This window comes from Chironomus tepperi, unplaced genomic scaffold (assembly GCF_022539635.2).
Source record: "Chironomus tepperi strain 1889 unplaced genomic scaffold, CSIRO-AGI_Ctep_v1 contig_67, whole genome shotgun sequence".
NCBI classification, from domain to species: domain Eukaryota; kingdom Metazoa; phylum Arthropoda; class Insecta; order Diptera; family Chironomidae; genus Chironomus; species Chironomus tepperi.
Window position 1 is genome coordinate 1288805 of NW_027226189.1, and position 492830 is coordinate 1781634.

The following is a 492830-nucleotide window of genomic DNA, read 5'->3' on the forward strand; positions in this document are numbered from 1 at the left end:
ACAAATTATCAAAAACACCCAGACGTTAAAATCCCCTATTACCCCTTTACTAAATCCTCAATAAATCAGTCAAAATAATCATCAACAAAAAATGTACAACTGTCATTTTTAAAATGCTTAATTTAACGGAAAATGTTCAGCGAGGCACAAATTAAATCAAATCCAAAAATTAAAGTAAATAGCAACTCGACTGGTTCATTTGATTTGACAAAACATTTAATTGTTTGATTTTTAACACATTTTTGTTTATCTTCAGCCACATAACAAATGAGCAGTTCCAGTTAAACAAGAAATTAATGCAAACAAGCACCATGAATGCTGAAAAAATGTCAAATTGTAATGAGTGTTGCTTTATTTTCGTGTTATTTTTTTCTCTCGAATTAAGTACACAATTTCAGTGCCGATTTTATCAACATTAAGCTGGTTTGAACCTTTTTTTTATATATTCATTATTCAACAGAGAATAAAGAGTCGACTGGTAAACGGAGATTATGTTTGCGACCTTTTTTACCGTTTTGCGTGATTTTCTGAATCTTTTTTTTATGATGAAAGGGTGCAACTTGTCCTTGTTATTGTAGTTGAAATGGATGAATATTGTGATTCTGGGTTATTTTTTGGGTGATAGTTGGTGATGTTTTGGATGTTTATTTGGCTGTATTACATCAGAAATGAATGTCTTGAAGGCATTTGTCAACAAATTGCGTGTCAAGATGGAATATTGTCAAGTTATGGTTCAGTCATAGTCTGAGGAAGTGACTTTAAGGATTGTATTGACTTGGTTGAAAATTGAAGTCAATTTTGGGCTATGGCAGTACTATATTGAGCTCAAAATGATGTAAATTGAGTCTGGGCTCTTAAAAACTGCTCTTGGAAGCTTACAGCATCTAATACCCTAACAGACAATGAACATACATATCGAAATGAGCGTGCTAATGAGGATACTTAATCAATATAATTGAACAAGCTCCTTGTTTGTTCAGGATACACTAGAAATAGTCATAACTGCCTCCTTAAGTGAGGCTTTATCCCAATTTAGTCCTAAAACAACTTAAACTCTCCATTTTAAACAAGATATTTTGACTAGAAACTCAAAACAATTTTACAAGTCATCAAATTAAAAAATATAATTGTTCACCAAGAAGCATATAATGAGATTATACCAACAGAGATTCTCACTAAAAGCCATGAAAACCATGACTAATTTATACTTCAAAACACAAAAATGGACATCCATTGTTCATAATTTAAACATTTCTATCTTCTATTCAGCCCTAGTGTGTGATGAATTTACTAATAAAATGCTTCCTTGTCACCTCATGACCCAAAAATTAAACTACCTTCCCTGCCAATCCTGTTATATTTCACGTTAATAGTGGAATGAATTGAAAGGATGAAAAAAAAAATCATTTTCATTGTAAAAATTAAATTAATTTTAAATTCAATAGTCAGGATAGATGAAATTGGGAAGGGGGAAGCTGAAAAAAGGTTATGTTGATGTCGAATAAAAAAAGATGTTGGGTAAAGGATTAAAAAATTTATTGTTCGTGACAGTAACAGCAACACAGTAAAGTGTGGAATGGAATTGGAATGATAAACAGGTAAAGACCAGATTTACACACAGCATAAATTTTCATCGCATTGAAATAACAAACAAAATAATTGAATAATATTGAAAATCGTTTGAAAAAAACTGCCATAAAGGATCCTTAAATCCTCTTTAAGGGGATTTTGTACTGTAGAATAAAATAAATTTCTCAGTTCCAACAGTGCCGTAAATCGCAATATTTTGACACCATGGAGACAAAAAAAAATAGAAATTCAATTGTGCATGGACACACAGGATTTCTTTTATGCTCAATATACACACCTCAAGGGATGTAATTTTTTTTAGCTGTTGTGTCACCTTTCATTCTTGGACCTTTTTTTAGCCTTAAAAAACACATTTTTTTTTATTTCTTTCATTCTCACTTATTGCTGTGAATGTCACACAAAAAAAATCTCTTTTTTTGTTGCTTCAGGCAACAACTTTTTTACATTCTTTTCTAATATTTTTTTCAGCAAAAAGCAGCAGTACGTTCACATTGTATTTCTTCATTCTTTTCAATTTTACAGGCCTTTCAGCATTTTTTTATTTTTTGGCGATTTGAGGCATAGAATATTTTTTAGAAATATGGCATCGTCAAATGTAATTATGGGGAGTTTTATTTTTACTTTTTTTATATTTTATTCTTTCATGAGTCTATTATGCTGTCTATTGTATCAAAATACAACATAAATTGTGTGCTTAGATCAAGCTAAAATTATTAGAAGTTTGTTGGGTATTGAGTTGTGAGGTGATTAGGCGTATTTTAGCCGTAGATTTTGAAATTAATTTGACTTTTCTTTGTAGGGTATAGACAGTAATTTTAAGATTTCAGAGTGCACTAAAGTAAACTAGAGTAATCCAAAGAATTCACCCTAGTTATCCTGAATAGCAGATTCACCCTAAATTTATCCTGAATAGCAGCGTGATTACTCGATTTAAATCAAATTCAAATCCAAATTTAATATCACTGATCTAATCTAATTTGGCTTGCTTGATTCGACTTCAATATATCTCGTGTACACTCCAATACACCTTTAGACCTACAGTTTTTAGTAAGATCCAATCAATTACATTCTGTATACATTGCAAGGATCCGAGAACGTCATAAAACCTGATTTACCTGATTATAGTCCTAGTTACAACTCGCTTGAGTTAGATTCCAACTTAAAATTCAACCAGTTAATAGTATGAGTCTTCTAAAAATATAAAATAAATATGTTAGTCAAGTGTAGCTACAAAATTATAAGTTAGTCTAATACAAATTGAGCAAAATCCAATATATTTAGTTTCTATAGATTAATTTAATGTCTATCCACTTTAACTTTCAAACACGATGCAGTTTTCTTTAGAAATTATAATTTTATAGATCTGCATGAATTATAAGCCTAATCTTAGCTGACTTAGTGGCTGATATAATTTGATTTCCTACTTTTTGTATTAAGAGAATGTCATCATTTGACTAAAAAACTGAACATACTCCAAATTATAAATTAAGACTTTAAAAAATCAAGTACAAGGGCCGTATTGACTAGATCTCAAAAATGACCTTAGAAACCTTCAGAAACATCGCATTGTAGCTTTTTTTTATTAGAATTTATTACTAGTTTCAATATTAGCAATTGTGGTCCCAAATAATCATTTAGTACTAGACATATCTCTAAAATCTCTACTAACTTAATAGAACAATTGAACAAGTAACAAACTGAAGCTTAATACCCCTCAAATTCCATCACATCTTCAATATTATTGCTAACTAAGTTTGAACAAAAAAGGTATTGAATTTCTTTCAAATATTTTTTTATATCCAACAAAATAAAAGTGAAAGAACAAAAAAAATAAATTCTCAAATTAAACAATTTTTTTATGATTTCTGAATGAAAAAAAGAAAAGAAAAGAAAATTTGCTTTTGTTCGCGCAAATTCTTAAAAAAAACTTTGTCTTCATCCAAAAAAGAACGAAAACTTTTTGCCGTCGCGCTATTAAGAAGTAAATTGAGTTTCCAGGTGACAAAGCCAATTGAGGCATGATTTGAATTTTGAAGTTGAAATTTTGTTATCGGTGCCAAAATCACCATCAACTCACGTATATCTCATCATGATGATGTGTGCTTACATATTAACATAAACAAAAGAGAGTAGACAAATAGTTGAAGAAATTAATGATTTTTATCACTTCTAGCCAGACACGTTGTTGATTTTTATAACAAATTTTTCTTGTGTATGCTCAATTTTTTGTTCCTCTTTTTTTCATATTTTATTATTTCGTTTTCAGTTAAAATAAATATTTACGTATCCAGCTATATTTGAACTACACTTCGCACTATGTATATGAAATAATGTTGATCATGATGAATTTTGATGATTTTTTTACTCCATCATCATTGTAAGCATATAGGGGCTGTACACTTTTGATGTATATAGGAAATAGGGAGTAGGATATCAAATCAAATGAGAAATAATGTTCAGCTATGAACAAAATCATTTAAAAATGACTAAAAATTGATCAAAAGGTGATCGATAAGCTTTGCATCCTTGAAAAGGATCATCAGAAAAGTAATAAAGCATTTTAAACTGATTAAAAGTATAAAAGATTGCATCATCAGCTAATAAGCCATAGTTTCTTCAAGACTTCAGCTAACTAACTGTCTAAGACCTCTAAACATGGAATTATCTGTCCCCAATGCTTTCTGGATGAAAAGAGATCTCGAGGTAGACCTAAGAGCTCTAAGGATTACTGTGTATACAACGATGCAATAGTGCTGGGAATTAGAAACTGACAGAAGTTATCTAAAGTCAGATCCAGCTTTTGACGAGCTCAAAATGCGGCAATGGGCCCTTGTGCGCCTTTGTCAAGTAAGTAAGTAAGTATTGCGGAATTTTGCGCTTATTTTGATAGAATTTCGAGCCTGTTGCTATAAGGGAACCTGAAGCAAGAAGTCTGGATGCATGATTAAGGCTCTGATAATTGTAGTTGACCCAAGCAGGGAATGAGCTTTCTCTCAAGAGCATCATAAGCTGAGAATAGCACTCACTAACATCCTAATCTAGTATATTCAATATGAGCAAGTTCTCGAGAGACTGCTCTTCAACTGTTACCATGAGATCCTTTGCCATTACAGAAAATCTACATCCTAATCAAAAATAAACCAAATCAAATCCTATGGACATCAATTATGAACAACCTCTCACCTAGTATGTTGTTTCTTCACTATCGAGATGTGTGTATATTTATTTTTTTATGGAGCCCCCATTGGAACATGACTTCGATATTTTTTTCTTTTCTTTACATGCTCTGAAATTATGTTAAACAAAAAAAAAGATTTTTTATTTTGAAGATTGAGTAAAAGTAGTGAAGTCGAACTGTCTAAAAGTTTGCCTATAAATCAATCTGTATTGATCTTCTTATTTCTTTTGAAATTTCATATTTTTTACAGTTTATTTTAATTTAAATATTTTTTCTATCTGGATGGTTAAAAATTTTTGATTGAATTGCTTAGTTGTAAGGTTTTCAAAATTGGCAATATAACGTGAATTGCTCAATTGTTATGCATAAGATAACAAAAGTATAACAATTTTTTATTAGTAAATAAAAACAATTTTGATGCATGTGATTAAATCATGATTTTTGGCAGGTCAAAGAGTTAAATGTTATAAAATTTCAGTAGAAATCAACCAGCTTGTCAACAAGTGTGCATGTAAATTCTGTTTTTGAAAAATATTGTCAACTGATTTCACAATTTTTTTAATAAAATCATCAGATGCTGTTATTTTTGAGATCAAAAAAACTGATAAGCTACTTAAGATTAGCGATATGCTTTTGAGTCGTGTATATACATGATTTGATATAGTTATGATTTTTGAGGATTTGTTTAAATCTGACTCGAAAGGCACATGGCGTATGAATGGCTGACAAAAATCCCCAATTCATAAAATATATATTTTTAAATTAGCATTGACCTTAACTACTGCCTGGAAAGTACATGGCATAATAATGTTCAAAAATCCCATCCAGGCTAAATTGACTTTGGAACCAGGAAGTCTGGAAGTCAGCTTGAGACTCGTTTTAAGCCATATTCTAAAATTAGCATCTGATCGTAGCAATGAGATCGTCCAGAAGGCACATGACACAGGAATAAATGAACATCTGTCTCCAAGCTGACGTCAAAATCATCGTTTTTTTTATTCCATTTTTATTTGATGAATTCTGGAGTCAGAAAGTTAGTTTTAATTTTAATTTGCCAGATATGGGAATATAGCTGAAAATGGGCTCAAGATGACTTCCTGACGCAGAGTTTCATCAAATATGTACTGAGAACAAAGTCAAATTAGTCTGGATGGGAATTTTGAATATTATTACACCATATGTCTAGTGCGTGAAGTCATATAAAGCTAAGGTCAGCTGATGACTTTGAGTGAAAGATTCGGGGATTTCTGTCATAATTTGCATTATCATCCTAAAGGACATAATATAAATATTATAGCAATTAAAATTGAGTAAAGCACTAAGCTTTTTAATCAATGATCATGAGAAGTTTTCATGATCAGGAATTTCTACAAAAATGAAACAGAGCATTTATTGTTGATGGAAAATTTTCAAGAATTTTTAGGGTTTGCCAAAATAAGCATTATGATGCGTATCTAGAACAATAGAAACTGTAGGCCTGCTCATCTAGGCGAACCCTAAGAATTTCTTTTGATCATAACAATGATGATTGTTATAATAGTTATAACTAGCTGTATATATGAGCTATACCCGACCTAGCATAACAATTTCTCTCTATGTGTTAAATCAGCGAAAATTGAGTGCTCTACAGATATGATTAATTAAGTGTAAATATGCTCACAGACACAAGCCTAAATCAAATCATTGTCTCCTTGAGAATACAAGCTGAGTTAGATTTTAGTGAAAATGTCAAAAAAATATAAGATTAATGAAATTTAAATTAATTTATGGCATTTGATTCAATTTATTTTAATATCTTAATAGTCCGATAACATCACATAAATAGCGGCATGGATTTGAAATTATTGTAATCAACTCAATCATATATGCTCTCTGATTAATAATATTGAGCATCTAACATTGTAACAAAGTGATAACAAACGAATATTTAAGGGAATTCAAGCCAATAAAAAGCGTGTCAAAATTGGAGCGCATAGCTCATTTTATAAAATTTATTTGTCGCAGAAGCATCTTTAAAGCAAGTCGAGCAGAATGAAAGTTCCAAAAATTGTCGGAAATTTTATTTCAAATGGAAATTTTAAAGTTGTAAATCATCCTGGAAAGTAAGTGAAAATTGATCTGTTGGCAATTTTACACAAATTTGCATTTTATATTCAATTATTGAGTGATTTAACGATTTTTAAATTCCGGGCATTTCAATATTTTTAATCAGTTACGTTAGTTTTTTTTCTGAATAATTTTTAAAGTGCTTATGTGAAAAACTAAACTAGTGAACCTACCTAAAACTAGTGAATTTAGTGAATCTTATAAAAATGGCAAGAACAGCGAAAAATCACCAAAAAAATATTAAATTAGTATTTTTTAATAAGTTTCTCTTATTTTTGAATCTAATAGAATTTCACCATATGCCGTAAAACCTAAAGAACCACGTAAAGCTCCTATTTGTGCGATGTGTCGTAACCATGGCTTAAAAGAATTTACGAAAAATCATAAATCGTGTCCTAATAATGATCCAGAACACTTCAAAACCTGCAAGCAATGCAGATTAACTAACGAGAGACGAATCTCAATTTCAAGAGAAATTAAGATATTGAGGCATGAAGCTGCAATGAGAAATAAAGGGATTCAACTTGAAGCTTTATCATCAGGTGGACAAAGACGTCAACAAATGTGCCGAAAATGTCGATTCCACGATTTAATTAATCCTATGAGGGAGCACAAGAAAAAATGTCCTTATCAGACGTGCACTTGCGAGAAATGCAGAAAAGTTAAAAGTCGCTGTTCAGCATTCAATGATGAAGCTAAGGTAACCCGTAAATTACTTCAAACTCCTCCAGATCAATCGAAAAATTCGGTTAAGGACGGTCCAGTTGCTTCTGAATCAAAAACAGTTTCTATGAATAATCAGCCTGATTTTGAACAATTCTACCAAGTTAATAATGTTCCACTAAATAACCAAAGCTATTCTTTAACCAAAAATGCCCAACTTCCAAAATTCAATATGAATTTTCGCCCTAATGGTCAGGTTTCTGTACAATCGAGTCTATATGATGGTCTAAATTTCGTAGTAGAAAGTAACAATTCACCTGATTTGATAGAATCTCTTAAGAGTCTCAAAACACCACAATTTGAAGAAAAACTTGATTTTGACGACGAATCTAATCTTTATTCTTCAATTTTAGAGCCTCTAAAACCGATTTCAGATGATTCTTTCTATGCCAATCCTCAAAATCATTACAAAACTTATGCCGATCTAAATAAAACCCAATATGACATCGAAATCAAATCATCTCTTCTAAAATTTACAGATGATTATATGGATATAGTTGAATTGGATTATTCGAATGAGTCCAACAGCTTTTTACAACCAAATCAGATAGACGAATGCAATTTTATATCAGATTCCGAATTTGACTTTAATCAACTGATGCATAGACAATATTAGGCCCTGACTAGAACCTGCTCAAATAAAAGATTAAGGATGCAAATAATGTTCACGTTTTGTATACGATCGGCGACATGGCATGGCACCTACTTGGCGAAAACAATAAAATTTGCCACTTGGTTCTAATTTTTGTGCAGTCTAGTTGTCAATTTAGTAACATTCCTACTCTTTCCTTTCTATGCTTAATTACATATACTCTTTAAAAAATGTTCAAATTTAATAAGTTCCTCAATATTAGGCTATAAACAATTAGTACATAAAAAGTTCTATTTAAAGCAATCGATTGCAATATAAGTTCGGGTTGAGTACGGGTTAACCAAAATTATATATTTTTAATTCAAAACTAACTGTAAATTATTATTTTTTTGTAATTTCCATAATCAATAAAGTTATTTTTTTCTAATTTTCATAATCAATAAAATGTAAAACAAAAGATCTTTCTGAATCAGCAATATTATCTTAATTCTTTTAATTCCAGAACTTAATTGTCAGAAAATGCATGTCGCCTACGTCACGCCATGGATACTAGTTTCCGACTGATTCAACTGATTTTGTTCATTTTAAATTCAAAATGTTAGTTCAAAATGTGACTAATTCGTGTCCCTTTTTGAACAAAGCATAGAAAACTTGTCAAAAATCTCCAAAATCGAACTAAAAAACTAATTTAGACAGCAACAACTCACGATAAGAACAACTATAAATTTGTTAGTAACTATATTTGACAATATCTGTCAGAAAATATTTTAATTTGCAAATATGTGTCGATTTCCTGATTGATTTCTTCAATTGCCAACTATACGGGCGCCAAATAGGTCATTCTTTGGGTCATAAAAATGATGTTTGACGACTACAAATTGTTACTAGTTTATTTTTTGTCTAAAAATTTTCTAAAATAAATCAATCAGTAAATGGCAACAAAACGCAATAATATTGTTCAAAAAAAAATATTTTCATCATTTATTTGATTTTTGAGCATGATGTCGCGTCTTAATTCATTTGCAAGCGTCACTAAGTCATAAAATGTATTTTTCAAAAATATTTTCATTTATTTTGGTTTCATAGCTGATTAAAGAACTAGAAGGTTGATAAAAATTAGTCATCAACAAGTGCTGCCGTCATAAAACCTTCACTTAAGTACATCAAAAGTCTAATACAAAGTTGAAGAGGAACAAACTTTTTTTAAACGCAATCAATTCATAAATCGGCCAATCAAAACGTATTTCATGTGAGAGAATGTCTCTCTGGCAGGATTTATAAATCAAAAAGTTAAAAATATGTATAAAATCAACTCATAATTTAGCATTGTTCTTATTAGCTTTTCGACAGCCGAGAAAAAATCACTTCAAATTGTATTAATTCTTAAATTTTTCAAATTAAGTCAAATTTGAGTTAGATTCGTGAGATAAAGATGAAGTAAGTGTAAAATAAGTCTGAAATTTGTGATTAAATTAAGTCAATTCAAAACCAAATTGACCAATTATTAATTGTAAATATTGCAATATAAATTAGAGCTCAAAATCGACTCAGGATTTTGTATGAAAAAGTTAACTTGAGTAGACCTGACTCCATACAAAATTCAAGTAAACTTCGAGCTTAAATATAGCTTAAATTATAATAATTCAATATTATATTGTAAATCATCAACTCTAACATGCAAAGAGACTTATTTTAGGTACCTTAGTGGTTCTATACCATTAAAGCATACTCTTTGCAGGTTAGGGCTAGTAACACAGATATATCCACAACTTATTTTAAACACATTTTTAAAATTGGTCTGAAATATGTAAAATAAGAATATTTCAATTTTAAATTTGAACAAAGTTTTCCATCATCATTTTTTTTAAAACTAAAGTGCAAATAGTGTGAAAATTAGTGAATTTGTGTGTAAATTGATATTGCTGGACATTCGACGCTTAATTAAACTATTTCAACATCTTCTCTAGTTTCTAGTTGCTTTTTAAATTAGAAATCTATAATTTCATCAATTTTGACTAATATAAAATTTGATTTATCAAGATTCATGCTCAAAACTGATAAGACTTCCTTAATTTTCCATAAAATGTATTATTTCAAAAGAACCTTAAAATTCTAATGTGTAAGTGACAAAGTTGTCCATATTTCATCAGAAATGGTGAATATAAGAGTCTTCAAAAACATCCAGTAAAGCCTACAAATCAAATTCAATCAACGAATCTCAATTTATTAAATAATCATGTCTTTATTTTACAGTTCACTAAATACTCAAGACAAAATCATGGAAGAACGTAAGAAGCCAACATGCAGCATGTGTCGTAATCATAAATTGATGATACCTTCTGCAGGACATAAGAATGAGTGCATTTTTGACAATCCTGAACATATAATGACATGTAATAAATGTAAATTGACCCACGATAGAAGAGCTTCATGGGCGAAAAAAATTGACAAGCGTAGAAAAATCCATAAAATATTGAAAATTTCAGCAGATCCACTTCCAGGTAGAATACGAAGACAACAATTATGCAGTAAGTGTTTGAGTCATGGAATCAAAGCTGTCAATAAAAACCACAAGAGATTGTGTCAATTCAGGCAGTGTAAATGCGAAAAATGTAAGGAAGTTGTTTATTGCTGTAAAGCATTTAATAAGGAAGCGGGGGAAATGCGTCAAAGTATGCAAAATAGCAAAATTGATGAATCATCAGCTATAGTTATGCCAATTTATGAGGAAATAAATGACGATAAATTTTACATAAAGTCAGAACCTGATCCGGTGACTCAAATTTATTTGGACTTGATGTCATCCGTTGAGCCAAATTATCCAACATCCACTGACTATCCTCTTCCCAAAATTGAACCCAATTATGATTTAATTCCAAAAATTGAAGCAAATTGTAATATAATTCCCAAAAGGGAGAACAATTGCGACATAAATATGGAAGATTTTTTCGACGATATTATGGACTTAATCGACACTAATCAAGTTCAAGTGACTTATGAGAACATTTATAATCAAGATCAAGGCCAGTTATTTGAAATGAACGCATCTCATTATACTACATTGAAAACTTTAAGTGATCAAAGCATGGAAAGTACAATTGGAATGAATTTTGTCAGAGATGTCGAGAAAAATCTTGATGACTTTTTGTACTACGACTTTTTTGGTGCTCATAAGTAAAGGTGGAAGGTAGCAAGTTAATGGACTATAGGGCTATATATGGACTGTATGGCTATAGACTAAATGGCTATGGACTGTATGGTTATGGACTAAAATGTAGTAAGGATTAATTTCATCTTTCAATTAGCACCAAAAAGGCTTTACTAAGTACTTATAATATTTATCGATTACATTATGAATTTATAGTTTATTTCGTTAGAATTATATTAATTTTATATGGGAAAATAAATGCGCTTTAATTAGTTATATCAATCATAATATTTGTATATATTCTAGGATTAGAATTCAAATTATTTTTAAAATTAATAAATCTTAAGTTTTAAGGAACACTGAATCAAATCTCGAGTTCTTATTTTAATCATCTTTCACAATATCATTTAAATATGAAAGGAGATCTAATGTCTACATTGAAATATACGAGCAAATTCCTGGATTAATAAATGAATCTTAATTGACATTCTTGGTCTGAATTCGAATTTTGTGTCAATCACACTCTTAGATCTTTGCGATACCCAATTCACAAAACATACAAAAGACAACAATTTGCCAAGCTTAAAATTTGATCAAATTTTTAAATTTTCTACATCTCCGGAAGACACACGGTGTGGAGATGCCCAAAAATCCAAACCGAGAACATTGTGACTCTAGTCTCACACCACATTTGATGAAATCTAACCTAAGGTCAGATTCAAGTCGATCTGGATCTGGATTTTCAACCATTCCTACGTCGTGTGCTTTCTAGAAACGTGTATATGCTGTGAACAGCAATTTACAAATTACTCGACCCTCTAATGACCTTAATACGCACGAAAATCATATTTTTCCGAGGAAATGAAACACTTATTTTGAACTGATAAAAATGTATTAGTCAGAAGTCAATAAATCAAGAACGATTGACAAAGTCATGTATAATTTTGATAATCAGAATTCTTTTTTATTTTTAGCAATCCACAGAATCTCAATAAAACATGAGTCATCGATTGTTCTTACTCCAACTCAACTCCAATTGCAAAAACACATCAACGTGCCTGTAAAAACAATCAAACAAGACGAACAGAAAAAAAAACATATTCTGTCGATCACATCATGACTTTGTATAAACAGCAAGAAAAACAATCAAAACGAACTCACATTCTTGTGCACACACCAAAAAAAATGTGAAAATATTTGAAAGAAATTTTAATTCTTTACAACGAGCGCGGATGATGACGCTGATGCTGATCGTGATGTAACATTCAGTTTTTTTGGAAGTCAATAGAGAAAAGAGAAGAGATGAAAAAAGAAAACAAAGCAAAGGAAAGACTCATAAAGTCAATTTGAAACACATCGTTAACAATTTAAGATAATAATATTTCTTCATGCCTGGTTAAACAAACATCATAATTTCTCGAGTGTTTTTTCAATAAATTTTCAAATACACTTCTTGACGAATGGATTGACGACGAGGTTCTTTGGGATTGTACGATGATGATATCCGTCTTATTATAGGAAGATGTGATCGTTTTTATTGAGTTTAGTAGCAATTTTGGGATTATTTTGATCACTTATAATTTAAACCTAAGATGGGATATATGTGACTCCCAGGGATAGCAATCCAAGCTCTGTCAACCTCGATCGTGAGCAATCGATCTACTATCAGTGACTGTCGGATTGTAGGACACTGGATCATATTGCTACTTAAGCTATGCTACCCAAAATCACCATTTTAAAGGACAGAATGAATATTCTCGACGCTTTGAAGGTTCCTCAAGTTCAGGGTGATTGGCGACCCAAATGAAGAACCTAGTCATACCAAATTTAACGATTTGAATATCTAAACCAATTCCAAGCTAACCCTTAAGCACTAACATCTCAATTACACCACAAAAACAAAGACCTTCACCTCCTTCAATCACAAAACGTCATTCACAAACAACCCCCTCACTCACGGTAATGAGAATCGAGTAAGGGCGATGAAATCCATATACCCGTGTAGATTCACAATATGAAATTAAAAAACACAGACGATTTGAAATTGAAGAGCATAAAAATGCGGAATGAGAGACGATGAAAAAGAAAAAAAGAATCTTCAGCCGATCAAGTTGAACGTAAACATTCATTTTGATTGAATTTGCATCTTTGAGGATGGAAAGAGAAGCGACAGAGAAAAAAAAAAATTCTTTGCTATGGAAACGAATTTTGAATTCTTTTTTTATTGTTCATGTTCAATTTATGCAAGTGGATGAGAGAAGTGGCAGGCACAAGTTTGAAATGAGGAAGAAGAAGCGAATTTGGAATTAAGGAAGATCTCAGCATTGAGTAAGCTAGGGTAAAATGTGTTATTATGGCATTTGAGTAGACAATAGTGCCCAAATGCAATATTGGGTAGATAAATCAGCTAGTTGTCAACTATGTACACGTTTTGTGAGTCGCAGGCCACATTGGTCATCTTGCCTAGCTCTGAATTTGATCAACTGACCCCAATTTACTCTTCAGGTCTCTTTGATCGATTGAAAATTTGATAAATTTTCCTTCTTTTTGGATGCAATCGCTTTAGTTTTTGATTACGATGGATGATGTAGTACAAAGCACCTCTTTGGTATCGTACATCCTTAGGTAACTTCCTTCTCTTGTATGTCACGTGATAAGGCTTATACTTTAAACTTCGTACATTATAGCCCGCTTTTAACTTTTTTAGATGCCTATGGACTAAGATTTCAACAATAATAACTACAGTGGATAGTGCATACCCAATCACAAAGATACCAAACACCTGAATCAAGTCCTTTAACTCAAGATAGAATGCCTTATTGAAGTTTGATGGCTTACTAACTACATCTTGGTATTCGTAAACCTTCCAAATTTGAGGCAAGCCAGCCTCAAAGCACAAATCCATCATATGCTGAAGCATTTGCAGGAATGGGTTTGAGTAACTTGCTTCAAGTCTTGTAAAGGTCGAAAATAGCCTTTTAGGTAAGAAATAATAATAATCCAATAGCATAAATCCATCTAACATCTTGTTCCTGATATAATATTCAGCAATATTACATTTTAGGACGACAACAAACTGTTGCTCTAATATTCGTTGTGAGAGGGAGTCAGTAGCATTAAGGCTCCTAATGAATATCCGATGAGCATAAGATTTGTGATTTTCAATGCTGTTAAAGTAAAAAGCAAACTTTTGGTCAATTATAATCTTATATTTTGATGCCAAAATTTCTTCAAATGTCTCAAATTTGTCATGGTACATTGGCTGAATCATGAAGGAAGTAATGACACCTTCATATGCATTCTTCAGCACGAATATAGTCGCAATAATCAGCTGTAGCTTAATTATTAACACTAAACGATTTTTGCGGCTAAACTCAATATTCTGACCAACAAACATCACAAACATGCCATAAGCAAGGCGCCATGGGGAATCAACAGCACCATGACCGCGAAACATCCACCAAACAACAGCAGAAGCAATTATACTAAGCAGCATGAATAACCAAGTCAAAGGATCAAAAGGCTCAATAAAAATTAACTTAAATATTGAGTACTTTGGTGGCAATGGAACTAAGACACAGTAGCTGTTCTCTTCATAGGTCAAGAGCTTTGGCTCACGACTTATAAACTCTAATGCTGAATTTAAAGTCAGGTCCATTTTTCGATTTATCCACATCTGGTCCATGGTTAAATAATTATCAAGGTATGTAATATTGAAGCTACAATTTCGAGACTGATTAACAGCTTTTAGGAAGTGCAGCATGGGAGTTGACACCTCACCATTGAGAGCTTTAACACGAGGTGGTTGATAGTAAATCACAACATTTAACTTATGTCCTTTTAGGTCCTTAAACTTATCAGGAAATATTTCTGATGAGCTTGTATCATTTATGCCAATTCTAACTTTCGGACGAATGGACAAAAATATTTCAGAACGGATATTTCCAGTATCAGTTTTATGGATGACAGCAACATTTAAATAACCCAAAACCTTAAAAAATGCTAAAATTGTTAAACGCTGTCTTAGATCCATTGTAGCTGGAACGATGCAAATAAATTTAGCCATATGATGCCAAGTTAATCCTTCATGCTAGGTTGTGATTAATTTTTGAATTAATTTCTGGAATTTTAAGATTTTTTAATGAAAGAGATCAAAGTCGAGCTAGAAGTTGACTTGGATTTTGTATGGAAAATTTAAATCGACTTGACTCCATACAAAATTAGAGCCGACTTCAAGCCCTGGAAAAGCTGAAAAAACTATTTTCTCACCACGTCAGCTCGATCAAACTCTATAATAACGACGACTGCTGCTCTTAGACTTTTCTCTAATGCTGGCTCTTTAAAATCCGTTATTACAGCTACACTGACATTACTTAGGCATTTAACCAAGTCATTGACAATCGATGTTTCACTTGTGTTGCCCAAATTGCCAATTAACACATCCTGAGTGTCAAAACTAGATCCTATGATGTCTTTTGTGATGTTACAAATGAAGTTGGATAGATTGTTTGTTGTGGATTGATTATGGATTAGAATACCAAGAACTATATTCAATGAAAAGCTTTCCAAAATCAATCTTAATAGCTTCATAACTTCTAAAATATTAATTCTGCAAAATAAAACGCAAATTATCGAATAACGAACGTTTTGATTTGCCTTAAAACGTTTCTATGGATTCAATCTGTATTAAGGATCAAAGTCATTGGTGACAATCAAACCACAACTAATAATTCTGTGAATTATGGAATGAATTTTTGATAAACAATGCTTTCTAACTTTATTTTCATATAATTTCGATCAAAATTGGCCCTTGAATTCCCTTAGATGGCACCAGAATCTAGCAAATGGACGATGTTTAGATGCAATATTGATGTCTAACTTGGTAATCGAAATACAATTAGTATGAGCTTATATACCTTGCAATTAGCATCGATCCCACACATTCCAGTCCCATACAGCACAGCCCAGTTCCACAAAGCACAGCAAATTCCCACACAGTACAGTCCAGCCATCCCAAAATGTCCCCAATCTAACAACACTCTACGAACATGCCTGACTAAAGAAAAGTTAAAAAAAGCTGATTGAAAATTCAATTTCTTCCGCAAATATTATTTGCTATCTGAAGAGGATATAGAGGAGAATAACTGAGATTGAAAAAAAAATTGTAATCAGTTTCCATTTTGCGAAAGAATTTGATTACTTTTTAAGCTTCAAAATTGTCGCACATAAAGCACCTTGTCGATATGGAGTCTGCGACATATGAGCATAATGTTGTGAACACATACAATTATAATCCGAATTGGGAATTGAGGAGAGGAAAAAAGCGAGGACAAGGGATGATGAGAAATGTGGAAAAATTTGAAAAAATTGAAAAGAATTCAAAAAAATTCAAAAAAAATTCAAAAAAATTGTATAAAAAAGTTCAAAAAAATTCAAAAAATCCAAAAAGTTAAAAATTCAAAAAAGCCGTTAAAAATTTTAAAAACGTTTCCAACCCCAGCCTCAAACATTGGAGCATACAGGATATGTGAAATGCTAAAATTCAAAACTAAACATACAAGCAGGAACGTTATACATTTATGTATATAGAACTTGACGTGAGTGTCACTTTATATTTACGCCTGTAGACAGAGACTTCATACACAAAAAAATACATTTCATTCACATGCAAATTAGTCTCATACAGCCGGAGAAATGTTATTAAACAAGCACAAAATTTAAATCTCAAGCCTTGATTAAGTTGTTTCATTTAAATATAATTCAAGGAGAACCTTTTTACCTTCCTTCCCTCCGTTCACCTTCCTGACTGCCTACAATTCTTTTTACACTTGTATTCCACATATATTATGACGAAAAGTCGACGAGAAATGTGGAAATAAAATGATAGAGTCGAACAGAACACGCAAAAATGTGTAAATGCTAATTAAAAATATTTTTCATTCTGTGTTATTTTATTTTTATTATTATTGCGACGAAAAAGAAACTGTGCGGAGTTAATAACTTAATTGTATGAATAATTTCTAATAAATCGTCTGCACTGGAAGTGAGTCGTGAAGAAAGTTTTATGGTAGCTGTTTTTTATGGCGTGAATGAGTGGATGTAAAGTCATATTGGCGTGTAATGACTTTAGTAAGGTTTTGTACAACCTCCATAGCTGACAATGAGCATACTCGCCTAATTGAGCGTCCTCATGAGTATACTCAATCAATAAAATTGAGCATGCTCAAATTTGTGAGCCTTAAGTTTCTCAATGTCTCTATTTTGACCATTACTGGAGATCGAGACTTGATCAAGTGCCAGAAAATTCAGGAAAATGTTGATTCTGTCTCATATGTAAGACTTCTCGATTTTTCGAATTCAAGACAGGACACGCATAATTCTGGGACTTTTGTTTGAACTCAGTCCCGTCCCAAGAACATTTATTCGTGCCATGAAACAGAATTACCACAGCTGACACAAGTTCCCAGTTCAGCAAAGCAGTTTATAACTTTTCTAATCTTATTTCCCAGAATTGATGCTCTCAACCTTCCTTAAACTTCATTAGATTCATTTTTCAAGAAGAAAGCAGTTGCAGAACTCGTCGACCCTGTCTAGACTCATCATTTACACCCAAAAGTCAACCCAACATGCCAACCAATTCCACTCATCTCATTCACAACCTCAATGACATTTTCATACTTGTCTCAATTATTTTAAAGCAGCATTAGGGTCACAGAACATGGAGGCAATTTACAATAGCCACGGAAATTTTTAGTTTCCTCTTTACATGTAATATTAGCGACGACTAATAAGCATGTTTATGAAAACCTCTTTCTGATTTTAACGCAAAAAATTGAAACAAACATAGGAAAACGAGTAACGGAAAAGTCAATTATTATTATGACTTAATGCTTAAAAGTTCAATTTTTTTTTTGTTAATTTTCTCGATGTTGATTGAGTTTGAAAATAAATCTCAAGCGATTAATATGTGCCACAAATTACTCGGAAAAGAGAATTTTTATTACAAGTCCATAAAATTATTTAATTTACGAGCATAACCAGAACACATTAAGCACTTTAGTTTTTCAGTAATTGTGCAATCATTTGCTTCCCATGACGCGTATTGAGCACAATCACAATTTGGTCGAGAGATGAAATGGATGGAAAAAATGTATTAAAAAAAATCAACATAATTCGATAATTGCTCACTCGAGACCAAATGTTATAACATTTTGATTCTGTTCTTTTCTTTTCATCTTTGCTGTGGAGTTTGCACTCCATCTATGTTACTCATTCAGATGTCAAATCAAATTTCTTCTTTTTAAGAATGGAATGAACATGAAGAGGAAGGAAGAATTTTGTATGGAATTTAAAGGCATGGGAGTTAGAAGCGCATGTTGATGTTCCTTTGAAATCCAAGCCAGGTGTGGTTCTTGGGATCAAAGGTTGCAGGATTTGGAGAATTCGGACTCCAAAGTCCAAAACAGCGACTCTTTTTGAGTTCTGACTCCAAAGGAGACCCCTCCAATTCAGAATCCTGCAACTCTGCTTGGAACTGACCGAAATTTGTACAAATTTTAGCCTTAGACCTAAAGAGCACAAGTCGGTTTAATCGACCCTGGCATGGGTCCCTAGTATGTTGCCAGCGGAGCTCGAAGTCGACTCGGATTTTGTATCGAAAAGTTGACTTAAGTCGACTCGACTTGCTTACTTCCTTACTTCACTGATCGTACAGATCAGTTGTGATCCATGACCTCCCATAATTGGCAAGCGGTAGCCAGCGATAGAGCCAGCTTCAGGAACCGACTGAGGGAGGCCATGGATCACACTTGATCTGTACGGCCAGCGAAGTAAGTAAGTAAGTAAGACCTCCCATAGGAGTCGCCTGAAGCTGGCTCTATCTCTGGCTTCCGAGTTGACTCGACTCCATGCAAAATTCAAGTCGACTTCGAGCTTTAATTGCCGGATATAAACCGAATCTGAAGTTAAACCAGAGACACGCTGGGCTGGAGTTGGATATTTGATAGAAGAACAAAATGCCACCAAAACCCAACTCACACTATCCTTAAGAACATGCTAACAAATCGAACATTTTCATGAAATTAAACACTTGAAATAGATGATGGAATGAACGACTAAAGAAGAAGAAAAATATTCAATTATTGCTTCATCATTCTCTCTCTTTTAAGTATCAGAAACAGAACGAAAAAGAAACATTTTTTGTTATTTATTCTCCATTCTATTCTTGAATTTAGAAGAATTTTTATATCTCGTTGAGATGAATAAATAGAATGAATCAATTTTTTGACGTCTCTGAGTGCTCCTCTGTTGGTAATCGCTCATTGAATTATTATTGTATTTTCATATGTATCCACATCGAAATTTTTTTCTATCTTGACGTCTCTCTTTATCTACTCGATTATTTAGATGAATTATAGATAAAATGTTCTTGGGGATGAGAATTAATTATCATCTCATGTTGAACTTTTAGTTCTCTGGCTGTTCTGAATCTGATAGAATATACAGATATGTCGATACAATTGAAGAATCATTTTCTGTTGGAAATAGCGCCATGCAGTAATTTCATGGCTGGTTAGTTAGAGCTTTGTATACAGGAACATCACGTCTTCATAATGTGCTTGAAATTTTTGTACATTCGTCTGTGCTGTACTGTGTTTATTTTGTATTGAATGAAATGACTTTTTAAGGTAAATATACAAAAATTTTAGAGCGAAAGTTTGGAAGTTGAAGTGATGTGGATGTAGAGATGAATGACGCATTTATGGGGATCAGGTCTAATAAGGGCACGTTAGGAAATTGAGTAACTCCAAAAATAGCATGTCTTAAACCCTCATTCCCCTTTTTAATCCTTTCTAACAAGATAATGAATCAAAATTTGGAATTTGTAACAGAATGTATACCCATACTACCCTGACAGGGGTATCCTCTCCCCTGACTCGGTTAGTAATAATTCGGAGCAAATTTCTTTAGATTTTCAAGCTTCAAGAGCCATCAAAATGAATTGATATCGTCAGAAAATGAGTTGTGTATGTATTGAGTATACTAAATTATACTCGAATAGTTGTCAGATTTTAACCGAATCCAGCACTAGGCTGGTATGACTCAGGCTTGATGTCGGATCACCTGGATTACGAGACTCTGGCTTGATGTCAGATCACCTGGATTACGTGACTCTGGCTTGGTATCGTGGAACCAGAATGACGTGACTCTGACTTGATGTCGAGACACCAAGCTAGCGTGACTCTGGCTTAGTGTCGGATTTGATTTGAATCCGGCTTAAATCCAGCACCATACCAGAGTCACGCTGACCAAGGATCGTATTTTTGATCGATCACCCAACTTTTGCTACCCAGGTACACTTTGAATCCATAGCATTGTCCAAAAATTAACTTATATCACCTGCAATTCTTCCAAATTAACTTAAACAAACTTATCACAATAAGACTATTGTCAATAATTTCTACATAACTAAACAATATCTTTTCCTTGCAAATTCATTCATAATCTCCCATCGACATCCTTCACTCATTTCCTATCTCAACACAAAAAGTAATAATAATCTTCAGACTCAACAAAACAATTGTCAAAATAAAAAGCAAGCATTTAAAGATAAAAATCAGACAAATGGATAAACCACGCACGATTTAAGTGTCCCATAGAAGCATCACAAGAAATGAGTCTAAAGAAGAATGAAAGGAACATGTTTATATGCTAAGTCTTCCTTTTCTCTCTTTCTCACAAAAATCTTTACTTTTTGTCACATTCCAGCTGATTATTATCTTTCTGCATCCTTAAATCTCTTCCATTCTGTTGGATTCTTCTTCTTTTTTTTCAATTCGTTTAGTTATTTTATTTATTTGTCGAAGACGTGCTGAGAGAGTTAGGTAACAGAAAAGTAAAAATCATTTTTCAGGCTGTGTTAACGAAGCAACAACAGCAAAAAAAGATACAGTCACTGTGTGTGGCATGTCATGTTTGCATTAGAAGTTAACAATAATTTTCTGGATGTTTAAAGACTTCTCTTTTGTGTATCAGAATCGTATTTTGTAAACAAAAAAAATCAAGCATGTAATGAATAAATGCTGACGAATTTCTATCTTTCAATAAGGAATTTGGAGATGAAGAAGTAAAGTTTTGCTGACAATTTTTTTTTTATTGTTCCTCTTGAAGATTGTTGAATCAATTTTTTTTGATACCGGTGAAGGTAGGAGCATTAATGAAGATATTTTTAGAAATCATTCTGTCCCATTGAGAGGTTTTGAAGGAGGAAATTTTGAGTTAAATATTAAAAATTATGCGACAACAGGTTTCTTTTTTGGAAATTGGGTAAGTGGTGTAAAGTGTTTTTGAATGACATTGTCTTTAGTGTCTCTATCCGGGATGATGATTGCTCAATATTTTGATGCTTGAGTAATTTCAAATGATGAGCTTTTGATTCTCAAGCAGCGGATGTATGAGGTATGTGGGTCTGTATATTGGGGAATGGGAAAGCCGAAGTCCGACTCTGAAGCTGATCAAAAGTCAAGTGGATACTTTCTCATGGTATTCCCTGATATCTATAAGTCAACCGATGGTGACCGGGCTATGTGCTGTCATAGCTACGTTAGAGTCTATCCAAAACACCTATCGTCTGAAGAGTGGCAGCTCTACTATTGGGTTAGAGATCCATTTCAAAGAATGCAACTTAAAGTTAACAGAATATGAACCGATTGAGTCATTCTTGAAGCAAGTTCAAATGGCATCAATCGATCAATTGATCAAAAATCCAAGCTCAGGTCAGTGTGACTCTGACTTGGTGCCAGACTTAAAGCAAAATCGGACAACATGCCAGTGTCACGCAAGACTGGATTTAAACCGAGTTTGGAACCAAACTAGAGTCCAACCATTATTTTAGCCGAATCCAGAGCCACGAAGGCCTGATGTCGGATTTCGGCAAGATTTTGGATCGATTGACCGACTTATCCTATCCATGAATTTTATTTTAGTTCCATATCAATTCAAAATTGACATTGATCCATACCTAAACCTAATTTTAGCAAAGAATTTGCAATTGATTCACAAAGAATAAAGAAACAATCAGCTCAAAAACTCAAAATCAAATCAAAAGTCTTCCAAGGAAATATCAAAATTCAATATAAATGCGCTTAAAAGCTCCATTTACAAAAAAAGAAATTCTTTTGATAAAATTTCCATCTGCTCGAAATTTTTCACAATTCTTTTTCTTATTTTCCAACAAAAGCACACTCTAAACTTTATCCTTGCGAGCGAGAGCGTGCAGAAACATAATTTGATTTTGCTCCATTAAGGATTTCTTCATCTTTTTCCTTTTTCTGTTCACTCAAGTCCCTGACAGAGCGTACCATATTTGATTTTGCAATATTCCATCGTCGTGCTTTCTTTCTTTTTGTTGTTTGCAATTCGATTTGGCACATTCAAGTCATGAAAATGAAAAGAGTATGGCTGGAAAGGAAGCTGAAGACAGAAAATGTTTGAATGGAAGCAATCAGGAATAACTCAATTTCCGATTGTTCCGATCAATTGTTGGCTTTTTCGGTGACATTAGAAGCCTACAGTTGAAGCCTATACAAATATAATCATATTGGCTTGCCGTTCATGCCTTTCTCAGCCATCTCAATTTCTTTACTATTTTTTGTTATTATTGTATATGTCGAATTAATAAAGTTTAGACTCGTGAAATGTCGTCGAAATGAACAATGGAAATAAAATTGCTTTCATCATCTTATTCTTTATGCTGCCTTTTCAGTTTTTTTGCGGAAATAAAATCGAATTACTTTCATAAAATTTAATAATCAATGAAAAATTTTTTGCTTATATTCAATTTTTGTTTTGTAAAATTTAATTTGTTCTGTGTATGGGATTTATTGAGCGATTTATGAACGCAATCTGATTAGTTGACATGGAAAATATAAAAAAATATCTATAAAATAAATGTTATTGTTTGAAATTTAATTTTCTTTTTGAGTGAAATGGTACAATTTTGATGGGGTTGTCAATTTAGAGTAGATTTTAAGCTTCCTGAATTGGAAAAATATATATAGTCGTGTGTAGAGTATCCGATAATTCGGGATAGAATGATATAGACTCATATTTGATACACAAATAAGCTTTTAAGGCACCAATGTATTGACCATCAAGGCTGGATTTCATCGAATCCGGCTCCAAGTAAAGTATGCCTTTCAGGTAAGCCGATAGGATGATCAAAACCAATCGGTTCAAGTCAAATATGCAATTTCAGCTACATGGCAGTCACTATGAATCGTAGGGCATTCCTAAAGCAATTGAACAGGCTGTTGTTCTTAGCTAGATTCCAAATATTAGAGTCTTTAAATCATCCAAACAGCAGAAACTGCCTTGACTCCAGTATGTTTCAGATTTCAAACCAAGTCAGAGTCACACTGAATTGTGGATCGACTTGTGCTATTCTAGTCAACTTCATGCCACTTTATCCTTACTATTCCTCTAAAATGATATTCATCACAAGCAGCAATCCCCTAATAAACTATTCAAAATTCAAAATATCTCAATTATCAACCAAACTCATAAAATCCAAAACCCATCCAAACCATAACAAACGATTAAATCCCCAACAAACAAGATGAATTTAGCCAATTTTCAATAATGTGACCGCAAAACTTTCAAGCTCCAATTCCATTTTGATGATCTCTGATTTTATCTGACCGTAAATTTATAATAGGCATAAAAATGACACCCACATTCTCATCATTCACAAATTTCCTTTGAATGGAACTTCCTTTGTGCTTATCAAAATAAACATGAATTCATTTTCGGATCTAATAAAAGTCATCAGCTTTCTAATTCTCAGCCCATAAATGGCAGAATCATTGCCAATGTCATAAATTTAACGCCATTAACTAAACATTTTTGCATTAAAATTATTATTTTATTCTCTTCCTTTCTTCAGCTATAAATCATATTGATAATGTTATTTTTATATATTTTTATTACAATACTCATAATAGTGAGTAGATAATAATATGGAAAAAATTTTATTTTTATTAATTTCGTATTCAACATCATTATAATATTAGTCATAAACATTGTTGTGACTCTATTCTTCTTCTTCTATGAGCCATGAGCCGCATAAATTCTATTCTAAATATGAGCAGCATAAATTTCCTCTTGGACATTTTCCAATATCGTTTCTTTTATGGCATAGAGACACAGCAATGTATATTTTATTGTGATTAGGGTATTCAGAAAGGGTTTTTTTTGTGTTGAGATTCTTTAATTTTGATGATCAGGATTGAAAAGGATAGAGAAGGTGTAGATGCTCAGATGTTGTTTTTAATGTGAATAGAGAATTTGTAACAAAATAAAGCTATGGCATATGATTTACAGCCTTCCCGGAAAGGACATGGCATAAAAATAGACGAAAATTCAGCTCCAGGCCGGATTTACAATGATATTGTTCAAATTTGGCCTTGAACAAGAATCACGCTAGCCTGGAGATTGATAATCGACCATTTCTACGACGAGTATCTTTGAACCTTCCTGTAATCATGTTTCTAAGTATATGGAGCTATGGTTGAAGCAAATAGCTTTCAATTAGACTCTGTTGCTTACTTTGTCTACTTGTATGTACAAATTTTTGGTTCGTCAATTGAGCTGGCATTAGTTCATCGCTATTCGATGCAAATTAGCTTTTGAACGTTCATCTTCTTCGGAATTACACTGCCTCTAGTAGCTCAACAAGAAAAATTGGCGTACAGGATCAAATGCTATAATATTATTCGAATATAAATTATTTTAGAGCTTTTTGAAATCTAGTGACTTATTCCTATTTGAAGCTGTTCTACCTAGATTCGTAATCCTTGACGTGTTCATATGACTTCAAATTCTAAAACAAAAGCATCAATACCAAAGCTCAAATGCAAGTCGACTTTGAGCTCTGATTAGTAATTTATAATTTACACTGCATTACATCACTTATGTTCAGACAAGCTGCTACTGCCAACAAGCTACCTAAATGCTATTCCCTGTCAAAACTTCACCTTCCAACCCATATTTACTCAGTCCATAAACTCAACATCTTAATACACTCACTCAAATCCACAAAACCCCAATAAAATCCAGAAACACGAAAAACACGAAAATCACATTCCATTTAGAACCCCCAATAATAATGGATGCCTAGCAATACAGCACAGACAATGCGTTTTTATTTTCCTACTCGTCACACACAACGTCTACATATAAACATTATGAGCATTATCATGCAACAATAAAAATAAATTCCACTTCATATTATAACATTGTATTTAACTTGCATGATATCTTACAGACTAATATTTTAATACAATTGCCAATGGTTTATGAAAAATGCATAAGGTAGGGAGGAGGGTGATAAGTTCCAGCCATTTTAATGTCGCGGCATACACGTTTTTACATGGAATTTTATTTTTGCACTATGCGGTATGCATTAATGGCAATTTTATTTAAATTTTCATTTAACCTGTAACCTTTTTTGCTCATTTTTTTCCATTTCTAATTCATTCAATTTATCATAATCTTGCCTACCATTAACTCAATAATGTGCTGAGTGTGGGAACAAAAATAACTTTTAGGTATTTTATTTTAGTTTGTGTAAATTAACTAATTATTTTTTTACTGTATTCACTATTTACATTGTCAATTCACACCTGATTAGATGGTGATTAAATGTTTCAAATGGAATGAAATGTAAACAGCAATTATTCAATTTATTGTCGTGCCATTGTGGCTGATGTTTGTCAAATGTTTTAGATAATTTTTTTAACGTAAATTGAATGTAAATAGGATGAAGTTGGCTTGGATGACAATCGATTGTAATGGTATTGAATTTGTCGGTTGGGTGGGCTGGGGAGGATGTGGGTTGATTGGATTTGATGGGCTTGTGTTTTTGCTAGGCTGAGTTTTAGCATGATTTTGTGAAGGTTTATTCTATTTTGGGCTCTAAATATACAAATTCAAGTCATTTTGACTTTCAATTCCCAGAAAATCATCGCCATCCTTAAACCAAAACTGCAAAATCCAAAGGAATAAAAACCGGACTGGAACTAACAATAAACCAGCAATAGAACCAGCTTCAAACGCCAACTGAGGGAGGTCATGCATAATACTTGATAAATACGGCTAGCGAAACAAAAAAACATTTATGACTTCGTGACTCAGGCACTATTTGGCAGTCGTATGGAAGCCACACGAAGCAATTAAGGAGCCTTATTCAGCTATGTCATTCAAGAGTCATTTGAGAGTCACGTTGGCTTAAGATCGCATATTTTGTTGTTTCTACGGCATGTGCCTTCGTGGTTTGAATATGAATGTATTATTTAGAGGTTAGGCCTTCTCTGGTCAAGTGACTAGGTTCCTAGATTGACCAGAAATTACTGAAACCTAATTGTGGCACATATACAAATTATGGCTAAGTCCATTGTGCTCCCCAAATTCGACTTCATCCCTGCTTAGCAACTTATAACAATAATAAGGATTCGCACTAAATTAACAACTTCATAATGAATAAATAATTCAGCTACACCTCCAACAATTATTGTGTATTTCTATAACTCACCCCTCAACCTGCCCAACCACAAAATTCCCAAACTCCACAAATAAATGCGTCAACAAAGCGACCACCGTTTTTTCAACTTTATACGACTTCCTGGCTACCGTATAATGAAATGAAAATACAGTCAACGTTGTTATGTTTGCGCTATCAATTTCATTTTTTACTTCTATTGTATTTACACATCAAATGACGCGTAACAAGTTTTGAAACTTCCATTCAAATTAAAATGATGCTTTTTTTTGTGTGCCTGAAACGTGAGATGAGATTTGAAGAAATAACTGAATTTTGTATTCAAGGAAGCCAATCATGAAGACCTAGATGTTATTTTTATTTAAATTTTTTTTTATACACCAAAAACATATTTATTTTTTTGAAAAGAAAGCAAAGAAATTGTGAAATGAGGATATAAGAGACTCCAATGAACATTTCTGTGTAATCGAAAAGTTTTTAATTTAATAGAAAAAATTTTTTGAATTTGAATAAAAAAAATTAAACTTTATGAATGAAAATTGACGAATAAATAAATTACTGTGGATGCTTTTAAATAATGTTGAATGGCTTTTTATTGATGGAAGTTAAAAATTAAAGAATTTTTATTTTTGTTCAGGAGTGGCTTTTCATAGAGGATGAAAGAAATAATTGCGTTTAATTAGCCATGCAAATATTGAAGTGTTTTTTCATTCAGTTAATTTCATTTAATGGTTTTCAATTCAATTTTTATTATTACTATGGATGAAAAGAGCTCCCAAACAGCTTAAATAGCCATTACTTTTACATTACATCGATGAATTTAAAGCAGAGCTAAAGTTAGGGGTTGATTGAGTGCTCAATATTACCTAAAAGACTTTGACTGAGTCTAGTCGGTCATTTAAGCAAAGACTAGGAGCTTTGAATGACTCGCTGCAGTCAATCTCAATTTTTGTCATCGAAATGGACATTAAGACAGTTGTGATTGTGTAATAAAGGAGCCTATTTGACAATTTGACGGTACACAATCAAAAAATCCAATTTTAGGATTTAAAACCAAATGCTGCCTGATTTTGAATCTAAAAATATTCTAAAATTCAAATTTAAGCAATGAAACTGTTTAAAGGTCTGGAAACTTTAATAAAACCAACAGATCCTATCAGATTCAATCCATTACATAGGGTGACCATCGGGACATTTCTAAGTTTGACACTATTGGAGTTCTTTTAAATTTTTTTGAGTCTTATATTCAAAAAACAAGTTAAATTAAGTTAGAAACTTGCAAAAAAGTGCATAAAATAATTGAGGCTTCGTCTGGACACAGCAGCGAGTCAGAAAATTACAGCAGCGTCCCGGCAAAAGTACAGCAGATGGCCGCCCAACCATTATTCCACCAAACAACCTCCCTTAATTTTCCATTACTACCAAAACAATGAACTGCTAATTTTACAGCAAACTCTACCATAAATTACTAAATAACCCATAATTTCCTAGCCAATTTCCACAACGCATACAAAAATTTGCACAGTCTTTAATTACCTCAACCTCCTCCGCCAATAATTTCTTAACCAAACATGCTCTTTTCAGCATTTTAAACCAATTTCCTGCTGACATTTTTTGACAAGAAAACAGAGAGAGACATGCAAAAAAAAGAAGCTAAAATTAAATGACATTCATCGCTACACAGACATTAAATAAAAAGCTTTCGTGACATGCTATTTTAATATCTATGACAAAAGTTGAAAGATAGGAAATTATACATCATTAAAATATTCTGAATGGTGGGCAGTGAATGGAAAAAATATGACTTTTTATGAGGCTGTAGTTTTGCTGGGTTTGGAAACATTTTTTTTAGTCATTTTTATAAGTTTATGAGAACTTTTATGTTGGAATATTTTTGTTGGCTGAAGTGTATGAAGTACTAAAATTTAGATTTTATTTACTTTTGAAGAGGAAATCAAGGAAAAGTTTGAGAATTTTTGAAAAAGTTTATCATTTACTTTAATTGAAATTTATTTATTGAAAGGTATGTGAGTACCAGGGTGAGGATGCATAAATTTTGTGGAGAGTTTGCTCTTAAAATTTGTTAAAATATTAAGCTTTTGAAGAATTGGGTGACTATAAACTAGTGGTGATTTGCCATAGGGCAACAACTGCTATAAACAATCCTAAAATAAATCGGAAGGCACGCTAGGGGCGTAGTCAGAAGGTCGGGAGGTTTGTAGGCATCCTAAGCATTTAGGGAAGGACCCCTTTTCCCCTCTCAGCAATCAATTCAGACCCACTTCTTGCTGAATACGCCCTTGAGGTGTTTGCAGTAGAAATTGACGAAAATCCGACCTTAGATAGACTTGTTCAGATCTGAGACCCGACCATCGACCATTCTGATACCGTGTACCACCCAAGCTAGTTACCCCCTGCATTCCCCCATGTAACAAATTCTCAAAAGTAATTTAAGTAGAGAAAATCTAATTTAATTTTTGAATGAAGAATTATTATGAAAAATTGCACATAAAAATTAGATTCTATAAACTTTTTTCAATACATAGCAATTTTTCACAGATTTATTGCATCATAAAACATTCATAACATTCAGCATAAAAATTTTTTTATGGAGAGTAATTTGCAAATGATTTTTATTGAGTAATGTAAGCTTTTCATGGGAATTTTTTTTTTATTATTGATATACTCGATGGGACATACATCGATGGATATGATTTTGCTTTATTGATAATAAATCATGTTTGTTGCTTAGTAATCGGACAGATTCGATATAAATTGACCAGTAAAGTTGAAAATGTATGAAATTGTAGGAACTACATAAAAAATAGTTGCACATGAGGGAAATTTTGTGTATTTTGTGATGATTTAAGGACGAATAGTCGAAGTTAGGTTATATAAAGTATGGACATCTCAAGATTATAGCAATATTTACTAGTTCCTCCAAGTCCTACCCAATAAAATCCATAAAATTCTAATTATTCCTTACTTCTAGTTCATCAATATTAATCATCATAAATTCCAACTTCCTCACATTTTCATCCAATAAAACTTTCTCCACAACTCAATCAAATACCCATTTTATTGACATAAAATAAAGTTTTTCCTATCTCAATCCCAAAATCACCTTACAGATAAGCTCGCATGACCCCATAAAAAAGTATTTATTATTCATTTTTCTGTGACAGAATATTAATTAACCTTTTTAATTTACCGAATATATAATTTTACTAATTGAAAAATTCCAAAAAGGCTAATTATTCCTTCACATTACGTTGATTTGCATGTGAGATTCAGGGATTCAAAAAAGCTCCTATAATTTGATATAATGAAACATTTTGAGGGTGACTATCAATATCGTGTAGTTAGGGACTATATCATGAACGTGAACATTCTTTTTATATCTGTTGGTTTGGTTGGGAGTTTGGAGGAATTAGCTAATTGAATTTATATTATTTGACCATTTGTAGGTTTAGTAAGGTTGCTTCGTGTCTATTTTTTAACAAAAAACCTCATAAAACCCGTAATGTCTAGCTCTAAAGACGACTGACTTGGCATGAGCGAGACTAGTCATGACTCTTTCTTGATTCCTGGTTCTGTTTAAATCCGAGAATATGTCAGAGTTACACCACCCTAGAGCCGAATTTCAGATCGATTAACTGATTTAAGCTACTCAAGACCCTTAATGTCCCAAAAATCTACATTTTACAACCCAAAATCTAAACAAATGGACATCCAACTACTAAAAATCCATTAAAATCATCATCCACGAATCAATAAGAACTCTAAGTAGCAATTTACTTCGCAAAAATATTGAATATTAATGGGTCACAGGAATTGTTTCCGTTCGAAAACACATTTACATATCAATATCACGATTTATATTTGATTACCGTCAATTATATGTTGCTGCCTATGTAATTTTACAAAAATTATTTTCCTTTACTTTTCCGAGAAACTCAACCTGTCAAGTGGACATTAATTTGTGGTTTTCAGATTGATAGTTTATTCAAAATTAATGAATTTAGCTTCCGCATGCCTTCCATAAAAAGTCACAAAAAAATCACAATCCCTGACTAAAAGCTTCATATGTAGTCACAGACGACATTAAATTTTCAAAGAAAAACTTTATTTTAATGGAAGGGATTCATCATATTCCTAATATCTCTGCATTCATTCCGACAGCAAAAAGAGCTTTTTATTTCTCACATAAAAAATTATGAAAGGAACCTTCTGTTGATACACAAACAGCTTAAGCTAATAAGTCGTTCTTTCTGTTTTTTTCATATGGAAATGACTTAATCTGTATGTTAAAATAGTTCATTTATTTAATGATGATGTTTATTTTATTCATATTCTAATTAAGGGGCTCCCCATCACATCAGCAATCATCATAATAACTAACACTTCATATTTGCCCAGCTGTAATATTTCTGAGTGTGTTTATGCTGATGCCTATTTTTATCAGACTCTTATTTTTTTACTCAAGTGCCTTTTAGGAACGGCATGGGAAATTCTTTTTCTTTGTTCTCGATTTTGGGTCTGTTTTTTTGTTTTATTAATTTTTCATGTCTATGTTGGATGTTCTGGAAATATTTCTGTTAATTTTTATTATTGACACATCATTTAGACTAGAGTTTTTATTTCTATTGTGCTGTACACTTGATTATGGCATTTTGAAATTTATGAAGATGAAAAGTAGCTCGTCAGATTTCTAAAAATATCCGCACATGCAATAGAGTTAAAAATAAATGGTCAATAGGATGCAAAATTGATTGTTTGACAAATGTTTAAGTGCTGTCTACTACTTAAGTTAGTTGTGGATGACATAGAAGAGCTTGTCTCGCTTAAAACAAAAGACTGGTTCTTAACGTAGATTTTTGAGGGTCCCAATGTTAAAGCAGTGACGGGCAACATTTTTCTTGTCAAGGCACATTTTGGAAGACTTTTTAACCGCGGCTCACAGGCTGCACATTACTGTGTTAAATGATATGTCAAATTCGAGCACCAATTTCCAATCAAGGCCCAGATCCGGTCTGTTTTTTCTACGAGAATATTTTCGCATGGAAGTGTGCTGCAGACAGAAAGAGTTTAAGCATCTAATCCTGGTTCTTGCAAAAATTTTTCTAAAACAGAAATGTTCAAAAAGTTAGCACATCTGCTTTTAAGCATTGCGAAAGGTTAAGTGCATACTATTTACTTAATACTCAGAAGTCAAATGGTTCGTTTGCATTTTTAACCTGTAGCATCCACTTAGCCAAAGAGACAATATAAAAGAACAAGAATTTTGGTGACATAAGTCAGTAATCAATTAATTCTAATCGTTTAAAGACATGCTTTAAAATATAAAGTAGACAATTTATCAAAGCATTTCCATCAAATGGATTCAAAAGTATTCCTAATTGTAAGCAAGTTCTAAATGTGACTTAACAGTCTTAAAAAGGATCAATTCCAGAATTTCATCATTAACAATTCCATTTTCCTCCCTCACAGCTCTCAATCCTCTTCCTATCCACAGTCTCATCCGAGATTCCCGACAAATCCCTAAAATGCTCAGACTTCAAGCCAAATGTATGTGGACCAAATGCAAAATGCTATGAACGTGATCACAACCGGACTGTAGAAGTATTTGGAGGTGCTTATTGCAAATGTGATAATGAGTTTTACGGCAAGCCACCAAATTGTCGAAGAACTTGTGAAAATGAATGCAAAGCAGATGAATATTGTGATTCTAATGAGAAAATGTGCAAGAAAGGATGTCGATCACATGATCAATGCAAGAGAAATGAAATTTGTGCATTTGACAATCAATGTAAAGTTTACTGCCGTTCCAATATAGACTGTGAAACTGATGAGATTTGTGACAGTGATCTCCAAAAGTGCCTTAAAATCTGTGAATGTAGTTCATGTGGAAAGAATTCAGTTTGTGAAGCTGCTGATCACACAAAGTTCTGTTCATGTGCAAGTGGATATTACCCGAAAGGCAGCAAAGGATGCAGAAGAAGGAAGATTGTTGGATTAACAGCAGATGATGAGCTAGATTGCAGTAAATATTGTGGAACAAACAGTTTGTGTACAGCAAAGGGAGGCAGCATTAAGTGCTATTGTCCAGCACATATGAATGGAAATCCATTTAAAACTTGTATGACGTACTTACCTCCTCCACAGTTTATTGTTAAGCCAAATCAGGATGAATTTGTGTTGTCGCTGGCAAGTGTAGTTGGTCCGCGGAAATGAATGTTATCTTGAGTCTATGTGCTGCTCGGAATAGTCACTAGGTTTAAAATAAATAAAAGTGAAAAATTAACTGCCTTAAAAAATTGATTTTAATTATTTTCAAAGCTTACTTTGATCACAATTTCAATTTTTCTTAAAACTTTCAATTTTCCTCAAAATTTGAAAATTTAAAAATTCCAAAAATGTTGAAATATTTCCACATCTTTTATTAAATAACCCACATTGGAAATTAAATTGAACAATTCAATTGAAAAAATTCTATCAACTGTATTTTCCACACAATAATGTCACATACCATAAAAATGAGCTCATTATTAAGCGCTCATTTAATTAGTTTATTAAAATTCAATTTTAAATCCTCAGGCATGCAAAAATGCGGAAAAATTGGCAAAAAGAGCTATCAGCTTCCAAATGAGAAGCTGATTATTATTAATTGGAAAATTAATGATGAAAAAAACAGCGAAATTTTCATAATCGAAAATCAATTTTAATTTGTTGGAATTAATTTTGTGTTTTATGGATTAAAAGAATTTTAAGGGTTTGAAAATTTGGAAACAATGTTAAGTTTGATATTGGAAAAATTAATTAAACAAATTAAAACCTTTTGAAAATTCAAATTTTAAGAAGTTCACAAATTCATATCTTTAAAAATTTGGAAAATAAAAATTTAAAATTTCAAGAAATTTGAAGATTTTAAATTTTAAGAAATTGAAAATTTGAAATCTAAAGAAATTGAAAATTTTAAGAAATTTGAAATTTAAAGAACTTGAAAATTTAAAATTTTGAGAAATTGAACATTTAAAATTTTAAGAGATTTAAAGATTTGAATTTTTAAAAAATTGAAAATTTGATTGTTTGAGAATTTGAAATTTTGAAAATGTAAAAAATTTGAAATTTTGAGAAATTGAACATTTAAAATTATTTTACATTTAAAAATTTTAAATTTAAAGACATTGAAATTTTAAAACTTTTAAAAATTTTTAAAATGTAAATAAAATTTAAAAATTAAAAAATTGCCTAATAAATTAAAATTAAATTGCATTTATTAGTTTAATTTACCACAAGGTGAATTTTCTCCAAAAATAGACATCAATTTAACCTCAATTTATCAACCAAATAATTCCGTTTTAATGATGTCAAGCATTTCTCTCCCACAAAGCAGCCAATTAATCGACAAACAAAAAGGCACACAAAAATGTTGACAAAACAATTAATTAATATTGTTTCCATATCTACTCATTTATCTAAGCGATATTCCTCAACAATCATTCAACTAAACCTCAAATATTTATTTAACTCATTTTTTGTTCCTTGTTTGTTATTTTTGGCACAAAGCATGAACAGCAACGCAGCATTTTTCGTTCTTCTTCTTTATACTCTTAAATTTTTGGTAAATTTAAATTTCACGTTAATTAACAAGGCGTGTACATTCAAGATTCAGCTTCAAGTACTGCAAAAAAATAAATAATATCCAAAAAAAATTGGTACTCGTGCTGTGAGAAGTCAGACGAGACTTCATCATCAATCTTCAGGTGCACGCCTTCAGTATAACTGTACATACAACTTTGTATGTGCTGAAAATATTTCCTATTAATTAATTTTAATTTTTTTTTATGTCAATTGACTTGAGGCACTTCTTTTAATTTTTTAAAGTCGGCGAGATTCGTTATTGATAAGTTTGATTGGAAGGCTAATGAAGAGTTCTGTACTGTAAATATTACGACTTGGCGTGAAGCTGATGGAGATTTGGTGTTTAATTATTCAATGTCACAGTGCTGTGATTTTGAAAAGCAAATTGTAAGTCAAATTGCTGCTCAACAAGATATTTCCTAACATTTGTTTTCAGTTCTATTTAACACTACGTTCTAAAAAGACTAAAGATGATGACTCATACAGCAAGTTGCTGTTTCGTACAACAATTGATGTCTGTAAAGTGATAAAAGGTGCAATGAGCAACTTTATTGTTAAGATTATTATGGACAGCATTCGACAAAGTACAAATTTTGCATTGGGATGTCCTTTTAAGAAGGTAAGGATGTGGCATGAATATGGCATGGTGGGTAATTGTCCCAAAATCTGGCTCCTGTCTGCCATGACTCTGGTATGGTGCTGTATTACAACCGAATACTGTACCCTGTTAGAGTCACGCCTACCTAGGGATCTTGACTCAGACACTCAGAAGTATATCCAAAGGGGATTTAGAGTCGAAACCCTCAACCCTTTTTGGACAAATTCAGATTAGTGTCTGAGCCTTAATAACTCTTAATTTTTAGGATACATACAACATTGTCAATTTTAAAGCAAATTTAGGGATGATTCCTCCAATGTTTCAAAATGAGTATGGATTGATGATTATTGGAAAATTGATGGTGAAAGTTGCAGGAAGCAAACCAATTGGACATGGTTTAACCTTGAACATTTATTTTAGCCAAATATGAACCAAATATCGTTAATATTATTACTATATTCATCCTGAGTGGACAGGTTTTTGTTTGACTGGTTGTATGTCTAGTTCTAAAGACAACTTACATTGTCTTGATGGGATTTATCAAACTAGAAATCCAACCAGTCAAAATCAACTGTCTAAATGGGTATATTCTATTATCCAAGCAGGTCTTATTGGTGTATATAACATATATTGTGGATTTAGGGTTCTATTTTGATTACTATGAATGTTTAAGTAGTCAGTTGGATGGAATATAATAACTAAATGAGATTGAGACGTCAAAATGGCAGATTTTGACATTATGAAATCCTGAAAGGTTCAAATAAATAAATTAACTTTTTATACGGTGAATCACTAGTTATTTTCTGTAATTCGTTAATAAATCTGCAATCCTGCTGACAATTACAGGTATTTTCTGTTCCTTTGAAGACTTTGGAGCTTTATGAAATTTAGAAGTATCTACATGCGGATCTAAAACTCAGAAAATGCGGAGCTGTTTTGTGCGAAATTTTAACTAATTTGCTTTTTACATAAGAACCAGGTGTGAAGTTAGTGTAGAATGCCACCTAAATGTGCCAATCAAACTTTCAAAACCAGTCTTGGGCACCTACTTCTCTTAGGGAGATTGTGTCCTCCAATGGTCCTTCCAATGGCTATACCCCTGAATACATCCTTATTGAGTCCCAAACACTATCAAAATACCAAAATATTTTAATAATCCTTTGTTTTAATATTAAAAATGACTCAATAAAGTTGCAAATTTCCTGTATAAATGCCAAAACACAATCACTCTACCCACACTAATCTTTATTCAAAGACTACAATCACTACTCTTTTTAAATAAAATATTTATAAACAATCATAATTTTCTGAATTATCCACAAAATAACAATAACATTTTATATCCAATTCAACACTCTTTTCAATGCCTTTTTTTTTGTTGGCAAAAAAAAAAAGAATAAGTTTAATGAACTTTTATGTAGTTATCATTTTATATTCTGTTGAAAAATTAAATGCACTTGCTAAACTTGTTGTGTTTTGGACAATAAAATGAGTTTTTAATGTTTTTTGTATTCAAAACTAACATAGAATCCAATTTTCATGCACATAAAGTCTAACAATATACAGTCGGAGTAGAAAATTTTCACTTTTCTGGTTGTTTTATTGCCTTTTGTTGGAGTTTGTCTTTGAATTTTTGAGGATTTTGATGTTGATTGATACTTTTTATACGCTTTTATTTAGGTTGCTCTGTTTAAGACTTTCAAATTTTCAAGTACCTACTTCGACCACTTCTACTTAACTTCAAAGGCTGAAATTTGGCATAGTGGTGTATTATAGGCTAATATAGAACACATTAATAAGATTTTTGAAAAAAATTAAATTTTGCTAAAGTTAGGGCCAAAAAACTAGTTTTTTAAGGCCAAAATCTACGATTTCTTGATATATTTCTACTTTCATGGAAGCTGGAGAGCTGAAATTTGGCATGAAAGTATATCTTAGATTACTCTGTATTATAGTAAAAAGAACTTTGCAAAATTTTAAAATTTCGTAGTAGTTAGAGCCAAAAAACTAGTTTTTTTACTCAAAATTAAAGGAATTTTCGACATATTGACCACATTTATTATCCGATTGATCTGAAATTTCAACTAAATCTTTCATTAATCATTCTTAATAAAAAACCAAAAAGAAATTTGGGAAAAAAATGAAAGTTGACGATTTTATAATAACAAACCCTAGTTTTTGGCCTGTTTTAAATTATAAATTTATCTTCATGGAACACAAAATCGAAATTTTTTAAAATTTTTGTAATTTGTTCCATTTAGGACCAATTTCATTTCGAATTAAAATTTAAATTGACATTTAAAAGCGATTTTTAGTCTTCAGTATTAACAATTCGGATACTAACAATTTTTGATAGAGAAAACTAAAAAGTAAAAAATAAAAATATATAAAAAAAAGTTTTTTAAAGATACGCTTTTATTTAGGTGCAATGAAAAGTAGAAAATAATATTTAGATTCCAGTCTCAAATTAAAAAGAGACAAATTTTTAAAATTCGACAAAGAAAATTATGATAAAAGCGTGGGCTTTGATAATGACTTTTGTAGATTCGCCCACGCTTTTATCATAATTTTCTTTGTCGAATTTTAAAAATTTGTCTCTTTTTAATTTGAGACTGGAATCTAAATATTATTTTCTACTTTTCATTGCACCTAAATAAAAGCGTATCTTTAAAAAACTTTTTTTATATATTTTTTTATACGCTTTTATTTAGGTTGCTCTGTTTAAGACTTTCAAATTTTCAAGTACCTACTTCGACCACTTCTACTTAACTTCAAAGGCTGAAATTTGGCATAGTGGTGTATTATAGGCTAATATAGAACACATTTAAAAGATTTTTGAAAAAAATTTAAATTTTGCTCTAGTTAGGGCCAAAAAACTAGTTTTTTAAGGCCAAAATCTACGATTTCTTGATATATTTCTGCTTTCATTAAAGCTTGAGAGCTGAAATTTGGCATGAAAGTATATCATAGATTACTCTGTACTAATGTAACAGAAATTTTGCAAAATTTTAAAATTTCGTAGTAGTTAGGGCCCAAAAACTTGTTTTTTTACTGAAAATTATAGGATTTTTCGACATATTAACTACATTTCTTATCCGATTGATCTGAAATTTTAACGAAATCTTTCATTAGGCATTCTTGATAAAAATCAAAAAGAGTTTTGCGAAAAAATTGAAAGTTGACGATTTTATAATAACAAACCCTAGTTTTTGGCCTGTTTTAAAGTATAAATTTATCTTCATGGAACATAAAATCGAAATTTTTTAAAAAATTTCTACTCAGTTCTATTTAGGATCAATTTCATTTCAAATTAAAATTAAAATTGTCATTTAAAAGCGATTTTTAGTCTTCAGTATTAATAATTCGGATACTAACAATTTTTGATAAAGAAAACTAAAAAGTAAAAAATAAAAATATGTAAAAAAAAGTTTTTTAAAGATACGCTTTTATTTAGGTGCAATGAAAAGTAGAAAATAATATTTAGATTCCAGTCTCAGATTTAAAAGAGACAAATTTTTAAAATTTGACAAAGAAAATTATAATAAAAGCGTGGGCAAATCTACAGAAGCCATTATCAAAGCCCACGCTTTTATTATAATTTTCTTTGTCAAATTTTAAAAATTTGTCTCTTTTAAATCTGAGACTGGAATCTAAATATTATTTTCTACTTTTCATTGCACCTAAATAAAAGCGTATCTTTAAAAAACTTTTTTACATATTTTTATTTGATGATTCTTTTGGGATGTGTGACTAGACTGAAGTTTAGGTATGTGCTTGTTCTGGTTAAGTGGAATTTGAAGCTGTTTAAGGAGAATTCCATCAAAATAAATTACTATCTAGTGCTAGAGTTCCTCCTAATTGCAAAAATAACCACAAAATCCACAAACAAATCAATTTAAAACTCCAAAGATCAACTTTCAATCACCTCCAACTTCAAAAAGTCAAACTATGTCACCATTCATCACTGCAAATTGAATTTTCATCGTAACTCTTTATTTAATTTAGTCATTCCAACGTCGCACTAGCAAAAAAACACAAAAAAATTCAAAATAATTGAAATTTAAATTTTTTCTCCTTGTTTTCATTCCATCATAACTTTATTCTGAGAACTTCGTTGATGATTCAAAAGTTTTGTGTATATTTTTACATATTTTAGTAGCGTCTTTGTTTCCAAGAATATTCTAAACTGTCGAATCAAATGAGAGCTTTGAAGCAGACGAATTTTAATTAAAAGAAACGTAGAGTTTTTTGTTGAAGAAGAATGAAGTTTGTTGGAGATGGAGACGAATAGTTATTAATTAAATTATTTTTCAAATGAGGGATCATTTAAAGAGTATGTGACGCTTTGGAGATGGGGTGAGGGTCTGAGGATCTGAGGGAAAAGGCGAGTTTTCCAGTTTTTAGGGATTCAGCCAAAAATTGCAGAGTAGTCAGGGTTTTTGGGAAAATCCTAGCAAAATGAAGAATTTTGAAGAGACAGGGATTGATCCACAAACTCACCTGGGGGAGGATTGATCCATAATCTTGCCCAGAGGCGAAACTTGATCCACAAACCCGCCCAGGGGCGAAGCTTGATCCACAAACCCGCCCTGGGGCAAAGCTTGATCCACAAACCCGCCCTGGGAGATGGGTTGATACAGAAACCAGCCCTGCATAGAGAGTTGATCCGTAAATCCACCCTGGGGTCGGTGTTTGATCCACAAGCTCGCCCTGGGGAAAGCATTGATCCAATAATCCACCCTTTTCTTGAATATGCCTGATTGGGAGTCTGAAATGATACTTCAGTGTTACGTAATTTCCAAACGTTCCCTGACTTGATTTATATAATTTTTGTCTGGAATCAGTCAGGCGAATTTATTGTTGATCAATGAGCAAGGACAAAGGACTTTATATTGAAGTGTAATGAAGCAATCAAAGGTTGAGGGTAGAGTCATGAGAAAAAATTGATTTGAGTGATCCTAACTCTTCCTCCAACCTTTGAATTGCTTGCTTAAAACTTATAAATTAAGATTACACAACATTGAACATCAAAATGATAGAATAATTCCCACATGACAATCATTTCCTCACAGCCTTCCATCTTGTCCTCTTAACATCAAAATAATTAATAATCAATACACAAAATCATGTCATTCTTTGCTCCAAATTTCCAGATGCCAAACATCAGATAAGCAAAAAAACTGTTCAAGCATTGAAACACAAAACACATCGGATGTGACATAGATTCATGCTAATTTTAATTCCCTGATTGAATTTTATGTGACACTAATTTAATATCCAAACCTGTCACATTGTGAATTTCTAAACTTATAAGTTGTCAATCTCATCAAAAAAAAGTATTTTTATAGAAATTAGCAGCTAAAGGCATGCATAGTCATGAACTAATTTTGACTATGTCAATTAAAAATATATTCAAATGAACTCGTCTCGATCATATCTCGTTCTGGAATATACAAAAAAATATGAAAAAAAAATTGCCTTTTAATATTCACATTTTTCATATTATGATCTTAATGCGAAGATAAATGCTCATTCATTATGGATATCCAAATGTTTTCCAGCCAAACAAGAAAAGAATTATGGAAATAACAAATTTTCAAATCAATTTCTAATTATTCTAATATGATTTTATTGTATTGTTTTTAATGCTTTCCAGCTGCTCTTTATGAGTGTATAAATTGTGATCGCAATTATTCATTTGTTTTCAGTTTGAGTTTATTGCACTACGTAGGAACAATGAGCTGCTATTTCACATTTATTTTCCTCTTCATTCTTTATTATGTCAAAGTTACAGTATGGGATTCGATTAAAAAAATAAATATTTCTGGGGATGGAAACTATTGTGGATTATAGAGTTTTCGTCCAATAAACCAACAAGCATGACTTCCTAGCTAATTGCTGAAAGAGAGCTACAGTTAAGAGATACTATTGAGTTTTGCATAGTTGTATGCCCCTCGGAATCTTAGTGAAGGTTGATTCCATGTTAATTTGCAAATTAGCATGCATCTCTGGATATTAACTAAGGTTTGTTCCATATTATGCAAAGTGGCATGCCCCATGGGATATTAACTAAGGTTGGTTCCATATTAAAATATATTAGTGGAAGTTACAAGCTGAATTTCAACTTTTTTGATTAGGAATTGTCTACATAGTAATCAAACCCTGTGACTAACATAAATTTAACGCAGTAGCATGCCCCTCGGAACCCTAAGTAAGGTTAGTTCCATATTTAAGCAAGTTAAATGAACTTACAAGCTGAAATTTAGCTAATTTGGTAAAGAACCTCAAGCATTAAATTTAAAATAAATTAGTTGATAGTTGTAGGCCCCTCGGGAAACAAAAGGGCATTTATGTCGTTTAATCAGGCACATCATGATTATGACTTTCCTTATTCATTCACGATGACGTCAATACAACGTCAAATGACCGTCATATCCCGTCAAATCATCATGACATCACCTAGTCGCTTAGGTTTTAGCACAGGAAGCATGTTGACAAACCAAAACTCCTTACTTGGTCCCAGTGTTCCAAAAAGCAATCTATCCACAAAGTTCCCATCCCCAGTAATTTTGCATAAGCACAATAAATTTATTCAATAGCAAACACTCCATGCAGCACAATGATCGGGTATTTGCATTCAAAAACATTGTTTTCATTGGCATTTTTCCAGCTCGAAATACTTGTAATAGATAGGTTTGATTGGCACGCTAATTCCGATTATTGTTCAATGAATATAACAACTTGGCGAAATGCGGATGGAACCTCACTTATAAATTGTAGATTTGAACAGTTTATAGACTTTGAGAAGGAAATGGTAAGTCATGATTTTAATGAGTGAGAAGCGAAAAGAAGTTCAAAAGATCAAAATGCAATTTATAATTTTCACTTCATTTCGTTTTTTTATAATTTTTCATTCAGTTCTTCATTACATTGAGGTCTCAAAAGAGCAAAACTGATGATGAGTATAGCAATTTAATTTTCAAATCAACGATTGATGTCTGTAGAGTATCAAAAGGTGTTGTTGCTAACTTTCTTGTGAAAGTTGTACTGGAAACGATTAAGGATCATGCAAATTTTACTGTTTTGTGCCCTTTTAAGAAGTTAAGTATTATTGGTATTGAAGGTTAAGCTGTAAAGAGACAGACGGATTGACGGACAGACGTACGAATAGACAGCCACAATGGGGTATGAACGTAGAGACGGACAGCCGCAAAGACGAACAGCTGTAAAGACGCATGGACTTAAAGACGGACAGCCGAAAAAACGCATGGACTTAGAGATGGTCAGCATTAACGATGCATAGACTTAGAGATAGACAGCCTTAAAGACGCATAGACGAAGACATGGACAGCCACAATTGGGCATTGACGCATAAAGGGACAGCCGTATTGGCGCATGAACTTAGGTGCGGACAGCCGAACAAACGCATGGACTTAGAGACGGACAGTCGTAAAGATGCATGGACATAAAGACGGACAGCCACAAAGGCGCATGTCAATAGAGACGCATGACTTTAAAGATGGACAGCCGTAAAAACGCATGGACTTAGAGATTCTCAGTCGTAAAGACGCATAGATGTATAGACGGACAGTCGTAAATGCGCATGGATTTAGAGACGCTCAGCCGTCAAGATGCATGGACGAAAAGACAAACTGACTAAAAGACTAACTTTTGCTTCTGCAGACCTATATGATAATTTAATTTAATCAATTCTTATCATTTTAGGATGTTTATGTGTTAAGAGACTTCAATCCAACCGGCGATTTCGTTCCCACACCATTCCGACAGTTTAAATTGGCCGTGATGGCAAAGCTGATGGTAAAAGTAAAATCTCAAAAATCATTTGTACATGCCTATACGCTGAACACTTATGTCCATTTCGAGTAAATATTTTATTTTGCTAAATTGCTGACATTTCAATGCCACTTCATCAATTATTCTCAATCGCGTCATATTGACTCACCACTTGAAACTTAATGAACCAGAAAAAAATTTTTCTTCATGCCTATTTAAAATTAATTGAGGAGAGAATTTTTGACCGTCGACAGCGTTCAATGTCTGTATTGTGTGTGAATAATAACATAAAATGAAATGAATTTGCTACAACACGTGCTTTTACACAGTCCTGTACATGAAAGTCACTGAATGCATAAAATGCTACACAATGTAGTTCATGCTGTATGAATATGCATTCTTTTATAAAAGCAAATATTGAATAAGAGAAACAGAAACAGAGAGAAATGGTACATAATAAAATCATTTTATATCAATTTGTTCAATAAACTGACTACACAATTCGAATGTATTGGCACTTTATAACTTCATTTCTTGTGAAATAAATAAAAATATTTAATATGATTTTTTTTACATTCAAGCTGTTCAGTGATCAGTGAAATATGTTTTTTGATGATGCAGGGTGTGTGCGTGAAGGTTTTTTGAGACACAATGAAAGAATTTTAATAAAAGAGCTCAAAAATTCAATTTTAACGACTTTTTGAAATTTGAATAAAAGATGCAAACATTTGTAGGATTTTCAGAAAAGATGCGAAAGAAATTGTAGGGTTTTCAGTTGATTGTAAATGAAAATTGGCAGAAAAAGTGAATTTAATCAATTTAATTAATAAATCAGGTATTTTAGGAATCAAGCAAGCCATAACAATACTTAATCAAGTCTAATAGAGTCCAGCAATACAGAAAACAACAGAACTGACAGAGAATTTATCTAAAATGTAAGCATCGACTTAAATTAATCGATCCTAGTGACAACTAACATATTTCATCTAACAACAGCCATTGTAAGGAACTCAACAACAGAAATACAATCATGTCCTTAAAGGTAAACATCATATCATTCACAAAATAATCAGACTCTTCCAAGAAAATCAAAACAATAGATTCTAAACAATGTCATAACATCCAAACTCATCTCAATCACTAAAAATAACTTCTGAAGCCCCCCAGATCCATGTTTTATTTTCATATCGTAAAATTTTATACCAAAAATGATCTCAAATTTCAAGAAAAAATAATAAATACAAAAATTTTTGTGATGGCATCAAATGCCATTTATTAATCCGAAGGTGTCCAAAGAATTATAACCATTTATTTATCACACAGTATTATGTGACATTTTTGTGACTATCAACCCAAAAATCAGACATTAATTTTCGTCATGTTTCTATCTCTGGTTCGTAAAGCAATGGAGAACAAAAAGACTGAGGCCCTTCAAACCGTAACAACCACAAGATGAAAAAATTGTCATCTTCTTCAATTTATGTCTTGCCTCAATTTCATTTTTTTTGAGGCTGTAGAAAAAAAAAGTTTATGTTATCAAAAATGAAATGAGAGAAGAGAAGCCTTGATGTAATTTTAAACTGTCGCTTTTATAACTATTTCTCCCTTCTAGAGGACATTAGAATCTTTTTCTATATCTTTCAATCAAATTAAAGTTTTTTTGGGATGCTTGAGAATTCAGAGTTGGTGATTTGTGGATTGTAATTAGCTTTAACTCATTTGGCAACTGTATATTGTGGACTTTATGATAGTTATAGATGCAAGGATATCTAGAATACCAAAAATGGAAAGAATCAGTCACCAGGTCGACATCAGGTCAGTGTTAATCCATGTTTCTCATTGAATTGGCATCAAAATCGACAAACGTTGTCCCTAAGCCTGCATTTTATGTCAATTTTTCATACCTAGCATCATCCAGATATCTCAAGGATCAAGTGGTATCCGCAACTAGTGATAGTTCCATCCATTTGGACCTCAACTAACCCCGAAAGAGATAAAAATTATCAGAAGCCGTCATACGTTACAAGAGGTCATCATATACCCACAAGAGTTGTCATTTGTCTACCCAAAGAAGGCATTTATCATCAGGTATTGGAATCAGGCCTTAAATAGTGTAAACTATCCCCAAAACTCTTGACAAGATCTAGTACAACATGTTTACTAGTTGCAACAGTTTACTCCAAGAACAAGTAGGCATAGCTGAACTTCAATAATAGTAGAACCCAAAATTCAGTGAATCGACAGTCCCTCAATCCCATCTCTGTCAGAGACCTCAGTCCAATCATGGTTACAACTATTTATCATGATAACAATCTCTCTTGACTTTTCAAATTTCCTTTACCTAGCAATCAAAAAAAAATCTTCAAGAACAAGTTTTGTGTTTAAATACAGAAAATAAAATCTTTTTTTTCATCTCTTTCCTTTCTTTCTTCTTCTTCTTCATTCTCGTCATTTCATTTTCGTTCTTATTGCTTATAACAAGGGCTTATCAAATCATCGTGATCACCAAGAGACACTTATAATAATTTCCACTTCTGATTATCGCCCATCATATGATTGTGAGTTTCTTATTTAATGAGTCCTCTATAATATAAAAGCAGATGGTGTTTGTTTGGACATGTCATGGTTGTCGACTGTCAATTTTGATTGCTTTAAAATTGGTAATTTTTGTTGAATTTTTTTCTCTTGATTACTGCCAAATTGAAGGAACAGAAAATCAATAATCGCGGTTAAATGATTTCTGTTTTCGTATGAAATTTGGGTATGTTTTTGCGGTGAATTTTAGAACTGTGATGATGTTGTGTTGGCACTTTGGGTGTTTTGTGATATTTTGGTGTTACTTCATATTAAGGGATCTAGTGTTTATACACATCCAATCCAGGAATTTATCGGTCTTCCTAGTAATCTCTTGTAGTCTATAAAAACTGCTACATACTTACTTACTTCGCTGGCCGGAAAGATCAAGTGTGATCTGTGGCCTCCCTCAGTCAGCGCCTGAAGCAGACCCTATCGCTGGCTACCGCTTCCCAATTACCAATTCCAAGTGTGAAACTCCCAGTTCGGTATTCCTTTCTTTGGGTTTTGTTGCTTTGGTATAAAGATGGCGGCTTGCTAGGCCAACGCACTCTGTAATAACCAGAGCCCCGTTCGTCTCCGCTCCACTATACGCACGCCAAAAACTTGAGCAGACATTCTTTCATTACTGTTAGCTACTGCACCAAGTAGCTTTTGGAGCTCCTAAGCTCCGCTCCACTTTTTGTCTTGGATTAGTGACTCCAGACTAACGTTACACTGAACAGGTGCTAGATTCGGATTCAATTCGGAATCATCCCAGAGTGTCGTGTCTGAACATCATGTCTAGTGACGGATTTTGGATCGATTAACTGAATTCTGCTATTCGATTTAACTATAGAGTTATAAATGTAGAGAATGTAAAGACCTTAAACAGCTTATAACATGGAAGAATAACATATTAGCCCATATATCCATGAATCAATGACTTCTACAATCTTATCTATTCATTTTTGAGTTTTAGTCATGGAAAAATGCGCTTCACATGCACTCATCCAGTAAATTCAAAAATCCAACCTACCTAAACTTATCTTTTTATAAATTCATAACAATAAACAAATAAATAAGCACCGAAAATAAGAGAGAAAAACATACAAAATATTAAATTCATTGTGCTTCATGTCAAAACATTTTGAAACGATAATTATTTCTCTCTTTCTTCTCGTTCCTACCTTTCCAATCTTTTTATACTTTATATATTTTCTGTGTGCTGTTCGACATTGTGTCTTGCTATTCTTGATCCCTAAGAAAATTGCTTGACGGTGCTCAAAATAAATACAGAATCTTGAACAAATGACGTGAATTCTCGGTTACTTCTTCTTCCCTTATTTCTTCTTGATTTAGAAAGGTCGATTGTGAATTGAAAAAAAAAATTAATTTTATGTATTCTTCTCTCACTCACTCAATAAGGAACAAAAGACCACACGTTATTAATTTTTTTTTCTGCATCGTCATCATCCGCGCGCATTCACAAGGAGATGAAATGCCTGTCGATCTTATAATAACTTATAACAAGAAAATTATAGTGTGTGGATGAAAATTGAGAAGAAGAAGGTCTATCCATATTAAATTCTTATTCTGCTCTTTTTTTGAGTAAATAACAGAATCGTAAACATCGAGTTTTAATTTCATTAAAGAAACAGTTCTTTTTGGGAAGGAGTTGCCTTAGCTGTCGCTACGTTTTATTGACAATGACTCGATAAAATGTGAATTTACTGCTATGAAGTTTTTCGTGTTCTTGAATTTACATTTTTATTGGTTTATTGCTATAGGGGCTATAGGATGGATTAAAAGTTTTTAAATTAAGGATTTCTTCCAAATTAGAGGACAAAGCAAACTTGTTTAGGTATTGTTGTAAATTATGATTTTATGGGTCTAGTTGATCAGTCATAAATTAATCCAATTAATGTCTAGAATGGATATTAGTTTTGTGACTTGTTAGTTTTTTATGATTTTACACGTTTTGTAGCTATATTGTTCTTATTCTGACTTGAAATTGAGCTCCTATGTTACCTTATTTGCCATACTAGAATAGAACATTTCGGTTATTTGATCCAAAATCCATCCAGACTAAGACCGGCGTGACTCTTACTTGATGCTCTGTTACCTAATTTGCCATATCCGCAGCTAATTAATTCAAAATCTGGACCCAGACCGACGAGGCTCTTACTTGTTTTGACTAGATTCGGTTCAGACACTTTGCCACAGTCAAGTCACTTAGATTCACTTTAAATCCGAAACCATGTCAGAGTCAAGCTAAGTTGATTAGGGATTCGGTCTAAATCAGACATTACGGCCGAGTCAAGATTTGCTGATGCTAGATACGGTTTAAATCAGACACTATGGCAGAGTCAAGTCGGCCTGATGCAAGATTCGATTTATATCTCCACGTTAGAGTCAACCCAGGCTGATGCCAGATTTCGGATCAATTTACCAACTTGTGCTGTTCGAGATTGTGATCCAAGACTTCCATTACATGTTTCCTAAAACTGACTCAATTGCTTTCTACCCAATACAATTCAGTCATTAAACCAATTTCCTATGTAATTCAAACTAAATTAGATCTACCTTCACAAAAGTACCCAAATAAATAACTTAAATTTCCACTTTTAGACACTCCAAAACATAAAGCCTTTTAATGGCAATAAAATTGTTAACAAAATTGACCTTAAGAATATGAAAATCATTATAAAAATTAGATTACTATTAAATCCATTTGTTACTCAGTTAAACAAATCCCGGTTTTAAATTGAATTATGTTTATCGCACCTTTTTTGTGTACCTAAACATTACTTCCTTCATGCTTGTTATTTTCGTGTCTGTTTAAGGTACCCAGAAAAGGAAAGAAAAAATTATTCGAGCAGAAAATTTCCTACTTTTGTACGTCTTTGAAGCCACTTAAGTGAATTGAATAAGGATCTAAGACATAAGCTATCATAAGCTTCCAGAAAATATCTTTTTTAACGATGAGAAAGACACAGAAATGAAAATGAATCTTGAAAATGTAAAACACCTCCATTAACCTCTTAAAAAAGATCATCATAAAAAGCGATTTTCAAACATTTTTTCATCTTCTGCTGCTGCTTCACATCTTCAATGAGATTGGCAATTTACATTTCATGAAATGCTCCCATCTCTCAAGCTTCATGCTTCTCGTGATGATGTCTATAAGTGTTGGGGAGCAGAAGTATGAACCTTTAAACATAAAAATAAATTGAAAGAGACAACAATTCTTTTTATTTTATGCAGAGCTACAGCATGTCTATATTTTTGTATAGATACTTACCTACCTCCTTCAGACATTATGTGGATATATATTCAGAAAAGAAAACTTTTATTAGCTGCATTAGTAGCTGGATTTTTTGGGTAGTTAGTGGGAATTGAAGGTGATCAGTTTGAAATTTTGGGTGATGTTGGGGATATTTAGGGATAGGAGACAATGGGAGACATCTAATGATGCTTTGGAGCAGCAGTGGGCAACCTGTGTACCGGCGCACACTATTCACCGTGTTCTGTATATGATTAGGGTCGAGGATTGCCACCAAGGTGTGTCTTATGGTTCTTTAGTATGAAATATTCATGAATTTGCTCATTCTTGACATGTCAGGCCTAGCTTAAAGTCACAGAAGGAAGAATCTTGACATGCTAAGCCTAGCTTTAAGTCAGAGAAGAAAGAAACAGCAATTTACATTCCACAAACGTCATTTGAATAAGATTCAAGATTCAATTCGAACTCCTCAGGCTATTATCCAGCACATTGTCACCCAAACCCCACTTCTTCCTCAACAATCCCCAATCCATATCCCATTTTCATCCCCAAAAATGCGTTCCATTTACCTAAACAAACAACATCAACTAACCCACGCAACTCACTTCCTTCCTTCAAAATATTCACAAAAAAAAGGGTCCTCGACAACATACTTTTTCTTATTTCCATGTCAAACTGAGTGTTGGCACTGACTTTATATTAAAATATTCTTTATTTCCTCTCTCACACTCAACTTCCCATCACCACTGATGTATATTTTCGACATATAAAAAAATCATTTTGTGGTGATGAGAAAAGTTTTGCGTTTCTGCTGGTGCTTTTTTTTATACTTTTTTTTTTGTTCTGCTCGTCTTCAAAAACACTCTCATCGAGATGTCGTTCATAAACCAATATTATCATCATTCCCACTGACTACAAGTACCATAAAAATTATGAGAAATTTTATTATGGCAATTTCCATTTCTATTATTATTTATCCAACACCAGCTCAGTTCTATTTCTTATTTCTTATTTTGTTGCCTCATCTTTTTCCATACTACGCTTTGCTCGCACTTACTTGTATTATCTGATTTGCAAAATAAGCTGTTGAAGGCATAAAGAAGAAGTAGATTGAGGATAAGAAAATAACAACATTGATAGAGTTGGTGACTCTTGTGGATTGTTTGGATTTTGTGATGATGGTTGTTAAGCAATTGAGATTGAAATGAGAAAAAATGGTTGGAAGGAAGTGAGGGAAACATCCAGAAAGTGGAAATATGAGTAAATTCAAGTTGAAATGTGAGAAAATTTTAGTAAATCTAAGAAAAAATCGAGCAAATCTGAACAAATTTGGGTCAAATTAAGTAATCTTAAATATATTTGAATAAATTTTAGTCAATTTGAGCAAAACTGAGCGATTTAAAATAAAATCGATCGAATTTGAGCATCAAATCAGCAAATATGGGTTATTTAATGCAGTTTGAGCAATTTGAACTCATTTTGAGCGATTTTGGGTAAAACTGAGAAAGTTTGAGCAATTCTTAGGAAAAACTGAGCAAATATGAGCAATTTCGAGTCAATTTGAGCAAAACTTAACAATTCGAACTGAAATTGAGCAAATTTTAGCACAAACTGAGCTAATTTAATCATTTATGAGCAATTCTGAGCAAATCTGAGCAAGACTAAGCAACAATAAGTGAATTTGAACAATTTAAAACAAAACTGAGCAATTTGAATTTAGATTGAGCAACAATAAGCTTGCATTTGAGCATTTTTAATCACAATTGAGCATTTTCAATCACAATTGAGCAATTCATAGTAATTATCACCAACATCAAGCATAAATATTCGCACAAAGAATACAATGAAACTTGACAACTCACTGTCACACCTCCAAGACCTCTTTCTCACCTCCAACTCTGCAAAAAAATCTCCACATAAATATATGCGTATGCGAGATGAAAATAAAAAAGTAAAATCATCATAAATACAACTCGAGGTGATGATAATACTTGACTCTGTGTATCATACCTATTGCTGTATATAGCACCTTATTAAGAAAAACAGTATTCAAGTTGTTGGAAGCGAGCAAGCGAGGAGAAAAAAAAAATAATAATAATGAGATGCCACTTTGCAGTCGTGTAAATGTAGGTTTTGTCTTTTATGGCATATACTTTTCTGACGATGTTTGGACTTTCTCGCTTGTTTTGGTTGCTTGATAAATTACAATAATTGAAATTATGCGAACTACCGCAGTAATAGGAAGCCATCCATCCATTCTGCTCGTAGCTGTAGATTAAAAAAAAATTGTAAATTAATGTCATTATACACAGAAATGGAAATGAATCATCATGTTGAAGGCTTTTTTTCTCTATGCTCTTGTTTTCAGGTTGTATATTTATGCTGTCAGTGTTTTATGGAATAATCATAAATGGGAGGTTGATTATTTTTGCAGAGATTGTGATTTACTTTATTATTTGATGTGATATTAGGATTGGGTTAGGTAAGGTTCAATATCTTTGATGAATTGCCATGTTTTATGGATTGATGTCAATATTTGAGCAACTGTTTGACATTATGGAATAGTTTCTGTCATCTTCGGTAATTTTTGAACAGTTTTGGCCATTTTCGAACAATTTCAATCAATTTAGAGCAGTTTCTGCCATTTTATTACAGTTTCTGGCATTTTAGAACAGTTTCTGGCATTTTCGAATAGTTTAAGCCACTTTATAACAGTTTGAACTATTTCCAATAAGCTTTTCTAGAATATAGATCAGAATTTGTCATCTCCATCCAGTTTAATCCAAAATTAACCAACCCTGGATAAGAATTTCCTCCAAGAATAACAAGGCAATCGTTAATCGTCGTCATCGTCAACCGCGATGCAGGAAGACGACGAAAAAAAATCCAATAATTGACTCTCGTGAATGGTAAATTAAATTTTAATGGAACTTTTCTTCCTACCAACTTTTTTTTGTTTCCATTAACAATGAATTCATGATTCCCTAGCACACCTGTGCATATTCCCCAATCACTCTGTGAATATTTTTCATTTTTTGCCGTTCTTTTTCCATCGACAAAAAATAAAATAATATAAGAATCATGATTCTTAACCTAAACAGCAAGAAGAATAAGAAAAAAATTCGACACACTCAATTACTGTCGCGTAACAACAACAACATCGACAAGGTATTAGCTACCGTATATGAGCGACTTAATATCCGTTTAAAATTCAATTTATTCAAATCCAATTAAGAAGAGCAAAAGAGGAATGAAAGGAATGGGAAGAAAAATGAGCGAGCAAAATACTCAACCTGAAGAATGACATGGCACAAAAAAGCAGCATAGGCAGGAAAGTGGAAATAAAATCACCTGCGTAATTTATGTTGTATGCTAGCATAAAATTTGTTTATATAAAACCTATTCCATCAAAGGAGTGAGTGTACATAAAGTAAATTGAATGCGGCATTTGCAATGTAATAAGGCTTTTTTCTCTCTCACTCACTCACTCACTCTATGTATAGCATACATCCAATTTCAATTATTTTCCCAGGCATTTAATACTTGAACTGATGCCTGTTGTTTATAACTGACGTATTTTAAGGAGCATTGAATAAGGATATAATTGGTTTGAGTATTTGCATGAATATTTAGATGTCTGGCTGACTCAGATGGGGGGTTGATGGAAATTCAAGGGAATAATGGAGATTTACATGGAAATATAAAGGTTTAATGAGTAAAATTGATCAAAATTGAAGCAAAGTTGATCAAAATTGAAGCAAATTTGGTCAAAATTGAAGCAAAGTTGATCAAAATTGAAGCAAAATTGATCAAAATTGAAGCAAATCTGTTCAAAATTGAAGCAAAGTTAATCAAAATTGAAGCTAATTGATGAAAATTGTAGCAAATCTGTTCAAAATTGAAGCAAAACTTTGCAATTTTAATCAAAATTCAGCAATTTTGATCAAATCTGAACCAAACTAAACAACGCTTTAACAATTCACCTGAATCCAATGCAACATTCAACTAAAATGAACATATCAAGTAACCGAATCGCAAGCACGTGCACCAAAATCCCAAAAACTCATCTCCTAAATCCAACACAAAACATTTCCCACACTGTGTCTCCGTAACTTGTTTTTCGTCATCAACTCCGCTGTAAATATTAACAAAAAATTCCTCTAATTCTTCATTTCAACCACAAATACCGTGCCTGGGAAAAATTAAATGTTTTATCTTTAGATACCCATAACAACGACGAATGATGATTTAAGCCTTTAATTCCAGCAGTATAAAAAAATATATGTTTAATTTAAGAGCAAACAGAATCCATTTGGCAAGAATGAAATGAAAACATGAGAAAAGCCTCCCCGACACCGTAAGGCTTGAGGAATTGCGGAATATGAAACAAGATTACGAACATCTTTGAGGAACAAAAATGCTTTTTTGTTGTTGCTTCCGTTATTGTTTGTACAGCACATACATCCTCGTATGTTAAGTATTTATTGTTGAATAAAATGAAAATTTTTGCTTAATCCCCACGACATTAATTTTCATTCACCAAACTTAATTCCATGCAACATCTTTTTCCATCTCATTTCATACAATATGGAACCGCACTCATGTCGTTTCCTTTTTAACCCTCCCAGGCGATAGAAAATATATTTTTTCGAAACAAGCATAAATGCTTAATTCATTAACATACGAAACGATTTGTATTAATTAAAATGAAGCTTTCAGCATGAAAATCCTTAACAAAAATATACATTGGATATACGTTCTGATACAAAACCGCAAGGCATGAAACGTCTTGAGATTCTTATCAGTTTTATGCAAAATTTAACCTGATTTTTTTCAGGGGTCTCCTTTTTGTGCCATTATTCTCTTGATTTTAATTCAGTTCCTATTCTCATTGTGAAATCTCTCGAAACACTTTTAATTGCCAAAAGTTTTGTCTTTTATTTTTGGTACTAGATGGAGTGGCTCGTTAAGGGAGTGATGGGGAATGATTTGAGTTTTGACTTCTTATGCCCTGTAGTTTAAGGATGCTGAGGAGAGTCCCCCGAGCTGCTCAAATGAGTAAGACTCTGCCACGGAATCTAATGCTGCGTTGTAGCTCTTTTGTTAACACCAAATGGACGTCAACTTAGTGTAGCATCTTCAGTTGTGTCACTCGGGTATGCGATGCTTATCAATGAACAATAATCCATCAAACCAGAGCTGTATCATTTTGTTGACAGTGAGGCATTTTGTATTGATAATTGGCAAAGGACATCCAGTGAAAACACCAGTTTTAGATGCCTAATGAGAAACGTCATGGATCACAGATTACCTGTGCGGCCAGCTTAGTAAGACAGTAAGTTTTATAACTTTGTTGATGACCCAAGGCACTAACACGCTAGAGCAAAGCAATTGCAAGTTACTACATTCAATTTCATACTCCATATCGTGACCTAACTGCATCATTACCTAAGTAAATCCAAAAATGGTAAATTTTAAAGTCCAATCTCTAGCTTCGTCACTCTTTTCTGCCTTAATCTTCAACTTTTAGACACAAAGACGACATTTTCTCACGTAAAATCCTTTAATTTATTCCAAAACTTATTCTTATCAGCCTAGACCTCCATAAAAACTCAACAAACAGCTCCCAAAAATTATCTAATCTCTGAATTTCTACAGCTTCATTTTAAGAAATTTATACAAAAATAAAATATACATCTTTAGGACATTTTTAGATTTATCTTAACAAGATTCTCTCCCAAAAAAAAATAATTTAAATAATTTTTCTACCTCTTTCTATTCTCTATCTGTTCGTCAATGCATCGACACAGGTAGAACTCTTGCTTTGCTTCCCTGCTGATACAACTGGACATAGATATCGAAAATAATAGAATGTGGTTGACTAATTTAAATTTTTTTTCTGTGTGAGTTGTGTGCTTAGGATTTTTGTGAGTAGTTTGTGGAGTTGTGGATGTGCTTGGCAGTTTGTCTAGATGATTTGGGTATGGATAGGTCAGATGTAGAGTTAGGGAAGAACCCGTCTGTGTGCTGGGACTTTTGTGAGTGGTTTGTGGAGTTGTAGGTGTGCTTAGCACTTTATACAGCTGGTTTGGGTAAGGAAAGGTCAGATATGGAGGTAGGAAAGAGCTCAAAGGGGTTTGTAGCCTTATTTTGAATTGAAATTTGACAATACTGAGTTTATGTTCTTCCAAAAAATTGAAAATGCCTGAAAAAAATTGGTTCTTCCTCCTCCCTTGACAGATTGAACCCCCTGCATCCAAAATTAACCCAGATTCCAATTGATTCTAATTTAATCAACACGACACATATTGTCATTAAATCATAAAATTCCCAATTCGCTCATACAAATTCTATTACCCACATTTGCCATTTCACGCTATTAAGAATCCCTGTGAAAGCATCAAAATTAATTCAGCATAAAAGCAAGATTACAAGGAGTTTCATAGCCTCTACTTGACACCATAAAATGCGCCATAATTGCCCATTAACATTAACGATAACCTTTCCCTACCAATCATCTCATTGTCTCTATCTATGTTGCTTTTTATTCATTCCAATGTTCCTTTTGGGGATTTTAATACTCAAGAATAATTGATGAGACCGAGAAGATTTCATAAGAATTTCTCTTTTTCTGATCAGTTCGATGAAATCTCAAAAATTTTCATCTTGTCTATTAAACTTTAACTTTAATTTAATTCTTTTTCGAGACTGAAGGCAAACAAGACTTGGTTCTGATGATTCAATTATATTGAAATAAGAATTATTTTTTTTGTTTACCTTCAACAATAGTAACGAAAAGAACTAAATTTTTTAACCAGCAGTTTTCTTTTTTTTTGCAAACAAAAGAAGCTCTGCATTTAACATTTTAAAATTACATGCAAAAATGTAGAGTTGGTAACTTCGTGATTGTATCGAGTCGTGCACTTGGAGTTGCATGATTATGATGGAGTGATGATTCGGTATTTAATTAGCTTTTGCCATTTATGGGGAATTTTTAGAAAATAGCATAAGATGGCATATTTTTTTTCATAATCATGGGGGGTCGTTCACTTATTATGTAACCTTGTAAGCTTCTTTGTATAGTTTAGGCTTGAATTTAGGAGTTTGTAGCGCTACTATATTTAACCTACCTCGACATAGCTTCGGTCACTAACGATGTTCTTGGAGAAAACAGGATGAATCACAGGAAGATGAAACACTTGACATTTGGTCAGCCAGCTAGTCAGATCGACAGCCTCCCACAACTCATCACGTATTACGTAATGCTTGCTATTATTTAAATTATTGTTAAGTTGATGTCATTTAAAGCAATTGGCTGCTTCTGTGAAGTAATTGGCAAGGTGCTCGACTCAAATTTGGTGGAGCAGCTCGAAATCAGTCGGTTCGAATCCTATCATTCTCTCAAATTAGTGATTCTATCAGAAGTTAAGATACCTCGACTAGATCAAGACAAAATTGAAGATAAAATCGAGGCAACGTTGGATTAAAGAATGGGTCCATGACGGGAAGTGCAGAACAAAAAACCCAGACCTACAGAAAACATGTATTCTCTTACTCCATATGAACCAGCAAACTCCACTCTTTTCCTAAAATTCCAGCAAAACGTCACAAAAGACAACTCTCGTTAACATCCGCAAAATCCACTCCAGACTAACGCATCCTTACCTTTCCTATATACTTATCTATCTCCCACACATCCTATAAGTACCCACCTCTGGCAAGAAAAGAAAAATCACGGAAAAGGAATATCTTCCTTGAATCATTTTTCAAACAGCCAACGATGGCACTTGAATTTTTTTTTTGAGGAAAATGCTGCCGTAGTAAAGGCATACAAAAGCTGTCGAGTATATCTGTAACAATGCATAAAAACGGCAGAGTAAAAAAAAGAGAGTAAAGCATAAAAGTAAATGACGATAATGATAATCACGCTGTAAAGGAACAAACAAAAGTGAAAAAATAAGAGTCGAGAGCAGCAACAGAAATGAAAGAGTTCGCCTTACTTAAACAGAGCATGTCTTTCGTGCATCGCAATGATGCAGCTGAATGTTTGTGTCGTGTCGTGACTGCAACAGAAAAAAATATACTGAATATTCTTCTTCTCATATTTAATTCCTTTATTCTTCTTTCGTTATGTATATTTCGGGGTAACCGTTTGGTACAATATGCTACTCCAAAACCGACATGAATAATGCCATAACGACAGTCTGAATTACCAACCAAGATGAGAAAGATACAGCAACATTATTTTGCCATAAGAGAAAAAAATGAGATGTCTCGTTTGTTGCCAATAGTATCCGCCGTCTTGATGGTGCATTATTGGTGGGAAGATGGTGTCGTGGGAGCTTCTTTCTCGGATGTGGATTTTGAGGATTGAATCAAAAAAATTTCAGTTCTTTTTTTTTGTTGCATAAATTGAAAAAAGATGATTTTTTTTCTTCATGTGCAGCGAAGTTTAAATCAGTGCAGTTACAAGCACATGACGATGTTGTTGACGATGATGATTTCTTGTAGGAAAGCCATTAAAAAATATCATCATATGCATAAGGAAATCTTGACTATAAGGGAAAATATCTCATGATACAAATAGAATGTGCAGTGAACTGAGAAGGCACATGTAGCATGTTGAAGATGCACACATATTGCGACCATCGAGCCATAAGTCAAATATGGATAGCACATTGAATATGAGGAGGAAGCAAAAAAAAAAAGATGAAATGAAATATTTCTTGCAAGAATGTTGAGATATGTTTATGGATGATATGGAGAGTAATGTGGATATAATTATTTTGGAATGATGGGGTTTTGGGTCTGTTCTGACTCATCTGCCATGACTAAGACTCTACAAATAAGGTAAGATACCTAGAACCAGGGGTGCATTCAAGAAGGTGTCTTTGGGGTCAACTAGCTGCTGTCTAGAGCATGAATTGTGTATGGACTAAAGCTAGAAGCCGATGTGACTTAAATCGACTTTTCCATACAAAATCCAAATCGACATCGAGCTCTAGTACGGTCTAATGAAGCCCTATTTAAACTACTTAAACAATTTTCTATGTCTACACTCTTAGAAATAATTCTAAAATTTTAGTTTTAGAATAAATTTTTTTTTAGTTTAAAAATTTAATTTTTAATTTTAATACTTAATTTTAAAATATTAAAACTTAATTTTTGATTATAAAATTTTAATTTTTAAAATCTAAAACCCGAATTTTAAAATTCTAAAACTAATATTTTAGAAAACAATTTCTCATAAAACTTCACAAGCGCGTGCAGAAATCACTTGATGAAGTATGTGCCAACTTTGTATGAAAAATTTAAAAAAAGTTGATTTAAAATTACCAACTTATGAAGCATGTTTCCCCTTCTTTACTCACTTGTGTGAGCTATTAGTCATAACAAATGCCTACTTTGAATTTTTTCTGCTCCTTATTACAGGAAATAAAAATCAAAAATCTAAAATTTAATTTTTAATTCTACAATTTAGTTTTTAACATAGCACCTAAAACTTTATTTTAGATTTTAATACTAAAATTTTAGAATTTTAAAATTTTAATTTTTAATTTTAAAACTTTAATTTTAGTTTTTGTATGGAAAATTTTTAATATTAAAATTTTAAAATTAAAAATTTAAGTTTTTAAATTTTAAAATTTTAGTTTTAAAATCTAAAATTTAGTTTTAGGTGCTATGTTAAAAACTAAATTTTAGATTTTTTCATACAAATCTAAAATTAAATTTTAAAATTTTTCTAAGAGTGTAGGCAGATCTTGCAACAGCTACACACTACAGTATCTGCATTTAGATTATATTAGGCAATTAGCCAGTTCATCAGAATATTAAGCTCCACTACTCCCCATTCCCAAAAATTCCACCATAAATACCAATCTAAATTCCACATTCCCAACCGCCATTCTCAACCACAACCACCTTCTAGTAAAGATCATGAAGGCAACAACAAAAAAATAACCAAATGGAAATGATGACGACTTTTTTTCCTTAACTTTTTTTTTCACAATGTTCATAAAAGACGATTGCAAGTCTTTACAAGAATGGAAATTTTTTCTCAAATTGTTCAATGCTTCAACAGAATAAGTTTCTATCTCGCTCCATCTTTCTCTCCTGTACTCTCGTTGTATATTTTTTCAATCATCATTCTGGTATTATTTGCAATTGAAACGAGACATGAAAAATAATTTTTTTTTCCCTCCTTATTCTTATTATAGCCGGGAATTGATAAAGGTATGATGGGAAGAATGTTGTTATGGACACGGTTTGGATGGTGATTATGAGGTAGATTGGGGAGTTGCTGTGGATGCTGCATTGATGACTGTTCTAGAGCAGGAATGAGAAACTTGGGTTTTAAATCTCGTCCGAAACCGGACACAGCGATTCATGACACTTCCAGACGTTTCTAACGACAAACTAATGTGCCGCGACTCACAGATTGTCCACCGCTATTCTAGAGATTGCGTGGCTAATTAAGGACACCAAAAATGCGCCTTAAACACCCCGAAACCTTCAAAAATTCCTCACTTAATTTTAACTTCTTGAATAAATCATGCTTTGATTGCATATTGGCGAAGAAGAATGAGGAGAATGAAAAGAAATCATCAGTTGCAAATGAAGAAGCAACAAGCTGCAAACGAGCGATGCGATGAATGTACGTATGCTTCTTATAGTCGTAAAAAAATATTGTAAGAAGAATAAAATCATTTTTTTTTTATTTTTATTTGTTTTTGCTGCTCATGCTCTTGCTGTATTGCCCTTTTTTTCGTTCTTCGCTTTAAACGAGACATACAAAATTGATTTTGATGAATCTGTAAAAAATTGGCTGCTGCCAGCAATGATCGTTCTGTAAAATGGTAATTTTCTTGAATATAGCGACGCATTTTTTTACTTTAACATAATATAATGTCCATCATTTTCTTTTGCGTATATTCAAATCAGTCAACATTAATGCAAAAAAATGTCTTTTGACCATTGTATTTAAATAATATTCTGTTTCTCATTTTCATGTTCCTCCTTGCCTCTGGCTGGGGATAAAAGATTTCATCATTTCGCATTAATTTATAAGAAAAAAAAATTTCCATATCTCGGTTGTGATGGAATGACAAAAAAAAGTCATTCATTCCCTTTTTTTTTTTGATAAAACATTCCAAATGAAGAAACGGAGGAGGAAATGGAGATGAAGGAATGACAAAAAAGGCTTTATTGAGTTAGGGTGTCCAACAGAGAGACGATTTGCTCGATGAATTTTTTAGAATGTTTCAGTTCTTTTTTGAGGGGGAGTTGGATATCCTTTTGAGAAATTTTTTATGTATGGTAATTTGGAGTAAATTATGAGAAAATTTTTGTGATTGTAAGGAATGTTAAAAAGGGGAGATTTTATTTGAACTACGAGCTAGGCTTGATATGATCCTACATTATCCATGACAATTTTCATATTAAAGTGTACCGATTCTGCTTCTTTCGAATTAGAAGCTTAATTTCTGAGTTCAAATCTCAAATGCTTAAAAAATTATTGAGTTTTGAAGAAACTACAATTTTCTTTTTTAATTTTTTTAAAAATTTAGTTTAAAATTCATTGAACTAGTAATGCGATTGTATTCCCGAGATGACAATTTTACATAATGTCCAATCATTAACTAGACCTAGGATCGACTAATACAATTTTCTTCGAAACATTGCATACTTTTTTACTTACTTCGCTGGCCGTTCAGATCAACTGTGATCCATGGCCTCCCTCAGATGTCGCCTATAACTGGTTCTATCGCCGGCTTCCGCTTGCCTATTGCCAATACCTACTTTTTGAAACATTGCATAGCATTTGTCATTAATCGACAAGCCAAAACCTAGAGTTAGGTCTACTTATTAATTAGAAATTATGTCCAGTTGTCTACTCGGGGTACATGCTCATGAATTTATTATAACAAAGAATGCAATTTGGGAACTAATTGTATTATAATTATTCACTTCTTACTTGTTTTGTGAAGGAACACTAGGGCATATCGCAGGTTCTGTCTTTAGATAACGTCTGTCAGTTTCTGATTCCCAGCATTTATATTATAATTGGATTTAAGCATATATGAAAGTATATTAACATAAGCTAAATTGCCAATTAAATAATTTTTCAATCAAAATCATGAGTTCGAACCTCAATTTTGAAAATTACAAAAATAATTATGGGTTATTTAGTCATAGAGTTTAAAAGCAATTTTTTGTTCTTTTTTTTGAAAATTTTGAAAGAAAATCACAAACTAGATCCTCGTCCAACCTTCTCCATAGTCATTATCCACTCGAACTTTAAACCCCCATAAAATATAAAAATTCCACAGCATCTCCATCTAAATTAAAAAGGTGATGACGAATGAAATCACGAAAAAAAAGGCCAATGAGCATTTTCTTTTTCTCATTTTCCATTCCATCCTAATTAGTGTAGCTGTAATGAACACAGAAGCGTAAGAATGAATACAGAACCAAATTCAAATTCAAATTAATTAAAATGAAGTGAAGGCATGAAAAAAAATCTCTCTTATTTTTCATCCTCTTTACTTTCTTGTTTCAAGTTTATTGCAATAAATGGGGAATGAGTTAAGAAAAAGGAATGACAAAACGATAATAAGTCACAGCTACATAATTAAAAAGTTTTGCATGGTGAAGAGAATGAGATGAATTTTGCAGTTAACAAGAAAATATCGCGCGAATTTGTGGAAGAGGCAAAATGAGAAAAAAACGATGAAAAAAAAAATACTGAAATGAATTTTATAAGTAAGTGTGAAGATAAAATGGGAAATGTGACGTAGAAAGCAATTCAGAAGTTGTGGAACTTAAGTTTGAAGAGCTTTTGTGGATGGTAGACGCATCTAAGTCGCTCAAATGAAGCTCAGCAGTATTTTATGCTGAGGTTCGAGTCTCAAAAATGGATCAATTCAGATTGAAGCTTTGGATCTGATTTGGAGTTCAAATCCTTAAAAATCAGCAACTTATGGGTTTAAATTCTGAATGAGTCTGAATTGAATGTTGACCAAGAATCTGTTGGGCAGATATTTGGTAATCCAACGCATTCTGGAAGTCCTACATATCCAGGAAATCCATAATATTTCTAGACTGACCAAAGGTTTTGAAGGATAGAGTAGCCAAAAGCCCAAGAATCATCTCAGCAAAGAAAGTACGATATATACACCGTCTATACCCAAATAAGTCTGATAATCAACCAAAAAATTGATCATACCTTATCCATACCAAACAATCCAACTCAATCCATCATCACAACCATCCCAGCCACCCAAAACACACCAATTCCAATCTCCAGTAGCCAATTATACATCTCACTTTCCTTCAAATAATCCACTATAAAAACAGAGTAAAGAAAGAAAAAAATATCATAAAGCAATATAGTTACGCGAGGAAAAGAATGCGAAAGAGTCATCGAGTAAAAATGAGAACGACATAAAATCGTGACTTTGACTCTTCTCCGGAGTTTGTTTGGATGTTAAAAGTCAACTAAATTAAAGAGGATGAGTAAGAGTGAATAAGAGGCATGTCTGCTAAGCTCTTTTGGGATCATGAGTAGTTATTTGACTAGAGATGGGAACCTACTGTAGCTGTAGAAAGTTTGTGGGAATTATTGGAAAGTTTGATGAGTTTTTTAATGAAATTATTGTTAGACTGGCTGGAATGTCTGAGCTAGAATCATTTTTATGACTATATAAAGCCATAGCATAGCAACTACTCAAAAATCATGAAGCATCTTGAACAATTAATTCAGAAAAAACACAATAATTACTGCAAAATTCCATAAAAATTCATTCCCACAGCACTTAAAGTTTCCAACTCATAACTATCGTACTCTTCCTTATTTTCCAATTATATCATGTCTCAGTAAGCACCCAACAACTCGTTACGAGGAAAGAGATGCTCTAAGAGGCTCTACAAGATGCTAATCTTCGTACGTTTATACTTAATCGCTCCTTAAACTCTTCAACAGCAACTTGTGGATGTTGAAAAAAAGGGAAAAACAGTCTACATTAAAGTATATCCAATTTGAGTGCATATTTAATATTTTTTAACCTACTTATCATAATTTACATAAAAGTTTTAATTTATTTTTAAAGTTTTCTGATGAAAAATCGAGAAAAACTAATTTAAATCTAATTAAAAACATTCTAAGGCACTTGAGGAATCATTCAGTTGTAAAACATTTTACCCTCATTAAAATAATCTCATTCTACTCGCGTCTGAGTCTTAAAACAAAGTCAATTCTCCCTCACCTTCCAATTAAAAACATAATCATCGTCTTATATTCATTTCCGCTATTTCATTATGATGGAGATAAAGTGCATTAATATCTCGTTAACATAACACTGTCATACATATATAACCGCATACTATTTTCTTGTTGTGTGTTCATGATACATGCACATAAGCCACACATATGTTAATTGATAAATTGAGATAATGACTCATGACTGAAACAGTTGTAATCATTCAAACTTAATTTATGAAAAAAAATAAAGAGATGGAAAATTATGAAATAAAATAAAATGAATTGTTTTGTAAATGATCAGAGGTTCCTGTGAGTTGCTGTTGAGATTTTAGGGATTATAAGTGTGGATGTCAGTTGAATTTCTTGACTTGAATGTTTCAGTTGTGAATAATTTGGTCAATTGCCAACAACTTTGAGGAGATTGCTAAAATTCTTGTGTTGCTTACTCAGTTTGATCAGGTTGTTGCTCAGTTTCCTCAAATTTTTGGCCAGTTTGTTCGGTTTACTTTTCATTTTGAATTAATCGATTCCTAAAGTTGCTCAGTTTGCTCAATTTGTAGTCCATTTTGCGAAATTTCCAGAAGCTTTAATTATATTTGAAAAAATTGCTCAGTTTGCTCAAATTTTTGTGTATTTTGCTCAATTTCCTAACTGTTTTGCTCACTTTTTTCAAACAAGTTGCTCACTTTGCTCAATCAAACAAGTTACTCACTTTGCTTATAAAGTTTCCCAATTTCCTTTTCATAAATTGAGAAATGTTGGTATAGTTGCTCACTTTGCTCAAACAAGTTGCTCACTTTGCTTATAAAGTTGCTCAATTTTTTCTTCATAAATTGAGTAGATGTTCATATAGTTGCTCAGTTTGTTAAAATTGTTACTCTAATTTCTCGAAAAATTGCTCAATTTCCCTAATCATGTTGCTCAGTATTGCGGTCCACAGCTGCGCTAGAGTGAATCGCAGCTTATCAATGTTTAACAAGTACGGGTACGCCAGTCCACTGCACTTAATATTCCAAAGATAATCCTCTTCAAAAATCACATCCAAACCCCTAATCCCTAAAGATATGTTGCAAGACAACACAACATATGATTTCTATTATTAGCAATCAAGTTTCTCGTTATTTATTTTATTAACGTGACGTGTAATTGCATCTGATGTTGACACTCATGGCGATGATAATTTCTCGCTGCTTGTAGCTTGACATTCAACATGAATTATGAACTTTTATGTGAAGAAAAAAAATATTATTTTTTTTCCTTATATTTTTACATTGCAAATCGTATTGCATCCAATAATAATCATTTATATTAAAGTGTGTGTCTCGTTTTCAAGAAAATTTATTATTAAGAATGGCAGCATGTAAATGAAATGAACGAGAGAAATAAGAAATGAAGTTAAGACACAAGCGACATGAGAGACACTTAATATTAAAATCAAATAATCGCGAGTATGTGAGATGTTAAATTGTATTATAAAGTGTTGCAGCCGTGTCTGGTGCTGTCATATTTTTTTAAAATAATAGACGTGCTTGCATATCCATATGATAAATTAAGGAAATGGATCTACGACATTCATGTGTCAGAGTTATTACTTATTTCAATTTTTTTTTAGCTGTAAAGTTTGTGTCTGAGATTGTGCAGAATGAGTTGACTTTTATAGGCATTCACAAAGTTTTGCATAGTTAGAAATTCTAAAGCTATTAGTAATCCAGCAGCATTATTTAAGTGTCACTAGGGGTTTCAATCCCGGGATCCCGCATCCCGGGATCCCGGGATCCCGGACGTTTTTTCGGTCCCGAAATCCCGGGATTGAGAAGCTTCAATCCCGGGATTACGGGATTGAGAATTCATTTGATGTTGATACAAAAACTTCAAGTTTAAAGTCTAAAATTTTAAAAAAATTAAGAACCACACGTTTGAAAATCATGTGTAATAATATAATAAGGTAATTTCATCCACAATTTTTGAAGTTAAAGTTAAAAATGAGGCTTTACAGTATCAAATAAAAAAAATTGATTGAAACTTTTTTAAAAAATTCATATTAAATTTTTAATGTTTTGAAAGGCCAGAAATTAAATTTATTTGTTTGTAATTTCTTAAAATTCTGTTAAGGCGTACCAAAGATCTCAAAAATTTAGGCAAATTCTGTGTTAATTATGCTTTCTTGATATCGGGATTTCCCGGGGAATCCCGAAAAATCCCGAGATCCCGAAATTTCTATTCCCGATCCCAAAAATCTATCGAAATTGGGATTTTGAGAAAGCATGATATTGACATCTTGATTTCAGCTTTGAAATCACAAATCTTGGCAATTTTTGGTCATTAATTTGTTTTGTTAACTATTTAGAACACATTTTTGTGTACTGGAAATGATTTTTTCAACCTCAAAATTTCTAATAAAACTATTAGTGTTACATTTGCACTTGAATTCGACTAAATACTTGATATTTTTTTCATCATCCAATCCCGGGATTAATCCCGGGATCCCGGGATTGAGATTTCAAATCCCGTAATCCCGGGATTGAGATTTTGTCCCGGGATTAAAACCCCTAAGTGTCACACAGAAAAAATTCCAAACATACCCGAAGGAAAAAGCATAAAATAAATTAAAATTGAAAAGGCAGCAGCATGACCATAGCAAAAAAATAAATTAATTTCAGTCATCTATCAATGGTGACTGATTTACTTGCCTTTATTTTTTTCTTTTTTATCCACATTCTCGCCTCATGTCTTTACTTTCGATTCATTTAATAGCATTTTAGTGAGCAATCTACATATTTTCACATCTCTAATATAATACATCCATGCAATATGGTTTTTGTGCCATATTGTGTGTACATACATCTACTTACTATCGTACTTATATGGCCATAGGCAATCTTATGGCAAGCCTCATAAATTTTGCTTAAGCGCTTACATTATTATAGCACCATAAAATTGCGAACGATAGAGGCCAAAATTAAATTAAAATTCATTGCGTCTTGTGAATTGAATCTCCTCATATTAATGCATACATGTCAGTGTTGTTTATTTTGGGTGAAATGGATATTTTGGGCTGTTTTGAGTTTTACTCTCAGAGGGATTCGGTGAAGGATGTGTGAAAATTAAAGACACTAGCAGAATCACTGACTTACTTCCTTTCTTCGCTGGTAAGAAATGTTACAGATGAATCTATCGCTGATTTCAGTCTGCTAATTACTAATATCAAGTGCAATACTGTCTCTATCGTCAGCTTCTTTCATGAATTCTGTCGCGAGAAGCAAAATTAAGAATTTTTATGAGGGATCTTTTGGCCTTCAACTTCCCCTCTAGCCGGCATATCCCCCTATTTCGAGTACTGATTCTAAGTAGAACACCATGGCATATTTCATTTCTTGCCAACAAAATTGACCAAATTCAGTCGTTATTGTGTTGAACAAAGATCATACTCTAAACAAGAGCCTCTAACTTAATAAGAACATATTAATAAATCTGATCAGATAAACCAGATAGACCAGGATATCGACTAATATATCTTGTATATGTCATACGATTATTATGTTTAGATGGCAATCTATAACTAAGAACAATAATGCCATTTTTATAATATAATTGATGATCAAGTTACTAAAACGTATGGTTTTCAATCCTTTGCTTTAGTTCCCGATCGACACAAGAGAAGATGGCTCCGTCTGGGAGATTTGAAGGCTCCGATAAAACCCTTTTACTAATACCACACAAAAGCCGTTTCAATGTGGCGCAAAGTGCTTTAACGAAGCCTTTAAATTTCCGTTATAGAGCTTTCCTCTTTGGATATTGCTTCCATTTGTTGGCTAAAGTGCTATAGCAGAGCTTTAAAAGCTCCTTGTCCCAGCCTTCTTAATTTGTGTCACTCGGACTATCCTCATATTCTCGTTATCAAAATCTCAGACCTAAACAAATCTTTCATACTAAGTAAATAACCCCCCATTCAGATTTAAGAACGATTGATCAAACTAGACTTCTTAATCCATGCTTAGTCAAGCATTACCGCACATATATTCATAAACTCATTCAACTTCATCTTAAAGCTGCATATTGAATTGCAGATGAAGCTGATAAACAGAATCAAGACCTCGAAAAGTCATTTAAAATGTCTCAAGCTCAGATAATAAATACTTTATCTTGACTAGTCGTGCCTTTCCCTAAGTGAAGCGAGAAAAAATATTTCCATATATAATTTCACGTTTTGAATCAGATTAACAACACTGTTGCACACATATTTATTCCTTATAGCTCATAACTTAAACTATATTATTTCTCATCATAGTCAATGCTAATGCTATTTACACGAAAATTAAACAATAGCTCATACATATGTGCATGTGCATGCAGTTTCTAATAAATTAAATTTAATTCAGCGATTAACATGGCAAGCTACAACAACAACAACAAAATAGAGTTTTAGTGTGATGGAGATAATTGACATAAAACTTGCAAATTTCTCATGTGCATGATTTATTGTACTTTTTCTCACTCATGCTGTATGTATGTATGCTGTGAGATGAGCGAGAAAACATGATTTTAAATTACTTTATGCAAAATTGAATTGGCATCATATGGTTAATATCACATGACAATTGACAAGGGATGTAGTCAATAATAATTAATGAAACCCAAAATTGCAAATTGAGTGATGGATTGATATTAATTAAAATTTAATGAAGAATATTTGCTTGCCAATTGAATAAGATGCAGAATCTCCATCCCTTGTCAGTCATTGAATTACTATATCAATGTAAAGTAGATCGAATGCCTTAAATGTATGACTTGAAGTAGCGCATTTTTAATAGTTGCATTGCGTGTTTATGGTAAATGCTGGATGCTGATAACTAGCCATAATTGATGGAATTTATAGTTTGACAACATAATGATTAAGTTAATTGGGTCGAATTGTAAGCGTCAAGTGGAAATGTAATTGCATTGTTGCATTCATGTCATTGGATATGTGAGTGTTAATTAATGGTTAATTTAATTTGCGTATGCGAATCAGAGAAAGCTTTGATTTTTTTGAAATTAATTTTTAAGTGAAATTTAGATTAAATTTAAGTTGTTGTCTGGTTTTGTGCCTTGTATGTGATTTTCTTAGTGATTTTGTGAATATGTGAAGCTTCAAATGTGTCCTTAATATGCAAAGAATAGTTCAGTGCTGGAAATTCAAGAAAATATCAATCTCAGATCTTGATTCATCTTGTTTATTGTGAATTAAGCAGGGGTTGAAGTCGACTTGATCGATAAAAAATAACGGTCAAAATTTGAAAAAAAATTTACTGAAAAATTTATCGATCAAAAAATTCACGAATTTATTGATCGACCAAAAATTTACTGAGAAATTTTCGACTGTGTGAATATGAAATTGAGAATTTTACAAGGCTTCAACTTATTATGAGTACTTTTTTGTCTTTAACAGAATGAATTAATTAAATACAGCCCGAAAAAATCCAGAAATATTACGGAATTGCTAAATTTCCGTACAAAATCAATTATTTTTCAATTAAGTCGTCTATTTTTTAATTAATTATGCTTCCTTATGCTGTTTAATTTCACCTCTTATCATTACTTACAGTGAAAATTCTCAAAATTAACAAATGTTCCTTTTTTCCTTAAAATTCGAACGAAAAACCTCGTATTTTGCTTGTTATTCACTATTGTTCCAATTATCCATGCTCCAGAAAGATTGCAAAGTCTTCATTTGTATCCAAATCGACTAAATTTATTTACTTAATAATTTTCTCACAAAAAAATGTAAACAAAGATTTTTTTTGAAAAAAATCGGTAAAAAATAAATTTTTCGATAAAAAAAAATATTTCGATAAATTTGTCGACAAATTTTAACGATAAAATTTTTATCGACTTTTGATCAACAAATTTTTCATTGAAATATTTTTAATCGATCAAGAAATTTATCGAAAAAATATGATCAACTTCAATCCCTGGAATTAAGTTGAGTATGTTAAATTGGCTGATTCTTGGATCTTTGACTTGATTTGGATGAATCAAATGTTAAGTTCAACCAGCTACATCCGTTGTCTGGAGTTACAAACCATTGAAAGTTGAGGTAAGTCATTCGATTTTTCTTTAATTAGAAGAATCCAGGAATATCCTAAATATTACAATGCAAGGCTCCATTTGGTGATAGTTTGGAAAATACTGCTTTAATCCTGATTCCTGAAAAAGCTTCTCGTCTTATCTCCTGCACCAGACAGTATAATTCTCACTTTTAATTCCTCACAATCTCAAGCATTCACTCTTTATTTGAATTAATCCACCATTTAAGCTAACGACCATTATTGCCACCCAAAAACACAAAAAACGCCAAAAGACATCTCAAACATTATAATAAGAATTTATGGACTTTGAAAAGGATATCAAGGATGGATAGCAACAAAAGAAGTGCAAAAACTAAACTATTAAAACAAGCAAAACCCATTACTACTTAGCATGTTAAGTAGTAAATTAACTTTAAAGTAATTTTTTATGTGCAAATCAGCCATAAATAACGTCTAAAACGACTTGAAGCAATCTCTTTCGAGTTAAGACTTCACAGTATGTCTTAGTTTTTTGCTCAATCAACGTGATTTATTGTGCATATTTGTTTAGTGCAAAATAGTCGCCCGTAAGGCATAAAGTCAGAATAAAAAGTGCAACAAAAAATTTTCATGCAGCACAGATTCATTTGCTAAAAATATATTTATTCATAGCCTATCAATGTACATTTATCACCAATTCATTATATTCTGGTGTGGTTACATTGGCAACTATTATGAGGAATTTTACGTTATGATCATTACCATGACGATAGAGTACATAAGACTCTGAAACTGCATTAGGCATAACATAAATCAAACAAAAAAAAAATAAATTTTTGCAGCCAATGTAATTTGGGCCATCAGTGATTTTAATTCCTGCACCATTCCCTGCATCATGAACTAACGAAGTGGCATAACTACAGTTGTTATATTAAATGACGATAATCACGCAATATGAAAGTAGCTGAGAGCATTATGATGTGGAAGAAGAAGGCAGACAAGTAAGTAAAAATATACAGCATCTTTCTTTTGTCTCAGGCTCTCTTGTGTTCCTTGTTTTTTTTTTTTTGCGACATCGTGCAATCTGACAAAAATGAATTCTTGCTGTTGTTGTAAGGGATTAGTGAGGAGTTGGCTGTGATTTGCGGAATTGGATGATGATGAGTCATGTTGGGGATTTAATGGGAATTAAGTTGGAGATACTAGGCAGATGATGTGATGGATTGAGGAATTTTAGGTTGGTTAGCGTTTGTGTCTGCGATCAAAGACCAGTCACATTACCTATCTGGAATACCCTACATTATCTTACCTTAGGGCTCACTAGAATGTCTCATCAATCCGAATTCGGGTATTCAAGGATTCTCCACCTATATTTTCCTAATTGTCATAAGTTGCTCTGCCTCCTCAAATCCTTAATATCCTAGGAGTGGGGCAGATGCAAGGGCATCTCAAATACGTTAAAAACCTGCCTCCAAGTGTGAAAGAGAAGTCGGATCTGAAGTATATTAGGCATAGTTATCGATCTTATGATTAGTACTTAGCTGTTAAGTCACTACCCTACTCCAGGCACAGTACATAATAGCTTTACATACTTAAATTCGTATATTAGATGCTTTCTTACTTACTTCGATGACCGTAAAGATCAATTGTTACCATGAGCTCCCTAAAATGGTGCATAAAGCTGGTTCTATTGACTTCCGTCTGGAAATTACCAACACCAAGTGCAATACTGTCTCTATCGACAGCTTCCTTCCAAGAGTTCTTTGGTCTTCCACAAGCAATTTTTTAAAATTCACCAACCAATACAACAGTCTCCAAACCCAAAATTCAAGCAATCTTCACAAAAATCATCATTACCTCATCTGCACAATGTAGAGCGTCGTGACTGCATCGAATAAAATGTGTCATTTAATTTTAAATTTTCCTTTTTCTTTTTTGTTTTGTTTGAACAGTAACGACGAACATGAAAATATATATAAAAATTATTTTATAACGGAGGCATATTGCATGATGCATCATCACGAATCCTATCAGAGAATAAGACTGGCTGTAGTTGTGTTCTCTAGCACTTAAGAGACTTACTTATAACTTATAATTCAGAGATTATGGAAAGACATTCTTCCATTTAATGCAAATCTATTGTTTTCTTATGAATGTCTACAGCAACCCTGAGGTTTAATTTAGCAGCAAGCTAGAAAACATGTTAAAAATTGAAGAATAGCATTGAAATGTGTGTGGGATGAGGAACAGGCAGAAAAAACATAACAAAAATTAAATTTTACAATTTCTTGTTAGTCACTTCCTTCTTAATTGAGTTTGTTGTTGGAAGAATTAATGATGGCAGACGAGCGTAGAGTGAAAGAAACATAAAACTTTTCTCAAAAAAATTCTTGCTTTTTGTTTTTCTTCCTGCCAGGTCTTACGATAATTTTCCATTAGTGCCTCCATCGCGCATATATATTCATACGTACAGATAATAGGAAACGAAAGAATTTGCAAAATAGAATTGAGTATGATGTTACGCATTTGTCAGGGGATGGAAATATGAGGAGGTTTTGGTCCTTAATCCTTGAGTTCTGTCTAGTTTTTGTATCAGATCCTCAATTTCGATTGCAGGTCCTGAATTCTACTGATTTTTGACTTAGACTAGTTAGTTCTTTTAATTTTCGTCTCAGACTCTTGAATTCCCTCAATTTTAAGCACATACACTAAGAGTGTGAGTGACATGCAGTCATTCACTGTCAAATTCTCTTAGTTCTAGTCTCCGACTTGTCTCAGGTAGTCAAAATTGTAACAATTTCTGTATCATATCCCTAAAATATCACAAAATTTATTCCTAGCCTCTAAAAATTCTAATTTTTGGTCCTAAACCTTCCAATTTATTCATTTTCAGTCACAAACCCTCAAATTCGGTCAATTTCAGTCCACGACCCTCAATTTCAGTCCACGACCCTCAATTTCAGTCCACGACCCTCAATTTCAGTTCACGACCCTCAATTTTAGTCCACGACCCTCAATTTCAGTCCACGACCCTCAATTTCAGTCCACGACCCTCAATTTCAGTCCACGACCCTAAATTTCAGTCCACGACCCTCAATTTCCATCGATTTTGCTCTCAAAATTCCAATTTCCGACCTTAAACATTCAAATTCTATAAGCTCTTGATTCTTGTCAACTGTAAAGCACTTAAGAACCACCAAGTACTCCCTCCTTGACCATCTATCCTATGTGATTTTCGCATCAACATAAACACAATGATGCGATGCGAAAAGACAACAAAAATGAGGAAAAGGCAAAGCATCAAAAAAAAGATGGAAAAATATTTTTGGAAGCAGTTTAAACAATTTTTTTCCTATGTAAACATCAACGGCAAGTAAATTTATGTTGACATAATTTCAGTCATTCCTTCTTTATCTTCCTCAATTTTTGCTTTTCTTAATGCTACTGCTTTTTGCTGCCTGTTTTGTCACATTAATGTACATGAGTGTACCAGAAAAAAAGTATAAATTTTTTGGCGCGGGAAGTTGTTTGGTTAACGAGGAAGGAGAAGGAGATGGAGGAAGAAAGACAACAAAATGATGAGTTTTATCTCTTATTAAAATTCCATAAATGTCTTGAATGACGTGAATACTTTCTGTTTAAAATTTCTCGAACATGTACAACTAGGAACAACTTCTCGTTAAGAATGAAACATCTTGTTCCTTACTATGTAAAATGTTGAGACATAATCCAGTAGAATTAACCCTGACTTGTTCACCTTTTAGAATGTTCTGGAATTTGTGGTCAAGATATGCGGAAAATATGTAAATAACACGTTCTACAGTAATGTATGAATCACAATGTGATGTGATGTGATTCATTCTTATCATATTATGTATATGTTCATGTTGGATGTGCTGGTTTAAGAAATAAAAGAGTTTTATGATATGTGATCGGTCATGGGAATTGTCCTTTCATTATTAATGTCATTTATCATTTTTATTGTATATTATACAGGTGTTGAGAATAGGACTTGAGGATGATAAATTTGTGTGGATGTGAAAGGAGATTTTTCAAGGGCATGTAAAGGAATTGGATGATGTCTTGGGGATATGATTGTTATTTTATTGGAGGTTGTGTGGAAATGATTGAAAATGATAAGATTCTGGGCTGATTCTTATTCATATTCAAGGTTTTAAGGTTCCGAGCAGCATATTGTGCTTGCTGGGGTACCGGATCGTCGCTGTAATGAGCTATAAGAGTGGAAATCGCCTTGACGGAGAATCTGAACTCAATTTTACGTCAAAAAATGCAATTTGCCGCATTGTGCCACTCGGAATTGTAAGTTCAGACAATTGTCTTCATCACATCTCAAGCACATCATGTTAGAAGCACAGAATGGCATTTTAGCCAAATTTCTGAGCCTTGGCATCACAATACCATGATTTTGGACCTTTATAATATTCCTAGCAGCTCCTAGTTCCATTTTTTCCACCATCACATCTCCATTCATCCAGAATTATTTTAATGAAAAAACCAAACAAACAAAGCAGCAGGATGAACGCAACAATAATGAAGCAAACTATAAATATGTACATAGCACAAAACGTTTTATAAACTCTGCCTTCCGTCTTTATTTCAAAATGATGTATTGTTTCATGCTGAAAATTCCTGTACGGAGTTCATGAAAATGTAAACTTTTCTTTCAAAAAAAAGATACAGAATAACTTCCCAACACCATTTTTGAAACAGGAAACTTTTTTTCATTCTTTCTTTATTGTTCGTGCTTCTCATCATCATCCATACTGCCTTATTGTTGAAAAGTAAAACAGTTTGCCCACATATATATATACAGAAGTGTTTCCTCTCGTTTTTTCATATTTTGTTCTTGCTTTTTGTATTATTCTCTACATCATCATCATCTTTATCCTTAGCCTTAACTTATTCGCTTCACTTGCGATTTCTAAAGTGGAACTGAATGTAATGCTGGATATAAAGTGAGATATTCATGGCTAAAAGTTAGTTTTGAGATGGGAACTTTTTTTGGGGGAATTTGAAGTAGCTAGTGATGGTAGTTTTGGGTGTCGTCAACTTACTTACTTACTTACATGTTCTTATGTGGAGCTTAGGTTACAACAGAAGGCTTTCCATCTGACTCTGTTGCTGGCTTTATCACTTATTTTGTACAAATTCTCTGTCCGCACGTTAAGCTGACATTCTTTCATTACTTTTCTACCACAAGTAGCTTTTAGAGCTCCTGGTCGCCTTTTCCCTTGTGGGTTCTCTATATATAAAGTTATATATAAAGCTATAAAGTTCTCTAAGTAGCTCATGTCAGAGTCACGTCAACTTGACCATGGATTTTGGATTAATTACCCGACTTATGCTATTCAGATTCAATTGTAGACTCAATAATTCAAATCAGGAAGACTAAACATCAATGAGACTCGAACCCAGAACCTTCAAATCGATGACAAAAGTCCAAATCCCACAACACCACACCAAACCCTAATAAAGCTACTCCAACATCATCAACGAATAATCCCTTAATTAAACTGATACACCTCACCGCATTTCCTATAATCCACAACAATCCTCCTCAAAAAAAAGGTTTCCACATCTAGCAAGCAATAACAGAGCAAGAAAAAAAAGTTTAGTAACACATAAAAAATATTTCTATAAAGTAGAATCATTTAAAGCAAATGAAGAAGTAGTGAAATGGTATGAAGAAGTAGAAGAAGCAGCAAAAAAGTTTTATCAGAAGAGAATTTTTTGCGATATAGATATTGAGAAAGTTTTCATTGTTGTCGTTGTATTTAGGATGAAAAAAAAATCTTTATCTAGGTTCTGAATTTCCTGTATTTAAGAGTGAATAACAAAACGAAGAAAATCTTTTTTTGAGAATTTTAAAATTGTGAAAATTGAGGCTGGTGGCGGTAGTTTGAAGGTGTGACTGAGTTGTGAAGGTCAAGCAGTGAAGAGATGAGAGGGTATGATGAGGTATTGGAATGGACAATTGTAGATCAAACTGACAAGCTGAGTGTCTAGTCAGATTCAATCCTGATTCCGAGTATCTGATGAGTTAATATGGAACGGTTAGCTTTATAGTAATTAGACGGGCTTGGTGGAAAGCCAGATATGATTTAGAACAGACAAAACAACGCTGAATCCTTATTTTGGTGACATATGGCTCCATATCCAGGGATAAATTCCCAGTTCTTCCTTTAGCTAATCAGAGCAGCATGCTGTTTGGATATATTGATGACTAGACTTTAGAATACCCTCTGACGTCTACATGATGCCAGATTTTGGACTGTTCTCTTCGGTAGTAAATGATATTTGTCGGATAATCCCCTAAAATAAGCTTAATTTCGAAGACATAAATGCGCTCTAATCCACCAAACTCAAAAATACCCTCCAAAATTCAAAACTCTTCTGCTCACCAAAAATGTGCTTCATCCTATCTTTCAAATTAAGTCAGGGATTCTTTTTGCTCATCTCCGCCCACTCATTTCAATTCTCTATCGTAGATATTTTAAAGTATAAAATAGGATGTAGCAACATAAGACGAAGACGATGAAGGCAAAAAATATTTCCTATCCTTAATATTATTCACATGAAAGCTTAGCATGAAATCTAAAATGAAATTTTTGAGGCGATAATCCTCTGAGCCTTTGGATTCTTGATAAGGATACTGTAACTTTATGTAAAGTTTATTAACTTTTCTTTTATTTTTCAACTTCCATTCTACTCCATTTACTGCAAAGCTTTCATCTTTTATTGTTATTTTTGATATTCAATTCAGTTCCTCCTAACTTTTATGCCGTTAATAATCATTGATTTCTAATACCTACTGCATTATATTCCTATGTTTTATGGCTTTAAATGGATGAAGAAAAAAAAATATTTTAATTAAATGACCGTGCGTGCTCGGGTTCGATGAGATGATGATTGAATCCTTACCTTTTTCTATCGCAATACTCCGTTTTAATGTCTACAGCACGTTTTTCTAGCTCGCTTAAAAAGAGCAGATATATAAAAATAGAATAGGAAAGAGGAAAAATTAATAAAGTAAAGAGTGCTGATGCTAGAGGTGGATACTGGATACTTTTGATGCATGCTGTGCCTGCTGATTACTTTTTTACGGGTTGACAGTTTAGGACAGGGGTGTAGATAGGGTAATTAGCCTTTAGGGTGGACTTAAGGTCAGATGGGCTTGCAATTAAGTTACAAATTATCAAACAGACATGGATACATTGACTAACAATCAGATGGTAGCACAAACGAGCTTACAATTAGAAGGATGGACAAATCAAGCACATGAATTAACCTGAACTCAAAATCTGATGTCACGGTGTCTTTAGGACAACTTTGCATTTTACGACAATGTCTCGATGACCTAGCAAACAAGATATGCTGTATGAGAAGAGAAGCTACACTGTTAATGTCAATGATCCAGTCAAAGCATGTCCAACTACGTCACTGATCTGGATGAATGCAGTGAAATTTAATATTGAAGCTTTAACATTCTCACAGGAACAAAGTTTCACATTATTAAGGATAATATACCTTTTTAAATAGGAACTTATGCTACCATATTTCCATATCCTTAATCCCCATAATTATACTATTATACAAGACCATTATGATATTAAAAAACATAACCAGCATCACATAGAGTCTCCACATCTAGATATTATATTTAAAAATACAGACCAAATAACACATTCGCGAGAAAGAGAGTGAGGTAGACATTATATGCAAATACCCCACAGGTTTTTCAAATGAAGCAAAAAGAAATCCGGGCGAGCAGTTTGATAGAAGCAAACAAGACGAGAATTGAATATCATCCAATTATCAACTTTTTTTTTCTGTTCTGTTTGTATTGGAGATTTTTTTTTTTCAATTACTCTTTCCTCATCCATCCATCTCTTGTTGAGTTCTTTTCCTTTTCCCGCAGTTCGAGAATTAAACGAGCGCTGAAACGATGATTGGGAAAACAAACAATAATTATGAATAATTATCTTGGTTGCATCCTGCAGCAAAACCTGCGCTATTTTTTCTTCTTCTTTTTCTTTTTGCGTTCTTGAGCAATTTTTAGTTATAATTTTATATAGTGGAGGATATTAAGGTTGACTTGTTAATTGGTTGAGTATTGAACGCATTTCTTGTGTTTTGGAAGATCAGTTAACGAATTTTTGGATTTTGAAATCAAAATGGAAGATTTTTTTTCAACTTCGAAAAGTTTTTTGTGAATTTCTCGACAGCAATAGAAGGAATTAGGCATGTTATTGAATATTCTTGAAGAAAAAAGTGGCAAAATACAGATAAAAGCATTTTGAAGGTCAAAAATAGTTCATGCCTCAAATAAATCAATAAATAAGAAAATTCAAAATGGCGACCTCTCACCTCAAAAAGTTTCTATCAAATTATTCGCAATTAACCATCAAATTTCTCTCAAAACTTCATAAATCACCTCAAAAAAGATGGCAAACGTTTATTAACCTAAACAGCATGCACAAAATACCCAGCGCTAACAAATTTGGTTATACAAACAAGACAATCTGAACGCCCAATCACTTCATGTACTTCCATAAATTGCAACTTAAAAAGAAAAAAAAAACGAAATCATCATCATGCTGGTTGCAGAGCCTCGTAAAGATCGTAATCACGGGTTTTCGACATATTTTGTTTTGTTTCGCATGTTTAAGACGTGATTCTTTCAACTTGCAAACGAGATATTTCCACCAGATCGATGTCTTGATTTATTGCAATGCAAATTATGCCATAATTAAATGCTATCTCGGCAAATTGCCCTTTTTTTTAGGTTCCGTTGTCTGTTTCGTTTTTTTTTTTTGCATAATTGATATATTCATATACATAAATATTAAAATCAATGGAGCCAAAATTTCACCATGGCAATAAACATATTTTATGCCTCTCATCCTCATTATTAAGTAATTTCGGAAAATTAAATGCGATTTTTTTTTTTTTTGCTTTGTGTATGCTGTATATGTTGGATATAAATATTAAGCTCTTTTTTTTCTTTCTCCCCCCTTTCTCCGCATAAGCACATCAAACAGCCAACAAAAGAAAGCAGTAGGAGCAATAATAGATGAATCGATGGACTGCAGCAATAAATATATACATTCAGGCAAAAGGCAATGAATTTTGATGGCTCATTTTTGTGCTGCAATTTCATTATGCGTCGTCGTATTTCTCTTCTGTGTGTCTATTCTATTGTTAAATTTATTTCAATGTAAAATATAAAAAATAAAAAAAAAAAGATTGTGAAGTTTATAAAGCATAAATTTAAATGGTGCAAAATAATGAGTTCGGAATGGTTGAATGGTCTTTATGGGCGGATTATTAAAATAATCAACAAATATAAAATGTGAAAAAGAGAAGGAGATGTAGTTGTGGAGGAGCAAATTCATTATATGTGATTGTTGGAGTTTGGGAGGCATCCATTCAGAATAAATATAGTAAATTGAGAGAACATTTTGGAGACCCAAAAGTTTGAGAGATGAAAGTAGTTGATTGTTGATTTGTGATGGCGCATTTTGTTTTGGGTGAGACTGGTGCCAAGTGGAGATTTTCTGGAAGAGATTTGAGAGCTGATTAAGATGGTGTTGTTGGAGATGTTGTTAAAGACTTCTTGTATATTTGTAGCTTATTTTGAGTATAATATCTACAGAAATGATAATTTAACTTCAATTCATCAATTAAGGCCTCTCATTGACAATTCAACTCACTTTATTCAAAGTCGACTCGGAATTTGTTGGACAAAATTGACTCAAATTGAGTTGACGTTATACAAAATTCGGTTTGAATTCAGCTCAACTTAGCTCAGATTTCTTGAATCCAGAACGCTTTTTATTTGGTTTCAGGGGATTATTAAGAAACAGACAAACATTGCTTTAGCAAAGCTCACCCGAGTAGACAAAAATACGTTAGAACTAGTCATCGAACTTGCCATCAACTGCTTATAATGTATTTTTATCCACTCGTGTCAATTTCAATTAAAATTTTTTATGTATCAACTCGATTTCATGCAAAATTCAATTCAGTTTTGGAATTTGATTTTAAGACAGTTGATTTTTGCTAAATTTGATCTGAATAAACGAGTTGAAGAGCAGAAGAAACAGCTCTGTGACTCGGTGTATTATGATAATATAGGTTCAATTCCTTGTAACGGCTTAGCTTTGAATCCATCATATTAAAATCAATAGGAAACTTAGTCAATTAGTTAAGAGGTGCGTTAATGATAATTTTGTACCAAAAATCATGCTTCTTGTCTGTAATTTGGTAACATTGATGATATTATAAACGAAAACAATCAGCATAGCACTCACCTGAAGTACATACAGCTTACAAAAGTCTGTAAACATAACAAATTTTAAAGACAAATAAACAAACTTTTTCATTTAATTTTCATCAAAAATAACTCTGCAACCGCAGCTCTTCTTCCAATCTCTACTCGAGTAGCTCTTTTAGCAAATTAAATTCATCAGCCAGACAACCATAAACCTCACCGAAAAAAACAGCAATTCCACAATTATAAGCTGAAATCTTGCTCGTAAATTAAATAACAACTTCATAAAAATTTAATGGTTTTTTTTTTTCAAATTATTGATTTTATTTTCTTCATCATTTTAGGCTTATATTTTAATGACACTTTTTCTCATTCTCATTCTTCCTCATCATCATCATCATAATCATCATAAGTATAACTATAGATAGAAAACTACATAAATGTTATAACAAAACACATTCACGCTACTTTCAATTTATTACTTCCCAAAAAAATTATTATTTTATTTTTTTTTATTATTAATGTCAAGGGATGGAAACTTTTTTAAAAATTTTACCAAAAAAAAGTCATTGAAATTAGGCTTGTTAAGTAGGAATTTACAATTTTTTATATAATTTAATTATTTTTATATTTTGACAAATTTAATTTTCAACTTTTTTTTGCAGTAATTTTAAAAAAGTTTCCATCCCTTGGCCTATTTTTTCTCATTTAAAATATAACATTTAATATCACAGAAATGGAAATAAAATAGTTTTACTCGTTTACAGAACTAATTTAAACTCATTTTACTTCGCGCCAAAAATTAAAAATTAGGGATTTTTGTTAAATATATTCAATATATATATACTTTATATGCCTAGTTATTCATTAAAGAATCAATTGCCAATTTACTTCGTAGAAACCTTATTTTCTCAATTTTTATTCTTTACTCTTTGATTTATGTGCTCGCAAACCGAGTCGATAAATTTGGCAGTTAGTCAGTTCAAAAATAAAACAAAAAAATTATAATAATATTCAGCATAACTACTGAATGACGATGTGCTGCTTAATTTCATACATATCGTGTAAGTTGGTTATAAAAATCTTGTAGACAGAATTGTAATTGTTGGAACGTTGGACGTTCGAGAATGGAAACTGCCCAGCAATAAGCCATAATTGTGAATCTGTGAATGGAAAGGAAATACGAGAAAAAATGTTAAAAATTCTGCTGCTTTATGTTGAATTATGTTCAGTAATACTTACAGTTCATCAGGGCAATTGAGTGGTTGGGCTAATCGATATCCATCACGTAAATAATTTTCCATCTCAAAGGCATCAATCTATAGCCAAAAAAATAAAAGGTATGAAATTTAATATCGTAAAGTGCTGTAAATTCAAGCTGCTTGTTACTTACATCAATGTACGGTTGCTTTGCAAGTGTACACAATTCCCAGATGAGAACACCAAATGCCCAGGCATCAGATGCTTCACTAAATTGCTTCTTACTTAATGCCTCAAGTGATAGCCACTTAATGGGTCGATTCTCGCGATCACCAAGACAATGATAATCTTGTGGGAAGAGATCACGTGACAATGAATTGTCTGTCAATTTAACTGATAAATCATCATCAATAACACAATTTCTAGTTGCTATGTCCTTATGAAGGACACCATGTGCATGTAGATGACATATTGCTGATGCTAATTGTGATGACATTTTTACAATTTGAATTGTTGTTAAAGTTCTGGCAATTGGCTCTTGTAAGAATATTTTCAAATTTTTTGTATTATTATCGGCAGCATAAAGTAGAAATGGTGCTGTATGATCCTCAATCGATACACCAAAAACGGATAAAATTCCAACATGACAAGCACCATAAAGATTCATTCCTTCCTGCAACAACAGCGATACCTGCATTTGACTGGCTTGCTGTCCAACTGTTTTAACCATAACGTCCTGAGTCTCATTGTATGTACCACGATAAACACGTCCGAATGTTCCTTCCTGCAATAAGCTTGACAATCGTACGCGACAACGTTGTACGGTTATTTCCGATATGCGACGATGTAACTCTTCCGGCTCAGAGCATTTACTTCGTGGTAATGTGGCATTTGTTGGACATATTGATGGTGCTAGAGATGATGAATGTGTTTGTAAACGTTGAAAGCTTGATGTTCTAACCGGTTGTGATAGATGAGGTTTACGTTTTGCTGGACCACGTGCACAGTAGGCAATTGAAATGAAAACGGCAACCACAATCATTGCAAGAATTCCACCCACAATGAATGTTATGATAGCATTCGGTCTCTTAGGTATTGTTGTAAATAATGTCGTACTATCTGTACTGTCCTCAGTGACTTCACTCTGTAGGCAGATTTTCTTTCTCGTAAATACCAATTCCGTGACATTATTTGTCTCTCGATTGAGTGTCACCTCAATGGATATCGTTATATCAACTTCAGATGACCTTACGCCTGAACATTTCATATCGAGTGCAAATGTCTCTATTTCCTGAGGCATCTCACCAATACGACTGATATTGATTGAGGGTCGTGGCAATACAATTGGATCTGACGTTGCTATATTTATTCGATATGGTAACGGTTTACCCGCCAGACTTTGCCATGTAAATGAAATATCTTTGATATTTGCTGCAACCGGCACCGTGAATTGCAATGCATACTTATTGATTAAGCCTTCACGAACGTAATACAGTTCTGCTGACAATCCTATTATTCAAGAAGAGACAGAAAAAAAAGAAAGAAATAAATGAAATAGTCATAAATTTTTATGATCATTTGAGCATATGCAACTATGCAAACTCAATGTATGCATACAGATGATAAATATTCCTTGATTGCACAGAGAGCAGCAAGCATAAAACGACTAATCTATCCGACAACCGGGGGTTGAGACAAAGAAATAGAAAGAAATTTCGTTATCTACCGACGATGTCGTTAGTTCAGCGCTTTATTTTATTATGTACATGTGAAGAATAAGAGCAAATGTTGGATGTACTTTTTTTGGATCAGGATGGGACACTTGGATGGTTTTTTAGGTTGTGGGGAGGTTAAGTTAGGTTTAGGAGCTAGTTTTATGGTACCAACAGCCAAATTGAGTTCAAAAAGGCTTGTTTAAAGACCAAAAAGTCCTTGCCTGCTCCAAAATTGAGATTTGAACCTACAACCTTGAACATTATGGACCAAGAACTCAATTGAACATGGATCATGATTGAAGACAAGCAATTCCAATTCCATAACTCGCAATAAAGCTTCCTAAACTCCAAAGCGTCTAATCATTCCCATTGTACGTTCTTTATCACATCAATCAGTCTACATACTGCATTAAACTAAACACAATCAACCCGTCTCTCTACCGTTCGCCACGTTCATAGAACCCGCGACAAATGCATAAAGAAACTGTCTTTTTTTTGTATTCCTACACATTCACATTACATGCTTCCATTCAGAACATTTTTATTTATTTTTTTTTGTCAGCGATTCCTCTATTTGTGTATATGTATTTTATGAGAATAATAAAAACATTAAGTTTTATGGTGCGAAGGAATTATTTATATTAAATCGTTTGATGTCAGCCGTCTGCAATAGAAACAAGAGCTGTCTCTTTATTTTTCGTCTTTTTTTTGTTCTAATAATTTTTATATTTTTTTTCTGTTTTAAACCCCCACAATACATCAACAATGTACTTTAATGTTGAAGAATGAGAAATGATAGGAACAAGAAATAAGAAAAATGAGTATAAAAAAATATTATATTTCAATTGTGGGATTTTTCATGTTGATGCGAAATACGACAAATTTTAGTATTATAAGTATAGTAGGATTAAGATTTGAAAAGCTTCCCTTGTTATGGTGTTATGGCATGAAATGAATGAATTTCTTTTGTCCACAAAGAGATTGAATAAAATATCCTCGTAATGATGATGGTAAACAAAAAAATAAGAATAAAGAAGTGAGAATGAGAATGGAATGGCAGCAGAGCAATCGATATGAGGATGATAAGGATGGATTGTGAGGTTATGGGGGTCTAGTTGGGTTATTTTTGTAGATTATTTGAGATGATTTCTGGTTTATTAAGTAGTTAGGACTTGGTTTTGTATACTTTAATAAGTTAAAGTGCCTAAAATTTACAATTTTTCGTTTTAACTGTCAAAAAACATTCAAATTTTAAACATAGCTACCAAAAAGATTTAAAAATCAAATTTAACGGTCAAAAAATATTTGAATTTTACATACAAATCTCAAAACCTGAATCAAACGGTCAAAAATTTGATTTCAATGGTCTAAAATTCAAATTTTCAATTTTAACTGTCAAAATTGATTTAAACTCAAAAATTAACGGTCAAATCTTCAACAACTCAATAAAGCTTCTCCTAACTTGAACTTTTGAGGTCACATCAACCCACTTCTTAAACATCAAAAATAAAATTTCCGCACTAAATCCATGCCTTAATCCTCTATTATTCCAACAAATCCAGCTCAATTTGACACCCCTAGATATGTCTACATCTTGCGATAAAATTCAATTTACTATCTTTGCGCAAAAAAAGAAGGAAGAAGCAGCACAAGAAAATTCTTAAAGAATACTCGATGATAAACTTTTTCAATTTTATCAAAAAAAGTATAAAAGAGAATAAAAAAGGCAGGAGAGGAAATACTTGCACCATAATGCTTGCTCACGGAAGCATAAAAAAGGAATAAATTTTAAGCATCGTAATGTTTTATAATTTTTCATATACCAAATGCCGTAATTGAATTGGAAATATTTCTTATACTTATATGCTATAATATTATATAAAGCATAAACATAAACATAAGCGGGGAAAAAAAATTCTTTTCCAGATAAAGATAAATGAGGATGAAAAAACTTTTCATTTTCCTTGCTACGTTCTTTACATTTTACTGTCTTAGTACGGGTATGCATGCGCAGCTAAAGTTATGGAAGCGTTAAATTTGCAACTTTTTTTTGCGCTTTTTTTTTTGCTGTTCCTCGCTGTTCTGAAGATGTATTCTTATTTGTGTGAAGATGAATTCCACATGAATTCCTATGAATACCTCTCATCATTTTTCTTCATGACATATTCGGATGAAATTGGAGCGAGGCCGTTTGGTGAATTTTGTCAGAATTAAATTGTGCATTTTCAAGCCATTTTTCAGTGTTGTTAGCAACCTGAGTGATGCGACACACTAGTGTCACTTTAATGTCAGTTTAGTGTAACACCAGTGTCTCTTTAGTGTAATACTAGAATCACTTTAGTGTCAAACTAGTGTTGCTCTAGTGTCACTTTAGTGTCGCACCAGTGTCGTTCTAGTGTCACACTGGTGTGAGATTGGTATTAACGTTGATGTTTTAAAAGAAATATCCTCCAAATTTCTAGTTCCTTATATCAAGTTTGTATCCCTCCAATCTTTAATTGAAACCCTCCATTGAGCTGTTATGCTGAATAATATTCAATAAATTCGCTCATGTCGGGGAAATGATTTTTTTATTAAAGCGGAAATTTGTTTGAACTTGAAAATATTTTTATTGAACTGATTTTATTGCTGGCCTTTAACATTATTTTATGTAGCTTATTTATATCAACAGTCAATTTTAATGTTGGGACAAATTTCCCTCAATTTAAATATTTTATTTCAATGCATTTCTATTTATACCTAAAACATTTAATTCAATAGAAAAAAGTCTTGAATGAAAAGGTTAAATTCTACCTAAAATTGCCTAAAAATATTTTAATAAATTATGCATTGATATTATTGAAATTAGAATGGGAAGGTTCACCTTCCGAGAATTTTTGGTCGACAGCTTGATTGATTTGTATCTTATTTATTTGTTATTTATAAATTCTGACACGGATATTCAACAAAGTTGCATAAATTTAAATTTTTAATGTTAAGCAGTGCTTAATTGAGTAAAGAATATGCACGTCAGGTACCCAAAATCATTAGCAAAAGTACAATGTTGTGGTGATGCTTCCGAGAAGTTTAATTTGGTATGAAAATTGTATTTTAGGTTAGAATGTTTAACTAAGTTGTGGGCAATTGATCAACGCCTTGTTTGTAAGCCTCTACTAAAGCCAAAAACGGCATACTGTTGAAGGATGATACCTAGTACCACCTGGAAGTTGGATAAAATTGAAAAATATGCTATAATTGCTCAAAAACCACTCAAACTCTCTCCCAACAATTTAAATTCTTCTTCAAATTGCGCATTTAAGACAATTTTATAGATGCACCCCAATTTCACCCCAAATAAAAATTTAAACAATCCCAAAAACAATTCAGTCCATTAAAAACATAAACACAAATTTTCAAAAGCAATAAAAAATTCACAATTTTCCCCCCAAAATTCATCAAAGGGACCCCTCAAAAGATATGTTTTTGTAGAATTTCTCATTTTATATGCACGAGCAAAAAAAGCAAAGACATTATATTAATCAATCCAACTCCCTTTATGTGCATTACCGACACTCATAATTTCTAACTTTTTATGATTCTTTTGACAATTGCGGTGATATTTTACATGACTTTATTGCAATAAATTTCTCTCTTTTTTCTGCACTCGTAATATTTTGTTCGTGGGTTTCAGCCCGAGCAGCACATATTGAGAAGGTGACGTAAAGGAGTTTTAAAGGCAAAAAACTAGAGCATTTTTCATTTGGTGGCAATTGAATGAAGAGGAACCTGCCAGGTAAGGGGTATGCTCTTGAGAGCTAATGCACTAGATGAGCATGCTCTTGATCGTTCATCCCAGCTTACTCTGCTCCTGATAGCACGCTCTATGCCTGCTTGGGTTAGCGCACTCTTTTAAAACACCATGACGGACCCTTCTTCATTTGTGTGACTCGGGCTTGTATGTGAAGGGCTGACTATTCATTCTTATAATAATAATCTGATTCATAATACACGCGATACTCATTCCTTACGGATGATATAATTCTTTAAAGAAATATGAATATTTTTTTATTACCCAAAAAAAAATTTTTTTTTTATTTCTTGTGGCTTTCTCATGTTTCAAGGAAGAATTAAATACAAGAAACTATATTGTCACGTTGATTCTCATATATGCGTTATCGCGCAAAGACAATCTGTTGCTCTTTTTACAATCTCTCATTCTCATGTTTCTCTCCACTCCTTTATTTCTTATTTCATTATTTTTTATATTTTATTTTTGTAGTTTTTTTTTTGCTGTCATGTCGAGTCGAGGGACTTTTTGTCTCTTTCTTATTCTTCCCAAAAAAACAGACTCCCGTAGCGCACCGAAAATGAATTTCAACAGAACCCAGAAAAAAAAACATTGTTGCCTGTTGCACAAATACATATAGTCAATAAAAGATCGTTTACTTCGTGGAATGAAGCTATACTTTTGGTATTGTCAGACTGTCACTTTCATTTGGTGGGTTTTACATGTTTCTGAGAATCTCAACTGCCACCTACCGGTTTTGTTTTGAGGACAATTATTGTACCTTTGTACAGGAAGACATTTGCGGGTGGATTCCCCTTGGTGATGAGCATACATGGGGGTTAGAGATTTTGACAGATAAAGATGTCACAAAGGTGCTTTGTTGGACGGATTAGTCTGATTTAATCTGGCAGAATTTTAAAATTGTCTAGACGAAGTTTTTTTTGACAAATCTTGTTAAGAAGAATTGATTGCTTTATCAAGCTGGTTATATTTGGGTCTATTTTTGTATTGGATGTGATTCTTTTTGGAGATTATGATGTCTTGATGGAGATTTGATGGCAAAGGAAAGGCTTTGTGTCACAGTTTGAACTATATTAGCTGATAAGGTATATAAAACAGTTTCTGGGAGCTTCTAACTCAATTAGTCATGTCATAAGCTACGGACAACTCACAAAGAGATGTTTTATTGACTATACTAAGCCTTAAAGGAATTAAAATGGTTAAACTGACAAAAGGTTTGTATGATATCAACTTAGGAACAAGTTCAAGTGTTAATCTAGCCTGAAGCTATCACTAAGTCAACTTCAAGCCAGTAATTGCTATTTATCCAAAGCTAACAACCCCAGAAACAATACCAAGAACAATCTAAAGCCTCACAAAGTTCAAAAAACCTCAAAAAGTCACAAATTAAGCTCCAAAAACTCATCATCTAATAAGATTATTTCATAAAAATCTCATTAATGTTAAGCAGCCTAGTTACAAGAACCCCATATAATCTAAAAATTAAGAAAAATCATCCAGTCATTCCCATAGTAACCCGTCGTCAAAATCTCATGACAACTCCCCAAATAAATCCTCTAAAAAGAATTCATCCTTCAACAAAGAGTGACTTTCTGTCACTCGGGATGTAAAAAAAAAAGTAATGCTGTATGTCTCCACCACTCCTCGTGACGTCTACATATTGTGTCTTACGGCATCAAGACAGTACAACTGTATTTATGCGATATTAAGTACTTCTTAACTTGTCGTGTTCTTTAGTACCTTACTGTTCTCAATATATATATTTTTATTGTTGTTGCTGTATGAAAAGCCATAAAACATTTCTTTTCCCCAAACACTCATGCAACAACACGATGAAATAATATTTTTTTTTTGGCGAGGAATAAGAATGAAATGTACGGAGTGAGAGATAAGAATTCCCCCGAGGCTGGTTGAAATGATTTTCTTTTCTTTCTGTTACATACGTATGAAGGAATGAGAAAGAAGAATAAAAAATCTGTTTCAATTTCTGGTTTTTACAGTACTTCCTTCCTTCCTTTCTTTCATTTCATATCCTCGGCTGGATGTTTTTTAATTAATTGCAAATGACTTAAGTAATATTTAAAGGAACGCGAGAAAAGATTATAAAATCCATAAGTATAATAACACCTTAAAGAGCTTAACACACAGCAGTGAAAGAGCAATACCGTAATCATGAATCGCTACCTGAATTTTTTTCTTCTCTTTATACTTTTTTTTTTTTGTTTAAACTGCGACTGCTGTTGGAGCAAATTAATCTCATACTTTATGAGATTTTTGGCGCGTTTGAAGGCAGCTTTATTTAACTTATATTATTATTATTTTCTCTTATAACGAGCTATAAATGCAAACAAGATATGGAAAGAAGAAAAGAAAAAGTAGTGATAAAGTTTGATGCTAGAATGAGATTTTCTAGTTATTTGATGATGTGATTATTTGAGGGTATTGAGCGCTGTTTTTGAGTCTAGGAGGGATTTTGGAAGTGGATGTGGAAGATTGTGAGGTATTTTTGAGGTTAAAGGTTGATGGATGATACCTAGTTACACCTGGAAGTTGGGAATTGCAATTTTTGACAGAAATTGGCAAGATTTTGAATGTTTTAGCAATTACAAGACTTAAGTATGAATATTAAGTTTATTTTGAGTAATTCTATAACTGGATTAACAATTATGAACATGTCTACTCAATAATAGCACCTCCTATAGATGCCTGAAGCTATTTACAACTAGTTTGAGCAAATTAGTGTATTTTCACACTTAATAAGTGGACATTTGTCATACATTGACTATATTATCAATAAAACTCATTATTCAATCAATGTAAACTCTAAATAGTCAACCTTGATCACTAATAAGTCAACCAACTCATCAACTACCTCAATCATCCCATCAACCAGCCATCCAACATTCCAAAAACTCACTCAACAGCAAAATTTCATCTGAATTTCCATTTATAGCATCTAGTTTACATCTAGCCATAGTCAAACTGAATACCAATCCACATTCTCTTCGATAGACTAACTGCATTGAAAAATGAGTTTTTTTCCTTTATCTTATTTCTTTAACGATGTACGTCTTTCTGTTACTCATTCGTAATTCTTCTTTTATTCCTTTAAGACAAAAATCGTGTTGGACCAACACTTGCGTGCCAAGATAAACAGGTCTTTTTAAGAATAAAACGACGACGACGACGACGAGAAGAGAAAACTGGGAATTGGAATTGTTGGATTGAAAAAAGGAGAGAAAAAGAAAGAATCGACGCATCTCTCGGGGAAGACATAGTCGTGGTGTACAGTCTTAGTCCATAAACCAGTTCTCTTCTCTCCTTTTCTTTCTTCTACACATTCTTTTTTTGGTTCTTTTTTTTTTGTTTTGAAATTGCTTCATTTTTATTGCTTTCATATGCTTTAAACAAGAACGGTTTTTTAGAAAAAATAAAAGAGTCGAGAGACTAACAAGGCATGAGATGTGATGGAGAATATATGTATAAAATAATAATAATAAAAATCAGAACGAGACTTTGATTTATAAATAGTTAAATGAGGAATATAAATTTTAAAGGGGCAAAAAAAAAAATTGGTATTTTGACATAGACGAGCTCGTTTGGAAATGACTAAAGAATGGGTCGAGAGGTTAACTTTTTTGTAAATTGTTCCAACAGTTCATTGAACAGTTGAAGTGGATTGGAATGGAATAGGCGGTAAATTTGTTGACTTTTTGATGAGTTTTGAGTGCTGATTTTTAGAATTTTTGTTGTTTTTTGTTGGTTTTTTGAATTCTTTTTTTAAATTTTAAGTTTTTTTAAATTTTTCAATATTTATTAAATTTTTTAATTTTTATTAAATTTTAAAATTCTTTTAAATTTTCAAAATTTTTTTAAAGTTTTCAATACTTTTTTAAATTTTTAATATTTTTTAAATTTTTTGATATTTTTTTTTAATATTTCTTAAATATTATTCAAATTTTTATTTTTTTTAAATTTTGTAGTATTTATTAAATTTTCTAAAATTGTTAATATTTTCAATAATTTTAAAAAAAAACTTTAATTATAAAAAATTTAAAATTTAAAAAAAAAGTTTAAAACTCAACCTAAAATGTAAAATTAAACAATATTGGCACTTATCACCTTAAAAATCCAATAACAATTCACTTAAAATCACATAAAAAATTCACAACATTCCCCATCCATCACCAAAAAAAATATAAAAAACAACCTCAAATCACCTTTTTTTTTCTAATTTAAAAGCATTACTGCTTTTATGGTTTATTATGCTTATTATTATCAATACATGAAAATAGTAAAATTTACAAAAGTATATAAGTTCATTTTATAAGAAGCAATAGAAATAGAAATTCTGAAATATATCTTAATTTTCGACGATAATATTTTTAACGACTTTAAATTATTTGAAAATTTAACGGAAAAAATAAATTTGAAATTTTTTGCTCAGTTTTGGCAGTTATATGCTCAGTTTCAAAAATTTGAATTTAGTATTTTTTTTACGTATATCTTTTGAAGAAAAAATAATTGTAAATATTAAAATTCCTGAGGAAAAGAAGGATTAAAATGGACTTTGAGAAATGTAAAACGTTACTAGCAGTTTACCCTACAAATCAGCGCATTCATCGTCATCAATTTGGTATTCATTATCATCACAGGAAAAATTTTCATCAAATTTACATCTAATTGCTTTTTTATCATCAAAACTTAATTGATAATATTCGTTGTTGTAGGTTTGTGTCGCTGATACGGTACAATTGAAGTCTCTGAGCTTATTTATCCAATTGAGTTTACATAAGTAATCTCCCTGATTTTGACACTTATCACCTTAAAAGTCCAATAACAATTCATGTTTAAAATCACTTTGACTCTGTATCTAAAAAAATTCACAACATTCCCCATCCATCGGGAATCAGCTGATCGTGTGTAAATTTCTTTGCCTTAAAAAAGAATGATTCAAAAATATAATTATTTGCTCTGCGAAACAACCTCAAATCACCTCATTTCCTCAAACAAATCAAGAATTTTAAGTGAGAAATTTTCAAGCTTAAAAATTTTTGTCATATTTCCACATCCCATTTCATTGTGTACAAACTGAAAATATTAACATTTCTCAAATCACTGTTAGACTGTGTAAATATTTATCACAAAGAATTCTTTAGCGTGCGAAAAAGAAACGACATTGATGGAAATAAAACGTAAACTGTGTAAATATTTATCACAAAGAATTCTTTAGCGTGCGAAAAAGAAACGACATTGATGGAAATAAAACGTAAACAAAAAAATTTGAAGAAATTTTCATCAAATTAAAAGATTTTTTTGAGTTTGACATGAGTTTTTATTGTCTTCATTAGAGTTGATGAATAATTGATGGACGACAGTGATGGGTGATGTTAATCGTGGTAGATTTAGAGAGATTATTGTGGGGGATTTGTGATTTAAATTGTAGGATTATAAATTAAATGGAAAGAATTTAGAAAGATTGAGAATTTTACAAAATTTAAAAATTGTTTTAATTTAAAAATTAAATTTTCAAATTTTTTTCTAATTTTCTAAATAAAAAATTTAAATTTTTAAAAATTTTAAATTGAATTTCAAAATTTGAAAATATTTTCAAAAATCAACCAATTAAATTTTCATCCGAAAATCATAAATCACATAAAAATTTTAACAATCATCACAAAAAATTCAATAAAATGTCAATTAAATTGGCAAACTTAAAGGAATAATTTTATAGCTTTTGTTTATTAAGCCACAAAATTGCTCATAAATTCCCATGATTTATTTGTTGTTTACTTAATAAAAACTTTATTCAATTTAATTTGGTCATTTTTTTGCTCTTATCAATTTATTCGTATTTTTACAACTCTTTTATATTTCCGCTCGTCTCGCGACTTTTTTGATAATTTTTATTTTTTATTTTCCGTTTATTAATTTAATTAATGTTTTTAATCACTGTTAAAAATTACGCATAAGGAACATTCATCATTTTTTGACGTTGCTCGAAGTATTTTTAAATCTTTTAATGATGATGAATTTATGATGTTTTTGGGTATTTTTTTGGAAATATTGAAAAGTTTAAAATTGATGTTTTAATTCTTGGAAATTGAATTTATTTTTGAATTTATGTTTTGAAGAGTTTTTTTTGACTTTTTTAATGTTATGAAATTTGAAGCAATTTTTTAAATGATTTGAATTTGTTTGGCAATTTTCAATAATTTCTCTTATTTTTTTAAATGTTTTGATCAAACTAGATTCTTGACAATATGAATTTTAACGACTGTATTCTCAAACTTCATCAAAAATCACTTAAAAATCCATAAAAATTCATATTAAAATTTGAAAAAATTCACAAATTTCAATTCACAAAATCTCACAAATTCACATCCAGAACCCCCAAAAAGTCATCAACAATTCACAAAAGATTATCGATTTCCATCCAATACCACGCAAGAAGGAATTCCGACCTATGATAATACACATAAATTTTCCATGTCTCACACAAAATCTTAACCTTTTTTTTCTTCATTTCCGCACACAAAAAATGTCCAAAAAGACACTAAAATTTTGCTCCAAAAAAAATATCAAATTCATGTCCATTGCGACACGCACACATCAATTTGTGCTAATTTGTTTCCTCAATCCATAATTCCTCAACTCAACTCAATCTCATTAAATATTAATCAAAGTAATTTTTTCTCCTCAAACACACAACAAAATCTCAAATATTGAGGCATTAGAAGTTTGCTTAATGAGCAAGCAATTCAACAACATGTCATAAAAGCAGTTATCGATCGTAAGTTATAATCGAGTTTTGTGGACTGTTTACTATTGGATATAAACATAAAGAAATGCTTTATTTTTCATATGAAATATATGAAATTGAAATAAATATTTTATGATCCTATGTACATACATAGCATCGATAACGACTTATTTAGTGCATTTGGAGTGGATTTATAGGAATTGACTGTTTATTTACAACAACAAAAAACTCGTTTGCTCATAATCTGATATATATATTTTGTCAAATTATCAAGCTGCAATCGGCCTCAAGGAATGTTCGATATCATATATCATTACACACACTTACCTAGTAATCTCATAGTTTCGTGCTCGTTAAGGTATAAATTGAATGATCCATAAGCGGTTGATAAGAGTAAAAATAATCCACATAGTTGCAGTAAATTCCTCATTTTGTACATTTTTTTTTTTGATTTTCTAATTTATTTTTTAGATTTTAAATAATTTAATTCAATTAATTTTCACACTTAATGAAGAAAATTTTAATTCTGTGTATTTAGTTACGCTAGTTGCTTATCATAATGCTTATTTATAATTTTTTTGCTAGAAAATTTTCTATTTTATTTCACTTCTTTCATCACTTCACTCTCATTGAGTTCTTTTCAAATATTTTCACATTTAGTTCACTTATATCCACATATATATAGTCCTCGTATATCCAAAATGATGATTTGATGAAGATGTCATTAAAAATTATTTATTTCAATTTTTTTAGATTCTTTTGAAATTATAAAAAAATTTATTTCATTTATTTCTGTCGAGACGAAAACTTTTTCACGTCTTAACTGTACGAGTTCACTCAAACGACTGAGAAATTATTATTTTGAGAACCGGCAAAACATGTGAATTGTCGGTGAGAGAAGGAAAATGTTTTTTTAATTTTTTGAGAGTGAGATAAAAGTTTGAAAACCTTAAAAGTTGTAAGGTTCTCAATTTCTCTCAATTTTGAGACAATCCCAATGTCGGATTTCCATACACATACGCACATGCAAGTCTTAATCTTCAAAAGCAGGCTCAACACAATTTATCTCTGACAGTTTCTTGGTAATGTCAATCATCATCGGTCTGACAGATTTTTTCCATTTCCTTCAAGCCATTCCATAAATTACTCAAGAAACATATGGTCACACACTTTACCAGAGACGATGTCCAGTACAAAATATTTTGTCAGATATTTTTATGTTGTTTGCATAAGAAAAATGAAAATAAATTTTATGCAGGATGGCATGTAGTCGGCTCTTTTTTTTTCATTTCTTCTTATTTCAATTCTAGTCCTTATCCATAACTTTTTTTGTGTTGTGTTGTAAGGCAATTTGGGTAAAGTGGTGGAGACAGTTGTGTCCATTTTTTTGGAGTGAAATTTGACCGTTTGCCAATTTTTTTTTGCATGTGTTTTGGTATATGCTGTGTAATTTAAATTTAAATCTTGAATGCTGTTGTGTAACAAGTTATGGGCATCTATTTTTGAATCTTCAACTCATCCTTAATTTGGGTAGTTAAAGCACTTATTAAGAGAATTAAGGCATTCATTTTCTCTGATAAAATTTGAAAATTGCTTATTAAAGACTAGTGTTGGTGCTAGTAAGGAAAATGGTGCTGGTTATAAGCCCAAATAGCAAAAATCAGTTAATCATTCCAAAATCAGAACCAAGTTCGACGTGACTACGACTTGATACCGGATTCGGTTTAAATCAGGCACCATATCTTAGCCACATCGGCATGAAGCAGTATTTTCGATCAATTAAGCGACTTGTGCTATTCAGAAAAATCAAATGAGTGACTCGATGCGTCTGATTTCATTTTTTAACGATAGAATGAGCCAAAATGCAGCTGATTCAATGCCGTCAAGGAATTGGTACTGGAAACTGTCAAGTCAGCAATCTAAAGAACGTGGAATCGGGTTGAATCTTAATTTTTCTGTTAGTCCAGAAGTTATGTTGAGAATTCCAATGCGTTTTCCACCAAAAAGTACGGAGTCCCTAAAGTTCTAAAATAATACAGCATAAAAACGTAAAACTCAATTTTTCTAATCCTTAAATTTCAAATTGTGCCTCAAAAATCATCATCCAATCATCATCAATTTCATTTCCAATTCTCCTTTTTGAGCCTTACATTCATTTCCTTGTTTTTTACATTGTTAAACATGCAATATTTGCTGATGAAATGTGTGCATGATAACATGACATAAAGATCTCTTTAAATAAGAGAAAAAATGATAAAAGGAACACTTTTCGTTTCTATGGGCTGGCATTCGAGATGGAATATTTTGTATATAAATGGATATACATCGAGTATGAAGGATGATGACAACAATTGAATGAATATGAAAAAAAAAACTGAAGGAATTTCGGAATTGGAAGAAGAAAATCTGCTTTTTATTTGTTCCTTATTGTGTGAATCTTCAGGCGAGTTCGCAGTCATGGCACTGCCATTAGACATCAAATGGAACGGAAAATATTGCTGATTCGTGCAAATTTTTCTCTGGAATTTCACTTTTGTAGGACGATGAGTGTTAATCGATTTCCTGATGCTTTCGTGTTAATGATGATTTTTTGCCAGCCTACAAACATGAAAACTTCCACTTGAATTGAAGATTTAATTAATGTTAATCTAGAGATTCAATCTAAGGTCAATTTTTTCAAGCATTTTTTCGTAATTTGGGGGATTTTCGAGGGTTTTTTGGTGAGAATTTTGTGTTGAGGGATTTGATTTAATTAAATATGATTTGATTATATGAGGTTGTGCTTGATGTGTCTATTGATTATCATTATTTATAGGAACTAGGTCAATTAAGTTAGTTTTAAACAAGATTTAGTATAGACTACGTTAATTCAAGTTTAAGGAGGATTTGTCTGAAATGGACAAATATTGCAGGGTTTGCAGCCATAGATGAACTATAAGGTGCAGCTAAAAACTGCATGCTTGTACATTTAGAATGCAGGAAATGCAAGCATGCCGAAATGCAGTTCTTGACCGAACTCTAAGTTTAATGCTTTTAATTTGATTTTAAGGAGTTTCATAAGAGTTTGATTATTACCAAACCATAGCTTGATCAAGTCCTTATCATTATCTCTTAGATCCAACACCAAATCAGACAATTAGCCTCTAAAATTTCAATTTACACTAATTGCTATAAGCAAGCTGTACGCAAATTTAGCTCAAAACAATTTTTTATCATTCATCAACGTCCTTAATTGCAAACATTAAAGACTAATTTATAAATTTGTCATTCATGTCACATTTAAATAAATTTTGCCGAAAAAAATCTGCCCATAATGCCTCCCCAATGACACTAATGATGGACACTTAACAAGGACTATACTTAAATCAATTTCAAACTTTGCCTAACTATCCAAAACGATAATGATATCAACATATAATTAAGTTGCGTACATTAGCAGATTAAATTGAAGTCAAAAATGACCTGCTTTATTGCGTCACGAATGTCTTTTGAATAATATTTCATAACGACACATGTGAGCCAATGGGAATTTCTGTTTTATGAGTTTTACAACTCGAATGATAATGATAAGAAATTGAGCATGAAAAAATGTGAACATATTTCCATGATGATTCTCTAGATGATTTATAAATCGATAACTTTATACTTTTTTTGGGAGATATTCAAACAATTTTTTTTGTTTCCCACACACAGCCAGGCAGCTTGAAATAATTCATTTGAATTTTGGAATTGGAGTTCATGAGGGCATGCATCATTAGTCATTTGCGATAACACGATTAAGATATGCTTTGGCATACAAATTACATTTCCTTTTACCTAAATTGACTGAAAATTGGGCTTTTTGGACGAACATATTAATTTATTTAATGGCATTTTAATTTAAATTTTGGTCTTTTTTTTTTGTTGACTGAATAACAAAAGAATAATTTTTTTTGTGTCTTCTCTGAGACGGCACCAATTAACCTCCACATTTTTTATTCAAATTGATCGGATTGTTCGGGGATTGTTTAATAATGATGTTCAGTGTATTTGTAGAAAAGGATGGATGGTAGGGAGTAGGGGCATAGATCCTCTGTCTTTATGCAACTTATGGGAACATATCACTATGCTGGAACCCTTGTTCATATAATTAATACTGATTTTTGTCGTTGTTATAAGAATTCATTATTCTAGTGTCACAGCATAGTCACTAGGTCACCGTGTTGATAGCAAAACGTAAAAAAATGACGTAAAGATGGTGATACAACACCTCGATTTAAAATCAGATTTGTTGAAGCGTGTCGCGTAAATAATGCATTTATCACAATATTCTTGTATGACAAGGTATCTTCCCAGAAGGCAAACGACGTTGAAATCCGTATTTCATCGAATGCGACCTCATACCAGAATCACGTCGAATCCGAATTCATACCAGATTCACATCAACCGATCTTTCGAATTCTACGCCATGTGTCTTGCGGGATCTTGTAAAACAGGAATTATTGAAGATCTGGACAGTAATTTGGTATCGATGTGACTATAAAGGCCCTAAAACCTCTTAATTTTGACTTTCTCAAGTCATTTTGGTTATTTGAGATAGGTCAGTTTACCGACGAACTCAAAACGCTACTAAAATGTGCTCTATAGAGCTGCCTCATGACATTTCTTACTCTTTTCTGACTACCAATGAGTAGTATTGAATCGGAAGCTAGACGATCCTCAATGAAAGAGCAGAAATCACAAAATATCCCATTAGTGTGTCTATTACATCATACACAAATGTCCCTCACTATTTTAAAAATTATTTTTATAATAATTTATGAGAATTAATAATTTGCAATTATTTAAATCCATTTTTTTTCTTATTCATTCATTGTCCATGTATGTCTTTTTGTTGTCTACTGTCTTGTTGAAGAGAGAAAAAAAAGCAACTGACAAAGACTCCCACTTATCATGAGTCGCTTGATTTATGTCTTTTCTTTTTTGCCCTTTTTTGTATCAAAAAGACATATTTTTTCTCCCATGAATGTTAAAACGTCCAAAAACTACTGTTGAAAGGGGTTCTTGTCATGCATTGTGTCCCTTTTTGAGATTCGTTATCGATGATATGCAAAACATACTAATAAATAAATTTAAGTTTCTTAGAAATTTTTTTTGAAGAAATGCGACACTTAATGAACCATAAAAGTCTAAATTTAATTTTTTTCACTTCTTCCTCGACTGCCAAACTTCCATTCAGATAATTTAATGTAATAAACTCCACCCCGTTTGCTACTTTCTGTTATTGACTTTTCAATGAAGCACAACATGAATGTTTTATGTTTTTCACATATTTTATTTTATTGCACATTCAAGTCCCTCCAGTCATATCCAAAAAATGCGTCAATGGAAATTAATTTTGAGAAAAGAAATGAAATTTTTACCCGCAGGATATTTTTATTCGGGTTTCTTTCAATTTTTTAAAAGCGTAAATCCCTTGAGGAAGGGTAAGAACACTCATCCTTAATGGCATTCTAAACAAGAGACATGCTGCACTGTGCAATGCATCATTAACTTTTCGCACACTTATGCAATAATTTCTAACTTCAAAATTCTTCCTTTTTTTCTCATTTCCAGTCGCATCTAAACATTATTACGGCATAGCATCTAAATTCATTCATTCATGCCTGATGATAGGATAGAGGGGTGCTGTTGCTGTTGCTGATGCAAAATGTATTTTTAAATACCTCTCGTATTATTGACTCTCCGTTCTCCTTCCAATGCAATGCTCACGGTCTCGTTATTTATTTATGGATTTTAATGCATAATTTATGACATTTCATTTCATCTTTTATTCCAATTTTTATGCCTTTTTTTGTTGTTGCTGACTGTTCTGCATTTTTGCAGAGAGAAATTTTATTTTGGATTGCGGGAAAATTACTTATTTTTTTTATAGTCGTGTGAAAAATTATGAGAAAAAATTAATATTTTTATGGATATTTAGGGATTTACTGGCATGCTGCATTTTGTCACTTGGTGTTTGTTTTTTGGTATGCAAACAGAAGTGAGTAAAAAATGAATTTAATGACTTGGGCGTTGTGATTTGCTGATGTAGATATGTGAATTAAGGCATAAAATGAGCGTGGATTGATGTTATTTTGACAGTAATTGGTTGAGTGTGATTGAGTCATATGTAAGGATTCAATATAGATATTCATACTGCTGGCTATAGGCAAAGCCTTAAGTCTAGAACTAGATAATCATATTTACCAGCTCATTTCACATTTTCCAGCCAAACCTTCTTAATGACTTCATTATAAATTCTCAAAATTCACCAACAAACCTCTTGAATAAGGAACATGTCAATCAGTACACTGCAAATGTCATCACATGTTACATACCTGCAATTATAAAGAAACAAAAAAAGAGATAATTAAAATTTAATTTACTGTAAAGAAACTTGTCATCATCACATACACGAGACACCAGAACGAAAATAGAACGAAATAATTAAAAATATTAAATTCTTGAGAAACAGCATAAACAGAGCTGTAAAGGAAGAGATGGAAAGCAGCAAGTGCCATAAATCATCGCGAGTTTTATGATATTCAATAAAATAATCATGGACAATAAAAATTAATTTAAGCATTGAGTTTATTTAGCCATTCTGTGCTGTCAGTTATCTCATGGGGAATAGCTTCATTTCTGGAAGTGCTGGCTTGTTCACGCTGATCACAATAGTTCCACCCTATTTATGGTGAAATACAATTTGTTGGTCATCAAACATATTTTAATCATTTTTATTCAAGTTGCTCATTATGTCTCCCGCAGTTTTCAATTTTTATATCCACTATTTTGTTTAAAGTCTTTTGTTTTATTGCCCATACACAAAAAATGATTAGAATCATAATTTATATTGATTTATTGGTGCCATTTTGTTTCACAAACAGCTCTTTAAGTGTTCTGTGCACCAAGCAGTGAATTTTATATTTTTACACGTATGTTTTTGGGTCTAGTATGGGAAGATTGTATTCTTAGAATGACTGGTTGTCTGTCAGACTTGATATTTTAGTTAAGCAGTTGCTTAGTAGTTCTCGAAGCAACAAAGCTTGAGATTTTGAGAATATTTTGCTTATAAACTTGAAAGTTTTCAACAAAATCAATCTAAGCACCTAAAATTGGGATTTTGCAGCAATCTTGAGGACTTAGACCAATACAATCAATCCATCTAGTCAATTCCATCAATAAATACTCACGACCCCCCTAAACCACGACTCACAAAATTCTTCAAACTCACAAAAATCAAGCAGAGCTCACAACATTCAAATTGATTAGCCAACAATTCAGTTCAATAAATTTTGATCAGCACATAAATTTCAATTGAGAACAAAATGCGCTATGACTGCCCATTGCGAACACCTCTGCATTGTTTTAAACATATTGAAATTTATTTCCCGAGATCGTCTCACATGAGAAACTTTTTTTTATTTTTTCACCGCGTTATGCCTGCTAAGTAACTGCGTTTATTGTGCTTAGTTAATGCGGGTTCCGTGAGTCTTGTATGAATACATTCACATAGAGTCGATAATAAATTCGGTCTTGTATATGAATTAAGTAAGCAACTAACAATGAGACAAAACGGATAAATTGGATAGTCATTAATCAAATGCTTCTTTATTACTCGCTTCTCTTTGAATACGCAACAACGAGGCAAGTTGTGTCTTTTCTTTTCAGCACCGACAAATTTTTTCAGTTTTGTGTATCTCTTGTTCATCTTTCTAATCTCAAAAATGGCACATCGTTAGTCACAATAAATGAAAAAATTTGTAATTTTGTTAGTTAAAACTTGCCAAAAAAGAAATTTGTTGTTTTGTATGACGCGATACTTAATCCCCGTTATGTTGATGCTAAATTAGCTTCGTAAAGGAACCAAGTAATATTAAGATAGGGATTACATAAATGCTTGATGCTGTTAATCGATAAATACAGCAATATTGTCAAGTTTTTGATTGAATTCGTGCCGTGCTAGCGGCAAAATCGATAGAAGAAGTCAATAAATATCCATGTGGATCTATTCAAATTAATTATTTCCATTTCTTTGTCGCTTCTCGTCACCCACGCAATTCTCTGCTGTATCTAGTCAGTCTTTTATCTCTCACAACAATTTATGATTTTTAAAATGTTTTGTTTGACTTTTTTTTTGAATGAAGCAAGTGTAAAGAGGAATTGAATGAGTTAGAAATGGAAGTAAAAGAGAATGAGACAGAAGAATTTAAGATAAGGTCAATGGTCCAATTGTGAGAATCACATCAGTTATCGAATAAAATTCTCATAAAATTAATCATTTACAGTCCCTTTTTAAGATACAGCTTGAATAAGTTGCGTGTGATAATTGAGAATATTTTTGTTGTTTGGATCACAGATGGACGAGACATTTTGGGAAGGTATGGGAAGTAATCGAGTAATTTGGGTTGATTGCGCATCGGTAAAAATCCATTAAATTCATAAAAACTGAAAAATATTCAAGCAAGCCTTAAAGTGTGTAACTTGTACACAAATCCAGCTACTAACCAGACAAACTGCCATACATACCAACCACAATCACCTCCATAACCTATCATAACGAAAATATTTTGAGAGAACAAGAAGATTCGACATTAAAAAGGGTTATCAATGAACATACCCAAATCAGTAAGGAAGAACAATTTTATGTTGAAGTGATTTATGCTTTTAGACACATCAGAATAACAACAACAGCACTGCTATAGACACAAAAAAATATTATCAGTATGTTTTGTGTGAAATGAGAAAGTGAAAGATGAACTTGACATGTTGAGGTTGCTGCTTATGATAACGCAACGCATGAAACAATTTATTATGAATGAATCGAAGAGGATATCCAATATATTTTAATATGACAGGCTCGCATGTGTGTGAGCGGTTAAGTGATACTCAACATTATTGACTTTTTCTCTCCATTCAATACCTAAATGATCTTTAACAATTGCAAAAAGTCTCTCTTTTATTATTATTCAATAAATAATCAATAAATTTACTACTTTATGTCTCGAACAAGTCAAATAAAAGTTGCAATTGAATGTGTCAATTAAATTACTCAATAAACTGTCAGGTTTATAGGCAGCTAAAAATGTCATTAAAAGCAACTTAAACATCTTGTTTAATTGAATTGTTGTGAGTAATTTAAATTACTGTAAATGTTACTTTGCTGGTTGCTGATGATTATTGTGGATTGAGTGTTGGATATGTGATGAAATGAAATGATGTGCTGACGTGTAAATTGTTATGCGATTTAAATGAGTTGCGATTAATTTGTTACTTTTTTTAAGGAGATGATACCGAGCAGCACAGCATGTTTGCGAGGACATAGCTAAGTTGCCAAATAAATGGTAAGCTTCGAAGTTTATTTCACGAGCTGATTTCGATTCAGTTTTACGGCGACCTGAAGACTCTCGGACATCACACCGTTTTGGCGAGGTCGCCGCTTCGTCATCAAATTAAGGTAAGCTACTGACTGGCTGTTTTTGACCAATTTTTACGGTGATTCGTTTTTCTTGGAGAGAGGCTGTTGATAGAGACAGTGAAGTGTTCGGTATGGGTATTTGGCAAAGGGCAACCATCGATAAAGTCAGTTTTAGACGTCAATTGAGATTGACCATGGATCATACATGATCTGTACGACCAACAAAGCATTTTACCTTGTTAACGACGAAAAGTGCAATTTGTAGCGTTGTGCTACTCGGGTATATTGCCAGTAATAATGAAAATGCCTAGAAAATTGCATGCATACCTAAATATAGACCTCATACCTAACTATCATCATCACACCTGAACAAAACCACAAAAGACCCATGAAAGAATCCATTCATAATGATTAATTTTATCACCTCAATATCCCAAAAATGAAACCATTCAAATTTACATACCGATCAAACTCAATTAAGGCACTCAAACAAAGCAAGACAAACTTAACAATGGAAAGCATTAAACCAGAATTGAAGGAAGCAGTAAAGTAGAAACAATTATAAGGAAAATTATAATTGAATTTCTGTCAAAAGCAAACGTCCTTATCTTTAAGTATACAGCTTGTTTGTGCAAGGAATTAAGGTCTGCTTTTAATTTTTCCTCTCCTTAACAAAAAAACTTTTTTTTTTCTTCCACTTCCATTTAAGTAAAAAAGTTTTACGTCTTGTAAATCTATTTATATTATTTCTATCGACTATGCTTTTTCTCTCCATTCTCAAGTTATTTTGATAGTTTTGCTGAATATTTCCATTAAGACATCATAATAATTCAACATAAACTTCTTACTATACCCTATAGTTTTCTATAAAACAATTGAGAGCTTAATGGGAAAAAGGAAAGTTAATTAAATTGAAGTCATAAGTTTTAATTAATTCTTCATTGAAAAAGCTTTTTCAGTGAAAAATTTATTCAGCGACAAGAACTTCTTGTTCCTTTATTCTTTGGCTTTTGATGCTTTTTGAGCAATTTTGAAGGGAATTATGTGGTGATTTTGGGGAAATTTATGGGTTTTTAAAGATTTTCCTGAGTTTTCATAGAGTTATGGCTGCAATTTGGGATAATTTTGGTTATTGCTGTACCATACCCAACTCCAGACACATTAAATCCTTAATTTCGTCTATTTTCATCATTCACACACGTTATCCCAAACTATAAGTCATAATTTGACCCACATTACCCCCACTCCCTAAAAATCATCCCCAAAACTATTCCAGACGATGTGAAAATATTCCCACAGCACAAACACGTCCCTAATACCATTTCATACTTGTTGTTCCGACTCTCAATATAATTTTCCTATTAAAACTTTTATTTCTGAAGAGAATATTAATGAACTTCTATACTCTATGAATTATCGCATTTATGAAGTTCTCCTTTCAAGTCCTTTTTTCATCTTCCTCGTATTTAGCATAACTTTTCATCATCAATGACCAGTAATTTTTACAAAAAATTACAAAAGTACTCGTTCTTATCGAGTTACTTCAGCTCATTTTTGTCCCAGCGATCAGTAATTGATTTTTAAGTCAGTTCCTTGTCTATAAAACAAGATCCAGTAGGATCCATATAACTCCCAGACTCACAAAAACAAGATCCAGTAGGATCCAGGTCACTTCCAGATCCATAAAACAACATCCAGTAGGATCCAGGTCACTTCCAGACCAACAAAACAAGATCCAGTAGGATCCAGGTCACTTCCAGATCCGAAAAACAAGATCCAGTTAATTCTAAGTCACCATACTTGGAATTTAAGAATTTCATCATTTAACGGATTTTCATAATTTAAACTACATAACGGTCAAAAAAAATTCAAACATTGTTCAGCAAACACTGATAAAACATCGAAAAACATTGAAGAACACTGTAAAACAATGAAAAAACGTGTTGTTGTTTTTGTTGTTGTTGTATATGAAAATGAAAATCTGTTAATTATACTATTTATGCGTTGATTTGAAACTTTTAAATGCCCGAGGCGCCAATAACTTTATGGAACTGATCTTTTAAAACCATTCCGAGCTCTCTACGATGTCTAGTTTTCGAGATCTCGCGTTCCAGCCGACCGACCGACCGACCGACCGACCGACCGACCGACCGAACAAAGTGTCTTATTAAGCTACCTTTTTGAAATAAATTTCAAAAATGCGCTAAAAAAATTTAGAGACGAAGTTGATGTTTTTAAGAAAGTTAAATGCATGCATTCAGCATAAGTAAAATTGAGATCAAATTGTCGACATAATTTTTAAGACTTTATGTAGAATAAAGAAAAAGAGAAATGCGAGCGAGAAGCTTTGGAAGTTTTACTACGAAAAGACTATTTATGGACATTTTGTTAGTCGTGAAGTTGGATGGCAATTGGGGAATTTGGATGGTTAGGATGGGAATCTGATTTGATTGGGAACTTAGTGGATGATATTTGAAAAATTATTGAATTTGAATTTTTAACTGATTTTTTTAAATTTGAATTTTTAACGATTTTGAAAAATTTGAATTTCTAACGACCTTGAAAAATTTGAATTTTTAACAAATTTTAAAAAATTGAATTTCAATGGATTTCTACAATTACTATTTTCAACATATCTAATTTTAGAATTTGAATTTTGCCAATTTTATTAAAATTTGAATTTTTGATCGATTTTTAAATTTTTAACGTATTTTTTAAATTCAAAACTTCAACGTACTTTTAAAATTCAAATTTTGCAACCCAAATTAGCTCCTAAATTACAAAATCATACCAATCTCAATCCACAATCCACCTCAATCTCCACATCTAGTCCACATCAACTAAGAAATAAAGAAAATCATCATGAGCAAGTAAATGCCATAAATAGTGAATGAAATCAACGCACAAAACTAAGTGGAATTACTCTTGTCTGTCGACATTATTGTTGATTACGAAATTGTGATTGATTGATATCTTGAAATAGAATGCACGAGTCTTGAACATGTCTTAAATTGTTGATGGATTACTCGTCGTACCAAAACACACTCAAAATATCCACAAAAAAAATAGAATAAATAAATTGAAATTTAACGTTAAAGATGGAAATAAGAATTATGTGAACAAATAAGGCTAATGATGGTAATTTACTTAATTATGGTGAGATAAGATTTTACTTATTCTTGAATGAATTCAGATAGAATTATTTACTTTTAGATATGCTGAATGCTTACAACAAGATAGTCGACTCTCTTATCTAAATCGATATTTGATTTATGCTTCCAGTTCACTAGTAAAGGAATCTATTCATCCATAAATGTGTACATATACCAATTTACGAAAATGAAAAATAAATTAATGGATAGAAAATACATGAAAATTTTGTGGTGAGAAGCACTTAACGTTAAATGTTTGCAGCACCAGTATCCTGTCACCTCTAATGAAACGACACGCCACCGCACTAAATGTTGCTGGTAATATCACTAAAAGCTTTTTTTTTTGCTGCTCACTTCACTATCTTACCAATATATATCATTTTTCATCATCACAAAGCTTGTGTGTTGTGCTCTATACTCTCAAAAATATTTATATATACATAAATAAATTCTTTTTTTCACGCACTGAGTGACACATTTTAATCATGAAAAACCATTCTTAATTTTTGCTATAGTGAATGTCAAGGTGTGGGATGCTTCATGACTTCCTTCAGAAGTTATCGTGGCTTGGTGAACATCCGTTCATTGAATTATCATACTTGCTTCATGTAAGTGATCTAAGCATTTATGGAAGCAAACTGTTGATAGGGACAGTATTAGGAGCGTAGCCATAAATTCTTTGAGGAGCTGCTCCACCATCCGCCACTTTGTATGTATGAAACCTAAAAGTTTAGTCGGGTTTTTGGATTTTATTCTCGAAAAATCAAGGCAAATTTAAAATTATTGTCCTAAAAAGGTCTAAACACTTGAATATGATCTTGGGATGATTTCTTAGACAATTCAGGATATCTTACCATACCCGGGTTAGCCTACCTTACACAAGTTAGCTTACCTTACCCAAGTTAGCCTTCCTAACCCAAGTTAACCTACCTTACCCAAGTTAGCCTACCTTACCCAAGTTAGCCTACCTTAACCAAGTTAGCCTACTTCACCAGGGATTTCCTAATTTACTGGAATAGGAAGAACTAACCTAGGATGTTTCACCTATCCCTGTTCAACCTCTATTCAACCCCTAGTTTACTCTTTGAATCTTAACTACTTTAGGTTACCCAACCTATATTCTAGGGTATCCCTAGGCCTTAGGCAGGAGTTGAGTAGGTAGTTTACCTGAAGACAGTCCTAAAGTAGGGTATCGCGAGTAGATTAAAAAGAGAAATTAGGAAGAAAGTGTTAGGAAGTGGCATGTAACTCTAGAAGCCTTGTACTAGGATTCTTATGACTTGATGTTCTCGAAAGAATCGAACTTCTGTCGTTTACCTTGAAAACCCATCTTACCAGTCCCTAAATCACTACTGCTTTTCAATTACATCCAATGATACCAATAAAAATTCATTATACATAAAAGCAATCTACTCAAAATAATTTTTTAAAAACTTCCAAATCTAATTTATCTCCTATTCATCCTAAATCATCTTAGATCATCCCCAAAAAAATTAAAAAAAAACTTTTCTTTCTTAAAGAATTAAATAAAATTTTTCCTCAAAATTTCCACCCCCAGTACAAATTTATAGATATTTTACCGCACTACATTTACTTGTGAATATACATGAATGAAATATCTACAGCAGAGATCCACTCACTGTATATATATATAATATGAAATCTGCTTAATGGAAACACATCTCAACACAATATTGAAAGGGAATCGATGTGGAAATTTGATACAATTTAACATCACAATGGAATGTCATTCGGTTTTTGAAATGGAAATCCATTAAAAAGGAAGAATTTAATTAAAATCAATTATACTGAAAACTTTTTGATAAAATACGCATAAATTAGGAAGACAGACGAATATGAGAGAGAAAATTATGTACAGCCAGAGACAGCGATGAATGAAAAATTTATTGTAAAAAAATATTCTCGACTTTTTTTGAGGAAAGGGAATTGAAAAGGATGAAAATCCAGAGAGGGTTTAATTAAAATTTGGAAAGAGAAGAAAATGGAAATTTGGTGATGAAGGATGGAGACGATAAAGGCGCATTTCTGGGATTAGAATTGAAAGAGGTCTTTGTAGTACTTCAAACTCATCCCGGGCTTGTTCCGGGAGTTGGAGATTGGTTGTACAGGTCTTGACAAATGGCAGAGGTTCGAATCCTTGCCACGAGATTTATTCTAGCTTTAATAAGATGCAAATGAGTTGCCACAACCTATAAGATGCATCATACTTACAGCAGACATGCAAACAGACAATCAAATAGACCGATGGTGGGTCACCTGTATGCCTTAACACACTTATAGGTCGTCAGAAGCTCATTATGTCCTTTGTGATTTCGATCGAAGATTATAATAGAATAAAAGCTTGTCTATCACTTAAATGGACCAAAAATAGACCGAATGACCTAAATCTAGACATGAAATTGACAGACAACTAGACATTCAACCACTACCAACCCCACCGCATCCAAAAATCCACAAAATAAAGTTTTTAAAATGAGAAAAAAATCGACATCAAGGATAGAGAGTGAGAGACGACAAACCCATCATAATTGTATTTTGTGGTGGAAGCGCTTTTAGCAAAAGCCAATTTATAAATTTAAATGCTAATTTAGCGATAGAAGGAACTTGATTGAAGTTCGGAAATTCAATTTTCAACTTCCTTTTTTGTTGAAGTTGTTGATTGAAATTTATCGCTGAAAAATTTTTTTTTTCGACATATTGTCAATTTAATGGATGTACACCCACATGAGACGATAAGGCAATATCTATCAATCTATCCTATTTATTTAAAAATAATTTTCTGTATTGTATTCAAATTTTATGTACGTTATTGATTAAAGATAGATACAATATTTTTTTCTTTCGGTGTGTCTGTGTCGTCTTTCTGTTCCTATAACAAGATTAATATGATTTTTATTCTACTTCCTTGTTATACAACACACAAAACTGACATGACAACGCATCTTATTTCCTCATCCATTATTTGAATGATGATTTTTTTCTTAACTATAGAAAAAGGTGAGAGATGTGCAAGGTAAGGCTGCTGATGGTGATGATAAGGCAGATAGTGTGATGGATACGCGGTAATACACTACTAACTTGATCTAGCGTTTGGGGAATTGGGGAAGCCAAAGTCTGATCTCCAAACCCAGCTTATGTTGTACAAACGAAGCAACAAAATTCAAACAGGACTCTATTAACAACAACGAACCAACGCAAATGACAATAAGGTCAATGACTAGGACAAAAAAACACAAGTCTGCTACACCACCCTTGTTTATGATCCACTAGGGAAGACCAAACATGTGCAAGGGAAGCTCCAAAAGCTACATAACGCAAAACAGTGATGAAAGAATGTCAGCTCAATGTGTGGACAGAGAATTTGTAGAAACTAAGTGACAGAGCCATCAACAGAGTCAGATGAAATGCATTTTGTTGTAACCTAAGTTCCATTAAGGAGCATGGTTATAGTAATTAAGTTATCAAGCATTACACACGCCTTTTTACTCATCCTGGATCTTTGCTAAGCGTGTAAAACTGAGCAGTATTTAATTAACATTTTAATCAGTTCCACACCCTAGGACTAAACTTATCAAACTCAAAAATAGTTAAAATTTGATCTGACAATCTCCTCTCTTAGTTCTCATCACTTCTCTTTCCAAAAGCCACCTCAAAAATTCCAAATTAAAAACATTTTTCACACCAAGTAATTTTCCCTTTCATGAGAAATAAATAAAAAAAAATCAAAATTCCAAAACCTTCCCACATCATCATCATCATCATTCATTTATTTATTCACGGCAAGAGAGAAAAAGTGAAAATTTTTGTGTGAATGTCTTTGAGTCTAGGATGTTAAAAAATATGAAAAGGAAGAGAAAAATTTCGCATGAAACTCACACAAAAAAAGAATCCTTCCGACAGCGTAAACGATAAGGAAAAATGTATAGCAGGAGCTTTTTTTGTGGCAATCTACTTTGCAATTCGGATGAATTATGATTGAAAATATGTAGATTCATAGAAATTATGAGGAACGAAATCAATCATTCAATCTACAATAAGCACATGTCAGGCATATTACAGTATTCTATGCTGTGCTGTAGAAATAAAGTCTTTCCTTACGGTGAACGTCGTAATAAAATTTGTCATCTCGTCATTGATGTAAATTTTTCTTGCCGTTTTTTTTTTGTTCTACTTTTTTTGCGATGCTTGATAATTTTGTCACCGGAATAAATCATCAGTCTTCTTTATTTATTTTTTGCAGCCTACTTCTTTTCCCCCTTGGTGATAAAATAAGAAGAGAAGCAAACATTTTGTCAATGCGTCATTGAATATGTTGAAGGATAAATAGATAATTAATTTTAATGATATTTTGCTTATTAATCTTTTGGATGACGTGCATTTAAAGAGATATTGGAATTGTAACTGAGCTGGTAATGTGGTTTGGAAGCTGGCTGTGATGCACATCTACATATGCGGAAGGCTAACAGTTTAGAAATGGGCGAAGATTTGACCCCAAGCAATCTTGACTCTAGTTCCAAGCTCGATTAAAATCGAGTTGGCTTAATGGTGCGATTCGAACCCGGGAGTTCAAATTCAACGACAGGTTTCGTAACTAGAACCTTGTCAACTGAACTATCAGAGCACTTTAACTTCATAGACATAAGTCACATTACTTTACTTCAGGTTGCGGACAACTCAGATGAGAAAGTCTTTCATTTTTGTCACTTTCTTGTCACTTTTGCCGCATTTTTCTCAATTTTTTCTCAGCATTGTCACTCGTCAACAAAGTTGTCCGCCGTCTCCCGCTTTACTTCTTTCGCTGGACCCACAGATCAATTGCAATCCAAAGCCTCACTTACATCACTTAATTGATATTCCAAATGCAAAAGCCATAACATCCTTTCTCTAAAAAAAGATCCTTTCAACCTTCAACAAAAACTCGCTCATTCAAAATAAAAAGTTGCTTACAAAATTTCCTCCTTTTTTTCTAAATCGTTGCTTAGACGACAACAATGAAAGCAGACAGGAAATTAAATTATTTCTGCCATTTTCGCTTTAAATGTCTCTCTATTGCTTTCACTCGCGCGCTGAATGTGCGACTCTTCTTCATTCATGTTATTTATTCCATCCATTTGCATAGTGAACCCGCAAAAATCAATATTTAACAGAGCAAAGCAATTTGATGACATTCATAAATTTCTTAAAGGCTTCGAACGAGCAGCACACAAAAAAAAATCACATAAATTTAAGTTGGTTCCCAAAAGAGAGCAAAAAATTTCATTAAACCAAAAAAAAAAAAGAATAAATAAATAAATGTGATGCACTAAATCATTCAAAATAGAGTGAGAGAATGAAGGAAACGGTATAAAGCATAAAGGCAATGTGAATATGTGTGGAATAAGAAGATGTACAGGCTTTAAATATTCTGTCTCGCTCGTTCATCTCGTAAATATGTCGTTATTTTTGCAACAATAAATTTTAAAGTTCAAAAAAAAAAATGTTGATGCTTAGCAATTTATTTCGACATTATATGTGTGTAGTCTCACATATGTGAAGTTACGAGGAAATCGCTAAAAAAAATTATTGGATGCATTTTTGTTCAGTAATTTATGATCCATTAAATTAACATGCACGGTTGTAGACTGAACGAGCAAAAAGAAAAACAAACATAAAATAATTTCATATACTTATTTGGGTCTTGTTGTTGATGATGATGATGATGCAAGATGAATTTAATTTACTACGCAAATAAAAAGGATGAAAATTTTCTTGATACTGACAGCCACGAAACAATAAAGGCACACAAGAAAAAAAGATGATGACTCCATGTCTTGCCAAAATTATTATTTACAATTGTTTGGTAAATATAATGGGTAATAAGTCGAGAATGAGGCTCTTCTTATTTGCTCTGGAGCTTAATATTGAGATTAATGAGTATTGATATGTGATTTTGTCTTGGGATAGTCTTGGATGTGCTATATGGAATCAACTCAAACACCATAAATTGGTTCATTGACCAAAAATCCTGATTCAGTGTCCATAGCAGGCTCATGTGACTCTGGTTTGATGCCAGATTTAGGATTCAGTTTAAATCCAGTACTAGACAAGTGTCATGCCGGACTGGTGCCCTAATTTGAGACCATTTATTCAAAAAGTGCTCAATGTGCCTTTATAGGACCTGTTCTTTAAAGCAACTTTACTGAACGACATAATACTGATGCAACATGGCGTAGGACGGTAATGAAGGAATGCCAGTTGGATGTCAAAACTTAGAATTTGTACAAGCTTTGTGATACAGCCAGCAACAGAGTCAGATGGAAGGCCTTTTGTAGCAACCTAGGCTCCAAGTTGGAGCATGGTTCCAGTAAGTAAGTAAATACTACTGACGCCAGAAGCTAGCCAAGTAAGTGAAGTTAGTGGCGATTTTTGATATGGAACGTATTAGATTTTGGCATGCAGGAACGGCATAACTTAGGCATTTTCTCATCTTAATGACATTTTCCTTTGAAAATATCAATTGTCCTCAATTGGTCAACTCATTTCCGAAAGGTGAGAGGACTAAACCGTCAATGACTTTAAACCACAGCCTACTTAATACAATTCCTCATCAGAAATTAAATATCAATCCAATAACCTCTTACAAATGCGCTTTAAATCCCCTCCAACCTCACATCAACATCATTTCCAATTTTTATTCTCATTTCTTTTAATATCGCCCCAAAAGGATTTCATTGAAATGCAACAGAGAACAACAAAAAAAAAGTTTATAATTAGTCTGAATAAGAAACAGAAAAAGAACTCAAATCAATAATCAAACACTCGTATAGCCCGAAGATAAAGCAAATTTTACATTTATTATTTCATGCTTATACCCATAATTACTTACTAGGCTGATATTTCCATCGATAATTTGCCAAAAACAATGAAACAATGAACTGGAATTGAGAAATCTGAGTTATATTAAAATGGAAAAATAATAAACTTCCCGAAATATATCAAATATGCTTGGGCATGTAAAGAATGGTTATGAAAGAATTGATGATGATGATTAATATTATGATGTGCTGATGTTCCCGAAAAATAAGATTTTTATTATTGAAAATTCATATTGATAAGGAAGATTTTGTCAGATTTATCTGGGAAAATGAGATTGTTACTGCCGTTTTGGAGATGGTTAAGACGTCAGGGTGGTCCTGTCAATGTATCAAGTCAGAATTGGTTTGGATGGGATTCGTACTGACTGTCTGGTACAGATGAATAGGCTCATAAATGAGATAGGTACTGACTAGATTACCAATCTAGAAATCTGACCCAAAACTCCAATCTTCTTGCAATTCAGACTAATTATCCAATCCTTACTCACTCTATTCCTCTAAATTCGGATACCCCACCATTAAATTCTGACAAATTCATCTCAACAGTAAGGAAATCGTTGCAATGCGAAGAATGCTGGAAGGTCTCATTTTTCCGTACATTCAAAACAAAAAAATGAAGAAGAATTTGCAGCAGAAAGGAATGAGAGGAACAATTTGCCGCGAGAAAAAAAAAATATTCATTTCTGGGTGTTCCTCTTAGTGCTCTAACAGTGAAAGAACAATGAATGTAAATTGATCTTGTTAACGTTATTAATGAAAACATTTTTTTTTTTGTATATTTCATCATCATCGCTCGTGGTGGCATTAAAATTTATAATACACACACAAAAAGGGAAGGTGGAAGGTGGAGCAAACTGTTGTCAGCAAAACGCCAAAAAATAATGAACCGGAAATTTACTTTGTGTCGCTTTTTTTTTACTCTCTGTCTTCATGCTTGACATGAAGCATTTTAATTTCACGATTAATTATATTTCACAGTGAAAAAACTTAATTAAAATTAAATTGACAGCAATTCCTTTTGTTTATGTGAATATATATACAAATATTTTCATATACACAACTTTACGGTTTCGTAAGCAAAAAAATGAGTTAATGGGATGGGTTAAATGGACTGTGAAACGCATTTGTTATTGTGGTGATTTGTGGATCAATTTAAAAATTACTTTGTAACGGTTTCTTTGAGTTTGAAATTTTGCGTTCAAAATTTTCTCCACTTCGAAAAGTTTTTTGGAATTTAAATGCTTTAAAGCCATCAAATTGCATAAAATACTTAACAGTTTAGCTGTAAAAATGTGGCAAGAATTTGATAAATTCATCTTCATTCCATCCAGAAGCATAAATTCCACAAATTTCATACAAAACCAAACCGACCACGTGTCAAATATTTTTCATAAAATATTCAGCTACTGTGTCTCTATGCGATGTTTAATATGATTAATTTTATAATTTTTTTGCAACTCTTTCGCTTTCTTTCGACTCGTCTAAGTCAATAGACGTTCATTACCGAAGAGAAAATAGAGAAAAAAAAGTATTTTTGTAAATGGCGCTTTGTTGAATATTAAAAAGTTTATGATTTCTTATGCTAAACGTAAACATTAAAGTATTTTCAAGACAGACGTGAAGAAAAAAGAAAAAGTCGGAATGAGGAAATTAATTTTGAATTAAATTATTGCCAACAACTGCCTTACTCTTACTCTATTCATTCTAAGATCTTTTGTTGTTTATAATTTGATTAAGTATTAAATAATATTATTTTTGTTTCGGAAAAAATGAAGAAAAACACAAAATAAATTTTCAGAGTACGGTAAGAAGAAAAGAAAAAGTTTTGTAAACTGTGAAACTATATATCGCGTACTATCATCAGTCTTATTAACATTCATCATACATAAATAGTTAACTTTGTGCGTGGATAGTAAATGTTACATTTTTTACAAACAGAAATGCCTAAGTAGATAAAAATGTCTTGTTGATGAGTGAGAATTATGAACTTCTGGGTGGATATAGGAAGTTACTTTTCGGATACTTAGTATAATCAAGCGGATATTGATTTGAACTAGCTGCAAATGAATTGAAGTGTCAAAATAGAATAGAATTAAGAGTATCAAGTCATTTATAGACGAGTTTGCTAATGTAGGAGTAACCGTAGTCTTTGTTAAGTAATTGAGCGGTTAGATGACTGACAAAGGTGATTTTGACAAAGAACCAAGGTTCAATTCCTACCAGAAGACTCATCTCTAAACATTCTCAAGAGTACTAAAGGTATGACTAAAATTCACAAAAGACTTACTTGACATCTAAACTCTATCAAGCAAAGAGCATGCTCTCAAGAGCTGAGTAAGCTAAATGTTGGCTCACTAGCATGTCAATCTAGTAAATTTGAAGTGAGCAAGCTCTTGATAGCATGGAATTCGCCTATTAGAGATACTAATTTGTTGGATCATCAACAGAATTCAATAAGAAATAAATGCATCAACATTATGGCTCTCTACACCAGAATAACAAGCTGATCAGTTAAGTAGAGTGATCAGCAACTCAATAACTAGAAATATTAGACAAACCTTCATCTAGGAACTCCTACAAAGCTTCCTACTTCATCCAATACCAACTAAAGACACCAATTAACACAAATACTTCATTTCTTCATCCACCGCATGGAAGTCATCAACAAAAGAAGGAAAGGAATGTTGAGAAACAAACATATGGTTACCAATAATGCGCGCCGTCTTTGGTAAAAAAAAAGAAGTCTAATTAATTATGTCAAACATATACACAAAAAGTCCCCTCCCAAATTATTTTATGATGGCATTTAATAATTAAACAAACAAACGTTAACTTTTTGAATGGATATAATAGGACGGAGAAATATGAGGCGAATAAGTGAAATCGAGATATGTTTAAATAAATAATTTTTTAGTTCTTTTGCCGTTTTGTTTGCTGCTACCAGCTCGTATAAATTAATTAAACTTAAAAAACATAAAATCTATCTCATTTATAAACGTAAGTTAAATAAATGTAGATGGTGTCGTGCTATAAATAGAGATAAATAATTTGTCGTCTGAGGGTTTTTTTTTTTTCATCTACTTCTGTTGGCGGCACAATTGATCAAATAGTGGAGTGTCATAAATGGTGTTAATAATCGCGGCATATCTCTCGGCTTGACTTTAATTTCATTTCTTTTCTTTCTTCTTTTTTGTTGACATGCGGGGGTGAAGCTAAATATATTTTAAATTGTTTATACGCGACAATATGCTTACTGCTGTATAATTATAATTTTTTATTATTACTGCATTTTAGTGGGAATGATGTGCGGTGTTATCTTCATTTTATCCATCTGGTTTGCTTAATTGTAATGACTTTTATTTTGCTGTTAATTGTGAAATGCATTTGGATTGTGACCTAAATTGCTTGGGCTGTACGTACGTTACGGTAAATGTATGCTTTGTATGCTGGTCCTTTGGGAGTTAAGTGTCCTTCAAGCTATTTTATGTTGGATATTCAGGGATTTTAGTGACGACTAGCCTTATTTATGTCAGTTATTCTTTAGATTAACACGATTTTTGGTATGAACGGGAAGATTTTGAGGAAAATGTTATGAGAAGGTCAGTAGAATCCATAGAGTCAGGGACCGGATTCTAGGCCATTATTACGAGGCTAGCGTGTCATAGGCTACCTAGAAACCGGCAGTTTGAACAAAAATATTGATTACAGATTGTTAAAAACGACTGGTCGGATGATAGGAATCGAACCCACAATTAATAACCGAATTTCCTTAATTTCTAATTTACTTCTTTAATTTTTAATCGTCCACAGCTGCATTTAAGCTACAATAATCGTCTTCTTATTGTTTGGATATTGAACGCCATGGTCAAGCTGTAACACAACAGACGCAAGCATCAATTGACCCTTTACTTCTATCCCAACTTAATCATCCAGAAAAAAATGCTCTCAATTCCAACCGAAACCCACCTCAAAACATTCCCTAACTTATTCCTATAGTTGATGTATCTCCAACAATAAATGACATCCGCTACGTTCACTATTCTCTAGTTCCAATTAATTAAATTGAATGGAATTGCATAATGAGAAAGGCGTGAATTCCTAAATTGTTCTTGATTATTACAATATTATTTTTTTCTCCTTATTTGAAAAGGTGTGTCGGTGTTGAGTCGCAGACATGTCTAAGTATTTCCAATTACTGTATAGTACAGCAAAAAATGAAAAATTAAATCCAATTATCATGGAAAAACTTTCCTTTCAATTTTTGTGTGTAGAAAGAAATTAATTACAGAAACTTGAAATGCACTTAACATGCTCCCTTCAAATATTTTTTGCTTGTTGCCACATCTCCCAACTCAAACATCCGAAATTGAAATTTTTTAAGGTACAAAGGATGAAGAAAAAAATCCATCAAAAACACTTGAGTTTATTTTTCCGAATTCAATTTTCTCCAAATTTTTGCTACATTTATGAAGGGAGCAACTTTTTTTTCTATTTTCTATGTTTAACAACATCAAAGTGAATTTTCTGTGACTTTGATGCCATGCACAAAAAAAATTTTGTTTCCTTCCAATTTCGTACATAACAAAATTTTTTAAATGGACATCAATTGAAGTTAGGAGATTTGCTGGAGATGGGTACTTGGGGGTATTATGAGATGAATTTTGGGGCATATTTTCCTTGTATCTTAATTAGTGGCATGGCTGAACAGATCAATTGTGATTCATAGCCTCACTAAAAGGTACTGTCTTGAGTAACACTAATGTAACTAAATGAAACCGACTTCCATGTAAAAGCTCAATTGTGATCCATGGCAACACTAAAAATGTGCTGTCCCCAGCGACGCAAATTAAGAAGGCTTAACAACACTAAATGGAACCCGCCAACACGTGGATGTCCTATGGCAGCCATTTGTAAGTCTCATGGAGGCAGCTTTCATTTGGTATTAATAAAGGAGCTTTACCTTATCCTTCAGAGCTCTGTTCATTTGTGTCACTCGGGTATATTGATTACTTTAGCTTGGTTTCCCTTCATTGAAGCCCTTTCTTGGCTGACTATACTTTGTTGATGGAAATAGACCACATGGGTCACTAAAGAGTTATCATAGAAGGCTGTTATTGATGTATACCGTATTGCTCTTCATATTGATAATTGGACAGCAATGGAGCCATCTTCAAGCGTCATCTGATTGAAGCCATGACACACAATTGATCCGTATACCCTGCAATGTCAATAAGCATCACAAATACCAAATCAATCCCACTTGACCCCACATCACGCAACCATCCACTTCACAAAAAAGTCAAAAAATCAAAGTATCCATCACTAGAATTTCATCAAAGTGCTTTTATGACACAAAGTCAGATTTTTTTTTATTCCGAAACTACGTCGAGACTCAAAAGAGAGAAAAAATAAATAAATAGAAACATTTGTGGATGACATGCACTTTGAAATGTCATTTTTGCTGTTTATAATAAAATAACATAGCTTCGTTTAGTCTACAAATAAGCATAAACAAGATATACTTTTTTGAGTGTTGAATTTCCTAATTTTTTTTCTAGACAAATTTTTCTCATTTTTAGACAACAAAAAATGTACACAGCATAGAATGTTCCTTATAATGAGTGATAATTTCTTTAAAAAAAGAAGGCACATAAAAAAAAATTAAGCAGATGTATTTCTCATGTCACACAAAGATATGTGAGAAATTTCTTAATTAGTTCAAAGTTCAAAGACAATATATTTTATCATATCCAACAGAAATAAGTAAGAAAGTTATTGTGGCAAGCACATGTGTTTAATAGGAAGATATCTCCTGCATTGCATTATGAGTGGAAAGGTGAATGGATGTGATAATGACTTAGTTTTGTGGATTCATACCTTTTTGTGTTTATTCTAACCTATACGGTTGGGGTATGACTTGTATATCCTGAATTTTGTGGCTAATTAACCCACATATGGTGGAATATTTAAATGAAATTTACATTCAGGAAATGGTTTGTTTGACAAAACTGTTCCTTAGACATTTGGTTTGTTGAGGATGTAAAAAAAATTAATTTATTCAAAAATGTCTTCAGCATATGATTTCGAATTTGTTTTTCAACATAAGGATTTGAACCTTTAGCCATTCCATATTACAATCTGTCATAATTGACTGGTTTTGAGCCAATTTTGAAGAATTTAGCTTAAAAAGCAATATAAACTCTTATGATTGAATCTAGCCTAAGAGCACTTTCGAGGAACCTCTTGTTGGCATTGGCAAGTGTCAGTAGAAGCCAGCGATCGAGTCAGCTTCAGGCTAAATCTATGCCCTAACAGACAATGATCGTGATCACTGGTTTGTGATTGCAATCACATTACAATCATAAAGTGTATTTTCATGATCACAGCTTGTGATCGCATTCATTATCGTATCTGATCGTGATCGATCTGAAAAAATTTCATCATCACCGTATCATAATCACTGAACATAGTCACTGAGCGTAATCAGATGTCATCTGAGTACGATCACTCCAAAAATATCTGAGCATGTTCACTGATCGCGATCAATGAGCGCAATCAGATGTGACCTTATCATAATCACTACTGAAAATTTTCAGTTTCAAATTATCATAATCACTGATTGTAATCAATGAGCGTGATATTTGATCATGTTCACTGATTGTAATTAGTGAGCGTAATCAGAGCATAATCACTTCCAAAACTTTTCGAAATTTTTCAAAGTCATATGACCATGTTCACTGATTGTAATCAATGAACATAATCAAATGTGTTCTGAGCATGATCACTTCAATCAGGGGGAAGATTACTTGGCGTGAAACGTATACCAGACTATCGCCATTTCAAATATTGACCGTTATTATTTGAATGAAAAAACGGGGCTAAAAACTATGTTTTTAAAAAATAAATTACCGTTGAAATTTTTTAAAATCGAAAAATACGTTACAAACAAAAAATCAATATTTATTCAAATTCTAATGTATGTAACTGTATGCTTTCAAATGAGCAATGATATTAATGATCATTTGAGTCTTAATTTCATGAGTAGAATTGATAATTTTTAAAAAATAGTTTTCGTTGTTTGCATTCATATCAACGGTAAAATATTTTTTGAATTTTCGCATACAATTTCGAATCCTTCGAAACCAATGTCGAATCCTTTCGAAATGAAATGGCGCTAGTCTGACGTATACGATGATTTTAATTCGTGTAAGTGACTTTGACCTTACTGGATCTTGAATTTAGTTCGTGGAAGTGACTTTGATCTTACTAAATCTTGGTTTTAGTTCGTGGAAGTGACTTTGACCTTACTGGATCTTGGTATTTGATCGTAAAAGCTACTTAGATTTTACTGGATCTTGGTTTTAGTTCGTGGAAGTAATTTTGACCTTACTGGATCTTGTTAATTAATCGTTAAAGTGATTCTGACCTTACAGGATCTTGATTTTAGTTCGTGGAAATGGCTTTGATCTTACTGGATCTGGAGTTTTGTTTATAGAAATGACTTTGACGTGACTGGATCTTGTTTTAAGTTCTTTTAAGTGACTAAAAAAAAGATCCAGACAGTACAAGATCCAATAAGGTCAAAGTCACTTCCACGAACTAAAATCTAGATCCAGTAAGGTAAAAGTTACTTTCTCAATCAAATAACATGATCCAGTAAGGTCATGCAAGATCCAGAAAGACATTAAAGCAAGATCAAGACTCTGTTAGGATAAAAACCTTCAAAAAGTGATTTTTCGCCTTAATTTTTAAAAGTTAAATTGAAAACCTTATAAAATGTAAGGTTTTGAATAATTTTTTCTCAAATTATAATGAAAAACTCGGGAAAATTTAATTTTCATCTTCAATTTTTGTTTATCAGATTGAATAATGATTTATAACGAATCACCAATTTTAATTTGTAAGCATATGTATGCACATTCATATGCGCATATTGGTAGAACACTATTTTTTTTCATAATCACATGATTATGTTCACTGATCATGATCAGTGAGTACAAAAAGTAAAAAAGTTAATTAAGTTAACTATTAAAACCCGAATGGTATCCGAAGTGAATTATTACTTCTTGAATTTGCATCATCAAAAAATATAATAATTTAAATATGTCTTTTGCCATATTTTTATTATTATATATTTACAGATGGTGGCTTTGAGATCTCGAAAGTTAAGCAACGCAGCAATAAGATGGGTGACCGAAAAAAAAATTCTAAGTTTAAAATTTTCAGAAAAAAAAATTAACAATTTCTACTAACACACATACAAAAAAATACTTAAAAAAATTCAACTAACACCAAAAAAAAATTGGATTTTTTTGTTTTTTCATGATCACTAACCCAAAGTGATCATGATCACTGATCACGCTCAGTGATTGCAATCACTGACCATGTTCATGATTGCGTCTGATTACGATCAGTGACCACAAAAGTGAAAAAAGCCTTACTTTAGCTTAATAGATACCATTTGTCTCGACATTGTGAATGTCCATTAAATTTTTTGTATTATGTATTCTGACCCAAAAAAAATTATGTTTTGTTTTCATACTGTGATTTTGAGGAATTTGTTGCTTGTGAGTTCCTTCACGTGTGTTTGTGTAACTTATTTTTGGGGTCCCTTTTTGTGCTGAATTTTTTGCAAAATTGGGCTTGTTGCAGTTTGTCTTGAAATTCGATTTTGAGTTTTGAATTATTTGTGATTTATTGAAATTTGAAAACTTTAAATTCTTAGATTAAAAAATTTGAGGTTTTTAAAATTATTCAAAATTTGAATTTATAGGATCCGTTAAAATTTGAAATTTCAAATTCTTTCAAAATTGAATTTTTAAAATCTGTTAAAATTTAAATTTTCAAAAATTTGTTAACAATTTCATAATTTAACAGTCTTAAGAATGTGACTTCAATTCGGTTTCAGTAAAAATTTGAATATTAAAAATCCGTTAAAGTTTGAATTTCGAAAATTTTTGAAAAATTCAATAGAAATTTCAATCTGAAAACATCAAGTCATTAACCAACAGAATCTCAAACTCATCCAAAATGCTGCACAAAATCCTCATCCCATAAAACATTTTCTACCTGACCCAATTTTGTACTTAAAAATTCTAAACAGTCGTGGACACTAAGAAATCCTCAATATGTCATTGAGGCAGGTAAGCGAAAATTATTTTTAAAACAAGACAAAGAATAAGAAGGAAAAGGAAAAGAATGAACTAACATAAAAAAAGATTCAATGACATTGATTTATGATTCGTTCTGGAACATCTTTTGAATCCTTAAATATCAACAACAATTCTCTTTAATATGCTCAAGCATAAATATTATGGCCTTAAGAAATAAAAAGCCAAAAAAAGGATCAATTGTTTGTTTTTTCTGTTGGTTATAAAACGATTTAGGAAGGATCTGCATTCAAAGAATTAAGAAACAGCAAGAAGAAGCAAGATGAGTTTATTAAAAACTTAAATTACTTTATTTCCAACTTATTTTTCACACAGCAGCTAACTGACTGACTTTACTTCTCCTTGATTGAATGTCTTTTACTTCTCTTTAAGTCCTTGAAGCTTCCTTCCTGATTGGAAACGTACGAGTACGAGAAAAAGTTTTCTTATTGAGTAAACAATGCCTGGGTTGAATGGGTCGCTCGTTAGTCGAATTTTGTTGGGTGCTACGAATGATAATGCGAATTTCATTAGGAAGAAGTTAAACAAAAAGTTTTAAAATTTCCTTTTTACTTCTTCTTCCTTTCCTCAGTTTGGCATTGTTTCCAAAAACAAGAGATATTGAGAGATTCTAAATATTATTTTGGTTTCTATCCTCATCTTGACACATGACATAATCGGATGTATCTGTGTGTATTGGCTTGGGAATATTAATTTATTTGGGGATTTGGATGTTCGTAAATGACGTCCAATATGAAGTTTGAGTTTTGGAACTTCATACTGATTCTAGTTTATTGTACAGTTCTTTTTACATACAGTTCCTCTAACTTAGTCTTGTACACTTGTTTAACATGTGTTCTGACCTCCAGGATACACTAATCATTTACGGACAGCATTCACTGATAACACCAAATTCTCAAAACTCTTATCAGCATAAGTCCAACTGCATATTATCAGATATTGCATTCACAAAATGCCTGTAGATTTACGACAGAACATAACCAGATAAACAACATAAATAACAGAGAAAATCCAGTTCCAATAAGTGTTAAGGAAACCGTCAAGGCACAAAAATTCTTCCATTCGAATGTCTCGCAAAAACATAAATGCTTAAAGAGATAACGAGACTCATATTACAGCTAACGATAACGCAATATTTCATGAATATTTAATTAACTTGTTGTGTCTTTCTCTTCACTACCACAACATACATACGGAAAGCTGAAAATGGCATAAACTGGATCCAGTTAAGGCAAGTCAGAGAGAGAGAAAAAAAAATTATTTGTGGCTTTCTGGTGTCTCATGTTTCCGTCATAAAATTTAATTACAATTAACTCACCTCGCAATCTCATGGTTTTATATTAATTTAGACGCTACGAGCTACGAGTAGCTTACTGTGTCGAGACAGCGGATAAATATAATCCATATATGAGCAAAAAATGGTAAAAAAAATAAACCATAAGTGTCGTGTTTGGCTGTTGGGTCTTTTTTATGAGATTGGAAAGTAATGGTGTGCTGGATGGTGAATATGCGTAATTTGGTGATGTCTTTAAAGTTTTATGAGATAATTTTTGTGCGAAATTGTTGGATTTTATTACTTAATTTACATACTACAGAGTTTGTAGCAATTTACTAGCTCATTTCTTCAGGACTTGCTCATTATGTTTTAAACATCTGTGGTAAAACACATTTTTGCAAGATTCATGATTCAAATTTTTGAAAACTGTTAAATTTTGAATTTATTTAAATTGATCAAATTTGAATTTTTGGAAACCGTTAAGAATTGGATTTTCTAAAACGGTTCAAATTTTATTTTTTACCAATCAACAAATTTTGAATTTTCAAAAAACGTCAAAATTAGAATTTTGAGAAATTGTCAAAATTAAAATTTCAGAAACCGTTAAATTTCTATAAACCAAATTTTCAATTCAATTCAGCAACAAATTCCTTGTACAATAAAAGACAATTCATTAATTTCCAACACGAAATTGACAAGCCATTAGACAATGTCATGCTTCATTTTACAGTCAATTCCAAGTAATTTCGCACGCGCACATTCGTATATTATTTTTTAATTTCAATTCCACTTCAGGCAAATATCTATTCATTCAAAAATTAAATACCTATCAAGTTGCCTGCCTTCAAAAATTGAGACATTTTCGAACGTCTTATCAAGCAATTTCATAATCAATGAATCATTAAATAGATAAAATTTCACCAAGCTACGATCATCATTTGTTTTTTGATTGATTGAATTTTCAATTCATTTACCACATCATTCTTCTGTAATTTAGCGCACTCATAAAATTCATGTGCGACTTATAAAGATATAAGAAGTTATAGCATGTGGAAATGTTGTCAAGTCGGTGGAAAAAAATGAGAAAATTCTCATTTCTCCATTCAAAACCTTACAACTTTATACTGTTCTGGCACTCTCTCAGAACATTCTGATGTGTGCTGCAAGACCATAAATTTAAGTACCGCTCATTTTTTAAAAGAACAAAAAATCACAGCACTTAATAATCTCATGAAATTTATTTGGTTCATAAAAATTAATTATTTAATCCAAAAATGTGTTTTGCGGCTTAATAGATATGTCCCTACACTCATGTCATTTATAATGCTTTTAATTTATTTCTAGTCATACACATCTAGATGTGCTACAAGACCCCCAGATTCAATTTATGATGTGGAATATGTGATATGCAAATGTGAAAATGTGATAATTGAGTACACAAATCCATTAATTATTTTCATGTCGTAATTTTGCCATAAGTGGATCATCTGCATTGTGTATGAAAATTTTCCGACTGAAGAATGAGGCTTGTGCATGAATACTAACGAGGTATAAGGTTTTACAGCGAAAATTGGCATCAAATCAAGATTCAAAATTGATTTTTATTATATTAATATTCATTAGAGCTGCTCAAATTTTAGCAAGCCTTTTTGCCGCCTACTTGATGATGCTTTTCTGTTAGATCAATCAGTCTGGAGACTGATAAGCCATTAAATAATTTTAATTGCAAATATGTGTACTGATGGTGATTAAGATTGTGATGTCTTTTTGGTGTTTATGATCGATTTTTAATTGCAGAAATTATTTTTAATGCTTTAAATGTGCTTAGTGACTCATGCGGCATCTTGTGAATTATTATCTGCGGAAATGCTTGGAATTTTGGCTTGATTTTGCTATTTTTTAATTAGATTTATTGATTTTTTGTCAGTTTTGCGCAATGTTGTTAATGTTTGCTCATTTTTTGCTAAGTTTGTTCAAATTTGCTCAGTTTTTGATTGAATTTGTTAAATTTTGCTCAGTTTTTGGTCCATTTAGCTCAGTTTAAGTTCAATTTTGCTCAGTTTTGCTCACTTTCCTCGATTTTATTGAGTTTTGCTCAAGTTTTGTTCAGTTTAGCACAGTTTATGTTCAAATTTTCTCAATTTATGCTTAATGTGCCCAGATTTTGACCTTGTCTTTTAAATTTCGTTCCTTTCCGTTCAATCTGACTAATTTTTTGTAATAAATCTCATGACACAAGCCGTCGTCAAATGAAATTACTCTAAAACATGTGGCATGACGGAAATTTGTCTCAATTTTTCCTTCCTAAAAATTTTCAGTAAATTTCCAAAATCCAATCATCCCTTCCGCTCAATAACTTAAGCTCCCTCAACTCTCACAGTAACATGACTATTGAATATTTAATTTTATAATGAATTGTTTTCAATAAGATAGAAGAATTCATGTTCCTGTCACATGATAATCCTTCCACATGATGAATTGTATATTGAGTCTTAGTGAGTGTCCTTGTGTGAATTTAAACATTTGGAATGCTTTAAAATGCTGTAATGCTATTTAAGAATATCTTCAACTACCCTCAATAGGATGATGATGTTGATAATGATGGCACGAGTAATGGATGTATCTTTGGATTTTCTTGCATTAACATAGATATTTTTATATTTTTTCAATTGCATAGATTTACTCAAGGACTCTCATGTCTGTTCCATATTTTTATTTATTTATTTATTTTTGAAAAATGAATTTATTTTTAACATTTTCTCGAATGTATATTTACCGGAACGAAATAGTATTTGTAAAGGAGTGTTTACTTCCTTATCGCTTATTTTTGCTTTCCCTTTTTCCAATTCCAATTTCAATTCCTCAAATATTATTTTTTTAAGATAATATTTCTTCAATTCCATACACACTTTTTCGTAATCTCAACGCAAACATATAATCGAACGAAAATGATGTGTGAAGTGTCTTAGGGATTGGAACTGAAAGACGCATTTATTTGGTATTTAGCTATTGGGTCAATGTGTGATAAATTTTTGAATGTTTATTTAGGACTAAACTAGTCAAAACACGTGCTTTTTTTAAACGTGCTGTGCAAAGATCTAATTTTGGAACAAATATATGAGTTAATTGTAGTAATTTAAGAAGGAATTAGTCTTGCATTGATATTTATTAATGCAATCAATATGGTCTGTAGGCTCTAAAATAGAATAGTGAACATTCCTAACCATTAAAATGTTAGTTTCAATCAAATTTCAGCCAAATGGCAAATTTGTTCGTTTTCGTTATAAATAGACTGTGTCTCAAGTGTCCTAGCGTCTATAACTAGGTATCTGGTCTTAGACAGTCATCTAGAGTCAGATTGGTCTAGGTTCTAACAATCTATGCTAACTAAACAGACATTAGCTTTCAATCCTTTCTCACCAGCGACACAGTAATTTCAAGAATTCAAGCACAAATCGGTTGATAGATCAAAAATCCGATCCGAAGCTGACTTGACTCTAACTTGACTCTGACTAGCATCATGTCGCCTAGATCCCGAATTTCGTATCGATTATTCCGACATCTGCTATTCGGGTGAATTTAAGATTGTCTATAACTCCGCAAACATCAGCCAACCAGCATATCAATAAAAGGATTCCAAGAAATATTGTAGATAAGATTCTAAAAGTCTATCCATCGTTGACCTCTGTCAAAGTGAAATTATTGACACATTTTTCCTATCCTAATCAGCTACCCCAAAATAAAATAAAAATTTCACTTCCTCAATATCTGTATTTTATGTAGTGCGAAGAACAAAATTTATATTTACAAAAATAAAATAAAAATATATGAAAAAAGTCAGACAAAAGCCAAGGGCTTATAACAACATGGAAAAAGGGAGACATATGTTTTTTATCACATGAAAAATGTCCAGAAAAAGATTTTTAAGGAATCGTATGTGACCGAATGTTTTGTTGTATTTGCATAAGAAATATCAAAAAATTTTATGCATGAAAAGGATATTAAGGGATAGGGAAACAGTCGGTTCTGTTTCTTTAATTCCTTTTTTTCTGGATATATATGATTTTTACATTGTTAAACATGCAATATTTGCTGATGAAATGTGTGCATGATAACATGACATAAAGATCTCTTTAAATAAGAGAAAAAATGATAAAAGGAACACTTTTCGTTTCTATGGGCTGGCATTCGAGATGGAATATTTTGTATATAAATGGATATACATCGAGTATGAAGGATGATGACAACAATTGAATGAATATGAAAAAAACTGAAGGAATTTCTGAATTGGAAGAAGAAAATCTGCTTTTTTCTTTATTGTGTGAATCTTCAGGCGAGTTCGCAGTCATGGCACTGCCATTAGACATCAAATGGAACGGAAAATATTGCTGATTCGTGCAAATTTTTCTCTGGAATTTCACTTTTGTAGGACGATGAGTGTTAATCGATTTCCTGATGCTTTCGTGTTAATGATGATTTTTTGCCAGCCTACAAACATGAAAACTTCCACTTGAATTGAAGATTTAATTAATGTTAATCTAGAGATTCAATCTAAGGTCAATTTTTTCAAGCATTTCTGGTAATTTGGGGGATTTTGCTTGATTTGTCTATTGATTATCATTAGTTCTAGAAACTAGGGGGTATAATGGTTGTTTTAAGCCAGTATTAGTTTAGTGGCTTGTCTAAGACTCTGCTAAAGCTCTTTTATCGACATCAATTGGCAGTCCTCTCCATGTGACATCCAAATGACTAATTCGTGTCGCTCGGGAAGGTCAATTTGTTTTAGCATTTCTCAGACTCTCTAGACTCAAAATCGTGATACTTTTTTTAATCATTTACGGAAAATTTGTTAATTATTTTAATTATTGTTATCTAAATCTTAACGAAATAAACATTAATTTTTCATGAAACATCCAATTTTTTTTGTACAAAACTGTAGATATCCAAAATGTCCATCATTCATAGTTCAACTCTTCAATTAAACAGTTCAAAATATGACTTTGATGCTAAAGTTCTTCATAGTTTTGCTGTTTTGTGCTGTAATTATTAATAGGAATTTGTGCGAACTTAGTTTGGACATTGATGAAGATTCTTCCATTACTTATGCTATTAAAAACATCATCGATGTGTTTCTTGTCAATCATAACATGTCATTTCATGTATATTATCAGCATTCTTCGAATGCATTACATATACTGGACAGTTTTCTAGCTCAGAATGATATTAAGTTCAGCTTTTATTTGTCTCGCCTTAAAATCAATCGAAATACAACATATTGGCTGACCAATTCAGTGCTTATATTTGTCAACTCTATTGAAGAATACTCTGGACTCACAAAAATCTTTAAGATTAAAGATCTTAGAGATTATGCATTGAAATTCTTTGTTGTGATTTTTGATTTAGAACCAAAAGACTTATTAACATTTGAAATTTTAGGACGTTTCAGGGAACTGGTAATTTATTCTGAAAATATTATTCATTATACATACTTCATTCTGATTCAATCTGATGAAATCCAATTGGTGACTTTTGAATGGTATAGTCATTACCGTTGCAGCTCTATTCAGATTTCAATCCTTAATATGTTTAACAGGAAGGCAATGACATGGATAGATGAATTAAAAAACTATGATAAATTTATGGATTATCATGGATGTGATTTGGTTCTTATGTTGCCGTTCCATGATTTTCACGACTTATTTAGTATGTCTGACTATGACATTTTTCAGAGTAGCATTGAGAATCAGGAGCCTAAAGAACTTGTGGTTCCATTTAAAATTGCATCAAAAATATTAAACTTTAATGATGTATACCAAATGGCATTTTCGAATCGAAATGGTGACTTATTGACTTCTAATGTTCGTGATTTAAAACTATACAGCACCAATAAGACAGTGTTGTACGCCAGAACACCTAGCATCATTTTCTCTGTTAGAAGTATTTATGACCTACCGGTTTATTATGGAAGGACCAATTCCTTTGCGGAATTTAAATTATCTATAATTTCAACGCCTGGACAATTATATTCATCGGATGAGAAATTGATGCTTCCATTTGACTATAACACAAGAATTCTCATTTTGATCACATTTTTATCCACATTTGTTACAATATTCTTAATAAATCACAGGTCAAACAAACTGAAAGACTTTATCTACGGCAAAAAAGTCAGAATTACAATTTGGAACATATTTGGATTAATTTTTGGAAGTAGACTAACTCGATTGCCTCACAAAAACCTCTCACGATTCATTTTGTTACTTTTTATTTCGTTATGCTTGATTTTTCAAGTCTGCTTCCAAAGCAAGTTGTTTCAGTTCATGTCAAGTGAACCTCGACATCCATCACCAAAAACCTATCAAGACTTGATTGAGATGAACTATTCAATATATTCATTCCGATTGAATTGGTTTTATGAAGAAATAATTTACAATGGAAGGTAAGTTTTAAGTCATTTTGCATATCCAGTTGTTAATCATGTATCTTATTAAGGTTTAACAGAAAATTAATCGATGAAGACACATTCGCAACAACATTTTTAACACAATCACAAAATGCATCAGCTAAAATTGCCTTAATTGGTCCAGAACTTTATTTTGAAGATTTAAAGAAATATGCAACTGAAGACCTGAAATGGATTAAAATTAATGCGGCATTTAGGGATAATATGGTAATTGCATTCCGTAACAATCCATTCTATCTTCCCATGATGAGAAAAATTATCAACAGATTAATTGATACAGGAATAATGAGGAAAGTCAGACCCGACTCTTTTCACTATTATCAAATTAAACCAAAAGTTGATTATCAGCAACCGAAAGTAATGTCAATGACTGACCTTAAATTAGGATTCTTAATTTGGATTGGATGTTGTGTTGCTTCATTTCTTGGATATATAATGGAACTGATGCATTTTCTGTACAAAATTATTGAGAAAATGATGTTTCCGAATGAAAAACCTACTTCGAATGCTGGAACTAGATATTGTGCTGAAGCAGATAGACACGAAATTGTGGATGAAAATATCCAAGTGGAAGTTACAGATTCAGACCAAACACAGGAAATAGAAGAAGAAGAAGCAAATCAAATTCCAATGAAGACTAACCTCGACCTGATCACAAATCAGCTTGAAGATCTTGACATGATTAAAAATGGATTAGAAGCTTCTGACATAGAAACAAATCAAATCAACAATGTGAACCTTGAAGTTTTCGCAGAAGTACACAAAAATTATGGAATTGATGAATCATTTGAAGCTTTGCCTGAATACAATGAAAATCGACCGGTAAGTGCACAGTCAGAAATGACATCTATAACTTTAGCTCCTATAACAACATCGAATGAAGCTGAAATAGACGATCAGTTAAAGATATTGAGTGTTTCAAGCATACAAGAGCTTGTTGAGGACAATATTGATGAAGATTCACTGCAGACTAATGTGTTCTCGTACGACATTTCGATGAATAGTGATTACTAGTTATCAATAGCTCATGCTGACCGTTCAGCACAGTTTTAACAGTAGCGCTGCTAAGCTCGAACAGAATATATTGAAATCTTGCGACTACGGCGTCGAGACAGCAATTTTCTTAGAACAAAGTGGCAGCCACAAATAATCTTACTAAGGACACGGCCATCTCATCATTTTTGAACAATATTTCGGTATCTATACACGACTAGCATGAAACCACAATTAAAAATGACATTTTGAAGGACATTTTCTTATTGTTCATTAGTTAAGGTTATCATCAATCAGAAGAAAACATAAAAAACACTGAAATTGAAGTGAAAATTAGAGCAGTAATAAAATATTCATGAATGACAGTATCCAAGTAAGTCTTAAGGACATGAAACTTTCACTCATATTCAGCTAGACTTTGAAAGTGTAAGCATGAATTTGAAGCTAAGAATTTTTGTGATTTTTGCTTTAACTGGCAAGTCAAACAGTCATTTGATTCAAAATAAAGGTTTTACTGGCATTTCTCAAGTTCTTCGAGACATTGTGGATGTGTTCTTCATCAAGGAAAAGATAAAGTTCAATGTTTATGGAGACTTTTCTAATTCTACGTCAGAAATTTTGAATAATTTTAATTCCGATATTAGCCATAAATTAATAAGTTATGAATTGTTCAAGCTAAGTTGGGTCAATGCTTTCAGAACTTATTTGGATAAATCGGCATTCATGTTCTTTGACTCACTTAAATCATTTTATGATATGTCTGGAAATACAGACTTCGATCGTCATCAAAACGATGCAATTAAGTACATGATAATTATTCCTGGTCTGAAAATGTCTGTATTGAGATCATCATTAATAATAAAGAAGAACATGGTACTGAATATATTCTCAAAATCGGTCCTCGCACTATGGGGCAAAACGAAAAAAAAAGGGACATTCACTTTGTTTTTTGGACTTTTTTGAATTACACCTAGTGGGTATTATTTTCTTGTAGTAGATATAGCATTAGACTTGCATGCCAACTTTCAGGTCATTTGGTGCTGTTTGGTCGATTCTGGAGCTGTTTAAAGTTGAAAAGTAGTTAAAAAACAGATTTTTTCACATCCTGTTTGACTCGGGAAATTCCATATTTAATTAAAAGATATTGAAAAACGGTTTTGTTCCTAATTGTACTATATAAGAGCTTTAATTTCAACTTTGGAAAGTTTATATATACTGGGTTTTAAGGGCTTTAGAAAATGTATTCTTCAGGCGACCGGAACTAACATTTTTAGGTCGATTTCCCCCATACGGAGCTATACTAGCTTAAAGTACTTACTTTCTAGTTTTCAAAACCGTTAAAACCTTTACAATAAGTACTGGGGAGCAAAAGTTATTGCATTTTAAGTTTTGGACGAAATTTTTTCTCAAAACTAATATTTCTGAGATAAATTTAGAAAATATCAGTTGAACATAGTTTTTTTATGTTTTTGTATCCATTTAACCATTTAAGAACGATTAGTGAAAAAATTTTTACAAAAAGTTCAAAATTCACCGAGATAGAGGTACATATGCTATTTGACGACTTGACTTTTTCTCATCACTCAAACTGCTATAACTTTTACATGACTAAATATTTTTCAGTTCTGTTTCTTGTTTAGTATAGCTTGTTATAATACCTTTCCAACAATTATAATACTTAATAGTGGAAGTAGTCTTGGTCGTGAAAACGGACCCTGTTTGTGACTGACCCTTTACAAAGAAATTTTTAAAAAAGTCATTTCTAAAACTACCACTTAGAAAATAAATAATACAATGTTTTTGTGTTTTTTATGTCAAAATATGATAATTCTAAATCTCAAAACACAAAAAATCTCATTTTGTAAACTTTTGACAGCTTTAGGGGCCTTCATAGGTAATACTCAGGTAGTCTCTCAATTCTCAGATATGAAACATTTTTATTGACTTTTTTTGATTGATATTGAATATTTACACTTATTTTGTGCAAAATATATCAATTTTAAAAAATTTGGGTCGAAAAAAAGTGATTTTTGACTATTTTGTTAAAAACAGGCTTGGGTAGGCCACATTTAAGGCACTCCAGTAGCTGCTATGATTAAGTTCTATACATGTATTATACATATTTATTAAGGTATTAGTAGTATCTAGTAATAACAGAAAACAGAATGCAAAAATATTGGTTCTTAAAAAAGTTATAATCATTTGAGTGGCTAAAAAAGTGTCGAGGAGGGCAACCAGCATATGCAAAAACACAAAAATTCAAAAATTTAATAAAATTCTTGAAGTTTTTTGAATAAAAACTATTTTTATGTCGTAATAATTCAAATTATTGCGTTTTTTGTCAAAATAAATGTAAAATTTGGAATTTTTGTGTATTTGCCTATGCTGGTTGCTCTCATGGACACTTTTTTTGCCACTCAAATGATTATAACTTTTTTTAGAACCAATATTTTTGCATTCTGTTTTCTGTTATTACTAGATACTACTAATACCTTAATAAATATGTATAATACATGTATAGAACTTAATCAAAGTGGCTACTGGAGTGCTTTATATGTGGCCTACCCAAGCCTGTTTTTTACAAAATAGTCAATAATCACTTTTTTTCGACCCAAATTTTTTAAAATTGATATATTTTGCACAAAATAAGTGTAAATATTCAATATCAATCAAAAAAATCAATAAAAATGTTTCATATCTGAGAATTGAGAGCTACCTGAGTATTACCTATGAAGGCCCCTAAAGCTGTCAAAAGTTTACAAAATGAGATTTTTTGTGTTTTGAGATTTAGAATATCATATTTTGACATTCATTGTATTATTTATTTTCTAAGTGGTAGTTTTAGAAATGACTTTTTTAAAAATTTCTTTGTAAAGGGTCAGTCACAAACAGGGTCCGTTTTCACGACCAAGACTACTTCCAACTATTAAGTATTATATATTGTTGGAAAGGTATTATAACAAGCTATACTAAACAAGAAACAGAACTGAAAAATATTTAGTCATGTAAAAGTTATAGCAGTTTGAGTGATGAGAAAAAGGGTCAAGTCGTCAAATAGCATATGTACCTCTATCTTGGTGAATTTTGAACTTTTTGTAAAAATTTTTTCACTAATCGTTCTTAAATGGTTAAATGGATACAAAAACATAAAAAAACTATGTTCAACTGATATTTTCATTTATCTCAGAAATATTAGTTTTGAGAAAAAATTCGTCCAAAACTTAAAATGCAATAACTTTTGCTCCCCAGTACTTATTGTAAAGGTTTTAACGGTTTTGAAAACTAGAAAGTAAGTACTTTAAGCTAGTATAGCTCCGTATGGAAATCGACCTAAAAATGTTAGTTCCGGTCGCCTGAAGCTTTTTTTCCTGGTATTTTCATACATTTTCTAAAGCCCTGACTAAAACCCAGTATATATAAACTTTCCAAAGTATGAAATTAAAGCTCTTATATAGTACAATTAGGAACCGAAAACCGTTTTTCAATATCTTTTAATTAAATATGGAATTTCCCGAGTCAAACAGGATGTGAAAAAATCTGTTTTTTAACTACTTTTCAACTTTAAACAGCTCCAGAATCGACCAAACAGCACCAAATGACCTGAAAGTTGGCATGCAAGTCTAATGCTATATCTACTACAAGAAAATAATACCCACTAGGTGTAATTCAAAAAAGTCCAAAAAACAAAGTGAATGTCCCTTTTTTTTTCATTTTGCCCCATAGTGCCTCGTTTACTCTTACTTTGTGATTATGGAACCAAAAGTAATTACATTAGTGTCGGTGGAATGGTTTACACCTAAAAAGTGCAACACACCGCAGATCAAAATACTCAACACATTCAGCAGAAAGGCATTAAGATGGAAATCTAAATTGAAAAATCATGAAAAGTTTTTGAACTTCCATGGATGTGACTTATCGCTTATGTTGCGTGCTAGAGAAAACACATTTAGTTATGGAATTAATGAACTATATATGATTCTTTTTCAATTTGCATCTAGAAAGTACAACTATTACCCACGTCTCCCTGAGAAGCTTGCTGTGTCCGACGACTATGATGTTCTGAATGACCAGACCAAAAATGTTGTTTTTGAGGTTATAAATGTCAACCTTTTTGAATATTCTATTCGAACATCAAATGCATTTATGGAAATAAGATACTCAATTCTTATTACACCTACTGACCTCTACACGCCATTCGAAAAGCTTCTACTTCCATTTGACTTTTGGACCTGGATTTTGATTTTTGGTATTTTCATAACAACGTTAGTGACCATTACGATCATTAATTTCATGCCCGAGAAAATTAAAGATATAATTTATGGCACAAAGGTCAGAACTCCAGTTTGGAATGTTGTTGGCCTAATCTTTGGTATTGGACAAACTCGACTACCTGACAAAAGCTTTGCTCGTTTCATTTTACTGCTTTTCATCTGGTTCTGCTTGATTTTTCAGACTTGTTTCCAAAGTAAGCTGTTTGAATTCATGACAAGTAATCCAAGAAGAGCACCTTTAAGTACTATTGAGGACTTGATTGACCAAGAATATACAATATACTGCATAGGGGTGCATGAGATCATCTTTAGTGGAATATACACAAAGGGGTAATGTTACTTGATATTCGACGACTTTTTAATATTTCAATACGTTTTTACAGGCTTAAAATCCAACAAATAGATAGTAAGGCATTTATTTGCGCATACACTACACAGTCACAAAATGCCTCAGCCAAAATTGCTTTATTCATTGATGAAAAAACTCAGAACATACTTAATAAAATCCATGGAAATAATTTTGGCTGGAATCAAATAGATTACAAGTATTCAACTAATCAGTTCATTGCATTTCGTGAACATGCATTTTACTTTCGAATGCTAAAGAAGACAATTGACAGCCTAATTGACACCGGCGAAATGCAGCACCTACTTGATAGAGTTTATCCAAAGTTAGATGGGACTAGCTATTCTTATAATGGACCAAAAGTGTTGGATGTATCTGATCTATTGTTCGGTTTCTTTATTTGGATTGGATGTTGCTTTGTTTCCTTGTTTGGATTTATCATGGAGCGATTATGTAAGATGGATAAGAGTGTACAGTATGTAGAATATCTAGAAGAAAGACCAATATCAAATGCAGGAACTAGATATCAAAGCGGACAACAGCATTCAGAGGAAAATGATCAAGATCAGATAGAGGAAGTGGAACAAAGTGAAACTGAAAGAATTGAGGAAATTGATCAACATCCAGCAGATGAAAACTGTAAAATTGATGAAAATAGTCAATCAGAGAACATTAGTCAAACTGAAGATATGGAAGTTCATGCAGAAGTTCACCATGAAGAAGAAATGGAAGCGTCCCTTCTGTTTTTTGAAGCTATAATTGACAGTGATGAACGTCGATAAAGTTCAAGTCACGCAATTGATAAACCAGAAGCAATATCGACATTGATTTCTTAAAGGAAGCCTCAAAATACCAAGAAACTATCGAAATAGACATTGATAAAAATTAATGTATATTTTCATAAACAATTTGTGAGAACCCTAACAACTTTATGCTGCATTTTCTTTATTATTCTTATGATGAAGTGATAAGATATATTGACAGAGTCAAAATATGAACATATTTTAATGTTGATTTTTCATTTGTACATACTGATGAATTCTGAATGGATATTGACGTTATTTATGAATATTATTATTGTTGATTTTGTATCATATTTTGCTGGTGGTTTGAATTGCAGAGTTGGAAATTTGTGAAATGTTCTGTTCTGCTCTCTGAAACTCTTGGTGGCTGAATTATAGGCTTTATACAAAGGGATAAAACTGAACATCTTTACTAAAGGTTCTGTGTTGCAGTAAAATGGAACTCGATATTCAAACGAATGAATTCATTAAGCTTGGTTTTGTGCACTTTGTGTTTCCTCAGTTCTTGTATATCCCAAGGAACTACTGAGGCTAATTCTCATAAAATCTCAACTTTACACACACTAATGTCCTTGCTTTTACTTGATAGAGCAAGCTTCAGATGCCAACTAAGAAAGACCGAGGATCACAGTTGATATGTACGAGAAACGAAGTTAGTAATTAAGTAAGACAAGGAAATTGCTATCTGAGGTCTTGTCATTGCACATTAGTAAGTCGCACAGCATTGTTTGACTCGCACTGACCTAAAGTTTACTACAATATAGCAAACTACATCATATGACTCAATTCAATTTTCACAACCCTGGATAGAACCCACAGCAATTTCATCACTTTCCCTATCTATCTCCTCCTCTTTCTTTCTTCTGATAATTTCTGTTTGATTTGTGATGACACTGACTCTATAAAAAATATATATATTCAAAATTAAATATTCTCTACTTGTATATATCGTTCTGTCCAAAAAGATAATAAAAAGAATTCCAGAGGGTAAAGTAATGAAATGAAAATTGAAGGAGGGATGCACAATCATCAACAAACGATGACATAATTAAGATACAATTCGAGATAAATTTTCAACCTCACTCGAACCAAAATTCTAATAAAACTAAAATCCAATTTGAATCAAAAATGAGAAATTTTTGTTGCTTTTGTTGTCGAGGGGAACGACTATACCAAAAAAGTACACACTGAATAGATGAATGTGACAAATCTATGAAAATAAATTTTATGACTTTATTATTTTTGTGAGTTGAATCCTCAATAATTGCATTAAGAGACACTTGGAAAATGTTTCCATTTTTTTTTTCGTTCCTTCCTCAATCGGCAATTGCTTTATGCTGAGCGATAACTATTGTATTATTAAATCGAATTTTACACGCATTATTTCATGAACAATTGATGCTGTATCGTTGAATTAATTTCTTCGAGTGGTACTTATGGCATATCTGCACTATACACACATATATACACAGTAGTACCGCGGTATCCATACAAATACCGCAAAATACCGCTAAATACCGCCAAATACCGCGGTATTCCATATAAATATATAAAAATTATGTGACTCAAAAACTCAAATAGAAAATTGTGAAAATAGTGAAAATTCAATTTTCAATCCCGAAAAAATCTAATTTCACTTTAGTATTCTCAATCCCTTAAGAATAGAAGCAAAAATCTGACCCTCGCAATTATATGTTTAACTAACAAGCATGTCTGATGATGTTAACAGCAGATGTCTCTTGTTTTATTGTGGAGATAATAATGAATAAGAATAGTTTAAAAATTTGCAATAAATAAGGCATTGATGAAGCGCATTTACAATACTAACAATTGATATTTATGAGGTTTCTTTTGGGGGAGGGAACTCTTTGGCATATGGAATAATTTTTTTAAGTTTAAATTGATTTGTTATGAATACTTATTGTTAAGTTGAATGAAAAACTTCATGCTGTGCCTCCTGCAACTGTTAAATTATAGTTTGTGGATGGAACACGTGGAATAATGCAATTTATGGTGTTTGTATTGATGATTTGAAGCGGTAGCTGTAGCCGGAAGAAGAAACAGCTTCAGGCGATTTCTAAAGGAAGTTGTAAACCATAATTCAATCTATAACACCAATGAAAGTAAAATCAGATTGAACGATAAAAATAGTTGAGAATTTAAGGAGATTAACTTTGAGGAAATCTAAATTGAATTGTTAAAGACACTTTCAGATGTAGTCAGAGTTGACAGGCCTCTGTTTGAAGGTAGCCGGCTTCCAGAGATCGCTCGACCTACAAGAAGCTACTGCAAACTCTGAGTGCAGTAATTCTCAGACTATTCTCCGTTTATGATCGTCAGAAACTTCACTGCTCGATAAATAAGGCGTGTTAACACCTGGAAGTTCAAGCATTACGCTGGTCTTGTGAGTTTGTCATGTACTGGTCGACTTATCTATCCGAAGAAACCCACTTAGTGACTTTTTATAAGGTATTTGTCACTAGATTACTATAATTTCATGTTGTATAACTCTAACAAGCTAAAGAAAGCTTCCAAACCACCATGTATAATCCATCCCAGCCTAGCAATATGCTAACTCAACATATCCTATCCAATATTCTCACAGAAACCCCTATCGTCACAAAAAAAAGCAATCATTTTGTCATACAAGGAAACTTTATTATTTCAACTTTTTTTTCCCAATGAATTTTTATTAGAGATTCTTATCAAGCAAGCAACAAAAATAACAATGTTGGCAAGAATTTTTATTAGCTGAAAAATCCCCAAGTATCACATTGTGAACATGACTCAATGTTAACGATGAATGGGTGGAAAAGAAGAAGGAAAAAGTTTCAAGATTAATATTTGCATGATTTTTCAAAGGAAGAAGGCACTTGCTCATGAAATGTAATTTCCGCACAATTTATTTCACTTTAGAATGCTAAAGATGAGGCAAAATATTTTCTTTCCGTTCTTCTTTGTTTCTTTGAGGAAAGAATTACTGCGAAAAAAAAAAAATTGGAAGGGAAAAAACGTCGTTTTTTTGCAGCAACAGCAACACTTGTTTGCTTTTCTTCTCAAAATTTTTCTTTTTTTTTTGCTTATGATATGACTGAGAAGTATTTCCGTTTGACTGTTGGAATCAGAGATGTATTCAGGGATTGAAGGTTTGGGAAAAGGCTTAGATTCACTGATGGATAGAGGAACAAAGGGATCGAGGTAGGAGAACCCGATACAGAGAGGTACGTAAGGTTAGTAAGACAAGATGACAGAAGGACAGAATGACTGAAAGACAGAAGAACAGAAACAGAAGGACAGTGAAGGACTGAAGGACATAAGGACACATGAATAGATGTTCAGCAGGGCTTAAGATCAGAAAGACAGAAGAATAGAAAATAAGACAGAAAAAAAGAGAAGTCTAGGACAAAAATGATCAAAAAATCCAAAAATCAATACAATCCCGTCTAAAAAATCCCTAAATCCACCTCTGGATCCTCAAAAAACTCAATATTGGAACTAAAAATAGGGAGAAAGTAATTTGTTTCTGAAAATTTCCGTCTTATTTCACGGTTAAATAGGCAATTGTCTAATGATGATGACGAAAATGAAACTTCTCTGATGACTTTATTGTAACAAATATATTCAGCTATACCATGCAGCATGACGAAGATGAAAGGATGTTATTTATGCACCCTTTTCGTCAAATGAGGTGTTGAAATGTTCTTTTTTAGCCCCGAGTCACAATTCTAACCCAATTTTTTTCCATCTTCACTTCTGATTTTAATTTTCTTTTTAAATTTGTCGCATTTTTATGCCTGATAGTGTTCCTACATATAAATTCTGTCGTTGATTCTATCTTTCCTGCCTCCTTCGAAGCAACAGAATTTAGAACATCAGGAAAAAGGGAAAGAAAATTGATTTAAATTTCTTCGACTCTTGTCAAGCATTTCTCTTCAATTCCTATGCCTTTCAGGAACGCAAAAAAAAGACAGAAAGCGAACGAGGAGTGAAAAAATTAAGCAAATAAAAAAAAATGATTTACAGAACATTGCGTTTCCTTTTTAAACAAATTTTCGTCTTCGCTTCTTTTTGAATTATCAAGTTTTATTGCTTTTCTCATTTCCGCTATGCAGCCGTAAGTGCTAAAATTGAAGAAACTGAAAGATATGATGGCAATTCAATGAAAATGAAAAATTTAATTACGATTTTTTATCATTTTTTACTTGATTATGTGATGTAGTTGCAGGGCTGAAGATGATGTATGATTTTTGAGGTACCAATCAGCCTGGGGATGAAGGGAGATATTGGTTTATATTGAGAAATTGATTCATAATTCTTATTCGAAATTGCATTGATTTTGCATCAAAATATCACAAAATTCCCTTAATTTTAGATCCCCACGCATGCTGTTAACCCCGACACACGTCAAGCTCTTGTTATTTCTGCAGTAACTCCTACTGTTTCTCAATTCTAACACCCCGATTCCATTCATTTATCCCTGCATTCAATATTAATTAAAATATCCAAATCAAATTTCATTTCCCTCTTATCCAATTTCCACCAAACCCTGCACGTGAAGTGCCTGACTCATTAATGACAAATGACTTTCATTAACACGAAATAAATAAAAAAATCTTCAATAAAAAATCTCCAGAATGATAAAAATCGCATCATCATCATCATCTTAATGTCACTTAGCTTCCTTTCTATTGTCATTCATTCCTCAATCTCAGCTCTTCTCACACTTTTATCTATTTAATGAAAAGTAATATCAGACAAATATTAGAATAAGAAGTAAACAGGCAAGTGAAGTGTAACTGAAAGAATAATTATGGAATAAGGGAATGGAAGCAGAAAATATCGATTAATGAAAGTAAACAAATTGTAAAGTGGATTTTTGTGCTTCTTCAAATAATAATGTTGTCTTGTTCAGAACCCATCATGAAACAATTTTCATACGAGTAAATACAGCAACAACTGTACTGAGTGATAAAAATCCTTCTCTGCATTTGACTCGTAAATTTCATTCTCAAGAGATCCATTAAAGGCCTATTCATTGTTCCATTACGTCATTCAATTTTTTGGCACCCTCAATATTGTGTAATTTGCTAACAATTCACCCTCTCGTCATCAATGGAACAGTTTTGTTAGAAATGGAATGTCCTTTAAGCTGGGAATGTAGTTAGCATGAATTTTTGTGGATGAATGCAAATTATGTCCAGGTTATATTGAGATTCTCATCTAATTTTTGCTAATTTACTCTGTTTTGGACTTTATATCAGTTCTAGAATCTGGAAATCATTTAAACTGGAGGAATTTAGGAACAGAGCCCATCAAAGCACTTGAAACAGCTACTTGTGTCTTCGTTTCCACCAAAGAGTGTCAGTTGAAGTCAAATTTTGATATAATTTTGATACTCAATCAACAATTCAGCCAAATAATGTCTCTAGCATCGATTTAAATCTATGCGCCTCATCCCCTTCATACCCAACAACTATCCCAACTTATAGTCCTCAAATTGACACCCATCAGCTTCCCTTTGTGTCCTGATAACAATTTTCTATCTCACTTACACAATTCTTTTTCAAGAATATAATTTTTGAATAATTTTTTTGAATACATCCAGAAGAAAAAACACATTACAGCACACAAAACTGAATGAATGAACATTAAATGAATATTTTTACGTGCGACAAGTAGGCATAATGAGATGGAAGGTAAGGAACGTAATTTAAATTTTTATTCTGTGTTAACTTCACTTCATTGTTCAATGAACCCCAATTGTAATAAATTATGCGTATATAGAATTTAATTAAAGCTGTAATTTAGATGTGTTTTTATGATTTTCATCTCTTACTTCCTCTCGTTGACGTAATTTTGTGCCTGAACAAAGAAGAAAATTTGAATATTGTGTCGACTTTCATGTTGTGAGCACCGAAAAGGATTTTAATTCCTTCATTTCTAATAACGAGAAGTAGTTTAGTGTTCAACTACTTTTAAAGTTCTTAACTGACTTGCATGCCTGCTGACTTTTCTCCCCTTTTACATCAATTCGTCCCCTTGACTAAAAATTTAAATTCACATTCATAAATTTCTTCCATTTGACATTCGTTACTCACCAAAGAAAATTAAATTTTCCTATAAATTCCACAGAGGATTTTATTGCAGTATAAAAAATTTAGTTAACAGCATCTATTGTCATTTCTGTATCGGATATAAAGCAATAAAATAGTTTTCCCTTTTGAATTATTTTTTATTTTTATTTGTTGTAAGGATGGCACTTCCTTTGTTAGATACAGGATGATTTGAATAAAGAAAATATCCACTAATATATATGAAAAAGCAGCGAATAATTAACATGAGAGGAATCTCTTTGTGATTGTCAAAGTGTAGCGAAATGTATGCCTTAATTAGCGATTCAACATCAAATTACTTTACTTACACAAGTTTTGTGCTCAGTGCACTTCTATAGGCTTTATGTAGTTATGAATAGCTCGTTGTGTTTAAGCATTCGATGTCTGTGATGGGAAGCTTTGGTATGATAACCATGAGATCATGTTGGAGTGGTTTACAGGCATAATCACATGTATGTCATTATCAAAATGGAAATGGAACTCATAATGCACCTAAGTAGCATTTTCAGACTCTTTGAAGCTAGTAAAGAGTTTCTCTGCCTTAAAAAATCAAATCACACAAAAATTCTCATCTCTATAGCTCATAACAATCCACAAACGCAACTCAAAGCGCAAAATATGATAAAAAGATACATTTCATTTCATCAACAAACAAAAAAATCATCATCCAAAAGTATACAGCATGGCAAAAATGTCATAACACTTCATAAATCATACGAATTCATGTACATATGCAATGCATAACAAAAGGATTCACATTTCAAACGTTTCCTTTAATCTTTTATGATCACAAGATCTGACTTCAATTAACTTTTTATCCTCCATCCACTCGATGATGCTGTTTGCCTTGACATTTTTTTAAGTTTCCATTCCACTTTGTTGCAATTAAACTCATTGAAATAATGCTACTTCTTTTTGTGGATGAAATAGAAAGCGAGACGAAGATGTGGAAATAAAAAAAGTCACAGTCACAAAAGGAATAGAGGAATTATTTCATTTGACAGGATATGCCGTAAGCATTTTCTTCATCATTCATAATTTTTTTGTGTGTCAAGGAAAAGAATTTTTATTTATTTGACGGGAAGAAGTTGAACTTAGGGGATTGGTGATGTAGAACGGAATTTAGTCACTTGCAAGTTTCTTGGATATTAAGAACAGGTTGAGTGAAATGAATAACTTGAGTATATTCTTATTTATTAAGCAAATTCCTTAGAGACTCAATCCGTCCATTTGCATAGAAATTGAACTTTCAGATACATAGAGGAATTAGTTCTTTTTTCATCAGAAGCTCTATCAATCTAAATTCTAGATACCAAATCTGCCTTAAAGTCATTGTTTTTAAAGACGTTATGCTTCTCTTTATCTTTAAGCTTCCGAACGGCACAATACTGCAACTTGACTGCAACCTGGAGTTTTCCCTGTTAAAGCTGATCAAAATCAGTCGTTATGTCATCAAGGCAACTCTTAGTCTTTCCGTTAATACAGTTACGTGCCTGAGTTAAACAAATTGCGATTAGTCGACCTTATGTCTAGAAATAAGCTTGACATTTGTGGAACTTTATCTTTTAGTCGATTAGTAGATCCTATGTCGAGTAATATGGTTGACATTATATGGCAAGTTCCACAAATGTCAAGCTTATTACTCGACAGAAGATCGACTAATCGCACCCTGTTCCTCTTGAGGTAGCGGTGCCCTAGCAAACATGCTGTGCTGTTCGGTGTCATCACTCATTTCCTCATCCTTTTTTTCTTCTTCTCAAACTTATAGTTCACTCAATCTATTCATATCTTCTGTTTTGTTTATAGAAAGATATCATATCTTTTGTGAATGTCTCATTCCTCATCTTGTGCATATTGTTTTTGTCATATTATTATTATGTGTTGCTATTATTGTGATATCATAAAAAAAAAGGAAGGAAGAAAATTTTCTGATGGATTTCTTTACTAAATCATAATAAAAATATTTTTCTTATATCCTCAAAGAATTGAACGTGAATTGGGTCATGCGGATGGAGTTGATGAAAATTGAATTATTTGAGTGAATTAATGCGCATAATTTGGATATCATCACAGGCAGTTAAAATGAGCTCTTAATTCTCATGTGGAGCATAAAAATTTGTCTCAATTCTGAATATTCATAATTCATTTATTACTTTACAGCCACAGTAAATTCTTAAACCCTGTGGTCATATAAAAAATGTGAACATTAAAAAATGCGAGAACTAAAAATTTCGATGATTTCACTTCCATTTTTTTGTGTTAAAATAACATTTTAAAAAGTTTATGAAGTAGAATGAAAATGTTTTATATCCTCGAATCTATGAGCAATCACCCCGCAAATTGTCGATAAAGTTTCTTTTTTACAATTTTGATGAGTGATATTTCTCTGTCGTTTCTTCGATCCAGCTGGATATAGTAAAGAATGATTGTCTCTCGTTTTTGTAGCACATTTTCTTAGAGGGTCGAGTCAATAATGTCTGCGTTTTGTCCAGTTGGCTGTCGACTAGCCAAGCCACTGTTTGAGGATGTTGTATGTTAGCAAGGATGCTAATGTGGTGTCTTAAGGACGTTATAGTTGTAAGAAAGTCTTCTATCTGGTATCAAATCAAATCAAATCAAAACATATCTGGATGGGTCAAAAATTAGACATCAAGTTGGATGTCGAACGATTAACTGCAGTTAAATGCTTCTGCGGAGTCATCGGTAAGGTACTTGGCTTAAATATGTTGTGGTAATTCAAGAGTGGTCGGTTCAAATCCTTTAACGTCCAAATAAGTACTTTTATAGACGTTTAGATACTTCAACTGCTCAATATACAAGATCAAGATAAAATTGGAAGTGTCCCAAATAGCACAAATCGGTTAATGTATTAAACAACTGGCTCCTGCATAGCGTGACTCAGACTTAATGCCGGATTTGGTTTACATTAGGTTATATCCGGCACTATTCCAGAATCTCGTCTACTTGGTGTTCCATGCCAAGTCAAGCCAACTTGGTACGCCATACCAGAGTCACACAACTGGTACCATGGTACCGGATTTTGAATCAATTTTCCGACTTGTGCTATTCAGGTATAGACAAAGTCAGACAACTGTGATAAATGTCATTAAATGCGTCCCAAAACATCTCACTCACCAACTTCATTACCAAATTAATTTTAGAACATTTTTTTTCTGTTCTCTTCCTCACTGTCGACAGCCATAAATCTTTCACCATCAAACTGCAAACAATTTGCTTGGGACTGAATTTAATTTTCGTTGTCAGTTCGTGTAATCGTTTATTGCTCCGTAGTTAAATTTATGATTCTTTGACACATTTATGACTCTGTTCAACAGCAAGAACATTTTTTTTGTGCTTTAATAAAGAAATTCCATTTTGTGTAGTTTTATAAGAAAAAATTAATGTAGTGGGACTTAAATTGGAATTAAGTCGAGAAAGACATAGAAGAGTTTTAATGGGTTTTTAAGTTTCTTTTTTTCGCAGACTTGCTGGCGAGTTGGAAGTGCATTTTGGGTTGATGGCATAATTTTTGACTGTTTAGGTTGTAGATTCTGTCATTCATGGACTCTTCAGAGTCTTGGATCTGGCTCTTCCTCAATATTTTAACAATTTTCCGATAAATTCATGGATGTTGACCTACAAATTGCGCTCAATCCATTCCAAACGACTAATTCCATCCTAAACTTTATAACATCTACGAGTTCTGTACTTCATCCGACACCAAAAATCATAAATCATAAAATTTCTCCATCCTATCCACATTTTCATGTGAAAATTGTCGGACGTTATGAAGAACATTCGAACAAATTTATACTTTCTCTTGGGGAAGCTTAAAGAATGATTTAAGTAAGTGAGAACTCAATTAATTAAATCCAAAGAAGATATTTTAATTAAAACTTAATGAAATGTTTACCTAAGTACTACGAAGAAGCACATCCAAGTCTTCTTTTTCATATCACATCGTCAATCTTTCATTTCGTCCCCACTGTTTATACTCATCTTGAAAGACATTTTCTTGTGCAGACACACTGGACAAACATAAAGTTTCAATCCATCTTATGCAGTGCAAATATTTTGACTTTATCGGACGGAACAAACGCTTCTTTTTTTCGGAAAAATGCCAATAAATCATTTCCAAAATAAACACATCGCACTTACTGTTTGGCATCATCATCATTGGAGTCGTTATTTCGATTATACATATGGTGCTCCCATGCAATATATGCTCATATAAATTCGTTGTGTATATAAAATTTGATTTATTTTCATCTGATCTATCCGCATTGTGCTCCTCACATGTTAAGTTTAGTTTTCCATTTCAATGGAAAATTGAAAAATGATTTATTGCGGAAGCGTACTCAAGAAGGTGATAAAGGAAGCAACAAGCTATGCTTTATGATTATGAGAACACCTTGGCAATCAAAACGATTATTGTTAAAATTTCTTGTAGCTCTTGAAAGGTACAAAGAGGAATTGAGTGGATATTGGACCTGAATATTGAGTTGGGATGGCATAATGCGTAGTTTTTGAATTAGTCATTGCTGAGGGATCTAATTTTAGAGATATAAGAAGGAAATGCTGCAAAGGTGACCATTTTGGTCTACCTCAGTAGCTCCGAATATCAATTTAATGTGCTGTCATTTCATTGCTTTTTTTAAATTCCACAACTCACAGCTATAAACTTTTATTCATCCATCAAGCCCATGACTCTATCAACACGTGATGTTGAGCAATTTAAAAGGATATCCACCAAGCAAAATCTAAAATTTTCTGCTTAATCATCAAATGTCGTTACCATAACAAAAAAATGTATTCAAAAGGATATTATACGATGTTAAAATATCAGCACAACATTGTATGGCATTAAGTAATGGTGTCCCTTTTGTCACCTGCATGACATTACAGAATGTATGTTCAAAAGAAGCATTATATACTTGTGTGTAGAAAAATGTTCAGACTCGACACATAAATCGATCGATAATCAAACTGAATGGTTTGAAAGTAAAACCGCAGAGAAAGAATGAAATAAAAAGTGAACTCGATGTCAATGGCAACGCCAAAGCCACAAAAATGCAGAAAAGAGAATAAAGCCTGGAATAAAAGTATAAAATCCTCTTGCAATATATTACTGAAATTGATATTTGTTGGTGTTAAACATGATTTTAATGTGTCGGACATAAATTTGTGAAAAAGTTTTATTTAATGTTTGAAGACATAATCCATGTTAAGCACATCAATGCAATACGTGTGGATTATTTTCTAATTAAAATTGTATAAATAAATCTATTGAATTTCAAATCATTTTGATTTTTTTTTGTTTATTTCACAGTTATTAAAAATTTAAATTATAATTATCTACAAATACATTCAAACGGATGTTAATTATATTATTTGAATCATGTTGCGGACAATTTTTGCTTTAAATCTAATGTTTTTTTATCGAATGTTACGTGACTAAAAATATGAATTTTCTTCGTATAACAAATAATTAGGTACTTTGTAAGAACTAAATTGAAGACTATGAATTTTTGCAGATATTTGTAAATAACAATAACAATAATCAGGAAAATATAGGTGAAAAACCTAAGTTCAAATCCTTAAAACTGAAAATGTTCAAAACATTTCTATTGAAATTACTTCAAATCATTTGAATCGAGAATAATTATTTTTTTTGACAACTTTCAATGTCAATCTTCAACTTCCCCGCAACACGATTTTGAGCAAAAAATTTTATTTTATATTTATTAATAGATTTAATAAATTTTTCAATGAAAAGAATTGTCAATAACATTGGTCTTTGGCAGTGGTTTACTTTAAGTATATTGCCACTATATTCGTGATGCAAATCATTTTGTATTTTACCTGAATGTGATAATTGTTGAACCAATTCTCTTTTCACTAATCACATGAGCAACTGCTCTTTCAGCTTCTTGTGGATTATAAACTTGATCGACGACAGTATTTAATACTTCATCGTTGATATAGTTGGCGAGAATGTCTAAATAATTATGGCATAAATGTGGTTCATCTGCCCAGTTCGGCTCGACTCCAAAAACTTTCGATCCCATCCTCTTTAATGTTACATAAATCTGTATATAATGAAAATGTATCCATAAAATTTTATGTACTGTACTATCTCTGCATTTTTTTCCATACCTTAAACATCATTCTCATAAAAATTCCATACTCATCCGAGGGCATGATGCTTTCAACTGCATGAACTATCGTACCGTGTGGCGTTAAAAATCTTTCTATAAATTTTGTGCTATAATTTAAACGTGTTGTTATGAATACAACATCATATTTGTCCTGTCGGGATAGAAGCTCATTCATAAAAGTCGATTGTTCGATGCTCTTCTCGTAAAAATTTGTCTCAAAGCTATCATTTGAAAATGTAATAATCTCGTCAGCTCCTGTGTATTGAATGAGTCGTAATGAAAATAAAATTTTATTGAGTAATTCATAATTTATGTCAATTCATTGGATATCAATACGGGTAAATTAGACTTTATTGGTGGAATATTGGAAAATTTATCTCTGAGGTTATTCAGAATAAAGGAAATAATGCAAATTTGCTCTTGAATCACTGGTGATATAAGTGTGCAATTTGCTTATATTGAATACACATTCTGATGAAGTAAATTGGTCTTTAGTGATTAATTCACATTTGTTGGCAGATATAATCATTATTATTAGAGTTTTTGCCAAATAAATTGAAAATTAATAATTACTGTAATGTCAATGGATACTTTACAGTGAAAAAATGTGAGTTCGAATCTCAAAAATTCAAAAGATATATATAGTAAATAAAGGCTTTAACTGTTTGAATTTTTTTTTTTTGAATGATTTTGATTCATGTGCATAGTAAATTGAAAAATACTACAAAAAAGTGCGCTGTCAAGAAAACGAATAATATTTTTGCAATAGGAAGTCACCTCTTTCCGCTGTTAATTGATAGACATGTGTGAATAAGTGTGAAAATGAATAAAGCTTTTTTGGATATTGCAACAAACTAGAAAACTACACAAACACTTACCTAACGCATTTACAACAGGTGCTGATCGTTGATGGCAAGTAACGACTACATGGCCACCCCATTTCTTAATTAATTGTGTTAATATACATCCAACAGCACTACATCCATCTTGAATGAGAACCCTTTTGCCAATTGATGAATTTTCTGATATTTTTGCCTTCTTAAGTGCTATTAGTGCCATACATCCATCATAAGGAAGTGATGCTGCTCCTTCAAATCCAATTAGTACAGGTTTTCTACCAATTCGTGACTCATGTGCAACTACTAATTGTGAGGCAAGACCGGTTTCATAAAAGTTTGATGCTAACCACACTTCATCTCCTATTTCTAATCCACTCTTTGAATCCTTTCCGACATTCTCAACAACACCTGAACATGATCGTCCTACAACTAATGGCATTTCTGGATGACCAGCATTATAGCCTTGAATGATTCTTCTCAATATTTTTCCATATCCATGGGAAATTTCTACATCTAATCGGGTTATTGCAGCTGCCCTTACTCTGACTAAAATATCTGAACTAGATTTAAGATGAGGCAAATTTGTTTTACATAATGTGACATTCTGAAAATGAAGGGAAACTCATTAAAAATTCTGTCATAAAATCTTCTTAATGGAATTTCTTACATCAGAGCCATAATATGATACGCAAGCCACAGACTTCATTATTGGATTTGCTATTGTTTTTCTTGCAAGCCATACTCCGAACATGCAGCCAAACATACAGCCAGTACCCAATCCGACAAGAACAAAGTATGTGTTGTTTCGAGCAACTATAAAATGTGAAAGTATTATTGATTGTTAATAAATTGAAGATTATAATGTGTAAAGTAGTGCAGTGGTTTCTAATTAATAACTGGATTTACTAGAGCATTTAATTTTGCATGCTCATTGATATGATGTAAAATATTGAAAAGCAATTAAAACGAGATTTTGTCAAATTTAAATTTAAGTTTTAGAAATTCGCATAGACTATCTGATTAAGTAAAGGATTTTAGTCAGAACTATCATAAGTTCGAATCTTATGTGATTCTCATAATCATTAAATCAGAATTGTTTACTGAAAATTTTTTTTTAATGCTTGATGCTAGATTCAATTATAGCTTTCTAGTTCATTGATTAAAGAAATTTGAATATTTCCATTAGAAATCCTGCACACTCTAGTCGAAAAATATGTAACCGGCTTTCATACTTTCATCTCTGAATATAATTTGTAGCTGTTCTACAACTGCATTCGGTGTACTAATTGATTCTCGTAGTCGTTTTAATATTTCTAACACTGTCCTCCAAACATTTTCGGCTTGTCCTTTGATTTCGTTTAGTGCTGGATCATGAATTACCTAAAATTTAGAGGAGATGTGGATTAATAAAATGTGATGTAAGTTTCAATTCTGGATGTTGTTGGATATTTTAGAAACTAGCCACTGGATCTTAGTTGATAAATCTATTTTGAATGAATTTGAGCTTCAGAGCTGTTATTATAGATCCAGCATCCTCTCAAACATCCAGTAGACTTCAAATCACTTACCCTCATTGCCATTTCCCTCGCATCATCAGAAGCCTGTCGAAAGACTCTTGCAGACGTCTCGTGTGCCATATTTAAGCGTACCTTTTAACGATTTTTTGTTTGTATTAAATCTCAATGTAAGTTCGAGATCAAATCATTGGCAATGACATTTATTTTTTTTAGCAATGATTCAGTATTACTTAATGGGGTTACAAACACTGCTTTCTTTACTGATTTTTGAATTATACCTGTGTGTCAACAAAAAGTTCTCTAAAGTTATCCATATAAACCGTAATTTGATTAACTAAACTTGGAATATTATTGAAAATATTAAAATAACAAATAATTTTTTTTACATAAAAGTTTTATCACAGACAAAAACACTATTTATTTAGGTTTTATACTCAAAACTCTTTGTCAATCAATGTATCAGTAATGTTTAGATGATTAATCATTACTTTTCGGCTTGATAATGTCACAAAATCGCGTAAAACTCAGCTTTCTTCGATTTTATTACATAAAAACGAAAAACACTTACACCAAGTTTCGAATAATTACAATCAACGTAAACTTTGTGAATTCGCTTTTCGCATGTAAACAAAGCGGAGCAGGTAGAAAGACTTAATTATTTTATTTTAAACTTTTTCATGTTTTGGTGTATTTATGTTGATAACGGATTTTAAAATTCAAATCTTTCAAAAATTCAAATTGACAGTTAAAATAACGGTCATTCACATGTGCGAGACAATTTCCACATGGCGAAAATCACGTTCGCTTTAAACTCAGCTCATATGATTAATATCAGTAACTCACAATCAAACTTGCGCCTATTTCATGTCTGTAAATAAACAGCTGATTGAGTCGCAGGGTAAGACAGTGTAGATATTTTTTATGAACAACAAATATAAATTTTATTCGTTTATAAATTTACTAAATTGCAAAAATTGTAAATGAACATTTTCGTATTATGATATTTGGCAATAATGTAATGGATGATAATTGACATATCAAGATTTTCGTTAATGATGGGACGCAAAAGAAATAATTTATAAAGGATTAATACAAATGAAATAACAAAAAACAAGGAAGTAAATTTAATTTGAATCACAGCTCATCACGACGAAATATTATTTTTGCTAAAACTTCCCGACACTCGAACTTGTCGCTTTCGTCTTTTTAATCGTTCGCATTTACTGCATTGCGTTATGAAGCATTTCTCATGATAACATGACCCACAAGCAATGCATCGCTTAATTTTATTCATCCACGGAAATATGACGTCTCGTTTATTCGGACAAAGTTCACAGATGAATCCTCTTGCTGTACAGAGCTAAAAATAGTTTTTGAGTAAATAAAAATAAATTAATGAATGGGAATTGTTGTTTGTTTACTGTTTACTATTGAATGTACATTATAAATTTGTAGTCTTATCGTATTTTGTGTGCATTGCTATATTTGTGACAGGAAATTGATAACTCGAATCGACTAATTGGAATTTAACGGATTTGTCAAGTTCAAGTTTTTGGCCTCATTTCTTTGCATCATAATCTTTTGAATTGGAAATGACCGTTAAATGTTTGCATCTTCTTTTCAAACTGAAGATCGCATCTCTTTTAAAATTAATTTCGCATCATTAATTTAAATTACCTTTATTTTTTGCTTCATTCTTAAAATTTAAATTGAAAATGACCGTTAAAATGTTTACATCAACTTTTAGAATTGAAAATGACTTCATAGAATTATTCATTCTCAAAAATACTCATGAAATAGCAATTCAAGCCACAAAATGCGATAATAATCATTATATAATGACATTCCACAATTATATGCTCACACATGATTCACTTACCTCACATTTGTTTTTAATAATATGATCTTCACACTGCTTGATTATATCTTGAATAGAATTACAGAATGCTGAATTTTTAACATTCATAAAGTCAACCATACTCCATATATCAACATCATCTATCCAATAATCAGGCACGGATGCAATTAATTCCTTCTCCCTTTCAGTAAATCGACACTCTTTAATGAAATCTGAGACATATTTAAGCTGCAATCGTGCTTCTCTGGCTGCTGTCAATTGCTTGACTTTCTGATATAATTTTGGATTTAGATCACTAACATGAAATAATGGCAAATTCCAAATTTGATCAAGCCATTTATACGCAAAATTACTGACTGGAAATAGTGTGAAATCCCATTTATCTAATACTCTTGCTGGTATGACTGAAACTTGCATTTTATGGCATGACGTGCAAAAATACTTTCCAATATAATCACAATAACGTAATTTATGGATGTAAGCTGGAGCAATTTTGATTCCACAACCAGCACATCTATTTCCTTGTTGCATCATGCATCGTTTTCTGTCTGGCGGTGGATGGACGGTGAAAATGATTTGTTGACGTGGCGGTGCCCAATAAGATGATCCACGAATCGTATTAAATGTGAAGCATTCATCAGGATTAATTGGAAAGCTGTCAGGCAATGGCAGTAATTGTTGTGGTGCTTGAGATTCATTGACAAGCCATGAGAAACTTTTAACATTCGGCAATTTACAATTTTTAAATTTGGACATGAGTGACAATGCGATACTTTCAGCACAATGGGATTCTAAGGACGATGTCCATTCCATTTGTGGAATATTTTCACTAATATCATCAGAACTTGACGATGATTTCCGAATTTCAACTTGAGGTTCCTCAGATGACACACTGGATTCGGTATCATCCTCAACAGAGCCAATAATGAATTTCTTAGTCTGAATTTTAGGCGGTGGCTGTAGATTTTTCTGTGAGTTATTGTACGATAAGCTCTGCTTAATTCGACAATCTTTTGGAATTTTGTATTTTTCATCAAACATTTTATTCCACTTGATTTGCTCACATGCCGAAATTATTGCCTCGGAATAGTAAAAATGTAAATTTTCACGTTCCAATTCAACCTTTTGCCTCGAGCTGTTGATCGTGTGAATTAATTGCAGCAAATTTTGTCGACTTGATTTGCGTTTCTTGGTTCCATCTTTGCTAGTTTGTAGTAAATTTGGTGCAGCAATTGTCGATTTTGATCGAATCTTTTCACCTGACACGACATTTTCAGTCAGGAACAGTTCCGATGGACTCGTACTGCATGATGCCTCCAATAAATCTGGACTATGGATCTTAGATGCAATTAATGGCGATTCAAAGAAACTAAAAAATGATCGTTTTGGTGTCAATGACGTTTTAGACGAGGAATTGCTTGATGCAGGGCTTATCAATTGATTACTCGACCTCGAATTCGATGTGTATCGATAATCGGTATGAATTTTAATGTCATCAACTTTTACAAGGTGAATAGGCACGATTGATGGTTTAGAATTAATTAAATTATTCATTGATGAAGACGCTGTATCTCGATATTCGAAAAAAGGCACTTGATCTGTTGCTTCCGTTGCAACATCATTCTTAAATGATACTTTCTTATTAAATCTAGTATTCTTATTAACATTAATCGTTTTTGATCGTGGTCGATTGCTGCAATTTTCATGACTTAAATTCGGTAAACTCTTACAGCGTCGAAGATTTGAAACTTTCACTTTTTCGACATTATGGCTGTAACAATCAAACGTCCTTGAATTCTTTTTTAAGTGCGATAAAATTGATTTCCGTGGTATTTGTTGTGGTGTTGGTATGAATGGCTGAGATATGCTTCGTCTATGACCTGGTTTATTTTTCTCATATAATGTTTTGTCTACTTTTGATAAGTGACTCAGCTGATTTGATTCTAGAGCTAGAATGCAAAGCATCAGCGCATTCTGATAAGCCTCAGACCGAATAAACGCAGATGACTCATAGCAATTTTTTATATGTTCTGTGTCTGATAAGATGAATGAAAGGAAATTGGATAATTTTCCTTTGTGGATGTTCTCTAAAAGCCATTTATTGAAGTGTAGACGTTGTTCGTCCACAGATTTTTGATTGAGGAAGTCCAGAATGCCAAAAACTCGTCGAATATTCGGTTGCCCCTAAAAATAAGCAATTTTACGCATTATTAATACATTCATAAATATTGATAAGGAGGGAATTCTCTGTTTTTGTCTGTTATTGACGTTGCTTTCATTCACACAATAACAAACAATAATAATGCGCATAAAAATGTTCACTGGATGTTATCTGATGTAATGTAAATACATTCTTAACTCACATTTTTATCGAGAATTTTTAAGTTACTATAGAAGATTCTTTTAATTATATCTGCGAGGTGTGTCGTGACTTCATCCTTTTTACTTAGAAATTCTTCCACATAATAAATTAAATCTTTTAACAAATTCCTGTTTAAATTTTCATTATCAAACAATGTCTTATCATTTTCCACGACTTTGTCTTTGTTTTCCATCGCTTTAAGCTACTCTCTGTGATACTCATTGATCTATAATAAAAATATTTGTAATTTTCTTTCACTATTTCTGCAGCACAAATAGCTTTGTGTGAATTCATGCAAAATGGTAGGGAAATACTCACCGAATATACACTAAGACGCTTTCAATAGCCTTTGATGTTTCAATTTGTTTTAAATATTTCTTATAAACCGGTTAATTATGGCAAATTTAGTAAATAAATGAAACTTTAAGAAACTTGCTTTCAAAATGTAAACAAAAATTTAACGAACTTTTGAAATTTAAATTCTCTTTTGACATCATTTTTTCAAGGAATATTACACATTTTCGCATCTTTTCAAACTAAATCAATTTAGACAACATCTTGAAGTCATCAATCCTTTAAATCCAACAAGTTATTGACAAAATGACTGCTCAATCGTCTTAAAACTATTTGAAACCAGCTAAAATGCATTAAAAAGTTGGTAATTTTTCATCGTTTTCACATCTCAGTTGACTTTGGATCAGACAGATGCAAAAATATAGGAATTCACCCTAAAAAAATATAAAAAAAACTTCAAAAGAAGTGAATTTTTGTAAAAGTTAAAAAAATTAAATAAATCAATAAATACGAGTGTAAAAAATATTGTAACCGTTTAAAACAATCATTTGTAAGTGAATTAAACTATAGAATATGGATTTAAATGCATTACTGTGTAAAATAAGTGATTTGGGCGTTAAAGTGTAAAAGTTCATAGTGACTCATAGCAATTAATCAATTTAATTCATGTTTTAAAAACTTTTAAAGTGAAATTCAAGGGCAATATTGTGGCTTAAGAAGTTCTTATTACAAAATAGCGCAATAAAAATTAATTAAGTTATTCAGTGAGTCGTAAAGAAAATTGAATTATAGATTTTCTTATCAGCAAAAAGTTCCACGACAATATTGAGCGTATAAATAATAAGGAATGCATAATTCATAGCGGTTCAATAACTGAAAAACGGGAGGGAAACGTATAATGTCAATTAATCATCTTTTATTGACGGTGACAGGCATTTCTACTATGATAATAATTTGTGATTCATATGTGCATATACGCTTAATACTCGTAATGTATATGCCGTGTGCATATCCTCTGTCCTTTACGTTTATAATAAATTCCCATTAGCGCAGACAGTAATTAGAAATTAGAGGCTCGTTGGCTTGTGTTTAGCCTTGCAAATTGGACGTACAGGAAATAAAAAACCTTAAATAGGTGAAAAATGTCTTCGGAAGTGGCTACAAAATTAATAGCTGAATTTTTTTCTCTTCTTTTTATGCCTCTCGTGTGTCTCTTTAAAAAATTTGTGCTGTTAGCGCATTGGAGAAATTTTATTTTATTTTTCTGTGGCTTGATTGACTACAATCGAAAAAAAATTGAATTTTTACGTAATATTGTTATTTCTTTGTAGCATTTTATGTTCCATAAATATCCAATCCAATCGAACTCATCATATTTATGCATGAGATTATACTAAGTATATTTACGGCTTGAAATTTACAAAAGAAAAGAGAAACTTATAAAATAATTATTGGAATTTATTTTCTGTTTTGCGAATCTATTTTTAACAAGAAAAATAAAATTATGTATTTTCAATGACTTCCAAACGCAGTAGCAAAAGGAAATAAAGCTATAATGAGAGTACAGAAGCCATGACTTAAGAATGATAACTTATAATTGAGACGCATTTTTCCTGTCGGTTGAACTGTGAGATTGCAAATGAAAGTGAAAGTTTGAACTGGAAGTAGAGCTTGATGTGACAATTTGAGGGTGTTTTGTGAATATTTGATGAGTGACATGCTTTCGTTGATTTCCTTAAAATAATGAGTGATTTTGAAAGAATTGACGGTTTTGCAGAATTTGAATATTTAACGATATTGTAAAATTTAAATATTTAACGGTTTTGTAAGATTTGAATTTTTTTACGATTTTGTAGAGTTAGAATAAATGATGATTTTGGAGAGTTTAAACTTTTAACAGCTTTTTAGATCTAACGAACTTCCCAGACATCATTAATAATTCAATTTGACACAAAAAAGCAAATGCCAATCCCAAACGAACCTTTATTTAATAAACATAAATAAACAATTTATTACCTGATTTTATCGGTATTTAAAACTCCCAAAAGTGAATGTTCGAACTCTTATCAAGCCAGTCAAAAAGTGCATAAAAAATTTGAAAGTCATTCAGCATTTCCTCACACAGAGCACCCCAAGAATTCCAAGTATGATAATAAGTTATACAACAAAAATACGTATTTGATAAGATAATGACTAAGTGTCACTTCCAAACCATCCTGTAAATCACAAGATACATACGTAATACATTACCGACCGTAGTCTATCGTCAAAATGAATAAATAATCATAGAGTCTAATGGAAAATTTGCTTCTTTTAGAAAACCTCAAGCCAGCTGTCAGACAATGGAGAATATTTGTTGCCTTCGTTCATATATTCACTGTTGTCTGGCTAACGATATGAATGAAAAAAAGAAATAAAAATAATTTTTTTTCCAACTGATTCTTTTAATAAACATAACTTTAATGTTTACATTCAAGTAGCTTAAAAGCTATTTTACGCACACGAGATTTCGATATATTTTCATCCATCATTAAATTTCAAACATTATTGAATGAGGAAGGCATGAAATACTGACTAGAAATACTGCAAGGTCAATTTATCAATTCTTTTTTGGAATTTCATGAAATCTGTAATTTTCTAAACCATATATTAAGCTATTACCAAATGTCGATGACTCATACTGTGCAGACAAGTCAAGTAATTGCGCCATAACCCCACAAAAAAAGCAGATTGTTAATTAGTTTTTTTTTCCCTTCACTTGACTTTCATTATAACTTCCAGTGAGAAAAAAGTATAAATAAACTTTCATTGCCTATAATTCTTGTGTTGATAACAATCAGCACGTTGCCAATGGATAAAAATTACTCTAATGAAAAGAAGTTGTAAGGTATGGTGAACAGCCACAACAACAAAAAAATGGGGTAGAAAGAGAAATGAAATAGAAACAATGAGCCACATAGTAATGACAACACGCTATGTGTTCTTAACATAGATACGTTTGCATATGTACATATATCGCATTGCCGACTAACATTCTTTTTTTATGCAATTAAATTTGCTGAGAGTTTACCGCTATATGACTTTTATGACAAACAATAAGAAAAATGTCTGAAATGAGTGTTTGGGGTGTGGATTGATAAAGAGATTTACTGGTATGGAAAGCATATGGAGAAAGGCTTTTTAATTAGAGACTGCATTTGCAGTCGTGTTGCTCTTGTTAGGATGTCATGTGAATTTTATGAATATTATTCTACTGAATCATTGCTGTAGACAGTATGTAGTTGGAATTTGGATGCTTTGGAGTTGTAGATGGGTAAATTAAAGATTTTTGGATAATAAACATGTGTTCCTGCACAAAGCGAAGTGCTAAAGGCACTGCAATCCTGATCAGTGATAGAATCTCCCCCAACATAGTTAAAACCTTACTAGAACTCATATTGTGTGTGCTTTTATGTTATTTATGAGTCAATCGAGTAAACGCGTGGAGATTGTGTCTATATTAGTCATCAACAAAGATTTACTGATGCTCTGAACAGACGAGTATAGACAATATAAATTTAGAATTAATGAAATCATTGATAAGGAAAAATGGGATCGATTTAGAGTTTTGTGAATGATTTCGGTATTGATTTGGGGTTCAACGACGTGTCCTTAATATTAATCTGGAAATAAACTGGAATTTTGTGTGGAATTGTAGATTCTAGATGCTTTAGAGCTCGAAGAATGACAATGTGTAGCTTTAAGCTCTTCAAAGTGATTTTGTTCCTGATCAACTCTTCATAATTTACCGGAATTGATCGCTTATTGACCACAACCTCATCAACAGTCAATTAAACACATCCACCCAAACCGCATCTACCTAAAGCTACTCAAATCTATAGAAAATCAGCTAACAGCCATCGTTAAGACATAATACAGCATTACTATAATAGTACATAGGTTTCCACACAATATAATCATACGGTCAATTTGATTCTATTCATAATCAACCCTGAAAGTCTCTTGCAACAAGCAAGCAAAAGAAGAAAAAGACCAAACAAAAGTGCATTCAATTTACATATCAGCACGGACGGAACACAACAACAAAAATCCAGTCTATTAAGCCGAGATAAAATATATAAATGTAAATACAACAAAATGAGGTTTCACCGGTTCTTTTTTTCTCAATTCTGTGCGTTTTAAACCGTGTCGATTGGAATTCTAGCATTCCTAATTTCCATATTGAAAGCATCTTCTTCACCATACTTAAAGATCAAATAAAAGTGAATTTCAATATTTTAAAGTAAATCCGCTTCCTCAACGATGAGATTATGACTTGCTAAGAACAAAAGACTGTAAACCGTCATTATAATAATCCATTTTCATGTCCATGTCTTTCATCATACACCTAAACAAGTTCATAAGCCAAAGAATCATCCATTCCGGTGTAAAAAAAAAGAGATATTAACATAGTAACAATTAACACAAAAGCGAAAATCTTTTTCACACCGAGTATTAGTCACAATAGAATTTCCATAACGAACGGCGTTTGCTGGATTTTGTGAATAGAAGTCTCATGATTCCATTGTATTATATACTGCTAAAAAAAATAAGAAGAAAGCTGATGATTAAACATCTGACATCTGACGTTGGCAATGAAAAAATAAAAACTTTATAATAAAATTATGAATCTGGGGCATTTCCTCTAGGTTGTGTGTCTATATGCGGTGGGAAATATGTAGATTGTAGAGTTATGAGTGATTCTGATGTGATTGTGGCATAAACGCTGTTTTTTGGATTCTAACCTCAAAATTTTAGGAGTTTTGAGGTTATGTTGCTAAAATCAGTTAGTTGTAGGTTTGTTCCTTGTTGATTTGCTTGCTTTTGGTTTCTCAAACAATTTATCTTATGTCTTTTTGGGTATAACTGAAAGTTTGAGGTTATGTCACTCGAAGTAAGCTAATTTGGAGCTTTTTCTATCAGATCATTCAGAGATTGAACTGCAATTTGAGGTTATGTCACTAGTTATGCGATAATTTCAAAGAAAGCCGCAATTCACTCCATTGTGCAACAAATTTCAAAGTTATGCAAGATTTTTAAGGTTATTAAAAAATGTTAAATGGCTGTTAAAACTCTAAACTTGTAAATCGATCAATAAATGCATGATTTGACATGGTATGAACAATAATACATAAATAATATGCTTACAAATCACAAATCTCATTTCCTTGAGGGCTTCACCTATTAATAAATTTCAACAAATATAAGTTGCTAACAAGTTTATGGCTAAGTATGAGTAAAATTATCTTTAGCACATGCCAAAAATAAAAAGTCATGCGTATACACTTGAAAATGTATTTTATCATTGATCAAGAAAGGAAATATTAGTTCATTTAGTTCTCATCATTCATGAGACAATTTGACACTCTTTATCATGTGCTATGCAGCGTTCTTTGATGAACCTTTAATTAAATTTGAGTGTATTAATTAAATTACTTGGTATGATTCACGATAAATTGTGAAATGTATGCTTTAGCTACACAAACAGTCTGTTTCATGAGAAAGATAAGCATTAATGAATTGAATGTATCTATCGACGACTAATTACAATGCGTTAATTAATTAATGATGAAGTAGTTGTGGGGGAATGCTTTGTTGATGATGTCTATTCAGTACTGACTTCTTTAGCATTCAAAAATTCTACAAAAATCGTTAAAAATTTAAATTCTACAAAACCGCTAAAATTCAATCTCTTCAAAAACCGTTAAACATTCAAATTCTCAAACCCGTTCGGAAAACCGATAAAAATTTCAAATTCTACAAAACCGTTATAAATTTAAATCTTACAAAACCGTTAATAACTAAATTTTTATCAACCTAATTAGTTGCTATTGTACGTCATTCATGAACAATACTCTTATTTTCTCGTCTCAATTTCACTTCATTTCATTTTCATTTCTTCTTTATTAAGTACACATAGAGAAATATTTAAATATATTCCATTGTGTATGGATGTAAATGGCAAGCGGAGAAATGAAACAAAAAAAAAAATTAAAAATAATGTGATGCATTTGGATATTTTTAGCATTGTGACATTAATTAAATAAATGATGATTTAATTTACTTCTAGGTGTCGACCATTTATTTACAACTGACAAACTAGTTTAGTAGTGCAACAATGTCTAAGAAGCCAAGCACGGGTCCCATATCGCTTCATAAAGTGATTATGGTCGGATCGGGAGGTGTCGGTAAAAGTGCTGTAAGAAGAATGCAACAATTTTTTTGTGTCTAGTTGATTTAATTCATTTGTGTTGTATGTTTGCTTTGCAGCTCACGCTCCAGTTTATGTATGATGAGTTTGTGGAAGATTACGAGCCGACTAAAGCTGACAGTTATCGAAAGAAAGTAAGCTTGCGTGTTATTTACTTTTATTTTTAATTTATAGCTAATCTTCGTATCTACTTCAAGGTGGTACTAGATGGAGAAGAAGTACAAATAGATATTCTCGATACAGCGGGACAAGAAGACTATGCTGCCATTCGTGACAATTATTTTCGAAGTGGTGAAGGATTTCTTTGTGTATTTTCTATTACAGACGATGAAAGCTTCCAAGCTACTCAGGAATTTCGGTAAGTGCTTATATTATGTCTATGAACATGTTAATTTAATATTGATTTCTTAATGGAAATAGAGCCTTTTTGGCTGTTTATAAATTTAGTCTCGAATTTCTCGTGTCTAAGTGCATTTATGCTGAATAAATGTTTTGCGAAATTAGATTTGTTAGACTTCCGTAAACTACTCAAATGTAGAGCATTTCTAATGTCCAAATGTTTTGCGAAATGCTTATGGTATGGTTTGAGTGATAATAAATTACTTCCCGGGTTTGTAATAATAATGAAAGTGAAATTTTGAAGAAATGCTAAAATTCGTTAAAAATTCAAATTCTACAAAATTGCTAAAAATTCAAATTCTACAAAACCGTTAAAATTATTAATATTTCAAAGTGCTCAAAATCGACAATTTTTCTTTAAAATATTTTCAAATAACACATTTCAATACCAAACCAGACTATAAAAATCCATATTGATCTTCCCTCACTCAGAAGCTTTCTTGTTCAAATGACTTTTGCCAATAAAAAAAGCTATAAAGAAGAAATGCTAATGTAGCTCACACACGGATACCTCAATTCCGCAGGCACATAATTCTAATAAACAATTTTTTTCATTTTCAAACTTTTCTTACAGAGAACAAATTTTGCGTGTGAAAAATGACGAGAACATCCCATTTCTATTAGTGGGCAACAAATGCGATTTGAATGACAAAAGAAAGGTTCCATTGTCTGAATGTCAAGCAAGAGCACAACAATGGGGCGGTGTTCCATATGTAGAAACGTCCGCAAAAACTCGCGAGAATGTTGATAAGGTTTGTACATCCATAACGTGATTACTATTTGCTTGATTAATATTAATTTTTAACATTTTTTTATGATTTTTTAAGGTGTTTTTCGATTTAATGCGTGAAATTCGTTCAAGGAAAACAGAAGACTCAACAAAAGCGAGCGGTCGTGCAAAAGATAAATCAAAGCGAAGGAAGCTCAAATGTACATTACTATAGAGCACATTTAGCAATAATAGAATTGCTATAAATGCCATTTAAAAAAGAGGAAATGATATTTGTGTGTCTCTATACAGTCTTTAACTAATAATATTAAATGAAAAGTGAACCGTTTCTCCTCCTTTTGTAAATGAATTACATTTACATCATTCTTAACAAAAAAAAAAAAAAACAAACATAAAGTTATGGAAATAAGAAATGCCTCAATCATGATGGTTCAAATATTATTTATGGCACGACTAGCAATTTTTCGTCATGAAAAATAATAATAATAAAAAGAAAAGAAAACAAAAAAATCAACAAGTATGTAGAAGCTTATTTATCTTTAATTGAGATAGTGAGAGGATTTTTACATAATCATTTCGTATGGTCTGTGAATTATATTAATCATATGTTAATCTTCATATATATGTGAAATTCTATAACGTTCATTCGGCATTTTAATAAAGTAGATCACAATTGGAAGCTATTCATAAAAAAAGAGATTCATGAAATTTAAGCAATAATTTTAATTTGCCATAAAATTAATTTGGAACAATCGGAGCTTCTCTTAAACTATGCAGATAGTATAGACATGTTATATATCGTTGGAATTTCCAAAATTCTATCTATTGATTACTTTGAACCGGTTCAATCGGTTTAAACGGTCAAAAACCGGTTCAAAGTTGTAAAACTAAGAACTTTAATAACTTTTTCAAAACTTAATGAAAGGCTTTGCTTTTGAGTTCGTTTTTAGCCTTTAAAAATGCTCACAACTTGTAGGAGCTAGATTTTTGATTTTCGACTTGTGACGTTATTTATGAACCCTTAAATGTTGTAAATTTGACAGCTAATAACTCATGAGCCGTAAGTAATACAGTATTGTTGCATATCTTAAAAATTGCGAATGATACTACTTTTATGATATGAAGACATATTTAGGGTATATTTGGAAGTTTTGTCACAAATTGAATACATGTGATTTATAAGCACTCATAAGTTAACAAATTGAAAAATGACCGAAGACCAAGTTTTTCTAAATTTTCTTTCTTTTAACATAGAAAGCATTGAAATTGCTTTAAACTGATGTATCAAATGATTGGGGTCCATCCATCAATGATGTCAAAAAATAGTTTTTTTTACATTTTTTGCTCAATTTTTTGAAAGTTTTCAAAAATCCAAAAGCAGATTCATAATCAGTATTTAAAAACCTATCCAACTATGTATCATATGCCATAATTCTTGCTTTTGAAATGGTTAAATATTAAAAAATATTTATTCGAAATTTTTTACAACAACAACAATGAAATCGGTTCAAAAAGTTTTTTTGTGAAAATATTCATTTTAAGTCCTTTGAAATATAGCAAATGATACATCGTTGGATAGGTTTTTAAACACTAAGTATGAATCTGCTCTTAGATTTTTAAAAAATTTCAAAAAATTGAGCAAAAAATGTTAAAAACAATTTTTTGACATCATTGATGGATGGACCCCAATCATTTGATACATCAGTTTAAAGCAATTTCAATGCTTTCTATGTTAAAAGAAAGAAAATTTAGAAAAAACTTGGTTTTCGGTCATTTTTCAATAAAAGTGTTAACTTATGAGTGCTTATAAATGATGTATTCAATTTGTGACAAAACTTCCAAATATACCCTAAATATGGCATATCATAAAAGTGTATCAAAATGCAATTTTTTAAGATATGACATGTATTACTTACGGCTCATGAGTTATTAGCTGTCAAATTTACAACATTTAAGGGTTCATAAATAACGTCACAAGTCGAAAATCAAAAATCTAGCTCCTACAAGTTGTGAGCATTTTTAAAGGCTACAAAACGAACTCAAAAGCAAAGCCTTTCATTAAGTTTTGAAAAAGTTATTAAAGTTCTTAGTTTTACAACTTTGAACCGGTTTTTGAACCGTTTAAACTGATTGAACCGGTTCAAAGTAGCATCAATAGATAGAATTTTGGATGTCAATTCCAACGATATATAACATGTCTATACTATCTGTTATAGTTTAAGAGTTATAACATCATTAAGTTGATAATGCAATTGCGACATTTTGCCCGAGAATCAAACAATTTTAATTTGCCATAAAATTAATTTGGAACAATCGGAGCTTCTTATGCTTAGCCATTAAACATTCAAATTTGCTGACGATGGTTATGGACAATTGAAAAAATAACGACTAAAATTTATTTAAAAATGACACTTGGAAAATAACGATCAAAAAATATTTAAAATTAACGACTAAAAAATATTTGAAAATTTAACGGATTTCAAAAATAACGGCCAAAATTGTATGAAACATCAAAAGCGAATGACTCTTAAGATTTATGGAAATTAGGCATGTGTGTCTGACATTATTCTTTGAAATATGCCCGAGTTAATTGCTTACATTCAATCTGAGTATATCAGATGATTATCCCAAAGTTCAAGCAATTAAACTGGGTTATGGACAATTAACCCGAATGACAGTTGGAAGAATAATTGTCGATGATAATTTGAGCTTGAAACCAAAGTTGCCAGCTTTTAAAATTCTAGATCCATTGAAGACATAACATAATTAATTTCCTCACAGACCACAACCAACTTGTAAATTTTTATTTAATTTTAAAAAATATCTGTATTTGTAATATTAGTTAGATATGATTTTCATCTTATTAAATTGCAAGTAAAATTTATGTTATCACATTTACAAAAAGATTTATCAAAAAAATGATACTCGTTTCAGTGGATAAGAAAGGAAAATTCCCAATGAGGGATAGGGGTTGAGACTTTTGTTTTGGGAGCATTTTTATTAAAATTTATGACTTTTGGCTTCAATAAGGCATCAAAAATCGTGTGATTCGTTGAACAAATTGTGGCTAGGTACATTGCATTGATATGTCTCCTGTGAGATCTAATCCCAAGTCGGCAGTTTGAGAAATTTGTCGAGTTAATGACTAGAACTGCTAATGACATTGTTTGACCCCGTAGGTTTAGTTATTAACGAGGCATTATGCAAATTTTTCCACTCGAGGATTATACCTATTAAATATTAAAATGTCGATCCAACCTAACATTTCACAAATTTTAGTCAGTCCATCTGCAACATTCTGTTTGAAATTCTTCTAGATTATAAATCAATCACTGCCATTTCCAAATATTTAAAAATTTATTTTAGATCTGATTTCTATGATCGATTATTTTGCAAATATTTTGATTGAATTCCATCCAACTTTCTCACATTGTTACTAGAAATTGTAAACAAAAATTTGAATTATTTCATTTGCAAAATGACCTATGGTGTCAATTAGTGCCTTTGGGGATATAATGCTTTTAGGGAGTGATTACGGATCAAATTCCGTAATAAATGAATGGTTCCTTAAAAGGGATTGACACTGAAATTATGTTAAGGCAAAGATCGAAGCCAAAATGAAATTGCCACAGCTCGTTAAGAACCGATTGAAATTTGTATGAAATGTTATACTTCACAAGAGCCAGCAGAAAAAAAATTCATCCAAATTTAAATTGATTTTGAGTTAATTCGGAACGAACTCAAGACCATTTCGACTTCTGTAGCTAGGATCAGTATATGCTTACTCTTGGTAATTCCCAAAAATTCCAAATTTCAATAAATTTGCTCCCAAGGAAAGAGTCCAGATAAAATATCTTTTGTTGCTAATCAAAATTCCACAATCAAGAAAAGTCGCAATTGCAAATGAACCTCAAAAAATGATAATTTAATGATAAGAAATAAACATTCATACAAAAAATAATAAAACAAAACAATTGTAAATTACAAAAAGTAAATATTTAGACATCATGAGAAGAAAACCACAGAAAATTTTTGCTAAGTGAAGCTTTTGCTTCCGATTTTTATTCAAAGGAAATCTTTCAACATTTAAATAAGAATCCATAAATCAAACTACTTAACAATCTTTGCTATTTTTTCATTATAAACACATCTACAGCTTATGCTTAAACAAGCTTCAGTTCATATAGCTATTCATATATCCAACAGAACAATGAAGGAAGATGAAAAATTTATTTTCAATCTCCAAATTTTTTTAATAAAAAAAACCTTTGTGTATTTAAAAAGTAATATTTTATGTATGTGTATTTTTAATTTTACTATAAAAAATCATTTTAATTAAGTTAATCAACATTTTTTGTAAGTAAATGGACAAAAGATAAAAATGGAATTAATTAGATGTATCAAATAATTTATCGGAAATTCGAAAAAGAAAATTATGTTAAAAAATTCACGAGAAAAATTTTGTTGCAGTGTAAAACACAAAAAAATTCGTAAAAATCTTAAAAATTCATTGGTTAAAATCCTTTTTGGACGAAAATAAAGAAAAATTCAGTTAAGAAGTATCATAATCTAACCTTTGTTGTGTACTTAATTAATTTGATTCTAGGAATCGTTATTAGTGGGTAGAGCAACAGTTGCCGAGTGGATAGAGCAACAGTTGCGTAGTGGCTAGAGCAACAGTTGCGTTGTGGCTAGAACAACAGTTGCGTAGTGGCTTGAGCAACAGTGGCGTAGTGGCTAGAGCAACAGTTGCGTAATAAATAGAGCGTCAGCCAACCGATCCTAAATACCCAAAAAATCTAGTCGGATTCGAGTTTTTTTTCGCCGTTGCTAGTCACACCAACTAGGTTTGTATTTTTGCGACACAGAAGGTGCAACTGCTGCTTGAACTCCTAGTTTTGAAAGAATGTCAGCTCAACGTGCGGACAGAGAATTTGTACAAACTAGGTGACAGAGCCAGCAACAGAAGTCAAATGGAAAGCCTTCTGTTATAACCTAAGCTCCACATAGAAACATGGTTGCAGTAAATAAGTAAGTAACCTTCCTAGTTGCTCAACAAAAGCAGTTTAAACAACCACTCTTATAACTCCATGACCTCTCCTTTCCTTGATCCCAAATTTATCTTCTTTTCATCCATCCGCACATTTCCACAGATAAATGTTTTTAAAACAATTTTTATGGATCTCAGTTGTCACTTATGGGAATATTTATGACGTGCAAAGTTCTTTCTGTTTTCGGCACTCCATGCCAATTCCTATAAGTATGTGTGACTCGATTTTGAACAGCTGAAGCCAAAAAGTATTTGATGTTTATGAATTTGTAAGTTCCATGAGAAGAGAAAATTCGGTCGTTAAGTTTTTCATTAAGGAAATTGGCATGGACATTAAGATGATTTTGCCAAGAGGCTATAAAGTGCAGGATATGTATCCCGAAAAACGAATCATAAATATTTTCAACTGGATATGAAAACCATCTGTGCATAGCAACCAAACATGATATCATCAGCATCTCATTTTTCACAGACATGATGCCGATAGCTGTAATTCAACATCAACAACAACTGTAAATCCATTTAAACAAGAGAATCAACTATTTCCATGAGAGATCTCCGAGTAGAATAAGATATTTTGTGAAATATTATAGCTTCCAAAACACCTGATTAAATATAGAGCACAGGATGTTTTTCTCATCAAATTAATAAATTTGACACTATTTCAGTCATTTTGATAAGCTTTAAGTAGTAAGACACATCGAAATGAAATTTGTAGCTTGTTTTATTCTTCTGCTGTTCTTCAGCTATGGTGAATCTGGAAAATATTTTATACAGCCAAAAACATTTAACCTCAAAAATGAATACAGACGATTTTTGGTAAGTTCTGCCTACTAAACTAATCTCTTGCAGTTCGAATCTAGTTATTTCCTTAAATTGGCACTCAAAATTCAACATTTAGATTCTAAAACTGATTCCTTTGATGTTTACAGGAAGAATATGAAGATTTCAAGAAGAATGAACCAAACTTTGCCAAGAACTACAATAATGAAACCTTCCTAAAGCAAAGAGCTGTTCAATTTGAAAGAATTTTGACTCAAATTAAGGCACACAATGAGAATTATAAGCTTGGTTTAGTCGATTACTCAAGAAAGCCCATGCAATATAGCGATTGGAGTCCTGAACTTAAGCAAAAACGTTTATGCGGTGCAAGAATGCGTCCTAAACCAAGAGCACTGTCAAATGCACAGCTTTTAAGGATTATTAAAGGATGGCCAAAGCTTCCAAACAATACTCAAGTTAATAATTGTCAATTTCCAAATCCTGTTAGAGGTAGGAATTCAATAAATGGATTTAAATGCCAGATTATTAATAATATGTCATTGCTTACTAGATCAACAAACTTGTGGATGTTGTTGGGCTTTTTCAACAATATCTGTTATTGAGAGCATATTAATGACAAAGAAAAACATCAAAACAGAACTGTCTGTACAACAACTGGTCGATTGTGATGATGCCGATGAAGGGTAGGTTTACTTATTATTCTTTTTACGTCCTTAATATTACCTTTAATTTAATTTACAGCTGTGACGGTGGATGGCCAAGTAAGTCAATTAATTCCCTTCCTAAACCTTTATCATTCATATCCTAAATTTTAAATTCAGCAACATCCTTCCGATACATGCAAGTCAACGGATTAACGTCAGGACAGCAATACGCATACAAAAACATGCAGCAACAGGCATGCAGAAAAGCAGGTCACAGAAATGTCTTGCCACCTCAATTCATTGTAAAGCAAATTGAAGTCGAGTTTAAGGGAGATGAAGAGTCTTTGAGAAAATTGTTGTATAGGGTAAAATAAAACTTTGTGGCTGCAAAGCTATTTAATTGAGCATATACAATTTTAGACTAAATCACCTGTCGTAATTGCCGCTCATGCTAATGAAGCATTTATGAGTGTCTATACTGGAAGATATAAGAATGAAACATGTCCCAAAAATGATCCCAATCATGCAATGGTAATGTGTGGATTTGGAAGTGATAAGTTTGGTGACTACTGGCTTATTAGGTATGAGTTATCTAGTTCCATTTCGACAAATTTCATAATTTTTGGACATATTTCACAGAAATTCATGGAGTGCAAACTGGGGAGAAAATGTGAGTTAATCCATGCATCTGATCACGTACAGCAATTCTTAATTTTCCATACTTCCAGGGTTTCATAAAAATGGCAGCTAACAACACCTGTGGAGTAGCAAGTTTCGCTATGTATCCCGTCATCGTTGGTGTACGTGAACTAGATCCATTTTTGGGTGAAATCTATGAAAAGCAATTTAGAGACGATGATCGACGTTATAGAGATTAATAAGACTCATGAATGACAGTGTATTTGATGTTAATTCTCGTTGAAGATTTTTAATAAAGTTTTTAAATAAAATCAACTCTGTTTTCAAATCAAAAATTAACGATCAAAATTATTTTAAATATTTCGTCAAAAAGTTTGTTTGTACTAAAATACTTTACTAATCTTTAGTACAGTTTGTATTGTCTCAGATCCAAAACAAATAAATTGAAAAATTATTTTTATCACTTTTCACTAGTTTTGAGTGCTTGAAAACAGTTCCAGATAGATCATGGACAACAAAAATATAGATCAGAAGCCAACAAACTTCGGGATTAATCGTCCGAAAGAAACAATACAGAAAAACACTTTATCAGAGTTTTTACCACAACTGGAAAATTATCAGCCGACTATTCCTGATGCTGTGACTTGTTATTACATGAATGGGTCTGGTTTGAATAGCAGCGATCCACGAATGTAAGTTATTTCATCATTATGTACAACTAATACGATCCAGAAGATTCTCTGGAGATCCAGCGAATATTTTCAAAGATCCAGTAATATTAATTCCTCATTTCTATTTACAGTGTCAGATTGATCTCAATTGCTGCTCAAAAATTCATCTCTGATGTGGCAAATGATGCACTGCAATATTGTAAGACAAAGAGTTCAGCTGCTCCAGCAACAAATAAGAATCAAAAGGATAAGGATGGAAAAGTCATTAAAGATAAGAAATATGTCCTGACTGTTGACGATTTGGCACCTGCGCTCAATGAAAATTATGGCATTAAAGTAACACAAATGAAATATCTCACATAAATGTATCAATAAAGATTTAATTAATTTTATCAATGTATAACGGTTCTTATTTATTTGAATTTGTTGCTTACAGTCAAGTTTTGGGTGACTAAAGCGCATTAGATTCGTCAATGAAAACGAAATTAACGGTTATTGTAAAATTCAAACTTAAAACCATCTAAATTCTGATGTAAATTTCAAAACATTACAAATGACAAATTGTTGATGGTCAGTTAGACAAATTTGAGATTAGCACATTATATTTAAAATTTGTGCTAAATATTCCCGCCAAAATACCAATACATCCATACAGTTTACACGCAATTTCCAACAACAAAATTCGTTTATTGTTAAAGAGTAACCGCATTTACTCTCGAAATTAATTAACTAAAACTCAGTAATCTCATCTGTTTTGTGTATTAAAATAACAATTAACCATGGCCGGAAGGAACTACGCTGAAGATATCGGTAAGAATCTACTAAAATTCACTTAATTGTGCAATAAATAACAAACAAAAAAATTTACAGAAACAATCAAGAATTTCCTTATGGAATTTTGCACAACGGACGATGATGGAACTAAGATTTTCAAGTATGCCGCTCAATTGACCAGATTAGCTCACAGAGAGCAAGTAAATATTACGATAGATTTAGACGATTTGGCTGATTATAATGAGCCATTGGCACAAGCTATTCAACAAAATACTCGCCGTTATGCTAGTTTCTTTGCAAATGTAATCCAGGACCTGCTACCAAACTACAAAGAACGCGATGTTGTTGCCAAAGATTCTTTAGATGTTTACATTGAACATCGTTTATTGATGGAAGCTCGTAATAGAAATCCAATGGAGAATAAAGATCCACGCAATGCATTTCCACCAGAATTAATGCGACGATTTGAAGTCTCATTTAAGGCATCAAATAATGACAAAGCTTTGTCTGTTCGTGAGATTAAAGCTGAACATATTGGAAAATTGATGACGGTTCGTGGTATTGTTACCAGATGCACAGAGGTTAAGCCAATGATGGTTGTTGCTACTTATACATGCGATCGTTGTGGTGCTGAAACTTATCAGCCAGTCAATTCTTTAGCCTTTTTGCCAGCAAATGAATGTCCATCTGATGATTGTCGTATTAATAAAGCTGGTGGACGACTGTATTTGCAAACAAGAGGAAGTAAATTCGTCAAATTTCAAGAGATTAAGATTCAGGAACATGTAAGTAACCCGAAACTATTTGAAAATTAACGGAAAATATTAATTAACATACAATCTTATTTACCTTCCAATAACAGAGCGATCAAGTTCCAGTCGGTCACATTCCAAGAACATTAACAATCTATTGTCGCGGCGAACAAACTCGTCAAACACAGCCTGGTGATCATGTCTTAATTACTGGTGTTTTCTTGCCAAAACAGCGTCAAGGATTCCAACATATGCAAGGTGGATTATTGAATGAAACCTTTATGGAAGCTCATAGAATCGCATCATTGAATAAATCTGACGAAAGTGAATCAATGTCGAATGATTTGACACCAGAACAAATAGAAGAGCTTTCAAAAGGAGACTTTTATACCAGAATGGCTGCAAGTTTGGCACCAGAAATTTATGGACATCTTGATGTTAAAAAAGCTCTTTTATTACTTCTCATTGGCGGTGTTGACAAGAGTCCAGAAGGCATGAAAATTCGTGGAAGTATCAATATCTGCTTGATGGGAGATCCTGGTGTTGCCAAATCTCAATTACTCGGCTATATTAGTCGTCTTGCAACCCGTTCACAATATACAACAGGACGAGGATCTAGCGGTGTTGGTTTAACTGCTGCTGTCATGAAAGATCCACATACTGGTGAAATGACATTAGAAGGTGGCGCTTTAGTTCTAGCTGATCAAGGTGTTTGCTGTATTGACGAATTTGATAAAATGGCAGAAACAGACAGAACAGCAATTCATGAAGTTATGGAACAGCAAACAATTTCAATTGCTAAAGCTGGAATTATGACAACATTAAATGCACGAGTGTCAATCTTAGCTGCTGCAAATCCTGCTTTTGGACGTTACAACATCAAACGTACAATTGAACAAAATATTCAACTTCCAGCAGCACTTTTGTCACGTTTTGATTTATTGTGGCTCATTCAGGATCGTCCAGATCGTGAGAATGATTTACGACTTGCTAATCACATCACATTCGTTCATACACACGGTAAACAGCCACCATCAAATGTTGAGGCACTAGACATGGGACTTGTTCGTCGTTATATTGGATTATGCAAGCGAAAAAATCCAACAATTCCAGCTGATTTGACTGAATACATTGTTAATGCTTATGTTGAACTCAGACGTGATGCTAGAAATAATCGAGACATGACATTTACATCCGCTCGTAATTTGCTTGGAATTTTGCGTTTATCAACAGCTTTGGCTCGTTTACGTCTTGCAAACAATGTTGAAAAGAGTGACGTCGCAGAAGCTCTCAGATTATTGGAAATGTCAAAGGATTCATTGAATCAAACACAGGAACAACGCTCAAATAATGTCCACAATACATCCGATCGCATCTTCTCAATCATTCGTGAATTAGCTGGAAGTATGAAGACTGTTAAAATTTCTGATGTTATGGATCGTTGTACAACAAAAGGATATAAGCCAGATCAAGTTGATATTTGCATTGAAGAATATGAGGAACTCAATGTCTGGCAAGTCAATCAGACACGCACCAAAATTACATTTATTTAAGTTTATTTCTTTGTGTTTTTAAATTCATTAATTTCTTCATTTTTATGTTTCATTTGTTCATTCTTATAATTTATGTAAGTTTCAATAGTTTAAAATTTTTGATAATTAATAAAAAGACCAGTTTTCAAGTACTATTAACAGCAATAATGTCACAGACTGTTAAATTTTAAATTTGACTGATCAGAACGCCTCAAATGTTTTTAAGACAAAAACATTTGAAAGGTTTTAAAGGAAGAAGATTGACGAATCACAAAATAACATTTTCTAAGCTACTTACTTATTTTAAATCTCATTCTGAGTCAGTTTCCTCGTCTGCATCGTATCCTTTATCATCAATTTCTGTCAGTTCTGAAAATGGCTTAAAGTCTTCATCCTCAGAACTTGTGATGCAATTAAAAATCCTTAAGAATTTCTTAAATTTATTTTTCTTCTTTTTGAACTTTTTTGTTGATAAATTTTTGTCACATGCTTTAATCCTTTCGATCTCAATTTTTATCCAAATCCCACAATTGTCAGAAATATAAATATCATCACCCTCTTCATAATTCACAAATGCTGGTTCTTTAAATCGATGAAATAAATATTCTTGGACACAAACATCTTCAGCAAGTTTAATGATGACAGCACCTTCGAGCAAGCGAAAATTAGAAGGAAATTCACCAAACATGACATTATCGGATTTTTGAATGTTGATGATGTCATCGAGAGTTGGCATTTTTAAAAGAATTTTTTAGTCGTCAAATTTATTAAAATTAGTTTGTGATTTTTTTGTTTTTGAATATTCGTGATTGCTGTGATTTCCATTGCAATTTTCTTTTATTTTCAATTTTATTAAGAAAATCAGCATTGCGCACTATCAATCGAAAAATGACGTCATAGAGAAATGACTCGATAGCGCATTATCACCAAGTAATAATATTCCTATGCGCGTTATCATGACAGAATTATTTTATGCTACGTATTATAAAAGTAATAAAACATATGGAAGCGCATTATCAAAGAATTAAAATGAAAATATTAAACAAATAGTGCGCATTATCAAAGCAAGTATAATTTTATGTCTAGATAAGTGAATAATATTTCAAACAGTCAACAGATTTCAAAGAAAATAGCAAAATTTCAGACATGTTTTTACACTGCGCGTTATCATGACGAAAATGCCAATGACGCGTATTATCATGATAATTTTAATTGAACCATTTTTGCTTGTAATTGATGCACAGTGTACCAGACTTATAATGATAGAAATTACTATAACTTTAACTGAACCAATCAATAATCCATCAACTAATCAATACATACTATAGCAAACAAATCAAAATTAAAAGGCCCCAAATCAACAGCTGTTATAAAAACAAAAAATAAAAATAAATCAGTAAAATAAAAGAAAACTAGCACATGATCCATAAAAACGTATTCTCAAAAGCTATGCAACATGCTTACATATCCACAATAAATGCCCATGCACTGTGTTTTGTTTACACATTATCCCAAAGTCATTACAAAAAGAGCAGTTAAGCACACGCACATCGTCGCTGACTGTCTACAAATTTTTTTGTATATTTATTTTTTTATTTATTTGTCAGGAAAGGAAGAGAAATAAAAAAATTAATGCTAGTCTAAGCTATGCTACTATGCTACACAAGACAAAATATTTCACTAATACAATTACGCAACCGTGCATACCAGCCCGAGCATTAGAATTGAATCAAATTGAGAAAGATGTGAAAAGAAAGAAATTCTTTAATCATCATACAGGTAGACATGAGGTACTTGAGCATAGAGAGTAAAAGAAATGAAAAAAAAAACCGGATTGACTGCTTTTTTTTCTTAAGATTTCTTAAGAGAGAATAAGAGCGACTGTCGATCAACACATCCATGGATTTCTCTCTTTAGTCCACAGCAACCACAATCGACAATGCTTTTGACTTTAACAGGCTCATGTGCAATGAGATAATTTAAGAAGGTGTTGAATGAAATTTCTTATGAGAATAATGAGAAATTGTGAGAGGAACCATTAAGGCACAACCGTGTTGAAGATCTTTTAATTCTGTTTTTTTAACATCAGTTTAAAACCGTTCGCGAGTTTGTTTAGATCACAACGTAAAATAAGTGAAAAAGAGATTAAAAGACTTCTTTTTTTCGCGACGTTGCAAATTACATAAAATTATTGAATTAAATATTAATTTATTGGATATACTTTGTGAAATTAAAAACTAGGAATTCAATTATAAATTTTAAAAAATCGTGCAAAATTGAAAGAAAATAAATAAAAATAAAGAAAAAAAGAATTAATCTCATCCATAAAATAAAAAATTGTGAGAGAGGAGATTCAAGTGTATTTGTGAAGGAATGAAGTATAAAAAATAATATAAAAAAATATTTCCTAGTCAAAGTGAAAAAGAATTTGAAATAAAAATAAAATAAAATATTAAAAAAAGGTTTGTTTGAATGAAAAATTTCATAGAAAAAATGGAAATTATGATGTGATGTGAAATTGCTTAATGCGTGGAATTTAGTCTCGTGAGATGCAGCATAACAATTTTTATGATTTGGAGTAATATGAAATGTGAAAATTTGATAAATCTTTTTTGGATGGAGTTAAGTCTTATTAATGACAAGAAATATATGAAAAAAATTGATTTTATTGGGAAACATTTTGCGTCTATTGTTTGGTGTCTAGGTAGTCAGTCGGGAAATAAAGGATATTTTTTTCGATTTTGATGCAGTCAGGTTGTGAATTTTGTGTTTAAGTTGGAGAGATCAATGAAAAGAAATTTAATTCAAAAACAAAATTAAGATTTTCGAGAATTTTTCAAAATTGATCCTTAAAAATCAAAAAAACAGAGATCGAAGTAATCTTGGATTTTGTAAAGATTTTGATTGAAAAATTCGATTCAAGTCGATTTGACTTCTTTCTTAAAATTCGAGTCGACTTTAAACTCTGATTAAAGTGAGCTCAAATTTAATATTTAGTGACTTAATAATCTTCAATATTAGACTGGATTCAGAATTTTAAAGTTCAATTTACCTAAAGAAATCAAAAAATCAATAAAAATTCCATTAAAACTTCAACAATTTCTGAAATTAAATCAAATGTTAATTTAAAAGTTCAATTTTAATGTTCAATTTTCAAAGCCGGGTTGAGCAAAAATTTAAAAAAATCTACAAGCATTCAAAACCAAAATTCAAAGCACCAAAAAAATAATATTTTATTGTCAACCATGCCGTCAAGAATTAGCAATTAAAATTATAAGCAGAAAATTGATAGTTGTGTCTAGTTCAGTGGTAATCAACCTTTTATTTACCCGGGCACACTTTAATGGTTTGCCTTGTTTGAAACCGCACACAGCATACTGTTCATAAAATTTCTAAAAAAATTTAGTGTGCCACAGCACACAAGTTGTCCACCACTGCAATAGATTGATAGAAAAAAAATCGCGAATGACTCATCAAAAAAGAATTTTTATGAGATTTATGGAATTTGATAAATTCACTGTCAGAAAATCAATAAATGATGGACATCATGAGAGATTAATCATGTGAGGTTTAAACAAAAATAATAAGAGAAATTTTCAACAATTTTTGTGTTTTGGAATTTTATCTATTTTTGGGATTTCAAAATGATTTGTCAGAAAAATAAATTGAAAACTTTCTAAAATTTGATTTTAATTTTAGAATTAAATTGGTTAAATTCGATTTAAAGATTGAATTGATTTTTCTATACAAAATTAAAGTTGAATTTAAATTTTGAAAAGTTATTTTAAAATTTTTGATGGAATTTAAATTAAGTTGAATTTTTGTCAAATTCGAATTATAATTTTTAGTTCAATTTGGTGAAGCATTTAAGTCTTTTGATTGTATTAGGCTATCTATCACTTAGTAATGGGTTCGATTCCCAACAAATTTCATTGCATAAAAATTATCGCATTCCATTGACTCTCGAAAATTAGTTTTTTTTAAATGCATAATTAATAAATCTGATAAATTTTAATCATTAATTAATGCGATTTTTTTAAAATTTGGAATCTTTTTTTTTGTGAACTTTTCTAAATTCTTAGTAGATTACTTCTTTACCTACCCGATCTGAATTTGATCGTTTTCGTCAATCTTTCCTTGCATTTGAAATTTTTGCAACTCTTTAAGTGATGAATCTATACTTGATCTATACCAATAATTGAAGTTACTATTAGATTATTAGATTATAGTTAATATTACTTACTTACTTCGCTGGCCGTACAGATCAAATGTGATCCATGGCCTCTGTCAGTCGGTTCCTGAAACTGGCTCTATCGCTGGCTACCGCTTGCCAATTACCAATTCCAAGTGTCACACTATCTCTATCGACAGCTTCCTTCCATGAGTTCTTTGGCCTAATAGTTACTCCTAAATTTGACAAAATTCCTGAATAACCTTACAAAATTCAAATCAATTTCTGATTCTCGATATTTCTTAAATCTTAATTAAATAATTCAACATTGAGGTTAAATCGGCTGAATTCTTAACTTAACTAAATTAGTTCAATGCTGATGCTATAATGCTCAAGGGATCGATATTGAGTCATCATGAGATTGTCATGTTGATGAGAATATGTCCTCGACATCCTGATAATTGCATCAAATATTGTGACAGAGCTAAAATCCAAAACTTTCTAGATTTTCAAAAAATTCTGCAAAAACTGATTCTTAAATTTCTAAAAATCCGTGATATTCAAAAATCATGTGATATTAATTTTGGCGACACACTAGGAGAGAAATTTTAATGACTTTTGTGTAGAATCTATAGTGAAAGAAATATGATATGCTGAAAAACATTCTTTTTTTGTCTATTTTGTGGTATGCTACGGCCTCATTTTCTCATCATTTTATGACTATGATGTTCTCTGTTTTGCTTTAAATTAAACAGCGATTTGACAAATTTTTGCTCGTGTGTGCTTGGTTCTAGATCGAGACGCAGCATTTATCTACTGCCATAAAAAAATCCTCTCTTTTTTGGTCATCAAACGACTTCTTTTAATTAAAACAGAATGAATAAATATTGCAAGGCATTTCACATAAAAATCCTTTTTTTTTTTCATAATTAACTGCCAGTGAGGGAATTCTCTCTCTTTTTTGGCAATGCTGGATATAATGACATTCAAGGCTGGATACATCATTATTAAAGAGAAACAAAGTGGACTTTTTTTAACGTCATTAAGTGAACAGTTTGATTTGAAGTTCTTGGATGATTCGAGAATATTTTTGATAATTTATTCATTATTGAATTTTGTGTGAAAAAAGACATTGGATGAACTAGTCATCCTTAATATATAAAGAAGTGTGTTTAATTCAACACGTTGACTCATGAATAAGCTTGTTGGTATAATTTAGTGAGCTCAGATCTTGACTTTTGTCTGATATCCCAAAATGCATGTTTAAACAATATTAAAATCCGGTAATAGACCGATGCGACTCTGACTTGGTGTCGGATTCTGTTAAAGTCTTGAGGTCGAATTTTTGATTGATTAACCGATTTGTTCTATCCGGGATTGTGAATTCATTTGTCTGAAATCTAGTTAGACTGATTAAAATAGTCTTTAATGTCCAATAGAGATTGCTAAAAGTTAAAACTATATTCAATGAGTTACTAAATCATCTGGATAATTAATTGATAATTTTGCTAAATTTTTACAGAAGTATCTATTAATGGGGTAATGATAAATGAGCATTTAGCCTAAATTTACAAAGGAATGGGCTAAAATCTCATTTAAGAAATTTTAATCTCAACTTTAATCTAATTTTGAAAATCGTTCAAACTTAAAAGCATTCACAGTCAACAAAATTAAGGATATGAAAAATTTTGTTTCCAAATTTGATTTTTGCCGTCGTTCTTAAATGTTCCTTCTTTCGTATAACGCATCTTGTCATTTTTGTTTGTCATAATATGAATCAGTTAAAAAAGTCCGTCATGTAGAAGACTGAATCTAAAATTTTAAGAGAATCAGCATTTAACCAGTGGAAATGCTTCTAACGAGAGTGTCTGTGCAAACCCGCTTCATGTACTTAGACACTAAATCATCTAAAAGCAAGGAGTCACGATTCTTTAGAATAGGTCCGAGTGCATTCCAAATTCTGATCATCAATCAATCCTAATTAGCTGCCATTAATAAATGTATCCGTAACGAAGACTTAATACTGTTCATATTTGTAGCTCAGGATACACAGCACATCTTCAAACACTCAATTTTTAATTCCCATCCTCAATGCTTCACAAAATGACTTAATCACACTTTATTGCAAATTTCAAAGTCAAAACATTCTTCTCAATCTTGTTACTTTCTTAATCCAACACGAGTGAAAACATTCCACAGTCCATAAAAAAATGTTCATTCAATAAAAAAAAAATATTTTAGAACTTCCAACCTAAAAATAAAAATTTTCATTCACCATTCAAGCCATTAAATTTCATTCCTGATGCGAAAATAAAACACAATGAATTTCCTAATTCCATAAATTTGCAAGCCTCTAAAAAAAAGTAATTTTTTTTGGTTGTTTTGTGCAAATTTCAATTTTGCTTTCCTACGTCCAGGCAAGGAGAGTAAAAAAAAAGAACCAGTGGACGGAAAGGAGGTAGAAAAAATCAAATTAAAGTAAAAGAACTTTACGAACGCCACCATAAATTCGTGATAATTCTTAAATGTCATTTTAACAAGAGGAACAATGCAAGAAAAAAAAACAGCAGCCATAAAAATTGTTGCGTTGACTTTACAACTCTGTTTCTTCCTTCTATATATCCCTCTACTGCCTCTCTTATACACTCTTATACGTTTAGCAGACAACAGGCTGAAATAATGTCATTAATTACCAAACTTTTTATGTATACATAAAAGCACATTATAATACATTTTTTTATATTGCAATGGATGGAATACATAATGATAAACAGTAGGCTGCAAAAATTAACGCTTAACATTCCGACGCTCATTAAATACATGAAAATCAGTCGCGGAAAAAAATGGTTCTTCGATGAATCCCCTTGAAGCTCAAAGAGTTTGCTGAAGAACTGGGAATAAATGAGTTGAATTTAATGTCTGAATGAGGTGGATAGAGTGCATGTTTATTGATATTTTGATTATTATTGAGTCTTCCTTCTAAAAACGATATTTTAAAAATTCAAAAAAATTTAACGGTTTTTCAAAATTCAAATTTTTCTTTGCTTCCACTTCGAAAAGTTTTTTGCCAAATTTTACTACTAAATAAGTCATTTCCTACTGCCTAAAGCTATAATTATGCACAAAAAGATGGCAAGAGCACACCGTGCAAATCTTAAGCCTCAAAACCTTGAAAAACCCATTAAAACGATCAATTTTATCTCAAAATTCAACGAGCAATCCTAGTCAGTCATTCAAAATGCACTCAACGCCACCTCCGCACCTTAAGAATTCGCTAAAAAACGTGACAATTATCATTTTCAATTTTGTTATGGAATTTAATGTTTTTGGCCTTTATTGTTATTGAATAGAAGGAATAAAAAAATGTATTTATATACGTACATGACCGTCGTTGTCGATTACTATAAGTTTTCAACCATCCTGCTGTCTTACACATAATATTCTCTTATTTTTTTCGCTTTAAAAGACAAGCGATGTTTACAAATGTGTATATACATAGAGATATATAAAGGCAAACATTGGCAATTCTTGTCTCTTCTACATGAGCGAATTGGAGCTCTACTCGGGAAAGCAGCAGAAGGAAAGAATGTGCATTAAAAATATATATCGTCGATAAGAGTGGAAAAATGAGTTGATGAGTCAGTTTTGGAGGGTGATTTCGGCGCATTTTCGATTTTAAAGTAAAAAATTTAACGGTTTTTTGAAAATTTGAATATTTTTCTTCCACTTCGATTTTTGTTTTTGAAATTTCTCGATAAATAAGCTTAATTAAATCATTAAATCTATTGTAAAACATAGAAAAAAGTGGCAAGCATCGATTGCAAAACATTGCAAAACCAAAAAGTGCCGTAAATACCACAAAAATTCAATAAAATGATTCAATTCAACAAATCCAATGCTTACTTCATTCAATAAAAATTGCGAGTTTTTTTCGTTTCTTTATCACTCATTGAAGTCTTTTGTTTTCATTTTATTTCTCCCGCACATAGTTAATACTTTCTTCATCTTATTCCGTTCGCGTACTTAACATTGGGTAACAATAATGCACATTTCTACATATAATTCGTGTCATATAAGTATAAAAAGGAATTTTTTTATTGTCGTCTCGAATGTCTCAAGTGCAAAAAAATATTAAATGAAAGGAAGTGTCGGGTCGATATATTAGGTAAAAAAAATTGGATATAAAATTGGAAACCTGAAATCAATTCGTAAGCTGTCTTGACCATAAGACTAGTTTTCTTTAATAATTGATATAATCACATTTCTAGTTTTACGTATGTGAGTAAAATATCTTAAAAATTGCACAATTGTGATTGAATTTAACAATTTTATGGACTGAAAAAGAAAGGAAATTTTTTTATTCCTTATAATGTGATAAATTTTTATTTATATCTTGTAATGCCGGTGCAATTTTTACACAATAGTCAATTCCATGAGTTGAATTGGGAGTTGGATTAATGAAAGGAACATTTTTATGACCATTGTGGATGTTTTGTCAGACTTTTGAGGGTCTTTTGGAAGGGAATTGTTTGAAAGTGATGTTGAATGTTGTGGAATTAAGGAATTTGGAACTAAATTGCAGTCTAGTGTGCGTTTTTGGATGAATTTTGGATATTTGAATATTTGGTCCAAATAGCACCAGATTATTGTAGATAGATCAAATAGATCAAAAATCAGACTTGATACTGAATTCGATTTAAATTCGGCACCATGCCAGAAAGTCACATTGAAGCCAGATTTAACATCGAAACATTGACATGTGCTATTCCGGTGGATTTATAGTGAGTCATGCATGTGATTTGAGACTCTCAAGTGTAAAGCAGTGTCCAAACCTTTGTCGTTCTTCTCAAAGCTTTTAAGACTCCGTCATATGGCTCCTAAATAGAGGCGCCTTCCATTTGGTGCTAATAAATGAGCTTTGACGAATACTTTAAGACTACATGGTTTAGCCTTCTTCATTTGTGTCGCTCGGGTAAACATCATGCACCTCTCCATCAACAGCACATGACAGATGATTAAGTTGAAGAATTTCCTCTATCATGAGAACCTTATTACAATTTTATGAATATAGTATAAAAATAACCATAAGAATTTATTGTACTTACTTTTATTTAATCTAAGAAGGAAACCTTGTTACCATTAATTAAAATCACCTGTTCTGAATTGGTGCCGTTGTAAAATTCATGAATTTTATGATCAGTTACTTAAGTAGTGACTAGATACGCTGCATATCCATAAAAATTCCAAGAAATTCTTTAATCAACTCTCACAAAAAAAAGATTCTAAAATCCAAAAGAATTCCGATGAAAAATGAAAGTCGCCAATTTTCCTCGATTCTTTCAAACTTTTGCTTCACTTTAATACCAAAAATTGAGATCTTTTATCTCAAAACAAAAATATAAAATAAGTAAATAAAAATGTGAAAAAAAAATTAAAAAGCGAAAAGGAAAAACTTTTGAAGTTGAAGAAGAAAAGAATGAATGCACCGAGAGAGATAAGACAAGACATAAGTACGTATATACATAAGCAAGTTCAAGGAAAGGTTAAAGAATTGTTCACCGAATTAAAAAAAATAAACGCACACAAAAAATAAGAGTGGAAAATGCGAGGAAAAAATGAAAAAAAAAAAGTACAAAAATTAATTTTTCTGCTTATCTCGCATTTCACGTTGGACTTTTTGCCTTAAATTTTTTTTTAAGTGTGTGTCTCCCTCAAAAAATATATAAAAAAAGAGCGTGAAAAATTTGCTCCATGCCTTCACTGTCAATTGCATTTCGCGACAACACAGAAATATTTCCAATAATCAACACCATATTTATCGCCTCTGGTAAATGAGCAAGTATGAAATTATAGCAAGTGTTGGTTGTCTAGGAGCAGTTAAAGTTTGTTTTATGATTAAATTGATTTTTAAGTTTTGATGAATTTTGAAGTTGATATTTCAACGGTTTTTTGGGTTTTGAATTTTTGACGAGAATTTTTTCTCACCTCGAAAAGTTTTTTGAAGATTAAATTGACTTAATTGAAGTAAATAAGACTTTTATTATTGAATCTTGCTCAAAAAAGTGGCAAGCATCCATTGCACATGCTTTTGCTCCTTCAAGTTTGGCTGATCTTGAAAAATTGCAACATAACCTCATATTCATACATTTTTTCATCGAATATTAATACAAAACAGCTTCTTAATCTTCAAAATAATGAAAACTCGACAAAAAAATCAATTTAACATGATTCCATCTCATTTCCACTTCCTTAAACCCGCTAAAATATTCAGCAACATAAAAAAATCTCTTCGTCCACTTAATTAAAACTGAAGGTAACACACACAATTATTGAGTACACCTATAAATGGGTGAAATTGACAGCAAAAGGGCATAACTATGCAAAAGAGCATTTTTATTTTCATTCAACGATGTAAGAAAGCCTTGAGATTGCACGACGTAACATGATCATTGTAAAAATTGTGAAATAAATTAAGTCGCTGATCGCCAAAATTCTTGATTGAGTCTCGACAAACGCAAACCTTTGAGAATCTAAAATATCTCATTATTATTATTCTTATTTGAATTAGCAATTTTACAGTTAGTGGTTACAAAAAAATAAAAAATCAGCAAGAACACGACAGCGAATCATAATGTGAGCAGTAAACATATTTTTTTTCTTCCCTTTCTACCTCATTTCTTAAGGCGTTTAGCATCTTAAATGAGTAAATAAGTATGCTTGTGTCATAAAAATTTAATTTAACCTCTCACATTAAGCATTAAATGATCTTCACATTGCTTTTTATTACCGGCTTATGATGCTGTGCTTGTTCTATGTTTGTTAAAAAAAAAGTAAGAAACATTGTATAGTATTTGAGGAAACTATTGAGGAGATGAATGAATGATGAATGGGTTGGGATGATGATTATGGTGATGCATTTTATAGGTTAGGTTAAATTTGGTATTAAATAAAGTGGATTTTGAGGCTTAGTTGCAGAATATCATGCTTAATAATGAATATAATTGTAAATTTTGCTAATGTTAGCAGTCGGTACCAAGTTCATGTCATCTTGTAAGATGGACAACATGTGTTGAAAATGACTTTATAAGGAATTATTAGATTTTTTTGTGTGACTTTTGTATAGACATGTCAAGATGTAGTTGGAATAGTTTGATGGATCGTGTAATCTTGCTGATTATTTGCTATTTTGGATCCTAATTTGGAATCTAATGGCATTTTGTCACTTAGGCAGCTACAATTAGAGCAGTTGTGGGCAATCTGTGTGCTGTGGCATTCTAGTGTGCCTCCAAAAATGCCATGGATCATATTTTCGTGTGTAGTTTTGGTAGAAGCTTAATACCAAGGTGTGCAGTGCAGAAAAAAGGTTGTCCACCACTGATTTAGATGGAAGTTGAGAAAATTGGTTCCTAATTCTTCAAGAGGAGCTCTTTAATGGTATTCAGGTTAATATAGTGACTATGTCACTCTATAGTTCAGTATTGTGCAGCCGAAATTTTATGGAAAGGCGATGAACTGCATGCTGTGTGTGATTTCAATCATGACTGTCCAAAGAAGTGTGCCTCAGCACGCAGTTTGGTCAACACTGCTAAATATTGCTGAATATTTCCACAATCCCACAGCCATTATTCATGAAATTTTCGAAATTTAATACATCATTAAACTTAATCATGAGACCTTCCATAGATTCTTAGATAACTTCCATCTCATTGCAAAATCCGAAAATTTTTATTAAGGTCTTAAACTGAAATTTCTAAGTCCTATTGTATGCTATCGATTTACACGAAATATTTCCTAATAATACATGCCTAACATATCACTATTATTAGACCCATACACACGAAAAATACCTCCAAACCCATACGAGTCTAAATTTACAAATAAATTGTAGTTCAATAAACAATTAAATTAAAAAAAGAATTCTACACAATGAAGAATGAAAATGAAAAAGAAAACGAGTTAAAAAATTTAATATTGCTCAACATATCGTTCCATTACCCGATATTGTTTTCCTTATTTTTCATCTCCCTTTCTGTTGCTTTCATAAAAAATAAAAAAAAATTTTACACATTATTTTCGGGCTTATTCAATGTGCCTGCACTCCTATAATATTTTAGTCGTGGCTCTAAAACCTCTACAGTAAGCTGTGTATATACATACAAACATACATAATCGTACTAAAAATGCTGAAATCATCACATGGTTTTCATGCTCTTTTATTTAAACAGTACGCGAGCAGCACCAGAGAGAGGAGAAATAAAATAAAAAAAAAATATTTCGTAATGTAGTGTTGTTGAATTTGTTTTTAATTGGCAATTAAATATTAAATATATATTTATTTTAACACTTAACACTTATTCGGCGTTTTAATGCATTTATTAGATTGCTTGTTCTCCATTTTTTGCTGCTGCTGTTGTTGCTCTCTATGCTGTTTACAAATTTTATAAATAAACGCTCTTAAGTGCTTGCTACTGTCTGTTATTATTAGTTTATTTTTTGTCTTGTTTTGTCTTGTCCAGGCTTGTACAAACTGTTGGGTGGGACACATTTCAAATCTAATGCTGTACTACTTGATCTAATGGTCTTAATCCTTCATGTTTGTTGGAGTTAAGTGTTGGCAACAGATGTGAAATGGTAGAAAAATTGAAATCATATCTAGTAAATGCTGAAATGACAATGCTATGGGATAATGTATGAGTTTATTATTGCAGTTCCGTATATCCATAGGATAATGATTGTGACTAATGTTATAGTTCCGTATTTTCATAGGATAATGTTTATTAATATTGTTTTGTATTTCTTGCTTATTATTACTATTGATGCGGATTATCTGTAGGAGCTGTAGTTACAGTTTTAGGGCTTATAAATCAAGTCTTGGAATAAGTTCTACCTTATTATGGAATTTTGTATGTTAGCATTACTTAAATGAACTTCATAAGGGATATGTGAGTGATATAGGGGCGTCCTTAGGTACTTAATTGATTTAATGGACAAGCAGATCAATTGAGATTCATGACCTCCCTTAGATCGCAAACTAAGCTGGTTCTGTCACCGTTTCCAATGCTTAATATGAAGGTTCAGCTTATTAAATTAAGGAAACCAATAAACAGTGACCTTACGTCACCTCCTTTTGGATAATTAGACAAAAAATAAGGAGATTTATGGCAGAGTGTCACTTGGATAGGTCAAACGAACCGTTGCTCACTATATACTGCAACTAGCCATGACAAAAAACCATAAATCTCAAAAAAATTCAATTTTTCATATTTTTTCCTACGAATTCCCTCAAATCTAGTAAAATACACGACTTAATGCACATACCATAAGTCATATCTCAGTAAACATCAGTTCACATTAAGTCCAACCATTCATCTAAGATCCAAATAACAAAACCTCTCACACCGTTCCAAGTTCAAACATCCCTGACATAATTCAACTCAAACAAATCTGTATAACATCGAAACGCTTATTGAATAAGATGAAATCATTAAAAGTGATTTTCTTTTAATTACATGAACATATTCACACTTGATTTAATCTCTACATCTGTGCAGTCGGGAAAGGGGTTAAAGATTTTTATATACTTTATTCTGTTTGTATTCAGAGAATAAAATGAAACTTGTTTGTAATAAAAAATTAAACTAGTAATAAAGGTCGAGAGTCTCTCGTTTATGGTCGCACTTGTGAGGCGAAATGATCGAGATTTAATTTCTTAAGATAGAGGCTCAGAGACATAGAGATATATTGTATGAGAGGATATAACTAATGGGATGCTTTGACTATGTGATGATCTTGGGATTTATGGGATGAATTTATTGTCTTGAGAGACTAGGTGATGACACTTTTGAGGTGGATTGGATGATGAAGATTTTGAGGTTGGAATTTTTTGAGATTTTGAGGTTGGAATTTTTTTAAATTTGAGGTTAGGATTTTTGAATAATTTGAGGTTAGAAATATTTGCAATTCGAGGTTACATTGGCCTAATATTTCTGATACTTAAGTTAGAGATTTCACATTTTGGGGTTAGATTTAGGACAATTTGAGGTAACATTTAGCAAATTTTGAGGTTATGTTGAGATTAAAATTGCAAGATTTACGTTCATGACTTGAAAATTGAAGACTAGAACTTTCAAAATGTCTATACAATTGAATATTTCAATTTCTGGATAAAAATATGCAAATCTGCCCACATTTTGAGGTTAGAAGTCTTATAAATCAATTAAAATATTCTCAACTATCAAAATCATCAAATTAAATCATTTACTAAGCTCTAACAATTCTCGACAGCTTCTAATTCCACTCATATCTCGAGAATCCACAGTCAAATAACTTCATTCCAACTCTCAGCTCTCGAAAAAGCATTTCATGCGGGTTACAACAAAAAAAAAAAGCCTCATTTCATACACAAAACCTCAATTTTTCAAATTAATTACATTCCCAATCAACTTCAATCTTTCTCCTCATGGCACAAAACTTTAATTCACACTCTGTAGAAGAATTCAAATGAATGTGGAATTGGATACGACTTTTAGATTCACAGAAAAAGATTAACTATATGCTGTTTTGCTAGCCAAAAGGCAAATGTACAATAGGCACATATATATGATATATCAAATTATGTAGAAACAAATATTTTGCTTATTTCTGCATAGAATAAAGTCCATGAATATTCGCAACACGTACAATTTAATCTACAAAAAAAATTTTTCTTTTTGTTTCAAAAAAAAAAAAAACTGAAAATTTATTTATATATTTTTTTCAAAATTTAATACTGCTGCTGCTGCCGTCGTTGCTGGCAATTGTGTATACCAAAAAGTCAAAAGATCATCTTTGTTCAATAAGAAACTAAAGGAAAGAATTGAATATAGAAATTCCACCGCCTTTTTCTCACCAATTACACAATTTTTTTACCTCTTTTTTTTGTGCTTATTCTCCCTTTCACCTTTTATTGCGCACATTTATCAAATTAGAGATTGTCGAGGATCTGTCTGACTGTCCTGAATTACGCATTTTTCTTGGAAATTTTAATTGTGTTGTGAGATTTAGATTGGAATGAAGTTGGAGGGTAATGAGGAAGGATTTATTGAAATTGTCTAGAAATTAAATTGGAAGCTGAATAGGTAGGGATTAAGTTTATAGTCCTGGGTTGTAAATATGCGTAAGAATAAGATATCAACTTGCATTGGCCAATAAAGTGACGAATAGCTCATTAGAGTCTGTTTAGACAACAAAGTATTCATTTATAAATTGTTGGTTTTGTTCAGGAATCGTTAAGGCTCAATATAAGTCAATCCTGAGATTCAGTACATTTTAATCCTTGGATTGATAATCCTTGTAAGGACAATCGAGATTTCTTAACCATTGGGTGGCTAAGGAGTCATTTGAAGATCACAAATAATTAGGAATATTGAGTCTCATGCGATCAAAATGTCATCTTCTTGATTGACGCAACATGACCGTTAAGGTATCGCTGCTCAGCCATGTTGTCTACCAAATGTCAAAAAATCTCCTGACGGCTATTGTCAACCTATATTTCGTAATGTTTTCATTTATTATTCTCCATAAAGTCCATTAAAACGACAACTTTGCTAGATATCTAGCAATAAAATTGCGTCTATAGTAAGGTTTGCCGAAGCATGCCTCTCGGGCTAAATGTCGTATGGATCATATTAGAGCCTTAAGGAATATTAGAAGATCTTAGGGATCGTAAAAAATAACAGTAAACTATATAATTGCTCAATACTACGCGTTCTATAAAAAATGAATGAAGTAAACTTGAAAATTGTGCTCAATCTACTGCTAGACATTATAGTTTCATCAACACATATGAATTATTAAGGATTTGAATGAAAATGGTCTCTTCAGTTAGAATGACACAATCTGCTAGGAACTCGAATTCGATCCGAATTTTACATTGTGTTGAGTTGAGTTGACTTTTCTTTACAAAATTAGAGTCGAGATGGACTTAAGTCAGCTCGACTCTATACCTTAACTCGAAGTCAACTCGAATCTTGTATGGAAATATTGATTTAGATCGACTTAATTTCATATAAAAACGAGTCGACTTCGAGTTCTGCTCTATACAAAACCGAATTACTAATCGATCAAAAATCAGACCCCAAGTCGGCGTGACTCTGATTCGGTGGCAGATTCCGGCACACTCCAAGAGTCACCAAGAGCTGGTGATGAGATTTGGATCGATTTACCAACTTGTGCTTCATATTGTGAAAATAAATATTAAATTCGAGTTCTGAACATAAGTCATCAATTTAGAAATATGACAAGAATACTCAAATAAATTCAGAACACAAAACCAAAAAGTATCCATCCCTTGCATCTCCAGAGCCAGATGAAAGTAATTAAAACACACATAATGACTTCTCCATCCATTTCGCAGTTCATTATAACAGTCATCAAAGTGCAATATTCATGACTTTTCCGCTACTATCTGATGCAGAGTTAATGAATCAAAATCCCCATAAAAATCATCCAAAAAAGCCGAACTCTCGTCTTTAAAAACATTAAATCAAAAAAAGTTATCATAAATCGACATTTCACATCACCTCCATAATTTCATTAATTAATTAATATTTCATCCATCCCACAAAAAACGCGCTAAATTTTTATTTTTTTTTCTTCTCTTTTTTATGCTTCCAGATTTATCGCAACATTGTATATTATATATAGTCCGTTCTGTTCATCGGTACACTTTCGCGAACTTAAAAAAAAAATTAAACATTTGTAGCTTGATGTTCTTTTAATACTTTATATATATTTCGGGTAAATGCGGTGCAAAAAAAAAAATAAGTATAACTTCTGAACAGAGCACACATATAACGTAATTCGATCAAGATCTTGAAGACAAGCTACACTTTTCGAAGGACACGAAGAAACATTATTAAATTAAATAAACGTTAAATACAGTGAGTGTGTATATACATATATATATGTACCTATATTGTTGTGGAGTGAAGATAAAGGAATAAAAATAATAAGAACCAAAACGGAATCTTCATGTTTCCTTGCTCGTGTAATTGGACTGTGTGGAATAACATTATGATATGAGAAATATTATTAGACATAAAAAGTATAATTTGAATAAAAATATGAATTTTAATAGTGGAATGTTATGACGAAAAAATATTTAACGCGATTTTCGAGGAACTAGAGACTTTTTGGAAGTGAATAATATTTGTGAATTGAATAAGCGCGTTTTTCGGACGTTAACAATTGGGTGTTATTAAAGTGATCTAAGCAGAAGGAAAGTGAAAACTAATCAAGGAACTGAAAACTGAATATTATAAAGAAAAAGTTCAAAATTGCGCAAAATAAGCGCGTTTAACACAGAAAAAAATTCAAAATTTAAAGATTTGTGAAGCAAAAGTGAACAAATTTGTGAAAAATAAAGCAATTTTATACAAATAACCTAAAGAATTAAAGAAAATAGCGCATTTTTCGAGGCCATAAAAAGTGAATAAAGCGCATTTTCTAAAAAAAATTCAAAAATTTTAAAAGAAAAGTGAGGTTATTAGCAAAAAATTGAGAGAATCTTTCAAAAATTCGTCAAGTTTAAAGTAAAAAGTAAGAAAACCTTGCAAAACTTAGCGCGTTTGAAGTGAAAAACTAAGCGAATCTTGGAAAACTTAGTGATTTAATACTGGAAAGTAAGAAAATCGTACAAAATTTAGTGCAAGACTTAATACGATTAAAGTGCAAAATAAAGAGAATCTTACCAAACTTGGACATTTATATTAAAAATTCAAGAATATTTGAACGCGTTTAAAGTGAAAAATTGAAAGAATCTTAGTAAAATTGGACATTTTATTGAAAAATCAGGAATCTAAAACAAGAATTGAAAGTTCGCTGTAAAAAAGTAAGAAACTCTACCAACACTTAACGCGTTTGATAACTCAAAAAACATACTCAAAGCACTCGTGTGACTCATTCAAATTCTACACAATAATAATAAAAATTCCGCATTAATAACCATAAAAGAATTTCAGTGAACACAAGAACTCACTCAAAATTAAAAGAGAGTCCAAAAGGAAGTGCGCTATTAAGATAGACAAGAATTTTTTTGTGTATGATAAAGTCAAAAAGGAACCACAAAAAAAAATAGCAAGTGTAACGAAGGCACAGCCAAAAATTCTCGTCTTATCAGTAAATTGAACAAAAGAAAAAAGTGAAGGAAGCAAGAAAATTTATTCTTTTGGCTGGAAATAAAAATTGTGTGTGCACTTAAATACATATTTTTTAAGTGCAAGTTCGAAAAAAAAGCAGCAAGAGAATAAAAATATGTTTGACTAGCCTCCAGCGACGAGACTTTTTTTTTTCATGAGATTCTCTGCATTTCATGCATAAATTTTTAGTGTCGAATATTCTTTAACAAAAAAAAATAATATTTAAAGTGCTACAGCAAGCAAGGTAGGCAAAAATAAAAAAAGAGAGAGAGAGAAAGAGAGAGTACGCGAAGATAAAGAAGAAGAAGGAAATTCCATTCGAATCATATTTATTTTACTTTTGGGCCCAGGCTTGAAAAGCCATCATCATTCAAACAATTTTTGCTCGCTTTGCAACTTGTTTTTCATCTTTTATATCAACATTTTTTTACCTCTTTCGTTTCGCTCTCTTCTTCGTCCAGCTCACCGTTTTTTTTTATATTTTTGCGCGCCGCACATCCATACACACAGGCCATACTCACACAGAACTCATTCTAACAAAAAGAGATTTCTTCTGCCTGTTTTGTTTTGAAGCAACACCAACAAGAGCCCAAAAACAGAATCTTGAGTGTGCGTACATACAACCTGACCAAAATCAATGATTGTATTTGTGTGAATATCTTAGAGACTTTTGCCACATATAAAAAAAAAACGACAGCAAGAAAGAAAAGAAATTCTTCTGGTAAAAGAATCTTCAGCTACAGTCACATACACGACGTAAAATAATAATAAAAAAAAAAATTCCAGTTTTTCTTTCACGAAACTAAGGAACAACAAAAAAAGAGCACCTCAAGTCTCACTGTATGTGTGTTGACTATTTATGATATTTATTTAATATAATATTTATGATTTCTTGTTTGATTTGAATCACACACACACACGCACACACACCTGAGATAGAGAGGAACTGATCATAAGTAGGAACTTAAGGATCATCACTGAATTCTTTAAAGGACATTGTCAATCATTAAATTGCAAATTATGTATAAATTGCATAATAAACGTTTCAAGTAAAGAAGACACAGCAACAAACAACAAACAAAAATGACGTGCATTAAAAAGTAAATGCGACGAGTTAAGCGAGAGGCCCCCATAAGCAATATCATAATTAATTTGTAAAGTTTTAAGGAACGAATTTTTTTTTAAAACACAAAAAAAAACTTCAAAAAATATTTTTTAAGGATGAAATTAAGGAAATTATTTTTACTGCTGCTCATAGCAAGCATGAGCTTACTAGTAACTGGTAATTCGGGACCGGGTCCTGGTATATTTCCACGTAGGCGATCATCAAATGAAAGTGTTATGCAATCGAGAGCTGTTGACACGCGCATTCAATTTGAGATACTTGAGGGCGAGCCACGTGGAACGGTTGTTGGATATATACCAATTACAAAACCTGGATTTACATATAGATTTAATGAGCCATCGAGAGAATTCTCACTTGATTCAGTGACGGGAGAGATCAAGACTAATATAGTTTTAGATCGTGAGGTTGTACAGAATGATCGTTATGATTTAGTCATTCTAGCGGTCAATAGTACACAACCTACATTCCCAATTGAAGTGAGAATCATTGTACAGGACATCAATGACAATGCACCAGAATTTCCAGAACCAAGCATTGCCGTATCACTGTCAGAGAGTTCCGCATCCGGTACACGACTTTTACTTGATGCTGCAACAGATCGAGATAGTGGTACAAATAAAGTAACAGATGATTATCGCATTGTCGATGGCAATCATGATGACAAATTTCGATTGGCTGTCACGACAAATCCCAGTGGTGATGTATCGTATTTACATTTGGAGACGACTGGGAAGTTGGATCGCGAGACACGTGGATTTTATGTTTTAAATATATCAGCACGTGATGGAGGCAGTCCACCAAAAAATGGATATCTTCAAGTTAATGTCACGATACTCGACGTTAATGATAATGTAAGTAGGAAATTTCCATTTATTTCATATTTTTTCAGTCTGATTTGCAATGAAATTACATGAAAGGGATTTACTGACCGTAACCCTTTGCACTTTAGCTTTTGATGTTTACCCTTTGATATTTTTTTATTCTGTATTGCGCTCACTTGCCCTTGGATTTCACATTGTTGCTGCCTCATATTTTTCTGATTATTAGGCTTGTAGATTTGTGGTATGAAATTATTCCATAGGCGGCTATGGAAAGAATTGTGTCAGAAATTTTTTAATCAAAGTTGGCTTTTTCTTTTGAATTTCACTCCGAGTGGCAAGTCTGGGTAACTTTAAGCATCAAAATATCCAAAAATAAAAATTTCTAACCTCAAAATTTCTCAATTTTCTTCCTTAACAGCCACCAATCTTCGACCACAGCGACTACATCGTCTCACTAAATGAAAGCGTCCTTCCCGGCACACCAGTCCTCCAAGTCATGGCATCAGACAATGATTTAGGTGACAATGCCAAAATAACTTACTACTTATCAGACACAGAGGCGCAATTCACAATTGACCCGGAGACAGGTGTCATTACAACAACACAAATCCTCTCATGTCCACAACAAAATTGTCCAATTTTTACAAAACTTGGCGGCAGTTGTCCAAAATCTTGCGTCTTTACAGTGTTTGCACGCGATCATGGCTCACCACGTCAAGATGGTCGCACGTATGTTACAGTGAATTTAGTTGATACAAATGATCATGCACCACAAATTAGATTTCAATATTTTCCACCAACGGCAAGTTATGCGACAGTTGATGAGAATGCTGTAAATGGATCTGTTGTGGCTGCTGTATCTGTTGAAGATATGGATGAGGGATTAAATGGTGAGACAAGCTTAAAAATTATCACCGGTAATGAACTCAGTCATTTTCGATTAGACAAGACGCCAAGCTTTGATATTGTACGTGTAAATGGCATTTTGGATCGTGAAGAAATTAGTAAATATAATTTAACGGTTGTGGCAACTGATAAAGGTACACCGGCGCGCACAGCAACCGCATATTTAATTATTCATGTTAACGATGTCAATGACCATGAACCTGTTTTTGAAAAATCAGAATATTCGGCCATATTGAGTGAATTGGCACCGCCTGGTACATTTGTTGCAAGCATAACAGCATCTGATGAAGATACAGGTGTTAATGCACAAATCTACTATGATTTTGTATCAGGTAATAATAGACAATGGTTTGCAATTGACTCAATAAGTGGTTTAATAACAACAAAGGCACCGCTTGATCGTGAAGTTCAAGGAACAATTGAATTGAGTATATCGGCACGAGATGGTGGACCGAATCCAAAATGGGCATATACACAGTTAAAGGTCACAATATTGGATGAGAATGATGAAAAGCCACAATTTTCACAGCCACATATTAACATTAGTTTGAGCGAGAATACACAACCGCATACAGTTGTAGCAATGTTAACAGCATCTGATCATGATCAAGGAACTAACGGTAGTGTCTCATATGTCTTACATCCGAGTGTTGAACAAAATTATCCCAATATGTTTGCACTAGACTCACTAACAGGCCAATTAACAATACGTAACAAATTAGATCGTGAAACCATAACAGAGTATGAGATACAAGTAATTGCAAAAGATCAAGGAATTCCACAGCAATCATCAACCGCAACCGTATTCTTGAAAGTTGAAGATATCAATGATAATTCGCCGGAATTCTATCCAAAGCGTTACTTTGTTGTTCTATCGGACGATACAGCCATTGGTACGTCAATATTAAAAGTTCAAGCAACAGATCGAGATGATGGTGACAATGCCTTAATATCATATAAATTAGAAAGTGGCGGTGATGGTCTCTTTATTGTTGATAATTGGACAGGCATGATAAGTTTAAGGTCAAGTTTAAGATCATCACAAAAATCAATATTTAAATTAATCATATCCGCAAAAGATCGTGGTGATCGTCGGACAGAAAAAGATGCAATTGTTGAGATCGTGAGAGAATCAAAATTAGAGGAATTAGAATTTGATACACCTGGTAATTATGAATTTCAAATTTATGAAGATTTTGGACATGAAAATCCAAAAATTGGACGTGCAGTTGGTAAAACAAAAATATCATCGACATCAGCACTTATTGCTCCGGTTGAATACGCAATTGTTTATGGTGATCCGAATGAGAATTTTGTTATTGATGAGCAAACAGGTGTCATTTCAACAGCTAAAGCAATCGATCGTGAAGAGTCAATGATGTATTCATTGACAATTGTCGGATATGGGAAAACAAGATCGGGTCTTGGATATGGCAAGACAATGGTAAATATTTTAATATTAGACTTGAATGACAATGCGCCGATATTTACACGTGATAAGGATGAGATTCATATACCGGAGAATGCAGCTGTTGGACAAGAGATATTTTTGGCAAGAGCCCGTGACAAGGATTATGGAGTTAATGCTCGAGTCACTTACAGCCTCACATACAATCCACATGAACAATTTAGAATCTCAGAAGCAACTGGTGTACTTTACATTAATCGTCCAATTCGTGTCGAACCAGGCACAGTTATGCATCTTGAAATTACAGCCATTGATGGCGGCGAACCAAGATTATCATCCAAAAATGTTGTGACAATAACAATTGAAGACGTAAATGACCACACATGTGTCTTTGACCACACATCATATGAAACATCTTTATTGGAATCGACACCCGTAAATTCACGATTTTTTGCCCTTTCCGCATCAGATGCTGACCTCGGTGCAAATGGACGAATCTCATATAAAATTATTGAAGGAAATTTGGAGAATAAATTTGGTATCTTTCCCGACGGATATCTTTTCGTCAAAAGTAATCTCGACCGTGAAGATCGCGATTATTATTCACTGACGATAAGCTGCAATGATGGTGGTGATCCACCACGTAGTACGGAAGTACCAGTCGTAATTCATGTAATTGATGAAAATGATAATGCACCACAATTTACCAACAGTTCATTTACATTCAATATAGCTGAAAATGAGCCCATTGATTCATTTGTTGGTAAATTGACAGCAACAGATCGTGACATTGGACGAAATGCTGAACTTATATTTATGTTATCGAATGTTGAAAATGATTTCTCAGTTGATCCACGTAATGGCTTTATAAAGACGATGAGAAAATTTGATCGTGAAGCACTCGTACAATCGACGGGACAGAATTTCATTTCACTTGAGGCAACTGTCACAGATAATGGTGCTGTAAGATTGAAAGATAAGGTTAAAGTAAAAATTTTTATAAATGATATAAATGATCACGCACCGCAATTTTTACGATCACCATATAAAGTTCAGGTATCAGAAGGCTCATCAATTGGATCGCAACTTATTCGTGTCTATACGTTTGATGCTGATGAAGGTCTTAACGGTGATGTCTTTTATTATATATCAGATGGTAATGATGGTGGTAAATTTTCAATTGACGAATCAACCGGTCAAGTAACACTTGTTAAGTCGCTTGATAGAGAAACGACATCATCTTATAAGCTGACAGTTATTGCACATGATGCTGCTGTTGTTGGTCGTTTAAGTTCATCAACAACAATATCAATTGAGGTACTTGATGAAAATGATTGTAGTCCGGAATTTGTACAAACGGATACGAGTATATCTGTCATTGAGACAACAACAATTGGAACGGAATTAATAAGATTTCGTGCAACTGATAATGATTTGGGTATTAATAGTCAGTTGACATATTCAATTGCCGCAGGAAATCGACGTGACACATTTCACATTGATCCCGTCACTGGATCACTTTATTTACACAAATTATTGGACTATGAAGATACACAAACATATTCATTAAATATTACAGCATCAGACGGTGGCAATCCAAGGTTATCGACAACAATAATATTTACAGTAACAACAATTGACTTTAATGACAATGCACCAAGCTTTCCTAACACAGCAATTGTGAGGCAAATTCGTGAAGGAATTCCAATAAATACACCGATTATTATGATCACGGCCGAAGATCCTGATAATGGATTAAATGGTAAAGTAACATACTCAATACAAAGTCAAGAGCCATCATTTGGTCAAGGACATTTTAGAATTAATGCAACATCGGGTGTCATTTATACACAACGTCAAATTGATCGTGAATCAATTGATACATTCCGTTTAATTGTTGTGGCAACGGATCAAGCATTGATACCATCACAACGTTTGTCAGCTGAAAAATTAGTGACAGTTATCGTTGAGGATATAAATGATTGTGAGCCAATTTTTGTGTCAATGAATGCGGCCGTATTGCCATTAAGAGATATACGCGTTGAACCGGGTCATGATGGCTTACCGATAATGAATGTTTTCGCGCGCGATGCCGACTCGAGTTCAAATGGTCTTGTAACATATGAAATGGTTAGTGGTAATACAGACTTATTTAAGTTACATCGTAGTACAGGTACAATATCGTTAAGAAAGACAATACATAATCCCGAAGCGCGTTATCAGTTGGCGGTGAAAGCAACTGATGAAGCTGTACAAAGTGAACGTAAATCAAGTGATGCATATATTACGATAATAACAAGCAGTTCCGCAAATGGCGGTCCAATGTTTCAACAAAAAGAATTAACTGGCACAGTTTTTGAAAATGAACCGGCCGGAACGAGTATATTGACAGTGTCAGCTCATTTGCCGACCGCTTCCGGCAATGAAATTGAATATTATGTGACAAATGTAACCGGCAATGGTAAACAAGTTGATCGTCTTTTTGACATCGACACAAAATTGGGAATTTTATCTACAGCCGTTGAATTGGATCGCGAGAATGGTGTCGAAATATATGAAATTGAAGTTTATGCCATTGCCATTGGCGGTGCACCGAGAACGTCAAATACAAAGGTGAGTTGCAACTTTTATTATTTTATTGCTTTTTTATTTATATCCAATTCTCATCAGAAATTGAAAAGAAATCCTTCTTTTTATTATTTTTAATTATTCGCTTCAATGCTTCACAATACAAAGTGCGTGATTATGCAAACCTTTGTACCTTCTTCTTTATATTATACTTACAACATTGTCGTCATCAAGTACATCTGTAGATATTTGACTCGACAGAAGCTTTCTTTACGGAACTAATTGAAGAAAAATAGAATTTTTTTTATGCATTTATGTTGTGTCATTCATGTTTGCCTGCATGAATGGAAAGGAGACATGAGGGATGGGCTATTGAAGCCATTTGTGGAATAAATTTAATTTTATAGTCTTTTGTCTAGTTTTATAGCCGTTTGATGCAGCTCGGTGGATATTTTTTATAGTGTGAGATTTTTATGGGAATATTTAGAAAGTTATTAAGGTTTTGTGGATGTTATCGGGGTCTATGCATCCATTAGGATGTGGACTCAAATCAAATATCAAGGATAACAACTGCATGTCGTTCCAAAATTGTTCATTCAGTTCAAACATTCCTCCACAAACCAACATCAGACTCTCATTTAAGCACTGAGAATATATTTGGGAAGTCCTCACAAATTTCAATTAAAATTCTTTAAGAAAGGCCGTCGACGACGAGAGAAATATGTTAAAAGGAGAAAATAATTTTCATTACTTTACATATGTAATAACAGTTAATTTACTTTCAAATTTTTGCACATTCCTCAAAATTTGCATTCCATGGAGACGGTTTTAAAATGATTTTTATGGGTTTTTTAAGGGCTCAACTGGCAATTTTTGAAATGTTGTTTGAATGGTTGGAAAAGGATTGAGAAATTATGTTTAGTTGTGGCAATTATTTGGTAATGTTTGGTTTGTAGTGGAAGCTGCTTAATTGCTATTCTCATTTGGATCTTCTATTGGCATAATGAGATACTTTCAGGTCTATTCTAGCAATATTCCATTCGAATGGTAATCTTTTAGTACTAGTTCTGATTGTTCGGGCTTTAATTCTAGCTTCTGACTCGTTCTCCAATATCAAGTTGTCTAGAGCTGCTAGGATCTCCTCTTTCCGTCTCAAAAAGTGATGTCTAAACTGTATGGCGCCATAATATTTTGGAAATGTCGGTTTTGATTGTAGATTATCACCAAGGTGTCCGTGGAACAAAAAGTTTGGACACTTCTGCTCATGAAGCAAACTTCTTGTATTCTAAGGCTAATTATGCAATCAGAGATTCATTTACAATTTCAATATTTCAAAGATATGTACATCTAATAACAGCAAGCCACCTAGATATAAATTCATCCCTTAATACCTCCCGTAGGTCGACTATTAGCTGACCATAGATCTCGTTATAAAGATGATGTCAAATTGTCCACTCGGAATCTAGCACAGTCAAATTGTCAATTTACTATATACTTCCTTTGATTCCTTGATGTTTCCTTTATTCAAGACATTCTTAAATTTGAATGAAATATTAAGAACACAGCTTAATCACATCCTAAAACATACATATATCTTAAAAGAACTCAGTAAGAACAAATCCATTAAAGAAAAGTAAAGTATTGCATGCAACCATCCCAACCCTGCGGAGAGACTCTTTATATTATTTTATAATCCAAAACCTCCAAATTCATGATATGCTCAATAAATTTCGTTTAAAAGAATTGAAATATATATGTATATAAAAAAATATCAAAATAAGATATGTACGAACTTAATTAAAAGTATCTTAGCATCGACTGTCATCAATTTTTCATCGTTTTTTTTTTTCGTTTTTAAATCCCCATTAAAAATCACCTAAGAAACAAAAAAAAAAGTATTTATGGACATATAAAATTGTAATGTTAATTGAATAATTCTGTTTCTTGTTGAAATGATCCACAAAATTGTGTGTGTGTCTTATATAAAGGCATTTCAATCTTACTCTCGATTTTTTTTATTATTTGGTTCCTTCTCGTGATGCCAAACAAAATGTGAAAATGTGCCGTTTAAGACGCGCGATTTTCTTACCGTGTGTAATTCCTCAATTAGGTTCTTATTGTTCGGATGTCTCACTTACTCTCTGCTCTCTTTCTTTTATTTACCTTTTTATTTGTGGGTAACGAAAAAACAGAACGGGGCCCTTTTTGGTATGTTACTGCTATTATTGCCTGTCGACATGAAGCGAGACCTTTCATTTTGGTTAAATTTCTCATTTTATTATCTATTTTATCATGCAATATGTCAATTAATTCATCTTACCCAGTTAAACTAAATCAGCTTTACGGCAATACATTGCATATGTGAGGGGCTGTTTAATGCATTTGCAGCGAGATCAGACAGTAGTACATGAAATGAAGAGAACGAAAAAGAATTTTTTTTCTTTGCCTTTCTTTCTTTTTTTGATTTTTGTGCCTTAAATTAAAATTACAATTTGATGATCTCGCCACAATGTTGGAAATGCATTAAATGAGAAATTAAAAGCTTTATTTCCACAGGGAATTGACAAATGCAATTTTTAATGCATTACTCATTTTATTTTATTTCTCCTTGCTTCTTATTTGCCTTCTTCTGTTGAAGGATATGAGAAGTTAGTAGAAAATAAAACAACAATTTATAATCGCATGACTATGAATTTTCCAATCATTTCATGGTATTCAAATTACATATTGAGATGTTCATGTGAAAAGGGTATACGTGGATGATTGTCGATTGGGATAGATGTTGTCGGTATGGCATTTTGTTGCTGCTTTGGAATTGAGTGCTTTTGTGTGGTTGAATGGTTTAGAAGACTGAAGAGATGATTAAGTTATCTTTATAAGATAGAACTTACATGAATTTGGGAGGAACTGAGCTAACTTGGCAAACAACTGAACCAATTTTACAGAGACTTTAACTAACTTTTTTGAGAATTTAAGAGAATTTGCAGAGAACTGAACTAATTTCGCAGAGAATTGAACCAATTTTACATAGAACTTAACCAATTTTAGAGAGAACTGAATCAATTTTATACAGAACTGAACAAATTTTACAGAGAACTAGACCAATTTGCCGTAAATAGAACTTTGTCATCAATTCATTTTAAAATTGTACTAAACTGAATTTAAAGAAGACATACCTGACTTTACAGAGAATTGAACAGATTTTACAGAGGACTAAACCAACTTTTCAGAGATTTCTATCCAATTTGCAGAGAACTTTATGAATTTTCCAAACAAAAATTGAACCAAATTGACAGAGAACTTAAAAAGTTATAATGAACTAAGATGATTTTTTTACAAAGAATTCAACCCAATTTACAAAGAACTGAACCGAATTAGCAAATAAATGAACCGAATTAGCCAAGAACTGGACCAGCTTTCCAGAGAATCCAACTTAGTTTAGAGAACACTGACCAACATCTTAAAGATAAATGAATCAAATTTAAATAAATTTTCAAATCTCATTTACAAAGCAATTTGCATCTCAATTAATGCCATGACTATAGACACCTCTAAAAACAAACATCAATGCATGCATAATTTTCCCGCTCATAAAAATAAAAAAAAAGTAATTGAACACCCCATCCACATAGTTTATCAATATTTTCAAAAAAATAAATAATCATAAGCATAAGCACAAGCGCGCAAGCAAGCAAGCAACAAAAAAAAATCTTATTAAGAGCGCCTCAAACATGTGTTCCATACTCTGTAAGTTGACTCTCGCTACATGTGAGTTGAAGAGAATAAGAATGCAAAATAAGGATAAGGAAAATTAATATTTCAATAATATTTATATGAGCCATCAAACTTCATATGATTTATATTCTCAATTCACCAAGAGATTGTTGCTTTATACTTAACTTCTTGCCATGGCTTTCTCAGACGATATTTTTTTTTATAGTTTTTTATTTCTTTCTTGCTCATTTATTCTGTCAAAGTTGTATTTACTCCTTAAAGTCTTTCTCTCAGTATGCCTCATCGTTTCCATTTCTTACTGTTTGTTATTCACGTCTTTACAATTTTTATATACTCTCCATACTTTGAGGCTCAAACTCATGATGTTCTTTACGATATAAAACCTGCGAGTTTTTGAGTATTGAAAATGTAGGGAAATAAATTTTTTTTTTTCATGTGATTTTATATCAGCAATTGTGAATGTTATGATGAGTTAAAAGAAGAATTTCATACATGAATATAAGAGCCTGGGCAGAGTGGGATGAAGAAATTTCTTATTTTATTTATTTTTTCTGCATCATAATTTTTTGTTGTTGTTGTTGCTGTTGATCTCTTTCATGATGGTCTATAATTGAAATCTCTTTTCATTGAATATGCTCTGGATGATGATTATTGTTATTATTATTGTGGTGTTTCTAAAGCAATTACTGGATAAATTTATATTCTCATGAGTGACTGTTTGGATGGGATGAGTTGTGTTGTGTTGTGAGGTGTTCTTGAGTGTCTAGTTGTGAGAGATGTGTGCTTTGTACCAAATATGGTTTGGCTGGGAATAGTCATGAGTTGCTAATATGAAGTGATTTGAGTGAGGATACCTTAGGGTTAATAGCAGAGCTCGAAGTCGACTCGGAATTTGTATGGAAAAGCCGACTTGAGTCGACTCGACTCCATCAAAAATTCTAGTCGACTTCGAGTTCTGGTTAATAGGTCTGAGTAGGAATATTCTTAAACTACATGACATTCAAGGGGATATTCTTTGTGTTCTTCATATTTAGCATTCTAGGTTAATCCTAGGACATAATCTTAGGAATATCTCTATTCGGAATATATAGGCTATTATATACAGAAACCGAGTCTACTCTAAGTTTTAGTTCTAAGGACAACAACTCTGTCTTGATCTAAGACCATCCTTGGAACTAGATATGCATTAATAAAACTAGACATTAGCCGTCTTTAGTATCACACATGCTAGTGACCCAACCTATTGTCCTTAGAATTAAACATACGACTAGCTGCCTTAGACATACAACTAGTTTAGCTTAGCTTAGCCATACTAGTGATGCAATTCATCGTCCTTAGAACTGAACAAGCCACTAACCAAAAACCAACGTATCTACTTAGATAATCCAGTAAATTACAGCAATTGTCATAATTGTCCAATTCACTCAACCAGGAAGTATGAAAATAACACTCAATATAACACAATTTACTAGTCCATCAACTCCTCATCCTCAATATCAAATCTCCAATTATCAAAATAAGCAACAAACTTCAAAATTCCTTCCTTATTATCTTTTAACAACAAAAAAAAAGTTCAAGCTCATTTTTATGATAAACAGAAGAGGGATTATCGTGTATAGATGTGCTATATAACCATTACAATGTGATGTGTAGTTTTTTTTTAGAAATAAACAGCAGTCATTTAAGATTTAAATAGTTTTTAAAAAGCCTTCATGCCTACATACATGAATTCCATTTCACTATTAATACCTTTTATAACCTATTACGATAATGGATGTTATAGACAATGCTTTTAAATATATAGTGCATAAAAGAAAATACCCTTTCATTTTTTTTATTTCGACGTAGTCGTCCGTTTTGTTGTTGTTGTTGTTGCTGCATGGGAACTTTATCAGCAGAGAAAACATTTTCTCGTGTGCAAAACACAAGCATCATACAAGACTTTTATTAAGGTAAAAATTTAAAATATAAGAGGAGATGTGTAAGAATTATTGGAGATTGAGAAGGATTAGGCGCAGTTTGTTGGGTAGAGGAATGTCAGTTTTGGCGGGAAAATTCAACATGTGCTTTAGGAACTTTGATTTGTCCTAACTATTAATATTGGTGACATTGTCTTTAGTAAAGTCATGTTATTCGTTAAATCTGGAATGGTTCGTCTAAAACTGCAAGTCTGCAGTCTTGGACGAACTATAAAGTATACGCAAAAACAGCAGTGCTGCGCATCTAAAACGTAGAAAAGACAGGTTAGCTGTTCTTGGCCAAATCCTATAAATAAGCCATGAACTAGGGCAAATTCTACCAATATCCATTATAACCAAGATTCTAGGTTAGAATCCTAACCTCAAAACACCTCAAGCATCCAATACCAACTTCATTTACCCCCAATCATCCCACCCATCCAGTCAAACCATACCCAATAACCCATTCATCTTCCAAAATCACACTTAAAGAGAAAGAAAAGCAAAAAAAAAGTTTATAAGAACGATGTTAAGGGGGAAGAAAGGAAGGCAAAAGAAGAAGATGACTTTACTCTCCGCTGAACATTTTTTGATATCAACAGAGCAGAGCCTCTTCTGAAAGGTAACTAATGCGCTTTTAGTGTATTCAAAGTCAAAAAGATATGATGAAGATACGAGGAGAGTAAAAAAAAATAAGAATGAGAAGAACTAAAGCATGGTGAAAAAACGCAAATCTTTTAGGCATTATTAAAGCGATTACGGTTTCTTCTGTCTTCTCGTTCCTTCATTTCTCTTCTCTGTGCTTTTTTTCTGTTGTTGTTGTTGTTGTATTCCTTTTGCTGTGTTTTTTAAAAACTAAAAAAAGTATAAGAAAATTTTTTGACAGTGGCGTAATTAGATAACTAACAATAAAGACAATTAAAGAATATTATTAACTGCTGTTTATGGTGTGCAGGCTTTTGGGGTGTTTGGTGCAGTTTGTCCTGGATTGTGTGGGGATAGGAATGTAATAGATTGATGGATATGCAATGATGTCTTAGTTTTCAATTATTTTTTGCTATGCAGCTTAAATTCGCATAAATCCTGCAGAATCATCAGAAATTTAAATCTTACAAAACCGTTAAAATTTTGAATTTTAAAAAGTCGTTAAGCATTTGAATCTTACAAAACTGTTAAAATTTTGAAACATGATAAATTGTTGAAAATTTCGAATTTTACAAAACCGTTACAATTTTAAGTCTTACAAAGTCGTTGAATATTTAAATTTTACAAAACCGTTAAATATTTGAATCTTACAAAACCGTTAAAAAATTGAATTCTACAATCTCGTTGATAACATGCTGCACAAAATCAACCTCAAGGATACTTCACATGCCATCAAACTGATAGTCTATCAACAACTTTAAGTCATCAATTTAAAAGTAAATTTTTAAAATATATTCCTGATTCATCTCGATATTCAATAAGTAGAACTAACTTGCTCTATATATAGAATTCCATATTTTTCTTCATTTTAATGTCGCTTGATGAGAATGCCTCATATCATCTGATAGATATATATTAACCCATATGACTAACATCATTAATAAGCTTGTATTCTAAAATAATAATGGCATAAAAAAGACATCTAATTAAATGAAAATATCAAGAAATCGAGTCAGAATATGACAGATGAAATACATTAGGCCACCATAGATAAAATATCGTGAATTTTTACTTTAACAGGGCAGCCAGCAACAACACAAAAAAATTGTCTCATTTGATGATAATTCGAGAAACACAAACTGAACAAAAATATGCCTCCACTAATTGATTGTCTTAATGAGTCGCATATCAACAAACCTTTTTTTTGTACTTCTTTTTCTTTCTCTCTTTTCCTATAAACGGCAAAACCATCAATGCATTCCAAACATCTCGTTTTAAAAACTTCAGAAAATGAAATGAAAAACTAGTAACTTTAACATGAATGAGATAAGAGTATTATGATTTTAGCGCATTTAAGGAAATTTTTTTTGCCTTTTTGTAGATTGATGTCAGATTGTGATTCATTTTTTTAACTTCTTTTCTTTTTCTTTGAGGAATTTCTGTTTTACGTGATGCAGCTTGTGTTCATTTACTTATTTATCAATTACTGAGACTTTTTCTAAATGAAATGTAATGATTATTATTAGGCTGATTGTTGATTTAGTTAGTTTCTCTTTTTTTGAATATTTGTGGCAAATTTAAATGTTTGAATCTGTTTGAATTTGAATGTAAGTCAAAAATTAGTTAAAAGTCTATTATTGTCTAAAATTGATTGAAACTCTAATAACGACACTCTTTACTCGATCAGCGACTAAGCGGCAGTATACTAAAAAACAAGTGACTAACACGTGACAGATACGTGACAGCCACGTAGCAGCTACGTGGCGTCCACTTGGTTCTAAGTATGCTACATGACAAGTACTTGACATTCTCTTGGTTTTAAGTATGCTATGTGACAGTTACGTGGCATTCACTTGGTTCTAAGTATGCTACGTGACAGCTACGTTGCTTTCACTTGCTTCTAAGTATGCTACGTGACAGTTACGTGTCATTTACTTGGTCCTAAGTATGCTACGTGACAGATACGTGTCATTTAATTAGTTCTTAGGATTCTACGTGACAGCAACGTGATAGCTACGTAGCACTCACTTGATTCTAAGTATGTCGCCTCTTAGTCATCGTTGTAGCATTACTACAACCTGCGCCGATCGGGCTAGTAATACTTAATCCACTTTAATCCCAAAAACAACATCAATCACAACCTCACCTTACGTAATTCAGTTTCATTCCATCAACTTTTCTTCCTCAAAAAATAAAAAGAAATTTTATGACGAATGTAAGAGCATACAAGAGAAACCATAGGGATCCGGCGCAAAGAGCAAGAAGTATCACTGTATAATTAATATAAAATGTAAAAGTAATAATTAAAATCAAAAACGAACTGATTGATACTATAATTTTCCATTCACGCCCACACAATAGTCTCAACATCAATCTTGATTCTTATCTCAGTTTATAGCCTTTAACATACAGAGAAATAACAAGCTGACAAAGTGACATACATAACGCACCGTTTGTTGAGAAAATATACGCTTAAAAAAAATCTTTTTTTTTTTCTCTCGTCATTGTCTTGTCGTCTCATACGCCTTTTTTACGATGTTGATGGTGCAAAAATAACATAGAATAATAAAATTTATGCAATAACTTGTACCACAAGTTTTCGCTTTTAAAACTTTGTCTTTTTTTCTGTTTTGCTGGTTATTTTTGAAGTGCATTGGCTAGAGGACAGAATTGATTATTGAGAGCATCTTTTTTTTTGGATGTATGGAAGTGATAAATTTAGGAATTTTTAGAAGGAAAAGAGGAAAAAGGGATCGATGATGTTGAGGTATTGGTTGTGGTCTGGATGGTTTTTTGTGTGGAATTTGAGTTTTGAGGTTATGGTTGATGCTCTAGATTGGATATTGAGTGGGTTTTGTGATCTATATTGTCTGAGAATTTTGGAGATTGTTGCTGCAATCTAAAACTTTCAAATAATCACTGAATTTGGAGTTTTGAGGCTTAGTTTGAAGATAAAATAGTATATTGGCACATCCTTACTATGAAATAGGACTCTATATCAATATATTAAGGAACAAGCACCTAGAATCTAGCATAAGTCACTTTAATTACTTCGCTGAACTTACAAATCAATTGTAATCCATGAATTTCCTTAGATTGAACGTGAAACTGGTTATATAACTGTCCATAGCTTGCCAATAACCAATATTAAGTGCAATACTGTCGCCTAAACCTAATCTGCTAGGTTCTACACAATCCAAGTCATTATTATGATTCAAAACGCCTCAAATCTAAAGTAAAACCTCAAAATAGCTACTATGATAGGTTAAACACATGTATAATCAGTCCTTGATGAGCCAGGCTACCATTAGTCGAGCTTAAGTCCCAGAACCCATACTGATTCCATAAACATTCCAACATCCAATGACATCTCAATCTCAAATATTGAAACCCAACTCCAATTCCCATAAAATAAGCTTTCCAGCCTCTCCCACAAAAAAAGAATTCACATTCTACTCTACACGAGCGCCTAACAAGCACATCCTAATAAGCAACATCAATTCATGCGCAATTTTTATTCATCTTATTTCTCTATTTTGGCACAAAGCTATTCGAATTAAATAAAAAGAAGAGAAATATTTCATATTAATTAAAAATAAAAAAATTAATTTGAAATTATTTGTGCGATATGATGAAAAATTACAAGCAATATCGATTGCCTGTAAAGCAATAGAGTCTAAATAGAGTCTCTTCTATTTTGTTTTAGAAAATTGACCAATAAATATCATCATAATGATACTTTTTTTATTCACCATCCAAATTGTAGAATTTCCTTTTAATTCTCATTTCTGTGCTGAATGTCTTGTGTTTAAGTATCTTAAATGGCTATGAAGATTTTTTCTTCTTTTTTGATATATTATGAATATATTCGTGCATGAAAAGAGAATTGAAAAAAATATCGAGTATTGTAATAAAATTCTTTCATTAAAGAACGCGGCAGAAATAGCAAAAGTGTAGAAAATGGATGTAATTAATTTAAGTCACTTTATAACAAGCGATTAGCGTTTATAATATTGTTATTTAATTAGTTATTGTTGAAATTTTTAAACAATTGATATTATATTTCATGGTCTTAATCGTTTTGGATGATCAGGGGTGTGGGTTTTGGGGGGATACTGTGGCTGATCATGCTTATTGTAGCTCTATCAACTAGTCAAATCTGCATTGCATACTCAAAACGACAAATTGATCTCCAATTAGTTCCAATTTTCCACATAATTCCATAAAATACCAGAAATTACATCAAGTTATGCTAAAAAGTCGCAATCCTCACCATGTACCGCATATTAAGTCACCACATACTAGTTTAGATTCCATACCTAACCAGCTACGTTCCAACACGCAGCAAAACATTCAAATATTCCAAATACTCACCCATACCCAGCATATCATACCTTAGTGCTCGCACATACCTCATTGCTAACAAGCGTTGATTAAAATCAACAATTAAGTTAAAAATTATGACAAAAAATTTTCTGTTGCATAAATTCATCGTCGTTAGCTTGCACTGGCATTTCCGCAAGCCTCATAATCATCATCATTCTCCGTATGTGCGCACATAATCATGCGGGGAAAAATTCATTCAAAGAAATGTTATTGCTAAACCAAAATAAGTTATTTTTATCTCTGACTGTACGTGACTGCCTTTTTTCAGCGCTAAGCACAAAACCTCAAAAAACAGTTGCTGCCGTATTTTGCGAGATGATTTTTAGATAACAAATGGAATTAATTCCATCGGAAACTTATTTATTATTCATTTCCAATTGGTTCCTTTTCAATATTAATCATCTGAAAAAAATAAATAAAAATTGAGTTTTTTTGGGCTCTCTCATTTGTCACAAAATCGAAGCACTCAAATTGACGAAATCTTAATCTCCTTTCGTCTTTTTTTTCAATACTTTATTCTTTGAGTAGCGTGGTGATGGGATGAGGATTGAAGTCGGTTTGTATTGAGCGCATTTTAAAAAATCTTGAAGGAAATTTAACGATTTTTCAAATTTCAAAAAAATTTCTCCACTTCGAAAAGTTTTTCTTGAAAAATTCCATCTAAATTGCATTATTTTAGCAATAATTTGGTATTTCTGAATGTAAAAAAGTGGCAAGCGTCTATTGACAGTAGAAATGTTCAATATTAAAACATAAAAGCTTTAAAAATTCATCAAAAACTACTTAAAATCAACAAAAAATTCCAATATTCCAAAACATTGCTCATTTGCTTACAAAACACAACCGATTATTGGACAAAAAGCCAATTTATCAAGCCCATACCACACAAAATCCTCCGAACAGCACACAAAAAAAAAGAGCGAATAAATATTCTTCATGAAAGAAAATTTCCATCATGCGATTAATGCAGTCTCGTTTATTAATGTTTGATTGCATTTTAAATTAATATAAGAGATAATTAAAAATCACGTTTTTTGCCATTCTTAAAGCCACAAAAACAAAAAAAAATATAACTTTATCATGAGTCCCACTAATTTATTGTGCATTATTTTGAAGTATGGCTGTTCTACTATCGCCAATATGTCGTCGTGATCATTTATTTTCCAGCATTTAAAAGGAGATTTTTTAGAAAGCAACGATTTTTTTGACATGAAGCTTCTTTATCGCTTGGTATTTCGTGAATTATTATCCAGAGTAGGGGATTTGTGTGGAATTAAAGGAATTTTTTTGGATATTGATTCTAAAGTTCATTACTAAGTGCTTTCAATTATCTATGTAAAATCCAGTCCATTGACATCCAACACTGCTTAATCCACCCCGTGCATGACTCACCACATCCACTCACAAAACTTCGCTTAAAGCAGAAGATTAACAAAAAGCAACAGCAACAGCCACAAGATTTCACTTGTTTCATTAGTAAACTCCAACCAAACATAATTCAGATTCATGTCGCTTAGAAATTTTCATTTTTTTTTTATCAAAACTCAACAGAAAAATTAATTATGCTCCACAAAAAAAACGAGACTTCTTCTTGACTCGTTCCTTCTTATTTTTTCAAAAAAATAATATAAGTAAAGAGTAAAAAATAAATTTGATATGTACAAAAGAAAACAGAACGTTAACCAAAAAGGTAGGGAATAAAAAAAAAAGATAGAGGGAACACAAAACTGAGCATTCCATGAAGTGAAGTGCACATAACAAACGACATTAAGAGGAACATGGAATGTATTTTTCGCTACCCGTTTTATTCTCACTGTTTCATAGGATGGATGGAACAAGTAATAAAATCATTCGTGTGTTAATTTAATTTATTGGGGACGCTCGGTGGTGTGACATGTGCAGTGGGAAAATTGAGGGCAGTTGAGAGGGTCAAGTGGTGGTTTTAAGGATGAGTAGAATCAATATCTAGCAGTCTATCGAGTTAGACTTTCTTACTTACTCTGCTGACCGTACAGATCAATTGTGATCCATACCTCCTTCAGATGACGTCTAAAGCTGGCTCTATCGCTGACTTCCGTCTGCCAATTACCAATACCAAGTGTAATACTATCTCTATCGACAGTTCTTGAGAGTTTGCTCACTTTAAGTATACTAGATGAGCTTCTTCTTGAGTGTTCGTCTCAGCTGACTCTGTTCTCGAGAACACGCTCGTTCCTGCTAGAGAATGTGCTATTAAGGGATGGCAGAAGTCGAAATAGACTTTAATTTTGTATGGAAAAGTCAGCTCAAGTCGACTCGACTCCATACAAAATTTGAGTAGACTTCAAGCTCTAAGGGATGTAATCAGATAAATTCCAACTCAACTACAGCAGATCAACCTAAAATCCCACTTAAATATCCATTAAAAATTACAAAATTCACCCTCATAACCAACTTAACATCCATTAATACAAGAGACTTCAATTAATTCACATCCATAATTAATGCACATAATACTGCCACACATACCTGCATATATCCACAACAATCAAGCTTCATTATTACCCGATTTAATGCAATGTCATTTAATTTTCTATGCCGCTAAATCGAATTAACAATTTAACTGCTAAAAGCTTAAATTTTCTATTTTTTTTTTTATAAGTTTTTATTTCATCGAAAATAAATTAAATTCATTCACATTAATTAACAAAAAAAAAAGTAAGTTTGAAATGGATCATTTTGATTCAATTCAAATTAAAAAGTCTCATTTTTTTCATCAAACTCGAGTATATAAAAAAAAAGTTACAAATTAAAGAATTCAACATGGATTCTCATTGTACAATAATTAATTCTCTCTTCTCCATATTTCAATTTTAAGCATATTTTCTCACGTGACAAGTGATTGTGATGTTCTCAGATTGTCTGATTAATTTATGCTGTCTACTTTGATGTCATAATTTTTTGGTGGGATGATGGAAGATGGAGAGGATGAATTTGAGTTTTGGTGTGTGGTGGGGTAGCCTGAATAGCACTTGTCGGTTAATCGATCAATAATCCGATGCCAGGCCGGAATGACTGTGACTTGGTGTCACTTACGGTTTAGAAACTAGAGTCACGCTGGCCTGTTGCTGGATTTTGAGCTCGATTAATTATTTACGGTTGTTAAGGGAGTATCTAAGAATTTGAGTGATACAACATTCACATAAAGGTCATAGGTTCGAATTCTAGGAGGATAGATTGTCAGAAACTAGAGTAACGCTGACCTGGTGTTAGATTTTGGATCGATTCACTGATTAGTGATATTTGGGTAGTATTTACCGATTTTCGTGATGCAACATTGAGGTTGATATTGACATTGATGCAACATTGACATAAGGGTCGTAGGTTCAAATCCTGGAAAGATAGATTGTCAGTTCCTGGGTTCATATGACCTAGAAATTTGGCTCAATGACTAGCTTGTCATCAACTAAGTCATATTAAGATTGTAGACCGGGATGCATTCTAAGTGTGCTGCAGTCTGATGATCCTTCTTATATTGATCTATTAAGAGCTACTGACTGCAAAATTAAGCAGTTTTTTGACTAAATTCCAGTAGATTTCTCTTGAATTTTGAAGTCTTTAGGATTCTAAATTAAGGATTTGAACTCACAACTAAGCTTGCCCGTACAAACCCAACACCTAAGCCCCTATCAAATGCGCCATAGCACATCACACCCTACCCAAAGATCTCCTCATTCTTTCTTCCATTTGAACTTCCACAAAAAAATAAAAAAATTTCTTCTCTCTCAATCTTAAACATTTTTTTTCTTTCTTTTTCCTTCCCTCATTTCATATTGTTTTAGTTCGCAAGGCATTCTTCTTTTTTAAATAGCATAACATTCGATCATTTTAGACTTTAGTTCTCTGTTTTTGGCATTTTTATGATTTATGTGAAGACTGGCGAAAATAAAAAAAAAAAATATAAAGAGCAGAAGATAAGAATATCAAAAGTGATATGAGAAATAGGATGGCAAGGAACCGAAGAAATGGAATTTTAAAAATCATGCTCGACAAATGTCGTTGTTGCTCATTGTCAGCTCTCAATCATTTTTTTTTTTTCATTTTCATTTCTCGTTAATTAATTCCGATGAAACATTAAAGTATGAAGCAGCCAAAAAAAAAAAAACAGACATAAGTATATCTCTCGCGACTTGAGAAAAATATTTTTTAATTTTTTTTTTATATTCTTATTCTGGTGACTTCTCATTATGTTGCATGTGTGTGTTTGTGGCTGTGTTTTATGTGATTTTTAATTTAATTCTTGTTAAGGATGATGAGATGGACTTTAGGTGGAATTTTGAGTTGTGTGTCTTTTTGTGATGCTTTATATGATGCTGGGATGTAATGAGAATGGAACTGATTACAAAGGGAATTTTGAAGAGATTCTTGGGATGTACTGCAATTTTGATGTGATTTAATAAGATAGTAAATGTCAAGGGGTAAATGACATCAATTGCTCATAGCTAAGATGTCGGTCTTAAGTCTTTAGTCACCCTATTTGAAACCAGGAACATTTAGTGGACTTTGGATTCAATTTTCTTAGTTTTAACCAAGTTTTAGTCATCAAATGGCATCAAACTTGATTTAGAGTCATTTATTCATCATTTGTCATATTTGTTGAGTTTAAGCTGTAGGAAGACACAATAATCAGTCAATATTAACCCTTAAATCACAGACAAGCCCCTATCTCAACAATCTAACCTCAAAATTCCACAAAAACCTTCTCAAAATTCTCAAAAAAATCAATTCTAGTCGCATAAATAATTTAATTCGAATTTCATAATTTTTTTCGTCTCTCTCCGACATTCCTTTTCATGTCTACTTCTCTTCTCATTCTCCTTCATGTTCCACTGTTCCACTCTTCTTTTTCTCTAATCTCATTTTGTCATTAATCTATTAATTTGAGTATAATTGTTATCAATTTATCAAAAAATTAATGTTTAATTTAGATACAACGATTCGATTTTTTTTTATATATTCTCTACTATAATCACCTTCAAATCAGTGGAATTAGTGTGAGAAAGAAAATGAGCAGAGAATCGATAATTTTCAGTGACAAAATTCAAATGAGCCTGTCATGATGTACAGATGAGAAATATTTCTTATGTAAATTGAATTGTGGAAGATGAAAACAAAACATACAAATAGTTTATCGTCGATTAGAGTGATGACTGTGTTGTTTTTTTGGTTCGGGAATATGCTAGAGAAATGCTGTTTGGTTAATGGCAAAGGGTGTAACATACTTTAAATCATTTGATATCCGCATTTGTTTTAAAATTCTGAAAAATTGTCTAAAATTCGTTAATTGCTCAGATATTCAAAAATAGCTGGATTATTCATAGTTGCTACATTTTCTAGACTTGCAATCAAGTCTAACTCTAAGGACACACACATAGTCTTTAGAATCTGTCAATCCATGAGCTCAGCAAGGTTCTAATTGAGTTCTGAAGTGCTTAAAGTCCAACGCAAGTTAGCAACAATAAGTTAGAACTTGACAAGAACTGGATCGCTAAATTGTTGCCAATTGAACATTTTAGCTGCTTTGTAATGCCTTCTAGTCCTAAGCTAGAATCATAGTAAAACCATATCTTCAACTCCACATCCAAAATTTTATTAGTCATCCCACATGTATTTCAGAAAGTTTTCCAGAAACTATTTTATAGTACAAGAGAATTTCATTGTATTCTATGTAACAATTCATAGCTATAAGAATGAATATAGTTTAAAGAATAGTTTTTTTGAAGTTTTTGAGATATAAAGAGATAAAATATTATAGCGGTTCTTTTCGGGAGAAATAACTTCAAGTCATCTCCAATAAATGTAAATTTGATGTTAAATTATTGATAAGCCAATATAGTCCAATTGTGAATATTGAGTATGAAATGAACTGTTTATGATTGTTTGATGTTGAGAATGATTTAGTTTTGATTCTTATTCTTTGGGAATTGCTGTGTGGTGATTCACATATGGGCCTACAAGCTAAAATAAGAAGTTGAGCTATTTACGTCCTTATTCCATCTAGTACATGCTGTAATAAATGATGATACTCTAAAATACAATAATCAACTTAATTATTGGGATTCAGCATACTCTGGAATGTCCAAATGCAAATCCAAATGCACTGCGATTCCAGTTATCAACAGTTTCTCACAAATGAGTGTCTGATCCTTGAATACCACAAAAAATCAGACAGTTGACATTCAATCAAGCCTAACCTCTTCTAAAATCCAATTTAAATGCATAACAATGACAAATTTAAGTCAAAAAGCTAAAAATGCTCGAAAATCTTATCATCTAAATCTAAAGTAAACAACTCCAAAGAATTAGCATCTAATTAATTAAGTCTAGACGAGAGCAATTCTGTTAACCCAAACTTGATGCATCAGCAATGCAGACAACACTCTTATCTCAATTTTTCCCATGCAAAATCCTCAAAAAATACTCATCAACCTCCACATACTCGACATAATATCCAAAACCGCCTTAAAGCTTCCAATTGTTTGTCCGCTAAGCGACAAAAATCAAATTCGACCCAAATTTGCCTATCAAATCTCAATAACAATCCTCAACTTATGTTACGAAAAGTCACAAAAAGAAGCTGAGAAATAAAAAAGTCAGTCTCAACGAGAGACGGAAAGAAAATCAATTAAAGATTATTAATTCTAATCCACCTACCTAAAAAAATTAAAAAAAATTTCATTTAGTGTCGATGATGATGATAATGAAGGCGATTGTGTGAACGCACACAATTAAAGCTACTGGAATTTAGTTTCTTGCCAATTGTCTCATTCCACTTTTCTTACGTAGTCGAGTGTTCTGTATATTTAACAAAAATAAAAAAATAAAATATATGTATAGAAGAGAAGGAAACAAGCTACACATGTGCATCGTGTACAAACGTGTATGCTTGATGTTGGTACCTTCTTAGTTTTCTTTTAAAAATATATATATATATTTATTATAATAAAATCAAGCGTTTAATATTTTTTAATATTAATTATTGGAGAAAAGTTCAATCGACGAGAAAGAGAGAGGAAGAAGGACTGGCGAAAAATAAGAACAGAAATTGTGAATATATAATTTTATTCTCGTGTACTTTTTTTTTTATGATGTAGCCAATGCGTGACTTAAATACATTTTTGATTTATTAATTCTTAATTAAATTTAAGGCATATTTGGTCTTTTAAAAGAAATATTTTATTCGAGATCACGAAATGCCTACCAATAGAGAATAACGGTAAATTGGAATTTGAATTTATTTATCTCTTTAAGTGCGGGTTTTAGGATGGATTCTTAAGTGATGTTTGGATGATTCTTTGGGGTTAGACTGGTAGAATGGGTCATCTTGAATATGACTAGATTAAGGAGCAACTGGAGATCACTAGTAAAATTAGAATATTCATCTTTAATAGAGGAAATTTAGGTTAATATGAAGAACTAATCAGAGAACTAGAGTTTAGAACACTTATACTGCATAGTCATAAAACTGGCAGCATTAACAGAGCTAGTAAAATTAAAGCTACTACGTTAATGGACAATAAACAAGAATGCTTCTTGGTTTGCCGTTCAAATCAATTGTGATTCATGGTCTTCATTCCTTATTTACTTCTTTAATGCTTTTAGTCTGATTCTATTCCTAGCTCCGTATTCTGGTTTATTGAAATTATCCATTTTAACTTTGATATCATCTTTAACTGGCTCTATCACTCTCTTGAGCTTAGAACTCTAAGTCGACTTGAATTTTATATGGAGTCGAGTCGACTTTATCATACAAAATCCGATTCTGGTGAACTATGCCTTATAAAATCTTACTCTGGTTAACTTTGCCAAGCAAAATCCGACTAGAAAATCACAATTTCAAGAGAATTTAGTTTAAATCCTTTAGTTTAAAATTGTAGAAGCTGAAGTATCGGATTTAAAATTAATTTGAAGATTTCAATTACAATTGGATCTAGAATACATCCATGAAGAGGACTTTCCCGATCGGCACAAATTGAAAGAGAAGGACTTTGGAATTTGGTTGTTTGGCTTTAAGTATATCTCTAGCAGAGCATGAGACAATGAGAATACTCACCTAAATAAACGCATCCTAGTCTGTTCAGGCATCTCAGCATAATCTCCCAAATAATAACTTTCTCCAAACCCATCTAAAACTTCTAAAATTGCCACAAGCCAGAAAGCAACTTTCAACTTCAAACAATTCCCCTAAATCCTCAAAAGCCACCAAATCCCAATTAACCAAAATTATAAAAAGTCCCAAACAAATGCTCAACTCACGCTAAATCAGCATTATAGTGTCATCACATCGACTCTCACAACAAGAAGAAATTAGCACAAAATTTATTAACAACCAATTCTCTCGCAAATCAATTGCATAATTAACAAGCACTTTAAGCTCTCACAAAAGAAGAAAGAAGTCTTTGCCAGTAGCGATTAGTCTAAATCCCCCCATCATTAATTTCCATCGGTATATGAAAAAGTATAAAAAAATCTCATCGATTAATGTCTAATTTAAAAGACATACTGCCATAAATGAAGGCCATCTTTAAAGCCATTCTTTGCATTTTGACTTCTTATTAAGTGCTTTCCTGGAACTCTTTCATTAACGAAAATGGGCACATAAATGAAGAAGACATAAAAAAAAATAAGAAAGAAATTGTGTACAAGAAGCGCGTTCAAGGAGAGATGGAGAAATTCTTTGATATATTTAATTGCATAACTGGCGAAAAATATAAAAAAAAAATGAAGAATCAAGCGATGCCATTTTGAAAAAATATAAATACGTTCCTTCGTGTTTATGAATTGAAAATTTATTTGAATCTTATTTTCATCTCTGTTAATCCTATCCTCGTGTATTCACACCAAAAGTATAATAATAATATTCTTTGTCATAAACATCTGTATTTTATTTTTGGCTGATGCTCAATTGTAATTAGATTCCTCTCCCTTGAACAATAGTGTGAACAGGTTTTTCCAGGTCCTCTTATTTTTTACTCATTTCTTCTCATGTTGTTTATGTACGAAACTGAACAGCAATTAATGAAAAATTTTTAATTGAAATCATTTAAAATGACGACAAATGACAGTTCAAATGATCATATATGCCTTTGAGTTTCGAGTCTCGTGGAATTTTAATATCTAGTCACAAATTATATACCGAAAAGAACATGAAAGGCTTGGTCTGAAGTTGTTGCATTTTTGATGATGATTGGGTTGACATTTTGACCAATTCAATTTGGATTGCAATTTGTAAGTTGAGTTGACTTATTCAGCTAAGCTGAATTGACTTATTTAACTGAGCTGAATACACTTATTCAGCTGTGTTGAACTGTTTTAATCATCTGAGTTATAATATTCATTTCAACTGAACTGTCTTATTCAGCTCAGCTGAACTATCTTATTCAGCTGAGCTGAACTGTCTTTATCAGCTGAGCTGAACTGTCTTACTCAGCTGAGCTGAACTGTCTTACTCAGCTGAGCTGAACTGTCTTACTCAGCTGAGCTGAACTGTCTTATTCAGCTGAGCTGAACTGCCTTACTCAGCTGAGCTGAACTGCCTTACTCAGCTGAGCTGAACTGTCTTACTCTTCTGAGCTGAACTGTCTTACTCAGCTGAGCTGAACTGCCTTACTCAGCTGAGTTGAACTGTCTTATTCAGCTGAGCTGAGCTGTCTTAATCAGCTGAGCTGAACTGTCTCAGATTAGCGAGCTAAACCTTAGCATTTTGAGTGTAATTACAGCAAAATCCCAATCCAGACCTTAACTCTAAATGCGCAATAAATCTAGTCAAATCACAACCAAAATCCCATCACCATACTTCCAAAATTAGAAAGAAACTGCGCCTTTAAAGCTCATAAACCATCACTTTCCCATTCTTCATTCTTTATCTATTCTCTTGATGTCCGCAATATGCTGATAGTGATGTAAAAGGTATAGCTCGGAAAAAAAGATGATTTTTTTTCTACAGCCACAACAGAGCAATTTTTGTGTTTTCTTCCTCCTATAATCTACATATCTCTCGCTCTCTGTTTTTACTCTGCTTTTTTCGTGAATAGAAATAAGAATTTTATGCAAATGAAAAACTATTTCTTAAAAGACATTTATACGTTTCTTCATAAAATATAAATTATTTTATTGCTTTTTATTTTATTTTATTTTTTTTTTAAGAGAGAAGACATACATGAAGAAAACGGAATGAAGAAGAAAATTGTGTGTTGTATGAATATATTCGTGTCAATTTAGCTATTCTCTGGTTATTGAACTTGACGATTTTAAAAAGCTTTAAAATATGTTAATGCCGGCACTTGTATATTATAAGTATATGTTGTTGTTGTTTTTTTTTGCCTATCTGATCTTTGAAGTTTATTTAACATTTTTCTTACTCACTCCCCAAAAAATACCAAAAAATTTTATGGAAGTTAAAAAAAAAATAATCAAATGATTTTACAATGCTTTAAAGGTTCTCAAGCAGCAATTTTAATTGTTATTGTTTTATTTCACTTCTTATAATATGGCTCGACGTAGGAATTATTTTTCTGAAAGAATTTCTTAAATAAATTTCACTCAGCTACCCATATTTCTTTCTGTCTTGGGATGGCTACTTGGTGGACTTTGTGGTATTTTTTGGACAAAGCTAATTTATAGAGTCAAGTAAACTAAGTTGACACTTCAAATGAGTTCAAACTAGAGTTAGTCCAGAATTGTAGGCTTGCAGACAAAATCTCAGACCTGCAGTCATATAGAAACTATAAGATAAAGACCAAAATGTCAGGGCTGTCCATCTAAAATCCAGGAAATGCCTCACTAAGCCGTAACTTAGTTCACATTAGGTTTTTGCGGCTTGAACAGTGAAAAAGCTCCTGGAATCTAATTTGAAGCTACTTGGGAATCGAACTTAAGATCGTTAGGTGTAGGTAGCCATCTCACTATCTATTACACTATTCCTGCTATTCCAGTACTTATGAATTAATGGCTATTTTAGCTATTTGAACATCTGTCTTAGTTTAGAATTAAATTCGAAATCTATTTGAGTTCAATATGAAATTGGTTCAAGTTTAGTCTAATTTATCCAAAATTACTCATCTTTAAGCTATTATGTTGACATTATACTCAAGACAGTCCAAAAATTATGACTAAAAACTAGAAATTTGACATAAAATATACTCAATAATCAAGCTATTCCAACCATTTTCCCACCAACTACCAACAATCCCATGATCAACCACAATATTCCCATCCCTTTCCCAACATCATCTTCTTTCCCAAACAACCATTGTAAAATATATTAAAACATTAATATTCATATACATCGTCATTTAATTTCTCAAACGTGCTAAAAATCGCATATATAATGTTATCGTTAAGTCCACAAAGATTCTTATACATTGTATCTTATACAACTGCAATCTCAGTCAAGCCTTTCCCAAAAAAGCGATATTTGAGATATTCTATAAATTTTAATCATATTCAGTGATGCTTTTATGAATTTTTGATGGAATTGAGTGAATAAATTTGACATAAAATTGATTAACTTTGATGGATGGATGGGAATGATGATGTAATGGGAGATGATGGGGTTTTAAGGTTGGATGCTGGGGGTTAGGGGTGTACCCAGGGAGGTTTGGGGTTAAAATCCACTATTTAAAGGTTGAACTCTTATGATCATCTTTATTTAGCTTCTATAAGACTCTAATCCATCAAACCATTCCCAAGATTCTTAGAAACTTCCCATTACTCATCAATATATCCCATCACACAGCCTACAGCCCATCATAGACATATAAAAAATCTCATTAATTATTTTTAGGTTAATTTAAACATAAAAAAGTGTGATTAAATCCAAATGAGATATCAAGTGTGCAAAACATCTTATTTCATTGCTTAATATCCAGTCAGTCATTGATGATCACATAACATGACACCTCTTGTAATGGGGAGTCAGCTAAGGTTATTGTCAATAATATTATTGATTGGATATTAAAGACATTATAAGATTGATTGCTTCTTGTGTTTCGTTTTATAGGTTTTGAACTCAAGTTCATGTTTATAGGAAGTCTGAGATTACTAATTTGCAATTTGATTGGATATTAAGTGTCGGTAATCATTGTGATTTGATCAGGAAATGGAGAATTTGGTGTCCAAAATTGTCACTCACACTGCAGCATTTGAAATCACAAAATGACATCCCGTACCCAAAAAATATGCATCTCTATAAAAATGACATAAAAACTCACATCTTTGACGCATTTTATGACAATTTTTTTGTTGTCATGTTTCCCTCCCGTCTTTTAATACCACGATTAAATATAAGGCATTCATCATACGCCATTATTGGAAAAAAAAGTCTCTTTATTTTTTGGTACCCCCGAAAAAAACAGCAGAGATGAGAAGTGTATGTATATTAAATTTGAGCTTATTGGATAAAGTGCAATAAACAACCGAGAAACTGAGAATTTATAAGGCAACTCCTCTTTTTCTTTTTCGTGTGTTGCATGCTACTTATAAATACTCATTTAACATATGCATGGCATTATTCAATTTACATTTTGAGAACCGCAATTTCCGTTATCAGATCTTTTATTAACTTAAGTAATTTTTTTTTCTTGTATTTTTTTGTTTTTTGATTCGTTCATAATTTTTTTTTTATTCGGTTCAAGTCAATTTTGTTGCTGCGTTCCAACAAATGGAGAAGTTTGTGCACTGCAATGAGGAAAATAAAAAAATAATAATGATGCAGGCACTGATGTATATCGACCAATCTTTACATTCTATTCTCTTTTGCCTCTAATTTTAGATTATATATATACACATATACAGATACTTTATGACATGTTTTGAGAATATTTTAATTTCCATATATTTTATTGCTATATGAGATTATTTAAATGGATCGTAGTCACGGTAAAATCGAATTATAGTCACCTCGAAATGTATTATGTGATATCTCTGGCAATAATAATGACAATAGATCACTTTGTGGGGATTGGGATGGATACTTGGAGGGATTATACTGGGAATTGAGAAGTTTTGAGAATTATTGAATTAAATTGAGCAATTTTCTAGAATTCTAAGCATTTTTGAGTAAAAGTTGCTCAGTTTTGAGCAATTTTATAGAAAAATTTAGCAATTTTCAGCAACTGTTTAATAAAAACTGAGCAGTTTTGACCATAATTGAAATTTTATTTAAAAATTGAGCAATTTTGAGAGAAAATAAGCAATTTTGAACAAAACTGAGCAATTTTGAATTAAACTGAATAATTTTGAGCAACTGTTCTAGAATAAATGAGCAACTCTGAGTAGAACTAAGCAAAATTGAACAATTTGGAACAAAGCTGAACTAATTCTGAGTAACTTCCAACAAACTAAGCAATTTTGATCAAAACTGAGCAAATTTTCTTATTTCTTTGGCAAAAATGAGCAATTCTAACCAAAAACCCATTAAAATCATAACTAAGCATGTTCTATCCCTTGCCATCGTCTACTATTCCTTCTAACATATCCGTCACTGTCGATATTTTCAAGCCATTACATGCAATTTTATTCTAACCATTGTTGTAATGTTTTGCAGCAAAATTTCTATTATTACGCCTACATACAATCTTAAAATAATCTATGTAAATATTTTGCTTTGTAACCGTATGATTTAAAATGGGTCTTTTTGGGAGTGAAATACGACACGAAAGCAGCTTTCAATAGCTTTTGCTTCTTGTAATGTCATTGAAAAGACATTTAGACAATGTTCAATGGAATCACATGGAACTGGAAACGAGAACATTCAATCAATTTAAAATAGTTTTTTATGGCACACACAAAATTAAGCTTAAAATTTTTCAGCACTAGAAATGAGAGGAAACAAAAAAACAAAAAGCTGACAGATTTATTACGTACATTCTCCTAAACTACCAGGATTTATGGCACATATTCAAAATTCAGAGATTAAATTTTATATAGAATTTGTAAACTTGCTTGCAAACTATCAATTTCCATATCTGTTAGTTCTGTGTTTTAGCGTAGATTTTTGAGAAATAAATTTGTGATTTTAGACAGTTTGGATGGTTTGAAAAATGATTTGTTTGTATTGGAATTATATTAGCATTTTAAGCTGGATTTTTGTCGACAATCTTTGTCTAATGGATATTGCTTTATGCTTGCCACTTTTTTGAGCATTTTTAATGCTTTCTAAAGCTTTTGTTTGTTGAAAAATCGAGAGAAATTCACAAAATACTTTTCGAGGTGGAGAAAAATAATTTAAATTTTAAAAAGTCGTTAAATATTTTAAAATCTCAATTATCTCTAATAATCTTCAGAGCCAATAGAATGCACCTAAACCATAAATATCCAGTGATCACTCAACTCATTCTGTGCTTCCTTCACGCACCATTAGAAGAAACTTGATACTTAAATGTCAGTAATAGCTTTAAAAAGAGAGTCATATTTACGCGCTTTAGATATGGACGAAGTAAAGTCAATAAATTATCGATTTCTTTCCTTCTTCCATAAAACTTCTCATCTCATCATAGAGTCAGAGAAGAGAATAGTTTTTATGAGAAAAGATTTTTTTTTAGAAAATTAATACAAGAAATCAATAAAAATATCTCATTTTATATACATTTTTTGAGTAATACCCCACCCACGTTGATGCTTGTTTCTACATCATCTACTATTCCCATTGTTTTGCTTCTCATTTTTAACATAATATGCAACTATATATGAATATGTATGTTTATGCAATAATCATGTGACTATGTCGAAAGTTAAGTCGTAATAAAAATGAAGTAAGTGAGCTAAAAGGTCAAATTTGTGAATGTAGAAGATGAAGCACAGATTTTGTGCTAAATTGTGTTAATTATTATTCTAGTCATCCGATACTTTCCTTATTCAGAGATTTAAAGATAACAATAATTTTTGCAAAAAAAGTTCACGGTCAACAGCTCTGTCAATACTTCACACTTCTCAAGTTGAGGTTTCAATTTTTCTTATTCTCTTTGTGAAAAACTCAAATTAAAGTTTCGAGCAGACAAAATTGACATCTGAAACATAAATCAACATAAAACAAAAGCATAGCTTGGCTAAAAATTATGATAAAATTACAATTAATTGCACTTGTCTGTATATGTTGAGGTTGAATGAAAAAAAATGTGATAAGATGATGAAAGCTGCAAGGACAGAGTGGAAATATTCGAGAAAACTACAATGTGAGGAGATAATTTAATGATCGAACCTTATTTTTTAACGAATAATTACGTGTTTTCAATGTTTTTGCGCTGGGTTTTCAATAATATGATGATCTCTATTGATAGGCAGGCTTGAATGACAGAAATTGATAGTTTTTCGATATTCCATTGATTTATTTCACTTGTTAATTGGTTATTGATCACTTATGAACCGGCTTTAAGTTAATTAAAGGAATTTTTAATGTTAAATCAGCAATAAATCTAAAATTTTGCAAGAATGATGTTCCAAATTGTACTAAAGGGTGTAAAACTATGTTTATTTACACAACACAAATCAATAGTTGCAAACCCTTAGAAAAATTCAAATTCCTAAAGTCAGTTAAGTCAACAATTGTACATTTCACAATAAATCTTCCAATCAATGCGTTCGAATCATACAATATTGCAACCTTACCATTCAATAATAGCATATTTTCTCAAGGAAATTCACTGAGAAGAGCTGAATAGAAGAAGGGAAAGAAATTAGTTACGTTAACAATAGTTTTCGTCTTTTGAATAAAGTAGAATTTTATATGTACATGTCTAGTACATAAAAAAAAATTAACATAGAATGAAGGAGACATAAAATATTATGATATAATAAGATTCTTTTTGCTACAAATTTTCTAACGGGAAGAAAAATGCAGCACAGTCAAAAGGGAGAGAAGAAACCAAGAAAATGCATTGGCTGTCAATTGTTATTTCATGAATATAATTTTAATGCACGAATGCATTATTAAGCAAAAAAAAACATGTTATTTCCTACAATAGTAAAGCATTTAAGATTAAGACGAGCATAAAAATGTCAATTATAAAAATTTACGATGATTCTTATTATAGAAATGCTTATTTACTTAATTTTTATGCTTCCACCATTTAATGAATGCGTTTTTGAGTAATGAGGAATTGGTAGTGGTCAGTATGGAGACGCCTTGGGTATGGACTAACTAGATCAATCCTAATTATGCATGGAATAACATAATAATGAGGAAATGATAAAATTTCATAAAATCTGGACAATCTGCTCCAAATTCAAGCACTTCCAAGTCAAATCCAGCAAACTAGATACCAAACTAATTTTTTATGAAGTAAAAGAATTCTGTGCCTTTCGTCTCATTTTCCCATTTCACATGAATTAGTATAGAGAAATCATTAGTTCTGTACTTTTATGGCCATTCATTCCCAGCCTCAAATATATTAATGTTAATGAGAATTTAAATCCTAGAGCATAAGAATCATTATTGGATATATATTTTTTTTGTGTTTGTGCCTTGAATCATAAAATACATCATGCATTATATTATCTAATGGCAATATGCTGCTCAAGTGAACGACTTCACGTTTGACACATGCTTGCATTTTAATTTCTCTCATGACAAATCAACAAAAAAAACAGGTTTTTCATGCTCGTTTATGAATAAATCTGCATTGGCGACTGAACATTATGTCAAAAAAAAAAACATAAGAAAAATTCCACCATCAGCATTTGTCCAAAAAGAACAGAACTTCTTGATTTGTCTTCTTCTTATCATCACTGTTATGCATTAACAGGTTGAAGGAAACAAAAAAAGATTTTTTTTTGTCGACTGTTTCTTTTGTTAAACAGATATGTTCATGATTTGTCATTCTGAGTGACTTTTTGATGGAGTCATGTAAGTTGATTAATTGGGTCATGTTAAATTCAAGAATTGAGAGATTTTTTGACCGTCCTTTGTGGTTATTTTGATGAGGTTTTATGCAATTTTGTTGAATATTTTGATGGCTTTTTGAGGTTATTGATGAATTGTTGTTCTTTTGTAAGATTTCTTGTGATTTTGTTGCTCAAAAATTGTTGCCCAAAAATGAGTTGCTCAAAAAATTGAATTTAACAAAACCGTTGAATTTTTAAATTTTACAAAACCGTTAAAATTTCAAATTTTACAAAATCATCCAAATGCCTAATTCTACAATTTTGTTCAAATTCTACAAAACCGTTAAACCTTTGAATCCTTCAATTTTGTTAAATTTTCAAATTTTACAAAACCGTTAAACTTCTAAATCCTGTAAATTCATTGAATTTCGAGTTATTTGCAATTAGTTTGAATTCTTAAAAGCAATAATACATTGTAACATTAGAAAATCTACATAGAATGAACAAGGAAGCCACCCAGAATTCTAGATAACTTATTTCCTACAAGATAGAACATTAAACTAAACGACAAGCATCTTTAAGTCTCATTACAACTCTTAACATGTTAGCAATTCATGGCTAGTAAAATTATAAATAATTTTGATCATTTCATAACTTTCTTATCGCAAAACAAGGAAACACAAAGTCGAAACAATAAAAAAAAAACTAAAGTATATTTCCTTTTAAAACATTTGCATTTTATTGCCAAACGATACATTATAATAAAAATAAAAATTGAAATTGTTTATTTGTTCATGTTTAATAATTTTTATTTCATTTTTTTTTCGTCTTTCTAGTTTTTATTTTTGTTTAAGGCATTTTGAGCATGTTCAGTTTTTTAGTGTTGCTACTGCATATTCAGCAGCAATAAATGTACATTGAGTATAGTCAAATCGATAGTAAATGAATTGCTTTTGTATACTTGTCTAATTTTTAATATCTGCCTTAAGTGCCATTAAGGAAATTTTTTTTGTGTTGTTTCGTTCTTACATATATGTGAACAATAATAATACAAAATTATTCACGATTTTCAAATATCGTTCAATAAAAATTATTATTATAAGTTGAAATCGATAATCAAACAGCAGCAGTTGTAAGCAAAACGCTCGATCGTTAAATATTTAATGCACAATTTCATTTTGTTTTCGTCTGTAAATGCATTTAAATGACTTATATAGAAGTCGACGTCTTATAGGAAACCATATATCTATTTCTATTTTCGGTGTGAATTGCTTGTATAATGGAAGATGCAAAAAATATAAAGCTTAATTCTACTAATTGAATGAAATTTCAGTCATTAGTTATGGGAATTATTTCGTAGTGTATTTTTATGGATTAATATTTTACATTTTTTTATTTCTTCATTCAAGTTGATTTTGACATGCCAGATGTCGCGAATTTAAATGTCTGTAAAATGTTCATGAATCTGGACCCTGCTGCTTATAGACAAATCACTGTTGTGTAATTTGACTTTTAAGCTTTTATTTCTCTCTTTCTTTTTTGTGCTGTAAATGTACTTATACAGTGTTTTTTGGATGTCAATGCTTTAAATCTACAGATTTGCTTTTGCTCCGTTCTAGGAAATGAGAATAGAATTCCTGTGTTTACTGAAATGTTGCTAATTAAGAGTAATTAATGTCAGAAATCTCGATGTGAGGCTATTTATCGACTTGCTCCGGGTAGAGGAAGAAAATTCAGTCAAAATATTAGCTATTAGCTGCTTAGATTCTTAGAATTATGATTCCAAACATTTGAGGTGGGAGGTCCGTGAGAAAATGAAATTTTAATCCATAGTCAATGATTTGAATGTTGAATTTTCAATCATATTCCAGCAGAATAAATTATAACTAAGCACTTAATCAATAACAACTGACAAAATATTGCAAATGCTATCATAAATTCACGACACTAACCTCATGACAACTTCATTATTTGTCAAACTTTCACAAGCCATTAGAAGTATAAAAAAAAAATATTGAATCAGAAAGGTCGGCACTACTTTGACACGATTAATACAATAAATTTATCTCATTTTACCATAAAGTTAAGGGCGTCGTGACCTAATCGTTTAAAATTACTTCAAAACAATTCATAACACGCCGCACGATCAAAAAATTCCGTCCCCTTGAATTAAAAATTCCTTTTCTATTACCCGAAACTCATGATTATATGATCTCGTGGCAAACTTTTTTGCCGATCGAACAAATTAATCACATTTTGAGTTAGCAGCAGAAGAAGTAAATAAATAAAAATATTATTTTGCGATTGTCAACAGTTGTGAGGGAAAAAGTGAGAATGGAAAATGAAAATAAAAACAAAACTTTCACTGTCTCAATCAATAAAGTCTATATCTAGATGTGGATTATTATTACTATTTTTTTTGCACAAAAAAATGAGCATAACTGATTATTATGTTACAATAGAAGCTGAGAAGGAAGCTTGTGAAGTAAACTACAAGTATGTGGGTTGACTGCGCATTTTTGTAAGTCATTGAGACTCAAAATCTTCCAACTTTCTACAGTCAGACAGACAGATGGTCTTCTGTAACTTTATGCTGCATATAAAGCTGCTCTGAAAAGCGATTGAACAGAAATTGACAATCTCAAGTCGATTTTCTCTTCAATTTTGCAGCTCTATGTGAGGGAATGGCATTCAAATATTCAAATGAATAACAAAATGTCATAAATCATACAGAAATAATTTTTTTGACGGGGCAAGTAAATGGAATTGCTTTTTTTTTCATATCTTATTTCTTCCAATTTAAAAAAAAAATTGTAGAAAGATTGACTTAATTTTCAATTTATTTTTGCCAAGTTTCAATCTCCTCGTGTGTGTGATTTGATTCTCACATTTGGAATGAAATCAAGTAAGAAAAATGTGCATGGGCGAGCGAAACACAATTGAACTCGAAAATGTCTCAAATGGTTGAATTATAAGCAAAAATAAAAATACTTACTGCAAAATGCGAAATGCAATAAAAAATAATATGTGCAAGTTGACAATTCATTTAAGATTAGACTGGTGATTGATGGTTGGGGCGCAGATGGTCTGGAATTTTTTGAAATAAATTAAGATTTTGTGTTGAGATTTGAGTTAGGAGTGACTGGAATATAGCAGCAAACATGTAAATCCATCAAAATATTTCAACGGTTTTTTGAAAATTCAAATTTTCCACTTTAAATTTTTCATCATATTTAGTTTTAATTTTCAAATAATTCAAAAATTAAGCATTAATTTGCAGTTATCTAACTGAAATATGACATAAAAAGATGGCAAAGATCAATCAAATCACTTTTAAGCCATGAAATTCGTTTCATAACTTTGCAATTTTAAGTCTATAATTTTTTCATCAAATCCACAGCCATTTATCCAAACTGAATACCTCCTTTTAACACCAATCTCACATAATTCAGCTACAAAATTTAACAGCTATTGTTAGCAACACAATCGTAAAGTAATAATCCTCTGCAAGCTACTGAATATGAATCATTACTTCATACCATACAATTATTTTGAAACGTATGAAATTTCCATACAGTTGTTTGATATATCTCAACAAGTCCTTAGATAACGCTCACATTATTCTATATTAAGAAAGTTTTCTTTATGTGTTATATAAAGCCTTCACACTAAAAGCCACATAAATCTCATAAAAAAACAAACATTTGTTTCTCGATTGACGTCAAAAATGAAATGTTGGCGAAAGAGAAAATTTTCATGTCAGTTTGAGCCAGAGGAGAAAAAAAGTCAGCAACGAGAGACAAAGAGGAAAACAATATTTTTTCAAATGCTAATTGGCCTTTAATTCAGCATAGAAAACACACAATTTGCTATTTTCCAAGCACAACACAAAAAATAAAAGCAATATTTAATTTATTTTGCACGAAAAACTAATAGACATGCAAGAAGAAGAAGAAGACTTTAGCGGAGATGGATATGTGCATGATTTGTTGGACATTTGGCGAGGGAAGTGATTATTGAGGCGCATTTTTATGTCAGAGACTGTGAAAGTAGATATTGATGGATTGTTGGTTTGAGTAATAGAGTTGATGGGAAATGGATAGTCAAGGTGTTAGATCGGAATTGAAGCTTGATTTTGTCAAGATCTCTGAATCTTGGGTTCGAATCCTATTAATTTTAGGACAATTCTATTCACTTCTTTGCCCTAATTTAACTATTCTTGCTTATTTCGCTGCTTGTACAGATCAATTGCGATCCATGACCTTCTTAGACATCTCCTAAAGCTGGCTCTATCACTGGCTTCCGTGTGTCAATTATCAATGCAATGCTGTCTCTAGCAAGAGCTTCCATGAGTTCTTGTGGTTCCAATTTGTCTATATTAGCCTTAAATCCATAAAATTCAAAATCCCATGCCCTAAAATCCAACAAAAATCCAACAAAAACACAATCCAACCAAGATCTAATCAAACCCAGCAAAATCTCAAATCACAGAAGTTAATTCCATCCCACAAAAATATGTTAGCTTCAGACAAAAAGTCATAAAAGCCATTACTGCAATGGCAACAAAAAATCTATTAAAATAACACTTTAATGTACGAATTGCGTTTATATGAAAATGTTTTTATAGTCATGTATTCAAAGGTGTTGCTTTAACCATTCAACAAGCTTGCTTTTAAAGAGTCGAAAATAGGTTTTTAATGGTTCTGACTGGTTACGCAATTCCTAATGGCTCGAAAGTTTGCCACTTTAAAATAATATGCAAGATTGTTTAATTTATTCGCCAATAAAAATTTTTAATTAAAGCTTTTTTTTGCCTTTTGTGAACTAATTCATATATAAAAAGTGACTGAATTACCGGATCTGCTTTGAATACATGTTGCAAGTGATTTTTTTTTTTTAGAAAGTTTAACAATTTTATGTCAATTTTTTTGGTGCTCTTTTTTTATTTGGACGTTGTAACAATTGAATCGCGAGGAAAGCTTAATGGCAAACAAAAGATTTATATGTTTAGAAATCAATAGGAAATTAGTTTCAAATGGGAAGCGAATATCAATAGATTTTGATGTTTTTGCAGCTGCAGTGGAAATTGGCGCAAAGCGAGAAAAAGAAAGAATTGCCAGAGTGCTAAGCATAGCCATAAAGCGCATATATTTGTTATAAATTTTTCAACGGTTTTTTAAAATTCAAAATATTTTTCTCCACCTCGAAAAGTTTTTTGCAATTTTATCTCATTTAACTCAGCTATCAATTGGATATTAATGCTGATTCATCTTCTAAAAAATGGCAAAAGTCTATTGCATAAACATCAAAGTCGTCAAAATGTCTAATTTACCATATATGCAGCATACAATTTTCTTCCAAACAAAGCAAACAAAAAAATCTCATTTGTTTGGTAAAATATTGCACATTAAATTATTGAGGTTGACTTTTAAATGCAGACACAAAACACAAAAAACTAGCAAATGAAGTCATTGCACATTTTCAACTAGCTTTTTTTGTCTCTTTTGATGATTTGTTTCATCTCTTTGTTTATCATTTCAATACATACCTTTAAAGATTTACGTCTCCTTTCCAATTTGATTTAGTTACATACAAGAATTTTCAATGAGTAATTAAAAAAAAGGCAAAAGAAATGCCACAATGAGCTCGTGTAACATTTTTCTGTGCATTCATATGAGCAACAAAATGTTGTTAGGAAAAAAAGCGTATTGAAAGTAAAAGTGACAGCATAAAAAGGTAATGATTTTCTAGCGCTCTAAAACAATCAGCTCCGAATGTTATTGCTTAGAAGGAGAAAAGTAATTAAGACTTATGTAATGGAATGGGATCAGGAATGAATGTGTTGAAAGTTGAATTGATTTCTATTTCATGAATTGCATTGGGAATTGTGAGGTTAGGGTTGAAAATTAAAGATTTTATAAGGTGCTGTGAGGTTTGAATGCATTTGTTAGGCTCTTGCCACTTTTTTGATACAGAATCTATCAAAAATCTCATAGTTTACAAAGATCTAAGCTTCAAAATTGTCAAAAAACTTTTCGAGATGAGAAAATTTCGTCCATTTTCTTTTTCACCTCAATCAATACCAAGCCACAGTCAAACCAATGCAGACTGCTCTGATTCAAAACTACACTACAGACTGTTATCTAATCTCATCAACAACCATCTCAACGATTTATTCACCCGAAAACAAAAAAATAGCTACCAACCTAACTACCTTCATTTCCTTCATGAATCATGACAAATATGTACATTAAGTAAAGGAGAAAAGAATGCAGCAACTCATGATTGCATCACGTAATGCGCTTAGCTTATTAAACTACAGCAAATGCACATTATTATTCACCGTTTGGGTGCCGCGCAACATCTCTCAGAATATTCATGGCACTAATTAAATTAGATTGTCGCCAATTAAGAGCGAATGCGCCTCTGTCACATAATTGCATTATTGCATTATAGTCAAATAGCTGTTAAACTCTGTTTCGCTTACAAATAGACAAAAAACATGTAATTCACATTAAAGTTTTACTTGAAAAAATTTTCATATTAATTAGAAATGTTGTTAATCAAAAAAAGACAAAAAAGGGACTATTTTTTTTCATAGAATAAAGCACAACAGACTAGTCGATCACGAAGTTGAAACATTTTTTTTTGTCTCAGCTGAAATTCTTTTCCATAATTACCACCACATCGCTTTACAAAACAAAAAAATTGTCTTCGACTTTATATGCAGCATGAACTAAAAGAGGAGAAATAAATAAAAAATTAAATGTGATTTAGTAATATACGCCTGCCATGTCGCGTTTAATGAGTCTGCATGGACTTCATGGGTAGCTTATGCTAAACAACACAAAAAAAAAGAACCGATCATTTTCTCATATGAGCTTGCATCCGTATGCTCTGTTAATTGTAATGAATTTAAATCGATATCTTTTGTGGTGGATATTATTAAAATTAAAATAATTTGTAGTACTTTACGGGATTTATGGATGAATTAATGGTAGTTATATGTCACATATTGTTGGATTATACGTGAGAAAATGGAATAATCGTGGTTTATAAATCAAAGCTTTAGTTTCTTAAGGTTTAAGTTCAATTAACTTTTTATAACGGAAATTTTGAATTTGAAAATTTCGCATCAATTGATGCAAAGTCTGTTAGTTTGTTTTGGTGATTTCAAATTAAATTTTGCATTTTAAATTAATTAATTAGTGTGATTTAAGTGTTTAAAATCAATTTTAAGTTTTCTAATCCATCGACTAGTCAGTAATCAATGACAAACCATAGAAAGTTAATGAGTTAAAGCTCAAAAAATATACATTTCTTCGAAAATTGATTTCGTCAAGAAGAAGTTAATTATAGCGACAAAAAAGCCACACCAGAAGTAAGAATAATCAATTTTAAAATCATTTAAGTCAAACATCTTGACAAATTCATCTGAACAAACATTCATTTGACAATTTATTCACCAATCCCAAATAGATTTAAAGATTCTACCCGAAAACCCATCATATAAAATTATCCACAATTAATTATCATACCTTAAAGCTCACCACGATAGTTTTCTCAAAATGGTATCGACATCCGATTTCTTCTCCCCTCAAGAAAGCTAGTATTAATGTATCTACTTTAGCTCGCTTACAATTCTGACTAACAATTTACATTATATATCCCGTATATAGAATGAATAGGCAATAACATTTATATCTACCCAAAAGCTTCAATTTCTACGCATATTAATTTAATGCATGGCTATAAATTTTCATTATTGAATCAATATTTTATGCGAATTGTACTCGCCATTGAATTGTTGCTGGAGATGATATTTCTTATTTCTATGAAAAATAAGATCTAGATGCACATATTGTGCATGAGATTGTGTTGGCTTAATGGTAAGATGTGGACAGCTTTCATGAGGATTATTAAATTCTTTAAAGATCAACACAGATTTATCAATTTTCTGCACAATAATACATACTAATGAAGCACATTCCAACAATGTCTTCAAAACCTCCCTCGTTAGAAAGTCCACAATGTCATAAATAACCACCCAAATCATCTTGTCAAAATATTATCTCATTTTTAATTTGAAAGAATTTTAATTATATTGTCAATTGTAACTACGCCCGAGCCCATGAGAGTAAAAATGAAAACAAAGTTTTTTTTTTGTATTCAGCCATGAACTCTAACCGCAAATTGTAATTGCTTTCATAAAATACCAGCGTAAGTAACACAAGCATAAAAATGACCTCAAAGTCAAGTCGCATTCTGTATCATAAGTGCTGCAATGGTAGAAAAAGAGTTGGAAGTTGAAGATGAGATGAGGTTTGTGGATGGATTGAGGCGCTTTAAAGGGTTTGGGAGAGAAAAAGTGAGGTTATGGTGGATATTTGAGATTCTGGATTGATATTTAATGACTTTAAAGCATTAAATCATGAAATTTCCAGATTTTTAAGCTTCTAACCTATAAAACTAGCTTTATCGACTAAGCTACTTACTATTAGTATCCTAACCTCAATATAGCACCAACCATACCAACTCATTGTCTCGTTATCTGATCATTGACGTAAGGAATTAACAATTAGCAGCCTCAGGCTACCTTACTCAACCAAAAAACAAGTTTAAAACAGAATCTAAGGCGTTAAGCCTTTCTGGCGCCAAATTTCCTTATCTAATTAAAGAAACATGTTCAATAGCTACCAATCATCTCAATCCTACAAGTCAAAATCACATCTGTTTCACAATTAATCGAAGCGAAAAAGGCTCACATTTATGAGAAGTTATTACCAACATTAAATTTATTTTTCTTTCTTTTTTTCGTCTTGTTCTGTTGCACATATTGAGATATTGATTGTAGAGAGACTGCACCCGAAACCTGCTGCTACGTACCTACACACATCCATATGAGAGAGAGAAGGGTATTCAATATTAATCACAGCAGTTCAAATCGCAGTCATATGAATCTCTCATTCTGATGTCATAATAATAAAAAATAAGAGTTTCAATTACGGCATATAACATATAATAAGCACGATGGAATTTGTCGTTCAATTTCTGTATCTGTTAAATTAAATTGAATATATCAAAACCATAAAGGTATTTAAGCATACCTGATTGGCTTAACTTTGTTATTTATACTGTTGTTCCTTTCCTTCTTGTTGCTGTTGCTGCTGCTGCTTCTCACCATAGATATATATATATTTAATTTTTATACTTAAACATTAGTGTCACACCACACCTTAAAATATATTATATTGTATCTTTACTAAATGGACCGCAAAAGAGAGATATAATAATGACAAAATAGAGAGAATTGTCAAAAATAAAAAGTCGAGGGAGACACGACAAATTTCTTATATTTAGAACTGATCACTGCTGTCATGCCGAAAAAACTTGTGCAATATTTCATCTCTAAACGATATAATTTTGACCATGAGTGAAAATCGCTATTTGGTGTGGCTCAGAGTTATTAATTGAATATGAAAATGACATTTTCTGGGTCTGCATTAAGCTCAAAATAATTGAGAATGGAAGCAAGAATCAATAAATGCTTTTGTCGTGATTTGTTTACATTGTTTTTTTTAAGGTTGGCAAGTTCTTTGATGGTCGGATAAGAATGTAAAGGAATGGGAATTGAGTAATTAAAGGGGCTTTTCATGCTATTGGCAAAAAGTACACCTGATTCTATTATTCGTGTTATAATTTTATTGGGTATTGGCATTGTTGGATGTAGAGTTTGTTGGATTAATGGCCTCAATTGCTGATAATTGGGGTCATGTGGAAAGGTTCTTGGTCTTATAAGGAAGTTTGAGAATTAGTCCTTATAGACAATGAGCAGATGGTATCGTGATGACGTGCTTACGATGGTAAACAACTGAGGATAGGCATATACATTAGCTATCATAGATTTAGCACCTAGTTTGTGGCAAATGAAGCTCTCATGGCTAAAACCTTCACTTGTACTAACGTTCTATAGGTAAAAGCAACTATAGCCCTTGTAGGATTCGAACCCACGCCCTCTCGATTCCATGCCAATTGCTCTTACCAACTGAGCTACCGTGGGTTGTAAACCAGCTTAGCACAATGCACACTTAAACTATCTTCTCTATATAATCCTCATTAGCAGTATAGTGCATTAAGGTATAATATAGTCGAGGATATAATACAGCACAATCGATAGAAATTGATAACATACAATTTGTAAAATAGCTTTCGATTTACAAGTTTGGATGAGCTTAACTCCAAAACTAATGATAGATTTAAATGAACAACCATTTGTTGAATACTAAATACACAATATCATGATATTAGATATTATGTTAAGTAAGACTATAGTAGGCAAGTAAGATCCATGCAACTATGTCTAAAATCATCTCTTGCTACCCACAGACATCGACAATGATAATAAAAGCTTAATCCATAAATAATTGAACTTTCGCATTCGAATTAGTCTCATGCGCGCATTTGGATATACCATCTGTGTATTCAGCTATAAACCCACAATCTCCACAGAAAAACAATTATTAATTTGATTACAAAATAATCAATTTCACAAGTAGCTGAAAATCCAAGATGATGAATAATATCAATTGTAAGAGGCACAAAACAAAACAAACAAGCATTCAATACATCCTTTCCTATAGCATTAGCAAATAAAACCTTTCAAAATAAATTTCAATATTCATACAACATCGTATTTGCTGCTTTTTGTTGCAATAGCAAAGCCACAACACGATGCCATTAAACTCTCATTTTGTACAATTTTAAATACCTCGAATCTTGATGGTTTTGTTTTGATGAAACTGCTGCATATCTCTTAATTGATTACTTTTTCATCTCACTTTTCTCTCTTTTTTTTTGTATCAATTAATTGAATATACGAATTAAACATTAAGCTGTTTAAATCTCATTCATTGAGTACAGAAAAGACTGTTGTTGACGTTAAAAAATGCAGAATTTACACTTTCACTTTTTATTCACTCTCCTGAATTCAGTCGATTTGAATTGATTCGAGGCTTGTTAATAAATCTCAATTAGATTTTTTTGTTGTTGTAAGAAAAGTTTATGTGGGAATTTAAATTAAAAATGTGCATTTAAATTGAAATGTCTGTCATTAAACTAATGTTTAAGATGAAAAATTTGTTTGGATGGAAAATTAACTAGCTTGGGAAATTTATGCTGTTTCTGAAATTGGAATTGCTAATAGATTTGTGGTCATACTATGGGCATTTAGGAATTAATGGATAGACTAAGTAGCTTGTTTGAATAAATTTCAAATGAAATTGTTTGAATTTGTTTGAAAAGAGTTTATAAATAAGAATTCAAATATTTTTTGACCGTTTAAGTCAAATTGAAAAATTTGAATATTTTTTGACAGTTGAAAATTTGAATTTATATTGATAATTAAAAATTTGAAAATATTTTGACCATTAAATTTCAAATAATCTTAACAGTTGATTCTGTCACACCACTAATGACTCAATCAATCCAAATTAGCTACAACAACATCCCAGCACTTAACCTAACCTCCAATCTCCTCAAAATCCCATTATAACCCTCATTACACCACTCACCGAACATACCAATCAATAACATTCCCCGACATTATCACATAATCTTCAACACAACTCAAAAATACCAGATTGAAATAAATCTTCAGCAATAAAACGGAGTAAAAAAAAAGAGAATATGCAGACATAAATTTCCGATATGTGAAGAACTTCTGCAATTATTCAATTATTGTAATTTCTTTTCTCGGCAAATAATTATTATAATAAAATAATATAATTTAATTTGTTTTATTTCTTCTCTTTCTCTCGCTGGCTGTGTTAACGAAGGCATGCTGCAATAGTTCTTTTAACTTATATCCTCTCTCGTTCTTCTTCGTCTCTTCTTTTACATATCATCTTATTTATGCGTAAAGAATTTGTTCTAGAGTTGGTGATCTTGAGTTATTGTGAAGCGAATTGGAGCGAATTGAGAGTAATTATTGGGAAGATTGAGAGAATTTTGAAACAAATTGAGAGAATTCCGAGACTAATTGAGAGAATTTTAAGGCAAATTGAGAGAATTTTGAGACAAATTGAGAGAATTTTGAAGCAAATTGAGAGAATTTTGAGGCAAATTGAGAGAATTTTGAGGCAAATTGAGAGAATTTTGAAGCAAATTGAGAGAATTTTGAGACAAATTGAGAGAATTTTGAGGCAAATTGAGAGAATTTTGAAGTAAATTGTGAGAAGCATCCCAAACCCCATCTCCAACCCTGTCCTAAAGATGCTTTTGCATGTTTTCTGACTCAAAGGAACTCAATTATTGTTCAACTTAATACACTTCACTCAAAATAAAAGCAAAGTTCTTCTTCTGAAAATATTTTCATAAATTTTTTAACTTTTTTATACTTTTTTCGGCCCAATATCCCATCAATAAGTCGAAAAAAAAGGTTTTGTTAAGTTTCAATGTAAAAAAGATCACTTAATTGTTGATAATTTTTATGAAACACGACTTATAAATTATGTACAATTATTTCAATTCTTAAAGTAACTGAAAAACAGTCCGGTTTTGTATTAACTCACCGGCGGGCTTCAAATACTAAAAGAGAGATTATCTCTTTTTAAAATATAAATATTTTTTGCATATTCCTTACATTAAATAATCAGGAACAAAAACATTTCTTTTCAAAATGGATGTTGAAAATTGCATAATTATAGAAAATTATTTAAAATTTTTTCCTTTATATCAGCATTTATTGTCTAAAATGAACATGGAAGTCAATTGGCTGCTGGTGTTGTAAATTCCTTATTGCCATGCATTATCCTAAAATATATACAGTCAGACATTTGTGAGAAAAAAGTTTTTTGTTACTAATGCCTTCGGTATGTTCAATAGAAATCTAAATCTCACCCAAAAATGGGTGACAAACTTCCATTTTCGTTCCACAATGTTGTGCAAGAGTCACAAAATCCCAATTGTATTGACCACAGCACAACATAATGTATGCATCTATAACTGCTATGTTGTCAAGTTTTCTAGCATATGAACAGAAAAACGTGCAACACACAAGATGCCTTTTTTTTGTTGTTGCTCACGTTCTGCCTCATTTTCTCGACTCCATGTGCATATTTACACACGAAAAGGTTAATGAAGAAAAGTATTTCAAAAATGACAAATAGCAAAAATATGTTTTCAGCATCTGGGGATGGTCGTAAGTGATGTCAAGTCGAGAATTTGATTTTTAGGCTCTCATGCCACTTGATGGAGTGTGTCGCGTTACTATAGAGCATTGTTGTGTGTCGTGGCACACTTGTGTCGCTGTCAAGTTGACGTCTTGACTCCCCCGACCCACTCAACATCACTTACGAACCACCCCCAGTCGAATATTTTCATCCATTAAAATAATCTCGCATCCTGCTGAATAAATTGCATAAATAAATAAATAAATGTGCGTACAATATACATAATAGTACTTTTTTGTGCTGTGTCCATATCGTAATTCTTGTAATGTATGTATAAAAAAAATTTATAAATCCTACAATTGATATAATTATTCTGCAGACATTGTTTAATTAAAATACATTATTCACTGTCTCAGCAGTTTTGTAAATAAGTCGAGAAATGAAAATTTCTTTTTTTTTTATATTTTTATATTCCTTTACTTTGCATGTGATCGCCAATAATTTATTACTCATATGGAATAGGCATGAAGGAATGAGAGATATAAATTATAGTAACATTCTTTAGTGAAAGTGACCAATTTCCGCATAAATATGTGTGTACAAATTGAAACATGATCGAACTTAAAGTATGTGTGGATGATGCTGGATGGATAATGAGTGAAATTGTTGGAATTATAGGTGTTGAGATTTATGATTTGTGAATTATTTTATTGGATCTTAAGCTTTGGTCAATTTTGGTTCAACTTTGCTCAGTTTTGCTTCAACTTTGCTCAGTTTTACTTCAAATTTGTTCAGTTTAGCTTCAAATTTGCTCACTTTTGCTTCAACTTTGCTCAGTTTTGCTTCAATTTTGCTCAGTTTAGCTTCAACTTTGGTCAAATTTGCTCAGTTTAACTTCAACTTTGCTCAGTTTTACTTCAAGTTTCCCTAATTTTGCTTCAATTTTGCTCAGTTTAGCTTCAATTTTGAACAGTTTTGCTTCAATTTGAATTCAAATTTGCTCAGTTTTGCCTCATTTTTGCTGAATTTTGTTACAATCTTCTTCAACATTCCTTACATCAGCTTCAATTCATCTCAATTGCCTCAATATTCCTTAAATTATTGTTAAATTGGTCCCTCAGTTTCAAATTTCAATAAAAAAATTCATCCATAAAACCATCTCAAAAAACGTAAGAATTCCTTTTATGACTCATTAACTTTATGCTGTCCAAAAAAAAATATATCCATGAAATTAAAAAAAGGCACTTAATATGCCATGAAAGATTCCCGTTGTCTCAACTTAAATTAACTTAAAAGACATAAACTTTTCATTTCACTTGCAAAACGACATCACAAATACACAAATTATTCAACCTTAAATTCGCAATCAGTCAAGCTTATACCTCAAAAAAATAAAATACATAAAATGAAGAAACATAAAAAATGATTCAACTTGTTGTCTTAAGCATGCGATATCATAAACATAAAAAGAAGTAAAAATTGTCTAATAAAAGAATTTTAATGAGAGCAATTTTTTCCGAGAATTTAAATACAAAAAAAATGCGTAAATTTCGTCTATCATAACAACACTTAGCAAATAGTTAGAGTTAGAGCATATAAATATGCTTATTTTCCTTACTTCTCTCATTCTCCACGTTATTTTAAAGTGTAATAAATAACTCAATGAAAAAAATAAATTTAAATTATAATAAATGACTCAATTTAATTTTCAACCAAATATTCAACACTGCATTTACTATAATAAAAAGTAAAGACATAGATAGAGGTTGAAAAATGTTAGCTAGAGAGAGAAAAAAGTTATCAGATATAAAATCTCAAAAATGTGTTTCATGCTCAGGTTTGGCTCACAATCAATTTAGATTTTTATCTCATTCATCGCTCCTAGTTTTCTTCTTCTTTTTTTTTTATTTCCAACTCATTCGCTCACCTTTTTTTAGCGTAGAATTTGATGTGGAATGAGGGAACGCACTGTTGTCATCGAACGTTTAACTTGTGGTTTGGTCTGTCATATAAAGTAATTAAGTTGTTAAGAATAAGTATAAGGGTGAGTCATGGGTACTTAGAGAGTTTTAAAATGGAAATTTAGAAGTCTAGTTTGAGTTGCTTTGGATAATTTTGAGTTTTTCTTGAAGAGTTTTACATCACTTTGTCTGAATTTGGTCAATTTTGCATCTTAATGATCAGTTTTCCATTTTATGCTTAAATTTACATCATTTGACTCAGTTTTTGCTTCTTTCTTGCATAGTTTTGCTCAGTTTTGAATTTTTTCTTGTAAATTTGCTTTAATTTGCTCAATTCAGGATCTTTTCAATTTACTTTGCATCTAATAGCTCAGTACTTACAACTTTTGCTCAGTATTTGCATCTTTACACTCAATCTTGAGTGATTTTATATTTATTTATATAATTTTGCATCTTTACACAAAAATTTGCATCAGTTTGCTCAATTTTGAAAGCTTTGTAACAAATTTCACTTCCGTTTGTCAAATATTGTTCAATCTTGCATCTATTTGCTCATTTTTACATCATTTAAGAATCTTTTTATTTAATTTTTCAATCTTATTTATAAATTTTGCTTCATTTGCTCAATTTTGCATCTTCTTGAATATTATTGCTTCCATTTGCTCAGTTTTGCATCATTTAATTCAATTTCTGCATCCATCTACTTAATTTAAGATTTATTTGTCCAATTTACCATTTTATTGCCCATTTTCTGCCTCATTCAATTCAAAATTGCTTTCTAACCTCAACTTCCTTCCAACTTTCCCCCGAAAAAATGCGTCCAAATTCACTCAAATCAACATAAAAACTTCCCAAACTCATTAAAATAGAAGACATCCACACGCTTAGACAAACGAAAGGCTAGGAAAAAAAATGGATCATTAAACATAAAGCTAATGAGATTCAAACATTTCAGTTAATAAAATTAAAGCAATTGTTTTTGTTGACTACTTTGCATACACACAAATTTAACTGTAGCTGTATGTTTGCATAGAATAATTTCAAACCCCAAAAAAAAGAGAACAGTCTCTAATTAATTAACATATTATTGCCATTTTTTATGTCCAATGGCATATCTCAAGCGGTGTCTTCGCACAAAAAGTTCTTTCATTTCATTTGCTTACGTAGATTCACAAAAATTTGAAGTCTTTTTTTGAGGAGAAAATATTAGAATCACTCGCCGCAGGTGACTTCCCAGAGTTGACGCTCTAAATGGTGTTGTTAAATTAAGATAAAATATTTTTAATTTGAATAATAAGAGGGAATTTGGTTGGTGTTGGAATGCAGTGGATGGAGGTTGAGGCGCATTTTTTGGAAGGCTTGATTAGGTTGTCCTGAACAGCATGCCGTGCTTACTAGGGCACCGAATTAACAGGAAGACGCAAAAATGCTCTAATGCTGCGTGACGTAGAGCTCGAAGTTGACTCAAATTTTGTATGAAGTCGAGTCGACTTGAGTCAACTTTTTCATACAAAATCAAACTGTATTGTGTCGCTCGGGATTTAAGCACTGAGCTTCAAGTTCTTAAGAATGACTCTAGCAGTAGTGGACATCCTGTGTGTCGTAGAGCTCTAGTGTATGCAATAAACCGTATCATATGTCCATCAAAGCTATCTACCAAGGTGTTCCGTGAAAAATGAGAGGTTACCCATCACTATTCTCATATTTCCCGTAAGATACCCTCCAAGTTCCCCCAAAACAGACTTCAAATTCCAATTCCCAAAGGAAGTCATCCAGTCAAACCAAAAACACCACAATCCACCTCCAAAATCCAGCAAATCATCATCGAAATATATTCAAATTTTATTTTATGCAAAGTCAAGCACTTCTACACTTCTAGATTGAAGGTTTCATTCCTCCCGAAAAATAAAGATCATTTCCATTTTGTAAAACAAGCGTCAATATTTGCATAAATTTTGCTCCATAAGTAAAAATGATGCAAATTTTATTGCATTTTGAAATCTTGTTCCTTCATATACATTTTGTTGTTGTTGTTGCAAGCTTCTAACAATAGCGCTCGTACAAAACAAAACAAAAAAAAAAGAGTAAGAATGTTGTGTATGAGAATCACAGCACACACAACTGAAGATGAAGAACAAAAATTTCTCTTTCAGAACAGCATGATATAACTGGTTCTATTAAAGAAGATCGAAAAAGGAGGAAAAAAAACTAATAAAAACGGTTTGCTTAACACTTTCAAATCTTCTTTTTTTCGTCATATTCGTTTCTGTTTTTTTTTATTATTGGCCACTCAACTTTATTATTAAAAGAAAAGAAATTCATTGTCAATATAATTAAAGAGTTTTTTTTGGGTGCTATACGGTGTTAGTGAATCTAACTGACGATGAGCCTGTTATGCATATTATTTAAGTCCAAATAAGATAAGATTTTAGCAGCTTTTCGGATATTTTTTATCAGAATGTCAATCAACTCTTTTTGTTCTTAAACATTCTTGACATTTTCTTTACACTGCTTTTGACTGTGAAATTTCCATAATGAGAATTACGATTATTTCCAAATATGTCGTGATTTTAGATTAGATTTGAAGGGAATTGATGTAAAAATTAGAAGATTTACAAATTAATGGATGGGATGTTGATGTTGTAAAGGCATGTTGATGATGTTACATAGGGTACCATGATACACATGATGATGTGCTAAAAGAGTTTTTTTAGATTGTTTAGAGCAATTTGGAGGATTTTTGAAGTTCATGACTGTGTGCACTTGCTGTTGACTAACTTAAGATACAAACTTTGAGAAGCTCAAGTAATTGAGCAAAAAACATAGCGAAGCAAGTAATTGAGATTAAAACTCATCTTAAACTAGTCTTTAAGGTTGGAGCTTGAGGAGGTCCAGTAGAAAACTCATATATCGAATAACACTGATTTTTAGTATTGTACTGGTTGCAAGACTCAATTTTGAATCGGAGCTATTCTTAATATGTTAAGCGCTGCTTGAATTATTATCACAGCTTACAATATTTCGTATAGTAATTGATACAAAGTACCTTTTCTTGGAATTGAACTAACATCATTCCAGTTGAGATATTTCTGTTCATGTTAAGCAATTACTTTACAATACAGAGGCCTTACTCTAGCTATGACAGATTCACTTACTGATGTCTCATTCGCCTCATATATTCTATTGACAAAGACTTCAGGATCATATATAAGCGTTCTGTTAACAATTTAAATCTAAGACTTATCAACTAAGTAAATCAAAATTTGTGACTTCATGTTCTCTTAAATGATTGTCCATTAGACTTTATTTCTGGAATTTGTCTCTAACCTTTTTACACTAGCTATTACTGACTAGCGATTGCCAAGTACAAAATTGTCTTTCTCCTTGGGTTTGCAACAATTTTCAATTTCTGCATATTTAGAAATGTAGCCAAAAAGTTCCAAAAATCCACAAAACACCATCTGCACCTCCTCATCCTCATCATCAACTTAACATCTTTATATGACACAACTCCAATAACCCCAAATCTTATTACTCAATCATCCTCTAAACAAATACACAAAATTTAATTCCCATTTCATTAGCAGACGAAACAACAAGTTTCGATTTCACAGTTTAGACATCTTTTTTCTGTAGAAAAAAATAAGTTTTAAATCCAATTTTATGAATGTTATAAAAAGAGTCTCGAAAACACAAAAAAAGAAGATCATTCAATTGAAAAATTGGTGAGAATGTAGGCGGTTGAAGGACATAAAGATTCTGACCATAAAAATAATATTTTTTTTTTAATCCCTCCAATATAAGAAGTATTCTTTTTAACGTGCTAATGCTAATTTAATGGCATCAAAAAATTATACAGAAAATCTTTAAGATTTTTTGCATTGATTTGAGGGATTTTGAGTGTCAATCGAGTGTGATGAGTGAAGAGCTTCTTTTGTGGTGTGAAAAGGAAGCTGGGAAAGGAAGTTTGAGATTAATTTTTTTGATCGTTATTTTAATTAGGTTTTGATTTTGTGTTTCTTGACATTTTTGGGGATCATTGATGATTGTTGAAGTTTTGATGAAATTATTGTTGGAATTTTGGATTATAGTCAACAGACGATAGACAGAAGACACTAAAGTTTGCTATAAAGCTACAGGTTAATGCATTTAAAACTGCAGCAGACCTGCAGTTTATGACCGAACTCAACCCACTGTCATATTCAGGTGAAGGAGGGGAAAGCGGGTTGACGGTTTCGTCGCTGACTCTACCAAGCAAATGAGCCTAGTGCCGTGCATAAGAAACATTTGAAGACGAGGATCCAGAGTTGTCAGGACTCTAAAGTGGAGTCGTCTTTTTGGACTTTAGGATTTCGAGAATTTTGGAATATTTTTCTAATTCTGGCTGGATCTTCGAAATCTTCTATCAGTTCAGGATATCATGGACTCAATCCTTTTCTACGATTCCTATTTGGGAGTTTTTCAATCTAGTATCCAGCATTCAGTCTCCAATCATCCAAATATTGCACATTAGCGTATAATCACTCAATCAAAATGAATTGATATCCTAGAAAATCATTGATTCTTCAAATCATTTAATAGACCCTAATAGGCAGCGAACATGCTCTCGAGAGCTTGCTCATCTTAAGTATACTACCTTACTATGTTCTTTAGAGCTTGCTCTTTGCCAACTCTTTGCATATCAGGGGAAATTCATCTAATCTAGTCTAAATATCCACTAAAAATAACACTAGTCACAAGTCGATACAAACCTGACAATTAGACACAAGTCAAAAATTCCAATCCCATTTCATCCCGACCAAGAAGTCAGCAACAACAACACCAACAAAATACATAAAAATTCTCAAATTTCGCAATCTCTTTGATCCGATCAGCACAAAAAAAAAATAAACTTTGATTTTTTATTTTGCAAATCGACAACATGTATATTTGGTTACACTCCAAAAAGGTCCCATGTGTGTGTATGAGTTAGTGAAAAGAGATTCTTATTTTTATGACTATTTCACACTAATGACATCGACATAAATTGTCTGGAAACCGGATTATCATTGGAAGCTACTCATATCGCAAGAAAAATTTTTATCATTGAAACTTTAAAGTAAAGTAAAGAGTTAAAAAAAATATTCAGAAAGGTGTGCCATAAACATAAACAACATAATAACTTAATAAAATAAAAGAGATTCTCAACTTGCTATTGTGAATCCAATGGCAATGAAATATTCTTGGGATTACCGAACATTTTTTGGTTTAAAAAGTGATTATTTTTTTTTTTTTCAAAAATAAGTGCTAAATTTCGATTTTTATTTGGCAAGGAGATTAAGATTTATAGCATGTGCTTAACGTCTTATTGTCTATAACTTAGATGCTCTTTGAGGTTGGAATTTTTTTATGTTTTTTTTTTGAGGATGAATTGAATGAAATTGAAAGTTCAAGAAACTACTTAAGGAATTTTATGTGAATTTGGCATTGAAAAATAGTTTTTATTTGGGGTGGGATTAATGAGAGTTTTTTAGCACTTTCGATGGATGGCTCAAGATGTTTTTGATGGATATTATGGATAAGGTTTGATGTAATCTGATTTAAGGTTATTCATGAGCATTTGTCATGACTTAATTGCATTATTTGCTTGATTTTGAGTATATAGAGCTGAATTAGAGCAAATTGAGCTGAATTGGAGCAAGTTGAACTGAATTTTAACAAACTGAGCTGAATTAAAGCGAATTGAACTGAATTAAAGCGAATTGAACTGAATTAAAACAAATTGACTTCAATTCAGTTCAATTTGTTTTAATTCAGCTCAATTTGCTCCAATTCAGCCCAATTTAATTATCCTAGTCTTGATCCTTTCCTTACATCCTCTCAAATTCAATGCCTAAAACATTGAACAGCAAAAGCTGTCAACCATCAACCTAATCTACTCCACTATCTACACACCATTTCTAAGAATTAATTTGCTAAAAAGATATTGTTTTGTTATTCAAATGAGTTCCTCATTAATTAAGACTCTATTTTTTTCGTCTTCTTATCTAAAATGGCTGTGAATATTTCATAAATTATTTTTTTTGTTCATCAACAATGCAGCGCTAATAATTTTTTTTATCATCACAATTAAAAAATAATGATGTTGGGCTATTGACATGATAAGTTGCTACTTATATTCTCTAATGAGTTTTAATTAAGTTAATTTACATTTTTTGTTTTGTTTGATGTAAATTGAAGTATTTGAGAGTATTATGATATGGATAAGATATGAAGGCTTTTTGGACTGCTAATTGAAGACTGTTAGATATTTTTGACTGTAAATTGCAAAATTTGTGAGGAATTTAAAGGGGTAGATAAGGTTTTGAGATGGTTGACTGACTAGATGTTAACTAAAGTGTAAAATAATTAAGTTATTAGCCGTTTGGCAGTTTAGTTTGCTTAAATTCAGCTCATTTTGCTCATTTTCAGCTCAACTTGCTTCTATTTTGCTTAATTTGCTCTAATTCAGCTCAATCTGATCCAACAGAACTCATTTTGCTTCAATTCTGTTCAATTTACTTCAAATCAGCTCATTTCGCTCCTATTCAACTCAACTATTCAGCTCAATTTGCTCAAAATGCTCCCTAAACACTCAACTTATCCAAAAATCTCAACCATTTATGAACTGAATACCTCGACATAAATTATAACTCCATCTAATTTTCTATTTACGATCAATTTCTCCCCGAATAATGGATTAATCACATACATATGAAAATAATAATAGACAATAGCTTCTTATTGATATTTAATTAATTTAAGCTCTACTCAATTTCTAATTGATTTGATCTCAAAAAAATCACAATTTTTTTCATCTTCTCCATTTCCACCTGCTTCACATTCTTTGTCTTTCCAATTGTTTATCAATCGCCATAAAGAAATGCAGGAAATTGAGATGAAGAGAGGAAGTGATAGAATTTATTTGTCACGGTCAATCTTGTTAGGCAGGTTGATTGCGATTGTGAACAAAACAAAATATAGGACACATCTATTGTGTATAAATGAATTGAAAAGAAGGCCAACAATGAAAATTGAAAGTTTGACAATTGAGGCTTAATGACTTGAATTGATAAAGGCAATCTTTTTTTGAAGTTCATGCATTTATCTTCGAATTTCACCTTTTTAAGATGGAATTTTGTGGTGTTTAGCACCTAATGAAATGGAGGTGACCTTAAAAATTATCTGTGGTCAGTTGGAGTTGAGTTATTTTGGATTGTGATGAAGGTTTGGATGAGTTGATTGATTTGGATTGATAATTTGGGGTGAATCTCCTCAAGTTAATCAAAATCTTATCAATTTTGATAAAATTTGCTCAATTTTGATTTAATATCTTCAAATTGTTTAGAACCTACTAAATTTGGATAGATTCTGTTCATTTCAGAAAGAATCAAACTAATTCCGATAGAATTGGCTCAATTCTAACTAAATCTAAACAATTTTGACAAAATATACTCAATTTGACTAGAATCTACTTAACTTGAACACAAATTTGCTCAATTTTGTCAAAATCTCGTCAATTAGGATAGAATCAACTTAGAATTGCATGGAATTGTTTCAAATTGAAGAGAATCTGATCAAATTTGTCAAAATTTTACTTAAATTAAACAGATTTTGCTCAATTACAATAAAATTAACTCAATTTGTACATTATTTGTTCAATACAGATAGAATCTACTCAATTCTGATAGAATCTGTTCAATTCTGATAGAATTCACCCAACTTAGATAGAATCTACTCATTTCCAATAGAATCTGCCTAAACCAAATCCGAATAAACTAATCTTAAGCCCAACAAGTTCACATACTAATCCCAATAGCATTCCTTTTGAACAATTAAAAGCACCGTAATCCACCAAGAGTTCATCATCCAACATTCAAAGACCACTCGACTCATTTTGTGCATTGAAAAATTGCCAAAAAAAAAGATTTCATTTGTTACCATTATAATCATGAATTCAAACTATTTTGTAGATTGAAGTTCATCCACGAATTTCTTAACAACAGCCAAATATCTTTCATCTTTACAATTCCATTCATTTTGACTTTCTTTATATGAATAAAATATCCATTCTTCTAAATGGCATGAGTACGGTTAAATTGAATCTATTGTTGCGTCCGAAGAAATGCCCTAGCGGCTGTGAAAGTCAGTCTCAATGTCTTTTTTGCATGCCTTTCTTTTGTCTCCTTAATTATGATTCAGAAATATGCTTTCTTACTCATATGATGGCAAGTGAGGAACTTTAACGAGATGAGATGTGAAGAGGAATTGAGCAGGGTTAAGCAATTATGAATTTTTTGAGGGAACTAAGTTGATGAATTTTGAAACTTGAATTTAAATTCTTTCAAATTTGATTTTCACAATTTCAATTTAAATTCTTTCAAATTTGAATTTTCAAAGTTTTAATTTAAATTCTTTTAAGTTTGAATTTTCAAAATTTCAATTCCAATTCTTTTAAATTTAAATTTTCAAAATTTCAATTTAAATTTTTTTTAAATTTAATTTTTTGAAATTTTGATTTAAATTCTTTTCAATTTGAATTTTCAAAGTTTCAATTTAAATTTCAAATTTGAATTTTCACAATTTCAATTTAAATTTTTTAAGTTTGAATTTTCAAAATTTTAATTAAAATTTTTAAAATTTGAGCTTTCAAAATTTTAATTTGAATTCTTTCAAATTTGAATTTTCAAAGTTTCAATTTTAATTCTTTTAAATTTGAATTTAAATTCTTTCAAATTTTAATTTTCAAAATTTCAATTTAAATTCTTTCAAATTTGAATTTTCAAGATTTTAATTTGAATTCTTTTGAATTTAAATTTTTAAAATTTCAATTTAAATTTGAATTCAACTTTTTTAAAATTTCAATTTTAATTTGAATTCAAATTCTTTAAAGTTTTGAATTTTTGAATTTCAATTTCAATTTTAATTCATTTAAATAAGATTTTAGTTGCCCATCCCATCTCCATCACCATCAATATTGAATAGCCGAAGTCTCTGTCGAGTGATTGTGACTAACCTGCGCTATAAGTTTATCAATTTCTTTTGTGGCTTTTCATTCTTTCCCGAAATAAAAATAAAAAAAAAAATTTAAATAAATATTTCTCTCTTTTTATTCTGTTTTGTGGCTGGTTGTGCTTTTCATTTTGGAAGAGGAAAAAAAAGCAGACTTTTTATTTACTGTGAATGCAAAAATATAAATGTCAAGAGCAATAAAAATACAATTTCATAGCACTTAAATATGCTAATTCTTCTCTTCTTGTCACGCAGCCTTAAATTCTTTTGAAATTCAAATTCTTTGAAGTTATTCTGATGGGAATCTTGTTATTTTATATATCTTTTTTGGATTTTTTATTATTTGGTTAGTTCACAGTGCTATTTTAACATTTTATATACTTTAATTATGGCTGGAATCTAATTCAATTATTTTATTTTCGGGGCTTTATTCAATTACCTGAGTAATTACGATTTCAGTAATTTCATTAAGTTTATTATATCAAATAAAATTCGGTATTAAAATATATATTTTAAGAGTCAAGTCCAGGAATGGTGTGAAAATACTCGACTTTTATGTTGCTTTAAAGTATTTTATTTTAAGGTTTAAACCAGCTTGAAATTCTTGTTGCAGAATTTTTTTGAAAGTGACAGAAAAATTGTCGATTTTAATAAAATTTTACTTTTAACGGCTTAGTAAAATTTGAATTTTTGAAAGGTTTTAGAGAATTTAGATTTTTCAACTGTTTTGTAGAATTTGAATTTTTATAGCAATTTTGTAGAATTTGAATTTTTCAATTGCTTTGTAGAAACTTTTCAACTGTTTTGTAGAAATTGAATTTTTCAACCGTTCTGTAGATTTTGAAATTTTTAAACGGTTTTGTAGAATTTGAACTTTTTAACGGTTTTGTAAAATTTGAATTTCTTTAATATGAATCCAAAATTTCTAAATTTTGAATTTTTCAACTGATTTGTAGAATTTGAACTTTTTGACAATTTTGTAAAATTTGAATTTTTTAAAATTACAAACTTTAAAAAGATCAAAAAGAGAACCTCTTTGCACACCCCAACCGCAAGCCATCAATTCAAAATCATCTCCACATCCTGACTCTTCTTAAAAGTGTCTTCATATGCATTTTTATCACTCTTTCCTTCAACTTCATTCATTCTTCTTCATACCCACAAAAACACATAAGAAATTGGTTGAATTAATTAACTTTTAAAAAGAAGCAACCAAAAGACACAAGCAATCAAACATATTCAACGAAAGAAGAGTTTGATATCTGCATATGATTTTTCGCTTTCTTTTCGCTTCTTCTCAGTTCCTTTGCTCTTGTGATTATGATGAGCAAAAACCTGTTGAGAAATAAAAATTTATATGAAATTTTTGGTGACCAAAAAGTTGGAACTGGAAGGCGAGACGATAAAAAAGAATGAATCTATTACATCATGGATGACACAGTAGGCTGATTAATTTAGTGGGAATGTAATTGCAGTGCCATTAAGTTCTCAACAAACTAAATTTATTTTGAGTTGAAAATTGGCAAATGTTTTAAAGATTCTAGGAACTAATTTGAATATGATGTTATTAAGCAATCTTTTTGTTATGTCATTTGCTGTTTTTGGAAGTATTCCAAGACTAATTTTGGTGATTAATTGACTATAAGAAGAATTAAATCGTGTTGAAACAGGAATTGAATATGAATTTATTTAGGATAATTTGAATTGATTCAGCGCTTTATTTAGGTAAAGTTAGCGCTTTAATAAGTTCAACTCAGTGCTTTATTTAGCACATTTGACTCAATCCAGCTTGATTCAGCGCTTCATTTAGTATGATTTATTGCTTTATTTAACTCAATCTATCGCTTATTCAGCCAAATTCAGCGCTTCATTCAACTCAATTCAGTGCTTTCATTAGTTCAATTCAGCACTGAATTGTGCATTTTTAGTGCTTCATTTAGTTTGACTCGCCCATTCAATAAGTCAGTTCAGTGCATAATTTAGCAAATGTGATTCAAATCGGCGCTTTAATTAAGCATTCTTTCATTATTTAATGTTTTATTCAGTTTAATTCAGCAATTCTACCGCTCAATTAAACGATCTATTCAGCTCAATTCCGCGCTTTATTCAATCTAACTCAACGCTTTGTTTGAGCCAGTTCAGCGCTATATTCAGCTCAATCCAACACTGTATTCAATCTAACTCGGCGCTTTGTTTGATCCAATTCAGCGCTTCATTTAGTTTAATTCAAAGCTTTACACTAAGAGATTAAACTCATCATTTTCACAGCTTTCTATAGTTATGCTCTCCCTAAACGTGAAAACCGCGCTCAACAAGAAGGACCTTCTTTTATTATTAAAGCGACTAACAAGCGCGAGGTAAAAATGAAAGAACAATATTGCACATTCAACCATTTATACAATTTATTTTATATATATATATATATATTTTTTTTTTGAATTTCATAAACCTGTTCTACAACAATTGTCGTGATCATGATTCAGTTATGCCCACTGAAATTATTTTTTTCTCTCTTTTTCCTTTCCTCATCTCGTTTTATTTTGGTCTTCTTGTGTTTATTGTCAAATGTATAAAAAATTATTTAATTAATTGTAATTTTAGATTTTTTAAGGTTATGTTTTACGTAATGTCGAGTGCTTGTGGCTTGTTTGTGACACTTTATAGTTTCTAAAATTGTGGAATTGGTGTTGATTTCATTAAAATATTGAAAATTCCGAGAATTTTTTGTTTGAGGAAAAATTTTTAGAAATTCCAAGAAAAAATGTATAAAATTTCAAAATTAAGCAACGTGTTGCACATTTGTTTTTAATGTCCAAAAATGCAAAAATGCCATTTCGCACTTTAAAGTGAAATCTCAACATGTATATGTGAGAAATATTGTTATTTAACTTTATCTTAGACTTTAATATCTTCATTCAAATTTATATCTGCATTTGATCCTATCAAATTTCATGTGTCTTGCAGTGTTTTTGCTCCTCGTTTCGTCTCATTTTTATTTTTATTGTCAATTTAATGAAATTGTTTTTTATTTTTTTTTATTTTTGCTCTTTATATTGTCCAGAAATTATTTTCATACATTTTTATTGTTCAAAGTTGTTCTCGTTCCTTTTTGATTCCCAATTTCTGTCTCTTTGGACAATAATTTAAGGTAAATGGTCTTGTTTCGCATACAATGTAGCTTGTAGCGTTATTTGCGTTGACCCTTGTGGGAAGTTACTCAGATTTTATCAAAATTTGTTGAAATAATTTTGAGTTTTTAACGGTTTTTTAGGTTTTGAATTTTAACAGATTTGTAAAACTTGAAATCTTACAATTTTGTAGAGTTCGAATTTCCAGTTTTGTAAAATTTGAATTTTGTAGAATTTTAATTTCAACGGTTTTGTAAAACTTGAATTTAGCGGTTTTGTAGAATTTGAATTTTAACGGTTTTTATAAAATTTAAATTTTATTAGTTTTCTTCACATTTCAATAAATTTAATGCAAATTCAAACAATTTAACTCCGAATCCACAAAATATTCCCAAAAATGACTCAAAGCTCCAACAAATTATCCCCAAAAGATTTATTTCTTTAATACCTTTCACGATCATTTTAATAGCTTGAAAAATTCCCAATCAAAATCGAAGCTCATTGACTATTTCTCATCTCAATCAACATTTTTTCGTCGTTTCTATGACAAGAAATCCTCAAATAAATTGTCATATAAATATTAGCATTGACACCTTTGAGACTTTTTCTTAAAATCTACCTAAAATCTTGCATAATAAAGTATGGACATAAAATTTAATGGCAATATTTATTCAAATTTGTTCCCGCTCCTTATGAGAATATTTTTTTCTCTTTATTTCAACCAGATTTGAATGAATTATTGGACATAATATAAAAATTTACTCGTGACTTTTTGTCAATTTTTTCGAGCTTTGCTTTCTTCTGCCGCTAGTTAATGCAAATATTTGGAGTGAGTGATTGGAATGTTTAGGGAAAAGAATGTATAATTTTACAAAAATCGTTGAAATTCAAAATTCACAAAAATATTGGAAAATTTAAAATTTACAAAACTGTTAAAATTCAAATCTTACAAAACTGTTAAAAAAATTCAAATTCTACAAAGCCGTTAAAAATTCAAAATTTACAAAACCGTTAATTTTTTTTAGAATTTTGAAAATCTTTCCAAATCTTAATTCTTAATATCCATCCAAGTGAGCCACCCAAAGAACATCCAGAACTATTTTACCATCCTTTAAAAGTCATCTTAATGTCACTCGCAATTCACATCAAGAAGACATCAGAAAAATGTTATAAAAATTGTTAAACATACGGACATTTGAAGTGTTGGAGCACGATTTACACGATAATGAATGACGAGGTGTCTACGACAATACAATTTCCAAGGAATAAATGTCAGTCTCGCAATTAAAAAAATGAAGAAGCTTTGCCTAATCTCTTTTTTTGGTTGTTTTTGGAACTACAAAGCAGTGAATTATAACACTATAAAGAATTTCATGTGCGGTAGAACATTAAGCTATGATTTTATAATTAATTCACATTGGGTCTCCCCTCATAGCTATCACTCAATTGTGAAAGCAGCTTAAAGATCTGTTTTGAGCATAATTGAATTTAAAAAACCTTAAATGTCGTGGAAAAATGTTAGAAAAAGGTTGGAATTAACTAAGTGTGATGTGATTCTGTCTGTTTTGATAAACTAAATACTTGGAATACAATAACTTTATATTTTTTTGGACATAATTAGCGTTTATAATTTGTTCGTACTTTTATGAACCATTTCTTCAGTGACTCTATTAAAATATATATAGACATGTTACTAATTTATCTAGCAAGAAACAATTTGTTAAAATAACAAGAAAATGACCGAGAGATTCATTTATGATGTTTGTTGAGGAATAGAATAAATTGACATGAATAGCTGTAAATGGCTTTTTGAGAATTTTTCTTGTCATAAATCTTTAAACATTTTTGAATGATTTAATTTTATTTTCTCAAGAAATATTTCATTATTTGGAGTTGGAAGGAATGGGAACAATTAAAAGAAGCAATTTAGTTTGATTTTTACAGCTCTTAAAAATCAAATTTTTAACGGTCATCTGAAATTTGAATTTTTAACGGTCTTTTTAAATTTGAATATTTAACGATCATCAAAAATTTGAATTTTTAACTGTCCTTTAACATTTGAATTCTCAACTGCTATCTAAAATTTGTAATGATGCGATCAAAATTCAAATTTTATATGACCGTTAAAAATACAAATTTTAAATTGCCGTTAAAAATTTGAATTTCAAAAGTCCGTTAAATTTAATTTCTTAATTAATGACGCCTTCCAATCTCCAGAGAAAGTCAATTCCTCAACCATATTCCTTATAAAATCTTGCAAGCATCACCTCAGTCCCTCACACTTCCTGACCAAATGTCAAAACGAACTTAAACTTGACACTTCTGCTGATGTTTCTATTACATGACTTAAACTTCCGAGACTGAAATTTTTTCGAAAGTGAATGGATTGTGAGGTGTTAAACATGCAGACAGGTCATAAGGTCGTGTATAATATGCTTCATGCTACCTATTTGTTTGGAGAAAATAGTGAAAATTTTCGAGTTTGAAGAAATTTGCAAGTTTGAATAGTGAAATGAAACATGAAACATGCTATTTGCTAAATTGACGTGAGGTGATGAAAGAGTTTTGCTGTTTTTGGAGTGTGGGATGGCTTCGAGGCTTGATATTTAATTGAATTTTATTTTTCTTTTGTTTGATTGATTTTAATGAGAATAATTGAGGAAGAAGTTTTGGGGAAATTTTAACGGTTTTTTAAAGTTTGAAAATTGAATGCAAATTTAACGAGGTTTTGAGGTTCAAATTCAAATTTAACGAACTTTTTATTTTCAAATTCAATTTTAACGAATTTTTCCAATTCAAATTCAAACTTAACGAACTTTTTCTGATTCAAATTCAAACTTAACGAACTTTTTCTAATTCAAATTCAAATTTAACGAACTTTTCAAATTCAAATTCAAATTTAACGATGTTTTAAGTCAAAGAAAATGCAAAAAAGCTTTAAAATCATGAATTTTGAATAAATTTCATTCCCACAAAAGAGAAATAGCAAAAATTATTCAGATGACTTTTGTCCGATGACCATTGTATTTCCCCATTCAAGCCATCATTTTGCCTTTGTTCTTAGAATCTTTACATAATCAGCAATACACCGAGAATTTGATTGGCACAAATGTCTATAAATAAACAAAAAATAAGATTCATACCATCCATGCGATAATCTACACGATGATCTTCCACATAATAATATTCAATTCTCAAACAAAAAATATATATATATATATATATAAATATATAAATGTGTATAGAAAAAGAAACACTTTTTTTCTAAAAATTTGTTAACGGTATTTCTGGCATAGTACATCCACAAAAAGCGAGAGAAGAGAAGAAAAGTCTTTTTTTCATGTTGCTGGCTGTAGAAACAGCATTTAAAGAAGTGCTTGAGATGAACTCAATTTTCATTCTCGTCGCTGTGTTGTTTTGGTTATTTTTATAATATTTAAATAGAAATAGCTCAATATAATGTTAAGTAACGTAATAATATGAATATTAATTAGTCAGTTAAAGACATTATTGGCATTATAATTGCATTTTTATGGAAAATTTTAAAATTAATCAAAAATTTCGTAACTGAAATTGATTTTTATTTTAGAAAATTTAATAAAGCTACAATGGAATTGAATGGAACATGGTGTGGCATACTTTGAGGTTATGTAATTATTTTGAGGTTAGATTAATTGAATCGGAGTCATTGTGTTCCTAAATAATTATTATAATGCAGCTGGTTGTTGGGGATTGTTGAAATTACTATGTGGGATTTTGTGGGTTATCTTTGGATTTAAATTCAAATTTGTCATTTTAAGAAAGTTTTGAAATTCAATTTTTAACGAACTTTTGAGATTTGAATTTTTAACGAGCTTTTGAGATTCAAATTTTTAACGAATATTTGAGATTCTAATTTGTAACGAACTTTTGAGATTCGAATTTTTAACGAAAATTCGAGACTCAAATTTGTAATAAATATTTGAGATTTGAATCCATAACGAACATTTAATATTCAAATTTCTTAACGAATATTTAAAATTCAAATTTGTAACGGATATTTGAGATTAAAATTTTTAACGAACTTTTAAAATTCAAACATTTTAACGATCTTTTGAATTTTAAAAATTTTAACGAACTTTTAGAATTCAAGTTTTTGACAAACTTTTTAAGCTTTGAATCTAAAATTCACAAAGCCTCCTTCAATTCTCTCACCTACAGCAATTTATATCCCATAACAAAATGACATAATTAAGATAATTTTAAACGGCTAATTAGTCACTTGATAATGATAAAAATAAAAAATTCCAACACAATAAACTCAATTAAACCCTAAAAATTCTTCCGGGATGTAAACTCAATGTTTTTATTCCATTGTTTATCCATTTCTCTCACTCCTTATAATTCCAGAACCCAAGAAATTCAATGGACTCTTTCATAAATATTCACCCGAAATTATTTGAATGCTCAGTTCTTATTTTTTTTGACAAAAAGAAATATTTATCTGGTTTAATATCCCGCTGGTTTCTTCTTTCTCATCTTCTACACTTCCCTCATGTCTTCTTCTTGATTCTTTTGGATTTATTTTTGTAACATGAACTTTAATGCATCTATTGAGTCCATTGAGGGATTCTAAAGGGTCATGCATCAAAACTGGATTTCTTAATGACCAAATTAGACTTCCATTCATTCACATCCCAAAAGAAATTCCCACAAAACACTCGTAAACACATATAAATTCACAGAAGAGCACATGCGAAACATAACAAGACTTACAGCAACAAGCAACAACAACAACAGTAAGTTATGTGCTAAAACTAGGACATTTGCAAAGAAATTCAATTCCAGATTCAACAGTCGTAAAGTAAATGAAAACCTTTTCACACTTGAAAATTGTTTTGAATTCACCGCTCAACACGGTGAACAATAAAAATGCAATACATGCAAGCATTGACTCTTTACAAGCAACATGTTTTGTGTGCTTTTTTTTCTTCTCTTGCTTGCGTTTTGCTTTGGTGTCTGGGGATGGGAATTTATGTGGAATTTTTGATAGACTTTGAAGATTCATACTTGATTTCAAAAATTCGAAATTATGTCTTCTCAGAAATTCGAAATTATGTCATCTCAGAAATTCGAAATTAGATCATCTCAGTAATTCGAAATTAGATTCTCTCAGAAATCTGAAATTTAATCATCTTAGAAATTTGAAATTATGTTCGTTCAGAAATTCGAAATCACATCCCCTCAGAAATTCGAAATTACATCCTCTCAGAAATTCGAAATTACGTCATCTCAGAAATCATCTCTCAGACATCATCTGAGAGTTACGAAATTGCATCCTCTTAGATATTCAAAATTCCTTCCTTTCAGAAATTCGAAATTCCTCTTCGAAAAATTCAAAAAAAAGCCATTTCAGAAATTCGAAATTTCATCCCCTCAGAAATTCAAAATTACATCCTCTCGGAAATTCGGAAATTTGGAAAATTAAAAGATGTCCATTCCTTGCATTTATGTATATGTCTGTATTTATTCATGAAAATTTTTACAACTTTAATGCTTTGCAAAGATGAATTTCTTCTTTAAAGTTCATGGTTGAATTAATTAAAAGAATTCCGTTTTGTGAAATTTTCACTTCTTCTTGCCTTGTCCATTATTGACTGTTTATTATATTTGGAAGTCTCAGTCTTGTTAATAATATATTAATAATCGAGTAATTAAAAGTTAAAAGGTGTTGTAATTTCCTCACATCACATTCCTACATTCCGTCATTTTCATTTAAATCAATCCGGCATCAGGACATTATTAAAGATGAAAATTTTAATTTATTTATTGTTCAATGAAGCACAATGAGACAGTCATCGACATTTGATGAAGAGATTGAAAAGGAAAGATGAAGAACAAAAAGACCAGAGCTGAACAGAACGAAGAATAAACAAAGTTTCTTGCTTAATTGTTGACATGTGTTAATATTATACAATTTGTTATTCACAATGTGCATTCATGATATTCAAATTTTTGGCATTAATATTTTTCATTCATTTATTAGCTGAATTTTATGAGGTCTGATTGTGATGTATGAGCTTTGGGGTTTTTGTCTTAATTTATTGTCGATGTTCATTAGTTGAATGGATTTGAATTTTTTGTCCAATCATTATTTGAAATTCAATTACAAAACCGTTTAAATTCAAATACTACAAAACTGTTGAAATTCAAATTTTACGAAGGCGTTAAAAATCAATTTCTAATTTTACAAAACCGTTCAAATTTAACAAAACCTTTAGAATTTAAATTTTAAAAAATCGTTAGAAGATTCAAATTTTGCAAAGCCGTTAAATTTCAAATTCTACAAAACCGGTTAAATTCGAATTTTACAAAACCATTTAAATTCTACAAAACCATTTAAGTTCTACAAAACCATTCAAATTCCACAAAACCGTTGAAGTTCAAATTTTACAAAACCGTTAAAATTAAAATCAGAACTAAAATTCTACAAATCAGTTAAAATTCAAATCCTACAAAATTGTTAAAAAATTCAAATCTTACAAAATCGTTAAAATTGAAAATGCGCTCAATACCCAAAACCTGCTGTGGTCCATCAACCTTTCCCAACAAACTTAAAGGATATTTCAAGACAATTGATTAATATTGATATAATCGGACATTCAAACTTGTTTACATTAATAAGAATAAGGTATGCGCGACAGATTTCATGCAGGCACTTTGTCATACGATACCGAATAAAGACACAAAATCAACATCCACAAAAAAATAATAAATGCAACAATGACACTTGTCGAAAAATTCATTTCATTTAGATGTCATGTGCCTGTTTTTGGGCTTTGATCTTCATCACTTTTATTTGAATGAAATGAAAATCGTGCCTTACAAGTAGAGATTTCTGCCATGTCAGCAAATTCCATCCTAATAGTATTTTATTATTGCATGTCAGGCTCATGTCTATAGGCAACATATTGACTTATACTTTCATACTCATTTATAGAGGCTTTAAATGCTCTCCACAAAAAAAAAACCATATGAAATGAACCTCAATAAAAATGTCATGAAACTCATCAAGATGCTGTGTGTATCATACATGCTGCATTTTTCTATCTCTTCAAGATAGTTCAATTCTTGTTCTTATAATTTCTAGATTGCTTCAAGCTAAAAATGCTAATAGGTTTTGGAAAATAGCAAGAGATGCATGTCGTAGTTGAGGAGCTCTGACGTCGATTTAAATTCGGCCCTTAAGCTATTATCATTGAATAATCTTTAATCCATTGCAGATATTTTCGCATCGCATATTGAGTTTAAGTTTATAAATTATAGATGCATAAAAGAAGAAAAATTATGAGACTTTGATCTTTTTCTATATGCTAATAAATTATAATTATGTTCTTCTGTGTCATGCGAGGAATTTGTGTTCTGCTAGAATAGGGAGTGGAATTTGCATGGATTCTATAAATTGCTGGGGTTTCGTGAGGAATTTTTGAGATCTTTTTAGATAATTTTAGATAATATTTTAATAGATTTTTGAGTTTTTAAGCTAGTTTACTCAGAAATTGATCTAAAATTGATCATCTCGGCAATCAAATTTTCTCATCCCGAAACCTAAAATTGGTCATCTCGGTAAACGCATTTTGTCATCTCAGAAAACTGAAATTGATTGAATTTTGCCACCTCAGAAACTATAGTTGATCGAATTTGATCATTTCTGAAACTAAAATTGATCATCTCGGTATTCAAAATTTGTCTTCTCAGAAATTAAAATTGACCAACTCGGTATTCAAGTTTTGTCGTCTCAGAATCTGAAGTAGCTCATCTCAGTACTCAAATTGAGTCATACCATTAGATAATATTGACTATCTCGGCATTCAAACTATGTCATCATAGAAACTATATTTAGTCATCTCGGTAAAAACATTTTGTCATCTCAGAAAACTGAAATTGGTCATTTCGGCATTTGAATTTTGTCATCTTAGAAACTAAAATTGATCTTCCCGGTATTAAAATTTAGTTATCTCAGAAATTACAATCCATCATCTCGGTATTTAAGTTAAGTCATCTCAGATACTAAAATTCTAAAATTGATCATCTCGACATTCAATTTATGTCTCCTCAGAAGCTTAAACTGATCGAATTCGGTCTCCTCAGAAACTAAAAATTGGTCATCTTAGCATTCAAATTGTGTCTCCTCAGAAGCTGAAACATGAACACATATAAGTTTCCCTTCAGAAGCCAAAACACAACCTCTATCACAGTACTCACACACAAAATCTCTCAACATAACCAGACAGAAGTTATGTCAACATAAAGCCTTCAATATCAACATCCAAGAATCTCATGCGTATGGCAAAGAAATATATGCACTAACTCCGTGCGTCTACAAATTATTTTCATTTTATACACAAATTTCAATATATGCACGTTATATTGTTCGATATTATTCAATTTTTCTACAAAGGAATTGACTGCTGATCTGTGTACAATAAATGTACTTTTAAGCATTTAAGAATATTGAGATTGCTACTATTTGATATGAAAAAAAAAAAATGTAAATCCTTGAGAACAGACTTACTCTTTTATCTATAAGCACTTTTATTCTTATACTTTGTTGTACATTAACATGTCACACACTGACTTTGACTATGTAAATTCTTTTTTTATGTCTATTGATTTGCTGTTTTGCACATGTATTGCATTTTTATGTGATCTGGATATAATGTACATTTATACCGCCATTTACAACAATGCCAAAGTGATCGTTGGATTTGGATAAAAGAAAATGAGAATCAGTTCTTATGCATTGGACAATACATAGTCAGAATAAATAATAAACCACATGGATTCACATAATTATCGTCTCATATATAAATATATTCTTATTCTGCATAAAGAGACTCCATTCATTGTGTATTTGGCAGGATTATTTAGTACGACTCGTACGCCTTGCATGTTCTAACAACTAAGTAAGAAATATTGCTTGTCTTGTAGGTGGATCCTTTCATTTAAAAAAATGACATTTATTATTATTATTTTTTCCCCTTAAGGCCAATTCCTACCTTGGTGCATTGTCACGTGATTTCTCTGTAAGAAATTGTTTGTCGAGAGGTGGAAACTTTTGGATTTGCTACTGTCTTTTGTGGATAATGTGAATTATTTTACAGTTGACATGCCTGCTTGAGGGTTAATTTATGGAGTGGATGAACATTGAACCCACGTTATGTTAATGAATCGTTGCTGGATTAACTTAGAGTGAGAAATGTCTTTTAACGGTTTTGTAGAATTTGAATTGAAATATTTTTGAAGAGCCTGAATTGTATCGGTCTTGTAGAATTTGAATTGTAACGGTTTTGTAGAGTTTGAATTAAATCGGTCTTGTAGAATTTAAATTGTATCGGTTTTGTAGAATTTGAATTGCAACGGTTCTGTAGAGTTTAAAGTGCAACAATTTTGTGAAATTTGAATTTCAACTGTTTTTTATTGCATCAATAACTGCTCAAACCTCAAAGAATCAAACTCATATCCCCCAAAAATACCACACAAGTATCCATCTCTCGAATAATTCCGATTAACAAAAATATTGTTCAGCCTTCAATGAATGTTGACAATTAGCCGAATTGATTTTTTTTTTTTGTATTTTAACTCTCTTCTTTTTATCCCTTTTTCGTATCCCCCCGTCTTAGCGGAGCCACTTTGTTAGTGATTTTTATTTTTCATAATAATAATTTTTTTAACGCATATGAGAAGAACAAAAATTGCATAATCAAAACAAATAAATTTAAGGCTTTCTTTTACATATATCCATAAAAAAGAGATTTTTTACTGTAAAAAAATTTGAATGCGGCCCTTATTCGCTATAACAGACAATAAGCGAAAAAATATATATATTAAAATACAAAATAAAACTGGAATCAAGTGAGAGAGAAACCGATAAAAATTGTGAAATGCCAAAATATTGTTTAAATTGGTTATTACAAATTGCAGGGAATATTTCATGTCAAAATAACGTTTTATACATTCAGACTAATACAGTATAAAATATTTTATGACTTATGAGGTGTATTGCTGTTTATTTTTTTGGGGGAACAAGATGAATAGATGCATTAGGCTGATAATTATGACGCATTTTAAAAAGAAAAATATAACGGCTTTTTGGGATTTAAATTCCGGGGCAAGCAACAAAGTTTCTCCACTTCAAAAAGTATTTTGCAATTTTCTCTTTATTTAATCTATTTTAACATCTGAAATGTGTCCAAAAGCCTTCACTGAAATGGCAAAAGTCAGTCACAATCAACATAAACATTCCATATTGTCTACATTTTGATCAATCACTGAAAAAATATTTCACTAACCCAGCCTGTCAAAATATTCAATTTTTATCTCATTTCTAAAGCTCAAAAATTAATCGCAAACTAATGATTGAAAGGCATAAAAAATTTAAAATGAGCCATTCCAAATATATTTCATTTTATGATCGATTTAAAAGCTTCGCACCCTTTCGAATATGCTTAACAATTTCAACAATAACAGATGAAAAAAATATAAATATTAATAAACCTTATTTCAAGTCGTTAAATGCTTCAATATCTACACGATACGAGCTCATTTCCCACAATCAACATTGCTAAAGGAAATAAGAAACTTGGAGCAATTTAATTCGATTCTGTTATTTCCAAAATATATAAAAAATTTACTTGAGTGAATTGAAAGTTTTTCATTCTTTAACGAGTTTGAAGCAATAAGCAGAAATGCAATTCGCTTAAAGATTTAAAGTTTGTCGTCATTTAATTGTGCAACAAAGCGTAATTTATTATCTGCTGATATGAATGCGATTTTAAGAAAATTTATTGCAAAGTCCATCTCATTTCAGCCTTACAATTTTTATATTTTAAGCGAGAGAGTTGAAAGGAAAAGAAATTAAGTCGATCGGAGGTTGAATTTATCGAAAATGTTAATGAAGAGATCGTTTATGCAACAAAATATTCTAGATTGTAATTTTAGACTAGTGTTGGGTATTCAATGGAGATCAATCGGCAGTTTTGTAGCTTGACTTGTGAAATTCGAGAGAAATTTGAATGATTTGACAAAATTATATGAATTTTACCGGATATTTAGCATTTAAATTTGATTTGATGCAATTTAATCCAAAGTCAATGATGACTCCTCACTTCGAAAAGTTTTTCTTGATTATTTCATAAACTAACGAATAATTATTCGCAAATCAAATTAAATATTGTACAAAAATGTGGCAAGAGTGGATAGCAATTGACTCTTGAACATTTAAAGCCTTTAAAGGAAGATAAATTTGAAGATTTTAAGTTGAAAAAACCACGTGGTTTTTGAATTTTTTTTAATATTCTGAAAAAAAGGGGAAAAATCTTATATTTTTCGATATAAATTGACAAACATCGTCAAATTCAATTAAAATAAATCATAAAATGCAGCAAAGCCTTTCAAATCCGTCTCCAATCGGTCAAGAGCTCAACCTTCAACATTCCACAATTCCGACATCTGAACTTCACAACTTCACTCTTAATCCCTGACTTAAAAGATTATTCTCTACATTTTTATATATTTTTTTCACTAACTCGAACATTGTGGTCGATCGACAGTACATAAAAATTGCGTTTGAACTATGCAAAACAAGTATAACCACTTAAGTTGATCGATGGAGCTTTTGTGACGTTGATTTATTTTTTTTTTCTTCTCTTCTCTCAGTCGATATATTTTTTTTATTAATGCAAAATAAAGAAGTTTATAGACTGTTTATTTACTTACTTATTTATTGATATGCTGCTGTATTATTGAACATTATTAAATATATGAAAATTTATTTCGAGAGATGCTTAATGAAATTGTCTGTGGACTTTATTATTGGATGGTAGATAACTTTATCAATGCTTGGTGATTATTTAGCTGACAAGAGTTATGTAAAAGAGTTGGGAAAACAATAAGTCTGTGGATATGTGGAATGTATTTGTCGATCGGCTCATAATGAAATGCTGCATTGTTGACGTCATGTTGCCATGTTTCTACCATGTTGCCATGTTGCTGTCATGTTGTCGTCATGTTGCCAAATTGTCGATATGTTGTCATTTTGTCGTTATGTTGCATTGTTGCCGTCATGTTGCCATGTTGATGTAATGTTGTCATGTTGCTGTCATGTTGCCATGTTGCTGTCATTTTGCTATGTTGTCGTAATATTGCAGTCATGTTGCCATGTTGGTGTCACGTTGCCATATCGTCATGTTTCTATGTAGCCATGTTGCCATGTTGTCGTCATGTTGCATTGTTGTCGTCATGTTGCCATGTAGCCATGTTGTCGTCATGTTGCTCCTCATGGCGACAAAGTGACAATAAAGATGTGTTTTTTTTGAATACATAGACAATCTTTGGACGCAGTGCATCCAAAAAAGCATCAAGTTTGCCTCCCTGATCATTCATTCAGCTTCTAACTTCTTATTTTCATCAAATTAACATTGTGCATTATGAATTTTTCATGATCCAACCTATAATTTGCATAATTTTGCTATCAAAACTTGACTCCCTTAAAAAATCAGTTAAAAAAAGCCTTTTCAAGTCAAACAATTTTTTGTGATGAATCTTTACAAGTTAATTGTCTTTAATTTGTTGTATTTTCTCGTCGACTCAACGTTGTGTTTTGAGAAACGCAATAAACTCAACAAAAAAGGTAAAACCTTTCAAGCCATCAGCTTCTTTAGTATTTAAATTTCTGAAAAAGAAACGCAAATTTTCATCTCGATCATCATGCAGTCCAAAAAATACAGAATAAGAGAAGAAAATTAAATAAGAAACATCACTAAAAAAAATTGATCCATAGCCGATAAGTTAATGATTTGAAGCGGTGCAGCTTATATTTGAAACAAAAGCATCAAAAAAAGAGCACAAAAATTTTGTAGCAAAAATGAAAAACCTTTTTGAGGAGCCTTAAGCTATGAACGATGTAAGAGAAATGAGAGAATTCTGTTTATAATTTTCTTCATCTTCACGTTTATTAAAAAAAACGAATATGTGTATACGCTCTAAGCAACTTCATAAAAATGCCTTCTTTATTCTTCTTTTACAAAATAATTGTTCCCTTCCAATATTTCAATCTGATGAATTCAAATGAATCGTTTCCCCCCATCTCTCTCTCACTCACTCGTTTCCCCCCTGAAAACTTTCCATGCAAATAAGAATGATCGCAAAGTCACTATAGAATTTAGGGTATATGCAAAAATATATATAACATAAAAACAACACAATAAATTACAAGACGAGAAAAACCACACCAGAAATATGCGACATTACAAAATAACAAATTGAATGCTCCACAAATACATATCTTCTTTTGCCGCATTTGCAATAAAACAACAGTGGTAAAAAGGAATAAAAATAAAGAAGACTAAAAAGATTGACAAGTTTGAAAGTCGTGGGTGGTGGGTGGATAAAGCGCATTTTTAAGGAAGTACGCCTAGTATAATATCAACACAGACAACAATGTTGCAAGTTTTCCAGTGAAAATTCAAAATTCAAAGTGATAATCCGTTAAAAATTCAAATTTTTGTTCCGGAAAAATCTTTACTTCGAAAAGTTTTTCTCAAAATTTTCACATTTAGTAAAATGTTAAGATAAATGTTTTTATGCCATTTTGTAGAAAAAAGTGGCAAGGATTAATCACTAAAAGATTTTAAAACAATATCTTCTTAATTTTCGAAATAATCAGCTAAAACTTTAACCTCAAAAATCACGTGGTTTTCAATTTTTCACAAAATATCATAAGACAGTCAGTCACAAACTGCTCACTCAATCCCATTTACAACAATTTCAAGCTTACCCCGAAAAAAATTGTCCAAAGACATAAAAGACATAAGAAAATCAAATGCATTCAGCGAGTCTTCCTTTATGTATGAACTTATGTCACCGTATGTCGCGATAAGAATCTTCATACTCACCTCAATCAAATAATGAGTGCATGCATACAAAAATTGTCATCATAACTTACAATACTGTTCTTCAACCAAACAAATTCTCGAAAAAAACAACCAAACGGCAATGGGCACGGTGCACGTATCCATCATGCAAGTCAGGCAAAAGAAGATGGTAAGAAGAATATATAAAAAAGTGCTGTTATGTCGAGGAGAGAAAAAAGAGAGATCTTCATATGATGGCATCAAAATAACATTATATCCGTTCCACGAAATATTTTTATATATATACATATATGCATATACACAAAAATATGTATCGGAGATTTGTGGTTTGCACCGAACGCATAAATTAAAAGTAAGCACTAACAGAACAAAAAAAAAGATATGTGAATCGTTCAGAGCATGTGGTTGTCTCTCGTTTTGGACAGAATCATTTACGATTTCATTTCTGTGTTATTTTTATTTACTTTTTTGTTTCTGGGTAGAATTTGATCTTTGGAATGATAGATAGGCATTAATAGATCAAATTTCATGATATATGAGAGCTTTATTGAGCGATGTTTACATTAAGATAGGCTTAAAATGCAGTTATGATTGTAAATTTGGTTATCTACTATCTAGTGGTGTCGTTTATGTCATTATGGCGATCATGTGTCGTAATTACATTTTCACACAGATTAAATAAGGTTGGAATTCCATTTGGTGTGATGATTTGTGAGGTTGGATGGGAATTTTGGGATTGGAGATGGGTATAAAGGCTTAAAAATGCATTTTGGATGTTTAAGTTTGGGTTATTAGCTTCTAGGATTGAGTAGATTAGAGTATATTGTCAGGTAGTTCTGTTTAGAGCTTTAAGATCGGAGCACTTATAGATCAGGCATCCAACTAGCTTAATCAAGATGAATTTCCGATTTTCGCATCAGAAATCGATACTTTTATGTCTAAAAAGTCAAATTTGAGGCAACAATCCCAAAATTCTATCAATCTACCCAACAGCAACTGATTAACATTCCAAATCATCAACAATTCCTCCCAAAAACCCAAAATTCAGCCAACAACCTCAACAGCCGTCCATATTCACACAACGTCATAAACGAACATGAATCGCATCTCATTTAAAGCTCATTCGCTTCCTACAAATGACAACAAGGCGCATTACTTTGTACACATCCACTAAAAATGACTAACAATCATCCACGAACCTTAATCCCCAACTCATTTTTCCTTCATGGCATTAATTATCAACATTTCGGAAATTATCAAAAAAAAGAGTATATCCAAAAATAAATGAACAGAATGATGAATTTTCGCATGCTGTATGAAATGAATTGCACATTAAATCATAAATAAGTGAAATGAAGAAGAGAAAAAAAAATCTCTCACTGAATATTGTGTGCATTAGCCGGAGCAACGGGGCCCATTGTGTGTGCCTTCGTTTAATTCCATTCAGAATTAAATGGAATATTTATACTTGATGTGTTGTTCATTTGTTCATGAGAATTGATAAGCATCAAAAAAAAAATTGTTCCTGTACGAATTAAAAGCATGCTAACCGTGAAAATTCATTTTTCATGTCCTCCTGCACGCCTCGTAACTGATATTTCGGATGATTTTTTTGCGTCATAAATGCTTTTCTTGCTGTATGATTAATATCTCAGATTTTACACTCTTGACACACACCGAAAAAAGTAAAAAAATAAAGAGTATTCTGCCTTAATGGTAACTGGCTTGAGAACGAGATGCGAAAAATTGGAGTTGAAGATTCGGACTTTTGGGTGGAATTAAGGTTGAAGCGCATTGTTGGATGAAAATGCATTTAACGGACTTTTTTTGAATTTTAACGAAACTTAACGAATGTTTTTTGAATTTTAACGAAATTTAACTGAAGTTTTTTGAATTTTATGAGCTTATTTGAATTTTAACGACTTTTTTGCTTCAAACTTAACGAAACTTAACGAAACTTTCAAATTTTAACGTATTTTGCTACTTTATGAAATCTGGTAACTTTGTAATCATTTCTCAAGACTTCCTACTGCATCCAGCCACTCAATGCCTCCAATCTGTCCATCCAATGCTTATCCATCCATAAATTCAGCTCAAAAAAATTCTTTCCATGCAATTTGCGGTACAAAAATCTTTTCTTTTCTTTGACTTCACAACATACGTAATAAATTGCACCAAGAGCTCACACAAAGTAAAGTGATAAGAATCCATTAAAATATTTGCTCACAGCAGAATAAAACAAGACATAGCAGTAAAGTGTTAAATATACACAAAAATCAGCAAATGACAAATGTATTTCATTAGTCAAATGGTCAAAAGTTCTTCTTAAAGTTGGCCATAAAGGGAATCATTTTTTTGTGAAATTTTATGGATGTTGCAGGAAATGTTGTTAATTTTTCTTGATATTGTGTGAGATTGGAGGTCAGCAGAGAATGTTGCTTGATTTGATCCCCAAAATAAGCCATTCTAACCTCAATTTTCATCCAGAAACAGCTTAACTCATTACAATCTTGTAACCATCAATCTTACCTTCTTAAAGTTTCATTCCTTTAAGATAAATCCACAATATCAAGCCCTGAAATGACAGCAGGTTAAAAAGGATTCATTAGCACAATCTTCGGCTTCTTTTTTACACACTTAATGCTCTTGAGAAATTTTGGTTCTTTTTTTTCTTCAAATATTTTAAATGAAAAATGACTTTTTTCCTTCATCAATATACGTCCACATACTCATGGTGGTAGTTGAGGTCAATCCAAAAAATAAATTTTTAACAAGATTGAAGATGATTTTTTATGCCTTTTGATCATCCACGGATGTTTAAATGTTCTCCGAAAAAAATAAGATGAAGAAATTTATGAACAGTTAGATTTGACACCTTTGATCTCTTACAATTGAAAGCATTATGGGATGATATAACTGAGCATCAAATAAGGCCTTGTTGATTGAGCATCAACAAAAAATAATAATAATAATTTTTATGGACAATTATGTGATGAGATTTTTGAGTTTTGATTATGTAGTGATTTATTGAAAATGCTGTGATGCTGTAAATTGATTTCTTTGAGTTTTTTGGTACTTGGATGTGTCAAATTGGGTTTTAAGAGTTGTGCTCACGATTGTAGATCAAGAATTCGCAAAAAGTTTGATGATTTAGGACAGCATTAAAGAGATATTAGTGTCTGAAAATGCGATATGGGAAGTCCATGAGAAAATATATTGGCTAATCCAAAGTCAATCATGTGAAAACTTTTTCTTATATTTTTGGCTATTTTGCAAGCTTTTTATGGTTTTGGTTCCTAAATTCATGCTTGCTCTCACTTTTTCTACAAATCTCTACAATAATTTGTCAATGTAGACCTTCAACCAATGAAATAATCAACCTCAAAAATGCGAGATGGTAAAATTCACCCAAAAAAAGAAATAATCCAATATAAATCATGCATATCCACAAAACAAAGCAAAACATTAAACAATTTTACGGCATTATCTCATATTCATGCTTAATTTCATGTCGTGACGCTCATAAAATGTGACAATTACAATAAATAAAAATCCACACAGTTCAATGGTCCAAGCAGTAAATCATTCATATTCATAATTTCCAAAGAAATACTTTTAACGTGTGCGGTTTTCCAAATCTTTTACAACAGCAAAACTATATTAAATCTAAGGCAATAGTGCCTTTGTGGAAATTCAAACAATAAAGTCAATCGCCCATCTCGATTCTTTTCACATTTCTATCTTTGTAATAAGTTAAAGTTTCTTGTCATTTCTCTATTATCCACCTAATATTAAATGTATGAAGGAGAGATGTATATAGAAATAGATGCAGAGATGTAGTGTGGGTGAGACATGAGCCAGGGGGAGGGTCATGAGCCTCATACCTACTTCGTCGGTCGTTGGATCAGCTGTAATCCATGGATTCTCTCAGTTGGTGTCTAAAACTGGCTCTATAGCTGGCTAACCTTCGTCAATTATGCACAGAATCTCTTTAAACTCATAGACACACTTCTAACTACATCTCTGAACAAATGAGTAATGAATAGCCATAGAGCTATTGCGTAGTTCATCTCAAAAAGTGTAAGTAACGGAATTTCATCTTCTTTTTCTTCCAAAAAATATCTTTACAGCTCAATTAATGTTTCAAAAAATGAATTTCTTTAATCTTGTTTTCTCATTTTCGCTCTTCAAAATCACTGGTATTTAAGGTTCAACACATAGACAGTACACAATAATAATTGAGATTCTTGGCCTTTTATTTTTAGAAACAAATTGTTTGTTTAAAGAGCGGCATAAAGTCAATATGTGTCATCACAAATCAGATTATTCATAATTCTGTAGATTATACCTGAAAAACAGTCTTAAATATCCTACTGTCATTAATATTTATTCTTTTTTACGCTCGGTTCATTCCTTTTCCTTCTATATCGAATAAGGAATTACAACACAAGTGAGAATATAGCCTTAATTATAGACATTTTAAAATTATTAATGAACTGAACACCTTCAAAACTGATCATTAAACAATCAAAACTAATTTCTTATACAATCGATAAGTTCTTTGGAAGAATGGAATGGAAATTGTGAATTGCGAAAAGAGTAAGCGAGTTGGATAAACAATTTATAACAATTTTGTTATCTGTGCCTTCTTTTTATGTTCCTTTAGCTTTTTTTCTTGAGATAATATTATACAATAATAATTATTAAAACTGCCGCAAAGAGATGGGGAATAAAAATGCTTATGATGTCGTGGAGTTAGCGGGATAAGACTGGATGATGTGGTTTTGGGTAGCTCATTGACTGTGTTGAAGAAGAAGTTGGATTATTCGAGTATTTAGTATGAGTTTATTTATAAAAGTTATTGTGAATGATTCTTGCCACTTTTTTCTACAAATTAAGCTACTTAGCAATGCATAAATGCAGCTAGATTTAGTAAAATTGCAAAAATACTTTTCGAGGTGGAGAAAATTTCACCATTTTGATTTTTGAATTTCAAAAAACCGTTAAATTTTTCGATTTTGAATTTTGAATTCTTAGACTTTTTCATCAAAGATTTAAGCATTTAGTAGAGTCTAGTAACAAAAATAAGCCAACATAACCTCAAGAAATACAGAAATCAATCTTTAACTACTCAAACCAAACGAAAATTCCAAAAAAATCGCCACTTACATCATCACTTTAACTCATACTTAAAGGAAACAAAAGCAAGAGTCAATCAGAATGTTATTGGCGCTTGGTCGAGCACCACAAATAAATTATATAAATATATCACAAGAGAGGAGAAGAAAATAAACTCCTGGCAAACAGCTATGGATGTATGGAAGTGACCAAACATGAAAAATGTTCATTTTCGATACACTAAAGCTTGCAAAAAAATTAAAAGTTGGAAGGAATAAAAAGAAAAATTAAAAAGAGTCATAATTCAGTTTATTTTTGCTACTGGCAATATTTGAAACACATTAAACAAAATAAAGAGAACGATAAAGAAGCACACAATTTTTGTGTATAGTTGTTGCTCAATTTTTTTTTATTTTTTGGGTACCTCCATCTCAGGGATGGGTTAAAAACACCTCGAATGAATTGCGAATGTTTTTTATCAATGCATCACAATCTCCTTACCATACCTTTGCTGCTGTTGCTGCAATGTTTTTCAAATAATATTGTGTATAAAAAAGGAGAAAGAAAACCTTGAGAGTGGCATTATGATCGTGAAAGAAAAGAGAGTACAAAAAGTATATATTTTATGGGAGTTTTCATGACTTTCAAATGAATTCATAAATTAATCAAAAAAATGTTATTTTGAAGGAAAATTTAAAAGATTTTTTTGTTGGTCGAATAATTGATCGATATCGGATCGATTAAGTTGATGTAATTTATTTGGCTATTTGGATGGTATTGCTTCATTTTTTGGGTGATTTTTGTGAATTTATTTGAGGTTATTTAGATGAATTTTAGGTTAATGCATGATTGTCCGAACCTGGGATCAGCTTTTTGATAAACTTATTTATTTGATTGCTTGCTATTCCTTGCTTACCTACTTATTTTCCTGCAAATCTCGATGTCGACTCAGATTTGGCATGGAAACCTCGACTAAAGTTAACTCGACTTCTTATAAAATTCGAGCTTGAAGTCAAGCTCTGCTCTTCTGTTTTGAATGTGGATGGCATTTGAAACTGCAACATTGTCTAGCTTTACTACTTTAGTATACTAAATATCATCACGAACAGGGCAGCATAGTTGCTAGGATATCACGTATCACGTGACAATGTAAGTGGAATACGGTAAAGGAACATGATATCGAAGAGAATACCCTTGTAATCCGCTCAAACATGCTAAGAATACCCGAGTCAAAATACTTGAGTCTGTCTGTGGGTCACTTGAACATCTGAGCTCTCATATTAAGGAGTATAGCAAGGTTAAAGCAGCAAAAAAATTAAGTTTATTGACAGAAAATTGATTTGAAGGGTTTATTAAGTGCAAATCTAAATGAAATGAAGAATTTGCTTTAATACAAGCTATAACTTATAAACCGGTACATAAATTGCATTATCAACATCACGCACTACACTTATGTGAAGCTTAATCATAAACAAATCCCAAAAAAAACCATAATATGGAACAAAACTTACAAAATAACTAACAAATTCCCTTTCTATTCTTATAATTCCAGGTCAAAGTAACAGTTCTAGATAAAAATGACGAACGTCCAGTATTCCGTGACTTACCACCAAGCTACATGGTGTCGGAAGATCTCGGTAATGGTCAAACAATTGCAACAATCAAAGCAATTGATCCCGATACAATTGGAAAACTCGAATACTCATTAATATCAGGTGATGATGGAAAATTTACACTGGATAAGAGTCAAGGAACATTAAAGCTACGCGATACATTAGATCGCGAAACAAAAGACTTGTATAAACTTCTTATTCGTGTAACGGATGGTGTGCAATATACAGAAACCACAATTTCTATACAGGTAAGATACTTGACTTTACAATAGCTGAAAATTAAGAAGAAGAAGAAGACTAAAAAGAACTCTGGCAACAATTGAACCCGAGAAATTGTTGAAAGGCAATGCAAAAAAAAAATATTAGAAATGATAAATTATTAAAAATTACTTCAAGAGATGTTTTGTGTTCACATTTTTATACAATCCACGATTATACAAAAAAAAAATATGAAACGTGAAATCTGATAAAGAGATGAACTCGACTACAAACTGTAGAATGTTGGAAATTTGATATTTTTTGCTTCTTCTTGATGCTGTTGCTGCTTTTTTTTCAAAAAAAAAACTTTACAGTGATGAATTTGAACATATTTATCTGTGCTACTACAAAATTATATATTTTGTTGTTGCTTGCTTGCTTGCTGTTGTTAGCTTGTGTTGTTACTGATGCAACTGAGAGGAATTTTAATGCGGTGTTTGACAGCAGCAGTGAATTTTCTTTTTACATGCATAAAAAAGTTCTTTTTTTGTTAAGCAATTTTTTTGTGGCAAGAAGTCGTAATGTTGGGGTCATTAGGTGTCCTTGACGATGTGTTTTGGATTATTTATACAATGTTGCATATGCACAGTCAAAATATAGAATTTTTCTTGACATGCTGACATTAATTGTTAGGTAAGCTTGCAAAATAGCGGAGTTGCACCTTTACTTTCAATCAATCATCAAGAATCATGTCTGGAAGGGTTGATAAGCACCTGCAAAAATTTATTAAAAATTAGTAATGCTTCCTAGAATGTGCAAGATGTCTGGATTATGGATAATGGCTGATAGAAGTGTCTGGATTCATTAAAAATTGTAGTAAAGTCAATATTCACAGGATATCTCAATGATAAGTCTGGAGTGAGCACACAGCTTGTCCAAAACTTCTCTGCATAATGATTGAGAGATCAATCTCTAATGGGAATCGAACCCAAGAACTCACAAAAGAGTGATGCAGATATCCAGTCTGTTGTCTAACCACTCGGCCACAGAGGCCTTACTTATGCACTGACAGATTCTTCTATTTATGACTCCATACCCCTGATTCCAATCTACATAGGAACCACACTTCCGGACATCAAAAAGCTCGAAGTCGCCGAGTCAACATTAATCTCTGCAAATACCGACTGCTTCTGAATAATCCAACAATTCTCACCAAACCCTAGCACATTAATTCCATCAAACCTCTTCAAAATGCATTCCCATTGACTCTTCTCCATTCACAATTACACCAATTTGCACAAAGCATCAGATAACGTCAACATTTATTGACAGCACTTTCTTCTTCACTCCAAACCATCCTCACCTTTTACAGCACAAACAAAACTCTGTTTGCATAAAAAGTTTCCCATGACCAGCAGATGAAGGCAGAAATAAATTCACATTTGCCAATCTTTCAAAACTATGTCATTGATGCTTCAAAGCCACAATAAAGAAGAATATAAAAAAAAATCAATTGAAAAAAAATCCATACTTGCAACATTTTACATTCTATAGTCATCCAGCATAACAAATAACAGTCTTAGAACAAAAAATAAAGTATATTTCATGCTCACATTCAAGACGAATAATAATAAGCAACATGAAAGTGCCCAAATGGAATGAAATGATTAGAAGACATTTGTTTGCGTTTTGCTATATTGATCGCCCTATATAAGTAACTGTAACTAGATAGAGAGAATGACTTTCTATAAGGTAATGATTTTTTTCACAAAAAATAAAGAGCAGCGAAAGATCCAAAAGCAGAGTAAGCATTTATAGGAGAATGAATTGATGAAGGGAATGGGAGAAGTAGGGAAAGGTTGGGAAGTAAGTGAATTTGGATAGACAGCGCATTTTTGAGGCAAGATTCCTCATGTGCCAGGTGGCCGAGAGGAACTGCAATTAGTCTGCCTTATGTCTAGTTATAAATTTGACATTTTATGGCAAATTCTAGAAATGTCAAGCTTCATCGGGTGGCTGAACTTGTTTCAATCAGGGTTGATTGAGAGGGTTCCTTCGGGATTTGGCGACAAAAAGACTCCATTTGTAGTCAAAATAGAGCCATCTGGAACTCAGAGCTAACATGGAACTCTGTATGGACTCTATATGGCTGATTTATCTGTTTTGTGCCACCTCCATACTCGAAATTGACGACCAAGAATCAATTCTGACTCAAAAAATCGGGAATACTTCGAATGTTCCCAGAACATCTCAATCTGAACCTCTAAAGTCATGAAATCACCAAGTTCAAAGATCCAGAACTCATTAGGAATCGAACTCACGATTTTCAATCAAAATTCTTCAAAAATCCACAGCATCCAATCCTCCACAACCACCCAAAATGCCACAAATCTCCTCAACACTCATCCCAACAATCCCAGCAACACTAGCCATGTCAGTAAAAAAAGAAAGAAATTGTAGTCAATCTATTTCTCCTTCTTATTATTTTAATGGCAATAACAACAACAAAAACAACATCATCATCAATAGCCAATATTAGATTTTTATTCATTAGATTGGTAATGATGGGAAATACAATAATATTTGGTCAAGCATGAAAAACAAAAAAAAAAGTATGAAGTTTACCAATTTTGGCACAAGACTTTGGTGATCATTTAGAAATGATTATTATGGTATGAACTCTCATTATTCAATTGTGACTTTGATGGAATCAAAAATAAAACTAACATGGAAATGGAGAAATCATAGCTGAATTGGATTTTGGATTTGGAATTGGATGTGATTTGAGTGATTTATGGAGTTGAATGGATTATTGGATGAGACTGTTGTTAGTGATTTGGACTATGAACTGCTTTGAATTGGGATTTTATTGGTTTGGGACAGTGATGGGGAATCTTTTGCTTTTTATGGCACTCCTTGGTGGTAAGGCTTGTTCAAAACCTCACAGGACATATGAATCATGTAATGTGGTGGTGTTGTGGCTCACAGGTTGTCAATTACAGCTTCAGAATCTTAGTATAGGGCATTTAAGATGTGTTTTAGAAGAATTAAGAGAATTTGCCGATTTGGTCAGGAACTGATACTTATAGAATAGCTTTATTGAGACTTTATGATTCATAGTTGGTCAATAGGAACTAATCATCAGCCGATATTTGTTTTGGAATCTATTTTGAGTTTCTAGATCAATGTTTAAGGACAGAGATCCAGTAAAACTTCAATATTCATCAATTTGGAGTCATAATCCATTCAAACTGTAGATTTCTGTTGATCTGAGCCTTTTCTCATGTCCTGGACTTATATGCTGTGATTAGAATCTGCAAATGCTCCAGAAATCATAAATCCAGCAATTTATAACCAAATATTAGCCCAATCCACACTTAAACCTTCTCAAAAAGCATTTTTCGTACCCAAAATCCACAAATTACCTCATTACTTCCTCAATATCTTCTTATTCACCTGGTAATATTCATCCAAGCTTAATTTTATTTGCACGTTAAATGCAATTTTAACCGCAACATATACACAACACCCATCCCATAAGATATTCATTGATAATTTCCGAAAATTTGGCAAGCATTAATAAAATTATCATTTAATGCTAATCGCTGAGGACGGAACTATAAGCACAATTATATAGATTCATGATGTTCTTAAGCACCAACGTATATAATTGAATTAAATTGATTCCTCATTCAACTTCTAGTGTTTAGTTTATTATTTGTCGGCAAAATACCGTCCATTAAATTCGATCGAAACCACCTCTTTGTTTTTATTTCTCTCGTGTGTATCTTGTTGCTGATTTTATATTTTATATTTTTTTTTTTCTTGTGCTCTAACTTAAGCCATGGAAGATAAAAACATGTAAAAAGAATTTTCAACATGCTGTGCACCTGTTATACACTAAATAAACTGTATGGATGAAGAAAAGAACTTAATGTTGGCTGCTACTGATCAATTTTCTATCTAAAAAAACGCATCATTGTACCACAATGTGCTAAACTGTAAACACTGAGTTAGTTTGGTTGATTTTTATATTGTATCATATGATATAGCTGGGAATTTAGATGCAGGATGGACTAGTTTTGTCATTATGTGCTGTATGTTGTTTAGTTCTTAGTAGGTCGGGTCAAATAGGAGTTTTTAGTGACTGGATGTTTGTACGAGCTACAAAACAGAAGCATTTTAGATATTGTAATGAATTTAAGTTAGCAATTCCTTCTGTGAGTAATATTGACCATTTTGTCATCCAGTTCCTTCTTATTACTGACTTGGATCATGTCATATAACTGCTACATTGCTGTTAAGTCAACAATTGCTGAAATATGGATTTGTTATGATTTTACAAGTTTAATCCCCCTTAAAAATATTCAAATTTTTAAAAACCGTTAAAAATTTGAATTCTAAACAACCGTTACATTGATTTTTGGCAAAATCGTCCATTTCAGCTCTAAAATTGTCAAATTTCACTCCCAACGTTCTCAGTTCCTCTCATATTTCCCTAAAATATTGACTTCCTAACTTGCTTCCATCTAATTCCTCAAAATAATTCTTTCTCTTAATCTTATTTCAACCAAAATAAAAGAAAAGAATATTTGAAGATTTTTTAAGAAGATCCATCAGAGTAACAAGAGCAACAGCATAATAATAAAGAAGAAATTAAGAATGAGAAAATACAAGAAGAAAAAAAAAATGTTGCACGTTGCCAAATGAGTTGAGTATTTTTAAGCATAGCATTTAATTGAATAACAAAGTGCTATGGCTTTTGTTGAGATGATGAGCTGAATAAGAGAGTGAGAGAGGAAGAGAAAGAAGGAAGAGAAAGAAATTGAAAAGTGCTAGTAATAAACCTAATTATCAGGTTGAAAGGTGTAGCTTTTAAAAAGCCATAAAAATTTAATTGCTAAAACGAATTTCTCGTATTTCATTGTGCATTTAATTCAGTTTGAATTGAGAATTTATTTCGGGAGTAAATTAAGGAGCAGTTGTTAGATTTAACTAGCATAAATTGAATTGTATTGTTTCTATTGGATTTCATCTGATGTCAATTAGTTCCGGGTTAGAATTGTTATGCAATCAATGTTTTGGAATTGATGATGAATAATGAGGTCTTGTTGAGTTTTAATTGAATTTTATTGAGCTAAGAGAAAGTAACTAAATCAATAGATGCAGCTTGCAAAATGTATTCACTTTAAAATTTCAAATTTTAACGGTTTTCAAAAATTTAAAATTTAAAGATTTCAAAAATGAAAATTGAATCGGTTTTCAAAATTCAAATTTTGGCGATTTTGAAAAATCCAAATTTTAAAGGTTTTCAAAAATTCAAATTGAACCGGTTTCAAAAATTCAAATTGAACTGGTTTTCAAAGATTCAAATTTTAACGGTTTTCCGAAATTCAAATTGAACCGGTTCTTAAAATTCAAAATTCAACGATTTTCAAAAATTCAAATTGATTATCAAGCAACCATCATGCACCAATACTCTCCCCATTAATGCATCCCATCTACAGCACATCATATTATTATGTAAATTTTACACCCATTGATCCATATCATCTTTAACCTTGAAATGATTTGCAATTCAATTAAAGCAACAAACCATTATGATGCACACATTAAATTTCACAGAATGTAAAATAACTGATTATTGTCAAATCAAATTGATGTCACACAATCGCTCGATCTTGATTTGTGTGAACAGATTCCTTCTTTTATATCATTCTTTCTTCGTCACACAAGAATACATCTCTCGCGCCATGAATTGCGGATTAAACAATCAATTTACATGTGTTTTCGTTTGTCATATTCCTCTTGTTTTTTTTTTATTCCTTTTCTTTGAACTGTGCTTGTGTACACAAGCCACAAAATAACATTCATTTGATGTCATTTATTTTCAATCGTACATTTTACATTCTTTTCTTCATTTTTTTGTGCTCTTTCTTTCTTTCTTTCTTTCATACTTTCTCTCTTACGTTCTGTTCTCAGTCATTTCTCTCTCACTCTTCACTCGGTCGTTCGCTCACTTTAAGATTGACTTGAAAATGCTAAAGAGGGGTTCTAGGGGTGGACATCTACTTGGGAAATGTTTGTTTTGTGGGAAAATATTTGTTGATTTAAAATAGTTGGAACTTGAGAATAGTTTGAGAAATTGAGAGAATTTTGAAGCAAATTGGGAGAATTTTGGGGCAAATTGAGAGAATTTTGAAGCAAATTGAGAGAATTTTGAGGCAAATTGAGAGAATTTTGAGACAAATTGAGAGAATTTTGAGACAAATTGAGAGAATTTTGAGGCAAATTGAGAGAATTTTGAAGCAAATTGAGAGAACTTTGAATTAAATTGAGAGAACTTTGAATTAAATTGAGAGAATTTTGACACAAATTGAGAGAATTTTGATGCAAATTGAGAGAATTTTGAAGCAAATTGAGAGAATTTTGAGACAAATTGAGAGAATTTTGAAGCAAATTGAGAGAATTTTGAGACAAATTGAGAGAATTTTGAAGCAAATTGAGAGAATTTTGAGACAAATTGAGAGAAATTTGATGCAAATTGAGAGAATTTTGAGACAAATTTGAAATTCAGAGAATTTTGAAGATTTTCAAATTTTCCCATCAAGTTCCCAGCTCAAAACCAAATCTGATCAAAGTCAAATGACTAAAGGTGAAAAAAGAAATAAAAAAAAATTATACAAATAATATAAACAGCATTCAAAGTCAAAGTGAATAAAAAAAAAAGTAGAAGGAGCAAGAAGAAGAGTCAAAAAAGATATATAGATATAGAAGGTAAAGTCATAAAAAATGATGGAGTGGATTTAGTTTTTAGAGTGGCATATAAAATGAGATTTAATTTAAAGATAAGAGGTTTCTACGAATTAAATGGGTGGACAAGCCACTGTATGAAACTACTATGAACGAGTAATGAATCCATGACCCGAAGAAACGGAATTAGAATTTGTACTATTGATACTAATTTTGATAGATTCAGAATAATAAGAACAGCCAAAAAATCACTAATACCTTGCCATTTTTCTTTATTAAATTATCAGACTTTCCACATCCTACGAATGAGTTTCTTTGTTATTTTGTAAATTGAAAAGAAACTTCAAGCTGTGCTGATGAATGATCATTCTGACAAACTAGATTAATATTCTAGGATGATGAATTTGTTGCATGTATAAGCATATTTGCTTATTCTTACTCTAGCATTTCTTATAATTCTTGATGTGTATAGTGGTACGGATTTAATAATGATATATACAAATCTGCCAGGATGGAGGCAGTTGAGGTTATTTTTAGAATTTTATTTTGGATGCTTATGCTCAACTACTGTGGATTATTTTGCAGTATGTTCAAGGTTTAATGGGAATTTTTGAGTTTAGTTTGTGTTTATAGGCTTTAAAGTTGCTGATTTAGGGATTGTGTATTTAGAATTAGCTAGAAGGGGGAAGTAGCTGTATTCTGACTGTATCAGTCTTACCAAACATTGACTGGGATTTGATTGAATTCAAAATTACGTCTTAAAGACCGAATTGATCTCGAAATACCGAAATACTGATGTGAATAGGATCTGAACCTTGTATCTTGCATTAATATTGAATGATCAAGGCATGATGCGAACCCTTGCAGCCCTTATCATATGCTTTAATGATTCAATAGTTGCAATCTTAGGCAAACTATAAGATAAAGTCGAAAACTGCAGGTCTGCGCATCTAAAACGCAGGAAATTCAGGCCTACGGCTCATTTATCGATCCCTGCTTCTCATTACTGCAAATAAGCCAGTCTCAATCATAACAACATCCCAAAAAAGAATGACCACAAACGTCCATACCTTGACCATTAGTATTTCAGGAACTCAGCAATAATCAACGTTTTTGTTCCACCTTTTCAATCAATTTAATACTTATTTCCTAAAGATCGTCTTCATGCACAACAAAAAATGCACATACAATGTATCGTAATTACACATAAATTGTACTTCGATTATACCTTTTTTTCGTCTCGGAAAATTCTTCATTCTCGGCCACAACAACAACAATTTTGGTTCGAAACGCACACAAAAAAATTGGAGTTGATTCAACCTTTATGCTTGAATTTGTAAACTCATGAATTTATTCTAATCCATTTTGAGATATTTTTTTACAAATCATGGCTCAATCTCATTATCATAATTCATCGATTAGAGTAAAAAAAGTATTTAATTGCTTTAACAGAGTCGATTTTATGCTTCATGTTTTTTTGGGAAAATGAGAGGAATTTCTTATGTTGGATGGGATTTGATGAGGTGGAATAATGGAGATACTTTGTGATTTGAATCGTAGAATGCATTTGAGTTCAATTTCGATCATAGAAGGCTATTTTAGATTGAACTGTTCATATTATTGCATTTTTCAACTTAATTTCTCTGACTTTTCGTGTTTCTAGCTTCAAAAAGTCACAAATCCAGCATTGCAGAGTCATCAACTTCTTCTAACTCAATCAACAAACCCAAAAATCCCAAATAATTACTAATCTCCTTCAATTTCTCATTCCAGGTCACCGACAGCAACGACAATCCACCAGTATTCTCCGAGCAAGCCTACTCCTTCGACATACCAGAAAATGCACCACGCGGCTACCAAGTTGGACTCATTTCCGCAACAGACGCAGATTTGGGTGCCAATTCAATGCTCACGTACACTGTCATTTCTGATTGGGCGAATGATGTATTCACATTAAATCCACAAACTGGCGTCTTTACACTGACAGCACGTTTAGATTATGAAGAGGTATGTATATGGAAATAAAACTTTTTTTTGAAGCGTAAATCATGTCTCCTTTTGTTCGAAATCAGAAGAGAAAAATTTGAGGAAAGGCAAGAAGAAGAAATAAGAATTTAAATGCCGACAATCATGCTTCAATCAAACTTTTTTTTCAGTGTTAGACAGAAGCAGCCTTAGTTCTAATAATAATTCCTTTAAAATTTTTGTTTTCCTCTTACTTTTTGGATTATGTTTCGATGTGAAACTCTCATTTTTTTTATATATTATTTATTTCCATTTCTAAAAAGAGATTAATCAAAGATTAGTAAACGATTGAGGAGATTTTTAATTTTTTAGCGTAGTTGTAGATGGTATTGGGATGTACTGAGTGTAATTTTGACTGGGTGTCTATCAAATATAGTCAAATGGCCAAAAATGCGACTTTACGAAGACTTGACTTTGGTCTGAGTTCGGATTTCAACAAATTTGGCTTGAGACCAAAGTCAAGCTTGCTTGGAGTTGTGTTTTCAGCCATTATGACATTGTGTTCCTTCCTAAAATCTCAGGATATAGGGATGATCATTAAAATTCATAAAACATGAATTTACCTCAATTTCAAGTCTTAAAAAATCATGAATTCTGTCCCAATAAAATTTCAAACTTACACCTTAAACAAGCAGCCATGAACCACTTAAATCAATGACATTTTAGAATCATTTTCATTCTTACCTGACCAACATATCAATCAAAGCAATCCCCAAATGCGTCACAAAATCTAACCTATTCCTCTTCACTTCCCAACCATTTATATATATTTATATTCCATTCTTACAAAAAAGGCAATCGAAGCAAAACTCACAGAGGGCAAGAATGAGAGATGAAAACGTAACAAAACAAAACTAGAAACAGAGATGAAAAAGAATGTTTATTTGATAGACAGTTTAATAATTTTTCACGAATAATTTTTTTTTGATATGCTTCAAAAAGATGTAAAAAAAAGGTTCTCTTGCCTTCTTTTCTGCTTGTCTTCAAAAATTTCAATTTTTTCGATAAAAATCTAGCTTCGATATACATTTCTATGATTTCTGTCTCTAAATTGTTCTGATTAATTGCGTGGATCGCATCGTAACGTAAATATCACATTACAACTTCATCTCAAAAATTTTCTTGAGAATTAATATTTTTATGACCAGATATAAGATAGACAATGGATTATACCTGAGTGGGTGGTTAAGGCGTCTTTCGACTGTTAAAAATTGATTGGATTTTTATGGCATGAAAATTTAACGACTTTTTAGAATTCAAATGAAAGTTCAAGATCACAAATCACGTGGTCATCACTTCGAAAAGTAATTTTGTAATAATTTTGATGGCAAAGCTAGTTCCTGTTCAATTCAAGTTGTAATCTACTTAAAAAGATGGCAAAGATCGAATAAAAAAAGTCAAGAAAATTTAACGGCTATTAAAAATTCAAATGAAAATTAAAAATGATAAACCACGTGGTCATCACTTCGAAAAGTAATTTTGAGATAAAATCGTCACCAGAGCTAGTTCCTCCTCAAACTATGTTGTAATCCACAGAAAAAGATGGCAAAAATCGAACAAAATATCACAATGAAGTAATACTTGTACTATAAAAGCTAAAACCAGTCAAAATGAGCTCATAATGATGCACTCAAAAAAAAGTATATCCTTAAGAAAACAAAAAATAATAAAAGAAGAAGTACCTTAAAAAGAGACTTGAAACTGTTAACGACTCTCCAGATTTAATATTATTGCTGCTTCTTATAAAATGATATTAAAAAAAGAGTATATACAACAAGAAAATTCATATCTTCAGGGTTATAATAATTAAATATTAATGAATTGAATGAGAAACACATTCAGTTTATTTTAATGCAGTATGTATAATTGGGTAGAATATTTTGGCGATGATAATCTGTCAATTAATTCAATGCAATTTAATAACTATATTAACTAACTCTTTTTTTTAAACTTAAAAATGTCTCTTTCTCATTTAATTTAATTACAGGTGCAACATTATATATTAGTGGTACAGGCACAAGATAACGGACATCCAAGTCTATCGAGTACATTGACAGTGTACTGTAATGTGATCGATTTGAATGATAATGCGCCCGTCTTTGATCCGATGAGTTATTCAAATGAAATTTATGAGAATGTTCCAGTCGGTACGGAAGTTATCACGGTTAGCGCTACTGATATTGACTCAGGTATGTTTGCATTCTTTTTTTTTATTTTTATTCATATATATTCTTATACTTCAATTATTGAGTTTGGTTTTATGGATTCAGGGTATGGAAATGTTGAGAATTGCAGTTGATTATCTGTTCTCTGTTTTGGTTCTTTTTGGGGTTTAATTCTATAAGAAAGTTGGTTTAGTTCTATGCAGACTGGGTTGAGTTCTCTGCAAATTGGTTTGAGTTCTCTGTAAATTGGGTTGAAGTCTCTGCAAGTGGATGCTGCAATCTCTGCAGAGATGAGTTCTCTGGTTCTCTGTAATTGGGTTGGATTATTTCTCTGCAAACTGGGTTGAGTTCTCTGCAAACTGGGTTGAGTTCTCTGCAAATTGGGTTGAGTTCTCTGCAAACTTGGTTTAGTTCTCTGCAGACTGAGTTGAGTTTTCTGCAAATAAGGTTGAGTTCTCTGCAAATGGGGTTGAGTTCTCTGCAAGTTGGGTTGGGTTTTCTGTAAATTGGGTTGAATTATCGGCAAATTTTTTTAGATTCTATTATGAACTTTCTTTAATAAGGTTGAGTTCTCTGTAACAAGGTTGAGTTCTCTGCAACAGAACAAATACAAAATTGAAGTCCATGTTTCCACAACCTGATATGATCACTTAATTTTCACATTTCGAAATAAAAGAAAAACGCAAATTAATGATAGTAGATATATCAATGTCGATTTAAAGCGCGAGTTTATCGCTATAATGACCGCTGCTTTTTAAGTCCACCATCCCAATGTAAATGTAAAGATACAAACTTGTTGATTACTCTCTCTTTTCATTTTTTTTTATCTCAGTTTTTTTTTTGCATTCCACAACACTACAATTCATTTATTAAATATCCATTTGGCATCATATTATTATTTTAACGTCTATTGTCTCGTCATCATCATCTTCTTCTTCTTATTGTTTTTTTTTTTTTTTTTTTATTTTTATTCCTTCTTCATCATCCTCAATGTACATGAATTTTATGAGTACAACAATTACAATAATAATCAATTTATGAATATATATATAAAAAAATATATATACGTGAATATGCGCGAAGAAATGAATGATTATTGTGTGATGCAAGATGATATTGTTGGAAATAAGAATGTCGATGATTGTGGTAGTGCATCAATCAAACTGAGAGAGAGTCGAGGAATTGTATGAAGGGAAAAAATTAATTTTTTTTCAATTTATTAAAATGAGCAATTTCTTATCAGACTATTTAGATGACTGGATCTGTTGATCTATTGACCTTAAAATTCTATAATTTTCATGGGAGTTTGTGGTCAGGTATGAGTCTGGTATGAGCTAAAATTGAGAATTAGCTTGATCTATATCTGGATTGTGTTATTTGAGGTTGATTCCCATGAATATAAAATCAATTAATAGACCAGTTGTGGTAAGCCTAGACTAAAACTGTACACGATATACGGTTCACAACAGCACACAAGTTGCCCACCTCTGTACTAGACCATTAGGCAACCTTGGTGACAAACCTCGACCGAATCGGCACTCAGTAGATAGTTCATGACATTACTGCACCATACAGGCTTCCAACAACTGACCTTAACAAGTGTCGTCGAAACTATGTGCCGCGACACACTAGTGTGCACCCAAAATGACATGATTCGTATGCCGTGTGCAGTTTCAGTCGTGACTTACTATCGAGGTGTGCTATGACTGAAAAAAGGTTGTACAGCCCTGCTCTAAGCATCCAACCACTCGGGTTAAATAGTTCTAAAATTCAAATATTCTCCGTTTGTACATTTGAACCTTCCAACTCCATTTCCCACAAGAGCACGTCAAAGATTTTATTCGCTACTTATCTGACACATCTAATATGTTTGAAACATTTAAATACAAGTCGAGTATATGTATAAAGGTTAATAATTTTGCTTTTTTGTTTCCCCTCTTAGTGAATAGAACAATCTTTTGCTTGATTTTTGCTGCAGTCATATAATATCTCATCTGATATTCTTCCATTCTATCGCCATCATGACTGTTTTTTTATTCTCAACTCAATAAACTGTTGTTTTTTTTTGAAATATTGACTCTAATTACTTGAAATTATTCCTCAACCATTTATTCCTATCGTATGGGACGTGATAGATTCTCTAAACTGTCTCTTCCACTCGCATATTATATCTAAAGTGAGAAGAAAATTTTCTCTATAAAGTTGACTATTGTGTGTATTAATGTATGAGATATAGTCACAATAAAAAAATAAGAAGCAAAGTGTCCGAGAGACGTTTCCATATTTCAACTTTACTATGTGCAATTTTGTTGCAAAATGGCTTGATATACTCAATGGCATAGGATGAACTGATTAGCTGTTGGATGTCTGTTATGGTGTTCATTAGATGTTGAGCATGTAAACGCATTAACTGAGAGTTGATTTCCCTGTTTTTATGAGAATTTATTAGATTTGATGTTTGAGATTCGAACTCATAACTACAATGTTGCAAGTATGGAGCTTAGTTCCTGCAACTATCCCTTGACATGATCTCTGGCAAGCCTCATATCTAACCTACAAGAACCTCATCAAATGCGCCTATATCTACCTCTATGATTCAATATTTTTTTGTAGCTGCCTAAAGTGTCAGTAAATGGCATCATTTACCACAACAAATTCCTATCGCTATGATGGCAAATATTGCTGCAATCTATCTCTTCTTTATAAAAAAAAGTTCTTTTTTTTTTCATTTTTCACCTCTTCCTTTTGTGATATCCACAATTGCGATGAGACGACGACTATATGTAGGAATGAAAATGATGATGATGATGACGAACGCTGGTGTGAATTGAAAAAGTCCATTAGGAGTTGATTGAGTAAATAATTGTTGGACATTAAAGGGATATTTGACTTGTCTATTTCATTTGAGTTTGTAATATATTTTCGTGTTGTCGTCGTCGTCGCTGTTTGTTGAGTAATTCTTTGTAATCAGATTTCATTTCTCGTTGGTTGAATGAAGGAGAAACGTGTGACATGAAGATGTGGATGTGATCAACAGGTGATCGATGGAAATGGTTTAAAATTGTTTTGTTTTGTAAGGAAATTACTGTTAGGTAGGAGTTAAGTGATGTATGGGATGTGTTTGATTGATAATTTATGGATTGAGGGATTGGAATTTTATTGAGTCGTGTAAGGAAGTGTTGGATGTGGATTGATTTTTTGGACATGAGTGATACAATGTTGTTGACAGGGTGTTGAAGGAGTTGTCGGAATGATATCGCGTTGACGGCTACATTTAAATGCTGATTTCGGTTCATTTGTGCATTTTAATCAATTTTGGACAGTCAGTTCTAAGATAGCAAGTCATACATACTTATGTCAGTTGTTTACGGGAATAGCATAGCTCCAGAAGCATCTACTCTACAATCACTTAAGATACCCTCCCCAGAACCTCAAAATGCAAGAAAACAACCACAGAACTACCCATCCATTCTGCATTCTCATTATTTCGTCTCATTCCAATCACCTTAATCATCCATAATGTTCTCCATCCAAATAATCCAATATCCAAACATTCCAAACCTCCAAAATCGCTCACCTCAACAACAGCTGTTCGACACAGTCGATTTTTATTCCTTAAAAAATAAGAACTTTACATTCCATCGCATATCACAATAATTTGATCATACTGAATAATTTTGTGTTCTCTTCTCTCTTCCTTTATTTTTTTGATGAATTTGAATACAATTGACATTATACAACAAGAATATTGGTTGTACTAGTCAAGGTGCCTTCCAATAATAATGTACTTCTTATTTGTTATGCAAATCATGGTCCCATATATATATATACACAGTGCTCTAGGAAATATTCTATACTCATGTGAAGTTTGTGTGTCGAGAGAGCTACGATGATGTTGACTATGGCGCATAAATATCATCAAAACCATCCCGAAACACCTCAATCTGAACTCAATAGACACTTCATAAATTTCCAATACCCTCATTTTTATCCGGTTGAACAACAGGCATAAAAGAAGCTGCTTTATAATAAATAATAAAAAAAAAGTCCGAAAGAACTTCTCATTTGCCTATAAATATATGTGTTAGTTCCATCCATTCATTCAAACACTTTGAGATAGGCTCATGCAGATATTTTGTAGCTACGGCTTTTTTTTTAGCAATATCTTTAGAATCCCATTAACCTCATTCAGTCTGTCTATTTGATTATTCAAAATTCTCAATTTTTATCTCAGCCGGAAAGCTGCGCTATTCTTATTTTATTCTGCAATAGCTTCTTACTTTGTTTTTATTATTTTTTCGTCTTTTCGCAGCTTGTTCTCTCATGTCTTTTTGATTTTGCATTCCACTTCTTTTTATTTCTCTTACTTTCATGGCTATGCTGTAGTTGTGTATATCATGCATATAAAAAAAAGAAGGTGATAAAAAGAAATGAAAACGAAGGAACAAAAAAAAAATGCGAAAATGATGGCAAGCACATACAGGAAAATAAGAAGAAGAATATTACGAATGCGAAAATAGAAAAATGAGTAGGGAAAATGTGGAATGGTAGTTAAAGGCGCATTAGTGATTTAATGTGTAGATTTGAGATGTTTTGAGGATATTTAGGGATATATACTTACTTATGTCCTGGAACCATGCTCCGACTTGGAGCCTAGATTGCTACAAAAGGCCTTCCATCTGACTCTATTGCTGGCCGAATCACAAAGCTTGTACAAATTCTCAGTTTTGACATCTAACTGGCATTCCTTCATTACCGTCCTACGCTATCTTTAGGGATATCTAGTGCATTTTAATGAGTCTAGTTGAAGTGGCTCAGTGGCGGAATGGTTTAGTACTTCGGTACTTAATTTTTGCCAAATTAATTCCAACCATGCGATCAAGAGTTCGAGACTCGGCATGAGAAGTTTCTTACTTGTTCTTTTTCGAATCATTTGAAGTGAGAACGCAGGTTTCAGACTTCATTTGTAGGTTTCAGACAGTACTGTAATCAAAAGAGTGGTTCTAGTTCCAATAAAATGACCTTTTCAAACCTGGTTTTGGTTCCAATTGTACTAGTTTGTCAAATCAATCCAAAATTTTGCATGTTAATTGTGTCATGATTTTAAATCAAACTCTCTTGACAAAGCCTACGTCTAACCCTAACTCGAGCCAGCAATTCTGCATCCGAGCCACGGTTCAATGCTGACTAATTTCATAACATGTTCTTACATCCACAAAATTACCCAAATATGCAAAATTTCAACGATTAGGCACAAATTCTCAATCATTCTTCATAGACAATGAGTATAGTCACATTACTGAGCCTGCTAATGAGCATCCGCATTCAATGTAATTGAAATTGCTCAATTTTGAGAGTGTATTCCTTGTCTGCTCGACCATGTCACTCAAGTTCCCGCTATATCATTGACAATCTGCTCCAATCATTCCCTCTTATCCATTCAAATCATCGCTAAAAATATTAATATCATTACAGCATTCATACCACACTTTATTATGTCTTTCTCATCTTTTTATTCCTATATAATATAATATATATTTTTTGTGGAGTCTTTATAATAAGATATACACACACATCCATACATAGAATCTGACCCGAAAAGCGACCTAAAATTGCTATTTATGGAAGAACTTTTTTTTTGTTATGGTTTTGATGATTCTCTTGATGTATTGTACTTATGTATGCATGTATATACATGCGGGTATTCACCAAAAAAATATGAATAATTGTGCTTTATAGAAATCTCATATTCACAATAAATTTTCACTTTATAAGAATCGCTCGTTTTTGTACTTGTTAATGATTAATCGCTAGAAACATTTCACACTAAATTTCAGACGTTCATGCCTCATGAAGGGCTTAATGATTGAATAATGAGATTCATTGTTATTATTTTCATTTAGAATTTTATTTCTAAATGTTGTGAAATTTCTTACAAGTTTAACTAATTTTTTGCTCAATTTAATTTGCTTTTGTGTAAAAAATCAGCGTTGAATTGTTTTAATGGAATTGCTTACACGAGCGGTTAGATGCTTGATGTTTTGATGCAATGAGAATAGCTGATTTTGTGTTTTGATCTGGTAAATTAGAGTGAAAAATGTGTGTCAGTCGTGGTTGGAGTTGAAATTGCTTTTTTGATTTTGATGGGAATTTTTTTCGTAAGGTTTTGATGAGATTGGCTGGATTTTGAGGCTGTTAAATGTCATTTGTCATGCGATTCTTTTGGAATCAGGTTGGATTGACTTTGATCTATCAGTTAGAATTGGTAAAGTGTCGTAAGCATTGCTAGAATTCTTGTCATATTGACAACACTCTATGAAGTAGATTGAGAGAATTGTCTCTAATGGGAATCGAACCCACGCCTTAGTGACTATCTGTTATGTTCTCTAACCATTCGGCCATTGCTGCTGCATTCTCGTATTGGCAGATACAGCCTAATATAGTTCAATATACCAAACTTCTCTTCATGTAGTTAAAGATTCTGACATCTAGGATTGATTATTAAGTTCCTAAGATCAATTTTGAGCTTATCCACTAGTTCCTACAAGCTACAACTCCCAAATCATAACAACCAAGTCGTCAGCATAGCTATCATCCTCCCTAAGCCTATTCATTGATTAAATCTATCAACTACAATCTCTTACTCATCCATACCGTCAATTCTTACGTCATCCATCCACCAATACCATCAAATTCCCATTTTTACCTAATTTGTCATGCAAAAAAAAATTATTAATTTGCGGTATATCTTATGTTAATAAATATTTCATTCATTCTTTAATATTCTACTCTTTTTTTTTTCTTTTCAGGCGACAACGGTCGAATTGAATACAGCATAACCTCAGGCGATGATGATGATTTTGAAATCGTCTCAAATGGAACCATTTATACTAAACGTCTGTTAGATCGTGAGACAAAAAGTACATATAACTTGATTGTTACAGCACGAGATTGTGCTAAGGATGTTGACAAACGACTTTCATCGACTGTACAGGTAAGAAATTGAGTGGATAGAATTCTATATAATAAAGATTCAAGACAATAGAAAGTTTTGTTGTTCAAGCATTCAATTCTCATTTCATAGCGTCATCGTACGTTCAATATTATAATTTTTTTTGTAGATTCTATTTTTTGTTAAAGCAATTAGAACTTTGTGATGAAGAACATCGAGAGTTTCAAAATCTAACACTTCTTCTCGTCTCCTTTTTTGGAGTCTATGAAGTATTTCATGGAAATAATTCAAATTGTGCTTTAAAATAGAGATGGGAAATATGAAGAAGAAACATGAAAAGAATCATAAACAAATATTTGTTCAATAAACACTAACGAACGTGAATTCCATGATTGCTGTTAAATATTTTGTTGTTTTTTCATCCAATGTGGATTTTTTCTTTAGAGATTTGTTTATTGTGAATTGTTCTTCATGTTATGTCTTTTTGGGGGAATGAAGAGATTGGGAATGGTTGATGACTATTTTGTCTAGTAGGAGGTGTCAGTTTGGTGTGTGTAGCCTTTTGGACCGGAAATTTAGGGAGATTCTAACATAATCGAGGATTTTTAACTAGCTAGACTAAATTGAGTGTGTCTACTAGAGTCATCTATTGGTCATCTCTAGTTGTCATACATCATGATGCATCAACCAACCTAGAGGACCATTTATGACTTCTCAATTCCAATTAAAGACCTAACCTCTGGATAGCACAAGTCTGTCGAATCAAAAATTGAACCTCAAGCCAGTATGACTCTGACTTGATAACGAATCGATTCCAGAGTCATGCCAGATTGATATCGGATTGTGGATCGATTAAACGACGTATGTTATTCGCGATTCTACCTTTCATTGTGTTCACCCTTAGATACAAGCTAGATTAGACTGATTTTTATCTGACCAGTTTTATTTCTAGTTCTAATAACGATTATGGTCGTCAAGGTGTGATTCTTCATACAACTGGTCAAATAAGAACCTGTCTAATTAGGCTTGTAGCTCCAGTTGAATATTTCGTAAAGCTAAGTCAGAGATAGAGCTAGATTAAGCATACTGTCCACTCCGAAAGAGTTTAAAAAGCTAGATTAACGAGAGGAACTTCAAAAACCTAACATAATCCCTCTTCTTCCCATAAATAAAGATGAACAATTCGAATAAAATTATGTTAAATTGTATCATAAAAATCTCAACTCATACTCACATCCACAACATTCTAAACTTGCTTCAATTCTTCATATCCACAAATTAGTTTATGATTCTTCTCATCCACAACATCACTTAACTCTTCTTACACGTACGTGCGAATAAATATCATAAGAAGAAGCACAACAAAATTCCCTCACTTGATTGTTATGAATAAATTAGAAAAAGAACATAGTTCAGTAATTCAAAAAAGGAACTAGTTAGTTTCTTATTCATTACATGTCAAAAAAAATGAACGTAAAAACAATAAAGTCCCGACACTTTCCGACTAAATTGAACAGCAAAAGGGTTGTGCATTAATATTTCAATTTGCCATAATGTCGGTAAATAGATTGACATAAACTTGGCTCATTTTGCTGTTGTTTTTTTCGCTCATGTCTTGCATTACCCTTAAAGCTGTACATTTATTTAGATTTTGAAATATTTCAACAGCACATAAATTATAAAAAAAAGACAATCAATGCAGCAGAGCTGATTTTTTTTCCTATTTATTGTCAATTCTTCTCCACCTTATTCTCATTCAATTTTTATCAAGATAAATTTTTTTTTGTTTCGCGGCTGCTGCAAATTTTTTTTCTTTTAATAAACCAAACATTTGTTCAAATTAGCAGCTTTCAAATGTCGTTTATGAGTGCTGTTACATGAAATGAGTAATTTTTATATTAAAGTTAGGTATTTAATTGAGGAATGAGGTGATTGTTGTCTAGTTTAGTAAAATATCTTGTAGACTGGCTGAAGTATGAAGTATTCCGAGCTGCAAGTCTCATTTATTGCTGTCAGACAGCTTAGGTCTGGCACGCTTAGGGCGTTGAACGTTCACTGTTGTCCTATACAGCGATAAGAGCTGTGTAATAAGCACTGGATAGAGAAAGGGGAGGTTTAAGTGTGCTTTATGTCTCTCCACCTAACAACCCCTGGTAGCTCAGTGTTAGGGGGAGGCGACCGTAAATCGTAATACGTGGGTTCGAGTCTCACTCCGTCCTCTTGTTGACTTTGGTTCGAGTCTCATTCGGACTTTTGTTGACGTGAGTTCGAGTCTCACTCGGGCTATCTTGTTTGGAATCGTACTTCATTGTTCTGTAGAACCATAGAAGTACTCATGGTATCCTAGAACCTTAGAAGTACTAAGGTTCTGAACTCTAATCACGGGGTACTGCTCCACGCACTTCTGAGCATTGCCGATGCTCCCCATATCTATATTATGCTACTCGGGATAACGAAATGAGTTTTGAACATGAAACAATAAATTAATTTTAGACACAAAACATCCATTATAGCACTCAACACCCCAAACTAATTGAAAACATAATCAATTTCCTTTTCCAGGTCACAATAATTCTAAAAGATGTAAACGACGTCAAGCCAATATTTATAACACCAAACGAGACAAGTGTTAGCGAAAATATACCAATTAATACTGTCATGATGGCAATCAAAGCAATTGATCGAGATGAAGGCCGTAATGGTTATGTCGAGTACATGCTTGAAACAAATTCTTCGTCTATGCCATTCACGCTTGGCTCCGTTGACGGTTTACTGCGGGTTTCTGGTCGTCTTGATCGCGAAACAAAGGCTAATTATGAATTGACTGTAACCGCTAGAGATCGCGGTGAGCCACCACAAAAATCACAAACTAAAATTCTTGTGAGAATACTCGATGAGAATGATAATAGGTAAGGCCGAGGCATTGTTGCTTTATTTATAACTGGGTCACACGGTTTGTGTTGATGAATTTTTCATTTTTATTTATTTTTTATTTTTTTTATAGTCCCGTATTTGATCCGAAACATTATAGTGCATCTATAGCTGAAAATGCAAGCATTGGTGCAAGTGTGTTGCAGGTGAGACTCTTTAACTCGACATTTTCACACATTTCAGAATTCATTAATAAATTTTCTATGATTTTTCAATCTAGGTCTCAGCAACAGACATCGACGAGGGAGCAAATGGACGTGTTCGGTTCTCAATCGCGAGTGGTGACGATAATCGTGACTTTAGTATCAGTGAAGATACCGGTGTTGTACGCGTTGCTAAAAATTTAAATTATGAACGGAAATCGCGTTACGTATTGACAGTTCGTGCGGAAGATTGTGCAAGTGATGTCGGTAGTGGCGAAACGCGTTTTGATACAGCTGAATTGATAATAACAATCACTGATATAAATGACTGTTCACCAACATTCTTGGATTCACCGTACTTGGCATATGTGATGGAAAATGTTATACCAAATGGCGGTTATGTGATTACAGTTAAAGCTTATGATGCTGATACGCCACCATTTAATAATCAAGTAAGATATTTCCTTAAAGAAGGCGATGCTGATCTTTTTAGAATTAATGCGTCGACTGGTGAAATATCATTACTACGAGCATTGGATCGGGAACAGCAAGCTGAATATACATTGACTCTTGTTGCAATGGATACGGGTGAGTAGCGTTTATAATCCTATTATTTTCCTATAACATTGAGATCTCTCTGAGGGTAAATATATTGATATTTCGCATATAAAAAATAAAAAAATTAATCTTAACATGTCACGATACCCATCGTGCTGCATCTCTCTGTGCTGTTTTTCCTGTGTGTGTTTTGGTTCTCTCGCAAAAGAGTGGGATGAGATAACAACATATCAGATTTTATTTTTTGTTGCCAGCAAAGTTAAAAGCGTGAAATTTTCATCTTGCCTTTTTGTACCTTCTCCAAATAAGCCATGGCGTTCATAAATATTTATTTTGTACTTATCGATTGAACAATCGTATTAATTGAATTTGTCCTACATTGTATTGTGCGCGAGAAAAAATGGATTTTAATATTAATCATACGGAGGGAATATATATTGCCGCTCTCTTGCTGGCACAACACAAAACGTGATGCTGAATTTTTTAAAGAAAAAAAAATCTTGTTAGGAATTTGATAAGGATTATGGGGAATAAAGAGAGATGTTTTCTTTTTTTGTGGGGCAATTTTAAGCAGTTGGACGATAAATTAAAAGTTTGGTTAGAACGTGAATGGGATTAGATGTGCTGGAGGCTATTTTTGGACTGTTGATGAAGTTTGGAGTAGCATGTAGCTGTAAATGTAGTTGGAATTGAAGAGTAGATGCTTATTTATTGATGATGTTGATTGAGAGGACATTCTGGATCATCAGAACATTATGTGGTCAACTAATGCAATGGATCAGCTGGAAAGTCAAGGATTCTGTTTGAATGGGAATCGACCTAACTAACTCTCATTGAATTATGATCTGTGGAACTGATTTCATTCCATTTCAAGCCATTTTAGCCTCATAATTGCCTTGCAGAATGCAAACTTAAGCACATTGCTTACTTACTGAATCTGATCCAATGTGGAGCCTATTGCAAAGCCATTTTAGAATAGAATGCAAACTTTCAATTGCTTACTTACTGGAATCATTCAAAAACTGCAACAGAATGTTTTCCATCTGACTCTTTTGCTGGTTTTATCAAATTTTGTACAAATTATCTATTTTGCATCTAATTGACATGCTCTTAGAACCAAACTTAAGCTATTTGACAATAAATTCAAGATCAAGTCAAGATTAAGCTGCTGATCAAGCAGCCGTACTTCCAACTCTGCCATCTAATCCTCTAAAACATGCGCTTCGATAATCCAACACACAAAAAAAGAAAACATTCATAGAACATTTCAGTCCAAAATTAAATTCAAAGGCGATGAAAATGGCAATAGAGAAAACCACAAAATACGCTATTTTTGGTTCTTTTTCGTATGCCAAACCTTCCAAACCTGTCTAACAAATGAAAAAAAAAAAATTAAAATAAAATGCGCATATTTTTCACTTCATACATGAAAGTTCAACGCTAAGAATAAAAGAAAAAAGAGTCTAAATTTGAATATAAAGAGTATAAAAGAAGCAGACACAAAAAAATAAAATAGCAGCTAAGCACCAAAGAGATGAGACAAATATCACGCACATAAAGAAGTGCCTATGAAAGCATAGAAAACAGAAAAAAATTATTTGCATTTAAAATGAGGATAGGAACGAATTCTCGAAAAGCGATTTGTCGAAAAGCATTTTAATCACATTTTTGCATTGTAATACAAAGTAGAAAATATGTATCGCACATTAATTCTGTGTTGTTGATTATTCGTTATTTAACAAGATGTATTGTAATGAAGTTCTTCATTATACTCTTGAGAATCTTCCATTTTACTGAGTCATCGTCATGGCTTGTGTTGAATAATATTGAAGGCAAATTGAAGGTTGATGGGGGAATTGGAGGTTGAATATTGTTGACAGAGATTTATTCTTGTGGATTTGTTGAATTTCATTCATATAGAGCAGGATTTTTGAGATTTTTCGATGATTCTAAGCTTAATTCTTCATATTTAGTTCAAATTCCAACTGCAACTGATCATTTACACTTGATTTTACTTAAAAACACTTGAAACTAGCTCAAAACATCAATATAAGCTGCTTAACAAATGGCTTAACACTATTTCAACATTTTCACCTCTATATTCACCACTTTATCATCCATTTGGCGCCAATAACAATCCAGCAAATCCCACATAATCCTCCGCCACTTCTATTAATCCTCGAAATGACCTAAGTCATTGAATCAATAAAATAATTTACATAATAAAAAATTATAAGAAGATTTTGCAATAATTTTCAACTTTATTATTCTTATAAGAGGGTAAATTTATCTCGCCTACTCGCTCATTTAAGTCTATTGAATACGTAAATAGCTAAAAAATAGACTCACAATAGTTTTACGAAATAATCTAGAATTAAGTCATTTTATTACTCATAATTATAGTGTATTTAGATAAATGGGAAGGCATTTAAAGACGATACCAATGCAGATGTATAAGCAGAGTTACAAGTAAAATTTGAAAAATGCCTGATCAATTGGAAATTCACTGAATAAATAAATAATCTTCAATTTGTGAGCATCGAGTGAATGCAATGTTTGTGGATTGTTGTGTGTGCTGGATTTGGTGGGAAAGGTGGTGTGGTTTTGAGGCTGTTTGTCTTGCTGGTTAGGTTATACTTTCAGAAAATGGTGAAATTTTGAATTTTGAATTAAGAATATTATCATGAAAAATTGAATTTTCTTATAGAAATAGGCAAAAGTTAGGAGAATTTCATGGAATTTGATACTCTGAACTTTGTTTTAGTCCTAAATTCACAAGCTGCACACTTAAAATGTGTACAATCTCTTTTAAATCAAGTAAATACCCAGAATCCTAATCCAAACCAACCAAAGTCATCAAATCAATGTTGAATCAATGCGCATCTTCACCCAATCCCATTCCACCATCAATTCCATTACTTACTTCCATTTACCTTCTATCTCAATCGCTTCTCTTCGAGACTTGTGCAACAATAATTTATCGATAATTTAATTGCTTTAGACAGCAAAAACAAATAGCTAAACATTTATGAAAGAGATGTAATATTGAAAAAAAAGGGAAGGCAAAAAGATAGAGGAATTTAACATATACAAATTACATACCACATATATACACAAATAAAAATGAATGAGGTATATTTACTTCTTTGTTCTATCAGGAGGGGAATATTATTATTAATATATGGTAATGTTTGTTTTATAATTTCAAATTAATCAATAAAAGTTGAAAATTTTCATAAATCACACTGAGTTAAATGGCATGAAATAATTGTCGTGGTCGGTAAAGTTGAAACTTTTTGAAATTGTGTCATGGAATTTATTGCTGGACAAATGAAATTATATTTTATTATAGACGAAAAAGTCATTTTTTATAAAGTTTAATTTCCAAGAAAACTTGAAGTTTATTGAATAGTTGGGTACGAAATCCCAAAAGGCATTGACTTTTGGAATTGAATATCAATCATTTGGGTAATACTTTATTGAAAATAGTAATGAATTGATGAATTATGTAACATTGCAATTTATGTTCTGGAAAATGTCAAATGCAGACAAGATTTATAATTGTAAGTTCTACTTCGAACATTCCTGGATTCGGGTTCAAGTCCCAATATATGATTTCAATATTTTCTATAATTATTTCGATATTTTTTTACTTTTTTTCAACTCTGCCTTCACAAAAACCAATAAATCCACAATTATAAATCTGAAAGTTACCTCCACAAAACCTGTACCGCGATTCCTTATCAGCTAGCCATTTAAAAGTAGATAAACCGTCCATTAGTCACATTCACTTTGCATCCATAAAACCTGCCCTCATTGCAAAACTTCTAATTCCACGTCAGATAGAAAGTAACAATAACAATTAATAAAAGTCACACATCCAGCAAAACAGCGGCTGCAGATATTTTAATTCCAACAACATAATCTGTAACTGCAATTGCAGTTCCAACTCATATCGCAGTATGAGATTTTTTTATTCTCTCTCATCTGTATGACTATACATTGCTCATAAATGTGCATACCATAAGCCACCGACCACATTGATTGAAATGGAAGTGCATAATTAATTTAAGTCTATGTACCTGCGAGCATTCATTCATTAAAAGACGCGAAAGGAGAATGAAAATCGATAAAAATCATTTTTATATACAGCATAAATTCACAGACTATAATATCTTAACTTGATGAATATTTTTCATATTTTTTTTTTATCTCATTCGCTTTCCTATTTTAACTAAAGCATAATTAATTAAATTGTGGAAACGGCAAAGTATGTTGTGTCCAAGTTTGGAATTCCATTCCGGAGCCTGTTTTTCCCGTTTATGTCCGACAGTTGATAAAATGTGAACAATTAAAATTTTCACACCCAATTGCAGTTGTAAAGGCAACAAAAAAAAAATAATACATAACGTAAGCAGGCACAATTCTGAATTGCCAATTGCGCTATAATCAGTCAAAGGAATTGTTACATTTACAATGTTGTTTACCATTTTTTTTTATGTGAAGCTATTCTAAGAATGAGGTGTGATGTTTTTTTGGCTGTATGGAATCTAGGACGGTGAGCTGCTTGGGTGGCTAATTGATGTTGAGTGAGGAGGAAGCAGCTGAGCTTGAAATCAGGGTGATCAAGTTGACTTGACTTGACTTTAAAGGTGATTGACTTCAAGCTGGACTTCTGAGCTGGGAGTTAATTGACTTCTGAGCTAACTTATTGAGGTTAGTTGAAGAAGATTGAATCCAACTGGAACTGACCTTGACTTGTTGAGTTAGTAAATGGATAGTTTATGAAATCAACTTGCATATCAACTTGCATAGTAAACTTGACTGTTTTTATGAAATTATATCCTTATCTCCTCACATGCTTGTCTGTTCCATTCCATTCTTGACTATTACTTCCACTCAGTGTCCACAGTGTCCATCCCTTGACAATTGATCATAATTACCTCCCAATTCAATAACCCAAAAATGCGCTTTTGACACAATTTCATCAACCAAAAAAAAAAAACCTTACATCCATATTTGTATCATACTCAATATTGGCGGTGTTTCATAGCAAAAAGGCACTTAAGAAATTGTGCAATTTTTATTTTAACCGGTAATTTTCATTTCATTCAATCATTTGCACTTGTAAACTGACGGTAAATTAAATTAATTCCATTTTTAACACTCCATCACATAAATTTTTTTGCTCTTTGTGTGTTTTATAAATAATTAATTTATTTTCTTTCATTAAGTGCGTAAGGATAACGACAGAAGCAGGTTGTTGGACATGTCATTGAGATAATGGGGATGGGGGATGCGATAGATTAATTACAAGTAGTGGACATTCTAGTAATTAATTTAAGCCTCTTTAAGGCAACAAGATTAACGAAGTGATTTAAAAAGAACAGAACAGGAAATCCAAAGACATCTTGAAGTGTCACTCAAAACATGAAAAGTTGAATTGACTTGATGCCTGGCAGAGAAGAAATTCTCGCGAAATATTTTCTAAAATATGTTGTAGCCGTGATTAACACACCCAAGTCAGAGGTATTTTTATCATAATTTACGGTTGGAATTCTTGGGCTGTAAGAGAATTTTCATAGTTTACCATCAGTGGTGGGCAATTTGTGTGTTGCGGCACAATAGTTTGTTGCCAATATTGTTTGCAAAAGCCATGAGCTGTGTGCTGTTGTACGGTTTTGGTCGAGGTTTATCGAAGAAAATGGTTCATGTGTCATGAAGACGGTTTTTGTCCCAATGGAAGCTTTTGCTGTCCTCAACTCTGTCTAATAAACATCCCAGAGTATATCAATGCAACGTACCTAGCCACAATTAGTGCAACAAATCACAGAAACTTAGTTTTAGTGGCTAGAACAGCTAAGGAGCATCCGAATTCAACCAGATTTCTTGGGATTGAATCGACCTCCTTAAAGACGACTTCCCGACTTTCTAACCATTCAGATCACTGCTGCCGTTTGGTTGCTTTGAAGCGCACAATTAAGAAGTACCGCAAAAAGTAAAAGGTTGCCCATCACTGCTTCACATGCTTTTCAAATTCCGCCGTACACAAGAAACTTTATTTTTTCTTAAAATATGTGAAAAAAAAAATTACAGCCACAATATCAACAAGAACATCCTTGGAGCTTTTGAATAATAATAATAATTTCAAAATTAAATTTATTATTCTTCTACGCTGTTTCAATTCATTCTCTATTTATACAACTATATGTAGACAGTGTTCATAGCATACCCTTTACAATTGCTTAATAGCATGTGAGAATTGTACAATAGTAAAAAAAAAAATAACTTTTCAGTCAGTTTAATCTACCTACGCATTAAATTGATGTTTGATTATTTATGTTTTTTCTCTTTCATTCTCTCCATCCTTTGTTGCTTATTTTTATTTAACATCTATATAGATTTTTATATTATTTTTATTAAAATCTTGTAATCTGCGATTGCAATGTCGACGTCGCCTTTAAGTTGCATGCAAAATGACATACGTTTTTTCGCCACATTTATGATGCAACTTAATGGATTGGTGTACATACAACACTAGTTTAGTCCAGTGAATTTTCATTTTTTTCTTTAATGCGCTTTAGAATGATAAATATTTATTTAAATTCAGGAGAGCTATTTTTGATGAAGAAATTGCGTTTATCAGTTGTGCAGTTTGAAAGTTGTTAAGACATGTCGATTTAGTAATCGTTTTTTCGTTGCAATATGCTGTCGTTGTTTATGGCGGAAAAATATGTTAATCAGATTAGGCTTATCGCTTAAAGCGATCTAGTTGTTTCATAAATCAAGAAATCTGTAGATTAAATGTAATATTTTAGTTAACTCACCTTAGTTTGTTGCGATATTTATGGGAATTTCTGCTTTGGGTGCTTCTACTTGAGCTTGTCTTGCTAATCTGGGTTAATAAACGTTCTTATGACTTCTAAATGTCAATAATTGAATTAAATTTACTAATTTAAATTGAGAAAAATGTGTTTTTTGTGTAAACAATGAAAAGTCATCGCGTCAATTGATGCGAAAGAATTGCTTCAAATATTCAAATTAAAAATGTCCGTTACATCACTTTCATACTAATAAATTGCATTTTTATACACTCAGCTGTCCCATAAACCAAAGAAGTAACTTTAATGGATAAACACTCACGATTTGCATCTAAAAATGCGCTCACTTGAATGTATCTTGTCTTTTAAAAGCTTTTAAAAAATGAAGTTTCTCTCTTTATCATCCTATGACATGAAAATAAACTTAAGCCATGTGGACAGTTTAAGTCATTAGCATTATCCGTAAGCAGAAATTTTACTTTAGTGCGAGCGAGACACGACGATGCAAAAATATTTTCCTATAATTTATTAATTTGCTGTTAATTAATGGTGATACTAATGGACATGGCACTTTATTCGCAATTTACTTTTACACTCTTGCAATTTTTAGATTCATTTCATGTCGCCTTTTTTTGTTGTTGTTCTCACTGTTCAAGCATTTGTAAATAATTTTGCTCACTAATTAAGCTTAAAAGTTGGAAGGTAAATAAAAAAAAAATATCACACGGTATATGTGCATAGAAAGAGCTCATGATCTGCCTCCTTTTGGACTGTTGCTTTTGTAAGATTCCCTCGGGATATAATACACCTCATTCGATATCTACGGATATATACATATAGAAGATGATAAATATGAGAGCAATATATTTTTACCTCCTCAATGCGCTCTTCTCCTTTACTTATTCACATATTTTTTCTTTTATTCACAAATGTGCCAAAGCCCCCCAATATACAAGTGAAAATTAAATAGCAATCAAAGGCCATTTCTTGTAATGCAGTTGGCATAATTGCCATTACGCTCTCTTTTTATGCCATTTTTATGTTTTATTGTAGATTTGTAAGCTGACTGCCTTTTACAACAACAAGCGACAATGATGAAATGAGAGTGGAAATTGTATTGAAGTTTGGGAATTTTGAGGTTAAAGCGCAAATTTGCTTAAATGTCAAAAATTATGAATTTTGGGAGATTTAACGTATTTATTTGATTTGAATTTTGTGATTTGCATCTTTTGAAGCGAAAGTTTTTCACGTGTTTTGAAGGAAATTGCAATTTTAATTGAATTTAAAGGAATTAGAAGCTATAAGTGCCAAAAAGCTATAAATCTAGACAGCTACTACATCCAGTCAATAACCCAAAGTGACAAAATAGCCACAATCACTCTTAAAATCTCCATTAACTCAGTTTGTAATATTTTTCTGCAATATTTTAATGCTTAATGTAATAATGGCATTCTAGGGAGATTTATTAAATAACCCTCCATAAATTTCAATGCAAAAATGCACTTTTTTTACTTACTTCTCTCATTCAGAAACAAATATATATCATTTCATTTCATTTGTGAATACTTCTTTTTTTAACTTGCCTCAATTAGCTGCTGCCATTATTAATTTATATGGATTTTTAAATAGATATTCCACATACATATGGCGGGGATTAAAGGAAATTATTAGCAATTTACTGAGATCTACTAAATGATCTGCCATTTTTATTCAATTCCTTTTATAATTTATTATTAAATAAAGTATAAGATTTGTAGGGTAATTGGTGTAATAATAATTTAAATTTTTTGGATTATATTGAATATTTAAAGTTAGAAACTGTTTGTTATTTTAATTGAGATTAGTATGTGACTAGACATTTGCGCTGTTAATCCTATAAATACTAGATTTCCATTATTGACAGCTTTATTTTTAAAAGTACACATATTATTGTCCATGTAAATTAGAAAACATTGAGTGTAAAGTATGAATAATGGCACATGGAATGACACTGTAAATATTGGACTTGGATAAATGCATAAATTAGTACTAAATGTGATTTTCTTTAAATATGAGTTTTTAATTGCTAGGTATTGTAAATTTTTGCATAAATTAATGTAAAACATACACAACATGCAGCCTAAAGGGGTTTGAATGGCATCGATTGACGGTAGTCAGCCATCATATCCACATCAAAATGTTGTGAAATTCAGTTCAATCCTAACTCATCAAAAATCCATTTCAACGTCCATAAAAAAGCATGTTTACTTACATTTACCTCATAATTTCCGACCATAAACATGATCAAGCTCTTTTGTTGCCAATTAAATGAAACCACCAAAAAAAACTTAAATTAACACCTTTTGAGAGTCTTAAAAAATAATTTTGAACAAACTTGACACAAAAGGTTCGTGAAAAAAGTCGAGTAAAACGTGAGCTTTCACAAGTCAAGTGTTTATATCTACACATAACTCAACGGGTGAGTGAGCTTAATGCCTTCATTGACACATCAAGGACTTACTCACAGTTGTATAAATAAATCAATAAATTCTTTTTTTTTTGCCGCGCTTCCGAATGGGAATTTAATACGTTTTTTGAAAGTTGAGATGGAAGTAAAAATTGGTAGCAAAATGATTGAGGTTAAGTGAGGTTTGGATTTACCCTTTTTGGATGGATTATTGATTGCAATTGTTAAAACTATATGCTGCATTTTAAAGACGTAAAATTGAAGTCATTATTCATTTTTTTGAATGCTACTACTTGATGCTCTACAATTTCATAACCTTAAAAAGTCCATTAAATAATTTTTCAAAACAACGCTTTATTCCTTTGTAACTTCTTCAACTTAATTTTCACATAAACCTTCCCCGAGGATTTTTCAATCCTACTCACAATATCCAACCACTTCATTCTTCATCATCATTGCTGATATAAAGTTTCAAAAAATAATATTTTTTTTTTATTATTTTTTTCCACATCAGCAGCATTTTCGCTTTAACCATCGTCGTCGTCGTCGACGTTGTCCTGTTCACCAGTAGCCCCTTAAGGTAATCAGCATTTAACTGACATAGGTGAAGCGCAAAAACAAGGAAAAAAGAATTTACTGAGATCGATGGAGCGAGATATTATTGATTTTCGCTTCACTTGAAAATTTTCATGACTTCTTATTGTTAAAAAAATTTATTAAATTTCATTCTTGTGCTGCCTGTCGCTTTCATTGTGTATTGCATTCGGCAATAATTTAATAATAACATTAATTGACAAAAATTGGCATTAAAGATTGCTGAAGTTATCACGATGAAATACCATTGATAAAATTATTATTTCTTTTCCTTTTTATTTTTGTTCCTTTTTTTTACTGATGGCTGATCTACCCAAACTAACTATTAGAGGTGCTTTACACATGCTCCGCCTGTTTTTGCTCTCAGATAAATTCTTTTCTTTATTTTTATTATATTTTTTTTCCCTTACATTTCATTCTGTTGTTTGCAAATACACTTTGCATGCAAAACACATCATAATGATTTCAGTAAAACGCAATGTGGAAATGAGTGCTACATGCTTTCGGGGCACATGCATTGTTTTCTCATCTCATACGATACACATATGTGTATAATATCTTTTGTGCACATATAAGTTACCTTATGGCTATTTATGGACATTGAGTATTAAGGTTCATAGGATGATCGTACATATGTAAAAAGAAAAGAAAATATAGTAATTGATGGACGCATATTCTCACACGCACAGGCACGGTATCAACTCGTTAACACAATTAATAGATCCTCTATCATCCGCAATTGACTTCATTCTCTTCTAGCATATAATCCAATCCAAGTTAGTTTGTGTAATTTCTTTTTTAGTTTTATTAATGTACTGCCTTTTTCCTTCTACACTGCCCCGTGACGCGACTCTAAATGGACATTCAATTCAATTGACTTTCGCAACGAAAAAAATATAAAATATAATAAAGCGACATGCGAGAGACGATAAGAAAGCAAAATGTATAGTGAGGGCACAATCTGTACAATCCCTGCAATCATAAGCCATTTTGAGATTTTTAGCTTAAGGTAATGAGTAAATGATCAAGACATGCTCTTCAAGTAACCACAAAGTCGGAATCTAAAATTATTGTCTTAAGTCTTACTCGCTCTCCTGTTTTTTTTTATGTAGCAATTTTTTCCGATAGGAAATGATAATTGAGATGGCAATTTGGGTGACTGGATGGCTGTAAATGAAGTAATCTTAGTTGTAAGACAATTGCTTTGTGGATAATGAGTGATTATTGCATGCAGCAACCTTGTTTGATTGTCTAAACTTGCAAAATTAATTCATTATGCTGAATAATAAGCGATTGGAGAAGTTAGCTTCAATATTACTTACTTTAGAATAACTTAGCAGCAATTACTGTAAGAATAAGCTATAGAAGTGGCTAATAATTAAATTAAAGTACAAGAATGTCTAATAATTAAGTTAAAGTACAAATAACTTGATGTTTTCATGTTGAATTTCAATTTGTACTGAAAATATGTCAACAAATGACAAGGGCTTGCAACTATGAATAACTTTTAGAAAGATTCAAATATATTTTGACCGTTAACATGTAAATGTTGTATAAAAATGTTAAATTACTCAAATTTTCTGCTTTTTTAAATGATTTACTGCTCAGTTCATCGACATTCAATCAAAAAACTTGTTATTTTACAAGCAAATGCGCCACATAAGTCCCAATAAGTCATAAATTCATCAATAAATATTTTTTTGCCTTCCTTTCGATAGATATATATCAATATTATCACCATCCACATCATCATCATCTTCATCATCATCATCCGTGTGTATATTATAATTTGGCATTTCTACCTACTTGCTTTTGCCATATATTACATATTTTTTTCGGGCTTCTTACATTGTGATAGCATTAAACTTGTACATATACATGTTCTCATTATTATTTTATGTATGTAGGGGCATTAAAACCCATAAAAAAAATACTAATAACAATGGGTATGGTAAAAGAAAATTACATGCACGAAAGAATCTCATCATTGTCTAAAGTAGCCAATCAGCGAAGTTTGTCATGTCTATCATATTATATGTGGATAATGTTGAGGGTTGGCTTCTCAATTGCACAACCATATGATAAGAAAGTACAGCAAAAAAAAAGAGTAAATAAGAAGAAAAAATTTGCGGCTGCATAAGCGCATAATTAAAATTAAAAGAAAAAAAAATGTGTATGATGGATGGCAATTATTGTATACTGGATAAGATAGAGAAAGAAGAGAGAATGAAATACTTTTTTTTTGTATCATGTTGGTTAATAATACACACATTCTTCTTGCCCTTTTTTCCAGAGATTGCATTCAATAATAATTTTTTTGGTTTAAAGGAATGAAAAATTATAAAAATTCAAAATGGCTGTCTCACGCACTCACAATCAGTGAGAAATACAAACGATATTATTCACATTATGAGTTTGAAAAAATATTTTTTGATGATGGATGTGATTATAAAAATTCATTGGATCCATTTCATTGTTGCTGCTGTGTGATTTGATTGGAGAGGGACGATTTAATCGAATAAGCATGAACACTTGGGGGCTGAATTGATGGAAAAATTTGTGTTTTTTTTTGAAGATTTCTGGAATTTTTGGAATTTTTTTTTTGTGAAAGTTGCCGATGGGGGTAGATTGTCATGTTAATTTCTGAGAAAATTGTTGAAGATGGCTTTTGATGCTTGTGGCTATATACTGAGATTGATATCGAATCATACTTTGTATGAAAAAGATGACCATGAGCTTTTGTTTAACTGTTGGAAGCTTCAATTGAACCAAAATGATCTTCAAAATCAGAAGAGAACTAGGATATCAAGTAGGTTGTTTAGTTGTCCTAATAGTCAATGAGTATACTCAGCTAAACTGTCGTTGTCATGAGTTATACTGAATCAATTTTATTGAGCATGTTCAATGTTGTGTCATACTCATGAAAGTGCTACTGCCTATACTATATCGCACCCTAGTCTACATACTAGTCTATATACTAGCCATACCTCAGCTAGTAGAACTAGCTACGATTGTCAACTGTTTCTGTTTCTTATCATGAATTGTCAAGTTTTCGATTAAACAAACCAGGGATGTGGAGGTGAATATTGAATGAAAGAATCTCATAAATTGCAAAAGTTTAGGGGAATTTAGGGATTATTTTTTAAATCCTAGCAAATTTAAGAATTTTCATCAAAAAGGAAGTGGTGGATGTTGATCTCCAATCACTCTTCAATTGAATACGCCTCTGATACAAACGATTGAATAACCGTTCGGGATTCATCCTTACTAACTTCATTGGTATTACAGAAGAATTGCGATTCATGACCTTCCTTGGATAGCGCCTGAAGCTAGCTCTCTTTGACTTAAGTATAATCTTCAATAAAGCAGAGAAAAAGGCCTTAAGACAGTATACTCTGTATAGTGAAAACCCTTCATACTCAAGCCATGTACACCAAATAGCCTTGCAATGTCATAACAGCCCCACATCAAATCGGACATAAATGATTTTCATCAAAACCATTCCAATATTTCTTTCATAAAAAAAAATATAAAAATCGAGAACAAAAATAAAAATCAATTGACGCATTTTTGAGATTCCAATTTCGACAATTTTGTATCACAAAGGCGACATTTATGCATTTTTGTGTTTCTGTTGCTGATATAAAACACAAACAAGCATATTTTTGGCTGTTTTGCGAGAATGAACGAGGAATAAAAACAGAAAAAATTTACAGCAAAGCATAAATTTTGCTTTGAAAACCGCTTTCAAATATTTTTCTGTGCCTTCTTTTTTACATCCTTCGTTCTTAAAGGCTCTGCTGCCTGACTGCCTGCTTCTTTCTTTTATTTTTTTGTTGAATGAATACTCACCAAATATGTAAATTGACCCAGACTCTCTTAATATTGTCACACACAGGAGAAATCAATTTATGTGGCGCGCAGACATTAAATGCTTTTGGATTGGAACTTTCTTTCGCAATGAGGAACGTCCAAATTTGTATATTATTGTAAAGCTTTTGTTATGTCTTTTATGCTCGCACATATGTGATATGTGATATCAATTTTGCCATTGAAATCTACTACTCATCCTCAGAGTTATTCACATTAATGTTTTGTTGGATGGCAGGGAAGAGAGAAAAAAATATTGGAAATATTGTCTCTGCTGTTATTCTTTTGTCGAGGAAGGTGCAAGTTTGAAAGGCACTATTAGTTGGGGTATAGAGCGCATTTGATTCTGAATTGTGTTCTATATTGTGGGTTTCGATGTAGTTAATGGCAAATATGCTGTTGGACAAATATGCTGCTTTTAAATGAGCAGTTGGGGCTCAGAAGCTTGTAAGGATGCATTTTAAAGCAATTGACATGAATCCTTGCCAGTCTTGCTCTTTCTTTGATCTCACAAATGCAGAGAATTCAATTTAGAATTGATCAGTTCTTGCTGATCCGCAATTAATCATTAGATTGTCATTAGACCTTACATACACTTCCTTATCATCTCTTAAACTCATTATAATACTTCATATAAACAACCACAACCCCCCCAAACCGAATACAACCAATCCACCCCATCCCAAAAACCCAAAAAACAATTCCAGAACACACAAAAAACATCGACCAAGAATCAGAAAAAAAGTGTATCAGCCGCTGCATGATTTTTTTTTTATATTGCAATTTTTATATCGACAAAAAATGTGAAACACAGAAAAATCGTGATCTTTATTTTTTGAAAGAATTTTTCCTCTCATTTTCAATTTTTTTTGTGTGCTTCTTTTGCTCTCTTCTCCTTCATCGGCGATGTCATTATGTTACTCAATCGATTGTGTATACTGTTTTGTTGCCGTATTTTTTTAGCGTTTGTTTTTTGAGGTTTGAGCTGGTTTTGGATGGTGTTTTGGGTGATTGGTGTCGATAGTTGGGACTGGATGTTGGGGTTTGGGGATTTTGAGGTTAGGAATTGGATGGAAAATTGTAGAATTAGGTTTGAAGATCCACAAAATCCTCAAGAATCAGAAAACAGCGCCACATCCATCAATCTCCCCGAATAGAACCAATCAAACTTTCCTTTCTTCTCCTCGATTAAATGGGTACCGTGCCCTTTTATTATTTTCGGTTTCATTTAGTCAACAAAAATTTTTATTTGCTTGTTCAATATTCTGTATGCCTTCTTATTATTATTTCCCTTCAACAAAACGAAATTGAAAGAAACAGCGAAAAAATAAAATAAATTTAATTGAATGAAAATTGCGAGAGCATTCAGAATCTGATGGCAATGTGAAATATGGGAATTATGTAATTCAAGGTATATATTCACAATACATAAAAATGTCAACTCGATTTTATATAAACATTTTATTCTCTCTTTCTGTCTCTCCTGTTTTTTTACCACAACTCGGCAGACAATCGTCGGAAGTAAATGTTGGGTGAGATCGTCATCATTGTCATTGAACAATTGTCCCCATGGACAACAACAATAAGTGACAATCTGACTTTAAAAATCTGATTTGTCCATAAGACAGCATAGCACTTTTGATTGTTTATACATGAGGTGGTAACTTTTTGTGATGAATTGGATTGATGAGCTTGAGTGTTAATGTTGTTTGGTGATGAATGGTGCTGTCATAAATGGATTGAATGTTTTGAGATTCTGTTGACTTTTTGTATGAAGAGATAGTGAACTTCTGGAGACTTCTTATACCTAAAGAGATTAAGTGCTGGAAATTAGAGCAATTGTCAAGCTTAGATATAGTTTCAGGGGCATAGACAGAATTTAAGGGAGAGTTTTAAGGGTACGAATCATTCCTTTTTAGTTTGATTGTGGATTAGGGCTTTTAGAGGGCTGCCTCGAGCATATTCAATATTTTGCTGAGAATATGGACTTAAAGCAATGATTTTGTGGCTCTTGGCAGATATTTCGGTTGATTGGGAAAGCCGAAGTCGGACTTGTATATACTTTTTCGTCTTTAGAGCTTTGTGGTAGGACATGAATCCTTAAAATCCTATTTAAAGCACATTGTCTGTAGAATAGCAGTCCCACAGTCAGTGGAGGGATAATAAGGCCTTGGGCTTGGTTCTTAGTTAGTTAAAGCACTTTAGTAGGGTCAATCACCTATCAAGGACTAAAAGCTCTAGTAACACTGTCTTTAGAACACAAATAAGCTAGTTTTTGAAAGAGAAATCTTAAAATTCCTGTTAAATCTTAGCTACATTGATCCAAAAGTCGAATACGTCTCAAATTAAGCTCCAAAATCAAATCAAAATCCAAAATTAAAATCAAAATGGAAGTCAAAATTCCCGAATTCCTACCCTAAAAAACATCAATTTACACTCCAAAGTATCCATCTCTAGACATCACATATCTCTCTTCCACAACATGCTACTACCACTGACTGCCGACACACAAAAAAAAGAGCATGAAAACTAGATTTTTTTTTTATTATTTATTCTTTTATACCTGTAAGTTGCACTATACCAATATTGCAATGAATAATTATTCAATCTTTACGTGTAGAACATTTGTAATATAAGATATAAATGAAAAAAAAAAAGTATAAAAGATGCAGAAAGGAAGGTAGAGGAGGAAAAAAAAAACATAACAATCAGAATTCTTACAAGACATGAAATCATACAACAAGCGAAAAACTTCATTCCTACATGACTCTCTCTTTCTCTCTGTGATTCTTTTTTTTTTCGTAGAGTTTTTTTCAATAATAAAATTATTTATGTTAGCTGCTTTCAACGATGTGGCAAAGAAAAGCTGATGAATTTAAGTGCTAATGAAATATTATTCTGGTATTTATTTCATCATTATGCTTACAGAATTTGTTTTGTTCTTGGCTCGTAAATTTTGATACAAAAAAACAATGAAAAGAACCGACTTGCATCCTAATTAATAGTGAATAGGGAAAGGGGGTGGTACTAGACATGCTGTATGAGTCATAAAAAGTTTGTAATTTAAGTGCAATAAATGATGTTTAGGTGGAGAGATTCATGTGATTCTAGGGGGGATTATTAATAATTCTTGGGTGGGCATGTGACATTTGAACTGTGGTATTGAGGATTTTGGATATGGAAATGATATGTGTTCCTCATTGACTTCAGGATTATGGGTCATTAGCTGCTTTGTAAAGCCAGAAATTGCTTTTTAAGACATTTAGGGACATTTATATTACTATTTGTGTAATAAGCTGCATATAGCTGTGATTACAGGCATGTAATGTATGAACAATTAGTATGGATACATTCCATGCTGCACGCATCGACAAATTCCATTATTTTACTATCAAATGAGTTAAAAACAGACATCAGGGCTGGTTGAATTGTCTTTTTAGCATTATACCTTTAAGATAACGATGTATCGTAGCCTTAATGACTATATTGTGTACTTGGGTATCAGGAGCTTCTAGGAGTGTCCTGGTGAATCTCTTTGCCAGCATCAATACTAAGAATGTCTTAAAAATACCGAAAATATATTAGAATAATTGTGTAGACTTTCTAGTACTGCTGGATTGGGATTCCTACATTGAGCAGTCCACGGCGTATCATTGGGAGTGCAGTAGTAAGGGGGATACAGAAAATGTATAGTTTATGTATGACAAATTGCCATCTATTCAAACAACCCCCAATAGCTCATTGATATGAGCATGCGAATGGAAACTCATGGATGAGGGTTCGAGTCCCATTCAGAATCCGTTATTCGTGAATTATACTGTTACATCATACTTATAAGTAGACTTCTATTAGATCAACAACCACCTTAACCGCATACTTAACCTACAATTCTAAATAGAACCACTCCAGTTACATTGTAATCACCAACTGCAGTCTCAAGTTCTACCACAAAACATTCTTTAATAACACCTTACAAAAATCTCAACTCTATTGTTAAAAATTTTCTACTTTTAACTCCCATTACAAACTCCTCGTTAAGAATTCCTTCAAAACATTCCGTTGTAAGTGTCAATAGCAATAATAAAACATCATTAAATATTCTATGGGACTAAGAGAGTATCGCAGAACGAATTGGTGCTTTTGTGTAAATATGAATGAAAATGCTTTATTACAACATTGTTGCTGAAAGGCAAGAAAAAAAAAATCGTACCTAAGTAAGGAGGAACAGAGAAATAAAAATATGCAAGAGCATTTTTATGCACTTCAAAATCATCTTTATTCTTTACCTTTGTCGAGTCGAATGTCTTTACCTCCGCTGTCCATTCGGAATATATCCATAAATTCCTTATTCGCTTAAATTATGTACTCTGTTGTCGTTCATCTTTCGGATAGGAAAAAATTGTGTATTATACTTACTTATGAGATGGGGGATATTTACGTATTTTGCAAAAATACTAGATAATAATAAGAATAAGTTCAGAACCTTAATAAAGCATTAAAAGTCTCTTTCGTTGTTTGTCCACGGTTTTCTGGGATGAAAATTGAACACAAAAAAGAATAAATGTCTATTTTTTAGATTTATAGACTCTTATAAGACACTCGATCGACTATTCATACCTTTTGTGTGACATTGGCACTTTTCATGCCGCACATACAAATGTACGCAAACTTGCCCATAATGAAGATGACAGTAAATAGTGGAAATGCATGTAAAAAAAAATTATTCTTTAATTTCTCCTCCTCCTTTTTCTTATCTTTTTTCAATTCCTTACCTTCGGATATTTCTGATCAATGAAATACCTTTTGACTTGAATTTTGAGGTTATGTTGGATCAGTTTGGGTTGGTATGGATGATGAGCTTTTGCATGATTGCCAATTTGCTACAATTTTCTACAAAATTGTAGACATTTTTAAAATTTTCTCTCATTTTTCAAATAATTTTTGACCGTTAAACTTTCAAATTATTTTTGACCGTTAAATATTCAAATAATTTTTGACCGTTATATTTTTGAAAGCTTTTTTCATTAAATCAGCTTGGAATTGAAGAAAATCATCTTAAATCAACCTAAATGCGCTTCCAACCAACATCACTTCCACAAAATCTCATCAACATTTTCACATTCCCTCTTCTTACCACACCATTTTGTCGCATAATCTCACTAAAAAGAGCAAAGAACTGGCTATTAGCGGTACGATTCATTATGTAATTTTTCAATTGATATAACAAGTTTTTCACAGAATGAAAACAATCTACAACCGATCAATGTGAATGCCTTTTGAAAGGCAATTAAAAAAAGAGAAAATTTTAGAATTATTTAAAAAAAAAATCGTTTACAACTGTTTATGTAAATATTTTAATCTACTCTATTAGGTTTGTTTAGTGTAATAAGAATGTATGAGAATCTCATGACTGTTATGCATAGAGGGAATAGTAATTAAATTCCACAGCTTTTTAAGGAAATTATAATATTGAGAGTACGGTGACAGTTTTTAATTGAAGTTAAGATTTAGAGGTATGCAAAAAAGGGGGACAGTAGGTAAATTGATGCTCTAGATAATGTGGGAAATTTATGAGGGAAGATTTGATGTTGAGATTGCTGTCGGTAAGAGGAAATGGAGTTGTAAAATGAAAGTTTGGAATCGTTTAGTTGATTTAAAGCTTATGCAGATGTAGAATTTGGATTTATGGCTTTGTTTTGATTGGAAATTACAATTCTATGAATTAGACCAAGTGCTACTTGAATGACAAAGCTACTTGGATGCTTTGATAAGGATTGTCGACTTCCAGGTGAAACAGGGTCTATTCGGATACTTTAGCTCAATTTTCTAGCTGTTCGTATGACTTGTTGTATACTGCTCGCATGGCAAACTTACTTAGATGCTCTAATTCGATTGGTCGACTTCCAGGTGGCACTGGGTCTATCTGGTTTACTTTAGCTTATTTTTCTTGATGGTCTTGGATTCATGGCATGCTTAAATGACACATGAACTAAGATATCTACTGGCTATGACTTGCACAGTTGCCAATTCCTGTAACTTATTAAAATTCCTGAATTTTAGCACTAAAAATGCTCAAAAACTCTACAAAACATCCACAATAAAGCTCTAAGTGCAACACAAAGAGCAGTCCACAACCCCAATAGACCTCACAAAATGTCAACTTACAAAAACTCTTTATTCCTCTTAATCTCGTTAGTAAAAATCAATATGCGACACTATTAAAAATTGTGTCCATACCTCTTACTCAAAATCAAGTTCATTATTCTGCTATTATTTATATACCCCATTAAAGCACTTACCTTGAAAAACTGAATTCATAGAACTTTCATCATTGAAAACTGATCAATATTTATCTGCTTCATACTTTAAGCCGTCTTTATGAGGAACGCACAATGAAATGGATGAGGTAGAGAGTAGTAAGTGGAAGGTACTACTGGGGATATTTTTAATAGAGCATAATATTTTTTTTTACAAGAAATCTTCAGTCAATTGAAGGCTCTTTTTTTTAAATTCAATGCACAGTTGCAGCAACAGCAGCAATAATGGAAGAAGGAGAAAAATCAAAAAGCAAACTTATCACAATCAATGGCAGATCATGGTGTGCAATCCCATTATTGTATTGTTTAAGCTTCATTTGTTTGTCTAAAAAGCAAGCAAGCAAGGCAGGCAGGCAGTGGAGAGAAAGAAAAAAAAAATATAAAATTCTTTTACAGTTCAGGAATTCAAGCAACGATTCTCTTCAGATTGCGATTTTTCATATTATTGTTACGCTCCATTCGTTAAAAATTATTGCTGCTGAGATTTTATTTCATATTTTTTTTTTCCTACTTCTTCTTCTTCCTTCTCTTACTTTTCTCCCTGAAACATTCACACAAAATGTGTAAAATTGGCACTGGCGGTCGATTTATATATGCTTACACATATTCACATTTACGGTGACTTTCCTCAACCATCTCATTGCATTGAAAATCTCTTTTTTTCTAGGAATTCCTTAATAGTCCAGCAGTTTACTTCTTCTACTGTATCGTGTGTGTGTATCGTAGATGTGAAATTCAATTCTTATACTGTTTTTTTTCCATTCTACTTAATATTATTATTATTATAATAAAGTATAAAATTTACAACAATATTTCATATGTGCCTCATATGAATGCAATATATTAGGATGGAATTTATGTCTTGGCATTGTTGAAAAAGATTTCATGTGAAAAAGAGAATTATGAAAAATTTCCATCAGGAATTTGTCAATAAGGAAGTGAAATTTGAATTGTGAATATTTTTTCTCTCTTTTTCCATGAAATCATGCTGGGTTGTAGAGGGAAAGGAAGGGAGTCGTGGAATATTGGAGCAAAGCACAAGGAATTGATGAATGGGATGTTGATTCTGATTCAAGTTTGTAGATTATTATGCTGAATATTAATCATATCATGGATGTACTTGAGGATGTACTTAGCAGATTTTAAGAAGTAAAGCAATATCCTTAGTAACTGACTTGTTTTGTGGGTCTTAAATCGATTTCTGGGAAATATGCGCCTGAATAGCACAAGTCGGCTAATCTATCCAACATCCGGCACCAGGTCGATGTGACTCTGGTATGTGACTCTTAATCTGGTACTAAGTCAGAGTCACACCGGCATGGGACTATATTTTGGATCGATTAACCGATTTATGCTCTTAGGGATGGCGAGCTAGACTCGAACTGAGTGGCAGATTCTATGAAATTCAACCTCAGCCCAAACTCACTTTGGCACAGTAATCTACCAAGCTTCCAATAAAAGCTAGATAACGTAATAGTCCAAAATTATAACAGTGCGAATTCGATTCCTGTTCTTTATATCAAACACACGGAACTAAACTATCTCTAGTCAGTCTTATAACCTTCTTGTTCATAACCAAGTTGCCCCTATGACCCTAAGACACTTTAACTCTCAGAATGTATATTACAAGCTCAAAGATCTCTCCATACAGTTCCTCAATTTCAAACCATTATCTTAAATTGTCTGCTCTAAAACATTTTTAAGTGCATAGTAAATCTAGCTTAGAAAATTGCACTTGCATAAGAACAAACAAGCATATTAAGCTTGAATATGCCTTACTCTTACTTCTTATTCCATAGAATATGATCTAAGACACTAAGTAATTCTAAGTAAATATTGTAAAAAACATCCAGTTACAAAATATAATGAATTACATCCCATTCACGACAATTCCTCTCCAACAAAGAAAAAACTCATTAAATGCATAAAAAATAACTTTAATTACCCATCCATTCCGAAAAAATATCTAATATTAATTACACTCCAACCAACACAATAAAAGCAGAATTTTTGCCTGAACTTCTGAAATCATGATTCTCATTTTATAAATAAAAAAAAAATAAAATGTAAAGTTAATGAAATTGGCCTTTAACTTCCATACTGCATATACTTGTTATCTCACAACATAGACTTGTACTTACCTTCTTGACTCTTCATTATATTTGCTCTTACAACAATATTATTATTATTATTAATGAACGAAAAATACAACAAAATTTTGTAGACTTGCTTTCGATGTGGTGCAAGTTGCTTTAATTAAGATTAATGAGATGTAGCAATGAGTTGCAGATTTTTTTTTTGCTTCATTCCGTTTGCGCAAAACTTTGAGGAAGAAATTTTTATTTGATTACTGAAAAACTTTATTCAACATGCTGGATACATATTTCTGTTATTCTAACAATAAATATAATATTTATAGTAATAATAATGTGAATATAGGTTTCATAACAGTATGACTCCGGAAGGCAACTGCATAACAACATATGAACAACTTCTAACATTGATAATTATTTATATGCTGTTGTTGTTTGAGATTTCGATGCAAATCGAGCTTTTTTGATTTGAGTGTTTTGGTTTTGATCTGTTTTGGGATTTTTGAGGTAGGATGTTGGGTAATGTTGGTCATTTTGGGATGTTCAGTTAGAAATGTCGAAGATATGCTTCTGTGGATTGATAATGCAACAGAACAAAGCATCGTGTTCACTAGGGAACCTCTACGTCGTCGTATTAATGACAATACACGAAGCTGTCTTGACGACAATATGACAGCTGATTTATACTCGTTTTTAAAGTGGAAATTCCGATAAGCTGCAATTTGCTACTCAGGAAAAGCTTATGAAAAGTGGGATTTAGGACTGAAATCATCCAAAAAGCTCAAATTTAGGTGTGTTTAAGGTTGAAACTCTAGTTAATATGCTAAGTTCTTCTTAACACCTTATAATCCCCTATAACTCCCCCAATTCCGACAAGTTCACTTCAAATTCTCAAGCTTAATCTCATTCCTCCCAAAAAATGCGTACCAGCTACTGCATCCCAAATAAAAAAAAACTAGAGCCACACTCTACTCACTTTATTATAAATCAGTTTTACATTATACATGTTTCCAGCATAATATACATTTTTCGTACATTTCACGTGATAAGATTGATTTAACATTTTTCTTTCCTTTTTGTTCTGTTTTTTTTTTGTTCCTTTCTCTTCATTCTCTGTTGTTTATAGCCTGCGACGCTTTTTTATGCAGCCTGCCCTTGAAAAATACATCAAGAGTTAAGAAAACATATAAAAAAGTATAAAAATCGTGACGTATTGACGTCACGAGATTTCCCTAAAGGCTTTTTGAGCTACAGAGATATAAAAATGAATAAGAAGGATTTTTTTTTTGTGTTTTCGCTAAAAGAAAACAGTAAAAATGTAGAATGAGAGATAGTTAAAGATGCTTGGGCATAATAAAAAATATATTTTTTACTGCAATTTTCTCGTTCAAATCAACATAAAAAATAATTTTTTGAGATTAAAATTGAATTGGAATTAATATTTTTTTTCTATTAGGAAATTTTTCTAACTAATAATTTATGTCTTGTAATTTTCAATAAACTTTAAGTATCGGGAGGCATGAACTGATCTCATAAAATCAGTAGAAGATTTAATGAAATAAACCCGAGCAAAGAGATTGTTTTGAGATTTTAGACATTTGATAGAAAAATAGTTTTTGAGGTTAGATTTCAATTATTGCTTATAACTCAGAAAGTAATTAATCAGTTCCAAATCTTTTCCATCATACTCTTGCCACTTTTATCTTCAAAATTTATCAAAAATATTTCAAATTTATTGCTTAATATCGATAAAAAGTGAGAAAAACTTTTCGAGGTGGACAAAAAAAATTCAAATTTCAAAAAACCGTTAACTTCTTCAATGAATATTGTCGCTCGGGTTATACGCAACACACAGCAATGCTACACGAAATCAAATAAAATGCCTCACTGCGAATCGTGATATGGCTTTATTGCCGTTTTTTTTTTGTTTTATTTGCCCCATTGATATTTAAAACAATTAGTCAAATCGATGGAAAAAAAAAGAAAGAAAAACTGCATGGGAAAGAGATTCTCTGCTCTCACATGAGTGTACACAAAAGTAAATATGAAATATAAAGAAAAAAAAAATATGAATTTATTGACAATCAGTAAAACTAAAAATGAAATCAAAATGTCATTAAGGGTCAAGCAAATGTAAGAAAAACTTTGGCTTAAGTAAAGAAGAGGAAAAAAAAAAGATTAAAGCATGCGGCATATAATAAACTGGCAATAAATAATACAAAACAACTGTATGGAAAATATAAGAAGAGAATTTTTGCAATGAGATAAAGTGAGGGAGATGAAAATACCAAAAGGTACAGAAGTAATATTGAAGGTTGTAGAAAAAAAAAAGTTTTTTTTTTTCAATTGTTAGCAGCAATAACGAAAAATAAATAAATTTATTAGATAGATTTATTTTTTGAACTTGCTTTACTGCTTATTTCTCTCTTATTTTTTTACCTTCTCTCGTTATGCCCGATCAAATTTTTGAGATAAGCATTAAAATGTGCTTTTTTTGTTTATTCATTTTTCCAAACGATACATAAAAAATTATTATAGTTAATTTCTTTATAGTCACTAAATCGATAGGCTATGATCAAGGAAATAAGAAAGTATAAATTGTGGATAGAAATTAAGTACATCGATGAAGAAAAAAATTAGTAGTGAAATTGAATCGTGGATAATAATTTCGGATTGAGCGCATTTTTTGCCTCGAGATTAGTTGGAATTGGTTTGATGTGGATCATTTGTTTGATATATTGCAGTACTTTTGGAATTTTATTGAAGAAAGTTTGATTAAAAATGAAATAACGGCTTTTGAGTATTCAAATTTTTGTTTACAATTTAATCGAAATCTTGAAATTAAAAATCACAATTTTCATGATTTTAAGACTGTTTACATAAACAAAGAGTATAATACCTGCTTTGCTCACTTAAAATTAAGATTTCTGTCAACTTTGAAGAAGATTCGTCCATTAATTTAGCCAAATTTTGATTGTAATCTTTTGATATGGAAGATGTAAACAAAAATATCCAAATTTTTACATTTCTGACCCAAATTCCATGCAAATTTCTCCCAAAAACACAGTCAGACATCCAAGCAACTTAATCCCAAACATTAAAAATCAATTTTTATCTCCACAAAGTGCACAATTTACAAAAGAAATTTAACAAAGAATCATTTTTCCATCTGTTGAAGCGTAAAATAATAAACTTTTGCTGATATAGGTTAGAATGTAAATAATAATAACAATAATATTCCTACTTATAAAATATATATTATTGCAGCACAAAAAAAAGAGTACTTTTTGCGGTCCAACTGTTTTTCTCAATTTACACTGAAGTTTATTTAGATTGCCAGCAGGAAATTTCTTTGAAAGATTTTCTGCAGCTACTGATATACATAAATAAAAAAAATTCTGTGCTGCATGTAAAATGAAATATGTTTATATGCAACATTCACTTGAATATTATAGTTATCAATAAATTATCGTGGATACTTCACAATTACCAAGCTGATCAGAGATATTGGATTTACTTGGAAACCCTTAGCCTGTGTAGCTAGTCACATTTATTCACACCTGTCGAGGCTGTAAATCATTATGTTGATGTTTTATTTGAAGATTGTTTGAAAAAGAGAAGATTTGGGTCTGCGGAATTAGATTATTGAATGTTGGAAGTGATATACAGCTTAGTGATGCTTGACAAGATCAGTTTTGTTCACAATTCTCAAAAAATTCATTTAAAAATTCTGAAAATTCATTTAAACAATCCCGAACAGCATAAGTCGAGTCGTATCGATCCTTAATCCGGCACCAGGTCGACATGACTCTTGCATGTAACCGAATTTAAACCAAATCTTTAGTAAATACGAATCCAGCACCAAATCAACATCATGCCAATCTGAAGCCGGCTTTTTGATCGATTTACTGATTTGCACTGCTCGGAAACCTTCAAATCCAATAATCAATTCGTCATGAATCCCAGACAAATGTCGTTCACACCAGTTCAAACAAATTTATTTAATAATTTTCAAGAATTTTAAAATGACCCGAGACAAATTCATTTGCACTTTTAAATGTTAAATTTGCATCTATAAAACTCATTGTTTGTGACTTAAAAAAGGCTTACTAATGTTTTGCAATCTGTGACGGAAAAGAATGGCGATGAAAAATGTACTTACTTCAATTGAAACTTTAAATGACTTTTGTTAATCATAAGATACAGCTATGGGGTCGATCACACTTGATGTCTTGAATTTTAAGCATTGTGGCAGGTTTGATTCCTTGCAAATAAAAGGCTACTGAAGACCAATTGGTTAATTGATCCAAAATCCTGCATCATGTCGGTATGGCTCTCGTCATGGCGTCGAATTTAAACCAAATCCGGTTTCAAGGCACAAATCCAACTTTTATGACAGTCGTCACTTAAGTACGATCACCAGAGATCGAATTCAATGGAAATAATTTTATTGTATTCATCGAACCTATTTTCATACCTCCTCTTTTGCATATAAATACTGAAATCAATGCGTCTCGCATGCATTTTGTTCATTTGTGGATATTCACAGTTGTAAACCGTATTTTATCACATGAAATAATTTGATATTTTCAAGTATATTTTTTTTACTGTTCCAACCATCCACGGATTCAAATTCCTGTTTATCATATGATGCATACATGTCACTTGTCACATATGAAACTGTAATGATTATAATCAATTAACTAATGAAGCTTGGTTGATTGGACATAATAATCTATTAAAAGCATAATTATGTTGGTTATTATGAGTGCTGTTGGTGACAGAAAGTTGAAAATCGATGAGAATAGAGATTGAACATTGAGATAACGGAGATGTGGATACATTGTAGGGAATGACTCGAGATTCAAGTCAAAGTTAGAGACATTAAGCAGTAAATTGTTAAAAATGTAAAAAAATCAGAAAATATTGCTTTATACAAGTTGTTGAAACTACCATAAATTAGGATTCGAACCTTGACTGTTAGTCACATTAGGCAATTACTGATCCTCAAAGGCTACTGACACATTTTCACAATTTAATCAAACATCCCAAACTGTCTAATTTAAAGAATTTTCATATTCAATCCAAGAATGCGCTCCAGCACCAACAAAGCATCAACAGCCTCACTCAATCTCCTTCTCTATTTAGAATTCTTTCATAAAAGAGAAGTGCTTTCACACAAATCAACTCAACAGTGAAGAAGAGGAGGTAAAAAAAGCCTTTAATATTGTCACATCATCAATTCATTGCAATTTACGGCTCCTTTCGATTTCTATTCAATTGAATGTGGCAACAACAACAAAAAACGAGGCAGGAAAAGAAGAAACACAAAGAGACAATTATGGATTTAAAGTTCTCAACTCCCGTTACATCCTGGCTAGTGTAGTAGCATTTGATACTCAATGAAAATTTGTGTTATGTTTTTATGCAAGCATATTTTATGGTTGCTTTATGCTGGTTGAGAGAATCTTATAGTCATTGTTAGTGCCAATTTTGACTCACATTCCACAAAATAGAATAGATTTTTAATTTCTTAGCTTAAAAAATTTACGTCTTAACTCTCAAATAACCATTTTTATATGCGATCATTAAGACGATAGTTAGGCACAATTATGAGTTGGATATAAAAGCAAAAAAAGATTTAACAGCATAATAAGAACTTCTTAAACCTAATTGAAATTAAATATTAAGAATTCTGATTGCTTATTATTATCGTTAAAGAGTTAGGATAGAAGATGAAGTCTACATAAATACATAAAAGTAGATTCATATAATAGTAACAATTGACAGAAAGTCTTACTACTCTCTAGCCATTTTTATTTCTCTTTTTGATGTTGGAACTTTAAAGAGATATTAATAATGGTAGAAAAAAAAGAGAAATAGCAGTAAAGAAATGACCAATTAAGGCAATCGCATTCAATTATTGTTTTACAAACTATTTAGATGTCGAAATGAAGGAAATAAGTATGAAGTAGAAGCGAGCGAGTTGGGGAAGCTTTAGGACAAGTAGGCAAAGCGCAATTGTCATGCTTTTCAGGTCTATAAAGTAGTTTTTGTCGAAATTTTCCAAAATGTGCTTTTGTTTACAAATTTTCCCGCCAAAAGTTTCAAAGCCTTCTGCGATCAAATGTCAAACTCTTATGCAAAGTGCTAAGAGCATCCAAACATACAATACAGAAATCCGGTTCAAAGAGCCAAAGCAAAGCAGCACAAAGAGAGATGTAGCTTTATTTTTGTGATGTAACATCATCTTAAATTGTCAGATAGAAATATAATAATATTTTAAGTTTGAAAATAAGGAGAGAAATTGAATGCTACAAGTTGGAAATATTATTATTATGCCTACATAATTCTCATTCAAATACTAATGATTCTCATAATTTTTTATTTTCTATAGGTTCACCACCTCTAACAGGCACCGGCACCGTACGAGTCATTGTACAAGACATGAATGACCATAGTCCAGAATTTGAACGACAATCATATCGTGCAACGGTATCGGAGAATTTACCAGCTGGTACAAAAGTATTGAGTCCAATTGCACGTGACAAAGATGCTGCACTCAATTCAAAGATTCGTTTTAGTCTCTTGGGTGATAAAATGGAACGTTTTCATATCGATCAGGATAGTGGTGAAATAACAACGGCTGTTGTATTAGATCGTGAAGATACAGCAACATATCATTTTACTCTTATGGCACAAGACTCATCAGCAACAGAACCACGTGCTACAGCTGTTAACTTCACAATAAATGTTGCTGACGTGAATGACAATACGCCATCATTTGAACAATCATCATTCACTGTCAACATACCTGATCGGATAAAAGCAGGACAGTTCGTATTCGGCGCCAAAGCCATTGATCTCGATGATGGCATTAACAGTAAAATCATTTATTCTATAAGTGGCAAAGATGCGAATCGATTTAATATTAATCCCAATACTGGTGTCATAAAGGCAGCTGAGGAATTGTCATTGAGTGGACAGGGCAATGATAGAATCTTCAATGTTGTCATTCATGCATCTGATAATGGACATGAACCAAAGTCAACAAAATGTGAGTTAACAATTGACTTGAGAGCAGCACACTTGTTTCCAATCTTTTCATATTCCGAGACACAATTTATGTTGTCTGAGGATGTTCCAGAAGGTAAAATTGTGACAAAGATTGAGGCGACATCGCCAAAGAAGGGACCGTCTGGTGTCATTAAGTATTCCATTGCTGGCGGAAATATTAGAAATGCATTGAAAATTGATCAGTCAAGTGGCGAAGTAACAATTGGTACGGGACGTTTAGACTACGAGACATCACAGCAATATGAAATATGGATTGAAGCTGCCGATTCCGATAAGCCAAGTCTGAGGAGTGTCATGAAACTAACAATTAATGTAACGGATGCAAATGACAATGGACCAATTATGGAAAAGATGATTTACTATGCTGAAGTTATGGAAGAAGAACCACCACCGCAAATGGTTGCTCGTGTACATGCAACGGATGCCGATAGTGATGAAAATGGACAAGTCTCGTATCGTCTTGTCAATGATTTTGAAAGTGCATTTGAGATTGATTCCGATACCGGTGAAATATTCACAAACATGCGATTGGATCGTGAAGATATTCCAAGTTATGAACTAACTGTTGAAGCCGTTGATCAAGGAATGCCACAAATGACTGGAAGCGCTACAGTAATCATTACAGTACTTGATAAGAACGATAATCCACCACGATTCACACGATTGTTTAGCGTAAACGTAACAGAAAATGCAGAAATTGGTGTTTTTGTAATTAAAGTAACTTCATCTGATTTAGATATCAATGAGAATGCAAATGCAACATATAATTTTACAGAAAATCCGGGCAATAAATTTGCAATTGATCCAATTAGTGGCAATGTAACAGTTGCTGGGCGTTTAGATCGTGAACAACAAGATGAATATCTGTTGAAAGTTGTGGCAGTCGATGGAGCGTGGAGGCAAGAAACGCCATTAACAATAACCATACAAGATGTTAATGATAATGCACCAGAATTTGAACACAGCTATTATAGTTTTAATTTACCAGAGCTACAGAAGAATATTGCCTTTGTTGGACAAGTCATTGCGACAGATCGTGATAAGCAAGGACCAAATTCAGTTATTTCATATTCATTACAACAACCAAGTGACTTATTTACCATTGATCCAGCAACCGGTGAGATATTCAGCAAGAGAACAATTCATTATAAGCATTCACAAATGGAATCATCACCTGAGAACATGTACGTTTTGACAGTATTGGCAACTGACAATGGTAAACCCCCAATGTATTCAGAATGTCTCGTCAATATCAACATTGTTGATGCGAACAATAATGCACCAAAATTTGAGAAACGCGATTACCTCTCACCCGTTCCTGAAGACGCAAAAGAAGGTCAACGTGTATTGCAAGTCATTGCAAAAGACACATTGGACTTTGGTATTAATGCTGAAATTGAATATATCATAACAGGAGGAAATGGAAGTAATCATTTTGTCATCAATAAGAATGATGGATGGATAAGTGTCAACAAGCAAATTAATGTCGGTCCTGGTGTTGTCTTTCAACTATCTATTCGTGCTGTTGATCGAGGTGTGCCACCACAATATGATGATGTTACAGTAACAATTATTGTTGCTGGTGAGAATCGATTCTCACCCGTTTTTACAGCATTAAGTTATCAAGTCATTGTACCTGAAAATGAACCAATTGGATCAACAATTTTAGTTGTATCAGCAACAGATAATGATGATGGTCCAAATGGTATGGTCAGATATTCAATCTCAGGTGGAAATGAACGTAAAGAATTTTCTGTTGATTCATTAACGGGAACTGTCACAATTTTACAGCCACTTGATTATGACACGATACAAGAATATCATTTGAACATCACAGCCGAAGATCTTGGATTTAAAGCACGAAATGCAGTTGCGATGTTAAGGGTGACATTAACAGATATCAATGATCAAAAACCGGAATTTAATCAAACGGAATATCATGCATACTTACCCGAAAATTTACCAGCAAAAAGTTATGTCTACAAGGCACATGCAGTCGATAAAGATTCAGCGAAAAATGCGATTATTCAGTACACAATAACGGGCGGTTCTGGTCGTGATTATTTCTATATTGACTCTCATAACGGAACCATCTATTCAAAAGTCACATTTGATTATGAGGAACAGAATTTCTATCAAATTATTGTTACTGCATCCAATCCCGATTCACCAATGTTCAGCACATCGAAAATATCAATACACATAACTGGAGTCAATGAATTCTATCCACGATTTGTTCAGCCTGTATTCCACTTTGATGTGTCGGAATCAGCTGAAGTTGGAACAAGTATTGGTTCCATTCATGCAACTGACAAAGATTCTGGTGATGATGGAAAGGTTTACTATTTACTTGTTGGATCTAGCAATGATAAAGGATTTAGTATTAATGCTGAATCTGGCGTCATGTTTGTCTCGAGACTTTTGGACCGTGAAACACAATCTCGTGTTGTTCTTACTGTTATGGCTAAGAATTTCGGTGGAATTCGTGGAAACGACACAGATGAAGCTCAAGTCATCATCACAATTCAGGATGGCAATGATCCACCAGAATTTGATTACAGTCAATATGAAGCAACAGTCTCTGAAGGTGCAGCAATTGGAACTAAAGTTATATCTGTAAAAGCATCTGACAAGGACGTCCGTCCACAAAATAATCAATTCGGATACTCAATCATTGGTGGAAACATCGATCAAGCATTTAAGGTTGATCCACAAAGTGGACAAATTGAGACATCAAGGAAATTAGATCGTGAGAAGACTCCAACATACTCACTGACAATCGGTGCTATTGATACTGGAATTCCACCACAAACTGGAACAACAACAGTCAAAATACAGCTATTGGATGTCAATGACAATGGACCAACATTCGAAGAAAATAATCTAATTGGATATGTGTCTGAGAATGAACCAGCAGGTGCTAGTATCATGACATTGTCAGCAACAGATCCTGACTTGCCACCAAATGGAGCTCCATTCACTTACTATCTTATTGGTGGAAAGCACAAAGCTTTAGTCAGCATTGAAAAACATTCTGGATTGATGAAGACAACAAGATCAATTGACAGAGAAGTAACACCACAGTTGGAAGTAGTTATTGAAGTTGAGGACAATGGAAAGCCTAAAATGAGATCACATCATAAAATCTTGATTAATGTTTTGGATCAAAATGACAGTCCATCATTGCCACGTGTTGCTCATGCCTTAGTCTACACATTCAATGACAAGATTCCAATGGGTAAAATTGCTGATGTCCATCCAAATGATCCTGACTCGTCTGGTGACTATAAATGTAAAATCATCAATGTATCAAAGAGTTCAGTAGTGCTGACCATTCCTGAAGCTTGTAATCTACACACAACAACGACAACAAAGGCACAAGGATATTCATTGTCAGTGTCTGGAAATGATGGAAAACATCCGGATGTTATGTCAACAATTACTGTTGAGTTCCTGAACTTTGATAATAATACAGTCGCTAATTCCATTACAATTCGTGTCGACAACATGACAGCCGCAAATTTCTTAGCAAATTACTACAGAAGCTTCCAAGATGTTCTAAAATCAGCAATGGACAATGGTGATGAAATTTCACTGTACAGCATTCGTGAAATTCGTAATGGTGTTGAAATCACCGTCGCTGCTAAATTCCTATCAGGTTATAGATCATCTGGTTACATAACCGAAAGAGTACAGAAGAAACGTGAAGCACTTGTGCAATTGATTCAAAATAGAAATCTTATTATGCCATATACGCCATGTAATTCAAATACTTGTGATAATGGAGGCATTTGTTCCGAGAAGATAAGCGTTAGTGACGAAACGAGAATCATTGATAGTCAAAACTTAATATTCACAACACCATTGGTATCACATGATTTTAACTGTAAATGTGCTGATGGCTATACAGGAAATACATGCGAAAAGAGACAAGATCCATGCGCACCAAATCCATGTCAAGCTGGCGGACAATGTAGACGACATGGATATGACTTCCAATGTACATGCCCACCGAATCGAGAAGGAAAATTATGTCAATTAGAACGTGGCGATGCCTGCTCAAGTAATCCATGCAAGAATGGCGGTTCATGTCGAGAGAGTCCTGACGGTTCATCGTTCTTCTGCTTATGTCGTCCAGGTTATCGTGGAAATCAATGTGAAACAATTGCCGATTCATGTAGGCCGAATCCATGCTTACATGGTGGCTTATGCGTGAGTCTTAAACCCGGATATAAGTAAGTAGACGATAAATTTTTCATGCTAAAAAAATAATGTCAAAATTTTTACTTACTTTATTGCAGATGTTCATGTACAGATGGACGCTATGGACGTCATTGTGAACGTGCAACTTATGGATTCCAAGAGCTATCATTTATGCAATTCCCATCACTTGATGCAGCTACAAATGATATTTCAATTGTCTTTGCCACAACCAAACCTGATGTGCTCTTAATTTATAATTATGGCGAGCAAAGTGGCGGTCGATCAGATTTTGTTGCAATGGAAGTCGTTGATGGCAAAGCAATATTTTCCTTTGGCGGTGCACGAACGGCAATAACATCAATTGTTGTTGGCGGTGAATCATTATCGAATGGAAGATGGCATAAAGTAACAGCCACGCGAAATGGTCGCGTTATGTCGTTAAGTGTATCAAAATGCACTGATAACGGTGATGTCTGTGAGGAATGTCGTCCTGGCGATGCTTCGTGTTATTCCGATGAAGTCGGTCCTACTGGGTAAGTCTTATTTTGGAACTCTTTTTTGATGCACATAAATTTTAATGGAACGAAATTTTTCTCATGTTAATTAAAATCAAGCAAGAAATACGTATGAAATGATCAATTCGTTTCTTACATTGGGTCCATTATTTTCGCCTTTTATTCATACACGACTTCAAATGCAACAATGTTGCGTATGCAAAAAAGGTCTCTCATTTCACGTTAGTGAAAAGAATGTAAAAGAATTGAAAAATTTTCTTTTAACTCCTTGCCAAATATTTCCATTCGATTGAAAATGAGTTATAAATTTATTGATGCGACTTCATTTATGTACATCGGCACACAAAGATTTCTCTCCTTTTTTTTCATTGACTATCCATTTTATGGTGAACGAAATTGCTAGAAATGGAAATGCTGCGGATCGTTTTGTATGCAATAAATTTATTCGCATTTTTTTGAGAATTTTTGCATGAAAAATCGTATTTATTGTATGTTAGGATATTAGAAGCTACTGTATTCATGTCTTGCCACTTTTTTCTTTCAATATCTGTCAATTCCTTGTCAAAATTCCATCTAGTAAGCGTTTAAAAGCTGAAAAACTTTTCGAAGTGGAGCGACCACGTGTTTTCAAAATATTTGAAATTTAAATTGTCGTTAAATTTTTCAAAGAATCATCCTTCATAATGACAGGAAATGCGCCACAAAGGACCGATCTTTGTGCCCATATGACTCATTCTCCATGGCATCAAAAAAACGAAACAGTAAAAAATAAAAAAGAGAGAGAGAAGAAAAAAGAGTTTTTAATGAAGAAAAAATTTATTGATTTTGCATGTTAATTTTTGGTGCATGCAATCCAAATGTTGATTCTTCGTATCCAATTTCTTGCCCCGAACGAAGATTTTTTTTAAAAAAAAAGAACTTCTTTTCTTCTTTTCGGTTTGTGATACATGCAAGGAGCAAGTTGATGTAAAATATCGCAATGTTGTCCAATTAAAAAATATTTCGCGTAATTTTTAATCGCTAATGCACTCAATGAATGCATTATCAGTCACTCACGGTACAAGTTGTAAAATCACCACGCAATGTGACATAAAAATATATCATATATATAAATTTCATTCGCATTATGCCCTTTTTCTGATATATACAAATAAAGGAGTTTATAAATAATATCAAAACCCCATTAAATGAAATTGACAGTTTTTACATTGAAATTGCTCTGAATATAATCGCACATATATATATTATTAATACATTGTTGTGCATGTATGGATAGTGGATATTATTGTGTATATTTCTTTGTAATTCCTCATTGACATGAAAGTATATCTTATGGTTATTAAAGTCGATTCTTTTTTTTTTTTTGCAACTTTATAATAACTCTCCATGCAGTTTGAGAATACTTGATTGATTTATTTGCAAAATGGTCATTTAAATGCGTGTTTCCTGGATTATCTTGACTTGTGTACTTTGTGGAATGTTTCGGTAAATTCCACTTGCTTGATTGAGTTTCAATGTAGTGAATTTAACACTGACTTTGTTGATTTATCGTTATCTATAGCTGGATAAATTATAGTTCTCATGAATTGCATTTGGTTTAGTCAAATTTGCTCTAGAACTTCAATTTTTCAATCTAAATCAACGGTTGTCATCCAAATTGTGAGGTTATGTTCTTAAATTTTGAGGTTAGATTCCATATTTTGAGGTTAGAATGCTACATTTTGAGGTTAAGAGCTAACTTATTGAGGTTAGATTCCGAATTTTAAGGTTAGCTTCCAAATAGAAGATAGAAGAACAAGGTTAGAACTTATTGAAGGTTAAACTAAACTTTGAGGTTAGATTAGAATTTGAGGTTAGAATCCTAATTTGAGGTTAAAATCCTTTTGAGGTTAAGACCTAAACTATTTGAGTAAGTTTCCGTATTTTAAGGTTAACTTCCAAATGAAGAGATTAAGAACTAAACTATTGAAGTTTAAACCCTAAATTTTGAGGTTAAGTTTAAAAAATGAGGTTAATCTTCCAAATATTAAGATTAAGTCCTGCAAGTTTCAAATCTTATGAATAACAACCGAACATCTGACACGAGTTCCAGAAGATTTCCAAACAAAATTCCATAATCCCTTTTAATGACTTCACTACATCGAAACAAAATTCATTCATACAATCAAATACTTTTCAATTTAAATTCTCCCTTCCGTGATAAAAATAATCAGAAATTACCGAATAATAAAATATTAATCATTATAAAATAGAAGCAATATAAGGCATGAATAAAATGAAAACGAAGAAGGTTGAAAAACGAGAGAAAGAAACAACAATAATTTTCATATACAATTTAGTGCCAGTAAATAATCCAAGCAATTCGAATAAGTTCACAAATTTATACTGTTTTTTTTTTTATTTGTTTCATACAGTCAGTTCCAAAGGTAGGAATATATCCGAAAACTTTTATCATCATAAGTATGTTCGTGCAATGTTGCAATAATTGGTGATTTTTTATTAAACTTTAAATGTAATGCATAAGAAAACGCATATCCATATGAGTAAGTTGAGGCTGTTGAGTTGTGGGTGGAACTAGAGTGCATTTTGATGTAGATGTGTCCTAGGTTTGTAATGCTACTGATTTGGCATGAATCTTGTAGATTTTTGATTATTCTATTCACGTGCTGCACAAGAATCTATTTAGTAGACATTCGGAAGTAACATGGAGTTTGAAATCTTTATGGGCTCTGTAAGGACACCATATGAACTCCGGTAATTATTCTAAGTTGTTCGAGTTATATACACTATTCTATCAATGCTAGAACAAAGTCTTAGTAGCCGAGTAATTAGGCAAAAGATTGACAACCTATAAAGCTCTCCTACTGTGGACGGTTGTTCAATTCCTATCATTAAGTAAAGCTCTAAATGATAAAAGAATTCGGTTCTATATTTGGGATTCTTAGCTTGTAATTCAGAAAAGTGGAATAGCTGACTAATCTAAGAGACCGTAGTACTCAAGTAACTTACTTCTTACTTTCTTAGCTGGGGTGCACGAGGGTCCATTGCCGCGCGTATGGAATATCTGAAGACAGCTCTATCCTTCGAAACCTTCTGCCAGTTCGGGCCAGGACTCAAGTCAGAGCATGCTTCATTTCACTACACTTTACGAGCTAAGTGCTGGTCATACTGCAATCAATGCTATCCTTTGAATACCTTAGTCTGATTGAACAAGCTTAGTCTGTATTAGGATTAGTCAGTGGCAAGTTCATGTCCTTTTGATGTCTAGATCTAACATACTTTTATTCAATCGGGTAGGAATCTCTTCATAGAGTCAATCTATCAAGGATCCTCTCAATCCACACAACAACACAACAGCCTAGCTAATACTATCTCTGACTCAGTCTCTCAATCCTCCAACAATCCACACAATAAATTCCAAGATTCAATAACACTGAATCATCACATCTCAAATTAACCGACAGTCTGTCAAACGAATATTCTTAAGCTCATAAGCCTCATTCATTGCCTTTTTTTCTCCATGTGAGCACTAAGAAAATGAATAAAGATTTATTCAAAACAATAATTTTCTGCTGATTAATTCGAAAACAAACTGCAGCGATTGAGAGAGTGCGTAAGAGAGAATGAAGATAGAATGGGGGAAATGGGTAAGAAATCAAAGGGAAGGCAAGGCATACGAAAATAAAGAAATGAAATTTTTTTTGGTAAGAAGGAGAATATGTGAGTTGATGATGAGAAATATTTAATAGGACCTCAATTTGTATCTCTTCTCTTTTTTTTCGGGTTTCTTTCTGTTCTCATCGCTTCATCATAACGAAAAAAAAAAAAGTCTGTGGATGGAAAGAAGAAGAAAAAAATACTTTTTTTATGGACCGGGCGATGATTTTGTATTAATCCGAAATTGATGCCACGAGGCAATGCTGAAATTGAAAAACAAATACCTTTTTATTATCATGCACATTGCTTCGTTTATTCAACCTTTTATAGCTTGAATCGATTTCGTTCCATTGCATAAATTTTACAATCCATATTCGGGGGTCGTTCATGAATGACGTCTTGCTAAAAATCAGTACTTTTAAAGATAATTCCCTACTGATTCTCAAGTGTTGAGTATTTTGTTGCCTGGCTTACAGCAACGTACCCTAAACACATGACGTCACTGATGGACGACCCCACCAAAAGAAATAAAAAAGTTTTGTATCTAAATTAAGATTTTTTCCTTCTTTTTTCTCTCATTTCTCCATTTTTAGGACATTAAACTTTAACAAGCATCCACTGCTTATCGGTGGTTTATTATCTGCTGATCCCGTCTTGGAACGTCCCGGTCAAGTACATTCCGATGATTTAATCGGGTGTGTACACAGCGTATCGATCAATGGCAGAGCATTAAATCTCAGTAATCCATTAAAAGCAGCTGGCATTTCATCAACATGTAATCGCAATAATAATGGCGGTCCATGCTCACAAGGACATCCAGACGATCCAGCTTTATCATTATGTGGCTCATTCGATGGCTGTTTGGATAGATGGCATACGGCAATGTGTAAATGCGGCGGTGATTTATTATCACCTGACTGTTACACCTCAATCGATCCTATATCGCTTGTTGACGGTGGATTTATTGAATATGAAATATCTGAAAAGCACAAACGTATGCAATTATTGGAGAATATTTATAGCGGTGCATCACTATGGAACATTGACTTGGGACGTCAAAAGAGATTTTCAATTAAGACTGACAATATTTCAAGTTTGGCACAAGTTGATGATCCACCTAAATCAATGAGCGTAAAATTCCGTACTGTCAAGTCTGATGGTCTTTTGATTTATGCCGCAACAAATAAACATTACACCTCCATTGAATTAAAGGATGGAAAGTTGTTATATATCAGCAAGCAAAACACTCAAGTTAATATGACATCACCAAAGAGTGAATATCTGGCTGATGGAAAATGGCACAATTTGACACTATTTTCACATAATCGTATAGTCCAAGTAATCATTGATGGTAGACTTTATGGCGATGAGTTAGACTCAAGTGGTGTTCATGATTTCCTCGATCCATACTTGACTGTATTGTCTGTTGGCGGTGTTAGACGTGAACTATTTCCACAAGATGCAACACCACCGGCATTTGAAGGATGTATTGCCAATTTTACAATAAATAATGAAATTCAACCATTCAATGGAAGTGGAAGTATCTACAAGCAAGTTCTACAACGTGGAAAAGTCTTCCTTGGTTGCCATCCATTGACCGGTTTAGCAAGTGGTCAAGTCACCGATCCATTATCAATAGGAATTACCTTAGTCATTGTCTTCTTTGTCATTCTTCTTGTGGCAATTCTCGCATCGTTCATTGTATTTCGAATCAGAAAGCAACAAAAAGAGAAACATGATGCCGGTGCCTTGAATAGTAAACAACAAAATGGAACATCAACCTTATTAGGCGGTAGTGGTTTGGTATCTGGTAGCGGTAGTTTGGACATGTCTCGAGTTGGATTACATGTCGGTGACTTATCAGGAGTCGGATTTCATTCAGATTCATCACATCATGGTACACATCATTTAGTTGCTGCTGAATTAATCTCCAAAAAGTATAAGGAACGTGAAATTAATTCATCGGAACCACAAAGACCACAGCGACCAGATATAATTGAACGTGAAGTTGTCAGTAAAAGTCCACCGCCATTACGTGAACTTCCAAGTCAATCACATCATCCACATGATCATTTAGCTAATATTGATCAAGGATCAGAATTTCCAGAACATTATGATTTAGAAAATGCCAGTTCCATTGCACCATCAGACATTGATATTGTATATCATTATAAAGGCTACAGAGAGGCTAGTGGCGTACGACATCAAAAATATAAAGCTGCACCCACCTCATATACACATCATAAGCATCAACCATCAGCAGCACAACAACAACATCGACATTCACCGCATCATGGTGGACCTTATGCACCAAGAGTCCTACCACAAACTAGTCAACCACCATCGGCGACGCCTCCCCGTCCACATCAAAGCACACCATTAGCAAGACTTTCACCAAGCTCCGAAATGAGTTCACAACATCCAAGGATACTTACGCTGCATGATATCTCAGGGAAGCCACTACAAAGTGCACTTTTAGCAACAACATCATCATCCGGCGGTGTCGGAAAGGATGTATTACATAGCAATAGTGAAAGAAGTCTCAATAGTCCAGTCATGTCACAATTGAGCGGTCAAAGTTCCAGTGCAAGTCGTAAAACACCCAATGTACCACCAAAGACACCAAATGTTGTATCCTCAAATGTCCCAATGGGTCTTACAGCTGAAGAGATTGAAAGACTTAATTCACGTCCACGAACGTCATCACTTGTGTCAACACTTGATGCTGTATCAAGTAGTAGTGAAGCTCCACGTGTTCCTGGACAACATCTTAATCATTTACATCATTCACCAGTCGTAGATAACCATAGTTCCACATCATCAGACGAGAGTGGAAATGATAGCTTTACATGCTCAGAAATTGAGTATGATAATAACAGCATTAATGGTGATATTCGTCCAAAACGTGACGATGAGAGGAACGGAAATGAAAGTGGTAATGCAAGTACATCCAGTAAGCCACACATTCCACCGCCATCATATGATGGATTTGATTCGTCCTTTCGTGGCTCACTCAGTACATTGGTAGCATCAGATGATGACATATCGACACATATGGGTGGAATCTATAGACAGCCAAATGGAGCATCACCGTCAGCAACAACATTAGGATGGGATTATTTACTCAATTGGGGACCAAATTTTGAGAGTCTTATGGGTGTTTTTAAAGATATTGCGGAACTGCCTGATACAGTTAATGTTAATGGCGGACGTACGATTCCCGGCTCATTAAGAATCCCAACAAGTGTACAAAATCCATCAGAAGAATACGTTTGATAGGAGATTATCAATTTATGCCTCACTAGATTAATGAAAATGAAAATTTAGGTTTTTTTTATGTAAAAAGACAAGCTTTTTAGTTGAACTTAATGGAAACTTAATGCTTCCTATAGATACTTTTTTTGTAAATAGAATTCCAATTTAAGAATTATTTGAAGAAATGAAAATGCAAAGACTTTAATGAAATGTGCAAATATGCAAACTTATGCTACCTATATTAGGTATTATAGACTTAGAAATCCCACGAAACTTGCCATAGTATCAATTATGGATTAATTTTTTGAATTTTTTTTAGCATTTAGTTTATTTTTGTAAATTTTAATTTAATTGAAGAATCTTGAGGGACAATCAGCATGCTTACAAAGTGTTGGAATGGCTCTTAAGCTTAGTATGCAGCTATAGTAATTTATATGCAGATCCAGAGCATTCTATTAGTAATTTTTGTAAGGATGTTGATTGTTTTTTGAGGTTATGATGCATTTGACTGAATTTGAGATGTTTTGTGATAGGGTGTGGCTGGTATTGATCTGTTATTGAGATTTGAAGAATACTTAGGACTGTAAATCATGAAAAATTTAAACAAAACTCATAGAAATTCTAATTTTGGATCAAAATCAACCATACCTTACAACTTAACCTCCAAATTCACAATTAATAATAGTAGGGTAATCCAAAATGGGTAGAAATTGATCATTGTAACTACTTATAGGCCTCAAATAAACATCCAGTTACAATGATCATAGCTAGAGTTTGAAATAGACTTGAATTTTATATGAAGTCATGAAGACTTTCTCATACAAAAGTCGAGTCTGCTTCAAACTCTGATAAAAATCCATTAAGGATGATAATAAATGACAATTTAAAATTCTCTGCTATGACAATGAACAAAAAAGAGACTTATTCTTAATTTTAATATAGAACATTTTCTAATTTTATTACTGCATGAGAACCTAAAAGAACTTGTAACTTGAGAAAAAGCTGTAAAAATTGTTGTAAATAAAAGACAAAAAATTTTCAAAGAAAATAACTTTATTGGATTTAATTAAATTCATGAAAATAACTTCCTTAATTTGGACTCAATTTTCTGCCAATTTTGACTATCACAATTGAACTTCCTTCCAGCTCACATTGATTTCAGGGACAAAATGATATCGGAAAAGCACTCCGGTGCCTTCTCATTCAACAGCTGTGGATCATTCTCACATTTCTTGACTAAGTCTTTCCAAAATGACTCGGACATTTCATCAGCAATTGTCACTTCCTCGATTTTGCTTCTCCTTCTGAATCTTATAAGTGCACTTAACTTTGTTACAATTATCGGTGCTAATGCTAGGATTATTGTGAACAGAAGTATTTCCCAAACCATCAAAAACTGTCTGTAGAAGGATGCGTCGAGTTTTGTTGCTGTTTGCTGACAATTGACTGACTTTTTTGAGGATTTGTAGAAAATATAAAATTCAATTAAATTGATTACTGCGATGTGCAATTTTTCAATGCATTTTCAATTTTATGCCACACGCTGTGCAAAATTTTCCACATTTTTCCTAAAAATCCTCAACGGTCAAAATAATTTCAAATGATAATTCATTGTAAGAAATTCAAATCTTACAAAACCGTTAATCAAAATCTCAACAATTTTGTAGAATTTCAATGTTTTCAGTTGAATCAAAACAATGTCTAGAATCATAAAGTCTACATTGAATTTAAAGCAATTTATGCTTAGACAGGAAGTTCTGAAGCTGTATAAGGACATCTACAGAACAATCAACAACATCCCAGATGAATCAAGTCGAAAGGAAATGAAGAAATGGCTTAGTGATGATTTTAGAAAGAATAAAGACCTAAAAGAAGAAATTGAAATAAAGATGAGCATCCAAATTGGAGTAAGAAGCTTAAAGGAACTACAAAACTCACTTGAATTAAGTGGTAATATTAAAAATAACAACAAAAAACTTTAGTTTTATTTATCCTAAAAAGTCCTACAAAAATGTCGTCCAAATTATCTTAATTATAGCTAATAATAAAGTGAATGTACCAATTAAGTTGATAGATACAGATAAGATCTCTTTCCTTGACTTACTAACATATTTTGATGGCAAATTTGTGATAATTGTATTGACTAGAAACTGTCCATCAAGTCCATAACAAGGAATAACGTTGACAATCGCTAATCCAGATGAAAAGACTATTAAATATTTCAGCATTAAGGATATAGCATCAGCAAAACTCGGTTGAAAGACTTTCGTCTTAGGCACAAAATTTGAAATGTCAACGTAATTAAGAATATCCAGTGGATGTCCATAATATACAAAATCTTTGGTTCGATTCCTTCTCTTTATGTGAATAATCGTTGTTGTATTTGGTAGCAGTGGCTTAACACAGGATACATGATCCGGACAAGCTTTTTTGTGACAATAATGCTTTGCGTGCTCAATTGTGTTCCTTATATTCAGGCATACATATTGTGGTAATCGTTCTTCGTCAAAATTCTCAAAACAATTTAGTGCTGGATTAGATCCACAGCATGTGATTGTGCCATCCTTTAAATGCTCAACTTCATGGACTGATTCTTCATTTTCATGCACAAAATTCTCGTCTACACAATATGCTGGATGATGATAAAGTGCTTCAGTTAGACAGTCAATCCATTCATCCTCATTCGAGACATTACAGTCATTGATCTTAAAAACGGAATCGCCTACATAGAGGCCATTTTCTCCTAGAACTGGTGCGTTATGATTGATTTTCTTAATAAATACTGCTTCTTTTGAGTTATATAGTGGAGTCAATATGATTGGAAGCAGTAATAAGAGGATGTAGCACCATCCCGCCAATATCAAGTTATTCCATATACCAGCTGAGAAGATCTTTAGCTTCTTCCATACTTTAGCTGCTTGTAGATACTCTGTGTCAATTTGTGTGTAGGCAATAGGCAGGATGAACATTAAATGCATACCAAACCCAGAAACTGGAATTTCCTCAACTACTGCTGCTATTCCGTGACCTGTAAATGGTTAATTTAATTAATTTTCCAGATATGACCGTTAATTTTTGGATTTAAATTTTTTAACGAATCAAATCAAGTCTTAACGAAAGAAATTCAAAAATTCAAAATACGTTAAATGTTAAATCATTACCTGCTTCATGTACAAAGGAGCAGATTAACAGAGCTAGTATGTAGTATCCTATCTGATTAAGAGGCAAATTAACTCCAGGTAAAAGGATTTCTAAATGCGCTACTTCTTCTTCTTTAGGTTTGCCTGTATGTTCAGTTAAATTCGTAGTTTCAGAAGATCCAGTACACAATGAAAATATCATAAAGAATAAAGCGACAGGAAACATTATCATCGTGACATAGAATCCAATCTTAAAGGAATGTTTATAAAATCCAGGAAGCTTTGAGCTGTGCCTATTAACAATTCTGTTAAATTTGTCTGTGTGAAACTGGATCCGGAAAAATTTCACTGTAATTCCTGTAGATTTTAAGCAGTCTAGATAGGGCAACATCATGCAACTTTTGAAGAAATAATCGATAAACATGACGATTCCGTAGATTATACAAATTAATATCAAAGTTGTTGTGTCCATTTTTATGAAATGTTTAATATATTATTTTCAAAATGTGCGTTCCTTAATTCTATTTATTTGAAGTAGTTTATAGTAGTAGAATCACCAGTCAGATATAAATTTAATTAAACTACATTGAAGATGTATTGATAAATCTGAAAACACCCAAAAACTTTTGTGATTAGCTTGTTTTTAATAAGTAGCTTTGTTTTGATCCTTTTTTGTCTGACTGTCCGAATTTTGAATTCAAATTTTACAAAAACCGTTAAATTTTAGAATTCTAATGGTTATAATTAAAACATAAATTAACTTTTTGTAAATTTTATAAAGTTTTTAGTAAGTAATGCGCTTATGTCTATCAATTCTGTAAGGCACATTCAATCATGTTTGTTTATAACAAGTCGAGATGACAAAAGCCGGCTTTTTGAATTTAAAAAATACGTTAATTTATTTTTCTTTCTTAACATTCTTCTTTGCCTGCTTTTCTTCCTTCTTCGTCTCAGTCTTTACTTCTTTTGGACCCTTTTTGAACAATTTGAGAAGCACAAAAATCACAATCAATGCAGCAGCTGAATAGAATACAATTGGATATTCATTCAATGCTAGTTCCTTGATATTCGGCAAAGTCTTCAATTTGCTAACAATTCCGTCAATCAAGTTATCAAATTCACTAGCTGGAACTTTGACCTTTTCGGCACCAACACTCTTGAACCATGAAGAAGCAAATCCAACAAAACTTTCAATGTCGTACTTTTTGAGATTATAGCGATAGAACTTGCCTTGACGGATCAAAATGAATACAGGAGATGTTTCGACTCTAAATCTCTTAGCTGTTAAAATTCCTTTTGTTACTCGATTGACTCTAGCTACATTCATACGAATTTTAAGTTTTGCAGCTACAGTTTCCCATTGAGCTTGTAAACGTTGACAGTCGATGCATGAATTGTCATAGAATTGGACGAACCAGTCACCAGTTGTTGATCCAGTGGATGCTTGTGTTAAATGTTCGAAATTTGTATCATCCAGTTCCTTAACAATTGGATCTCGATGTTCACTGAAGAAATTGAAGATATCATCTGCAGTATCTGGATCATTTTCATCGTAGATCAATGGAACTCCTTGTCTTAAGAAAACTAAGGCTGGTTCTTTCTTAATTGGATTATACAGTCTTACAAGTTGTGAATTTTCTACTTTCAGGATCTTGGCTTCATTAAATGTATTTTCAAACTCTTCCTTTAATGCCACAACACTCTGTTCATATTTGCAGTCCTGTCCACAATTTTTCTTTGCTGTAATTAAATTATTTTAGTAAATAACAAATTGCTACGTGGGAAGATTAACACTTACCGAATAGAATCAATATATATTTATGTTCTCGGATATTATCCAACAATGTATCATCACTGACTGTATTTAATGCCGCAGAATTGATGCATGATATGGAAATAATGAGTATAAGTAACTTAAAAATCATTTTATCACAAATAGTCACAAATAAGTATCAACAGGTTGTTAAATGAAGCAAAACTTGGTGACTGAATGTTTCATCGAAAATCCGTCCGACTTGATCGAAAAATTATTTTTATAGCTGTATATGTAAAGTACCCCCACATGTCAATATATCTGTGTATATGTCGCATACACATAATTATTACCTGAAGATGAGCCTGTTTAACTCAACAATCTGAAATACAAGTAAGTAAACTTCATAAGTCGTGAAGCTTTATAAAATACAGAACTATGACTTATCGTAATATAAAACTCAATATATTGAAATTGTTTTTATTCCTTTTTTCATTATTTTGTGAGATGATACAGTGAAAGCTTAATCTAAATTGATAGAAATTGTGTCGTCTACCATCTTTTGCCTCCGCCTCCGCCACCTCCTCCTGTAATTCAGAACAAAGAGTTAATAAATGAATAATAGCTTTTCAATAAAGGTTCAACTTACTTCCTCCAAAGCCACCACCACCTCCTCGTCCACCAAATCCTCCACCGCCTCCTCGTCCACCAAATCCACCACCACCTCGTCCTCTACCACCTCCAAAACCTCCACGATCACCTGAAATGATAGTAAAATACAGCATAAGTATATCATTAATACATCTTGAATAATAGTTGAGCTTACCACCGCCTCGACCTCCTCGTCCTCTGAAACCTCCACGATCACCACCACCTCCGCCAGCACCCTTATCTCCCTTCTTTTTCTTTCCAATTCCTTTTGGTTTTGGTGGTTGAGGTAAAAATCTGTTTAATGGAAGTAACTTCGCTGGATCAATGAAAAGCTTTTGTTTTGGTACAAAGCTTGATGCTCTCATGTTTTCGCCTAGCTTTACTGATACTGAATATTCTCTTAATGTTCCGAAAATCTCGTCAATCTTTCCTATTTGTGACTTATTCTCGAGAAATATTGGTGCATTAAAATATGGAACATCATCGATTTCTGCTTTCAGCACTAGATCGTCCTGACATGTGTAATCAAAATATCCTGGAAATTACAAATAGTAAGTTAGTTGAATGCAATGAAAGATTAACGGTTTTGTAGGATTTGAAAAAATATCGGTTTTGTAAAATTCAAATGCAGGATTTGTTGTTGCAGAGTTGTTTTCATGAATTTTTTGTAAATTAAAATAGAGGTTTTTTTAACTTACCGAATGGAATTACTCTTGCTGGAGGTCCCTGATCGAATTTTCCCCCTCTTCCGCCGCCGCCACCTCCTTTAATTAAGAAAATAAATGGTTAATAACATATTATTTTTGAAAATTTTAAAATTGAATTCTGCTTCAACTTACTTCCTCCACCAAATCCTCCACGGCCACCGCCGCCTCCTCTACCTCCTAGAACAAGCATGAAACATACATAAGTAACTTAATTTAATAAAAATTCATAATAATTTTCAACAAACCAAACTTTCCACCGCCGCCACCTTAAAATAAGAAAATAAAGGATTAATTCACTGTGTTTTGATAAGATTCGATGCTCATTCTTACCTCTACCGCCTCCTCGTCCGCCAAAACCCATTTTCAGCTAGTGTTTGTTAATAAAATTAATTATTTTAAGTCAAAATGATTTTTTGTTTATCAATTTTTGTTGAACTTATTCTCACATGTTTTTCAGTCCGATCTGCGGGAAAAATTTGAATATTTTTAGAACGTTAGACTTTTTGATCTTGTACTAAAATTTAAATCGGGGTTGGACAAAACATTTCTAATTGGAAGTAAGCTTTGCATTTTCATATATGCAAAATTATCAAAACAAATGGCATTTTTAAACATTATTGCTAGTTAATTAGGAATATAAGTACATATATCTTCATTATTTCATAGAAACAAGCGTAAAAATTGAATTTATGACGAATTACTAAGAATAAAAGAAGAAACAGTAATTGCCAGTAATTTGTGGCGAGGACCAACAACAAAATTTGTTTTTAGCACAGAAAAAAGAAGAAAAAAATCTCTAAAATTAAATTTAATGAAAACACAGTAAATATGAGTTATTAAGGTATTAAAACAGATAAAGTATTAATTATAGGCTCTAATAAAGGCAGCAACAATGGTTGAGAAAGAGAAAAGCGACGAAATTAAGGCGGAAGATGATGGAAATGAAGAGGTAAAATAATTGATTTAAATCGAATGAAAAATTTGTTAAAACGGAAATTTTTCACAGGAAAATTGCACAAAAGCGGCATATCCAACAGTTTTCACGAAAACCGTAACACTCCCGATGCTCTTAAAGTCTGGAATTTTGTCACCGGGAAAATCCACAATGTCTATTGAGTATATGGTAATATATGAAAACAAACAAATGCTAAAAATCCGCTTTAATTAACTTTTTGCAATATTTACAGGGTCAAAAGTTTATTGGGGATCTCATGGAAGATGGAAAAATCAAATCACAAGAAACAGAAACGGTATTTTGCTCGCCAAGTGCTTGGGCTATAAATTGTAAAAAGATTATTAATCCTGACAAGAAGTCAGGATGCGGATGGGCCTCAGTAAAGTACAAGGGAAAGAAGCTTGACATTTATAAAGCTATGTATCATAAAAAGTGCCAACAACAAAAGGATCAACAAGAAAATCCTAGCGAAGGTAAGCTTAGCTGGATCTAACTCAAATATACACTGGATCTAATTTTAATTAACTTTTTAGATGAAGAAAAGGAAGAGAAAGAAGTGATAACGAAACCAGTAGAGCTACCAATACCACCGAATAAGAATTTGATGCAACACGGTACAATATGTAATCGTTCAATATTACAGGATGTAAATACATTGGTGGAGGCTGTGCCATTTACCAATATTGGAAGGATTCAACCATTTCATGTAAACATCAGATCGTCAGTGATTCTATTAATTGATTTTCATTGCCATTTAACGACAAACGAAGTTTGTGGATATTTAGGTGGAACGTGGGATTTTAATACTCACAATTTGACCGTTACACATGCATTCCCATTTCTTAATTCGCGATTTGACCGAGAAAAGTCATCTGAATGTGAATATGAGATACAAAAGTCGATGCTTGACAAGAATATTCAGTTAGTCGGTTGGTATCATACACATCCACGATTTGCAGCACAGCCAACAATGCGAGATTGTGACAAACAGCTAGATTATCAGATAAAATTAAGAGGAACATCCGATTCAAATTATACACCTTGTGTTGGCTTCATATTCTCATCTTACCACGACGAAGATGTTGAGAATGAGACAAAAATTATGCCATTTTGGGTTTTACCACCGCCAGAAAATAGACCACACGAATTGGGACGTCCTTTAATGGTGAATTATAACACACAGAATGACGAAACATTGCCGGACGAAATTAAGGAACAAATGAGGACTTGTGTTGACTATTACAAGCAGTTTCAATATGAAATCATTGATTTTGTCGAAATTAAGTTAAAAGACGATCGAATGGTGCTGGAAAAGATGAAAAATTCATTATTTATGAAATTTCCTCTGGAGGATCAAACAACTGGCGAATTATGGAACTGGATTCTTGATTTACTTGGGCTGGAACTAGAAAATCCAGTGATCATTCCGAGAAAGATTCTCGAACGTAAAAAGCAACAGGAAGAGGAGGAAAGGACACGTGAAGAAGCAGCTATAAAGGAACGAGAACGAATCCAGAAGGAAATTGAAATGGAAAAGAAATTGAAGGAAGAACGAGAACAAGAAGCTGCAAAACAAGCTCTAAACGCAATTTCCTCACTACAGCATCAATTAAGTCAACCTTCTGGATTAAACATGACACCATCACCTATATCCTCATCTCCAATGCCACAAACAAATGTAAAGCCTAGTTCAACATCCACAAATGCATCATCCTCGCCTCGGGACAGTCCAGCAACAATACCATCATCAGCAACAAGTCCTGCAAAGTTTGAAATACCTGTACGTGCAAGTCCATCGCCTGCAAAATCTGATACATCGTCAGTACGAGCACGAAATTCACCCGCTCCGAATTCATCAAAGTTACCCGAACGGCCATCAAGAAATAGCTCTGCTGTGAGTTCCGGAAGTTCAAAATATGATCTCGGTTATACGAATAATTTAAGTGATCTCTATGCTGCAACACTGTCATCATTTGCAAAAAGTTTACCTGGTCTATTGCCGTCTGATTATACAGCATTGCTACAAAATGCAAAACTGCCAATGTCTGATTTTGGAATGTCAGCTTTAGGTTCGTTGCAGGCATCAGCTGCAGCATTGTCAGGAGGTGGAAATTATTCGCAAACAATGTCAGGTATGAAGCTTAATTTGACCGTTATTTCATAAAATTTAAATTGAGCCGGTTCAAATGTTTAAATTTCAAAATACCGTTAAATTCTAAAATTGTAATTATTTTACAGGTTCAAGTGGAAAGAAAAGTTCAACGCACACATCAGCACAACAATCTTCAGCATCATCACCATACTCATCAAATAATAAAAACAATACATCTTCATCAAATACAGGAAATTCATCAAGTCTAAATTCAAAGAATTCAAATTCTTGGCTCTCACAGATTCCAAACATGAAAGAATTTATGAATCAGCTTGAAAAAGGCGACTTGAGTGTACTCATGCAATCTCCATACAACATTCCAACATGTAAGCCATCATCAAAAAGTAAGACATCAACATCAACGTCTGGACAATCGAGGATGGATTACAGTAATCAAGAAATGAATCGAGAGTCGAATAATCCACCAGCAGGAAATACAACAACAGGTGCAGGTAAAAGAAAAGGACGTCCACCGAATGCACCATCTGCAGCAGCATATGAATATGATATGTACTCAAAATCTGATGTTGGAAAGATTTCAGACTTGATGAAATCACCAGAATATACACAAATGTTAATGAATCAAGCGAATGCATTTAGAAGTTTGGGATCGGAAATAACAGTAACGAGAAAGCCGTCAACAAGCTCAACGACAAGTTCATCATCATCAGCAAGTGGAAGTAAAAAATCATCGTCAACGAATCAACCTCATTCAGCGTCAAATTCAGCAGCTGCAAATGCTGCAAACTCAGCATCACTCTTAAATCGTTTACCTATTATGGATCTCAATTATTTGGCAGAAATCTCAAAATCAATTCCTGAATTAAATGCATTGCTTAATTCAAATAAGCCAGAAGACATAAATGCACTATTACAGATGCAAATGATGGCTAAAAATATGGATTATGCGACAGCATTCTTTGGTGGATCTGGCGGAGGTGCAAGTCCAAATAGTAGCAAAGGAAATTCATCAAGTGCTGCAGCACAAACGAAAGCAATGCAAGACTTTGCAGCCAGTTCTCAAATGCTGTCACAATACATGTCAGGAGCATCAAATTTGAATCTTTTTAATCCTATGTATGGCGCTATGTCTGGTGGAACAATGACATCACTCGAAAAATCAGCAAAGGAAATGAATAATTCGAATAATAATTCAAGGAAGCGCGATAATCGATCAAATTCAAGTTCATCGGCCAGTAGTCGAGCACAACCGAATATACATGCAGCACCAAATGCTGCTGATATGCTGAACAGTCTGTTTGCAAGTGCCACAAAAGGTGGATCCGGAAATTTAATTCCTCCTGATTTAAGCTCGTATTTTGCATCATCTGGAATTAATTTACCGGCAACAACACAAGCATCAGCATCATCATCAAAAGGAAATAACAATAACAATGGAAACTCATTAAGCACATCAGGTGGTGGAATAATTCATGGAGCTATGGATTATTCATCACTATTTTCGCACATGACACCAACAAAATTACAAGAAATGACATCACTTTTTTCACAATCAAAATATCCTGGAATACCAGATCCGTTAGCTAAAAGTACCTTGGCAGCAAATAATGCATACTTATCACCATCACTTATGAAGCTTCAACAAGAAGCACTCAATACACAACTCATGAAACCGCCAAAATCCTCATCGAGTTCATCTTCAAGTAAAATTGAAACGCCGCCATTGCCATCGCCAAATTTATCCGAGAAACGATCAACACCGACAAAATCGTTACGTGATAGTCCGGCGGCAATTCCGAAATATAATTTTAGTGCAGCTGATTTAGCAATATCAAGTCATGCTGAAAATGTACGAAAATCAACACCGACACCGCCAGTTGATTTGGCATCATCAAAAGATCGTAGTGTTCCGCCTAAAAAGAGAATGGAATTTTCGTCAATTGCCGAACTTGTTGCACCGTCACCAACAAAACGACAAAAATTTTCGGAAGATGAAGAAGAACCGGCTATATTAGACTTATCCAAGAATTAATGAACTTGTAAACGATATTTGAAGATATAAATTAGATGATGGGGTCTGAATTTTGGGTGATTTGAATGCGATACATAGACATTTGGCGTTAAGGGTTGATTGATTGAACTACTGGATTTCTGGCTGAATTTTAGTCGCTGATTTTGGCGAATTTTTGTCGAATTTCGAAGAATTCCAGCTCAATTTTGACTAAATTTTGTTCAATTTTCTTCAAATCCTCACCAAAATTCGGCAAGAAATTGGCCAAAAATCCAGCAGAATTCCCATGGACAGCAACTCCTTTAGTAGTCAACGACTTTTGTTCCCTAAAAATCCACATCACATATTTTCGAATTGTTATTTCAAAATTAATCATTAGATTATACTGTACATCCTACATGGGATGTGTAGATCAGTATGTAGAGCTAAGGATATGAACTTTTATCTAATAAAACGTAGTGGAACTGTAAATTTAATAAAAAGTAAAGTATACGGCGAATAACAAAGCATTTAAATGGCCCTAATTGACATTCAGACCTCAAAGATTGGATATTGACTGTCATATAAGTATTCAGGAGGGTATGGGAAGGGATAAAGGATGTCTTTAGTCTGAGCAGGTTGCTTTGACTGAAATGTCTGTCCTTAAATCATGAAAATCAGGTTTTGATTCATAAATGCATCTCTTGTGGATACTTATAGACAGTACATCCAACTATGATATTCCAATAATATCTATCTCTCTTTCTCATTAACGTAGATCAATAAGAATTGACTCACACACACATTATATATAAATACATAAATATAGTTGAAAAAAAAAAGCATAAAAAACTTAACAAGATGCAGCTTACTTAGCTATAAATATTGACTATCAGTTTTACATACTCAGAATTTATTTTTTATTTTTTAAGAGATGAACAAATGAGAAATTTAGACTTTAATTAACATTTTTTTTTTCAACATATTTTAATTAATTAAAACTGACAAGATGCATTTTTTGTTCTAATTTATTTAATTACATGAGAAATTTAAGAAAGTATGATATTTCGACAAATTTAACATTCTTGCTCTATACATGTTGTATGTATACATAAATTATAGTATTTTAGAAATATTTTCAAGATTTTATCATTTTAATTCAGAAGATAAAAAGAGAAAAAGTTTTTATTTAATAGACTTTTGTGACTATGACCTTAATAGTATTTTGAAAATCATTTTTTTTTCTGTATAATTGATGGAAATTTTATGAAATAAAAATTTAAGGAATTAAATCATAAATTAACTTGTTTTTGAAATTTGCAGATTTGATTAAATTATTTTGAAAAAATTACGGTCGAAAAATATTTGAAAAATAACGGTTTGAAAAAATTCAAATGAACCGGTTAAACAATAACCGATTGAAAAATAACGACCAAAAATTATTTGAAATTCCAAAATTAGCCGCTATTTTTCAAATAATTTTCTGCCGTTGTTTTTCAAATATTTTTTGACGGTTATTTTTCTAAATATTCTTTAGCTATATTTTTTCAAAAAGTTTTAAGCCACAATGTACTATATCAACACATTCTAATCATCATTAAGAGGACAAAGCAAGAAAGTAGTATGACAAACATCAAACCAATGAACTTATTGAACCCAAATTAATTTCCAATACTTATCTAATTGTCATGAAGACGTTCATTACCGATTCGACTTATCTTTATTATCTTATTAAATGAAAGACAATCAAATACATTCAAATGACATACAAAGCATATCAATGTGAAGTAGACTATGAGAAATCGATTTATTACTTTCCATGAAATACAATTTGATGAAAAAAAAAAGCTTAATTAAGTTTTTGGACATTTAAATTGATGATGTTTGATGAAGTGCTTGCTTACATGTTCTTCAATTCTTCGGTCACTGGATTATCGCACATAATTAAATCGGGATTTTCCTCCTCGAACTTTGTCATGCTGTGAGATCGTTCCTCGTCCTTCCATTCTCCAAATTTAGTGTTATAGCCGTATTCATCGATAATTGGCTTTGGTTCGTTCTGGAATTGGATAGAATTTGTTAGTTTGAATTTAAAAAAAGGCCGTTAATTTTCGAATTTCTAAAATTCATTTAATTTGAATTCAGAAAGTCCGTTAAATTTTGAATCAAAATAGACCAGTTTGAATTTCAAAAAAAGCTTTTATTTAAATCTCAAAAAGCCGTTAAAACATTGAGAAATTTCAATGAAGTTTTCACTACAAAAATTAACATTTTAACTCACAGAATAATCAGCAGCTGCAAACTTAGCAAACATATTGCGATAAACTTTCTTTTCTTGATCACGATAAGCCTTCAACTTCTGCTTACAGATCGTAATTTGATTCAGTGCTGCTTTATTTTCAGGTTCAATTTCTTGAGCCTTTTCAAAATCACCAAGTGCTTTTTCGACTTCACCAAGAGCCAAACTAGCCTGTCCACGACGGAAGTAAGCTTTGACATTTTTGGGATCCTTTGAAAGAACTTCATCACATGCATGTCTAACTTCATCTTGATCATTAAGTTTTTGTTGACATAAGGCTTTATTTAAGTAAACGGAAATGTGGAGATTTTTGGCTTCTCCGTCGACTGCACAGTCTGTGGGAATTCATAAGAATTAATAAATTGTTATCATATTGTCAAACCATGAATCGACTTACCGCAATTAGATAAGAATGTAATGCATTTCTCATAGAATTTCAGTGCCATTTTAAATTTATCTTGCTTAAAATAGTTGGTGCCTTTTTCCTTAAACATTTTAGCTTGTTTAAGACTCTCTTCAGCATCAAGCTTCCAGCTTTCAATCTCCTTTTCAAATTCATTAAGCGTAACTAAATACTCAACAGTGGAATTCGGTGGAATTTGGAACTGTTCATTTCCTTCAGCACCAAAAGCATATCTTGGTTGAATAACAAGACGAGCTGTTTCTCCTTGACTCATTTTCTCCAATCCACATTCAATACCTGATACAATGTTGTATTCCTCACCCTCACCAATATTAAATTCAACATCCCGGTCATCAAAAACTCGCCCTTCGAATGTTCCAGTAATGTGACATTTTACATTTGCACCATCATTTGGTGTCTTCTTCTTGTCACTTTTTGTTACTATATACTTCTCGACTCCACCATCGCCATTCTTCGAGACATCCTGACCTTTCCAACCTAGTAATTCAAGCTCAAATTTGAGTGTTGATTCTGGTGGAATATTTGGTGGAGATCCCATTTTTCCATAGGCATAGTCTGGTGCACAAGTGAGAACACATTTCTCGCCTTTTTTCATAGATGCTACACCTATATCCCATGATTTAATAACTTGACCTTTTCCAAGTTGGAATTCGAATGGTTCGCCACGATCTACGCTACTATCAAACTTAGTTCCATCTAATAATGTTCCTGTGTAATGGCAAATGACCGTACATCCGTCGCCGGGAGTTTCTGACCCTTCACCTTCCTGAATAAATTAAATAAACATTTTTTGGGTGAGAAAAAAAGTTGAAATTTTGTTTTATTTTAAAAAATTGCTTACTTTGAGGATTTCCTTTAATACTCCACCGTCATTTGATAGATCAATCTGTTCTGGCATCTTTCTATGTTACTTATCTTACGAATGCTGTGTAAAATTTGAGAAAATTAAATTTATTTAATATTTCGGTAGTTGCTGAATATTCTAGAATGCTCAGTTTGCCGATAAAATTTGCTCAAAAATATCAACGGTTTCTTGGATTTTAAATTGAGCAACAATGAGGGGAAATTTTTTAAAATGCGGGAAAGTTTCAAATTTTGAGAATTCGTTTATGAAGTATTGATGATATTCTGCATTTATAATGAATTTTATAGTATAAACAGCATGCTAGATCCTTGATATTATTAAATTACTTCTTAATCTTGGAGGAATACTTCGAATAATTCAGAAATGTTCAAAATAAACAAATCAAGAAGAAAGCATGCCAATAAATCCTAATCCAAGCACATGTTACATCCATAAACACTCTCTTAACAAATCACGTGTAGTAACAACCAAAATAGCCATGCGTCGTGAGTATCCAGATGCAAGCATTATCTCACAAAAAGTTGTACAAACCAATGAAGGTTCAGAAATAGTTTAATATTCCCATAAATCACTTTCACTGCACAACTTAGCATGAACAAAAGCATGACACGAAACAGTTGTACGTCCTTGCAAGGAATTCGATCGCTTGCATTTGCTATGAGACATTAGATTTGTTTGTTAATTAATTAAATTGTTGATAATGAATTTATTTTTGGGTAATTGCTTTCAAACTTGGTTCCGATAGAATTTCTAATAATAATCTGGGCGAACTGTTTGTCCTTGTAAACTACTTACTGGACGTAAACACGCAAACTTATCCTGACTGCTCCTGAAAATACTAATTTATGGATAATTGATCACAGTTCCAATGCCATTTATTTTATTACGGGATATAGGAATGAATACGATATAAAATAGTCCTAAAATAAGTAGTTGTCGTGCCATTAAATTAAGGAAGTAGTTTGAAGATTTTGGCAATAAAACCAGTCGATGAATTGACTATAAACATCAATTTCAAGGTTATATTTTCTGTTGTACACGAAAGTGTTGAGTTTGCATAAAAAGCGGTCGTTAGGATAGGAAGGATGAGAGGTAACGTTGGATATGGTTTGGATGGATCCTGAAGGATTCAGCCTGAAATCAATAATCCTCATATATCTCGATAAATGACTGTCATTTCCAGATCCAGCAGATTCTAGAAGATCCAGACAATTCATTAAATACAAACAAATCCGATTCAAAAACCAGCCAATCCCGTAGCTGTTACAACAACTTAATTGACTCATGACATGAAACTTCACTATGCATTCCCAGAATAAAAACATTTCCGAATTTCTCATGAACTAACCTAATTTCCATTTCTCAGATTTTTTTGTGCTTGCCATTTCGTAAAAAAAGTCTAGACATCCATTTTAATGAGCAGAATACCATCAACTCATGATGATTTTTCATCCACAGATGTAGTATATAGGATATAATCATTGTTTACTTTAGATTGCTTGTTTGTAAATTTACATTCCGACAATGAATGTGCTTCAAAAGCCTGAAATACGATTTCAAATTAGTTCATAATTAAACATTCCATTTCCATTAGTATCAATTTGCTTTATGGCTATGAATTTATGATTGAAAATATCAATAATAAGATCTGGAATATTTTGATGGTTTGCAAAATAATAAAAAAATCTGGGAAAATTTGCATAAAAATAGCAAATCGATGGCCAAAAATAACAATAAAATTACGAAAATAAAATCATTAAGGGGACTATTCAGCAATGATGTCCAAATAAATTATGACAGTTCCTGAACCAATAACCATCATTATAAACCTCAAAATCACACGCAACTTCCCATAACCTCAAAAACTTCTCCATCACTAGTAATCAACCCCACCTGCCATCATCGTCTGTACATTAAAATTTAACTTGCATTCAATCATGCATGCACTTTCAGTTACATAATGTTCCCATGTACACAAGTCTGTATACTGTATACTGTATATACATTCCTGTTAATGAAAATGGCTTGAAAAGAAAAAAGACTAAAGCTTTCCATCTCGAAACACGAAATGTGCACACACAAAAAAAAGGAGTAGTATATAGCCTCAATCGCTGGCATTAAATCGCCATTGAAAAATTTGCAAGAAAGCAGGAACTGTGCTATGTGTAGATTTTTTTTTTTGTTGTATATAAAACACTTCAGTGTGTATTTAAAAGGTTTTGGTTCTGGATGAGAATATGGATTGAGAACGTTGTTGTGCTGGTTTGGTAAAAGTTGATTAATGGATTAGAGTTGGTAAAAGACGAGTTTTGTAGCTTACCAATTAATTTTCCGCAGGTGGTCCTTCCGCAATTTGCTATTTTGAGCTGGCGGCATCTTCTACAGGTAATTTTACATGCATGCCAAGTCTGGATGAAGGAATGAAGCGAAGTTGATGATCCCGAGCGACACATGGATCTTTTAAGCTAAAGATCCAGAAGTATGGCAAAAATGCTAAAGAGCCGACTCTGCTACACGAAGCTTAATTAAGATTTCGCTTTTAATCAAATCTTTAATTGTGTCCCTTGAGAATTCGTATTTTAATGCAAAACAGTCCAGAAAACAGTAGAATCAAGACAGGAATGATATTAATTTTGTAATTCAATAAAGTCATAAAATTCAAAGATATTAGACTTAAGTTTGCATTTTTTTATCAAATAACAGGCTCATCATCCTTATCATAGAGTTTTTAGTTCAATTCAGACTCAAAACAACAAATTTTCAACCTCGAAAATCTAAGAAAGCATTGAAATTTTTCATTGTTTTCAAATGATTCAGAAATTAAATTTGCAAATATTTTTTCAAAAATCATCTCAAAAATCTCAAAAACAGCCATAAAATCCTCAAGAGTCGTCAAAATCAACATGATAAGAACGATTAGAAGCAGAGAACATCGCGGTAAGTTGATCGAGATGCACTAGATTTTATATTTCACTATTGAGAGAAAAAACCATATAAATATTTATATATACCTAAAGCATAAAATAAGAGGAATTTTGAGTATTTTGTGAAGATATATACACGTTTAGAGTACATAATTTAACGATAGCTCATGCCTCTAGGAAGAAAATACGATAAAAAAAATAATATATATATAGGAGAAAATGCACAAAAATATATAAATGCATAATCGAGAATTTATTTTTCCCACAAAAATTTATATACGGAAGAATTTTGAGAGTCTCATGCGACTGTATTTGTGCTTTTTCACCCTCTCGTGTTACGGAAAAGCTGCTTTTATTCTTCGGGAGAGTGAAGCACGCTTTTCCATTTTCACATTTTCAGTCTGATTTTGTTTCTCATCGAATGATGTTGTATTTTATTACTCCGTGTTATTGTTGAATCAAAAATATATAAATAAATAAATTATATAAAGCAATTTTAATATAAAAAAAGTTGAAAAAAGTTATTTTTTTAATTTAATTTTCAATTTTAAAAGTGAAAAATAAAATTTTTGTTTAGTGCAAAAAAACTTTTTTTTTTCTTCCTTTTTGGGCTAAAATTGAAAAGTTTTTTTTATCAACGATTTTCCTTCCTTTTTTTTGTTGTTGTGTCGTTGTGAGGGGGTAAAGTAGGAAGAAAAAGGAATTTGGAGCAGGATTATAGTTTTTTTTGACACGAAACTATACACACAAAAAAATAAATAAATCTTTGTACCTTTCGCATGAAATAAATAAAAAAAATATATTGAAAAAAATGTGAAAAAATTTTGATGTTGGAATATAAAAAAAAGTGAAAATTCTTTGTTAGTCAATCTATATCTAATGCATACAGCACAAATATATTAGTGAAATAATAATAATAAATAGAAAAAGATTTTTTTTCATATAAGGAACAATAATAATTATAAAATTAATAAGTATGATGTACAATCGTGTTATAATTGAGAAATATTTAATTGAACTGTTTGATGTGCATTTTATAAAGTATCTTATCTACTATCCACGATAATTTTACTACCTTTTTTAACATTTCGGTTACGTTTTAAATGATCTATAATAACTTTAAAATAAATCATACAAAAATGTTGAATTTTACATACTTACAAGATATTAATGTTGATAATGGTGATGATTTTGCCACATTAAATCCACAAAATATGTTGCAAGATACATCTGTCAGTGAGGATTTTAATCTTGATTATCCGTATTCAATGACGAGTAATAATTCGTCTTTTGATTTTGATCGGGTGAGTTTATTTGTGACTTTTCCATTTTCACATGAATTTTAATTTTTTAAAAATGTCCACTATTGTGTTAGGCATAGCAATTCGTTGCTGTAACTTCATTCAACTTCGTTTGTTTGACTCGACGCCGTATAAAATTTGAGTCAACTTCGAGCTCTGATAATTAAGAATTATTTTTTTTTCTTCAAAAATTTTAATATTTAACATTTTTAATTGAATTTCACGTTAAAAATTTAATTTTATATAAAAATTTTTATATAGGTTTTAGAATTTTAATTACAAATTTTTTTAGAATTTTAACTAGAAACCTTAAAAATTTAAATTTAATCAATTTAAGAATTTTAATTTAAAAATTTTCAGAATTTTAAATTGAAATTCTAAAATTAAGTTTTTAAGATTTGAAAATTTGAAAATTTTAATTTTTAAATTTGACAATTTTAACTTTTTTGAATTATAATTTTAAATATCAAATTTAATTTTTTTTTTGAAATTTCATTTAAAGTTTTTAAAAATTTGAGAATTTAATTTAAATATTTTAAAATTTTTGAATTTTATTTAACACTTTTTGAGCTGAAAAACTCAGCTTTTGTTTTATTTTATTCCTTGAATTTTTTAAAATCTAATTAAAATTGAAAAATTTAATTTTGTTGGATTCATTAAATTAAATTGTAATTAAACTTAATTCTCAAAATTCCATTAATTTGATAAAAATATCTGCAAAAAAGTTATAAAACATTTTGTTCTGAATTTTCACAAATTTTAAAATTACAAAAATCCTTTCCAAGCGTGAAAGTGGTATTTAATATTGTACCTTTTTACTGGAATTTTAAGCGGATATGAGCTAACACTCAACACAATCACATACTTGAAAATTAATGCTGGAATGATTTTCTACATTTTCCTAGAAAAATATGAGAATTATAAAATCAAAACAGAACTAGCAATTTCCATTTCAAACTTTTGTTTAAATAAAGTTCAAGTTCAACAGCGAAAGTTGAGTTATCGTCGATGCATATTCTAAAGAACTTTTCATAAAGGAAAATAATATGTACTATCCATTTATATATTAAATTTTTTTTGTTGTCTATGTATGTTCTAAAAGTATTCCATTGATGGACTACCGCAACTCGCGAAAGTTTCTCAGTTTTTCACCATGATTTTATTGTTTAAACAAATATCTTAATTTTAGTTAAAATATTTGAAATGTGAAGTTTGGTTGAAATTTACTCAATTCCTTATAAAATTCAAGTTAACTTTGAGTTCTGCTGTTTTCAAATTGAATATTCAGGATATTAAAGATTATCTAAGTCAATCTTGTGTTTCAATTAGCAATTCATAAATATTCACAATCAATATTGAATGATTCCTTATAAATCAAAGAGATTCCATCAAAAATTTTATCCAAAAACATCAAAGAATCAAATTGCAGCTAAATTACTGCCCCAAAAATACATTTCATTTATCATTAATGCTCTGATTTCTAATTTTAACTTTCTTTTGATTCCGCAATCTTAAAAGACGTCAATCAATCATGAAACCGTTTAATTACTTCATCATAAGGCTACATTTGGATCCTAAAATCACAGAACTTATTCATTTTCTCGAAATCGAAATTGATTTCCTGCTGAGATATTCTATAAATATCCAAAAGTATTTCGTATTTATCAATTGGAAGGTAATTAGATATCCGGGTCCGGAATATTAAATCTCGTAAAGGAATCAGCAGGTTTCCGATCTTATAATTCAGAGTTGGGCACCTTTGATTTTCACGGCACATTTGGGAATGAAGACTTGACCGAAACCGCAAACAGCAAAAGATTCATGGCAATGTCCAAAATTCTTGGCGGAACACAGGTTGTCCATCACTGCTTTAATTCTTAACTTCTACGACATTAAAATTCTATTTGAATTTCCTTTGTTCTCCCAAAAAATATTTCATGTCATAATCATGAATCAATGAATGAATGAAAAGAAATATTTATGAGTTCTTCAAACTTGTACTTGCTATTGCTCCCCATCCCATTAATAGGATTTGTTCTCGATAAATGAAGAGACAAAATTTAAATTGAGAAGTTTTTTCAAACAAATTTCAATAAATTCTTTTTTTGTGTGTACGAAAGAAATAAATTAATGTATAAGAGATCACGTTCTAGATTATGGAATCAGTCGTGAGGATATAGAAGCAATTTTGGATAAAAGCAAAATATTGGAAAGCTTTCAATTAAAGACACAGATTTGTTTATGAAAAAGTTTGTTGGAAACTTTTTTTGATAATTTTTGAGACTTCATTACATTAAATTTTAGTCAGCATATGTTGAGTAAATACTCAATTGTCTAGGAAAGTTTGGAAGGATTTTGTTGAATTAATTTGAATTTTAACAGGTTTCATTATAGGAATAAATGGAAATTGCATAATGCTGAATGTAGCTTTTTAGATCTAATCTCAGGTCACTCCCTCTAATCTTACCTCTAAGTCATCCCTTCTCCATCTACATATCAGGTCAACCTCTCTAACTCATCTCAGGTTCTACCCCACTCTTTCTCAGATCGCTCCCTCTAACCCCATCTCAGGTCACCCCATGTAGCCCCATCTCATGTAACACCCTCTAATCCTATCTTAGAGCACCCTTCCCCCGCTCTTCCTTTAAGTCAGTGGTTTGCATCCTTTGTTGTGTCACAGCATACCTCAGACAAAGAAGTCAATGCCACGCAGCACACTTGAGAGATTCTTTGAGTTACTACAGTGTGTCGTGGCACACAGGTTGCCCACCTCTGCTCTTAGCATTACGTTATTTCCAAACATTCCCAATTGAAAATTGATTGAAAAAAATTGAAGATTTCTTCATAATTTTTAAAAATTTCACTTTCAAACCACTTGAAAATAATAAGTTTAATGAAGCACAACTTTTCCTGCCTAACCAGATCAAGAACTCTTAATAATCTCAATTCAAACTTTTTATTTCTTTTCAGATTCCAGACGACTCACTAATACCAAATGAGAATTATAACGATAGCATTGCATACCTTCAACTAATGCGACATTCATCGACAATATCAATCATATACTGTATAGCCTATACACTTGTGTTTAGCGTTGGACTTATTGGTAATCTGTTTGTCATCTCTGTGGTGTTTCGTGTACCGCGCATGAGAACAGTAACAAATTTATTCATCGCCAATTTGGCATTTGCTGATGTACTCGTGATCATATTTTGTGTGCCTGCTACATTAATGAGCAACTTGTTTGTGCGTAAGTATTAAAATTAGTGCTATACATATAGCTTAGGGGCTCTCATTTTTATGGGGTGATTTTTTTTTTTGTTAGTTTATGATACATAAAATGCTCATCGGAAGGAAAGAAGAATGAATTTCTCTCTCTCTCATTTTTTTATTGACAAGACGTGATGGGAATTTAGTCATATTCCGGGGCAAGAAAAAATTACAAAGAGAACATAGATAGTTGTGAAACATTTGCAACTATATTAAATTATTTATGAGGAAATTCCACTCGACAAACTCAAAGATGTCAGGGTAGGGGCAGTCATATAGACTGAAGGAGCTAATACTTAGAGATAGTGGATCTAATTGTTAAGTAGTAGGTGATTTGGATCTTAGTTTCAAATATGACTCTTAGAACTAGATATTGACTCAGTATTTGGTCGATTTCGAGTTCTGGCTAGCCTTGAATTTAGAACTCTGAATGGTACTAGCGATCACGTGGTCAATTCAAGAACTCATATGAAGACACGGTTGAATGAGATGATAATGCACTTGGCATCGGTGAATGGCAAGCGGTCGTGAGCAATAGAGCAAGCTTCAATCACAAACTGAATGAGGCAATGGGTCACTGATCTGTGTGGCTATCGAAGTAAGTAAGTGAGAATCCCACTACTTACTTTGCTGGCTGTACAGATCAATTGTGATCTATGGCATCCTTCAGATGTCGCCTGAAACTGATCCCATTGCTGGCTACCGCTTGCCAATTTCCAATACCAAATGCAATACTGTCTTTATCAATTGCTTCTTTCCATGAGCAATTTCCATTTTGGCCGTAAACCCATAAATTGCCATCAAATCCACATCATTAGGCTTCATTGTATATTATGCCATACAAAAACAGAACTCAAAGTTTCCATACCTTGCAAATGACAGAAAAAATTCCATCCACAACTTTTTCTCAACTATTAAATTATATTTACGGCAAGTCCATTACGAATGAAAAATAAATTTTTCATGAATTTTCAGCTTCCTCCCTCCATTCCATCAACAAACTAGCAACTCAATTCTCGTTGACATACACAAGCTGTGTGAAAAATTTGCATCGAATTAAATAATAAATTTCAATAGCAATAATTTTCCTATTGGACTTTAAGTAATTGATGTATGTATTTGTTCACATAAAATTAATTATGATTTGTGTGTATGATGGCTGCTGTTGCTGGAGGGTAAAATATATAATCATTTTTCGTTGAACTATATGAATGTTTTTTTTTTGGGAATATGCAGCATGCTAAAAAATATCAAGCGTATCGAGAGGAATAAAAAATGGCATATAAAATGAAAAAAATATTTATTGATTCCTCAACTTTGCTTTAATGCCTGTCCTGTGACATTCACGATATTTTTTCTCTCTGTGCTGTTCCTGAAAGTCCCGATTTTTTTCGTAGAATAATGCCAGTATAATGTATTCGTGGGATTTGAGTATAGACGAGGATGCGTGGATTGTGGAAACAAAGCGTTTTTGAAATGTGGAGTTATTCTGGATGTTATGGACAAGGGTGGGGAACTGATCAATTCAGGAATTATCTTCTTCTTTTGCTGGCTGTATAGAGCAGCTGTTATCCATGGTTTCTCTCAGTTGGGGTATATAACTGGCTCTATTGCTGGCTGCTCTTTTCAAATAGCCAATACCAAGTGCTACAATGTCTCTGGCAAATCGAATGAACAAGAAAACTTTAGAAGTAGTCATCTACTGGACATTACCTCGCCATCAACTAGTTATAATGTCCATTCAGGCAAGTTTTGATCATTTTAATCAGTTCCACATCATTGATTATAAATGCTGAAAGTTCACAAGTTCAATCTACATTGTAAACATCTGGCATATCCGAAGTAATTATGTCCCTAGCAATAGACCTCAAGCAAACTCAATATCAACCTTTCCATCACAATTCTTTAAAAATTTCAATACAATTCCAATTAAAAATTAATTATTCCACATTCAACAGCTAATTATCCACCTACACATCGAATCGCTATCCTAACAATACGCATCCTAATGCTACATGGAAATACTCATAGAATAAAAAATATATATCCATAAATCATGCGAGACTCTCCAAAAATATATTCCCAAACAAATAGCAATGAAAATTAAATCACAATAAACATTGATGATCGTAAAGCTTCCTCCATCTATGCTCTAACAACGAAGCTTCCAAGCTCGTATTTTGTACGATGCATACTTAATGATGAAAAGAAAAATCTCCGCCGCACGTTTCAATGTGAACGATGCAATTAAGAACGCTCTTTACGTTGTACCATTCGTATTACGAAGCTATGAGCAAGGCATTTTATTAAATTTAATAAGGATCAATTTTTTAAAATAAAAATAAGAGACGTGCAGGGTTGTTGACTTAGAGATTATAGGTGTTTTGGGGGGATTTTTAGGAAAAAGTTGCGTCGACTTCGAGTTCTGCATTGTTAAATTTAGCTGTAATAAGAATTTTAAATACCTGAAAGGCACGAGGCGATGGTGCCTTAACTTGCTTGCCAGATCTCACCTGCTTCTTAACTAGAAAGCATACGAGGTACAAATGACCGAGAATCCTGACTTAGGCTAACTTAAATCTGGCATGAGGTAGAATTCCATTGAATCTGGACTCTGGCATGTACCATGCAAGCATATAACAGGATTTTCGACCATTTCTACAATCAGTCTCTTCCAGTTCAGCTATTTTCCGTATGCATCAACTCTGAAAATGCCTGCACTGAAATCATATTTTATATTTTCTATTATGTTATGAAATAATCGAGGAATTTACTGATAGGATAACAATAATGAGATTATAGTCTATTATAATTATACTTAGAATGAAATCATATCATATGTTGGCTATTATTTTCTATTTTATTTAAGTTTTATGCTGAAAATGGATTCAATTTATCTTTTAAATATTTTCAAAAGTTGACAATGGCAACTTCTTTGATTTTTGAATGTTAAAAAGGGTCAGACACTTGAAAAAAATCTATTTTTTGATCTTGCTAAGCTTGGATTTCAATGGACAATCAAATGTTTCTAAGAAATTTCCTTAATCGTTTCGAATTCCATCTTCAGAGGCCTGTCATTTATTATGTAGCTCTACGGGAAGGAAGGGATCGACTTATCGCGCTAGGTAACACGTGAACGACCCTTATCGACTTTATGTAATTGTCATGAACTTGCCATAAATTTATAATTGATTGAATTTAGCTCCAATTCAGCTCCACCATTAAAATAATCCTCACAATTCCTCCACCACAGTTTAAAGTCCCGGATGTAGATTGACACATTGTGCATTGATCAAATAAAGTCGTAACTTACAACTGCTTCTGTTCTCCAGTACAATACAATATACGAAAAATGGCAATTTAATGTCTTTATCATGTGCATATGTATGCATATATATATAAACTGGTATTAAGTAAGTGGAACAGATTTTACTCACTCAATCACAAAACTAATCAATAAAAAAAGGATTTTTCGACAGCTGGCTCTCTGCTCGACAGAAACACAAAAAAATAAACTTTATTGAATCTGTATCCGCTTTGAAACAAAACGAGCTTTTAAGTTTGGGCGAAAATTTTGTTTGAAATTTTCATGAAAGCTGATCGGGGCAATTTTTGTCAAAAGTACAATTGGAGGATGGGAAATGGTTAGGCTCACAACCATCCAATTTGGATATTTGTTAAAATTGCTTTTTTTTTCTATAAAGTCCTGAGGGACTGTTTAATGGTTGTGTAACTTGAAAAATCTACCTTTTGACAACTTCATTCGTACCTTTGTACAGAGTTGGCAATCGGGTTTCTGGGCATATTTTGCCTTCTACGACTAGTCAGTCGCCGTTGATTGCCGATGGTAGTTGATGTAAGGTGAGTTTTTATTGATTGCCGTCAGCTAATTCCCAAATCTGCCTTCGTAATAAAATTTCCAGGGAAAATATTGTCTGAGGCGTAACAATCCAATCCCCATCCCTCTCCTTAAGTGCGTTACATTACATAATAAGTGAACGACACCTGAAACAAATGTTTCCATTTCAATAAAATTACCCATCGTCAGGATACAATTTTAGGATGTGTATGAAATTGAAACGCAATTCAGCATAGCCAATAAGTCGAAGTAAAATGCTCGAAAAACGATTTTTGATATTGAAAAATTGAAGTTTCGTTGACATGAGCGACGTAAAGTTTACAATGGCAGACATGAGAAATTTATATGAATGTCTGTATCTGCGTAGCTTCAAAATATAGCTTTGAGTCGCTCTTACTTACTTCGCTGGCCATACATATCAATTGTGATCCATGGTCCCCCTCAGATGGCGTCTAAAGCTGGTTCTATCGCTTGCCAATTTCTAATATCAAGAGCAATAATGTCTCTATCGACAGCTACCTTCCACTAGTTTCTTGTTCATCCATGAGTCGCTTGATTAGTAAAATAATTAAAGGCATCAAAATCATGACAAAAGTGCCAATGCTTACTTCCAAAATTTCAATTAAAATCAATTCCCAGAAACTTAAACAAAAAAAGACTCAAAATCATCCAATTTTTAAATCCCAAAGTCTCTTATGTATCATCATTACATCATGATTCCAACTGCCGTACATACAGCACAATTGTAAAAAAAACCGTTGATTGTGCATCAACAAAAGACAATATCCCAAACGACACAATAGATGATGCTAGTTGGCTAGTTGGCATCATCAGTTCAACAGAAATTCAATGCTGTTTATTTTGAGAAGTAAAATGTCCCAATGGGTTTTAGGAACAGCAAAACTGAATGTTATAATAAAATGTATAACATTGTCATTTATATTCTATGGTACACTTCCGCATGAACCTTTTGAACATGTCCTGATTGTTAATGTCTTGATAATTTGATACATTTGAAAAATTGTTACATTCAATAATGTATATCTACTGATATATGAGACAAATGACTTCCATTTTTGGTCCCTAAAAAAATCAACTTTTACTATTTTTCATCCCTAACTTTTGTTGTTGTTGCTGTGCTTTTGAAGTGTCACTCCATGTCTCAGTTTGAAGCCTTTTGTTTACATTCCCTACGATAAATATGTGTACAAATACTTTCCTAAAAATTGTTTATTTTTCCCGCAGACTTGAACGTTTTGATTGCCAAAGTTTCATTTTTCTCTACTTCCTTTTTTTGTGTTTGTTTGTTTTGTATCCAATTGAATGCTCCTTAGGGAATAAAGTTGCTTTTAAATCTGTTGTTGATGATATTTATAGGCACTATGTCTGATGTTTGAGGATAATAGGCAATTTGGCAGCATTTTATAGCTGTATTTCATCATTAAGCTTGTTCTAAGTTATAGGTCTGCAAACATAAATGGCAGATCTGTAGACTTGGACGAACTGTAAGGTACAGCCTAAAATAGCAAATCTGAGCGTCTAAAATGCAGGCCTGCGGATCTTAACCGAACAATACTTCATCACCAAATCAAAAAATTCATCCAAATGTATCCAAAAATGCGTCAGTCACCAACAGAAATCCATCCTACTTCCATATCTAGACTCTTCTGCTTTTGATTCTGTTTTCATTGTAACTGCTTGAATTTCCCAAGATGAAAAAAAGGACTGAGGATTGGTCAAATACCGAGAAAAAATAGTCGTAATATAAATTGTGATTGCGGTGAAGGCAAAGCACACACAGAAGAAATCACAGTGTAATTCTTTCACAACATTTGACTTGATGCCTCGGAATTCTTCTTCTTACTATTTCATCTTTTTCCTCTTTCGCATCGCTTGAGGCAATAAAAACTGGTAATTTAATATCGTAATTTGTCATTTGAATTAAATGAAACTAGAACATACGCAAGTTTTTCTTTATTATTTGTTGCTGTCTGTCTTTTGTATTAAATGACATAACCCTGTGGTATGAGAGAATTTGATCATAAATCTTGTTGGATCTTAAAATTCTGTCTGAATTAGACTAGAAATTTTCTTATTAGGCTGAGTATAATGTAAAGATTGGGAAGAATAAAGCACATGATTTTCTTTGAATTGGATGTTAAAGCGTCGATTTATTTAAAATTGAATTTAAAGCAACGACTTATCTAAATTTGAACTTAAAGCACAGTCTTTACTTGAATTTTAAAGTAACGATTTATTTTGACTCAAACTTAAAGTGTTGACTTGATTATCATGTTTGACCTTAAATCAGCGACTTACCTTATCTTAAAGCAACGACTTTTTGTGTAAATTTAACTCTCAATGCAGAATTCATTTCATGAATCAAAGTTAAAGCGAGACTTAACTTGACATTGAAAAGCAGAGACAAAAATTTCCATCAAATAAGAAACAAGCTTCATTAAAATAACTTGATGATAATGCAAACACATGTGACAAATCTAGAAAATCAATTTGGAAAATGTTCATCTCATACAAATGTGTAAAGATGAGAGTCAAAACATTCAGAAAATTTTCGCATTTTGCAAAATGCCAAATGAGTAGTTTTTCACACAATTTTTCTCATTCTTTGCCTATCTATTGGCTTGGAAAATTGAAAAAAGAAAAAAATGAGATAGGAGATAACAATTTTCTCTAAATTGATTAAGAGCGACAGATGCACTTGTAATCGATTGACATTCAATTTGATTTAGTCATTTTCATCACCTGCCATTTGCCAGGAAATTAATTTTCAAACTACATTAAAAGCAATTTTTTATTTCGATTTTTCATGCAGTTCCTCATTTAAGTTGTGAGAGTTTCTTCTTTATAAGTTCCAGAAACAAATTTCCGAGGAGCTTTTTGAGATTTTTTTAATCAAATGACAACAACGAGCAATTTAGAATTGATTTTTTATAGCTTTTGTAGTCTCATATCAAACGAACTTTAGATAAATTAATAAAGTCGGAGAAATGAACGAAAAAAAGATAATCTCAACTATCTTAATGCTTTTTGTCTTTGACTTCATAAAAAAATATCGACTCGATTGTGCCATTGAAATTTTTTTCTGTTCTGTATTAAAGCAGACAGACTGACTGGCCCGCCACCTGAAATTTATACTTTAACTTTGATTTATTTAAATTGATATTGGAAACTAACGGGAATGCATTGAAGAGATTGGAGTAGTAAAAAACTCTTTATGGCTGCTGGGGTCAATCACAGATGATGTTTATGGAATTAATGAGATTATTTGACTTTGATCTCGGTTTTAGATAGTTGTATTAATGGATATGATCTGCTAATTTCTAAGATAAAGCTTTATTGCTTTTTTCTGGCAATTATGTACAAGTTTTTAGATGTTTTTTGGATTGTTTCTTAAGATCCACAAGATTTATGTCAATTTTAACAAGATCTGACTACTTTTTACTTGATTTGATCTCTGAAACATTCATTTTCCACACCTAACATCATCCAGTCAATCCGAAAAGCATAAATTGATTAATCGATCGAACCGAATTCGGCACCAAGTCAGAGTCATGCACTATTGAGAACGAATTTTGGATCGATTTACCGATGTGTGCTTTTCGGGCAGCTTTGTTATAGGTTACTATTAATAGAAACTCACTAATTGATTATGGTTTGACCAAAAAACGCAGATCTGGATTTCCTGCGTTTTAGATACGCAGATATAGTTCATCCCAGACTGCAGATCTGCAATTTTTGCTTGCTGGCCTGAAGTTTTGAACGAACCCTACTATTGATGAATTCAAATGAAGATTCAGATTCAATAACACATCCTGATCGCTCAATGTCATTATTGATCCATGGACTGTTTTAGATGTTCCCTAAAGCTGGCTGTATATCTAGCTACCACATGCCACTTATCAATATCCAGTGTACTTTAGCCTCCCAAATCCTAGTGACAATACATAACATTAAAACTAGCTTTTACGGTCCATATCTTGATATATCTTGAATATATTCCCATAATATCAATCCATACTCCCAAGGAAAAAAAGAACTAACATTTCCCCCCATTTCAATTCTTATGTCAACAAAAGCTTAGTCTGCAAGAACTATAACTATAATTGTGTGTGAAAAAAACATTTTTCGTAAATTTTCCAACTTCACATTTTTCTCAATAGCATCAATTGAAAAGTTTTTTCATTAAATAAAAGGAACTTAAGAATTCAGAAAATAATCTTATTATATTGGACGTCGATGGATGCTCGTGTACCACAACAATGTCTAAAGCATGCCTTTAATGAACGCTCTTTTTAGAGGAATTTCTTCAATAGTATTTAACATTGTACAGGGAAATGAGCATTCAAGGACATTTCCTCATTTTGAGTTTTTAGAGGAAAAATTGATAGTCATGCTAGCTTAATCTCAAGACTTTCCAAGGCTGTCTACTGAAACTAATAAAAAAAATGCTAGAAATTTATGTGACGATGTTAAAACAAGAATTTATGTTGATAGCTTGATATAGTAGTCAACTTACATGATGTTGCTATGTCTTGTTGCACTTATAAGAGTTGTGTTGCCATGCAATTCTGCACAAATTGCTATCATATTTCAAAGTAATATATTGAAGTGTATCAGCTTGAAGAGAATTATTACCTTGGGAAATTTTTGTGCATTTTTCTCATGTAAGAATTCCTGCACAAAATCCAGAACATTTCCCGATATTTCAATCCACTAGAAGCGCAGATCAATTAATCTCATTGAAATTGTACATAATAGTCTTTTGATACATCCAATTAAAAAAGCTAACGAGCTAAGATTCAAAAAAAAAGAGGAAAAATGTTGAATCATGCATGACTTTTCATTTATTATTGGATAGAGATTTATTCTTAATCAACTTAATTGAAATCCCATTAATTTGATTTTTGCCTTCTTTTTCTTTTGTGAATCTTGAATAACTACAATGAAGTTTGGTGTATTGAGTGGCATATCAATCAATTTGGATTTTTTTTGGAATGATTCAATATTTTCGATGACGATACATGATGACTGTCTGGGGTTGTTTGGATGTTATGTGGAGTGAAAATAGTCAATTTAGGAACTCTTATGGATTGCTTAGGGGAGGAAACTCTTTAAGGGCGTTCACTTAACGCAAAAAGACAATATTGTAAGATTACCCTTACTAAACATACATAGAGCATTGCAATGATTATATTCACAGACACGATTTGTTTTAGCTCAGTACTGAGATATTGGCCGTTCCGTTGGCAGATACATTCCAATGTAGAATTTGAAATATTGCTTTCAATAATGTGATATTTAGCCAAAATAAATAGGCATTAAGAGTCAACTAAAAGTCTTCCTGATGTCTTGATTCCAAAAAATTCTCAAGATTGCAAATCGATATAATCCAAGGACATAATGATCTTAACAGACCTTAGAGGTGTAGCCCGTGATTTTTTGGGAGTTTACTCGGAAAACCCTAAGAAATTGAACAATCTAATTCCAAAAAGAAAAAGTTTGACCTTAAGAATAAGCCTCTGTCAGACATTCTTAGACACTCAACTACAGATGTAGCTTTATAAAGCAAAACCAGAAATTTTCAGATTTTTTAAAATTCTCTGAATTTATGAGACAAATTTGAGCCTAAAATGAAAACTTTTTTCTCAACTTTCATACATTTCTTCCTTCAACCATCAATCAAGCATATGAAAACAATTTTTTTCTATTAATTGCTTGATAAATCATCTTATTCATGTGGTCATCCTCTTCCATGATCCATCAATAAACTCATCTATGATTAAAATATAAATCACCACTTAATAATCAGCAAATCAACGATAATTTTTATAAAAACACACATCCACGACATGATTTTCAATAAAAATGTAAATTAGTCTGTTAGCACAAGAATTAAATAGATTGAATTTGCTTCCAACATTCAATGTTCGATCATTCAGAAGCAAAAAGTTCCATTTTCCACAATTTTCACTTAATTGAGAAAAAAACAGTTCCGCATTTATGAGAGATTCTCACGGAAATTGAATTAATTATGACAGAAAATTGAATTAAGCGCCAGCAAAATTCCCATCGACACTGAAATAATCTTCAAACTATCTACATCCATGACCTTCATAATCCGTCAACTTTTTGAAAAATTTAATTAAAGATTTAAACTTTTTTTGTATTGATTCTCAAAAAAAAAAGTCCTCTCTCAAGCTGCACTCGTAGCTCTCAATTTTTCCACAAACTTCTCAACATCGTTCCTATTCAATGTGCAATTCGTGAACAAGTAATTTTCTTCTCCGTACCAGCCGAAACTCTTCAAGCTTGTAAAAAATTATTGTGGGAAAAAAAACTACAAAATGAACAGTTCTCTTCAATATAAAGTAAATCTAGGTCATGCGGTCAATAAACTGAATCTACCTGGTCAGGGTTGAAGTGCATTTTTTCCATTAAACATGTTTTATTCTTTTTTTTTTCATGTGCTGTGTAGTAAAGGCAGGAAAATTTTTTTTTGTATGTGTATGTATGGCTCGCAAGGAAAAAGGAAGCAAAAAAAAATAGCAGAAGGAAATTTTCAAATGTTTTGAGAGCATGAACGAAAGAAAAGTTTTCATTCCTTTTTTTTGTAAAACAAAAAAGTTCTTGAAATCGCTTAAATAATTTCAGAAAAGCCTTCGAGCTTCATCCAATCCCACCTTATTTTTTTGTTTTGTTTGTGAGGAAATGCAAGGAGAAAATAAAAATTCAATAAATCCTCATCATAAAAAAAAGCTTGCGTTTTTAAGGTTGAGAATTTATTGCTTTTTGGAGACTAAGGTGCATTTTTGTCTAGATTTCTTCAATAGTGATGCCAAACCTTCGTCATTAATCGTCGAGTAGACACAATACGTTAGAATGGGCTAGAACTAGTCGTTAACTAGTTCAAACATCCAATCCCACCTTATTTTTTTGTTTTGTTTGTGAGGAAATGCAAGGAGAAAATAAAAATTCAATAAATCCTCATCATAAAAAAAAGCTCCGTTTTTTAAAGGTTGGAAATTTATTTTTGTCCACATGGGTGAGAAATAGTCCTTCAACTTAGGCTCTCTCGTGATAACTGGTTGTACTTTATCATTTTTGTCACGTGTCAACTATGTTGTCAGCCTACGAGTCAACTCTGTAGTCCACTTTTTCGTACAAAATCCTAATAGATTCTTAGCTCTGATTCTATCTTCATCTTGATATGTTTTGCTATCCTTAGAAAATTGAAAGAAATGTATAACAACATAAGAAGAAGGAAAAAGGGTTCATGAGATGTGATGAGTTCCAATCCAAAGCGAAGGGCTAGAGGCACAGCGATATAGATCTATACATTCAATTAATCATAAAAAATGTTAAATCTGGAGCATGCCGTTACATACATCGAAAAATGTTGGAAAATTGGGAGAATTTGAAAAAAAATTTAAATTTTACTTAATATGCAGGGTTACTTACCAGTTACTAAATATGTGGGAATATGTAGGGTCAAACGGAATTTACTACCTTACTCACTTCGCTGGCCGAACAGATCAAATGTCACCCATAGCCTCCCTTAGAGACCACCCAGTCACACGCACTTGATGATGCTACTATCATAAGCCTTTTCTATGCCGTTTCCCTTCGGGTCAGTCAGTATTATTTACTATATTGATAATCTATAACACACTTTTGTATAGAATTTATGTGACACAAAATATTTCTATAGCCGACATATTTCGTAGCACGAAGAATGTTATCCATCATTGGATTAGATTGTTGCTTAGAAACCATGCTTTAACCCCTGTTTTTCCTTTCCAAAACATATTCTATAAGCTATACCAAAAAACTACTTTGTAAGATAGATTGTTGATAAAGAAATATGTGACACATTTATGCAACCATTGAAAGCCATATTGACTTACTTATCCTTTTTACAAAAGCAGCAACTCATCTACAACCCATATAAACAAAAAGAAGACAAATCCTTTTTGACAGCCAATGACTATTTTTGGCAAATAAAATAAAGGTCGATGACATAAAATGTTGATGAGTAATTGTCAGGAAGAAGACATAAGAGTATTAAAAGTGTGGCAATTTTGAGTCAGATTTTGAAGAAACAATAATACCTTATCATCATAATAAGTCTAAATGAAAAGCTGATGACAGATGTTCAGACCTAAAATGAACTTTCACATCACCAAAAAATTAATCTACGGTTGTGCATCTGTTTAGAGCTAGATACAAATATTTACAACAGAATTTCAATCTATAATGGGTAAATGGGACTCATTTTTGATTGACAAGATGAACTTCGGGTTACAGTCATGGCAATATGATGGGATTCAAAAGGAATTTCTCTTCATACCCAATTAAGCAATTCATTTTTATCAGATAAAAGCCATTCTTTTTTTTCTTCTCGTCCTGAACAACCCGTAATGATTTTTTATACATAAAAGTCATGATATCAAGATTTTGAGAGTTCATAGAGCTCCAATATTCCACATCCTATTCGTACCGGCATCGTTTGTTGAGAAGATGAGAAAAATTGAGAATATCATGGATGGGAGAAATAAAGGAAATAAGAAAAAATAGGGAAAAAAAAAGCAAATGACCTAAATTTGAAAATGTTATATAGTCTGGATTGTATGCTTCATTCTCTTATATATACCCCCGATACTCATACTTTATTCAGTATAACTGCACCTACACAAATACTATACATATCCATGTAGATACATCAAGTCAGTATTTTTTAAACATTAAATTCCCTTCCAACCTTCCACATTTCCCAATCAATTATATATATATTCTTTTTTTTATGTATTGTAAATGTTTAACAAGCACAAAAAAAAGGAGTACAATTCTGAATAGGATATGTTGGATGGCTTCAACGTGATTTTGAAAAGTAGCACATAACAATTGCTAATGGGGTTAAATGATTCTGTTTTCATTACAATTTAGAATAGAAGTAAACTTTTCGCGACTTCTCAGTAATCAAAGTTAGACCTTTTTTTATGAGCACGTAGTAAGCACGGTTTTATAAGAGTATAATGGAATCCCGTGCATCAACCAAAATGGAAAAAGCGAGTTTAGCCTCGATTTGACTTTACTGTTAAGAAATGAGTTATTTTTATTGTTAAAAACAAAAGTTTAAATGGGGATGAAAATGCTTAGTGCTGGATAGAATTTGGTCGTGAACATTAAGTGTAAACTGGATATTATTTGGACTGGACATTTGTTGATAATGGCTGTTCTGATGGAGTTTTGGATTTGGATTAGATATAGTAACTTTAGAGACAATAAGGATGGTTACATGGTAGCATGATGGCATCATAGAGTAGTTCATCATTTAGGGAAGACAATAGCGATGCAATTAGTTGTTAGGAAAGGCTCAGAACTCATAAAGAGAAGCTGTCGATAGAGATAACACTGTATTTGGAACCAATAATTGGTAGACAAAGGCCAACAATTATGTCAAATTTAGGAGAGTCTAAGGAAGGTCAAGGATTAAAATTGGTCAGGAGAACCAGCAAAGTAAGCTTACTTACCTAACCTCGCTCGTCGTACAGATCAGCTGTGATTAGCCTGCCTTTAGCTTTAGCGAAGGAGCAAATGAGTTACGTCTAAAGATCTAAAACCCCAACGCTAAGCATGAATTTAAAACTCATCCCATACTGAAAAACCAGAGAAAACAAAAGCACTTGATGGTTACTTACCATCCTCAAAAAAGTCCATCCTCAAAAAAAGTCCATCAAAAAAATGCTTCCAAATGGATGCCTCAATTCATTTTAAAAAACTTTTCTAATCTAAACTTTAAGTTATTCATCAGTCTCCTCATTCCATTATTTACATTCAATCAAATGTTTCGGACACAATTGTAATTGAAAGTAACTCAAACTCTAAAACCATCCGAGCATCTTGCATGACTGCTCTCAATTTGAACATGCGGTTACCTCCCTTTATTCTCTTATTTACAAACGATTTGGCACACTCGGTTACATGAAATGTGAAACCTTTAAGTTCGGGATGGAAGTAGAAAAAAAGTAGTTTTTCCTCTCATAAACGTGATGCTTTTTAGCTTCCTTTTCTTCCCGTTTTCTCATCAACACGTGAAAATAAATTCACTTCCGTGGTTTTTATGAACTAATTTTTAATTATTTCCTCTCACTATTTACTGCTTTCAGCACTTTCTCTCATTTCTATGCAGACTCTCAACAGATTTTTTTATTTTGTGTTCGAGGACATTGAGCTGAAATTATTTAGGGCAATGTCAGATTTTTTTCTAGCCTGCTTTCTTCCTCCTCATCATATAGAATTAAAAATGTTTGATTTTTATTATCTGCTAAATGTGCAATTTTTCACTCTAGATATGATTTATTGAGGAGTCTTATTGATTTTACAGATGATTATGGAGGAATTTGAAATAGATAAAATAAATAATGACTTGAGCCTGAAGTGATTCTGCTTATTTCCTTATGGGGTTTGGTTGTAAATGATGTCAAACTGTGCCTTACAGGATTGCATTTGAATTCCTGGATTGCATGTGTTGAAAAGGACGCTAGAGTCCTTAATATCCCGAACTGGCAGAAGGTTTCGAAGGATAGAGCTGTCTTCAGACATTCCCTACGCGCGGCAATGGGCCCTCGTGCGCTCCAGCCAAGGAAGTAAGGAATTAAGTGCCTTACAGTGTCTGAAGTTGCATGCTTGCCACAAGATCGTTGTATATTGAGAAAGCTGTATGGATTTGTATCCGGAAGGCACACGGCGTAGGAATAGATGAAAATCTGGCACTAAAGCATCGTGACTCTAGCCTCGGGGCAGATTCAATGAAATCTGAGCAAAATTGTAAAAATCACCCTCAACAGCTAAACAAGACGCAATTTCTGAATGGTCCCTATCTGACGAATGACCTAATGTGTCTTTAGGGTTCGTTCACTTATTACGTTCGCTTTTTCAGGGGAGGGAGGGTCTTTGATCTTGTAACAACGTAAACAATTGAGGAGACTAAGCAGCGTAAACAACGAGGGAGTTGGGGGGAAGGTCTAAAAATTCTCTGTATGACGTAATAAGTGAACACCCCCCATACTAGATTTATTATTTGAATTTTTCTATGATATTTCTCTCTATTCATTGTGATGATTGATGTATCACTATTCCAATATGAATTGTCTGGCTGTAAATGTTCACTTATCGCTGTTGGGGACGGAATTTCTCAGCTGGAATGAGGCTTAATGTCAAGTCAGTTTGTCAATTTTATTCGTTTATAGATTTTTACAATAAGGTGATCCTTAATTTTGAAGATTAATGTCATTATAAGGGTTAGGGAAGATTAATCAATGGAAAAGGGATGAACTGCATTATTGGAAGGAAGAACGATAAGGAAACTGGGTCGAATTTTTATGATTAATTTATAACCTATTATTATCCCAAAAAATTATGTTTTGAGGCTTCTTAACGATTGATTTAAGACAAAAAAGGGTGGCAGATTATTGAATTTTATTTCCTTGATTGATTGCTGACATTTACTTTATTTATAGATTCTTTACAGAATAAATAACTCTTAAATATTAAATTATTTTTCAATCAACAAATTTTCCTGTCATATCATCGATGTAGATCATTTGAAATTCAAATCAGACAATGTTTACCATCTCATGTGTAGCTTGCTTACAACTGATGTAGATGTGATCAATTGTGACTGATTGTAGCGCGTTTTATGTGAATTTTAAGTGAAATGACTGATTCAAATTTTTTTGAACCGGATCAATGATTTGAACCGGTTCAAAAGTTTTGACCAGATCAAATATTTGAACCGGATCAGACATTTGAACCAGATAAAATCTATTTGAGCCGAATCAAAAACAATTGAACCGGATCAAACATAATTGAACCGGATCAATTGAAAAGAAAATCATTCAAAATTGGCCACAAACAAGCATAGACAGACATACATGATCAATCTAACCTCTTTCATCAATACATGCTGAACTCAATTCACATTTCCATCATAGACGACTGATTGTGATTATTTATACGAAAATTGATTCTAGTAGAAAATGAAGTGAAGTCATACATCCATAGAAAATTTTATACACATCCACATATCAATGACGGCACGTCTAATGTCTTCAAGATAATGTCATGTGATAAAAAAAGGAAACTTTTTCAATAAAACTTTCATTTTCCCAATAACTTTAGTGCCGTCGCATGAGAGCATATTCATTGTCATCTCCCAGCAAACATTTTGTAGTTTCTATTTTTTTCTGCCTAATCTGCATCGCATGCTTGATTAATTAATTTCACTTCATGTGAGAGGATATAATAAAAAAAGCTACATGAAGTTGACGGGGCGAAAGGAAAGAAAAGATTTGGAAATGAACAGTAAAATCCTGCATCCTTAAATGAGTAGAGAAGCTATCATACTAAAATATTTTGTCGTTAATTGGTAGGATATTCATGGATTTTGTGAGATGTAGTGGCTTAGTGACGCAAGGAGCTGGCTTTTGACCAAACAGCTTTAGAAGGGATTTGAGGTGTTTATAAAAAGAATCTGACAATGTTTTTGGGATTTTGGTAGAGTAGACAGATGTGCTGTTGTATAAATAAATTGGATTTGAGGGATGTTTAGGAAGTGATTTTTAGACACTTACAAAGATATAGCACTTCATTAGTAATTAGAATCAAGGGCGTCAGTCAATATGTAGGAAAATTGGTCAATGCAATACAAAGTGTGCTGTAGTCCGATTAGTTGACAATCTGTAAATTGTCCAATTTTGAAGATCTAGGTTCGAATCTCACTAAACAATCTGAGCAGCACGATGGCAAATTTCATTTTTCGCTATAAATATTGGTCAAAACAGTCGACTGATAATCAATAAGAACACTTTTAGGCACCGTAAGCACACTCTATGGCTGTTAGGGGTCCTTATGGCATCATGACCCTGATGTAGTGATGTTTAAGCTTGTTTAATTAACCTGAAAGTCTGTTTTTCGAAGTTTTATAGTCTTTAAAAATGCCAAAGTTGCTTAATTCCTTTATACTGTCTGAATCAGACAGACATAACCCTCAATCAGACAGAACAACTCCAAAATCCCCTGATTCATCCAATAAAATCAGCTAAAAATCAATCAATCCAGAAAAAAATTTCTGCTGATTAAATCCACTTCCAATTTTTATATCCCCCTTCCCAATCCAAAAAGGACTCTAACTTTTATGAACTTATTTGCAATTAAGATTTCATGCGACGAAATAAGAAGAAGGAAAATAATTTCACAGCAAGTAAAGAAATAGAGATTTATTACCATTTGATTGGCACTCAAGCTGATCTGAAATTTGTTCACATACATCGACGTACACCTTCGGCATGCTGACTGTGAATATTTAACATTATAATATTGTTCGTTCCTTTATATTTATTTCTATAAGGCGATAAAAAAAGACGAAAGAAATAATGGAATAAGGAAGAAGTGGATGTCAGATGAAGAGGGAAGGAAGAAAAAATTTATTAAGTGTTTGCAATGTGGCCGGGTGTTTGACCCGATTATTATGAGAACTTTTTTATTATTTCTCCTTTCATTCCATTACAGTCGAGCATTTTTCTTTCCATCCATACTTATTATGCATAGTAGAATAGGGCATATTCAACAACCACCTCATCATTTTCTTTTCTGCTACAATTCTCTTTTCATTCCACACCGTATAGTACTTATATGATGAAAAGGAGGATATACATCATTTTTATGTTATACTTTGTTGTCTACTTTAAGTGAGGAATGATGATGATGTTTAAGTCTTTAAATTGGACTAATAATCATTTCCTACTTTTTTAATCAATTTAATTTCCTTAATTTAAAGTTGATGCGGTTTTTAACAGCAGAGACATACACATGAGGCACTTATGTATGATTTATGGATAATCTTTTGAATAGTTGGATGACTTTTTAGGTCATGTGAAACTTGCTTTTTTTTTGTTGATGAACAATAGTGGCTTGATACTTTAGAATATTTATGCATATGATGTAAGGATAGCAATGAACTTTTTCTAGGAACTTAACTAGAAAATTGAATAATGTTGTGGATACAATTACTAAATAGCTTTATAGTATTATGTAACTATTTTATGTCATAAACATTTATCAGTATACAAATTATTTGTTTAATTTGTTTTTGAAATTTTATGTGTCAATTATTTGGGAAAGACTATCTTAAAATCAACTTCCAGGCATGATTTTCCAGTATCATGTGTAAACATCACTTTGATTTTGATGAGTTCGGGCTCGGAAAACATAGCTTTTGCTATTCTCAATAACACTGGATTGAATTCATAAATTTTGCGATCTCTTGAGCAATAAGTCTGTAAAGGAATTTAGGAATCAGTGTCATATTATTCAATCAACAAATATTTAGGGTTCGTCCAAAATTGCAGGTCTACAGTCTTAGACTAACATTGAAATACAGCCAAGAACTGCAGTTTCCGGGAATCCAGTCCTGCAACCTTGTACGAACTACAAGTTACAGCCGAAAATTCCAGATCTCTAAAATGCGAGAAATCTCGACCTGAAAATCATAGCCGAGCCCTGTAAATATTACTTACCGTTTCATTAGCAACAGGACAGTTTATATTTAAACCTAGTCCAAGTAATATATATTCAGTTATTTCTTTTCCCTTCTTGTTCCGATTGCACATTTCAATCTTCTCTGAATGTTGCCGCTTTTTGCCTTTGAAGAGTAACAGATCAGCCTAAAAAGAAATAAAAATTGATTAATGAACATTGCGCAACCCTAATATGTAATGAGCGTGCTCTCAAAAGCAGGTTAAGCTAATAGTAACTCTCATGAGAAAGCTCAGCTGATGTTTTCAAGAAGAGTATGTTTTTTGTCTGTTTGACTACAAGCATCATTTACATTCAGTAGGTTTGAGCATCAAAATTGAAAATATAATTGCACAAATCGGTTAATCGAACGAAAATCCAGCCTCAGATCGACGTGAATTAAAATCGACCAGAGACATGTTGCATTTGACTTGTTTAACCAGATTTCACCGATGTCGGAGTAAACTCGGTTAACCCTACTTCGGATAAACCGAATCTGACACCAAGTTAGAGTCTCTATGATCCGATGTCGGATTTCGGATAGATTGATCGACTAGTGCTAGTCAGGTATAATGATGCATCTTCTAGTTCTACCAAAGTTCTGCCAATCTAGTCATCCTAATGGTGTCTATAAAAGCATAGAAGCTCAGACACTCTTAAGTACTTACCGATGACTTCTTAAACGGCTTAAAATCATAACAAGAGTCGATTAACAGAACACATTTGTCATTCAATCTAAGTAGAAAGTTATCTTGTAAATACATCACAGGACTTTTAATGCAGTTTTTGACCGAAACTATAGTTATGTTAACGTCTTTCTGGAAAATTCATTTAATTGTGTCAATTTTGGTTGAATTTTAATTACTTAATTATACTTACACATCCAAAAACCATTGAAGCTTTGATAAGCACTACAAGAACTAAAACAATCTCCATTGCTTGACTGGTTAAAAATGAATGAAAAGTTCCAAAAACCATAACGTTAATTGGTGTAATTTCAAAAAAGTAGTCAGTTTTTAATGGTTTTGAACAGCTATTAGGCAATTATTCAAATAACTTTAATTATTTCTTTGAAATCTATTAAAATTTAATGATTTTGAATTATATGATGACTTAGTAGAGTAGTGATTAGATACGAAATTTAAGATATTTGGATGTACATTTATTATGAGCAAATAGAATACAAAACTTTAATAAATATAACAAATTCCTCCTGGATTTTGATACTAAACAGTCCATTTAGGGATTATTTTCCAAATTCGATATTCAAATCAGCTTCCAAACACGACTTTCCATTGTCATGTGTATAAAGTGCTTTAAGTTTTATTAATCCAGGCTTTCCAAACATAGTTTTTGCTAATTTCAACTGTAGTGGATTAAGTTCGATAATTTTACGATCTTTCGAGCAATACATCTGAAAATTATGAAACAATTAGTCTGTCAATTAAATACAAAAATGTCCAAACAAACCGTTTGATTAGTCACAGGACAATTAAAATTTAAGCCAAGAGCAAGCAACATTGTTTCAGTTATTTCCTTTCCTTTTCTAGCTTTGTTACACATGTCAACTTTTTCTGAGTGCTTTCGGGTTTTTCCTTGAAAAAGTATTATTTCAACCTGTAAAATAAAGTAGTTTGATGTCCAAAAATGACAGTCTGATCTCTATTCGAGGTATTTGCAGTAGAGTCCAGACTCCAGTGGAGACATATCCACAAATAGAGGCAGTAAAGACCAAAATTTTGCAATTTCTGAAATTCTTTAAACTAAATCCAGAAAATTCCAAGCTAACAAATGTCGTATAATCTTGTCCCAAACCTGCATAAGTCAAGTCTGAAGTCAGATTACATAGATTCTAGCCTCAGTCCAGAGTCATGATGACCAAACGTTGGATTCACTATTCATCCTCATTTCTAAAATACTCACAGTTAACGTCTTAAACGGCTTAATATCGCAGCATGAGTCTGCCAAAACAACACATCTGTCAGTTACTCTAACGTTTACATTATCTTGCACGGCCATTATTGGATTTTTAACACAATTTTTGATATCTATTAATGTTACGTTGATGTCTCTCTGGAAGTTTCAAATAATTAAAAAATTAGACACTTAAGAATATTTAATTGCACCTACACATCCATAACTCATTGAAATCTGAGCTAAAATTAGAAAAATTGAACCAAACTGCATCGCTTAACAATCGAAATTCGTCTGATATATTTTAAAAACAGTTTATTTGGTTTAAAATAAAATTATATTTAATTGATATGACTTTAAATCCAATTTTTTAAAAATAATTATTGACCCCTGTTTAAATGTCATTAACAGAAATATCACCGAAAAAATCGGATGTCAATACTGCACGCGTAATTTGACTTTAAAGGGCTTGAGCATGAATAGTTTAAATTAATTAATCGGTCTAGAATCTGGAATCAAATCGGCGTGACTCTTAGTTGGTAACAGATTCAGTTTAAATCATGACTGAGTCATGATGACCTGGTGTTAGGAGTTTTGGTCGATTAATCGACTTGTGCTGTTCAGACAGACCTTCAAATCGACTAAACTCTACTCAAATTGGAAGAAAGTGTCAACTTGGAGTAGACACAACTTTAAGTCCGATTAGATTGGTCAGACTTCGAGTTGATCAGACTTTAAACTATAGATCAGACTTGTCAGGACTTTAGGAGTCTGGACTCTAAATAAGATTAGACCTTCCTTATCAGAAAGTCTCCTGGAGTCCGGTTTCCAGTGGATGCAACTCCACATTGGAGTCCTTTCAGATCTGCTAGATAAGATTCACATGTTTAACACTTATTTGATACAAATCTCATCGTATTATGGAAGAAGTAGCTTAAATTGCACTTACTCATTCTAAAACCTCTAGTCAATGAAGATATCCAGCTACTACAAGCATGACTAGTCAAACTATGTAATTTTTACACAACATAGATCCATTTCTTGTAAGCATGAAGGCGTGTATAGCAATAATAACAGGGACGAACATTGCTATTAGTGTATATGAACTATAATGACGATAATAAGCCGCCATCGAACAATTTGTGTCCTTACAGAATAAAAAAAAATCCATTCAAAATTCTCATCAAACAGCACATTTTTTAATTTGAACAAGAATCGTTGCCATGAGACATAAAAAAACAGTTTTGTATTATTGCATGTGAAAATATGATTACAAATTGCACTGGAAAAGTTCACATTTACTTTATTTTATGTGTCATGGTCGTTCAAATGTTTCATTTTGCATTCGTTTCCGTTCAACAATTTTTTCTATTATTATTATTATTCTTTCGCCTATATAGTTTCACCTATATCTTATTTATGTACATGAATATATATGTTATTTACTTACTCACGTTGCTGTGCGATTGAGAGTGCATAAAGGATAAATATTATTTGATGTTGAGTAAATTATTGCGGGTAAAAAAAAATGAATTTTATTTATCTACTTGCTAGATGAAAATGAATAAATTTTTCCAATAGACATTTACCTCCTCCTCCTTCCTCCTTTCTCTTTTTTCTATCGTTTTGAATGAAAAACTATCGCTTTTCAATCCACTCCTTCTGCACTCTTCACATACACTCATAAATCCAACTCAAAAAAACCAGGCTAAACTTAACATCCTCAATGAAGGTACTCCATCTATTATACATTATATGCATTCAATATTTTATCGTGGATATGCGATCGAAGGCGTTAAAATGAAGTCAATGAAAAAAGTTTAAAAAGGATATTGAGGTGGATTAAAGATTAGATATTGAGTTATTTAATGCTTATGAAATGGGTAAATTGTTAATTTATGTTGGGGAAATTAAAGGGTTCTTTGAATTTTCAAGAATTGGGATTTGAACCTATGACAGTTGAGTTGGTTTAATAGAAGCTATGAACCAAGATTAGGACGTTGAGCTACTGAGACAAATTAGTTAACTTTTCGTAATTTGGATTAAATTGGATTGCAATCGTAGATATTCCAGTGGATATAGCATAGATAGGCTTGGATAAAGAATATACCATTGCTCGAAAGAGACTTGAACTTGCTTTAGGTAGTTTTTAACTAGTTTAGGTAGTTTGTAACCCAATTCGAAAATTGCTTCATATATTTTCTGCTTACTCTTGTGAAGTACATAATTTCATATATATTTTAATCGGTTTAAATCCAACTCAGAAGTTGGATCTCTCATCTAGGACCGTTATTTTGTTGTAACCATTTGAAATATAGGACATGCCTAATGTCATGCTAAGCTTTTCCTAGTAGCATACCAGGCCATGCCTAGTGTAATGCCAAAACATCTCTTTTGGCATATTAAGGCTCGTGTTAACATATGTTATTCAAAAGAAAGCTAATCCATCTACACATCCATACTTCATCACCGATCAAATAGACATCAAGTCAAACTACAGCTCAATAACATCAAATTCCCTTCACAGACCATGTCTATACTCAAAACCCAACAGGAGGGGAAACAACAATCAGATAAAAAAAAGAAGAAAAAAAAAATTTAAGGACTTTATAACACTTTACAGTAATTTATGGTGACATGCGATGCATGTGAATGTTTTTCTTAGTTTTTCTTTTTCTCCTTCCTTGTATTTGCTTATATCAAGCGGCAATGGTCGATAGTGTGTGAATGAATGAAATGGAAGAATATCAAATACAGCTCGGTTCTATTTTTTTATTGAGGAAAAGAAAAAAGTTTTATGGGAAAATTATTTTCGATTTAGTCAGTTCATTGTTCTAGATAATGTAACAGTCATGAGCAAAATTTTCAATGTGAAATATGCAACGAGAATCTTTTTGTTACGATCAGTTTGGTTTGGATTATGGTAATGTGTTGCATGGCTGAATGAATTATTCTGGTGGGTTTTGGTGTAAATTGGAGGGGAATTTTTAAGGAAATTTGAAAAAATTGAGATCTTCAAATTTGGTTGAGTTCTCTGTAATTAAGGTTGAGTTCTCTGGAACTAAGGTTGAGTTCCCTGCAACTAAAGTTGAGTTCTTTGCAACTAAGATTGAGTTCTCTGCAATTTGGCTCAGTTCTCTGTACTTACTCAACCCAGTTTATAACTAAGATTGAGTTTTCTGTACTTAAGTTTGAGTTCTCTGTACTAAAAATTGTGTTCTCTGTAACCAGGTTGAGTTCTCTGTAATTAGGTTCAGTCCTCTACAATTATGGTGAATTCTCTGCAATTAGTCTGAATTCTTAATTTTGAATTCTTTGTAATTAGGACGAGTTCTCATTAACCACGCTGAGTTCTCAGATCTTAATAACTAGGTTGAATTCTCAGTAATTAAGATTGAGTTCTTTGTATACAGATGGAGTTCTGTGTGACTAGGTTGAATTCTTTGAAACTATTTTGAATTTTCTATTCCTAGATTGAATTCTATTTAATGAGGCTGAATTTTCTGTAACTTAATTGAATTCGCAGCAACTAGGTTGAGTTCTCTGTAATTAAATTGAATTCTCAATTAGGTTAGTTTCTCCCTAGTTTGGTTATGCCACATAGAATGCGTCAAAAAATCATCAATAAATCCTTTTAAACTTTCCAAAAAAACATTTGATCATATCCACTGCAATTTGCTTCTGTTTTTCACACTCAACTATTTTTATTCATTTCTAAATTTGCATTTTGCGGAATAAATTTTTTTATGAACCATAAAATCAACACAAATAAAATTAGAGAAGAAGCTAAAGCTATAATCAATTGACAGAGAAATCAACGTCAATTTTTATTACCTACCTGTACAGACTATGTGCTTCATAACAGGAATAAAAAATACTTTTATTGATTATTTCATTTTCATTTTCGAGGAAATAAACACATAAACATAAACTTCAATTTAAAACTGCACTGGCTGGAGCAGCAGAAAATCGGGAATACATAAGTGTCCTATTTATTTTCTATGTGCAGATACATATTCCCGTCCGTCTGCATTATATAATGTGTGTGTATGCTTAAAGTGGTAGGATGGTGGGGGGTAGCAAAGGATAATAGCTGCATGTATATTTCACTCTCATCCCTGTTCCCAGTGCATGATGATGATACACGGATGATTCTGGAGAGAAGAGTACGAGAAACTTTCTTGTGAGAGAGTTTGGAGTACGCAACTTTCCAAATTGAGAGTATTATTTTACATTGCAATGAACTCTGTTATTTTGATAAGGCAGGCAGGCAACAAAAAAAAAAGGGGATAACGCTCTGACTCATGATGGAGATGAAAAAAACTTCAAAATTGGGGCAAGGTTCATGTAAACGAGAGCAAATTTTTTAATGTTTTTCTTCCTTCTTGTTCTGTTATCATTAAAGATATTTTTTTTTGTGAATATTAGTTCAAGCCTCGAAGGGAAATTCATTCCTTTTTTAAGCATTAGCGAGTCTCGATAGAGAAATTACATTTAAAGAAATTGTATAAATTATCATAATATTAAAGGCGTGCTTACGAATTTCCGGAACTTCTTGTTTTCCGTCTGTTCCTTTATTCGACATTGATACATGCAAATAATTCAATGGTTTGATATGGGATAGGGCTTGATAAAAAAAGGAATCACGAATAATGCTCGATTGTTTTTAAATCCTGAGGATAAATTTCAGTATTATCAGGGTATATACGATTCTATGAAATCTTTTTTTTAGGTCAAATACTTCCGATGCTCTGTAGATGACTATAGACATCAATATTACTTGATTGAATGTGTTGCTTAAGGAATCTTTGATTTTGGCTCAATAAATTATTAAGTGTGGGATCAGAAATCACTGAACTGTTGAAAAATTGGCCTAAATTCAGTGGAATTAGAAGAATCTTTGATAAGACGAAGTAAAGGACAAAAGATTTATAGATTTTAGAGAACTTGACACATTTTACACATTAAAGAGAATCAAACTTCAATTTAAAGAAAAATAAACCAAAGTTTACAGAAAACCAAGCTACAATTTACAGAGAACTGAACCTTACTTTTACAGAGAACTGAACCTTACTTTTACAAAGAACTAAACCATAATTTATGGAGAACCAAACTTCAACTTACAGAGAACCAAACCATAACTTACATAGAACTCAACCTTCTTCGGAGAAGCAACAATTTCCAGAGAACTAAACCAAATAATTGAACTAGAACTTGCAGAGAACTAAACCAAATAATTGAACTAGAACTTGCAGAGAACCAAACCGCAAAGTAACCTCAATTTCATTCCATAAATTCCATAAATTCCCTAGATCTGATTCAAAATCCGTTAATTTCTTGATTTATTACAATTTTTGAACTATTCTCTATCATGTTGATCCAGTTGTTGAACAAATTAATATCCAAAACAGTTCCATTAATACTTTCTTAATCTTCAATGCGATTATTAATTAATTTACACAATATGCCATTTGTCAGGATCAACAATTTTTTGGTTACCCCATGTTTTTAGAACAGTTGGCCAAAAACAGAATAAATTAACGATACAAGTCTCATTACAGCAGTTCTCATTTCTGAAGTGTTTTTCCGTTTTTCATGTCATAAATTATAGAATATGACGAGAAACAAAAAAAAATTATGTAAAGACTGTATTGCGGTAATAAATTATAGGAGAATGCCGAGGAAAAGGTCGATAAACTCTTGTTTCCCTTTTACAGCAACTGCCAAAAAGTTCTTCATCATTAAAAAGTTTTCTTTTTTGGTCGCTTTTCAGGACATCACAAAAAAAAGTATGAAGTATGGACAGTGGTGGACAAACTTTTATTTTTTGTGGCACACCTTGATACTTAGCCTGGACCGAAACAGCGCAAGGCACACAGTTTTTTTACATCAAAATAAATCCACTTTACAGAGAACTGAACCCACTTTGCAGAGAACTGAACCCACTTTACAGAGAACTGAACCCAATTTACAGAGAAATGGGTCCACTTTTCATAGACAACCTGACAAGCTTCCATTTCTCGCGACTCACCTTGGTGTTTAGCCTGGACACGGCACACGGTTCATGGCATTTTCAAGAATTATGACTGCACACTAGTATGCCTCTACACACAGGTTGCCCAGTAGGCATATAAGTGGATATTTTTTTATTCTTCAGCCATAAATATGTGGTACAAACGGAAGTAGAAGGAACAAAAAAAAAGTCTCTTGAATTTTCTAAAAATGTCATATCCTCCTTCGTCCTTTACGCTGTATGTATCTTGATGAAAAGAAGAAAAATTCAATTTTTTAAAACATATTCTTGCCATTCCTTCTTCTTCTTGTGCCTTCACTCCGTCTCATTTTCATTTCGTTTTTTCTCGTCTCGTTTGTTTCGTAATAAATAGGAATAAAATTGAATTTATTCAAAGTCGTTGTGTGGAATGTGTTTTATATTCACAATGTCTATATGGAAAATATCATAACTTTTTTGCCCTTTTTTTGTTGTTGCTGTCCTCATGTAAGAAAATGTTGTTAAGTTAATTAAATTTGTTCAATGTCTTGAGCATGTACTTAGAGAGTATTAAGATTGTATACAGAAGTTTAGAGATGTAAGGATTAATTTAACTATGGGAAATTATAGTAAATTGAAGGATTTATCAATTTGTAGCTGTGGAGGAATTCTAACAGGTTTGGATGTGCCAATCTGTTGAATCATCGACAAGATGTTTTACTTTAGAGGAATTGGTTTCATTTTTGTGAATCTGGCTCTGTTCTCTGTCTGTTCTCTGTATCAACTGTATGTTGACTAATTCTTTGGAATTGGGGTTGAGTTCTATGTAATGATGGTTGAGTTCTCTGTAATAATGGTTGAGTTCTCTGTAATTCTGATCAAGTTATCTGTAATTAGATTGAGTTATCTGTAATTTTGGTGAAGTTCTCTGTAATGATGGCTGAATTCTCTGTAATGCTGGTTGAGTTTTCTGTAACAAGGGTTGAGTTCTCTGTAATTTTGAATGAATTTTCTGTAATGGTACATGAGTTCTCTGTAATGATGGTTGAGTTCTCTGTAAATTCAAATTTCGTACATGCACAACATGATCTTGAGGATTTCAAGTCCATTAAAAAAATCCTCATTAAATAAAATATTAATAATGACGTGGGACGATTTAAGCTTCTGGTTTTCCTCAATTTCTCTCAAATTTTCACTCATTTTTTAATAATGCATATTTTTTTGCTATGCTTAACCTTAGTGTTGACTCGACAACAATAGAACTCATTAAGAAATGAGAAAAAAATTGTAATAATTTTGACAAAGTTATGGTTCTGTGAACAAAGCAATTTAAGGAATAATTGTAGAGGAAATGTGAAATTTTTTTGTAATTTACTAGAAGCTTTTAAAGTTTGTAATCAGGTATTAAAATTGTCATAGAACAAAACACATCCAGAACAATCAATTCTTGCGTCATAAAACATTCGGGTATCTGTAAAAATAAGAAGATTTCATTCATCCCAGGATTCTTGACACTTGAAACAATTAACAGAAAATTGAGATGATTTCCACTAGATTGAATTACTTTTTATTGCTCTATTATACGCGACATTAAACTACTGTACATTAGCAGCTTAATGTTCTATGAAAAAAAAAGTTTAAAGCCCCCCCAACAAATGCGCGATCGTGGCAAAAATAGCAATAAAATTGAGCTCAAAGCACTCACATAACAAGAAATTAATTAAAAAGTCGTGAGTTATCTCTGTTCATCCAACATCATCGGGATCTGTTTAAGTATAGAAAAAAAAATATTATTCGATTCTGTTTTATCATCTGGATTGATGTTTTTATTCATACAATGCGAAAAATATCTATGTCAATTTATAACTTCCGCTTTTCTTCTGGATAGGAATAAAAAAAGTACATGGGATGTATTAAATTGTTATGGTAATAGGGGACACTGTTGATGGTGGGAGGAATTTATAATGGAAGGACGATTCGAGCAATTGAATTTTATTTACAGAGAACTGAACCCAAAACTACAGATACAGAGATCTGAATCCATTTCACAGAGAACTGGACGCACTTTACAGAGAACTGAATCAAATTTACAGAGAACTGAACCCACTTTACAGAGAACTCAACCCACTTTACAGAGAACTGAATCCAAATTACAGAGAACTGAACCAATTTTACACAGAACTAAACCCATTTTTTCTTACAGAGAACTAAACCCATTTTTCTTACAGAGAACTAAACCCATTTTTTTTTCTCCCAAATAATCGAACACAACTTGTTGTTGATTCAGTTCCGATATTGTCGATGCCCTATATATTTCTTATTTAGAGTAAACATAACAAACAACCGCTTAAGAAAAAGGAAGAAGATATATACATCTTCCAATCATGAATGGCACTTCGGGGGGATATAAGAATGATAAAAGTGACTCTTAAATCATCAAAAAAGTGGATTTAGAAGAGATTTTTACTTTTCCATCAACAAGAAATGCGATATACGGAAATAAATCAAAATTGGGACATTAAAGTTTGTTGACAAAACCGAAAATACAGGAAAAATATCAAGTTTTGATGCAAAAAAAATATTTTGAACCAGATCCTGTCGAGATAAAGCTCTTAACAGAAAGTCTTTCATATATAAAGGATATACTCGAGCATTTTCTAAATATTATCATAAAACACACAAAATACACGTACTTGAATAATGAAAGATGAATGCATGAAGTGTGAATGTTTCTCTTTGCAGCAACTAAAATAGAGCTTACGAGACACGTGAAATATTGATGAGCGCAATATTATTGATGGATTGTGTTTATATCCTGACTGTATATATTATCATCAGCACTGGCAGAATTGTGTCTAGAAGGCTCTTTTTACGCTTCGTGTAGGAAAAACAAAACAGTTACAGTTCGTTGACATTATTTTCCGTATGTCATGATCCAAAGCGGATGAGGATTATTTGGAAATTGAATGGATATTTTTATGGATTTAATTGATTTTGTGGCTAAGGCGCATTTTGTCTGAGTTGACTTAACTTTGAATTCTTAACAAGAGATTCTGAACTCTGTTTGGATATTGAGCTGGTATCAATCAAGTATCAATGCGAGATCTATATCTTTGTGGATTGATGGTTGTCTGAGTTCAATAGACTCAATATGCAAGTCAGTGTAGTCCAAATTTGTAAGTGCCACAGCATTTCTTGATGGCAAGGCATGAAATGACCGATTGCATCATACTGTCCGTGGCATTTCCACCAGTGTATCCCGCCAAACAGTTTGGACAAGACTGATCTAAGTGATTCTAATACTTGAGATTGTCTATGACCCTTTGGTTAGGTAACAGTCGAGGCATTCAAAATCCAAAAAGGTCGTGGGTTTGAATCTCACAAATTGCTTGGAAATCAGTAGAATCTTCTAAAACTACCAATTCAACCAAGAATTCTACCCGAATAGCACATCCAAAATTCCGCACCACGCTATCGTAACTTCGGATTTTAACCTAATCCCTGATCCCTGATCCCTGAAGTCCGAGTCAGTTTAAGCCATTCAATCTTTTCATATATCCAGCCATCAATTAATCAAGCATACATCCCAAACCACCATATCCTATTCACTCATTCTTCCTTAAAAAACAGCGATTTTCCTTCACATACTTCCATTATATTCAATTCAGTACTCTGTGCCTAAGCTTTATCGTATTATGTCATATCCCCTCTTCTTCGGTTCTCATTCACTATGCTGTCTAAGCAAAACACTTTGTATTGAATAACAAATTTAAAGCTCCTTCAGCACATTCACAGTGTCTATATACATTTCTCTTTTTTTCACACAATTTGATAAATGGCGAAGAAATATAGGCCAAACATGAATAAAACAGCCTTGAAAGTTCAGCTATAAGCTTTATTGGTCAATCGATAATCATTAAAAGTTAATAAATTTCAAAATTACCCCTTAATTATTGTTTCATAATAGCAATTGTTTATAATAAATAGATGTGAATCGATATGTGAATGTAAAAATAACTCCTGCAGTTATTAGCTGTAATAACTTGCTTATATGTATCTCTATAGTGACCGAAGTAAATAAATTAAAAACAGCGAGAGGCGATTGAAGGAGTGGACGCTTTGGATGTTATGCTTAGGGACTTTTTTTGGGTCAAAATCGGATGAATCGGTTCAAAATTGGATTATTAGGTTCAAATCGGACAGACCGGTTCATACTTAGAACAATTGGTTCAAATTTGATTAACCCCGGTCAAAACCAACTAAGTTTATCAGATGAACCAAATTAAAATCAAATAAACCTATATTGGATGAACCGGTTCAAAATTGGATCAACTGACTCCAGTGTTTATTGGATGAATCAGTTAAATATCGGATGAATCGGTCGAAAATTGGTTGATTTGACTCAAAATCGATTGAACCGATTCAATAATGGACAAATCAGATAAATCAATTCAATATTGGAAGAACCGGTTCAAAATCAGATGAATCGCTTCAAAATAGAATAAATCGATTCAATATTCGATTGAACCAGTTCAAAATCAATTGAATCGGTTCAAAATCGATTGAACCAGTTTAGTACTAGATAAATCGACTCAAAATCAGGTGAATCAGTTCAAAATCGAATGAATTGGTTTAATATCTAATGAACCGGTTCAATATCAATGAAATCAGTCGAATCGGTTCAATATGTTCAAAACAAATTCAATGCATTTAAATACTTTAAAGTCTTATACGTCGTCTTATTCAGACGATAAAGCAACATCCAATTACAGCATTCTTAAGCTTCTCTTTTCTCATTTTCCCATAATATTTCATGCAATAAAGGGTTGTCGCAACAACAGCAGTATCTAAACCTCAAAACAGGATAATCGTTTGTAATTTTTCTTTTCAGATTCTTTTTTTTTATAGTCGAAACACTTTCTGCATGTGCTTGTACAAAAAAAAAATAATACACAGCAATAAACACCGAGATAATAAATTTTTCACCATACTTACAAGCACTCTCGTAATGTTGAGTAAGCCATACACTCATAGTTAAGAAATATAATGTTAATGTAAAATAGCTGTGGATAATTAAATGGTACTTAATTATTTTCATCTCTTATTAAGATGCTTTGCATCTTTAATAGTGATAAATAACGCCTATATGGAATAAAATAGGAATGGAAATAAACATAACACCAAAAAGATTATGTCTACGACATTGGGCGGAATTGTATGAAAATGTCTTGTATTTGTATCAAGGATGGCTTCGCGTCTTGCATAATAAAACATTAATTAAGTTAATTTAAGAAGTGCCTTTTTCCTGATTCGATTTCAATTTTATTGCTTTGCTGAGGCAAGCGAGTCTGAAATTATGTGGAAATTTGATTGTAATTGGATGGTAAATGGATGGAACAGAGGGTTTAATGGATCATCTTGGAGCTTTTTGGGTGATTCTGGATTTTTAAGCATGATTGTTTAATTGAAAAAGCTTGAATAGATTCAAAAAGCTCATTCTTCAAAAAGCTATTTTTTTTGTCAAAAAGCTCAGGCTTCAAAAATTTTAAACATCCTTAAAAAGCTCAAATTTTTACAAAAAGCTTCAACTTTTTCAAAAAGCTCAAATTGTTCAAAAAGCTCTCATTTTGTCAAAAAGCTCTAATTTTGTCAAAAATCTCTAATTTTTCTCATTTTTTGTCGAAATGTTCATTCTTCATAAAGCTAAATTTTAGTCAAAAAGCTCAGGCTTAAAAAATCCTAAAAATGATCAAATTATTCAAAAAGCTAAATATTTCAAAAAGCTCTAATTTTTCAAGAAGCTTAAAATTTTTAAAACCTTCAAAATTTTCAAAAAGTTCAAATTTTTCAAAATGTTCAAGCTTTTTCAAAAAGCTCAAATTCTCCCCAAGTTTTAGATTTACTAAAATATCATCTATACCTAGCCATACCCCTAAATTCCTGTTTTTTGACTATTTTTATTACATTCCATAATTGTTATAGCAACTCTAGATTGCATCCCATAGATACCAAAAAGTCCCATAACTCCATTTTTCCAAACAATAAACAAATTAGATCCAAACCTATATCAACCAACTTCCATCTATCCCACACCATAATCCATAAAGATAAACGAGATTCAAAGCATCTCCAACCACAATAGTAAAATAAATTTTTTTTATCGTGATACTCCTTTGAGATAAGCTAACTACTTTGCTCCTTCCTTTAAGTTAAAAATAAACTCACAATAAAGAACGCGCGCCACACTCGAACATAAAAGAGGAGAGAAATTTATTGCCTTTTTTGCTTACACGATGTACAATAAGACATAAGTTAAAAGCCAAAAAATATAATAATAGAGAAAGCTATGCTGGAATCAGCAAATAATCTTTATTTAATTGTTTTATGGCTCATTATATTTGATTACACAGCAAGATTACTTCCTTTACTCATTATCTGCTGTGCTTCTTTTTATATCAATTTTCATTCATATTTTTCCTCTTTTTATTTCCTTTCTACTTACAGCATGGATACTTGGATGGTTTATGTGTAAGACAGTGCCGTATATTCAAGGAGTGTCGGTTGCTGCATCTGTTTACAGCTTAATTGCGGTATCTTTAGACAGGTGAGTTAAAATTAATATTAATGAATAAATTTTTATACTTTGTAAGACAGTGGTGGGCAACCTGTGTGCTGCGGTACACTAAAAAATGTCATGAATCGTATGCCGTATGTGATTTTAATCCAGGCTTATCAGCAAAGTGTCCCACAATAATTTAAAGGTTGTCGACCACTGATGTAAGGCAATGAATTTATCCTTTGACCATTAAAATCACTGCAGCTATAAATCTTGTCATACTGACTATCTTCAATGATTTTTTGCGGAACTTTAATGAAAACAAAAAGTTTTATGCTTACAAGAAAAGAATTTATTGATTTTGATGGAATTAATATGAAATGCTTTAATTTAGTGAGACGAAAAGGCATAGAAATTGAATTTATGGTCTAGTTTTTATTCTTGGAAGAGCTTTGTAGGTCAATTAAGTTTTAGGTCAGTTTTTGGTAAGCTGTGAATTGATAATCAAGTAGGAAGAAGTGAAGAACATGATATGATTTAGTCAACAGCTTGGCACGTGGGAGTCATACTCTTACTTACTTACTTACTTTGCAGGATGAACAGATCAATTGTGAACCGTAAAAAATCCTATAGATGTTGCTTAAAACACAATCGCTGGCTATCGTTTGTTTATTCCCGATTCCAAGTGCATTATTGTCCTGACCTGGTTTCCTTTCCATGAGTTCCACGTGATCTTTTGCCATCCAAAAAGTCAGACTTAAAGACCTTCCGGGAATCGAACTCACGTTCTTATAAAGTAGAGCTTTACAAATGATGGATCTCATGCATTGCCATTGAGGCCTTACTACTGAACTGACAGATTCCCTTACACATGACTCAAAACCCCAGATAGATCCAACTCTACTTTGATATCACAGTTGATAAATTGATACATCAAAAAGAATCTCAAAACCAGGTTAACGACATGATTTTTATAGTCCCAATAAAACCAAAGTCCATCTCTTTACTGTCATTTAAAGTACTCAAACTTTTTTGTACAATTGATTTAATATCAACTTTCCTGTTTTATGGCACGTGAATCTTGTATAAATTCAGACGAAAAAAAAAGTCAAAAGTCAGTGAACTTTTTTAAAGATTTTTTTACGTCCGGAAAAAGAAGTCACAAACTTTATTTAGGTCACATTCTGGATGTTATTTGTATTCATTTTATTTTGTCAAATTGCCGGGAAAATAATAGCCGTAAAAGTTGTAATTCAGATGGAAATTTATGACTATTGAGGAATATATTTACGGATGTTGAGGAAAAAACTTTAAATATTGAGAAGCTTATTGAGTGGAAAATATTGGGTTTGAATGGGGAAGGGGATGAAGAGTGATACAGCATCAGATGTTAGAGTAATTTCGATATTCTCATTGATTCAGTTAACTGCATTGTAAAATTCAAATTTTAACGTACATTTGAAAGTTGAAAAGAAAGAAATTGCTCAGCTTTTACCGTTATTGCTCAGTTTTTGAACCGTTTTTGCTCAGTTTTGACTGTTATTGTTTAGGTTTGATTGTTATTGCTCAATTTTGAGCTTTTTTGCACGTTTTTTCACCGTTAATGCTCAGTTTTGACCGATAATTCTGCGTTTTGACGTTTATTGCTCAGTTCTGATAGTTTTTGTTCAGTAATGAATTTTATTGATCAGTTTTGAACGTTATGGCTCAATTTGGAAATTCAAGGCTTAGATTTGTTTATGTTTACATGAAATTTTTAGCTTCTTAGATGCATTTATCCAGATTTAAACGTACGAATTCCTTCACAAATCCATTTGGCAAGATTTCTACTTTAAAAAGTAATTACTTGCGTTTTATAGAAATTTTTAATAAGTTTTTGCAAAAATCTGCTAAAATATTCGTTTTTAAACCATAAGAATTCACAAATTTCATAATAAGTCCACTGAAGTTGACTTAAAACTTCTGAATTTGGCATTAAACTTCTGAATTAAGCATTATAAATATTAAAATCCTTCAAAATCACTTCAAAATCTCAATCTCATTAAAATAAACTTTCATAATATGATGCAGTAAACTTATAGTCCAATTTATAAAGTTACTACTCAACCACATAATAATATAACTTCCTTTACATCAACAACAGCAAATGCAAACATTTGTCCATTCCTTTTGTCCTGATTGAAAATTATTCTAAAAAGAAATTAATTTCAATTTTTATATATTAAAAAAGCATTTAAACTCGACAACATATTCAAAGTTTTCCATCACATGACATAAAAAGGCTTAAAGATAATTGAAAACTCAGCAGATTTCTATGTAAAAAATATATATGAATTGAATATGCAGAATAAATTATTAATTCAGATGCATATGCATTGAATATGGAAAACTAACAGCTGCATACGCTTGGCTGAGTCTTTTGTGCTTTATCGGGAGAATAAAAAAGAGTTCCTATTATTCTTTATGATCAATTATCGCTCGAATGTGAAGCATTTATGAACAAACAGTCTGTTTGTTTGCCTTAATTCTAGTGCAAAATATATAAATGATTTTAATTTTTGGCATAAAATGACGTGGCATATTCCAGCATACTCTATTTGAATTAATTTATTGTGTTGTGGATATTTTTCACAATAATTCCATTATTTCGAGTTCATTTTAATACAAATTATTTCATGCTTGTTGACTATGATCAGAACTTTATCAAATACCTATTTAACAAAATGTTCAGTCAGTACCAGCACCAGAAGCATTAAATTTTCAAGCATCTAGTATTGAAAAATCAATCAATTTTTTATATCCTATAAAAATATATAAATTTCCATAATTAATTATGCATTAAGCTTGGTAAACAATTACAAAAGGTATGCATGATTGTAATCCATCGACACTGAACAGAGAGTCAAGGAATTCGTTAAAATAAATTAATTCGTTTATATGTGAACATTTCATGCAATGTTAAATTATTGTTGGATAGATGTAGTAAGTTTAGGAAGGTTAGATGCGCATTTTTAATGTGAATTGGAGGATATCGTCTAATAGGCTCTCGAGAGCTTGATCTCCTAAAAAATACTAGTTGGTTATAGTCGCGAACATTACTTTCAATTGAATCTTTAGGGAATAGCTTCACTTTTACAATTTATACCCGAATCGACTACGCTGCAGTTCATAATGACGAATTCCTAGTGACATTCTATATGGCTTCCTCAAATGGCCGAGCCATTTTCATTTGTGTCACTTGGAACTTTAAGCTTAAATAACACATGGTTAATAATATCTACTGACATTAGTGGAAAATCAGCTGAACTCTGAAAGATCCCAAATTAGGCACCAAGTCTTCATTTCGAATATTCCATCTTCCTAATGCAATTTGCCTTACAACAATAGAATTGTCATTAACCAAAATAAACCTATAAAATGCATCTGTAGATCTCTAAACTTAATATTTACACGAATTTTCAAATTTTTTTCAACTTTTTACTTGCTTTTTTCCAACTTTTTCCCATAAACACAAGACACAATAGCCCCAAAATAGTCCTGACGTCAACCAGACTTCCATTATCAACTAAAATGAATGACTTCCACCTGTAATTTCCCTTTCTCAACATTATCCCACACTCATCAGGAAGAAATTAAGTTCCTCATTTTTGTTCTCTCATTTTATACTGAAATAGCATGCATAAAAGAGGGAGGAACAGCAAAAAAAAGTTTCCAATCAAATGCAAAAATGTAACTTTTTTTTTCTCCGTCCTTTTGTATGTTAAAAATATATTTTTTTCAGTACATACAAAGCAGGAATAAAAAGCAATATCTCGTCATTCCCTTTCATGTACAGGATTTAGTGAAAGGAAAATATATATATGTATACTAATACTTCTCATGATAACATGTTTATTATGCACGTAGAGAAGTTCTGGCGTCAATAAAAGGAAGTTATTAAAAAGAATGTTCCATGCTTTGTGTGAGGTTTTTTCCTCTTCGTCTTCCTTTCCTTTTTTTTATTATCTCAGCTGTTTACATTGCATCTGAATTTACAGCGGTAACGAGTTGATATACCTACGTAATAGTCTTAGTTCATTCAATTGACTCACTCATTCGAGAAAATAATAATAACAAGTAATGGGATGGGTTGTGAGTGACGTCAGGAATATTAAGTTATTTGGATGCTGGTATTGAATTAAAGGAGTCACGTGCCTTGATTGTTTCAAGAACTTCTCAGACAGCGTCTAAAGGCTGACTCTATTGTTGGCTTCAGTCTCCCAATTTTCAATTCCAATACAACAAAGCCAGATTTTGCCGACATTACCTAATACACAAGGAGAATGCTTATCCAAACAGACAAAGAACATGACACTACGTTACCTAAAAGCGGTTTCTTCGTCTGTTAGGGTTAGTCATATTGATCAGAGCGAGAAGTCGAATTGAACTCTGAGATACGCCATGGATCACAATTGATCTGTAAGATCTAAGCTTAATAATAATGATTTAAAAGTCTAGGTTTCTAACAAATTCAGGCTATCGTTTTAATATTCTGTGACTATGACGTGATACTTTCAGGACCTGGGTTTTGACATTATTCCAATTTTAATTCAAACTTGAATCTCTCGTCCCTATTTCTCCTAATATACTTAATATTCCTGACCGATTCCTTAATCCAACCTTGCCCAGAGTTCCAATCATGGCTGAATCACTTCCATTAAGCAGTCGGAATATCTAAACTTCCGAAAAAGGACACATTTGGATATGGCTGGATTTGAACCCACGACTTTCGAGTTTCTGTTCCAAATTTGAGCCAAGCACCTAACCTATTTGACCAGCAAGGTACCTAACTGCATAAATGAATTAATGAATGAATCTACAATAAAAACCTATTAGATATCATTAACTAATATCCCCAAATAGCATATTTCCTTACCACTCAGCTATAAATGATAGCAAGAAAGTGCAATTTTAATAAAAAATCCTTTTTTCCTTCTTCATTTTTTTTTTATGTATTTTGAAAGCTCTTCATTATAATTCAGGTTTTAATGCATCTACACAAACCATTTGTGTATGAAAGTGTTTACACTATATTATATACATCTATCCATAGAAATACTTGAGAAAAAGGGATGAGAATCTCTCTTTTTTTTGTCTGTCTCATTCAAGCACATTCCATCATGTCATTAAATGAGACATGTTCCGTTGTGCTTATTTCACAGCAGAGACTTTTTCTTTAGATGAATTCTTTTAGGTTGGGAGATGATTCGTCTTGTTATTGAAAGTGATTTTGGTTTGGAGAGTTGAAAAGGTTGGGAGGTGCACTTGCTTACTTTTTGGGATAATTGCAACCCTGACCGGAACACATTTTGAGCTTTTTTACGACATTTGAAGTGATTTGGGGACTTTTTCTGGTTATGGAACCGAAAGAATCTACAAATTGACTCCTACCTCCTCATCCTTCACTCTCTGGACCAAAGCCAACCTCCTCCCCTCCTAAGAGCGCTAGAAAATAATTGAATGGATCCTTTCTGTACTTAGCTTTGATGGAACGTTGAAGATCAAAGTTATCCAAACTGTGTGCCGCGGCACGCTAGTATGCCGCCAAAATTCCATGTACGGTGTGGTGTGGGCTCTAATATGTGCCGTAGCATAATAAAGTTTGGACTACACTGCTGTAGACCTTCGTCATTTGCTGCTTCTAATTCTGAATCCTGCTCAGATGAAGCCTCAGTGACTTCAATCAACATGTTAATCCAATTACTACACATCTCTAAAAATGCGCTTTAGGCACTAACCTCAATATCACACTTGTTTTTTATTGTCAACATGTCAGCACGTGTCATATTAAAATTTTCTCTCATATTTCATAATAATGCACACAGCACAATAGAAGATATGAGTATGATAAACACATGAAATTTAAGGTATTGAATTTTTATTCATTTTTAAGCAAAAAAAAAGTTGTCGTGAATCATTTGAGTCCTTTGTGTATCTTGCTTAAAATTGATGTTGTGTATCCAGTGTGCCCTAGAAAGTTTATGACATTCCTTTAACTAATTTATGATTTATGTAGTATTATTTTATATACAATCCTTTCCATTAAATAGCTTGTAATACTAGTGATGTGGTGAAATAGGTCACTCAAAAAGGAATTTAATGACTGAAATTGCTTTAAATTTATGTTCGAAGGGTTTGATGATTGATGGGATGTGATGTTGAGGAAGGAACTTGAGGCGGGGGATTCGATTAATGTTGTTTTTGCTAATGAGTTCAGCAAATTAATAGATTTTTGGGGACTAGACTCATTTTTGAGTACTAGATTCATTTTAGGCTACAAAAGCTCTGATGCAGTGCTGTCTAAATTGTTTTGAGCCCCGACACATCTTAGAGATTCGTCACAACTGAAACTGCGCTCCGCATGAGATTCATGCCATCCAAAACACACTAATTAGTCGCGTCATTTAGCTTAGTCAACATTGCTCTAATGAGTAGCTACAGATCATCATTCCACCATCCAAATTCCCTGCATATTCAAGTTCTAGTTCTTCAAAACCCAATTTCATCAAATAAATCATAAAATCCAATTTAAATTTTGTTTTTCAATGAAATTTAATCCTTACTTCGCTATTATTCATCAACAACAACATGATGTTGAGAAAGAAGCAGCACAAAAGCTGCTGTTTTTTTGTTTATTTGCTTTTTTTATGAAATTGCTTATTGACCGAATTAATAATCGATGTATGTAACGAGTTTTGTAAATAAGATAAAGTTTATAACATGTGTATGAGTTCATTCAAACTGTAGACTTTTGTAAGGCATAAGACATAAGTCTGAGGAAGACGTATGTTGACAATAATAATGAGAGCAAGTCGGAAAGACTAGGGAAAAACAATTTTTAATTTAAAAAGTTGCGCTTTTGAAGATTTTACGCTGTTTTATAAGAAGGAGGGGATTCATGTTATGAGTTTCGTCAGATTTTGTAAGATTGTGATAGGACAGAGGCATAGCCAGGCTCAAACCTTGTAGTAAAGGTGTCTGTGACCCTTCCATGTTATGCATCTGTTTCAAAAAAATGTCTAAAATACTCAATTTCATGAATTTGAGCTTTATTTGCCTGCATATACCTTTAAAATCACTATATTCAAATCCTTAAGGCTCAAAACACCCCACCAGGGACATTAAAAATTCTCAGTCATCAATAAATCCAACATTGGTCAATTACGTATTCATATAGTTGTTTAGTTCCTAATTGTATTAACACCATCATGAGACTTTAATAGCTGTGATTTTAATTTACAATCATTGTCAAGATTGTCATGTCTCAGCATCCTCAATTCCCCTCTTTAGAGAGGCGTTCTTAATATTTATGCATGTAATTAATTTAAAGAAAATAACTTTTCTTAAAAAAGTTGTTATGTCAAAATGTCTCAAAGTTTTTCATTTCTCCACTCTCATAATGATAGCACTTATAAATACATTTGAAGACGAGAGTCATAAGAGGGATGAATGTTTTGATGATGATGATGATGATGATGATGATGATGATGCTAAAATTATTTAAAATTGCCTTTTTGAATTAAAATTAAGAGAGCAAGGAATTTTTTAAAAAAAAGATTTTCTTTTGAAGTGAGAAAATTAGAAGCTCAAGAATGAATTAGTAAGGAGGTGTAGGTTGATGAAATTAATGTCTGTGAACTTGATATGTTCTTTTTACATATTTTTTGATTGAATTAACTTTAAAATGACAGATTTGGATCAAATTTTGAATTTAAGAGATCAACTTTTGAAGTTCAAGTTCAAATTTATGAGTTTGAAGTTCAATTTATGAATTTTAGAATCAAATATTGGATTTATAGTTCAAAATTTGAATTTTGAGTTCAATTTTAGAATCAAATTTTGAATTTTAAGTTCATTTTTTGAATCAAACTCTGAATTTAAACATCAAAATTTAAATTTTGAATTCAATACAGTTTTAAATTCAAAATTTGAAAATTTGAATTTTAAATTCAATTTTAGAATCAAACTTTGAATTTTAAGTTTAAAATTTGAAACTTTGGGTTCAATTTTCGACCCTTAAATTCAATTTTCAAGTTCAATTGAACTCAAATTATGAATTTGTTGCTCAATGGATTATAAATTCTATTCCTAAGCCATCAATTAATCCATTGTATCCACCAATTCATAAACTCATTCATCATTCTATTGATTCACAAATAAATCACAGAATCTTTAAAGTTCACAAACCAATTCATACATCCAAAAAGTTTACCAATTTCATATGTTCTCTAAAATAATTCATCACCCACTCATCCATCCATACATGCACGACTTATTCATAACAACATTCATTCACACCCCTCTGAAAAAAAATGTCAAAAAAAGTCTTTGAAAGTCTGAAATTTATGTATGGATAAAAGTCTCGTTATCCATACAATTTTGGAAAGCAATGCAGTCATGTTAGTGCTAAAACATGTAAATAAAGTTACTCAAAGTGATGAACTTTCATTGTAACAAAAAAAAATTATTGTCTTTCAGTTGTTCATCCTTCGTAAAATATTCCAAAAAAAAGTCAAGTCTTTCAAATGTTTCGAGTCTGTACACAAAAGTTTGTTCTCACTTTTGTAATCAGCTATTTACATAGGTTTGAAATTCAAATTTTTCAGCACAATCCGAAAGTTTTTTTGTAGCTTTTTTTGATAAAATGTTCATTTTTGTGCTGCTTCATGCCTGATGCAGATGAGTTAGGAACTAAAAAAGAATATCAAAGAGTAAAATGATAATGATGGTGGGAAAAAAGATCAAGTTCAGAAACTTTTGAGATTTTACTATGAATTGTGAGAAAAAAAGGCAACCTTCAAAATTCCTTTTGTTCCACCTTCTAATTACCATACTTAATCCTAGTCAATTTACATAAACTTTTTTTCCTGTTTTGTAACAAATTTTTTGGTACCAAAACCAGGATTTTGCGGTGATGCTGTTGTGTTCTCAGGAAAAGATTAACAGCAATTTGAATAAATAAATATTTTTGGCATAGATGGTTCCTTGTTGGATGGTAGTCAAGTTTTATGGGAGATGTAAATGTAAAATAAGTTTATTTCAATTTCAAGTGACTAAATTAGTTATGGAATAGTCAAAAACTTTTGCTCAATTGTTCTCTATTCCTTGTGAACTTTACATTGTAGGAGGATAATGAAGTTAGCAACTTTGAACCCGAGTGATGTAACTTGACGATGACGTTGTAGTTGCATTCAAGGTGATGTCTTGACGACATCAAATGACCGTCATAGTGTCGTGATGTGACGGAAAAGGAGTCATGACGACATGCTCTAAAACACAGGCATTAACGACTGTTGCTAAATTTTTTGCCATAATTGAAATCTTTGAAATTTTGCAATTTGCCGAACATAATGCAAATTTTGATCTTGAACTTTCTAAAATAACAAGCATCCATAAAAGGATCACGAATTTCATTAAAAAAGTTGGTAAAATCAAAGATTTTTGATCACTTTTGTGATTTTTATGACTTTCATGAGGCTTTGTGAGGCTTAGTATTGAAGTTCACAGCATGCTGTGATGTGGAAGAAGAGTCTAGACAGGAACATGTGTTGGAAAACTTGAAATTTGTTGGGGACAAGCTTCACTTTTTGAAGAATTCTTCGATATTTTAGAGCAGTGGTGAGCATCCTTTGTGCTGTGACCATTTTCAAGGATTAAAGTGTGCCATGGCACATAAAAGGTTGTTCATCACTGTTTTTGGGCTTTTTAATTTGTCTATTAAGCTTCTCATCCATCAAATTTTGAGCAACAAGGCTAATTCCTTCTATCTATATCTCTAGTTCAGTGATGAGCAACCTGTGTGCCGTGGTACTTGAGACCAGGAGACTTAGATGTGCCATTACATAGAATTGTTCTAGTCGTTGAGTTCCTAGTCTACAATATCTCACAGACATCGTCCACAAACAAACCAAAAAATCCACTCCTAAAATTACAAAATATCGAAAAAAAATGTCATAAAATTTCGTAAACCAATCACAAATGTTCATCATCATCATAAATTGTTCTCTGTACAAATCTCGACAATGTACAGAACTAACATACATGCATTAAACTATGCGCGCAGCAATGCAAAGTTAAATTGAAAGAAAAAAAAGTAAATTGAATGAGACAAAAAAAGAAGAAGAAAATTCCAGCACGTCTTTATGATGTATAAAATTGTGCAGATAGTTTCAAAATGTCTCAAGGTTGTCGAGTGTGTCGAAAAAACATAAGGGAAAGACTTCATCAAAGCCAAGGCTGTGATTTTTCTTCTTTTTCTTTTATTGTCTTTTTGGGGAGCAAAAAATTGTAAATTTTGCAGCGACTCAAAAGATTTATGGACTTTGTTCTTCTTCCTTACTATCCATGTCTCCCTCTTTTTATTACTTTAATATAACAAATTGATAATAGCTGAGTGCCTTCATAATTTAATGACGTTTTGTTTTAGACAGAAAAAATTGTATAACATCAGCAAAAGCTCACTGACGACGATGACGATGGAGGAAAATGTATACATGATGTATAATATAATAAAAGTCATGCTTAGATAGGCTGACGCTATGATTTAATTGAATAACGCTTAAGATAATAAGAATTACTTAATAAATTAGCGTCATATTTACAGTACTGTTGGAGTGACGATGCTGATTTTTATGGTAATGAGCTAGTCTACTACTCATTTGTGGTTGCTTCTTATTGAATGTCTTGTTCTTTGTTTTGTGGAATTTTAAGATTCGAATTTTGAGTCGTTTAAAAAATTTGAATTTTTTTCGACCGTTAATTTTCAAAATTAAAATGACCGTTATTTCTAGTCCCAAATCGACTTTTTTGGCAATTTTTAGAAAGGAATCTAAATTTTTCCACTTAAATATTGCTTTAACTTCTTCAAAATCTCACTCCAATCCACTTACACTGCCATCCTTATAACATTTAATACTCCAATGCTTTTCAAGTGTATTAGCATCGCGACAACGGCAGCGTAAATTCCAAAAGGCAATCACACTGATTTTTCCAATTAAAAATAATTTAATATTATGTGGAAAAACTGCGACAGTTCTTATTTAATGCAAGGATATAATTAAGTATTTAAAATTTTACTTCCTTTTTTTTCTAATAAATTTTAAATCAATCAACAGTCATGACAGATGAAGGTGATGAAAAAAGTTGGTAATTTATCATTTTTGATTGCTTTATTCCTTCTTATACATGCTGGATGATTTTTTTTAAATTGATTAAAATGTGGAAATTATGAGCTTCATAATGAGATAAGTTGCTGATGATGGGTTGTGAGAAATTAACAAATGTGCGATGCATGAACTATACATCTTCAGAACTCATCTATTCATAGCCATTTTGACAATTAAAGACGGTAATTTATGCTGAATTATTTTAACATTTTGAAGCTAGTTGAAATGAATTTTCATGGCAAAATATACAGCTTAAAAGGTGTAGCAAATTTAAAATAAATCAATTTACTTGACTTCCATCAATCTCAAGCCAATTTGTTCCTTGAATGATTTTTCATGACATAAAATTAATAAAAATCACCAAACAAATCAAAATATGACGTTGTTTATAAGTGACGTCTGTAAAAGTAATTTATGAGTCGGAAGTGGCTCGGTGGCGGAATGGTTTGGTACTCCATGACTTGATTATTTCCAGTACTGACTCTGCGGTCATGAGTTCGAGTCTCAGCAGGAGGAAATTTTAAAATTTGCTCTTTTTCGAATCAAATGTGATCGAAACGTGGCTGACAAGCCTCACTTTGCAGTCTACAGACAGTAATGTCATCAAAGAAGTGGATCTGATCCCATTTTGAACTGTAGAGACTATAAGTGCGTTAGTCTTTCTTACTCACCTATTTTGGTGGTCGTACAGATCAGTTGTGATCAATGACCTCCTTTATTAGTCACCTAGCTCTGTCGCTGGCTACCGCTTGCTAATTTGCGATTTCAAGTGCAATACTGTCACAGCGGCACAACTTCATTTTGTAAAAGATAGTTTTCCGAAGCGGCACAATGTGATGAATCGCAATTTTAGGCATACAAATGGCTTTAAATCAAATTGACGGCAAGGCAACTTCGCATCTTGCCGGTAATCCACCGACGTAGCAGTGCTCTAGTGAACACATCATGCTATTAGGGCTTATTTTTATTATAAACTGTATCACATAACAACCGTACAGACCCTTTTATTTACCAAACTAAAAAATATTAATGATTAAGCACATGCAAAACATTAATCGACTCGGCTTGACGTTATTGTAAAATATATATGCACGAAATAATATCCATCATAATAATTCATTCACAAAATCAAAAGGCAGCTATTGACATTGATTGGTTTTGCCTTTTTTGTTTCGCACATGCGAATTTTAAGTGTGTACTTGCAATTAAGAGGCAAACATTGTGAATATGTAATGTGATTTACAAATAAAGTTATGAAGTCGTGTTCAGCCTTTTGAAGTTGCTTGACTATTTTTGAGATGCTTTTTTTTATTGGAATTTGAGGTTAAAAGGTTTAGAATTTTTCATGGATATCCGGTTTTTTAGCCGACAATATGTGAGAGTTTTTGAAGAATTCATGTCTAGGTGCTCTGCCTTTAATCCATGAATATGTCAAATGGTTTTGACAATGTACTTGTCAACGTCTAAAGCATTGGAAACGACTTCTTTTGGAGGCTTGAATAATTTTACTCGGCATGTGCTTTCGGCATACTTAATTTAGGCACTTGATACTTAATTTTCGCTTCTGTTGTCTTCATTTTGTCGTTTGACACTTTCAGGGATGGTTCGAAATTGACGTCACAAATATGAAATTTTGGATCTTTCAGTTCGGGTTAAGGTGAAGTGAGGTTAAGTGACTGAAATTGATCCCTAAATGTTACATGCCCAGAAGCTTCCTTTAAGAAACTTCATAAACATTTGACATCATTGACAAACAAACCCCATCACCAAGTTTAAATCAACTACAATAATTAACTTAATTATGCAGCACTTAGCTACAGACACTAAGCTGATTAAAGCAATAATCATTAATGTTTACGTTAATTATGTTGTGCATGCATTTCTTGCACCTAATTATAAGACATGCAAATCACATTTATGCTCTGGTTAAGGTAATGAGTTATGGAATGTGGAACAGATCTCAAGAATTCGTAATCTTCACGCATAAAAGACGCTGTACTTAGTTCACACACTACGTGACCGTAAAAACTTGTTTTTTATTTTTAGCAACGTCATCGAATGTCAAGTTCAAATGTTATAAATACAGAAGAGAGAAAAAAAATCATTCATGCTCAAAAAATTATGGCGCGAACAATACGAAACACAAAAAAGTTTGATGCTAAGCTCTTTCCTCTTCTTCATCTCCGTCCTTGTCTATTTAAATAGCAATTTACTTCAAAACTAATTTTCTTTAAAGCGATTGTTCAGCTTAATATTTTTTTGTTGTCTATTGCCTCTGCTGTAATCAAGCTGTTGGCACTGTTCAAAGTGTTGATGATGCTTCCTTTGTTTTGAATTAATTGCTGCTGTATCACTTAGTGCCAAAATGAGATAATGACATCGAATTTAGATTATTGTTCATTATTCTTGCTACAAATCTTGACCTCGGATATAAAGAACTGCCAAAATTTCTTCTTTTAATTCGGAAGTAAAGCTAAGAATAAATCAATTGATGCAGCATTTGTTAAACATGATTTATCCATTTGTGGGTGTGTCTGTCTGACGTTTTAATCCAAAATTAAATCGGATATCAATAGACTGTAACTTAATATTCTAACAGTAACTGAGAATATATAAAAAGAATATGTCAAGAAGTTGACATTGAGATAATGATCAATGAATGTTGTTGGAGTTTGCTGGAATTTTATTTGAGGAACAGAAGCTGTCCCAGTTATTAATTAACAGAAAGTTGGCATAATGAAATTTGATTGTTTTTGAACCGGTTTAATTTTCTGATATAGTCCAATTATGTGAACCGGTCCAATTATTTTGATACATTCATTATTTTGAACCGGTTCAGTGATTTTGAGCTGTTCAATTATTCTGGGTATGTTTAATACTTTGAACCGATTTCAGTTTAATATTATTAATCTGTACAACTATTTTGATCAATTCAATAATTTGAACCAGTTCAATTTTTTCAAACGGTAAAGTAATGAAGTTGCCTTCTTATTGCTGGGCAAATCATATTTTATTACCAGTTTCATTAATAACATTTAACTTAATTACCTATACGCCAAGTGTAACTGAATACAAAAGGAATGCTCTCAATATTTTTAATGTTCTTGTTAGAACAACAATTCAAGCCACTTCTATATTTACATAATACTTCACGGCAAAACAGTAACAAGTACACATATTACATCAGTATTAATTTATTTATTATACACAAGACCCGGCAGTTATGCTAATAAATGTAAACAACTGTAGTAGCTTGTAATAATTCCCTTTTCATGATCAAATGCTAGACATTAGGCTCAAGTGTGTCACAAATATATTTTTGTTTATTTGGATAAATTTATTTTGCATAATCTGCGTGCTTTTATCCAGACAAGCCTCTTGTTAGTCCTTGTAAAATTGTTTTGACATATGTTATCTGGATTATTCCGGTTCCGAATGTGTTTTTGTTATTGCTGTTTTTCATTTTAGTGAGAATTGTAGAATTTGAGGTATTTATTGTGGTTCAGGATGTAATCTATGATTGCTACCGTCCAAATGGACACTGAGTCATTGGCTTTACATATCTAACAACTGATAAAGGTGTAATTGGATTGTCCTAGGGCTTACAGGCATCCGAAGATCTTAGACTCCAGCAGAGGCACCTCCAAAGCTCAAACCAATTAATCTAAAAAGTCTATCCAACCAGCAATTATTGATCACATCATGAATAAACTTTATTAATTGAGTCATGGTCAGAATACCAAATATGGGTTAATGAAGATCAACATAAAGTTATGTCCATTAATCGTACAACTTTTTGGTCAAGTCAATAAAAACATATAGACATAATAATTCTATTTCATTGATCCAATCTGTGCGTGTCATCCAACTTTTTATGTCAATTCTTCTTGCTCTTACTGATTCTGTGGAAGTAGCAATCAATTTTTATCTTAATCGTTTAACCTTAACATGTCGTTCAATTGTGAATAAGTTTGCCTTTTTATTATTTTTATATTTTGCGCCTTTTCAATTTAATACGGATGTCATATTTTGTAATAGCTTTTAATGTACTTATTGACACTTTTCAATAACTAGCTTGTTTATGGGGGTTCAATGGATCGATTTGGTAGTATCTTATGGCTTATCTCTTGGTTATGTCTTTGCTGTTCAGTTATTACGTTCAGACAGGTGGATGGGGTTCTTTAATTTTAGTATCAACCTTCACTGACGTCCAGGAGCTCCAAACTGTCAATACTATAGACTGGACTCCAGTGTAGGTGCTTTTTGGACTTTGGATTCCCAAAGTACTGCCAACTCTGGATACATACTACACTGGGGGATAAGAATCTTCAGCAGCTACCAAAACATTCAATTCTCAGTCTCGATACTCAAAATCCATTAGTGCCGATACTTTAAAAATCCCTAAACAAAAACCATGACTATGCTTAACATAAGCATTGCATTTATAGACATCTGATAATCATCAAAAAATTTACTGCATGTCTATGTCATGTAAGTGAACTTTTAAAATAAACTTCTTCTTCCTTCAACTTTAAATCAAGAAGAAGCACGAAATAACGAGCAGAAAGAACAAGAAGACGAAAATCAAAAGCCATAAACAAATTGCAACGGACATAAAATAAAAGTTGTCCATAAAAAAAGTCTTTTATGATATTTTTCAAATCCCATTAATAGCATTTTGTAGCTTTCTGCAGCTACTTGCTATTTGCTAGATGGAAATTACGAAATAGTTTCGGATCATAATAATGCTATTAAGCTGTGTGTAAGCACGATTTATTGTATAAAGAATTATTTTTTGTGCATTTACCCGAGCTGCACAATTCGACGGACTATCGGAAATCCTGTCAGTAATAAACAATCCTATCAGGGCAATTTCGCATCGTCCCGTTCATACAATGACGTTAGCATCCACGTTGTGCTGCTCGGGTATATTCAGTATATTACAGTCTCTGTGCCAAGTTTTAGCAATAATTAATATGAACTTTTCATTTATGCAGATTGCCATTTGGTAAACGAAGATGTCTCAAGAAGATTTCGTGACATGAGTCTGAAGAGGATTTGCAGTTTGAGATTTGGGTGTATTATGTGGATATTATGGATATCAAAAGGAATTAAATTGCTGGATTTGCTGGAGCTTTTAATGATTTTTTTTTTGCATAAACTTGTTCAAGGATTTATTTGGATGATCTTGTTAGTTTTTGTGGGATGTTTAATGTTATTTTGGCTTGATATGGGTTGGATGTGATGCAGTTGTGATGGATATTTATTGGATGTAGACTTGAGGATTTGGATAATCTTAGTGATGTTCACTTCTTGACTTGTTGTAGATAAGTTGGAAAGAGGATTTTAGTTCTTATTCTGTTGGTCCTCACAATAAAGCATGCAGGAAGTGATCAAAGTGACTTAGCTACTATAATTGACAGCCAAAAATCCCAAAATTACACAGAAGACTTGCTTAATGTCCAATAATTCTCAAATCTGATGTCTATGATAATTTTACTGCTATCCTTAAAAGATTACAGAGCATATACCTTAAGAATTACAAAAATTACACCTTCTTGACCAGTGGGAATCAACTTGTGTACCGCGGCACATTAGTGGGTCGCCAAATGTTGCCTTGAACTGCAGAGCGTGTGTGGATTCAATTTAGTCACAATCAAGGTCTGCCGTTAAACAAAAAAGGTTGCCTACCACTGTTCTAGAGTCAACCATGCATTCCATAGCTACACATGTCCAACAAATACAATTAATTCAATATTGAGACTGCAAAACACAATTTTATGACATTTATTAATTTTAAATCACTAAAATGAAAATATTTACTTAGAATCCCTTGAAAAATTGTTCTGACAGCTATGCCGATACTCAATAATTGTGCTTGTTCTATAAAGCAATAATTCATACCCCAGTTGACCATCTAAGGAATATCTGAATAAAAAATTCAAAGGAACAATTCAATTACATCATAAACTAACTTCTATATTCGATTCAGTAATTCAATCAAGTTCCTCCCAGAACTTCCAACATGCTTGCTTGTGTTCTAAATAAAACTCTAAAATTAATTTATATTGTTTCGGAATATATGAATAAATTATTAGTGCTGCTAATAAAATTTGATCAATAGCTTTAAACTTAACGAAAATAAAACTCGTCATGGTCATGTTTGTGGATGATCCTCATCATTATGATTATGAATTTTAGGTAAATAGATGTTGTTGATTCTATGTGTGCTATAGTCATTAGAAGTACATTACTAGAGTTCAATGTCGAGCCTTCTTTATTATATTCGAAGAGCAGCTTAATTGTGCGGGTATAGTGGAAATAATCAAGCATCAAACAAGCATCACTTCTTGTTTATGTACACAGCTGATTTGTATTGTCTATTTTATTTCTAGAAATTATGAGAAGAATCGGTATTTTGACAGTTTGACGTTCGGTTAACTTATTTTCTGTATTTGAAAAATAATTAAAAATTTAAAATTTTAAAAATTTGAAATTTATGAATTTTAAAAATTTGAAATTTAGAATTTATTATATAATTATCAAATTTTTAAATTTCTAATTTCAATTTTTTTAAAAATTCTAATTTTAGATTTTTAAATTTCTAAATTTTAAATTTTTTTTAAATTTAAAAATTTCTTTTTTTCAAATTTTTTAAATTTCTAAATTTCAAATTTCAAAAATTTTAGGAAATTTTAAAATTTCTAAATTTCAATTTTTTAAAATTTCTAAATTTCAATTCTTTTAAATTTTTTAAAATTAAACCCAAAAATGCGCCTTATTCATCAACATTCTAAACATTCTCAATTTAAATCTGATTACGGTAATTTCAAGCATCTATGTAATGTTTTTTTCTCATTCATTGACTAAATGCGCAAATTCTTCCTGTTTTACGGTAATGGTAATTGATCAAAACAATTGATTCTCGTATATATTTCCTCGACACCTTCTTGTTGTCCACTTATACATCAATTGTTAATGTTTTGTATGCAAAATAGATTCTCGAGATGTCTTTTTTATGCTAATCTAATTGATTTTCTCAATAATTTATAATTCGCACCACTGAATGTCGCTTAATAAGCTACTTAGAATAGAGCATTAATTGTAATTATAAAATCATAGCAAAATTTATTCAATGCAAGTAAATTAGAACTAATTCATTGGAAAATAATGCAAAATAGGAAAACGACATTAAATGTTTAATATTGATACATTGGTTCTATAAATCAGAAAGTCAATACTGTAACGGTTTACCCTTTTTTAAAAAGTTATATTGAGTTTAAATTCCTATAATTACATCATGAGAGAAGGTTTACATCTGTGAGAGAAGGTGACAATATTGTGGTTGATACGACATACGAGGTTAGGTTTTAGAACTGCTGATAATATGTTGCAACATTTTAAAATATAAATTGAATTTTTTGTAAAAGTTACGAACTTATTTCCTTGCAACATGCGTAGTTGCTTACTTCGCTCACCGATCAATTGTGATCGATGGCCTCACTCAGATGGCGCCTAGAGCTGGTTTCTGTCTGTCAATCTTCAATACTTAGTGCAATACTCCCTATCGGCACAATACGGCGAACCTTGGTGCCGTCAGGTCAACTTTTCGTCTTTCCGTTAATACGACGACGCACCAGTGCACTAGCAAACAACATGTGCTGTTCTTGACTGTCTCTATCAACACAGTACCTATCAAATCTCCTTAATCTCCTCAAAATCTCAAACTAATAAATGTCATCTCAATACTCATCAAATCAATCCCGACATCTCACATTACCCCTACGCAAAATCAAATTATTTTCGTAATTAATCAAATTAATTGAATTGCTATCATTAATTTAAACTCTCGCAAAAACACAAAACTAGTAATCAAGATCACAATCGCAATATCTTGATTTATTGATTGGCTTTCAACAACTGTAAAAATATATATAGTATGAGCTGACTGAACTAGTCAGTGTTGTGTCATATAATGTAATTTATTTCTATTATTTGACTCTATTAAATGACTTTTGTCCAAAGAATTATTCATGACAAGTTTTTTGGCATTTTAGCGTACATGATGCATTTAGATGCTTTTGCAGAGTTGGAATTTGAGTTTGGTTGTGTGGGAAATTGGTTGAAATCTCTGCAAGTTGGGTTTAGTTCTCTACAAATTGGGTTAGGCTCGCTGTGAATTAGGTTTGGTTCTGTGTAAAATAGGTTTGATTCTCTGTAAATTAGGTTAAGTTCTGTGTAAATTAGGTTTGATTCTCTGCAAATTGGGTTTAGTTCTGTGTAATTTTTGCGCAAGATTTAGTCTAGTCCAATTTACACTAGTTCTGTGTAAGTTGGGTTTGATTCTCTGTAAACTGGGTTGAGTTCTGTGTAATTTAGATTTAGTTCCCATGAAAGTTGATGAAACTTTCTGTTATTATGATCCAATTCCTTTTCATTCAATATTGAATAACTATTGAGTAATTTAATTCTGTTGACAACGTCATCCACGCCATTGACCAACTCTGACCCAACATAAAGATTGCACAAGAGACTTTATAGCTTCCAATTGTATCATCAAAGGGCAAGAGACTTTTATATTTTAATGTTTTATTCGAACCCATATTAACTGAATGAAAAGCAATACACGAATCCATTAGCTTTGTAATCGTTCAAGTTCTTTTACATTTTGCATTCTTTCTGCTTCCTTATGCCATTTCTTGTTTTTTTCCTCTCTGTTCTGTTCTCTTTCTCTCTTTGTCCTATTGCTGGTTCTTCGATGACGTCTAGTTGATATGCTTACTACGCGGATATTCTTGCATTCATTGAGATAATGGATAAAAATGCCAATGAACTTACTCTTTATGCTATGTCCAATTGGCCTGCATTTTATTATTATATCCGAGTATAAATAATGTACATGCTTATATGTAAGAAAGGATAGAAGTGCTATTGATCTTTTGAATAGATTATTTGTATTAAAATGTTATAGCAGAATAAAGTTATGGACGACACATATATGACTTAGGTCATTGCCAGCTTTAACTGCTTTTTAATTATTATTAAGTGTTTAATGAAAAGCGTGAGAGATTTTTGGATCCATTGAGGAAGTTCTGGAAGATTTTTGAAGATTCTTGAAGTTTTAAATTGTTGAATTTAAATTTTGAAATCTTCAATTTTTTTTTTAATTTTTAAGATTTCAAATTTAAAAAATAAAAAAAAAAAATAAAATTTTAAAATTTTAAAAATTCAAATTTGAAAAATTAAATTAAACTTTTAAATTCAAATTAAACTATTTTAAAATTTAAAAAACTTTAATTTAAAATTTTAAATTTAAAATCTTAAATTTTTGAAAATTTTAAATTTGAAAAATTAAAACTTAAATTTTTTAAAATTTGAAAAATTGCATCAAGCACATCCTAAGGGAGAAATAAATATAATATCGGCAATAATATTCAAATATATCAATTATCCGCTTCTATTGACATTACTAAGAAAAATATGCAAAAAAAATCTACATAAAATGATGCTTAATTCTATAAAAAATTGAACAACAGCATACGCGACACAATTAACATTGCAGCAATAAATATTAGCGATATATATTCAATCATGACCATCTCAGCATATACAAACATTACAGATCATCGCAATATGTAGTTTATCATTGGAAACGTAAACAAAAAACAGCATGCAAAATACTGTCATGAGATCTCAATGACTAAGTAGATGTACGGTACGTAGTGAGTGCATGCATACACGTACATATTCGAAGAAGAAAAAAAAAAACTTGATTCAATAGCTTTATGTCGTGTCTCTCTGTCTCTCTCGCAATATCTACAGTTCAATAAGATTTTTGTATTATTTCAAGCACCAATAATGTAAAATAGTGTGTAGGTAAGAAAGGTAAGCCTAGCGTTATAAGTCTCATAAGTGTTTGTGTTATGATGCTGAGAGTAGCTGAACTTCACATAAAAAAATCTACTATAAAAGAGCTGTTAGGTAGTCTAAACTTCATCAGTTCAACTACAAACTTCCAGTGTTTATTTCACAGTCGCTGTACAAACCAAAAAAAAATCAATCAAAATGTTCAAATTGGTATGTTTTTTGACAATAAAGTGAATCAAAAGTGCTGAAAAGTTCAAGTTCAAATCCCTTAAAAATGGCATTAAATTAACATAAAAAAAATATTATTTTAGTTCGCCCTCGCTTGTGTTTTGGCCATCGTCAAGGTTGATGCCGGTTATGTTGCTGCTCCAATCATCGCAGCTCCAGTTGCCACCAGCTACAGCTCAAGCCATGTTGTCCATCACTCAGCCCCAGTGATCAAGACGTAAGGAAATAGGAAATTTATCAAATCTTCTATAATTAATCATTGAAATCTCTCTATAGTGTCCCAGTTGTCCATGCTGCCCCATACGTCCACACACCAGTCGTTCACAAAGTTGTTGCTGCTCCAGTTGTACACACAGTCCACTCAGCCCCAATCATCAAGACGTAAGTTTATCTTTCCGCATCATCCTGAATTGTTAATTAATTTTATTTTCTTCAATACAGTGTCCATGCTGCCCCATATGTCCACCACGCACCAATCGTCGCTGCCCCAGTTGTCCACAAGACATTCGTCCCAGCTCACCCAGTCGTCGTCCACCATTAAGTGTTCATCTGTTAACCCCCATCTAATGCCTACGATCCAGCCAATGTACATCGTAAAGTTCAAATAATTTGATTAAAAAATATATGAAAAAAATCAATTGAGAAGATAAAAAAAAATAATGATTGAGGAAAATAATACATTGGAAGTCATTTTTTAAAAAAATGAAACAAAAGAAAGTTAAATTGTTTTTATTTCATGGTTATTTATCAGGGATTAAAAGTTGAATGAGAGTTCAATTAAACAGGAATGAAACATTTTATTGTGAAAAGCATTTAAGCGCAAATTTTGTTGTGCTTTAGTTCACAGCAGTCTCTATAACAGTGAATATGTTGTGACAATGAACAAATGTGAAAGTAAGAATCGACCGTGTTAATTAGTCAGAACTATGTGTGAATATATTGAATGTTGATTACTAATTGACATATTATGCTTGACATTTTCATTCTTTAACCTAGAAATTAAAGGGCTTTGGGGTTATTTGCAATTGATATGTGTGAAAAAAATCGGAATTACATCACTTTTAATTGTTTATGCTTTAATGGGGATTGAGGGTCTTTGAGACGGAATTTAGATTGAGATAGTGTGAATTTGAGACTGTCAACAAGGAAATATAAGGAATATAGCTAAGAAGTAGCGCGGGTTTGTCCTATTGAAAGGGTAGATGGGAAGGAAGTGTCAAACCCTGATTTCTGGCTACTTATTTAGAAGAAGGATGTGTAATATAAAGCAAAACTATTGTCTAATAAGGTTTTGACTCCTAAAACCTCCTATAAGACTAAGACACTCAAAATGGTGGGCCTAGGCAACTTAAACTAAATAAACTTTCAAGGAACATCAAAAGAAGCCGTTTATTTACGATTTAAAGAATTCCTAACTTTGTTGCTCTAACTAAATCATGAAAATACTGCTAAAGGCAAATACCTAGAAGCTGTATAGAAAATAAATCCAGAATTATCTTCCGTCAGAGAATTTACTTTGCGATTCAATCCGGATAGCATTTCTAAAGCAAATTTCATGTTCGGAATATTCACAGCTGCATGAAATTCTCACGAATAGCTCAGATAATAGATGAATATTCCAGAAATAGTCATTCATGCTAGTTCCAATTAAACCATGAGAATTCATAATTTAGACGATTTTGTTTATTCTTCGAAGTTCATGCCCAACCATATTGACGTCAATTGAAATAAAATGTCGCATTCTTATCATTTCCAAGTGTGCGTCAGATAGAAAAAGACGATAAACTCGATCAAAACTCACGACTGCATTTCCTTCTCGTTAAAAGATACAAAAAAACTTAAGAATTCTTTTTTTCTATTTGTTGTAAATCACAGCATAAGAACGACTTCCCCAACAATTTAAACTTCAATCAACAACAATTCCTGTTATTTCTTGTGTAAGAAAACTTTCAAGATCACGGTATTGTCTCGTGGCAACAAATGTTCCGTGAAATGTTCATATTGAATGTAGAAGTGATACTTTACCGGCTAAAAGACTTGAGTTTAAATAAGAACTTGAATAGTATGAAGTCGTGGAGACAAACTGGCAGGAAATTTGAAGTCATTTCGCATAAAAAATTAATAGAATCTCCCTCACATAATTTAATTTGAGATTTTTTTATGTCTTCAACTGGCAATCGTAAAAAAATATAATTTCATAATAGTCTTCCGTTGCTACTGGTCGCCTTTTTTCTCGCCAAAATGGAATGAGACTGTTTTAAATCAAAATTTTATGAGATTTTAATAGAGCATTTTAGGGAAATGAAGCGCATTTTAGGGTGGAAAGTTGTAAAATTTTGGTGAGAGACTGTGATGGACTTAAAGGGATTTAAGCAGCCGAGGGTAAAATGGGTAACAAAAAGCACTTTGGGTAACAAGATCACGCGATTGGCTGTTGTTAGCTAGCAGCAAGTCACTTGAAACCCTTATCTTGATCATTGACATGTTGAACGCATATTGCGAACTAAGTTCAAAAAACCATAGAACTAGAACATTCTAATGTTCGGTCAAGAACTGCAGTTTGGACCGCAACTTATAGTTCGTCAAATACTATAAACCTGCAGTTTTAGATGCCTTTTCTGAACAATCTCAATTGCTTCCCCTTTTCGCTTTTTTCCATTATCATTATCTTGATATAATTCCAATTCTATATCCCTACATCCGAACACACGCTTCAAACCAATAAAATGAAGAATTCAAAAAATTGAACGTAAAAAAAAAGATTGTCGACAATGAGAAATCATTTTGCCATTGAAAGCATTATTTAATAGCTCTGGAACATCAAACTTGTTCCGGAGACGAGAATGATGTTCAATTCGGCAAGCATCACTCAAGAGTACTCCTCAGATAAATTAAAAAAAAAAATCTTACATAACTTCTCATTCTGAACTTTAAAAAGAGCTTCTGTTATTTCTTCTATCTTATTTTACGTTACACCAACAATCAATCATGGCCAAGGTCAATGTCGAGTGATTTTTTATAAGAAATTAAATTAAAAAAATGTATGTGTAGTTGGAATAAAAATAGTAAAGAATGGCACGACTACACTTCGACATCCTCAACATTTTAAAATAAAATTTCATCCCTTCCATCCTTAAGTGTCCTTTAAAAAATGACGACGATGAAAAGGAATTGAAAGTCGTCATGAATTAAGTAAGAAAAAAAGTAAAATAACTCACGGCAAGCGTTCATTTGATTTCTTACTGTCGTCTTTGCGTAGGTGCTGTAAAATTTCCATGGATATTTTTTTATTTCCACTTGAGAATATTTCTATTGGTTCTTTTGCTTATTGTGTGTGCATGAATAATTTTTTTACAGATGAGATTTTGTAAAGATAAGGATTTACTCGCTACAGAGGTCTAATATAGTTGAAAGTTCCATTATTTTGTTGATGAATGAAAATTTTTTCAATTTGAAAGAACATTTTATAAATTTTTTGCTAGAATTTAAAATTGTTGGAATCAACAAAAGGCACTCTAGGTGATTGCTGTCAAGGAGATTAGCAAATATGTTGACGAAATGATTTAATTTGAGGGATTCTGATTAAAAATTTTGAATATTTCGTAGAATTTGAATTTTGGCTGACTTTTGAGCTGAATTTGACTTTAAATTCTTAACAGACAATTAAATTGAGTTCTAAAAGGATTTAATTAATGATTACTTACAAGTTCTTTGATGAATTTCACGTGATTTCACTGTTTAATTTATTTAATTTGTTAAGGAGCACTGAACTTTTTGTTTACAAGCTAAAAAACCGAACAACTTCAGTTTTGCATCTCTTTAGAACATTACAATTGTTTTGCATCTTGACTAAAACAATATAAATGCGATTTAAATTTCAAAAAGCCGTTAGATTTAATAAAAGTGAAAATGTAGGATTATGACAATGTTAAAGTGCTTTATGATGCATATCCATGACGTAATTTTATAATAAACCCATATAAATGCACTCAGATGTCTAGAAAATAATAATAGAAAATATTTTCTATACAGTCCATTTCAGTAGGATGATTTTCTATTAAATTATCAGGTTTTATCATTCTCATTGTATTTTAAAATACATTTCTCATCCTCCTACGCAAAATTACAGGACAAATAATTGAGCAATAAAATGCAAATCGTCTCCATTCAACTAGTACGAAAAGCAGAATATTCAATAAACTTGTTTTTTATTTCCGATAACAAAACTATAAAAAAAATTTTCTCTCCTTTTCCGCCTCAAGTGATGTAAAATAACAATGAGATGGAAAAGTTTATATCCAACTTTCCTCACAATGACGTATCTTTTACGCTTCAATTAAAAAAAAGCTTGGAAATTCGAATAAAAAAAAAATTAAAATTGTGGCATGAAATACTTCACATTTTATTCGACGGATGTATATGTACAGGCACGCCATGCATTAATAAAAATGATAAAAATTTATTCGTCGCAATACTTCTTATTTGACTCGTGTCGAGCATGAAACCCGTTGCATTGATCTCATGTATGTAACATCAAACTAAGGTTAAACATTCTTCTGTGTCGAGATTCATGCACTTGACATTGGCATCAGCTACAAGGAAAAAGCAAACTGCATCTTTTTTCCTCGTGCCACGCTACAATATATCGACATTCTGACTGCATCCATTGCGTCACTGTGAATATTTAATTATATTCTTTTGTGGTATCAATTAAGTCATGTTTATTTTTAAAACTTATGATGTGGAGCTTGTGGTAAGCCACACACATATTTTATTGAACTGTAAAAAACATTTAAATGTTTATGATGTTCATGCATGTGAGACATGTGCTCGAGGGATGCAAAAATTGATTTTTTGATGGGATTTTTTTTCTGTAAAGGTATTGTTGTCCTTATCTCCTCGGAGCCAAACGATATGCTATTTTTTTCGGAGAAAATGTCATTAGGATTGTAAAGACATGGATCGTCGGTCATGCAGAATTAACATTAAATGTCAAGGTCCTTTAAATTACTTTCTGATTCGTTTATGTATTTATGAATGAGCTTAAGATTCAGTTGGAATGATGATTTCGTTTGTGTAATCATCGTTAGTTGATTTGGTAATCTAATAAGTGCTGGAACTGGCTAAATTACGAGATTTTCATAAGATCTAATCATAAAACTGTTAGACTGAATTATAATGTCTTCTTCTGGATCATTCTTCTGTAAGTTATCATCAAATCTGTTAATAAAGACAATTACAGATGTAGCTATGCTATGGACACACTTTTCTAGGCATTTGACTATTCTAGAATTGAACATTGGAGGAAATTAGAGTGAAAATACGTGTTTATTCTAATGATTGTCATTTTATCGTATATTCATCAATTATCAACAGTTTTCGATCGATCATTTTGATCACAAATCGGTTAATCAATCAAAATCCTACTTCATGACTTTAATTTTGTTCCAAAATAGGATGTTAGAGTCCATCTTTTGGTGGATTTTGGATTCTTGTACATTTATTTAAAATAACTATTATCGACACCAGCTCTGCATCAAAAGCAGTATAGCCTATCTGCTTCCGAACTCCCTAACATCGCTACAAAGTGAATGATTCTTGAATTAACAAAGAATTGATTCTAGAATAAAATTGATATCTAGCCGGCGTAATTAGTCATCGAAATAGGGAATGGTCAAGCAAATGCCTCAGACGTCTTTGCCTACAACTCCTTATTACCTCCCTAACCCCTAAGATTCTTCAACTAAATGTCTTTTCTCTACTTCAACCCTTAAAACTTAAAATTATCATCTCCAAGTCATCACAACATGATCACCACAAGGTCAATTCCGAAACCCATTCAATTGCATATCACTAAAGACCAAGTTCCGTTTTTAACCCAATGCCACTCTTAACAAAAATAAATTTTTATTCGAAATGTCACAGGAAAAAAAGTTAAATGCACATTTAAAGCATTTTTCTCTTATCTTTTTTATGGTACGATAAGAGCCATGACATAATAAACATAAATGTTGAGTGTGTTGCACATGAAAAAGGGGTTAAAAAAAAATTCCCGGAAAACCATAAACGGAGCAAATATCTGCTGAACGGACAACAATGGTAATGGTGATTTTATGACATATTCTTGAACGTCATTAGATGCTATGTAAGTGTCAATTTTTGAGTGAATTGAAAAATAAGTTTTTTAATGGAGTTCCTCGTGTCGTCAAGTGGATGTTTCGATAGCACATGCCATCCAGACTTCATTGTCATGGTTAAGCATGCTGCCGAGGGTGGGAAAATCGAGAATTTATTTCGACTAATTTTGTGCCTCAGTAACCGTAATATTTCATACTTTTCATATATGATCATGTAAGCATTCACAAAAGACACATTTTTATTGACTTTTTGTTCTTCGTCTGATTCACTTAAGTGCTTTATCAAAGGAATATTTCTTAAATGTCATTGCCTTTTGAGATTTAACCTTTTTCAAATACGCACGACTAACGATATGCTTTATATTCTTATTTTATTACAGGTTTCTGGCAATATGGTGGCCTTTAAAATTACAAATCTCAAAGAAACGAGCGAAAGGAATTATTTTCGGGATTTGGGTCATCGCATTGAGTTTAACCCTACCATGGGCATTATTCTTTCAACTTGTACCACTCATACCCGAGAGACCTGATATTGAAATGTGTTTAGAAATATGGCCAGATGACACCGATGGTACGCTGTATTTTCTATTTGCCAATTTACTCGCATGTTATGTGATGCCGATGATTCTCATCTCGATATGCTATATATTGATATGGATAAAGGTTTGTGTTAGACTTTTGGCATTAATAAAATATCAAATTTTATTGCTGAGATGGGGTTTGGGAGGTGAGATTTGGAAGAGCGGGCTGAAGACTTGTTGGATGTAGCAGCCACGAAGTCTGATGCTTGAACAGACAGCTAGTCCGATTGACCAAACCTCACCAATCCAAAAGCTCATCACCAAACATTTAATAGCCTCTATAAATTTACGGTTTTTTACTCTCTTTTTTCTATTTCCTCTCAATATTTGTCTGCCCACACACAACGTGTACAGGTATCACGTAGAGATATTCCCGGTGATACAAAGGACGCTCAAAAAGATCGTATTCAACAGCAATCGAAAATTAAAGTTGTTAAAATGCTTGCTCTTGTGGTTATATTGTTTGTACTTTCATGGCTTCCACTCTATGCAATTTTTACCATCATGAAATTTGGTAAGAATCTATTGCTGAATATATGTCTCTTATTCCATATTGTATAGATGCTGCATTTGTGTCCACAATAACCGCAAAAAACAATAAATTTTAAACTTAATGACTGTAAATTAATTTCCTATTTTAAGGTGGACCGCTTGATCAGAAAATGGAGGAATTCCTTAACATTTTTACGCCTATTGCACAATGGCTCGGCTCAGCAAACAGTTGCATTAATCCCATTCTTTATGCATTTAATGAAAAATATCGACGTGGTTTTATTGCAATAATACGTTCACGTAAATGTTGGGGAAGATTGAGGTATGGATTTTATTTGACTTTTGATATTATTCCAATTAGTCCTTACAATGTGGATGTTGGTGCATTTTTTGTTAAGAAATGTGATTGGTTATTCATTTTGACATAAAGACTGGCTTGTTTGGTTTTGGAGATATTTATTAGAACAATCAGTTGAATTAATTGAGTGATTTAGGAGTTGTATTAGGATTTGGGAGTTATTTAGACTATAAAGTGATGGAATTGATATTGATGAGTAGCTTGTGATTTGTGTTTTGACACATAGACGTCTAATCACCTACATTACTCGTGTCTACCTTCTGTTAACTGATTTGACTATTGCTATAACTCTAGTAGCCATGACTTGCTATGTACTTGCTGAAAGCTAGCTACAGTCAACTTTCGACCAGCTTCTAGCTAAGTAATATCTATTTTGATTCCTAAGGTAATAATTCTGGTGATTATAATGAATCGGACGTTAATAGGAATCGACCGAGTGTCCTCACATAGGTTTTGGATGTGATACTTGACTATTCAGTCACAGATTCTTAACTTTCGCATCTTCAGATTCGCCAATATATCAATTCCATCACGAAAGCCAAAATAGACCGAAAACAGCCGTCCCAATGTCATTCTCAGAGTACCGTCATTCTCTACCCTTAGCACTTCAGCGTAGCTATGCATTAGTGACTTCGTCATGCTGCTCGGAGATTCTAATCCAACTTCACAAATCTTTTTTTAATTATAGAAAATCTAAGATCCAATAAACTTAACAAGAAATGCACTTCAACAATCTATAAACTCTAATTATATCCATCCCATACTTTACAAGCCACATAATTCCACATCTTATCCGTACTTATCGATTAAAATTCATTGAAACGTAAACACAAGTCTAATAAGATTATTTATAAATTTACAGATATTATGAAACAGTCGCAATATCATCATCATCCGCAAGTACAAGAAAATCGTCGCATTATCACAATTATAATAGTACACGTAAAGCACCATATAGTCCATCCATGAAATCTGATGCTGTGTCATTTATATATGACCAAACAAATATGAATAGTAATAATAATAGGAATAATAATAATAAGCATGTTAGCTTGTCCAAACAGAATAGCAATTTATCACGACAAATGTTGCTCAAACAAGACTCGAGTGTCTCAAGAAATTCATTCCTTAAACAGGACAGTGTACAATCGACGAGACAAATTTTGGCAAATAATCAAAGTAAATCGGACCATATGACGGACTATTTATGTCGACAAGACAGTGGTAATTCATGTAAGGCTCTACTTAAGCAGGATAGCAATGGCTCAATATTATCGAAACAAAATTCTCAGGTGTCTTATTGTGAATCGAAAAAGAGCTTCTCGTCATCAATCGATTCATGTACGGATTTAAGGAAAGAATCAATATTAAGACAAAATTTCCAAAATTCATACATGGAACAGAAGAGAAAAACTTTATCGAAACAAGACACTGAAATATCATTGATTGAAGAGAATCGTGGTTCATTGGTTAACAGTCAAGATAGTTGTACGTCACTTATATCAACTAGTTCAGCTACGAGGAGGCAGCGTTTGGTTAAACAAGATTCAATTTTCTCGTTTGGTGAACCAATCAAAACTGGTAAGTAGATCATTGCTTTTTGATGAATTTTAGAGATAATAGCCGTTAATAGTTAGTTGAAAATTGGATGAGATGATGGATATCAAGCTCGAAGAATTTTAATTAACGTAGTTTGACTAAAAGTTACGTCAGAGTTGGTATTATTGAGAATTTATATTGACAAATTAGCATGACTAGTATGAAGAGTCGAGGAGGATCGGTGGTGGAGTGATATCATTCTTCTGGATTTAATCACTACACACCGACCCAGCGATCGTGGGTTCGAGACTCGGCATGGCCAGTTTTTGATATACTCTTTTTCGAATCATATTCATTAGAAAAAAACGAAGCTCACAGCTTCCTATTGTTAGACTCCAGGCTATAATGTCGTCAAAGGAGTGGTTCGAATCTCACGTCAAACTGTAGGTCTGAATTTGAGTTCTATGGTCAGTTCTTCAATAATCGCGATTTTGTCTCTGAAGTTCTTATTAACTCACTTTAATGAGAGGACAGACTAAGGATTTCGATCCCGAGACTGGACTTTAGTGGGATCTCCGGACTAATCGCGGGATTACATACAACTCAATACCGGGATTATAAACCCTAGTGCAGAATACGTTTCAACATAAGAAGCTTGTTTTGAATCTAAATTTAATTAAAATCTAAAATTCTTGGATATTTTGCATTTAAAATGTTGTCAATTAAGAAAAAGTAAATATTTTGTCATTCATACTTATTCCTATTGTTAAAATACCAAATAACTTAGTAGCTTAGTCTATAATAGACAATAATAAATTTGTTTAACAAACTTTACAATTTCCTTAATGAATTCATGAGAATTAATCAAGAAAATTGTCTTATTTTTGTTTAAATCTCCCACAAACAGTAGCTGACTACAGACGAAGAGACTTTGTAAAGCAGGACTCGATGGTCTCCGTATCCTTTGCTGATCACCACGAAATCATTTAACAAGAGATGGGTCTGTATTACTAGAAACAAATTTTAGGTGAATGTATTGAATTATCGACTATAAAAAATTATTTATGGTCGTTAAATTCTGAAAAATATTACAAATAGAATCTATATACATAATGGAACTAAAAATAATATAAATAACAATAATTATTATTAAATAAAAATAATGATAAAAAAATAAATAAAATCTATATTTTATACGACACAAGATGAGATTAATTAAAGAATATTAGCAGTAAAGTAATTGTGTATATTGGAGTCTAGAGACATAATTGAACAGAGAAATAAATCTTCTATTTTGAAGGACATTTAATATCACAATTCAAAATTTTTAAAAATAAAAATACATGAAAATTAAGTACTCTGCTATTTGACGCACAAAGCAGCGCATGTGAGTAATTGAATTATTCAAAGAAATAAAAAATAAAAAATCTTTTTAATAAATATGAATATGTTATGTAGCTATTACGGGTGAGCAGTAATCTTTCTTGGAATTATGGGAAGGGAGCGTTCACTTATAATGTCTAATATTAGAGGTTGAGCTACATAAGTACATCAAATAGGACCAGTACTGTGTAAAACTTTTTGGGCCATGGTAAACCTTGGTGGTATGCCACGACCAAAACCTCACACGGCTTGCGGATCATGTCACACTAGTATGCTGCGGTACACAGTTAAGACATTAATATAAAAAGTCAGAGGATTGGATACAGAATTCACATGAACACTGTAAATCTGCTGAATGGCTTCCAAATTTGTAAAACTTTCTGGCATCAGGCAGGAATAGAGGAATCATTTCAAGTAGTATTCCAAACAGGCAAGGATTATATTCATGAATATGCTCAGAAAATTGAGTATCCTTAATTATATTTAGAGATGTCAATTATTTGGGTTTTTACTATTTGTACAAATACCCAAATATTAAACCCCAAATATTTGTACAAATATTTTAAAAAAAATTTTGGTCTTAAAAGTAGGCCTAAGGACCATTTTGCAAAATAATTCTTTTAAAAGTTGTGTCAAATAACTGCTGAGCATTTTTTACAACATTGCGAAAGTCGTTTACCGCTTAGTTTAATTAAAATAACGAGCTAAAAAAGTCAATCTGGTAAATATTTTTATTCTTAAACCCACTGAAGATGTACCCACTTTGGACCAAAGTGGCACCCACAAGAGCTGAGACAATGACAGCAGATTCTTGAATAATTTTTTATCTTTATAAGTTTTAATTCTTCAGGAACATTTTTGTCTTGAGCAGATCAACAAAACTACCTGATCGCAGATTTAATTTTCTATTATCTGCATACAGGAATATAATTATCTCTCTGAAGGTCGCATATTGTGTCTGCAATTTTTCCACAAATTTGCAGTAGATCTGATATAATCAGTATGATTTTTGGTTAGGATTTTGGTAATGATAATTCTAAATTTATGCAACTTTACTATACTTTCTTCTAAGTTCCATTATATAACCAAAATATAACTTATATTCAGCATAAATCTGAGATTAAATTCAAATTGACAAAAAATTGACACTAAAAATTTCAATGAAAATCAGAAATTTTTTGAAAAATTTCCTAAAAAGTAAAGGTTTTAAGCAGACCCAATTAAATTTGGGTTTACACCCAAATATTTGGGGTACCCCAAATAGTGCGAAATACCCCAAATATTTGGGTATTTGGGTATTTGTATTGACATCTCTAATTATATTGATTGAGTATACTCATCCCAAGTGGACAAAAAAACGTTATAACTAGTTTAAGGCAAGTTAATTTCTAGTTGATAACTCGTTTTAACAGTTTTTGGTCCACTGGGGTCTGTATACTGCTGTATGACTTCTAATTCAAACTTTGGGATACTTATAGACAGACATGTAATGATTCAGACGTCTAATGATATAGTGAAGGTTCTATATCTATGTTATATACCCTAGCTACTCCACAATGAAGCTTAATACCACCACTTGTAAAGACATCATAAGTGAACAGTCCTTGATCACGGAAATAACTCTTACATCAAGCTCAAAGGTTACTTCTGTTAACCATAAAGAATTTAACCATCAGCATTTAAATCACTGACTGATGCTTGTTGTAATGGAAATCAAGGAATTGAATATTCTTCTATATGCTTAGACTTACATTCATGCGATATGCCACCGTGCATATAATATGGATGTACAAAATCGTTTACATTCATCACATTGACATTCGTTTGTGAATGCTGTAAACGATTTGTTATCGTACAGATAGCAACAGCTTGAATGTTTAGAATATTTTGATCCTTAAATGATTTAACTGATCGTCGGGATTTACTGCTCACTTGTATGAAGAAAGGCTTTAATTTTTGAATTATGAAAAGAGCTTTAAAACTTATAAAAAACTGTATTAAATTGCATTTTAAAGGTATATGTATTGTTAATTGGACTGTTTGTTGTTTTTATGTTGATAATGTGACTTGGATCATTATTTTGTGGATGTTATGGATCATAATTAGGTAATGTAGTTGCAAAATTAGGATAAATGATGTGTGTCACACTAAGTGTCATGCTGAGTGTCAACCAGTGTGTCACCCACAGTATCAGTCAGTGTGTCACACAGTGTGTCACTCAGTATGTCACCCACAGTGTCATTCAGTATGTCACCTACGGTGTCAGTCAGTGTGTCACCAACAGTGACACTCAGTGTGTCATTCAGAATGTCATCTCGAGTGCCACTCCGACTGTCACTCAGAGTGTCTCTCCGACTGGACAACTTGACATAATGTCTGACTAGATTTACGGTCAACTGATGACATATTTTACGGATCATTCCGGAGATGTCAAGTTGTCCACTCGTGCATGATTACTAGTTGTCAGCTGACATCAGTTATAAGTCCTGTGTGACACAAGGCTTCATTTAAGAGACAATTAGATATGTAATTGTCTGCATTGTGTCGCTAAGACTGTCTACCAGCCCAGAACAATAACCTAGCAGACCTATAAATTGTCAATGATCCAATCAGCATCCAGAAGATGATCTAAGCCTCATTATCCTCAATAGCTTATAAAATGTGATAATTTAACTTCGTATTTATGTTTCTATTTAATAAACGGTAATAAAACGCTATCAAAAGCAGCACAAACTTTTATATACGTACATATAGTTTTGTCAGTATAAAGAGACATAATTTTCTGCATATTTTCATCCAAAGAAATTTTTTGAATTTTTTTTTTTTTATAATTTTCTTAAGAAAAGAAAAAGAAGAAAATAAAAAAATATTCATCCGTTTTGTGATGAATGACAATCTAAGCAATAATAAAGTTTTATTATACAAAAAGAAATAAGAGAAAAAAGAAAATTGATTGAAAATATGTGGACAATGGCTTATCAGTATTTCAATGGCGTCTCAAATATTTCCGTTCATTTTTCATAATTTTTTTTTTGTTGTGGGTCGTTTGTAAATGATGTTTAGCTTTGAAATGGGAATTTTGGGTCTACTTTGATGCAAATCTCCAAGTTGACTGGCATTGGACTACATGGAGTCGAGTCGACTTTGTCATACAAAATCCAAGTCGACTACAGGCTCTGGTTCATTGTGTAAATATATCTTACCCGAACAGCACAAGTCGGTTATCAGATCCAAAAACTGATACTAGGCTGGCACAACAGTGGCATGGTGCCGATTTTTAACCAAATCCAGCAACAAGTCAGAATCATTCTAGTCTTGGGGCCAGATTTTTGATCGGGAATGATTACACAGTGCAAATCGCTAGCCTGGTATATAGAATAGCCAACTTCAAGTGCCACTTTAGAGAGGTTAAGGATCACAATTGATCTTCTATAAGGCAATCAAAGTCAGTAGCATTTGGTAAAGATACTGAAAGACCCTTAATTCTGCCATTGGAGCCGAATTCCAACCAAATTCGAGACCAAGTAAGAGTTACGCTGGTCTGGAACTGGATTTTTGATTGATCATTTGCCATTCAAACTCGAAATTCATAATTTTATTCTTGAAATTTCCTGTCTTAACATCCAGACTTGAATTAAAGTGGGAAACCAATAGCTAAATAATCTAAAGATCCAAATTTCCCAAATAGCCAGACATCATTTGCAAATGACCCCCCAAAACCCACATATAGTTGTATGCATGTACGGACAAACTTTTATTTCATTTTTTTTTGAATCATTTCAAGGTTCAAACCAAACAAAAAAAAAAAGATGGACGACGTGAAATTTGTTGCACAAAAAATAAAAGAAATGAGAAGAAATAGAAAATTATCCTTGATGAATATAAATTTATATAACAAAAAAAAAGAGAAACACACATACACACAAGATATAAAAAAACAGATGTTTTGATGATCGCACAAAGAGAAGCATATTAGAGATTGCATACAATACAGAACAAAAAAGATAAATAAAATATATATTTTGATATTTTTATTCATTGAATAAGCGTGAAGAAAATTTTGAATTGTGCTTATGTTTAAAAGGATTGAGGATGAAAATGACACATAAAAAAAAATCTTAAAAAATTATCTCGTAACATAGAAAAAGGAAATCATATGACCGAGAAGCATGAGATTCTTTGAGTAGGAGGGTCATGCATGGCCAACATGGAATCGATTTATCATTTTTGGATTGTGAGATTTTAAAATATTTTCGTGCATTTTTGTTATTGAAACTGTAAAGAGCAGTGAATGGATTCATTTTTCAATTTGTAGCATCTTAAGCTTGCGATAAAGATTTTTATTGTCTACAAAAAGTATTTCAATTTATTAAACTTGAGTGCTTTTTTGAACTGACAAGAACCAGAAATACAATGGATTTCAATTTGGTGGAATGTCTTCATAATTTAATGTGTTTTCTGATCTTGTAATTGTTAAACCACAAAATGTTGTTTAATTCTAAAAAATGACACAAAAGTTTGTGGCTTTAAGATTTAGCTTAGCTTGAATTCTGAGTTAAATCTGCTCCAGCTCTTAAGTCGCGGCTTAATACTTGATCTTGATTAGAATTCAAATCTTAGATTCAATTCAGACACAACCTCTATCGTATAATTATGAATCCCAAATGAAATTCACAGATTAAACAACTTAAAATTCATTATCTAAAAATATCAATTGAATCCATAACTGACCATACATGCGAATCATTTATTAAAGAAGCTCAACTCGTGTCTGACAAAAAAAAGAACAAAAAAATTCTTTTTTTAAAAAAATAAATCTCAATCAATATAAAGAAAAAAAACTATAAAAAAATCCTTCTTCTAGAACTAATGTAAGCATGTCTCTAAATTATAAATGAAGAAAAATCATTTTTTACACGAAACAAATTTCTACCTACCTACATATTTGAAAGAGTTTGAAATATAAAAAAAAGCAGATAAAGTTTCTTTAATTCCGATTTGAAGATCTATCAAAGTGATGCATTCAAGATTGATTGAAATTAAATTTCCAACAATTTATCCGAATGTATATAAATTAATCAATATATTATTTACATTTATGTACCAAACAACATATACTGCATACAATAAACACACGAAAAACTTAAATTAATTATATACCAAAAAAAGGACATATGCATAACTATAAAAAAACATGTTTGTATTGATGCAATTTGTGGAAGATACAATAAATGGAATAAAATTCAAAAATGATTAAGGCAAAGTTTATAATGAACGATGAAAAATCACTGCCTTACATAAGCAAAAAAAAAAATTAAATCATTTTGAAAAATTTTCTTTGGATTTTTTGATAATTGATTTGAGTTGAATATGGTGGAATATGTGTAAATTTGGGGATGGTATAAGGTTTAGAAAATTTATTGGAAATTAATTTTAAACTATGAAAGTTTTAAATTTTAGAAATTTTGATTTTTAAAAATCTTTTAATTTTAAAGGTTTTTAAATTTAAGAATTTTGAAATTTTAAACTTTTTTAAATTTTATAGTTTTAAAGTTTGATAATTGGAAATTTTAAATTCTGGAATTTTTGAATTCTAAAATTTTAGAATTTATAAATGAGAAACCTTTCAATTTTATAAATGTTGAAACTTTAAAAATATTAGAACTTTAAAATTTTAGAAATTTTAAAATTTTTGAACTTTTACATTTTCAAACTTTGTATTTTGAAATTTTTAAATTCTTGAAATTTCTATAATTTTTATTGTAAACAGGTTTTGAATTTTGAAATTTTAAATTTTGAAAATTTAACAATCTTAAATTTTGAAAGTTTTACAATTTTAAAATTTCAAACTTAAATTGAAATCGTAAATTTTTAGTTTCAAAACTTTAAAAGAAATTTGAAATTCGAAAAAATTTAATTTTAAAATAGGTAAATTGTTTTGAGCTAGAAATCTTAAAGTTAAAAATCGGAGTCGACTCAAATTTTGCATCAAGAGAAATCGAATTTTCTTTACAAATTCTTAGTCGACTTCTAGCTCAATTTTATAAACTTCAATATTTACATAACAATCCTCCTACTCAATTTAAATCAGTTAAACAAAAGAATCCAAATTCAATGCAATTTATAATAATAGAAACATTTCATTTACGTAACAAATTGGCAATAATTGATATCGGTAATCGTAAAATGGACAACTTTTTTTATAAACATTAAACAGTAATCTTAAGATATCTTAAGCATAAAGTTACATAATAATGAGAATAAATTTAAAGATAGACCATAAAAATACGTTCAAAAACAATAACGAATTTCACAAAAAATGATAAAAAAAGAAAACTTTAGCGATAAAAAAAGTTATGTAATACATATTGTGTTATTTTCAGTCATATATCAATGCATAACGATATAAAAAGGAAGCATTCACATATATTTGTCTAAAAATTAACAAAAAAAAAGTGGAAAAAAATGAGACAAGTCGTTTTACATTAAAATTTAATTAAGTGAAAATAATTGTTAGAGATAAATCTCATTAAATGCATTGTATAGATGGTAAAAAAAGACGATGCGAGTGGTAGACACAAAAAAAAGTACACAAAAACATTTGAGAATGATGAAAATTGTACGAGTTTAATAAATTTCATTTCACAAGCAATTAAAATAGTGCATATAGGAAACAAAATGTCAGAACATAAATTTAAAATGATGAGAAAAATACAAGAAGAAATTTTTTAGTTTTTTTTTTTCATATTTCGAGTGACACTTAAAGTGACGGGAGATGGTGATGATGTCATTTTCTGATAAACAATGTCATATATAATAAAATATAAATGACATCATGGGGTGCTCTACAGAAGCAATTTTAGAGGGATTTAGGCACTCACTTAAGATTTTTCTAACCTTATATTCTTTGACTTAATGACTGCAAACTAGTTTGATGGGTGAAGTATCTGAGTAGAGCAAGATTTGGAATATCAAGTCATATATATGCGAATCTGCCAGTGCAAGAGAAAGGCCGAGTGAAAAGGCAGTAGATCGGATACTTCCACCATTCTTTAGTAAGTTTGTAGGTTCAATCCCACCAGAGACATGTCAAGGACTCGCACAATGTTCAAGACATTACAAATAAGTCATAAAAGGTGACCAAAAATTTCATCTAAATTTGATTAATTAATAGATTTGGGTAATTTTGCCTGAGCTAGAGTACTATGAAGGGCACAATATAGCCATTAGAGTCCGCTCCATCACAGGATGCTTCATGGATTCGAAACATAGAACACTTAAACGTGAATTTGACTCTTATTGTCTCAGAAAAGCTAAATAAATCTCCATTTTCGAACTTTATAAGCAAAATTCTAATTTTTTAAGTTAATTTCGCCAATTGGTAAAGATAAAACTTCTGACAAGCATCAAATCACATTTGTGTCACTCGACAATATTGTCTACATTTTTTATTTGACTATTTTTTATAATTTATGTAAACCAACGATAAAAAAAATACACAAAACAAACTGTTCGGACAAATATGGGTAAAACTGAATACAACAATGAAGAAAAAATAAGTAAAGATCATCAAATGCAAATAGTTCAAAAAATATCAAAAAAATGGAATAAAAAAAAGTAAATAAAAAAAAATCCTCCTTCCCCCTTTAAAAGCTGCTGACAATATTGTGTCATTAGAATGGAACAATCTAAACCATATTCATATTATAGTTATATGCTAAAATATCAACCATAAAATGAAGAGGACGCATCTTAACAAATTCATGGAAATTTTATTTACAGTCGCGAACTTTTTTTGGAACAAGTTTGAGTGGTTTTAAGTACAATATTATGCGGTTATATAATTTATGAAATTGAATTCAAAATTTTGCAATTCAATTTGAATTTGAACTGTGCATTTGAATTTGAATTTGAAGTTTGAATTTGAATTCAAAATTTGAACTTTAAATTTGATTTTGAATTCAAAATTTGAATTTGAATTTCAAAATTTGAATTTGAATTCAAAATATGAATTTGAACTTTAAATTTGAATTTGAATTTGAGTTTGAATTTGATTTTACAAAAATTTGAATTCAAAATTGAAAATTCAAAATTTGAAATTTTGAATTTGAATTCATTTAAATATGAATTTGAAATTGAATTCAAATTTTGTTTTTTTAAGCATTTAAAGTTTAAAAGTTAAAAATTTTATTTAAAAATTAATAAAAATAAAAATAGTAAAAGTTCTGATTTTTTTTTTTCAATTCTAAAAATAAATTCCTTCTTTTAATCATCAAAGCCTCATTATAATTAAAATCGTTGTTATTAATATAAAAGTAACATATCAAGCACAAAATAAAGACGATACATAGAAGGAATGAATAACTTTTCATATTTTAAAAAAAGAAATAATAATAATAAATAAATAAATAAGTAAATAAAATCTTTATTTTTACATAAAAACAAAAACTCGCAAAGGTCGCAAGTTCATAAAAGAAAATGAATAAGAAATGTTTTTAATGAGAAGAAGTGTCATAAATAGAAGTTCAAGTGCATGAAATCTAATGATTATTTTTTCAAAGAGGTATATTTTTCTATACAATGAATGAATAAAAAAAAATTAATGAGAAGCATATTAGTCTCTATCAGAATAATGAGTGTTGGGTTTCTGATATGCAACATCATCACTCATTGCCCGAGCGACAGAAATGAAGAAGACTTCGTTATGGAGCTTTTTTGCCAAATGGACGCAACATGAACGTAACATAGACACCATGTGGACCACATAGAAACCACTTGGACGCCACATAAAAACCACATTGACGCCACATGGACGTTACATAGACACCATGTGGACGCCACATGGACGTTACAAAGACACCATGTGGACGCCACATGGACTTTACATAGACACCATGTGGACGCCACATGGACGCTACGTGAACTCTACATGGACGCTACGTGGACACTTCCGTGGACACTATATGGACGCTACTTTGAAGCCACATGGATACCACATTGACCCCACATGGATGCCATGTGAACGCCACGTGGCGTTTGCTTCCATTTGGTATTTATAGAAAGCTTTTCCGGAGCCTTAAAAGCACTCAATCGAAGCCTTCTTCATCTGTGTCACTCGGATATCTGCCAGAGAAAAGAGTGTAGCCATAGAAAATAGCGACAAGCTTAATCTTTTCCAGCGTAAAAAATTGAAATAAATTCAAAATAAAAAGTATACTTTAAGTTTTCTAGTATGAATATCAACATACATACTTGTTACAAAAAGTATCAAAAATTTTCTGACGATCTCAAATCATACAAAACCTACTAGACAAAAACTTTTCATTTTATTATTTTCATATTTCAAACTTTTCATTCACAAATGTGAAAAAAAAGCTTCAAGGATGCATAAGAAACTTTTTCAATTGTTATCATCTATTGTATCATTTATCTAACGAAATTTGAAGCATCATATAAGGAATTTTTTTCATTTTTTTCATAAATACGGATATGATAAGGAAGAAAGAATGTTAAAGTATCGTATGAGTAATCATATATATTGATATTGACTCTTCATCTATTGATTTGAATGATTGATGATCATGAAAATAGTTTCAAGTCTCTTTAGTTCCTATTCCTACATATTATGAGATATAATTTATGGAAATCTTGTAAGCCACTTGTGAGAGATAAGAGAGATATAGGATATAAAAGAAGAAAATGACTACATGAAGATTATCCCTTTCTTTTTTGATAGTTGGCTGTTGAAGTGAAGAGGGTGAGCTTGGAGGTCAAGATTGTAACATGACGTAGAATTGAAAGTTATTTGAAATGTGACATAAGAAACCAGCTTGAGCGACACATAACACATTGGTGTTCTGGACTTATCTTTTTGTTCTGCCTTTAAGGTTCCTTGTCGAAGCCTTCTTTCAAGCTTCTTCTTTTGTGTCACTCGGGCAATTTAAAGCAATTTAAAGCAATTTTGAAAATTGACCATTTTTTGGAATCTTAAATGTCCAGAGTCCAATTAGTCCAAAATTAGGACTTAGGGCTGCATGACAATCGTCTTTTTATAGAGAAGCGGCTCAGCAGTGCAGACTGTTTAATGAGCTTGAAAGTTTTAAGTAAAAGGACATAATCTTCATCAATGTGGAATAATACCACGACAGTCCATTGTTTTTTGGAGTCTGGATTTCAGAAGAGGCGCTTTTTTTGGACTTTTCGAGTTCGGTCTCAAGTCGAGGCGCCTATTTAGACTTTTAGAGCCCGAATTCCTAAAGTCCTGCCAACTAGGGTGTCTAACCCAATTCCTGAAGTGTGAATCTGAATTCCTACTAATATTTGGGACCTTTGTAATCTAGAAATAAATCCTTTGATACAGCAATGTGTCATTGAACTGGATGTTATTGCAATAATCAACATCTACAGCTAGAACTCCAAGTTTACTCGGATTTTGAATGGAAAAATCGACTAGAATCGACTCTATTGGATATAAAATTGAAGTCGACTTCAATCACTGCCTAAAACTTCGACTGAGATAATAAAACATCTCTCATAACTCTCAACAAGTGCAACAAGAGCCATAAAATAGAAAAGTGTAACATTAATCCGGAGATTTTTATCAATAATAGATTTATGTTCTCAAAAGAATATTAAGAATCAATCATGGAGAATCAATGAGAATCATGCAAACGATAGCAAAAAATCACCTAAATCATCACTATCGATAATTTTATGTTATTATAATAATAAATGGTATTAGTTATCAGAATAAAATTAAATGTTTGAATGTTTTAGCATATGTGACATTATTGTTGTATAACATATACATGTCATCAGTATTACAGCATTTATTAGATTAAATAGACACACAAAGACAAGCATTCACATCAATAGTCAAAAATATACAAGATAATTTTACTATTTTTGTTAACAGAATGAAGAAAATGCAAAATCTATTGTTAATGATTATCGAAAAAATATTTAAAAAAATTTAAAGTTCTCAACGAAATTTAACAAAAAAAAAAGAAAAATTATTAAAGGTCGAAAATTATTTTTGAAATTATTAAAAATTGAATTTTGAATTTTAGATAATATGACCTACGTTATGTTGATTTGTTGTAAGTAGACTATAAAATATATATGAAATATATGATGACTTTAAGTCATCATTAAGGATATTTAATTAAATATTCCATTTTTCGAAATGTTTGAAACGTAATAAAGGTTGAATAAAGGTATTAAAGAAAATTGTTTATTGGAATGAATTTGTGAGTTTTTTGTCGAAAAACTTTAGTTTTAATGAGGTTTTTGATTATTTTAAATTCAAATTTTTAAATATTTAAAATAAAATTTTTAATTTTCTATTTTAATTATTTTTTGAAAAGTTTTAAAATATTTTATATTATAAAAAGAATTTAATTTAAATTGTCAAAAATGTCTAAAAGTAGAATAATTTTAAAATTTTCAAAATTGAATTTAAATTAAATTTGACTAAAAACTTCAAAAGTAAATTTGAATTAAACTTTCAAAAATGAATTTGAATTAAATTTTGCAAAAAAAAATATGAATGAATTTGATTTTGAATAGCAATAAAAATTGAAATTTCAATTTTGAATAGCAATGAAAATTTAAATTTCAAATTTGGGATTCTTTAAAAGTTTTTAAAATCAAAAACCTCAAACAAAAGTATATTTAAATTTAAAAATTTTAAATGTTAATCTTAATAATTGAACCAATTGAAAAATCTAGACTCAAAATTAGTTTAAATCATTTGAAAACTTCCCTAATTTATTGAAGAATAAAATTCTAAAAATTGATAATTGGATCAAAATTCTGTTCGATTTACAGCAAAAAAAATAAGTCAGAACTTTATTTGGCAACTAAAAAAATGATAAATTCACTATTTATAACAAAACAAGCACATGCGGACATGAAAATGCATGAAAAAAATATTTTAAAAAAGTGAAAAAAGGAAGAAGAAAAAAAACTTGAGAGAAAAAATGCTAGCGGAATGACTCGATCAATCTTTTAGAGCTTTTTAAACAGAAAAATGAAGGAAAAGCCTTTAAGACTATAAAAAAATACTATTTTATTGTTAGATGCACAAAAGGGAATGAAAATTGAAATTTGATTGACTCGACTCATTCTGCTACATATTTTCATTTATTTTTCGTATCATGAAAAATAAACAAAAAAAAAAAAATCTTTGAACATTATTGAATATAATAAAAATGATTGTGATAGAATTTAAGTGAAAAGTACATGACAAAAAAAAAATATCGAAATTTTTCACGCAAAAAAATATTTATTTTCTTTCCCCAAACAAGTTTCTTCAAAATAATCATTTTTTGTCCTTTTTTGAATATGAAAAAAAAAGTCGAGAAAGGTTTAACGCAAAATTTACTTGGATATTATACAATGGAAAAAAATTATTGTATTTTAAAAAGATGAGAAATGGATTATTAAAGAAAAATATCATTAAAAATGTTATTTGAAAAAAAAAAAAATCAAATTTGTTTCAATTTAATTTTAAAAAATGTTTTGAAATTTCAGGATTTTCAGGATTTTGAAATTTTTTTTTCAGTGTTTATGACTCTAAATACTGTATTAAATGCGTAATTTCATAAAATTTAATAGGCTAGTCACAAATTGGTTAATCGATGCAACATCAGACGTCAAACCGGCGTGACTCTGGGATGTTTAAATTGAATCGGGTTTAGAGTCACACTAACCAGGGATCCTGCTTTTGATCGATTAACCAATTTGAGCTATTGGGATGAATATCTAAGAATAAAAGAAGAAGTCATTACTCGAGTACTGCTAGCGGACAACTTAGGTGAGAAGTCATAAACTGCTTTAGTAATAGCAGCAGCAGAGTAGCGGCTGGAGTGTTGGATAGTCGATCTTAGCTTTTCTGAAATTATCTACAATGAAATTCCCACAAAATGCATTGCTGAAGCATAAATATGCACCAAAAACCAAAGTTGTCAATCATATCCATATCCAAATCCAACACATTCAATTTTATATTTCCAGCAATTAAAATTTCTGCTTCAGCACATTACCACAAACTCAAACATACACCTTAAGGAACAAAAGCATGTGAAAAACATACTTAAGACATTAATTTCTTCAAAATTTTCGCAATTTTTCATCCAACACCTAGTGTTGCTCAGTTTAATTCAACATAATATCAACTAGGTCAAGTGTAAGAGTGCAGCACAGGCTGATTGTAAATATATACAAGTACTTAACAAACGAACTTTCATTTCACAATTCCATTTCGCTTTGATGAACTTTATAATGCTTATACATATTTCTGAAATTACTATTTGCTAGCCTTGCAATGCAAACACTACAGAATTTATACATTTTTTTATATATCCTTCGTCATTCCGCACGACTATGGTTTCAAAATCATTACAGTTTTATGTACACATGTGCTTGCAGGTAAGTCGCTTTTAATTCCTGTATTTAGCATTTCTTTTCATTATTATGACGATGGTTATTTTTCCTTTTTTTGATGGATTTTAAAACCGCAAGTTTAATGAATGAAAAATTATATGACTTTTCATATTTAAACCTCTAATTTGTGGATATTAAGTTTTAAATGTTTGAGGTTTTGTTGGACTGAAGTCCCTGATTATGTTAATGATGTGGATAGACTATTTCTAAACATTTGACTAGAATGAATTATTTAAACTGATCAAGTAATCTCCGAGACTTATTTGGAGCAGCAACTAAAGCTCCATCTATCATATATCCTTGTGTATATGACAGTTAAATCAAAAAATTGAAGGTTAAACTCTTCAACATCATTTTTAACCCAATTTATTAAACTACTAAGAATCATCACTTTACACATCCTCTCCACGCTGCAATAAATCCACGTGCTCCTCCAGTTAAGGAAGTAAATACCAAGAATCATCACAAGAAAAAATTATTACCATAACCTCAAAAATCCTTTTCATTAAAAAATCATTGAAATGCCACAAAAATGTCTGTTCTGATTAATTTTCAGTGTAACACGATGCCTCTTTTGTATTGTAAATCAGTCCACAAGAAGCGAATGGAATGTGATAAAAAAATATTTGTAACCCACATTTACATAAATTAAATGCAGATATATATCCACATGTAAATGTGAGCCCTTGTAACAATTTATTTATTTGTTCATCAAAAGCGCAAAAAAATGATTAATTTTAAAGGATAATCGAGAGCAAGGAGAACAAGGCTTTTATGTCTAACTGAATTTTTTTTCATTGAGATAATGATATGTGCTATCATGATCATGTGTTTATGGTGGCACATAAATGAAAATAATTTGTTTTTTTGATGTATTATTGTGCTACATATATCATGAATATCATTAGAATCTTTGGATTCTTAACTTTTGCAATTGTAGTTTAATTAAAACGTTTATTCACAATTATGTTTATTCTTTGGAGTTCAAAATGATGTTTATTCTTTGGAGTTTAAAAACAAACTGAAGTTTTGTATGAAAAGGGGCTTACAACTATGTACAATAAATATTATTCAAATCTCAAATGAACGTTATAACATCATAGAAATTGGTAGAACTCAAAGTCGAATTGAATCAGATCTTATTACTGCTTTTTACTTAATCCCTAAAATTCCATTGAATAGACACAAATCTAAAGCTTAAAGCTACAGCGATGCTATTACTAAATGCAAAATATCAGTTTAAATAACAAAAGAATGCTGTAAAAATGCATAAAATGTATTTTTATCATAAAACCACGTTCAGCTATGCAAGAACATAAAAGATAAAAAGAATTTCAAAAGTTCTTTGAAGAAAACATATCAGCCTAAAGAGATTCGAAGCTTCAAAAGCTTATTCTTTAAGAAAACTTATGAAAAATCCTTCTTCATGACTATTTTTGTAGTGTTAAAGGAAGTGACTTTGAAGTAAGAAAAATCCTTTAATAGATAATGTAATTGCAATATTTATATATTTATGCATGAAGTGCTTTGTCTTACTGGATAAATTCCTTTGACAATCTTTGTTCTTTTTGGTCGATAACAATACACAGACAGTTTGTTAAAGACAAGCTTTATTTGGAATATTGAATGATTTAAATATTAAAGTCATGAATTTCTGAAGCACTCCGTTTCCTCAGCAAATGATATTCAAGTAAGCATATGAAGCCACCCACAGATAATCTTAAGATCAGTCATATAGAAAAGGATTTATTCGGTTTTAATTAAATTTAAAAGAATCCAGCATTTAACCATAATCACATACTTAATTAGAGTAACCATGCTTCTATGCAGAGACTAAGTTGACAACAAAGGGAGTTTCATTCGATTCTGTTACCAATATTATGCGAATTTTCAGTCTGCACTTCTAGTCATCCATTGACCACAAATGTTCTGAACGGTCATCGAAATAAGTAAGTACATCAAGTTGACTATCCTTTCATCAATGTTCCACCAAGTTCATCTTCAAATCTCGACAGATAATCGAATGTACATGCTAGACTTGAGGAGATTCTTCCTCATTTTCATAATTTGTTCCATCTTCACCATTTCCTTTTTCGCAGAAGATAAAGAGAAATAAAATTAATTCAATTATCACAACCGAGACATTTCCTGGGTCAGTCTGTCGACTAAATTTTTATTTTCTTTGCCAAGGACTTTGCAGTGGATGAACGTAAAGCTTTGATCGTGATTTTGAAGCATGTGATCGAAAATTGGATGCACACTTGATTGAAATATCCAGAAATCAAAGTTAGCTTAATTAAACTTTTCGAAAGTTTCAAGCTCTTTTTCAGTCATCGACATAAAGGATCATTCAATCCATCAAACTCAGTCAAACTTGTTTATGGTAATTTATTTCTATAATAAACAAAAAATTGCTCCATATTGAATTAAGACATCAGAAAAATTATGCAATATTAAGTTTTGAAGTTTTGCCAATATTGCGTGTATAATGAGTCAGTCTCATCATCAAACGAGAATACTCAAAAATATTTTCTTATTTCTTCTTATTCACATCACCATGACTGCATGCATCAGAAGAAAAAATATTTCAAATTAAAGTTTTTTGTGCTTGTGCATCTACAGCACATGATTTTGTGCTTTTTGTATGAAAATTTGCAGAGGGGAACTGAATTCCATGTCTTTTATATAAACTCGTGCGAACCGAGACGTCTGGCATGTGCAGCATTCAAAAAAAGAGTTGCTGGTGACATTGAGAATTTTTCTATGTCATTCCTGCTTTTTTTTGTCGTAAGTCAACATTGAAAAATTACTGGAATTATTTTGTTAATTCGATGAAAAATGTTGGAATGCATTTTTGGAGAGGTAAGCAAATTTCTCAATTTGACGTCAATGGCACTATTAATGCAATGTGGGAGTTGTATTATTTGGAGATCTATAGTCATTTAATTAGTTGACATTTATTGATGTTGGATATGTGTTATTCCTGAGAAAAATTTCGGAATCGACAAGATAGTGAGCTTTTCTTGGAGGCTGATATTGTTGGAATTGCTTGATTGCTGGTCCAATATAACGATAAGAGTTGTCCAATGAGCATTGCATAGAGACAAAAGTTCAAGAGAGCATTATGTCATATTCCCTATGAACTTTCAAGTAGCTCAGTAGATAGGAGCACTTGACATGTCATCGAGAAGGCTTGGGTTCGAATCTCACTCAGGTTAAATTGTGAGAAATTACTATTTCTGTAGAACTCTGGACTAAAAAGCCGGTTTTCTAAATATAATAAATGAAGTAATGAATCCCCGTGTTTCTTCGCAATGGAAGTAAGTAGATCATTCATTAGTTGTTGCTTTTAAAGATTCTACTAATGCAATAGTTTTTGCTTGTAACTGAATACTTGGAAACAATCTAACCAGAATAATACATTTGAAGAAGGCTCTGCCATGGAGATCTCAGATCTAGATTGATCTGTTTCTTCCTCTCTGAGATATTATAGGTTCGATTACGTCCAGATTCCATCTCCAAATCCATTGCATAGACCACAAAATCTCAAAACTTGCTTCGCGACTCAGAACTGCCAACCAAAAGAAACTTAAAATTGCTTCATCATTTCGTTAAATTTCATCCAAAAGTCCTTCAAAATCCCTCTTTTTGTTACAAATTTCAAGTTCATATGGTTTGCTGATAAAATCCATCAATAACTATAAAAAGGAACCAATAAATCATTTTATTATTTTTAAATCGAATAATTCATAACAGAAGCTCTTCTTCCCCAACATCTGTCCACAATCGTTTTAAAATAATTTATTTTTTTAAAGGATAATGTCAAAATCAATGAGCCATATATGTTGTCTGGTGGTTGTATGCTGAATCATGATCTCATTAAATTTCTTTCAAGCACGTGTTAAGAAGAGCATTTTTTTCTTGTTCTACACGATTAGACACACTATCTGTGGTTTTTAATTTAATTAAATTCTATACATAAAAATTGGTTTTTTTTTATCTGCTCCTTTGGACTGAAGTGGATTGTTGTCATGTGGGAGAGATTGGAGAAAAATTAAAAAGATTTTTGCTTTCTTTTCTTATCAAAATAGAAGACTTTTTTCTTCTTGTTTCCGATTTTTAGCATAGTTTTTGGAGTAGGTGTTTGGTTACTTTAGCGGAATGGCTGTTCGAGATCTTGTAGATATGTCCACTGGATTAAGTAATTAACTTTCTGGAAGATAGGTGTAATCAGAAGATCTAAGGCGTTTCTAGAAGATGGATCGGACGACTACGTGAGGTGTGAGTTCCTGCTGATGAATGAATAAAGTAATCTTAGGATAGTATATTGGGTTTGCTTAAAGCAAATCGGCACTGGGACCGATGATCTGTTGTACCATCCCAAAGCCTCTATAGAATGCCTTTGTCCTCGATGAATCCAATGATGTCCAAATAGCGTTGTTGGAGTACATTCTCAACAACAATGAAGCCCTTTTCAAAGTGTTTAAAGTAGTCTTAGTACGGCATGAGTCTTGTTGGTCACATATTCTTAGGGTTTGCCCAGATGCGCAGGTCTGCCGTTTTCTGCATCTATGCGCATCTAATTTTGACAAACTCTACATATTCCACATATTGTACTCTTTTGTCGATTACCATTCCCAGGTATTTAGCTTCTGGACTCTCATTTGATGTTTTTGTTGAGAAATTTGATCTTGTTTCCTGGAAGTTACCAAGAATACCTGATTTACGATGACTAAAGTCCTTTGAAAGCTCTACTAAATAAGGTTTTTAAGTGTGAATCTATAGCTTGCATGAGATTACTCGTCCTGATGAAGAATTCTGAGTAAGAAGCAGTCAACTGAGATAGTATTGCATTTGATATTGAGAATTGATAAGCCAGCAAGATTGATTTAATCCTTGAATTTTGAAAAATCAAAATCTCAATGCCGATTTTTCCACCAATCTCCAAAATACGCCATAGTCATCTCCTATATGTTACTTCATCACAATATTTTTTTCGCTAAAATCTCTACGAACCAAGGGCATAATATTCCATTATAGTATTATTTCCTTTAGAATCATTTTTCTTTCGAGCATATACAATGAAGATAGGAGATATTGTTGAGATCAGTTAAAATAAGTCCTTGGAGAGAAATTCCTTCACTTAAATAAAATGAAAGCTCTGTAATAAATAGATTTGAAGACACAAAAAAAGGCATCTGCAGACTATGAGGACGACGATTCTTAAAACTAGTCAATAAAACTGCAAAATCACACATCTATTTGTAAGCAGTGCTTGAATTGATTTGATGAATGAATCGAATAATACTTGAAGAACTGCTTTTTACCATAACGACATCGTCTGAAATTTACATCAGCAAAAAAAAGTCAACAAAAGATTTGACTAAATGACAGTGTGGTCGTCAATGGTGAAAGGAAAGGAACCGACATTCATCATTATCAATAAGAGACTATTACCATACTCGATTACGCACAAAGATTTATCCTTGATACTTTTTTTTTCGTTGATTCTTCGATTCGTCCTTAATCTCGATGAACTATAATTATTGGAGTATTGTAATGCAGAGAATTGATGTCCATGATTTATATGAAAGGACAGATTCGATGAAATTGATGTTGAATAATAAATTTTAGAGGATTGACGGCAAATTTATGCTGTGGATTGCTGATTTTTGTTAAGATCAACGAGTGTCTATGACCCCAATTGACCGAAAATGAGCTAAACTTAGTTAGTGACTAGTAGTTTCTGAGCTCGAAGTCGACTCGAATTGTGTATGGATTCTAGTCGACTTGTTCATGCAAAATCGGAGTCGACTTCGAACTTTGACTAGTTCTAACGGTTTTCGGACACTCAGGAGCAGGGGAAGGACACTCAGAGCTCACCAATATAGTAAATATGATGAAGTTGATTACTTCCTATTGACTCCCTGAGAATCATAGGGCGTTAATAAAGCGTTTGAATAGGTTTCTGTTCCTGCTCCTGGCTAAAACGGCTATTTCTGCTAGTAATTAAGTAAATACGCTCAAAATTATGTTTAATTATAATGAAATCCAAGTGCTAGTCCAACATACAGTTTGGACAACACTGGTTTAAAACGAGAGCAAAATTTAAATAGCCTAGACCAGTGATGGGCATCCTGTAAGCCGTGGCACACTAGTGTGTCGCCAAAATTCTTCGGAAATGCCAAAAACCGTATGTCGAGTACGGTTTCGGTAGAGGCTTATCATCAAGATGTGCCGCGTAAAATAAAAGGTTGCCCACCACTGATCCAGACCAATAATGTTCACCAGTCTGAAAACATTGAACTAGAAAGCAATAGATGATAAATATATTTGTTTTATAAATTCCTTAGCACATTCTCCGATAGGAAATAACTGCCTATATTCCATTTATCGACACTGCCTTTTTATTCAATAAAAAAATCTTGTAATTCATATTCAGACTGGCCGTAATAGTTACTTATACGTGAAATAAATTACTGAAAAACTTATTTTTGTGACAAAGACATTCGCGCATATTAAAAACATAAATATATCTATAGAAATATTGAATAGAAAACGATCCATTTGATACAAATAGGTAATATTGAATAATTTTGTGTGAAAATATATATATTTTACCAAAAAAATAAGAAAAAAAAAAATTGATTTATATCTCCTATTGCGAGCCGCTTGTTTTTATACGCTGATTATGCTATTAAGCAATGCTTTTTTTTGTGACTTATGTTAATGATGATATAAGTTTTCATTTTCTTCAAAAACTTCTTCTTTTTTAATTATTCATAATTTATTATTTCGTCAAGGTAAACGGGATTTTGTTGATAATCGCTTCAACATTTTTATTTTATTTACCATCTTTTGTTTTCGACTCTTTCTGCTTGACTTTTTCAGCTAGTGCCTTTGCATCTCTGCAAAAAAGAAAGTTATATTAGCTATTGTAATCAAAGATAATGTTCAAATAATAGTAGTATTATGGACATATGCAATATAACGAATGTAGGACATGCTTTGTACTTGAAGGTCGTATGATGTACCGGCATAATGGATGATCAAGTTTTGATTGTAAACACAAATAGTAGAATATGGTCGGTTCTCATGCTTATGTTACATTTTGCATTATTATATCTGTTTATAGAGGAATTAAGCAGTTCTTGCTGGAAACAGCATTTTATTGACAAATTTGACGTAGACCTTGGAATTTGAGTAGGCCCTTTTGTTACTTTAGCCCAAACATGCTCTACTTCTGCTTGAAAATTGCATTGATCAGCTGATTTTGAAATTGTATACACAGGCTGATCGGCATAAACACAGACATCTATGCTGCCTGCCAATAATAATTGACAATTGATAGTTAAAGCTCCATTAGAGACTCAACGAGCCATTTACCAAGGTCTTTAAGACATTATCGAAATGTTTACATCATTAACAATACTGCTCATGGCTGTTTCTTCCAAAATAATTTAACTTAAGTTCCACCGGACATCCATAATAGCTCATTTTTCATTACATACCTCTCAAAAGTCAATCATCGAGTGCGATGATTCAGAAAATAATTTTAGATAAATAGTAATACGTAATGAATCTATTTAACTGAATACCTGATCATTTATGTCTGTGAATGAGCTTTGATTGTGGATCTTGAAGATAATTTTGAATATGTCCTTGTAAAATCATCATTAACTCACCTTTCACGTCTTTGTTGTGGTGTTAATCCATCGTCTACTTTTTTAGATTGTTCTTGTTTCTTCAAGTTCTTGGCTCTTGCCAACTCGCGCTGATTGCCACCTATATTTAAATTATTTAAAAATATATTTTTTTAATACGAAATTTCTAGAAATTTTCAATTTTTTCATGAATTTCTTCATATTATTTACAAACTTTATACTATAATTAATACTTACGAGTCATTATTGTAGTTTAAACGTCAAACAGAGTCGATTTATAGAAAAACTTGGCGAAAATGAACTTTTTAAATATTTTTGATAACACAAACAATGTTTTCTTTGATCAATGTAATCATCGACGTGGATTGACCAACTGTCATTTTCTCAGGTAAAAGAATTCAAAAAACTTTTGACCGTTAATTTTTGAACCGGTACTTTTAATACAAATTACCGATTCAAACTTGTATCAAAAGAACGCGCGTTATTCTTCAAAACAATTTTCCGATAAAAGTTTGTTAAGTACAGCTTAAATCAATAAGAAAGCGACTTATTAGCAATTATTGATTAATATGGCACGCAAGAAGGAAGTTGTAAAGGAGAGCGACAGCGATTCCGACGCAAAAGGTACGTAAATTCAATTTTTAAGCGTTTGTTTATCAATTAATAATTTAAAAATATTTCAGATGTTAAGAAAATCAAGAAGATTAAGCAAGAACTGAAGATTGTTGACGATTCAAGTGACGAAGATGAGGAGGAGGAGGTTGAGAGCGAAGAGGAAGAGATGGTTTACAGTATGTAGCTCAAAAATATTTAATTATGTTCACTGGATCTCATAATTTCTGCATTTTTAGATGAATACACAGATCCAACAGATCATCTCAAGATTGAAACAAAGTTCTCACTCGAATTAAAGCTTCAGCTTCTCGCCGAAATTAAGAACATCAACAAGAGAAAGACATCGTCATATAAAGTGGCATTAAAGCATTTTGACTGGTCACAAATATCCATTGAAGGACATACAATTGAAGAATGTAAAGCATGTCTGGATGAGATATTGAAGCCAATCTGTTCAATTCGTACTTTAGATGAAATGTTGACTGATTATGAACAGCATCATCAGAAATATGACCTAAAAATGCATCCAGATGCACCAAAAATACCTAGAAATGCTGTAATGCGCTTTATTGATGATAACCGCGACAAGTTTAAGAAGGCATTGATGAAGGAGTTTCCAGGTGCTCAAGTTGGATTGGTATGTGTTGCTTAAAATTTGTGTTATGTTCATGCTGGATCTTTTTCCAAGTCAACTGGAAGTTTTCATATTAACTGGATCTTGTCAATCTTAATTGGACCATGTGGTTACATTATTAAGATATGCTTGCTATAAGAGTTTGAACTGACATGAGCCTCCTAAGATTGCTTTCTTTCTATGCTAGAACCATCTCATTAGATCCTTAAATTTTCCTACGTTACGTAATTTTACGTACGTAACCAGTTGATTTTCAAATATATTTCGACCGTAAAATTTTAAATATTAATTGACCGTTATTCTTCGAATCTAATAACTAACATTTTTCCATAATTTTACAGAAAGAAATCAGTTCTTATGGAGCGAAAAAGTTTTCCGAACTACCAGTAGCTAAACAGGAACAGTACAAAGCCCAGTACAAGAATGAATTGAAGGAATATGCATTAAAGAAAGCTGAATTGCTTCGAAATTGTCCAGAATTGGTGAAAAAGCGAGCAGCAAGAAAGAAGACGACAAAAGAGAAGGTAGTCCGTGAACGAAAGGCAAAACCAGAGCTGCCATACATCACGCCATTTATGATTTATCGTGAAGAGTTGGCAAAAGAAGGCAAGACAATCAGCTATCATGATGCACAGCAACTATACAAAAACATGCCTGACGAGGAGAAAATTAAGCATATTCAGACATTGTTGGCACTTGACACGCATTTAGAGAAGCAATTTTCAACGCAAGAACAAAAAATTTTAAAAAATCCAAACGGAATGCCGGCACGTCCGTTAAATGCTTACAATTATTTCCTTAAGGATTTATGTAAAGACGAAAGCATCGATCGTAAGGAAATCCTTAAAACCAGTTCAATTATGTGGAAAACAATAGATCCAGAAAAGAAAGCTGTGTACCTTGATCGACATCAAAGAGAAGTTGAAGCCTGGCAGGAGAAAATGAAAGTTTGGATTCAGACATTACCAATTGAACAGCGTTCCGAACAAATGGCAAAACATGGATTTTTATCGAAACTTGAGTCAACAAAGAAACGCAAGAGGAATGACGAGACAATAGCAACTCCACCAGTAACTGAATCGGACCCAAAAAAGCGTAAGAAGCAACCAACTTTAGACGAAGTTGTCAATTTCAAAAAGGAGGAACCAAAAGAAAAGTCTGTAATCAACATCATCCCAGCAACTCCAGCAAGTCCTACGAAACAGTCAAAAGCAAACAACGTCCAAATTGCCGGTGTATCGGCTTTAAGTAAAGCTGTCGATTTTGAAACGCCGACCAAGAAGAAGAAGAAAGGTTTCGAATCGGACGCATCGAGCATCGATTCCACACCAAGAAAGAAGAAGTTTAAGGAATGTGTTGAGTCATTTGGTCCATATCCATCACTCAAGACTGCTCATTACTTTATGTCACAAAAGTATGCCGGAAAGCCTTCCAAAGTGGCAAAAGCATACGGAAAGTTATCAAAGCAGGAGAAGAAGCAGCTTTATGCTGAAATGCAGAAGATCAAGAATGAATATTTTACTAAATTAAAGAAATTTATCACGGAAAATGGAAATTATGCTGATAAAGTTCGAACGTTCCATGATAATAATCGTCAAGAGCAGGAACAAAGTATTTCATGGCACACGGAAGCCGGAACGGATAGAAGCGACGACAGCGACGATAGTGACGATTCTGATAGTTCATAAAGATTGTGTCTGTGCTAAGGAATTACGGACATACGGTTTATAATATTATGTTAAATCTTTTTCAACATAGTTAAATTAAGGCTTAAGCTTTTCAATCATTTTCTTCTTTCTTTTTGACATTTCTTATATTGTTTATCATTAAAAATTAATATTTGAAAAATTTAATCAATAACTTTTAAGTAGAACGATTGTAAAACTGATATGAAAAGTTAATAAAATATTTTTTGATAAAACACAATTTAATTAATTTGAAATTTGAAAGGGATTGGGGAATCGGTTATTTTTAACGGATAATTTAGTTTTGAAAATTATTATTGAGAAAGGGTATGCGAGAATGAAATTATTTTTTCAGTTACTTTTCAAATATTTTATGATCGTTATTTTTCAAATACTTATTGACGGTTATTTTTCAAATACCTTTTGACGCTTACTTTTCAAATATTTTCTGACGGTTGTTATTCAAATACTTTTTGACAGTTATCTTTCAAATATCTTTTGACAGTTATTTTTTCAAATATTTTATTACTGTTATTTTTCAAATTTTTTTTTGACTGTTATTTTTTGAATTACTTTTTTCAACATTTTTCAAAGATTAATTACTTCTTCCACTGAACCTATACAGATATTCTGAAGAGGGTTTACATAAAAACATCAACATTATTCCTATATTCCCAAAATCCTGTCAAACCTCATCAAATCAGCTAAATATTCATAACCATGACATTAATTCGAGTTGACTTTAATCTGCGATGTAAATATGACAGGAATCAAGGAAATTACCTCCCAAAAAAATTCCCCTAAATAAAAGCATCCACGGGAGGCTTACCACGAATCAAACGATAAAAATGTCATTATATTGAAAACTTCATTCAATATTTTTTTGATGGATATAATCAACATGTTCATTGACGGCATGTACAATTCATTGGGGAATCAAATTCCATTGAAATTTGATTAGATACTTTATATAACGACAGTTTGTAGAATATGACGAGAGCATTAATACGAAATGACACAAATTATTATCGTACTTACAACCAGTGCCAGTGCCAGTGCACAGTTTTTGGTCTTGTATTTCATTCCCTTCAATAATTTTTTTTTTGAGCAGCGCGCTCATATCATGAAAGGCGATGAACGATAAATTCAAATTATTAAAGCAGACGGAAGAAAGTTTTTTTTTTTGCTGCTGCTTCTTGCTGAGGTTCTTTTTTTATGGAAAATAGAGAACGATGGTAATCTGTAATTTGATGCATCTGCCAGAACATAAATATTTTCCCTTCTCTGCTTCTTTTTTTTGTGTGCTTCTCTGACTTTCTTTCTTTCTATTTGGAGTGTGTATGTATCTACGATTTAGCGGGAAAATGTGTGCATTGATGAGTTTTGGGTTTGGTCATTTTGGGGTTAGGATGTCTGTTTTCATGAATATTGTGTGAATTTAGAGTATTTTCTTGGGATTTTGGTTCCTATTGGATGTTATTAGCAATATTGTGACTGCGACTCATACAAATAGCAGTTTAATCTCAATCAACTAGCCAAATCACTTCCAAAACTCATCATAACCTAAAAATTCGTCTTATTCCTCAACATTCTGTCAACATCCCTCTTGCTCCCCGTGTTGCTCAATAATTTTTTTGTGGCTTTTCTTTTAGCAGCAATGAGAATATGCTTCATAGCAGACTGAAAAGTTGAGAATATTGAAGATGAGAAGGGTTTTTCCATCATAGATACAAAAAAAGACATATGTACATGTACAAAACACGTTCGCGAATCCATGGTATTCAATATACTTTTTTTAAAATGAACTTCAATTTCCACTCGAATGGTTTTGAAGCACTAAATGTGATTTAAATGGAAATAAACGGATGTTGTGATGGCGATAAGAGAAGAAAATTGTCGAGATGATATAATGCATCAAAGAATTGCGATCATATATGCGTCACGTTTCAATTTCTCCATGATTTTTTCTCATATAGAGTCTTGGTGCATGTATATCATGCAGCGATAAGGATTGGGGAGTTGTTTGTGTATGATGTGTGTTGTATCTGGATCTTAGAGCGGTAATGGAAGGGTTGAGGAGGTTTGTGGTCCTGGATGTAACAATTATGTCAGGTATCTTCTCTTACTGCTGTTATTCCTCCTTTTTGTTGGTTCTAAGGCATTTGGTTCTAGTTCAGTCAATGCTTTGTTTACGTTTTGTGTTCTAAATACTGAATTGACGTTTGAATTGAAGATATTTAGCTTCATACATTGAAATAGTCGCGGAGAAGTCTAAATGTAATCAGAGATTGAGACTTAACTGGAATCTTAAGATCCTGTGACAAGTTTCTTAAAACTTTACTTCAAAATCGGTGTTCGAAGACTGAAAAATCAATCAAATCTCAATTCCTGAATGTGAATCATTAGATCCAGAACTGCCACAGTCAGTCGAGTTCTATTAAGCAACCTGCTTCATGTTATCACTAAAAACGCTCGACATTCCCACCAAACAACTCCACAACAACAAAAAAAATCTGTAATAATAATCCTGATTGAGTATATTGGATGCACTTGATGATTGGATGGATTATCGTTATAATTTCCAGCAAATCCCCATTGATGTAAATTACCTGAACTCTGCGGGTGCATAAATTTAGAGATGCCAATTTTCAACACCGAACAAAAAAAAAGTAAATACTCGTTGAGTTGAGGCAAAAAAAGGAAGCAAATTATGGCACATAAATATATAATCTTATTTTTTATTCTCGCTGACAATAACAGCAGCAGATACGAATCAAAGCAATAAAACAGAAATGGAAATAACAGGATTTGATTTTTCGATTCCTTTATCAGAGGCTTGTGATGTGTGATGAGTGAGAGATGTAGGTGGTTAATGTGAGTGATTCCTTTCTATATTTGGAATGGAATTTTTCAATTTTGTTGCTTGTGATTGTTTAGATTCAACTGTGGGAATCGTTGTGATTATGTGATTGGATGGTTGATGTATCCTAGAGATTGAAATGAAATCCTTTGGATACAATGTAAATAGCAAGAAGTCAGATAGTTTGTCGAATAGCTCAAGTCGATTGATCGATCCGAAATCTGACTTCAGATTGGCTCTGACTTGGCCACAAGCCGGTCTGGTACTGAATTCGGTCAAAAGCCGACATGGTTTTGAATTCGGCCTTAAGTCATCCTATTGCTGAATTCGACCACATGATTGCCAGGTGCTTAATTCAGCCACAAGGCGTACTGTTGCTGATTTGATTCATATGACGGTCTGGTACTGAATTCGGCGACAATCCGGTTTGGTACTAAATTCGGTCAAAGACAACAAAGCGATTTGATGCATGAATTTGAATTAATTAGAGATTCCTTCATAGCTACACTGTTTAGCTAGGCTTAATTGGTAAATCCAATCTATTCTCTAAAAGAAAACGCCCATTCCACAACCATTAACCTCGGAACTTAAGTGAAAACTGCCTTAAATTCAAGAAACTTGTTCATTCACGTCATTACGTTCTCTAACTATAGAAAACAGTCAAAACTCATGCACATAACCTCAAAATCTACTACAAAACATCTCAAATTGCAGTATTTGCATCACTGTCATAATGACTCCCTACTCTAAATCCCTCAAGAATTCAAATCTTCTTGATTACTCCCAAACTCAATCCCGAATTCCTTCAATTTTCATCCCTGCAGCTACAAAAAAAGTGAAAAAAATTTGAATATCGAGAAAAAGTCAATGTGCAATGAGCGATGGAGGAATGGTGGTGAAAAAAGTCCCTATAGATCATTATTATCAGCAGTCACTAGAGCGACAGTACAGGAATAAAAAAAAAATATTCAATCTAACAGCTCGATGCTATAAACATATACAAAACACACATGCACAGTGACAGAATGGTTTTTTATTATCATCATTCAGCAACCGCAGGAGAAAAGGAGCGAGAACAAAAAAAAAAAACAACAGAATATCATATATATATTGACTATCTTCCTTCCTCACTCATAATTCTCATCATCAATAAATAAAATATGTGCGATTCATAAATTTACTCGTGCGTTTGTATTTGTGTTCGTGTTGTTAACTTCATGACAAATTTTTGAAAGACTTTTTCGAATTTTTCATTTTATGACATGGCTTGAATCGCGGGGGTCGCGTGCAAATGATGTTCATTAAAATGTTGAAGGTTGTTAATGGCTCGAGGCTCATTCTTGCATTTTTCAGGTTTTTGAGGTTATAAGGCAATTGTGCATGTAAATTTAGTGTAATAAGCTTGACTTAGTAACTTATGATGTACTCGATCTTGAGCTAGCTGTTCGAACTGTAGGCTATAGAGCTGTGACGCGCAATGCAAAGTCTAGATACTACACCGTTCAAAGTGACTCGATCATTTGGTAAGCTTTCTAGTGATTCATAGTTGCTCGATATTTCAGATTCCATTAAACTTCTCCTATCGGGACACTTTGGATTGCTGTCACTACGGTTATTTACTTAGAATCAGAGATCGAATTAAACACACTTGAAGTTGGCTCGACTCGACTCGATTCGACTTAGAACTCTTCTTGGTACCAAGTAGCTGTTAATTGACAAACTTAGCAGTTATCGTCATTATCCTTCTTCTTAGTTCTAAGTATACTGCCACCTCTTCACTATGGTTGCAATATTTTAGAATGTGCCGATCTGGTTCAACGCAACATTGACATTCCTCAACTATCCTAAATCGCAAACGTAATATCCAAACGACCCCATGTAAGATCACATTACAATATGTATATAAGAAAACAGGAAACATATGTAGGTAAATATTTGCAAAATATCACGTGTTATTTGTCATGTTATATGAATTCCTGGAAAACTTATATAGCAACAATATTTCAATCTAATGATTCGTGTTACTAAGGTTAAAGCTAGAGGTCGAAGTCTAGTTGGATTTTGTATGTTGTTTATTCGACCCTTCCATACAAAATCTGATTTGGACATCAAGCTCTGCTTAAAGTTGAAGATTCTAAAATTCACCAAATTTTCCCCAACTTCCTGCCACTTTCTAATTATTTCTAGTCTAAATAGACAAAATTGGGAATTATGGCAACAATAAATCATATTTATGTATCAAAATTTAAGTCATTCTTTACATTCACACAGATACATGAGCGTAGGCTGTAAAGATGTCAAAGTCCTTAACAGATTTTATTTTCGACGAAGAAAATCTTCTTTAAAATTCAACAGCTTGTCAAGCTTCTCCGTTTAACATATCTTGACTGAATGTTTTCATTTTTAACAACTTGCAGAAGCTATCAGATTTTATTTTTTGTGGAACGGAATTAAATTTGAAGGCATTGAACTTTGATGTCTTGTTGAAGTAGGTTAGTGAGCTTATTTTTGGATGATAATTGGTTGATTTTTGATGAATTTTTAAGGTTATCTGTCAAATTTAGGTTAGAGTTGCCCTGATTGTTACAAAAATTATGAAAATTTGAGGTTAGATTTCAAAATTAAACTACAGAATGAAGAACTGATGCAAAAATTTGAGTTCAAATTCATAAATTGATGCAAAAGAAGAAGCAACAATTTAAAATAATCAAATCCGTTACAGAAAATTGATGCAAAAAAGAAGCGAAGATTCAAAAATTAAATTTTCGTTACAAAAAATTGATTCAAAAGCGATCAAATATTCAAAATTGAAATTTCGGTTTTCATTAACCAATGATGATGCGAAAAAGAAGCAATAAATTCAAATTTTATATTTCCGTTGATCCAAAATTCTCAATAAACGTAAATTCCTTATCAAAATGCGTTTCAATAGCCTTACAACCACGACAAAATAAAGCAAAAACCAAAAAAGTTGTAAGCGTTGATAAATTTACGACGTAGGCCATTCGTGGCATCATGAAAAAAGAAGCGATGAAAAGAAGAAGAATGAAAAACTTTTTTTTGTTGTTGTTGCTGCTCGTATTCATGAATAAGAATCATAAAATAACACAATATAATAATCTACAGCTGTTTCATAAAGCAGAAATTGGTGGCAAAAAATATATATTCATGTTTAGCGTGGCATCAGTCAGCAATATCTGTAACTGAATGAAAAGTATCCTTATATGGGAAACAGAAGGAAAATTTCTTATTTTTATCCAACGAAAAACTTCTAAAATTGCTTTTGTTGTAAGAAATGAAAAAAAAGAAAAGTTCTTTTGTGTGGGAAAAAAGGAACGACGTCTTAAAATTGCGGATATAATTGAATTTCATCCAATCAAAAAATTATAAATGAAAAGGAAAAGTGCTTCAATTAAAGAAGAAATGAATGAAGTGGATGAAAGGTTTAAAGCTTAATTTGAAGAAGAAAAAATAAAATCCGTCGTCAATTTCAACTGTGAGGAAGCAAGTGGAAAATGTCTTCATTAATGAAGCTCAAAAAAGCATTTTTGTACTGTAGAATTTTGTTGTTTTGGTTGAGTTTAAATGCAATTTAAGAGCTCTATACTTACTGAGATCCATTATCTTCCTCAGGTGGTGCCTAAAGCTGCCTTTATCACTTATTTCCATCTGCCAATTTCTATATAAATCTAAGATGTTTATTCTTCAAAGTTCAAATGCAGACTGAACTTTTGCATCAAAAAAGGGTGTTCAACTAAGTAAAATACAAACTATTCAAATCTCAAATGAACGTTACAACACTTAATTTTGTATTTCAATGTTTCCTTTGATTCAAAAATGAAGTTTTGTTCAATTTTGTAGTTGGATGCCACTCGTTTTTAAGTATATTAATCCATAATCCATCAAAAATTGTCAAACAGCATACAGAAGAACAGACAAACCAAACGACAAAATCACAACTCCATCAAAAGTCCACAAAGTCTACTAAAAATCATGAAAGGAAATTAGAAGATGAAAGAACCAAATCCAATATAAGAAGCTAATTGAAGGAAGCTTTAGTAGCTTTTATCAAAAAGGAATTTCTTCTCTCTCTCTCTCTTCCTTTCTTGTAATTGACCTCTTCGAGCCCAAAAATCACAAATCTCAATTTTACTCCTTCCTTTCATTTCTCTTCTTATTATTTCTAGGCAGGATAGGAAACTTTGGATTATGTTTTATTACATTACTGAATCTGTCTTTATTACTTTTTTGCTTGATACTGATCCCTGAGATTTATTTACTTATACTATATTAACAGTTTGAGTTTCCTTTTTCTGGGAATGCTGAGTGATTTTTTTCAGAGTGATTATAGAGTTTTATTGCTTATTTAACGGAGGGATTCGAGGTAAATTCTACTTTTTAATATAAATAGATAGAATTTTTATTGCTTTTTGGTTTTATAGCCTTTGAAGCTTACGGAATGATTAGCACAAGCTTAAAAGTCTGACCTTAAAATGGTAGGAAGTGGACTTTTGAGATAAATTTCGATTTCTATAACAAAATTAGGTTGAAAGTTCTCTAGAAAAGTGTTGGAACTGCATTCTATCTGCAAAAATGCTTCAGCACACTTGCAATTCATGCACTGTGTTTAGTTCTTTTGTATTTTCGATAAAATTTGTTTATAAATTCACAATTATGTTTAGTCTTCAGAGTTCAAATACAGACTGTATTTTTGCATCAAAAGGGGGAATTCAACTATGCACAATAAATGCTATTCAAATCTCAAATGATCGTTATAACACGTGAAGTTTCGATTTATTGCTCTAGGCATCTAAAGGATTACCAGTGCAATTTAGAGCACTTCTTTAACGACTGCATGATTGATGTGTCAGTCTAACATTTGATTCCAACACAAAACTCAAATTCCCATCCCCTGCAATATGATTTCAGCTTCCTTTTACGTAATTTCATTAAATAAATTTCACTTCCTTTTCACAACAAAAGCTTCACTTCACAAATACAGATACAGTTGTTTCATTTCTTTTGTACTCCAATATTCAATGATGCTGAACATTATAAACTTTCAGAAATTTTTTTCTGATTTTCCTCTCTTTTCTTTTGCTTTTCTCAATGGAGTCTATGGATGTATAAATATAAATTTTACAGATACTGAAGAAGGGGCAAGCTTAATAATCTGAAAAGAAGAATTATTTTTTTGTATGGTTTAAGAAAATATTTTTCCATTTGATTTGATCTTTTCTGCCTTACTATCTACTTCTTCTGTCTTTTTCTTACTTCATGCATTGTGGCTTCTTGTCGGCTTATTTCTATCATATTATATTGCTGTGTGAGACCTTCTAAGAACACAAAAAAAGGGAATAAGAAGTGAAAAAGATGAAAGCACGAATCCATAATATAAATTTTTCATCAGAAAATTCTGTGTGCTTTTGGAAGTAGAGACAGAAATTACAAACGATGATTCGTTATTAGTTTTAGTTGATTGGTGAATTTTGTGAAATTGGAGATTACTTTTGATGTAAAAAGGATTTGTTGATTAAAGTGAGGAATGAATGTGTTTTAAAGCTTTTTGGTGATGACTTGATAATGAGTTCCGAATTCATCGGGAGCTGGTTTAGAGACCTAATACAATCTGTTTTAAGACCTTCATTCAAACTCTTATTGCCACTTTCGACTAGCTTTTTGTTGACCTTAAATGGTTTTAGTTACTGAAGAAACTGGTTTGAGAACCTGCTGGAATCAAGTTAGGAACCCAATTCACCAAAGATCTAAGTCGATTTTTGTAATAAAGAGTTAAGTCGATTCTGATCCCTTCGAACAGAGCTTTATATGAAATATAGTCAATTTGAGCTGAATCAAGTCGACTTAACTTCGATTCGATTCAAATTCGAGTTCTACCATTGAGCTTCTGGTTCCTGCCTACGTTAAATTAAAAGTAAATTCCTACCAAAAAATCAATTTAATTAAAAAACTTTAAACAAAAAAACAAGCGAAATTTAATTTTTCCATTTTATTGTTTCAGTTCATTCTGTAATTTAATGTGAATTTAAATATGTGCATTTAAGTTAAACACAAAATAACTTTTGTTTTACATTGCCAGATTTCCGGATTATTCATTTATAGTCATGCACTATTACATGCTAACATTATGTGATAAAAATGTTTTAATATCCCGAGATGTAAAATTGAAAGTATTAAGATAGTAAGTTGCTTTATATGACTGGTTTAGATGCAGGGTCGTATCCAGAAATAGAGAGGATCAACATGATATGAATACACTCTGATGACGTCGTGTTAGGATGCTATTGGCCCATTTTGACAGCAATAAATGATATTTGATGCATCGTGTCGCGCAGGAGGCGTTCTTTGAAAGATGGATGAGCTTAACTTCTCTTTTAGGAGAACAGGCTTCGATTTTTCGATCGAATGCCTAACTATAAACTAGAAATCACATTGTAAGTTGTACAATTGTCAAGTTTATAAGTAGACAAACGATAGACTAATCGCAGCGTGCTTTACTAGGGCTACAAAGCATTCATCCAGTCAAAACCATTTGAAATTGACTATTTTAGTCAAAACTCAATAAAATGCGCCCATTCCAAATCCATGCTCTATTTAAACATTGCTCGGAAATTACAATTTAAAAATAAATTCAACAATACAAAATAAGCAAATGAATTAACTTGTGTTTTACACAACAAAACCACAGTGTAGTGAATAATAAGCAGAAATTCCACAGCACAGAAAAAAATTTCCAGCTCAAGAAATTCTATGAATATTCCAAAAAAATTACAAGGATTGCTCAAAATCACTGACTGCAAATGCTTTGACGGAAGTGGTGGTTTGAATACAAAAAAATCCGTTTTATTTTTCTGTATAGCATATAGCAATTTAAATCTTAATTTCAAACGGATGCCGAGAATAAAGTTCATGGATAAATTACTGTTGGCTGGTACAACAAAAGAAAAAAATTTAATTATTTTTTTTTTTAATTTTAAGTGATGAATAAAAGCACATAAATGCCATGCAAAATGAGAATAATGAAGCATTCCGGAACGAATTTGGATAATTTTATTTTTTGTTCTTTATTTCTTTCGGGTTTCCTTCGTCCACAGCCAGCTACAACATTTTCAAAGTTAATCTTCATGAATTTAAAGTTGCATGATGCCTTTCAGTTAAAAGAATGGCATTTTGAATGGAATTTTCCGCTACGAAGAAAATTAATTCCTGTTCCTTTCCATTTCGCACTCCCATGCTATGCAATTATGAATATTTAATTCAACGAAATAAGAATCCTTTTCCAACAATAATCTTCGTGTTTTGAGGAATTATTTTAAAAATAAAGTATTAAATTAAAAAGCGCATTTTTGTTCAATTATGTAATTTATGAGCTGGATTTGATGTGAAAATGTAGATTTAATGATGGTTTGGCTGCTTGGTTGTCGAAGCTTTCATACAAAAAGCTCAAAATGTTTGAATGTTACAAAACCGTTAAAAATTTGAATTCTACAGAACGGTTAAAAATTTGAATTTCACAAAACAATTGAAAATTCAAATTCTACAAAACGGCTACAAAAATTTGAAATTTACAAAACGGTTACGGTTAAAAGTTTAAATTCTACAAAATTGTTACAAAAATTCAAATTCTACAAAACGGCTACAAAAATTTGAAATTTACAAAACAGTTAAAAATTCAAATTTCAAAATTCAGTTAAATTCCTCAACTTCCTCATCAATCTTCACATCCAAAAACTGCGCTCACACCACTCAACTCCCACGTGATTCATTTCTATTTCTATTTCAGTATTTATTTTTTTTTCTCATTTTGCTAATAGCTACTGACGCTGTTCCATCAATCTTTACAGCTCTCAAAGTTCATAAACTTTTCCTCCTTTCATTTCAACTCATGTTAAAGGGAAATAAATGAAAATTACGAAACAGCAAAAAAAAAAGCACAGAATTTTCTACAGAGATTTAATTCTTTCCTCTCTTCAACATTCTTCATTCTTTTATTTGTTGTGTAGTGCACGATGAGTAGTGTTTGGAGTTGTGGGGCTAGGGGTGGGAAGCTTTATTGTTTAGATTTAGAGTTAGAAATTAAATTGAATTAGTTTTGAATTTTTCTGATTTTTAACAGATTACGTCTGTACGTAATTGATTCCAAGCAGTACATTTGGCAGGTTTATGGATATCACATAGAGTCGGGGTCCATTTGGTGCTAATACAAGAGCTTTAAAAGCTCTGTGATGGAATCTTGTTGATTGGCGATGCACGGGTTTTTGTACATAAGAATATATTCTAAATTACAGACAGACTTGACTTCAATCCTGACAACCCTGCACTGTCTGAACCAGTTCTGAGCAGAGTGTAATCTGGGGTATTGAGCCATAATCAGGCAAATCTTCTATTATGAGAGCAAGGCCTCTATAACCGCGTGATCAGGCAACAGACTGGATATCTGTTTTATTCTTTGGGAGGACATACGTTCGGTTTCCATCAGTGACCGATCCTCCAATCATTATAATGAGGGCTATTGACAAGACATGGATTCGTACCCAATGCTCAAAATGCGACATTACTCACTTACTTACTTCGTTGGCCGTACAGATCAAGTGTGATCCATGGCCTCCCTCAGTCGGTTCCTGAAGCTGGCTCTATCGCTGGCTACCGCTTGCCAATTACCAATTCCAAGTGTGACACTATCTCTATCGACAGCTTCCTTACATGAGTTCTTTGGCCTACCGCGCGATCTCTTGCCATCTAAAAAGTTGGAATGCGACAGTACAAACCCAAAAAGTATCCACTCCCAGACTTTAAGGATCATTTGAGTTAACATTTATGAGTGTTGCTATCGAGAGAGAAATAGAAAAATAGAATGGGAATGGAAGGGGCCAAACAATCGCAATTTCATTCCTTTCATTCAAAATCTCCATTCTTTGTTATTCCGTTTTGACGGAAATTCCTTTTTCCCATTTCGCAATTCAGTTAGCGCAAGCAAACGTCTGACTCGAGCAATAATAATCTTCATCATTACACTCTCATTTCATACTGTGGAAATAAAAATTATTATTTATGCCTCCTTATTAAGCATTAAGCATGAAAATTTTCTGTTGGGAAAAATCGAGGATATATTCATAAAAATAAAACAAAACAGCGAAGAAATCCGTGAGAGACATAGACGAATGATAAAAATCTAGATCTCGTATACACTTGAATAAGCAGAAATAAGGAAGGAGGAGAGAGAAATTCAATTAATCAAGTCAATTAATTCCCATTTGTCTCTATTAAACTGCATGAATACAAAAAAATAAGGAGCGACATTGCAGATTAGCGACATGACATTAATTAAGCAATTGTGCTGCAATAATTTTTTCCATTCAATTCCATTTTTTTCAAGTAGCAGAACTTTAAGTATGAATGAGAAATTTATGGAATGAAATATGAAATAAAAAGGCATCAAAATGCGGCAGCTGGTTGGATCATAAAATGTAAAAAAGTGCTTTTTTCTCTTTTAAATAAAATATAAATTTAAGCTTTAGCAGTTTCTGCAGGAATGAATAAAGTGATGGCTTTTCATGGGTTACTGGATGCTGATTCTTATTAGCTGTATTTTGTCCGTTTCACTGATTTTTTAATTTTAAATTGTGGCTTTGTATACAATTTTATTTTAACGGAAATTTGTGGTTTGAAATTTTTGCATCATTTTTCGCTTCAGTGAAGCAAATTTTTGTTTGTAAAATTAATTAATTCACAGTTGTGCAGTTTATTGTTAGTTTTAAAGTGATTTTAAGTGTTTAAGTATTCAGAAAGTGATTCTAAGGAATATTTCTAAATGATGCACTAGTTAGCAGGTAAGTAAAGCACTTTTTAAAGGAAATTAAGTCATTTTTTGGGAAAATTTTGATTTTTTGAATTTTTCAAAGCTTGCTACATACCCAAATTGATTAATTACTCTCGTTTCAGGCTGCATCTGGATCTATTTGGCCAGCGAATCAAGTAAGTGGTACATTACTCTTTAATAGTTCCGGTTTCTGTGAATACAAAAGCTTTTTGCGCTTTATTCTTCTCAACTGTAAACATCAAATCCCGATTTCCGTCAGTATCCCTTCACTACGTAACAAAACTGTATTTTAAAAGAGGATTAATGTTAACGGGAGGAATCTCTTTACGTATGCCTTTCTATTTGATTTAATGAACCCTTTTTTTGGGTATTTTCAACCGTTTTCACTCAATTTTTTCATTGTCAAAATATTATTTAAAGCAGTTTTTTCCCAGAATATAAAAAGTACACCCTTTTGCCTGTTTAACATTAATATTGCAACTGCTTTGACAAATATTTTTAATGTCGACTGTTGACAATATTGTACATAGTTAAAAGACGACAAGAAAAAGGCAAATGTTTGATATTTGTTGGATGAGTGACTGCTGAATGTGGTGAGAAAATAAAAAAAAGTGTCAAAAAATAAGAGACAGAGCTTACAGAATTGAATGATGTTCATAAAGAGGATGAATGTTCTCATTTTATTCGAGGATGAAATTTGTAAAGCGGTCATGAATAAAAGAAGGATGTGATTTTTGTATTTCTTTTATTGGATCATTCTGGATTATCTGTTATGCAAATATACCTCCTGCTATTTGATCTAGAAAGTGATATAGTAACTGGATATGAGTTAGGAATGGTGATAAAAGATAATAATGAGTTGGTTTGGGTGTCAATTGTGAAGTTTTTTGCACAGTTTCTTCAGTTAGTGCTACTTTTGCTCAATTTATGTCATTTTTTGGTTAGTTTTTGTGGTTTTATTGCTCATTTTTGACTATTCTAGGTTATATTTGATCAAATTTGCTTAGTTTTACTATTTTTGTCGAGATTTGCTCAGTTTTTGTGACTTTATTGCTCACGTGGCTCAATTTTGACTTATTCCAATCCAAATTTGCTCAGTTTAACTTTGTTTTGATTATTTTCGTCTAAATTTCTTGAAAATCTTGAAAATATGAAGACAATCCACCACAATAACATAAATAAGCAATCCACCAACTAGAATAACCAAAAACATCCATTTTGATGACATTCTATCCATAAAAATTGGGCAATCATTTTAAATGAAAATATAAAAAAACTAAATTCTCTTTTTTTCTGGCTATTTTATTTTGTTATTAATATCATCACATTCCCTGTTTGTAGAGGCACGTATATACACAAAGTGAATAACGGATTCGCGTACTGCAGAAGGTCACGAAATGCTTTCGCTTTATTTTATTTTATTTCATGTTTTTTTTTTATGTATTATAAGGACTGTCAAAATGATGAAATTACCAGATCATCCGTTGCTCATTTCCTCATGCCCTTTCCTCATTTTTTATTTCTTTTTATATGAATTGATGGACAGAAGAATGAATTTGCCTTTTTTAGATAAAAATCATGAAAGAATTCTCAAAGAGTTGATTTATTTATTCAAACCGTTTAAAAATTTTGGGTAATTGTTGATGTTTGTGGGATGTTGAAGATAAAGAAGATGGGTTTGGGGTATATTAATGATCAGAATGGGCGGTTTTAATTGCTTAAGGGCTTTCTTTGTCTTTAATCCAATTTATCACTCAAAAATTGTCTTGTTTATCACAATCCTACTTAAAAATTGCTGAATTTTACTAGAATAAGGCTCTGTGCTGATCAGCAGCTTCTGATAATGCAGGACAAATACAGCACGGTCGTCAGTTCCCGCTGCATCACCATTACAAGTCGAATCCACGGTCTGAATACACCAAACTCAAATGTAATAAAAAATTCAAAAAACTTACTGCTTTCCCATCCTCATGTGTTGCTCGCTCTCTTTCGTTTTTAAGAGTTCATTTTTTCTGCTGTCGATAGCCTTCTTTTATTTGTTCAGATTTTATTGGCCTATTTGCTGGATTGACAATATTTCTTTGTTCCTATTGTACTCCCTCACATCTCTCTGACTGCATAACAATAACAATTTTAATAAAAAATCGATTTAATAACATAACCATTTAAGAGCTTTTTTTTTGGGGGATTTTGAGTTCATTTATTTTGGAAGGATGGTGCTGTGGTTTTGGGAAGTTTGGGTTGATTTGTCTACTTTTGGCTTAGCTGAGTATGAGGTCGTATATGCTATATTAGTTCGGAATATTTTCTGGTCGTCTCCACAATGACGTCAAGTGCAACATCGCGTCTTACAGTTGATTTAGCGTCAGAACAGCACCCTAGCTAACACGTTGTACTGTTCAGACATGAAAGCATGTGTTTTGTCTATTCTAGACTTGAAATGCGCACCATGAACCCCACAGCGATTCGAAACAACAACAAAACTGCCTTTTTTTGTCCTGTCATATCCATAAAAATGAGGGTTTAGCTATAGATCATCATTGATTTCGTCATATTTCTTCCTAAACTATTCATTTAAGTGGAAGTCATGAAAAAGAAAAAGAAAATCACTTAACAATGTCCCATAAACTTTATTCTTTATCCCCTAAACTCTACTCCATGGGTGGATGTCTTTATGTGATACAATTGAATTGAATGTATCGTCAAGTGTTTACAAAATGAATGAGATATCCCTTTTTTCCTTACTCATCATACGAAGTCGTAATGTTCATTTGCTTTCATGATATTTGGGAGATAGGGGTGGGTACATCTGCATTTTGAGGTTATTTGCAGTGAAGGGTTTGAATTTTGGGTTTTTTGTAAGAATTTGGTATTCTTCTGTTCTATTCGGTCAAAAATGCAATCGTAAAGTAATCTTGTGGCTCTAGTTCTTGTTTCTCTTACTCCGCGTCAAGTTCCTGACTCGTTCCTTAATCCAACGTTTGTTAGAGTTCCAATTCTACTGAGATAAAAGTGATATCGAGTGGAACAAGAAACGATCCTAGGTCTAGTTATAAAACTGATATTCTATGGTAAGTTCCTTATGTAACAAGACCTGCAGACAGCAAATCCCAGCTTATTTTCTCTGAGATCAGTTCTAAAAAAAAAACAACCTACCTATAAGCTCCCATCCTCCACTAAAACTCCCTTAACATTTTTTTGTGTGTGAACAAACACATTCACATATTTTTCAGGAATTGTATACTCTTGTGCTATGAGAGATTTGCATATTTTATGAGCTACAAATCTTTATATCTTATACACAATCCATCCATCTATGTATGTTTGTTGATAACGAAAATATTTTTTGGTTGCTTCACTCAAATTTGATGTCTGTGTACATGTTTTGTGTGCTTATTTATATTTACAATGTGGAAAAATTGTCATTAAATTTATTATTTTGGATATAATAATGAAATCCTTAATTTTCATCAATTTAGTAAATTGCATTTTGGACTCAGTGAGACTTTGAGGTAAGGTCCTAGGGTTTTGGAGGTAGATATGAGTTTTGCATCGATAAATTGAGCATGAAAAGCCAGTACAAAATTGTTACTGTTATTTTTTATACAATTTTCCAGACATAAATTGAGGAAAAACCTTAAAACTAGTAAATTTTCACAAATATTACATTTTTAACAAATAAACAGAAAAATTTGCAAACATCCGCTCAACGATAAAATTTTTTTGAAATGTTCATAAAATTGTGCAACTCAATTTTACTTTGTTCCAATTTTTTTTTGCTTCCACTCTGATATTGTTGCTGGAATATGAGCAAACAGAAAGCATATAAAACGGAAAATATAAATTTTCCCTAGCGGATCATGTGAATAATATTTTATTATATCCTCAATGTTCATTTTTGATTGTCTCCGAAAAGCTCAATCAGTTGGTACAGGGGTGGAGTGAGGGAGGAGAAATGGTTGGCTTTGAGAGTCTGAGTCACCTCTAGGAATTGGAAAATGTTCCCAAGCAGCTCAGATGAAGGCGACTTCCATTTGATATTGATAAAAGAGGTTTAGCGGAGCCTTAAGAGCTCCGAGACGGAGCTAATACTAGTAAATGTAGATGATGCATGAACCTAACTCCCTTTTCCTTACCCCCTCCTTAGATACGTCCCTGAATTATTTTCAAAATATTCTTTTAACATTTGCTTCTTTTTTAATTCTTTTACTCTATTTCCTTCCTACATATCTCCTGAGATGATTTTATTCATGACTATCTTTAACTCATATTGCGCTCTATATCCTCTCAAGATCCATCCAAACTCAATGCACAAAAATAAATCTATTGAAAATCAAAATTTCAATCATATGAATATCCAAAAGATTTCTACAAAAATATTTCAATTGATCTTATGAAAAAGAAGGCAAAAAAAAATTATTGAAATCGTCAGCAAAATTCAGTTTTTATGATATGATGGGAGAGTTAGTAAAGCATTCAACAGAAAAGAAGTCTTTTTTTCATATCTGTCAAAATTTCGATTACTCAAACATTTCTTTGATATCTTGACTTTTTTTCTCATGACGATGAATTTTTTATGATTAAATTTACTTGAACTGCAGTTCTTAAGAATATTTTTGAAGCAGTTGTTGAAATGTTTTTGGATTTATGGAAAGGATTGAGGGAAATAGGTCAATTAATGGATGTTTTCGAGTGACATAAGGGGTTATTTGATCATAAGGAGTTCGGAATTCAAAGAGTAGCTTCCATATGACTGCAAAATACAGGTGACATCCAATTGGGAGCTTTAAAAGGGACTCACAAGCTCCGTGGCTCAAAAGCGTTTATGTCGTCCGGGATAAACTACATCTAACGTATCTAACTCAAAAAATTGTAAATTTAATTCAATTTTCATCAAGTTATTCCCAGATTTGAACTTTTCATAAACTAATTTCCCAAAAATGTGATCTTAATAAAAATTTGATATTTTCATTATTCAACATAATTTTTTAAAAGCTTTTAGTCCTCCCTAAGGCGATATATTATCTCCTGTATTATTCATACATTTACAAAAATAGCTTAATTCAAAATACTGTTTTTGTTTCTGTTGTTTTAATAATTTCTTTACAAAAATTTCAACAAAATAGTTCACAATAATCTACGATAAACCTGTTTTTAGATTCAACCACCAAGTGCAAATAAGCTTTGCAAAAAAATAAGTATCTCTTCTTAAATTATTGTAAATTAAAAATTTTCAAATAGAATAAAAGAGTAGAAATGAATTGAAAGAGTATTTGCACCGCATGTAGTAAGGCTTAGGTTGTGTGGCTTATTATCGTAGTGTCCTAGGACTTAATTCCCTAAAAAATTATTAAATCTGACTAATGCATTCGATATTTTGAATCAAATGTTAGGGAACTGACGATTACAGCTTCCATTCATAGATTGACTACATACAGACAACATGTTGATGATAATCAAGTATCAAATCATCAATCTAGAATCATAAGCTAACTATTTATCATCTAAAATCATCAGCTTTTTATCTACAAGCTACGGTGTGAATACAAAAGACTTTCCAGCGGAACAAATAAGATTTTTTTTTCTTCATTTAACAAAAAAACAACAAGCAAAACTGCAAGTAATGAGATTTCTTAAAACTGCTCATTACGAAAGCTGAAATAACAGCATCGGTTGCATCTTAAAAGAAAACTTTTCGTATCTTTAAGCATAACAGTAATAATAAGAAATATCGTTGAAAAACAGAGAGAACTTATTGTGTATTCAAGAAGAATTTCTTAATTCTTGTTCTTTTCCTTCTTTCCTTTTGTTTTAGTTAAACGTTATAGCACCATGTACTGCAAGTATTATTCGAAACAGGAAAGTGGAAATTGTGGATGGGGATGGAAGCTGATGTATTTGTAGTTATAGTTTTAAAATGGGAAATCGAAGAGTTTTTGATAACTTTAAAGTAAAATTGAGCAATTTTTTGCAATAATTGAGCAAAACTGAGCAATTTTTTAGAGTTTTTGCTCAAAACTAAGCAACATCGACAAACAATTTAGAAACTAAACAATTTTTCCTTTTTGTTGTATAAATTCAGGCAAAACTGAGCAATTTTTGAAACTAATTGAGCAAAACTGAGCAATTTTGAGCAACATTCCAGAAAAATTGACAAATTGAGCAAACATAACACAAAATGAGCTAATTTAAATCAAAAGCTTCCTACCCCTATCCACAGAAATCTCCTCAAAACCATGTTCTGTATGCAATACAACGTACTTTAAAATTTATAACGATTATATCCAATGCTGTGATGAAAATGAGAAAATAAAGAAAAGTAGAATATAAAAAAAAGTATCTAAAGAGAGAGTCCTCGTTGTACATGAAAAAGAGCCTTCTTTGAGTTTATTGTTTGTTCGGGTGTTCAGTACAATTAAGCGGGTTTGCGGATGTACGGAACAGAATGAACAAAAGAGAAAGTGTGGTTCGTGTTTGTGTGCATCATGCTTGCAATTCTACAATAGATTCAGAACTGTATAAAAAATATATATTAAAATAAAAGAGGAAGTTGTGGGTGGAGGGTCATGTAAAGTGAAATTTTTGAGCGCATCCTATGGAAATGAATTTTTTTCGAGGTTATGGATAGTTTGATTTTACATTAAATTAGCTTTGTAGACAAATTGTTAAATTTAGTGTCATTTAGATTCAAAAAATTAGCTCAAAAACATATCAGACAAGTGTAGCAGCGGCAGAAGTACCACTAGAGCTGAATATGTATATAAAATGAAGGAATAAGGAATTTATAGTTAGATTGTGACGTTCAAGTACCACCTTCTTCAAACAATCAAGGTGTTAGCCAAAGGATAATAGAAAAAGGTACTCGACTATTCTCAATGATGATGATGTTGCCTCAAACTCTTCACACGAGCGCAGAAAAAAAAGTGCACATTCTGCTTGAAGGAACAATTTTATGACTTCAAAGCCAAACGAGAAGAAGAATGGATTTATAAAAAGGCGAACTTGCTATTATTCATGAGTCTAACAGGATTTCAATTTTCATTGTCTTCAACACTTGTTTCTATTCTTTATCTATTCTTAGACAATTTGTTCCTGTTTTTTTTCTCTTCTCTCCTCTCCTTCCTTTTCTGGTGTGTACTTTATTCTCTATCTTCTTACTTCTTTTTTTTTTATTTGTTTTTTAAAGCGATTACTCAAAAGGATGATGGAAAGTAGATTCTTGAATTTAGGGCCTTCAGGAATGATTTTTTAATGGAATATAGAGATGGAAGTTAGGTATTAAGCATCCCGAGTGAGTCAAATAAAGAAGGTTTTGCCATTGAGCTTTTAAGGCTCCGATAAAGCTTCTTTATCAGTATCAAATTGAAAAAGCTTTTATTTGGCAGTCACACGAAGACTGCTTCCATTTAATGTTAATAAAAGAGCTTAGGCGGAGCCTCAAGAGCTGCGTGACAGAGCCTTATTCTTTTGTGTCGCTCGGGTACTTAAGATCCTTTAAAATAGACAGATAGCAACAGATTTCGATAACTTGAGAACATAAAATGTGTGAAAAAGTACAAAAAAACTATTTAAATCCGATTAGATCCTTCCTCGAAATCAAGCCTAACTTGATAATGAATCAGATCAACAATGTAGCATCTGAGCGACTGTTGCTTGGTTGCTCAAGACTATACTATGGATAATTTATTTAAGGAACAACCCAAAAACAACTTCCAATTTTCCAATAAATTTGCAAAACCATAATGACAATGACTATCTCGATATTATTGACAAGAAACCCTATCCCACATCCATTATGATGAATGCAAATTGCATTATAATTTAAGATTGTTTCTTAAGGGTATAACAAACTCAGCAAGGAAAAAACAAAGTACTTCATTTTTTTTTTTTTTTAATTTATTTTAATTTTCATGTAGAAACGGAATTAAAAGGAGTTGGGAAAAAAGCATTTCAAATATTTAACTTTTTTTTTGATCACATAAATGGATTTTCATTAATATCTGATGCAGATGCACGAGAAGATTGAAGAAATGTTGATGCGGAAAAAGCACTTTTAAAGTTTTTTTTGTGACTTTTTGATTGATGTTGGTAAATTAAAAAGAAATGCGGAAGTTTGAAGGAATATATGATGAAATTTGATGATGAAAGCTTGATGTTTACTTATGGATTGATGTAATGTGTGGGATTTTGTATTCTTAAAATTAAAGTTTGAAAGATTTTAAAGAGTTGATTGATATTTGGATTTTTTCAAGTTTTCACTTTCGAAATTGAATTTTCGAAAAGTTTTACTTTCGAAATTAGATTTTCGAAATTGAAATTTTGAAAATTTATCATTTAAAATCGGAGCTTCTTCTGTATTACATACAACAACATAAATTCCATTACAATCAACCAGTATCCCAAATGAGATACAAAAAAGGCAAGATAATTACAAAGCTGAAAAAGCACAATTCACTAAGAAACATGCTCAATATTTTTTACTCGCTACACGAAAAACTGAAAAAAAAAAAGTCTTCGACATTAACAAGAACGATTACTCATCAAAAAGTTTTGAGGAACAAAAGAGGGAAGAGAGAAAAAAAAAGTTGAGCAATTTAATGTCGATTTGTCTTGTAAAGAATGACTGTTGCTTTTTTATTCGAGCAACAAAATATATATTTGTTGATTACTCATCATGTTGAGGATATTAAGGAGTACACTATTATATTTTGGGATTTAATCACCTTTCAGGGGGATTGAGAGTTCCAATGGAAGTTAATTTACTGATTGAAATGGATGGAGCTCTAGGAATCAATTGATTGAGTTAAAAATTGATATTTTAAGAGAATTAGGTCAGTCTGCAATATCATGAAGATTCCCCGAATATCACAAGTTGGTTAATCGACCCAAAATCCAGCATGACCGAGCATGATGCCAGATTTAAACGGAATCCAGCACTAACTCAGATTCCCGACGACCTGGAGCATTTTGATCCATATACCGATTTGTGCTATTCAGGCAGTGACCATGTACATCCTAAAAATTCTACAAAAAACAGCATCCAATAAAGTCTCGTCATAGCAATAACATAAAATTGTTCTCTTAAATTTTTTCTCTGTTGTTCTAAGCTTTGATGTCACACAAAACATGAAAAGCTGCCGTGTCATTGCATAGATTACATTCAATGCTGATAAACTTTTGATGTTTCAATTGTGATTTAGCAGAAAACGCTCAATTTACGAGCGAAACTTTTGAAAAATAGGAGGGAAAAATTGACTAATGTGATCCTTAGGATGGGAGTTGTGCGAAAATTGACAATGTTTGTTGGGCTTCAATTGCATTAACTAGCAGTAGCGTAGTGGGTAAAATGTCGATCAAAACACCTAAATGACTCGGGTCAGAGAAGTTCTAGTCACTTAGGGCATTGATATACCCAGGGTCATGTATTGAGCCAAATAGGGAATCCATAGTCTTCAGAAGCTGTTATAGCCTCTGACTAGGTCTCCTAAAATTCCTAGTGCTCTGACTAGGTCCCTAGTGGCACCTGGACTCTTAAAAGATTCCCACAAATTCATCATCAGGGAAAATATATAGACCGTAAAGCTTAAAAGTCATAAATCTTTTGCAACATCTCGATATCATAAACTATCAACTTGAATGCCATTTATCAATCGATTTTCACTTTAATATTAATGACCGTAAAGTTTGAATCAACAGACACGAAATGTCGATAAAAAACAATTGTTGTATTGTTCAAATAAATTATAAATCTTTTTCATATCATGGACCTCGCTTCGCCTTTTTGCAGCCCCCCACCAATACCTCCTCATTCCATTCAGTTTTGATTCACACAATCCATAGTCATTCATTCATTTTACTCTTTCATATATCCATAATTCACTTGCAGTTTGGTGAATGCGTTGCACACAAAATAAAATAAATATATATGCACGCACTATGAATTCAACTTTCAATCTTTCTCTCACTCACAAACATACCCATTTTCATACAAATATCAATTTTAATAAATTATGCAGCCGATGCAATTCATACAATTGATATTGATTTATTTTTGTGAATTGCTGGTTGAAGCCAATTTATGAAGTATTGAACTGATTTTTATTTTTGCTGTGATTTCAATGCTTTAAACATAATGTATGAATGTTGATGAAATATTTGTGTGTTCAGAAATACATTGTTGGGATTCTTTGTTTTGTGAGATGAGTTAAATTGAACTGATGCAATTGGTATAGTTGTTTTGAGGGGTTGTCCCATAATGACGTCTAAATTTGGGGTTATTTGATGGGAATGAAGAACGGTAGCTGTGATAAGATGCTTTTTTCACATAATTCTATGATTCAGAAGCATTGCGAACCTAATCATCGCTAGAAGCAACTGTCGGAGAGCCTGTCATCCTGACTCGATGGCTGACCAAACGCCAATTGTTTCACCTTCTCCAGGTGCTTTCTGGTTTCACTAAACACTTCGCTTGACTATTCCAGGATTAGTTCTTTAAACAATGGACTAAAAGCCTATTCAAACTCCTCGTCTGGAGAGCGACTGGCAACCTCATAGAAAGTCTAGTTATAGTAGGCTTAAAACCCTTTTATATCCAACCCAAAATTGTACAAAGAAACATTCAAAAGGACAACTATGACATTAATTGACCATATTACAGTAATTAACATGACATTAGCCATATTCCTAAATTCCATACTGTGCTGGACAGCTGTTCTACATTCAATCCATTCAAATTATTATAAAATTTTTAAATATACAGTTTCAAAGTTAACAATTCTATAGCAAAGTTAAATAACTGAATTTTCCTATTATTTCAAAAAAAACTAAAATAAATTGTCATAAAACTGTGATTATTCTAGCGATTAAAAAATGTAATATTGGAGTTAAAACAATGGAAGAAATATTCCATTTTAAGTTTATTTCCATTTTTATCCATATCCATTCATATAATATTTGCGTGATGCCATTAATCTGTAAAATCTGCAGATTTTGCACGAAAATTTTTATTAAATGCTTTATGCATGTGACAATTAATAATTTTTTGACTCATGCATTTCATTCAGCTTACAGTGCTTTCATTCAGGCACGAATTTTATTAATATATTTTATAGGAGCAGAGTTGGGGATTTTTGAGGTTTTTGAATAGTTTGCGGATATTGATTAAGGTTTCACGATTCTAATAATTCGAAAAATTCCTTTATAATCTCGGTCACTGTCACGATCATTACTTGATTTCGAAAATTTGTCAAATATGAGACTTAGCATACTCTTTATTGGAGGCTCTAATCCCCATCAGTACAATTCCCGAGGCAACAATCGTCGATTTCCAGGAATCAATTCTAAGTCATCGATACGTCCAAAATTCTGCGTTAGACCGGCTTACCTCCGACATGCTACCAGATTGGCTTATAATCTGGCACCAATTCAGAGTCACATAGGCTTGGAACCAAATTTTTGATCGATTAATCGATTGGTGTTCCTTAATTTACCCTCCTTTCAAGCCTCCCAACTCTGCCCCTTTATTCTACATTCACAATGTCCTTCGTACAATAAATTTAATGTAAAAAAAAATGCCCATAAATATTTTAAATCGAGATAATTGAATAAATATTTATATTATATTATTTTATGATATTTTTTTCCACAGTGACTCTTATTTTTTTTTGTGGATAGGTTCATTTATGACACAAAAAAAAAAACTTTCACACAGATTTTTCCATCTATAAGCTTTTGCATTCACATGAACAGAGATAAACTCAGACGAATGAAAATCTCATCTGTTACAATCCAGGAATGAATAGAATTTTGAAGCTAACAAAAACTTTTTCTATAAATTAGTTTTCTATAATCTTTTTTGAGCTTCCTTCTTTTTTTCTGTAGAGATAAATTTATGATTTTTGAAAGTGGAATTTTGTTAAGTTAAAATGTGTGTCGTGTCTATTTTGTAGGTTGAAGTTTTGATGAATGGATGGATTATGAGAAGGTTGGAAGATAACTTTGGATTAGGGAGTTTTAATGTGGTCATTTTGGGGGAATAATGTGATGTGTTGTCTAGCAACCGAGTCCATGGAAAGTATTTTTCCTAATTCAAGCTTTACTCATGGTTCCCTAATAGACAACGAGAATATCCAAATCATGGCATTACTGTACCATGTAAGGATGCTTTAGAGTTGTCAATATTTAGAGATTCCGGAGTCACGAAAGTATAATTAGGTAGAGTCTGAATTTCACAATGTAATCCTGCCAATTTGATTGATATTCTGATCTTTAGAAAATAAATAAGTCAGCAAGCACAACCACTTCTATAAATGCCTATCATGTCAAATCATAAATGCGCTTTAAACACACCAAATCACAAAAAACATCAAAAATATCTATGTATGAATATAAATTCTCAACTTTTGCTTCACACACAAAAAAAAAACTATTTTTATAGTGAGAAGCTTCAGGTGAATTTTTTTTCAAAACCCCAAAAAATATTAAAAAGTTAAAATGTGAAAATTTAAATTTATTTACATTTATCAGATTTGTGAGATTTGCATTTAAAATATATTCTAAATTTTGTAATTTATTTCAAATAATGTTGGCTTTATTTATTAAAAATATTAAAATTACATTTGATTTTGAAAAATTAATTACATGTAATGCGTGAGGTTAAAACAAAATTTGTTCGGGAAATCAAAATTTTAATATAAAACATAACAAAACAGCCACCAAACCCAAAAAGCTCCTATTTGAAATTTCATTGTTGCAATTTGTTGTCTTTAAGCCCACTTTTAGCTATAATTATGAATTCATTTTACAAAATAATATTTAAATTAATTTTCAAATAATTTTTTAATTAAACTCTCAACAAATTTCTGATTTTTAAATAATATTTAAAAAACTTTAATGAGCTTTACTTACCATTCTATGCCTTTTCATTTAGTCCTGAAATTTCATACGAAAAATTAAATTAAATTAACTCACATTCAATGAGTGAAAATTACCTCACAAAAATTTATATTTTTTGTTTTAAAATGAAAACATTTTTTTTTAGTTTAAATTTTTTAAAATGGCTTAAATCACTGCAACTTTTTAGAGAACATTTATATGCAAATTGAAAAAAACTATAAAAAAATTTCAAATTAAAAAAAGTTTTTAAGCTAAATGTCGTGATGTGCGTTCGATGAAGGCATGAAAGAAAAACGCTGAAATAAAATTCACGAAAAATGCCCAAATTATGACTTCTCGTAAATTTATTCCAATGCTGTATAAATGCTGACGTTTTCTAATAAACGTGTATAAAAAAAGAATTAGTTAAAATTGCCTTAAACATAATTAAAATACATTACTTATTAATTGGTGCCTTTCGCACTACCACTACTTCACTATAATTGTACGTGTCGATATAGAAAAGACAGGGGGGTATCTGCGCCCAATATTGAAAGCGCTTCTAGCGTGTTAGCAATTATTCAAAAATTAACCGTTACAAGTAAGAATGTAATGTGAGTGTGTATGAATAAATGTGTGTGTGTTTAAATAATTCAAGTAGGTAATTCTAATAATTAAATTCATAAATTGACTGTCACTTTCAAATAGTGACATCCTTCCCACAGGAAGAAGTCATTTACGTTGCTTCTTTGCGGGAATTAATTCTCCTTCATCGTCTATGTCATAATCTTCACCTAATGACAATTCAGGTGACGCAGGTGGAGTATTGTGTCTAATCACAACACTGTTACTAGTGCCTGGTCTCGAAGGTGGTCTAACGATAACGGATCGTAGCGATTTCGGTGGAGGACTACTAGCTGTCTCTTGTGGAACGCGGATTGGTGAATGAGAACGAACTTGATTGACATTGCTTGATGAACTCGGTTGATTAACACGAACAATTGGATGTATACGCAATGTCGGGTCGGCCAAATTGGCATGCAACCAGTTTGCCTCGCGAACTTCGTCCGTTAAATCGCAACGGTTGTGATGAATAAGATGTGAGTTGCTCTGGTGAATCAATACAGGTGTTGCATTGGGCAACTTAGCTAGTATACGATCGGTAAGAACATAAAACTGTTGATCGTTCAATTGTAATGCTACTTGTCTTGATATGAACGTGGCGAAGCCGAAATTGCGCGTGACTTTCGCACGTTCACAATAAGCTAGTCGAAAACCTGTTGTAGTGTACTGTTGTTCCAATTCACGTAGAACTGCTATAACATAAAATGTTGACGTTGTAGCCAGCTGTCTAAACCCAAACAATGACATTGGCATTGGCGAATGACGAATATCATTCTCAGCGCCTACAGCAAACGGGATCAAATAACGTGCACACCCTGAAATCAGTTCAGGATCTGTTATGTTGACTTTCCGACCTTCCAACATCATTTCTCGTAATGATATTAATTGATAATATTCCTTGGCACTTGTTAGATAAATAAAAATCACATTGTCAGTGATTCTTGCAGTATAGTCTGCAACGCGATGTATGCCAATTATGCTGCTATAATCTATAATTAGGTTGTGCAAAAAATCAGACAGCAAAATATTGTTCATGACTGGCTCTATCTGAACGACTCTGACTTTGTCTCTATCGACGCCATCATTACTAATTGTGACTTGTAAACGTTCAGTTGACGCTCTATTGCGTTTGCGACTTTCCTTCTTGCTCGACATCATAATTCTAAAATGCATAATATAAGAAGGAAAGTTAGAATCTGAAATTATAATAATAAAATTCGTTAAATAGAACTTTATGACTTCTATTAGTCTTAAAGTATGTGGCTGTAATTTGATGTCAATTTTAGCGAGTTTCCTAATCGGTCTACGCTTAATTTTTCCGTTCGCTTTGCGAACATCAGCAACTCTGGCCTGGCCATCTTTCCCGTAGAATAATTTCACCACCTTTCCACGGGGCCATTCTTTTCGGGTTTTATTTGGCTCGATCATTAACACAAGATCATCTACTTTTAATGGATCTATTTCCTTTAGCCACTTGATCTTTCTTGTCAAAATTGGTAGGTAATATGCAGTAAATTTCCGCATAATCTCATCAGCCAACACACGACCTTTCCTATAAACAGTCCTATCGTCAACTTGTACATATTTGCCATTATGCATTCCTGGTAATAATGGCCACCCTGGTCGATGTTTTGCAAGATGATGTGGTGTTAACAAAGCATCATCCTCAGCATCAATTGAATTATGGGTCAATGGTCTCAAATTTAAACGATGACTTGCCTCTGCAACGGCAATGTTTAACTCAACACGACGCTCATATCCTCTGATAATTTTGGTCCCAGAAGTGATTGTTGGTTCTCAAGAAATAACTTTGTATTATGATAATCCTCTTTAAGGATCTTTGAAGTTCCAACAAAGTTGGTGCCATTATCACTGACAAACTTCCTCACGGGTCCATGAGCACCCCAGAATACGACAATTGCTTCCAATACTCGAAGTGACTCCAATGAGTCCAAGATGTGTAAATGTACAAATCTCGTAAGAGTACATGTGAAAATCATTATGTAGATTTTCTTTACTCTGCCATAACAAATTACGCTCAGCGGTCCCATTAAATCAACTCCCGTGACTTCGAATGGCTGCAATGATGTATTGACACGATCTTCCGGTAAGGGTGCCATAATTGGGTCATATGGTTGCGCGCTGATCAGTTTACAGTAATTGCAATGACTCTTGACTGTCCTCATTGAATGTCTGACTTGTGGAATCCAACATCTCGTTCGTAATTCAGCTATCTGTGCTTCGATAGCAATATGTTTATACTTCTCATGATAAAACATCAACAAAACGTGTGTAAGTACGTTTTTCCTCGGCAAAACAGGAACAAACTGCTGCGGGAAGCTAATTGAATTCAAATTAGCGCGAGAATTGATTCTCAACAGTCCTTGTTGATCACTAAAGACACTCAATTGTGAGAATTCTTTATGCTTTATCGGCTTTCCTTGCGTGATTTGTGTATATTCCTCAACATATGTTTCACGCTGCATCTTACGAAATATAAATTGTTCGGCTCTTTCCAGATCAGCACTGTTCAAATGAATAAATCCCTTATATTGTTCTTTCAATTTCATTCGCACGGCAATGTTATTGAATTGTTTGGATTTTATAAGTGGAATGAATACGTCCAAGTATAATTTAAGTGCTCTAGCCACTGCATTCTTTAATTTTCGCCATCTTGCACGAATTGCTGGTCTCAGTCTATCAATAAAATTGTCATTTGCTATTGGACAATTTACAGGTGGCAGTACATGTGATGAAAAATTCAATTTTTGTAAATAAATGTTGCTAGCGATGTATGTTTCATCAACTGTCAACTTGTCTGGTGTTTGTGGCCAACTCTCTAATGAGTTTTTCAAAAATGCCGGTCCAACAAACCATTCTGAACATGAATCAGAAAAATCAATTTTCTTGAACTTTGTCACCATATCTGCCGGATTCAAATTTGTTGGTACGTAACGCCAATTTTGTCTCTTGGTCGTTTCCAATATTTCCTCTATTGGAGATATTGCATATTTCAACAATCGTTGGTGTGGATTTATTATCCATCTCAATACGACTTCTGAGTCGCTCCAATAAAACTGCTCAAATTGAATGTCCTCCATGACACTCACAATTGTATGTCCAATACGTGCTGCTAAAACTGCTGCGAGCAATTCCAATCTCGGAATCTCTTTAATCTCCGTTTTAGTCTGAAGTCTCAATGGCGTGACTTTTGCTTTCGCCATCACGATATTACTCTCAACTCTATTGTCGAAATGAGTAACAATGTAAGCTACACATCCATACGCTTCCACTCCAGCATCACAAAATATGTGTAGTTGAACTATGTCCGCTTTTTTGAGGGACTCTAAGCTGCAGTATCTACGACGAATTTTTAATTTGGCTACGTTCTCAATTTCAGCTAGCCATGTTTTCCATTCTTGCTGCATTTCTTCAGGTATTGGGTCATCCCAATTAATTTTTAACTTCCAGCTACGTTGCAATAGAATTTTTCCTCTAATTAGGAACGGTGAAATCAGACCCAGTACATCAAAAATTCTTGCAATTGTACTAGCCTGATCCCTTTTTGTAGGATGATGATTAAATTCAGTCACCAATTTGATAAAATTATTGCGATCCAACTGAAACACAAATGAGTCGCTTACAGTATCCCAGTTGCATCCTAGGACTTTGGTTGTGAATCCTTCAGCTTCGTTGGCCAATATCGGCATCAACTCTTGTTTGACATGTGTCCCTGGAAGTCCTTTGAGAAACTCCAGTGAATTACTTTGGAACGAAATCAAGTTCCAATTGATGTGACTGCAAATCTCTATGCACTCTAATGCTCTAGAAATTGCTTCAGTAACAGTTGGCTCAGATGTGATGACATCATCCATGTACATCTGATTTATAATTGTATGCGCTGCTTCAGGATACTTTAATGACCAATTTGTCGCATTCCAATTTTTCACAAATTGCGACACGAAAGGACTGCAATTTGGTCCAAAGGCCATGACGTCAAGTATCAATGTTTTGACCTTTTGTTGCGTATTCTCGCGAAATAATATCCTCTGGCACTGCTGATCTCTCGTACAAACTCTCATTCGATGAAACATCTGCTGCACATCCGCAGTGAAGGCTATTTGATTCATTCGCATCCTCAATAACGGTTTGATCAAGTCTATTAGCAGGTCTGGACCTTTCAAAAGCTTATCATTAAGCGATACACCTTCATACTTGGAACTAGCGTCATAAACGATCCTAAATTTGGGTGGATCTTTATTTGCATTTACAACTAAACTCAGTGGTAAATACCAAATGTTGTTCCAGCTTCCATTCAAATCCTCTTCATTGGCGTATCTCAAATAACCTAAGTCAATTAACTCCTTGACTTTGCTGACATAGGCTTCATAATATCCAGGATTTTTTGATAATCTGGATTCTTGAGATAATAAACGACGATAAGCAACGGGAAAATTGTTTGGCAAAGATGGAATTACATTGTTGTGTCTATTCCATATTAACGGGACTTCAATAGTACCATTCGGAAGTACTTTCATCTCCTCACGTAAAATTGCAATTGCATTGCGTTCAGCTTCTGTTATACTTGAATCTTTGGCTCTAATGCCTAACGATTCAATTGAATTGAAGTAGGTGAGTAAATCATGAAGCTCCTCGTTGGAGACTTTACCATCCTCACTTGTCTCATCACAAACTCGATATTTGTTGCCATTTGCTATGGCTGTTACATGCATGTTGATGGATGATGGCAAATCCTCTAATGGATTTCCACCGTATACTGTGACTCCCAGCTTAGCTTCCAACGCTACTGGATATCCAACACCGCCTTCCAACAGTCCACTAATGCTCTCAATTGCAAATGCATGAGGGCTGCCAATTAGAACCACTGGTTGCTCGTTCATGTAGCTATCGAAGTTTACATTGCGCAAATACGGAAATTTCTGTTTCATAATTTCCATGTCCAACGACCTTTCTGGCAGATCTAAATCAGCTATTGAGTAGCAATCCTTCAATACTAATTTTTCAGAGTGCTCTAATACACCTTGAACTTCCATATCGAATTTAATCGCCATACATTCCTTTATCATTCCATCTGTCCATTGCAAACTTAGTTGATGAGGTTTGCCAGCAATTCCAAGCTCGACTCTCAAGTCATCCCTCACCAAAGTTACCTCAGCAGCACTATCGCCAATACTGTATGCGATAATGTGTCCTTTAGGACCGATGAATTTGTTCTTAAACATTTTGATAGTCTTTGGCATTTTCTCGTTGGACAGCTGGTTCATTTGTATAACTCCAGCTAAGTTGGTACTGGAATTTGGAATTAGACTGTAATGTCTAGGTGCCTGTGCATGAAATGTCCCAGGTGCGCTTGTGTTCTCTTGAACCACATGTGCTTGTTGTACTTGATTTGCAATTGCATTGACTGCTTGTTGATTTCCAATAATTTGTACAGGTTGTTGTGCGTTATTAGCACTATTTCCCAAATTATGCTGAGCATTATTGGAATTTCTTCTTGTATTTGGACGTCTATTGTTCCGAAAATCATTTCCAGCTTGAGCTTTCTTGCATGCGTAATGAATTGAAGCATGATGCTTTTGACTGCATCTTGCACCATTGCCAAATTTCAGCCCACAGCTAATTTTTAAATTGCATTCAACTGCTCTATGCCCAGTTGAAATCACACAATTTCGACACAACTTCTTTTCATCAATGGCTCTCAACCGTTGATATTCATTCATCGCTTGATACTGACTGCATTGCACTGTGAAATGTGTTGCTCTGTTGCAAATTTCACATTTCTTATCGATGGCATTTACTCGACTCAAATCATATCCCATATAGGGTGCAGTTGACCTATCTCTGATGTCAAATTTATAATCCTGCTTCGAAACGCTATTGTTTGACGAAACTGTTGATCCTGTTGACATAACTTGTGCTGGACGACTTTTATCTTCCTTTTTGAAACCTTTATCTCGTTTCTGCTCTGGCTTTTCATCCAATATAGGAAGCCTTTCGCTCAAATAATCATAAATGGTTTTAAGGCACACGACCACTTGTTTGTTTGGATTGCTTCTTATGAAAAGCTCCTTGCATCGCGCCTTATCCTCATTGTTAAATTGATCATAAATCGATTCCGCTAATTCATTCGAATTTAAATGTCCAGTTTTGGCATATGAACACGCAGCGAAATAGCTCTGCAGCACAACTCTGATTTTGACAGCATCTTCACGGTACAAATAATTGGGAATTTTAAGGGCTCTAATGTCCTTATTTTTATGACGCACTAAAATCATTGGATCACCAAATGATTCTCTTAATATCTGCATTATATCCTCTAATGGATATAAATTGATGAAGTCCTTCACTGCTTCATATGCTTCTCCTTTCAATGATCCACGCATGTATAATTTAATCTCCTGATCATCATACTTGCATTCCGTCTTGTATCTATAAACGTCCTGCTCGAAATCAAGCCACTTCAATGAATCACCATTGAACTCTGCTATTTTTGGCATCGCCTTGCGAATACTTGCCAATCGCTTGTCAATTCTACTTTCCTCTTGTACCGATGTAAATCTTGACAAAACATCAACTAACGTTGTATCGTTAGCACTTTCTGTATCAATCATGCTATTGTTGACTTGCAATCCTGGATTTTGATTCGCACTATTTGACGGTGGATTTAAATTCCTTCTTGTTGACTCATGTGGAATTTCTGATCCTTGAGAATAAAATTGACTCATATTAATTGACACGTTTGATGACTGCACTGGAGGAACATTTGTGGACTCTATTGTCCTAGATGTTAATAATGCAGCAAGTTGCTGTTGCATTTGATCCATTTGACGCTGCCTGTCAGCTTCTCTGACTCTTAATTCTGAAAGCTGACGCTCTAATGCGATAGCTCTTTCAGTTGCTCGTCTCTCATCACCTTTTGCTTTGATGATTTCATGTTGAAGACGAGTTTTATCAAAATCAATACTTGGCTCTATTGCCGATTGATCACTACTTTTGACTCGCTTGAATGACTCCTTATCACTTGAATCATACTCTTCATCAGTGTCAAATTCTGCATTCATTGATTCTATTGTTGTGTCTCTCAGGAAATATTTTCTCCTGGATCTTAATGACTCGCTGTACTTTGATAACTTGTAAAAGGATGTGGCATGTGTATTCAACACATTTTCTCTGCATGTAGTACATAGCCAAGGCACAGCTTCTTCACTCAAATTTTCCAAATTTAATCCAATGCAATGTACGTGAAAGACTCTGTTGCACGTATAGCAAAATATCATAGGATTGTATTGGAACTTTGCTGTGGTCGGATGTAAATACTCGGCTGTCCTGACAGGAAATTTGCATATTGTTACTGCACATTTGAATTCAGGCTTTACTTTGGTGCCTGACAGGAAATAAGCTCGAACTTTAGATGCAAGTGGATCCTTCTGATCTAACTGCTTTATAAACTCTGCGTTTAATTGTCCATCCTTAAACACCTCCATCATGGATCACAATTGACTTGAATTTTGTTGTTGGAATTGAAAATTGTAAAATTGAAGATCGTGTGTTGGAGGTTAGATGACTGCCAAATATTCGTTAATTGCTTGCTCTAATGCAAATACAATCAACACATGCGATTGAACTGACCTCTAATGGACAGTAATAACTCAATCGACTTGATTAAATTTTTAACCCTGAAAATACGAAAAATAATTTTCTATTAAATTATTTTTCTCACCAAAATTTTCCTCAAATGGAACTTTATATTGAATTTTCTTCTACAGCTTCTCTGCAATAGTTAATCACTCCTCGGAGTATCTTCTACCAGGACTCGCTCTCTCTCAAATTCAATTATTAAAAAATAATGTCGTGATGTGCGTTCGATAAAGGCATGAAAGAAAAAACGCTGTAATAAAATTCACGAAAAATGCCTCTAATATGACTTCTCGAAATTTTATTCCAATGCTGTATAAATGCTGACGTTTTCTATTAAACGTTTGTAAAAAAGAATTAATTAAATCGGCCTTAAACATAATTAAATCCATACTTATTAATTGGTGCCTCTCGCACTACCACTACTTCACTTCGATTGTACGTGTCGATATAGAAAAGTACAGGGGGTTTCTCCGCCTGATATTGAAAGCGCTTCTAGCGTGTTAGTAATTATTCAAATATTGACCGTTACAAGTTAGAATGTAATGTGAGTGTAAGTATAAATGCGTGTGTATATGAGTAATTCAAGTAGGAAATTCTAATAATTAAATTCATAAATTGACTGTCACTTTCAAATAGTGACAAGGACAAAAATAATAAAAATAAAATGTACATCTAAAAAGGTATGTATGCGGTGATATGGATGATTGCGGACCATGGGATGGAAAATGGAAATAAAAAGAAAATCTTTACAATTTTTATTTCTTTCGGACAATAATCCCTACATATCGCCTATGCCCTTTTTGATATCCTGTTCTTTCATTTCTTGTTTTCTTATTTCTCGGGTTCACCTAAATGTGCATAAAAATCGTAAAAAAAATCAAAACACTGTGAGTAGCACGTATGGTATTTGAATAGCATATGACATTATTAGAAAATGGGCATATAAATATGGTAAATGTAGAATTAAATTACGACAACCATGACTGAATGAAAATTTTCCTTTTTCGAATTGAATATAAACAGAATATTTAAAAATGTTTCAGAGAATCCCATATTGGTTTTTGAATAACTTTTTAAGGGAACATTTACTTATTTTAGTTATTAGTTATTTAGTTTTTTACACGGATAACAATGGAAAATTGTGATGGTGGTAGTTTTGTTTGGGGCAAAGTTTGTCTGCATGACCACATATGGACAATTCTCCTGATTAGAGATTCTGAGAAAAAAAAATCCTAATTCGTGAAAAATTCAAATATTAACTTTATGTTTTTGCAGGAATTGAATACTAACAAAACAAAAACAAATTGAGAATTTATATTAATTGTTAAGATGAATTTAACAATAAGTTACTTTGCATAATCAGTTTAAATTTTGTTTTCCTCAGTTTATCTATTAAAAACATTCTTAATTGTTTAAACACGGATTAGACGAATTTGATCCATCCGGAAAATTGCGCAGATGCTAACAGTTTGTGTAAAAGTGCATCAATTCTTCAAGCATGTTTCAATCATTTAGCATAATTTTCCATCGTGTTGGTCTAATATGCTTATTGAATGGAAACATGTTTTGTTTATTAAAGACATTTGGATTATGCAAATAAAAAATGTTCAAATAGGAAGCAAAACAATAAAGGTTTAATGATCTAAAAGATTTCTTTTCCATCTTTCCTTTTTATTCTTTAACAATACAAAAGAAAAATATAAAACAGCCCCGGAATATATAAACATGCTTTCTTATTATGATTAAGCAATTGATTGTATCTTTTTTTTAAATTATTCGCATTTTTAGGATACTTAAAATATTTCAAACAGTTATTTCAATAAGATGCATCCAACAGAAAAAGAGCATACTCTCGATCAAGAGTACGATTAAAAAAACGAAAGAGAGAAATAGAGAAATCACTCTTATAAGTACGATATACTTCAAAAGAACATAGAGAAATACTATTACAATCAATTAAAAAATCCCAAAACCATCTCAAAAAAAAGTTCTGACCAAGGTCCCTGGTGGATAATAGATCTAATGTTGATAGATTTATGACAATTTTCTTTTTAAAGAATTTAATTTCATTTTAAAATTTTATTTTCCAAAAAAAAAAATTATAGTTTGCAAAATTTCATGAAAAATTAAATTAAATATTTCAAAGAAAATGCGTCAAAAGTTGCCCTACGAATTTAAGAAATTTATTTTCCAAAGAAGAAACATATAAAGCAAACATTTGTAAGAAAACGTGATGCAATTTTAATAATATGATAATAAATCTCATTGAGCCACAGTGTAAGAAAGGGTGGAATAAATATCTTCTTGATATAAAAAATAACTTTATTAGGAATTTCAATACCGGACCAAAATCTCAATCCCGGGATTGTGGTATTGGGAAATCCTCAATCCCGGGATCAATACTGATATTATAATTTTTTTTTAATTTTATCAAAATCTAGTATCAACCTATGCTCAAAACGGCTCAAAACAATTGAAACTAACTAAATTTGAATTAAATTGAGGTTGAATTGCCATTTTAAAATGAATCTAATTCAAATACTGACTTCTGTAGCTCTACTTTAAATAAGTTTCAAGTTCATATTGATTCATCTGTAACGACGGGATTATGTCGATTGCCCATTAACACTTGCCCACTGATTGTTTGCCCACTGACATATTCCCATTGGATTTTTGCCCACTAGAACGCTTGCTCATTGATTTTTTCCCGGTGATTTTTTGCCCACTGGTACGTTTGACCACTGGAAGTTTTTCCCACTGCTTCTTTGCCCACTGGTACATTTCCCCAGAGATTATTTTCCCACTAGCTTTTTGCCCAATGGTTCGATTTCCCACTCGTATTTTTCCCCACTGGTACATTAGCCCACTGATTATATTCCTTCAAAAGCAATGCGTTTGAAGGCTTGATTTGACTGGTTTCCTGGCTAGACAAAAATTCTACGCAGGAAGCACTTGTACTTGATTACCCTTAACTTAATTGTTTTTAGACACAAGTCTATGAGATTGAATTCCGAAAAACCGTTATTTGAAAATTGACTTTTCATAAAAACTCATAATCTGATCTCATTGGATTACTGTGTGAACAACGATGCAAAAGTGCTGAAAATTAGGAACTGGTAAAAGTTATCTAAAGACAGAACCAGCTATCGACAAACTCTAAATGACAAAAAACCAAAAGTGTTTACCACCTCTACGAATTTTGAGCTATTGAATGCAAAAAACCCGAAGTCTCTAAGTGCTTCATGCGCAGAGTTTTTGTCTAGCCAGGAAACCAGTCAAATCAAGCCTTCAAACGCAACGCAAGTGGTCCGTCAAACGCATTACATTTGAAGGAATATAATCAGTGGGCAAACGTACCAGTGGCCAAAAAATCAGTGAAGAAAAAATCAATGGAGAAAAGTACCAGTGGGCAAACGTACCAGTGGGCAAAAAACCAGTGGGAAAATGTCAGTGGGCAAGTGATCAGCGGGCAATCGAACCAAACCCAACGACGGGATTATAGGCTTTCATATTCGGGGTTAATTTAGACTAGGATTTTTAATACCGGTATTAAAATCTTTGCATTATCAGTATTGACGTTTCTAATGATATGAACTGAAAAATTGCTGTTAATCAGTTGGAAAATAGCTAATCTATTGTTTTTGGATTAGTATCTGTCTTGTACCAGTCTAGATATTACAAGATATTTTAAAATAAATAATAAAGTTTGAGTAATGATTTTTAATCGCTTTTTAGTCAAAATTTTCAATTTTTAATCAAAAAGTAAAGACAAGGCTCAGACACTCAACAAAAAATTGTGAAAATTGTACAATTTTTACAATTCGTATGGAAAAAATTGTGAAAATTGTAAAAATTGTACAATTTTCACAATTTCGCAATTTTTGTATGAAAAAATTGTACAATTTTTACAATTTTCACAATTTTTTGATGTAAATTTCAAGAAACTAAGCAATTTAGTAATCCAGTTAATAGATGAAAATCATAGTTTTTACTGCAGGAAAATCACTTTGTGAAATCATGGAAAAGGTGAAAAGTGTTTATTCTGACTGGATTTCTAAAAAATCATGTTTTGATGCATAATTCATTGGCGAAATGTGAAATTTTTTACTGTTTTACTTACAAAATGGGAAAAATATCTTGTAAATTGCTATTTTTTTCAATAATTTGCTTAAACTATGATGAAAACTCCAACGGAAAAAAGGGAATTTCACCTCGGTTTTCTTATTAAGGGTAAAAAATGCCTCAGAAAAGCCGAATTTTGCCTCGGTTTCTATATTTGGGGTAATTTACCCCTTAAAATTACCGAATTTTGCCTCGGTTTCTATATTTGGGGTAAATTACCCCTCAGAAAAGCCAATTTTTGCCTCGGTTTCTATATTTGGGGTAAATTACCCCTCAGAAAAGCCAATTTTTGCCTCGGTTTCTATATTTGGGGTAAATTACCCCTCAAAATTGCCGAATTTTGTCTCGGTTTCTATATTTGGGGTAAATTACCCCTCAAAATTGCCAAATTTTGCCTCGGTTTTTATATTTGGGGTAAATTACCCCTCAGAAAAGCCAATTTTTGCCTCGGTTTCTATATTTGGGGTAAATTACCCCTCAAAATTGCCAAATTTTGCCTCGGTTTCTATATTTGGGGTAAATTACCCCTCAAAAAAGCCGAATTTTGCCTCGGTTTCCATATTTGGGGTAAATTACCCCTCAGAAAAGCCGAATTTTGCCTCGGTTTCTATATTTGGGGTAAATTACCCCTTAAAATTGCCGAATTTTGCCTCGGTTTCTATATTTGGGGTAAATTACCCCTCAGAAAAGCCGAATTTTGCCTCGGTTTCTATATTTGGGGTAAATTACCCCTCAAAAAAGCCGAATTTTGCCTCGGTTTCCATATTTGGGGTAAATTACCCCTCAGAAAAGCCGAATTTTGCCTCGGTTTCTATATTTGGGGTAAATTACCCCTCAGAAAAGCCGAATTTTGCCTCGGTTTCTATATTTGGGGTAAATTACCCCTCAGAAAAGCCGAATTTTGCCTCGGTTTCTATATTTGGGGTAAATTACCCCTCAAAAAAGCCGAATTTTGCCTCGGTTTCCATATTTGGGGTAAATTACCCCTCAGAAAAGCCAATTTTTGCCTCGGTTTCTATATTTGGGGTAAATTACCCCTTAAAATTGCCGAATTTTGCCTCGGTTTCCATATTTGGGGTAAATTACCCCTCAGAAAAGCCAATTTTTGCCTCGGTTTCTATATTTGGGGTAAATTACCCCTCAGAAAAGCCAATTTTTGCCTCGGTTTCTATATTTGGGGTAAATTACCCCTCAGAAAAGCCGAATTTTGCCTCGGTTTCTATATTTGGGGTAAATTACCCCTCAAAAAAGCCGAATTTTGCCTCGGTTTCCATATTTGGGGTAAATTACCCCTCAGAAAAGCCAATTTTTGCCTCGGTTTCTATATTTGGGGTAAATTACCCCTTAAAATTGCCGAATTTTGCCTCGGTTTCTATATTTGGGGTAAATTACCCCTCAGAAAAGCCAATTTTTGCCTCGGTTTATATATTTGGGGTAAATTACCCCTCAGAAAAGCCAAATTTTCCCACAGTTTCCTTATTTGGGGTGGAAAAATCCCTAAAAAAATAAATTATTCTTTGAAAAACCTCTCGAAAAATTTGAATTTAGTCTCTATTTTCTTATTTGGAGTGAAATATTCCTCGTGTAAGCCAAATTTTGCCTTATTTTTCTTAAATTAAAATGAAAAATCCTCGGAAAAGGCAAACTTCACCTCAGTTTTCTTATAAAAAGATGAAAACCCCTTGAAAAATCAATTTTTCACTTACATTTTCCAAATATGAAAATAATTCAAACCAGTTTATGTTAATTAGAAAATTGTACAATTTTGTCAGTTTTGTATGAAAAAATTGTGGAAATTGTACAATTTCACAATTTTTATATGAAAAGATTGTAAAAATTAGAAAAATTGTACAATTTTTACAATTTTCACAATTTTTGTATGAAAAAATTGTAAAAATTGTAAAAAATTACAATTTTGGTTGAGTGTCTGAGCCTTGAGTAAAGATAATAAAAAATTTAAGTAAAGATTAAACTTTTTTTTGCAAAAAAAAATAACCAATTTTAAATGTATATGGAATAAAAAAAACTTGCAAATCCTAAGAATTTCTCAATACCGTAATACCGAAATACCGAAACTTCAATCCCGGGATTGAAAACCCTATGTATAGTGTACAATTTTTGTATTATTCAACACTTCAAATTAGTTTAATTAATAAATTTAATATTTCATTTGTAATAAAAAGCATTTTGAACTTATTTTTCGACTAAGCCCGTTTGCTTTATGTTTGATGGGAAAACTTTGTAAACATTAGGTATAATCTTTTTTTTGTATGAAACCTATTACTCTTTATAAATTTCATTTTACTATTTCAACGGTTGCAATGAAAAAGAAGCTAGTCAAGGATTTAGTGTTCTATTATTTGATTTAATTTAACATACAGTCTTCTCACGTTCTCTTCATCTTCATCACTTCTTACTAAGATAGAATAACGTTAATCCAGAAAACAATTTTTCTTCAATATATTCCTCATGAAAAACAAATCAATTATCGTTCTGTCTTATGTTTCAAATTGAATTGTCATCGTGTTTATTTATTTTTTCTTAACTTGCGATCAATCTTAATTTTGCAAAAACTAACTAACGCCCGAAAAAACTTCCTTCTTCACGTCCAATCTTTAAGATTCAAGGATATTGTAATTTCAAACAAAAATTTGATGTCTTATATTACATAGTAAAATCTTCTTAAATGATTTTTATAATACTTAAAAAATAAGAAATATAAATGCAAGAAATTATTTACTAAATGAGATTTGAAGGTAAAGCTACACTTCTAGATATTAAAATTTAAGAATAATTTTAACATTAAGGTCATTTTAAAATAAAATTTATCAGAAGAGGCTTTCTTACAGAAATTTCTAACATTACTGAAATAACATTTGAATAAATGTGAGCAGAATGTTACAATTTGACAATTTAATAGAAATAAAATTCTGACATTAACAATATTCGATATGTATGGAAACAATAGACATTTATAAAAATTCATGTATATTTATTTGTGTTAAGATAAAAATTGTTGTGGCACACATTGGAATCATTTCTCACCCTCAAATATTTTATGGATATGCTTCGACTTATTCTCTTCTGAAAGAAAGAATATCACCGCAATATTACTTTAACAACCGTATGTTTGTCATTTTTTGGTTCAACAAAGAAAAATTCACAAATTTTTTGTCACATAAGCCAAGCTCTCAATGGCACTTAAGACAAGCTGCTGTTAGTACAGTCGATGTGTTTACATAAAATGTGCGTCTATATAAAACGGTTGACTAAAGAATGTTCAATATTTTACATTTACTTCACACTGTCACACATAACAAGTTTCTGATAATTTGATAATTTTTTATTGCTCTTCATAAATCGATATATAAATTGCATTTAAGTTGAAACAGCATGCTGATGAAAACCTGCACAACTTGGCAAAAACATTTTTTTCCTGATTTTGATTTTAGATTTTGAAAAATTAGTAATGGATTTATTGACCATTAGGTTTAGGTACTTTTTCGTTATTCTAGCCAGTCAACTTGTTTTGAGTAAATCAAAAATGTTCAAAAATTTTACGTGCAGTATTTTTTGGAAGAAACCCTATTTTTTCAAAAACCAAATGAATGTTTGGAAATTTTTATTTTTTTATAATATTTTAAGCAGCATCTAAGACTTTATTTTATTTACCCATTACTCTCTCTCTACTCTTTTTCCCAACGGAACGTATTAAATAAAAGATCCCTTATTTTTTTCTGTGATCGTCGTAAATAATTTTATTAACTTCAAATCATCATTACACATTACCTTGAAAATTAAAAAATCTAAAATTTTAATCTTTTAAATTCTAGAAATATAATCAGCCAGTGCGTCATAGTATATGGAAATAGAATAAAAACTGATGGAATTTTAAATATACATGAACCCTCCATACACATACACAAACCGCCAGCTGAATCATCATCGACAATAAATTAAATTTTATCATTTTGGATGATATTGAAATTGGTATTAGTATCGATAGATTGGATTTTATCAAGATTTCGTTATGAATATTAAATACCAATTTGCTATAAAAGAAAAAGTAACGATAAAAAAAGGAAGTTAACAGAAAAAGGTGCCTTTGCCATCATAAAATCCCCTCATGAATTAGAATCGAGCATGAATGAATTGAGAAGTGAGTGAATTTTTGTGGGTGGAGTAAGTAAAAACCATATCTATGGTAGAAAGATGTAATTTTATTACCATTTTTGCAAATATGTAAGGTGTGGGCAATATATCAAAATTGAATATCCACCTATCTATCTATTTTTATATTTTACTAGAAATAGCATTGAATCAAGGGTGTAACATCTGTCTAGATAAAATTTAAAAAAAATCTCGCCGGATTTTTTGGTGCACAACTGGTGTAAATAGGACATTTCAGTAAATAGGAAAGTTTTAAAAGATGAGTTCAAATTTCTTTGATTTTAGATAGTAATAAATTCCGGAGCAACATAAATTATTTTCCATAATTTTGGTTCTAAATAACTACTATGTTCTTATACGCAAATACAGTCGATTTATTGATGAAGATTCAATTGGAAGTTTATCAGGAGAGCAAGAGATAAAAAAAAATTGTCCATAATATAGAATATCGTACCAATTTCTTGTTTGATTTTAAAGATTAGACTGTTGATGTGGCTACTGAGTTGGAATTTTTCATCCAAATTTGCCAAGATAAGTAATATCAGTTCCTGCAACATAAGTCCAGGACTTTTAAGAATTGTTTTTGCAGTTTCTATCTTTTATTTTTCCGTGTAAAGTTTTATTTTTAAATTACAAATCAACTTTAATTTAATTCAAATTTAATTAGATTTCGTTTATCGAGCATAGTTTTATTCCTGTTTTTGAGTCAATCATAATACCAATATTGACAGTAGGGTTTCTGATTACCCGCGTTTTTAGCGCATTTTTGAAACTTGTTTTCAAAAAGGTAGCTCAATAATGCACTTTGTTCGTTCGGCTGGAACGCGAGATCTCGAAATCTAGACATCGTAGAGAGCTCGGAATGGTTTTAAAATATCAGTTCTATCGAGTTATTGGGTTATCGGTTGGAACTCGAAAAAATTTCAGATCCCAAAATTTGGAACTCGAAAAATTCGGATCCCCAAATTTTTGAACTCGAACATTTCGGATTCTAAAATTTTGGAACTCGAAAAAATTTCAGATCCCAAAATTTTGGAACTCGAAAATTTCGGATCCCCAAAATTTTGGAACTCGAAAAAATCGGATCCCAAAATTCTGAAACTCGAAAAAATTTCGGATCTCAAAATTTTGGAACTCGAAAAATTCGGATCCCCAAATTTTTGAACTAAAAAAAGAACAAAAAGTGAATCGATAAGAATAAGTACGTCCTTTTTAGCGCATTTTTGAAATTTTTTTCAAAAAGGTAGCTTAATAAGACACTTTGTTCGTGCGTTCGTTTGCTCGTTTGTTCGGCTGAAACGCGAGATCTCGAAAACTAGGCATCGTAGAGAGCTCTAGTTTGTTTTAATAGCTTCGTTCTATCAAGTTATTGGGTTATCGGTCATTTAGAAGTTTCAAATCAACACATAAATGCTATAATTAACAAATTTTTCATTTTCATATTCAACAACAACAAAAACACGTTTTTTCATTGTTTTACAGTGTTTTTCAATGTTTGTCGATGTTTTTACAGTGTTTACTGAACAATGTTTGAATTTTTTTTGACCGTTATGAGATTTGAATTATAAAAATCCGTTAAATGATGAAGAACTTCATTTGGAAGTTTTATATGGATCTTGTTTTTAAGATCTGGAAGTGACCTGGATCTTGGTTTTTAGGTCTGGAAGTAACCTGGATCTTACTGGATCTTGGTTTTTAGGTCTGGAAGTGACCTGGATATTACTGGATCCTGTGTTTTAGTTCTGGAAGTGAACTGGATCTTACTGCATCTTGTGTTTTAGTTCTGGAAGTGAACTGGATCTTACTGGATCTCGTGTTTTAGTTCTGGAAGTTACCTGGATCTTGGCTTTTAGGTCTGAAAGTGACCTGGATCTTACTGGATCTTGGTTTTTAGGTCTAGAAGTGACCTGAATCTTGTGTTTTAGGTCTGGTAATGAACTGGATCTTACTGGATCTTGTGTTTTAGTTCTGGAAGTGACCTGGATCCTATCGGATCTTGTTTTGTGCATCGGGAAGTAAACTGGATCCTGCTGGATCTTATTTCGTGGGCTAGGAAGTGACTAAAATCCTACTGGATCTTGTTTTTGAGTGACTTATGGAAGTGACTTATTAATCAATTACTGATCGCTGGGACAAAAATGCGCTTAAGTCCCTCGATCAATAACACGAGGACTTTTGTAATTTTTTAATTTTTTGTATTATGTGGAGAGTTCATTGAGTCTTTTTTTTTATTTTGACTGCATAATATCAAAGAAAATATTGGGAAATAGTTTCATTCATTTTTTCTTAGACTCATAAATAATTTTGTTATTTTCGTAGAAGGGTTCGTCAACAATAAATGCGAATACAACAAAGATAAATAATTGAAGATATTTTTCACCTCATTAACCCATCTGAAATGTTAAATATACCTTTTTGCAAGGCATTTCTGCTCAACTTATCAACCTTTCTCCTTTTTCTCACTCGACCTCACTTGGTTCTTTCCGTGTGCGATGACTCTGCTAGATATTTCACACATTTAATTAATATTTTATGAAAAGAAGAAAGAGAATCATGATAAATGTTACCTAAAAGCAACAATTTTAATCATGTCATGCATTACAGCGCATAAATATTTGCATGCTATTTTGAATCAATCTACACATTTTAACAAAGCAAGAGAAAATCATAGATATTAGATTTAGAAAAGGTTGAATGTATAGATTAATTTTATCTTGCTTTAGACTCATAAATAACGACTTACGTTGTTTTTCCTCATAACTGAATTTTAACGTTAATAAAGTTACTGCCCTTTTTCCTTTTCTGAATTTCATTCTTTTATTAATGCTTCACCTTAAATATCAAATGCTACAATTTTTGTTATTTGATGCTCCATGGCATAACCAAATATCAGTAAAGAGAGAATAAAGAGAAAAAGTTTCTTCTCATACTTCTTATTTTCACCGCATAACCATTTAAATTTCGGTAATTAAAATTAATTGGCCCTAGCATGGCTTTCTCATGTTATTTTATTTCACTGATGCTGGTGATGTTAATGGTGATGTTTTTGTTGTTGTTTTTTTCTACTTAATTTTGCTTCAATTCATATAAATTTTTCTTAAAACGTATTAAGGTCCTTTAAACCCACGTAAATTGAAATGAAAAATCTAAATTACTTCATCACTGTTCTTTTTTAATACATATTCAATGATTTTTTGTATATTGATAATCATTTAGATTGTACTGAATTAAATATATTGATGTAGAATACATACATTAAAGTGAAGCATCAGAATGTAACTTTAGTTAAA

At 32.1% G+C, this 492830-nt stretch overlaps 18 protein-coding genes and 2 long non-coding RNA genes across 25 annotated transcripts; 13 read left to right on the forward strand and 7 right to left on the reverse strand.

Annotated features, from left to right (window-relative positions):
* Nucleotides 1-7140: 7140 nt before the first annotated feature.
* On the forward strand, nt 7141-8373 carry LOC139100617 (doublesex- and mab-3-related transcription factor dmd-10-like). The gene has a single exon (XM_070653299.1). It carries the CDS (start codon nt 7218-7220, stop codon nt 8211-8213), a length of 996 nt encoding a protein of 331 aa, XP_070509400.1. The 5' UTR covers nt 7141-7217; the 3' UTR covers nt 8214-8373.
* A 23796-nt stretch (nt 8374-32169) lies between these two features.
* On the forward strand, nt 32170-33195 carry LOC139100521 (adhesion G protein-coupled receptor E1-like). Its single transcript, XM_070653133.1, has 2 exons — nt 32170-32294; nt 32384-33195. The coding sequence occupies exons 1-2, from the start codon at nt 32271-32273 to the stop codon at nt 33125-33127; spliced, it is 768 nt and encodes a 255-aa protein (XP_070509234.1). The 5' UTR covers nt 32170-32270; the 3' UTR covers nt 33128-33195.
* Nucleotides 33196-34458: 1263 nt separating this feature from the next.
* LOC139100599 (uncharacterized) lies at nt 34459-35916 on the forward strand. 3 transcript variants are annotated; one of them, XR_011545454.1, is made up of 4 exons: nt 34459-34517; nt 34781-34924; nt 34974-35156; nt 35401-35916. It is a non-coding gene; the product is annotated as an uncharacterized lncRNA (long non-coding RNA). The 3 variants fall into 3 exon arrangements; XR_011545455.1 differs by lacking the exon at nt 34459-34517 and adding an exon at nt 34650-34694; XR_011545453.1 differs by lacking the exon at nt 34459-34517 and having other exon boundaries at nt 34671-34924.
* Nucleotides 35917-40855: 4939 nt separating this feature from the next.
* LOC139100624 (uncharacterized) lies at nt 40856-42492 on the forward strand. Its single transcript, XR_011545459.1, has 3 exons — nt 40856-40928; nt 41806-41949; nt 42054-42492. It is a non-coding gene; the product is annotated as an uncharacterized lncRNA (long non-coding RNA).
* Nucleotides 42493-79667: 37175 nt separating this feature from the next.
* Nucleotides 79668-93666, reverse strand: LOC139100584 (tyrosine-protein kinase Dnt-like). Its single transcript, XM_070653234.1, has 4 exons — nt 93162-93666; nt 80763-82078; nt 80612-80688; nt 79668-80532 (listed from the first exon to the last, which is right to left on the reverse strand). Exons 1-4 carry the CDS (start codon nt 93271-93273, stop codon nt 80421-80423), a joined length of 1617 nt encoding a protein of 538 aa, XP_070509335.1. The 5' UTR covers nt 93274-93666; the 3' UTR covers nt 79668-80420.
* Nucleotides 93667-147420: 53754 nt separating this feature from the next.
* LOC139100524 (reticulon-4-interacting protein 1, mitochondrial-like) lies at nt 147421-150826 on the reverse strand. 4 transcript variants are annotated; one of them, XM_070653139.1, is made up of 8 exons: nt 150738-150826; nt 150528-150583; nt 150301-150381; nt 149965-150112; nt 149400-149545; nt 148772-149336; nt 147892-148148; nt 147421-147824 (listed from the first exon to the last, which is right to left on the reverse strand). In XM_070653139.1, the coding sequence occupies exons 2-8, from the start codon at nt 150561-150563 to the stop codon at nt 147594-147596; spliced, it is 1464 nt and encodes a 487-aa protein (XP_070509240.1). In that variant the 5' UTR covers nt 150564-150583; nt 150738-150826; the 3' UTR covers nt 147421-147593. The 4 variants fall into 4 exon arrangements, with proteins under 4 accessions (XP_070509240.1, XP_070509242.1, XP_070509241.1 ...); XM_070653141.1 differs by lacking the exon at nt 150528-150583 and having other exon boundaries at nt 150301-150527; XM_070653140.1 differs by lacking the exon at nt 150528-150583 and having other exon boundaries at nt 150301-150527; nt 150636-150742.
* A 339-nt stretch (nt 150827-151165) lies between these two features.
* Rubicon (run domain Beclin-1-interacting and cysteine-rich domain-containing protein rubicon) lies at nt 151166-154769 on the reverse strand. The gene is made up of 3 exons (XM_070653163.1): nt 154471-154769; nt 152129-154291; nt 151166-151609 (listed from the first exon to the last, which is right to left on the reverse strand). The coding sequence occupies exons 1-3, from the start codon at nt 154660-154662 to the stop codon at nt 151394-151396; spliced, it is 2571 nt and encodes an 856-aa protein (XP_070509264.1). The 5' UTR covers nt 154663-154769; the 3' UTR covers nt 151166-151393.
* A 397-nt stretch (nt 154770-155166) lies between these two features.
* Nucleotides 155167-162899, forward strand: Rala (Ras-like protein A). Its single transcript, XM_070653170.1, has 6 exons — nt 155167-155313; nt 160873-161001; nt 161073-161147; nt 161211-161371; nt 161987-162164; nt 162240-162899. Exons 2-6 carry the CDS (start codon nt 160921-160923, stop codon nt 162354-162356), a joined length of 612 nt encoding a protein of 203 aa, XP_070509271.1. The 5' UTR covers nt 155167-155313; nt 160873-160920; the 3' UTR covers nt 162357-162899.
* A 4953-nt stretch (nt 162900-167852) lies between these two features.
* On the forward strand, nt 167853-169564 carry LOC139100535 (crustapain-like). The gene is made up of 8 exons (XM_070653153.1): nt 167853-168011; nt 168125-168464; nt 168526-168658; nt 168717-168736; nt 168797-168984; nt 169040-169200; nt 169259-169289; nt 169348-169564. The coding sequence occupies exons 1-8, from the start codon at nt 167898-167900 to the stop codon at nt 169495-169497; spliced, it is 1137 nt and encodes a 378-aa protein (XP_070509254.1). The 5' UTR covers nt 167853-167897; the 3' UTR covers nt 169498-169564.
* A 110-nt stretch (nt 169565-169674) lies between these two features.
* Nucleotides 169675-170332, forward strand: LOC139100559 (transcription initiation factor TFIID subunit 10-like). Its single transcript, XM_070653188.1, has 2 exons — nt 169675-169950; nt 170061-170332. Exons 1-2 carry the CDS (start codon nt 169766-169768, stop codon nt 170290-170292), a joined length of 417 nt encoding a protein of 138 aa, XP_070509289.1. The 5' UTR covers nt 169675-169765; the 3' UTR covers nt 170293-170332.
* A 265-nt stretch (nt 170333-170597) lies between these two features.
* On the forward strand, nt 170598-173144 carry Mcm7 (minichromosome maintenance 7). The gene is made up of 3 exons (XM_070653137.1): nt 170598-170739; nt 170800-171488; nt 171566-173144. Exons 1-3 carry the CDS (start codon nt 170709-170711, stop codon nt 173006-173008), a joined length of 2163 nt encoding a protein of 720 aa, XP_070509238.1. The 5' UTR covers nt 170598-170708; the 3' UTR covers nt 173009-173144.
* Nucleotides 173145-191008: 17864 nt separating this feature from the next.
* ft (cadherin-related tumor suppressor fat) lies at nt 191009-337298 on the forward strand. The gene is made up of 12 exons (XM_070653164.1): nt 191009-193312; nt 193701-198209; nt 273620-273928; nt 282405-282638; nt 284644-284845; nt 291631-291815; nt 294336-294682; nt 294778-294850; nt 294925-295435; nt 323944-328858; nt 328925-329359; nt 333592-337298. The coding sequence occupies exons 1-12, from the start codon at nt 192557-192559 to the stop codon at nt 336272-336274; spliced, it is 15159 nt and encodes a 5052-aa protein (XP_070509265.1). The 5' UTR covers nt 191009-192556; the 3' UTR covers nt 336275-337298.
* Nucleotides 337299-338209: 911 nt separating this feature from the next.
* Nucleotides 338210-340022, reverse strand: S2P (membrane-bound transcription factor site-2 protease). Its single transcript, XM_070653161.1, has 2 exons — nt 339415-340022; nt 338210-339281 (listed from the first exon to the last, which is right to left on the reverse strand). Exons 1-2 carry the CDS (start codon nt 339863-339865, stop codon nt 338257-338259), a joined length of 1476 nt encoding a protein of 491 aa, XP_070509262.1. The 5' UTR covers nt 339866-340022; the 3' UTR covers nt 338210-338256.
* Nucleotides 340023-340265: 243 nt separating this feature from the next.
* On the reverse strand, nt 340266-341383 carry LOC139100536 (thioredoxin domain-containing protein). The gene is made up of 2 exons (XM_070653154.1): nt 341192-341383; nt 340266-341133 (listed from the first exon to the last, which is right to left on the reverse strand). The coding sequence occupies exons 1-2, from the start codon at nt 341316-341318 to the stop codon at nt 340292-340294; spliced, it is 969 nt and encodes a 322-aa protein (XP_070509255.1). The 5' UTR covers nt 341319-341383; the 3' UTR covers nt 340266-340291.
* Nucleotides 341384-341589: 206 nt separating this feature from the next.
* Gar1 (Gar1 ribonucleoprotein) lies at nt 341590-342958 on the reverse strand. The gene is made up of 7 exons (XM_070653189.1): nt 342835-342958; nt 342750-342770; nt 342637-342681; nt 342496-342561; nt 341973-342332; nt 341796-341906; nt 341590-341733 (listed from the first exon to the last, which is right to left on the reverse strand). The coding sequence occupies exons 1-7, from the start codon at nt 342863-342865 to the stop codon at nt 341699-341701; spliced, it is 669 nt and encodes a 222-aa protein (XP_070509290.1). The 5' UTR covers nt 342866-342958; the 3' UTR covers nt 341590-341698.
* Nucleotides 342959-343284: 326 nt separating this feature from the next.
* On the forward strand, nt 343285-348614 carry LOC139100566 (MPN domain-containing protein CG4751). Its single transcript, XM_070653195.1, has 5 exons — nt 343285-343453; nt 343511-343627; nt 343692-343932; nt 343993-345591; nt 345698-348614. The coding sequence occupies exons 1-5, from the start codon at nt 343397-343399 to the stop codon at nt 347602-347604; spliced, it is 3921 nt and encodes a 1306-aa protein (XP_070509296.1). The 5' UTR covers nt 343285-343396; the 3' UTR covers nt 347605-348614.
* Nucleotides 348615-349313: 699 nt separating this feature from the next.
* On the reverse strand, nt 349314-351270 carry Fkbp59 (FK506-binding protein 59kD). The gene is made up of 4 exons (XM_070653128.1): nt 351127-351270; nt 350259-351051; nt 349844-350196; nt 349314-349621 (listed from the first exon to the last, which is right to left on the reverse strand). The coding sequence occupies exons 1-4, from the start codon at nt 351181-351183 to the stop codon at nt 349463-349465; spliced, it is 1362 nt and encodes a 453-aa protein (XP_070509229.1). The 5' UTR covers nt 351184-351270; the 3' UTR covers nt 349314-349462.
* Nucleotides 351271-355213: 3943 nt separating this feature from the next.
* On the forward strand, nt 355214-434091 carry LOC139100472 (neuropeptide SIFamide receptor-like). Its single transcript, XM_070653063.1, has 9 exons — nt 355214-355378; nt 358346-358625; nt 391510-391609; nt 419378-419660; nt 419933-420092; nt 420221-420392; nt 421291-421722; nt 421783-422009; nt 433961-434091. The coding sequence occupies exons 1-9, from the start codon at nt 355214-355216 to the stop codon at nt 434089-434091; spliced, it is 1950 nt and encodes a 649-aa protein (XP_070509164.1).
* Nucleotides 412739-413577, forward strand: LOC139100570 (larval/pupal cuticle protein H1C-like). Its single transcript, XM_070653203.1, has 4 exons — nt 412739-412842; nt 412944-413077; nt 413137-413241; nt 413302-413577. Exons 1-4 carry the CDS (start codon nt 412831-412833, stop codon nt 413399-413401), a joined length of 351 nt encoding a protein of 116 aa, XP_070509304.1. The 5' UTR covers nt 412739-412830; the 3' UTR covers nt 413402-413577.
* Nucleotides 434092-444919: 10828 nt separating the features above from the next.
* LOC139100505 (nucleolar transcription factor 1-B-like) lies at nt 444920-447635 on the forward strand. The gene is made up of 4 exons (XM_070653109.1): nt 444920-445084; nt 445144-445251; nt 445312-445712; nt 446051-447635. Exons 1-4 carry the CDS (start codon nt 445030-445032, stop codon nt 447395-447397), a joined length of 1911 nt encoding a protein of 636 aa, XP_070509210.1. The 5' UTR covers nt 444920-445029; the 3' UTR covers nt 447398-447635.
* Nucleotides 447636-492830: the final 45195 nt, after the last annotated feature.

Coding starts and splice junctions, on each gene's coding strand:
- LOC139100617 (XM_070653299.1), top strand. CDS start 7,218: ATGTGTCGTAACCATGGCTTAAAAGAATTTACGAAAAATCATAAATCG.
- LOC139100521 (XM_070653133.1), top strand. CDS start 32,271: ATGGATTCAAAAGTATTCCTAATT. Junction 32,295..32,383: donor ATTCAAAAGTATTCCTAATT/GTAAGCAAGTTC, acceptor CCTCCCTCACAG/CTCTCAATCCTCTTCCTATC.
- LOC139100584 (XM_070653234.1), bottom strand. CDS start 93,273: ATGTACAAAATGAGGAATTTACTGCAACTATGTGGATTATTTTTACTC. Junction 82,079..93,161: donor CGAAACTATGAGATTACTAG/GTAAGTGTGTGT, acceptor CTTGAATAATAG/GATTGTCAGCAGAACTGTAT. Junction 80,533..80,611: donor CTCAATTGCCCTGATGAACT/GTAAGTATTACT, acceptor TTCCATTCACAG/ATTCACAATTATGGCTTATT.
- LOC139100524 (XM_070653139.1), bottom strand. CDS start 150,563: ATGGATAACTTTAGAGAACTTTTTGTTGACACACAG. Junction 150,382..150,527: donor AACTTTTTGTTGACACACAG/GTATAATTCAAA, acceptor AATCGTTAAAAG/GTACGCTTAAATATGGCACA. Junction 148,149..148,771: donor ACCTGTTGTAAATGCGTTAG/GTAAGTGTTTGT, acceptor TTCAATACACAG/GAGCTGACGAGATTATTACA.
- Rubicon (XM_070653163.1), bottom strand. CDS start 154,662: ATGGAAAACAAAGACAAAGTCGTGGAAAATGATAAGACATTGTTTGAT. Junction 154,292..154,470: donor TAAAAATTCTCGATAAAAAT/GTGAGTTAAGAA, acceptor GCTTATTTTTAG/GGGCAACCGAATATTCGACG. Junction 151,610..152,128: donor TTATTAAAAACAAATGTGAG/GTAAGTGAATCA, acceptor AACTATTTTTAG/CTCTGTACAGCAAGAGGATT.
- Rala (XM_070653170.1), top strand. CDS start 160,921: ATGTCTAAGAAGCCAAGCACGGGTCCCATATCGCTTCATAAAGTGATT. Junction 161,002..161,072: donor GAGGTGTCGGTAAAAGTGCT/GTAAGAAGAATG, acceptor TTTGCTTTGCAG/CTCACGCTCCAGTTTATGTA. Junction 161,372..161,986: donor CAAGCTACTCAGGAATTTCG/GTAAGTGCTTAT, acceptor CTTTTCTTACAG/AGAACAAATTTTGCGTGTGA.
- LOC139100535 (XM_070653153.1), top strand. CDS start 167,898: ATGAAATTTGTAGCTTGTTTTATTCTTCTGCTGTTCTTCAGCTATGGT. Junction 169,201..169,258: donor GGTGACTACTGGCTTATTAG/GTATGAGTTATC, acceptor CATATTTCACAG/AAATTCATGGAGTGCAAACT. Junction 169,290..169,347: donor GTGCAAACTGGGGAGAAAAT/GTGAGTTAATCC, acceptor CCATACTTCCAG/GGTTTCATAAAAATGGCAGC.
- LOC139100559 (XM_070653188.1), top strand. CDS start 169,766: ATGGACAACAAAAATATAGATCAGAAGCCAACAAACTTCGGGATTAAT. Junction 169,951..170,060: donor AATAGCAGCGATCCACGAAT/GTAAGTTATTTC, acceptor TTCTATTTACAG/TGTCAGATTGATCTCAATTG.
- Mcm7 (XM_070653137.1), top strand. CDS start 170,709: ATGGCCGGAAGGAACTACGCTGAAGATATCG. Junction 170,740..170,799: donor GAACTACGCTGAAGATATCG/GTAAGAATCTAC, acceptor AAAAATTTACAG/AAACAATCAAGAATTTCCTT. Junction 171,489..171,565: donor AGATTAAGATTCAGGAACAT/GTAAGTAACCCG, acceptor TTCCAATAACAG/AGCGATCAAGTTCCAGTCGG.
- ft (XM_070653164.1), top strand. CDS start 192,557: ATGAAATTAAGGAAATTATTTTTACTGCTGCTCATAGCAAGCATGAGC. Junction 282,639..284,643: donor CACGTTTAGATTATGAAGAG/GTATGTATATGG, acceptor ATTTAATTACAG/GTGCAACATTATATATTAGT. Junction 284,846..291,630: donor CGCTACTGATATTGACTCAG/GTATGTTTGCAT, acceptor TTTTCTTTTCAG/GCGACAACGGTCGAATTGAA.
- S2P (XM_070653161.1), bottom strand. CDS start 339,865: ATGGACACAACAACTTTGATATTAATTTGTATAATCTACGGAATCGTC. Junction 339,282..339,414: donor CTCCTTTGTACATGAAGCAG/GTAATGATTTAA, acceptor AACCATTTACAG/GTCACGGAATAGCAGCAGTA.
- LOC139100536 (XM_070653154.1), bottom strand. CDS start 341,318: ATGATTTTTAAGTTACTTATACTCATTATTTCCATATCATGCATCAAT. Junction 341,134..341,191: donor ATATATATTGATTCTATTCG/GTAAGTGTTAAT, acceptor ATTTAATTACAG/CAAAGAAAAATTGTGGACAG.
- Gar1 (XM_070653189.1), bottom strand. CDS start 342,865: ATGGGTTTTGGCGGACGAGGAGGCGGTAGAG. Junction 342,771..342,834: donor CGGACGAGGAGGCGGTAGAG/GTAAGAATGAGC, acceptor TCTTATTTTAAG/GTGGCGGCGGTGGAAAGTTT. Junction 342,682..342,749: donor TGGCGGCGGTGGAAAGTTTG/GTTTGTTGAAAA, acceptor TGCTTGTTCTAG/GAGGTAGAGGAGGCGGCGGT.
- LOC139100566 (XM_070653195.1), top strand. CDS start 343,397: ATGGTTGAGAAAGAGAAAAGCGACGAAATTAAGGCGGAAGATGATGGA. Junction 343,454..343,510: donor AAGATGATGGAAATGAAGAG/GTAAAATAATTG, acceptor AATTTTTCACAG/GAAAATTGCACAAAAGCGGC. Junction 343,628..343,691: donor CAATGTCTATTGAGTATATG/GTAATATATGAA, acceptor CAATATTTACAG/GGTCAAAAGTTTATTGGGGA.
- Fkbp59 (XM_070653128.1), bottom strand. CDS start 351,183: ATGCCAGAACAGATTGATCTATCAAATGACGGTGGAGTATTAAAGGAA. Junction 351,052..351,126: donor TATTAAAGGAAATCCTCAAA/GTAAGCAATTTT, acceptor TAATTTATTCAG/GAAGGTGAAGGGTCAGAAAC. Junction 349,622..349,843: donor TTGCAGCTGCTGATTATTCT/GTGAGTTAAAAT, acceptor ATCCAATTCCAG/AACGAACCAAAGCCAATTAT.
- LOC139100472 (XM_070653063.1), top strand. CDS start 355,214: ATGTTGAATTTTACATACTTACAAGATATTAATGTTGATAATGGTGAT. Junction 355,379..358,345: donor CGTCTTTTGATTTTGATCGG/GTGAGTTTATTT, acceptor ATTTCTTTTCAG/ATTCCAGACGACTCACTAAT. Junction 420,393..421,290: donor AAATGTTGGGGAAGATTGAG/GTATGGATTTTA, acceptor ATAAATTTACAG/ATATTATGAAACAGTCGCAA.
- LOC139100570 (XM_070653203.1), top strand. Junction 413,078..413,136: donor TCAGCCCCAGTGATCAAGAC/GTAAGGAAATAG, acceptor ATCTCTCTATAG/TGTCCCAGTTGTCCATGCTG. Junction 413,242..413,301: donor TCAGCCCCAATCATCAAGAC/GTAAGTTTATCT, acceptor TCTTCAATACAG/TGTCCATGCTGCCCCATATG.
- LOC139100505 (XM_070653109.1), top strand. CDS start 445,030: ATGGCACGCAAGAAGGAAGTTGTAAAGGAGAGCGACAGCGATTCCGAC. Junction 445,085..445,143: donor CAGCGATTCCGACGCAAAAG/GTACGTAAATTC, acceptor AAAATATTTCAG/ATGTTAAGAAAATCAAGAAG. Junction 445,252..445,311: donor AGAGGAAGAGATGGTTTACA/GTATGTAGCTCA, acceptor CTGCATTTTTAG/ATGAATACACAGATCCAACA.